At 43.7% G+C, this 576,716-nt stretch overlaps 3 protein-coding genes across 7 annotated transcripts; all 3 read right to left on the bottom strand.

Moving 5' to 3' along the window:
• Positions 1-11,173: 11,173 nt before the first annotated feature.
• Positions 11,174-140,958, bottom strand: LOC143765453 (inactive phospholipase C-like protein 2). The gene is made up of 6 exons (XM_077252131.1): positions 139,576-140,958; positions 72,950-75,430; positions 70,042-70,245; positions 66,928-67,003; positions 47,640-47,749; positions 11,174-11,791 (listed from the first exon to the last, which is right to left on the bottom strand). Exons 1-6 carry the CDS (start codon positions 139,813-139,815, stop codon positions 11,603-11,605), a joined length of 3,300 nt encoding a protein of 1,099 aa, XP_077108246.1. The 5' UTR covers positions 139,816-140,958; the 3' UTR covers positions 11,174-11,602.
• An 80,309-nt stretch (positions 140,959-221,267) lies between these two features.
• GHDC (GH3 domain containing) lies at positions 221,268-264,145 on the bottom strand. 3 transcript variants are annotated; one of them, XM_077252128.1, is made up of 9 exons: positions 264,097-264,145; positions 257,580-257,845; positions 254,417-254,613; positions 251,124-251,727; positions 250,795-250,984; positions 249,506-249,577; positions 248,012-248,145; positions 246,283-246,371; positions 221,268-226,634 (listed from the first exon to the last, which is right to left on the bottom strand). In XM_077252128.1, exons 2-9 carry the CDS (start codon positions 257,839-257,841, stop codon positions 226,413-226,415), a joined length of 1,770 nt encoding a protein of 589 aa, XP_077108243.1. In that variant the 5' UTR covers positions 257,842-257,845; positions 264,097-264,145; the 3' UTR covers positions 221,268-226,412. The 3 variants fall into 3 exon arrangements, with proteins under 3 accessions (XP_077108243.1, XP_077108244.1, XP_077108245.1); XM_077252129.1 differs by lacking the exon at positions 264,097-264,145 and adding an exon at positions 258,453-258,588; XM_077252130.1 differs by lacking the exon at positions 221,268-226,634 and adding an exon at positions 238,856-238,900.
• Positions 264,146-275,556: 11,411 nt separating this feature from the next.
• On the bottom strand, positions 275,557-547,979 carry LOC143765454 (signal transducer and activator of transcription 5B). Of its 3 annotated transcripts, none has more exons than XM_077252132.1 (20): positions 547,691-547,979; positions 383,238-383,304; positions 341,197-341,333; positions 337,441-337,597; positions 333,538-333,627; positions 333,212-333,386; positions 296,686-296,816; positions 292,203-292,354; positions 291,134-291,289; positions 290,357-290,536; positions 289,270-289,357; positions 286,642-286,764; positions 284,289-284,381; positions 283,900-284,106; positions 283,450-283,544; positions 281,794-281,924; positions 279,730-279,894; positions 278,903-278,951; positions 278,560-278,658; positions 275,557-276,009 (listed from the first exon to the last, which is right to left on the bottom strand). In XM_077252132.1, exons 3-20 carry the CDS (start codon positions 341,322-341,324, stop codon positions 275,880-275,882), a joined length of 2,349 nt encoding a protein of 782 aa, XP_077108247.1. In that variant the 5' UTR covers positions 341,325-341,333; positions 383,238-383,304; positions 547,691-547,979; the 3' UTR covers positions 275,557-275,879. The 3 variants fall into 3 exon arrangements, with proteins under 3 accessions (XP_077108247.1, XP_077108248.1, XP_077108250.1); XM_077252133.1 differs by lacking the exon at positions 547,691-547,979 and adding an exon at positions 440,995-441,111 and having other exon boundaries at positions 275,732-276,009; XM_077252135.1 differs by lacking the exons at positions 383,238-383,304; positions 547,691-547,979 and adding an exon at positions 355,861-355,937 and having other exon boundaries at positions 275,732-276,009.
• Between the last annotated feature and the right edge of the window lie 28,737 nt (positions 547,980-576,716).

Here is a 576,716-nt window from a genome sequence, read left to right as displayed (position 1 = left end):
TGCCGGGGTGGTAGCCGTGGGCGAGCTACTAGTCTCTTATGCCCCAGCTCATTCCATGAAGGCGGGGGTCCTTGCTGGGTGTGTAAACTTGTGCTGTTGGGGATGCTACACACTTGCGGTCTGCATATAACCGTTGACTTTGGTTGGCAAGACCACATGTTTGATAGTTGAATGAGGGAGACCACCAGCTAAAAATAAACTTTTTACTCAACAATAACTTGGAAGAAATGATATACAGATGATAGCAGACACACAACTTGATGAACATTTCCTTTACAGAAGTCGGCAGTTCTCTGAGCCAGCTGTCAAGCTGACAGCTGGCACAGAGAAGCTGCAGCATGCCGGCTCCCAGTATTGAATTGTACTCGCATTTTACAGACACGTACAATTGAAGCTCTGACTGCAGGGTCAGCGCGACACCAGCAGTGTAATCATATCATGTGTTCACGATGCTGACGTCACTCGCCAGCGCCCAAAGGCGCAGATTGGTGGTAAGTGATTCACATCAGTGGAGCTGAAGTCACCGAAAATTGGGGAAAGCTATTTACTGTCTGTGGTGGGTATTTGCTGCGGGGGGTATTGCTGTGTGTGGGGGGGTATTGCTGTGTGGGGGTATTACTATGTGGGGGTTGTATTGCTGTGTGGGGGGGTATTGCTGTGTGTGCTTAATGACTGTGTGGGGGGAATTACTGTGTGTGTAATTACTGCGTGTCTATTTACGGTGTGTAGGGTTATTTACTGTGGGGTGGGGGTATTACTGTATGTATTTACTGTGTGTGTGGGGTATTACTGTGTGTATTTACAGTGTGGGGGTATTACTGTGTGTAGTTACTGTGTGTGGGGGGTATGACTGTGTATTTACTGTGTGTGGGGGGTATTACTGTATTTACTGTGGGGGGTATTTACTGCCTGGGGATATTTACTGTGTGTGGGGAGACTTACTGTAATGGGCCTGGGAAAGATTTACTTTGATGGGGGCATTTAGTAAGACAGGCCTGTGGGAGACTAATTGTGATGGGGTATTTATTGTAAGGTACCTGGGGACATTTACTGTGATGGGGGTATGTAGTATAACAGGGCTGGAGGACAGTATGGGGATGATTTGAGGGCACAAGTTTGGGGATCAAAGAAGGGACGTGCAGAAACAATATGGGGAGCTGGTGAAATTTGAAGACACAATATGAGGAAGGGGTGAGATGAGGGGCATGTAAGGGTGCGGACACAATATGAGGTATGGGGGTATGTATGCGGACACTGTGAGGAGTGAGGGGAAAATGTATGTGGACACAGTATGGGGAGCGAGGGTGATGGGATGGGTGCAGACACAGTATGGGGAGTCAGAGAGATGTGAGGAGGCAGTATGGAACTTGAAAGGGTAAATATAAGAGGGAGGGGGAAATGTGTGAGATTATTTAGAGAAATAGTGCAAGGAGACAGTATGGGGGAAAAAGTGTGAGTGGGCACAGAATAGACTGAGTAGTGTTTGGGGTGGCATGGGGGACAGTGTTAGGACACAGCATACCAAGCCTAGGGGGGAGTGTGGTGAGAGGGTATATTATAGAGACTGAGCTCTATAGGGGGACCCAGTGCCCAGTATGGAAAAGAGAGGGCAGTGTGGAGGGCATGCACCATAAGAGGGACAGTGTGGAGGGAATATACTGAGGAGAAATTATTTATTCAATGGCTCAGTGTAATGACACTGCTATCTTTAAGGGCATCATGTGAGGATGTGCTGCAGAAGACTGGAGAAGATGGAAGTCTGCAGAGACAGGCTGTGGATGAGAAAACTCATCATGGGTTCTGGACAAGATGAAGAAAATAAACCAAATGACTCCAGAGGCAACATGATCTATCAGGTGCCTGGATGTAATTTTTTTGTGTGATGCTAATTCTCATATTTTTATTTGTTAGGAGCATTAAAGGGGTTGTCCAAATTTCTGATGAGTCTGCAGTCATTCTATGTGACCGCAGACTTCTGAATTCTCACAGTTCGCACTGCACGCTGTCAGGATTCTCTCACGCTGGTGATTTGCATACATACAGTCAAGTGCCGACTAGACATGTGTGGTCTCACTCAATGAAAATGAATTGAGCGAGGCCGGACACGTCTAGTTGAAATGTTGCCAGAAGTATACAAGTCTCATACTTGTGTAAGGGGGAATCCTAAAAGTGTACAGTGCATGTGCTGTGAGAAATCAGAAGCAGCAGTCACTCATAATGACTGAAGACTTTCATCTCCAACCTGGACGCACCCTTTAATTATAAAATGAAGCCCTGTAGCAAATCCTAACAGCTTGTAATAAACTGTCAGGATTCAGCTGTGCAAGTTCCAACAGTCATCACATGGCCGCATCACTCATGCGATTTTCATACTTAATGTTCACGTGATAACTAACTTCTCTTCCTGCTTGTTTTTTACTGAACATTGAATTAGGAAGAGCAGCTCGTCAGCACGTGACTAAGTGTACACATTCCATATGTGCTTGGGGGGAGCGCCAAAATTAGGTCTTGCCCCGGGTGCTAGAAAAACCTAGATACACCTCTGGTCCTCTACCTTCAATGTTCCTTTCTACTTCACCAAAGCCCAGCGCAGTACTACAGTCCAGTTAGCAAGAGTCCTATTCTCAACCCGCAGTTCCACAGGTTCTTTCCCCTGTAGGAAAATATACACTGTGTTCCAAATTATTATGCACAAAGAGTTTAGGAGTGATAAGGTTAGAATTTTTTTGTTTGTCATTTAAACTCATTGATGGTGATATGTGTTGGGGCTCTTTATATCACTGAAAGCAATTGCAGATACCTGTGCAAATTAGTTTGGCAGGTGTGTCCAATTAAAGGCAAGACTACTTAAGAAGGCTGTTCCACATTATTAAGCAGCCTACATTTTTGGCCAAAATGGGAAAGGAAAAAAGGATGTCGGCTGCTGAGAAGCAACAAATTGTGGAGTATTTAGGTCAAGGCATGACTACAATCAACATTGCCAAGACACTTCATCGTGATCATCGCACAATCAAGAAGTATGTAGCTGATTCCCAGCACACACGTGTGCGTGCTGATAAGGAAAAATTGAGGACTCTTTCCAACAGGCAATTGCATAAGGTTAAAAGAGCAGCTGCAAAAATGCCTTGTCATAGCAGCAGACAAGTTTTTGAAGCTGCTGGTGCCTCCAACGTCCCCAGAACAACAAGATGCAGGGTCCTTCAGAGGTTTGCAGCTGTGCGTAAGCCATCCTGTCGACCATCTCTATCCACTGCACACAAGCAGAAACGGCTCCAGTGAGCCAAACGATACATGAAGACTGACTTCCAAACTGTTTTGTTCACCGATTAGTGCCGTGCAACGCTCGATGGTCCAGATGGATGGAGGGGAGGATGGCTGGTTGATGGACACCCCATGAAAACACAGCTAAGGCACCAACAAAGAGGAGGTAGAGTAATGTTTTGGGCTGGAATCATGGGGAGAGAGATTGTCGGCCCCTTTATGATTCCTGAAGGGGTAAAGATGAACTCCATAATCTATGTGGAGTTTCTAAAACAACACTTCCTTGCCATGGTTCAAGAGGAAGAACAGTGCTTTCCGCAGCAAGATCATTTTCATGCATGATAATGCACCATCTCATGCTGCAAAATAACACATCTGCATCTCTGGCTGCTATGGGCATAAAAGAGGACAAACTTATGGTGTGGCCACCATCTTGCCCTGACCTCAACCCCATTGAGAACCTCTGGAGCATCATCAAAAGGAGTGTCTATGATGGCGGGAGGCAGTTCACATCTAAGCAACAGCTCTGGGAGGGTATTCTGTCCACATGCAAAACAATTGAAGCAGAAACCATCCAAAAACTGACAAATTCAATGGACGAGAGAGTTCAGAAGCTTCTTTTGAACAAGGGGTCCTATGTGCAAATGTAACATCACCTAGAATAAAGTTTTCACTGGAAAACTGTTTGATTTCATTTTGTAATAAGCTGATAATGCTTATAACTTCACAATTGACCATTTTTTTGTTCAAAATAAAAAAAAAAGGTTGAAAACACTGCTGTGCATAATAATTTGGAACATGCATTTTGAGTGTTTATTTTTTTTAAAAAGATACTGTTTTCATAGGCAGTTTGTTCCAAACCATTGCAATTATACTAGAATAGTAGATGACTGGAAAATAACAATGACTGCAATTCAGATAGGTAATTTAGAGAAAATATGAGGAAATATTATTTGCATAATAATTTGGAACACAGTGTACTGCCAATATGTCCGGTACTTATAGTCTCTGTTCCTGACGTGAACTCCGGCCTGGGGCAATCTCTTGCATACTCTGTCCCCTCTAGGCCCATTACCTCTAGGAGTTACAAACTCTGGGCCATACTGCTAGGTGTCTTGTCCCAAGACCCGTTTCCGATCTATCACTATTTCTTCAGTCACTTCTCTTCCCTTTTCTTATAGGGTCTTACTATCTTTCTCTTGGTTTTCTCTTGCATTAGGGACACCCACGTCATGCGGCACTGCTTACTGATCAGATGTTAAGTCTCCTTTCTACGCACCCTGGGCCCTTTCTGACCCACTACCAGGAAGTCAAGGATCTTGCCTCATAGCCCCTACCTCTCTGGGCTAGACCCAACTCTTAATTCTATCTATGCCTACTTACTACCTGTTGCTGGGCAGATTACAACACCAATGATAATAACACTTATCACAATACACATTTTACATAACAGTACTCGTATCTTCAAGGGGGAACATGGGCGTATGGCCATCTCCTTATAGAAGGACAGGTCGGAGTCAAGGGTTGCTCCGATGCAAGAGACTTATATTATAGACAATGTAGATTATCGTGATAGATAAATCATCTAGGGGGCATAAGTGAGTAGAGGAAAGATGATCAGTTCGGTCACAACAGAAAAATGACAAGTGGACCTGGGAGGTAGATTTGGTATTCATCATCATATAGGTGGTACTTTAAGCCATGGGACTTTTTGAGTTGTCACAGACCAAAAATAAAGATGGAAAAAAGTAGAGGTCCTAGGAAAGAGCCTTGAGGAACACTAACAGACAGAGGGTGGGATGAGGCAGTAGTATGGGAATGGGAGATGCTAAATATTAGTGAGGTAAGAGAAGATCCAATGAAAGGACAAGGTCTTTGATATCAAAGGAAAAGAGGATCTGTAGCAGAATGAAGTGATCAATTGTGTCAAAGGCAGAGGAAAGGACTAGAGTGAGAAGAACAGAATTTTAAGTATTAGTCTTGGTAGTAAGTTGATAGTAACTTTGCCTATGGCAGCTTCGGTGGTGTGGTGAGGCTGGAAGCTTAATTGTTAGTTGTCGAAGAGTGAGTTGGATGAGAGGGGGGAGGAGATTTAATATGGATTTTCTGTTTGAAGAATTTCGAGGCGAACAGGAATAGTGGTATAGGGTGGTAGCTAAGGCAATAGGATGCAGAGGTTGAGTCAAGGGATGGATTCTTCAGAACAGCTGTAATAGTTGTGTGTCAGGTACTGGAACGAGATTTCTGGTGTAGGAAACGCCTCAGCTCATCATGAATTAGATGAGCTGTGGTGTCCCATCCCGACGCCGCCCCAGTTACAGCTCTACACATTTCAGCATATTGGGGAGAATCTGGAGTGAAGACACCAAAAGTGACAAAACTTACATTCAACTCTCTATGTTGCGCCCAAATTTATCGACTTTTCAGAGCTTTACCTCCATAGCCTTCAATGGTGGTTTGTGAACAACTGGCCTATAACTCCGAATTTCCTCCTGAGACTTCTTGGCATCTTAAACTTAGAGTTACAGTACTTTTTCTGTCTTGCCATGTCTTTGTTTTCTTGTTCTCTTCCTGTTCTCGACAATGAGCACTTCAGTAATTGAGTCTTTCATTCATTAATCTGGTTGGATAGCGTTCACACAGTGGCCGAATGGGACCCATTTTGGACATATTTTCATCGCCAGCTATCCTGCTAACATTGGTACATCTATAAATTGGTTAATGATGAGTTAAGCGTTGCCAGATTTGGAAGCGCTGCAATACAAGGTGTTGTACTATTTAAAATACGTTGTAATGAGGGTCTCTTTGCAAGTGAGAGATCTGCGTAATGGACATAGAAAAGGTGTAAAAACAAGGAAGAGGTGAACCAATAAAGTGAGATGATGCATAATCAAGCTTGGCATTAGTATTGCAACTAGAAAAACATGAATGTTCAAAGGCGTAAAAGTTGAGACCAACCACCCTAATTGGAGAAACCATTTATTTTACAGACTTTGGTAATTTTCCAGGCAAATAGCAAATTGCGTTACCTCCCAATGGATCCACTGATTTCATGGAGGCAAAAGTAGTCCAAAATGTGAAAAACTTTGGACTCCGTGTGACCTCCTTTCTGGAGGTATGTTTTTTTTTAGATAGATATACAATACCATTGCCTACTACTGTATTATTGTCAGTAAATCTGGAAATACAGCTATGTATTCTCCCATGTAAAATGGCCAGCGTAACCCAGTAGCAGGCAAAGTGGATAACATTTTTACATGTCGAATCTAATCAACATGTTGCAAACTTTTTCCACTCAGAAACTGAACTATAGTGCTGACTTTAAAAATTGTAAAAGTAATTATACAGATTTTAGTCACACATTTTATCCCTTTTTATACGGAACCTGTCACCATGATTTCTCTATATAAACCATTGCCACCACCTTTAGCACCATCCCACAACCCCTTTTTAAGAGTCCAGTTGCCCATTATACCTCCCCAAAAAGTTGTAGAACTGTCCTACCCTTCATACAAATCACTGCTAAGTCATCAATGTTCATTCATGGACCATGCTTGGTGTCTCCCATTTCTTACCTCCATCTTTGGCTAACATTCATGATGCCCACACAAATCTTGAACCTGTGCAGTTGTAAATGAGTCAAGTGCAGACGTGATTCGTTCCAACCTCTTTGGCGCATGCTGACCACAAGTTGCTTGCTGTAGGAGACATCATTCACTGCAATCAAAGGCGTTGGTGGGCTGAGCACAGTGCAGGAATGCTCACCGAATCACTCATCGTTGATTACCATATAGTGTGGGACAATTATTTTCAGAGGAATGCAGGGCAACGGGGCTCATAATAAGGAGTTGTAGGGTCATTGCTAAAGAGGACTATAGGTGGTGGCAGTGATTTATTTAGGCAAAACCTTGTGATAGATTTCCTTTTATTGTAGTTGGGTGAAATTCGTGGAAAATAATCGCAATATCTGCATGTCACAGATGCAGATTTTGCTGCAAATGCAGGGTTAAAAAATCTATCATGTGTAAATTTACCGTTATATATATATATTCTTGGCTTTAAACATAGTAACTTGAGGCTTTTGAGTGGCTTCTGACCCAAGAAAAGACAACCCTTGGATTTTCCCGCAAACAGCTTGTGCTTTTTGACTCTAGGGTCAGTTTGGAACTTGGTAGACATTTTGCCGCGGACGACCTCTAGTTTTCAAATGGCAGACCATGCACCAAAGAGGCAAAACTGTGTGCACACAATGCACAAACTACAAGCATTTACATGTGCATCTCCCTGCCATACCACTGCTACATATGGTGACTGACCGTTCACCAAGGCAATTGTTGGCAGCTCACATATCTGCCATATAAATCTTTCAGAGGGGTCGGTTTATCCTGGTAAAAATGGGAATTGTTGACTGATCTCAGTTTTTATTTGGGCATGAGAACATTTAGTACAAGTACTACTTGGAATGAAGCCAAACCGTGCCCCTCCATAGAGAATGTACCAAACACCATATACTTATCCACCAGGAACAAACCTTTATAGTCGGGTCTCATGAGTCACTCTTTATTGTGATCACACACAAAAGAGACTCCCCTCCCCCTGATAACTCCTTTCTGTATTTCTGAGAATAATCCTGGATGTGTGGAGGTGGTGTTCTTCCTGTATATGTATATACCTCTGGAAAGGATTATTTCATCGAAAGTAAGGATGTTACCACTGATTCAACTCCACTGCATTAACTACTCAGGTTATCGCTACAATATCCACTAATGGGCATATAAATTCATAGGAAAAATGACCTTTTTCTTCCTTTACAAACATTTTTGGCAGTGAAAAGGTTAATCGTAATGTATCAATATGTATATTGTAGCTGCAATAAAGTTTTGGCATCAATAAAAGCCCAGAAATTAAACTTTCAAATGATACCAGGCTCGCTCTTTAAGGTGCATAATTTATTTGTAATTGGGTAATGCATGAAAAAGTTGTACTCCCAGCTTCCGGGTTGCAGTTGAAACGCTGCATGTGGGACCTGTAAGAAAAATCACACCTGTAACCAGGGCTGTGGAGCCAGAGTCAAAGTCGGTGTCCATTTTGGTAGAGTCGTAGTTGAAGTTGGTATAAAATGGTCTCTGACTCCTAAAATATGTAATACATTGGGTACAGTAGTTCAGTGCAGGATGTGTTGTAAATGTTTTCATAAGAATTTGGGAAAGTTATGAAATGCACTATAAATGTCTGCTGTGTTCCTGATCTAGGGATCTCGGATTTTAGTTTAGATGAATCTGTGCTGCACTTTATGTACATGCTCAGTAGTGAGGCAGTGTCGGAGTCAGATTCAGATTCAGAGGTTCAGCATACTGAGCCCACAACCCTACCAGTAACCATCTTCTTTTCCCTCTGTTCAGCTTTCATCAATCCCAACGATGGATACAGGATTTTTCTTCATGTTATCACCCTCTAATTACCAATGGAAAAGGATATATCTTCTTAAAACATTTAGTATGTTGGGTTTTTCCTACTACAACAGGTGGGATGAGGTCCTTGTGCAACTGACCCTTTAGTTCAACCCTATAGTGCACACATGCAGTGCTCACTACTGAACGGTGTGGCACACACACACTGGATTAGGCCTGGATGCTGGCCAGCACCAGTGTCAAGATGTCCTTTGTGGGCACTAGCCAGTACGTGTCATGACGTTCTTTTTGTGTCCCCTCCTATGTGATGTATGGACATCAGCCTTAGTGTCTCCTTTATGATGCATGGATACGAGCCTCAGTGTCTCCTATGTAATGTATGAACACCAGCCTCGGCATCTCCTATGTAATGTACATATAGATGTCTCAGTGGCTCCTATGTGAGGCATATACGGGCATCTCAGTGTTTTTTAGGTCATAGATGTACACAGCACTCTGTGTATCCCATGTGATACATATGCAGCAGTTTTGGTGTATCCTTTGCGATGTATAAACAGCAGTCTTGGTGTTTCCTACGTGATATATTTACACCAGTCTCAGAATATCGATGTATTTACACCAGTCTCAGTGTCTCCTCCGTGATGCATATACAGCAGCCTCAATGTATCCTATATGTATAACTCACTGCTCGAGTTCTATAGGGGTTAGGAGTAAGTAATGAATTTCCCACTTTGAGGATACATGTAGTATGATATACATTGGTGTTTGGAAAAACTTAGTGCTGCGAGTTCTTTTCAAAACTTACCATCTCAAAGAGGTGACTGCGCTCCAGACCACCTCAAAGAAGAAAAAAAAAAAGTTAAGAGAAGAGTTGAGCGAATTTTTCAAAATTCAGTTCCGATTACGATTGATGCCACATGTAGTAGAACGGAGTCTAGAAAATGCTGAAAATATAAGCTTACACTGGCCGACCTGAGGCAATACATGACCGCCGATTGTTTGCTGATCAGCGATCAATTAGTAGTTTAACTCAGCCAGAACCAGCTTCAGATGTGCACCGAACGATTTTTTCTAGGTTGTTCTGTGCACATAGGCTGTCATTATTCTTTGCAGCACAGGTTCTGTTTATACAGGGTGATGAGCTGCCGAGAATGATGATCTTTTGTGCAGCACAAAAGATCATTTCACCTGATCAATGAGCATTCTGCATGTTCGTCAGGTGACTGGCAGCCTGTACGATTATTGTGAAACTAGTATTCCTAGGAATGCTCCTTCACCACAACTTTGAAGTGTAAATGGACCTTAAGTTTGTGCCTGGTCGGATGTAGCAAAGTTGAGTCTATTTGACAGAGGAGAGATGAAGGTGTGCCAACGTCATCAGACACAGCAGAGCTGAGTATATCAGGGCAGTCTCTACTGAATATTTGTATATATAGTATACGTCAATAGGTCAGATGTAGCAGTGCAGAGTCAGCTCCATCACTACTACATCTGGGCGATGGCAGAGTGTTGGATGCATACAACTAAAGACTTGCGCTGATTTAAATGGACAATGTCAATCGTAATGGACCTTAGTAGTGATGAGCGAGTATACTCGCTGCTCGGGTTATCCCGAGCGTGCTCGGGTGGTCTCCGAGTATTTGTTAGTGCTTGGAGTTTTTGTCATCGTAGCTGCATGATTTATGGCTTATAGATAGTTTGAATACATGTGGGGATTCCCAAGCAACCAGGCAACCCCCACATGTACTCAGGCTGGCTAGCAGCCGTAAATCATACAGCTGCGTCAACAAAACTAAATCTCTGAGCACTAACAAATACTCAGAGACCACCCGAGCGTGCTAGGGAAAACCCGAGCAACGAGTATACTCACTCATCACTAGACCTTAGTCGTGTGAAAAACTGAATCTTTTATTCTACCGATGGCACACAACCACGATATAGAAAGATGCCAGTCATTTCTTCATTTAATCGAGGGATAAAAGATTGTTTGCTGCTAAAACTATCTGACAAAATGTTCCCAGAACCATCTACCTTCCTTTGGTGTGAATGGCCAGTCTGAAAGACGTTAATGCCCAATACGCCCGAAAATGTGTATGTCTCAGTTTGCGTAGTGGTCGTAATATCACCTTACAGTGCACAGTTTATAGATGTAACAGAGCTGTATTTGTCATGCAACTGTTTTGTGCACCATAATAACAGATGAAGGGAAATTCAACTGAAAGTCAGAACTTCCCATACAATTTGAGGAACATGTCAGATTTGAAAGACACATGATTTGGGGTGGGGGAGGGAACACTCCTTCAAGGAATTTAATGGCTTTTTTTCTGGCTTTGTAGAAAATTACTATGTATTTAAGTCAATAGATGCTCTAGCATGCCAGCACAATTGACTTTTCTATAAAAATTGGTATATGCCAAAAGGTTTTTGCGTTTTGTGCAATTATAAAGTAATCCCTCTGGCTATTTAACCTGCACCCCCTTCATGACCACAGACATTAGAAATGGCTCTGAACAAGTGTATTTAAACCACAAGTGATCTCATACAATACATGAACAGAGGGGGGTATGAAGAAAGTGAACAGAGGTAGCAATACACTTCTCCCCTCCCAACCCCAAGTCTTTACTGTTTTGGGAAGGGGGTAAATAGAGGTGACATGAGGCTGGTCTGTAAGTGCACAAAAATATAAATGTACGCCTTTGATTAGACGTCTCTCCTGAACTCCAGTATTTTGGATCATTCTAAAGTCTAAAGTTCCACAGTTGTGTCCCAGGGGATGGCGGTAAAGGAAGAGAGAGGGGGCACTAACTGGGGAGAGCCCAACATTTACCCTGTAGCTGCTGGGACACGTCTGCAACGAATGGCAAAATGTTGCAGAAGAGTCTGCCATGCCAGGGGTTAAGTCCTTGTTCTCCTGGCTGCTGAATGCATCTTCATAAGCTAGTGTTGCCTCCGCTGTCTGTCTCGGGGATGGGTTCCAGGGCCCCTCGCGGTCTGAAGATATCAAAGGAAGGGGAGTGGTAGCTGGCACGGCTTATGCCACAGGACTGCCCCGCATGGTGGATCTGCCTCACGTGGTCCACAGCTTCGTTCTTGGCATGTTTGAGGAGGTCAGCTTGGCCCTGTGGGATTATGGAAATAATCATTAAGAATACTGTGCGAAGTTTATGAACACGTTATTGAATTACTGGAAGAAGATGAAAGGAAACATTGACCTGGAAAGTATGGGAGGCTGATATTGAGCGGAAGGGATGTGCTATGATGCTGTGATACAGCCCAGAAGATGATACTGTACAGTAGAGAAGTCAATGTGAATACAGCGGGGAAAATAAGTATTTGATACACCGACGATTTTGCAAGTTTTCCAACCTACAAAGAAGTCTGTCTTTTTTATCGTCATTACACTTCAACTGTGATGTACAGAATCTTTAAAAAAAAATCATAATTAATTTGTATTTTATTGCATGAAATAAGTATTTGATACAACAGAAACAGAACAAAATATTTGGTACAGAATCCATTGTTTGCAATTACATTGGACAGATGTTTCCTGTGGTTCTTGATCAAGTTTGCACACACTGCAGCAGGGATTTTGGCCCACTCATCCATACAGATCGTTCAGGTTTTGGTGTTGTCGCTAGACAACATTTAGTTTCAGCACCTTCTAAAGATTTTCTATTGGGTTCAGGTCTGGAGACTGGCGAGGCCACTCCAGGACCTTGAAATGCTTCTTATGAAGCTAATACTTAGTTGACCTGGCTGTGTGTTTCGGGTCATTGTCATGCTGGAAGACCCAGCCACGACCCATCTTCAATACTCTTACTGAGGGAAGGAGGTTGTCAGAAAAAAATCTCGCGATACATGATCCCATCCATCCTTCCTTCAACACGATGTAGTCATCCTGTCCCCTTTGCAGAAAAGCACCCCAAAAATATGATGTTCTCTCACTATGCTTCACGGTTTGGTTGGTGTTCTTGGGGTTGTACTCATTATTCTTCTTCCTCCAAACACGTCGAGTGGAGTTGATACCAAGTTCTATTTTGGTCTCATCTGACTACTTGACCTTTTCCCATGCCTCCTCTGGATCATCAGATGGTCACTGATGAACTTCAAACATATCTGGACATGTGCTGGTGTGAGCAGGGGGACCTTGTGTGTCCTGCAGGATTTTAATCCATGATGGCGTAGTGTGTAACTAACGGTAATGTTTGAGACTGTGGTCCCATCTTCCTTCAGGTCATTGACCAGGTCCTTTCATGTAGTTCTGGGCCGATTCCTGACCTTTCTCAGAATCATCCTTACCCCACGTGGCGAGATCTCGCATGGAGCCCCAGACCAAGGAAGATTGATAGTCATCTTGTGTTTCTTCCATTTTCTAATAATTGCACCAACAGTTGTTGCCTTCTCACCAAGCTGCTTGCCTATTGCCCTGTATCCCATCCCAGCGTTGTTTCCCTAGATAGCTCTTTGGTCTTGGCCATGGTGGAGAGATTGGAACGTGACTGAATGTGTGGACAACTGTCTATTATACAGAAGCCGCAAGAAGAGATCCAATTATTAAATATTAAAATCCACAATTTTTTTTATTAATAATATAAAGACAAATAATTGTCACATATAACAGAACAAACAAGAGCGCCCTAACCAGGAGGGACACCTGGTCCAAACCAGTGCTTCACAGTAATAAAAAATACGGGACTATTATTATAGCAAGTGTTCATCCGAACAAATTCTTTTGGCCTTAGAAACTGCCCGATGGGAATACCTCTAATAGTAGATGGGGGAAGAGATGAATCAGCCCTAAGCAGGGAGTTCGTTGCTGTCAGTTTCCTAAAGATATCCGTATGTAGGGATCCATCAGTAGCAGCCGTGATCTGTAAATCCAAAAATTCCAATGACCTGCCAGAACGAAAGGTAAGTTTAACGTTGATCTGATTATCATTCAGGGTGTTGATAAAGTTCTCTAATCCATCCAATGGGCCCTCCCAAAGGAAGAAAATATCGTCAATGTACCTCGTCCAGTTGTGAACGGGGTGAGGAGGGACGCCGATCTTTCTACCGGGTTTGCACTGTACTTCACAAATTGGGTAATATATGTGGTTTTCTCTTTATTATTTATATGCACTCATTGGGGATAAAAATTCCTATTTTTTTTTTTACATACATACATTTGCAATGCTATTATCCATGTATTGTCACTAGACGGGACATAGCGTGCTCTACACTTGCCTGATGTATAAACTTATGCCCATTTACTATTCTGCTGCATTATATTTATTTGTCAATTTTGGATATTGAGATACACTTGCTATAAGAATAGCCCCGTATTTTTATTACTGTGAAGCACTGGTTTGGACCAGGTGTCCCTCCTGGTTAGGGCACTTTTGTTTGTTCTGTTATATGTGACAATTATTTGTCTTTATATTATTAATAAAAAAAAATTGTGGATTTTAATATTTAACCCCATAAGCCCCAAGGGTGGTTTGCACGTTAATGACCGGGCCACTTTTTACAATTCTGACCACTGTCCCTTTATGAGGTTATAACTCTGGAACGCTTCAACGGATTCTGATGTTTCCGACACTGTTTTCTTGTGACATATTGTACTTCATAATAGTGGTAACATTTATTTGATATTACCTGCGTTTAGTTGTGAAAAAAAACAGAAATTAGAGAAAATTTTGAAAATTTCACAATTTTCCAAATTTGAATTTTTATGCCCTTAAATCACTGAGATATAACACAATATACTTCATAAGTAACATTTCCCACATGTCTACTTTACATCAGCACAATTTTGGAACCACAATTTTTTTTGTTAGGGAGTTATAAGGGTTAAAAGTTTACCAGCAATTTCTCATTTTTACAACACCATTTTTTTTTTAGGGACCACATCACATTTGAAGTCATTTTGAGGGGTCTATATGATAGAAAATTACCAAGTGTGACACCATTCTAAAAACTGCACCCCTCAAGATGCTCAAAACCGCATTCAAGAAGTTTATTAACCCTTCAGGTGTTTCACAGGAATTTTTGGAATGTTTAAAAAAAATGAACATTTAACTTTTTTTCACAAAAAATTTACTTCAGCTCCAATTTGTTTTATTTTACCAAGGGTAACAGGAGAAAATGGACCCCAAATAATGTTGTACAATTTTTCCTGAGTATGCCGATACCCCATATGTGGGGGTAAACCACTGTTTGGGCGCATGGCAGAGCTCGGAAGGGAAGGAGCGCCATTTGACTTTTCAATGCAAAATTGACTGGAATTAAGATGGGACGCCATGTTGCGTTTGGAGAGCCCCTGATGTGCCTAAACATTGAAACCCCCCACAAGTGACACCATTTTGGAATGTAGACCCCCTAAGGAACTTATCTAGATGTGTGGTGAGCACTTTGAACCCCCAAGTGTTTCATTACAGTTTATAACGCAGAGCCGTGAAAATATATATTTTTTTTCCCACAAAAATTATTTTTTAGCCCCCAGTTTTGTATTTTCCCAAGGGTAACAGGAGAAATTGGACCCCAAAAGTTGTTGTCCAATTTGTCCTGAGTACGCTGATACCCCAAATGTGGAGGGGAATCACCGTTTGGGCGCATGGCAGAGCTCGGAAGGGAAGGAGCACTGTTTGGAATGCAGACTTAGATGGAATGGTCTGCAGGCGTCACATTGCGTTTGCAGAGCCCCTAATATACACCTAAACAGTAGAAACCCCCCACAAGTGACCCCATATTGGAAACTAGACCCCCAAGGAACTTATTCAGATGTGTTGTGAGAACTTTGAACCCCCAAGTGTTTCACTACAGTTTACAACGCAGAGCCGTTCATTTTTTTTCCCAGAAAAATGTTTTTTAGCCACCCAAATTTTTATTTTCCCAAGGGTAACAAGAGAAATTGGACCCCAAAAGTTGTTGTCCAATTCGTCCTGAGTACGCTGATACCCAATATGTTGGGGTAAACCCCTGTTTGGGCACATGGGAGAGCTTGGAAGGGAAGGAGCACTGTTTTACTTTTTCAACGCAGAATTGCCTGGAATTGATATCGGACACCATGTCGCGTTTGGAGAGCCCTGATGTGCCTAAACAGTGGAAACCCCCAATTCTAACTGAAACCCTAACCCAAACACACCCCTAACCCCAACACACCCCTAACTCTAATCCCAACCCTAACCACACCCCTAACTACAACATACCCCTAACCCTAATCCCAACCATAACCCTAACCACACCCCTAACCCTGACACACCCCTAACCCTAATCCCAACTGTAAATGCAATCCAAACCCTAACTTAAGCCTCAACCATAACAGTAGCTCTAACCCCAACTTTAGCCCCAACCGTAACCCTAACTTTAGCCCCAACCCTTACTATAGCCCTAACCCTAACTTTAGCCCCAACCCTAACCCTAACTTTAGCCCCAACCCTAACTGCAGCCCTAACCCTAACTTTAGCCCCAACCCTAACCCTTACTTTAGCCCCAGCCCCAAACCTAACTAGCCCTAACCCTAGCCCCAACCCTAGCCCTAACCCTAACAGGAAAATGGAAATATATACATTTTTTTAATTGTATTTTTTCCCTAACTAAGGGGGTGATGAAGGGGGATTTGATTTACTATTTATGGCGGGTATTCTAGTGGATTTTTATGATTGACAGCTGTCACACACTAAAAGACACAGTTTATTGCAAAAAATAGTTTTTGCGTCTCCACATTTTGAGAGCAATAATTTTTCCATATTTTGGTCCACAGAGCCATGAGAGGTCTTGTTTTTTGCAGGACGAGTTGACGTTTTTATTGGTATCATTTTCGGGCATGTGACATTTTTTGATCGCTTTTTATTCCTATTTTTGTGAGGCAGAATGACCAAAAACCAGCTATTCATGAATTTCTTTTGGGGGGGCGTTTATACCGTTCCACGTTTGGTAAAATAGATAAAGCAATTTTATTCTTCGGGTCAGAACGATTACAGCGATACCTCATTTATATAATTTTTTTAGGTTTTGGCGCTTTTATATGATAAAATCTATTTTATAGAAAAAATACTGTATATACTCGAGTATAAGCCGAGATTTTCAGCCCACTTTTTTGGGCTGAAAGTCCCCCTCTCTGCTTATACTCGAGTCATACGCAGGGGTCAGCAGGAGAGGGGGAGCAGGGGCTGTCTAATAATACTCACCTACTCCTGGCGCGGTCCCTGCATGTCCCTGGCGCCCCAGCTTCTTCCTGTACTGAGCGGTCACATGATACCGCTCATTACAGTAATGAATATGTGGCTCCACCTCCCATAGGGGTGGAGCCACATATTCATTACTGTAGTGAGCGGTAATGGTGACCGCTCAATACAGGAAGAAGCTGCGGCGTCGGGGAAGCGGGGATAGCACCGCGCCAGGAGTAGGTGAGTATAATGGGGAGGGGGAGCGCAGCACTGCGCGATATTCACCTGCTCCCCGTTCCGGCACCGCTCCGTCTTCAGCATCTTCTGCAGTGACGCTCAGGTCAGAACACAACACTAACACGTCACGGCGCCCTCTGCCTGAACGTCAGTGCAGAAGACGCTGAAGATGGAGCGGCGCCGGAACGGGGAGCAGGTGAATATTGAAAGTGCCCGGGGCCTGAGCGACGGAGAGGTGAGTATGTGATTTTTTTTATCGCAGCAACACCAAATGGGGCAAGTGTCTGTATGGAGCATCTTATGGGGCCATAACGTTTGTGCAGCATTATACGGGGCAAGTGTCTGTATGGGGCCATAACGTTTGTGCAGCACTATATGAGGCAAGTGTCTGTAATGGAGCATCTATGGGGCCATAACGTCTGTGCAGCACTATATGGGGCAAGTGTCTGTATGGGGCCATAACGTTTGTGCAGCACTATATGGGGCAAGTGTCTGTATGGAGCATCTTATGGGGCCATAATCAACGTTTGTGCAGCACTATATGGGGCAAATATCTTTATAGAGCATCTTATGGGGCCATAATCAACATTTGTGCAGCATTATATAGGGCAAATGTGTCTATGGAGCATCTTATGGGGCCATTATTAACCTTTATGCAGGATTATATGGGGCATATTTTAATATGGAGCATCTTATGGGGCCATCATAAACTTTATGGAGCATTATATGGGGCTCCTGATTCAATATGGATATTCAAAAACACTTAACCTACTGATGTCTCAATTAATTTTACTTTTATTGGTATCTATTTTTACTTTTGACATTTACCGGTAGCTGCTGCATTTTCCACCCTAGGCTTATACTCGAGTCATTAAGTTTTCCCAGTTTTTTGTGGCAAAATTAGGGGGGGTCGGCTTATACTCGGGTCGGCTTATACTCGAGTATATACGGTAATTATTTTTGCATCGCTTTATTCAGAGGACTGTAACTTTTTTATTTTTTCGCTGATGATGTTGTATGGTGGCTGTTTTTTTGAGGGAGAAGATGACGTTTTTAGCGGTACCATGGTTATTTATATGCGTCTTTTTGATCGCGTGTTATTCCACTTTTTGTTCGGCGGTATGATAAAGCATTGTTTTTTTGCCTCTTTTTTTTTTTTTACGGCGTTCACTGAAGGGGTTAACTAGTGGGACAGTTTTATAGTTGGGGTCGTTACGGATGTGGCGATACTAAATGTGTACTTTTATTTTTTTTATTATTTAGATAAAGAAATGTATTTATGGGAACAATATATATATTTTTTTTATTTAGGAATTTTTTTTTTTTTACACATCTAAATATATATATATTTTTTTTACTTTATAACGTTGTCCCAGAGAGGGGACATCCCACTATAGGGTAAGATTGCTGATCTGACACTTTGCACAGCACTGTGTCAGATCACGATCTGACAAGCAGGGCTGCAGGCTTACCAGCGCCTGCTCTGAGCAGGCGCTAGTAAGCCACCTCCCTGCAGGACCCAGATGCAGCCCCGTGGCCATTTTGGATCCGGGGCCTGCAAGGAGAAGACGCTCGGTACAAGGTGAGCACATCGCCTTGTACCGAGGGTCTCAGGGATGCTTCCCTATGCCCCCGGAACGCTATCATGTTTGATCGCAGTGTTCCGGGGGTTAATGTGCCAGGGGCGGTCCGTGATCGCTCCTGGCACATAGTGCCGGATGTCAGCTGAGATAGTCAGCTGACACCCGGCCGCGATCGGCCACGCTCCCCCCGTGAGCCGATTGCATATGACGTACTATCCCGTCACTGGGAATTAAGTCCCAGGTCACCTCGACGGGATAGTACGTCATATGGGATTAAGGGGTTAATAATTGGATCTCTTCTTGCGGCTTCTGGTTATGTGTTAGTCCGTATTTGGGTAATTATTTGATTAGGAAGTGCCAGTGTATTACTATTGGACTAAATTAGGGTTATTTGTCTATTAAACAGGTAACAAGTTCGAACAGGAGCACTTAATACAGGTAAGGAGTGCAGAGTAGGAGGGCTTCTTAAAGAAAAACTAAAAGGTCTGTGAGAGCCAGAATTCTTCCTGGTTGGTAGATGATCAAATACTTATTTCATGCAATTTAAAGGGAACCTGTCACCACGTTTTTGGAAGATGGGATAAAAATAGCGTTAAATAGGGGCAGAGGTGGGCGTTACATTAGTGTGTTTGTTATGCGTTTATTACCCACCTAAGTTGCCGAAATACCTTTGCAAAGTCTCCGTTTTCGCCTGTCAATCAGGCTGGTCTGGTCAAAAGGGCGTCTTGTCTTCCCCCAGATTTTGCGTAGTTTTCCGTTGGTGGCGTAGTGGTGTGCGCATGCCCAAAGTCCTGAATCCTCTGCCAGGGGATTTAAAAGAGCGCGCTGTTCGTTTTCATTGGTGATCGGTGGGCGCGGCCATCTTCCTTTGGCCGCGCGTGCGCAGAAGCGGCGCTCTGCTGGCCGCGGCTTCAGGAAAATGGCCGCGGGATGCCGCGCGTGCGCAGATTTATATCGCGGCGGCCATTTTCCTGAAGCCGCGGCCAGCAGAGCGCCGCTTCTGCGCACGCGCGGCCAAAGGAAGATGGCCGCCCCCACCGATCACCAATGAAATAACGAACAGCGCGCTCTTTTAAATCCCCTGGCAGAGGATTCGGGACCTTGGGCATGCGCACACCACTACGCCACCAACGGAAAACTACGCAAAATCTGGGGGAAGACAACGCCCTTTTGACCAGACCAGCCTGATTGACAGGCGAAAACGGAGACTTTGCAAAGGTATTTCGGCAACTTAGGTGGGTAATAAACGCATAACAAACACACTAATGTAATGCCCACCTCTGCCCCTATTTAACGCTATTTTTATCCCATCTTCCAAAAACGTGGTGACAGGTTCCCTTTAATTATTTAAAAACCATACAATGTGATTTTTTTGCTTTTTTATTTTTAGATTCTGTCTCTCACAGTTGAAGTGTACCTACGATAAAAATTACAGACCTCTCCATTCTTTATAGGCAGGAAAACTTGCAAAATTGGCAGTGTATCAAATACTTATTTTCCCCACGGTATATATACGGTGCCCTGTTCAGCCTGACTGGTGATGTGCCAACAATGATAATGGTGGCCGTGTGATCACTAATGAGTACGATGACCACACACAGTCTATGTATTGCAATACCACACACCACCAGAGGACACATGTGGCATTGTTTGTTAAAAAGCAGACAAGTTATTTTAATCCCGTGTACAGCATTTAACCCCCTGATTTGCACTCCGGCAGTTATATGTTTAATTTTCCTTACGTTTTTAGAGCAAAAATGTAGAAACTGCAGTTCCATCATAGTTTTTATTATTTTATTTTACAGAATACATCAATCAAATGATATATTCAATAAATATAAGTATACAGCATCACCATATCAGGTTGCTACGATTATAGTAAAAAAAAAAAAATACTAATTCTGTACTTTGTTATTTTCATAATGTACAGGTATTAGTCTATTTGCCAATACAGCAGGACAAGTATGCTCATGATGATACGACAACTCCTCGCCGGTCGTGATGTTTGTTATTAGTGGGCAATGGTAAATTAAAAAAAATAAAAAAATTAGAGTGGTATTCCAAGGGTAGACATTTCATTTTGAAAGTGTTGCATGGTGTAGACAAAAGAAAAACACAAACCCCAGGTTTTTTCTCCCACAAGCAGCGCCGCACATGTCTGCAGGCTGTGCTTGGTATTGCAGTTCAGCAATAGAACTAAAAGTATATTCACACAAGGCAGATTTCCTGCAGAAATTTCTGTGGATGAAAATCTTTTCCATTTGTCTTATTGGTGTTGTTTCTGCAACCAGTAAAGCCCCATTCAGAGGTATGGAATGGAATTTACAGCCAGTCCGGGGTAGGGCTGCAGCCTCACTTTCTAATTACAAAGTGAAACCCTTTAATCCAGATTGGGCAAAGTACAGCTCGAGACAGTCAAAAGGCTGAAACAGTGGCCTACGGGCCGCACCTTGCCCTCTTCTGCCTGCGGTCCATCCGCCACAGTCACTCATTGTCACCTCATCCTGTGAATACATCGGTGGAGGACGGCGCTGACGGCTCCATCTTCCACCAATCAGCTTATGAGACAGTAGATGCAATGACATCACTTCATGGCGCTGCTGGTGTTCAGACTCTTACGTACGCAGGTTTCACAAACCCCCTGTGCAACAGGGATGGGCTTGGCTAGGAGGGTAATAGCAAAGCGGCTACCAGGTGCTCAGTGGAGCTCCTGATGGTGGAGTCAGACTTGGCTGCAAAAAGCCGCCAGATACCACTCCTTCAGGATGCTGGCCACACCTGGACCAGGGGTTTGGGTTCAGGACACTGGCCACACCGGGACTAGGGGACCGCACAACTGCACTGGTAGAACACCACACTACCTAATGACTAAATGAGATACCACTCCTTCAGGATGCTGGCCACACCTGGACCAGGGGTTTGGGTTTAGGACACTGGCCACACCGGGACTAGGGGACCTCACAACTGCACTGGTAGAACACCACACTACCTAATGACTAAATGTGATGCTTGGCCTCTCACTATTTGGGGAGGGTGCCTTTTAAACAAGATGCCTCCCAGCTATTGGCTGCAAGCCATCTAGCAGGAGTACGGATACTAAATGCCTCTCACCTACAGGCTTAGGGAATTTTACTATCTGAGCATGTTCCCCTTTTAAGAGCAGGGAAGTGCGTGCACCCTAGGCGCGATGTCGGGACTCAATACAGGAAGAATGCAGGGAGCATGTTGAGAGACCACATTGCTCAGTGGGGAAAGTGAGTATGACGGTGTCCCTGCATGGAGGGGGATGGAGAACAATGCAGAGGCTCTGGCCATAGCGTTACAGAAACTCAGTGTCTTGGAGAGCAGAGCGCCAGAGGAAGAAGAGTGAGGTATGTGGTTTTTTTTTTTCATGTGTATGGGATTTTTTTAATGTATATTTGGGGCTCATTCTGTATATAATAGGCTATGTGGGTCCGTCATTGTTTTGGATCTATTTCTTCAGGGTTTGGTCAGCGGTTCATCAATGTTAGGTCCATGAATCATCAGAGTTTGGTCCACGTGTCATCAGAGTTTGTTTGATCCATGTGTCATCAGAGTTTGTTTGATCCATGTGTCATCAGAGTTTGTTTGGTCCATGTGTCATCAATGTTTGGTCCATCAGTCATCAGAGTTTGGTCCTTGTGTCATCAGAGTTTGTTTGGTCCATGTGTCATCAGTTTGTTTGGTCCATATGTCATCAGAGTTTGTTTGGTCAATGTGTCATCAATGTTTGGTCCATCAGTCATCAGAGTTTGGTCCACGTGTCATCGGAGTTTGTTTGGTCAACACGTCATCGGAGTTTGGTCCACGTGTCATCGGAGTTTGTTTGGTCCACACGTCATCGGAGTTTGTTTGGTCCACACGTCATCGGAGTTTGTTTGGTCCACACGTCATCGGAGTTTGTTTGGTCCACACGTCATTGGAGTTTGTTTGGTCCACACGTCATTGGAGTTTGTTTGGTCCACACGTCATTGGAGTTTGTTTGGTCCACACGTCATTGGAGTTTGTTTGGTCCACGTGTCATTGGAGTTTGTTTGGTCCACGTGTCATTAGCGTTTGTTTGGTCCACGTGTCATTAGCGTTTGTTTGGTCCACGTGTCATCAGTTTCATCATTATTTTTCACAGCTGGATAAATAAATTACAAAGCTTTTGTTATAGTTTGCAATGTAAAACATTGCCACGTCATATGTGCACTATGTTGTTTTTCACGGACCCACAGACTTGTATTGGCACTTTTCATCAGTGCTGCTGTAAAAGAATGTACGTGTCGCTGTGAGATTTGCACCGATATATGGTCTGTGAAAAAAACAAGGACATGTCAACAGCTCCATAGACCATAATGGGTATATGTTGCATCTGTGAAAAACACGGTCAGAACGCGAACGTGAAACACTGATGACTGAATGAGGCCTAACAGAAAGCCTGGCCTTGTTGTCCATAGCAACTAAGTAGAGCTTAGCTATTAATTTTTACACTTGAAAAGTGAAAGCTGAGCTCTGATTGATAGCTAACAAACAAGACCAAAATGAATAACAGAGCCATGTTTCTCCCCATTATGACTAGTATATACAGTATAACTATAAATGCACATTTCAGTCAGTCTATACTATAAACTGATTTCACGTGAAGTAGCTTATCACGTAGTCTGAAGACTCAGGTTTCCATTAACACTATTTAGACCACTACAAGCAGAATTCCCAAATAATGACAGTAATTTGTCTGCGGGGACTCTGACAGGCATTTTATTCGGATGACAGAACAAACAAAGGAAGAGATGGCAGTTTTCAAAGTGCCTTAAATGCCATTCAATCTGTTCACTCCACAAGGGTTTTTCATTTTCACATTTCCCTGTGACTTTCAGTGTGTGCGCCTCTGTGAGTAGGATACAGGGGCGATTGCACAGCGCCGGCCATTAAAGGGAACCTGTCACCCCCCTCAGGCGTTTGTAACTAAAAGAGCCACCTTGTGCTGCACTAATGCTGCATTCTGACAAGGTGGCTCTTTTAGTTCGGGTCCCTGGCACTGCTGCAACAATCGCTTTTGAAATTTGTCCCTCATACCGTGAAATCTCCAGGGGGCAGGTCTTTCCCCCCTAATCCAGACGCCTCCCAGCTGTCACTCATGGCCTCTGCGCGCCGGGCACTGCCTCCTCTTCCTTCATTAGCGTCCCCGGCGCCTGCGCTGTAAGTTTAAAGGGCAGCGCAACTGTGCATGCCCGAAAAAAAAAATAACAGACCTGCCCCCCTGGCGATTTCACGGTATGAGGGACAAATTTCAAAAGCGATTACTGCACCAGTGCCAGGGATCCGAACTAAAAGAGCCACCTTGTCAGAATGCCGCATTAGTGCAGCACAAGGTGGCTGTTTTAGTTACAAACGCCTGGGGGGGTGACAGGTTCCCTTTAAATGTGCATTGTATGCATTTTAAGGCTATATCATTGGTATCAGTTTACATTATTTGGAGTCTATTGTATGTACAAGTTAAGGAGAAAGTATCACCCACATTCTTTTATTCAAATCTTTTTTTTGCTTTTTGATTTGTATTTTATATTTTATTTTCTGTACATTGATGGTCCTTTTCTTACACAGATCCATAAGCTCCATGAATCACACGAAACAGACTGGAAATGTTCACTGACTTTCATAAGACACCAAGCATCACTGTAGTAGGGTCCTGTATATACTGTACATAAAAGGCATCACCGAGAATAGACTCCTGCATATAAAGACATCACCTGTTTCAGGCGCCTGCATATAAAGGAATCGCCTGTGACCTACTGTCTCCATCCCCACCATCCTGTAGAATGTAAGCCCGCAAGGGCAGGGTCCTGTTCCCTCTGTACCAGTCTGTGATTGTTAGTTTGTTTACTGTAAGTGATATCTGTAATTTGTATGTAACCTCTTCTCATGTACAGCACCATGGAATCAATGGTGCTATATAAATAATAATAATAATAATAATAAAAAAGGTGCCTGCATGTAAAGGCATCGCCTGTAACTTGTGCCTGCATATAAAGGCATCGCCTGTAACTGGCACCTGCATATAAAGGCATCACCTGTAACTGGCGCCTGCATATAAAGGCATCACCTGTAACTGGCGCCTGCATATAAAGGCATCGCCTGTAACTTGTGCCTGCATATAAAGGCATCGCCTGTAACTGGCACCTGCATATAAAGGCATCGCTTGTAACTGGCCACCTGCATATAAAAGCATCGCCTGTAACTGGCACCTGCATATAAAGGCATCACCTGTAACTGGTGCCTGCATATAAAGGCATCACCTGTAACTGGCGCCTGCATATAAAGGCATCGCCTGTAACTGGCGCCTGCATATAAAGGCATCGCCTGTAACTGGCGCCTGCATATAAAGGCATCGCCTGTAACAGGCCACCTGCATATAAAGGCATCGCCTGTAACTGGCGCCTGCATATAAAGGCATCACCTGTAACTGGCGCCTGCATATAAAGGCATCGCCTGTAACTAGCGCCTGCATATAAAGGCATCGCCTGTAACTGGCACTACATATAAAGAAATCGCCTGTAACTGGCGCCTGCATATAAAGGCATCACCTGTAACTGGCGCCTGCATATAAAGGCATCGCCTGTAACTGGCACTACATATAAAGGCATCGCCTGTAACTGGCACTACATATAAAGAAATCGCCTGTAACTGGCACTACATATAAAGGCATCGCCTGTAACTGGCACTACATATAAAGGCATCGCCTGTAACTGGCACTACATATAAAGGCATCGCCTGTAACTGGCACTACATATAAAGGCATCGCCTGTAACTGGCCCTTTCATATAAAGGCATCGCCTGTAACTGGCACTACATATAAAGGCATCGCCTGTAACTGGCACCTACATATAAAGGCATCGCCTGTAACTGGCACTACATATAAAGGCATCGCCTGTAACTGGCACTACATATAAAGAAATCGCCTGTAACTGGCACTACATATAAAGGCATCGCCTGTAACTGGCACTACATATAAAGGCATCGCCTGTAACTGGCACTACATATAAAAGGCATCGCCTGTAACTGGCACTACATATAAAGAAATCGCCTGCAACTGGCACTACATATAAAGGCATCGCCTGTAACTGGCACTACATATAAAGGCATCGCCTGTAACTGGTGCCTGCATATAAAGGCATCGCCTGTAACTGGCACCTACATATAAAGGCATCGCCTGTAACTGGCACTACATATAAAGAAATCGCCTGTAACTGGCATTACATATAAAGGCATCGCCTGTAACTGGCACTACATATAAAAGGCATCGCCTGTAACTGGCACTACATATAAAGAAATCGCCTGCAACTGGCACCTGCATATAAAGAAATCGCCTGTAACTGGCACTGCATATAAAGGCATCGCCTGTAACTGGCACTACATATAAAGAAATCGCCTGCAACTGGCACCTGCATATAAAGAAATCGCCTGCAACTGGCACCTACATATAAAGGCATCGCCTGTAACTGGTGCCTGCATATAAAGGCATCGCCTGTAACTGGCACTACATATAAAGGCATCGCCTGTAACTGGCGCCTGCATATAAAGGCATCGCCTGTAACTGGCACTACATATAAAGGCATCGCCTGTAACTGGCACTACATATAAAAGGCATCGCCTGTAACTGGCACTACATATAAAGAAATCGCCTGCAACTGGCACTACATATAAAGAAATCGCCTGTAACTGGCACCTACATATAAAGGCATCGCCTGTAACTGGCACTACATATAAAGAAATCGCCTGTAACTGGCACCTACATATAAAGGCATCGCCTGTAACTGGCACTACATAAAAAGAAATCGCCTGTAACTGGCACCTGCATATAAAGGCATCGCCTGTAACTGGCACTACATATAAAGAAATCGCCTGTAACTGGTGCCTGCATATAAAGGCATCGCCTGTAACTGGCACTACATATAAAGAAATCGCCTGTAACTGGCGCCTGCATACAAAGGCATCGCCTGTAACTGGCACTACATATAAAGGCATCGCCTGTAACTGGCACCTGCATGTAAAGGCATCGCCTGTAACTGGCACCTACATATAAAGAAATCGCCTGTAACTGGCGCCTGCATATAAAGGCATCGCCTGTAACTGGCACTACATATAAAGAAATCGCCTGTAACTGGCACCTACATATAAAGGCATCGCCTGTAACTGGCACTACATATAAAGAAATCGCCTGTAACTGGCACTGCATATAAAGGCATCGCCTGTAACTGGCGCCTGCATATAAAGGCATCGCCTGTAACTGGCACTACATATAAAGAAATCGCCTGTAACTGGCGCCTGCATATAAAGGCATCGCCTGTAACTGGCACTACATATAAAGAAATCGCCTGTAACTGGTGCCTGCATATAAAGGCATCGCCTGTAACTGGCACTACATATAAAGGCATCGCCTGTAACTGGCACTACATATAAAGGCATCGCCTGTAACTGGCATTACATATAAAGAAATCGCCTGTAACTGGCACTACATATAAAGGCATCGCCTGTAACTGGCACTACATATAAAGGCATCGCCTGTAACTGGCACCTACATATAAAGAAATCGCCTGTAACTGGCGCCTGCATATAAAGGCATCGCCTGTAACTGGCACTACATATAAAGAAATCGCCTGTAACTGGCACCTACATATAAAGGCATCGCCTGTAACTGGCAAAACATATAAAAAATCGCCTGTAACTGGCGCCTGCATATCTAGGCATCGCCTGTAACTGGCGCCTGCATATAAAGGCACCGCCTGTAACAGGGCACCTGCATATAAAGGCATCGCCTGTAACTGGCACTACATATAAAGAAATCGCCTGTAACTGGCGCCTGCATATAAAGGCATCACCTGTAACTGGCACCTGCATATAAAGGCATCGCCTGTAACTGGCACTACATATAAAGGCATCGCCTGTAACTGGTGCCTGCATATAAAGGCATCGCCTGTAACTGGCACTACATATAAAGAAATCGCCTGTAACTGGCACTACATATAAAGGCATCGCCTGTAACTGGCACTACATATAAAAGGCATCGCCTGTAACTGGCACTGCATATAAAGGCATCGCCTGTAACTGGCGCCTGCATATAAAGAAATCGCCTGTAACTGGCACTACATATAAAGGCATCGCCTGTAACTGGCACTACATATAAAGAAATCGCCTGTAACTGGCACTGCATATAAAGGCATCACCTGTAACTGGCGCCTGCATATAAAGGCATCGCCTGTAACTGGCACCTGCATATAAAGGCATCGCCTGTAACTGGCACTACATATAAAGAAATCGCCTGTAACTGGCACCTACATATAAAGGCATCGCCTGTAACTGGCACTACATATAAAGGCATCGCCTGTAACTGGCACTACATATAAAGGCATCGCCTGTAACTGGCACTACATATAAAAGGCATCGCCTGTAACTGGCACCTACATATAAAGAAATCGCCTGTAACTGGCACTACATATAAAGAAATCGCCTGTAACTGGCACCTGCATATAAAGGCATCGCCTGTAACTGGCACCTACATATAAAGGCATCGCCTGTAACTGGCATTACATATAAAGGCATCGCCTGTAACTGGCACCTGCATATAAAGGCATCGCCTGTAACTGGCACCTACATATAAAGGCATCGCCTGTAACTGGCACCTACATATAAAGGCATCGCCTGTAACTGGCACTACATATAAAGAAATCGCCTGTAACTGGCACCTACATATAAAGGCATCGCCTGTAACTGGCACTACATATAAAGAAATCGCCTGTAACTGGCACCTACATATAAAGGCATCGCCTGTAACTGGCACTACATATAAAGGCATCGCCTGTAACTGGCACTACATATAAAGAAATCGCCTGTAACTGGCACTACATATAAAGGCATCGCCTGTAACTGGCACTACATATAAAGGCATCGCCTGTAACTGGTGCCTGCATATAAAGGCATCGCCTGTAACTGGCACTACATATAAAGAAATCGCCTGTAACTGGCGCCTGCATATAAAGGCATCGCCTGTAACTGGTGCCTGCATATAAAGGCATCGCCTGTAACTGGCACCTACATATAAAGGCATTGCCTGTAACTGGCACCTACATATAAAGAAATCGCCTGTAACTGGCACCTACATATAAAGGCATCGCCTGTAACTGGCACTACATATAAAGAAATCGCCTGCAACTGGCACCTGCATATAAAGAAATCGCCTGTAACTGGCACTGCATATAAAGGCATCGCCTGTAACTGGCACTACATATAAAGGCATCGCCTGTAACTGGCACTACATATAAAAGGCATCGCCTGTAACTGGCACTACATATAAAGAAATCGCCTGTAACTGGCACTACATATAAAGGCATCGCCTGTAACTTGTGCCTGCATATAAAGGCATCGCCTGTAACTGGCACTACATATAAAGAAATCGCCTGTAACTGGCGCCTGCATACAAAGGCATCGCCTGTAACTGGCACTACATATAAAGGCATCGCCTGTAACTGGCACCTGCATGTAAAGGCATCGCCTGTAACTGGCACCTACATATAAAGAAATCGCCTGTAACTGGTGCCTGCATATAAAGGCATCGCCTGTAACTGGCACTACATATAAAGGCATCGCCTGTAACTGGCACCTACATATAAAGAAATCGCCTGTAACTGGCGCCTGCATATAAAGGCATCGCCTGTAACTGGCACTACATATAAAGAAATCGCCTGTAACTGGCACCTACATATAAAGGCATCGCCTGTAACTGGCACTACATATAAAGAAATCGCCTGTAACTGGCACTGCATATAAAGGCATCGCCTGTAACTGGCACTACATATAAAAGGCATCGCCTGTAACTGGCACCTACATATAAAGAAATCGCCTGTAACTGGCACCTACATATAAAGGCATCGCTACATATAAAGGCACTACATATAAAGGCACTACATATAAAGGCATCGCCTGTAACTGGCACCTACATATAAAGAAATCGCCTGTAACTGGCGCCTGCATATAAAGGCATCGCCTGTAACTGGCACTACATATAAAGGCATCGCCTGTAACTGGCACTACATATAAAAGGCATCGCCTGTAACTGGCACTGCATATAAAGGCATCGCCTGTAACTGGCGCCTGCATATAAAGGCATCGCCTGTAACTGGCACCTACATATAAAGAAATCGCCTGTAACTGGCACTACATATAAAGAAATCGCCTGTAACTGGTACTGCATATAAAGGCATCGCCTGTAACTGGCGCCTGCATATAAAGAAATCGCCTGTAACTGGCACTACATATAAAGAAATCGCCTGTAACTGGTACTGCATATAAAGGCATCGCCTGTAACTGGCGCCTGCATATAAAGGCATCGCCTGTAACTGGCACTACATATAAAGGCATCGCCTGTAACTGGCACTACATATAAAGAAATCGCCTGTAACTGGCGCCTGCATATAAAGGCATCGCCTGTAACTGGCACTACATATAAAGGCATCGCCTGTAACTGGCACTGCATATAAAGGCATCGCCTGTAACTGGCACTACATATAAAGAAATCGCCTGTAACTGGCACCTACATATAAAGGCATCGCCTGTAACTGGCACTACATATAAAGAAATCGCCTGTAACTGGCACCTACATATAAAAGGCATCGCCTGTAACTGGCACTACATATAAAGAAATCGCCTGTAACTGGCACTGCATATAAAGGCATCGCCTGTAACTGGCGCCTGCATATAAAGAAATCGCCTGTAACTGGCACTACATATAAAGAAATCGCCTGTAACTGGTACTGCATATAAAGGCATCGCCTGTAACTGGCGCCTGCATATAAAGGCATCGCCTGTAACTGGCACCTGCATATAAAGGCATCGCCTGTAACTGGCACTACATATAAAGAAATCGCCTGTAACTGGCACCTACATATAAAGAAATCGCCTGTAACTGGCACCTACATATAAAGAAATCGCCTGTAACTGGCACTACATATAAAGGCATCGCCTGTAACTGGCACTACATATAAAGAAATCGCCTGTAACTGGCACCTACATATAAAGGCATCGCCTGTAACTGGCACTACATATAAAGGCATCGCCTGTAACTGGTGCCTGCATATAAAGGCATCGCCTGTAACTGGCGCCTGCATATAAAGGCATCGCCTGTAACTGGCACTACATATAAAGGCATCGCCTGTAACTGGCACTACATATAAAGGCATCGCCTGTAACTGGCACTACATATAAAGGCATCGCCTGTAACTGGCACTACATATAAAAGGCATCGCCTGTAACTGGCACCTACATATAAAGAAATCGCCTGTAACTGGCACCTACATATAAAGGCATCGCCTGTAACTGGCATTACATATAAAGAAATCGCCTGTAACTGGCGCTGCATATAAAGGCATCGCCTGTAACTGGCACTACATATAAAGGCATCGCCTGTAACTGGCGCCTGCATATAAAGAAATCGCCTGTAACTGGCACCTACATATAAAGGCATCGCCTGTAACTGGCACCTACATATAAAGGCATCGCCTGTAACTGGCACCTACATATAAAGGCATCGCCTGTAACTGGCACTACATATAAAGAAATCGCCTGTAACTGGCACCTACATATAAAGGCATTGCCTGTAACTGGCACTACATATAAAGGCATCGCCTGTAACTGGCACCTGCATATAAAGGCATCGCCTGTAACTGGCACTACATATAAAGGCATCGCCTGTAACTGGCACTACATATAAAGAAATCGCCTGTAACTGGCACCTACATATAAAGGCATCGCCTGTAACTGGCACTACATATAAAGAAATCGCCTGTAACTGGCACCTACATATAAAGGCATCGCCTGTAACTGGCACTACATATAAAGGCATCGCCTGTAACTGGCACTACATATAAAGAAATCGCCTGTAACTGGCATTACATATAAAGGCATCGCCTGTAACTGGCACTACATATAAAGGCATCGCCTGTAACTGGCACTACATATAAAGGCATCGCCTGTAACTGGCACTACATATAAAGAAATCGCCTGTAACTGGCGCCTGCATATAAAGGCATCGCCTGTAACTGGTGCCTGCATATAAAGGCATCGCCTGTAACTGGCACCTACATATAAAGGCATTGCCTGTAACTGGCACCTACATATAAAGAAATCGCCTGTAACTGGCACCTACATATAAAGGCATCGCCTGTAACTGGCACTACATATAAAGAAATCGCCTGCAACTGGCACCTGCATATAAAGAAATCGCCTGTAACTGGCACTGCATATAAAGGCATCGCCTGTAACTGGCACTACATATAAAGGCATCGCCTGTAACTGGCACTACATATAAAAGGCATCGCCTGTAACTGGCACTACATATAAAGAAATCGCCTGCAACTGGCACTACATATAAAGAAATCGCCTGTAACTGGCACTACATATAAAGGCATCGCCTGTAACTGGCACTACATATAAAAGGCATCGCCTGTAACTGGCACTACATATAAAGAAATCGCCTGTAACTGGTGCCTGCATATAAAGGCATCGCCTGTAACTGGCACTACATATAAAGAAATCGCCTGTAACTGGCGCCTGCATACAAAGGCATCGCCTGTAACTGGCACTACATATAAAGGCATCGCCTGTAACTGGCACCTGCATGTAAAGGCATCGCCTGTAACTGGCACCTACATATAAAGAAATCGCCTGTAACTGGTGCCTGCATATAAAGGCATCGCCTGTAACTGGCACTACATATAAAGGCATCGCCTGTAACTGGCACCTACATATAAAGAAATCGCCTGTAACTGGCGCCTGCATATAAAGGCATCGCCTGTAACTGGCACTACATATAAAGAAATCGCCTGTAACTGGCACCTACATATAAAGGCATCGCCTGTAACTGGCACTACATATAAAGAAATCGCCTGTAACTGGCACTGCATATAAAGGCATCGCCTGTAACTGGCGCCTGCATATAAAGGCATCGCCTGTAACTGGCACTACATATAAAGAAATCGCCTGTAACTGGTGCCTGCATATAAAGGCATCGCCTGTAACTGGCACTACATATAAAGGCATCGCCTGTAACTGGCACTACATATAAAAGGCATCGCCTGTAACTGGCACCTACATATAAAGAAATCGCCTGTAACTGGCACCTACATATAAAGGCATCGCTACATATAAAGGCACTACATATAAAGGCACTACATATAAAGGCATCGCCTGTAACTGGCACCTACATATAAAGAAATCGCCTGTAACTGGCGCCTGCATATAAAGGCATCGCCTGTAACTGGCACTACATATAAAGAAATCGCCTGTAACTGGCACCTACATATAAAGGCATCGCCTGTAACTGGCAAAACATATAAAGAAATCGCCTGTAACTGGCGCCTGCATATAAAGGCATCGCCTGTAACTGGCGCCTGCATATAAAGGCACCGCCTGTAACTGGCACTACATATAAAGAAATCGCCTGTAACTGGCGCCTGCATATAAAGGCATCACCTGTAACTGGCACCTGCATATAAAGGCATCGCCTGTAACTGGCACTACATATAAAGGCATCGCCTGTAACTGGTGCCTGCATATAAAGGCATCGCCTGTAACTGGCACCTACATATAAAGGCATCGCCTGTAACTGGTGCCTGCATATAAAGGCATCGCCTGTAACTGGCGCCTACATATAAAGGCATCGCCTGTAACTGGCACTACATATAAAAGGCATCGCCTGTAACTGGCACTGCATATAAAGGCATCGCCTGTAACTGGCGCCTGCATATAAAGGCATCGCCTGTAACTGGCACTACATATAAAGAAATCGCCTGTAACTGGCACTGCATATAAAGGCATCGCCTGTAACTGGCACTACATATAAAGAAATCGCCTGTAACTGGCACCTACATATAAAGGCATCGCCTGTAACTGGCACTACATATAAAGGCATCGCCTGTAACTGGTGCCTGCATATAAAGGCATCGCCTGTAACTGGCGCCTGCATATAAAGGCATCGCCTGTAACTGGCACTACATATAAAGGCATCGCCTGTAACTGGCACTACATATAAAGGCATCGCCTGTAACTGGCACTACATATAAAGGCATCGCCTGTAACTGGCACTACATATAAAAGGCATCGCCTGTAACTGGCACCTACATATAAAGAAATCGCCTGTAACTGGCACCTACATATAAAGGCATCGCCTGTAACTGGCATTACATATAAAGAAATCGCCTGTAACTGGCGCTGCATATAAAGGCATCGCCTGTAACTGGCACTACATATAAAGGCATCGCCTGTAACTGGCGCCTGCATATAAAGAAATCGCCTGTAACTGGCACCTACATATAAAGGCATCGCCTGTAACTGGCACCTACATATAAAGGCATCGCCTGTAACTGGCACTACATATAAAGGCATCGCCTGTAACTGGCACTACATATAAAGGCATTGCCTGTAACTGGCACTACATATAAAGAAATCGCCTGTAACTGGTGCCTGCATATAAAGGCATCGCCTGTAACTGGCACTACATATAAAGGCATCGCCTGTAACTGGTGCCTGCATATAAAGGCATCGCCTGTAACTGGCACCTACATATAAAGGCATCGCCTGTAACTGGTGCCTGCATATAAAGGCATCGCCTGTAACTGGCGCCTACATATAAAGGCATCGCCTGTAACTGGCACTACATATAAAAGGCATCGCCTGTAACTGGCACTGCATATAAAGGCATCGCCTGTAACTGGCGCCTGCATATAAAGGCATCGCCTGTAACTGGCACTACATATAAAGAAATCGCCTGTAACTGGCACTGCATATAAAGGCATCGCCTGTAACTGGCACTACATATAAAGAAATCGCCTGTAACTGGCACCTACATATAAAGGCATCGCCTGTAACTGGCACTACATATAAAGGCATCGCCTGTAACTGGTGCCTGCATATAAAGGCATCGCCTGTAACTGGCGCCTGCATATAAAGGCATCGCCTGTAACTGGCACTACATATAAAGGCATCGCCTGTAACTGGCACTACATATAAAGGCATCGCCTGTAACTGGCACTACATATAAAGGCATCGCCTGTAACTGGCACTACATATAAAAGGCATCGCCTGTAACTGGCACCTACATATAAAGAAATCGCCTGTAACTGGCACCTACATATAAAGGCATCGCCTGTAACTGGCATTACATATAAAGAAATCGCCTGTAACTGGCGCTGCATATAAAGGCATCGCCTGTAACTGGCACTACATATAAAGGCATCGCCTGTAACTGGCGCCTGCATATAAAGAAATCGCCTGTAACTGGCACCTACATATAAAGGCATCGCCTGTAACTGGCACCTACATATAAAGGCATCGCCTGTAACTGGCACTACATATAAAGGCATCGCCTGTAACTGGCACTACATATAAAGGCATTGCCTGTAACTGGCACTACATATAAAGAAATCGCCTGTAACTGGTGCCTGCATATAAAGGCATCGCCTGTAACTGGCACTACATATAAAGGCATCGCCTGTAACTGGTGCCTGCATATAAAGGCATCGCCTGTAACTGGCACCTACATATAAAGGCATCGCCTGTAACTGGTGCCTGCATATAAAGGCATCGCCTGTAACTGGCGCCTACATATAAAGGCATCGCCTGTAACTGGCACTACATATAAAAGGCATCGCCTGTAACTGGCACTGCATATAAAGGCATCGCCTGTAACTGGCGCCTGCATATAAAGGCATCGCCTGTAACTGGCACTACATATAAAGAAATCGCCTGTAACTGGCACTACATATAAAGGCATCGCCTGTAACTGGCACTACATATAAAGAAATCGCCTGTAACTGGCACCTACATATAAAGGCATCGCCTGTAACTGGCACTACATATAAAGGCATCGCCTGTAACTGGTGCCTGCATATAAAGGCATCGCCTGTAACTGGCGCCTGCATATAAAGGCATCGCCTGTAACTGGCACTACATATAAAGGCATCGCCTGTAACTGGCACTACATATAAAGGCATCGCCTGTAACTGGCACTACATATAAAGGCATCGCCTGTAACTGGCACTACATATAAAAGGCATCGCCTGTAACTGGCACCTACATATAAAGAAATCGCCTGTAACTGGCACCTACATATAAAGGCATCGCCTGTAACTGGCATTACATATAAAGAAATCGCCTGTAACTGGCGCTGCATATAAAGGCATCGCCTGTAACTGGCACTACATATAAAGGCATCGCCTGTAACTGGCGCCTGCATATAAAGAAATCGCCTGTAACTGGCACCTACATATAAAGGCATCGCCTGTAACTGGCACCTACATATAAAGGCATCGCCTGTAACTGGCACTACATATAAAGGCATCGCCTGTAACTGGCACTACATATAAAGGCATTGCCTGTAACTGGCACTACATATAAAGAAATCGCCTGTAACTGGCGCCTGCATATAAAGGCATCGCCTGTAACTGGCACCTACATATAAAGGCATCGCCTGTAACTGGCGCCTGCATATAAAGGCATCGCCTGTAACTGGCACTACATATAAAGAAATCGCCTGTAACTGGCACCTACATATAAAGGCATCGCCTGTAACTGGCACTACATATACACTCACCGGCCACTTTATTAGGTACACCATGCTAGTAACGGGTTGGACCCCCTTTTGCCTTCAGAACTGCCTCAATTCTTCGTGGCATAGATTCAACAAGGTGCTGGAAGCATTCCTCAGAGATTTTGGTCCATATTGACATGATGGCATCACACAGTTGCCGCAGATTTGTCGGCTGCACATCCCAAAGATGCTCCATACAAGGCAGGATGGATCCATGCTTTCATGTTGTTTACGCCAAATTCTGACCCTACCATCCGAATGTCGCAGCAGAAATCGAGACTCATCAGACCAAGCAACGTTTTTCCAATCTTCTACTGTCCAATTTCGATGAGCTTGTACAAATTGTAGCCTCAGTTTCCTGTTCTTAGCTGAAAGGAGTGGTACCCGGTGTGGTCTTCTGCTGCTGTAGCCCATCTGCCTCAAAGTTCGACGCACTGTGCGTTCAGAGATGCTCTTAGGCCTACCTTGGTTGTAACGGGTGGCGATTTGAGTCACTGTTGCCTTTCTATCAGCTCGAACCAGTCTGCCCATTCTCCTCTGACCTCTGGCATCAACAAGGCATTTCCGCCCACAGAACTGCCGCTCACTGGATTTTTTTTCTTTTTCGGACCATTCTCTGTAAACCCTAGAGATGGTTGTGTGTGAAAATCCCAGTAGATCAGCAGTTTCTGAAATACTCAGACCAGCCCTTCTGGCACCAACAACCATGCCACGTTCAAAGGCACTCAAATCACCTTTCTTCCCCATACTGATGCTCGGTTTGAACTGCAGGAGATTGTCTTGACCATGTCTACATGCCTAAATCTGCGCAGAAACGCTGCAGATTTCAAAGAAGTGCACGTCGCTTCTTTTGTGCAGTTCTGCAGCGTTTCTGCTGCAGATTTTTCTGCACCATGTGCACAGCTTTTTTTTTTCCCCATTGATTTACATTGTACTGCACAGAAACTGCACAGAAACTGCACAGAATCTGCATAGAAACTGCACAGAAACTGCACAGAAACTGCACAGAATCTGCATAGAAACTGCACAGAAACTGCATAGAAACTGCACAGAAACTGCATCAAATCTGCAGATGCAGATTTAGTGCAGAAAATTCTGCACCACATTTCCTACGTGTGCACATAGCCTATATGCACTGAGTTGCCGCCATGTGATTGGCTGATTAGAAATTAAGTGTTAACAAGAAGTTGGACAGGTGTACCTAATAAAGTGGCCAGTGAGTGTAAAGGCATCGCCTGTAACTGGCACTACATATAAAGAAATCGCCTGTAACTGGCGCCTGCATATAAAGGCATCGCCTGTAACTGGCACTACATATAAAGAAATCGCCTGTAACTGGCACCTACATATAAAGAAATCGCCTGTAACTGGCACTACATATAAAGAAATCGCCTGTAACTGGCACTACATATAAAGAAATCGCCTGTAACTGGCACTGCATATAAAGGCATCGCCTGTAACTGGCGCCTGCATATAAAGAAATCGCCTGTAACTGGCACTACATATAAAGAAATCGCCTGTAACTGGTACTGCATATAAAGGCATCGCCTGTAACTGGCGCCTGCATATAAAGGCATCGCCTGTAACTGGCACTACATATAAAGGCATCGCCTGTAACTGGCACTACATATAAAGAAATCGCCTGTAACTGGCGCCTGCATATAAAGGCATCGCCTGTAACTGGCACTACATATAAAGGCATCGCCTGTAACTGGCACTGCATATAAAGGCATCGCCTGTAACTGGCACTACATATAAAGAAATCGCCTGTAACTGGCACCTACATATAAAGGCATCGCCTGTAACTGGCACTACATATAAAGAAATCGCCTGTAACTGGCACCTACATATAAAAGGCATCGCCTGTAACTGGCACTACATATAAAGAAATCGCCTGTAACTGGCACTGCATATAAAGGCATCGCCTGTAACTGGCGCCTGCATATAAAGAAATCGCCTGTAACTGGCACTACATATAAAGAAATCGCCTGTAACTGGTACTGCATATAAAGGCATCGCCTGTAACTGGCGCCTGCATATAAAGGCATCGCCTGTAACTGGCACCTGCATATAAAGGCATCGCCTGTAACTGGCACTACATATAAAGAAATCGCCTGTAACTGGCACCTACATATAAAGGCATCGCCTGTAACTGGCACTACATATAAAGGCATCGCCTGTAACTGGTGCCTGCATATAAAGGCATCGCCTGTAACTGGCGCCTGCATATAAAGGCATCGCCTGTAACTGGCACTACATATAAAGGCATCGCCTGTAACTGGCACTACATATAAAGGCATCGCCTGTAACTGGCACTACATATAAAGGCATCGCCTGTAACTGGCACTACATATAAAAGGCATCGCCTGTAACTGGCACCTACATATAAAGAAATCGCCTGTAACTGGCACCTACATATAAAGGCATCGCCTGTAACTGGCATTACATATAAAGAAATCGCCTGTAACTGGCGCTGCATATAAAGGCATCGCCTGTAACTGGCACTACATATAAAGGCATCGCCTGTAACTGGCGCCTGCATATAAAGAAATCGCCTGTAACTGGCGCCTGCATATAAAGGCATCGCCTGTAACTGGCACCTACATATAAAGGCATCGCCTGTAACTGGCGCCTGCATATAAAGGCATCGCCTGTAACTGGCACTACATATAAAGGCATCGCCTGTAACTGGCGCCTGCATATAAAGAAATCGCCTGTAACTGGCACCTACATATAAAGGCATCGCCTGTAACTGGCACCTACATATAAAGGCATCGCCTGTAACTGGCACTACATATAAAGGCATCGCCTGTAACTGGCACTACATATAAAGGCATTGCCTGTAACTGGCACTACATATAAAGAAATCGCCTGTAACTGGCGCCTGCATATAAAGGCATCGCCTGTAACTGGCACCTACATATAAAGAAATCGCCTGTAACTGGCACTACATATAAAGGCATCGCCTGTAACTGGCACTACATATAAAGGCATTGCCTGTAACTGGCACTACATATAAAGAAATCGCCTGTAACTGGCGCCTGCATATAAAGGCATCGCCTGTAACTGGCACCTACATATAAAGGCATCGCCTGTAACTGGCGCCTGCATATAAAGGCATCGCCTGTAACTGGCACTACATATACACTCACCGGCCACTTTATTAGGTACACCATGCTAGTAACGGGTTGGACCCCCTTTTGCCTTCAGAACTGCCTCAATTCTTCGTGGCATAGATTCAACAAGGTGCTGGAAGCATTCCTCAGAGATTTTGGTCCATATTGACATGATGGCATCACACAGTTGCCGCAGATTTGTCGGCTGCACATCCCAAAGATGCTCCATACAAGGCAGGATGGATCCATGCTTTCATGTTGTTTACGCCAAATTCTGACCCTACCATCCGAATGTCGCAGCAGAAATCGAGACTCATCAGACCAAGCAACGTTTTTCCAATCTTCTACTGTCCAATTTCGATGAGCTTGTGCAAATTGTAGCCTCAGTTTCCTGTTCTTAGCTGAAAGGAGTGGTACCCGGTGTGGTCTTCTGCTGCTGTAGCCCATCTGCCTCAAAGTTCGACGCACTGTGCGTTCAGAGATGCTCTTAGGCCTACCTTGGTTGTAACGGGTGGCGATTTGAGTCACTGTTGCCTTTCTATCAGCTCGAACCAGTCTGCCCATTCTCATCTGACCTCTGGCATCAACAAGGCATTTCCGCCCACAGAACTGCCGCTCACTGGATTTTTTTTCTTTTTTGGACCATTCTCTGTAAACCCTAGAGATGGTTGTGTGTGAAAATCCCAGTAGATCAGCAGTTTCTGAAATACTCAGACCAGCCCTTCTGGCACCAACAACCATGCCACGTTCAAAGGCACTCAAATCACCTTTCTTCCCCATACTGATGCTCGGTTTGAACTGCAGGAGATTGTCTTGACCATGTCTACATGCCTAAATCTGCGCAGAAACGCTGCAGATTTCAAAGAAGTGCACGTCGCTTCTTTTGTGCAGTTCTGCAGCGTTTCTGCTGCAGATTTTTCTGCACCATGTGCACAGCTTTTTTTTTTCCCCATTGATTTACATTGTACTGCACAGAAACTGCACAGAAACTGCACAGAAACTGCACAGAATCTGCATAGAAACTGCACAGAAACTGCACAGAAACTGCACAGAATCTGCATAGAAACTGCACAGAAACTGCATAGAAACTGCACAGAAACTGCATCAAATCTGCAGATGCAGATTTAGTGCAGAAAATTCTGCACCACATTTCCTACGTGTGCACATAGCCTATATGCACTGAGTTGCCGCCATGTGATTGGCTGATTAGAAATTAAGTGTTAACAAGAAGTTGGACAGGTGTACCTAATAAAGTGGCCAGTGAGTGTAAAGGCATCGCCTGTAACTGGCACTACATATAAAGAAATCGCCTGTAACTGGCGCCTGCATATAAAGGCATCGCCTGTAACTGGCACTACATATAAAGAAATCGCCTGTAACTGGCACCTACATATAAAGAAATCGCCTGTAACTGGCACCTACATATAAAGAAATCGCCTGTAACTGGCACTACATATAAAGAAATCGCCTGTAACTGGCACTACATATAAAGAAATCGCCTGTAACTGGCGCCTGCATATAAAGGCATCGCCTGTAACTGGGACTTGTATATAAAGAAATCGCCTGTAACTGGCACTACATATAAAGAAATCGCCTGTAACTGGTACTGCATATAAAGGCATCGCCTGTAACTGGCGCCTGCATATAAAGGCATCGCCTGTAACTGGGACTACATATAAAGGCATCGCCTGTAACTGGGACTACATATAAAGAAATCGCCTGTAACTGGCGCCTGCATATAAAGGCATCGCCTGTAACTGGGACTTGTATATAAAGGCACCGCCTGTAGGAGGCTGCTGTATTACCACTGTCTGCTTTCCTCTGTACTAAACAGTCCCAACCACACAGGCCGGGTTCAGACAGGCATATTTCATGGTTCACATACAGACCTGTGGGTTTTCCGACCTTAACTTAGTCTCCTCGACACAAAAGGGGCTGTTAGTTTTGGTTAGGAGACAAAGGGTCAGACTGGGCATTGTGGTTCATACATGTCTGTACACAGCCTTATTACAGTATCAGCCCTGCTTGTCGGACTGTGGCCCACTCTAATCTATGAATGTCCCCTTTAATAAGAAGGCTAGCGCCTGTAGCGGCCAGCTGCGACCGCTCTAAGCTCAGATAATTGTCTGCCTGAGCGATCAGATGGGTCTCTGTTCAGCAGGGCACGGCCACAAGGAAAGGCAGCGCAGGTCACGGGTTGTGTACTACGCTTGGTTTGAAGGGCTCTGTCAGCCTAAAAATGACTGCTCAAAACAAGCACAGGCATAAAGCCTTGGTGTGGCATAAACCGTTTAGTGAACCTTCCCAACCTCTCGTTTGCCTTTATTGCTGCCCTCATTTTCCTTGGTTGACAGCTCTGCTTTACTGGAGCCTGAAGAGGGTGGACATAGATGGAAAACAAGTATGTGGAAGGTGCGCCGAGCTGTTCAGCCATAGTATGAATGCATCAAGTCCCTGTGCTTGGTTTGAACAGTCATTTTGTGATATCAAACTCCATTTAAGGTTTTTATGACAGAAAAGAGGCAAATATATGTAGATAAATGATACCTATTGTGTCCACTAACAAACTACAGGCTGCCAGAAACAACAGGCTGCAGTCTGGGCCGGCTCCATGGGACAGACAAGTAATTTCACATTTGCTTTATATGTTTTTATGCAATAATCCAATATATTGTGTATAAACGATCCACGGTGCAATATAGGGATCGGCATTATAAACAGCCTTTATTAGTACAGGAGTAATACACAGTGTGGTGGGTATACAAGATTATTGGATTGTGCATAAAGGACATGTGATAGGTGCTAGAAGTCACCTGTCAGCATACGAAGGGTTAACCTGTAGGCAATTAAAATGGCTGCTTTATTACAGCAGGAGACGCCAGCAGGGAAAGCTCTCCATATTTATACACTGTTCACGGGGCTTAATGACTCATTAAGTGACCGGGCCCCGATCTCCATAATCTGCTTTACATACAGAGGCTTCCCAGCAAGGTACATTAGGGTAACACTATCTATGTGCTTACCGAGACAATGGCATCGCTCCGCAGAACGTGTGCCAGACGTATGTATACTGCCAGATAGTGTAAGAAATAGTGGACCCTGCTCTGTATAGTCACAATCATCACCCTGTGTCCGCATGGAGAGCAATGCTGATGGCGAAGGGCCCATGTTCCTTACACGAGTACTACTAAACCTTGCTAAAGGTGCATTTACACTGAAAGCATATAGTCTAAGAGAGCTCGTTTCACAATAACATTTCAGGCCAACGATCAACTGATGAACGAACAAATGACTTGTTCGTCGGGTGAAATGATGTTTCAGGACACGTAAAAGTCATCGTTCACAGCAGATTATCATCTTGTGTAGACACAACTTGTGCGGCCGGGATCGATGGTCGCCTGCGTGCAATTAACAACCTATTATAGATCACTCAGTGTGCATCCTAACAAGCCGTCTGCCAGTGTGCACAGGTTATTAAACGACCGCCGATAAATAAATATTTAGCGATCAGCAGTCATTTAATGCTGGTCAGTCCGTGCAATCCAAGCTTTAATCTTCTCCAGTTCAGCAGACCTAATGAAATGCTTTGACTCAAAACAGAAATAGTGGAGAACCCCTTATAATTTACATTGGTTGCTGTTGCTCAGAGATTGGAAATTGTGGGCCATATAAAGGATACAGTGGGATAAACATGGAATAAAAAAAAACAAATGAACAACCCCACAATTCTACCTTTGAGGAACCTCCATGATGTACAACATGAACTTGAAGGATGGAATATGTCATGTTATAAAGTCTTGAATGCGGACGTGTCCTACCCAGGTTGGATATCGATCTTATATACATGCAGGTAGAGGGAGAGAGGAAACCCCCTTGATGCAGTGAATGTTTCGCTTGGATTCTCCTTTGCACATGACTTTTCATAGACAAATCTTTACTGTTGGATTCTATATTCTCTCACATAAAATTCATTCATTGCCAATATAAAGCATTATTTCCAGGGAAAAGACTCTATATTGCATACACAAATTGTCTACAGCTCCATAGACCTGCAATCACAAGGCCCCAACTAGGTTGCCTCCTTAAAGAGGTGACATTTATCACTGAACAGCAGGATGGATAATAAATGTCTTATTTCTGGCGGTTTCACCACTGGAACACCCACCAATCACATGACGGGGACTCCCCGACTCCCATTCTTCCTAGCTATGGTCACAACTGAATGAAGTGTATGTCATGGGTTTACCGTGAAAGAGAGAAGCCAGAAGACCGCAGCATATGATTTCTCCTTCTCCTGCAATGATTAGGAGCACTTCACCTTCATATTATATGGTGCAGGTTTCTTTTAGTAGTGCAGGGGTTAATCTGCTCAGTTGAGAGCTCCTGGAGTGTTAAGGCTCTCAGCTGTGCACTGTTAGCCACTCTCATCTCCTATATAAACTGAGTCCTGGCTCGATCTCATTGTCAGAGTTAGCTTTGTGAGTATATTTCTATGTTTGGTATTTTACATCATCCCTGTTTCTATTACCTTGTTAGTCTGGTTGGCGAATTACGGTACACTACTACTCCCGTCTTCCCTGGGTGGGGTAAGGGTAAAGACTGAGGGCGAATTCAGGAGCTAAGGCAAAGTAAGTGGCCCCGGCATCTTCACCATCAGAAGTAACCTGGGGAAAAGGCCGAGCTAGCAGGGTGGATAAAAATCAATGTTTTTTTAAAAAAATCAAAAAAATCGGATTTTTTTGATTTAAATCGGATTTTTTTGATTTAAATCGGATTTTTTTCAATAAACTGCTTTTTGAGGAAAATATTTTACCATCCAAAGGTTCTTCCATCATGAGATAAAGCTGAGTTGTTTAACTCAGTAGAATAAAGGCTGTATATGTGTAACATTCACAATGCCATGCTCTTCCAGAGGTTTCTGTAGGATGCTGACTATCCAACAAGTTTGGGCATGTCAACTGAATGGAAAAAGAAACTAAACCAAAAGTGAAACCAAGCTAGAAGTGTGGAATTAAAGGGGCAGTATGAACAAAATGTGGAGGCTATTAATAGTTTATACAATTAAGACATGCTGCTTTTAAACACCTACCTATTGCCATATAGTAAAACAAAAAAGATTTTTACTTACTTTGGGGTCCCCCCCTCACCCTGGCGTTAGATCGTTGCCCCTAGTTTCGTCCGTGTAACTATGGGCGCACATGCGCACTGCTCTCACTTCTCATTTTAATCGTGATTTATATTAAAAAAAAACTTTTGATTTAAATCAGTGATTTAAATCATTATTAAAATCATGATTTAAATCGATCTGATTTAAATAGAAAAAAATCTTTTGATTTAAATCGTGATTTAAATCATGATTTAAATCGGCGTGATTTAAATCAATCCACCCTGCGAGCTAGGGCGCCCCTAGCATTAGATAGGGAAGGAACCCCTGGTCCTGAGACAGCCAACAACAGAGTTGTGACAGTGGCAATGTCGTACATGCGTAATGTCACTCCATTCACTGCCTATGGGGCAGACAAAGTAGACTGAAAGCAGTACACGGCTAACAGTACAATCATCTGAACACTTGTGTTTCATAGGATAAGTTGGGCTTTTTTGGGTTATTTTTTTAACGGGAATATGTCACCAGGTTTTTGCCACTTAATTTGAGAGAAGTAAAATGTAGAGACAGATACCCTGATTCCAGCAGTGTCACTTATTGGGCTGCTTGTGTAGTTTTAACAAAATCACTATTTTATCAGCAGGAGATTATCATTAGAGGCCTTGTAAACCTGCTGCCATTTGGTCCCCCATATTAATGAGATCTGTATAATCTCGCCCCCACCACTGATTAGCAGCTTTCTATGTACATAATGCATAGACAGAAAGCTGCTAATCAGTGGTGTGATAGACACTGTACAGAGTTCAGCATTCACAGAACTGCAAGATTTGCAGCAGATAAAATGTATCAAAACTACAGCAAACAGTTTAGTAAGTGAAACATCACCGGAATCAGGGTGTCTGTCTCTACATTATCCTGCCCTCGGATGGGGCAGCAAAAACTTGCTGACAGATTCCCTTTAAAGAGATTATTTTAAGGATTTGTATTGGTTTATTTCACGTGAAATGTGGAAAAATCTGATTGTTTGATGGACTATTGGCCCCAGCAAATGTCAGGGCCTGTTTCCTTGTATACCACTGCGGAGTTTGAAAAGTGCACAGTGTAGATATAAAAAGGATTAATAAATCTATAGCAGGGATGTCAAATACACACGGGGCCAAAAATTAAAAGCTTGGACAGTCAAGGGTCAACCTTGCTATTTATTAAAAAAAAAAGTATATGATGAACTTTTTCATATGGAAACAAACTTAAAGAGGTTGTACCACAAACAAAGTACATTTTAATTAATAGATCATAACACATTATATTCTTCAAATATTTTATTCTATGTAAGAGCAGTAAAAAGCATACGTCCCAAACGCCTAATTTAAATATGTAATATCAAAGGTTAAAAAACCTGGAATAATACAGATAAACTATGACGCAAATAAAAGTGCACCCAAACTCAGTATGATACCCCCACAGTGAATTCCTTCACAGTACCCACCACATGCTCTGTGAGACCCTAATGTACTCCCTCCCTCAATCCCCCGGACAAAGAATGGCGAAACAGCCCTCCACACAGTATAATGGGTCCCACGTAGTCCTCCATACAGTATAACAGAGCCTTGCATTGCTTTCCATATAGTATAATGGCCCCAGAAAGTGTTCCATACAGTATAATAACCCCACATAGTGCTCCATACAGTATAATGGGCCCGACATAGTCCTCCATACAGTATAACAGGGCTCTGCATGGCCTTCCATATAGTATAATGGCCCCAGAAAGTGCTCCATACAGTATACTGGCCTCACATACTGCTCTATACAGTATAATGTGTCCTGTATAGTGATCCATACAGTATAAAGGGTCCACATAGTGCTCCATACAGTATAATAGTTGACACATTAAAAAAATAAATACTCACCTCTGCCCGTTTCCATGCTGCTCCAGTGTCTTCAGATGCTCTGCACATCTCGGCACAGCTGACATGTTGTAATGAAGTTATTGCTTCCTCTGCGCTGAGACATCAGGCACAGAGGGGGATTGATGGAGGAGGGAGGGTCAGCTGTCACTCCCTCCTCCGTCATTGCTTTCAACTGTATTGGCATCTAGGATGCCAATATAGTTGAAAATCCAATGCCGGGAGGAGGAGCAAATATACTTGGGGACCTGCCAGGCGTCACAGGCCAAACATACTCACCCTGTAGGTCAGATTTGGCCTGTGGGCCAGTGTTTGACATATGTGATCTATAGTGTAAGCGTGATGAAATAATAGTCAAAATGTATCATGTTAGTTTAGATATGGGTGATGTCTTATATAAATGACAAGACAGGTATAAATATACATGTAAATATACAGTAAATACGGCTCTGGTAAAAATTAAGAGACCACCACATCAAAACCCTGTCATGGGCAGCCCAATCTCCAGACCTGAACCCCATTGAAAACCTCTGGAATGTAATCAAGAGGATGATGGATAGTCACCAGCCATCAAACAAAGAACTACTACTTACATTTTTGCGCCAGAAGCTGTGTGAAAGACTGGTGGAAAGCATGCCAAGACGCATGAAAGCTGTGATTAAAAATCATGGTTATTGCACAAAATATTGATTTCTGAACTCTTCCTGAGTTAAAACATTAGTATTGTTGTTTCTAAATGATTATGAACTTGTTTTCTTGGGATTATTTGAGGTCTGAAAGCACTGTTTGTTTGTTTTTAATTTTGACCATTTCTCCTTTTCAGAAAAAAAATACAAAATTTATTGCTTGGAACTTCGGAGACATGCTGTCAGAAGTTTATAGAATAAAAGAACAATTTACGTTTTGCTCAAAAATATACCTATAAAGAGAAAAAAATCAGACAAACTGAACATTTTGCAGTGGTCTCTTAATTTTTGCCACAGTTGTATATACATACACACACCTGTACATACATACAAATACACAACCACAGGTTTATAGACATACCCATATACACACAGACATATCCATAAAGACAGACAAGTATACACATACACATACATGGACACAAAGCTTTATGAGGGATGTCATGACAATGTGAACCAAACCTCACGCTGACGTTATCAACATACAGTGATGGAGATGTACTTATCTAATAGAACACTAGGCGGCAGCAGTGAACCACATACCTTTAGCACTGTGATATTCCAGGCAAAGCTTTCCATGGCTTTCTGTAGTTTCCTTCCCTTTAGTCCTTCTTTGGCACCGATCCGATGGAGGTCTTCATGAAAACCCATCCCTAGAAATCAGGAAACCAATAGACAAGGTCAGGAACAGAAGGCTAAAAATAAAAATCTGCTTTCGACTATGTAATGATATCACATAAAGAATCTCGGCTTTATAATCCTGTTCCGAGACATATATCCATGCAACAGGCGGGATCCGCGGGCAGGTAGATGGTGGAGATTATGGTCCGGTATGAGGCGTTCTACCATTTGATTCTCTATTATAATGGAATAATAAGCTGGTGATGATGAAGCAATGGACACCCCGGCTTTATTCCCCTTGTCAAAGCGACTGGGCTAATTCACATGACAGTAACCTTTTCATACGTATTATGATGGATCAGTGGAGTGCTCCTATAGAACTCACTATGACCCAAAGTGACTAAAAATGGCTCCTCTGCTTTATTAGATGAACCGGACCGGAATAGATGAGTCCTCCCATTAATCTGGAATTGCCAAAGAGCCAGCATGATGAGTGGCTACATATATTAGATAAAAGGCGGCTGAACCTCCCAATATCGACAGATTTGGAAGACGGTCTGATGTGTATGGGGGTCCTCCTGACTGATGGTGGGGAGAGGTGTCCAATTACGGACTGCCGATCGCATTGTTCTCCCTGAGATTAGCCACCAGCCTACGTGCCATAGAGAATGCAGGAGCGCTTGGCCGAGCGAGAGCTCCTGTGTATGGGAGTGTCAGCCATGGACGGCTGTCGGCGGAAGCAACGTTTGTCCGAATGCGTTAGGCCAGCCTTATTCTGGAGAACCTGACACATCCATCACAATTACATGTGTAATACTCCTCCTCTCCTGCGGAGGAGCTGCTGCTCTGAAGAGTAGAGATGATCGCTGGGCGTCCCAGTTATGGTACGGAGATCCTTATATAATTCTTCTAAATGGTCATTTGGTGGAAAGGGCACTTATCAGAGGCATTTCGAATGCTCCTGGGGAGGTCCTAAGGCCTACAGGAATGATAGTGAGAGATGCAGGATGGGAGGAGAGCACGGTCATGCCACACACTCCCAGAAACAATACAGTCAGTGGATTCTTCTTCTTCAAAGATTTTATAAATGTTATAATAGCACTGCACTCATGAAGTAAGGAATCCCAATGAAGGTCCATACCATCACTAAAAGGAGCAGCAAACCTAGAGATGAAAGATAAAGAAAACTGGAGAAAATCGTGTCCACATTTCTGGTCAGTCTTCCGGATCTTCTGCATGATCCCAATTCTAGAAGTTAATCTCCTGACGATCTTCTCCATGTTTCATGCATGCTCAAGCAATGCTACATGTCCAATGGGGCAGGGCTTAGCGATCTTTTACCCTACTGAAGACAGAGCAGAGGGGGGAGGCTCCTGCTGCAGGCAGTTGTATTAGGTGAATTCACATATCATGAGTTTGCACAGGAAAGAAGTACAGCTAATTACAGTAAAGGGCTGGGGGGGGGTTTTAATCTAGAGCATGTTTATTCTTTGACAGATTTATAGTTGGTTTTTACTGTTTTCATTGTTGCAGGGATGGAAATTGTGACAGAAAATATCTTTGGTGGGCTTCACCTAACAGTCGGACACCGAGAAGGAGGAGGAAGCGACATGGCTGAACTTCAGGACTAAGAGAAGATTTTTTATTTTTTTTTATAAATCTCTGAACTATATTTGGAATATCAGACAAAATCGCATAAAAAACAAACAAAAAATGATTCATGGAGGAAATGGCGGCATGCTATATGTGCATCTTCTATGTCTAGTACTGCTTTATAGAGTCCATCAGGGACCAGATTGTGGCCGGATGAAGACAGCGCTTCCAGCATAGTGCTTTGGCTGTCAGAACAATGAGACTTGGCAGAGATCGAGTCTTCCATGCAAGGAGTCTATGGGAATCACGTGGAGCGGCACTATAAATAGATGGAGGTATGTGATTAACTAGTAAAGACATCGCTGGGGGGCCGGGATGTCAGATGCTTAACTCATCGCCAAAGGAGAAGGTAGCGACTGTCCGTGTACTACTCCAGGCTAGTGAAGGGATTATCACAGGGTGCTCTGGGTAGCCTGATGCTTAGTACATGGGTGATGTAAAAGCGTCTACAGGTTATTGCAAAAGAAAGTGGAAATTACAGTCAGAGGTTGCGCTCTGTTCACTTTTGTTATTAAACAGGAATTTATTTTGAAAGGGTTTTTGGCACTTATTCTGAAAGCAGCATGATGTAGAGAGAGAGACCCTGATTCCATCATTGTGTCACTTACTGGGCTGCTTGCTGCAGTTTTGATAAAATCACTGCTTTATTTGTTGCATATCCAGTCCACACCACTGATTAGCAGCTTTCTGCCTATGCACAGCATACACAGAAAGTTGCCAATCAGTGATGAGGATGGGGTTATACAGAGCTCAGCATTTAGAGAACTGATAGACCTGCAGCAAAAAAGAAAAAAATGTGATTTAAGAAAAACTACAGCAAGCAGCCCAGAAAGTGACACATAGCTGGAACCAGGGTCTCTTTTTGGCCTCTTGTCAGGTGTACATAGGGAGATTTTCATAACATACACACCAAGCATAGATCCATAATGTGATGTGAACAGGGCCTCATGAAGTTATTAATGGATGAACTTAGCGCATTCTGCGCTCCTGTCCCGCTGATGAAGACAGCAGACAGTGTCTGCTTTCCTGTGATGTATACGTTCCATCCCCAGTGTATGCTATGTCATGTATATGCTTGAGCCCCAGTGTAACCTATGTGATGTACATGCTCCAGCCCCAGTCTCCTATGTGATGTACATGCTCCAGCTCCACTGTCTCCTATGTTAAGTATATGCTCCGGTCTAACTGTCTCCTATGATGTACATGCTCCAACCTCAGTGTATCCTATGTGCTGTACATGCTCCAGCCCCACTATCTCCTATGTGAAGTATATGCTCCGGCCCCACCGTGTCCTATGTGATGTACATGCTCCAGCCCCATTGACTCCTATGTGATGTACATGCTCCAGCTCCACTGTCTCCTATGTTAAGTATATGCTCCGGTCTAAATGTCTCCTATGATGTACATGCTCCAACCTCAGTGTATCCTGTGTGATGTATGTGCTCCAGTGATGTATATTCTCCTATGTGATGTACACAGCAATCTCAACATATCCTATGTGATGTATACTGCAGATCTCCCACAGCTAGAGTTCTATAAACGTTATATGAGCAGTGATGAATTTCCACTAGGAGGAGACATACAGTATAATATACATCTGTGTTCGGCATCTGTTCATTACAAAACTTATCACAAAAAGTTGAAGACAAATATGCGAAATATTAGCATTTGCCCAAAGCAAACAGAATGGAATGTGCTGTATCTCGTGTCTGTTCTTCACAAGGTTATATATCAGAAGACAAACTAAGTAATGACCTTAATAAAGGTTTCCCACCTAATAAAGTGAAGGCTATGCCATCACTTTATGAGGAGGACACCATGCTGGTTTAATGCTGCACCCCTTAGTTTTCCATGTACAGACACTGCTGGCCAAACAGCTGGGCACAGAACAGCAGCGGCCACATATACTTCCATAAAAGCTGCACTGCAGTTTCCTATAGAAGGGGTGGCCCAGACGTCAGAACCTCATCAATCATAAAGTGACGGCATTTCCAAGTATTATGCCGTCATCTCAGTAGAAATATCATTCCGACCAGGAAAAGCTTTAAACTCCTCCAACTCCCATAGCCAATTTTCCCATTTATATTTGTACTCTAACACTACTCATTGATGTTTGCTTTCCAATGTCTATAAGGCCTGACATGTGACTATGGGATATGAACAAAAATATTTATTTTCCTTGTCCAATGATTTTATTTCCCCATATTAAAAAGCTTTTTGCCATAAAAAACATGCATGTGCAGCTAGAGGTGGCGAGGTATGGCTGAAAACGTTTGGCTATTAATTATGTCTCTATATTTTCATAGTTAAACGAATGGGATCATGTATTTCTCTAAATAAAGCCTAAATATTATAATGATGATGCAATTTTCTCATGTACTAACCTTTGCACCAACTTTGCTGAAAAATTAACTCTGTAGACCTATACATGTCATGACAAATACGGCAGCTCCTGATATGTACTTAAAAACGCATGCCAGTATAAATAAAGGGGCGGTCCAAAATGTAAAAAAAATCTGAATTATAACCCCTAAATGTGTCTCCAAGAGCAATCAGATCCCATTCCTAGCAAATGGCTGATTTTGGGAGCCGCTCTCCCCACCTCCTACTACCACATTACCATTCTTGGATGTCCATAAGCCCTAAGATTGCATGAGTAAGGGCTCATCCAGACATCTGTTCAAATAGGTCCGAGGACGGACTGGCCGTGGTTCTCCCAACTAGAGCTTGACAGCCTCTCACAAATACATGGAGGTGTCATGTTCTGGTCGGACAGCCGCAAGCAGTCCTTGCATTAGTGATCCGCACTCAGACCAATTTGCACACACGTCTGGATGAGGTCGCCCCTTTGCCATACATACCCTCATCAGTGTGCCTCCTCCCTAACACTAGGACTTTAACTAGATTTCTCCAGTACCACAAATTCAAGTATCTGACAGATTATGCCAGCATGGTGGCTCAGTGGGTAGCAGTGTATATTTTCAGCACTGGGGTTCTGGGTTCAAATCTTACCAAGGACTGATTAACAGAATAACCACTCCACCCGCAGCTATTAAAAGGCACATGATGACCGATTCAAGTTACTCACATAGACTATGACAGCACGGTGGCTCAGTGGGTAGCACTGTTTCTCTGGAGTCCTGGGATCAAATCCCACCAAGGACACATCTGTAAGAAGTTTGTATGTTCTCCCCATGGTCTCCGGTTTCCTCCCACACTGCAAGTATCCCACTTGGGCTCGGACTGGCCCACTGGGAAATCGGTGGTATGTGGGGGAGGAGGGCATGCATGATCAGACTGGCCAACCGAAAGCACACTGACTACTCTCAACGGTTGTCTAACAGGGATGAGTGGTGACATAAAACCAAATCAGGGGGCAACAGCGCTGTTATTTACAAATAATGTGCTACAATCTGGCGCGCTTACTGCTCTCCTCTCCAGTTCAGGAATGAGCTGTGCTGTCATCCATAGCACATGCTCCTCTCCCCCCACAATGAAAGAAGCAGAGGGAGATACAAGGCTCCCTGCTACAGCTGGAGTGCCCCCTTCCGCCTAATAATGAGTAAGTGCAAATGGGGGGCCTTTAGTCTGGGGTGTTAGAGGGTGAGGGTGCTAAGTCACTTAGGAGTGAATGAGGGCCCCCATTCCCTCATCTCTCCTTTCACCCCTGTCTTGACTGCACCTTCTCATCACCTCTGCCTGAGTTCTTTCCCCTATATCATCCTTGACTGCACCCCCCTTCCCCGTATCACCCTTGACTGAGCCCCTTCACACTATATCACCCTTGACTGCACCCCTTCCCTTCCAATAACCACCAACAACCTCCAGCCATGTAGAGTAAGGTAGCTCTGACAACGAGTGCTAGCCAGGGCCCAGTTTATATAGGAGAGAGGAGTGGCTAACAGTGCACAGCCGAGAGCCTTAATGTAGGAAAATCCCATCCACTGCGCGGGTGCTAAAAAACATTGGTTTAGTAATTAATAAACACCAGGGGACATTTAGCATTGATTTTACACCAAATATTATACCCTGACATTAGCGTGTTTTACCACACAATTGGTGGTCTTGTATTTATTTCTATGTAGCTACATAGTGGTCCAAAAGAATGATTTTCTCTTGTGGGCCCAAGGTACTCCAGTCTGACGCTGCCCATACTGATAGGGAACCCAGATTGTGAGCCCCAATGGGGACAGCAATAATAATGATATTAACAATGAGATCTTTAGGCTATGTGCACAGGTTGCGGATTGGAGTGCAGAATTTTCTGCACAAAATCCGCATCTACTGGCAGAAAACGCAGGTGCAGATTTGACGCGTTTCATGCATTTTTACCCCTGCGGATTTCTATAATGGAAGGGCGCAGAAACGCTGCAGATCCGCACAAAAGAAGTGACATGCTACTTCTTTTGATCTGCAGCGTTTTTCATGCGGAATTTTCTGCACCATTAGCACAGCATTTTTTATTTACTATTGATTTACATTGTACTGTAAGGCTATGTGCACATGATGCGGATTTACTGCGGACCCGCAGCGTTTTTTTCAGCGCAGAAACGCTGCAGATCCACAAAGTTATTTACAGTACAATGTAAATCAATAGGAAAAAAAATGCTGTGCTAATGGTGCGGAAAATTCCGCATGAAAAACGCTGCAGATCAAAAGAAGTAGCATGTCACTTCTTTTGTGCGGATCTGCAGCGTTTCTGCACCCATTCCATTATAGAAATACGCAGTGGTAAAAAAACGCATGTAATCCGCACAAAATCCGCATCAAATCTGCACCTGCGTTTTCTGCCAAGAGATGCGGATTTTGTGCAGAAAATTCTGTACCCCAATCCGCAACGTGTGCACATAGCCTAAATCACTTGCGGATCTGCAGCGTTTCTGGTGGAAAAAAACGCTGTGGATCCGCACTAAATCCGCATCATGTGCACATAGCCTTAAAGTGGATAAGTGAGTAAAGTAAATAAATGAGGCCAAGCTTCCACGTAGCACCCACAACGCAGGCACAAACTGTGACAACATGCCATTTTATGCAAATTATTGCAGGTTTCTAATTGTTCGTTTTGCAGGTAAAACTGCTATCAACTATCTACTGTATTTAAGAACTGCAGGCAGTTTTTCGCCACGCTGCGTGCTTTATAGAGGGGTCTCGCCTCTTAAAGGGCACCATTGTAAATAACAGTGATGGCACAGAGCCTAAAGCATCAAAAGACATTTGCACCACATTGGGCTACGAGCCAGAGGTCCAACTATGGGTGTTTCATTGACCTCGTGCCACTGGCGCTGCACCAGGATAGCCTTTAAGAGCAGACGGCAATGGAGCCTGAAATTCAGTGATGAGATCTTCTTCTGTCTTTGACACAACAATGGCGGGAGATTGGTATAGAGAACCCATAAGTAATGTCATAAACATGCCTTCAGGAGGGAATGTCACATCAAGATTGTGGTTTAGGGTGGCAAAATGTACGGTAACCGGACCCCTCTAGTCTTCATTACAGGTACATAAACATCTCAACATTAGAATGATCTGGTGGTGGCCCAGTGGTAGAGCCATTTCTCCAAAGTGTCTCATGACACCACCAGGCCACGGGTTACTCCTGCTACGGTGAGCAGCCAGCATAGCCTAAATGTGATAAACAGTGATGGCACAGAGGTTGCTGGATGCTTTTGTGGCAATTAAACCTGCTGGCTGCAGATTATCCTAAGTATATAATGTAACGTATAGCTCGTTGTGACGCTGAACTCCAGCAGAACTCCGACTATTGTTGGCTGAGAGATAAAACCCGTAAATGATTTCGTAAACCGTTCTGACAAGCGAGAGGCTGGAGGCAGCGCAGTCACGTTTCATGCTGCTGCTTCCCTTTCTGTATTCATCGCGCAGAACATTCATTTGCCGGCTGTTATAAGCAAGGTATCAAATATTCATAACAGGAAAGTATTGCTGTACTCTCCCATGATGCACTGCTCGCAATTACATATGGAGGAAATTCCCGGCCTGCTGATTCACCGCCAGAGGGGTCAGCGAATACTGACTCTTGGATTATGCCTCACATTGACATCCTAATGTCATTATTCAGTATTGGATGACACACAGCTCCAACATAAGGCTCTGCTCACATCCGCGTACGTCAGAGCGATAGGTCAGCTATATGCCAACCACCGGCCAGAATAAAAATGGACTGCCTAAATAGTCAAATAAAGACAGGCCAACATATAGGCCCCTGGCTGAGGTCAAAAGGACACTACTGTGTGAACGATGTCCAATGTATGTTTCGAGAAGTCTCCTGATAAATCAGCCAAGTATAGATACATAGCAAAATGTGAACGGACGCAAATATTTTCTCTTTAAAAGGGACACTAAGAGCAAAACTGATAGACTGTGTAATGTCTACTGCTGAGGTGAATGACACAAGGTTAAAAATAAAAAACAGATATTCCCTTTACGTTACAAAGCCTAAATGTATCATTGAAACCAATTGTAAATGTAATTTTTTCAGAGTGTAGTTCCTTCTGTCTACAAGATCAGACTACACGGAGATAAGTGTAGTTTGTTACCACTGAGAAACTTTAGGGTCACTTCTGTCCAAAATATTTATGGCGAATGCCCCATAAAAGTCTAATATACTCCTGAACATTGCAATACCACGAAGGAAAAGTTATGGAATTATCAAAATAACAGGATCAATGGACTTGTTAATTTACTCAGTATCAAGTATGAGGAACATGCACAGAAATACAGGCACTAACACACCGTGGCTAAAATCAAGGAGGTTATTAATGGTTGTCTGAGGAAGGTTCTGCCACACTGAATGCACTTAGGCAAATCAAGATCCACTGCTGGCAGCTCCCTTTGCAATTCCCATCTAATGACATCCCAGATGTGCTTGATGGGAGGCAAGTTTGGAGACACTACAGGCCATAGTAGCATGTTTAGCCCATGCAGGCTGCTCATACTAGCATGAGAGACTTTGTCATGTTGAAAAACAGTTCTTGGGACACCATGGAGAAATGGCTGCACTGCTGGTTCCACGATTGATTCATTCATGACATACCAAGCCTAAAGCATATCAAAAGACATTTGCTCCACATTGGACTATGAGTGAGAGGTCCAACTATGGGTGTTTCATTGACCTCATGCCACTGGCGCTGCACCAGGATAGCCTTTAAGAGCAGACGGCAATGGAGCCTGAAATTCAGTGATGAGATCTTCTTCTGTCTTTGACGCAACAATGGTGGGCGATTGGTATGGACAGCACATAAGTAATGTCATAAACATGCCTTCAGGAGGGAATGTCACATCAAGATTGTGGTTTAGGGTGGCAAAATGTACGGTAACCGGACCCCTCTAGTCTTCATTACAGGTACATAAACATCTCAACATTACAATGATTTGGTGGTGAACCCAGTGGTAGAGCCATTTCTCCAAAGAGTCTCATGACAACACCAGGCCACGTGTTACTCCTGCTACAGTGAGCAGCCAGCATAGCCTAAATGTGCTACCGTGGCCTGCAGAGTCTCCACATTTGTCTTCCATTGAGCACATCTGAGACATCATTGGTCGCGATTTGCTAAGGAAGCTACCAGCAGCGGATCTTGATAATTCATGTGCCCAAGTTTATTCAGAGCAGCAGAATATTCCTCAGACAAACTTAAAACCCTCACTAATAGCAGCCAAGGTGTGTAAGTGCGGAGGTTTCAAAAATGTTGTTCTCATTTTCTCATAATTTGGCTATCATTAACAAGTCTATTCATCATGCAATTTCCATAATTCCATGACTTTTACTTCTTGGTGGTGCGATTAGATGCAGGTCACACCTCCTGAACCTTTGCTTTTTAAATAGATGTGAGTCCCATAGGTGAGATAAAGGTCTGAGATTCAGACACCACTTTAGGCCACCTGAGTGTAACAGTGCATGGTGGACAATAAGAACAAAAAAAAAAAATCAGCTTTTTATTGGTGGCTCATAGCCCTCCCATAAATGAATGGTTGGATTCCAGGATTGTTATCATGGTCCCATGGATGAACTAGTTATTGGTTGGAGCAGTTACGTTATCAGCCCATCTGCAGCCCCCTCCTGTAGTAAGAACGTCCTATAATGTGCGGAATCTATTTCTGGCAACTTAGCAATAAGAAGCCAAGCTTCCTACAAGGAGATGGGGTTAATATCCTGCTACTTAAGTCTGAAGGAACATACTGAATTCTTGTGTACACTTGATATATCCATTCTCTGCGCACACACAGTAATTAGGATAATCAGTGTAATTACTGGCTGGCGTGAGAAGAGCGCTGGCTGCAGTGGAGGCAGAAGAGAAGGAAAAAGACATAAAGGAAGACGAAGGGAAAGTAATTGTGTAATGACAGGCAATCTATTAATGGATAAATGGATATTGATAGGTTTCTATAAACATCTGCATCTTCTCTGCGTGTATATAAGGATGTGAAATAGTGAAACGAGCGACAAATGGAAAGAAAACAGGATTTAAAGTACGGTAATAGAGCAGAATAGGTGCTACAGTGAGCACCAACCTAAAGATCTCTGCTAAGGCTGGTTTCACATGCCTGACATTTATGGTCCAAGTACAGACTGATGTCCGGTCCGGTCATGAGGCTCCTGATTCGAATTCTGCAGCCTCAAGAGCATACGGTATATGAGGCTGTTGGGTTTGGGTCAGGAGAACCAGGGTGCAGTTACCAAAAATCCACAATTCTTGCTTTTCAGGGTTCATGTTATTACATTTTCTATTTTATAAATTGGACTTTTACGGATGCAGTGATGAAATAAATATATTCTTTTTTTATTATTATTATTATTATTATTGAAGAGGGTGAGGTAAAAAAAAATGTTTTATCATTTTTACTTTATCTTTTAGTCGGTTTTCATATAAAGCCTAGCCATTGGCTTCATATGAGGTTCTAAGATGGCAGCTATGGGGTCCTTCAGTAAGCTCCTGCATGCCATGACAACCCATCGGCATCTTGCTGGGAGTCAGGGAGAGCTGCTGCACAGGTGCGCCAGTGATAGTCAACAACATCTTCATTTAAGTATCGCTAACAGAGGTATTTAAACGGTTGTACAACAATGATCAGAGCCAGATCTGGTCACTGCTTTTAAGGGGAAGATGCCTGCTGTGTACCACAGCCGGCAACTCCCAGGTATGATGTGGGCTCAGCTCCTGAGACTGCTCCATGCACTGGCACCCAACATAAGTCATTCAATTACGCCATACAGGGAGAAGTGGTTAAAGGTCATTTTCCACTAAATACATTTGATATGTGATAAATGTATGATTACTGAGGTTTCCCTGCTGGAAGCTTTTACAATTTGGAAGAAGAGGGATCTCAAAGACCCCTGGATAAATGAAGTGGAGGTGGCCACAATGATGATCCAAGGAGAGGTGGCTACACTTGTTCGCTGCGTGGATTAAGGAAACCATACCTACATACCTAAAATGTAATTACCTCCAGATTTTACAGTTTCCAAATCTTGACAAGCTGAGAAATCTGTATGAGTCTTGAGTTGCAGTTCGCACCCACCTTATGACTCTAAAATAGGATTTGACTCCTATTGCGCCTACGTTCTTGTAAATAGCGGGGCCATGCCATGTGCAGAGGGTCATTAGACAGACTTTGGAATACAGTATACGCCGCAGGGACCCCCTGTCAGCGACCGTAAGGTGTTTTGGTGAGGCAGCACATCCTCTCTTACAGCATTGCTTTCAAGGGAGAATACTTCCATAATTTGCTGTGCAATCGAGCAGATTGTTTTTCTTGTAAAATCAGAGCACACAGACGTACTGTATGAGCTAACAGTATGTTATGGCCACTGAGTAGGGTCTGTGAACAGATCTGTGGATACGCTATTTCCGGAGCTGATCCATGTCAGCCATTTACGTAAAAAACAAAACAAACAAAAGTATCTAAACTTCTATAGACTGACTGTAATAATGACAACTTATGACAGATGATAAAATGAGAATTAACATTAAACCCTGACCAGTAAGAAGTGTGGCAAATAGTGATAAGAGAGTGTGCCTGTTACTCGAGTTTTCTGAGCATGCTCGGGTGTTCTCCGAGTATCTTGGGCGTGCTCGTAGATTATGTTTGAGTCCCCACAGCTGCATGATTTGAGGCTGCTAGACAGCCTGAACACATGTGGGGATTCCCTAACAAACAAGCAATCCCTGTATGTGTTCAGGTTGTCTAACAGCTGCAAATCATGCAGCTGCGGGGACACAAACAATCTCCGAGCATGCGCAAGATACTCGGAGAACACAGACCATGCTCGGAAAACGCGAGTAACGGGCACACTCGCTCATCACTAGTAGCAAACAGTCACAACTCTCCAGAGATGGTAATTTAGCCATATGGGCAGTAAGCCTCTTGTGAATAAAAGAGTCACCCACACATTAAAAGAGAAGGTTTCAATACTTTCACAATTAAACAGTAACCCAGTGTGATGGCTGAGCGCAGATGACAGATCCAAATACACACACAAGAAGGAGAGTGACTGGTATATCGCTGGAATCAGTCAGACAAAACCCTTTAGGGATGAGAAGTTTAACGAAATTACACAAAGGGTACATAGACTCATCTATGTGGTAGTCAGTAATGGTTACTTTTTGTATCCAAGCATAGGGTAAAAATTATGGCGTTACTCAATTATGAGGAAAAAAAATTATAGAATCATCCTGTAAATTTTCATTCCCAAAACTAACACCTACATCAACTTAGATCTGCTTGTTAGTCTGCATCTAAAAGGGAGTGATCACACCTTGTAGAGCTGTTGCACCAAGTGGACTGACATGAATCATGGCTCCAACACTAGAGATGTCAATTGAAACAAAGGAGAGGATTATCAAACTCTTAAAAGAGGGTAAATCATCATGCACTCTTGCAAAAGATGTTGGCTGTTCACAGTCAGCTGTGTCTAAAATCTGGACCAAATACAAACATGGGGAGGTTGTTAAAGGCAAACATACTGGTAGACCAAAGAAGACATCAAAGCGTCAAGACCGGAAACTTAAAACAATACGTCTCCAAAACAGGAAATGCACAACAAAACAAATGAGGAACGAATGGGTGGAAACTGGAGTCAACGTCTGTGACCAAACTCTAAGAAACCACCTAAAGGAAATGGGATTTACATACAAAAAAGCTAAAGGAAAGCCATCATTAACACCTAAAAAGAAAAAAACAAGGTTACAATGGGCTAAGGAAAAGCAAACGTGGACTGTGGATGACTGGATGAAAGTCATATTCAGTGATGAATCGCGAATCTACATTGGGCAAGGTGATGATGCTGGAGCTTTTGTTTGGTGCCGTTCCAATGAGATTTATAAAAATGACTGCCTGAAGAGAACATGCAAATTTCCACAGTCATTGATGATATGGGGCTGCATGTCAGGTAAAGACACTGGGGAGATGGCTGTCATTACATCTTCAAGGTCAATGTCATGGCCTGCAAATAGTCCGGATCTCAATCCAATTGAAAATCTTTGGTGGAAGTTGAAGAAAATGACCCATGACAAGGCTCCAACCTGCAAAGCTGATCTGGCAACAGCAATCAGAGAAAGCTGGAGCCAGATTCATGAAGAGTACTGTTTGACACTCATTAAGTCCATGCCTCAGAGACTGCAAGCTGTCATAAAAGCCAGATGTGGTTCAAAAAAATACTAGTGATGTTTTGGAGTATTTTTTTGTTTATTTATTTTTCATGATTCCATAATTTTTTCCTCAGAATTGAGTGATTCCATAATTTTTACCCTATGCTTGGTTAAAAAAGTAACCATTACTGACTACCACATTTTTTGTTCTTGATTTCTTTTAGTGTTTCTTAAAGACAGAAAGCTGCCATTTGAAATGACTTTAGTTTTGTGCCATGTCTGTGATCTGCTTTTTTCTACAAAATTAAACAACTGAATTAACATCCTCCAAGGCCGGTGATTCCATAATTTTTACCAGGGGTTGTATAAATCAGCCTTAGAAAAAGCTATCCTAGCTAGTGGACTGCAGCCACTAATCTAGGTAGGAGAATTATTAGCTGTAGTAGAGTGATATACCATACAGGAATCCCAAAGAAATCTTACATACCAATACCACTTGAGTCATTTTAATTTTTGTTTGTTAGACCATACTAAATAAATTATTTCAACAAAAGTCAAGTTTTAATTACATTATCCCTTAAGTTGGGTCTATTTACCCTTTGGGTATTTTGTTAGTATGGTAAATCGCTGGGGCACACCAACCAGTCTAGGGCTCACGTTTGTGCCTACATATTAGGTATACATCTGGAGGACTCCCAATATATTCCTCCCATTGTAGGCTGCAATGTAGCCCACTGTACAGATACATCATCTGTACTGCACCTCTCTGGCCTCAACACTAGAATGGATTGTAACACTAAACTACGTTTGTGCCCTGGGCCCCTCACCCCTGACCAGGGTGGATAAAAATCAATGTTTTTTTAAAAAAATCAAAAAAATCGGATTTTTTTGATTTAAATCGGATTTTTTTTTATTTAAATCGGATTTTTTTCAATAAACTGCTTTTTGAGGAAAATATTTTACCATCCAAAGGTTCTTCCATCATGAGATAAAGCTGAGTTGTTTAACTCAGTAGAATAAAGGCTGTATATGTGTAACATTCACAATGCCATGCTCTTCCAGAGGTTTCTGTAGGATGCTGACTATCCAACAAGTTTGGGCATGTCAACTGAATGGAAAAAGAAACTAAACCAAAAGTGAAACCAAGCTAGAAGTGTGGAATTAAAGGGGCAGTATGAACAAAATGTGGAGGCTATTAATAGTTTATACAATTAAGACATGCTGCTTTTAAACACCTACCTATTGCCATATAGTAAAACAAAAAAGATTTTTACTTACTTTGGGGTCCCCCCCTCACCCTGGTGTTAGATCGTTGCCCCTAGTTTCGTCCGTGTAACTATGGGCGCACATGCGCACTGCTCTCACTTCTCATTTTAATCGTGATTTATATTAAAAAAAAACCTTTTGATTTAAATCAGTGATTTAAATCATGATTAAAATCATGATTTAAATCGATCCGATTTAAATAGAAAAAAATCTTTTGATTTAAATCGTGATTTAAATCATGATTTAAATCGGTGTGATTTAAATCAATCCACCCTGCCCCTGACTGCCTCATTTACAGCACCACTTGTCATCCAAAACGTTTCTTCTCCTCCCCAGCACCACAACACCAATTTCCAAGCCTGACAACAATGATCCCTACAGGAAGTTCATGCACAAACTAAATCGCACTCAAAGAGCCAGACAATGCAGCAAAGGGATAGAGATAGATCCCCGAGTCGAGCCAACTAATCAACTTTAGTAGTACATTTTACTAACAAAGGGTCAAGGTCATAGATCATTTGATCACCGCTGTGGGATTTTGACCAGACGGGATGTAAAAATTACATTGAATAACTGATATATACAGTCTTCTGGTCATCTAATATTTGAGTATAGGAAAAACAGGGTCTGACTATGGTATTAAAAGGAAAAAACATCCAGCTCCCACGATCCAAATAAAATAATTAATGGCTTTATTGAATAATCTACAAAAAAAATATGAACAAGACACAGAATGCAAACATTCTAAGCGTTTCAGATTAATTACGATCCTTCTTCATGGAATGTCTTGATCATATTTTTGGTGGATGATTCAATAAAGCCATTAATTATTTTATTTGGATTGTGGGAGCTGGATGTTTCTTCTCATTACACACAGACTGTGTGATCCGTGCACCCGGTGGTGAGGGAGCAGGACTTTTCTTTGCTATGTCTCTATGGTATTAAGAATATTTTATCACTGTGCAGTTGAATACAGTCTATTGTTTTCCGACATCAGGCACTGGACAGTGGCTGACTTACATATACAAGAGTAATAATAGCAGCTCTTTCCATAGGACTCACATTTATAAACTAAGCAAAAATCATCCGAAAAACATACTGCCCTGTCAGATCCCAACAGCAAACACCAAAGATTGTCTGTTGTGTCAAGTTTAGTCAAATCTACGGAGAAGAAACAAGCAATGTAAAGAGAAGGGGCTAAAAGAGAAAAGAAAATGTATTGTGTGTTTTAGAAACTTTTTACCTACATTTTCTAGGTAGAGGGGCACAGCCAAGACGCGTCCTGGTACAAGCATCATGAATATGAAGAACAGGAGGGTTTCTATCTTATCTAGTGAATTCTAGCCAGTTTGGCATCTTCTTTTTATCCTGCCATATATCCTGTATATTCACCTTCTGACTATTCCTCACTAAAGAGTATTATTTCGGCAAAAAATGGCCAAAATACCAAGTGGATCCTCTATTGTAAAATAATAGCAGCCAAGCCGGGAGAGACGGCAGCGCTGCCTGCAGTTCAGCCTGGAAGACAATCCAAGTAATTATCATACAGAGCGGATCTGTGATCCAGGATGTGCACAGCGCTGTCACCTTCTCAGTCACCGCTGCCTCCTCTCCCATCTTCGCTCTCCCTCCTCAGCGGCACATAACCAATGTTAATTATATTGACACTTGCGCTTGTACCAATTAATCCCCGAGCGCCCAACCTCACACAGTGGGCAACTATGGTAACTACTTTATAGAAGTGCTCTTCAGTTGCCACTTACAATCCCTAACACATTATTATCTATGCACAGGAACCACGGAAGCTTAAATAATCAGCCATTACTTTCTTATAAGCCAATTTTCTTGAGAAAATCTCCTTCACTTACTATTTGGCTGGATGTAACCTGAGGGTGTAACTTATTTCATGCGGAAAAAAAAACAAAAAACAGAAACCAGCCATCTGTCTATAGACCCCTGGGTCACTAGTCAGCTTGGTGACCTCCTGCTAGAGCTGCAGGGGACAGCAGACATCATAGTCAGAGCCTTGTGGGAAACTTCTGTCCTTACCAAAATATAATCTCTCCTAATAAATGAACATAGCAGAGAGAAGGTAAAGATAAGCTGGGGTTAGACTGATACGGATCAGACGGGTGTTGGATACACCATGATCAATTGGTATAGGGTACAGAGATTGGCTACTTCCCTTTGGCCAAAAAGGGAATAAGTGATTAACTTGCAAAGGGAGGAAATAATTTATTTCAGCCATCAATATGTAAAGATAAGCGCAAGGACTAATGATATGTTACAGAGAAAGAAAAAACTAGGAGAGTCACTTGTAGTGAAGGACCTGGGTGTACTTGTAGATCACAGCCTACATAAGAGCAACAATGTCAATCAGCAGCCTGTAAAGCCGGCAGAATATAGTCAAGTATTGAACGAGGCATGGACTCGCAGGACAGGGACATTACAACGCATTAGTGTGACCCCATCTGAAATTTACATAGAAAGGATACCTTGGAGTTAGAAAAAGAACAAAGAGGAGCCAAAAACGTTATAATGGGCAAAACAGATCTTCGTTAAAAGAAAAGATTAAACAATTAATTGCATTTAGTTTTAACAAAAGACATCTAAGGAGGGACACGAATAACTTGTACAAGTAGATAAAATGACCCATATAAAAATTATGGTCAAAGGCTATTTCATGTAAAACCCCATCAAAAGACAATGGGGCCCTCCCTCCTCCTGAAGAAAGTGCGGTTCAATCTCCAGAGGAGACATGGCTTCTTCACCATAAGGGTACCGTCTCACAGTGGCACTTTGGTCGCTACGATGGCACGATCTGTGACGTTCCAGCGATATAGTTACGATCTCGCTGTGTCTGACACGCTACTGCGATCAGGGACCCTGCTGAGAATCGTACGTTGTAGCAGATCGTTTGAAACTTTATTTCGTCGCTGGATCTCCCGCTGACATCGCTGCATCGGCGTGTGTGACGCCGATGCAGCGATGTCTTCACTGGTAACCAGGGTAAATATCGGGTTACTAAGCACGGCCCTGCGCTTAGTAACCCGATGTTTACCCTGGGTACCCGGGGACTTCGGCATCGTTGGTCGCTGGAGAGCTGTCTGTGTGACAGCTCTCCAGCGACCACACAAGGACTTTCCAACGATCACGGCCAGGTCGTATCGCTGGTCGTGATAATTGGAAAGTTGCTGAGTGTGACGGTACCCTAAGACCTATTAATCTGGGGAATAGTCTACCTCAGGAGCTGGTCACAGCGGGAATCGTTGTGGTTTCAAAAAAGGTTTGATGCTTTTCTTTTTAGAAGAAAATAACCTAAATACTTCTGTACATGTGTACAGTTCTTTTCTGAAGGTTTGGTAGAGTGCATCAATATTTGGGAACAGGAGGGAAAGATGAGCTCTTTTGTGGCAGACTGGTCATGCATTGTGGTTGTGCATGTTCCACTTCTCTTTGTCCTATCCTACCCCTCAGATGGACATTTCTCTTTTTTCAGCCACATTAACTATCTTACTATGTAATTTATTTGTACAAATGTGTCCTTTACTAAAGGGTAAATCACCATTTATTTCCTATATTACAACTTATCTTCAGTAGTCTTGATTGGAGGCTAGCCCAGGTTCCAAGACCCCCGGTTTGTTCAAAGCAAGGGGCAGAGTGAATTAAAACATGTCCCCAAAGATGGAAACGCCTTTTTTCTTAAATGCATGTATTTGGGGCTAAAAAGTATTTTTGCAATGGGGTTTCATGAAAAAAAAAGTGTGTTCTGTTTGGAACCAATGATCCCGTAAATGCCAAACACATTTAACTTTGAAGTGGTCTGTGGTCATGAGCAAACAGGAGCTCAAAATAAGATGTTACAAACTCTCCTGTCAGACTACGCTCACTGATGGTTCTCGGTGAACTCATTCTGCAACGACCAATAGACAATGCAACGGAGAGTTTATAGAATGCAACCGGTGCAAGAGTTTTAATATAAAACATTTGAAAAAAATCATTTTTAGCCCCAATTACATGTATTAAATTTAAAAAAGACCCTAAAATGTGGACAACACCTTTAACTTATCTTCAAAAGTGGCATCTGGGCTTAGTACAAAGTAGATGCGTCCCTACAGCGTTCTGCTCACGCTCGGAGATTCAGCAGAGCGGTGAATGGAGGACTCATTGACTTTCTACGGGAGGACCCATAATCCAGCCTCGTGTCCTTATAATGGACTAGGGCTGGTAGGGAGTAAAGGAACAAGAGACACAGGGTGACAAGTTTCCATGTAGTCGCCATCTTCCTAGAGGAAGCCATAGATCCTTTTCTGTACAAAATGATGCAGGCACCGATAGAAATGTCTCCTTCATGAGAAGCCAGTAATGAGGACAATGATAACCATCATGGGCTCAAAAATGGAAAGCGAATCATCTCAGACATTGCCATTGATTATACGTAAGTACATGAGATTTCATATCAACATACTGTTCCTTGTCTAAATTATGGGGAAGGAGACGAGAGTAATCTTTGCAAAAAAAAAAAAAAAGTGAAAACAACAAAAAAACATAATGGCGCTAGATTCCAGAGATTGTGGATGTGCAGCGTACATAATGGAGCTCCACTGTCCCAAATCATACAAGATGATACAGAATCTTCTCGGCACAGAAAATTGGTCTTTGGAGCCGTCGCCCTCCACACATCTTACCTGTTTTTTGCACTTGAATTATTTTGCTGTAGACCGCGTCTGAAGTCTCTATTAGTGTCCGGCTGGCCTGTATGAACTGAAGGGAACAGACAGTACAGTCAGGAAGAGCAGTCCTACCCAGAGACTAGCATTTTAATACTATACAAGGAAATGGTTACAAAAAAAAAAAAACATTTTTCAATTTTTTACCAATTTTTGTTCCTTTTATTTGTTTTGTTTTGAGTATTTTTTCCAACACAAATGCAGAAAAGATAGTCATTTGCTACTTTTTTTTTTTCTTCATACTGGCTGAGTCTGACAACTAGTGACCCAACCTGCTCTTGCAGTATTACCAAATATTACCTAAATAATGGATGTGGCACCATGGTGTACTTATATTATGTGGGCTTGGCCGTTCGCTCTTTTATAGAGATGATGTGGCACCGCAGTGAACCTATATTATTATTATAGAGACTTAAACGTGTACCTCGGTACGGTATTACTCACAGGCGGCATTTACTGACTGTCCCATTCATCAGAACAGGACTTGAAGGAATCCACGCACATGCTGCAGAAATAGCCCCATTGAGATGCACGGAAGTGATTCTCAATCAGTCGGTAGAACGTCATAAGTGCTCTGATCCACACAAATATAGAAGAATCCAGCACACTAGGCATTATGGGAAACGACTTGCCTTTGATAATAAAACATTTAACGCAAAGAAGCACAACCACAACCTGTGCCGTACCCAGCCCGATTGCTCTGTTGAGCCAACATCGAAAGTGGCATCGGGTCAGCCATTGTGAAGTCATGAGTCATGACTACTTGATCATCGCTGAATGAATGGTAAAAGTGACAGGAATAGATGTAAATCCCACGCAGCCAGACTTCTATTTTTACACTAGCGTCTACATATTGTATAGACGCCAACCACAGTGCAGGCAATACGTGACCCTCAGCTCCTTCTAATGGGAGTACTGTGGGTGTAGAGTGTCCTCGCTGCTTCCTGCTGACTCAGAGTCCTCGCACACGTAGGTACTGGATGACCTTCGCTATAATCTGTCTGAAATAAATGGCGTGACAGATGAGGGAAGGCAGTGTAGAGCTAATGAGTGGTGATCAGAAAACATCAGGGCCTAGATTATAGGTGCTGTGTCACGGAGATGGACCTCCGATCCTTCCATGATCCCTATGGTGGCAACAGAGGTTAGAGGTAAGGCATGTTCTGAATCAGACTAAAGGAACCCATACAAGTCACATTATTGCTTCCTAAACCTTTGAATTCAGGGCCTTCCTGCGTCTACATTGTTGTGAATGGGATAAGATTCTTTCCAGAACCCGTGACTAAGTGAGTAATTAGTAAAGCCAATGGGAATAGAGCTAGCCTTAGGGAAATCACGACCGAGTCTACTCCAGTTTGCCAAGAAGACGACTTGGATATGAGAATGGAGGTCATACCTGCAAAACAAAGTGTTGAGGAGTGGGATATAGAGGGTTAGGAATGATATTATTACCCTTACCAATTCATGAATTTAAAATAATGCTGACTACTATACTGTCTTGTGTATTAATCATTTTATTATTACAAAATAAATCTAAAGTTGTCCGAACCGGACAACTATCTAATGTACAGTGACATGAAAAGTATTCATACCCCATGAACTTTTCCACTTTTTTCATGTTACACCAAAAAACTGATGTATTTTATTGGGATTTTAGGTGATATTCCAACATTAAGTAGCAAGTAATTGTGAATTATCTTACAAATATATAAATTTGTAAATTGGGACATGAATTTGTATTCATTCCCGAGTCAGTACTTTGTAGGACCACCTTTCTCTGCAATTACTGGTGCAAGTCATTTGGGGTATGCCTCTACCAGCTTTGTATATTTATAGTGGCTGACATTTTTGCCTGTTCTTCTCTGCAATCTTGTTCTAGCTCAGTGAGATTGGATGGAGGAATCTGTGACCACCAATTTTCAAGTCTTGCCACAGATTCTCAATGGGATTTAGGTCTGGACTTTGGGCCATTCACACACATGAGTATGCTTTGATCTAAACTATCCATTGTGTCCCTGGCAGTAAATTTAGGGTTGTTGCCCTGCTGGAAGGTGAACCTACACCTCAGTCTCAAATCTTTTGCAGCCTCTAAGGTTTTGCACCAGAATTACCCTGTATTTAGCACCATCCATCTTCCCATCAACTGTGACTAGCTTCCCTGTCCCTGCTGAAGAAAAGCTTCCCCACAGCAGGACGCTGCCAGTGAAGTTGAATGAGAATGTGTATTGGGAGTCAGGAAAGATAGCTGTCAACTGAAAAAAGCATTTGAGCGGCCGCTATCTCCAGTGTCTGGGCACGTGAATGCTTCATTCACATGAGAACCTCCTAGTTTTAACAATGTGTACAGGGCCCTACTGTACTTTTTTCATAGGTAATAGCAGCATACTCTTTGAATGCCGTATGATCAAGGGATTCTTCCTCTTAATCTCTTATAGGACCATGTGGCGGCACAGGAAGTGCCCATGGCTCTGTAGTTCACAGTCACAGGGACTATGTGTACCTCTGTACAGTCCTGATCGCATGGTAGACTCGTAGATATCTACCAATTATAAAACATCTATAACTCAGTAATTCCAACCATGGAACTTAAAAGGGGTTGTCCATCTTTGGGAAAAAAAATTCTTACTTATATTCATGTATTTTTGGTTTAAAAAAAAATGTTGTATTTGGGTTTCAATACAAATTCTTCTTGGTTTGCCTTCTATAGAGCGTGTTACACTGCTAATATCTGACTGCAGAATAAGTTAACTGGGAATCTGTAAGTGAGCTCAGTCTGATATTCCAATAGTGGAGTTTGTAGCTCATTTATCTGTCTTTTTCTGAGCTCCTCCTCTCAGCCAATTTATGACCACATATCACATCAAAGTTGAATATGCAAGAAACAAAGAGCCTATAAAAGCCAACTGGTGCAACATTTTTAATGAAACTGAATAGCAAAAATGATTTTTAGCCCAACTACATGAATTTAGGCAAATGGACAACCGGATAATGCACTTTAACATGCTAAACAGCAGTGAATGGTGTATCAGAGAATCTAGCCATCAGCTTATTCTTTTACTTTTGTACACTTACCGCCTCATATGAGGTGAAAACTTTTTTTAAGAGGTCAGGCACTGGTCCTTGTGCCTCCAGGAGTGGATACTGGGAGCGTAGGTTGAGGGTCACAGTGAGAGGACTATCGCTGTTGAGAAGCCATGCCGACAGAGTGAGTATGCACTGCTTCATGTTCGCCGCTGGTGTCAGGCCACAAAGCTCTTTGAAAGATACTAACGCGTTCTGCAACAAAGACAGCGGAGATGATGTTATCTACTTACTCTAACAATGCACCAACAACAAGAACCAATTTTATCCTTAATTTCCACATAAATATATCTCGGTCACATAAGTAAATGGAGATATTTTAGTAATGAAGTTACCAAATTAAAGGGGTTTTCCTGCACCGCTCATTTCCATATTAGAGGTGAGTGGTGATGATGATGTTTCAACCCCACAGAACCGCCAAGACGTGTCCACAATCGGTAGATACGGTGTCTGCGTCTGATAGGCTTAGAAGGTCAATTTTTTTCTGAGATAGATGAGACTCAATGCTTTAATGACCTCCATGCACATTACATAATTGCAGGCTGGCGGCAATCCCTCCCGACTCTCCCGTACACAAGAATGCTAGTGCTCCTGTGCTCTCTGAGAGATCTGCTGCCAAACTATTCTGGTAGTGGTTTATGTCACGAAGAACAAAAGATCGACTACTGAAATTCAGCAGATCGGATGCCGGAAAAATAAATTCTGGGGCTACATACTGAGCTGTGGGTGCTACGGGTGTTGGAAGTCTGAATATGTGTATATTTTATTGTTAAAAAGTTACTGAAAAGGTAAAAAACAACAAAAAGGCATGAAATGGGAGATAAAGAGTCCATGCAATGAGTTTCAATGCCTTTTTGTTGTTTTCTTACATTTGGGTACATTTGTAACAAAAAATACACACTTATTCTACAACCTGTTGGTTCCACTTTGTATTCCATCTGGACTTCCTCAACCAGTAGCCTCCAAGATTCAGTATTATCCTCTAGACTTTATTTTAATTTGCATTTTTGGTTAAAAAAAAAACATTACTAACCCATGGGCTTGATGTCACTAGACAATGCGAAGGCGGCATCAACTCCACACATATGAACCCCGCTTGCCGCCACCACCACAGGGCAAGTGGGAAAAGCCGGGCATCTAATAGATGTGCCTTTTTTTGGGCGGCTGCTATTGTAGGCTGGGCAGAGGCAATATCCATGATCCCCTACAAGCCTGAGAATACCAGCCCACAGCTGTCTGCTTTAGCTTGGCAGGTTGTCAAAAAATAGGGGGGACCTCATGCATTTTTTTTTTATAATTATTATTTATATAATTAATTTAAAAAGAAAACGGTATGGGGAGCCCTCTATTCCTGATAACCAGGCTTGCTGAAGTGGACAGCTGAGGGTTGCAGCACGCAGCTGTCAGTTTTGCCTTGCTGGTTAGCAAAAATATAGAGGAACCCACACCTTTTTTTTTAAATTTATAGAGCAGACGGCGGCTTATGAATACTCTCATCAGCCACTGCCTGCTCTCGCTGTTATCAGTTGAATACAACTCTCAACATTTTCTCCTGCTAGCGCTGATTGCAGTGCGAGCAGGGGAAAATGATGAGATCGGTTTTCAGCACCTGGCACCGGGAACAGCGCAAATTGTACCGCTGATTCCCAGGAGCCGATGCATATGGTACTGATGCGGCACACATTTGCCACACATATGCCACAAGTATTACACCCTCGGACACCGATATCTCCGGTACTGGTTTTTCCGATACCGAAAATATCAGGACGTGTGAAAGAGCCCAGCAGAGCTAACTGCATCTGACCCCCTCCCAATTACAGTATTTGTTAGAAAGCAAAGAGGAGGGAGAGCAGCACTTTGACTATCCACCGATCAAAATTTCAAAATCTCGACCATGAACACCACTATCTATTCATTTCAGGATCAGTGGAGGTTTGACCTCTGGGAACCCCAATAAATCCTGAGAATACAGGGGATGCAGTGCTGGTGTAAGTCTTCATTGCACAGTTGCCACCAGACACCCAGCTGGGCAGGAACTGCCTCATTTAAAGGGCACCTGTCAGTAGGATGAACCCTCCTAAGCCCTCTATATTGACAAGCAGTACATAGAGTTTAATAAAATTATACCATAATATCTGATGTCTTATTCCAGAAAAATCCATGTTTTTCTTAATATGTAAATGAGATGTTAATATGTATGGGCCGGACACTGATCTCCCTGAGAATCTGGGAGATGCCACCTTCCATTTAAAATAAGCTCTCGAGGCAGATTCTAAAGAAAATCTAGGCCCACAGATCATAACATTTCACTTACATATTAAGAAAAACATGGATTTCTCTTGAATAAAACATCGGATCGCAGATATCAAGGTATCATTTTATTCAACTTTCTATGACCTACATGCCCATATAGATGCTTTATGGGGGTTAGATGCTACTGACAGACTCCCTTTAAGTGAGCAGTGCCATCTGCAAAGCCTGCCAATGTATGGAAAACATTAGAAGACACAATAGAGGGACAATCCGATTTATCTGTGTCCCTTAGAATAACCTGGTTGCTGCAGGAAAGGTTACCTTAGGACAGCCTTGGGTTTCACTAGCCGAATAATCCAGTGTTAGTGTGTTTTAATTACAGCACAGTATTTCAGAAACTGTGCTTTAGACTGATAGAGAGCACAGCAAGATGTTAATACCCATTCGACTTATGTTTAATTAAAAGGTTGGAGAGGAGAAAAGAAAGAAAAGTAGCACAAGGAGAATACGAGAATATAGTGCTGAAAACATGTTTTGAAATTAAAATTCTATTGTGATGTACAAAGAGCCATGGAAGTCCTAATTCTTCCCATAAAATAGGTGATAATAGCTTTGTAAACTAAATAAAAGGATGCGAACAGGTTACCTGAACGTTTTCACGAAGATCAGTAGCCTCTCGTACAGCCTGAGTGGCCGTCCTGAATACTTCATCTATGGCTTTGATGCCAGTAGTCTTTGTTGAAGTATATTCACGGACCTTTTTTCCCTTGCGTACGGAAAGCCCCCTCTTATGGGCCTTTCCACCACCTCGCCGGTTGGTAATTGCGATGTGTACAAATAACGTGGTGTTCTGAAGAAATTCTCCCGTCAGGGACTGTAACGGGACATGCCTAAAGCCAGTCTGCAAACACTCAAAAGGGATAGTATATTGGGCTATGAACTCATCTCCAATATAGTCATCGTCGAGAACCACAAACCTCAGGATCGCCAACTCTGGAAGATTTATGTGAAATTCAAAGCTCTCGTCAAATATGGGATTGTCTCCATTTTGGGTTACCGTCTTTGTTCGATGTTCTGCACAATCAGCAGGTATTCCATGTATCTCAACGTACACATATGGCTCCACTACATCTCCTTTGGCTCCTGACCCTTTGGGTTTCGGAAGGTTCTGGCCACTAATGATTTTGAGATGAAGGAGTTGTGCTGAGACACCAGGTAAGGAATCCTTTGCATTTGCACTAAAATACGATACTTCTTCTCTCATTATTGAGGGGCGGAGGACATAGCCACAGTTTCCATTCTGGCGGAACCATCCAGTATTGAGGTCCATCATAAGTCCTGGGGTTTGGTAGTTCATGGCCACAATCTGACAACCACATTTCCAGAAATCTTGGGGATTCATATTGCTAGAATCAATTCTCATCGAGCTTGGGTAGACCCGTGAAAGAAATTTTTTGTTATATTTCACAAATTCTTCAGGATATTCATTGGCAAAACGACTAGCAGTGACTTCATTAAAAGAGCACACTTGCCAGTATTTTTGGCTCCTTTTGGAAGTTTCAAAGTCCTTAAACCTAACAGATTGGCACAAGTTAACTTGGTCTGAAAGTTCCTTGCAAAGACGCAATCTTCTGGAGCCAGTTCCATTGACGTGTTCTCTGCCATCATGTCCCAATCTCCTGGCTATCTCCATTCCTTCTTCTTCATCAGTTACATCTCCCTCAGAGTCAGAGTTATCTGAAGGTAGCTTTTTACCTTTTATTAAGATCTTTCCTTTCAGATGTTCTGGAGAAGGTATGTAGTTTTCATCAATACAAGGCAGCTCACTGTAAAGTTTGTCCCCGAGGATCTTCTTCAAGCACTGTGCCATGATGCGCTGTTGTCGAACGGAGCAATGAACTACCAAGCAAAGAATTAAGGGGTATTCTGATGCCTCAAATGCATACTTGTCTATGACACTTACAACACTACGAAAAGCTACCTGTGATACCACAGAGAGTCCAAGGTATATAAGAGGCTCGTTGTCAGGGCCATCCCAGACAACAAGTTCAATGCTGCGGCATCCCAATTTAAGGGCATGTATATACCCACTTATATCTGAAGTGCCCCAGCAGTGGTCTTCCATTTGGCATGCACTATGAGCAGAATTGATGTAATAGTGAGATAAAGGTCTCATCATGTCTTGACAAACCACTTTGTGGTGAGGATCAAAAATATTACAGTCTGAAGAAAGGAGATAGCGAGTGAAACCATCAATTGTAAGGTAACCCCTTTCACGTCCTTCTTTGGAGGGTTCATATTTATGGATGATTTCGAGAGACGTATTCTCGTTGACTTCTTCCATGCCTTGTTCCACCTCCATAAAGATCATAAGATCTTTTAAGTCCAAATATTCTTTATTGCTAGAAAATTGCACTAATAAAAAGAAGACCTCTGGCCGGGTACACAGTTCGCAATATACTTCTACAAACACATCACAAGTAATGTTGCCACCAAATTTTTCACTGACTTTCTGCAGTTCCTTAAACTTTAACTCCACTGTCGAGGTCTTCATACCTGGGTTAAGCCCCTTGATAAGTTGAATGGCTCTTGACAAAGGAATCTGTCCTCCTTTCTCCATATCTGCTATCTCAAAAAGAGAGGAGATCCACAGAGTCCTTGAACTGGTTTGATTGGCTCCTAGGACATCTGGAGTGTGCTTTCCGTAAGATACCAAATACCTGAGTCCCATTACCCAAGTATTTACAATATCAGCACTGCTGGCAACAAAATCTAAAGATTCATAGTTTTCCCCATAAATTATAGAAAAGGCACATTCCTCTGGAAACTGGTCACTCAAGCCATTACTTCGCAGAACTGGAGTTTTCTTTCCAACCCGAACTTCACGAATCGATTTGATCTCCAGCTTGGCTTTCTCTGAATCTTTTTTTGAAGGCTCCCATCGCAAGAAACGCATATCTGGATCTAACAGAAAAAATCGATTGTACATCCTGGAGTTGGAACGTACTTTCTTCATTTCACACCCTTCTAACATGAAGGAGATGCAAGCTGCAGTGCTGTTGATTTTGCGGTTGTTAGGCATTGTGCTGAATGATACAGTCTTCTTTTGCTTTTGACGAGATCCATCCTAGAAAGAAAAGAATATATGTATTAAAGAAAATATGTCATAAAAATACCGTATTGTGTCAAACAAGCTTTTAAGTTAAACATATTGTTTGGTGATTCTCTTTTTTTTTTATCTAAGTTTCCAGGTCACTTTCACTCTGGGCACTGAACCTCATAATAGACATCCATTTCCATGTTCTCTAGAGGTCACATTTCGGTATCATCACAGGCAAGAATATGATTAAAAGTAACACACACATATATCATAGAATCCTCTATTTACATTATGGTAGATGAATGTTACAGCTCCCCTTCCTCCTTCCCTGCACAATTACCTCTGCACAGGTCATAGAGCATGCCTGGAATACTCTCCCACTGAAGTCGATGAACATCTCAGAAAACTGGTTCATACATGATATGAGTGGCTGCTCCCAATCATGTACAGAAAATAGAAAATGTGTGTGTGTGTGTGTGTGTGTGTGTGTGTGTGTGTGTGTGTGTGTGTGTGTGTGTGTGTGTGTGTGTGTGTGTGTGTGTGTGTGTGTGTGTGTGTGTGTAGATAAATACACACATACAGGAGATAAAAACTTATAGGAAAAAAATTAAATTAATAAAAAAAAATCTAGATGAGACCTTTTCTTTGAAGACCTAGTGTTCACAACATAACCCAAGCCATATAAATGTATAGTCAGACTATGGACAATATTCAATCTGTTGTAATATGGATCTGAGATAAAGCCAAATTTACTGCCAAGAACAGGATTGGACTCTGAAGTATAAACAGGAAAGCCTTTCCCAAAGCAGCCTTTGGGCATTTTGCTGCAGTTTTACTTATGTTGTTAATTACCATAGCTACCAGATTTTTCCAATTCAGTTAATCAGATATTTGGGGGCATTTTTTTACGCCTCTTCAATCTCCATAAAAAATATGCATATATTTGCACGTAGTTTTTAAAGCGATCATATCCTATCCCATAGAAATATAATGAAGCACCATATTTGGGTAACATGAACTGTATAGTTATCAAATGGATAAATACAGCCTTTGTAGCATTTTTAAAAAAAATCTTTTCTGGCTTCCCCAAAAGAGAAAACTCATGTGTCACGGGTTTACCACGACATAAAGGGTCCAGAAGACCTCGGTGTCTGATTCCACATACTGCTGCACTGATTAGAACCACTTCACCATCATATTAAAGGGAACCTGTCACCTCAAATTGGCGGGATATGTAAATGCCTTTTTTCCGGTCCGATGGGCGGCGTTTCATCTTCATTTCTCCACCCCATCCGTCCCTGTTGTCCGCAATATGTTCGAGAATTAGAATACTTGTCCTCCATAGTTCTCGCGTGCACAATGCAATCTTCGCTCGCGCACGCTTAGTATGCTTTGTCCAACTACAGGCAAAGCCGAAAAGCATTACTGCGCATGCGCCCACGCACTATGTCCCAGAACACCGCGAAATACTCCGGGACAAAACATTCACTCCTAATCTAGGAACTTTCCAATATTTATGGACACAACTGTTTATCCCTCTCCCTTAATGACAGCTCTGTGCTGTGTTGTGTATAAATATGTGATTCTTCAGAATTTGCTTTAGTCTATGCCTGATGAAGATGCCTGAGTAGTCTCGAAAGCTTGCAATTTGTTACCATCTTTTCAATTAGCCATTAAAAGGTATCAACCACTGAGGACTCTCAATTCTAAATATTTTTCTATTTGTATGATTGGTATTTTTTAGTTATCCGTGTACATATTCCCTTTTTAGTCTGGTTTGTGTATTCTTACATACATTTACTCACTTCCCTAGGTGGGGGATGGGACAGATAAGGACTGATTCAAGAGCTCAGCAATGTATGTGGCCCCGGCATCTTCACCATTAGAAGTAATCCGGGGAGCAGGGATAGGTAGGTTGCCCCTAGATTTAGGGATGGGGAAGGAGCCCCTAGCCCTGGTATTTCAAACTACAGTCACGTGACACTTCTGGTGACTGATCTGTTTCTTCTTACCTGTCTTTAGTGTTCTAAGTGTATAATAAAAGTACTATTTCAAAAGGGTGTTACAGCCAAACAAAAGCTTTTGGGTTTGTATGGCTCATTAAGATACTTAATACTGCAGTCCATATAATTACACCCAGTACATATATTAAGTATGCATATATGCATATGATAAGGCTATTTGGATATTAAGGAGTTAATGAGCATTCATTATTCATGACTAAGTCTGTCTGCCCTGGTTATTCCCATAATCCATAGAATGAATATAAATGAAGGAATGAAAATTTCCATCAGCAAGTTATATAATTATAAACACATATGCATCATAGACATCTACAAGTTATATAATTACAAGTGCTTCTCACAAAATTAGAATATCATCAAAAAGTTAATTTAATTCGGTTCTTCAATACAAAAAGTGAAATTCATAAGATATATAAGAAGTCTTGGACACAGCTCAACTCCTCCTCTTCCCTGCATAATGACCTCTGCATAGATCACAGAGCATGCCTTGAATCCTAGAACAAATGCCTGATAGTCAGGGGTCTAACTATTGTGACTCCAACCGGTATATTATTCCCATTATATTTATATGCACACTAGATGGTGGCCCGATTCTAATGCATCGGGTATTCTAGAATATGTATGTAGTATATTTATGAAGATTTCAGAATAATGCAATGAATACACAGGATTTGGCCGGCCGGGCGTGACCAATTAGCGAAGCGTGGTTCAAATCCCGCACCAATTCGTGGCCGGACAGCGTCTGTCGCTGATTGTTCGAGGCCGGCCTGGCGTGACCAATCAGTGAAGCCAGGGCCAGCTCCAGGTTTTTGAGGGCCCCAAGCGCAAGAGTCTCACAGCCCACGTAGTATGTAGCACAGCCACGCAGTATATAGCACAGCCATGTAGTATGTAGCACAGTTACGTAGTATACTGCACAGCCACGTAGTATATTGCACAGCCCACGCAGTATACAACACAGTCCACGTAGTATATAGCACAGCCCACGCAGTATATAACACAGCCTATGCAGTATATATCACAGCCCACGTAGTATATAACACAGCCACAGTATATAGCACAGCCCACACAGTATATAGCACAGCCCACGTAGTATATAGCACAGCCCACGTAGTATATAGCACAGCCCACGTACTATATAGCACAGCCCACGTACTATATAGCACAGCCCACGTAGTATATAACACTGCCCACGTAGTATATAACACTGCCCACGTAGTATATAACTGCCCACGTAGTATATAACACAGCCACGCAGTATATAACAGCCCACGCAGTATATCACACAGCCCACGCAGTATATCACACAGCCCACGCAGTATATAGCACAGCCCAAGCAGTATATAGCACAGCCCACGTAGTATATAGCACAGCCCACGTAGTATATAGCACAGCCCACGCAGTATATAGCACAGCCCACGTAGTATATAACACAGCCACGTAGTATATAGTACAGCCACGTAGTATATAGCACAGCCCATGTAGTATATAGCACAGCCCATGTAGTATATAACACAGCCCACGTAGTATATAACACAGCCCACGTAGTATATAGCAATGTAAAAAAAAGAATAAAAATAAAAAATAGTTATATACTCACCTTCCGGCGGCCCCCGGATCCAGCCCAGGCCTTTAGCGATGCTCCTCGCGACGCTCCGTTCCCAGTAATGCCTTGCGGCAATAACCAGTGATGATGTAGCGGTCTCGCATCATCTGGGGTCATTGCCGCAATGCATTCTTGGGACCGGAGCGTCGCGAGGAGCGGGAAAGGCTGCCGTGGACGCCGGAAGGTGAGAATATAATGATTTTTTTTATTATTATTCTTTTTAACATTATATGTTTTTACTATTGATTCTGCATAGGCAGCATCAATAGTAAAAAGTTGGTCACACTTACAGGGTTAATGGCATTAACGGACTGCGTTACACCGCGTTATGCCGCAGTGTAACGCAGTCCGTTTAACGGACTGCTAAAACGCTATGTGGGCACTGACTGGAGGAAAGTATGGAGGGGAGTAGGGAGGGGCCAATTCGTGGCCGGATTGTGCCTGTCGCTGATTGGTCACGCTCAGCCGGCCGTGACCAATCAATGACGTGGGATTTCCGTGACAGACAAACAGACAGAATTATATATATAGATACACTCTCAGTTTAAAATTGGCAGACAGTTTTTTGCTTTTTTTTTTTTCCTATGCAGTTGTGTCATGTCTTAATACTTTAGGCTAAACCGCCACCTCAAGGCTAGCTACTCTATACGTTAAGGAATCAGTAAGAAATCTGGGGAGATACAATGAGGCATCGCTGTGATACACTGAATTAAGTGACTGTCCCCCCCATCCCAAGAAGCCAGAAAGAACTGATGGAATTGTGGAGGACAAGGATTTGGATAACTAATCTCCGGAAGCAATAAAGCAGCATTTACATTTAAATCTTGGTTCTTAACGCTTAACCCTTAATCAGAAGGCAACGTCCAAAAATTAATTAATTTTTCATGAAAAAAAAAAGTAACAAGGAAATTAGTAAATGCAAGTATTTACCACAGCGTTGAAGGCCATAACCCTTCTAAAAAGAGAGACCCACAAAACCGTGGGTTCCTTCCACTTAATCTCGCTGTAGCCGTGACGTGCCTCTCTAGCCCGTGGGCCTCATTAAATCCCACAGATTAAGCAGAACTAATGAGCCCGTTTACAGAGAGATAAGCAGAGATTGCTAGCTAATGATCCAGCACTGGAACAAACAGGCAGTCTGCTCCTAGATTTTATACCCATTAACCCACTGATGGCACAGTGAGGGGGTCCATAACCAGGGCCAAACATGGCAATACATACGGTAGTGCCTGACAATTCTTGGCAGGATTTCATAACATAATTATTTGTTAACATTAGGAGGATGCAGTTGTGCCATTAACACAAGACCATAACTTATAGCTCAAAACGAAAAGAATTTCAAGACTCTGCTTTCCCAAACGAATATGATTGTTACCTCCCTCCCATAATAAATGCCAGACCCTCTCAAAGCTCATTGCTAAATACAAGGGGCCACAAATGATCATTATCTAAACACAGAGATCATTCCTATGCGGTACGTGTAGTATAATCTGTATAGCAGTCAGACATGCGAGTGGCCTCCCGTCAGAACTATTCCTCCTTGACCCACTTCCAGAAATAAGCTATAAATTCACTCCTTTCATGGCCGCTGGAACGATGTAATAGAGCCACCCATCCTGCTTGCCTAAGAGTGTCTTGTAAAAAAAAAAAATATCCAGGTCTAAGAATTGGATGGCATTTAGCATTACAGGCTTTAGTTGGATCAATATATCCTTTATGCAAAATATAGATTTGATTTAGGGCCGACTGGTAAAAGACTGGTGTGAAAATATGCACACGGAACTATGAACAGTAATAGGGTCCATGGGGCCTTGTTGTTACAACCGTGTGCCCCCACTGTAACAAGACTAAATTTTTTGATCAGCACTAGCAGGGGAGAATGTTGAGTTATATTGAACTGATAACAGTGAGAGCAGGCGGCAGCTGATGGGACTACTACTCCCATCAGCCAACACCTGCTGCCACTAAAAACAATGAGAGCAGACGGCGGCTGATGGGAGTATCATCTGATACAGACTATTATCGCTATTTTTGTGCATTAATGTCAAACGGCCAACACTGGATTGAAAGTGGTTGTTTCATCTGTATTTCTTGCACCTGTGTTCTTGCCATCATTAAACGGGTCCGATGCACCCTGCTAGTGCATTTGTTTGGAGGCTTCAGCATGTAATCACCTCTGCTTTTTTCTCTGTGATTTTTTATTATCAGCTGCCACCTGCGCTATAAATACATTTAAAAAAAGTGTTGCGAGTTCCCCTGTATGCATGCCATATTTTTAATTATTTAAATAAATAATTTTAAAAAACTGCGTGGAGTCCCCCCATTTTTTAGAACCAGCCTTGCTAAAGTAGACAGCTGGGGGTTAGTATTCTCAACCTGGTAAGGGTCCATTGATATTGCCCCCCCCCCCCAGAGTAAAAATAGCTGCCTGCAGCAGCCCAGAAAAGGCAAATTTATTATATGCGCCAATTCTGGTGCTTTGGCCGGCTCTTCCCACATGCCCTGTGGCGGAGGCAAGTGGAGTTCCTATTTGTGGAGTTGATGTCACCTTTGCATTGTCTGGTGATATCAAACCCATGGTTTAGTAATGGAGAGGCGTCTATAAGATGCTTCTCCATTATTGATCCTTTAGTTGTATTGTAAATAAACACACAGCAAGAATAAAGTGTTTTATTTGAAATAAAAAGAAAATCTCTTATCTCTCTTTTTTCTTTAAAAATAACAAACACAGTTATACTCACCAAACGCCCATTCCATTGAAGCCCTCGTCTCCTGCACTAAAGCAAAAATTTAAAACAACAATGTTCCTCAACTGTCCCACGCTGTCTGGGGATAAATACCGTAGTTTTCAACCTGGATGGTGCCGAGATGCGACCATCCAGGCTGAGAACCACTGATGAATGAGTCGCTGTTAGCGCAGCATCAGTGACCAGCAGTGATGTAATCAAGGTTACCGTGGGTCACAGAGGCTGCGCCCCAGCCGGGCTGAACTGCGGTATCCTCAGCACCATGAGAAAAAAGTCAGTGAGTTCTCACAGTTCAGCTCAGTGAGTTCACCACAGATCACCAGCTCATTCATCAGTGGTTCTCAGCCTGAACGGTCGCATCTTGGCACCGTCCAGGTTGAAAACGATTTTGTTGAGTTTTTATTTTATTACAGGAAACCATGGCTTCAATCGAATGGGTGTTAGGTGAGTATAATAGTGTTTTGTTTTTATTTAAAATAAAATACTTGATTCTTGCTGTGTGTTTAGTCACAATAAAACTATAGGATTAGCAATGGAAAAGCATCTATAAAATGAGATTGATGTCACCAGACAATACAACGGTGACTTCAACCCTACAAATATGAAACCCACTTGACAACGCCACAAGGCAAGTGGGAGGAGCCAGGTAAAGCACTGTGGGCTGCTATTTTTAGGCTGGTGAAGGGGTGGGGGGGCAATATCAATGGCCCCTTACCAGCCTGAAAATACCATCCCCCAGCTGTCTTCTTTAGTAAGGCTGGTTGTTAAAAATGGGGGACCCCACAAAGTTTTTTTAAATTATTTATTTCAATAATTAAAAATATGGCATGCAGACCCCTCTATTCTCGATAACTAGCCATGCTAAAGCTGACAGCTGAGGGTTGCAGCCGCAGCTGTCAGTTTTGCCTGGCTGGTTATCAAAAATACAGGGGAACCCATGCTGTTTTTTTAATTTATTTATAGCGCATGCAGCGGCTGATGAATACTCCCATCAGCTTCCACCTGCTCTCACTGTTATTAGTAGCAGCAGGTGTCGGCTGATGGGAGTAGTAGTCCCATCAGTCGCCGCCTGCTTTCGCTGTTATCAGTAGAATATAACTCAATATTCTCTCCTGCTGATCGCATCGCCAGCAGGGGAGAAAGATGAGAACTGTCTTCAGCACCCGGCACTGGGGATTAGCGCGAACAGTACTGCTGCTTCCTAGGCGCTGGTATGTCTGGTACTAATGTGGCACATGGTTGCCACAAGTATTACACACACGTACACGGATATCTCTGGTACTGTTTTTTCCTGGTACTGGAAATATCAGGACGCGCAAAAGAGCCCTAAGACGTATTGAAGTTTTCTGCTTTAGCTGTATCATTGCTTAATCTCCTAAAAGTAAAGGTTTCATGTGGTCTTGAGGAGGAAAAAAAAAAAAAAAGGACAATGTCACCCTATAAACCTTTCTTTTCACCTAAGGAATGCAAAAATCTAAAGTCACCCCATAAACTCTGCTGTTCTTTAAAGATTATGCAACAGTTAATGCACAGATTACAGAAAATGCAAACTCATGGTAATGTAGCCTACAACAGGTGATCAAAAAGCAAGACGTCACTCCCCAAATAAACCCCACTATTCTTATTCTAAGGTTAGAATAGTTAGTATAAGGCAATAATAATAGGCAACCCTGGCACAACAATCTCACCAAAAAACTTTGACAATTATCCAGGGTCGCAGAGTGGCATTGGAAGAAAACATACCTGCCAGACGACTTCACAGCTTTCAAACAAGCTATACTTGCCTTCAAATTAGCCCTCTCCTATGCTAAACAGACCTATTTCACAAACCTTGTATCTTCATTATCCTACAACCCAAAACAACTGTTCAGCACATTACACTCTCTCCACCGCCCACCACTGCCACCTCCAACTCCCCTCATCTCTGCCGAGGACTTTGCCACCTACTTCAAAAAGAAGATTGACCATATAAGGCAAATGTGATGGTGTGATATGCTATATGGGTATTATTTTTGTGTATATTTATATTTTACTTATTTTCATGGTGTTCTCTTGTAGGATGAGTTGCTATTTGCCATCTGATATTCTCCCCACAGTTCTGTATTGTTATCTCTCCACAGGGTCAGTGAATAATGTTGTTTGCTAATATGTTAATGACATGTTGACCTAGCTTGTTGAAACAATGAGCCCCTGCAAACCACCCCCTAACCTGTGAATGAGGAGAGGGACTTGTAAATACAGTATCATGGAGGTGAGACAGATCAGATCCTGTGTGGAACCATGATGTGAAGAGTATATGGACTATGCTATCCTCTGCTGGATTGTTGGACTTTTATCCTGTTACTGAACTGCATTCGTGTTCTGGACTAGTGTATCCTCAGTGTGGTGGATCGTATATATGGACCTTTTGTATTTTTGCGTAAATAAAGGTTCTTGGATCTTTTCACTCATCTCTCGCTCTGTTGCTTGTGTGATACTGGAGAAGGAACCCGTGACAGCAAACCTTTACTGTTCCATCACCCCAACCACTCCTTATACCAGACCTCTGCCCTTCCCTAATAACCTCCCTCTCCAACATCACTGAAGGAGAGCTTACTCTTTTCTTTTCCAAATCACACTTCACCACCTGTGCACTTGACCCAATCCCTTCCCACCTGCTCCCCAACCTCACTAACATGCTTATTCCAGCCATAACCCATCTCTTCAACCTATCGCTATCTTCTGGTACTTTCCCTTCTGCTTTCAAACATGCCACCATCACACCCATCCTCAAAAAAACAAACCTTGAACCAACTGCTATGCCCAGCTATTGCCCCATATTACTGCTCCCGTTAGCTTCCAAACTCCTTGAGCAGCATTTCCATGCTCAACTTTCCTCCCACCTCTCATCTAACTCTCTCCTTGACAACCTCCAATCTTGCTTCCGCCCTCACCACTCCACCAAAACTACCCTGACCAAAATTACTAATGACTTACAGCCAAAGCTAACACACAGTTCTCCATCCTCCTTCTCGACCTGTCCTCTGCCTTTGACACAGTTGACCACTGCCTACTGCTACAGATTCTTTCTTCCCTTTGCATCAAAGACCTTGCCCTGTCCTGGATCGCCTCTTACCTTTCCACCTGCACATTTAGCGTTTCCCACTCCCACACTACCCCCTCATCCCGCCCTCTCTCTGTTGGAGTCCCTCAAGGCTCTGTCCTGGGGCCCCTACTTTTTTCCATCTATACCCTTGGCCTAGGACAACTCAAAGTCCCATGGCTTCCAGTACCACCTGTATGCGGACGATGCTCAGATCTACTTCTCTGACACAGATGTCACCTCTCTGCTGTCCAGAATCCTGGAGAAATTAATGTTTAGCGTGCACTCAGCCCAAAAATCATGAGGTGCTGGTGTAATGGTTCAAAGGTCCTAAGCATAGATTATGAAAATTCACCGCACACTCTTTGTGGATTATCTTTCCAAATAGCTTGCAATTTTATTCATACAATAAATCAGGGAGCGTATCAGAATTATGCAGTAGAAGCGATTATATTAACAAAACAACGTTTTGGCTCCTCTGGAGCCTTTATCACAGAATCGCTTAATCCAATACCAAGAGGAAGAATGCAGTGTAGAGGGATAGAAGTCCCTGTAATGCCCAGTAGAGGCTATATAGAAATTATAGTCCTTTGGGGTTTATCCAGTCCTCACACAATGGAAGTGAGGCTCTTAGGCTGTCAGTGTATGCAGCGGCGCTCCCGCGCCAAGCTCCAGCCGCATCAGAGCTTGGCACGGGAGCGCCGCTACATACATTGACAGCCTAAGAGCCTCACTTCCATTGTGTGGGGACTGGATAAACCCAAAATGACTATCATTTCTATATAGCCTCTACTGGGCATTACAGGGACTTCTATCTCTTTACACTGCATTCTTCCTCTTGGTATTGGATTAAGCGATTCTGTGATAAAGGCTCCAGAGGAGCCAAAACGTTGTTTTGTTAATATAATCGCTTCTACTGCATAATTCTGTTATACTCCCTGATTTATTGTATGAATAAAATTGCAAGCTATTTGGAAAGCTAATCCACAAAGAGTGTACAGTGAATTTTCATGATCAACCCAGAATCCTGGAGTGTCTATCAGCGATATCCTCCTTCACCTCTTGCTTCCTAAAACTCAATGTAGACAAAACCGAACTCATCATCTTTCCTCCATCTCATGTATCTTCCCTACCCGATCTATCTATTATGGTAAATGGCATCACACTCTCTCCCGCACCTGAAATCCGCTGCCTTGGAGTAACTCTCGACTCTACCCTGTCCTTCAAACCACACGTCCAAACTCTTGCCACCTCCTGTCGCCTCCAACTACAAAATATTTCCAGAATCGGTCCCTTCCTCAGCACTCAATCTACTAAAACTTTTGTGCATGCCCTCATCATCTCCCACCTCGATTACTGCAACACATTCCTCTATGGCCTCCCTGCCAACTCTCTTGCACCACTCCAGTCTGTCCTCAACTCTGCTGCCCGTCTAATCCACCTCTCTCCTCGCTACTCCCGTTTCTCTCCTCTGCAAATCCCTCCACTGACTTCCAATTCCCCAACGAATCCAGGTAAAACTACTAACACTTACCTACAAAGCCATACATAACCTGTCCCCTCCCTATATCTCTAAACTAATCTCCCAATATCTTCCCTCATGCAATCTTCGATCCTCCCAAGACCTCCTACTCTGCTCCACACGTATTCCAAGATTTCTCCTGAATATCCCCCATCCTCTGGAATTCCATGCCTCAACACGTCCAATTATCCACCACCCTCAGATCCTTCAGATGGAACCTGAAAACCCATCTCTTCAGGAAAGCTTACAGCCTGCAATAACCATTCTGCTGCCTCTCCAGCACCAGAGCTGCTGCACACCCCCGACCTTCTGTCTCTTTGCCATTATCCCGTAGAATGTAAGTCCGCAAGGACAGGGTTCTCTCCCCTCTGTACCAGTCTGTCATTGTAAATTTGTTTACTGTAAATGATATCTATAACTTTGTATGTAACCTCCTTCTCATGTACAGCACCATGGAATTAATGGTGCTATATAAATAAATAATAATAATAATAATAATGATAATCTACTATATAATTGTCTAAGGGTCACTTCCGTCTGTCCTTCTGTCTATCACGGATATTCATTGGTCGCGGCCTCTGTCTGTCATGGAAATCCAAGTCGCTGATTGGTCACGGCAAAACGGCCACGACCAATCAGCGACGGGCACAGTCCGGCGGCAAAATGGCCGCTCCTTCCTCCCCGCAGTCAGTGCCCTCTCCATACTCCCCCCCTCCCCCAGTCAGCGCTCACACAGGGTTAATGGCAGGGTTAACGGACCGCGTTATGCCGCGGTCCAACGCAGTCCGTTACTGCTGCTATTAACCTTGTGTGACCAACTTTTTACTATTGATGCTGCCTATGCGGCATCAATAGTAAAAAGATCTACTGTTAAAAATAATTTAAAAAAATAAAAAATCATTATATACTCACCGTCCGTCGGACCCTCACATCCAGAACCGGCCTTTCCCGCTCCTCGCGACGCTCCGGTGACCGCTCCATGCATTGCGGTCTCGCGAGATGATGACGTAGCGGTCTCACGAGACCGCTACGTCATCATCTCGCGAGACCGCAATGCACTCTTGGGACCGGAGCGCGCGAGGAGCATCGGTGTATAACTATTTTTTATTTAAATTTTTTTTTTAACAGGGATATGATGCCCACTTTGCTATATACTACGTGGGCTGTGCAATATACTACGTGGGCTGTGCAATATACTACGTGGGCTGTGCAATATACTGCGTGGGCTGTGCTATATACTGCGTGGGCTGTGCTATATACTGCGTGGGCTGTGCTATATACTGCGTGGGCTGTGCTATATACTGCGTGGGCTGTGCAATATACTGCGTGGGCTGTGCAATATACTGCGTGGGCTGTGAAATATACTATGTGGCCTGTGTTATACACTATGTGGGCTGTGTAATACACTACGTGGGCTGTGCAATATACTGCATGGGCTGTGCAATATACTACGTGGCGTTGCAATATACTATGTGGCTGTGCTATTTTCTACGTTGGGTGTTATATACTACGTGGCCGGCCGCGAACAATCAGTGACACGCGCAGTCCGGCAGCGAATTGGCGCGGGATTTAAACCATGCTTTGCTAACTGGTCACGGCCAGCCGAATCCTGTGTATTCAATGTATTATTCTAAAATCTTCATAAATAATCTACATACATATTCTAGAATACCTGATGCGTTAGAATATGGCTACCATCTAGTAATAATAATAATGATCTGATTGTTTCACGGACGTTAATTTCACCCATGTAAGTTACCTCAAAATGAAATGTACCAAGATTTCTGATGAAATTGCAATAAAATAAAATTTTGTTCCAAACACATGGAGCTAAGATTTGCTGCTTCCCACTTATTTGGCACAAAAATGTGTCCTCCCTCTTTAAGCCAACAGATGTCCCTTGCTGCACCTTTATGGTAGGTACAGTTGAATACTTTAAAATGGTAACAGTCTCTGTCTTGGAAACTTTGGATCTATAAATGTGTATGATTCAAGTTAATACAGAAAATTATCTAATTAAGGCTTTATTGCCAATGTTATCATGTCTACGTATGAGAAGCACATTGAGTGTCAGTAATGGAATTGCATCCAAGCAGTGGAATAAAAGGGAAACTTTTTCAAAAACTTTTCTGCTGGACAATGTTTCCCGGCATACCATTCATGTGATCGGATTAAACTTTTCATTCCAAAGCCATAACATAGCCTAAAACTTTAAAATATCAAAATAAATACAACTGGAAATAACCCAACTATTTGAATCTATTGTGTCAGATTCCAATTCTGCAACTTTGCCCCTGGTCACAGAATTCTTTTTTTTTTTTTAATATCTTTTTGTGTATCTTAGTCATTAATTGACTAGAAAGTTATCAGAGCTCTTTGAATCCAATTACGTCAATTGCAATAAGTAATGTAGAAACCACACCACGATTGAAGATGGTAGAAATTATGGGATAGAGAACACCAAAAAACCCATGTCACGATCCATTTTTGGATTTGTGGCAGCTCTGGTTCCACTCTGTTTTAAATGTAGCTTTTTTCCATTCAGGACCAGCGGGGTTAATGTCAGTTTTTCCCTTGCTGGCAATCTACTGCAGTTGCAGAGTTGCTGGGTCAGCTGATGTGCGTAGTGACCACTCTCGCCTTCCTTTAAATGGTCCCCTGATGCATCAGCTGACTGTTGGTGATAGAGTTTCTCTATGGAGACCAACCTTGCAGTGGCAGCTCTTTGGAGTCTGCTGTTTTTGGAGTTTGGAGTCCGGCTTCGGTGTCATCTGCGGTCTGGAAGCTAAGTGTGGTGTTTTCTCTCCTCGTCCCTTCTGTTTGTGTCACTGTCCTCTGTGTGATACTATCTGCAGTGGTGAGGCTAGCGCCCCTTGTCGGCCAGTGCACTAGCCAGGGCAGTGCTAGGTGACAGAGAGGGAGGAGGTTCCTGATGGCGGTGGGGGGGGGGGGGGAGGACCCACTTAGGGCGTTAGGGGAGTGCAGGGACAGGCTCAGGTTTGAGCTCAGGTGGTGACCATGACCCATTTCCGGACGAGTAGGGACTGCCTCTCCCCATTTCCATCCCGTTGTGTGTGTGTGTTGCGCCGTCCGCTGACCAACATGATGGGTCGAATCACATTGTGACAACCCATCTGACATGTCGAATACTGATTATCATCTGATACCACAGTACACATGTTTACCACTCCTTTGATGAAAGTAGAAGGGGCTTCCTGTCCCCCACCCAACACAGGAAAGAAGCTGTAGACATTGATCTGACAAGTAAACAAAAACGTAAATGTAGACGTAAATGTAAAAAAGAAAACAACATTATCTATATATATAATTTTCTAAGGGTTTTTCTGTCTGTCTGTCTGTCTGTCCTGGAAATCCCGTGTCTCTGATTGGTCGAGGCAGCCAGGCCTCGACCAATCAGCGACGGGCACAGCATGGCGATGATGATGTCATAAAGGTTGCCTCGACCAATCAGCGACGGGCACAGTCTGCCGCGAATTCGCCTCGACCAATCAGCGACGGGCACAGTATCGACGTAGATGTCATAATGGTTGCCATGGCGACGATGATGTCATAAAGGTTGCCTCGACCAATCAGCGATGGGCACAGTCTGCCGCGAATTCTGGAATCATCATTGTCCATATACTACAGGGACATGCATATTCTAGAATACCTGATGCGTTAGAATCGGGCCACAGTCTAGTCTATATATATAATTGTCTAAGGGTTTTTCTGTCTGTCTGTCTGTCCTGGAAATCCCGCGTCTCTGATTGGTCGAGGCCGCCAGGCATGACATGCATATTCTAGAATACCCGATGCGTTAGAATCGGGCCACAATCTAGTATCTAATATATAATTGCCTAGAATACTACTTCCTGCATTTTGTGCCAACTTCCGTGGCTTTGTCCGGAGCTAATGTCCGGAGCTAATGTCCGGAGCTAATGTCCGGAGATAAGTGACGTCACCAGTGTCCTACACCCAGGCAGAGCACAGGGGCCCCAGGCAGCATATGGGGCCCCAGGCAGAGCACAGTGGCCCCAGGCAGAGCACAGGGGCCCCAGGCAGCATATGGGGCCCCAGGCAGAGCACAGTGGTCCCAGGCAGAGCACAGGGGCCCCAGGCAGCCTATGGGGCCCCAGGCAGAGCACAGTGGCCCCAGGCAGAGCACAGGGGCCCCAGGCAGAACATGGGGCCCCAGGCAGAGCACAGGGGCCCCAGGCAGAGCACAGGGGCCCCAGGCAGCATATGGGGCCCCAGGCAGAGCACAGGGGCCCCAGGCAGAGCACAGGGGCCCCAGGCAGCATATGGGGCCCCAGGCAGAGCACAGGGGCCCCAGGCAGCATATGGGGCCCCAGGCAGAGCACAGTGGCCCCAGGCAGAGCACAGGGGCCCCAGGCAGAACATGGGGCCCCAGGCAGAGCACAGGGGCCCCAGGCAGAGCACAGGGGCCCCAGGCAGCATATGGGGCCCCAGGCAGCATATGGGGCCCCAGGCAGAGCACAGTGGCCCCAGGCAGCATATGGGGCCCCAGGCAGAGCACAGTGGCCCCAGGCAGAGCACAGGGGCCCCAGGCAGCATATGGGGCCCCAGGCAGAGCACAGTGGTCCCAGGCAGAGCACAGGGGCCCCAGGCAGCTTATGGGGCCCCAGGCAGAGCACAGTGGCCCCAGGCAGAACATGGGGCCCCAGGCAGAGCACAGTGGCCCCAGGCAGAGCACAGGGGCCCCAGGCAGAACATGGGGCCCCAGGCAGAGCACAGGGGCCCCAGGCAGAGCACAGGGGCCCCAGGCAGAGCACAGGGGCCCCAGGCAGCATATGGGGCCCCAGGCAGAGCACAGGGGCCCCAGGCAGCATATGGGGCCCCAGGCAGAGCACAGTGGCCCCAGGCAGAGCACAGGGGCCCCAGGCAGAGCACAGTGGTCCCAGGCAGAGCACAGGGGCCCCAGGCAGAGCACAGGGGCCCCAGGCAGAACTTGGGGCCCCAGGCAGAGCACAGGGGCCCCAGGCAGCATATGGGGCCCCAGGCAGAGCACAGGGGCCCCAGGCAGCATATGGGGCCCCAGGCAGAGCACAGGGGCCCCAGGCAGCATATGGGGCCCCAGGCAGAGCACAGTGGCCCCAGGCAGAGCACAGGGGCCCCAGGCAGAACATGGGGCCCCAGGCAGAGCACAGGGGCCCCAGGCAGAGCACAGGGGCCCCAGGCAGCATATGGGGCCCCAGGCAGAGCACAGGGGCCCCAGGCAGCATATGGGGCCCCAGGCAGAGCACAGCGATATTTTGGACCACTGTGCGGTGTTTCAGACCCCCTGTGTGATGTCTGGGGCCCTGTTCTTAAGTATATTAAAGATTAAAGTAACGTATATTAAAGTATATTATAGATCAAATTTGACACGTTTATGAGCACCATTGAGTGATATACTCAAGAATGACATAATTTTTCAACATTTTATGGTTTCAAACTGTAAACACTCAGAGTTTTTTTTACTTCAACCAGAAAACCTTAACGGTTCATAAAAAACTTGACTGTTCAGGATATGATAAAAGTCATAGTATTCTGAATCTTTAACTTATAAAGATACCTTTACATGGGGTGATGATTGGTTCCAGAGAGGCTTTCGGCCGATAATCGTACACATGGCTGGTGACAGGACAATACAATATAAACGTTCAAAGGTAAACACTGATAACATTAAAATCTAATATATAATTGCCTAGAATACTACTTCCGGCAATTTGTGCCAACTTCCGTGGCTTTGTCCGGAGATAATGTCCGGAAATAAGTGACGTCACCAGCGTCCTACACCCGCTCAGGGTGGACAAAGATATATGCCTTCGTGGTGCGCGGCACTTTTCTGATTGGTTGCCGCCTGCCGCGAGCGACCAATCAGAAATGTGCCGTACTGTCAAGAATTGTCAAGAGCTGGTGAGTGCAGCCATTTTTTGTTCTTTCTTACTATTATTTATTAATTGTATTATTCTTACATTTGAATAAATAAAGTATATATGGATTCTAGACTCCCGATTCTTTAGAATCGGGCTGCCATCTAGTATATTATATAAACATACATACATAGACATCACAGGATCACGTGGCCAAAAACTCTAATATGATCAGAGCACCAGACTTGACTACATTATATTAATCTATAAGGTTTTGATCTAAATATTTTATATGTTGTGCTGTGTCTGATTAAAGAAAAACTATTATAGATAAAGAAAAAGAGCACAAAGTGATAATCACTCAGATGTGCAGAGAATATGATCATGTGTCATTAGTCAGTCTGGAATAAGGAAAGGAAGAAATAGATTTTAACCGTAATTATAAAACATCTACATGGATGGAGGAGTCTCCCTAGAATGCAGCTCTCCTGGATAAGGTGAACCCCAGCTTTGTCATACAGACTGCACTCTTTGAAGAACGGATGTGTGAAACCTACGGGCAACTCCTGCACATAGTGTTTAAAATGGTGAAGATGTGATGTGCAGCTGTCAGGCACGCGCTGTGATCAGGCAATGACTGACAGTGAGTAGGTGATCGAGCCTGTCTTTCCTTGTCAAAGATGAGGATTTAGGATTACTAGAATGTTAGCCCCCCCGCGTAAACCTGAAAGAAATATAGCGGGGGTCTCATGGCCTCATGGACCCTGTCATTTAATATGACTTTCTGTCAGAAGAAAGGTCAAATAAAGGTCAGGTCAGTCATCTCTGAAAGTGTGACACTGGTTTTATCCAGTTTTTTCTGGTATGTTTGGCAGCTATTGTAACGGTTTTCTATTGGCTGTTAGCAGCTTTGCCGCTCTTTTTTTGAATATATAAACACCTGTTTTGTGGTATCTGGTCATTCTGTCAGCGGAAGAAGATAAAGAAGACACATACCCCAGGATGGAGAATCTCCTGCAACAGCTCCTGACTAGAGCCGACGGCGAGGATGGAGTGGACTGGCTGAGGCAGTGCCTGGCTATGAAACCTATCTTAGCGCCTGCCGATGCTGTCCCTCATCCTCCAGAAGATACCCTTCGGTCGCCGTGTCAAGCCTCTCCGGTCCTGCCGACACCCACCGCTTCAGGGAGGCGCAGGAGGCAAAGGACCCCATACTCTCCGAAGTCGCTGTCGCCGCCTGCTTCCAGCCGCAGTGTCCAAGAAGGAAGAAGGAAGTCACGGCGCCGCCCTCCTCAGAAGTCTCGCAGCCCAGCGCGAGACTTCCACCGCCAGCGTCATGACAGAGCGCCGACCGCCTCATCTGAAGTGGCCGGGATGTCTTCAACACACCGCAGCCGTAAAAGCGCTGCGGTGTCATTGGATTCTACAACAGTGGTGGCTTCTGCAGCTGCGGTCCAGACCACCGGTTCGGGAGGACCCCCTGTCGTCACACTCAGAAGAGGATGAAGAAACGCTGCTTACAGCAGCTTCCCATATGAGCTTGCCCAACATGGAGGGCTCGAGCTCCAGCTGCTGTATGGAGCAGAGAAACGACCAGCATTCATCGAGGGGTGAGACTTTCAATGTTCCTTTGTCTGTTCCACACTCACATTTAAAAGACATCATAAAGAAAAGTGTTAGCTGAAACTTTAAGAGAAGCTATTCCCCCCCCCCCTTGCTGTCACATCAGCTGTCACATCAGCTGTCACATCAGCTGTCACATCAGCTGTCACATCAGCTGTACACAGTGCTGCAATTTCTGACATTTCATCAGCTAACACCGCCCCTGTTAACTCTTTTAAAGAAGCTCTGACATGCGAGCTGTCTCCCTTAGGATTCCATTTAAGCCCTTCTGTTAAAGAGCTTAGTTGGAATAATCATTTAGTTTATATTTTTTCTTTACTGCCTAGAAAGGACCAGCTTTCAAAATCCGAAAAGAATGATGAGAAAGCTGATTCAGATGAATTTAACCGCACCAACTTTAAATCTTTCAACAACTGGGTGCAAGCTTTTTCTATTTTTGCTGCAGTTTTGGGTGAAAAATCTCCCCATCTCTGCAACAAGTTATTTCAGCCCCCTTCTAGTTCAAGTAAACGCGGTGTTTGTTTCGCTTTCAACGATTCCTTTTGTAAGTGGAACAACAACTGTAGATTCCGCATGAATGCTCGTTCTGTGGTAACTCACACCCTATGTCTAAATGTTTTAAGTAACAAGCAGGTCAAGAGTCCTCAGGTAAGGAGCCTAATTCAAAAAGCACAGACGCCAGTGATTCTGGCAAACATGTCAGTATGCCTAAGCAAATATCCCGACCAGGGGACCAGTGAGCTGCTTTTTAATGGTTTTTCAGAATGATTTTTTATCCCACAATTTAAAGGGGCGGGCTGTTCTGTTGTTCCTAATTTACCCTCTTTAAAGGCTCACCCTGAGGCAGCTAGGGATAAAATTATTAATGAAATTCAGCTAGGCAGAGTTTCAGGCCCTTTTTTAACCCCGCAGTTTGTTAATTTCCATATATCACCATTGGGTATTGTACCAAAAAAAAAAAAAAAAAAAAAGATGAGGGCTCTTTCCGGCTAATTCACCACTTATCATATCCGCTGGGTTCATCCATGAACGATGAAGTGGACAAGGCTTTATGCTCCGTGTCCTATTCATCTTTTGATTCTGCATTAGAAATCCTCAAGAAATTTGGTTTTAATGCTTTAATGTCCAAGTCAGATATTAAGTCTGCTTTTAGACTCCTTCCTGTTCACCCGTGCGGTTTTAATTCTTTAGGTTTTTATTTTGATGACTGTTTTTTTATCAAAATGTGTGAGCACTTCGGTGTTCCTATTGCTCACAGAAAAACAGTTGGTCCATCTAGATCTATCGAATTTCTGGGAATCACTCTTGATTATCAAAAAATGGAATCTGACTTCCTGATGAGAAAATTTTTAAACTGCGCATTGCGTTATCAAATTTTTTAGCCAATAACAAGGTCACTCTTAAGGAAATTCATTCATTGTTAGGTCTATTGCATTTTGCGGTTTGCGTCATTCCTATAGGTCGGGCTTTTTGCAGAAGTTTATAGGATGCCACTTAAGGTGTATCTTCACCTCATTCGCATGTTAGTATCCGTTCTGACCTAAAGGAAGACGCTAGAATTTGGCTCTCCTTTTTGTCAGAGCATAACGGCAGATCTTTGTGGCAGTCATTTTTTGTCTCTGGCGATTCTTTTCCCTTTCTTTTCACAGCGGATAGCAAGCGTGGCTTCAGTATTTTATTTGACTTCCATTGGATGTCCATCCTGTGGCCAATAAGTTGGGTGTCTAAGAAAGTAACTTCAAACGTAATGGTGTTGGAACTTTTTTCTATTTTTGCAGGAATATTAATTTGGAGATCACTAATGCAGAATTCCAGGATTTTACTCATTTCCACTAACCAGGCAGTAGTTGTTTTTATTTATTTTTATTTATTTTTTTTTATTTTTTTTCTATCAACACGTTATCTTCTAAAAATACTTTTGCTGCCAGGATTTTGAGACAATTGGTTTTACAATGCCTGAAAGCAAAGTTGGGAAAAAGCAAATTTCTTTTCATAACTGACTCTTTACAAAATCGTCAGTGGTCGAATTTTTTCCTGCAGGTTCCCAACGTGGATTCGGAAGGACCCTCTTACCCCTTTCAATTTGGGACATGATTGCACTCTGATACAGTATTTTATAAAAAAAAAAAATAAATAAAATCGTTATCTAACAGATCATGGGCTGACTATTCGGCTGCATGGCTGAATTGGAACAATTTTTGCAACCTACATTATTTGGACCCAACAGTTTCTAATCCGGTAGCAGCACTAAAGTTTGCTGAATCTATAGTACAAAACGGTTTGTCTTACTATGCAATAGCGAAATGCCTAGCAGGAGTTTCATTTTTCCTTAAACTTTCTGGCAGTATTGCTTTAACTAATCTTTTTCCAGTAAAGCAGTTTTTAAAAGGCTTTAGGAAAACCAATTTTATACCTGACTCGAGACGACCTATTTCCCTGTCTTTATTGAAAGAATTGTGCTCCTGTCTCATCCACGTTTGTGTAAATTTTAAGGAAGCCTTATTATTTAGCTCTATTTTTTTTTCTCTGTCCTTTTTTGGAGCACTTCGCGTTGGTGAGGTGGTTTCTGTTAAGAAATCGGAGCCTTCGGGACTCATGATTTCGGATGTCCAGATTCATGAGTAGTTTTTTTTTTTTGTTTTGTTTTTTTTAATTTTATTTATAAGAAAATTAAAGACAGATTAATTAGGCAGGGGATCTAGGTTGAAAATTAACGCGATCCATGTCTCTATCATTTGCCCTGTTGATAACACGGCAAATTGGATTAAGGTCAGACCTATGGGACAGGGCCCATTATTCATTCATAGAGATTTTTCTCCTGTTACTGTCTTTCAATTTAATTTTGTCCTAAAGAAATGTTTACGCTTTTTGGGTAAAAAACACCTTAAAATCACATCTCATTTGTTTAGAATCGGAGCAGCTACGGAGGCCTCTAGGGCCGGGCTTTCCGATTCAGGGATAAAGGAATTGGGAAGATGGAACTCCAAAAGGTTCAAATTATATGTACGACATGATCTGTATGACTATTAATTATTGGTTTTCTTTCAGGTCCGCTAGTCATTTGGATAGTCGGACATTCTTTTATCTTCTGGGCCAGGAAGAGGGCCAGCCAACGATCTTATGCTGAAAATTTATCCTTTAATCCTTCTGATATTCAGGTTTGGTGGCATGGAGTTCGCGGCTTGAAATGGCATTGCCTGGTTGCTGAAGTGAAGAAATGGCTAATTAAATTTCCTTCCCCTGATTTAATTATATTTCATGTAGCTGGGAATGATCTCGGAAAAATCAGGACTCTTGACTTATTATCGGCCATTCGATCCGATATTATTTATCTTAAGCAAATTCTGCCTGATTCAAACTTTGTTTTTTCAAGATTATTCCCAGACTTTTGTGGCACGACAATCAATTTTCTTTTTTAGATAAAATCCGGAGAAGGGTCAATAAATCCATGGAAAAATTTTTCTTTTAATTTCAGGGTTTTCATTCCGGCATTTGGATTTGGAGGGTTTTTTACCGGGCCTTTATAGGCCTGATTTGGTTCATTTATCTGATATTGGCCTTGATATTGTTAATTTGGATCTACAAACTATCATTGAAAAATGGCTGTGTGGTTTGGGGGGGCCATGTCTCGCTGAGTCATGGCCTTGTGGGAAAATCACCCATGTCTGGGTGGATTGGTTTATTGGAAAAGTTTGGTACTTTGGTTTTATAATTTATGGAGTTTATTTATTGGTGATTAATTAATTTATGTAACCCTAAATAAACTACACGGCCATTTTTATCCACAATTAAAGCGTTTTGTGTTTTTATTGTATGAATGGGTTCTATAAGGCCATGTTAGCCCCCCCGCGTAAACCTGAAAGAAATATAGCGGGGGTCTCATGGCCTCATGGACCCTGTCATTTAATATGACTTTCTGTCAGAAGAAAGGTCAAATAAAGGTCAGGTCAGTCATCTCTGAAAGTGTGACACTGGTTTTATCCAGTTTTTTCTGGTATGTTTGGCAGCTATTGTAACGGTTTTCTATTGGCTGTTAGCAGCTTTGCCGCTCTTTTTTTGAATATATAAACACCTGTTTTGTGGTATCTGGTCATTCTGTCAGCGGAAGAAGATAAAGAAGACCCCACCCTCCCTCCCCTGAATTCTTGTAATTTTACTGTCGTGTAGTTTAATTGTGGGAAAATCACCCATGTCTGGGTGGATTGGTTTATTGGAAAAGTTTGGTACTTTGGTTTTATAATTTATGGAGTTTATTTATTGGTGATTAATTAATTTATGTAACCCTAAATAAACTACACGGCCATTTTTATCCACAATTAAAGCGTTTTGTGTTTTTATTGTATGAATGGGTTCTATAAGGCCATGAGAAAAATAACAAAAGGACCGAAATCAGAGGAACAGAAAAGATCTTGATAAATCCCAGGATCTGAAAATAGGTTCTTCTAAGAGGTGCATTCTCACCTGTGTCCTCAACAACCTCTGTCATAACAAAGGATAGCACATAATACTTAAAAATTTTGCTCAGGAAATTCAAGTAAAGCTACAGAGTGGTGCCTAAAGGCCATACTACCAGATTACTCATCATAATCATACTAGTCAACATCGATAGTTTAGGAGATATTGGTGGTCAACAGCACGTCTTGTGTTAAGTGGAAATGTGCCGACAACAATGAAAGAAAGAGGGAATAAACAATTGCACAACAGAATGAACTCCCTCCCAATCATCGTCCCATGAAAATGATAGTAAAGGAGCACTGAGGCTTCCTACGTCGGCCATCAGAGCCTGAAACTACTCTGTGGAGACTTCCACCATTCCTTAATAGGTCACCGGTACAATGGTTTAATATACTTTCGTAAGGGGCCAGTAAAACACCCGGCAAGGAAAACCTTGCCATAGGAGTAGTATAAAGGGACAACATAGAAACATTTTTTTTATATACTATTTTATTTTGGTGCATGATTTTCGCTTCCCAATTAAAGTTAACGGCGGTAAAGCCACAACAAATCCTTATGTTTCTACTGCAGAAGTTGACATGTTGCAGATTAAAAATCCATGTCATCCCATTTACCCAACACATTTTTAGAATGTCGGTACACTTCCCTCAACAACTGAACATGTATTCCAATCTCTATTTTTCGTTATTATTTTCGACAAAATCATCAGTGATCCAGTGGCCTCCAGAGAGCATATGTCATTACGTCAGGACCTCTTCCTGAATAATGGAGGATGGGGAGCCCTAGTGTAAAATTGGAAACCGGAACAATGGAAGGGTCACATCTGCTGCTCATACAATCCCTACAGGTCAACAAGAAGACATCTGTATGTATAAGAAGGAATGTCAGCATCCTGCGATTCAGGCTACGGGAAGGGGGAAGTCTGTGTGGCTGCTTGTCTGCTTGACAATCATTATTAAATATTATATAGATGTGTGTGTGTAATATATATGTATTTGTTCCCCATGGGTACTTACACTAAAAGATGCTCCAACTGTGACCTCATAGTATGGGCTTCCTGCACATCAAACTATTACAGAGCTTATACGAAAAATTAGAAGCCACCAAATCCGACTCTCTTGAAATCTTCAGACATATTTGGGACCCATGGATCCAGACTCAGACTGATGGCGACTTTTCCAGAATAATGTCACTATCTGTATACATTAAAACATGGAGAGTATGTCAACATAACCCCCAAAGTTATTACCCAAGGTTTTACATTCGTTCCCTTTTTTTTTTCTTTTTGTTTCTCTGTTTTAATTTCTTTTCCTGTACTTTTATTATTAATACAATGCAGCTAATGTTATACGAATGTATATTTGCTCTTTCCAGCTAAAATTAATAAATCAAGGATATTGTATTAATATTAGTTACATTGATATACTTCCCCCTGCGAGGGGATCCTTGTACTTCATATTCCATGTCATTCATGTTATTCTGATAATATCTGCAATAAAATTGTTGAAACTAAACTATTATAGAGCTAAGCTCCTAAGGCAAACAACCTAAATGATACAGTGTCTTAAGAAGTACAATCCTATATGGAGCCAGAAGCATCGAGAGGTACAGTATTCATATATTTTTATGGAAGCCTTAGATACGGCAATATGCATCTATAAGGGCACTGGCGGACACAGACAGGAGAGGGTCTCTGTGCAAGAACAATATATAATAATAATAATAATCTCTATATAGTGCCAACATATTTCGCAGTGCTTTACAGACATATTATATGGGCCCTTTGTAGCCCAAGAGCTCCTAAAAATACAAAATTGCACCTGCTTTGGAGGTAGACACGGCCTCCCTTACTTCTTGGGACCCTGTGCGGCCGCCCCTGCATAGGGGATATAATGAGGATTGCTATGGGTGCCGCATTTATGAATCATGTAGCGATATAAAACTACCACTCGTTGCCATTTCACAAATGGTCTATTGCCCTCATAAACGTGAACGTGGTGCTCACTGGTAACACAGGAATTGATACATGAGGCTCATTATATTGTGCTGAAGGAAACGTAAGCTTGGAATCGCACAATGATAATGTGTAGAGTTGTCCTTGACAAAAGACAAAGCCTTGAGAGGCTCCTAATTCAAAAGAAACCATTCATAAAAATCAGAGATGTCCTTCTCCAAACTGTGAAACTAAGCACAAAATGACGCATCACAAATAGCAGAATCGAAGGCTGAACTAATAGGCCATTAAACTGTGATCAGAATGCAAACGTCATTTTGAGGGATGGCAGAGATTTATTTTTGGCATGAGAGGTACCGTAAATTGTTCTTATCCAAGCAACAACAAAAAAAAGCCCTCAAGTGTCAATGACACAAACCAGGCAGCCAATGCCTAAAATCACTAAAAAATAATCTGAAACCACTTGATTGACATCTAGCACCTGGTTAAATGCTCGTTCTGTCGAATAACTCATACACATACACTCTTGGTCAATCTTTTATGCATTTTCCATAGGGAGAGATGAGAAAGCCGTGGCCAGATACCTGTGATGGTGCCTTATCTCCTGTGGAAACAAATGGACCACAGACAACTTCTGTCTAGGTGGAGGGTCATGATTAAAGAGTAACCATCATTTTAATTTTTATTGCATTAATCAATAATACACATGAAAATAAGCAATTTGCCTCTACTTGAACTCTAGTGCCAGCTATTGGAAGTAGCAATCCTACAACCCTTTAACGAGCCTTGTCACATGACTCAGGATAAAAGCCAAAACCTCAATCTCAATTTGCAGACACTGTTTCGGGGTACTTACCCTCATCAGTGCAAAGTGTGAGATCTGGTTTGGCTGTGTGAGAGGCGTCTGACCGGGATCCAAGAAGTATCGTTTCTCCTTGCAGAGCGTGACATGTTAAGCATGCCGACATGAGGAGACTAAGCCAAAATGCTCCTTTGGGAAATATGCAAATTGTCTCTTCATGGAGGAAGAGGACCTATTGTCTGCAAATCGAGATTCTGGTTTTGGCTTTTATCCTGAGTCATGTGACAAGGCTCGTTAAAGGATCGATAATAACTTCTAGGATTATTACTTCCTATAGGTGACACTAGAGTTCTAGTCCTCTATTGATCAGTCATTCTCAAAATTCTCAATTCTGAGGTAAAATCTGTATTCAGTAAAGACAGACTGTCCCACTACGGAGATAGAATTGTATCCATAGCAGCTGCAATCTAACTCAGAAATGGGACAGTCTATCTTTACTGAATACAAATTTTACCTCAGAATTGAGAATTTTAAGAATTATGGATCAATTCTGACAGAGAAAGTCAGCTTATTGTCATGTGTGCTATTTATTAAATTGATTTATGAAAAATACATTAAAAAGACGTTTATTAAGATTTCTTAACTAGCATCAGAAGTGAACTTCAATGATTGTGGGTGCCATTATTGTTGAAAAAAAAAACCAAACCAGCTGTTCTGTAACTGTGAAAGAGATAAGCCTGACTATACGCATAAGAGGATACGATATACATTCAATTTAGTCAAGCACCCAAGTTTATTCAGTTGGCACAAATCACAATGTGGTACAATCACAGGCTTCAGGAAGCAGAGGAGCAAAGGATTCATCAAGGTTTAAAGTCAACATGCCCAATCCTTAAAAAGTTTGGCCACTACTTTAGCATTGATGACCTATCCGACACCTGTCCCCACCGTCGATGAACTGTTATCGGTGTTGGCAGTGGAGCTGGACGTCTTCTGATAATGGCTACCTCAGGGTACTGCACATCCATCCATCTCCTACTGAATTGAATAGTTGGCGGATGTGTAGTACTCTGAAGCGGCCACTATCAAAAGACGTCCAGCGCCACCGTTAACATCTGATGGGCGGAGGTGCCAGGTGTCGGGCCCAGAGTGATCAGATATTGATGATCAATCCTAAGGTTGTTCATCAATAAAGTAGTGGATAACCTCTTTAAGGCTGAACAACCACTAAAAGATTGTTTTTTCTGGGACGGAGCCATCCGCACTTTTGTCCATCTTGACCACTACAACCTTGCTGTTTTTTGTCAAGGGACAAAAGAACTTTCTAAGAACACTCTTTCAGATTGTCCGAGGATGAAAAATGATAACTTTTGCAGATGATGAGCATGAAATTGGTCAGATAAAAACGATCATTTGTTGTTCCAGGAGTTGTCCGGTGAAACCAAGTTATCACTTATCCACAAGATAGGTGAAAACTAGTTGATCAGTTTAGGTCCGATCACGGGGGCCCACCCCGATCAGGAGAATGGGGAACTTTTGTCCCCACTAGAATGGAGCAGCAGTGTGCGGATTTTTAGGACTGCCCCATAGAGATTGAATATAGAAGGGATCGGGTGTCCAGCCTGCCGCTCAATTTTGTAATGGGGACAAGAGTGACCTGTTAGGTATTACAAATTCCTCACTTGCCCATTGGTGTGGGTCTTAGCGGTCACACATCCACATCAAGTTCTTACCTATTCTTTGGATAGGCAATAGCTTGTTTTTACTGGATAACCCCATTTATATTTAATTCAACAATTATATGGCTGAAATACTTCCCTTTCATCAATTGTAGTCTACTGTGTATGGGCATCTTCCCAGGTGTCTGTCATGGGGCAAGGTTAGGCCATCTCCATACATGGTTCTAGCCATCTTTAATGTAATAGTGAGGTCAGCTAAAAGGGAAGGAGCCAGATTATCAGAATTTTACTGGAACACAATGTATTCTCCCAAATGGTTGAATGAATCTTATTTTCTCAATGTAACAGCATGTAAAACACCTTTATAAAGAGCCTGCATACGTCAATAGTCATGGCATTAATATAAAATTATAGCAGTTCATACAGGGACGCCATCTCCTAGGACCCGATGTAAAATGTAGCTATTACCCTTACTGTTTGCTAGAAATCAATATCTCCTACAAATAGGAAGCCTTTCACATACTCAAACCCCCAACTAAATTTCTGTGTTACCATGGTTAATGCCCCTTTCCCCTCTGCCCACTAATAGCAAGGCTCATTATAAAAACCCATTAGACCTAACTAAACTTTGCGGCAGCCAGTGAGGGCTGTAATGGACTAGACACAAGAGTCCTATCGCGATCAGAAAAAGCAGAAATTGCAAAACGGATCTTTTTTTTCTGCGATTCTTTGTACAGAAGCCGTAAATTATTTCTTTCATGTTTAGAAAAAAAAAAGGAGAAATTAAATCCCTATCACGTGCCACAATTAGAGGCTGCGAGTGTAGAACACTGTGGCAATTAGTGGTAGGGTGGGTAGGAGGTAAAATGTGGCGGGGGGCTCGTGTGATAATAATGGCACTGCTTACTGTAGTGTATGAAGATTGGTTGTGTGCCTGCCCAATATTACTCATGTGTCTGTATGCGTGTCTGCCCTCTGTAAGTAATTCTCTGATGTCCATGCAAAGATGCACAAATCAAACTGCATTATACACTCGGAGGTCTGAACCGACAGAAATAGCCTTGCTGACGTGAGCCGATGTTCCCACAAGCCACAGAGGGGAACAGGATCCCCACCTCAGCCCACGTACAGCGGGGGGACGTCAGGTGAACGTGCCTGAGAGAAACACTACATGCTTGGCTTCGAGAAGAGGAAATCTTTTAGGTTTAGGTACAATCGATAATAGATGATACATGGGATAAGGAACCTCATACTGTAAGTTACAGCTATATTCGAGACCCTGTACTAAGTGCCTGTACAGATGACCACGTCTGCAAATGTAAAAGATGTACTAACGTTTCTCAGCAAAGCATATGTAAAAATAATACACTTTTATTTAATTTTATAAGCAGTTTTATCATTAATGTCAGGTGTTCATTTCTCAAAAAAGATAGACGCCAAACGATGTGAACAGAGCCTAAAAAAGCTCATAGATCTTTGACGTGTTTCTTGACACAAGTCCTCCTCCACCTAAAGTCCTAAAGTCACACATCTACAAACCTCATGAATATGTAGACAAACATAAGTGGTGAAATGCAGACAATAGCCTACTTCTTGGGTGAGGATAATGGCTGAGTGCATATACCAATTAGACATGGTGCAGTGGACTGGGCCGGTGGGGCGATACAGGTGATAGTTGAGTGAATGGAAGGCTTACCGATGTGGCCGTAAACCTGACATAGCTTGAAATATATGACAAAAGTTGTTAAACGAATATTAGAAAAAAAATGTAGCCATCCTATGGAGCTGTTAATGAGCTGTTATGCACCCATAGACTACATGTAAAAAATAGTATGCAGTAGAAGTGCACATACATGTCCACCACTCCGCTTATTTATATGGGTCTGCAGAAGCAGTAGTGAGCATGTGCGACCACCAGTCTTGTATATAGTGAATGGCGTAGTGGTCAGACAGGCGCACTATTCACACATGGGATTAGTAGGGGGCACAATAGTAGCACTCACTGATAATACACTTCCAGGGAACACAAAGTGGCCACAATCTTTCTGTCTATCGTAATCATCCAATTGCTTTAGACCAACAGAAATATGTTCTTCAGGTCTGAAAATGTAATAACTAAGAGCTAATCAGATCAGCATGCAATATTTACATCTCTTCCTACCTTTGACGTCCCTAAGAGACTGTGCAGTAGACGCTAGCACCTGCTCCCTCAACAATTGCGTGCTTTTTCCTGACGATTGCCAACTACTGAAGCAACGTAATATGTCACTCGACGCTTTACTAATGCAAAGCTGAGAGGGAATGTTGCTCAGTAACGGACTTGAGACTCGTCTGGTTAGCGGAGAGTTTGGATTGGGAACGTTCCTACAACAACGCACCAAACAAATTATATTGTTTACTGAGACAATATAGAATTTCCCATAAAGTCACGGTATTTATAGCGAGAATTCGCCATATCATCTTGTAAAGGCTTTTCACAATTCATTGAAATATGTTGCATCCACATACATATGCTACATATTTGGTCCTTATAAAAAAGGACCGCACACGACCCAATGCTATTCAATGTGGTTGTTCACATGGAAAAAGGACATTGTGGGAAGAAAATTGGCACACACTAGTCTCCTTTGTTTGATTTTTAATTCAATGAATGCATTGAAAATGGATATTATATGGACCCAATCCATGTTTAAAGGATACATTGAAAAAAATGACATAAAAAAATTTAATTGGGTCTATAATTTTTTTTTTAAATAGTGAATGTAAAATACTGATGAAAAAAATATTCATAGGGATCCTGATACGTAACAAAAATTGTACATTTTTCTAACTTCATACATTCATCTGAGTTTAGCCTAACTGGGACCATGGGCTACCAGATAGGTGTTTACTCTGGACTAACTCATCAGGTTTATCTCTATGATCCACCTGAGGACATCAAATGTATTTCATGACACAAGAAATGTGAAATGACTGGTTATTTCCTACAGTTTTGCTGCAAGCACTGAGGACAGCATGGAAAGCTGATGGAAGCAGCAAGCGTGAAGAAGAACCCTGCCGATTTACACAATGGGGGATCTCTAATAAATGAAAAGGTGGATGTAGGAACACGTTTCTAAAAGCTTTAGCCAAAAAATAAAGGTTTCAGAATAAATCAGTAGCTACAAAAATGTTATTTATGGCAGATTTGTTTTGGGTTTTCCGAAGGTTAGGGTTCCCAAGTATCCAGTTGCCCTAAAACCTGACATTCCCTTAGGAATTTATAACCAGCACAATGTTATCTCACTGACCAGTTAGCAAATCCAGACCCAGATAGAAGAATCCAGAAGACAACATCAAAGTGAAGGATGTAAAACAACAAAAGGGAATGCTGTTTACTTCCTGTTCAATATCCCGCTTCCTGTAAAACAGGAATATCCGATAGGCATCACCCAAAGGAGACAAGAGGAAGACACAGCGTCTACACTAGCTAGCTTGATGCTCATTCATGAAAAGGATGTCTGAATACTGACTATGTCACAAAGTATGACAGCCCAAATACTCACAACAACGTACATGACAAAATCGTAGTCCAATACCACAGTCATATTTGGTTAGTTTCTCAGTTTCGAGAATCTCTGTTTTTGTTTTCCTTAGGCTGTGCTCACATCTGCGTATAAAATCGGCGAGTGCAATGTGAGAAAAAATATTAATCACCTGGAACTGGGGTGAGGAGAAAAATCACAGCATGCTGCGTATGGCTGTGTATAACGGCCAAGACTCACCAATGCAAGTACATGGGAGCGACAAAAAAAATAAAATAATTTGAACTGTCAGAATACAATAAAGTAAATAACTAAATACACAGACAGAATAGAGAGACAGAAAGATGTCATTGAAATATATAAATTAGTGCAGTGCATGTGTGGTTTACTGTGCATGTGTTTAGCTAATAAATCTAAAATTCAATTTAAAAATGGGGAGTAGCAACCTTATTTTTAACACTCAGCCTACGGAAAGCAGACACCTGTGAACTGGTGTTATTATTCTTTGAAGGGGCCAATATCAATGGATCTTCTCAGCCTATTAATAACCGCAGTTGTCTGCTTAGCCTTTGCTGGTTATTAAAAATAGGGGGACCCCGTGAGATTTTTTTGGTGTGTCCTCCCTTTTTAAGAACCAGTAAAAGCTACGCAGACAGCTATGAACTGATATTAATAGCTTGGGAAGCCTCATGGATATTGGCCTCTTCCCAAAATAATAACAGCCCCCAGCTGTCTGCTTTCCCTCCGCTGGGTACTAAAAATAAGGGGGACTCCAAGCCATTTTTTTCTTTTACTTCTTTATTAGTTAAATACATGTACAGTAAACTACACACGCACTACACTAGTAATATATCTCACTGACATATTTCTTACTATCTATGTCTGTATCTAAGATCTTTCAAATAGTTCAAAAACTAGATTGAAATAACAGAGAATTACTGTATGTAAAAGCGGATGTTAAAAACGCATTGCATACGCATGCCATACGGATGCTAGGTGAGCAAAAAAAGAGCATGACACTCGCCTGACACTTTCCAACTTTTCTGGCTGCGAACCTCAGCTTTCTTATATACGCAGATGTGAGCAAACCCTAAAGGTCAGAAAAAAGGTATCAGTATCCAAGAAATAGAAGAAGTGTCAATTCAGCTCACCACTCCTGTGTTAGAGATAAGTACCCCAGAAAACTTCCAGGGTAGACAGTCTGTAGTCTGGGTGTGGTGAATCGAGTATGTACAGGTCTGGCTTCCATGTTAAATAGATCTAAATGGTCCAAAAGGGAATGTTCTCCAGCACCAAAGGAAAGTACCGTAGTTAAAACGTAGCCTTTAATCATATAAGATTAAAAAAATGGAAGAATATCCCAATGTTAAAAAAAACAAAACAATGCTTACGCGTTTCGGATAGCTATCATTAAGGCTATGTGCGCATGTTGTGGATTTTGATGAGTTTTCGCAGCGTTTTTGGATGCAAGGAATTGCATCAAATCCGCAGTGTAGTGCACAAGCAATGGTCAATGGGAAATGGGAGAATTGTTGTGTGCATGCTGCGGAAAAATACGAGTGGATTTGCAGTGTATTATTTTCCGCAGCACGTCAATTCTTTTTGCGGATCTGCAGCGTTTCTGCACCCATTGACTACCATTGAGTCAGGTAAATCCGCAGCAAAACCCGCAAGTTTAAAAAGATCTGAGGTTTTGCTGGGGAGTTGCCTGCGAGAAATGCTGCAGATCGGGAGCAGGAAGAGTGTGTGTGCGGAGAAGATGTGCGCGTGTGTGTGGGTGTATGTAGGCAGGCATCGTCCGATGGGACTACTAATAGTAATCCCATCATCTGGCTACGGTGAAAAAAAAAAAACACATACACACACATATACAGTACATACTCACCAAACACCTAGTTCCTGACGCCCTTGATCACCTGTAAAAAAATAAATAAATCAACAGTATACTCACTGTTCCGATGTAATCCATGTAATAACGAGTGTCCCACGACGATCTCCCATGGAGACCTGTCACATTGGCAGATGTGACCGCTCTCCAGGGGCTCCGTTGATACAATGACGGAAAGCATCCTTCTGCAGTGTTTCACTCCGCCATCAGGGGTCACTGTCACTTGCAGCACCACTGCGTGGGAAAATTCTCACGCAGCAGTGCTGTAAAGTGATAGCATGAACCCTCAGTGATAACACTGCAGGAGCCATTGTCTCCTGTCAGTGTGTCACTGGAGGCCCTGTAGAGCAGTCACATCTCCTGATGCGACTGTTCTATAGGGGAGATGGCCGTGGGACAGTCGCTAATGGACTATGTCGGACCAGGGAGTATTTGTGTGGATTTATTTTTTTTAGTTTTTTGCAGGAGATCGAGGGCGTCACATGGATTAGCTGCACAATAAATATAGGAAAAATGTATGTAATGTTTTATTTCATTAAAATACTTTATTCTGGCTGTGTGTTTATTTAACCCTTTACCAACTATAGGAATAGTAATGGGTAGTTATCTTACTGATGCCTCTCCATTACTAAGCCGGTTTGATGTCACTTTACAATACAAAGGTAACATCAACCCCACAAATATTACCCTGTATGCTACCACTACAGGGCAGTGGGTCAAAGAGAGAGGTTAAGTGCCGGAATTGGCGCATCTTAGAGATGCGCCATTTCTGTGGTGGCTGGGAGCTGGTGTTTGTAGCCAAGGGGGGCAATAACCATGGCCCCTTTCTAGGCTATATCAGCCCGCAGCTGTCTGCATAGCCTTTTCTGGCTATTAGTCATAGGGGGACCCCATGTCATTTTTTTGTGGGGGTCCCTCTATTTTAATAGCCAGTAAAGTCTAATTATGCAGCTGCGGGCTGATATTCATAGCCTGGGAAAGTCCATGGCTATTATCCCCTTCCTAGGCTAAAAACATTGGCCCCCAGTCGCTGGCTTTCCCTCTCTGGCGCAGAAAATTGCTCGGGAGCCCACGCCATTTTTCTTTTAAAGGGATTGTCCAGGTTTGTAATGAGCCTGCAGTCATTCTATGTGACTGCAGACTTCTGAGTTCTCACTGTGCGCTCTGCACGCTGTCAGGATTCTCTCGTGCTGGCGAATTACATTCATGCGGTCACGTGCTGACTAGACATGTGTTGCCTCACTCAATGAAAATGAACTGAGCGAGGCCGGGCACGTCTAGTCGGAATGTGGTCAGAAGTATATAAATCGCATGCTTGTGCTGACATGACTGTCCACCGGCAAGGGAGAATCCTAAAAGTGTGCAGTGCATGCGTTGTGAGAATGCAGAAGCTGCGATGTCAGGATTCAGCTCTGCAGGGTCCAGTAGTCGTCACATGGACACTTCACTCATATGTGATTTTCATACTTATGGTACTGTGACAACGAGCTTCTCTTCTGCTTCTCTCAATTTTTCACTAAACATTGAGAGCATTAGGGAGAGGAGCTTGTGGGTACATGACTAAGTGCAAATCGCATATGTCCTGGGGGGGAACCAAACTGATTTCTTGCCCTGGGTGCCAGAAACCCTAGATACACCTCTGCCGGTATGCTACTGTGAGCGGTGATTACGGGGTCCGGTGGAGGGATGTCTGTGCACAGTGCAGCACAGGCAGTGAGGCAGGGACTGAGGGTGTGCACAGAGTGAGAATGGAGACCCAGAGACTGCCCGTCCCAGTCTACACCGTAGCCTGGAGCCCTCATGATCATAGGAATATGTCAGTTACTAAATTGTTTTTCTAAAGCTTTATAGTGTAGTTTTAGGTCAGGGAGGGATGAGCTAGCAAGGTGCAGGGACAGGTAGTGATGGCTACTTGTGGACATGTGCAGCACTTGCGGTTTTGCTAGCAGCGTTTTTTTTCCATTGCTGCAAGTACTGCATTTACCGGATTGCTGCAAAACCGCAAGTGCCGCACATGTCCGCAAGTCTCATAAGGAATGAATGAGGCCGAACGCACTGTTGTCGTAAGTGATCCGTTACGCGGCATTTGCGGAAAAACTGCCGGATCTGCTGCAAAAAGGCTACTTTCACATCAGCGATTTTTGCCAAAGTCACTGCCGATAGTGTCATACTCACCAATGGGGGAGGCAGCACTAAAAGTGCCTAGGGCAGGAGAAACTCTAAATACTGCCCTGGTCACATTTGCGAGAAACTCGCACGAGTCTCGCACCTCAATACCCGGCACTGCGGCTGGCACTGGGGACCGGAGTGTGCGGCTGCATGTATTTCTATGCAGCTGAACACTCCGGTCCGAGTGCTGGCGGCAGTGCCGGGTATTGAGGTGTGAGACTCTTGCAAATTGCTCGCAAGTGTGACCCCGGCCTAACGCAAATTTTTTGTGTGTGTGTCTTTATTTAACTCTTTATGTTCCATTTTATTATGTTTATTACTGAACATCAGGCTTGGTATTTATCTATCTATAGATATATCTATCTATCTATCATTTATCCATTATCTATCAATCAATCTATCTATCTATCTATCATCTATTTATCTATAGATCTATCTGTGTGTGTAAACATTATTCTTTAGTGGAGTAGGTAAATGAAGAGGTTGGACAAGAAATGACACCACAATCCTTTTTTTTTTTTTGTTAAATAATAGATCTTTATTTAGCCTACAAAAACGCATACAAATCCATATGGAAAAAAGCATGAAAATCCGCATCAAATCCACACAAATTTTTACCTGTGTTTTTCAAGAGATGCAGAATCTGCACAGAAAATTCCACAGGCAAATCTGCAATGTGTGCACATACCCTGACGTCTTTTCTGCACAAAACGCATAGATATGTTTTTTTAATATGTGCACATTCTTAAATATTTAACTACCATACTTTCCTTTGGTGCTGGAAATCATCTTTTTTGGACAATTAAGAGCTATTAGGATCGAACAACTGGTGCTATTACAGATCCTTTTAAAAGTTGCTATTTTTGCATCAAGTATTTATCTGCAAAGTACCGATAGAATAAAGAAGTCACAAATCATTTTTGTGGGGTTTTGTTTACTTTCACAAACCCTCAATTCCAAGACAACCTTTTTTTTTCAGTTTTCCTGATGTATTCCAGCAGTGAGCGCCAAGCTACTTGTCCTATAAAGACAAACAATCCATTTGAGAACGTTCTTTCCCAGTACCTACCATCAATCGAAAACTTTTAACATGTCTGAAGTCATCCCAGACGACGATAGTGCGTAGATAATTTGGAATTAGATTTCAACCAACGAAGAATCAGTTTGGTTACAATGGCGGTTTTTGATTGACTTTAGGCTAATATGCATGTGTCTTATGGAAAGTACTTCCCATGAGGTCAAGCTAAGTATGGAATATAGTTATGATACATTAATAGGAAAATAGCAAAAAAAATCTCTGGCAGTGACTTATACTGTTCCCCAAACTGAAATATACATGCATGGTTGGCCAATCCAAGCACACATTTATGGGGCTGTGGGGAGAGATAGCGGTCATTGGGGCTCGCTCAGCATTAAATACATGTAAGATTTATTGGTTTTATGAACAGGTATATTGTCTATTTTTTTATTTATTAGGTTAATATTTTCCTTTAAATAAGATTGCCATACAGTAAAAAGTCAAAATTCGCTCTGAAGCAGCCTGTCCGGTCTTTGACAGATTCATCTTCATTACAGCAGGCAATTCCCATGGGTTGTATCAGTTAGGATGTTGAAGGGAAACAATGACATAACTGGTTGGAAGTTATCATCTGGCTGAAGGAAAACTGATAGATTTCCTAGAATGTGATGGAATGTTTTTATACCATTCTAGAAGCCAGACTGATTTTTTCATAAGCAGACAAAAAGGAATTGCAAATTTTCAGTATTGGCTAGCAAGCTCCTGGGCTCTGTCCAGCCCTGACTTGGCTAACCGTGATCAGAATGTGACCACTCACTATTCACTAATGAAGGCTATAGAACATGAGGCTAAAATCCAACTTCAAGAACATATTCCAAACCTTATCGCAGGACAATTTATCAATTTGTCTCAATCTGACCATTTGTGACAAGAACTAGGTGTCATATCTAAGGACTACACAAACTGCCACATTGGAACTTCTGGCATTTTACAAAGAAATGACAGTGATCAGAAGTACGAGTAGTTACGGGTCCTGCCCACAGAGGACACAAGTAAATGAGCCGCCCAGTCGCAGAGATTTCTCAGCCATTTACATTAATTCTGAGCTCACAAACAAGATCTCATATATCCAAGTCATCACCGCTGCAAAAGTAAGAAATTATTGAAGGCATCAGAGCATAGCAAATGAGGTAGCGTTTAACATAGATGTGCGAACAATCCCAACGTATCGAGGAGGAAAGCGATAAATGAGGTCTCTCTCGGCAGGGACAATTACTAGTCTGGTGCCTGCAATGAAACATTGATACTCCTAGAATAAAAGCTGAGCTACAACATTCAGAGCTATGTAAACAGATGGTTAACAATGGTTAGTAATAATATCCATAGACATCAAAACTATATGCTGTTGGACAGATGTATGGATGAGTAGTCATATGCACAACTGGAAGGAGCTCATCCATCTCTTTTTTGGACATCACTTTGTTGAGAAAAATACACAAAAGTACAAAACATAAATTGGAAGGCTCATGCGATCACTGAACCCATACCGCTGCAATAGATATTGCTTGCCATTCACCTTATTACCCAGTGGAAAAAAAAGAGCCAGTTGCCCATGCCATCGTTACATACAACTGTACTTACTATACTGCCTAGAGGAGAGGAAGAACCTTACAATTACTATCACTGCTCATAGGAGACAAGGAAAGAAACCCTATATGGATTTTTTCCAAACTTTAATATTGCTGACTGAACCTTAGGGTAAGTAAGCAATAAAAAAAATGGTAGGGGTCCTACTCCCACCTGCCACAGTTTTGATTAAATTGGACATAGCTGACTGGAAATGGCACAGCACTGTGATGACATTATGTACTGAGCTGTGGCAGTTCCACTGCCCCAAAGGTCCTTCAATCATTTGACCACTGTAAATGCCAGGACTTGGACCCCCACCAATCAGGTACAGTTTGAAAAAATCCTTTATCAGAGTTTTCCCTTTCAGAAAACCCTTTCCCCCAGTTCCAGGTTTGTTTGTTTTTTTAAAGAAACAACTGCGTTTTACTCACCTTCCCCAGGGTTAAATACTGAATCGTCGGAACTCTGCTCCCGGTGTCTATAATTTTCGTATCTGCGTCAACAGTACTAAAGCCAATAACTGAGCTCAGCGGCTCTGCCAAAGTTGACAAAATGAGTCGCTGAGCTCACTAACTGACTAGCTACAGCGCTGTCAAGGTGACCTTAACACTGCAGACAGTAACAGACCAGGGTCCATCTTAATATATACTTACCTTGTAATGTTTTCAAATCCTATTCCGTCCAGATGTGTCCGGATCCCAGAATTCCAAGCGGCGGAAGTTCACCGCCCGCCATATTGGGACATCCAAGTGATGGGTGTCTCAATATGGAAACTGCTGGTGGTACCAGCCTCTTACGTGGTACCACCAGCGGAACACCGTCGCACCACACACACACACACACACACACACACACACACACACACACACACACACACTGTATACGCCATACGCAGCCTCTTGCGCGGTACCACCAGTGGAACACCATCACGAACACGCCACCATCGGCATCAGCCAAATGATTCACTGACCGCCGCCATCTTTGTACATGAGGAGCGCATGCGCAGTTTTAATGTGACCGCCGCTATCTGTCTGCACAAAGATGGCAGCGGACTGATTTATTGCTCTGCGCGAATTCCGTGCAGGCGCAGTGAATCATTCAGCTGATCCCGGTGGCAGATGCGCGACGAGTCTACACGCAGAGGAAGCCGGTCACATTAAAGGGGTTTTCCCACGAAAGAAAGTTCATTTTAAAAACTGCCTGTGTCTGACCGTGTACAGAGCATACCACATCTCCTGGGCAGGGGAGGAAGCTAAATACAAACCTGACATTACAGCAGGCTTCATTTTGTCAGGTAAAATATTTCACTGACTGTTTTTAAACAATATTTTACCTCACAAAATTTATCCTCTGCGATCTCCTGCTGTAATATCAGTATTGTCTTTTGCTTCCTCCCCTGCCCAGGAGCGGTGGTATGTTCGGTACATGGTCAGACACAGACAATTTTTAAAATGAACTTTTGTTCGTGGGAAAACCCCTTTAAAAAGCAAATATCAACGCCAACATGGCTCCTCCTAAAAAGTACGCCAATGACAATGAAAGGAAAGCTGCAAAGGCACAACGTCAAAGACAACAAAGGGCAAATGAGACTCTTGAAGAGCAACAGCATCGCTGGGACAAAAACCAATGCATATAAGGGGAGAATACAGCACAGGAAGGAGAAAGACAGCAGACAAAGGAGATAGCACATGGGGTACACAGGTCAAAGAAGAGAGCACAGATGGGAGAAGTCAGCACATGCGGAAAGAGAGAGTGGATAGGTGGGGGAGCACATGGGGGGGAGATATTCTCAACGCTGCAAAGCCTGTCCCCATCATCACATTACCACCCTCCCAATGCGATTGCATACTCACCGTGGGATCCAGGGAGGTCGAGTACAGCGTTTTGTTTTTTTTCTCTAGTACAAACTGCAGCCGGGGTCCAGTGGTTTAGCGAAACTTACAAGGTGACGGGAGTACTGTGGTGTTATGTTGCGACATCACATCTAATGATCAATGGTGTCGCCCTGTGACCCGCAACCACTTCACAGTAAATGCAAAACATTCACCTATGTTTGATTTTCAGTTGCAAGTCGTAGAAATGGTTTTTGATTGCACAAATTTTCTGAGCGGTCACGAAACTATACCATATACACAAACTTACCGTATATACTTGAGTATAAGCCGAGATTTTCAGCCCAAATTTTGGGGCTGAAAGTGCCCCTCTCGGCTTATACTCGAGTCACGGTCTGTGGCAAGGTCGGCGGGTGAGGGGGAGAGAGCGCTGAGGCATACTTACCTAGTCCCGGCGATCCTGACGCTCCCCCTGCCCGTCACACTGTCTTCGGGTGCCGCAGCTCTTCCCCTGTACAGCGGTCACGTGGAACCGCTCATTAGAGAAATTAATATTCATTTCTCTAATCAGCGGTGCCGGTGACCGCTGATAGAGGAAGAGGCTGCGGCACCTGGAGACCAGCTGTCCGGGGGAAGGAGCGGGACGCCGGGAGCAGGTAAGTATCGCATATTTACCTGTCTGCGTTCCACACGCCGGGCGCCGCTCTGTCTTCCCGGCGTCTCTCCGCACTGACTGTTCAGGTCAGAGGGCGCGATGACGCATATAGTGTGCGCGCCGCCCTCTGCCTGATCAGTCAGTGCAGAGAGACGCCGGGACCGGACGCTGGGGAGCTGCAAGCAAGAGAGGTGAGTACCGTATGTGTTTGTTTTTTTTTATTGCAGCAGCAGCGTTATATATGGCACAGATTTATGTGGAGCATCTATGGGGCCAAACTGAATGGTGCAGAGCATATATGGCACAGCTTTATATGGAGCATCTACAGGTCCTTCTCAAAAAATTAGCATATAGTGTTAAATTTCATTATTTACCATAATGTAATGATTACAATTAAACTTTCATATATTATAGATTCATTATCCACCAACTGAAATTTGTCAGGTCTTTTATTGTTTTAATACTGATGATTTTGGCATACAACTCCTGATAACCCAAAAAACCGGTCTCAATAAATTAGCATATTTCACCCGTCCAATCAAATAAAAGTGTTTTTGAATAACAAACAAAAAAACCATCAAATAATAATGTTCAGTTATGCACTCAATACTTGGTCGGGAATCCTTTGGCAGAAATGACTGCTTCAATGCGGCGTGGCATGGAGGCAATCAGCCTGTGACACTGCTGAGATGTTATGGAGGCCCAGGATGCTTCAATAGCGGCCTTAAGCTCATCCAGAGTGTTGGGTCTTGCGTCTCTCAACTTTCTCTTCACAATATCCCACAGATTCTCTATGGGGTTCAGGTCAGGAGAGTTGGCAGGCCAATTGAGGACAGTAATACCATGGTCAGTAAACCATTTACCAGTGGTTTTGGCACTGTGAGCAGGTGCCAGGTCGTGCTGAAAAATGAAATCTTCATCTCCATAAAGCATTTCAGCCGATGGAAGCATGAAGTGCTCCAAAATCTCCTGATAGCTAGCTGCATTGACCCTGCCCTTGATGAAACACAGTGGACCAACACCAGCAGCTGACATGGCACCCCACACCATCACTGACTGTGGGTACTTGACACTGGACTTCAGGCATTTTGGCATTTCCTTCTCCCCAGTCTTCCTCCAGACTCTGGCACCTTGATTTCCGAATGACATGCAAAATTTGCTTTCATCAGAAAAAAGTACTTGGGACCACTTAGCAACAGTCCAGTGCTGCTTCTCTGTAGCCCAGGTCAGGCGCTTCTGCCGCTGTTTATGGTTCAAAAGTGGCTTTACCTGGGGAATGCGGCACCTGTAGCCCATTTCCTGCACACGCCTGTGCACGGTGGCTCTGGATGTTTCCACACCAGACTCAGTCCACTGCTTCCTCAGGTTCCCCAAGGTCTGGAATCGGTCCTTCTCCACAATCTTCCTCAGGGTCCGGTCACCTCTTCTCGTTGTACAGCGTTTTCTGCCACATTGTTTCCTTCCAACAGACTTACCATTGAGGTGCCTTGATACAGCACTCTGGGAACAGCCTATTTGTTGAGAAATTTCTTTCTGGGTCTTACCCTCTTGCTTGAGGGTGTCAATGATGGCCTTCTTGACATCTGTCAGGTCGCTAGTCTTACCCATGATGGGGGTTTTGAGTAATGAACCAGGCAGGGAGTTTTTAAAAGCCTCAGGTATCTTTTGCATGTGTTTAGAGTTAATTAGTTGATTCAGAAGATTAGGCTAATAGGTCATTTAGAGAACCTTTTCTTGATATGCTAATTTATTGAGACAGGTTTTTTGGGTTATCAGGAGTTGTATGCCAAAATCATCAGTATTAAAACAATAAAAGACCTGACAAATTTCAGTTGGTGGATAATGAATCTATAATATATGAAAGTTTAATTGTAATCATTACATTATGGTAAATAATGAAATTTAACACTATATGCTAATTTTTTGAGAAGGACCTGTATAGAGCCATAATGAACGGTGCAGGGCATTGTATATGGGGCACAGCTTTATATGGAGCATCTATAGGGCCATAATGAACGGTGCAGAGCATTGTATATGGGGCACAGCTTTATAAGGAGCATCTATGGGGCCATAGTGAACGGTGCAGAGCATTATATATGGAACAGCTTTATATGGAGCATCTATGGGGCCATAATGAACGGTGCAGAGCATTCCATATGGGGCAGCTTTATAATGAGCATCTATGGGGCCAAACTGAACGGTGCAGAGCATATAGGGAACAGCTTTATAATGAGCATCTATGGGGCCAAACTGAACGGTGCAGAGCATATATGGCACAGCTTTATAATGAGCATCTATAGGGCCATAATGAATGGTGCAGAGCATTCTATATGGCACAGCTATATATGGATAATATATGGGGCAATAATCAATGGTATGGAGCATTATATATGGCACAGCTTTATATGGAGCATCTATGGGGCAATAATGAATGTATGGAGCATCTATTTTTATTTTTGAAATTCACCGGTAGCTGCTGCATTTTCCACCCTAGGCTTATACTCGAGTCAATAAGTTTTCCCAGTTTTTTGTGGCAAAATTAGGGGGGGTCGGCTTATACTCGGGTCGGCTTATACTCGAGTATATACGGTAATTTCAGTTTTGAAAAAAAAGGGCTCGATCACAGGTAAAGCCCATAACCATTAAGTAACCTAAAACAAAATTCCAGATCCAGCAATGGACATCATCATTTTACTTAAATACAACCAATAATTAGTCGGAATAAATCATTTCATGTAGTGTATAATCAGACAAAAAAAACAAAGATTTCTTGAAAAAAAAAAAAAGATAATTTTCCTATCGGCTGTTTATTAAAGAGTGAGCATCATGGAAGTGTGACAGCGACATGAGGAAACGTTCCTTTCTTCTCTATGGAGAGTGGCCAATCTAGATTTTTGACGGCTTCTGTCTACAATCCTCCCTCTGCCTAAAAATTAATGAGTCATTACTGACTCAGCCAGCTCCACTTATCTGAACCATCAAGTAGCTGCTCTTTTTATATGGAGCAGAAACAGAAAAGGCACATGTGCAATGAGACAATATACATTTATTCTAACAGAAGGAATATTTAAGAAAACCAGGAAAATGGCAACTGCAAATGCAGTTCCTTGATTATTTTCTGCAGTCATTTATTTCTAAAGGTGCTATGGACTTGAAATTCTCACCAGATCTTGGTAGCAACCCATCCAACCCACGCAGGGAAAGAAATAAAACCATAGATGTCCATAAATTATGTGTAATAATGAGCAAATTGTCTCTTCAGATAGGAAGAGGACTAGAACTCTAGTGCCACCTATTGGAAGTAGCAATCCTAACAGTCAATGTCGACCCTTTAAAGATCCTTGTCACATGACTTAGGATAATAGCCAAACCAGAATCTCAAATTTTCAGACACTGTGTTTCGGGGTACTGCCCCTCGTCAGTGCAAAGTGGAGATCTGATTATCCTAAGTCATGTGACAAGGCTCGTTAAAGGGTCGACATTGACTGTTAGGATTGCTGCTTCCAATAGGTGGCACTAGAGTTCTAGTCTTCTTCCTCTCTGAAGAGACAATTTGCATATTTCCCAGAGGAGCATTGCAGCTTTAAGTCTCCTCACCTCGACATGCTTATCATGTCACTCTCCACAAGGAGAAACGATACTTCTTGGATCCCGGTCAGACGCCTCTCAATCAGCCAAACCAGATCTCCACTTTGCACTGACTAGGGGCAGTACCCCGAAACACAGTGTCTGCAAATTGAGATTCTGGTTTGGCTATTATCCTAAGTCATGTGACAAGGCTCCTTAAAGGGTTGACATTGACTGTTAGGATTGCTACTTCCAATAGGTGGCACTAGAGTTCTAGTCCTCTTCCTCTCTGAAGAGACAATTTGCATATTTCCCAGAGGAGCATTGCGGCTTTGTCTCCTCACCTCGACATGCTTATCATGTCACTCTCCACAAGGAGAAACGATACTTCTTGGATCCCGTGTAATAATGAGAAATGACAAAGGGAAAAAGTACTGAATGAGAAAAAGAGGTGCAAAAAGCCATGGAAAGTCATGACACCAGATGAAATCTATCAGTAACTAGAAAGCAATCCGACCACTTACTGAAAAATAATATCACTGGTTCAACTGATGGCCTATAAGAAGTTATCTGAATACCAAGGTACCACACAATAAACATCTCATGATGGGTAAAACCAGTGAGCCGTCTCAAAACCTTTGCATCCTTATTTTTGCAAAACATACTGATTAGAAATTATTCTGTAAGCAATTCAAACTACTGAAGGTTCCAGTGAGCACTGTTGGGGCCATAATCCAGCATTTTATCATAAACCGGCCACAACCAGGTGCTCTTTGCAAGATTTCAGACAGATGAGTGAAAAGAATTATCAGAAGAATTTTCCAAGAACCAAGGACCACCTGTGGAGAGCTACAGAAAGATCTGCAATTAGCAGGTACAATTGTTTCAAACAAACAATAAGAAATGCACTTAACCTTCATAGCCTTTATATACACTTAAAATGCAAGACTCCATGGCTGAACATAAAGCATGTTCATGCGCATTTAAAGCTTGCTCAACAACATTTAGACAAGCCTGTGAAATACTGGGTGAATAAAGTCTGGTCAGATGACACCAAAATTGAACTCTTGAGTGTCATAATATATACCATGCTTTTAGGCCAAAACACACTGCATATCACCTCCAAAATACCATACTAAACAGTGAAGTGGGGAGGTTGGCACATCATGGAATGGGACTGGTTTTCACCATATAGCACTGGCAAACTTAATTGAAGGAACAATTAATAGACAAATGTATCGACATATTCTTAATAAAACTATGCTGCCATCTACCAGGATGATAAAGATGAAACAAGGGTGGACATTTCAGCCAGACAATGATCCCAAACACACGGCCAAGGAAACTCTCAATTGGTTTCAGAGAAAGAAAATAAAGCTGCTAGAACGGCCCAGCCAATCACCTGACCTGAATCCAATAGAAAATGTATGGAAGGAACTAAAGCTCAGAGTTCATAGAAGGAGCCCACAGAACCTTCAGGATTTGAAGAGTGTTTGTGTGGAAGAATGGGCCAAAATCACACCTGAGCAATGCATACAACTAGTTTCTCCATACAGGAGGTGACTTGAAGCTGTCATCACCAACAATGGCTTACATTTCAGTAAGCGTGGTCATTACTTTTTCCTTTTACTGTGTCATTTCTTATTAATAAACATAATTTATGAACATCTATGGCTTGATTTCTTTATATGTTGGATTGACTGGGTTGTTACTGACATCTGGTGAGAATTTCATATCAATAGCAACTTTGGAAATATATTTACTAAGAAAACTGGTGACGTGTTCAAAACTTATTTCACTCGCTATATTTAGCCAGTGCAGAGCCAGTGTCAGTCAGGGCCGGGGGCGCGGATACAGGCACAGTTATCTGTATACTAAGATGATGACCGAGGATCATATAAAGAAAATGTGCAGTAAAGACCTGCCAGGTCTTTGTTTCGGCACTTGCCTTCTTCTACTACGCCCCCCGGAAGCAGGCAAGCGCCTTGGAAGTGTGTTCTGCCCTGCTGCTAATGTCTTCGCCTATCAACAGACAATGTTGACAAGCTTACTCTGATAAAGAAAACCTGGATTAGCCCAACTTATCCCGGCTGCGATCCGGAGGATACCGTTGTTTTGTTGTAAGTTTTTGGACATTAAAAACTATGTTTACTTTGAACTTCCTTGGGTCACTGCCTCATCACTGCACACTGTGGACACCGCTGCACCACAACACATTTACGATAATTTTCCTAAAAAGCCCAATGCTATGTGCCTACTATAGGAAGGGGAAAAATGTGGTTCCAACAGAATTGTAGTTGTGACAAACTATAAGTATGTCACTGTGTTACTCATCTGTTCCGTCTCAGGCACTAGTCCATTCCAGGTTACTGTGGTAAAACACCTCTGACATCATCACCTAAGGCCTTTTATGGCAGGCTCATGAAGCCATGTGCGGTCTAAATATTGAGTTAGCAATGGTCTCAGCAACCATGTGAATGTCAGCAGTTGATTTATCTATCAATTAGCTCAACTCCAGCCAAGTGTAAAAATTATCCCCTGCTACTCCTGACTTCCATTTAACTAGCAGCGTTTATTTTCAAGCTCAGTCCGATTTATCCAAGTGTAGTTCACTGCCATCTCTGCAAATCAAGTTTCCAGATTACAATTGTTCACAACTGTCATTGCAATGAAGACAGCACATCACAGCAAGATAGATTCCAGTTTACCGTTATATTTCTGCAATTTAAGTGTGAACCTCACACCTCTGTATATAAGCACCGGTTGCCATTGCTTCACAGTTATCCTGTGATTAACCATTTCCTTGCTACAATTTTCTGTTTGCAAACATTTGGGCTGCAAACTATAACTCTGCCAGTCAGTTATTATATTGCTAATTTGTTTATTACTGCTGTGTGTAACCAAACTTCTGCAAGCACAAATAAATTGCAATTATATTACGGCTATCCTGCTATTAACCATTTACATGCTGCTCACCCCAGGTTGTCTATACATCTACTGTTCCCGTGTGTATCCTCACATCTGATTCTGCTCCACTAGTCTGTCTGTTGACCTACATAACCACTTTGATCCACATGCTACCTGGCAAGACCTACTCCGCTGCACCATTGCTCCTTGTCTGTCCTGCTCACTCTACCCTAAAACTTAAGAGTTCTACCTCATCAGATGAGCCCCTTAGAACCCTGAAGGTGACTTTCCCTACCTATTTCTGAAGTGACAGTCTTTGGGAAATATAAAAATTACGTTCTAATAAAGAATTAGTATTAGAAATTCCATTGTAGATATTCCCTCCAAAAAGATTAGCTAAAAATTGGTTGACTACTCAATGTGTATAGAGGTGATGATGTTGAGGAAGAGAAGGATCCAGTTCTGTTGAATTTCAATGGCCGATTCTTTTGTTTGCTGTATAAGCAGCTCAAGGAGAAGTCTGGTAGCACTGCACTCATACAACACAGAAAATAAAAGAATGCTTAGGGGTATGTGCACACGTTGCAGATTTGCCTCTGGAATTTTCTGTGCGGATTCTGCATCTCTTGGCAGAAAACGCAGGTGCAGATTTGATGCGTTTTTCTTGCGGATTTTGTGCGGATTTCTTGCGTTTTTACCCCTGCGGATTTCTATAATGGAAGGGTGCAGAAACGCTGCAGATCTGCACAAAAGAAGTGACATGGTCCATTTTTTAATCTGCTGCGTTTTCCGTGCAGATTTTTCCGCACCATTAGCACAGCAATTTTTTTTTGCCATTGATTGACATTGTACTGTAAATCACTTGCAGATCTGCAGCGTTTCTGCGCGGAAAAAAACGCTGCAGTTCTGCAGGAAATCTGCAACGTGTGCACATAGCCTTAGTCCAGCAGAGCATTCCTGTGTTGAGTTACGATAGTTTTTAGACCAAAGGATAGATTGCCAGATAGTTATCTAATCTGTAAGACAGCTTAATCAGTCAATAAAAGTACCAAAAGCATCACATTCTGTTTTATTCAAATGTACTAGACATGGTTTATTGTTCTCGGTGATGTTACTTAATTTATGAAGTAGTGTAGTGTCCTTTTTAGGGTACCGTCACACAGTGGCATTTTCATCGCTACAACGGCATGATTCGTGACGTTCTAGCGATATCGTTACGATATCGCTGTGTCTGACACGCTACTGCGATCCGGATCCCCGCTGAGAATCGTACGTCGTAGCAGATCGTTTGAAACTTTCTTTCGTCGTCTAGTGTCCCGCTGTGGCGGCATGATTGCATCGTGTGACACAGGTTGAATACGATGTGCGCACGGTAACCAACGGCTTCTACATCGCAAATATGTCATGAAATTATCGCTCCAGCGCCGTGTATTGTAACGTGTGACCGCAGTCTACGACGCTGGAGCGATAATCATACGACGCTGCAACGTCACGAATCGTGCCGTCGTAGCAATGAAAATGGCACTGTGTGACGGTACCCTAAGTTCAGAGGGAGCGTAAAATATAAGAAAGCATGACTACCCTTAAGGTACCGTCACATTAAGCGACGCTGCAGCGATATAGACAACGATGCCGATCGCTGCAGCGTCGCTGTTTCATCGTTGTGTGGTCGCTGGTGAGCTGTCACACAGACAGCTCTCCAGCGACCAACGATGCCAAAGTCCCCGGGTAACCAGGGTAAACATCGGGTTGCTAAGCGCAGGGCCGCGCTTAGTAACCCGATGTTTACCCTGGTTACCAGTGTAAATGTAAAAAAAAACAAAAAAACACTACATACTTACATGTATGCCTGTCGCGTCCGTCGGCGTCCGCTTCCCTGCACTGTGTAAGCGCCGGCCCTAAAGCACAGCGGTGACGTCACCGCTGTGCTTTGCTTTACGGCCGGCACTGACACATTCAGTGCAGGAAGCTCTGAGCAGCAGCGCGGACGCCGGGGGACGTGACAGACATCAGAGGGTGAGTATGTAGTGTTTTTTTTTTACTTTTACAATGGTAACCAGGGTAAATATTGGGTTACTAAGCGCGGCCCTGCGCTTAGTAACCCGATATTTACCCTGGTTACCATTGTAAAACATTGCTGGCATCGTTGCTTTTGCTGTCAAACACGACGATACACGCCGGTCTGACGGCCAAATAAAGTTCTGGACTTTCAACAACGACCAGCGATAGCTGCTGCGTGTCAAACACAACGATATCGCTATCCAGGACGCTGCAACGTCACGGATCGCTATCGTTATCGTTGGAAAGTTGGTCAGTGTGAAGGTACCTTTAGGCTATGTTCATACGCTGCGTTTTTTCAGAGTTTTTTTTTATGCTTTTTTTAAGGAAAAATTTTCACCTGCGTTTTTCAATACCAGCAAAGTCTATGAAATTGCAGAACTCTCATGCACACATCTTGTTTTTTTTGTCCTCATAATTTTGTGCAAAAGCTTGGGTTTTGCAGAATGGATCATGTCACTTCTTTCAGCATTTTTGACCCATTGAAAGCAATGACTGGTGAAAAGAAAACGTTTTTGCTGTGTTTTTGTGCCAACAATTGATGTAGTAGAATAAGACTTTTTTTTTGGAAGAAATTATCAGCATGCACAAGAAAAATGTACCATGAGAAGGAAAAAAGGCTCTAAAAATACAACAAAAAAAGACAAAAAAACTAAGTAAAACCTGCTTTTTTTGCAGCAAGCTTCTTACCGCCAAGAGAGCAGGTTTTACCTGCGGAAAAAAACGCATCAAAAACGCAACATGTGAACATAGCCTTAGGGTTTACATGTCAGGAAAGCTATGGACGGTAAGGATATATTCACATCTGAGTCAAATTTATTGTGCAGAAAGGATCTACATACCTTATGGGTCATGCACTGGGAATAGGGAAAATGGATGGCCATCAAAGGGTTTATACTGTAGAATTGAGGAGAAAGTCAGAGTGTATATTATGCCTCCCGCTTAATTTATGGCTTCATTATATTGCATTGTGGCAACCAGACACTTGACATCTGGTGATTCACATACATAGACTAGAAGCCCATATGAGCAGAGAAATACATTCATATTCACGCAGAAAGGTGGGGACTATTTCTGAGCAGACCCTGCCCTAGCTGGGTTTAGGTACAGGCACTGATAACACATACAATCAGACTTATTAGAATTTAGATGGCAGAGCGCCCTCCCCCATCCCTTGTGTACTGAACTCATTAGCATTGCATGCGGTCTGCTGATGGCAATAGCTGGCATGTCAAGGGTAGACACAGCCGGGGTCTCCCCAATGTAGAAAGGACAATTGACAGTTTCCCTTCCCTAAACACATTTCCACTTTTGCATGTTTCAGATGAAATGTTTTGTGATACATTGTTCTTATTAATATTTATGACCAAAGGGAACTATGGTTGATTTCACTCTTATTTCCTTTTAAGGTGTACCTCATCCACATGTGGTTTCAGGACGGACATCCTATGAACATGACAACAGACATTGTGAAAACATAACTATCTTTTGCTATACTGTGCCATTGGTTGGTAAGCTCTGATCTGCACCGAGTGATGGAAAAGTTTAACTGTCAAATCATTTGTTACGCCCAATGGTGAAGCAATGGATTTACGGACTCACTGTGGCGCCGGGTCTGCTTTGGGAGGGGCGTAGCTAAGCTGCTACCTGGTGTTCACTGGAGCTCCTGATTGTGGAGATAGACTGGGATGCAGGTAGCCGCCAGGTACCACTCCAAGGCAGAACCCGATACTGCAGCTGCTGACCCCAGTGGTCAGGTTCACTGACCCTGTTCAAGGACTAGAGCTCCGTTCAGACTAATAAGTACTGGTTCCTCTATAGAACGGTTACTGGAACATGGACTGGCCACACACGAACTGGGGGACAATGTTCAGGAATTGGCCACACTAAGACCAGTAGACCTCGGATTCAGACCTGGCCACACTAAGACCAGGAGACAACGTTCAGTACACTGGCTGCACTGGGACAAGGGACTCGAGTTCAGGACTCTGGCCCCACCAGGACCAGAAATACGGGTTCAGGACACTGGCCACATCGGGACCAGGGGACCTCACAACTACACTCGCAGAACACCAACTACTTAATGATTAAACTCTTTGCTTGGCGACTCCTTAAGGGAGTCTTTTATGCAAGATGCCTCCAAGCTATTGGCTGGGAGCCATCTTGAAGGTGTACACATTATACTACATGCCTCCCATTAACAGGTTGAGGGCGTTTAGCAAAATGTGCGCACTGCCCCTTCAAGAGCAGGGGACCACACCGAGAGGTTGGGGCGGTGATTAAGCCAGCGTCCCTGCATGGAGAGGCAGTCGCGACAGCTTTCAGGCTACAAACAACCAATGCACCAGAATTTTGGAAATCTGAATTCCCAACCTCAATTAAGGTTACATTTAATGTACATCTTCATGTGAAATTCTCCTTGAAGATGTACTGACCTTACTCACCAAATTTAGAGAGCATGCGCAAGTGAACTACTTGAACAGTAGTCCTTGAAGCAGAACTTGAAGCTCTTAGGCACTAAAATCATCTACAATGTCCCGATCTAACATGTAAAATTTATGATACTGTTGTATTTTTATGAGACAAAAGGTGTTTTTGGGACAAGGTGCAACTGCTACCTCTTCACTCTCTGTAGCTACACCCCAAGTGATCCAAATGCACCTTCCCACTACTGCAGAACTAATCAGACCAAGAAGAATTGTCATGTTAGATACATAGTCTCCACATAAGGTCATAAATTACAACCCCAATTGCAAAAAATAGGACGCTGTGTAAAATGTAAAAAAAACAAGAATGTAATGATTTGTATCTCTCTTTTAGACAGGATTCATTCACAACAAAACACAGATCTGAAGCTGAAAGTTATACATTTTCCATTTTATTTGAGAATATTAACATAATTAGAAATTGATAGCAACAACACATCTCAAGAAAGTTGGGACAGGGTTAACAAAAGGATGGAAAAGTAAGGGGAACTAATGGAAAATAGCTGGAGGGTCGATTTTCAAATAAATAACATGACTGTATAAAAAGAGCATGTAAGAGAGGCAGAGTCTCTCAGAGGCAAAGATGGTCAGAGGTTCACCAATCTGCGAACAACTATCTAAAAATTATGAAAAAATGTTCCACAATGTAAAATTGCAAAGACTTTGAATATTCCATTAATTAACCGCACATAATATAATCAAAAGATTCAGAGAATCTACAGAAATCTGTGCGCACAAGGGACAAGTCAGTATTGGATGCTCGTGATCTACAGGCAATCAGGCTGCAACGCACTAAAAACAGGCATGATTTGATCATGTAAATCACTGCATGGGCTCATGAATACTTCCAGAAATCTTAGTCTGTGAACATCGTTCACTGTGCAATCCACAAATGCAAGTGAAAGCTCTTATTATGCAAAGAAGCGGCCGTTTATCAACACAATCCAGAAATGCTGCCATGGTCTCTGAACCAAAGTCAATTTAACTTGGACTGAAGTAAAATGTAAAACTGGTCAGATGAATCAAAATTTTACATTCTTTATGGAAACCACAGAAGCCGTGTCCTGCAGACTCAAGAGGAAGATGACCATCCAGCTTGTTATCAGCACACAGTTCAAAAGCCAGCATCTCTGATGAAATAGGGCTGCATTAGTGCATATGGTATTGGCAGCTTACACAACTGGAAAGGCACTATCTGCTGAGCATTATATACAGGTTTTAGAACAACATATGGTCCCATCCAGACAATGTCTATATCAGATATTGCATACAGTGCCTTGCGAAAGTATTCGGCCCCCTGGAAATTTTCAACCTTTTCCCACATATCGTGCTTCAAACATAAAGATACCAAATGTACATTTTTGGTGAAGAATCAACAACAAGTGGAACACAAATGTGAAGTTGAACGAAATTTATTGGTTATTTTAAATTTTTGTGGAAAATCAAAAACTGAAAAGTAGGGCACATTGCACATATTATTTGGCCCCTTTAACTTAATACTTTGTTGCGTCACCTTTTGCTGCGATTACAGCTGCAAGTCGCTTGGGGTATGTCTCTATCAGTTTTGTACATCGAGAGACTGAAATTCTTGCTCATTCTTCCTTGGCAAACAGCTCGAGCTCAGTGAGGTTTGATGGAGATCGTTTGTGAACAGCAGTTTTCAGCTCTTTCCACAGATTCGCGATTGGATTAAGGTCTGGACTTTGACTTGGCCATTCTAACACCTGGATACGTTTATTTGTGAACCATTCCATTGTAGATTTTGCTTTATGTTTGGGATCATTGTTTTGTTGGAAGACAAATCTCCATCACAGTCTCAGGTCTTTTGCAGACTCCAACAGGTTTTCTTCAAGAATGGTCCTGTATTTAGCTCCATCCATCTTCCCATCAATTTTAACCATCCTCCCTGTCCCTACTGAAGAAAAGCAGGCCCAAACCATGATGCTGCCACCACCATGTTTGACAGTGGGGATGGTGTGTTCAGGGTGATGAGCTGTGTTGCCTTTACGCCAAACATATCGTTTGACATTGTTGCCAAAAAGTTCGATTTTGGTTTCATCTGACCAGAGCACCTTCTTCCACATGTTTGGTGTGTCTCCCAGGTGGCTTTTTGCAAACTTTAAACAACACTTTTTATGGATATCTTTGAGAAAAGGTTTTCTTCGCCACTCTTCCATAAAGGCCAGATTTGTGCAGTGTACGACTGATTGTTGTCCTATGGACAGACAGTCCCACCTCAGCTGTAGATCTCTGCAGTTAATCCAGAGTGATCATGGGCCTCTTGGCTGCATCTCTGATCAGTCTTCTCCTTGTTTGAGATGAAAGTTTAGAGGGACGGCCGGGTCTTGGCAGATTTGCAGTGGTATGATACTCCTTCCATTTCAATATGATCGCTTGCACAGTGCTCCTCGGGATGTTTAAAGTTTTGGAAATCATTTTGTATCCAAATCCGGCTTTAAGCTTCTCCACAACAGTATCACGGACCTGCCTGTTGTGTTCCTTGGTCTTCATGATGCTCTCTGTGCTTCAAACAGAACCCTGAGGCTATGTGCAAACGATGCGGATTTGCTGCGGATCTGTAGCAGATTTTTCCGCGCTGAAATGCTGCAGATCCGCACTGTGATTTACAGTACAATGTAAATCAATGGGTAAAAAAAAGTTGTGCAGATGATGCGGGAAAATCAGTGCGGAATTGCTGCGGATTTAAAAGAAGTGCATGTCGCTTCTTTTGTGCGGATGTGCACCCCTCCATGATAGAAATCCGCAGTGGCAAAAACTGCAGAAAATCCGCACAAAATCCGCATCAATTCCATGGCAAATCCGCACAAAATCCGCGGCAAATCTGCAGCTGCGGATTCTGCCAGGAGATGCGGATTTTGTGCAGAAAATTCTGCACCACATTTCCTACGTGTGCACATAGCCTTAGACTATCACAGAGCAGGTGCATTTATACAGAGACTTGATTACACACAGGTAGATTATATTTATCATCATTAGGCATTTAGGACAACATTGGATCATTCAGGGATCCACAATGAACTTCTGGAGTGAGTTTGCTGCACTGAAAGTAAAGGGGCCGAATAATATTGCACACCCCACTTTTCAGTTTTTGATTTCCCACAAAAATTTTAAATAACCAATAAATTTCGTTCAACAACAAGTGGAACACAATTGTGAAGTTGATTCTTTACCAAAAATTTACATTTTGTATCTTTATGTTTGAAGCATGATATGTGGGAAAAGGTTGAAAAGTTCCAGGGAGCTGAATACTTTCGCAAGGCACCGTATTTCAGCAAAACTATATATTGCATCCATCACATCAGCATGGCTTCACAGAACAGTTTAGGTGATGATCCGCCGGCCTCCTGCAGTCCAGAACTTTCTCCAATAGAAAATATTTGGTGCATTATAACACGAAAAAATCCAGCAGATATCCAGCACTGTGGACCAGCGAGAATCCTACATCAGACAAGAATGAGACCAAATTTCTCTCCCACACCTCCAGCAATTCGTCTCCTTACATCCCAGAAGTTTACTGACTGTTATGAGAAGAAGACTAGATACTACACAATGTCCCAACGTTTTGCAGATGTGGTGCTGTCATCAAAAATGCAAATGAAATGGAGAAATTGATAACTTTCAACTTCTTATATGTATTCTATGTTCTGTATATAACAGATTTCCAGTCATTGAGTTCTTGTTTTCTTTACATTTTACAGTGTCCCAACTCTATTGGAATTAGGGATGTACAAAATGGTTTAATTGTGCCCATTTTGGTAGCTATAAAGGTCATATGTGAATACAAAATATACTGCAATCAGGTCTGCTCAGTAGCACACCACACCAATGCAGGCCAGATTATTGTTGTGGTCAAGTGCCTTCTATTCCACCCCTATAGAACTAGAGATCTACACTTGAAGGTGGGCTGATGTTACTCTACCAGTCTCTCATTTTCTAGACTTCAATATCTAAGTCATTAATGGAACGTTAGAGCTCAAACATGCTGCCTGGACAAAGCCAGCAAGTATCCACTGGCGTTTTCATTTCTGCCAGGTATATTTTACTCAGAAACGCTGTAGCATATCAGAGAAATGTATCATGGACCATACCACTTCGGTAACCCAGGAGGCCGTCCCCGGCAGCATCTCCTTGAACCACTCATCCTAGCGCCATGGTCCCAGGATGGCTTGTACATGTATAATTTTTTTGAAATGCCGCAGCACTTCAGAGTAAAACATATCTGCCTGATGGCAGAGCCAGTGTCTGATACATGTTGCCCAAACCACAGGCAGCATGTACCAGTTGTTAGGCTCCCTTTAAGATCAGGAATTCACATTTTATTTTGCCATGAAACCCCTTAATGGGGCCAGCATATACCATCTCTATTCAAATGAGAAAAAAACAACGAGATTCTGAAAAGCATTATATTCTGAAAAACAGTAGTGGAAATGATGCAACAAACAAAAACAATCCCAGGAACAGATAATCCTTATCTGAAACAAAAACATGCAACCTGGCCGAATGCGGCCAACGCTGTAGTCATTCATACTGCCTATTGTGGCTACTGTTTCATTCAGTGCAGTATTAAGCACAGCATCATGGAGGTCCCCTGCGATAGGGGACAATGACGCTTCACACAAATATCAACCAGGCCCAATTCTAATGTAGGAATTTTACCTGAATTAGGTCAAATCATTTTCTCAGTAGTCCCTTTACAGGGAGCAAAAACTACGACGGGATCCAAATCATTCCATTATACTTTTTCTCTGTAGGCCCCACACCAGGTTTAGGCTTACAACTGAAAGTGGTCGAAAGGGATTTATTTTCCCATTTGTTGTAGCCTATTGGTTTCCTGGAAGCAATGGTTTCAGACAGCGGAAGAATGATCTTCAGTTGGATTATGAAGAGGAAGTCCCGAACCATCTCTGTCCCATGATCACTACTAAAGGTGCATTTATACTGCAAGGTAATTGTGAATAAGCGGTATTAAAACACTCGCTTCGTGATCATCTTCCTGTGTAAACAGGTTGATTCGCCTGAGGAATGAGCAAAGCACTTGTTCATCGGGGGAAATATTATTTTGCTCAATTTAAGAGATCATGATTCTCGGTAATACATAGTCCTGTTTGCTGCAGAGAGCCATGGCAGCCTATGTGCACTAAGCGATCTAGTGCCCACTGTTTGCTTTGGTCTGCCTGTGTAAAGTTTACCGATCAGCAGTCGTATCGTACAATTGTGAGAACCTACATTGACGAACTTCTGTGTGAATATTAGTATCTCAGCACATGAGCTGCATCTGTGCTACAGTAGCTGCAGGCTGAGACAAGATAAGCCGGCCTCTCAATGCTGTTCTATCAAAGATGAGAAAATTAAACAGCGGTAAGGGTATGTGCACACGATGCAGATTTAGTGCAGTTCTGCAGCGTTTTTTTCTGCAGCAGAAACGCTGCAGAACTGCACTGTGATTTACATAACAATGTAAATCAATGTGAAAAAAAAACCTGTGTTCTTTTGTGCAGAACTGCAGCGTTTCTGCACCCATTGACTCCCATTTTGTGGGTCAAATCCGCATAAAAACTGCAGATATAAAAACCATCTGCAGTTTTTATGCGGATTTGGGTGTCAAAACCGCAGCAGACGGAAGTGACGTCAGTGATGTGGAGGAAGTGTGTGGGCGGAGTCGTACTGTCGGATCGGGATCGATGTGAGGCGTATGGTATGTATAGTGTCTGTGTGTGTGTGTGTGTCTGTGTGTGTCAGTAGTGACTCATTGTAGTCATTCGTTGGGTGGGACTACTTCTCCCATCGAAATGTGATGATGGGAGAGTTGTCCCATCGTCAGGCGACTGACTACAATGGGTTAAAAACACAAACACACATAAAACATACATTACATACAACATATAACATGTAGTACATACTCACCACATACGTCCCCGAAGGCCACCATCCACGATCATCCTTGTACCAAAATAAAAAAATAATAAAAATCTTTTCCGTCGTAATCCATAGTATAGGTTGTCCCACGACGTCCTCCGGTGATACACTGCAGGAGTTAATCGCTCCTGCAGTGTATCGGAGCTGCCCGTTCGTTTCCTGGAGCTAAATGAACTCCGGGAGCTCACTTTACGGCAATTGAACTGCCGTGAAATCTCTCACGCAGCAGTGCCGTAAAGCGAGAGTCCTGGAGTTCATTGAACTCCGGTAAACTCGCGCGCATGCGCAGGCACACTGCGGGAGCTTTAGCTCCTGTCATTGTGTTTGGGAAGCTGTAGAGAGCAGTCACATCTCCTGGTGTGGCTGTTCTCCATGGCAGATCGTCGTGGGACACTCGATATTAATGGACTACGTCGGAAAAGACTACAGATCATCAAGGGATTTGTAAGTATGGTAAAATTTAGAATATTAAAATACTTTTTCCTGTGTCTTTTTTTTTTGTGTTCAGTAATTTGGGGTTAATAATGGATAGGCGTCTTATAGACGCCTCTCCATTATTAACTGGGGTTAACGTCACCTTACAATGTCAAGGTGACGTTAACCCCTTATTACCCCATATCCCACCGCTACACGGGAGTGGGAAGAGAGGAGGCTAAGCGCCAGATTTGGCGCATCTTAGAGATGCGCCATTTCTGGGGCGGCTGCAGGCTGGTAGTTGTAGCCGGGGAGGGGCCAATATCCATGGCCACTCTCTAGGCTATGAATATCAGCCCGCAGCTGTCTGCGTAGCCTTTTCTGGCTATAAAATATAGGGGGACCCTATGTCATTTTTTTTCTGGGGTCCTCCTATTTTAATAGCCAGTAAGGCCACGCAGACAGCTGTGGGCTGATATTCATAGCCTGGGAAGATTAACCCCTTCCCTGGCTACAAATTAGCAGCCTGCAGTCGCTGGCTTTCCCTTTCTGGACATGAAAATTGGGCGGGAGCATACGCCAATTTCTTTTGAGGGGTTAATAATGGATAGGCGTCTTTATAGACGCCTCTCCGTTATTAACTGGGGTTAACGTCACCTTAGGCTACGTTCACATTTGCGTTGTTGGGCGCAGCGTCGGCGACGCATACCGACGCATGTGTCATGCGCCCCTATCTTTAACATGGGGGCGCATGGACATGCGCCGGTATGCGTTGTACTGCGTTTTACGACGCATGCGTCATATAGACGCACAAGACAGGGCGCAGGGGACGCTACTTGTAGTGTTTTCCCTGCGCCGAAATTCCCGATCTGTAGGATCTTATGACAACGCATACGTCGCAAAACGCTGCATTGTGTACATGCGTTGTTGGTAGCGTCGCGTCGCTGCGCCCAACAACGCAAATGTGAACGTAGCCTAAGGCTACGTTCACATTTGCGTTGTTGGGCGTTGCGTCAGCGACGCAACGCACAACGCATGCAAAACGCATGCAAAAACGCATTGTTTTGTGACGCATGCGTCCATTTTTGGCTTGATTTTGGATGCAAAAAAATGCAACATGTAGCGTCCTCTGCGCCCTGACGCTCGCGCCAAAAATGATGCATGCATCAAAAAACGCAAGACAACGCATGTCCATGCGCCCCCATGTTAAATATAGGGTGGCATGACGCATGCGTCGCCGAACCTGCGCCCGACGCAACCCAAATGTGAACATAGCCATACAATGTCAAGGTGACGTTAACCCCTTATCACGTAATTTATTTTTTTTTAAACTTTATCTCTTTATTTAGCTTTAAAAAAAGCTGACAAATCAGCATAAAAAAAGCATAAAAAACCCACAAAAAACGCACAAAAAACGAACACAAAACGCACTAAAAAACTGCACTGCAAAAAACGCACAAAAAACGCATGAAAAACGCACTAAAAACGCATAAAAAACGCAGGAATTGTCAGCTGCGTTTTCTGCCAGAAGATGCAGATTTTGTGCAGAAAATTCTGCACTAAATCTGCATCATGTGCACATACCCTAAGAGTGGCAAATTAAGTTATCAGACCCAATTCACACTGAGGTAAGGAAAGCGATGAGCAAGCAACCGAACACGACTACATCAGCATGTTATACAACCACATTACAATTTATGGATGAATACGTGGGGGACGGAGAACAGAATAGGTCTATATAGGGATAGTCTAGTGATATATACACCAAGACGCCATGTTACCACCATATATTAGCGCCAGACATGGCTTTTTAAAAGCACCTGACTTATAACTCCACAATCCTCATCACTGTCACCGTCCATCTCCCTGCAGTCTGCAATGATGTACAATTATCACAAAATAGCATTGGTGTCTATATTCCCTTCATCCCATGGAAATGACAATTTTGGACAGGAAAGCGCTGTATTGTGAGAGATTGTCGTCTCTGGAGGTCGATGGTTTGGGCTTTGTATCCTGCTCTCAGATCCTGCTCTGCAATGAATAATTAACCACCCTGACTCCTAATGCAGGTCTTGCATTGATGATGAGTATGAAGTACGGCTTGTCCTCTTCCATCTTGTCTGGCGGCAGCACATCCGTCATTACCTGGAAAGCTTAACTTGCTACTATTCAGGAAAAATTATCTAGTTAACAACCTCTTATCCTGACCGTTATTAATCCAGCATCTAGCACTGAGCGATGACGCGGTACCTGCAGCCGGACGGCGTAGATTGTGCGCACGATATGTGCTTATTGCAGGTTTTAATGCGTGTTTTCAATGGAATTTATGTAAAAGGTGACTTGTACTTATCACAAGGACGGAAAGCTGTTGCATCTGGAGTCATATCTAATCTAAAGAAATACATAAGGGGGGTTTATTAATGTAATTACACCATAATCATAAAGTCACACCCTTACAACTCCCACATTTTTATAGCTTTTTATATAATTAAAGAAACACTCCACCAAAAGTTTCATTTTCAGCGCATCCCATGTGATGTACGCAGCAGAATTTCAGCCAAGCTCATGCAGGCTTGCCAACTGACGAGAAATTCCAGGGAAGTCCAAAAAATAGGGCACTTTCTTGCCCTAGCCACAAAAAAAATAAAAGGTGTGTGTGATTTTATTTTTTTTTTAACCTGATGAAACGCATACAGATTATTTTGACTGTAATTATCACCAATTTATGGTTTTCAGAGAATGTAGCTGATGTCTTCATATCAGAACTATGGGTTGTAGACATGGATCACTGATAGTCATAATGATTTATTATGGTTTTCCAATGTGTCTGTAAAAAATATTGTCTGTCAGTGATTTTTTATTAAGTAAGCGGTCCAGAAAAAAATAAAAATTCAAGTTGGCAAACATATTCCTAATTGAAGTATTTACAGCAGAATCTTAGCGCACCCTATGTGATGCAGATACAGCAGTCTGTATATCCCATGTGATGTACATACAGCAGTCTGTATATCCCACGTGATGTACATACAGCAGTCTGTATATCCCACGTGATGTACATACAGCAGTCTGTATATCCCACGTGATGTACATACAGCAGTCTGTATATCCCACGTGATGTACATACAGCAGTCTGTATATCCCACGTGATGTACATACAGCAGTCTGTATATCCCACGTGATGTACATACAGGTCTGTGTTTCCCATGTGATGTATATATAACAGTCTCTGTGTATCCCAACAGCCTGTGCATCCTAGGTGATGTATATACAACAGTCTCTGTGTATCCTATGTCACGTATATACAGCAGTCTCAGTGTATCCCAAATGAATTATATACAACAGTATCAGTGTATAATATGTGATGTATTTAACAGATTCAATGTATCCAATATGATGGATATACAGCATTCTCAGTACATCCTATATGATGCAGGTCCTCAGTCAGTTTCCCCTGCCGTATCACTGCTCTCTTATGTAAAGCAGACATAAGCAGAGAGATTTAATAAACGGTCTAATAGGAAAAGCAACAAATTCCTGATAAGCGTTCATTCTCCCAAAGCAGAATGAAAGCTGCTCTATGATTGGTGTCTATAAGCAACAAAGACAGGAAATGTCTGAAAGAAAAACAAAGTAGACAATTCATTAGGAGTGGTGTTATACATGCCAGCCTTAATGAAGGGGCGTGGTGGTGTAAGAAGATCTGAATTATAGTGATGTAAGACATTCTTCTGTCGATTTTGTTCCATTTTTATTAATTAATTCATGTTCTTGTTTATCTTGTGCTGCGGTGATTCACTTCATTGATCCCAAGAGAAATTGTAGCATCATATCATATCAGTGGCATGTGCCTTGCCAGAAATGCTGCTCCAGTCAGGGACTGGAGTAACATTTGTGGCATAGGTTATACCACTAAAGTGGTGTCTCGTCTGATGAATTGGGGCCCAGTTTCGTCAGTGTAAGATTGACACGAAAACGGCAAAAATCACAAAATTATTTTGCAACTTCGAAATTGATGAATCGGCCCCACGTCTCCACCCACATGTTTAGGTGAAAGAGAGGACGCACAGAGGGACAGAGAGCGCACAGCCGAAAGAAGGGTCCGAGAGCTGCCAGGAGGGATTTGATGGGTGATGTGATCCTGTCCACACATGAAATGAACTGGATGTCAGACTGGAGATCATGTGACCAACCTTCTAATCATGAAGGGAGGACACATATTGATATAAATAAGGTGTGATGAAACATGACACACTCGAATATTGATAGTTAGTCAGCATTCTAAACTCATCTTCATTCTGGAGTCCAGTGGGCGGTTCTACTCGGTGATCGACAACTACCTTGTACCGATGCATGATGCTCGGAAGGCTGGCAATCATTCATGAAGACCACCACCTCCTATTTACAAGCCTGAAGTGACCAGGCCTTTTCCTGTGGCCGATAGTCACCCCCAATGAGTGCTTATGAGAACGTTTTCTACAAATCATTGTTCAGCAGACGGATAAGCAAAATGCCAATCATATCTTTTATCGGAGTCTAAAAACCAATATTGTTGGTAGTGGGCAGGGGGTGCGCTCCTGAGAAAGTACAAACTGTATGGGAATAGAATTGTTAAGCGTTAGTCCCATTTTAAGGCTATGTGCCCACATTCAGGAAAGTGTGCAGAATTTTCCTGAGCAAATCCAGACTACTTTCGCAGGAAATTCGCACGCGTATTTTTCGCGTTTTTCTTGCGTTTTTGAGCTTTTTTTTGCGGATTTTTCACGTTTTGTTCCGGAGCTTCCCAATGCAGTAATATAGCAGCAAATCTGCAAAAAATCCACAAAATGAATGAACATGCTACGTTTTTTTCCGCGATGCGCTTTTATCGCGGAAAAAAAACGCAACGTGTGCACAAAAATTGCGGAATGCATTAAAAATGATAGAATGCTTAATGTAAGTGTTTTTGCAGCGGAAAACCGCCGAAAAAACGCGGAAAAACCCAGAACGTGTGCACATAGCCTTAAAGGGATCAGCAAGCTATCAGCATAGGATAAGTGAAAGTTTGGTAATTGGTTTGGGTTTGACTGCTAGGACCTCCACCAATTCCAAGAACAGGTCTCTGAAATCTGTAGATGGAGCGGTGGCCACACATGGGCACCACTGCTCCTTTCATGCTCTACCACAATGCTGGGCTTTTTTCGGCAGTCCCATCAAAAATAAACGGAGCAGTGGTGTGCATGCCAGGCCACCGGTTCATCCAGATGATGCAGAGCTCCATTCTTAGGATTGTGGGAGGAGGGCGATTAGTCAGAGCCCCTCTTGATCAGCATGTTAACCCTTAAGTCTACCATCAGTCTTGCCCCCATGTACAATCACTTGTAACACAAGAATTAATGCGCCCAATAAAATAAAAAATAAAAAAAAGATACCTCCCCAGACGGTACCACTCTTCCACATGAAGTGCTCCGGCTGTGGACTGGCTGCAGCGCTCACCTGTTGTCCCCAGGGAATCCGCCAGGGGACACAACCCTGAGTACAGAGGAGTTACACTAGTCAGGGGCGTGAGGTGGCTTTTTTTTACTCCCGCCTACTGCAAGTAATAAGGGGGGGGGGGGGGTGCAGTAGTGGACAACCCCTTTAAAATACATTTTATGCCTAAAAGACAGACTCCGCTGATACAGCCAAGCTTACTTTTGGCCCCCGCAGAATACAGTTCCCGAGCAGAGACGCATTACGGACGTCTGAACGCCTCCGAAGAGCAGAATCGTTAATGACATATTAATTAGATTGCTGAGGTAATCGCTGCCATGAAGTAGTTGGGGATTTGTGCCATTTGAAAGTGAAAGCAGCCGACAATCTGAGTGGATTTGGAGGTCTCGGCATCCATCCTAACACAAAGGGTGGGTATGCACAGATCAGGGAAAGAGTGGGCAGCACGACACCCGCCTCATGTCCTAGAGAGAAGGGGCGCCTCTGCACATGGGGAAGAGCCAACATGGTCATTGCCCAAAACCCTGTGAGTTCTAACTACGCAACACCGAATAATTCCATGACAAATCCAGCTCTGCTACATCTGGATATAAGAGGGCAATGTGGTATTTACAACATGGCGATTTAATCATGCGGCATGAGTGGATTAAACTTTACTTGAAAACCAGTCAAAAAAGAAAAAATAAGTTTTAACTTCTTAATGGTTGAGGAACACTGGGGAATGCCAGCATGCCCACCTGGATTTCAGTAGCGTTGTCCTTTACGCTGCTCTTCTCTCACCTGTTATTGATCCTCTACTGTTTTAAGTCATTTCCCCAGGGAGACAAAGTGACCTCCACCACAATTCCGGGCTGTCAGCAGTTGTGTGTCCTCTGCTGTGATCTTTACTAGATGGTGGCCACAACCTGAAATCTCACGCAATAGGGAGATGTGGGGTGTATAACAGATATATAGGGACCGTGTCACACGCAGAATTCACATATGTATTATTCTATAGGAATACAAAGCATTTCACAACGTTATGGGGCAGATGATTAAGGATTGACCCAAGAGCCATATTTCAGCCTTTGGTGTCCTTTTCTCAAGGACTATTGTACCCAGGACTTTGGAAGGAACATTGAGGTCATTTGATGCTAGGATTGGGATCAGATCATTAGAAATGAGGCAGGACAAATCACCTAAAACTATGGTGAATTGGAAGCAAGGTAATTAGATGAATGCGGCATTACAGATGTCATGGTGGTCCTACCTTCATTATTCCAGTAGTCCGCATAGTCCCTGGTCCTCGCTCTCCTGAGTGGTCCCTGCTGCTCCTCCCAGACTGTGGACTGTCCTCAGAGCATCCTCCATTTAGCACCAGCTCCTCTCTTCCACGATCAGGTACATGTAGCCCGCCTGAGGTAAAGGTGCCTCCATCCTGCACCCCTAGAAGTCCCACCACAGCAGCAGCTGCAGCAGCACAGGCTGCAGGGTCCCGTCCATCTGCCATAGTGAGAAGACTCAATGCCTCAGCCTGGCATGCTGGTCCTGAGGAAATGAATAGCTAGATGTGTAAACACACCGACACTGCCCACATGAGGAAAGGGATGGGGATCTTCACCCTCTCTGCATCCTAATCCTGAGAGCGGCGCAGGTACCTGAGAGGTTCACTGGCAGCTGGAGCCATGCCATGCATTACTGTCACTAGGGAAGATCCGAGTGACAATGAAAGGGAACTAGTGCTGAGACAACACAGAACAGAGGATCTCCTGTGGTTTAGTGGGGGTCTACACAGCAAGAATAGGGAAGTGGTGGGTTTCTATCCTGTGGAATCACTGTAAACATGGGGATCTGTGCTGCAGGTGCTACAGGGCAAGTGGGTTAGTGGGGATCTGTGCTGCAGTCAGATTATTAGCGATCTGCAGGGTCAGTCAGCTTGGCAGTTGACAGGATCTGTGCTGCAGGGTCAGTGGGGTAGTGGGGATCTGTGCTGCAGGGTCAGTGGGGTAGTGGGGATCTGTGCTGCAGGGTCATTGAATTAATAGGGATCTGTGCTGCAGGGTCATTGAATTAATAGGGATCTGTGCTGCAGGGTCATTGAATTAATAGGGATCTTTGCTACAGTCAGGATTGTTAGAGGGGCAACAAGAGTAAGTCTGGAAAGTCAGATGTCAGCATTGTAAGGTCAGTCAGGCTGGGAGTCTCTGCTGCAGGGTTAGGAAGGTTGGTGGAGATCTGAGCTGCAGGGTCAGGCAGGCAGGTGTGGAGTGTCTACTGCAGGGTTAGTCACACTCATGGGGGTTTGCTGTGCATGATCAGTCAGGCTAGTGGGGAGTATGGGATGCAGGGTCAGTCATGTTTGTGTGGGTCTGTGCTGCAGGTCAGTCAGGATGGAGGGGGATCTGTGCTGTAGTGTCCGTCAGGTTAGTGGGGAGATCTGTGCTGCAGGGTCAGTCTGGCTGGTGGGAAGGGGATGTGCTGCAGGGTCAGTCGGACTGGTGAGGGGTCTGTGCTCTAGAGTCAGTCAGGCTTTTGGGGGGGATGAGGTGGAGGGTCAGTCAGGCTGGTGGGGGTCTGTGCTAGAGGGTCATTCAGGCTGGTGGCAGCATGTGGTGCTGGGTCAGTCTGACTGGTGGGGGGTCTGTGCTGCAGGGTCAGTCAGGCTGGTGGGGGGATGTGGTGCTGGGTCAGGCTGGTGGGGGGATGAGGTGAAGGGTCAGTCAGGCTGGTGGGGGGATGTGGTGCTGGGTCAGTCAGGCTGGTGGGGGGATGTGGTGCTGGGTCAGTCAGGCTGGTGGGGGTCTGTGCTGTAGGGTCAGTCAGGTTGGTGGGGGTCTGTGCAGTAGGGTCAGTCAGGCTGGTGGGGGTCTGTGCAGTAGGGTCAGTCAGGCTGGTGGGGGGTGCTGTAGGGTCAGTCAGGCTGGTGGGGGGTCTGTGCAGTAGAGTCAGTCAGGCTGGTGGAGGGTGCTGCAGGGTCAGTCGGGCTGGTGAGGATCTGTGCTATAGAGTCACTCAGGCTGGTAGGGTTCTGTGCTGTAGGGTCACAGGTTGGTGGGGGGTGCTGTAGGGTCAGTCAGGCTGGTGGGGGGTCTGTGCAGTAGGGTCAGTCAGGCTGGTGGAGGTCTGTGCTGTAGGGTCACTCAGGCTGGTAGGGGGGTGCAGGGTAACTCAGGTTGGTGGGGGTCTATGATGTAGGGTCAGTCAGACTGGTGGGGGGGTCTGTGCTGCAGGGTCAGTCAAGCTGGTGGGAGTATGTGCTGTAGGGTCAGTCAGGCTGGGGGGTGGGTCTGTGCTGTAGGGTCAGTCAGTCAGGTTGGGGGGTGGGTCTGTGCTGTAGGGTCAGTCAGGTTGGGGGGTGGGTCTGTGCTGTAGGGTCAGTCAGGCTGGGGGGGGGGTCTGTGCTGTAGGGTCAGTCAGGCTGGGGGGGTGGGTCTGTGCTGTAGGGTCAGTCAGGCTGGGAGGTGGGTCTGTGCTGTAGGGTCAGTCAGTCAGGCTGGGAGGTGGGTCTGTGCTGTAGGGTCAGTCAGGCTGGGGGGTGGGTCTGTGCTGTAGGGTCAGTCAGGTTGGGGGGGTGGGTCTGTGCTGTAGGGTCAGTCAGGCTGGGAGGTGGGTCTGTGCTGTAGGGTCAGTCAGGCTGGGGGGGTCGGTCTGTGCTGTAGAGTCAGTCAGGCTGGGAGGTGGGTCTGTGCTGTAGGGTCAGTCAGGCTGGGGGGTGGGTCTGTGCTGTAGGGTCAGTCAGGTTGGGGGGGTGGGTCTGTGCTGTAGGGTCAGTCAGGCTGGGAGGTGGGTCTGTGCTGTAGGGTCAGTCAGGCTGGGGGGGTCGGTCTGTGCTGTAGAGTCAGTCAGGCTGGGAGGTGGGTCTGTGCTGTAGGGTCAGTCAGGCTGGGGGGTGGGTCTGTGCTGTAGGGTCAGTCAGGCTGGGGGGGTGGGTCTGTGCTGTAGGGTCAGTCAGGCTGGGAGGTGGGTCTGTGCTGTAGGGTCAGTCAGGCTGGGGGGGTGGGTCTGTGCTGTAGAGTCAGTCAGGCTGGGAGGTGGGTCTGTGCTGTAGGGTCAGTCAGGCTGGGGGGTGGGTCTGTGCTGTAGGGTCAGTCAGGCTGGGGGTCGGGTCTGTGCTGTAGGGTCAGTCAGGCTGGGTCTGTGCTGTAGGGTCAGTCAGGCTGGGGGGGGTGTGTACTGTAGGGTCAGTCAGGCTGGTGGGGTCTGTGCTGTAGGGTCACTCAGGCTGGTGGGGGTCTGTGCTGTAGGGTCACTCAGGCTGGTGGAGGTCTGCTGCAGGGTCACTCAGGCTGGTGGGGGTCTGTGCTGTAGGGTCAGTCAGGCTGGTGGGGGGTCTGTGCTGTAGGGTCAGTCAGGCTGGTGGGGGGTCTGTGCTGTAGGGTCAGTCAGGCTGGTGGGGGGTCTGTGCTGTAGTGATGAATTAGCGGGATCTCTTAGATCCGGAGATCTGCCTTGTGGGAGCTCCTGGGGCAGAGGAGATCTGTGCTGCAGTCGGGATCTGGCTATAGTGGCGATGAGTTAGCGGGATCTGTGGTGCAGAATAACTGATGATGATCTCTGCGGGGAGGTCCCTGGATCAGTGGAGATCATCGCTGCAATGTCTCTGGATTCCCAGGGATCCGCTGTGCGGGAGATCCGGGCTGTCATCTGCGGGACACACGGGCACTTCTACACGGCGAGGGTCTGTGCTGTCATCGCTCCACCCGGCGTGTCCTCGGCAGGATGGCCCGGGGCGCTCGCTATGCAGCCGGCTCAGCGTCTCCCCATCCTCCGTGTGTGTGTGTGGAGCCGCCCCCTCCCCCGTCCTCAGCGCTGGGACTTCCTCACTCACATGTGCTGCACCAGGGGTCCGCACCAGTAACCCCTGCACTGCCGCAGCCTTCCAGAGGCACCGCCGCCAGTAACCCTTCCACCTCCACAGCCCTGTCACGGTATGCCTGGTATCTGGGCAATTACCTGAGTAAGCACCGCCATATACCGCACACTGAGAGCAGGACAGACATGGAGCTGTGCAGACCTGACATACATGATGAAAATGTCACCTTTTTCCCAAAGTTGTTGTCCCTTTATTGGCCACATTCTTTAGTGCTCAGTCGGATGATGGGCTTGAGCGTCTTCCTAGTGTCTCTCCACATTCAGTGGTGTAACTTGAAGCTAATGGGCCCCAATTATTGCAAGTCTTTAATAGTAATGGTCCCTTCATATGGACTAAAGGGACCTTTCGGCCCCCCTAGGCTCCAGGGCCCCGGAGCTATTGCGGCCCCTGCACCTCCTGTAGTTACGCCTCTGAGTGGCAGTCCTTGGCTTCCATGTTCGTTAATAATTCTAGTGTGTCATCCATATCCAGCACCAGAGGACATGTGACGGCGCCTCTTTCCGTTAGACCGGGCCTCTTTCCGTTAGACCGGGCCTCTTTCCGTTAGACCGGGCCTCTTTCCGTTAGACCGGGCCTCTTTCCGTTAGACCGGGCCTCTTTCCGTTAGACCGGGCCTCTTTCCGTTAGACCGGGCATTGCCGGGAGTTTTATCCACAGTTGCATTGACATCTAATCTATTTACAGTCATTTCCCCATTTGTCCGCTGCTGCGACTATCATCACGCCTGCGCAATAGTCGCGATCCTACCGTTACATGTGTATCTACCCTACAGCCAGAAGGAAAATCCGCACCGTGTTACGGTTGTGGCATCAGGGATGCAGTTTTCTACTGCAGATTTCACTCTTTCTAATGCAAAAAGGGGAATATCTGTGGTAAATCGGCAGCAATTCCACAGCAGTAACCGCACGGACTGCAGAAAATCCACAATATCCTGTGCGACCAAACCCTGTAGGTCCACGCACATGAAATATCAGCAAGCACGGTCCCTCCACAAAGGACGGAAAACTGCTTCATAGGGATTATGCCTCTGTAAAATGGTATACATTGTAACATGGCACCAATTTTTGGAGCCTCCATACATATAATTAGAGGCTTTGAATGGGCCAAAAGATTTTTATGGGTGCAAAATAACCATTGAATAGCTATTAAGTGGCCATGTCTGGTGCCGGACATCTAGATGAGATACTTACTATGAGATTTTGAACATAGGCTTACCATATATTTGTAAATGCCTCTATAACAAGATAAGTTACCCCCTACCCAGACCACCACCACTTTGACAAAGTGGCTTTCCCAGGCAACTTTCCCAGCACCAATGGGTTAGCTCTTGGGGAGAGCATCATCCCACTTCTAGAGACTATACCTTCTTTCTATTACAACATACACTCTTTACAGGAATAACCCACATGCTTGTTAATGGAACCTTTATACCCAACATATCTCTGTATCCATTCTGTCCACCCCGTGGTCGGACCACTCTCTCATCATATCTGTTCCTCATCACATCTTAACCCTTAGGGTATGTGTCCACGTTCAGGATTGCATCAGGATTTGGTCAGGATTTTCCATCAGTATTTGTAAGCCAAAACCAGGAGTGGAACAATTAGAGGAAAAGTATAATAGAAAGACAAGAAAAGAAAGAGACAGAAGTTCAGAAGGGATCAGCTGGATTTTGGTAATGAGCGGGCCTTCAGGTGGACCCACAGGGGAAATAAAAGACCCAGTCCCTCTGTGGGCGGAGGGGGTGCTAATAACGCTACGACCTATGAAGCACTCTCTAGTGACGATTTTTTATCAACGGAACCGAGCGACACCGAAGGCGCCATAGGAGGGGTCGGAGGAGGAGACAACGTCCCAAAGAAGCGTATGCTGAATTACAAAGCGTGGTCTCCACGTTACAAACGGGAGACACGGCAGAACAGGAGACGGTAATATCGGAGACGATACCGTCCCGTGCTCCTCATGTGGGTAAGTTGCAAATAATAAACCTGTCTAAGTATGCCCTCTCTGACCGTGAGGTTTCAGTGTTAGAGAAAGGATTATCCTTTTGCCCGACCAGTGGGCTGGATAAATTTACACTGATTAAAGACGTTTATTTATTTTGCAGGCAACTCACTTTTAAAATTCTGTATCATCGACCTTCTGCCATTGATGACCTCCCCCCCTCGGACAGGGCGACACTGAGAGATCTGTTGGATCTGCTCGATGAAGGTGAGGATGGTCGTCCAAGACGTAAATTCACTGGGAGACTTCCGTCACAGGCTACTCCTCCTTTTTCACTCTGCCCTGCGGTACAAAATTTTTTTGACGCTGTCTGCAGGGAGGTTTATCAACTTAAATTAGACCCTAATAGAGGTAAAAACTTGGGGAAGGAGGAACAGTCCATTATAACTAGGCTTGGGTCTAACAGGGATTTTGTAATTCGAGAGGCGGATAAAGGGGGTAACCTGGTTATTTGGCCTGTGGACCTCTATACACAGGAGGCGAATCGTCAACTACATAATACTGACTGTTACCAGGTTCTCCCTTCTGACCCCACAGACGTTTTCCAGAGAAAACTGAAACTTCTGCTGGACACTGCATTCGCACATAATATCATCACCAAACGTGAGAGGGAATTTCTGTTTAATCTACATCCAAAGACCCCTACTTTTTATATGCTCCCGAAAGTGCATAAGTCACTGGATATCCCGCCAGGTAGGCCAATTGTGTCAGGGATAGGGGGGCTATTGGAGCGGCCATGTATATATGTGGATTTTTTCCTTCAGCCGCTCGTGTTAACCCTAAAATCCTATGTGAGAGATTCTACCTTTCTTATCTCACAGCTCCAAGATTTTGAAGTTCCCCCGGACACTTGGCTTGTGACTCTGGATGTAGAGTCACTCTACACATGCATAAGTCACGAATTGGGTACTCAGGCTGTAGCCTATTTCTTGGACCAGAACACCACCGGAGACAGAGGACACGATTCTTTTTTGTTGGACCTACTACTGTTCATACTGGATAAGAACTTCTTTATCTTCGATCGTGTCTTTTACAGGCAGGTGAGGGGCACGGCTATGGGGGCTAGGTGTGCCCCTGCGTATGCCAACCTGTTTTTGGGGTGGTGGGAGGTCACCAGGGTGTACTGTCTAGAGGGCTACTTGAAACATGTAATCAAATGGCAACGCTACATTGATGATGTTGTATTTCTCTGGACAGGCACCCTGGAGGAATGTCAAGGGTTTGTTAAGGCACTAAATGACAATCCATGGAACATCAGATTGACCTCGCAATTCTCACAATCAAAGATTGAATTTTTGGATCTGGAACTGTGTATAAGCGGCAACCGGATTACAACTACGCTCTACAGGAAACCCACGGCGTCTAACAGCCTGCTACATTTCACCAGCTTCCATCCTTACCATCTAAAGAGAGGAATCCCCAAAGGCCAATTTTATAGAGTGAGAAGGAACTGCTCCCGACAGGGGGACTTTCTGGAGCATTCTCGGGATCTTACCTCGCGATTTCGTGAGAGAGGATACCCACACAAGGTAATATCACGTGCCTTTGGGGCAGCTAGAGATAGCAGTAGGATGGGCCTGTTACAGTCTAGGTTCAAAGCCACTGAAAAGCCTCTCGGCATCATCACTACTTACAACAACCAGTGGCAAGATGTGAGACAGATCTTATCTAAATATTGGGGCATTTTATTAAGCGAATCCAGGCTTAATCCCCACATTGCCACCCAGCCGAGTTTGATAGCTAGAAGGGCTAGGAATCTCAGAGACCGCTTGAGTCATAGTCACTTCCAGCGCCCTACTAGAAAACTCAACAGGGGATCTAGACTCATTGGCACATTCCCATGTGGGACCTGTAATATTTGTCCATTTGTTCTTGGTGATGCATCTATTCTGTCCTCTTTATCTTTACAGATTCCTACCAAGTCTTATTTCAATTGCAAATCACGCAATTTGATATATGCCTTAATTTGCCCTTGTTTGAAAATCTACGTGGGCCAAACAACCCAGGAATTAAGAAAACGCATCCAGCAACACTTTTCAAATATTACAACTGCTAACAAAGACAAGACGAAGGGAAAGAATATTTCCTCGGTGGCCTCACATTACCTGGCCGAACACAACTCCAAGTGGAGGGGCACCAGGATATTGGGACTTGAGGAAGTCCAGTCCAATATTAGGGGTGGGGACATATCTTCGGAGCTTCTGAGAAGAGAGTCCAGATGGATTTATAATCTGAACTGTCTTACCCCGTCTGGCCTGAACGAGGATCTTCTTTTTACTGGCTTTTATAAATAGACTACTCCATCCTCTAGTTGTTATCTACTGGCCATTGTGATTTTTGTCCGGCAGCACTGTCTCTTTCGGAACATATCTTTACCCAGTTTATGTAACATTTGGACCTTTGGTTATATTTGATATAATAATGTACTTTATGTAATATTCTAATTCTGGGTATATAAAATAATGTTTTCACCTACATGGACAACATATCCTTTTAATGGTAGCAGGGTCATACTATCATCGTCCCATATAGGGGTTTCTGTACCTAGGTATAGCTTGTATCTTCTAGAGGCCAACATTGGCCCTTTCGCTTGTATTGTAGCGACACTCTGGGTAACGTGGGTTTAATAATTCATTGTACCGTTCACGCTGTCTAGGCTCATTCGCCTAGTTGGGCACCGTCTTGTTGTGTGCCTTTCTAGGTGAGGGGCCAATAACTCAAAAAACCATGTTTTGCTACTGATGACTTTCTGGGGCACTGTACACGTGCCCATGGTTTATACCTTATTCAGTTGCCAGAACAACTCTGTACAGATCGCTTGCATACTTAGAAATTTGGGGCCAAGCCCCTCAAATTACAACAGAAGGGAGACAGGATTGCCTACCCTGTCTGTACGCATGCGCCGTATAAGTAGCATCATATATCCTTGGTAACTCTGTCCGAGAAGGACGGTGCCCATTACATGCCTCAGCGTGCGCTCTTGTGTGTAGCGTTATGTATCCTGGGCAACCCTGCTTTATTATATTGACGCCCACAAACATGTCGGAGCAGGCGCTGTGATTTGCAGTGTTCTGTAACAATTTGAAGTATCATGCTCTACTACCAATGGTGGATTGGGGCACCTTATACGTGCTTCTGATGTTTACCTCTTTTAGTTGCCAAGGTATCGATATCTCTATATATTTCGCTTACATACTTGGGGTTTCGGGGAAGTTCCTTAAATCATAGTAGCAGGGAGACAGGATTGTCTACCTTGTTTGTACGCGTGCGCCGGATAAGTAGCGTCATGTATCCTTGACAACTTTGCTCGAGAATGCTGACGCCCACAATGTACCGTAGCGTGCGCTTTTGTTTGCAGCGCTGTGTATCCTTGGCAACCCTGCCTAATTGTATTGACGCCTACAAGCACTTCAGAGCAGGCGCTCTGATTTGTAGCGTCCTGTATCCTTGGCAACTCTGCCTGACTATGCCGACGCCCATGACACGCCGGAGCATGCGCTCCTGCATAATGGCTGCCGCCTGAAGCTCCATGCGGCGGAATGTTTCAGCGACACAGCTGATTCAGGTAAAAATGCTTATGCTCCTTATATTTAAACAGCAAATTGTGTACATACACATTACCCCTGACGAAGCCACCAGCAGGTGGCGACACGCGTTGGGTAGCTGTGTAGCCCACACTTAGAGCCAGTCCAGCTGCAGGATGTTACTGCGTATTAGGGGTTGCTGGGCTATTTGGTAATTATACATCATTGTACCATTGTTTGGTCATGCTATCTGCTGACCGCGGGGCTCTATATCATTTTGTATAGTCATGTTTAAACTGCTCAATTTACCATTGACCTGAGTAGCCCTGTGTGGCCTCTGTATTATATATATTGTTATTCTTTGTCCGAGCCAGGTTATTATCTGCCTGTATTGGTGGCTAGGTTATATTGATGTGTGAGGTGGGGTGTCTATATTAGGCACTTTATTTGCACTATATTTGGCTATTTTTTGGCATAAGGATATGTTGTCTATGCAGTTAATGCTAAATTAAAATGATCACTATATTGTTCTATTGATTAAAAGTGGGCTACTAACCATATTGTGGGTTTGTGTTGCATGGCATTGCCTTTTTAACTGTTTTTAAAACTGTATGTGGTTTGCTGTATACATTGTTATCTGAATAAAATTGTGTCTTTATTATTATAGCCATAGTCTAGTGTGGTGATCCTTCATTGTATAGACCTAGTCTGTTTCTCTTTGTTTGCTATAATAGAAAGACGTCACCACTTCTGCATTTATCACCCACTCCTGGATTTGGCTTACAAATACTGACGTAAAATCCTGACCAAATCCTGATGCAATCCTGAACGTGGACACATACCCTAAAACTTTCTACCGAATCTTCAACAACTCTGTGCTTTCCTATCCGGAATTGTTCTAGCTCCTAGATGCCCGATTAAAAAAATATTTTTCCTCTAACCAGCCAATTGCTGTTTCCATCTTGGAAGCACATAAAGCAGTTCTGATATGCTGCTGCATTCGGGAAGCTGCACAAAAAAAAGAATGGTTGGTCCAACAGAAAAAAAATAAGAAAAAGTAAGCTAATTTGAGGCCAGTTGAAATGTTCCACCTCTTCTTCAGCATCCTGCCATCTACCACATGCATGGATAACCCTAGCCTTATATTAGTTTGAAAAAGCAGCATGCTCTACTGATCACCACAGCACTTCTATACACTTAATAGAGAAAATTATCTAGCTCATCACCAGAAATGTTTCCCTCTACCTCGTCCACCTGTTCAATTGCACAGCTGTAGTGGGGTCAGCTAATCTGCAAATATTGTCCTGGAATTCAGAGACCATTTAGCCACGCTATACTCAAAATCAACCCCTCCGAACCAGGCTACAATAGAAGCCCACTGACACATTTTTGTCCCCTTGCCTTCCTTAGACTAATCTTTGTTCAATTATTTAGGCAAATCCAAATTGTCAAAAGTGGTGGACACAGTCACACTACAACTTAAGGTGAACATGTAACATGGTGTGGGACGGTAGCCATGGGCTAGGTACTCATGTTCCACGCCCTGGCATGCTACATGAAGATGGGGGTCCTGGCTGGGTGTGAGGACTTCATCTATGGGGGCTCTTGCGGGGTGCATGCTACCAATGACTTTGGTTGGCCAGGACCAGATATTGTAGAGTTCAATGAGGGAGATCACCCGTGAACAATAAACAGTCTTTTCCTGAACAGCAATTTGCTGGGAACAATAGATAGCTGGTGCATAACTTAACAAATGTGCATTTAAAACGTGGAGAATCTACACACGTCCTATCTGTCACGATTCTGTTGTCGGTTGTCTCAGGATCAGGGGTTCCTTCCCTGTCCCTATCACTGGGGCGCTCTAGCTCACCCTCTTCCCTGGATGGCATCTAATGGTGAAGATGCCGGGGCCTGTAAGTTGCCATAGCTCCTGAATCCGCCCTCAGTATGTACCCTTCCCCCACTCAGGGGAGAGGGGAGTAGTAGTGTACCATAATATACCAACCAGACTAACAAGGTACTATAAACAGGGATAAAGTAAAATACCAATCATACAAATATACACACACAAACAACAGAGGCAAACCCCGGGGAGTGAAGGATGGGGTAAAACCAAAGTAGGAGAAGAAGGATGATTAGCACACAACCAAAACCTAGCAACAGTTTCAGATAAATACATCGCCTTCTCAAACAAAAATAAACCACCATCTCCTAACCATGCAGCATGAAGCAACTCTGACAATGGGTGCTTGCCAGGGCCCAGACTATATAAGAGATGGGAGTGGCCAACAGTGCACAGCTGAGAGCCTTAATCCAGGAAAGCTTACAAGAGCTCGCAACTGAGCAGATTAACCCTTTCACCACTAAAAGAAACCTGCACTGTTTAATATGAAGGTGAAGTGCTTCTAAACAGTGCAACAGTAGGAAAAATCAGGTGCTGCGGTCTTCTGGCTCCTCTCTGTTGCAATAAACCTGTGATAGTATCTCTACCTATCCAAGCTTGCATGTTTCTGCCCCCCCCCCCCCCAAATTCCTCTACTTTCATCACAACCCAGAACAGTACTACAGTCCAGTATGTGACAGTCCTGTTCTCCACCTGGGGTTCCGTGTCCTCTTTTCCCTTTAGAGGAGATAGTTTGCCATTATGGCCGTTATTTAACTGCTTGCTGACGCCTTGGAACTACCCCCAGGGCACTCTCTTCATCTCATGTTGTTCCATCCTGGCTCTTTACCTCACTGTCTGGCAAACTCGGGACTGTACTACTAGGCGTCCTGTCTGAGAACCCATCTCTGGTGCACCACTCTTTCTTTCTGTCACTTTTCATTTCTCTACTCCGGAATTCTCTATCCACTGCTTCAGTCTCCACTCAGGTCAGGGACTCCCCACGTCACGTGGCTTCACTAATAACGCATGCCACAATACACATTACAGCAATACGCGCATCTTCAAGGGGGAACGTGGGCAGTATGTCAATCTTACAAACAAGTGACCAGGTCCATATGGGTTCTCAGTCATTTACTACAAAAAATATACTTCTATACTTAGTTCCTATCTTGTGAACTACTTAAATGCCCTGCATGATTGCAGCCAATCTGACCCCACAGCCTTGTCAGAACACCATTTCCATGATCCCTAAACCGATCATGGACCACCTAAGTGTGTGTAATTATAACTCTATTTACATAATTAAAATTTATTTCAAGATATTGGTAAAATCGTAGCACTTCGCCTCAGTCCTGAGTTGGGAGCCTTGATGCATAAGGACTAGGTTGGATTTGTCCCACTTAGGCTGGTTTCACATTTGCAGTTGTGTCCGCAGCGTTTCTGACGCATACAGTCATGGCCAAAAGTATTCACACCCCTGCAATTCTGTCAGATAATACTCAGTTTCTTCCTAAAAATGATTGCAAACACAAATTCTTTGTTACTATTATCTTCATTTAATTTGTCTTAAATGAAAAAACACAAAAAGAATTGTCCTAAAGCCAAATTGGATATAATTCCACACCAAACATAAAAAAGGGAGTGGACAAAAGTATCAATCATGTGATGCTTCTCTAATTTGTGTAATTAACAGCACCTGTAACTTACTTGTGGCACCTAACAGGTGTTGACAATAACTAAATCACACTTGCAGCCAGTTGACATGGATTAAAGTTGACTCAATCTCTGTCCTGTGTCCTTGTGTGTACCACATTGAGCATGGAGAAAATAAAGAAGACCAAAGATCTGTCTGAGGACTTGAGAAACCAAATTGTGAGGAGGCATGAGCAATCTCAAGGCTACAAGTCCATCTCCAAAGACCTGAATGTTCCTGTGTCTACCGTGCGCAGTGTCATCAAGAAGTTTAAAGCCCATGGCACTGTGGCTAACCTCCCTAGATGTGGACGGAAAAGAAAAATTGATTAGAGATTTCAACGCAAGATTGTGCGGATGTTGGATGAAGAACCTCGACTAACATCCAAACAAGTTCAAGCTGCCCTGCAGTCCAAGGGTACAACAGTGGCAACCCGTACTATCCGTCGGTGTCTGAATGAAAAGGGACTGTATGGTAGGAGACCCAGGAAGACCCCACTTCTTACCCCGAGACATAAAAAAGCCAGGCTGGAGTTTGCCAAAACTTACCTGAAAAAGCCTAAAACGTTTTGGAACAATGTTCTCTGGTCAGATGAGACAAAAGTAGAGCTTTTTGGGCAAAGGCATCAACATAGAGTTTACAGGAGAAAAAAAGAGGCATTCAAAGAAAAGAACACGGTCCCTACAATCAAACATGGCGGAGGTTCCCTGATGTTTTGGGGTTACTTTGCTACCTCTGGCACTGGACTGCTTGACCGTGTGCATGGCATTATTTAGTCTGAAGACTACCAACAAATTTTGCAGCATAATGTAGGGCCCAGTGTGAGAAAGCTGCGTCTCCTTCAGAAGTAATGGGTCTTCCAGCAGGACAATGACCCAAAACAAACTTCAAAAAGCACTAGAAAATGGTTTGAGAGAAAGCACTGGAGACTTCTAAGGTGGCCAGCAATGAGTCCAGACCTGAATCCCATAGAACACCTGTGGAGAGATCTAAAAATGGCAGTTTGAAGAAGGAACTCTTCAAATATCAGGGACCTGGAGCAGTTTGCCAAAGAAGAATGGTCTAAAATTCCAGCAGAGCATTGTAAGAAACTCATTAATGGTTACCGGAAGCGGTTGGTCACAGTTATTTTGGCTAAAGGTTGTGCAACCAAGTATTAGGCTGAGGGTGCCAATACTTTTGTCTGGCCCATTTTTATAGTTTTGTGTGAAATGATCAATGTTTTGCTTTTTGCTTCTGTAGCGCCCCCACTGCCGCAGGGCCGAGGGGTACCCGGTACCGGGCCTCCGAGTCTCTGCTCTGGGGTTGTCACGGTGGCTAGACCCGGTCCGTGACCCTGCTGAGGGGCGTACAGTAATAGATGTGGATAGATGATGGTGGTGGTGATGCTGTAGTGGTGCGGTGCAGTAAATAATGAGGACACCAGGTTGCAGTCTCTTTACCTCTTTACTGAAGATCTCTGGGTCCTCAGTCCGGAATCCGGATAACCAGGCTGCGCAAGTCCGGCCGGTCCAATGGCACCTCCAGAGTTCTCTTAACAGGTGGAAATCTGTGCCTTCCTGCTAGCGCTATGTGTTGTGGTCCTCCCCTGCTGTGCTTACGGAAAGTCCCCACAACTGTTGTGTCTGTTTCTTAAGTTCCCTCACAACTCGATTAGATGATGTTCTGCTAATCCTCCGTCCCTCCCTGATGTTACGGTTAGGACGGCACCCGTATGACGGGTAGCAGGGCCGGACTGGGACTAAAATTCAGCCCTGGCATTTGAAGTTACACAGGCCCACTTGTCACATGGTGAATATGTAATATCTTTCTGCACCTGTAGGTCACAAGAAGTGAGGGGAGTGTAATACGACTATATAACATATAGTCACAGCTGTATCCAGCATTACAGCTCAGTCCTATTTATTGCTCTTAGGTGCAGGAGTGGGCAAAACTGCTATTTTACACACAGAGTGGGGTCTCATAGATAATGAAGATGATGCTGTGCTCTACATGGTGCTGCGGCCTCTTCATACACAGTAGCTGATGGACAGTGATGCAAAGGGTCAGATACCAATTAGCTAATATTTATGTATTTATTTTACTCACTGATATAGCACCACAGGTCTTTACAGACGTTATCATCACTGTCCCCATTGGGGCTCACAATCTACATTCCCTATGAGTCTTTGGAATGTGGGAGGAAACCAGAGAACTGGAGAAAACCCACACAAACACGGGGAGAACATACAAACTCCTTGCAGATGTTGTCATTGGTGGGATTTGAACTCACGACCCCAGCGCTGCAAAGCAACAGTTCTAACCACTGAGCCACCAAAAATTTCTACAAAGGCCAAGATCTGTATTAACGCCATATCGTTACCATATAGCAGTAGATATCAGCTCTGCATAACATATAAGAGATCACAGCACAGTTACAGATAATGACTTACTGATTACTTTCTTTCTGATTGACTCGTTCACTTTTCCCATCTTTTTCATCTGGCCCAGACCGACACAACTTCTCCAGCCACAACTTGTCTGCAGAGAATACAACACAGACAAATTTCACTTCTCATATTCCAGCCCCATCACCATCTATTCCCAACCTGCACAAACTCCTCATCCTGCTGATACCCCAATACTGAGCCGCTGCTGCCATATGTGTCCCTATTACTGCACCTGATACCCCAATACTGACCACTGCTGCCATATGTGTCCCTATTACTGCAGCTGATACCCCAATACTGAGCCGCTGCTGCCGTATGTGTCCCTATTACTACACCTGATACCCCAATACTGAGCCTCTGCTGCCATATGTGTCCCTATCACTACACCTGATACCCCAATACTGAGCCCCTGCTGCCATATGTGTCCCTATTACTGCCCCTGATACCCCAATACTGAGCCGCTGCTGCCGTATGTGTCCCTATTACTGCACCTGATACCCCAATACTGAGCCGCTGGGGCCGTATGTGTCCCTATTACTGCACCTGCTGTGTGGTACAAAAACAGCACTCCTTTTACTGCCCTACATAATAATGCCACCACTGTGCCCTTTAAATAGTAATAATGCCTTTGTGCCCTCTATACTGTAAAATTGCCCCCACTAGAAAATATTAATGCACCGTGCAAATGCACTTGAAAACAGTATCCAGATTTTTCCCCTAGAAAGTAATAATGCCCCTTGTGCACATGACTGCCATAATACTCTGAGTGCCCCTATAACAATGATGCTTCTTAAGTGCCCAGTTAGCATCTAAAGTCCCCTGAGTCCCCAGTGTACAACTCCTTTATATACATTATGATGGGCAAACAGCTCCCCTATATACAGTATAATACACCCACAGTTACTCTATACACAATATGATGTTCCCACAACTGCCCTCTACACAACATTATGGGCCTTAAACTCCACTATACATAGTGTGGTGGGCCCACAGCTCCCCAATACACAGTATGGTGGGCCCACAGCTTCTCAATGCACAGTATGGTGGGCCCACAGCTCCCCTTTACACAGTATATTGGGCCCACAGCTCCGCTATACAGAGTATGATGTCCCCACTGCTCCCCCAAAACACTGACTACCACAGTAGCCCTCAGACTGTATTATGGCCTCCAAATTAGTCACCAAACTGCATAATGGCCCCTGCACATCAGCTCCCAAACTGTACACTATAATGCTCCTCCACAATAGCTCCCAAACTGTATAATGGTCCCTGTATTAGTCCCCAAGCTGTATAATGGCCCCCGCATTAGTCCCCAAACTGCATAATGGCCCCCGCACATTAGCTCACAAACTGTACACTATAATGGTCCTCCACATTAGCTCCCAAACTGTATAATGGTCCCTGTATTAGTCCCCAAGCTGTAAAATGTCCCCTGCATTAGTCCCCAAGCTGTATAATGGCCCCCGCATTAGTCCCCAAGCTGCATAATGGCCCCTGCATTAGTCCTCAAGCTGTATAGTGACCCTTGCATTAGTCCACAAGCTGTATAACAGATGCTGAATTAGTCCCTGAATTGTATGAGGGCCCCCTCACAAAGTTTCAGAGTCCCACACACTACGTAGAAGGGTCTCCCATTGTTTATGATGCCCCCACATCACATCACAAGTTTTAATTTAAAAAAAATCATATACTCATCTAACCCAGGATCCTGACAAGTCCAGTGGCAAGGCAACGCAGTGTAGCATGCGCCAGGACTCTGACGTCCCCAGCGTGCGTCGGCGCCTCGGTGGTTCTGTAGACCTGAGGCATAAAGTGATCTGCGGTCTACAGAACAGAGAGCGGTAGTGCAGGGAGATCTACTGCAGGGCTCAACTGTATATGCACATTATACATGCTGATTAATTAAGGGTAGTGCAGCTTTGGGTGCGCCCCCTGAGGCCCAGAGTAACCGTCCATTCTGCACCCTGGTAGCTGTGCTGCTGTAAACTGTGGCTACAGACATAAGACGTTACACCAGTCACATAGTTCCCTGTATATAACTTCTGATATCTGTGCACCACTTATATCATATCCCTGATATATCCTATGCTATGTGTCCAGACATCAGATGCTATATACAGGATTATATGTCATGTTGTATATTACACTATGAGTACAGACATCAGATCTTATATCATCACATATAAGATCAGATGTCTGTGCACATAGTATAGGATATGAGTGACATATTCTCCTGTACACTATGTGTACTATGTGCACTGTGTATTGTATATTATGATATACGCATTGACCGATTGCTCCTGGACCGGGCCACAGGACATATATGATATAATATACAGTGGCTAAATATATATATATATATATATATATATATATATATATATATATATATATATATATATATATATATATACACATATACATATATACACACACACACAGTGTATGATGTCCTGCAGCCAGGCTCAGGAGTGATCGGCCTATGATCCTGTATACAGCTGTCTGCTGGGAGTTATTGCTGCAGCTTGTTCCTGCACACAGATCAGGCCACACTGGAGCTGATGACCCCACTGACAGCGCGACCCCATCTGTGTGAAGCTTCAAGCTGGACAATAGATCATCTCTCCGGCCTCAGCTCGACTGCAGACACCACGGCCAGACAAGATCCGACTCTGTCAGAGACCTCCTGCCCCGGCCCCCTGCTCTGCTGACCTCATCACTGAAGCTCCTCTCAGCCCAGCCGGCTCTCAGGTGACGTCCACCCTCACATCATGCGGTGTGACTCTGCAATGCTGGGATGGCCGGGCCGGCACTTGTACAACTTGATGGTACAGTACAGTGCTGGGAGGCCTAAAAGTTCTGCACGGGGCAGACCTGCACAGCGCCCCCTGCTTGTGTGAATGATCGCGCTGCAGAATTGAAATCAGCAGAGCCAAGGGGCGGCACAGAACAGCACAGTGCCGCCTCTTTCCTGGTCCTGCTGGTTTCATCAGTGCAGCGCCGTGATTGCGTGTGCAGGCAAGCTAATGCTGCGCCTGCCAGACATGCTGCTGAAGAGGGAGTGGAGGTGATCGAGCGGCCCATTAGAGGGACCGGCCGTTCTGGCATTTGCCAGAAGTGCCCTATGGCCAGTCCGGCCCTGACGGGTAGGCTCGGAGCTCTTCCGGGACCCTAGAGTCGCCCCTCTCCACAAGTTGCCCCCCAAGACTGCATAGGTGATTTAGGTGAGACAGCCCGCCTTAGACTGACTGTCCTGCCGTTGGTTTAGAGTATTGCTTGAAGCTGAATATTGTAATACTCCCTCGGCGTTCCGGCCTCCGGTTGTGCGCCTCAGTAGAATGTTGCCTCGGTCTTACAGCACGACTCCTACTGGTATTCTCCTTCTTGCTTTGATCTCGTTTCTCACTCAGCACAATCTATCTCGCTTCCAATCCCTCCTTGGGTACCGCCGCTATACTGAGCAGGCACGGTCCCGTTACGTTCGCTCAAGTTGCCAAGCCTCTGTCAGGATCCCACCCCTGACAGGGACCCTACCGAATCTTCTCCCACAACACCCTCTGCTACAAGGTGTTGCCTGGTTCCAACCCAGTCAGCTTTCTGATCTAACTTCCTGCCTGACCCCCAGTTTACCCACAATGGTGGGGAGTGGCCTAATGAATAGAACCCTTAGCTCCCCCTGGTGGCCCGGCTGTGAAATGTATTGGTGTCTGTGATACCTGTCCAGATGAACTCCTTCAGTGCCATCAGACGTACTATAGCTCCCCTTAGTGGCGGAGCCACAGTACTGCAACGACCAGGACCCTGGGGCGCTGCACTCCCCCCCGGTTAAATCCAGTACTCCGGGACTGGGAAGAAAACAACAATACAGGTTAGCAAAAAGACATACAATTTGTTGAGTGCAATAACAATAAGCATATTTAAACAGAGCTTCCCTTTATGGGAGGTGAGGACACTTGAACGTTACAAACATGGTTAGATATCATAGCAACATGCTATAAGTAACTTTTCTTACCCAACCAGGTATTCTACTTAGTACAAATGCTCGAACAATAATTTAACATTGCCTTTAAGGACGTACACTCTGAATCCACTAAAGACCTTCTTATAATAACATCATAAGGCAATTTAACTTTTTCACTCTCCTTCTTTAAATCTGCAGGACCGCCTGTCCTAACGGCACCAGACCTTCTGCCTCTCCTTTCTGTTACAGGACCGCCCCGTTCAGCCCGGGCCTACTGCCTTTTCAACTACTATACACAGTATAGAACATAACATTACTTTCAGTTTTGGATCAATGAGCCATCTCTATACGGCTCCTAAGAGGACTCACTAACTAACCCCGTACGGGTTCACTGCCTGTCCCCATGTTTCTATCAACATTATTAAACATTTTTCACAATTAACTCGTTAAATACACATAACTTCTTCATATAAACATCATCATCATTTCCTTCTGTCAAGACATTATTACTAATATTGTATTGCGAGCCGCCCGGTACTGCATAAGGGGGTCTGTCGTCCCATCTGGGGGTCTGTGTACCCACAGTCTTCAGCTCTGCAGCAGCACGAGCACCACCCACCGGGAGAGGTGCCTCCTTGGCCACGAGGGTGGTGGAGGTGACAATGCTGCATGTCGTGGTCTTGACCATAGTGCACGTGGGGGTGTCTTCGGTGGTCCTGGCGACGACCACGGGCTGACCGCAAGGGGACACCTTTGCTACAGGGGTTAGCTTCACTGGCACCCTAATCGGAGGTATCGCAGGGTTTGGCCCCTTGCGGACATTCAGGGCAAACCACCCTTTTTCCCCAAAGTGCCTGGTGTATGAGACTTCATCCCCCGGATAGAGATCCCGGCCTGGGTGGCCCTCCCTGAGGTGCGACTCAACATCCCTCCGGTTCACAAACACCTCCGCATACAGACCCGGCTCCTTGATGAAGCCCCAGCCTCCACGGAGCCTGAAGGTGGTGATGATGCCCTGCCTGCGCAGGGCCTGGTGAGCGGTGGGGTCTTTGCGGGCCCGGTCTTTGACCGCCAAGTCTTTCCGATGGTAGGCCTCCAGCCCGGCCTGGTACTCCATTTCCTTCTCCTTCCACTGCTGCTCTAGTTGGACCTGATATTCTTCCCAGCTTAGGGCCTGCACCATCTCTCCCTCCTGGGTCTTCACCCCGGGGAACCCCATAAGATTGGATCCGGGGTTCACCCAGCGGCACACTGTGCGCTCCGCGTGGACCTCACACAGCAGAGGAGTGGGGGCGATTGGGGCTCGCATACGGTGCTCCATGCCCGTGGCTTCCTCCCATGGTAGTAGGCGTTGGAGTTTATGGGTTCCCGGGAGAGGGGGTGCTGCTACTGGACCCACTAGCAAACCCTCGGCCGGCGGGACGGGGTCGGCGGACTCACCAGCCGATGCAGGTTCCTCCTCCGCGGCGGGTCCCTCCGGCGGTGTCGGCGAGGATCTCAGCGGTTGCTCCGGTAACGGTGCAGGATCCGACGCCTGAGGACCTTCTTCCGGCGCTGCCTGGTGCGGAGCCTGGGCCTTCATGTTCAGCTGAAGGAGCTGGTCGAGCAAGCCCTCCATCTCGACCCGCAGGAGTTCGGTGCTGTCCAGGGAGAACGGGCTGCTGTGATCATCCGGGTAGTTGGGGGAGACTTCCACTTCAACCCCACTGTCGGGTTCGGAGCTGCTGGTCATGGCGTCCTCCACGTGGGTCACTTCCTGGTCTTTTTCCCGCTCTCTCCTTCGTGGGCGGTGTCGTTTTCTCGATCTCCGCCCTCCATTGAGGATCAGGAGGCGGATCTCCGCTGCTGACGGACACGTCCTCACAGTGCAGAAATACTTAGACTGGGCGGCCATTGTCTTTCGCGCTCTCCAGCTTGTCTACGCCCACTCCACGCCCCTCTTCTTCTCCTGCACTCTCCTCAGCGCTTTAATGGCGGCGGATTTTGGCGGCAAGTGGCACAGCACAGTCTTTGCAATAAATCACAGTCCAAGCACAATAAATCACAGTTCTAAGGCACACATGACCTGATTTTTCAGGCTTAAGTAGATCCTGTTCGTGACGCCAAGTTGTAGCGCCCCCACTGCCGCAGGGCCGAGGGGTACCCGATACCGGGCCTCCGAGTCTCTGCTCTGGGGTTGTCACGGTGGCTAGACCCGGTCCATGACCCTGCTGAGGGGCGTACAGTAATAGATGTGGATAGATGATGGTGGTGGTGATGCTGTAGTGGTGCGGTGCAGTAAATAACGAGGACACCAGGTTGCAGTCTCTTTACCTCTTTACTGAAGATCTCTGGGTCCTCAGTCCGGAATCCGGATAACCAGGCTGCGCAAGTCCGGCCGGTCCAATGGCACCTCCAGAGTTCTCTTAACAGGTGGAAATCTGTGCCTTCCTGCTAGCGCTATGTGTTGTGGTCCTTCCCTGCTGTGCTTACGGAAAGTCCCCACAACTGTTGTGTCTGTTTCTTAAGTTCCCTCACAACTCGATTAGATGATGTTCTGCTAATCCTCCGTCCCTCCCTGATGTTACGGTTGGGACGCACCCGTATGACGGGTAGGCTCGGAGCACTTCCGGGACCCTAGAGTCGCCCCTCTCCACAAGTTGCCCCCCAAGACTGCATAGGTGATTTAGGTGAGACAGCCCGCCTTAGACTGACTGTCCTGCCGTTGGTTTAGAGTATTGCTTGAAGCTGAATATTGTAATACTCCCTCGGCGTTCCGGCCGCCGGTTGTGCGCCTCAGTAGAATGTTGCCTCGGTCTTACAGCACGACTCCTACTGGTATTCTCCTTCTTGCTTTGATCTCGTTTCTCACTCAGCACAATCTATCTCGCTTCCAATCCCTCCTTGGGTACCGCCGCTATACTGAGCAGGCACGGTCCCGTTACGTTCGCTCAAGTTGCCAAGCCTCTGTCGGGATCCCACCCCTGGCAGGGACCCTACCGAATCTTCTCCCACAACACCCTCTGCCACAAGGTGTTGCCTGGTTCCAACCCAGTCAGCTTTCTGATCTAACTTCCTGCCTGACCCCCAGTTTACCCACAATGGTGGGGAGTGGCCTAATGAATAGAACCCTTAGCTCCCCCTGGTGGCCCGGCTGTGAAATGTATTGGTGTCTGTGATACCTGTCCAGATGAACTCCTTCAGTGCCATCAGACGTACTATAGCTCCCCTTAGTGGCGGAGCCACAGTACTGCAACGACCAGGACCCTGGGGCACTGCACTTCATTCTCTTTTGTGTTTTTTCATTTAAGACAAATTAAATGAAGATAATAATACCAAAGAATTTGTGTTTGCAATCATTTTCAGGAAGAAGCTGAGTATTATCTGACAGAATTGCAGGGGTGTCAATACTTTTGGCCATGACTGTACATCCGCAAGCGTCTTGATTTCCTATCTTTTACACTGTATGCGCAGGTGCATGCGTTCGCCCGCGTTTGCTTACGCATGCGTTTTTTCGCGGTGTGTGGCGGGGCGCGGCTAACGCATCATGTTGGAATTTTTAAGGTGGCAAATTTCCGTCAAATATGCGCAGGCATGCGCATGCGGATGAGTGCGTTAAAAAAACAGATTACTGTCTATGGGAACGCATGCGTTCAATGCGCTTGCGTACTTCTGACTGCACATGTCTAGGAACTGATTTAGACACGCCCATTGAGACACGCCCTCCTGGAAATATCGAACACATGCGCATAAAAAGTGCAAGCGCATGTAAAAACGCATACAAATGCGGCGGGGTTTTTGCTGTCATGTGTAAGCTGATGCGAATAAAAAACGCTGGTTTGCCTGCCTTTTTGCATGTGTTTGTGGTTGCGGACGTTACGCTACGGACAGAACTGCAAATGTGAAACCAGCCTTAGACAGCCTTCTGATTATCTGCGCCGGGTGTCTCACCTCTTGCACCACTGTAAGCAACGTTAACTGGAAGCCATGTTTCTTATGCTCAACATTAAAAAAAAATTTCAGTTCAGTTTCTTGAACCTGCTTGTTCTGAGTACTGCAGATGTGCGGCTTTCCGACTCACTTTTTTTTACATGGATTGGTTCCCTCTACACTGTGTTCCAAATTATTCTGCACATAATATTTCCTCATATTTTCTCTAAATTACCTATCTGAATTGCAGTCATTGTTATTTTCCAGTCATCTACTATTCTAGTATAATTGCAATGTTTTGGAAAAAACTGCCTATGAAAACAGTATCTTTTTTAAAAAAAATAAACACTCAAAATGCATGTTCCAAATTATTATGCACAGCAGAGTTTTCAACCTTTTTTAATTTTGAACAAAAAAATGGTCAATTGTGAAGTTATAAGCATTATCAGCTTATTCCAAAATGAAATCAAACAGTTTTCAAGTGAAAACTTTATTCTAGGTGATGTTACATTTGCACATAGGACCCCTTGTTCGAAAGAAGCCTCTGAACTCTCTCGTCCATTGAATTTGTCAGTTTTTGGATGGTTTCTGCTTCAATTGTTTTGCATGTGGACAGAATACCCTCCCAGAGCTGTTGCTTAGATGTGAACTGCCTCCCGCCATCATAAACCCTCCTTTTGATGATGCTCCAGAGGTTCTCAATGGGGTTGAGGTCAGGGGAAGATGGTGACCACACCATAAGTTTGTCCTCTTTTATGCCCATAGCAGCCAGAGATGCAGATGTGTTTTTTGCAGCATGAGACGGTGCATTATCATGCATGAAAATGATCTTGCTGCGGAAAGCACGGTTCTTCCTCTTGAACCATGGCAGGAAGTGTTGTTTTAGAAACTCCACATAGATTATGGAGTTCATCTTTACCCCTTCAGGGATCATAAAGGGGCCGACAATCTCTCTCCCCATGATTCCAGCCCAAAACATTACTCCAACTCCTCCTTGTTGGCGCCTTAGCTGTGTTTTCATGGGGTGTCCATCCTCCACTCCATCCATCTGGACCATCGAGCGTTGCACGGCACTCATCGGTGAACAAAACAGTTTGGAAGTCAGTCTTCATGTATCGTTTGGCCCACTGGAGCCGTTTCTGCTTGTTGCAGTGGATAGAGGTGGTCGACAGGATGGCTTACGCACAGCTGCAAACCTCTGAAGGACCCTGCATCTTGTTGTTCTGGGGACATTGGAGGCACCAGCAGCTTCAAAAACTTGTCTGCTGCTATGACAAGGCATTTTTGCAGCTGCTCTTTTAAACTTACGCAATTGCCTGTTGGAAAGAGTCCTCAATTTTTCCTTATCAGCACGCACACGTGTGTACTGGGAATCAGCTACATACTTCTTGATTGTGCGATGATCACGATGAAGTGTCTTGGCAATGTTGATTGTAGTCATGCCTTGACCTAAATACTCCACAATTTGCTGCTTCTCAGCAGCTGACACATCCTTTTTCTTTCCCATTTTGGCAAAAAATGTAGGCTGCTTAATAATGTGGAACAGCCTTCTTAAGTAGTCTTGCCTTTATTTGGACACACCTGCCAAACTAATTTGCACAGGTATCTGCAATTGCTTTCAGTGATATCAAGAGCCCTGACACACATCACCATCAATGAGTTTAAATGACAAACAAAAAAAGTCTAACCTTATCACTCCTAAACTCTATGTGCATAATAATTTGGAACACAGTGTATAGTTCCCCTACAGACTAAAGGTACCTTCACACTGAGCGACTTAACAACGAGAACGACAACGATCTGTGACGTTGCAGTGTCCTGGATAGCGATCTCGTTGTGTTTGACACGCAGCAGCGATCCGGATCCCGCTGCGATATCGTTGGTCGTAGCTGAAAGTTCAGAACTTTATTTGGTCGTTAGATCGGCGTGTATCGTCGTGTTTGACAGCAAAAGCAACGATGCCAGCAATGATTTAGGGTACCGTCTCACATTGGCACTTTGATCGCTACGACAGCATGATCCGTGACGTTCCAGCGATATCCATACGATATCGCTGTGTCTGACACGCAGCGGCGATCAGGGACCCCGCTGAGAATCGTACGTCGTAGCAGATCGTTTTAAACTTTATTTCGTCGCTGGATCTCCCGCTGTCATCGCTGCATCGGTGTGTGTGACACCGATCCAGCGATGCGTTCGCTTGTAACCAGGGTAAACATCGGGTTACTAAGCGCAGGGCCGCGCTTAGCAACTCGATGTTTACCCTGGTTACCATCGTAAATGTAAAAAAAAAAAAACATTACATACTTACATTCCGGTGTCCGTCAGGTCCCTGGCCGTCTGCTTCCCTGCAATGACTGTGAGCGCCGGCCGTAAAGTGAAAGCAGAGCACATCGGTGACGTCACCGCTCTGCTTTGACCGGCGCTTACACAGGATGCAGGAGGAGTGCAGGGAAGCGGACGCAGGCACCGGAATGTGAGTATGTGTTTTTTTAATTTTACGTTTACGCTGGAGGAGTGCAGGGAAGCGGACGCAGGCACCGGAATGTGAGTATGTGTTTTTTTAATTTTACGTTTACGCTGGTAACCAGGGTAAACATCGGGTTACTAAGCGCGGCCCTGCGCTTAGTAACCCGATGTTTACCCTGGTTACCCGGGGACTTCGGCATCGTTGGTCGCTGGAGAGCTGTCTGTGTGACAGCTCTCCAGCGACCACACAACGACTTACCAACGATCACGGCCAGGTCATATCGCTGGTCGTGATCGTTGGTAAATCGTTTTGTGTAACGGTACCCTTACATGGAGCTAACGACCTGTGACGACCTGTGAGAATGATAAGTGAGTAGCCCTTACGTCACAGGATGGCTCCTGCATCGTTCTGGAGCTGCTGTGTTTGACATCTCTACAGCGACCTAAACAGCGACGCTCCAGCGATCGGCTCATTGCCTATATCGCTGCAGCGTCGCTGAGTGTGACGGTACCTTAAGTTTTCTGTAATGGATTCTTTTTGGACTCAATTCTTATTAAAAGGAACACCTCTTTTTCTTCATAGCCACTGAGGTCCATCGGATTAGGATTGCATTAGTCTCATACAAGATTTTCATGTTCGTCAATTATTTACTTCTTTTCCTAAACTCCCCTCATTGCCCAACATTTCTCAGTCACTAACTTTGGCTCCATGTCTAGTCTAGAGGTAAACCAAGCTAAATCTCACTCCTTGAATACAGTAGTGTTCAAAATAGTAGCAGTTTGTTAAAAAAACATGGGTTAATCACAAAATCTTTATACTAGTTTTTATTTCCAGCATTGGGAATATTTTGCACACTGTTTTCTATTTCAAAACATAAAGAGAAATGTGTATAATTGTTAACTACTTTACAGAAAATAACAAAAATGAACATTGAGCTGTTCAAAAAAAATTAGCAGTGTCTGCATTTGTCTTCACAAACTCACAATATGTACTATTTTTATGAGGATTTAGCATTCCTGTGAATCACTAACCTAATATTAAGTTGTATACCCACAGTTTTTTTTAGAAGTGCTTAACATCTATGTTGCATAGTGTCAACCAACTTCTGGTACATGTCACCTGCTATTCCAGCCCAGGATGCTTTGACTACATCCAACAATTTTTTGGCATTTGTTGGCTTTGTCTCTGAAATGGCATTATTAATGTCACCCCACAAGTATTCTATCGGATTAAGGTCCGGGGATTGGGCTGACCACTCCATAACCTCAATTTTGTTGGACTAAAACCATGATTTTGCTCATTTACTGGTGTGTTTAGGGTCGTTGTCTTGTTGAAACATCCATTTCATATCCTCTTCAGAGTAAGGCAACATGACCTTTTCAAGTATTTTAATACTGTGAGGGTGTGACGGTGATGGGATGTGTGCAGTCACAGTATGGGGAGTCAGGTGAGCAGGCAGTATAGAAAGTGAGGGGGTAAATATATTGGGAGACAGTATGGTGAACTGGGGGGATGTGAGAGGAGACAGTATGAGGAGGGAGGGGAATAGTGTAAGGAGACAGTATGGGGTGAGAAAAATGAGTGGGCACAGAATAGAAACTGAGCAGTGGGGCGTAGCATGGAGGGACAGTGTAAGGGCACAGCCAGGAGGGCACAGTATACCAAGGAGGGGGAGTGTGATGAAAGAGTACAGTATAAATACTGGGCCTTATATGGGGGACAGAGAGTGAGAGGACAGTGTGAAGAAGGGGCCGGTATGGAAAGGAGAGGTCAGTGTGAAGAGCATGTACCATAAGAGGGACAGTGTGGGGGTCATATTTTGTGCAGACAATATAGTGAGGAGCAATTTTTTATTCAGGAGCATTATAATGACACTTATATCTTTATGGGCATCATGTGGAGATTTTCTGCAAAAGAGCGGAGAAGATGGAAGTCTGCAGAGACGGCTGTAGATGAGAAAACTCATCATGGGGTTTGGACAAGATAAAGAAAAGAAGGAGAACGGCTCTAGATCCGACGTCATCTATAAGGTACCTGGATGTAAATGTTATTTGTGATACTGACTAATTCTCATGTTTATATTTATGTTAGGCGCATTGCAGACTTCTGAATTCTCACAGTCCGCACTGCACGCTGTCAGGATTCTGTTGTGCTGGGGATTTACATTCATGCGGTCACGTGATGACTAGACATGTGTGGCCTCACTCAATGAAAATGAACAGAGCGAGGCCGGGCACGTCTAGTCGGAATGTGGTCAGAAGTATACAAATCACATGCTTGTGCTGACATGACTGTCCATCGGCAAGGGAGAATCCTAAAAGTGTGCAGTGCATTAGTTGTGAGAATTCATAAGCTGCGATGTCAGGATTCAGCTCTGCAGGTTCCGTTCCAGTAGACGTCACATGGACATTTCACTCATATGTGATTTTCATACTTCTGGTCCTGTGACAACGAGCTTCTTTTCTGCTTCTCTGTTTTTCACAGAACATTGAGAGCATTAGGGAGAGCAGCTCGTGGGTACATGACTAAGTGTGCAAATTGCATGTGTGTGGGAGCGCAAAAATTAATTCTTTCCCCGGGTGCCAGAAACCCTAGATACACCTCTGCCGGTATGCTACTGCGAGCGGTGATTACCGGGTCCGGTGGAGGGATGTCTGTTCACAGTGCAGCACAGGCAGTGAGGCAGGGACTGAGGGTGTGCACAGAGTGAGAACGGAGCCCCGGAGACTGCCCGTCCCAGTCTACGACGTAGTCTGGAGCCCTCATTATCATAGGAATATGTCAGTTAATAAATTGTTTTTATAAAGCTTTATAGTGTACTTTTAGGTCAGAGAGGGATGGTTAGGGATGAGCTAGCAAGGTGCAGGGACAGGTAGTGATGGCTACTTGCGGACATGTGCGGCACTTGAGGTTTTGCACTTGCGGTGAGACAAAAAAAACTGCTAGCAGCGTTTTTTTCAATTGCTGCAAGTACTGCATTTACCGGATCGCTGCAAAACAGCAAGTGCTGCACATGTCCGTAAGTCCCATAGGGAATGAATGAAGCGAACGCACTGTTGCCATAAGTGATCCATTACGTGGCAGATGCGGAAAAACTGCCGGATCTGCTGCAAAAGGCTCCTTTCACATCAGCGATTTTTTGCCAAAGTCACTGCCGATAGTGTCATACTCACCAATGGGGGAGGCTGCACTAAAAGTGCCTAGGGCACAATAAAATCGAGACATCCCTGTATCAGAAGCCAATCGACTGTCCAACATACCTTAAATGGGACAGTTTCCATCCAAAACACATAAAAAACTCCATTGTCTACAGCCAGGCCATCAGATACAATCGTATATGTTCCAACCCAATGGACAGGGATGAACACCTTGGTCGCCTCAGAAAGACCTTTTTGAATCAGGGCTACCATCCAAGAACAATGGAAAACCAGATTACAACAGCCACCAGAATATCAAGGAATCACCTGCTACATTACAAAACTAAAGAAGAAAATAACCGGGTACCTCTAGTCAGGCCCGGACTGGGACTAAAATTCAGCCCTGGCATTTGAAGTCACACAGGCCCACTTGTCACATGGTGACTGTATAATATCTTTGTACACTTGTAGGCTACAAGAAGTGAGGGGAGTGTAACACGACTATATAACATATAATTACAGCTGTATCCAGCATTACAGCTCAGCCCCCATAGAATGTAATGCTGCACAGCCCCCATAGAATGTAATGCAGCACAGCCCCCTTGGAAGGTAATGCAGCACAGCCCCATAGAATGTAATACAGCCAGCCCCCATAGAATGTAATACAGCCAGCCCCCATAGAATGTAATGCAGCACAGCCCCCATAGAATGTAATGCAGCACAGCCCCCATAGAATGTAATGCAGCACAGCCCCCTTGGAAGGTAATGCAGCACAGCCCCATAGAATGTAATACAGCCAGCCCCCATAGAATGTAATACAGCCAGCCCCCATAGAATGTAATGCAGCACAGCCCCCATAGAATGTAATGAAGCCAGCCCCCATAGAATGTAATACAGCCAGCCCCCATAGACTATAATACAGCACAGCCCCATAGAATGTAATGCTGCACAGCCCCCATAGAATGTAATACAGCACAGCCCCCATAGAATGTAATACAGCCAGCCCCCATAGACTATAATACAGCACAGCCCCATAGAATGTAATGCTGCACAGCCCCCATAGAATGTAATGCAGCACAGCCCCCATAGAATGTAATGCAGCACAGCCCCATAGAATGTAATACAGCCAGCCCCCATAGAATGTAATACAGCCAGCCCCCATAGAATGTAATGCAGTACAGCCCCATAGAATATAATGCAGCACAGCCCCATAGAATATAATGCAGCACAGCCCCATAGAATATAATGCAGCACAGGCCCATAGAATATAATGCAGCACAGGCCCATAGAATGGAATGCAGCACAGCCCCATAGAATATAATGCAGCACAGCCCCATAGAATATAATGCAGCACAGGCCCATAGAATATAATGCAGCACAGGCCCATAGAATGGAATGCAGCACAGCCCCATAGAATATAATGCAGCACAGGCCCATAGAATATAATGCAGCACAGGCCCATAGAATGGAATGCAGCACAGGCCCATAGAATGGAATGCAGCACAGGCCCATAGAATGGAATGCAGCACAGGCCCATAGAATACAATGCAGCACAGGCCCATAGAATATAATGCAGCACAGGCCCATAGAATGGAATGCAGCACAGCCCCATAGAATATAATGCAGCACAGCCCCATAGAATATAATGCAGCACAGGCCCATAGAATATAATGCAGCACAGCCCCATAGAATATAATGCAGCACAGCCCCATAGAATATAATGCAGCAGAGGCCCATAGAATGGAATACAGCACAGCCCCATAGAATATAATGCAGCACAGCCCCATAGAATACAATGCAGCACAGGCCCATAGAATACAATGCAGCACAGGCCCATAGAATATAATGCAGCACAGGCCCATAGAATATAATGCAGCACAGGCCCATAGAATGGAATGCAGCACAGGCCCATAGAATGGAATGCAGCACAGGCCCATAGAATACAATGCAGCACAGGCCCATAGAATACAATGCAGCAGAGGCCCATAGAATGGAATGCAGCACAGGCCCATAGAATGGAATGCAGCACAGGCCCATAGAATGGAATGCAGCACAGGCCCATAGAATACAATGCAGCACAGGCCCATAGAATATAATGCAGCACAGGCCCATAGAATGGAATGCAGCACAGCCCCATAGAATATAATGCAGCACAGCCCCATAGAATATAATGCAGCACAGGCCCATAGAATATAATGCAGCACAGCCCCATAGAATATAATGCAGCACAGCCCCATAGAATATAATGCAGCAGAGGCCCATAGAATGGAATACAGCACAGCCCCATAGAATATAATGCAGCACAGCCCCATAGAATACAATGCAGCACAGGCCCATAGAATACAATGCAGCACAGGCCCATAGAATATAATGCAGCACAGGCCCATAGAATATAATGCAGCACAGCCCCATAGAATATAATGCAGCACAGCCCCATAGAATATAATGCAGCACAGGCCCATAGAATATAATGCAGCACAGGCCCATAGAATGGAATGCAGCACAGCCCCATAGAATATAATGCAGCACAGCCCCATAGAATATAATGCAGCACAGGCCCATAGAATATAATGCAGCACAGGCCCATAGAATGGAATGCAGCACAGCCCCATAGAATATAATGCAGCACAGGCCCATAGAATATAATGCAGCACAGGCCCATAGAATGGAATGCAGCACAGGCCCATAGAATGGAATGCAGCACAGGCCCATAGAATGGAATGCAGCACAGGCCCATAGAATACAATGCAGCACAGGCCCATAGAATATAATGCAGCACAGGCCCATAGAATGGAATGCAGCACAGCCCCATAGAATATAATGCAGCACAGCCCCATAGAATATAATTAGTGTGAACAGCACCAGTATTTTAGCACAGAAGAATTTATAATGTTTACAGCAGATGATTCGTTAACATACATTTGAGGGGGGATGTGAATGCAGACAAAAGATGAACAAGCATGAGTTCAGTGAAGATATAATTAGCCAACTGAGATAAATGAATAGTGACAGAAACTCCTGTAGTAAATGTGGCAACCGAATGGAATGCTACTGAACACTAACACAGTACATAGATGTTTGAGTCAGTCTTAAAAGGCCTTGAATAAGAATGTCAAAATAGCTTGTCATGGTACTTGAAAAACCTGTCATGGGCTACAGCAAATAGAGGGGGCAAAAGGAGATGGGAGCTGCATCTGGAATTGGAGCCAGGACAGGTAACAATTTCCACCTCAGACTCACCACAAGCCTTATGAGCTTGGATTGCTCCATGTTTATTGAGAATTCACCATCTATTCCATCCTAACAGACTTAGGCTAGTTTCACATTTGCGTTTAAAAACGCAGCATTTTTAACGCAAACGCATGTGGTGCAAAAACGCATGTAAACGCGTTTAAACGCTGCGTTTTTTAGACGCGTGCGTTTTTGCATGTGGCAAAAAAACACGGCGTTTTGACGCGTTTACATGCGTTTTTTCCTGCGTTTGCGTTTTTGAAACGCACGATGAGAAGTGTGTGACAGCTGCCAATCATCAAAATCAACTAGAAAACCCACTATAAACAGAAATAGCTAGGGTTAGGGATCCTAACCCTAACCCTAGGGATCCTAACCCTAGGGATCCTAACCCTAACCCTAACCCTAGGGATCCTAACCCTAACCCTAGGGATCCTAACCCTAACCCTAGGGATCCTAACCCTAACCCTAGGGAACCTAACCCTAACCCTAACCCTAACCCTAAGGGTTAGGATCCTAACCCTAACCCTAAGGGTTAGGGTTAGGATCCCCAGGGTTAGGGTTAGGATCCCTAGGGTTACTAGGGATCCTAACCCTAACCCTAGGGATCCTAACCCTAACCCTAACCCTAAGGGTTAGGGTTAGGATCCCTAGGGTTAGGGTTAGGATCCCTAGGGTTACTAGGGATCCTAACCTTAGGGTTAGGGTTGGGGGGTGGCTTATCAGTGTGTTTTCTTGTGTTTTTCTATTGAAACGCATGCGTTTAAAAATGCATGCAAACGCATGTGCTTAAAAACGCATGCGTTTACATAGACAGCAATACGTCTATGTAACGCCGCTAGAAATTACTACAGGTTGCATTTCTGCAACAAAACGCAAGCTTAAAAAACGCATGCGTTGTCAAAACGCGGCAAAACGCATGCAAAAAAACGCATGCGTTTTTAATGTTAAGTATAGAAATAAAACGCATGTGTTTTTTAGCGCTAAAACGCAGCGGCAAAAAACGCAAGTGTGAAACCAGCCTAAAACCCTTCCTCCCTCTGCAAGAATAGCACAACCTGTCTCAAACACTTTTTTTTATTTACATTTTTACTCTGGTCAGTTTCTACTCCTATTTCCCTTAGGCTAGGTTCACATTGCGTTAATGGCAATGCGCTGACGGCATCCGTTACATAGCGGCACTAACGCTATGTAACGGATGCGTTAGCGCACCCATTAACTGCCATTATGTAGCGCATTGCTAACGCATGTCATAATCGGCATGCGTTAGCGATGTGCTGTCATTCTGTGACGGACCCTCGGACGCGGTCTACAGCGTTTTCAGGTCCATCACCGCTAGCACAGATGGAGCATCTGCGCTAGCGCGATCGCATAACGCGATCTTTAAAAGGCACTTGCGTTGCGCATGCGTTGAATGGACTGCACTAAACGCAATGTGAACCTAGCCTTACTCTAATTGAACACTGCTACCATGCACCCACATGATCTCTTTTTCTTATGTTCATTTAACCCCTACTTTTCATATACAATACCTTACCTACACCCCAACATTGGTAGTCTGACCAAGGCACGCTTTATCAAAAAATGGTCACAGATATGGTCCTCAAAAAATAAATTAGAATAAAAATTTACCATAATATTCCAATCCACATACTGTTAAAGAATGCAGTAATGCCAGAACTGAATTATTCAAATCCGCTACGATATAGAAATAGTAAACAGAGATGGTCGACAGCATCCAAAGTATATTAAGATTCCTTTTTTGGTTATTACAAGTATAAGGAGATTGCAATGTTTCGACCCCCATTAAAGAGATTGGTATTTGTCAAGCCATTATATTGTCCTCAACATCAAGAGGCCTGCTAAACACACAGATGCTAATAACCAACTACAACATTTTGATGAGATGTTATCTGACCCCAACTAGAATAGCCAATGCCATCTCAAATTACCTCAATATTTTGGGAGATGTGCATCATATCTGGCTATGCCCTGATGTACGTAGGCTTTTGATTAGAGTCTACTCCCTTATTCTGATACTTGCTGTCAAAAATCACAGCCAGGGGGATCACGCTGAACTCACTATGCTGTTATTTTTTTTTTATCACAAATAGCCCTCTGCTGCCCCCTATCGTCAGGACAATTAAACAATTGACCGACGATTACCAGAGGAGGCTGCATCGGTTACCATTAATAGGCCGGTTATTGGAGAACTAACAGTGAGCCTATGGTATGTACACCTCCGATTCCAACGCATGGAATATATATATACCCAGATACAGTCACTGATAACTTCACGATAACCCAAGAATTACTTGCTGCCACCACCAATCGTTTATGCAGGAGATTGGAGTCCTTGTTTCTGGTAGCGTATGGCTTTGAGGAGTGAGGTTTACAGAACAAAAGGAACAGAACATGGCATGGCTATTGTAAGTGATCTGGCCACTACTGATTTGGGGCTTATATGCATGTGTTACAGTTATGAAAAAATATGCATATTCTTCCCCTATTAGTCATGAAAATGTATGTCCCATTAATATTGGATCTGTACAACCACAATATTCATAACTTCCCATCGTCACCAAACCAACTAGTTAAAGACATCCAGTTTCTTCTGAGGAGAAAAAGAGTTACTTCTTAAGGTGTTAGATTTCCTGCTTCTCTGCCTCCTAAATACTATACTTTATGTCAATTCCCACAATGGATGTCCTGCCTTAATTATTTGGTCATCTTGGGCAGTCCCAGCCTCAAAGTGGATTTTAAATAGTTTTGTCACTCCCCAGCAATATGCAATTTCCTCACTTCCCATATGTTAACTGTGCAATTCTACTTCAAGGAGGCTTTTAGTTTGCCAGTTCTTTCTCCTTGAGAGATTCTGTGTGAGAGGAGGGGGGTGAATGCCCCCTCCCTGGAGATATGTTATTGATTTTAATACTTTTTATGACACTAACCATAACTTGATTAAAAATCCTTGAGACGCCCTACTGAACAAGAGCATCAGTGGGGTCCATAGACATTCTTTAACTATTATCTCTCTATTATATTTCTAGCATATAAGCAAATAATTACTAAATCCTTAATACAACCAGAGCTAGACTTCTCTAAGGCGAAGCGACAGCTCTCTTTGTATATGGTTAATGACAAATTTACAGCCCTCTTGACTGACAGGGTGGAAAGGCTTGATCAAGTCTTGTCTCCCTAGTCAGAATATAATAGCCACATCCAATTTGCATTACCTCCCCTACACTTATCAGATCCTAGAGGACTCAACTTGCCCCAATTGTCTATTTCAGGCACAAACTCCTCTGTGACTCTCTCTCTAACCCCACCTCCTCATTTTCCTTTTCCCTGTTTTTCCACACAACCTCCCTCCTCCGCAACTTTTTTTTCACTGTTGCTCGATGGAATCATATAGTGTTCTTTTCTTATTCATGCCACTTAACCTTAGGCGAGCATAAATTATTACTTATCATCACATCTGTTTTACTCACTGTATTTGTGTCACTTATTGGCCCACTTGCCCCGTGAGCCAAACCCCTCAGCTCACATCCGCTATTAGACATCATACTATATTTACTTTACTTTCTAATGACTGCCTGACAATTGCTGTCGAACATTGTATGTTTGCTTGCTTATTACCTTGTACCATTTAAAAATTTAATAAAAATTGCAGTTTAAAAAAAAAATAGCAGTTTTCCCAGTAACCTTGATGGGGTATGGGGTCCAGGTCTGTTCATTGCAGATAATGTACATGTAAATTTCCTGAAACAACAGGAAGTATGAGTCTAAAAAAGCTCTAGTGGCCAGTTTGAAAATTGTAAGACTTATAATTTGTAATAAAACATTCTGATATTGGAGAAAAAAATATATATGTACAAGCCTGGCAAAAATTAAGAGACCACTGAAAAATGTTCAGTTTGTCTGATTTTTCTCTTCATAGGTATATTTTTGAGTAAAATGTAAATTGTTCTTTTCTTCTATAAACTTCGGACAACATGTCTCCGAATTTCCAAGCAATAAATTGCTTTTTTGTTTTTTTTTCCGAAAAGGAAAAATGGTCAAAATGAAAAAACAAACAAACAGTGCTTTCACACCTCAAATAATGCAAAGAAAACAAGTTCATAATCATTTAGAAACAACAATACTAATGTTTTAACTCAGGAAGAGGTCAGAAATCAATATTTTGTGCAATAACCATGATTTTTAATCACAGCTTTCATGCGTCTTGGCATGCTTTCCACCAGTCTTTCACACTTCAATAGCGCAAAAATTAAAGCAGTTCTTCTTTGTTTGATGGCTTGTGACTATCCATCATCCTCTTAATTACATTCCAGAGGTTTTCAATGGGGTTCAGGTCTGGAGATTGGGCTGCCCATGACAGGGTTTTGATGTGGTAGTCTCTTAATTTTTGTCAGAGCTGTATATTTAACACGAAATCCTGATTAAACAACAAGTCACTTTCTGATCAAACATTCCCTTTAATTCATGCATTGGGTAAACGAAGAGTTAGCCTATAAACAGCACAAAGCTATAAAAGTGCTAATCAATAAGCAATAAGATAATGTACAGGCAGGAAGACAACATTCAGATGCAGATGGCAGTATGGACCGTACAATAGTTACTTGTCGGATGTCTGATATCTGGATCTAGGTGTTTCAAATGTATAATATAAAAAGCCCTTTGACGGCAGATATATTGTGTCGATATACAAGGACTCATATCCACAACTGTATTACAAACCCGAGCAGTACAGATTCACAGAATAGTGCCAAAAACATCTAATGCTGTGCAGTCTCTAGAAGGGACCATGCATATGTAGATACTGCCGGTACTAGAAGCAATGTTAAATTAGTAGGGGCAGTAAAACCAGAGGCATACAGAGATACTGCAAGGACCCATACATTCAGGCTCTTTTTTACAGCTGCATACAACTAATGTTGAGTGAGTGTGCATGTGTTCTGAATAGAGAGAATGCCATAAAGGTGTCCATACACAATGTCAGGGACAGAAGTATCGGGGATATTTAATATGAAAGACCAATACTTTTGTTCTTCTCGGAATAGACCGCTGCCAAGGGTGTTTAGCCTCACCTTTTTACACTTCCTATTAAAAGACATGCATTTGTATGGGTGGGCTGGTCGGGAAAAAAAGCTTGTTTGGCTGACAGCTGTTAAAGGTTTTGGGGCATTATCATTAATGGCTTATCCTTTGTATAGGTCATCAATGTCTGATCGGTGGAGGTGCGATACCCGGTACCCTGACAATCAGATGTTCTCAATGTCAATGGCGGCCATAACAGCTCAGTTACAGAGCTGCACAGCATAGCTTTGTCAACAGAATAGTGGCAGCAGCAGGGTACTGCACATCCCATGGAATAGGGGACGGAAGCGCAGTACCCAGCCGCAGCCACTATACAGTTGACGGAGCTGTGCTGGTCAGCTCTGTAACTGAGCAGTTGCAAGTGCCACTGACATTGGGTACAGTTGATCGCTGGGTGTCAAACCCCCACCAATCAGACATTGATGACCTAGCCTAAGGATAGAGCATCCATACTGAAGTCCCGGACAACCCCTTTAACTCTGGTCAGGCTCCTCAGATGACTACTTATCTTCCCTAAGAGCAAAAGTATTGGGCATGATGAAATCTGCCATGTCTGATCCTTCTTTAGCCCAACATCTGTATTGAAACAAGCTCATACATACTAGATTAGCTTCGGGTTCAGCTGCCCTTCATATGCCCCATTGGGCAATTTGATGTCATCAGTCGTGGGTTCTCTGTTCAGGATCTTCATCGCTTGCTAAAGACTTGTTCTTTCAGATACCCCTTGACTTGCACCTGTGGCAGCATTCAGAGAGCTGAACTTTCCCCACAGATTTCAGTTGATCGCTGGGGATCCCAGCAAAGGGATACTTTTTAATCAAAAGGGATCCTTCTAACAAGAAATTATCCAACGCAGAGAACCCTTTTTAAACAACAGACAACACCTAGTGATCCAAGATCTGAATGATTCAAGTTGTATGAACCAGGGATTCAAGCTTGAGGAGGATAATTTGCATATTCCAGGTGCCTTCTGGGAAAAGCGAAGAGTCTCCCTCAGCAAGAAGATCGTTGGGTACAGCCGGGACCAGCTGCTTGGAAAGCATCACCAAACCAGGGATTCAAGCTTGAGGAGGATAATTTGCATATTCCAGGTGCCTTCTGGGAAAAGCGAAGAGTCTCCCTCAGCAAGAAGATCGTTGGGTACAGCCGGGACCAGCTGCTTGGAAAGCATCACCAAACCAGGGATTCAAGCTTGAGGAGGATAATTTGCATATTCCAGGTGCCTTCTGGGAAAAGCGAAGAGTCTCCCTCAGCAAGAAGATCGTTGGGTACAGCCGGGACCAGCTGCTTGGAAAGCATCACCAAACCAGGGATTCAAGCTTGAGGAGGATAATTTGCATATTCCAGGTGCCTTCTGGGAAAAGCGAAGAGTCTCCCTCAGCAAGAAGATCATTGGGTACAGCCGGGACCAGCTGCTTGGAAAGCATCACCAAACCAGGGAATTTTTGCCTGTAGGACATTATTGCAAGAAAGCTTGGCTGAGTAGATTACACAAGAAGGAAAACACACAGCAAGTCAGCAGGATCTAGTAGCAACGTGGCAGATGTGACAACCTACATGGTGAGCTGCAGCATGTGCTACATGTTCACAGATCGACCAGAAGAAGAATCCAATTTCACCTGTCAGAAGTGTAGACTAGTGGCCCTTTTAGAAGAAATGGTGCGGGGTCTGGAAGAAAGAATAGCAACTTTGAAACTCATCAAAGAGAATGAAGACTTCCTAGACAGAACAGAAGCATCTCTACTGGTCACAGAAGGTGAAAAAAAGTGTCAAAGAGCCTCCAAAAGCAGATGAGTGGAAGCATGTGACCAAAAGAAGCAAGAAGATCATGGAGAAATCACCAACCACACAACTGAAGAACCGATATCAAATCTTTGTAGAGGATGAAGATGGCACACCTAAGGATGAAGCACTACCAGCAAGCAAAAAAGAAAAGGGTACACAGCAACAAGTGACAGCAAAAAGTACAGCCAAGAAGCAACGAAGAGTGGTGGTGGTGGGAGACTCACTACTGAGAGGCACAGAAGCAGCCATCTGCAGACCGGACATAACCGCAAGAGAAGTATGCTGCCTTCCAGGTGCGATGATCAAGGATGTGACCGATAGGATACCAAAGCTCTTCAGCTCCAAGGACGTCCACCCATTTCTTCTGATACATGTTGGCACCAGTGACACGGCAAGGAAGGACCTACCGACAATCTACAAGGACTTTGAAGAGTTGGGGAAGAAAGCAAAGGAACTGGATGCACAGGTAGTTTTTTCTTCTATCCTTCCAGTAGACGGGCATGGCACCAGGAGATGGAACAGGATCCTTGATGCGAACAACTGGCTAAAACGATGGTGCAGACAACAAGGATTCGGATTCCTGGACCATGGTGTGAATTACTTGTACGATGGACTCCTCGCCAGAGACGGACTACACCTCAACAAACCTGGGAAACACACATTCGCCAGAAGACTCGCTACACTCATCAGGAGGGAGTTAAACTAGAAGAAGAGGGGACGGGAAGAAAAACATTAGACTCGAACAAAGAAGACCCAGGAAAGCATACTCAGAAGGGAGGTAAGAACATTTCTAAAACAATCCACAGCGAGGAGATTGGAACAAAACAAAATCCTCTAAACTGCATGCTCGCAAACGCCAGAAGCCTGACAAACAAGATGGAAGAACTAGAAGCAGAAATATCTACAGGTAACTTTGACATAGTGGGAATAACCGAGACATGGTTAGATGAAAGCTATGACTGGGCAGTTAACTTACAGGGTTACAGTCTGTTTAGAAAGGATCGTAAAAATCGGAGAGGAGGAGGGGTTTGTCTCTATGTAAAGTCTTGTCTAAAGTCCACTTTAAGGGAGGATATTAGCGAAGGGAATGAGGATGTCGAGTCCATATGGGTCGAAATTCATGGAGGGAAAAATGGTAACAAAATTCTCATTGGGGTCAGTTACAAAACCCCAAAAATAACAGAAATCATGGAAAGTCTACTTCTAAAGCAGATAGATGAAGCTGCAACCCATAATGAGGTCCTGGTTATAGGGGACTTTAACTACCTGGATATTAACTGGGAAACAGAAACCTGTGAAACCCATAAAGGCAACAGGTTTCTGCTAATAACCAAGAAAAATTATCTTTCACAATTGGTGCAGAATCCAACCAGAGGAGCAGCACTTTTAGACCTAATACTATCTAATAGACCTGACAGAATAACAAATCTGCAGGTGGTCGGGCATCTAGGAAATAGCGACCACAATATTGTACAGTTTCACCTGTCTTTCACTAGGGGGACTTGTCAGGGAGTCACAAAAACACTGAACTTTAGGAAGGCAAAGTTTGACCAGCTTAGAGATGCCCTTAATCTGGTAGACTGGGACAATATCCTCAGAAATAAGAATACAGATAATAAATGGAAAATGTTTAAGAAAATCCTAAATAGGCACTGTAAGTGGTTTATACCTTGTGGGAATAAAAGGACTAGAAATAGGAAAAACCCAATGTGGCTAAACAAAGAAGTAAGACAGGCAATTAACAGTAAAAAGAAAGCATTTGCACTACTAAAGCAGGATGGCACCATTGAAGCTCTAAAAAACTATAGGGAGAAAAATACTTTATCTAAAAAACTAATTAAAGCTGCCAAAAAGGAAACAGAGAAGCACATTGCTAAGGAGAGTACAACTAATCCCAAACTGTTCTTCAACTATATCAATAGTAAAAGAATAAAAACTGAAAATGTAGGCCCCTTAAAAAATAGTGAGGAAAGAATGGTTGTAGATGACGAGGAAAAGGCTAACATATTAAACACCTTCTTCTCCATGGTATTCACGGTGGAAAATGAAATGCTAGGTGAAATCCCAAGAAACAATGAAAACCCTATATTAAGGGTCACCAATCTAACCCAAGAAGAGGTGCGAAACCGGCTAAATAAGATTAAAATAGATAAATCTCCGGGTCCGGATGGCATACACCCACGAGTACTAAGAGAACTAAGTAATGTAATAGATAAACCATTATTTCTTATTTTTAGGGACTCTATAGCGACGGGGTCTGTTCCGCAGGACTGGCGCATAGCAAATGTGGTGCCAATATTCAAAAAGGGCTCTAAAAGTGAACCTGGAAATTATAGGAAAGTAAGTCTAACCTCTACTGTTGGTAAAATACTTGAAGGGTTTCTGAAGGATGTTATTCTGGATTATCTCAATGAGAATAACTGTTTAACACCATTTCAGCATGGGTTTATGAGAAATCGCTCCTGTCAAACCAATCTAATCAGTTTTTATGAAGAGGTAAGCTATAGGCTGGACCACGGTGAGTCATTGGACGTGGTATATCTCGATTTTTCCAAAGCGTTTGATACCGTGCCGCACAAGAGGTTGGTACACAAAATGAGAATGCTTGGTCTGGGGGAAAATGTGTGTAAATGGGTTAGTAACTGGCTTAGTGATAGAAAGCAGAGGGTGGTTATAAATGGTATAGTCTCTAACTGGGTCGCTGTGACCAGTGGGGTACTGCAGGGGTTGGTATTGGGACCTGTTCTCTTCAACATATTCATTAATGATCTGGTAGAAGGTTTACACAGTAAAATATTGATATTTGCAGATGATACAAAACTATGTAAAGCAGTTAATACAAGAGAAGATAGTATTCTGCTACAGATGGATCTGGATAAGTTGGAAACTTGGGCTGAAAGGTGGCAGATGAGGTTTAACAATGATAAATGTAAGGTTATACACATGGGAAGAAGGAATCAATATCACCATTACACACAACGGGAAACCACTGGGTAAATCTGACATGGAGGAGGACTTGGGGATCCTAATTAATGATAAACTTACCTGGAGCAGCCAGTGCCAGGCAGCAGCTGCCAAGGCAAACAGGATCATGGGGTGCATTAAAAGAGGTCTGGATACACATGATGAGAGCATTATACTGCCTCTGTACAAATCCCTAGTTAGACCGCACATGGAGTACTGTGTCCAGTTTTGGGTACCGGTGCTCAGGAAGGATATAATGGAACTAGAGAGAGTACAAAGGAGGGCAACAAAATTAATAAAGGGGATGAGAGAACTACAATACCCAGATAGATTAGCGAAATTAGGATTATTTAGTCTAGAAAAAAGACGACTGAGGGGCGATCTAATAACCATGTATAAGTATATAAGGGGACAATACAAATATCTCGCTGAGGATCTGTTTATACCAAGGAAGGTGACGGGCACCAGGGGGCATTCTTTGCGTCTGGAGGAGAGAAGGTTTTTCCACCAACATAGAAGAGGATTCTTTACTGTTAGGGCAGTGAGAATCTGGAATTCCTTGCCTGAGGAGGTGGTGATGGCGAACTCAGTCGAGGGGTTCAAGAGAGGCCTGGATGTCTTCCTGGAGCAGAACAATATTGTATCATACAATTATTAGGTTCTGTAGAAGGACGTAGATCTGGGGATTTATTATGATGGAATATAGGCTGAACTGGATGGACAAATGTCTTTTTTCGGCCTTACTAACTATGTTACTATAAACAGATCGTACTGCATTGCCTGCTTACACAGAGTTACTAAAACAAACCCATGTACCTTACTGGCCAATATCTAATTTTAATCTCGAAAACCTCCATCTTGTGGCCAGTATCTCATGTAACCATGGCCATCTGACTTTTGTCATGTTTCGATGACTTCCTATTACACACAGCAAAGATGCCTTAAAAACGTTTTCCCACCAATGGTGTCTTTTTGGTGGGATGCCAATTAATTTTCAGTTAGCCTGATTCCTTCATGATTTATCATCAGAGAAGTGGCCTTGTAATTTCCTGAAAACACGCAAGGATGGAATTATCCTTATTCTACCTATTCTTTAGGTATAGGGGGTCACTATTTTGTGCAGTTCTAGAGGTCTTCTCTTAATGGATACAACAGCATAGTGAACATATGAAAATTGAGTAACAATTAAATATATTTTGTACGCTAATCACTAACCTTCCATCCTTGTAATATTTTAAGGAATAGCTTTCTCCATGGGACAGCCATAAGTACTGATCTTCAAGAATCCCTGCAATGGATAGGGCAAATATTTATTATTTATTCTAATCTTTGAAGAAAAACATCTTTGTGAATTTTTTCTTGTAAGATCAATCCCATGGAAAATATAGGCTCATTGAATGGGAATACGAATTGTCGGTTGCATACTTTATCCAAACATGGCGGACATCAGGGAATACTAATTTGCACTATGCAATTAATATAAGATCACATACCTATCATTCCATATTCACCATATTTTTGAGCAATTTGATTATGCATGCAGCAAGTTATAGAATGAAGGGATACGCTTAGACGTAAAAATGTAAGCAAACAGATTACATAAGGGTCAGACACAGACAGAGGAGGGTCCCTGAGCAAGAACAGCATATGCCATACATCTGCGACATGGTCTCCCGGTACTTACCTGCACGCAACCTCCGATTCTCACAAGATCTCCTCCTCTGCTCCCCTCTTATCTCCTCTTCCCACAATCGCATACAAGATTTCTCTCGCGCATCACCCCATCTCTGGAACTCTCTACCACAACATATCAGACTCTCGCCTACCATCGAAACCTTCAAAAAGAACCTGAAGACCTACCTCTTCCGACAAGCCTACAACCTGCAGTAACCACCGATCGACCAAACCGCTGCATGACCAGCTCTATCCTCGCCTATTGTATCCTCACCCATCCCTTGTAGATTGTGAGCCTTCGCGTGCAGGGTCCTCTCTCCTACTGTACCAGTCATGACTTGTATTGTTTAAGATTATTGTACCTGTTTTTATTATGTAGACCCCTCCTCATATGTAAAGCGCCATGGAATAAATGGTGCTATAATAATAATAATAATAATAATAATATGGGCAATTTGCAGTCCAATAACCCATCATAATGCAAAATTCCCCCTTGTTCACGTGTCAGTTTTTCACATGTCAGTTTTTCACGTGTGAGTGCTATCCGTATTTTTCACAGATAGCACTGGTACCAGTGACAGTTTATGGGGCTGTTCACATGATTTTTTTGCAGTGGTCAATGTAAAATCGTTGAGACATATCGGATAATGATCCGAGTATCGGATCATAATCAGCAATACAAGTTTATGAATCAGTAAAAAAAAAAAAAACCTTACAGCATTCAGATGCCATCTGTGTGCTGCCCATTTTTTACTGACTGATAGAAAAGAGAAGGTGGAGAAACTTTTTTTTCTTATCAAGGAAAAAACTAATTAAACTGTGACCAAATGCTGATGGAAATCATTGATGAAACAGGCAGACATCTGAAAGAGGCCTTAGAGGTGTATGTTGGCCCATTTCCTCTTGCAGCTGCCCAGGTTGCCCCAATGGTACGTCTTCATCTGGGTTACCTATCCTGTGATCTGAAGCTAGCCGTAATTGTTGTATCTGGTCTAAATGCTGCTGTTCTCCTATGTCTGGCATTGTTTTTCTTTTCTTCATGTATCTCTCAGTTCCTGAGATATGGTGCCTTCTTCCTTGCATATTAATCCAACTTTGGTAGCCAAGGGGGCGTTTAATCCTCATGAAAAGGCCCACAGAAGAGTTAAGGATCACGCCCCCTTGGAAACAAGACAAGATTTGCATACAGTGAAAAAGAGATGGAAAGTTACAGGAATAGAAGAAAACAAAACAAAGCCAGATTAAGGAGAACAAAAGCATTTACAACAGGGAAAAAATGCAATTTTTGGTCTTTCTTTAAATAGGAAAATCCCCTTAATGGCTTATTTCTTAAATATAAATGTAGTCACATAATATGACAGGGCCTCTTACCTTCACTGGCCTTTAAAATATACAGCACATTCCTCCTAAGCTGTAAACCTATGAAAGAACATACCAACGGTAGATAATTAATTAACTGTACTCATGGAAACACAGATGGTGGAAGCTATTGTCCACAAATCCGGCCACAGTAGGTAGATCTGTGGCCCTGACACATAAACTCCTACTCCCTCCACACAAGAGTTACCGTATCTAGCCATGTAATCAAGAAGAAAGCGGCTGGAGTTGTGCTACAATCTCTATTAATGGGGATTTATTTCAACTGGGTTTTTCAATATACAAAATAGCTTTGATTTGACTCCCTCCATTTTTAATACATTTATTCTCCATACTTAATCCATCCTCCATTTAGTTTATGAAATCCATCAGCCAGGACAATATCTGAAGGTGATGGCGGTTTTGTAACAACATTGTAAGTAGGGTGACGTCAGGTAGATACGTGGGAGCTTACAGTCACTACTCTCTTCTATTAATAGGAAATGATTACTGTTTTTCTGCCACTTTTCACGATTGCCTTTGTATTTTTTCTATTGTAATTTTAATGAGTGAAGAATGAAGCACGTAATCCTGAAAAAAAGGCTAATCCCCTGAATAGAAGCCATATTCAGGCACGTTCACAAGCAATGATTGGCCACTACACACCTAATCAATATTTATTAGGCTTCAGGGGGGATGGCATATACTAGGAGATGGATATCCTTTAGCAAAGGTGTCCATACCTGCAGCCTAAATACACAAATCAGACTTCCATTTTTTAATTAGTTTAAGACATCTCATTTTTTCTGCCACAAACACATTAAAATAATTGCTACAGTGTATAGGTTTTATATTAAGACCCCATGTCACTATGGAGGATCGAGTATGTCCATGTATTACATGGATAATCCATTAATCTCAATGAGAACTGTATGTTACGGTAATTCATTTTCTCTGTGGTGGTGCAGCATGAAGGTATATTCACGAGAAACCGATATGAAGAAAGCCACAGGGAAATGCATAAAAGAAATCTGTCCCTATAATGAATTGTGAGATTTTATTTTTACAAAGTTTCCTGTGGAAAGCAGACTGGTTCCTATGATTTAGCATACCTTCCCTGGTGCTTACCCTGGTCCCCCGCCAGATTCTGTGCACCCAACCTTATGCATATCTACACAATGTTACAGCAGTGAGGTGTCAACACCACGGGCCACCACTGGAAGCTTGGTCTACAGAGGCACTCGTATAGGTGTGTCCAATAACTTATTTATTGAGTGAAGAAATTCCAGAAATAAATGAGACGTTTCGGTCAATACCTGACCTTCATCAGTCATCTGGATAGAGGAGATCTGTGTGAGAGTCTGCAGTGTCCACTGCTAAGACAGGAAACACTTATTTCTGCAATTTCTTCAATCAATAAATAAGTTCTTGAACACACCTATACGAGTGCCAAATATTTCTACATCACAGCTGACGGATTTGGTTATCCTACTTGTTCACCACCAGAATTCCAGAAGTGCAGTGTTTTCTGAATTACGGAGGCCAGTGGGCCACCACTAGAAGCTGGGTCTATGGAGGTCAGTGGGCCACCACTGGTAGCTGGGTCTACGGAGGCCAGTGGGGGACCACAAAAGCATTGCCACGTAACCATGAGGAAAGGTCGTGAATTGGCTAGATCCATTCACGGGTTGACAGGGTAGTCCTACACGCCTTGATATAAAATGCTTTTCTTATTCTTTTATTTTGGCCTTAACCAATTATTACATTTCTGATCTAATTAACACATGTATCACATGGTAACGTTTAGTGTTGTGAAACTTGAATCAAACTTTTATTTTTTATTTAGTTAATTTTCCTTATCTGTTGCTGTCATAATGAGTAATATATTGTCATTTATTACATTATTCAGTATATGCTAAGAAAAGCATCAGGAGGAGTGAGGATAGTGTTTTTTTTTTTTTTTTTTTTTTCATTTTAAACATTCCTGGACTTATGGGAATCCACAGCAAACTGCAACAAATGGACTTTCCTATTGAAAGTAAGTAAAGAAAATGTGCAATCACTAGTCAAATAATGCATGAAAAATTTCACTGACATAATACAATTTGTGTAAATAAATCAACGACTTTTCTGCTGTATGATCCCGACGTGTTTTTTTTTTTTAATTGGCAGCAATAACCAAATGTGTGAACGTCCTCTAAAGGCTTATTCACACGGCCACATAGCCGTAGTTTCTCATCCTTATTTAGGCCTCAAGTCCCAAGCATCATTGAGCCAAAACTAATAGTCTGATATACAGGTCCTTCTCAAAAAATTAGCATATAGTGTTAAATTTCATTATTTACCATAATGTAATGATTACAATTAAACTTTCATATATTATAGATTCATTATCCACCAACTGAAATTTGTCAGGTCTTTTATTGTTTTAATACTGATGATTTTGGCATACAACTCCTGATAACCCAAAAAACCTGTCTCAATAAATTAGCATATCAAGAAAAGGTTCTCTAAGGGTACTGTCACACAGTACCATTTTGATCGCTACGACGGTACGATTCGTGACGTTCTAGCGATATCGTTACGATATCGCAGTGTCTGACACGCAGCAGCGATCAGGGATCCTGCTGAGAATCGTACGTCGTAGCAGATCGTATGGAACTTTCTTTCGTCGCTTGATCACCCGCTGACATCGCTGGATTGTTGTGTGTGACAGCGATCCAGCGATGTGTTCGCTTGTAACCAGGGTAAACATCGGGTAACTAAGCGCAGGGCCGCGCTTAGTAACCCGATGTTTACCGTGGTTACCAGCGTAAAAGTAAAAAAAACAAACAGTACATACTTACATTCCGGTGTCTGTCCCCGGCGTCTCAGCTTCTCTCCACTGTGTGCGCGTCTGCCAGCCGGAAAGCGAGCACAGCGGTGACGTCTGACGTCACCGCTCTGCTTTCTGGCTATGGCGCTTACACAGTGGAGAGAAGCAGAACGCCGGGGACAGACACCGGAATGTAAGTATGTACTGTTTGTTTTTTTTACGTTAACGCTGGTAACCAGGGTAAACATCGGGTTACTAAGCGCGGCCCTGCGCTTAGTTACCCGATGTTTACCCTGGTTACCGGGGACTTCGGCATCGCTCCAGCGCCGTGATTGCAACGTGTGACCGCAGTCTACGACGCTGGAGCGATAATCATACGATCGCTGCGACGTCACGGATCGTGCCGTCGTAGCGATTAAAATGGTACTGTGTGACGGTACCCTAAATTACCTATTACCCTAATCTTCTGAATCAACTAATTAACTCTAAACACATGCAAAAGATACCTGAGCCTTTTAAAAACTCCCTGCCTGGTTCATTACTCAAAACCCCCATCATGGGTAAGACTAGCGACCTGACAGATGTCAAGAAGGCCATCATTGACACCCTCAAGCAAGAGGGTAAGACCCAGAAAGAAATTTCTCAACAAATAGGCTGTTCCCAGAGTGCTGTATCAAGGCACCTCAATGGTAAGTCTGTTGGAAGGAAACAATGTGGCAGAAAACGCTGTACAACGAGAAGAGGTGACCGGACCCTGAGGAAGATTGTGGAGAAGGACCGATTCCAGACCTTGGGGAACCTGAGGAAGCAGTGGACTGAGTCTGGTGTGGAAACATCCAGAGCCACCGTGCACAGGCGTGTGCAGGAAATGGGCTACAGGTGCCGTATTCCCCAGGTAAAGCCACTTTTGAACCATAAACAGCGGCAGAAGCGCCTGACCTGGGCTACAGAGAAGCAGCACTGGACTGTTGCTAAGTGGTCCCAAGTACTTTTTTCTGATGAAAGCAAATTTTGCATGTCATTCGGAAATCAAGGTGCCAGAGTCTGGAGGAAGACTGGGGAGAAGGAAATGCCAAAATGCCTGAAGTCCAGTGTCAAGTACCCACAGTCAGTGATGGTGTGGGGTGCCATGTCAGCTGCTGGTGTTGGTCCACTGTGTTTCATCAAGGGCAGGGTCAATGCAGCTAGCTATCAGGGGATTTTGGAGCACTTCATGCTTCCATCGGCTGAAATGCTTTATGGAGATGAAGATTTCATTTTTCAGCACGACCTGGCACCTGCTCACAGTGCCAAAACCACTGGTAAATGGTTTACTGACCATGGTATTACTGTGCTCAATTGGCCTGCCAACTCTCCTGACCTGAACCCCATAGAGAATCTGTGGGATATTGTGAAGAGAAAGTTGAGAGACGCAAGACCCAACACTCTGGATGAGCTTAAGGCCGCTATTGAAGCATCCTGGGCCTCCATAACATCTCAGCAGTGTCACAGGCTGATTGCCTCCATGCCACGCCGCATTGAAGCAGTCATTTCTGCCAAAGGATTCCCGACCAAGTATTGAGTGCATAACTGAACATTATTATTTGATGGTTTTTTTGTTTGTTATTAAAAAACACTTTTATTTGATTGGACGGGTGAAATATGCTAATTTATTGAGACAGGTTTTTTGGGTTATCAGGAGTTGTATGCCAAAATCATCAGTATTAAAACAATAAAAGACCTGACAAATTTCAGTTGGTGGATAATGAATCTATAATATATGAAAGTTTAATTGTAATCATTACATTATGGTAAATAATGAAATTTAACACTATATGCTAATTTTTTGAGAAGGACCTGTATGTAACAGTCATTTTGGGCTGAGATATCACGCAGATGTTAGTGCGAAACTCTCTACAGTCTTCAGGAGCATATGAGAGAAATAAAATAATTGCTCACCTCTTCTATTGCTCCCTAGTAGTGTTTCCATGCTGATCTTGGTGCATCGCAGTATCATGATCCTGCTGAGCATCATGCTTTTTTGTTGTTGTTTTTTACCTCAGCTTGCAGATTTTGCAATATGGCTGCAGGTAACCCACAGAAAAACAGGCTTTATTGTAAATCATAGCTGTAATGTTAAAATGGGACCAATATCAAAACTGTTTCGAAGGGGAATGTGTCACACCGATATCCATGTCTTCCTCACAAGCTGAAGGGAAAAAGAGCTAGCGCTCTAAACATCTCAGCTATGGCTTCCTGCTGTGAACAGGTAATTAAAGTAGTTTATCTGCTGGAAAGCAGATAAAGTCTGGACTCAGAATATAGCAGAGGCTGGGAGGCAACAAATTTATCACCTCTGGAGATTGTCTCTTCAGAGAGGAAGAGGACTAGAACTCTAGTGCCACCTATTGGAAGTAGCAATCCTAACAGTCAATGTCGACTCTTTAACGAGCCTTGTCACATGACTTAGGATAATAGCCAAACCAGAATCTTAATTTGCAGACACTGTGTTTCGGGGTACTGCCCCTCGTCAGTGCAAAGTGGAGATCTGGTTTGGCTGATTGAGGGCTTGTGCACACGCTGCGGATTCCTTTGTGGAATTTTCCGCAGTGGATTTGATAAATCCGCAGTGCAAAACCGCTGCGGTTTTTACTGCGGATTTATCGCGGTTTCTATTGCGGTTTCCTCTGCGGGTTTTCACCTGCAGATTTCTATTGGAGCAGGTGTAAACTCGCAGCGGAATCCCCACAAAGAATTGACATGCTGTGGAATATAAACCGCTGCGTTTCCGCACGTTTTTTTCAGCAGCATGTGCACTGCGGATTTCATTTCCCATAGGTTTACATTGTACTGTAAACTCATGGGAAACCGCTGCGGACCCGCAGCTGCGGAAACTCTGCGGTTCCACAGCAATATCCGCAGCGTGTGCACATACCCTGAGAGGCGTCTGACCGGGATCCAAGAAGTATCGTTTCTCCTTGTGGAGAGTGACATGATAAGCCGCAATGCTCCTCCACTTTGCACAGATGAGGGGCAGAACCCCGAAACACAGTGTCTGCAAATTGAGATTCTGGTTTTGGCTAGTATCCTAAGTCATGTGGCAAGGCTCGTTAAAGGGTCGACATTGACTGTTAGGATTGCTTCTTCCAATAGGTGGCACTAGAGTTCTAGTCCTCTTCCTCTCTGAAGAGACAATTTGCATATTTCCCAGAGGAGCATTGCAGCTTTAAGTCTCCTCACCTCGACATGCTTATCATGTCACTCTCCACAAGGAGAAACGGTACTTCTTGCATCACCTCTGGAGAGAACTCTTCTGGTCGTCAAAGGAGTTATGTTCGACATATTGTGTCAAATTGGTGAATGTAATGAATTTACTGACATTACTGTGCAGCCTGCCAATCAGCCCAGAATATCTGCCCAATGAGTAACATTATATATGCCATGTTTACTTCCTATAGAGAGCTAAAATCATGATAGGAAATATGGCATTAATATTTCCTGCCTGGGACCTCCAGAGAGACAAATATTTTGAAGGATGGGGATCCCATAATTTTTTGGACCAGTGCCGCATCCAATGGACCAGCACAATCTGACGTCACCAAGGGGAGATGTGTGGGTGTGACTTTTATTGTTCCATATTTCAACCAGATCGCTCGCCTCTGCTAATATCTGCGCCATTTCATTGACATCAGGTCTAGTAGTTTTCTTTTGTTATCCTTTTTATTTTATATACCGTATACACTCAAGTATAAGCCGACCCGAGTATAAGCCGACCCCCCTAATTTTGCCACAAAAAACTGGGAAAACTTATTGACTCGAGTATAAGCCTAGGGTGGAAAATGCAGCAGCTACTGGTAAATGTCAAAAATAAAAATAGATACCAATAAAAGTAAAATTAATTGAGACATCAGTAGGTTAAGTGTTTTTGAATATCCATATGGAATCAGGAGCCCCATATAATGCTCCATACAGTTCATGATGGGTCCTATAAGATGCTCCATACAAAATACGCCCCATATAATGCTCCATATTAAAATATGCCCCATATAATGCTGCATAAAGGTTGATGGTCCCATAAGATGCTCCACACATTATGCCCCATAAGATGCTCCACACATTGTGGCCCCATAAGATTCTCCATACATTGTGGCCCATAAGATTCTCCATACATTGTGGCCCCATAAGATTCTCCATACATTGTGGCCCCATAAGATGATCCATACATTATGGGCCCATACGATGCTCCATATATTGTGGCCCCATATGATGCTCCATACATTGTGGCCCCATACAATACTCCATATATTGTGGCCCCATACAATGCTCCATATATTGTGGCCCCATACAATGCTCCATATATTGTGGCCTCATACAATGCTCCATATATTGTGGCCCCATACAATGCTCCATATATTGTGGCACCATACAATGCTCCATATATTGTGGCCCCATACAATGCTCCATATATTGTGGCCCCATACAATGCTCCATATATTGTGGCCCCATACAATGCTCCATATATTGTGGCCTCATACAATGCTCCATATATTGTGGCCCCATACAATGCTCCATATATTGTGGCACCATACAATGCTCCATATATTGTGGCCCCATACAATGCTCCATATATTGTGGCCCCATACAATGCTCCATATATTGTGGCCTCATACAATGCTCCATATATTGTGTCCCCATACAATGCTCCACACATTTGCCCCATATGCTGTTGCCGCGATTAAAATAAAAAAATCACATACTCACCTCTTTTCGCTCAGGCCCCCGGCACTTGCGATAGTCACCTTCCACGTTCCATCGCTGCGCGCAGCTCTGTCTTCCATCCTCCGCACTGACTTTTCAGGCAGAGGGCGGCGCACACACTAATCGCGTCATCGCGCCCTCTGACCTGAACAGTCACTGCAGAGGACGGAAGACAGAGCAGCGCGCAGCGATGAAATGAGGAAGGTGACTATCGCGCAATGCTCACCTCCCCCGTTATACTCACCTGCTCCCGGCACGGTCCCTGGCAGCGTCTCACTGTCAGATGGTCTCCAGGATCCGGCGGCATCTTCCTGTGTTCAGCGGTCACGTGGTACCGCTCATTAAAGTAAGGAATATGGACGCATATTCATTACTTTAATGAGCGCTATGTGACCGCTGAACACAGGAAGATGCCGCCGGCTCCTGGAGACCATCTGACAGTGAGACGCTGCCAGGGACCATGCTGGGAGCAGGTGAGTATGTCACCGTGCTGCTCCCCCGCCAACTCTCTCCTCCCTCCCATCGCTGACAATGACTCGAGTATAAGCCGAGAGGGTCACTTTCAGCCCAAAAAAGTGGTCTGAAAATCTCGGCTGATACTCGAGTATATACGGTAATTGTATAGACTGTATTGTTTTGTCCACTTTTGCAAAGTTTTTTGTATATTTCTATAAACACTGCATACTTTTCGGCTCAAATATCTAAAATCTAATAGCTTCATTCCTCTTGTTCTGTAAACTGCATCCCTGAAGCCTTGAGGTCATACTTTACCAGAAACCGGTGTCCAATCTGCCTGTATAAACAATTGGTGGTGGCAGCTAGTTTTTCTTGGTTCATTGTGGTGCTTAACGGTGACCATACCAAAGTATACATATATTCCATGAACTGGAAGTGGATGAGTATATACTATACGTTCACGGAGAAGCGCACAATAACCTGCCTAGTAGTGGAAGTAGCTGGCATCGTCCATCAATAGTAAGTCAATTGCGTAGTTTGGACAATTGGAGGCAGTATGAGTATGATGAGATATCTCTGTGATTCTCCAGTTTGTTCCCTGACATTGTGGATGGGCTGTTTATATTCTTGCTCACAATCCAGATAGATAATCTGCAAAAATTATGGATAACTCCTTATTGCCAGATTACCTTGCGAATTCCAGTTGGTGGGAGACTCAAAGCAGAGAACACTTCTAAAAGGAAAGTACCATTAGAAAGTGACCTACTGTTTAAAAATTAATCAAACATAAAAAATTATGTAAAGTTGGGGTAATTTTTTTAAATTTTCAAATCACAATCTGTATTAAAAAAAAACTAACTGTGGAAATCTTGCATTTTCACACTGGCCACTTGAGCTATTCTAGGCTTACACTTTCTGGTTTTTTTTTTTCAGGAAATTCACATGAACATTTGTGTTGAAGCATGTGCCTTTTCCTCTCGTCCCGGTGCCGTATGTTTTCAGTGTATGTGTATAGGTTAACACATGATGGTATTGCTACACGGTTTAGTGTATTACCACCCCTTATATAATGGTACTGCTACATGAACAGGTGTTTTACCATGTCTTGTTCTGCTAAATGTATATATTGCTATTTGGTGTGCCTGTTATATAGGGACAATGTAGTACTGAAGTTTCGAAAAGGAAATATGAATCTGCAAATGCTCAAATGGCCACTATGAAAATTTGCTAAATTTTCAAATATTTTCTATACAGATTGTGAAATGAAAAAAAAAATGCAAATAAAAAAGGAACACAAAAACACAATTTAAGCAAAATGTCATTTTAAAAAAAAATTATACAGTGTGTTCTGTGACCAAAGTGTTACTTGAATATTGGCGCGTTTATAACGAAGCGCCACCACATAGGAATAACATTACTCAGTGGGATAAGCAGTTGAAGGAAACCGGCAGTTTGGTGGAGAAACCCCGTTCTGGTAGGCCATCAGTCAGTGACGAGTCTGTAGAGGTTATATGGGAAAGCTACCTAAGGAGCCCTAAAAAATCTGTGCATGCGTGTGCTCGACAATTACACCTAAGCAAGACTACAGTTCATAAGGTGTTAAAGATAGATGTTTTACGGGGTCCAAATTGCGGCTGTTGCACACTATCAAATCGGCAGATAAATCCAAACGATGCGCGTTTGCTACAGATATGCTTCATGAGACTGACAATGATGCAAGATTTTTGCAGAAGATTGTGTTTAGCGATGAGGCGACCTTCCATAAAACAGAGAATCACAGACGTTATTCACTCTGTTACACCAGATGTCCTTACCCCTGTGTGGCAAGAAATTCACTATCGTTTGGATGTGTGTAGGGCAACAAATGGAGTCCACATCGAACTGCACTGAATGGGTATGAAACTGGGAGAGTATTTCTTTTATTTGGAACAGATTTCACATTTCTATTATTTTTTTTTGCTTTCCAGCGACTGGCCAAAAGTGCACCATGACTTTACGGACACACTGTATATTCAGTTAAAGGAAAGCATTGTTGGACATGAACTGACACAATAAGGGGTCATGGTAAAGTGCAGTACCTTATGAAAAGTTATTAAAAACTATAAACATAAAACTAATCTTTTCACCCACAGAGGTATAAGAAATGTGGCAGTATGTGGCTTTAATCTGTGGATGTATGTGTGACATATGTAAGATACATTGACAGACAATTTTGTGAGTACATTATAATTTCAGATCGTAGATTTTGCAGATGCCACCCACTGTCTCCTTACCGCATAAAATTATATAATCAGGTAGAAGGAGCATATGCATATTCCATAGAAACAGCACAGGCGGCGTTAAAAAGAGAGAGGAATGCAGAGCACTGTAGGAAAAATAAATTCCAACTCTGACATGTTCATACACATAGACATCCATGAAATGGGTTGAAAATGTATACATAGTCTTTATTTCACATATACAGTACTTCAGATTAGTACAATAAACTGAGGACAATTCTCTATAGATACTTGAGTGATCTTTACATGCAAGAGCGAGTCCATTAGAATCATTCTGCAAGAGTCAATCTTCATAAAAGATGAGAGATTTACCAGAAGGAAATCATTCCATTCCTATGCCAGTGTATGCAGAGTACACATGGGGGCCGATTCATTAAGACTGGCATTTCACATACCAGTCTCAATGTAGGGCTCGCTGGAGTACGATGTGCCAAATTCATTAAGAGGCACACGTCACTTAAATGAATTTGGCACATCTCAGTGGCGTGAGCCTCAGCAGAAAGGGTACTCCAGTCGGAGAGTAGAGTAATATTTCTGGCAGTAGAAATGCTGGGACTTTGGTTGAATTTGATGCACCATTCTGCCGTAGCCACACCATCCCCATCCATTTTGGCGGAGCTGCTTCAAACTGGCATGAAAATGCAAAAATCTCTACATTTTTGTATAACTCCACAATGCTCAAAAAATTTGCGCATTTTTAACATGTTTTACGCTAGTTCTCTGGTGGAAACACTTTGATGAATCTCCCCCACAGTGCTCACATCGTTCCTTCATACATGCCAAATAGATACCGCAGAGACAAATTGAAGCTGTCCTGGGGCTGTTTGAAGAAAGGGATTTGCAAAATGTATCTTGGTCTCATCAGTCCAGAGTATGGAATCCCAGTAGTCTTTATATTCAACGAAGGCACTAGCAAACTGTAGATGGGCTTTTTTTCTGCATGAGCTTTAGCAAAGGCTTACTTCGTGAAGAACACCAATGCATACCATTTCTCTGCAGCGTGCACCATATTGCGTCACAGGAAACACCGTGGTTTGGCTTTCTACTTCTTTAGCTAACTGCAGGGAACTTACGTGTAGATTTTCTTCAACCCTTCTCATCATAAAATGCTGTTGCTTAGGTGTTAACTTCCGTGGTAGGCTTGGTTGCAGTTCCATCTTTGTTAAATTTTGTCATCACTTTCTCTGCAGTATTCTGACTGATAAGTTCAGCTTCTAGGCTTCCCATTTCATGCTATCAGTGGCACTACATAGAAGAGAAATGTCACAAATAAATAAGAAAGGTGAAGGTTTTTTTTGTTAAGTAACACTTTTTATAGTCAATTGCCTGCTGGACATCTGCTTAATGAATAATTAGACTTAACTGGTTGAATACTAGTTACCATATATACTCGTGTATAAGCTGAGTTTTTCAGCATATTTTTTGTACTGAAAATGCCCCCCCCTAGGCTTATACACGAATCATTGTCCTAGTTTACGGCAGGGGAGAGAGAGCAGCGGGTCACAGGAGGCAGGAGCTGGCAGCTGCCAATAAAGCCTGTGCCCGCTGCTAAAGAGAAATGAATATTCACTGCACTGGCAATGAATATTAATTTCTCCTACAGCGTGCACATCCGCAGCCGCCAAATTCCAGTATGAAAAACCCCCCATCCTTCTTACCTTCCCTGCGCGCCCTCGCAGCATCTTTTTCCAGCTTCCAGCAGCTCTTGCGGCAGGGCAATCACGTGTCACCGCTCATTAATGGAATGAATATTCATTCCATTCCATGCCTATGAGAGTGGAGAGGTGAATATTCATTATCTTAATGAGCGGTGACACATGATCGCCCGGCCGCAGGAGCTTCTGGGAGGGCGTGCAGGGAAGGTAGGTAGGAATTTTTAATTTTTTTAATGCTTTTCTCATGGGGGAGATGCAGACAAGGATGGGAATAAGGAGCCATGCAGACAAGGATCAGAATAAGGAGCCATGCAGACAAGGATCGGAATAAGGAGCCGTGAAGACAAGGATGGGAATCAGGAGCCATGCAGACAAGGATTGGAATGAGGAGCCATGCAGACAAAAATGGGAATGAGGAGCCATGCAGACAAGGATTAGAATAAGGAGCCATGCAGACAAGGATGGGAATCAGGAGCCATGCAGACAAGGATGGGAATGAGGAGCCATGCAGACAAAAATGGGAATGAGGAGCCATGCAGACAAGGATTGGAATAAGGAGCCATGCAGACAAGGATGGGAATAAGGAGCCATGCAGACAAGGATTGGAATAAGGAGCCGTGCAGACAAGGATGGGAATAAAGAGCCATGCAGACAAGGATGGGAATAAGGAGCCATGCAGACAAGGATCGGAATAAGGAGCCGTGCAGACAAGGATGGGAATAAAGAGCTATGCAGACAAGGATGGGAATCAGGAGCCATGCAGACAAGGGTGGGAATAAGGAGTCATGCAGAGAAGGATAGGAATGAGGAGCCATGCAGACAAGGATGGGAATAAGGAGCCATGCAGACAAGGATGGGAATGAGGAGCCATGCAGACAAGAATGGGGATGAGGAACCATGCATACAATCATGGGAATAAGTAGCCATGCAGACAAGGATGGGAATAAGGAGCCATGCAGACAAGGATGGGAATAAGGAGCCATGCAGACAAGGATGGGAATAAGGAGCCATGCAGACAAGGATGGGAATAAGGAGCCATGCAGACAAGGATGGGAATAAGGAGCCATGCAGACAAGGATGGGAATAAGGAGCCATGCATACAAAGATGGGATAAGAAGCCATGCAGACAAGGATGGGAATAAGTAGCCATGCAGACAAGGATGGAAATAAAGAGCCAAGCAGACAAGGATGGGAATAAGGAGCCATGCATGCAAAGATGGGAATAAAGAGCCATGCAGACAAAAATGGGAATGAGGAGCCATGCAGACCAGGATGGGAATAAGGAGCCATGCAGACAAGGATGGGAATAAGGAGCCATGCAGACAAGGATGGGAATAAGGAGCCATGCAGACAAGGATGGGAATAAGGAGCCATGCAGACAAGGATTGGAATAAGGAGCCATGCAGACAAGGATCGGAATAAGGAGCCGTGCAGACAAGGATGGGAATAAAGAGCCATGCAGACAAGGATGGGAATCAGGAGCCATGCAGACAAGGATGGGAATAAGGATAGGAATGAGGAGCCATGCAGACAAGGATGGGAATAAGGAGCCATGCAGACAAGGATGGGAATGAGGAGCCATGCAGACAAGAATGGGGATGAGGAACCATGCATACAATCATGGGAATAAGTAGCCATGCAGACAAGGATGGGAATAAGGAGCCATGCAGACAAGGATGGGAATAAGGAACCATGCAGACAAGGATGGGAATAAGGAGCCATGCATACAAAGATGGGATAAGAAGCCATGCAGACAAGGATGGGAATAAATAGCCATGCAGACAAGGATGGGAATAAGTAGCCATGCAGACAAGGATGGAAATAAAGAGCCAAGCAGACAAGGATGGGAATAAGGAGCCATGCATGCAAAGATGGGAATAAAGAGCCATGCAGACAAGGATGGGAACAAGGAGCCATGCAGACAACGATGGGAATAATGAGCCATGCATATAAAGATGGGAATAAGGAGCCATGCAGACAAGGATGGGAATAAGGAGCCATGCAGATAAGGATGGGAATAAGGAGCCATGCATACAAAGATGGGAATAAGGAGCCATGCACACTATGATGGGAATAAGGAGCCATGTATACAAAGATGGGAATAAGGAGCCATGCAGACAAGGATGGGAATAAGGAGCCATGCAGACAAGGATGGGAATAAGGAGCCATGCAGACAAGAATGGGGATGAGGAACCATGCATACAAAGATGGGAATAAAGAGCCATGCATACAAAGATGGGAATAAAGAGCCATGCATACTAGGATGGGAATAAGGAGCCATGCATACAAAGATGGGAATAAGGAGCCATGCATACTAGGATGGGAATAAGGAGCCATGTATACAAAGATGGGAATAAGGAGCCATGCATACAAGGATGGGAATAAGGAGCCATGCATACTAGGATGGGAATAAAGGGACAGTGCATACCCGACTTATACTCTAGTCAATACGTTTTCCCAGTTTTTCGGCTTATACTAGGGTCGACTTATACACGAGTATATACGGTAATTAGAATTTTGTTGTCTAAACTTCAGCTTTGCTCTTAAGACTTTCATTGAGGTGTAATTATATTTACAACACAGTCTTTAATAATTTTGTTAGGAAGATTTTTTTTTTTTTGTTGCAAACAAGATTTGTTATTTTGCATATCAATAACCCACATTTGTGGGAGTATTTTGTAGTATTGTATCCCAAAGAAAACGTTGATTCTGAAAGGAAACTGAAGGTTTTCTGACAAATCTGTTGGGGTGTACTCATTTATGCTGAGCACTGTACATCCTCAACCAATGCTTTTCACAGATATAACTCATAACCATTATAATTTATGGTCATGTTTTTGTTTTGTGAACCGATTTATCTGCAAAAAAAAAAGAACCATATACACTTTGATCCGACTGATGGATCAAACTCACACATTCAAGTGAATAGGTCCATGAAAAAAAAAAAACATCTGCGCACATGCACAAATATACCGAAGGTGTTTTGTTTTGCATAGAGGAAAAATTAGATACCACAGTGAAGATAAAACTGGGCACAAGGACCAACAATTGGTTGAAAATCTAATCCAGCGTACTGACGAAAAATAGTTTGTTTCTCTTGAATGCAATAAAAAATGGATGTCTGAATGAGGGCCAGACAACATAGCCAATATATGCAATCATAATGTATACAATGTGGGACTACGGTTCTAAGATGCCCATATATGTTGTAATCAATGTTGTAATGTTTGAAACGCTGTTTGTAACGCTGCTGTAATACCATAATTTCCATAGGGATCAATAAAGTGTATCGTATCGTATGTATCTCAGATGGCCGTCGGACAAAACTCCCAAATAGAAATCATCATTCTGCAGAAATCTCACTTGTTATTTATGGGGAGAGCGAAGTAAGCCAATGTCAGACAACTCTGTCTATATGTATACTGTATATGTATATGTACATATGTATATGTATATGAATACTGGAAGAACAAAAGGATTAGTTATATGATCATTTTCTTCCCCAAATCATTTTCAGGTAGCCTCCATATAGATTTAATGGTCAATCGGTTGCCCCTAAATCAGGTTCACTTGACTCTAATCTAATGTGTATGGGGCCTGGTCTAGCTCACCAGCCCCAAAAGCAGAAGTAGAGACTGGCTGTAATGGTGTGGTACACCCCTTCTTAAAGGGAATCTGTCACCCCCAAAAATGTGCCTATAAGCTAAGGCCACTGGCAGCAGGGGCTTATCTACAGCATTCTGTAATGCTGTAGATAAGCCCCTGATGTCACCTGAAAGATAAGAAAAACAAGTTAGATTATACTCACCCAGGGGGCGGTCCCGCTGCAGTCCGGTCCGATGGGCGTCGCGGTCCGGGTCCAGCGCCTTCCATCTTCGTACGATGACGTCCTCTTCTTTGCTTCCTTCCGCAGCTCCTGCGCAGGCGTACTTTATCTGCCCTGTTGAGGGCAGAGCAAAGTACTGCAGTGCCCAGGTGCTGGGCCTCTCTGACCTTTCCCGGCGCCTGCGCACTGCAGTACTTTGCTCTGCCCTCAACAGGGCAGATAAAAAACGCCTGCGCGGGAGCAGTGGCAGGAAGCAAAAGAAGAGGACGTCATCATATGAAGATGGGAGGACCCGGACCGGACCGCAACGCCCATCGGACTGGACCACCCCTGAGTGAGTATAATATAACCTGTTTTTCTTATATTTCAGGTTACATCGGGGGCTTGTCTACAGCATTACAGAATGCTGCAGATAAGCCCCTGATGCCGGTGGCCTTAGCTTATAGGCAAATTTTGGGGTGACAGATTCCCTTTAAATGTGGCCTCTGGGACACTAATTTATAGCCGACAATGATCCCCTTTCAGCATTTTAGGTGCCAAATACATACTTTAAACATAATAAAATGCAGCAAATCAACTGAGAAGTAATGCCATAACATGTCTCATGCCCCAGTTATGTCACCATTTCCTAGAGACTGGATAAGCTGCTTTCTCAAGCTGAAACTGCTAAAAGGCCGGAGTGTATAACACAATCACTTCACGTACGATTATTTCAGAGGAACAAAACCAGTGTTACATGCACTGTTATAGTGTAGTCACCTTTGGTAAATGTATATACCAGACATGATCATCTTCTGCATAAATTTGAAACTCCCAGTATACTTATTATCAGACTCTCTCCCTCTGGCAGTGAGATTACACACAGGGTGGCAAGACAGAGCAATCTTAGTAATAACCATATATTCCAGAATAGCTATTTATGTTACACATTACATGTTACTGGAGCGCCCCGTCAGGGCCGTGGGGTACTCGGTACAGGGTCCGGTCGGCTCAAAGGGGGGATGTCACGGTGGCTGACCCGGTCCGTGGCCCTGGGACGTCCGTATAAAAGGTAAAGGTCTTTAAAGGGATGAAGTTTAGGTTCGTGACGCCACCTGTGGTATTCGGTCAGGATGACCGAGGCTGCTTTAAGGGGTCCGCTGGGGTGATGTTATGGCAGCTAGATGGTATACCTTCCCACAGGTGAAGTATGTCCCCAGGGCTTCCTGGTGTATAGATGGTGAATGCTGAGTGGCGCAGAGAAGAACGAGGACACAGGGTTGCAGTCTCTTTACCTTTACTGAAGACTTCAGCATCCACAGTCCAGAGCACCAGACCTCAGGGCAGGCAGAGTCCGGCCAGTTTGGAGTCAAGTCCAGAGTCCCCTTGTCCAGGTTTAGAATAAAAGCCTTTCCTCTAGTGCCGTGGTGGTGTAGTCCCTTACTGCTAAGCTTCTCTGTTATGACCCCAGTGGACAGGGTCTCAGAGGAACGTGTAAGTCTGTAAGATACAAAAATCCAGCTCATAGGGCTGTGGTAACTGGGTTGACCAAATAGCTACTCCTAACGCCAACACTAGAAGTAGCCGGGGATCATGCCTACGGTGATCGCTAGATGACTCGCGCCAGCCGGAGAATCAAACTACCCCTAGGAGAAGAAAACAAAGACCTCTCTTGCCTCCAGAGAAAGGGACCCCAAAGCAAGATACAAGCCCCCCACAAATAATAACGGTGAGGTAAGAGGAAATGACAAACAGAAATGAACCAGGTTCAGCAAAGAGAGGCCAGCTTACTAATAGCAGAATATAGCAAGATAACTTATCTGGTCAACAAAAACCCTATAAAAATCCACGCTGGAGATTCAAGAACCCCCGAACCGTCTAACGGTCCGGGGGGAGAACACCAGCCCCCTAGAGCTTCCAGCAAAGGTCAGGATACAGATAGGAACAAGCTGGACAAAAATACCAAACAAAACAAAAGCAAAAAGCAAGGAAGCAGACTTAGCTTGAAAAACAGGAACCAGGATCAGAGGACAAGAGCACAACAGATTAGCTCTGATTTCAACGATGCCAGGCATTGAACTGAAGGTCCAGGGAGCTTATAGCAACGCCCCTGAACTAACGGCCCAGGTGAGGATATAGGAAAAGACAGACGCTCCAGAGTCAAATCACTAATGACCACTAGAGGGAGCAAAAAGCAAAATCACAACAGTACCCCCCCCTTAGTGAGGGGTCACCGAACCCTCACCACGACCACCAGGGCGATCAGGATGAGCGGCGTGAAAGGCACGAACTAAATCGGCCGCATGAACATCAGAGGCGACCACCCAGGAATTATCTTCCTGACCATAGCCCTTCCACTTGACCAGGTACTGAAGCCTCCGCCTGGAGAGACGAGAATCCAAGATCTTCTCCACCACGTACTCCAACTCGCCCTCAACCAACACCGGAGCAGGAGGCTCAGCAGAAGGAACCACAGGCACAACGTACCGCCGCAACAAGGACCTATGAAACACGTTGTGGATAGCAAACGACACAGGAAGATCCAGGCGAAAGGATACAGGATTAAGAATTTCCAATATCTTGTAAGGACCAATAAAACGAGGTTTAAATTTGGGAGAGGAAACCTTCATAGGAACAAAGCGGGAAGAAAGCCACACCAAATCCCCAACACGTAGTCGGGGACCCACACCGCGGCGGCGGTTGGCAAAGCGCTGAGCCCTCTCCTGTGACAACTTCAAGTTGTCCACCACAAGATTCCAGATCCGCTGCAACCTATCCACCACAGAATCCACCCCAGGGCAGTCAGAAGGTTCCACATGACCCGAAGAAAAACGAGGGTGGAAACCAGAGTTGCAGAAAAACGGCGAAACCAAGGTGGCGGAACTAGCCCGATTATTAAGGGCAAACTCAGCTAACGGCAAGAAGGTCACCCAATCGTCCTGATCAGCAGAGACAAAACACCTCAAATAAGCCTCCAAAGTCTGATTAGTTCGCTCCGTCTGTCCATTAGTCTGAGGATGGAAAGCAGACGAAAACGACAAGTCAATGCCCATCCTACTACAAAAGGATCGCCAGAATCTGGAAACGAACTGGGATCCTCTGTCTGACACAATATTCTCAGGGATGCCGTGCAAACGAACCACGTTCTGGAAAAACACAGGAACCAGATCGGAAGAGGAAGGCAGTTTAGGCAAAGGAACCAAATGGACCATCTTGGAGAAGCGATGACATATCACCCAGATAACAGACATGCCCTGAGACACCGGAAGATCAGAAATGAAATCCATGGAGATATGTGTCCAAGGTCTCTTAGGGACAGGCAAGGGCAAGAGCAACCCGCTGGCACGAGAACAGCAAGGCTTAGCTCGAGCACAAGTCCCACAGGACTGTACAAATGACCGCACATCCCTAGACAAGGAAGGCCACCAAAAGGATCTGGCCACCAGATCTCTGGTGCCAAAAATTCCTGGGTGACCTGCCAACACCGAGGAATGAACCTCGGAAATGACTCTGCTGGTCCACTTATCAGGCACAAACAGTCTGTCAGGTGGACAAGAATCAGGCCTATCAGCCTGAAATCTCTGCAACACACGTCGCAGATCTGGAGAAATAGCCGACAAGATAATACCATCCTTAAGAATACCAACAGGTTCAGCGACTCCAGGAGCATCAGGCACAAAGCTCCTGGAAAGAGCATCGGCCTTCACATTCTTTGAACCTGGTAAATACGAGACAACAAAGTCAAAACGGGAGAAAAACAATGACCAGCGGGCCTGTCTAGGATTCAGGCGTTTAGCAGACTCGAGATACATCAGATTTTTGTGATCAGTCAAGACCACCACACGATGCTTAGCACCCTCGAGCCAATGACGCCACTCCTCAAATGCCCATTTCATGGCCAACAACTCCCGATTGCCCACATCATAATTTCGCTCCGCAGGCGAAAACTTCCTAGAGAAAAAGGCGCAAGGTCTCATAACAGAGCAACCAGGGCCTCTCTGCGACAAAACGGCCCCTGCTCCAATCTCTGAAGCATCCACCTCAACTTGAAAGGGAAGCGAGACATCAGGCTGGCACAAAACAGGCGCCGAAGTAAACCGACGTTTCAACTCCTGGAAAGCCTCCACGGCAGCAGGAGCCCAATTAACCACATCGGAGCCCATCTTGGTCATATCCGTCAAAGGTTTCACAATGCTAGAAAAGTTAGCGATAAAACGACGGTAGAAGTTAGCGAAACCCAAGAACTTCTGAAGACTCTTAACTGACGAGGGCTGAGTCCAATCAAGAATAGCTCGGACCTTAACTGGGTCCATCTCCACAGCAGAAGGGGAAAAAATGAACCCCAAAAAGGGAACCTTCTGTACACCAAAAAGACACTTTGAGCCCTTGACAAACAAAGAATTTTCACGCAAAATTTTAAAGACCATCCTGACCTGCTCCACATGCGAGTCCCAATTATCAGAAAAAACCAGAATATCATCCAGATAAACGATCAGAAATTTATCCAGATAGTTCCGGAAAATGTCATGCATAAAGGACTGAAAAACTGAAGGGGCATTAGAGAGCCCAAAAGGCATCACCAAGTACTCAAAATGACCTTCGGGCGTATTGAATGCGGTTTTCCATTCATCCCCTTGCTTAATGCGCACAAGGTTGTACGCACCACGAAGGTCTATCTTGGTAAACCACTTGGCACCTTTAATCCGGGCAAACAAGTCAGACAACAGCGGCAAAGGATACTGAAATTTGACAGTGATCTTATTTAAAAGCCGATAGTCAATACAAGGCCTCAAAGATCCGTCCTTTTTAGCCACAAAAAAGAATCCCGCACCAAGAGGGGAAGAAGACGGACGGATGTGTCCTTTCTCCAGAGACTCCTTGATATATGAACGCATAGCGGTATGTTCAGGTATCGACAGATTAAACAGTCTTCCCTTAGGAAATTTACTGCCTGGAATCAAATCTATTGCACAGTCACATTCCCTATGAGGAGGCAATGCACTGGACCTGGACTCGCTAAAGACATCCTGATAATCAGACAAGTACTCCGGAACTTCCGAAGGCGTAGAAGAAGCAATAGACACAGGCAGGGAATCCTCATGAATACCACGACAGCCCCAACTAGACACTGACATAGCCTTCCAGTCAAGGACTGGATTATGGGTCTGTAACCATGGCAGCCCCAAAACAACCAAATCATGCATTTTATGTAGAACGAGAAAACGTATCACCTCGCGGTGTTCAGGAGTCATGCACATGGTAACCTGTGTCCAATACTGCGGCTTATTTTCTGCCAATGGCGTAGCATCAATAGCCCTAAGAGGGATAGGATTTTCTAATGGTTCAAGAATAAAACCACAGCGCTTAGCAAATGAGAGATCCATAAGACTCAGGGCAGCACCTGAATCTACAAATGCCATGACAGGATAAGATGACAGTGAGCAAATCAAAGTTACAGACAGAATAAACTTAGGATGCAAATTACCAACGGTGACAGGACTAACAACCTTAGATATACGTTTAGAGCATGCTGAGATAACATGTGTAGAATCACCACAGTAGTAGCACAAGCCATTCCGGCGTCTATGAATTTTCCTCTCATTTCTAGTCAGGATTCTATCACATTGCATCAAATCAGGTGTCCGTTCAGACAACACCATGAGGGAATTTGCGGTTTTTCTATCACATTGCATCACATCAGGTGTCTGTTCAGACAACAACATGAGGGAATTTGCGGTTTTGCGCTCCCGCAACCGCCGGTCAATTTGAATAGCCAGGGACATGGTATCATTCAGACCTGTGGGAATGGGAAAACCCACCATAACATTCTTAATGGCCTCAGAAAGGCCATTTCTAAAATTAGCGGCCAGTGCACACTCGTTCCAATGTGTCAGCACGGACCATTTCCGAAATTTTTGGCAATACACCTCAGCCTCGTCCTGGCCCTGAGACATAGCCAGCAAGGCTTTCTCTGCCTGAATCTCAAGATTGGGTTCCTCATAAAGTAAACCGAGCGCCAGAAAAAACGCATCAATATCAGCCAATGCCGGATCTCCTGGCGCCAACGAAAAAGCCCAATCCTGGGGGTCACCCCGTAAGAATGAAATAACAATTTTTACTTGTTGAGCAGAGTCTCCAGACGAACAAGGTTTCAGGGACAAAAATAATTTACAATTATTCCTGAAATTCCTAAACTTAAATCGGTCTCCTGAAAACAGTTCAGGAATCGGAATCTTGGGTTCAGACCTAGGATTTCTGGTAACATAATCTTGTATACCCTGCACACGAGCGGCAAGCTGGTCCACACTTGTAATCAAGGTCTGGACATTCATGTCTGCAGCAAGCTTAAGCCACTCTGAGGTAAAGGGGAAAAGAAAAAAAAAAAATGAGAGAGGGAAAAAAGAAACTCAAAATTTTCTTTCTTATAATCCCACTTCTGCAATGCATTAAACATTTAATATTGGCCTGGCATACTGTTATGACCCCAGTGGACAGGGTCTCAGAGGAACGTGTAAGTCTGCAAGATACAAAAATCCAGCTCATAGGGCTGTGGTAACTGGGTTGACCAAATAGCTACTCCTAACGCCAACACTAGAAGTAGCCGGGGATCATGCCTACGGTGATCGCTAGATGACTCGCGCCAGCCGGAGAATCAAACTACCCCTAGGAGAAGAAAACAAAGACCTCTCTTGCCTCCAGAGAAAGGGACCCCAAAGCAAGATACAAGCCCCCCACAAATAATAACGGTGAGGTAAGAGGAAATGACAAACACAGAAATGAACCAGGTTCAGCAAAGAGAGGCCAGCTTACTAATAGCAGAATATAGCAAGATAACTTATCTGGTCAACAAAAACCCTATAAAAATCCACGCTGGAGATTCAAGAACCCCCGAACCGTCTAACGGTCCGGGGGGAGAACACCAGCCCCCTAGAGCTTCCAGCAAAGGTCAGGATACAGATAGGAACAAGCTGGACAAAAATACCAAACAAAACAAAAGCAAAAAGCAAGGAAGCAGACTTAGCTTGAAAAACAGGAACCAGGATCAGAGGACAAGAGCACAACAGATTAGCTCTGATTTCAACGATGCCAGGCATTGAACTGAAGGTCCAGGGAGCTTATAGCAACGCCCCTGAACTAACGGCCCAGGTGAGGATATAGGAAAAGACAGACGCTCCAGAGTCAAATCACTAATGACCACTAGAGGGAGCAAAAAGCAAAATCACAACACTTCTCATAAGGTCCTCACAGATGTTATCTCTGTCCCCCAGATTGGATAGGACATACCCGTATGACTGGTGACTTGAAGCGGTTTATAGGGACACTAGCACACCCCAGCCTCTAAGGTTGTCACCGTGCCTCCTGGGTGTTAGGTCAGACAGGTAACGTAGAGTTCAGCTGTCCTGCCGGTCTTTGATGTAAGTCATAGAGGTCCTTACAACCTCGGTGTCCCGGCTACCGGTCTCTGCGCCTCAGAAGGAGGCAGCCTGCTTGGGGCTGGTCCCCTTCTGATATCCTCTCCTGTGCTTCTTCCCCTGCACACTCGCTGTAAACAATTCGGCCTTCAAAATGTCTTTCTGGGAGCTGCAGCTCTTAGGGCTTGCACAGCTCCGTGAACCCTCTCCTCTGTCATCTGACAGGAATTCGCTCCTGCCAGGAACAGCTTCCCTGAAGGACTGACTAACTTTCCTACAGAATACCAGTTATATATATATGAGGAGTGACCTAGTAAATAGGATCAGAAGCTCCCCCTGGTGGCCTGGACTGTGAAGTGTTGCATGTTTGTGGTACCTGGATGCAGTTATCCTTCCTTGCCTCTGAACGTAGCATCACTCTCCCCGGGAGGAAAGCAATACCACTGTGACGACCAGGACCCTGGGAAGCCACACTCACCCCCGTTAAATCCAATACTCCCGGACTGGGAAAAGAAAAACAACAGTTACAGGTTAGCAAAAAGACATACAATTTTTGGAATGCAATAAACTTACAAAACAAATTAATATTATAGCTAAAACTTCCCTTTATGGGAGGTGAGGACACTTGAACGTTGCAATAACTATTTGCATTGTATGCTTACTTTAATAAAACAATATAACTATGAAATACGATTACCCACTACGGGCATACTAGCTTAGAACTTTCAAAGTGCAGATAATCATTCAATCTTTATTCAGGTGCAGAACTATCTATTAACCCCCACGGGTCACTATAATTTCTTCAGTTTCATAATATCGGCTACACACTATCGGCTATATAAAACACAATCCTATCTAAATTCAAGTCTCAAGTTTATCTACTATATTAGCTCTGTAATATATTAACTTTCTCAACATATAAGTCCATATGGCAAAGTGCAACAATTCAACTTTCCCTTTAAGGGTTCAAACAGTATTCAAGTCTTTTTCTTTTAATACTGAGGTAGTGCTATCAATACTCAAGTCAATCATTAATGTTGTAACAACAGAAACGATGTGAGGGAAAGTTTTTGACCATGCATAGTTCATGATTCACAGTTCTTTAAGGCAACTTATGCAAAACATAGGATCCCTTAAAACAGGGGACCCCTTTAAGAAACCCTGGTAGGGTTTATTTAACTTTTGAATGGTAGCAGCAAAGAGTTAATGAACTTGTGGACAGCAACAGTCATTTTAAATTTGCAGTGAAGAGTTAAATTAACTATGTACAGTCATGTTCACATTTGTTTTACTAAAGGGGTGGCACTGGCCAAGGCAGTCACTTTGGATATGGGCGACTACCGGGCACCACATAAAGTGCGTCTGCACTCCGGATGGGAGTCTGAGTGCTTACTGTCTTTTGCTCCACGACAGTCTGTGTGCACTTTGAGCACAGAGTGATAGGTGCCCTTGTTGTGCAATTAGAGGTGTTCATAACCTGGCCAGGTGGGGGGTGATGCTGGGTAACATGGTGCCGCTGGTGGTAGTGGCTCCAGGCTGCGAGGTGGCGATTTCGGCTCATTTAGCTCACATTTGTGAACATGGAGGGCGTACCACCCCTTATCTCCCCAATGTCTAGTGTAGGTGACGCGGTCTCCAGGATAGAGGTCCCTGTCCGGGTGTCCCTCCATTAGGTGCGCCTCTATGTCTCGCCTGGTCACAAAGACTTCGGGGTAAAGATCTGTCTCCTTGATGAAACCCCAGCCGGAATTGAGGCAGAATGTGACTACTGTCCCACACCTCCGCGGGCCCCGGTCCTCACAACCCACCTTCCAGGCCCGGGCTTTGGCCAGTAAGTCCGTTTTGTGGGCAACATGGCGTCGGCGCTCCTCCTCCCGCTCTTTCTGTTCTCGTTGGAGCGCCCGATGCCAGTGGTACTCCTGTTGGCTGATGACCTCGATTTGCTCCCCTTCTGGCTTGGCCTCCCCCGGGAACCCGATCAGGTCGGTACTGGAATGGGTCCATTTGAAGGTCACCCACTCTCCCTGGATGTCCACAGACCTTTTGATGGGCTGCAGCGGGGCATTGGAAGTCTCTAAGGTCTCCCTGGGCCGGTCCCACACTAGACGGCTACACACCATTTCGGGTGGTGGTGGAGGGGAATCAACGGCCACTAACAGGGTGGTGTCCTCGGCTACAGGGGCAGGGTCAGTGTTATTACCTGCTGCCGCGGTGTCTCCAGTGCCGGTCTCTTACGCTGCAGGCTGGGGCTCCGATGGCTGGCTGCGCTGCCGCTCCTGGCTGCGCGGTACCACGACTTCCAGAGCTGGCAACACAGCTCCTCGACCTCCGCGCCAAGAACCTCCGGGTTCATGAGTGACCACGGGGCCTTCTCTTCCTCCGATTGGTGTGAGGCACTGCGGGCTTTCTCCCCCTCCTCCGGGTGACCTCCGCTCGCCATCTTGCCAACCAGTTCTGTGTCAGCATCTTCCTGTGGTTCCGGCTCCTCCTCTCCTGGAAGGCGGTTCCTTCTTCTCCCTCCACCATCCCAGACTAGGAGGCGGATCCCTTTTGTTGATGGGCATATCTTTCTGACATAGTATTTGTGAGGGACATCTTCCACTTTCGCACCGTTTTTCCAGGCTACGCCCACAACGACATGCTCCACTCCTCCTGCACGCCACATGGTGCTGTAATGGCGGCGGTTGTGGTGGCAATTTTGGCAGTCTTTTGCGATACACAGTCGCACAATAAAGTACGGTTCAGGCACAATTCTGGCACAGTCTTTTAGGCGCCGATTCTCAAGGTCATTCCATCCTGTTCGTCATGCCAAGTTTGGAGCGCCCCGTCAGGGCAGTGGGGTATTCGGTATCCGGTCTGTTCGGCTCAAAGGTGGGATGTCACGGTGGCTGACCCCGTCCGTGGCCCTGGGACGTCCGTATAAAAGGGAAAGGTCTTTAAAGGGATGAAGTTTATGTTCGTGATACCACCTGTGGTTTTCGGTCAGGGTGGCCGACGCTGCTTTAAGGGGTCCGCTGGGGTGATGTTATTGCAGCTAGATGGTATACCTGCTCACAGGTGAAGTGTATCCCCAGGGCTTCCCGGTGTACAGATGGTGAATGGCGCAGAGAAGAACGAGGACACAGGGCTGCAGTCTCTCTACCTTTACTGAAGACTTCAGCATCCACAATCCAGAGCACCAGACCACAGGGCAGACATCCGGCCAGTTTGGAGGCAAGTCCAGAGTTCCCTTGTCCAGGTGGAGAATAAAAGCCTTTCCTCTAGCGCCGTGGTGGTGTAGTCCCTTACTGCTAAGCTTCTCATAAGGTCCTCACAGATGTTATCTCTCTGTCCCCCGGATTGGATAGGACATATCTGTATGACTGGTGACTTGAGGCGGTTTATAGGGACTCTAGCATGCCCCAGCCTCAAAGGTTGTCACCGTGCCTCCTGGGTGTTAGGTCGGACAGGTAACTTAGAGTTCAGCTGTCCTGCTGGTCTCTGATGTAAGTCATAGAGGTCCTTACAACCTCGGTGTCCCGGCTACCGGTCTCTGAGCCTCAGAAAGAGGCAGCCTGCTCGGGGCTGGTCCCTTTCTGATATCCTCTCCTGTGCTTCTTCTCCTGCACACTCGCTGCAAACAATTCGGCCTTCAAAATGTCTCTTTCTGGGAGCTACAGCTCTTAGGGCATGCACAGCTCCGTGAACCCTCTCCTCTGTCCTCTGACAGGAATTCGCTCCTGCCAGGAACAGCTTCCCTGAAGGACTGATTAACTTTCCTACAGAATACCAGTTATATATATATATATACATATATATATATATATATATATATATATATATATATATATATATATATATATATATATATATAGAGTGACCTAGTAAATAGGATCAGAAGCTCCCCCTGGTGGCCTGGAGTGTGAAGTGTTGCATGTTTGTGGTACCTGGATGCAGTTATCCTTGCTTGCCTCCAAGCTTAGTATCACTCTCCCCGAGACGAAAGCAATACCATTGTGACGACCAGGACCCTGGGGCACCACATTACATCTGGGAATTTCACAGGTCACAACAGGAGATGTTATAGTCCTGTCGAGGTGAGAATACAAGGAGACCCACACTGATGAGTGTTTTATATCCTATCAGCCAGTCATAAGACATGGTGGGGAAATCCATTTTATGCTGAAATCTATTTATGACAGTTTATGAGCCACACACATAGTGGATAAAAAAAGAGATGTATCCATATTTCCTTAAGGCCGGGGTCACATGGCCTTCGACACTCTCATGCGAGAAAATTGGGCCAATTATGCTAACACTAGGTTCAAACTCTGTCACAGATTAATCAGTGTCATCTTACTGTGATCTGACTGAATCGCAGCACAGGTGTGAAAAAGATGGAGAACTTCATTTCTCCATCTTTTCCATTGTCTTTGCATCCGCGGATGTCGGACTGCACTCAGATGACATCCTATAGACTTGTATGAGTGAGTTCGATCCGATAAAACATCAGATAGCACTTGTCCATGTTTTACGCTTGTGTGAGCAAGCCCTAAGGCCTCATTCAGTTGCCAACGTTTCACAACCATCTCCTATATGAGTTTGTTGTGGCTTGAACACACATCCATTATAGTCTACAGGCAAGGTCACATATCCACTTTTTTAATTCACAAAAAAATGACCACCACAGAAAAATGCCAGTTTTTGATCCAATTTTTGTTTGTGGATCATACTCACTCAATTCAAATCAACATGTCCACTAAAAAAATATAAACCACAGTTGCCAACTGTGTGCCATCCACGTGTTTTTACTAATCTTGGGTAGAAGATTTTTTACTTTGCATGTGAGAAAAATGGACACAGCCCAAAAACTTTTTTAACCCCTTTCTGACCTCGGATGGGATGGTACGTCTGAGGTCAGATCCCCTGCTTTGATGCGGGATCCGGCAGTGAGCCCGCATCAAAGCTGGGACATGTCAGTTGTTTTGAACAACTGACATGTGTCCTCAATAGCGGCGGGTGGACTCGCGAATCACCCACCGCTATTAACTAGTTAAATGCCGCTGTCAAACGCTGACAGCGGCATTTAAATACCGCTTCTGGCCATCGGGCCGGAAATGAGTGCATCACTGACCCTGTCACATGATCAGGGGTCAGCGATGCGTCGGCATAACAACCAGAAATCTCCTTGAGACCTCTATGGTTGTTGATGCCGGATTGCTATGAACGCCACCTTGTGGTCGGCGCTCATAGCAATCCAGGAATTCAGCTACATAGGAGCGATCTGAGCTTTGCTCCTATGTAGCAGAGCCGATCGAGTTGTGCCAGCGTCTAGAGGCTATTGAAGCATGGAAAAAGTAAAAAAAACAAGTTTTTAAAAATATGAAAAAAGAAAAAAAAGAAAAAGTTTAAATCACCCCCTTTCAAAATAAAACAATAAAAAAATTAAATATACATAAATTTAGTATCACTGCGTTCAGAATCGCCCGATGAAGAAAACAAAAAGGATTAACCTGATCGCTAAACAGCATAGCGAGAAAAAAATTTGAAACGCCAGAATTAATTTTTTTTTGGTAGCCGCGACATTGCATTAAAATGCAATAACGGGTGATCAAAAGAACGTATTTGAACCAAAATGGTATCATTAAAAATTTCAGATTGGCACACAAAAAATAAGCCCTCACCTGACCCCAAGATCATGAAAAATGGAGACGCTATGGATATCGGAAAAAGGCGCAATTTTTTTTTTTTTTTTTACAAAGTTTGAAAATTATTTTCACCATTTAGATAAAAAATAACCTAGACATGTTTGATGTCTATGAACTTGTAATGACCTGGAGAATCATAATGGCAGGTCAGTTTTAGAATTTAGTGAACCTAGCAAAAAAAAAACAACAATTATGGGATTGCACTTTTTTGCAATTTCACCGCACCTGGAATTTTTTTTCCCGTTTTCTAGTACATGACATGCTAAAATCAAAGATGTCGTTCAAAAGTACAACTCATCCCGCAAAAATTAAGCCCTCACATGGCCATATTGACGGAAAAATAAAAAGTTATGGCTCTGGGAAGGAGGGGAGCGAAAAACAAAAATGAAAATACCCCGGGTCATGAAGGGGGTTAAAAGTTGAATCCAGGACAACAAATGCTATAAAAAAAATTGCATGTGATTCCAGTGTTGGGACACTTTTACACGGCAGCATTCTGGTCAGAATATTGAAACAGCATTTGGAAGCCATAACTATTAGCAAGCACAAAATACAGATAAGATGCAAATCTTTCTGCCATACTTTCTCTCCATAGGTTCTACTTCTTGATTTGGTTTACAGATTGAGAGAGACTTTTGCAGCCTCCTAGCCCTTACTATGACGATTTTACAATACCAAAGATCGGGTCCCCGTCGACTTCTATGGGATTTGGATTCAAGTCCTGTTACCCGAACTTTGGACTAAAGTTTGGTGGAACCCAACGAATCTGAGCTTCCACGGGTCTGCGCATCCCTATTCAGGACCACATTTTCTTCGCTAACAAGACTGGAGTTACACTAAGATAGGCGAGGACATTTCAGGAATAGAAAGGCACAGGAATAAAAAAACATCAGGGGAACAGCGGATTTAATTTCAGGTAATAAAATTTTATATTTTTAAGCAAGGCTCAGATGGTGCTCTTTAAAGTCTAAGCTGAATTATAGAATACACTTCATGCAATGAGTTTTGCATAGAAAATGCAAGGAAAAAATGTACCGTATTTTCCGGCGTATAAGACGACTTTTTAACCCCTGAAAATCGTCCGAAAAGTAGGGGCGCGTCTTATAAGCCGGGTACGGCGTGTTCAGGGAATCCTGGATGGTTCCCAGGGTCTGGAGGAGAGGAAACTCTCCTTCAGGCCCTGGGATCCATATTCATGTAAAAAAAAAAGAATGAAAATAAAAAATATGGGATATACTTTCCCTCCGACGGCCCCCGGCTCTCAGCGGCAGCCTCCGTTCCTAAGGATGCATTAAGCGAAGGACCTGCGATGACATCACGGTCAAGCGACAGTGACGTCATCGCAGGTCCTTCGCTCAATGCATCCTTAAGAACGGAGGCCGCCGCTTGCACCGCTGAGAGCCGCGGGCCGTCGGAAGGTAAGTATATCCCATATTTTTTATTTTTATTCTTTTTTTTACATGAATATGGATCCCAGGGCCTGAAGGAGAGTCTCCTCTCCTCCAGACCCTGGGAACCATCTGCACCGCACACGATGTATGAGACGACTGGGCATATAAGATGACCCCCGTCTTATACGGCGAGTATATCCCAAACTCCATATTTTATATGGAAAAGTTGGGGGTCGTCTTATACGCCCAGTCGTCTTATACACCAGAAAATACGGTATATATAAAAAAAGTGCTTCCAAAAAAGCCACTAAAAACATAGGGAAAAATAAACTTTGTTTTAAGTTGCATTTTAAAGATGCCAGAAATGTTAGACTGTGTGAATGAGCCCTAAAATTGTTTCCTATCTGGTCAACCTTTCCATATGGCCTGATATGAAGTGGCTCTGACAAACTCTGCCACTATAGCACACAGGTGATTACTCTTTCCCAGTCCAGGAAAATGAGCGCTCCATGGCAACATCAACTGTCAAAATCAGCGATATGGCAAGAGTCTCGGGAGCTCATAGTCACAGGGTTGTATTTGATAAGCCAAACAGAAATAGCTCCGCTCCTAAATATTATTATTATTTATATAGCACCATTAATTCCATGGTGCTGTACGTGAGACAGGGGTGACGTACAGAGTCATAGATATCGTTTACAGTAAACAAATTTACATTGACAGATTGGTACAGAGGGGAGAGGACCCTGTCCTTGCGGACTTGCATTCTACGGGATAATGGGGAGGAGACAGAAGGTCAGGGGTGCGGCAGCTCTGGTGGTGATGCGGCGGCAGCTCGGGTGGTGGTGAGGCGGCAGCTCGGGTGGTGGTGAGGCAGCAGAATTGTTATTGCAGGCCGTAGGCTTTCCTGAAGAGATGGGTTTTCAGGTTCCGTCTGAAGGATCCGAGGGTGGTGGATAATCAAACGTGTTGAGGCGTGGAATTCCAGATGATGGGGGATATTCGGGAGAAATCTTGGAGGCGGTTGTGTGAGGAACGAATAAGTGTGAAGGAGAGTATGAATCTGGCATTGAAGTTTGTATACAAGGTTTAGCTGTAAAGCAGGAATGTACATTTATATTCAATCAATCCTTCGCTATTACCTGAAAATGACAAAAAAATCACCAAGAAAATAAAAGCTTTAAACAGATGTTACAGCGAAAAAGAGAATCTTCGAACAACGGTAAAAGCAGACACAATAAATGCAATTTTCCTGTCAGTGGTTAAAGCCACTGCTAGACTGTGGATACAATTTTAGGCCCAGAATTAATTTACGCAATTCTTAAAGGACCAAGAGAATATCAAAAATCTGGCACTCTAAACGATTATTGCAGAGAATTTATTAAAGATAGGTAATCCCAATATCTTGTGTAACGTTTCGGTCTTACAATCAGACCTTCCTCAGACAAAATATATTGAGAGATGGGCAACTTATATGTAATATAGTATATTGGGAGAGACCAAGGTAGAATAAGAAACCAAATGCATCTGTATCGCGAAATAGAAGTGGGAAAGTTCTCTTCCCTTCCTGGACATTTTTGTCCTTAAGGATATCCAGCCATTGGATCCCTCCAATTCTTTTTTGGAGTCCCTTAAAATCTGCCTTTCTGAAATCTAACCTTGATGTCCGAGTCTTCACATGTCTTCCTCCTCTAGTCATCCAAAATTCTAAAATAGCATGGTCACTATCTCCTAGGGTCCCAGCCACTCTTACCTCCTCAACCATTTCCTCCGTTTATAAGGATTAGATCCAAGGTAGCAGATCCCCTTGGATCCAGAAAGCGTCAGTAGTACTGTAAATGTAAGTCAAATGTTCAGACATGTTTTTTTTAGATTACTAGAAGTGCAACCAACATATGACTTATTGCAAATGGTACATTTAATGATATAGACAACATTGTCACTATTACAGTTCAAATAATTGTTTGACAACAGTGTTTTGAGCCATCCAAGTTAGCAGAGTTCTCTGGACTAGGGGGGCTGTAACAGAGAATCAAGCCACTCACCTACTAGTTCGGTTACCGAACAGTCATTTTAGGAGAACTTGCAGCAGAATGTCGGGGTCAGCCTCTATCTCCTCCCTCGGGTCTTGGTCCTGCTCGGCTCTTATTTCCATTTACGCCATTTGAATTGACACTTAAGATTTTAATACTAGAGGTTAGGACAGTCCCAAATCGGGTCACCTTGATGTGGTGGGAGGGCATTTACTTTTTTTGATCAAAATTGTGTTAACTACCGTAAGTACCCTATATCATTTTATTGCACTATTGCTATTTATTTACGTACTTCAGGGTATTTGCTCATTTTTTTTTAAATCTTAGGTTTCATCTCAGTAATGGAAAAAAATTGTCTTCACTGAATACAGATTGTACCTATGAATTAACAGTCCAGGAGTAGAAAGAAGCAAATTTCTATGATAATATCTTTGGCAAAGTTGCTTATTTTCATGTGTTATTCTCACCACTGATTTATGTAATAAAAATTTAAACAACAGTTACACTTTAAGACAAGAGCTCCATTGAGAAACTGGTCAAGCAACATTAAAATTGTTGGTTTGCATTATGAATGTCATGCTGCAACCCACGACCGACCATGACCAGGGAGCAGCCATTACAAGTATAACATGGTCACAGTTTTTGTGATTAGTCACATGGAACTTTGCTCCCTCAAGCTTCAATGTAAGTTACCTACAATTTGCGACTTGGGTGTGACCTGTTTGTTAGTTGTTTTTCTACAGTCAAATTGCAATTCTAAAATAGTTATATAACAAAGTCGCATAAATGTTTTTTTGGTTATGTCTGAGACCTACTGTCACCAGGAAACACTAGCCATACAGACAGATGCCACTTCCCTACAAAATTGCTAATTCTAAGGGTAGCTTTACACGGACAATACTTGGACCAAAAAATAGAGTTGTGTGCACAAGCCCTAAGGCTGACTCGACATGTCATAAGTATAATGGGAATCAACGAGAAATCCAATCATTTTTCCAGTAGACCCCACAAGGAGTCTGGACGAAGCAGTGAAAATGTTAAAATGAATGAAAAAAGTGCTGAATGGAATAACATGTGGAAGATCCCTGGAAGCATCTCTGACTCCCAGATCGCTGCTGAGAACACACTTTTACTCCACTTAAAATATTCAAAATCAATGAGAAATTGGAGCTTGCAGGAATTTTTTTTTAAGAAACATTCTTTCCTATACATAGACTTGTATTTAAGGGAAAATTTAAAAAGGATTTAAAAAAAATAATAATTTAAAGTAAACCAAAATGAAAATCTAAACACAAAAAAGAAAAAAATAGCCAGCTCACCGTTGGAAGCACAGGTGCACCGAAGTCCGTCCTGGTAGACGTTGATATAGACAAGTAAGAAAGAGTTCTTCCAGCTCCTGGTATAAAAAATGAACGCTCCTTTATTTGAAAAAGTATATTAAAACGGTCGTTAAGTAGACAATCCCAGTAATTGTGTTGGTAAAGTCACGGGTGATGTTCATAGACACATGCTGGTACAAGGCGGGAACGGCACACTGGGAAAAAATAATGGCAGCTGGGGACTGAATGCTAAGGGACCAAATTTGTACACCTGTAGCAGGTCAATCTTTCTTTATTTCAAACCAATTATTTTCACACAAAGCAGGCTCTATAGTATATAGGCAATAGTAAATTTTTGAACAACCACATTTTTACACCTTTACAAGGCCATTTTTTTTCTTATTTCAAACCAAAAAAATGTCACACAAAGCAGGTGAAACTGTATGAATGATAATACGGTAGTAAATATATTTTTAGAACAAAAATATTTTGTGAACCATACCAGGCCAAGCGATTTTTAAAAATTTGAAACCATCGTAATTTACCCCAAAGCACGTGAAAATGTATGGATGACTACGGTAATTGAATCTAGAAAAAATGTTTGCTTTTTTTTGTTTTATTTACCACCATAATGTAACACTAAGCAGTGCATTAAAGTTTTTTTCTCTATTGAATTAGTCATCCATAGACTTTAATGCTTTTTTAAAACTTATATACCAACTGAATATAACACTAAGCACGTTAAACTGTATGAATGCCAATATAGTCAATGTTTTCACTTTCCCTCCCCCCCAAAAAAAAAGTGTAGTCACATGCAGCCCTATATATTTAGCAATAGACTGCGAAGCCCAAAGCCCTGCCTTGAGGCTGTATACCGCCACTCTCCCTGCTCCTGCAACTGTCCCTAAATGAAGAATGTATCTGATACAAACAGCAAAGCACAGGATTTTCCCCTATAAGGAATGTGCATGATGGTTCAGAATCTGCACCAGTATGAACGCTAGAGGACTATGAGTTAAACTGTGCATACACAGGTGAGTATCACCTAGCACGTTCGCTCATCCCTACTTATAATCACACAGAGCTCTGAATGAGATCAGGAGAGCAGAGAGTGGCAACAACACACTGGTAACTCATCCTTTCATTTAGGATAAGCTTTGGAGGCAGAGTCTCATGCAGATCAGTGACCAGCCCATTGTCATGATCTAGCCTCCGTTCTGGTCAGGTCAAGGTTAATGTGAGCGGCCTCTTTGTGGTTCTGGGGCGGCTATTTAATTCTGGTGGTTCCTGTGTCAGTGATACTTCCATGTTCTCGGTTAGTGGTTGCGGACCCAGGTTACTCATCTGTAATCGTTGTGCCTTTGTGCGTGTGAGCTTTGTTGTGTATGACCCGGTTTTGCCCCGACTTCTGCCTCTGTTTTCTGCTCGGTACTGGTCTGTCCTTCCTGTTTCTTTGATCCCCTGTCTCGTCTCGGTTTTCTCTTCTGTCTTGTCCCTGGGATCTCATGCTCATCTGGCTTTGAACCCTGGCTCCCCCTCTGACTACGTTATTGTTCAGTACCTAGTGCTCCGCGATCTCGGCTGATTCCCTGTCCTCACGAGCGGTGGCTCCACCCCTCTGCAGTCACGTGACTGTCTAGTTTCAGGTCCTGTGCTTACTGCATGCCTTAGCCTCAGGTCTTGTGTGCACAGCGTGCCCTGCTCCTTTCACTCCCAGCTCTCGGTCTCCTGCCCACTGTTTGTGTCATCTGGGCTTTCCACAGTGATACTATCGGTGCATTACACCCATAATCCTGAACATCTCATTTACGTATAAGAAAATCGTGGATTTCTCTGGAATTGGATCACAGATATCAATGTATCATTTTACTCAGCTTCCTATGACCTACATGCCCTTATAGATGGATGTCCTTTAAATATCAACACCACAGTTCAATTTCCATGCAGAAAAACAATATAGCATGAGGAAGAGATTTGCAAAATTTAAGGTACAAAATACTGGAAGATGCTGCCAAGCTACAAGTAATATCTGCAATACTTTTATCAGCAAGGACAGTACTCCAAGTAACCTGTATGTTATCAAATCTTAGCAGCTGATTAAAGAATTTAATGATAAAACTTAGCTTTTAATCCTAAGGCCATGTTCACACTTTGCGGCGTCCCTCTGCGGGTTCTCCCGCAGCGGAATTGATAAATCTGCAGGGCAAAACCGCTGCGGTTATCCCTGCAGATTTATCGCGGTTTGTTCCGCGGTTTCCGCTGCGGGTTTCCGCCTATACTATTGATGCTGCATATGCAGCAATATGCAGCATCAATAGTAATGTTAAAAATAATAAAACAAGGTTATACTCACCCTCTGATGTCCGGATCTCCTCGGCGCTGCACCCGGCGGTCCGGTTCCAAAGATGATGTGCGAGAAGGACCCTTCGTGACGTCACGGTCATTTGACCGTGACGTCACCGCAGGTCCTGTTCGCACAGCAACTCTGACCGGCCAGCCGCATGCAGCGCTGAGAGGTGAGTATAACATGATTTTTTATTTTTATTCTTTTTTTTACCCCAAATATGGTTCCCAGGGCCTGGAGGAGAGTCTCCTCTCCTCCACCCCTGGTACCACCCGCACATTAGCTGCTTACTTCCCGCAACGTGGGCACAGCCCCATGCGGGAAGTAAGCGGTTCAATGCATTCCTATGGGTGCAGAATCGCAGCGATTCTGCACAAAGAAGTGACATGCTGCGGGTTTTAAACCGCTGCGTTTCTGCGCGGTTTTTCCCGCAGCATGTGCACAGCGGTTTGCGGTTTCCATAGGGTTTACATGTAAATGGAAACGCTATGGAAACTGCTGCGGACCCGCAGCATCAAAATCGCGGCGGTTCCGCGGTAAAAACCGCAAAGTGTGAACATGGCCTAATAGTTAAAATCTCAATAGTGATCACAAGTGCATAAGGTGCCAGTGCTTAAAAAGAAAAAACACAACCAAACAACACGCAGATAAGAACCAATAGTAAAATGTTTGTAAACCACACATATGCCTCAGCCTGAAGGTAGTCAATACTATCGCCTCCAGGGGAGCAGGTGTACAAGTATGGTAGTTTGCAGAGACCACTCCGTTTTAGGGCTTGGTTCTCCTAACCACCGCCTATCATCTTAGTGGGGTATTATTAAATGTCTTTTTATGAGCAAAACAATATTTTTCATAATATAAACCCCATACGTACTTCTCACCCGCAGGAAGAAATCCGCCTGGTTAGACCAACAAGAATCTGTCTCATGCATTCAGTTGGTACACTTATAACCAGTGGGCATAACTGTTATCCTCTTAACCGCATACATACCGGAATGTTGAAAACAGTGGAAGAAGGGTTCATGAGGACTGGGCTCCAGCACCAATGAGAAAATGATAAAACATAAAATCTTTTACTATGCAATTAAAAACATGGTGAGAGAAAGCAAAAATGATAAAAAAATATTCAAGATCAATAAGCTTACGCTTTTCGGGTTAGCAACCCTTTTTCATGCTTGGTGTGTTCCTACACTCTGCATCACTCTGGCCAAACTACCAGGGTTCCTATGTGAAAACAAGTGGTGGCTTTGCCACCGAATTATCCTTCCTGGAAGGTGAGCTGATTATCTTTTTTTTTTTCCTTCTGTTGATAACAGTGGATAATACCGCATTAAAAACAAATAGCGTTTCTCAGAGTCACCGCTGAACGTCGGTTCTGATCTGTCCATAGGGTTAAATCTGTCCATATGAATCCAATGTAAATCTGCAATGACCCATAAACTTCTTGAAAGATACAGCCATACATTAGAAAAACAGAGAAAAAAGGATTTTTACATTGAGGTTCTTACATCTCGGGTCTAGGCTACGCTACTGATCCTCTGGTTAGAGACATGTAGGTATTCAGTAAATGGGGTTAATTGAGAAAGTCGGTGACCATCTTCTAAAGAAATGCCTGAAACTCTTAATGACCAGGGAGGGATGAGCCTAAACATTAACCCCTCACTGAAACAGAAAAAAAAGAGCCATACGGGTATGAAACCATAAAATGGAAGTGTTTTATGTAAAGGGTTTCATGGATTTCATACACACCAGTATCCATACTTTATACATTTTACATGACCAATCTGTTGTAGTGTATATACTATGGCAGGCATTACATTGCGAGTCAATTTAGATTTAACATCTAAGCATTCATTCCTTTGGGACACAGCAATGAAATCTCACTATCCGCAGCAATTGGTGCATATGTGACAGCAGACGGAGGCGATGCGGTATTTGCTTTGACATTGCAGCAACATCAGTGGAAATCAAGAGAAATTCTAGAGAGGCACAAACAATCATCATGCTCTAGTCAATATTGAAAATGAGGCCAAAAATAAACAATTATTCTCATAAGCATGCCATTTAAGACTTTTTTTTAACAAGTTACCATCAAGAAGTCTAAAAATGTATATTTAAAAGTTATAAAGTGTAAAGATGAAATAACTCAGAATAATAGGTCACACTCCAATTTAGATTACTATTAGTCTAATTGCAGAAAATTGGACAAAAATCAGTAGGGACCCATGATGCAGCTGCCGCATGTGCCGACAGCCACACTCACCAGCAGAGATGACTGTGCACACACATTGATTGTAACACTGCGTTACCTGCAATCTTGTGATCTCACTCGCCACCATTGTGAGCTTGGTCTTCAGCCACATACAGCAGCAACACAGGAATGTGTAGAAAAAACATACATGTGTAGGAAAGAAATATACATACTTTTTATTTTTTTTAAACAAAATAGTGCATATTTACCGCAATTACAAAAATAGAGCTAAAAAGCAGCATACAAGATAACTTACATGAATATACCCTAAATTACAGAAGAGGAGTATGATGCCATTGTGAGGGTGCAATTATGTGTCGTGTAGTCCGCAATAAACTACATTTAGACTGGGGCTTCATATGTCACGCAACCGATTCTCTGTGCAACTTGCTGCTACACGACCATTTTGGAGCTGTGATTTTGCTGTAAAAAATAACAAAAATCCCCAAAACAGCCAAGCTGCAGAAAAGTCATAACTTCCAGAATTTCCAACGTGTTTGGAAACACTTGCGACTGTCGCAGGTTCAACATGGCATTATCATTACATCCAATGTTGTAACGTGCCGCTGCAATTTTAGTGTAGCCTTAGCTTTAAAGTAAATTGCCAAGGTTTTGTGATACATTTTCTTTTTCCAAAGAACCTTATTCTTGCGATACATTTTCAACTGTGAGGATTTTACAGCTGAAACTTGTTATTTTAGACATTCTTTCTGTAAAAATAACAGCAATGCAATTTGTATTAGAACCTTTTGTGCTGTTTACAATCATGATTTGAGAGCATAATATACTGTATATTATATATTTATGTATATATACACTGCTCAAAAAAATAAAGGGAACACTAAAATCCCACATCACTGAATGAAATATTCCAGTTGTAAATCTTTATTCATTACATAGTGGAATGTGTTGAGAACAATGAAACCTAAAAATGATCAATGTAAATCACAACTAATATCCCATGGAGGTCTGGAGTTGGAATGATGCTCATAATCAAAGTGCAAAATGAAGTTACAGGCTGATCCAACTTCAGTGAAAATGCCTCAAGACAAGGAAATGATGCTCAGTAATATGTGTGTCCACCACGAGACTGTATGATCTCCCTACAACGCCTGGGCATGCTCCTGATGAGGCGGCGGATGGTCTCCTGAGGGATCTCCTCCCAGACCTGGACTAAAGCATCCGCCAACTCCAGAACAGTCTGTGGTACGTGACGTTGGTGGATGGTGCAAGACATGATGTCCCAGATGTGTTCAATCGGATTTAGGTCTGGGGAACGGGCGGGCCAGTCCATAGCTTCAATGCCTTCATCTTTCAGGAACTGCTGACACACTCCATCCACATGAGGTCTGGCACTGTCCTGCATTAGGATGAGCCCAGGGCCAACCGCACCAGCATATGGTCTCACATAGGGGTCTGAGGATTTCATCTTGGTACCTAATGGCAGTCAGGCTGCCTCTGGTGAGCACATGGAGGGCTGTGCAGCCCTTCAAAGAAATGCCACCCCACACCATTACTGACCCACTGCCACACCGGTCATGCTGAAGGATGTTGCAGGCAGTAGATTGCTCTCCACATCATCTCCAGACTCTGTCACATGTGCTCAGTGTGAACCTGCTTTCATCTGTGTAGAGCACAGGGCGCCAGTGGCGAATTTGCCAATCCTGGTGTTCTGTGGCAAATGCCAAGCGTCCTGCACGGTGTTGGGCTGTGAGCACAACCCCCATCTGTGGACATCGGGCACTCAGACCATCCTCATAGAGTCGGTTTCTAACCATTTGTGCAGACACATGCACATGTGTGGCCTGCTGGAGGTCATTTTGCAGGGCTCTGGCAGTGCTCCTCCTTGCACAAAGGCTCACGTAGCGGTCCTGATGCTGGATTGTTGCCCTCCTACGGCCCCCTCCACGTCTCCTGGTGTACTGGCCTGTCTCCTGGTAGCGCCTCTAGCCTCTGGACACTACGCTGACAGACACAGCAAACCTTCTTGCCACAGCTTGAATTGATGAGCCATCCTGGATGAGCTGCACTACCTGAGCCACTTGTGTGGGTTGTAGAGTCCGTCTCATGGTACCACGAGTGTGAAAGCACAACCAACATTCAAAAGTGACCAAAACATCAGCCAGAAAGCATAGGTACTGAGATGTGATCTGTGGTCCCCACCTGCAGAACCACTCCTTTGAGTGTGTCTTGATAATTGCCAATAATTTCCATCTGTTGTCTATTCCATTTGCACAACAGCATGTGAAATTGACTGTCAAATAGTGTTGCATCCCAAGTGGACAGTTTGATTTCACAGAACTTTGATTTACTTGGAGTTATATTCTGTTGTTTAAGTGTTCCCTTTATTTTTTGAGCAGTGTATTATATATATATATATATATATATATATATATATATATATATATATATATACACATACATACATACAAAGGTACAGAAAGATGCTTCTCACAAAATTAGAATATCGTCAAAAAGTTAATTTATACCAGTTTTTCAATACAAAAAGTGAAACTCATTATACAGAGTCACTACAGAGGGTGATCTATTTCACGTGTTTAGTTCTGTTAATGTTGACGATTATGGCTTACAGTCATTGAAAACCCAAAAGTCATTAACTCAGTAAATTAGAATAATTAACAAAAAACACCTGCAAAGGCTTCCTAAGCATTTAAAAAGGTCCCTTAGTCTGTTTCAGCAGGCTCCAAAATCATGGGGAAGACTGCTGACTTGACAGATGTCCAGAAGGCAGTCACTGACATGCTCCACAAGGAGGGTAAGCCACAAAAGATCATTGCTAAAGAAGCTGGCTGTTCACAGAGTGCTGTAGCCAAGCATAGTAATGGAAAGTGGAGTGGAAGGAAAAAGTGTGGTAGAAAAAGGTGCGCAAGGGCCGAGCTAGCACGGGTGCCCGCTCATTAAGGTAATGAATATTCACCTCTCTCCACTCGCATAGGCTTGGCAAGAGGTGAATATTCATTCCCTTAAGGAGCGAGGACACGTGATCGCCCAACCGCAGGAACTGCTGGCACCAGAACGAGAGGGAGCGCAGGGAAGGTAAGTAGGATTTTTTATGCTTTTCTCATGGGGGCCATGCATGCAAGGATGGTAATAAGGAGCCATTCAGGCAAGGATGGGAATAAGGAGCCATGCAGACAAGGATGGGACTAAGGAGCCATGCAGACAAGGATGGGACTAAGGAGCCATGCAGGCAAGGATGGGAATAAGGAGTCTTGCAGACAAGGATGGGAATAAGGAGTCTTGCAGACAAGGATGGGAATGAGGAGCCATGCATACAAGGATGTGAACAGGGAGCAATGCATACAAGGATGGGGATAAGGAGCCATGCAGACAAAAATGGGAATAAGGAGCCATGCAGACAATGATGGGAATAAGGAGCCATGCAGACAAGGATTGGAATAAGGAGCCATGCATACAAGGATTGGAATAAAGAGCCATGCATACAAGGTTGGGAATAAATAATGAGACATGCATACAAAAATGGGAATAAGGAGCCATGCATACAAAAATGGGGATGAGGAGCCATGCATATCAGGATGGGGATTAGGGGACAATGCATACCCGGCTTATACTCAAGTCAATAAGTTTTCCCAGTTTTTCGTGGTAAAATTAGGTGCCTCTGCTTATACTCGAATCGGTTTATACACGAGTATATGTAGTATATATGTATTAGCAATACGCTTATATACTACTACTTTATATTGTCCCCTGGTATTCGTTGTAAAAAAAATCCGTATACACAAGATAATCGTTCAACAGTATCATTTTGAACGGCGGGTAGATTACCTCCAATGACCTGGATGAAAAGTACAAAACATTTCAAATGTTCATACAGTGCACAAGTATATTTTCCTGTATTGTGGCCAATGTTTTAATAGCTCTCTTGTATTTATTTTCTAATAGCAGTAAATCATGATATAACTTGTTTCCATAACAGTTCAGCCATTTCTTTGGATTTCACTGTACGTGGAGGTTGAACACAATCTAAGGAGAAACCAGAAAGTTTGGCAGCCAGCTCCAAAACCCTGAGGAATGATTTGGGAGTCGTCAGATGCACACGAACTGGTCCAATGCTGCCTTTAAAGCGGAAGGATTTGTATACTGGGAAATGTTCCTGAAGGGTTTGATCCAACTGTGGGGAGAATAAATACAAGTAAAATACAAAAAATAAAACTAAAGAAACGTAAAAGAACATACTTATAATGGCTTCTTTTGTTTTTACAGTTAGAAGAGAAAGAAGTCAGAGGATTTTGTCTAATTCTTAGTTTATAGATATTGGAAGAATCTTCTTTTACCCCCAAAATCTGGTTCCTAGTATGATTTACACTGAAGAATACAGTTTATTATTTGGGTAAAGTCCTGTATATCCTTAATACATTCTCAGATTTACTACTCTACCCCTGAATTTTCCTAGGAGTCTTGTTACCTTGCTGCTGAACTCATAACCATTCTCATTGTATCCCTCTTTTCTTAAAGTATTTTCTGTCCACTTGGCTTATGGCAACACAACTGGGCTAGCTGTTGCATGGTTGTTGTTTTTTTAAAGAACAACTTGATGTACTTTTCTTTGTAAATGGCATTTTAAAATTACGGTACGTCAACATTTAACATGCACTGCTAATCTTTTCTCTTCTGTTCAGAACTTCTTCATGTCTTGACTTAAAATTTCAGTGAAGAATAAGGAAAAATAAGTCAGAGGAAATGGAGAAAAGCTCAAAAAAGGAGTGAGGAAAAAAAAGAAATTAGTCAAGGTAGTAAGGAGAAGAAAATGAAAGGAGTATGGAAAAAGAAGAGAAAAGTCAGGAGCAGAAAGTGAAAGCAAGCAGAAGAAAGAGAAAAGAAAAAAAAAGAGCAGATAGAGAAAGCAGACAAAACAAGGAAGAGAAAGTAGTCTGGATAAGAAAGTGAAATGAAACAGAAGAACAAAAGGGAAAGGAGATGAGAAAAGTGAAAGACAACAAGAAAGGAAAGCGAATGGAGACAAGAGAAAAGTGAAAGGAGAAAAGTGAAAAGGAACAAAAAATAAAAAGAGAAAGCAGACAAGATAAGAGGTGATAAGAGAAAGAAACAGAAAGAGGAAGGCATACATAAGGAGATGAAAGAAAGAGGAGCAAGCAGTACAGAGAAAAAGGAGTAAAAAAATTAAAGAAAGGAAAGGCAGAAAAGAGAAGAAAAAGAAAGGGGAAGAAAAAAAGAGTCCAGAGAAGAGAGGGGAAAAAATCCGGTGAACAAAGGAGAGGGAAAATATAAAAGATAAACGAATCTGAAGAAGATAGAAACTATCATAGCAGAAAGTCAGGACAAAAAAAAGAGAAAACAGGGATAAAAGAGAAATAAGAAGGGGGTCAGTTAAACTAAGACAGATGGAGTAGTGTTTCTGCCATTGGGCAAAAAGAATCAGTTTAATAAATGTGGCTGCTTCTCACCAGTACTGAACACATTATGTGGAAATTCTGAGACAATTAAACACCATAGGGGGTGTTTTTCTTAGGACTCGGCTCACCACTTGTTAGATATCCACAAGGAAAACTGGTATGTTCCAGTACAAGTATATGGATTCTCTTAATACTACATACTTTAGCACAGGGCTCTCAAACTCATCCGGGTAAATGGGCTGCACGTTGAAGAAATCTGAATATGAAGGGCTGCGTTCTTTGCCAGAGAAGATGACTTTTTTAGTGATAGCATTATTGTTCTATATGACTTTTTGATCATAATTATTTTTTCCATTTTTGTCATGCTTTTTATTATTTTTTAATGGTGTTTATTATGTGGGTTATGGTACAGGTCTTTTTTAATTCAGTTTTTACAGTTTAACTTTTTTTGTCCTCCAATCAGCCCCATACGGTATTATTTTTTTTACAATCGGCCCCATCTTGTAGTAATGTCCTCATCTTATAGTAATGTCTCCATCCTGCTGTAATGTCCGAATCCCGGTCCCACCTTGTAGTAATGTCCCCATCCTGGTCCCACCTTGTAGTAATGTCCCCATCCTGGTCCAATCTTGTAGTAATGTCCTCATATAATAGTAAGGTCTCCATCTTGCTGTAATGTCACAATCCTGGTCCCACCTTGTAGTAATGTCTTCATCATGTAGTAATGTCCCCATCATGGTCCCATCTTGTAGTAATTTCCCCATCATGGTCCCATCTTGTAGTAATGTCCCCATCCTAGTCCCATCTTATAGTAATGTCCCCATCCTGGTCCCATGTTGTAGTAATGTCCCCATCTTGTAGTGATGTCAACTTGCAGTCAAGTCCCCATCACTGACATAATGCACAGCTGCGAAGGGGATGCAAACTTCACCTGCCGGCCTCTGATTGGCTGGTGGATGGTATTGCAGTGCAGAGAGCTGGTCTCTGTGTTGCAATACGGTTCAACTGAATGTGCATCCGAGGATGCACATTCAGTTGAAAAGAAGTGCTGACATTGACGGCCCCTGAACTGGGCTGCGATCGTCTCAGGGGCCCAGGGGCAGCAAAATGGAGCCTTTGGGGTCGCATGTTTGAAACCCCTTTAGGAGGTCTTGCTGGCTTTATAAAACTAGATGAATAAACACAATGTACTTGTCAAACTTTTACGGATATGGAGATCAAAAGGCACAGCAGAAATGCATGTGTGGTATAAAGAAGCAAAAATGAGTGCAAGTCAAAGGACAAATTAAAAGAGGGATGAGAACTTTTTAGGACTAGAGTTCAGGAAAAATATATATACTGTCCTCCTACACGCAGCTGGACCTGGGTTTTCTTCACATCCTGGGCACCTCTTGTGCTTGTAGATCCTACAACATCATGCGGTCTTGTAAGATCAAGAGGCACCCTGGGTACAGAAGTGGAAAGTAGGTTAAATCTTTTTGCTCAACTGCTCTATAGACACAAACACTAGGCGCGATCAGTATTTTAACCAACATCAAGCTATTTTACTATAATTAGAGAGAAAGTGCAAATAGGGTCTTATCCAAGTAGGTGGGATTGGTAACATATAAGATGTGCTCACTAGCGACAAGCGAATGTACTAAAATAAGGGGTTATGCAAACGTGCTTGAATGCTACCCGAGTGACTTCGGCATGCTCAAATAATATGTTTGAGTCCCCGATCTTGCATGTCTGTTAGGTATTCCCTGCATGTGTTGCGGTTGTTGAATAACTGCGAGACATGCAGGCGCGGGGACAAGAACATATTATTCAAGCACACCAAAGTCACTCGGTTAGCACCCGAGCATGCTCGGATAACAGCTTATCCGAGCACCTTTGCTCATCACTTATGCTCACCTGAAGTGGTTGTATGTGACAACCACTATACGGCATCTCATATCATCTGCTGCAGCAGCCATGATGAATCAATGTGTCAGGATACCAAGAAAGAGGATTTTACGCTCAGGGATTAAAATTAGTTAATGGTTTATTGTCAACGTGTTTCAAAGTCAACTCACTCCTTCTTCAGGACTACAAAATGCACACAGAACAATGAACTTACATATCGTACACTTGAATACCTTACCAGTGGAATAGAAGACTTTTGTACAAATCCCTCAGCCAATTAACCAGCCAATAAAACCCTGGTTTTACATCTTCTGACATACAGAGAAATATGGCATAGTAGATTTCTTGAAATGGTAGAAAGGCCAACAGTGATACTCAAGTGAAACTGAGAAATGACGTCCCGGTGTCACACGAGAAGACCTTCACTTTATTTGACAAGTCAGTACCGCCAAGCATTTTTTTTTTTAATACAGGACCTTAATGAGGCTGGGATATTATTTCTTTAATCATACCCCTCCCGGATCTCACATTTTTACCAGCGGACACAGACACCTCAATTTGCACCCACATGTCTTCTATGAGCACACAGTACTAATAGAAAGGTTTTCCTACTAGAGTCAGCGAGGTGACCTCTGGGATGAAACATGGTATCATTATCCAGTGTGTATTTGGCTGTGCCCATGATTCTATTTATTCAGGCAGCGGACCAACTAAATGGTCTACTTGGAGAACCGGTTAATTAGTTGCGAATGGCTGATACATTGGCAGATGGGTTTTATGCTTTGTATTAATGAGAGAGATTTTGAACCTTTGGATACAATGCTAATAAACAGACAGAAAAAAATAAAGTAAAATTTAACTTTTTTCCTTGGTGATTCTAAATATACAAATATAAATTAAAGAAAACCCCTTTAATTGGAGATTTTTAGATAGAATCTCGTCAGCAGTGTTTCATTTATTAGCACGAATACCATGTATAATGACTAGGGGACTTCATATGGCTCATTGTTGTCCTGCCTGAAATGTGAAAGACATTACAGCCATTATAAAAATAGTCACCCAGCTTTCCCCGACTCCAGAAATGAAAACCAAATCACATGTAACAAAGCCTTTAGAAAAGCTGAGCACGTGAAGCATTGCAAATAACCCAGTGGGAGCTGTTATGATACGAATTTTGGCTGTCACCCAGCTTTCCCAGGAATGGATAGAACAAAGACTAACGTAAGCATCATAGTGTAATATAGTAGAATCTGAAACCATTCACTGAACGCTCAGATGGATACAGCCCCTGCTTGTAATGATTACATCCAGAGAGCCAAAGGATGATGCAGGATGATTTCTGTAGAAATGAGGTCGTGGAAAAAGGACAAAAAACAACAGAAGAATATTTCTTGTAAGCCAGAAAATCCATCCTACGCTGAACAGCACTAACCGAAGCCAAGAAACATGACATTATGGGAGAATATTTTATGTCCAAGCATCAGTCTAAACCTAGTATAACAGTGCAAGTCTCAATGGGGTCCTCTATACTGTTGCAAGAGCCTGAACCAAAATCAGGCAGTGAAACCCTTGCTATAATACCGATGTGATGATAAAATATATCCAACGAGCAGAGGCGTTACACATTTTTACTTCATTTGTTCTCTTCCAATAGAAAAAAAAATCAGTTCAGACTAAAGATAGTCATACACAATAGATAAATGTCAGCAGAATCCATTGATTTTGGTTAAAATGCTCAACTAGCAAATATATATGAGGGTGCCTAAACGAACCTTCGATCGCAGAAAAAAAAATTCACGTGTTAGTACAGTAATTATTAATTTTAGTTAACAAGAATTTCATTACATTTCAGTTTTCCATCAATCCTTCATTAATTATCAGACCCCTGGATATATATTTTAAATTCTACTTCAAGTTTCAGATTTTTGTCTTGTGAGTGTCCCTACTAGTAATAGAGGCTGGATGCGAGGTCTGTGTCTATACAGGATGCTGCTATATCCATTAGCTATCTATAAGCACAGCTTCTATCCTGCACGCAGTTCTTCTTTGTGCAGTTTATTCATTTTCTATAGTATGTTTTATCTGCCGCTCCTCAGACTGTAGAAACTTCTCTCCACAGTGTGGATATCTGTGTACAAGCCAGTCCCCCTTACATGTTATCTCCAACACAGAAGAGAGAGCTGAGATATTATCAGGAGTTCGGATGAATCTAACATTTCTGCAGCAACGGGGAGAGATGCCCTATTAATAATAATCAGTATATTTTTATATATTATATTTTACTTAAAGTATTTTATTTATAGCATCCCAAGTCACTCATTAATGTGTTTGTGCTACAAACACGTCAATTCAGGTTTTTTAAAGGGAAAAGGCAAGAGCCATCCAAAGTAAGACACATGTAACAGTATACATACTTCTACTGCCAGACTGTAGATTGTAGGAACATTTACCAGAGAAAAAGAAACCTGGAAATACAAAGCAGCAAGAGCCCATTGTTCTTACAATGTGTGTAATAAGTCAGAATTCAAACACGGTGGAAACGTTTATTTTTGTCAGACATAGAGGTGAAAATTTTGATGTCCAGCCATTAAGTCATTATAGCTTGCAAGGTATATTTATTCCTAGTGTTTGCAAATAAACGATTGCAGAGATAATTTTGAATACTGTACAATCTAGCATGGTTTGGACCATTAAATTGGTAAAAAAAAATGGGAAATCCAGCGAAGGTTGCTTAAAAGTAACTTTTATTCCAAATAGATAAAAATCATTTTGCCTAACACATTCAGTCCAGCACTGCATCACACTTCTGGGACAAGATCAACGCGCTTCGACTTGCGTCTTATTCATAATAAGTAGTGATGAGCAAATATACTCGTTACTCGAGATTTCCCAAGCACGCTCGGGGGTCGTCCGAGTATTTTTTAGTGCTCGGAGATTTAGTTTTTCTTGCCGCAGCTGAATGATTTACATCTGTTAGCCAGCATAAGTACATGTGGGGGTTACCTGGTTGCTAGCAAATCCCCACATGTACTTATGCTGGCTAACAGATGTAAATCATTCAGCTGCGGCAAGAAAAACTAAATCTCCGAGCACTAAAAAATACTCGGACGACCCCCGAGCGTGCTTGGGAAATCTCGAGTAACGAGTATATTCATTCATCACTAATAATAAGGTCCCTAACTACAAAGTCTGCACTCACTCTATGTTACTGCAGGCTTGTGAATCCTCACATCGTGCGAGGACTCTCCGATGTCATAAGCAGCAGTCGTGTGACCGCAAGTAAGCGATATGCATAATGCCAGCCACATTCAGAGTAGACATGCGCAGCCTCAATCAACGCAATTGTATTGAGCAAGGCCCGAAACAGTCTAGTCGGAATGTGGCCACATGACCACAGGCTCCAGGAGAATCCTAACAGTGCGCAGTGACTTATAGTTTAAGACCGGACAACCCCATTAATGACCTCACTTAGCCAGTGTAAATCCTGTATATCAGACACAGCAGCAGCAAAATAGTATTTTTTTTTTTTTTAATAAAGCCTATTTAGTGCAAAGGTGAACATAGTCTTGATGCAAAGGAGGCCCTGGACTATTTAGGCACATGGACATCATAGAAAAATATGCCGTGCGATGTAGTAGTGAGCCCGTTCTGGCAGATTCCATGTGGTATTGTATTACATGGATATATTGTTCTGAATCGCCAACACATATTACATTTTTCCTGCAGGAGCTAAAAATAAGGAAATACACTGCTCAAAAAAATAAAGGAACACTAAAATCCCACAACCTAGATATCACTGACTGAAATATTCCAGTTGTAAATCTTTATTCATTACATAGTGGAATGTGTTGAGAACATTAAAACCTAAAAATGATCAACGTAAATCATAACTTATATCCCTATAATATGGTCTGGAGTTGGAATTCCGATGCTCAAAATCAAAGTGGAAAATGAAGTTACAGGCAGATCCAACTTCAGTGGAAATGCCTCAAGACAAGGAAATGATGCTCAGTAGTGTGTGGCCTCCACATGCCTGTATGATCTCCCTACAATGCCTGGGCATGCTCCTGATGAGGCGGCGAATGGTCTCCTGAGGGATCTCCTCCCAGACCTGGACTAAAGCATCCGCCAACTCCTGGACAGTCTGTGGTGCAACATGACGTTGGTGGATGGTGCGAGATTCAAGCGGATTCAGGTCTGGGGAACGGGCGAGCCAGTCCATAGCTTCAATGCCTTCATCTTGCAGGAACTGCTGACACACTCCAGCCACATGAGGTCTGGCATTGTCTCACAAGGGGTCTGAGGATCTCATCTCGGTACCTAATGGCAGTCAGGCTACCTCTGGCGAGCACATGGAGGGCTGTGCAGCCCTCCAAAGAAATGCCACCCCACACCATTACTGACCCACTGCCAAACCGGTCATGCTGAAGGATGTTGCAGGCAGCAGATCGCTCTCCACGGCATCTCCAGACTCTGTCATGTCTGTCACATGTGCTCAATGTGAACCTGCTTTCATCTGTGAAGAGCACAGGGCGCCAGTGGTAAATTTGCCAATCCTGGTGTTCTGTGGTAAATTCCAAGCGTCCTGCATGGTGTTGGGCTGTGAGCACAACCCCCATCTGTGGACGTCGGGCGCTCAGACCATCCTCCTGGAGTCGGTTTCTAACCGTTTGTGCAGACATGCACATTTGTGGCCTGCTGGAGGTCATTTTGCAGGGCTCTGGCAGTGCTCCTCCTGTTCCTCCTTGCACAAAGGCTGAGATAGCGGTCCTGCTGCTGGGTCTTTGCCCTCCTATGGACCCCTCCATGTCTCCTGGTGTACTGGCCTGTCTCCTGGTAGCGCCTCCAGCCTCTGGACACTACGCTGACAGACACAGCAAACCTTCTTGCCACAGCTCGCATTGATGTGCCATCCTGGATGAGCTGCACTACCTGAGCCACCTGTGTGGGTTGTAGAGTCCATCTCATGCTACCACGAGTGTGAAAGCACAACCAACATTCAAAAGTGACCAAAACATCAGCCAGAAAGCATTGGTACTGAGATGTGGTCTGTGGTCCCCACCTGCAGAACCACTCCTTTATTGAGTGTGTATTGATAATTGCCAATAATTTCCATCAGTTGTCTATTCCATTTGCACAACAGCATGTGAAATTGATTGTCAAACAGAGTTGCTTCCTAAGTGGACAGTTTGATTTCACAGAAGTTTGATTTACTTGGAGTTATATTCTGTTGTTTAAGTGTTTCCTTTATTTTTTTGAGCGGTGTATTTATAGTGCGCTTATCAATTGATATACGATGCTTTATGATTCACTACTCTCCAGAAATAATTTATAGATTTAGCCAAGACTAAATACAATGACAGCAAATATCTTTCAATTTATGATACTGACATAATTGGATACGATCTGCAGAATCATGAAGAATTTTTTTTTTTAAACTTTATGCATCATTGATCCTCTATTCTCGGTTACTTTGTGACCTGTTCTACATATATTCTTCTATCTTTTCAATGTTACTGGCAAGTCATAAATAAGAGGTAACAGCAGAATTACAGAACGGCAGGTTTCTACACGAGCAAGTAAAGTCCTGGATGGTCACTTGGTGATTATAGCAAAGGTGGAGTTTCTACTAAAGTCATGACAACCTCTGATTTATTATTTTCTATGTCAAGAACTTTGTTTGTTTTTTTGCTGTCTCATACTCACCTGCCGTCGCGTTCATCCGTTTCCAGAGTCGCTCCAATTGGTCTCCAGGGAAAAGTGACCTGCTGGCAGTTCCAGTAATGGAGCGCATCAGAGGACACTTTTCAATACATCTCTATGAGAACCTCGTCCTGGCTCTCATATCCTTGCATTGAGCTCTTGAGACGTAATTTCTGACTTCCGGCCAGTCAAAAGTTATGGGCAAAAAATGGCGCTGCGGGATTGGAGCTGCGTCGGTAAAAGGTGAAGCCACTGGAACATATACAGTCATCACAATCTTTCATTCATAAGAACGTCTGCCCTTATACTCATCATATGCAGCATTGGCGTTGATGACAAGAAAAGGTTAAATTAGTGTAAGTTCTTATGAAGGAAAAAGACAAAAAATACAAAAGATCTAATTATATCTCACTGACGTTCCAATATAAACACCATAACAGGAAAAAATAAAGTACCATAAACTCATAAGAAAAACATACAGAGCCTAGCCGGGGGCTGACACACAAGATAATAGGCAAGAAGAGTTCTACGCATGCTTTTATGGTTGCTCAAAGACTCAATCGGTCAGGTCAGAGGGTAGAGAGACCTTCATCCTAAGCTGGAGAAACATCTGTCTTCTTCCACTGTAAGCCTGGGGCAAATACCAGAAGAGATATGTATGCGAAAAACACCAATAGAGGGCTGTATCTCCTCATTAAATAGAATTTCTACCCTGATAAGACTCGTAAATTGTTCTTATAACACAAATTAGTATAACCCTAGACGTCTCACGAGGAGGGGGCAGGGTGTGGAGTACACACGGGTGTTGGGTATCACACATATAGTGATGCTCTCAGTTCTGGTAGATCATTAGCATCCACAGAAATCTCATGGACAGATCTGCACCTATTATAATGACTATCTATGCACTGACCTAGGGTTAAAGTGTCTTTTCACTGCATAATAACAAGAATCTAGAAAAGGTGGATGTAAACCCTTGCCCCTGTAATGGGCTGAAATGGTGACTATATTTTGCCTCTTCAGAAACACATTTCATGAAAACAAGGTTGAATCAGATTCCAGGTATAATTTAGGAATAAATGCAGTTGTGAAGAACTCCTGTAAGATTCCTAAGCTCACCATATTTTCCTCATCCACTAGGCCTTGTACTCAGTATGAGTCCTCTCCCGCGGCATACACATCTACGTCTCACTCCACAACATCCTGCAGACCTTTCTTTGTCGTCTTTGATCACACCATGGAGACAGCCCGGGGAATGAAGGAAGTGAGGGGCATGTGATAGTGCCCTTGGAAGATGAAAGGACTTCTTCTGTGGGCAGGAAGGATGATCCTAACACAAATCTCTTTAGTTAAGATTTAGGGCCGACGTGAAAACAAAATAAAAGGATTATGAATTTAAATGTGAGTAGAGTATCAGACCAAGTTACCAACGTGGTGGTCCTCTAGAAACAATATGCAGAAAATTTTACAATAGAAAGATGAAAACAAGCAAAACTCTTGGTGACAATGTATTAAAGGAAAACTAAAGTATATGTGTTTTAATTTAATAAGAAATAAAGAAAAAAACATCACAGAAACTAACTACATTAAATTAAATTTGTCAGCAGGACCAACCTTCCTAAGCAGGCTATATGGGGTGAATGAAAGGATACCTTGATATCTGCAATCCCATGTCTTAATCCAGAAAAATCCACATCTTAATATGTAAAAGTGCAGTTAAGATCTATTTCCCGGAGAATCCGCCTAAAAGGCTCATTTTAGATGTAAGGCTGCGTTACCAGCATGAGACATGTAAATCAAGAAAGCAGGCTGTCAGTCATTAACTGTCTCACACACAGACAAGATTCTCATGCAGATCAGTGTCTGGCCAGAGAACTAAGCTGCTCATTTACATATAAAAAAGATGATGTCTCGGGAACTAGACATCGGATTGCAGATATCAAGGTATCATTTTATTCAATGTCCTATGACCTACATGTCCTTATAGACGGCTTAGGAGGGTTGTCCTACTAACAGATTCCCTTTAAACTATTCAGTATATTCAGCACGGTGGCTCAGTGCTTACCACTGTTTCTTTGCAACGCTGGGGTCCTGGGTTCAAATCCCACCAAGGACAACATCTGCAAGGGGTTTGTATGTTCTCCCTGTGTTTGCGTGGGTTTCCTCACTCCAAAGACATACTGATGGGGAAATTAGATTGTGAGCCCCACACTTCCTCCACACTCCTGTGCTAAAGTCTACTAAACAATAGTTTGGGAAAAGAAGAAGGTCTTAAAGACCTGTATTAAGGTGAATACAAGAAATATTGTAATGCATCTTATCAGACAAATCCACTTCCTTCCCCCTGTCTCCTGAACTTGTCATGCACTGAAAACACAGCTTAAATCCATCTAGCTTAGAAAAGGCGTCTGCCAGCACAGCCCATCCTGATTAGCCTGTGGAGAGGAGATGGTGGATGAGGAAGGGTTACAAGGAGCAGAGTGAAGAGACAAATAGAGGGAGATACAGAAAGAGGGCGCTGAGTTTCTAACAAGCCTTTTATCTTACCCCAGAACGTGAATAATAGCCATACAGCTCAGCACTGCTTTAGAATATCCCTGCCACTTCTGTTTGTATAATGAAAGACAGAAGACCAGGAATCCCTCTCTGTGCGCTGTGCTGTTTATGGGAGAGATACTAGCAGCTAGGCTCAGAGATCAGAGTGGATTGCAAATTAAAGGAAATCTGTCACCAAGTGTTTGCCACCTAAAATGAGAGCTGCATAATGTAAAGACAGAGACCTGGGTGCCAGCTATGTGTCACTTACTGGGCTGCTTGCTGTAATTGTGATAAAATCACTGTTTTATCAGCTGGACATTATTACTAGAGGACTAGTAAACTTAATGCCAAGGAGTCAAGCTCATGAAAGCTGTGTAACCCGGCACATGCCACCGATAGGCAGCTTTCTGTGGACACTGTGTATGGGTAGAAAGCTGCCAATGAGAGCTCAGCTTTCAGAGAACTGGTAGGTCTGCGGCAGAAAACGGTGATTTTATCACAACTGCAGCAAGCAGCTCAGTAAGTAATATATCGCTGGTATCAGGGTCTTTCCCTCCTACATCATGCTGCTCTCAGATGGGATAACAAAAACCTGGGGACAGATTCTCTTTAATGAAGGGGAATAACCTGGTGAAAACAAAAATTAAAGGTCTTAATTACCAGCTATAGTGCTATTCCTCATGTGCACATACAGTACAGCTTATTCTGAAAAGTAGCTGGAAAATATGGTTACACTTTGCCAACCCTGAACCAAACATGACGAGAAACAGGAGATGATCGACTGCTGCTAGCTTTCTACAAGACTGAAGATTTCTACCTATACCCAGTGCCAATCACTTACATATAAAAGGTCATTGGCGCCTGTTTAGCGCCTGTTCACGCGAGACGATTCAAACTGTACAGAGACAAAACAATCGTTACTGTGATCATTTTCTCACCATGCAGAATCTATTTTGTTGGAAATAATTCTCATTTACACAACAATATATACATTGGCCAACTTTCGGAAACGACTGTTCCTACAAATGTTCTTTTGTCAATTTTTACCACATGTAAATAGATGTTGCAAAAATTCTTGTAGACATAAATGTTTTTCTGGGTTATTTACTTCTAGACTTACTTTGTCTTTAAAAGAAAATTAACCTTCTATTAAAAATGTACCGCGAGCATAAAAGCATCAGCTAACAGAGATGTAATTTAATAGGAGAGTGACTCAGGCATGACAACAGTATATATATAAACTGCCTGTCTGGGAGCTGAACATTGGGTCGGAGAGCTTGGGATGTTCATCCTTGAAGGAAAATTGAATCTGTGCGATTAAGCTGCTCAGTTACAAGTATGTCTCCGACGATGACCAGGATAATGCTAGATGTCACCGACGAGGACCCTGCTAAGGGTGGAAAGACTATTTATTGTCTGAGAAAGAGCCGGCAGGCCGGGGTGTCTAAAGGCTTACACCAATATATGCCCTGGAATCCGCCCTCCACCCATAGAATGGGCATACACAGGATTACACATACTTATCTCCTCTCACTCGATAACCTCCTAATCACACACACATCATCCCCAGCACACTCATACGGCCAGTGCCATCCACAGACATAAGCAGCCACCTCTCCCCGCACATCTGCAAGCATTTACATAGGGTAGAGCCCATGACCTGCAACTGGAAGCACTTATAAAGCTGTGGGGGGCTCCCCTATATTTAACCTATTCACTTCCACAACAGCTGCCTTTTGGAGAGGGTTAAAGATGTAGACAATACAGTGTTTTCTTCAGCACTTTCAAATTGCACGTAACCAAAACAGCACTTTTTAGACGCATCATGGTTTCCTGTCGTCTATCAAGCCCTATATTGAAAAAAACAGCCATGGAGCATTTTAAAAAAAACAAAACAAAAAAAAAACTCACTGACCAAAAAATGTGAAATCTGGCTTCAGTGTTTTTGGCCAAGAAAGAACACCAAGGAAAAAGTGTTTTTTTTTTTTCCAGCCAGACGAAGTGTGAAACCAGCTTCAGTCATCTAGAAAAGCTTTGATCACTACTAAGGGGCTTCGCAGAAAATACATAGACTTAGGCCATGTTCTCATACACTTTTGGGTCTCAATCCCTCACCATTTACAGTTACCTCTGCTTCTGATCCTGTCCAGAGCAATGCATCTGACCCAGCCGCATGGTTCGTCATAGGCTACGTTCACACTTTTTGTCCCTATCAAAAATGGTCAGCACCCGGACAATGTTCACCAATATGGCATTTACATGAATGGTTTTCTAATAGAGGGGAGGAAAGAATTGTTGTGTGTCCTAGTCTCATCTGTTTTTCAAATGAGACTCTCCTATAGATTTCAATGGAGCGGGCAAAAAGAAAAAAAAAAGGATTTCATGCAGACACCATCTGTATGGAGTCAGCTTTTAGCCAAACTATTGCAATTGTTAACATCGGAAACGGTATTTGGCCTTTCATAATTGTTCTAATAATTAATGTATAAACAGATATAAAAATGGACATAAGAATGACATACTTATGACAGTATAGAAAAAAATATATATTTTTTTCTCAAAATAAAATGAACCCTTTTCATTAGCTGGTGTGCACTTAGCCTTAGGCTCTGATAGATTGTAACACGTCGTGCCCCGTGTGATCTGCACATGTTTCATCATGTGGAGCTGCAAACTGTGTCAGAAAGTTCCAGGACTCCATATTATAAGCTGCCAATAGAAATACCTTCACAGAGGACTTGTCACCAGGTCAAAACTAGTGTAACATTATTTTATTAATTCTCTTTTAAATCTCATATGCACCAATAAAAAATTAAAGCTATAGGATTCTGACTACCCAACTGCAAGAGGAAGCCGCATGCACATTAGGAGGTGGGGGCTGTCAGATACACAACATGTCCTGATCCAACTGTACATTGGGATTTGCTTCTAGTGTGACTATTATTTCAACAGACCATGTAATAAGAGAAGAACACTACAGTCCCCCTGGAGGGGACGATAGTGGAAAAAGTGGACCATAAATGGCAAGATCACGGTGTTCTCCAATTCATTCATATCCTGTTCTGCAGTATCTTCTAGGATACAGAAGAGCCAGATGATTTTAGGAGAGCACAAGGTTAACCTCAATGCTGTAGGAGTCCCTTAAAGCATAATTTACTAAGTGCACTTGCGCTTTAACGCACGTCTTGGCATTTCCGCACACTGAGCCTATAGAGCCATCTAGTGGTATGGATCATGTACAACCTCCTTGTTGTACATGATCCTAGGCCATCTAGTAGTATTGTTAACCCACAATACACTGCTTTTGATACAGAGCATTCTTTGCCCAGTTCTCTGGGATAACTAAATGGGAGTCTCAGTTTTGTCTAGTTAGTAGGCCAGCGGTAAAAACCACTGCTTTACAGTGACGGATGCACAGTAAGCCATTATAATATAGCTTATCATAATCATTTAGTCACATAGATCTATGTTGACTTTTTTTTGTTAAAAGTAGTAAAGGAATTAGAAAAAAAGTGAGTACAATTTGAATTAATATTTTTTTCCTTGTAGGATGCACTGCTTCCTTTACCTATAAAATGGCATAAAGAAATGTAAGCAAAATGCAAAGAAGTGAACACAGATGTAAAGTAAAAAAAAACCCTTGGTATTTGCAGAGAAGAAAACGCCAATAAAACGCATGGTGGCACAGAGAAAACAGATTCTTACCGTCATGGCCTCCCACTGACTTTTGCTACAAAAATGAAAATAGGTTGTAAAGTGCAAACTACACTGCCCTATGCCAAGTATGACGTGATACAAACCTAATAGAAGTGGTAGTCGATAAAAATATTTAACTTCACCCTTATGTTAAAATTCACACTTGATTGACAATATACCATCTTAGACCACCAAAGGCAGCTATCCGGGCAGATTTCCTACTATCACGAGCAGCAATCGACAATGTAACTCATAGATTGGTTCTCATTTGTAGGCTGATGCAAACCATATGTGGATGAACAAAGAGCTAACCCCTTGACACTCCATGATGGATACATCAGTCATGGTGATAGTTATCCATCATCATGGTGATAGGGCGGGTAATAACTTTGTAGACAAGCAACCAGCAGAAGGAGCATGGCTGATAGACATAGACGGGCTCTTGCTGACACTGCAGGGAACAATTAAGAAAAAGGATCCGCACAGTAACATTTTCGGGTGCTTTCACACTGCATTTTGGCACCCATTCATTGGTCCTGTTGGGGCTTACGGCCAAATGTCCCACAAAACAGGATTTGGACGTATGCGCCGACGGCACCATACACTATAATGGTGCCGACAGGACGAAGGTGTGCTCTGACCTGTTATAATGGTGCCGACAGAGCGAAGATGTGCTCGGACATGTTATAATGGTGCCGACAGAGCGAAGGTGTGCTCTGACCTGTTATAATGGTGCCGACAGAGCGAAGGTGTGCTCTGACATGTTATAATGGTGCCGACAGAGCGAAGGTATGCTCTGACGTGTTATAATGGTGCCGACAGAGCAAAGATGTGCTCTGATGTGTTATAATGGTGCCGACAGAGCGAAGATGTGCTCGGACATGTTATAATGGTGCCGACAGAGCGAAGGTGTGCTCTGACATGTTATAATGGTGCCGACAGAGCGAAGGTGTGCTCTGACATGTTATAATGGTGCCGACAGAGCGAAGGTATGCTCTGACGTGTTATAATGGTGCCGACAGAGCAAAGATGTGCTCGGACATGTTATAATGGTGCCGACAGAGCGAAGGTGTGCTCTGACGTGTTATAATGGTGCCGACAGAGCGAAGGTGTGCTCTGACATGTTATAATGGTGCCGACAGAGCGAAGGTATGCTCTGACGTGTTATAATGGTGCCGACAGAGCGAAGATGTGCTCGGACATGTTATAATGGTGCCGACAGAGCGAAGGTGTGCTCTGACATGTTATAATGGTGCCGAAAGAGCGAAGGTGTGCCCTGACTTGTGTCATTTTTGAGAGTATACGCCTACTGGAGGAGGACACTCAGATGCAGAATGAAATCCCTAGGCGAAAAGTTATCATGTAATTTATAATGCATGGTGGACACTTTAACTAAAATAACAATAATGCAAACTTTATAAAAGTCCCCAGCCTTCACACCCCACAAAATACAAGTTTTTAAACTCATTATTTGTACCCAAAATGGGACCATTAAAAATGCAACTAGTCCTACAAAAGCCAATCCCTTATACTACTCATAGCTACGTCGATAAAGATGTGCTGCTGACAATAATGAAAATACTAATTTTATAATAATTCATTTAAAATTACATTTTATAATAATAAATGGACTTAACGAGAAAAAAAAGTCAAAAAGAAAAATAAGTGTTTTGCTCGTTTAACAAGTGATTGTTGCCTTATTTACATGTGCCAACATTACAGTCCTATGTAAAATAAAGACGACTTTATGTGAGTGGAAATATACCGTAGTTTTAGTCTTCTGTAAACGTAGAGACCAGAGTACACAAATGTGTAAAACTCTATCTTCATACTCTATATACACCACGTTCCAAATTATTATGCAAATGCTGTTTTTACTAAACGGTAGATGCAAATGAATCAGTATGATGTTCAAATCATCACCCATTAGAGCATAAATCACATTTTATTGGACAAAACACTCAATGATAAGATTTGTTTTCAAAACGAAGAAAACTCAAAATGCCCTGTTCCAAATTATATATGTACAATGGAGTTTCTAAATATTTTGTAAGTTGTAAAGAACTACAAATGTAAAAATGGTAATTTGCTCAATTTGCAGCATTAAGATGTCACATTTACTGAAATAAAAAAAACTTCTTAACAGGCCAAGTTACATGTTAACATGGCACCCCTTCTTTGATATCGCCTTCACAATTTTGGCATCTGAACTTGTGAGTTTTTGGAGAGTTTCTCCTTGAATTTCTTGGCAGGATGTCAGAATAGCCTCCCAGAGCTGCTGTTTTGATGTGATCTGCCTCCCACTATTATGGAACTTTTACTTGATGATACTCCAAAGGGTCTCTATAGGGTTGAGGTCAGGGAAGGATGGTGACCACCCATGTCTCTCCTGTACGCCCATAGCAGCATGAGTGGTGTATTCTCAAGCATGAAGATGATTTTACCACTGATTGCACGGTTAGCTGTTTTGTACCATGGAAGAAAGTAGTCAGTCAGAAACTCTATATACTGTGCTGCGGTCATTTTCACGCCTTCAGGGACCCTAAAAGGGCCCTACCAGCTCTCTCCTTATGATTCCAGTTACAATATGACTCTGCCACCTCCTTGCTGATGTCGCAGCCTATTTGGGTCATGGTGGTCATCCACCATTTACCCATCTGGACCGGACCGTCCAGGGTTGCATAAGACTTATCACTGAACAAGACGGTTTTAGAATCAGTCTTCATGTATGTCTGGGCCCACTGCAACAGTTTTTGCTTGTGAACAGTGTTTAGGGGTGGCCGAATAGTAGGTTTATGCACAACTGCAAGACTATGGAGGGTCCTACACCTTGAGGACTGCGGGGCTCCAGAGACAACAGCAGCTTCAAATACCAATCTTGGAGAACAACGAGTCAAAAAATGGCCAAAAAAAAAATATCTTTAAAAATATCTTTATTCGTAGTTTAGTTTTACATGTATGCGTATAGATAATACATATAGAAAAACTTCATATGAAAAAGTAGTAAATTGTGACTGTGTCCTTAGGTGCAACCAAAAAACACCCGGTTCACAGATCAGGGCACGGATGTAGTGATGGTATAAATTATATGGTGCAACAATATATGGAGATAAACTCCATATCAACTCCATGTAGGTAAGGAGAATTATATCCGACGCATGGCAACTAAAGACAAATATTGGCAGCTAATAGTAATGCCAATCATGTGCCCATGCATATAAATGTGTCTTGCAACATATAAAGCATGAAGAAATAAGAGCTAATTACCCATGAGAGTTCAAATGTGCCCGACTGGATCCGGGATGTAGACCCCAACGCGCGTTTCGCGTCTATGTGTAGCCGCTTCCTCAGGGGGCGCCCCCTGAGGAAGCGGCTACACATAGACGCGAAACGCGCGTTGGGGTCTACATCCCGGATCCAGTCGGGCACATTTGAACTCTCATGGGTAATTAGCTCTTATTTCTTCATGCTTTATATGTTGCAAGACACATTTATATGCATGGGCACATGATTGGCATTACTATTAGCTGCCAATATTTGTCTTTAGTTGCCATGCGTCGGATATAATTCTCCTTACCTACATGGAGTTGATATGGAGTTTATCTCCATATATTGTTGCACCATATAATTTATACCATCACTACATCCGTGCCCTGATCTGTGAACCGGGTGTTTTTTGGTTGCACCTAAGGACACAGTCACAATTTACTACTTTTTCATATGAAGTTTTTCTATATGTATTATCTATACGCATACATGTAAAACTAAACTACGAATAAAGATATTTTTAAAGATATTTTTTTTTTGGCCATTTTTTGACTCGTTGTTCTCCAAGATTAGTATCATGATTGTGAGTCGGCTTATTCTTATATACTTACTGACGACCGTGTTAATATAGCTTCAAATACCAGTTTGCAGCTTTGTAATGGTATTTTATCAGCTGCTCTATTAATCCGATGAATTTGTCTGGCAGAAATCTTTCACATTATGCCTTTATCTGTACGAACCCATCCGTGATCTGTATCAGCCACAAATCTTTTCACAGTTCGATGATAATGCTTAAGGTTTTGTGAAATATCCAATGTTTTCATACCTTGTCTAAAGCATTGCACTACTTGGCAGCAGATAGATTGTTTTACTTTCCCATATTGCTTGAAACCTGTGGCCTGCTTAATATGAAAGGTGATCTTTCTTTAGTAGTTTTCCTTTAATTGGACTCACCTGGTAAACTAATTATCAGAGGTGTTGGAGATCGATTTCAGTGATCCAAAGAATTTATTTGAAAAACAAAAAATTGACATCTTTATGACACAAATACGATTTGCATAATAATTTGGAACTCAGTGTGTGATGGACAGAAACAAACTGTGGCGAGTTACAAGGAAGATGCACTCAGAGGCCCAGAGAGGAGTTTCTGGATTTCGGGACAGGGTGACTTGGACGTCTACCACTTTATTTGTATTTTTCCTGTGACCAATACAACCTTCATGAAAGCCGCGTGTGTTTATATATTTTACATTGCACAGGTATGTCCAGCATAAAAGTTAAAAATAAGTACAAGAACAAGTCATTATGGCATACCTTATATCTCTGATCTTCCGTCAGATTTCTCACTCCCTTCAGGGCAACAAACACTTCATAGTGTGGGTCAGAGCCACCAGATAATGGTCCTGCAACGACAGGAAACAGATATTGTATCATATATGGAAGAATCCAATTACATGTGGCACATTCGGAAACTAAAGGTACCTTCACACGAAGCGACGCTGCAGCGATAGCGACAACGATGCCGATCGCTGCAGCGTCGCTGTTTGATCGCTGGAGAGCTGTCACACAGACCGCTCTCCAGCGACCACCGATGCCGAGGCCCCCGGGTTATCCAGGGTAAACATCGGGTTGCTAAGCGCAGGGCCGCGCTTAGTAACCCGATGTTTACCCTGGTTACCAGCGTAAAAGTAAAAATAACAAACAGTACATGCTCACCTGCGCGTCCCCCGGCGTCCGCTTCCTGTACTGTGTGAGTGCCGGCCCTAACAGCAGGGCGGTGACGTCACCGCTGTGCTTTTACTTTCACTTTAGGGCCGGCGCTCAGTCAGAGCAGGAAGCGGACGGCAGGGGACGCTCAGGTGAGTATGTACTGTTTGTTTTTTTTACTTTTACGCTGGTAACCAGGGTAAACATCGGGTTACTAAGCGCGGCCCTGCGCTTAGTAACCCGATATTTACCCTGGTTACCAGCGTAAAACATCGCTGGTATCGTTGCTTTTGGTGTCAAACCTGACGATATACGCCGGTCTGACGACCAAATAAAGTTCTGAACTTTATTCAACGACCAGCGATATCACAGCAGGATCCAGATCGCTGCTGCGTGTCAAACACAACGATATCGCTAGCCAGGACGCTGCAACGTCACGGATCGTTGTCGTTCTCGTTGTAAAGTCGTTTCGTGTGAAGGTACCTTAAGATTTGTACTTGTTGGCAGATCCAACTAATTTTCACAAAAAACTGAACTGCCCTATGATAAATCAATGGGTCCTTCAGAATTAGTTGGGATCCATTTAAAACTAATATATCACCTGAGAGGTGGCACCCACCTCACCGGGGAAAGAAGGTCATGGCTCCCATTCTGGAGATAATAGCCGAGACATGAGGCGGTACCTGCTCCTTCCAGACATTTAGGCATTTCCTCTGGCTATGTGTAAGGTGGGAATACCCCATCTTGTGTGGCTGTCAGAGACCCTGGCACTAAGCGGTTATTCCTGGGAAAAGTTGCTGGAGACGCGTAGTATTATACAGAGTCCATTGGATTCAATGGAAAACGATGTAATACACGGTTGTCCTCTACAGAAAGAGCCTAAGATTTCCATAAGTTTTAATAGGGCATATGGACAGAGGTGTTCTTCATGGATAACCCCTTTAAGGGTGCTTTGTGTACTTGTTCAGAAAGCATTTTTTCTATAAATTTGGGATCTAAGTGGTAACGTTTCTCCTTGTGGAGAGTGACAAGCCAAGCCTGGCATGTCACGATGAGGAGATTTATATACATCATGTACGCTCCTCTGGGAAATTAAATATGCAAATTGCCTCTTCAGAGAGGAAGAAGACAAGAAATCCAATATCAACTATATATAAAGGTGAAGACAGTTTTATGCAGGTGGCATTTCTCTGGATAGTACAAATTAATAGAATTTTTCAATGGCTAAAAAGTCTCCATTCAAATTTCTAGATTTTGGGGATTTTACTCATTTACATCTGATTAATTCGCTTTGAACATGTATAAGACATACGTATATGATGGTAGGACCACCTACCCAGAACGGTGCTCTCCAAGCAGCAGTAGTTGAGAAGAGAGGCCCCGGACCACATATTCACTGTGCTGCGGAGAGTCTTATAGAAGTCACGTTCTGAAATCCGCTCTCCGCGCACATTTAGCGTTTGGCTTTTCCTACATAAAAAAAAAATGTTAATGTATTTTATGGTCGCAATAACAGACAGTAAATAAGATAATTTTACACTGAAGTTAGACAGGGCTGGGCGACTGACAGGGGGCAAAGGCACAGGAATGATAGAGTCACCCGGTAAGGAGTGCCAGGAGGGCTCAGATGTCCTTCGTGCAATATCAGGGGCCTAATTAGTCAGTGCATGTGAGGAGGACATCTTAGGCAAAGACATAAATGGCAGATTTTTTTTTTATTGTATCAAATGATTCCATTATGGTCCCTGTGTATACAGCAAGATGTTAGACTAACGTCATATTGAGCATCTTCCCATGTTCTGATGAAAATGTAAATCTGACAGAGCAGTAGCCAAAACTTTAGTAATTCTGTTTCTTTTACTAAAATATTGGCATTTTTCATTTTCTTGTAACAGTCATTTTTGTGAAAGTGACAACATGGAGACCGGCCGTATTGGCTGAAACTTTAAATAGGTAGCTGCCATTTTAGATGAGTTTTCCAAATAAGCTGTCCTTTGTGTGTAAATGAGGAATAACAAAATTTCTGGCTATTGTATGGCTTGTACCCTGCAATCTTTACCAGGTTTCCCCTCTGCGGGCTCTATCTCCAATTTACTGTCGTTAAAGGCCCAGTATGTGAATGCAGGTCCCAGGTGAGATAAACACTTACTAGAAAGGTCTGCTTTCTGGCTCTCTCATGCTGCTGAACCTTCTATCTTTTCCCTACCCTCTCCATGGATTTCAATAGGCAGCTGTGCTCGGTTACCTCAGTGAGCTGGCAGTCAGACTTATCTATAGCACAACTGATGTATGAGTGAGCATGGGGTTCAGGAGGCTAAGAAGGAGGAGTGGTGGCTCATAAGAGGAGAAAGAAGCAGATTTCCCTGATGAAACTAGAGACTTTTTTGTATTTTCACTTGTACTACTGAGTTATCGCGGAGCAGCAGTGACATTAGCCTCCAAGAAACTGATAACCTGTTGTTCTGTAATAATATGGCCGCATTGCCTGACGTCAATGTCGCTGCCACAACAAAGCAAACTAGCTTAATAGGATGAGAAGTTTAAATGAAAGCATTCTCAATGTTGAAATTTATAGGATAAGCCCGACAGGCCACACAATCTGTCAGTATGAGTATTCGGGCAATGATTTGGTGTGTCACATGGTGGGAAATACCTAAAATGGTCATCATTTCATAGGTCAAATCAACAGGAAATTACCTACCTTACCTAACTTTTCTTTTAATGTGAACAGTCATCCAAAATCTCAACTTTTTATATCAATTTTAACTGATACATGTGCGAAACTCATTTGCTAGAAGCAAATACTAAAATCCAATCCTTTAAAACGTACCTGTAGAGAAATGTCACTATAGGGCTCTGATTATGGAACCCAGTAACCTGTACAACATCTCCAAGCCGGTACCTAAAATACAGATAACCACGATCATCGTAGTCACAGGAAGAAGAAAAAAGGAAACAAGTAGAAATAACAGATATTTTCTACACACGGACACAGTATGAATAAAATGAACGAGATGTAAAAACACGCCGCTTCGCTAACCCTCCTCACAGCTGGGATACAGGACTAACAGTACCATTGTTACCAGGCACATTATGGACACGTTTTAGATTTCCAGAGAGCATTTCCAAGAAATGTAATTATAAGAGGCAGACGGCCATATTGTGCTATGTTCACACTTGTACTTTACAAGAGGATCTGCTGCAGAAATCTATAGCTAGCACACAGATTTGAATCAAAGTAATTGTACCACAATAATAAGATATCCATCAGACAGGGATACCAATAGGACAGGAAAATGAAATGATCGCTGGTGGTCCAACTACGAACCCCATCGATGCCAAGAATGGATTGGAGATTGAGCATGCAAACATCTGCTCTGTTCATCGCCTATGGGACATTGGGACAAAGCCAAGTGCTTGACTCGTCTATCTCTGTCAGTGCAGTTGAGAAAGAATGGCACAGAGATACCAATGCTCAGCCTCCGCTCCCATTCACTGTCTGTGAGACTACCGGAAATAATGGAGCGTCGTGCTCAGCTTTTTCCTTAAGTCCAAAGTCCAGTTAAGAACAAATGGATCTAAGGCCAAGCATGTGCCAATCCAGTCCAGTCAAGACTGGACAGTCCCATTCTCAGGATTCCCAGAGACCCAGCAGTCGGGCCACAGTTATAAGCAAATTATCCCCTATCTGATGGATAGGGGATAACTCGTTATTTTGGGAATAAGTCTTTGAGTTTATTTTCATACACATTATACGCCATATATTAACATACAGTTATCAGCAGATCAGTGACACTTACGAGTCAGTAGCCAGTCCGCCAACTACTCCATGTTCTTGTCATAAACACGACCACTGATTGAGGAGGCAAGTGATCTGGCATGTCCCTCAGCAGCCTTCAATGGCAAAGATTATGGACGACACGTCGAATGCTCCTTTCTTAATGTAAGCCTCGTTCGGAGTCTCAGACTTGCATTAAGAAAGTGACCTACTATCAACACAGAAGACTTTGCAGATGTCCACAGAAAATTGTGTAGAGGTACAATTCTTAAGACGTGCAATTTGCTAAACAAGCTTGAAGGTCTTAATTCAACAAAGGATGTTGAAAGCCGCGTACTCACCTGTACAGTCCATTTCTGTTTGTTATAACCAACTCATAGGCGTTGTCTGCACTCACATCTTGTATACACAATGTTATAGGCTGCTCCTGATCACTAATGTCCACAGGTATGAACTCAAAGAATACAGATCGGGGGCACAGGACGTACCGTGGGACATCTTCTATAGGCCAAATGTTTACTCCACTTAGACCTTACAAAGAAGAGATATTAGTACAGTGACACAATACTAGAAAAAAAATAATAAATGAACAGAGAATCAGACAATAAAACATTAAAAATACTGTACATTAGGATAGATGAGAAGTAGCAGGTGAACGTGAATCCAATACCTTCTGCGGTACAATACATCGGTGAATAAACTGGAATCCCCTGACATACTCTGTCCTGAAGAATCTGATGATCCAAGTCACTGCCTCCACTTTCCATGGCTAGGATCACCTGTAACTTGGGCCATAATCTCTTCACAATCCCATGAAATCCTTTTTGGAATTGAGAGCGCAGCTCTGAAGCTCGGAGTGCATCAGGGACAAGCATGTCTTCTATTTGCTTTCTGATCTCTAGAGGAACTTTGAGTTCTGTACTCAGGCGTCCTTTCTGAATATCAGTAACCAGAGACTCCCAAGAATCCTCCAAAATGGAGAACATATAACGAAGGAGCCAGAAAAAGTTGGCTTCAAGCATATTTATATCTGGGTCCCTGAGCGAGAAGAGCAGCTTAGTATAAAGTATCTCATGGTAAGACATGGTGGGATGGACCGGTACTGGAGGACAGGAAAAGTCCTTCAGAAAACTTGAGGAGAAGGTAGAAGGACATGGAATAATGGGAATCCCAGCATCAGAGTGGCCGGCAGTGGGTGGAAATGTGAACTTAAACCCTTTTTCCAAAGCTCCGGGGAAGGTGTTATTAATGATTTCCAGATATACAGCTGTACCCTAGGATATGAGACACCAGATTAGAAAGGACACACTGAAAGTAGTGACTATGTAACAAAGTATGGCAGATTTTCAACAAGTACTTTAACATCTGAGTTTTAGGATTAACTTTGAGGGCTCCATAATATTATTTACAGAATCTACTAAGTTAAAAAAGTGGCCTGTACTAAAGAGACCTGACAATGAAACAGGAGGCAAGCACGCCGGGAACAGGTACACAATATACAGGTGCTTCTCACTAAATTAGAATATCACCAAAAAGTTAATTTGTTTCAGTTCTTCAATACAAAAAGGGAAACTCATATTATATAGAGTCATTACAAACAGAGTGATCTATTTCAAGTGTTTATTTCTGTTAATGTTGATGATTATGGCTTACAGCCAATGAAAACTCAAGTCATTATCTCAGTAAATTTTAATACTTTATAACACCAGCTTGAAAAATGATTTTAAAATCCAAAATGTTGGCCTACTGAAATGTATCGGTCGGGGCTCCTTTTGCATCTATTACAGCATCAATGCGGCGTGGCACGGAGGCGATCAGCCTGTGGCACTGCTGAGGTGTTATGGAAGCCCAGGTTGCTTTGATAGCAGCTTTCAGCTCGTCTGCATTGTTGGGTCTGGTGTCTGTCATCTTCCTCTTGACAATACCCCATAGACTCTCTATGTGGTTAAGGTCAGGAGAGTTTGCTGACCAATCAAACACAGTGATACTGTTGTTTTTAAACCAGGTATTGGTATTTTTGGCAGCATGGACAGGTGCCAAGTCCTGCTGGAGAATGAAATTTCCATCTCCAAAAAGTTTGTCGGCAGAGGGAAGCATGAAGTGCTTTAAAGGGAATCTGTCACCCCGAAAATGGCCTATAAACTAAGGCCACCGGCATCAGGGGCTTATCTACAGCATTCTGTAATGCTGTAGATAAGCCCCCCGATGTATCCTGAAAGATAAGAAAAACAGGTTATATTTATACTCACCCAGGGGCGGTCCCAGTTCTGTTCGGGTCCGATGGGAGTCGCGGTCCCCCTATTCATACGCCGACGTCCTTTTCTTGTCTTCTTGCTGCGGCTCCAGTGCAGGCGTACTTTGTCTGACCTGTTGAGGGCAGAGCATAGTACTGCAGTGCGCAGGTGATGGGCCTCTCTGACCTTTCCCACCTGTCCCATGTCCTGGATACGTCTGTGTGTGGTGGCTCTTGAAGCAATGACTCCAGCAGCAGTCAACGCCTTGTGAATCTCCCCCAAATGTTTGAATAGCATTTTCTTAATCTTTTAAAGGGAACTTGTCACCAGGTTTGGCTGATAAGAGATACGGCCATCGCCTTTCAGGGCTCATATACAGCATTCTATAATGCTGTATATCTGCCCCCAACCCGACCTGCAACAGAAGAAAAATAACTTTTATTATACTCACCTGCAGGGCGGTCTGGTCCGATGGGTGTCACTCTTCTTGGTCCGGCGCCTCCCTTCTTCTAGCGATGCTGCCCTCCTGCTTGCTTCGTGGGGATGACATGTCTCCTCGGCACTGTGCTCCTGCGCACTTCTCTGCCCTATTGAGGGCAGAGCAAAGTACTGCAGTGCGCAGGTGCTGGGAAAGATCAAAGAGCCCTGGCGGATGCCCACTGCAGTACTTTGCTATGCCCTCGACAGAGCAGAGAAGTACGCATGTGAAGGAGCGCTAAGCCGAGAAGACTGTGTGGATGATGAAGGGAAGTGTCATCCACACGAAGCAAGCAGGACGACGGGGATCATAAGAAGATGGGAGGCGCTGGACCAAGACGAGAGACGCCCATCAGACCGGACCACCCCGCAGGTGAGTATAATAAAAAAAAGCCTACTGAAACAGACTAAGGTACCTTTTTTAAACACTTAGGAAGCCTAGGTAGCTGTTTTTGTTAATTATTCTAATTTACTGAGATAATAACTTTTGGGTTTTCATTGTTTTTAAGCCATAATCATCAACATTACAGAAATAAACACTTGAAATAGATCACTCTGTTTGTAGTGACTCTATATAATACATTAGTTTCACTTTTTGTATTGAAGAACTGAAATAAATTAACTTTTTGATGATATTCTAATTTAGCACTTGTAGATGGAGACCTCCTTGAAAAAAAGTCATCTGAATGCATACTTTTAAAGGGGTTGTCCACTCGTATACTGTATATCCTATTCCAGACATGCAGATGCTGCAGACAATGACTACCTGCAGTAGTCATGAGCTATATAGCAATGATTAGCTGCATCTGACCCTTCTGGAGCATGACACTAGAGGGGACCCCCTGACAGTGCCAGAAGAAGAGTGGCAGATGATTGGTAGTCAAGTCTGCAATGTCTTTTTTTTCTTCTTTTTTTAATAAATAGGAGTTGACAACACCTTTAAGAACCTGTATGCCCTGACTGCATAAAGCATGCATCCATTATGACCTATCAGCACCTAACCGGATTGTAGAGCAAACCAACAGTATTTCATATCTGTTTTTGGGACAGACTATCTACTGCTATTTTGTCCAACGACTACCAAATTACTATAAATAGACTTTTGATCAAAATATATTAAATAAAAACATTCTGTAACCGCATCTTTCCATCACTACAGAAGAACATCACATATGAGACTATCAAAGCTTCCCAATATAGTCGCAGAGCCAGACGACAAGAAAACATGGCTAGAAATATGCACGGAGGATACCTGATGGAAACGTTCGGCTGCACTCTTATGACTGATAGGGACCATGGAACGGTTTCCAGAAGTCCCTGCAGTTGCCACCAAGGCTGAGGGTCTTCCCTGAACCAGTAGGTTTTCTTCTCCCTGTGATGTGCGCTGTAGATAGTCTTTATAATCTGTGTATTGAGTCAGAGGGTGCTGCTTCTGAAATGAGGACACATCTACAAAGATGAAATTACAGCCATGTTTTACCAAATGTGATTAATAAAAGAATAATAAAAAACCTCAAACCCCACAAAATCTATGTCACCTCCTCAGTTGGTGCCTCAGACGTACAGTACAGACCAAAAGTTTGGACACAGCTTCTCATTTAAAGATTTTGTCTGTATTTTCATGACTATGAAAATTGTACATTCACACTGAAGGCATCAAAACTATGAATTAACACATGTGGAATTACTGTATATACTTAACAAAAAAGTGTGAAACAACTGAAATGATGTCTTATATTCTAGGTTCTTCACAGTAGCCACCTTTTGCTTTGATGACTGTTTTGCACACTCTTGGCATTCTCTTGATGACCTTCAAGAGGTAGTCACTGGGAATGGTCTTCCAACAATCTTGAAGGAGTTCCCAGAGATGCTTAGCACTTGTTGGCCCTTTTGCCTTCACTCTGCGGTCCAGCTCACCCCAAACCCAAACCATCTCGATTGGGTTCAGGTCTGGTGACTGTGGAGGCCAGGTCATCAGGCGTAGCACCCCATCACTCTCCTTCTCGGTCAAATAGTCCTTACACAGCCTGGAGGTGTGTTTGGGGTCATTGTCCTGTTGAAAAATAAATGATGGTCCAACTAAACACAAACCGGATGGAATAGCATGCCGCTGCAAGATGCTGTGGTAGCCATGCTGGTTTAGTATGCCTTCAATTTTGAATAAATCCCCAACAGTGTCACCAGCAAAGCACCCCCACACCATCACACCTCCTCCTCCATGCTTCACGGTGGGAACCATGCAAGTAGAGTGGATCCGTTCACCTTTTCTGCGGCGCACAAAGACATGGTAGTTGGAACCAAAGATCTCAAATTTGGACTCATCAGACCAAAGCACAGATTTCCACTGGTCTAATGTCCATTCATTGTGTTATTTAGCCCAAACAAGTCTCTTCTGCTTGTTGCCTGTCCTTAGCAGTGGTTTCCTAGCAGCTATTTTACCATGAAGGCCTGCTGCACAAAGTCTCCTCTTAACAGTTGTTGTAGAGATGTGTCTGCTGCTAGAACTATGTGTGGCATTGACCTGGTCTCTAATCTGAGCTGCTGTTAACCTGCGATTTCTGAGGCTGGTGACTCGGATAAACTTTTCCTCAGAAGCAGAGGTGACTCTTGGTCTTCCTTTCCTGGGGCAGTCCTCATGTGAGCCAGTTTCTTTGTAGCGCTTGATGGTTTTTGCAACTGCACTTGGGGACACTTTCAAAGTTTTCCCAATTTTTCAGACTGACTGACCTTAATTTCTTAAAGTAATGATGGCCACTCATTTTTTTTCACTTAGCTGCTTTTTTCTTGCCATAATACAAATTCTAACAGTCTATTCAGTAGGACTATCAGCTGTGTATCCACCAGACTTCTGCACAACACAACTGGTGGTCCCAACCCCATTTATAAGGCAAGAAATCCCACTTATTAAACCTGACAGGGCACACCTGTGAAGTGAAAACCATTCCCGGTGACTACCTCTTGAAGCTCATCAAAAGAATGCCAAGAGTGTTGTGTAAAGCAGTCATCAAAGCAAAAGGTTGCCACTTTGTAAAACCTAGAATATAAGACATAATTTCAGTTGTTTCACACTTTTTTGCTAAGTACACAATTCCACATGTGTTAATTCATAATTTTGATTTTCATAGTCATGAAAATACAGAAAAATCTTTAAATGAGAAGGTGTGTCCAAACTTTTGGTCTGTACTGTAGGCCTTGGTAGTATTAGTGTAGTGCTTTTGGTCATGCTTCACCCACTTTCCCCCAAAAAAGTTCTGGACATGACATTCTTTAGGTTTCCTCCATCAACCTGATGTAACATTATTTATTGATATTCTTATGCTTACTTATACAGCACCATTACTGTATACTCCACAGCACCTTACAGATATCGTCATTGCTGTCCCCATAGGGGCTCACACTCTAAATTCCCTATCAGTGTGTCTTTGGAGTGTGGGAGGAAACCCATGCAAACATAGGGAGAACATACAAACTCCTTGGAGATGTTGTCCTTGGTGGGATTTGAACCCAGGACTGCAAAAGAACAGAGGTAACCACTGAGGTGCCCAAACTTGAGATACCTTGGGACAGGGAGAGGTAGGACAGTAGTGTTTAGGGCCCATCTATAATTAGGTACATCTTGATGTGGTTGGATGGCTTTGGAGCTCTTTGATTAAAAAACACCAAGTATCTTGTGTTTTCAATACTTACAGCAATATTGCAGCTCATAAATTGATTAGTTGCAGGATTCCGGGGCCATATCTGACACTGATGGGAGGGGGTAGTATTACAATGAGGACAGGGGGCAGGGATTTCTCCCGGGCACCTCACGCCCCGGAGCCAGGAAGAAATCATTAACATAAAGACAGAATATAACATTTCTCCGCAACAAGACCTAATTAACATGTGGCGTACAGGTAGGACTAGGGTAACATTTCTATCACCTGTATGCCCATATTAGTAGGTCACATACGTCCCGGGGGTGACAGATTCCCTTTAAAGGTATGTTCCTAACTCGTTGTTATGGATGTCCACAGCACAAGTCATAAATGTATAGTAAATGGAAATCATTGTATCTATGTTGGAAATAGGACCATGGAACGTGCTGCTGTCACTGGAGAGGTGAAATTCCTATTGATTTGTATGAGAACTGTGACCACCTCTTTACTGAAAGCAGGTGAGTGATGCAGCCTATTCTCAGGATAGATGCAGATCCCATCGAAGTGATGCCTGTCTACTGTACATTATGCCATAAATGTGCAAGGTGGAATATCCCTTTAATTCCAACAGCTGTATACAGTATATTATCTATATAACTGAGCATAGTACATATTTGACTACTTTAATCAGTGTGATTGGAGTTGCTCAAATGAAAAGATGGCAGATACCCATCAACTTAGTAGTTAGCTGGAATATCTTGGGGCTTTGACTGTACTTACCTCGTAAGTTTTGGAAATTGTACTTGACACCATACTCCGTGTTTTGATGCTTTTCTAAGGTTTCCAAAAGCAGTTTCTCCTGTATATCCCGAGCATTACAAGTGTCCCGCTCCAGGTTCTCTCTGTGTTTCTCCCTGGACAGAGACGTTAGTCCCCACCGGGACGTCAGGTCAGACATCCATCGATTTACTCTCTTACCGTGATATAGGAGAAATAGAAGGAGACTCACACAGGTCATCGCGGTAATTAGCAAGAGATACATTGTCCTAAAAAGTAAAACTGTCTTAGTCATGGAAATGTACATGGGAGACTTCACATCCTGAAACTGATATCCTGTGAAGAGGCGAGCCTCGGATTTGTTGGAAAAAAAATTTAAAAAGTGAAAGCCCACATTAGGCCCTGTGCACATGTTCAGTATTTGGTCAATATTTTACCTCAGTATTTGTAAGACAAAACCAGGAATGGGTGATAAATGCAGAAGTGGTGACGTGGATTCCTTGGATTGTTCCACTTCTGGTTTTGGATTACAGATACTGAGGTAAAATACTGACCAAACATTGATAGTGTGACTGTGGATTTATGCCGTTGGTAGGAATTCCACACCTACTACAGCCAGGGTCCTGAGCTCTCGTAGGTGGCATGTCAATGCAGCAATGGTGACACCAGCACAGTATTAGGTGTCTACAAGGCTGTGTTAACACGATTGTAGAAAAAAAATAATCTGATTTTGATATTTTGAAAAAAATAAAAAAATAAAAATGGACAAGTTTTCATTTGCATTGTCATCTATATGATGTTTATTTTTAAGCATCAGAAGCATGCTAAGTTGTAATAAACAATGAAAAATATAAAAAATAATATCTATAATATAACCAGAAATGTGTCCTTCTGTCCGAAGCTCCGATGCATGTGCAGGAGTCAGCGCGTGCCAGGACATCGGTTGGAGCAGCAGCAACTTCACCGGGAGAGAGACAGAGACACACACACACACAGACACAGAGAAAGAGAGAGGAGAGAGAGAGAGAAGAGACACACAGAGAGAGAGAAAGAGAAGAGACACAAAGAGAGACACAAAGAGAGAGAGAAGAGACAGGGAAGAGAGACAGAGGGAAGAGAGACAGAGAGCAAGAGAGAGAGAAGAGAGACAGACAGAGAGAAGAGACACAGAGAGAGAAGAAACAAAAAGAGGAGACACAGAGAGAAAAGAGACACACAAGAGAGAGAAGACACACAGGGAAGAGACACAGAGAGAGAGAGAAGACACAGAGAGAGAGAAGAGACAGAGATGAGACACAGAGAGAAAAGAAACACACAGAGAGAGTGAGAAGACACACAGGGAAGAGACACAGAGAGAGAGAGAGAGAGAAGACACAGAGAGAGAGAAGACACAGAGAGAGAAGACTGAGAGATACACCAATCACACTGTCAGAAATAACAGAAAGAATCACACAGATAAAAGGTAAAAAAAGCCAGCGGTCCAGGTGGGATCCTCCCAGAAATGCTGAAATACAGCCCTCCAGACATCCAGGTTGTGATAACAAAACTATTTATTTATTGTACTGCAGGCTGGCTGCGTCCCCGAAAACTGGAACCAAGGCCTCATAACCCCTATACACAAAAACGGGGACAAGTACAACCCAGCAAACTACCGGGATATATGTGTCAGCAGCAACCTGGGTAAACTCTTCAACTGCATCCTGAACAAGAGGATCCTCACCTTCCTCATCGAGCACAATGTCCTCAGCAAGAGCCAAGCAGGGTTCATGCCAAACCACTGCACCACTGATCACATCTACACTCTGCACAGCCTCATCAAGAGCCACGTCCACAATACAGAGAATGGGAAGATATATGCTTGTTTTGTGGACTTCAAGAAGGCCTTCAACTCAGTGTGGCACCCAGGACTATTCCTAAAACTGCTGGGGAGTGGAATATGAGGCAAAACATATGATGTCATCCGAAGCTCCTACACTGAGAACAGTTGCAGCGTAAGGGTCAACGGAAGGAGGACAGCCTATTTCCAACAGAGTCGAGGAGTGAGACAGGGCTGCAGCCTCAGTCCAACACTCTTTAACATCTACATCAATGAGCTGGCGGTGGCCCTAGAGTCCTCCTCAGCACCAGGACTCACCCTCCATGACACCCAGGTGAAATTTCTGCTGTATGCGGATGACCTCGTGCTGTTATCACCAACTGAGAAAGGCCTCCAAGATCATCTGAAAATCCTAGAGACCTTCAGCAGCACATGGGCACTGCCAAACAACCAGAATAAAACTAATATCATGGTGTTAAAGAAAAGAAAGCAGAAATCTACTGGCCATCCTACCTGTGATGAGGGAACAGCCGCTATCTTGGACGGGCATACTAACAGAGATTGGCGTGACTCCATTCTGTCTCCTGCTCACAGGTCTGCAGAGAGGAGTGCTCCTGGCCCCCACCTTTTCTAATGAATAAAGTTCCTTTTAGTATGGTAATGGGCAGAGAACCATGCAGGCAGTTGGCATTTCAAAGCATGAGTGAGGAAGCCACACCAGCAGGGGACATAGAGGTGCCTGAGGGGCTTAATTAAAGCACGCATGTCAAGTGGCCACAGGATACACATCTATTATGGCCATCCAGTTGAACCGTCTCCAACATGGAATCGTGAATTATGGAAGCATCGTTCGAGGTACCGGCTCATAAAAAATATCCCCCTCGCCCTAAAGAAATTGTGCCTCTGACAGTGCGACTCCCGGGCCCGTGGGAGCTCTGAAACCCGAGATATAGAGATCAGCCTCCCACAGCGACCGAATGGGTCCAGGTTTGATCCCTGTACGACCGGCAGAACAAACCACATGCGCTGGTACTGCCCGTTTACTGATCCGATCATACTGAGAGAAGTTATCCCATTTATTAGATATTGGAATAAATCTTGCAGGGAGGCAGAGGGGTGGAGATTGCTAAGCCCACCCACCTACAGGGGGAGGGACACAGCAGGGTTAAGAGCTGGGACACTTGGAGAGTGGGTCAGAACAGAGGAAGATGACTAAGGAACTAAGGAACAGGGTATAAGCCAGCCAGAGGGGAGCAAGCACACGCTTTCTGGGGGCTGCCCGGCAACTAAGTCTTGGACCTGCGGAATGCTGAGCCCCCCGGCTTCCACAAGCGACCTTCAACCAGGTAAATTGACCTCCAGCTTTATACCTCTAAGCCTTGTCTTATGATTGTTATATTTTACTCTGACTGTAACTCTTGATATATTTTGACTGTATATTTCTTGTAATTACCTAGTGCGGCCTTAAGGCAATTAAATCATAAATTAATTTTGGGCTGATCCTTTTACTCTGATTGCGAATCTTAGAATACCCAGCGTGGGTAACAGGGCAGTCTCCCCGGCGGCCATTTGCTCTAGGTGCAGTTCCCTTACTGACCTGAGAGACAAAGGGGGCGCTGGAGAGCTGTGCCTGTGTAGTGACTTCACGGATTGGTGACGTGGGAGGAACAGGGCTTCCTTCACACTACACGGATTGGTGACGTGGGAGGAACAGGGCTTCCTTCACACTACCTTTATGATAGACAACGTCCACTTACAGAAACCAACAGGTACACCTACCTGGGCCTAGAACTCAGCCAGTCAGGGAGCTTCAAGCAAGCCATAAAGTTACTAAAAGACAAGGCATCCAAAGCCTTCTATGCCATTAGAAGGCGTCTGTACCATCTCAAGGAACCAGTAACCGTCTGGCTAAAAATCTTTGACTCCATCATTGCCCCAATCCTTCTGTATGGCAGTGAGATCTGGGGCCCAGTTTCAAACCCAAACTGGGATGCTAGGCCGACTGAAATATTCCACCTAGAGTTCTGCAAGCATCTTCTCCAGTCCATCAGAGCACATCAAACAGCGCCTGCCGAGCAGAGCTGGGCAGATTCCCACTACACCTCCCAATCCAGAAGAAGGTGCTGTCATTCAAGGCTCATCTACAAAGTAGCAGTCCCAGCTCCTATCATCACAAAGCCTTCCTACACCAGGAAGGCTCCCAACAAAAAGTACCCAAAGCCAGTCTGACCAAGCCATCAACCTACATGGCCTGAAAAAAGGTGAAATCCGCAAGATGGTACATGAAGTCAAAAAGGAATATCTCAGCATCTGGATGAACGATATAAAGAAATCCCAGAAACTTACGATATACCAGAACCTACAGAGGGAGAACAAACTGGCCCCGTATCTAGAGAAACTAGAAAAACCCAAAGAGAGACAGATCCTGAGCCGGTACAAACTGACAGCCCACAGGCTACTCATCGGATCTGGGCGGCACCGACAGAAGTACAAGCCCCGAGAGAGCAGATTCTGCCAGTAGTGCCCTCAGGAGGTCAAGGAAGACTAGGCCCACTTCCTGCTGAGGTGCCCCAAATACTCCGCAGTGAGGGACACTAACTTCAAGAGGCTGTCTGATCTCTGTCTGATCTCCTCCCATACTTCACCTCCATGGCGGAGGAAGAGAAACTGCAGATAATACTGGGGGAAGAGGAAAGTGCAGTGGCCATAGCACCGGAATATGTCAGTGCCTGCCACAGACTAAGAGGAGACTGATATGTCATGGACTCCTATACCCCACCCTGGACATGCCCCTATCCTCTAAAAGGAGCCTGATATATCCTGGACCTCTATATGCCTCTCTACCCCGTCCCCCTATTTTTACCATTTGCTTTGGCCACGCCAACATGTACTTAGTCCTGCCAATAAAGCTCATTTAAATTGAGAGAGAGGAGACACAGAGAGAGAAGTGACAGAGAGAGAGAGGAGACAGAGAGACAAGACACAGAGAGACACAGAGAGGAGACAGAGAGAAAGAGACACACACACACACAGAATGACAGAGACACAGAAAGAGAAGAGACACACAAAGAGACACAGCGAGACACAGAAAGAGAAAAGACAGAGAGAAGAGACACAGAGAGAAAGAAGAGACACAGAAAGAGGAGACAGAGAGAGAGACAGAGGAGACAGAGAAAGAAGAGACACACAGAGAGACAGAGACACAGAAATAGAAGAGACACACAGAGAAAGAGACAGAGAGCGAGACACAGAAAGAGAAAAGACTGAGGAGACACAGAGAGAAAGAGAAGAGACAGAGAGGAGAGACACAGAGTGAGAAGAGTGAGGACACAGACACAGAAAGAGAAGAGACACAGAGACACACACAGAAAGAGAAAAGACAGAGAGAGAAGAGACAGAGAGAAAGAAGAGACACAGAAAGAGGAGACAGAAAGAGAGGAGACACAGAGCGAGAGGAGACATAGAGGAGACAGAGAGAAAGAAGAGACACACACACAGAATGACAGAGACAGAAAGAGAAGAGACACACAGAGAGCGAGACACAGAGAGCGAGACACAAAAAGAGAAAAGACAGAGAGAAGAGACACAGAGAAAGAAGAGACAGAAAGAGAAGAGACAGGGAGAAAGAGACACAGAGGAGACAGGGAGAAAGAAGAGACACACAGAATGACAGACAGAAAGAGAAAAGACACACAGAGAAAGAGACAGAGGGAGACACAGAAAGAGAAAAGACTGAGGAGACACAGAGAGAAAGAGACAGAGAGGAGAGACACAGTGAGAAGAGTGAGGAGACGGAGACACAGAAAGAGGACACAGAGACACACACAGAAAGAGAAAAGACAGAGAGAGAAGAGACAGAGAGAAAGAAGAGACACAGAAAGAGGAGACAGAAAGAGAGAGGAGACACAGAGAGGAGAGACAGAGAGAAAAAGAGACAGAGCGGAGACAGAAAGAGAAGAGACAGAGAGGAAGAAGAGACACAGAAAGAGAGAGAAGAGACAGAGAGGAGACAGAAAGAGAAGAAACAGAGAGAAAGAAGAGACACAGAAAGAGGAGACAGAAAGAGAGAGGAGACACAGAGAGAAGAGACAGAGAGAAAAAGAGACAGAGAGCGGAGACAGAAAGAGAAGAGACAGAGAGGAAGAAGAGACACAAAGAGGAGACAGAAAGAGAGTGAAGAGACACAGAGGAGACAGAGAAGAGCTACAGAGAGGAGACAGAAAGAGAAGAGACAGAGAGGAAGAGACACAGGGAGGGACACAGACCCACCTCCCGAGTTAATAGCTAGTATATATAACTTTTTTTTAAACGTTATTGAAATGTAAACCAGGCCCCATATGTGCCACCGCTGTGTGTAACCCTCCAATGTAATATTTATTCCATCCAGTACATGGAACGTGACGAAGACCCGAGCCGCCCGCACCTACACACATGGCACTATGTCCACGCCTGGCGCATTATGCCAACAACCAAATGTGACCCCCAGAATGTGGGGACCTCCAACAGGGCGGGCTGTGAGGGGCGCACTCCCTACATTCGCAATGTTTCTGTAAAATGTAGTTTTCATCACAATTCACTGCAGAGCGACACCGTGGTACGTTCCCCAATGGCTGCGACCTAACACTGCTGATGCCAGCAGTCAGGCGTCCCACCCTCCAGCATCCCACACACCCCGGCACATTGGGCACACTAAGAATCACTTACTTCCGGGTTCAAATATTGAGAAGACGGGGAAAAACCCGCCCCTTCTAATCACGTGCTTCAGCCTGCAGCCAATGACTGTTAGGATGACATGTTACACAAGAAGCCATGATTGTTGATGGCAAGGTGCCCTCCTGTAGGCTAGGCTTCGTAAACAGAAATGAGGCGCCATGTTGGTTGCTGGCAGATCAGGAAGCAGCTGTTTACTTCGCTGAAACTAAGTGCTATTTTAAATGAAGCTTCCAGAGCTGCGGGTATCTATATTCTTAGCAGCGCTCAGTAACTGTAGGCTTTTTTAACAGTAGTATATATGTGAAAACTGTAGCAGAGCTGGTTTTATTGTATTTCCCATTATGGCCACTAGGTGTCCTCGCCTGTCAGCTACTAACAAGTAAACAGCGATGACGTCGGGAGAAAAGAAAATGGCAGAGAAATAATAAAGGGGAATAATTCAGGCGGAAAAGAGCAAAGTTTACAGCCATGTTTCCAGGTGTAAACCGCTAAGGACCAAGGGGAAGTTGTTCCATCAGTCAGGAGCGTTAGGCTACTTTCACACTAGCGTCGTGTGACGTACGTCGCAATCCGTCGTTTTGGGAAAAAAACGGATCCTGCAAATGTGCTTGCAGGATGCGTTTTTTCCCATAGCCTTGTATTAGCGACGGATTGCCACCATTGTTTTGGCGGACCGTCAGCACAAAAAACATTCCATGTAACGCTTTTTTGTGCGTCAAGTCCGCCATTTTCGACCGCTCATGTGCGGCCAAAACTCCGCCCCCTCCTCCCCGGACTGCAGAATGGGCAGCGGATGTGTTGTAAAACTGCATCCGCTGCCCACGTCTTGCCGTTATTTCACAACGTCCGTTGGGCCGACGGAAGTGTGAAAGTAGCCATAGTCTCAGTATTTTCTAGGTCTTCTACAATGACAGTGATAAGCCACTTACATTATGTGCAAATGACAATCTTTTCCAGCAAAACTCATAGTGATCATTTGTTGCCTTGTCTGTTTTTCCATAAACAGCGCCACTCCTGCCAATAGGCTGAATCTGGGATTGCAGCTCAGTCACTTTAAGGGCTTGTTCACACCATCCTTTTTTTTCTGCAGATTTTTCAGGTCCTGATTTGGAAATCCCGCAGTGCTAATTTCCCTGCGGTTTTTTGTGCGGATTCTCCTGCAGATTCCACTGCGGTTTTCCAACTGCACTTTCCTATTGGTGCAGGTGGAAACCAGTTGCGGAATCCGCAGAAAGAAGTGACATGCTACTTCTTTTTTTCCGCAGAAAATCAGCGCGGATTTTCCAGCGGAAAAAAGGAACGTGGGAACAGCGGATTTGATTTTCCATAGGGTAGCATTGTACTGTACCCTGCATGGAAAACGTCTGCGGATCCGCAGCAAAAACCGCAGCGTGTGAACATAGCCTAAAGCTATGTGCACACGTTGCAGATTAGCCTTAGGAATTTCTGGTGCGGTTTCTGCCTCTCCTGGCAGAAAACGCAGCTGCGGATTTGTCGCATTTTTTGTGCGGATCCGCAGCGTTTTTTGTGCAGTTTTGCTGCATTTTTTACCCCTGCGGATTTCTATAATGGAATGGGTGCAAAAATGCTGCAGATCCGCAAAAAAGAAGTGACATGCTACTTCTTTTAATCCGCAGCGTTTCCGCACCGGATTTTCCGCAACGTGTGCACAGCTTTTTTTTTTTCTCATTGATTTACATTGTACTGTAAATCGTGGATCTGCAGCGTTTTTGCACCGCAAAAATTGCTTCGGATCCGCAACGTGTGCACATACCCTTAAGGCTTATTCCCAAAATATTAACTCATGCCCTTCCCCCCATTAGATTGGGGCTAAATTACTGATGAGGCTCCGACTGTTGGAACCTCAACGATCAAAAGAAAGCTCTGGGATCTACAGAGCCCCATTGTAAAAGGTGCAGCGGTGCACCGTCCAGGAGTGCGCTCCTGTCGTAGTCTATAGTACTGCTGGTGAGAGCTGGCCAGGGATCACAGGGGTGGTGGTCAGAACTGGCTGATCAGTGGGGGGGATCGCATATCCTATAGATAATGGGGAACTTCTAAATATGGGAAAACGTGTAAATAATGAGTTCCCATACTAGAGCCAGACAGGAGTACAGCCCATGGCATCTGCCAGACCTTCATATGGCACAAAGACATGATTTTGGCCTAAGCCAGTTGTATGGAGCCCTATAGACATACACAGCATATGAGCTGCTGTGGTGCATATGGCAAGTCAGAGACCGGGGCGGTGGGGAAGATCGTGTTGGACCTGGCGAGGGCAAGTAATCCACAAGTTGGTTTTTTTTTATAAAATCATCAACATATTGTCGAAAAGAGGACCAGCACTTTCAACTATACTGTGTATGGGGGCCTAGGAGAGGAGATTTTCTGGTAACTTAGTAGGAGGATTTCTGTGTTTAATGTACCTCAGTGGTCAGAAAATGAACATTCAGGCCACAATTCATCAGTCATTGTGCCTTTTGTCTAGAGCAGATATTGTTGTGCCTTTAAATGACCTTAACTTGGTTTTTGTCTGACAATGTTGGTGTGGATTTCCTTTCCCTCAGCTGCAGGGCGGCCTGTGGGGGTCTTCATGTGGTTCTCTGATTAGGTATTTATGTGTATGGATTCTGACTGGTCACTGATCCTTCACTGACCTGCCTCCTAGTTTACATACTGAATATAATTTAAAAAAAAAAAAAAAAAAACTAAGAAAATTCACAATCATCAGGCAGGCTACTGCGCAGGCGCCATCTTGATGGAGCTTAATTTTTTATCCTTCTCTAGCAAAATGGTGCCAGTGGCAGCACCTGCACAGTAGCATCTATCAAGTTACGATTACTGATGAGCGAATATACTTGTTACTCAAGATTTCTCGAGCACGCTCAGGTGTCCTCCGAGTATTTTTTAGTGCTCGGAGATTTACTTTTCTTCGCTGCAGCTGGATGATTTACAGCTATTAGCCAGCTTGATTACATGTGGGGGCTCCCTAGCAACCAGGCAACCCCCGCATGTACTTAGCCAGGGTAATAGCTGTAAATGATTCAGCTGCGGCGATGAAAACTAAGGGTATGTGCACACGGAGTTTTGAGCTCTGCGGATTTTTCCGCAGCGGATTTGAGAAATCCGCAGGTAAAAGGCACTGCATTTTACTTGCGGATTTACCGCGGATTTTGTGGGGATTCCACCTGCGGTTTTACACTTGCGGATTCCTATTGTGGAGCAGGTATAAACCGCTGCGGAATCCACACAAAGAATGGACATGCTGCGGAATGTAACCTGCAGCGTTTCCGCGCGATTTTTTCCGCAGCATGGGCACTGCGGATTGCGTTTTCCATAGGTTTACATTGTACTGTAAACGCATGGAAAGCTGCTGCGGACCCACAGCTGCAGATCCGCAGCAAAATCCGCAACATGTGCACATAGCCTAAATCTCTGGACACTAAAAAAATACTCGGAGGACACCCAAGCGTGCTCGGGAAATCTCGAGTAACGAGTATATACGCTCATCACTAATTACGATAGATGCTACTGCACAGGTGCCGCCATCTTAATGAAGAGTAATTTTTTTTCTCTCTGACAAAATAGGGCGTTGATCCAGGGAACTAGTCTGATTGCTGTATGCGGAGTCGGGAAGGAATTTTTTTTCCGTGTGGAGCATAGGAATACATGCAGCCGCACGCTCCGCTCCTGAGTGACGCTGGAAATGCTGGGTATTAACAGGTGAGACTCGGCCATATATCTCGCATGTGTGATCCCGGCCTTAGTCTGCAAAATTAACAGGGCCAAATGAACAGCGCCATAGATTAATGGGTACTAGGTCTATCTGTGAAACACAAGGATAGCGTACACACGTGTAAAATGGAAATTGGACATAGTGCCGAAAAGTTCATTTTTCTCAACAATTCTCGGTCTAGAAGTCTTCTACCTTGTGTGGTCATTAGTCTGATGAGGAGACTCCCATATACATGAATGCTGAAATTCTAGAAAATTGCATGAGATATAAGCTTGTGAACGGAAATAAAAATACACAGCACTCCATTTGAGGACAACAAAAAATGTAACCAATTTTTAATTTTATAATGGAAAATACATTTTTATTTCCAAAATAAGTCACAGATGCACATAACACAATGTAATTTGCTGAATAAAAGAGTAACTATAGAACAGGGAAAGACACTTAACAGCAAGGAGCAGGCAAACATAACAGATTTTAGGAAGCAGATACCTTTCAAACATTCAAGAGAAAAAAAGTAAAGAAAACCCAAGAAATACTCCCTACGTAATAATTAGGGTGTAAGTCGGAGGTTGAATTGACACGATCGACCTCCTATTAAATGACGAAAAAAAAAAAAAATCAACATACTGTACTAAGTTTTGACCAACCTATGGCTAATAAGTAGCTAATTGATAGTAATGTGGATGGAGCAGCGGTATTTCCCAATAAACCCATTGTGTACTAATACAGAAATACCTCTCCTTTCCATGAGAATTTAAAAATGAAATAAATAGAAAAGATATGGCCAGAAATGTATCTACCATATTAAGGGAGTCACTTTCTGCTTCTTTAAGGCACACCCAACCACGTTAAGGAATCGGTGGCAGGTCGTAAAACTAAATAGGTTCGCTGAGATTGGCTTTGTCATCTAGTTTGTGTGTAAATACCGTAGTTATTTCTCTCCTCGGTAACATTACATAAAAATCCAACATTCAGAAAAACATTTGTGTCGTATCTGGAGAGTTGTATCTAAAAAGGTTTGTATGTACACACTATACATCTGTCCTGAGTGCGGTTCATTATATATTATTAGTTTGTCTGAGATCTATTCAATATTATGAGGTTTTTATACAACAGTAGAACCGTGAGAATACAATTCTTACATAGCTAAAGAGTTTATTGGGGTCATCCAGTTTGGACAACCCCTACCAATTCCAAAGGATCCCTTTGCAATTAACTGATCCCACAAACTGCTGTTACCGCCAGGGAGTGTTCCTTTCTCCTACAGCGACACCGCAGGAGAAATGACGTACTACACAGCGGCAACTGAAATCAATGGGCTGTGCGTATAATGCTCCAGAAGGAATAGGCGCTCTTTGAGGCAACTTTGTACTATGGGCGAAAGAAGTGTGGCCCAAATGGAGGACCACCTCTACATCTGTATACCTTAAGGCTATGTGCAGAACGTTTTTGTTGTCCTTGATGCTTTATAAAACAATCTTTTTCAGAGAATTTTTCTTTTCCTGAAGAAGTTTAAGCTTTAATTATTTTTTTTTGCAGCTGTCTGACTGGATGTGTCAAATTAACAGCGGATGCAGAGGAAATTCAAAATGCTGTATAAGTGAACAGAAAACCAAATCAATATTGAAATGAATGGGAAGAGTTTTTTCCTAGTGTTTTTTTTTTAGACTTTGTGGCTTTTTTTGGAGTATCCACTCCAAGAAACATCCCCAAGAAAACTCTGTGTGAACATAGCCTAACAGAGGTCAGCATTTTTTGAATACAAGAGAAATGCTATCCAAATATAAGAAGCCCTTGACTAGGCCTTGTTTAGACTTCATGAAAATTTCCAGAATATATGGACAATTACACTATAGTCAAACTATGGCATGGACTACTAAGATTTTTGGTGTATTTCTATCAATCTTTTTGAAGGCCAGTATTTTTTTTTTTCTTTTGAGCACTGAATTCTAGGAAAGAACACAAAAAACCCTTAGTCACAAAGGAAACATTTAACAGATTGAACTAGTAATGATTAAAAAAACCTTTCTTGCCATTTGCTGATCCTATAACTAAAATATATACATATACACAGTAGCTTAAAAAACAAAAAACATGGTATATGAGAGAAGTGAGAGGCTATTTCTGCTATGCTCGAATTGTGAACTTACAGGGCAAATTATCTGCCTCCTGGCAGCAATATGAAAACAGATGCCAACTTTGAAGAAAGTGGTGTCGCCATAAAAAAAAATTCTGAGAAGGTAAAAAAACAAGAAGAGATGTGGAGAGCTTAAATTGAGGTCCAGAAATGCACGATTCCTAACAATCTTACAAAAGAAAGGCACGGACAGAAGTGGGTGGCATTTCCTGACCAAACTTGCTCTCAGACCTTCGCAATATAGAACAGCAATCCAGGGACGTTAAAAATTCGATACAGTAATCAAACATTTTGGTAAAAAGTGACAGCTTGGGGAATATCTATCAATTCTATTATCTACCATCCTTACAAAACTCAGTTACTTGAAGGACTCAGGTCCTTAACGGACTTGAATGATCTGAGAATGCCTTTACCCACTGGAACATGACTTATAAAAGTAAGGCCATGCTCACACACATCCATCATTATAGTCTAAAGTCTGGAAACGGACGTCAAAATATTCCATTTACTACAATAGAATTTTTTTTGTTTTGACCAAGACACAATGTACTGCTCCAGTCTCTGCCTTCAAATCAGAGGCAAATTGGTCTTAAAGGGAACCTGACAGGTGATACATGCTGCCCGATCCACGAGCACCATGTATCAGGCACTGGCTGCATGATCTTAGTCAAGTATGTTTGACTCTGAAACGCTGCGCTTTTTTTTTTTCCAGAGAAAAATGCCAGGGGCTGGGCTGCTTGGGAAACTAGTTGGGCAGATGGGTCCCTGGCTTGTCCTTACCCACTCCCCGTAAGTGACCAGTCACTCCCTATACACAGACGGGGGCAGACCTGTCAATCCAGAGCAGCTGGTGGGGAGAAGCTGCCAGGAACCTGCCTGTCCTGTCTGAAGCGCTGCAGTGCGCAGAGTCGTTGAACATACCTGGCTGAGATCACACAGTCAGTGCCTGATGCATGCTGCTAGTGGACCGGACAGCATGTATCAGCCATCTGTCAGGTTCTATCTTCGTAGGTTACTATGAATGTGCTCCATGTCAACCACACTCCAAAATGTTTGTCGTATGGCACTCTATATCTAGCGACTAGCGCTGCGTGTCTCAGAGCTGAGGAGATAAGGGGACAAGCATCTTGGCAGCAGTCAAGACATATCGTCCTCAACTGACCTGGTTGCATCAGATTGTTCATGCAAAGTGAAGGGGAAAGAAGTCGGTGCTACTGATAGGCTTAGGAGCACCATTGGCCCCACCACAAGTGTCAGGTCAATGGATGACCTCAGCTGTCAATCTGCTTAATCCACCCCTAAGTGACCACATTTATGTCTATGTATGCGTCTGAAGCATTCTTTAGAATGAGAAGTATGTGATTGTATTCCAGGATACTGATCCATCAGATCTGATTTACCATGATGATACTAGCATATATTATTTTACTTTATGCTATCAGTAGAAAGAGTAATATGTGATTTTCTAGATATTAAAAATATATATATATTTATTTTTCTGCATGGCTTTTCTTATATAACATAGATAACAAGTATTGGGATCTATGATAATGTGCAAAATGGCTTTTTCAGAGTCACAGTTGTGTTTTGGTATATAAAAGAATTTAAGTTGGGTGCTATACCTCTCGCCTATTGTTTAAATCCATAGCTATCTAAGACAGGGAAACTAAAGCTGGCCACACCTGAGATAGCTGGCAACTGGACAGTTCTGTCACCAGACTCCCTCATACATACACATAAGTTTTCCACAAAGAGCAGAGAAAGCCTCTGGCAGACACTTCTGGCAGCAGCTTATCACCCCTAAAAACTAAGGCATCATCTGCCTGAGAGAGTCAGGAGGCCCTCATACACCTCAGATGGTCAGCCAGTCTCGCTGAAATCAGCAGGTTTGACCGACTTTCACAAAATAAGTATGGGAGCCTTAAATGTGATATTTTTTATAAAACAATCCAAATGTAGCTAAAATCAAGATCGTAACTGTATTTTGTATATAAAAAATACATTATCTGACCACCAGTGTCCTGCTTCTACTCCCATATCTACAAAGGGGCAGAAAGGTATACGAGTATCCCCAGGAACAGCTCCACTTTTGTTTATGCACAGTGTTTTACAAGTGGGCTTCAAACAATCACATAGAGCGCACCTGCAATAGCAGTCATGGCCCATAGACAAGAGTGGCGCTGTTTTACAAAAATAGCTGATCTTTTTTCCCAATCTCATACTCATGTTACTAGAGGTCTGGGGAGTGACTTATCTTACTAACTGGACCTCTATCAAAGGCTTCACTGTACAAGCAAGGCCATTGATATGATGTTTCCTTGTTTATATAATATGCCCTCCATCACGTAACACAAGACAGAGGATGATGAGAGTACATACTGCACCCAGTCCTGAGGAAATAGAATTTTTTTGTATAAAAAGTGACCGCTAGTGAGAAAATAGTAAATCATATACCACTACCATATCTCATGGAGCACGATTGTGCAAAATCTCCAATCTCTACAGTGTCAGTGTAAACAATATGAGGAATTAGAAAACTTTGTGCAAATGAGAATTCAATGAGTTGTACATGGAGACCACGTCACTTTTCACATTCTTGCACACCTATAGAAACATGTCAGCTTGGCTCTGGTTTATTGCCAACCTCACAAAAGTCAGGTTTTCAAAGTTTAGGTCATAGCTTGGTATAAGCATCTATTAAGGGTGAGGTCCAGTACAAATATATTGGACAGGTGCTAAATGATTTATCAATGGCTGGCACCCCACCAATCACTAGAACAGGAGACCTAAAGTCCTTTTTTCGTGGGACACCCCTTTAATTCATACAAAATGCACTTTAAATCAATAAATCTTGCAGGATTAGTGGGTGCCTTAAGGTACCGTCACACTAAGCGACGCTGCAGCGATACAGACAACGATGCCGATCGCTGCAGCGTCGCTGTTTGGTCGCTGGAGAGCTGTCACACAGACCGCTCTCCAGCGACCAACAATGCCGAGGTCCCTGGGTAACCAGGGTAAACATCGGGTTGCTAAGCGCAGGGCCGCGCTTAGTAACCCGATGTTTACCCTGGTTACCAGTGTAAAATGTAAAATAACAAACACTACATACTCACCTTCGCGTCCCCCGGCGTCCGCTTCCTGCACTGACTGAGCGCCGGCCCTAACAGCAGAGCGGTGACGTCACCGCTGTGCTGTACTTTCACTTTCTGGCCGGTGCTCAGTCAGTGTAGGAAGCGGACGGCGAGGGACGTGTGACAAACATCAGAGGGTGAGTATGTAGTGTTTGTTTTTTTACATTTTACACTGGTAACCAGGGTAAACATCGGGTTACTAAGCGCGGCCCTGCGCTTAGTAACCTGATATTTACCCTGGTTACCATTGTAAAACATCGCTGGTATCGTTGCTTTTGTTGTCAAACACAATGATACACGGCGATCTGACGACCAAATAAAGTTCTGAACTTTAATCAACGACCAGCGATATCCCAGCAGGATCCTGATCTCTGCTGCGTGTCAAACACAACGATATCGCTATCCAGGACGCTGCAACGTCACGGATTGCTAGCAATATCGTTTAGTGTGACGGTACCTTTAGTATCCGAACACCAAGCAATCATGCACTTATCATCTACCCTGTGGTTAGGTGTAATGTCGTTTATGGGACAACCCCTTTAAATTAAGGGCAATATACACCTTTGTAACATTTCTTTTGTCCCAATAAATCTACAATATTCTCAACTAAAACGGCAATTAAAAATCTTGTAGAACCACTGTGGATTGTGTCTGCATAGTACCAGATGACAAACAGCCTTGTCTGATCCTGTATGAATAAAAGAGGTGGACAGGCTCATCCAATAATAAAAAATCCTCAAGCTTTATTCCAAATACATATCTTTAAAAATCCATACAAGGATGATGTGGTACCGGAACCACTGACTCGTTATTGGCATCTACTGTGCCACTAAAGGCCCAGTAGGTGCCAGAAACACATCAAAGTGTTACAGTGCCGCATCATTTTTGTATGGGTTTTTAAAGATATAAAGCTTGAGGATTTTTTATTATTGGATGTGCCTGTCCACCTATTTTTTGTATTGGAATGGCAATCTGGAAAATAAAGACAGGTGTTTCCTAAAAATGTAAGTACGATGGAAATTGTCTCTTTCGTTTTTATGTTTGATCCTGTAGTCAAACTGATAGTCATCAGTCCAATTTTTCTTGGTAATACACATTTGGCAACAACAACAAAAAATAAAAATTGATGGCTGGCAATAATAATTAGGCCGTATATTATTCGTGTGTAATTTGTCTGCAGTGTTGCTTAATATTACATTTTAGATGTATTGAAACAATAAAAAAATTGGCATCAAAGATAAACCTTCCCTTTAAGGTTAGTGCTACATGATAGTACACAAGTAGTGGCAAAATAGCGGCATTACCACAGGGAAAACTAAATGTTTCCCTAAAAACAAAGTCGAGGGCAAAATTTCTAGACCTTGCAAAAGACTAATCTGGTCTATAGAAAAAAAAAAATGAGGTTGCATTGAGAGAATGCCATGATGTCACTGTATTGTGCAGGCCATGTAGCCTGAGCCTAAGGGGGCAATATTCTGGGGTCATCTATGTAGAGATGTTTGACAAACCGAGGAGTATGAGATCTGAAAATAGTATTGCACTGCTAAAATAGAAACAGCTCTTCTTTCACAAATCACCTTGCATCTATTCATCACGAGAGACATTTTGAGCCTCTCAGTAGAACTGAAAGGGGTGCTATGACATACACCACCCGATTGATACTGCAGGATCCATTTCTTGTGCATTGATGGGAAAGTTTAAAGATTAAAAGGCATCTCTTATAGGAATGAAGAATGTGGTTGTCGTGTACAAGACAAGATGGCTGCAGGTCTCTTTTCCATTGTCACATATCTCATAGGACGCTGCCCAGACTTTGTGAAGTCATGGGAAGAGTCCTCTTGTGTTTGTCACACGCCATGCTGCCCTTGTGTTCTGGTTGTAATAAGGTACTAGAATACATTTCTGGAGGTCTTTTGATAATGTCTCCAATATTAATGAAGCCATTTCAGAAAAGTGGAAAAAAAAGAAAAGTAATAAAATAGAAACATTTCATATAATTAGTTATATTTTGAAGTATATATATATTTTTATATATATATTTAATGTTAAATAAACTTAAAACCCTGATTAATCCTAAGTAGGGTTCATTTATATTAGCTCTCTCATCTTCTAACCCCGTACTGGGGCTCAGATATGGAGGAGAACGCTCGACATATCGTGAAGTAAACATGATTGACATCTAGCATGATCCGAATCTCCGCTGACTACGGCCTTTACACTGCTTGTGGCTAATTGTGTTGCAATGTTTCACAATCCACTCAAGCAGTGTAAGGGATATATACTGACACAAAGATAAAAATCCCAAACTAAATAATAAGTAACGAGGTTGTTCACCCTCTGTATGACCTACTTATACCCCCATAACATAGAGGAATCCTCGCTCGTCATAACACCAGCTGGCAGCCATAAAGGCATTTCAGTTTTCAGGATGGGAGGCTCAATGTGCTCAGTTCCTGTCCATTGCAACACTTACACGTAACTCCATAGACAACGTGTGGATGGAACTGAAGACCGAGTCTCCTCCTGTGCTGCAGGTTAAAGCACTTTATGACTTATCTTCTGAGAAAAGGTGGCCAGGGCATCACCACCCCCAGAATGGGTAATAGAATACAATGGGAGATACAGTTTTCTTGTCAAAAAGTACCATAAAATAAACAAAAGAAAATAAAACCTACTGATCACCATGCACAAAATACCAAAATTAAACTTTGTGAAAACAATTCACATTTTGATTTTTGGAGGCAGTGAGGCGCAGGTTAGGACTACATCAGGATTGGGCATGAGGAATCCACTGGCTGTTATCCATGGGTCTCCGGAGCAGCTCTTCCACATGCCTTGCCACATCCATACTATCATCTAGGTCAAAGTCGCCATCAGGATCCAAAACAGAGTCAGGACTGCAGGGAAGAAAAAAAAAGTGTTTTCAGTGTGGTTAAAAAGGAACCACATCCCCTCTGATAAGAAACTGCAGCTGCATCCCCCTCCTCCCAATTTTCTATTTGCTCTTAAAACACTAAAAGGAGTTTTGAGGAAACAATGAGGTCTGTACACATTTATAGAAAGCCTATAGAAAGTGAAGGGAAAAGCTGCTCTAAGGTAAAGTTATTTACCAAATGACAAGACGTCATACTGATTACTACCTGTTCTCCAGATTGTGGTGAAACAGAGAAGTCGGCGACTCAGTCAGAAAATGAATGTACGAGCAGATCAGCATCTCCTCATTGGAGGCAAGATTCTGGTGACAAATACCCCCAACCCTGATGTTGAGATCATCAAATTGAATGGGAACACCAGCCGCGAGAGCAGTGGCAGTCCAGTTGTCTTTTTTTCACTTATTTCCCTATCCCAGGCTTATTTAGAACATATTATTACTGGTAAAACATATATATTAGTCAAGTCTCCTCCAAATGAAATACACTGTACATGGAATTACCATTTTTCAGGTGAATTTCACTATTGCTTATTCACAAAAGTCTGTATCTCCAGAAGTTAGAAGACTGCTCTTGAGGAGACATGGAGAACTTTATCTGGAAGCCATATTAACTACAGTACTGTGCGAGAGTTTTAGGCAGGTGTGGAAAAAATTATGCAAAGTAAGAATATTTTTAAAAATAGAAGTACCAGTACTTTATTTTAATCAATTAACAAAAAGCAAAGTGATTGAACAAAAAAGAAATCCAAATCAATATTTGGTGTAACCGCCTTTGGCTTCAAAACAGTATCAAAGCATAATTTGATGGATAAACAGCTGCCTTTACTTCTCAGCAATGAGGACACCATCCTGACTTGCTTTCTTGTTGCAGCCAAATATTTGATATTTTGACTCATCAGTGCAGAGCACCTGCTGCCATTTTTCTGTTCCCCAGTTCCTATATTTTTATGCATAGTTGAGGCGCTTGGCCTTGTTTCTATGTAGAAGGTATGGTTTTCATTAAAATTCCTCAATAAAGACCACTTCTGGCCAGACTTCTCCGAACAGTAGGTGGGACCTACTAGTTGCTGCTAATTCTCAGCTGATGCCACTGCTGGACATCATCTAATTTTTATAGGAAGTAAGCATGAGTCTTTCATTTACGATACGATACACTTTATTGATTCCGGGGGAAATTGCTGTACCAAGTTTCCTTGGTCGACCACCTCCTCTACGGTCCTCAACGTTACCCATTTATTGGTGCTTCTTCAAAAGAGCTTGAACAGAACATCTTGAAACCTCAGTCTTCTGTGAAATCTTTGCATAGGACAGATATTTGCTGATGCAGTATAACCAATGTGTCTAAATCTTGCCACGGTGTGTGACCTGTCACATGAAATGGTTGGTCTTAAAGGGAACCTGTCAGCAGGATTGTGCACAGTAACCTACAAACAGTGTCAGGTCGGCGCCGTTATACTGACTACAATGATACCTTAGTTGATGAAATCCATCTTGTGGTTGTTGTTTAATCTTTATTTTCAGTTTTCAGTTAAGGATATGTTCGTGCCCCGAGGCAGGCCTGTGGAGGGGTCTTCATGTGGTGCTCTCCTCCAAGATGGCGCTGCCTGCACCGTAGCAGCTCTCGTCCCTTTGAACAACCTCACCTTCATAGTAAAGTTTGGCTGTTCCTTATCCAGTTTAAAGCCTCCCAAACAGCTGTTTCTGTTTCAGGTAATAGCTGTGTTACAGCATACATATGAAATCATCACCTGGATTATTGATTACTCATACACCTGACTATAATCCTTCCAAATGCCCGATTTTGGTGCATTTAGACAGGATGAAGTCTTTAAGGCAGAAGGCGATCCTACCAAATATTGATTTGATTTAGATTTTGCTTCTGTTTATTCATTTTGAATTGTGTTAACTAATGAAATGAAACTATTAAAACTTCTATTTTGGCTCCATTCTTACCTTGTAACAGTTTTTCACACCTGCCTAAAACTTTTGAAAAGGACTGCGACACAAAGGCGATAATTCATTAGGCGGGGGGCTCAGTCACTTTCCTTCTTTGTATTGTGGTATTAGTTGCCGTTTTTGTTAAATAATTCTTCAAACTGACACAGGCACATACGATTAATGAATTTGGTGTAAAATAAATAAAAAAAAGTAATACAAAATACACCATGGGTAGGGGGTACTCGAGTGGAGGTGCACCAAACGTTGCAATTTTTCAAAAAGTGGCAACTGATGACTCAAACCATCCATCCACCAAGTAAAAAAAACCAAAACAAAACAGGCGAGCACTAATAAAATATACTTCAAAAAACGTGCAGATACAATAATTAATTGGGTGCAAACAAAATATGGTACAAAACAGAAAAAAAAAAAAAAAAACATGCAAAAGCAATGATGAATCCGGGCCAATCTGCTAAATGTAATTTGTTCTGGTGTGTGTACACCTCCTTTTTACCACCTACGGAATGATGAGCAAAGGAAATCTGATTTATCATATCTACATCAGTGTATAACTCACTTCTGCTGGTACAAGTTATAGTGTGATGGAGTACAAACTGCAGGGGATGGTGCCTGGTCCATGTAGCTGTTTGGTGGGATTACTTCAGTGGTCACAAACCTTACAAAACAAAAAAAAAATACATAAATATATTACTGAGCCATTTGTTCTAAACACAAAAAATTATGATTTTTTCTCCAAGTAGGATATTAAGTAGGTTATCGCTATACTATAAGATGCATGTACGTTTACATTCCGTAAACAGAAATATCATGGTCCGTAATGGACCAGAAGATGAAGACTAAGGGGATCGGCCTTGAGTTCTTGTATTCTGGGATGATACAGACAGAGAAAGGATGCTTACTCTGGGACCACTTGCTTTATGGCTGGCTTCACATATCCATCTGCTTTTGCTACAGAGAATGAAAATAAAGAAGAATTAAATCACCTACCAAGTACCACCAAACTTCTCATTCATTGCTGCTTATTATTACCAACAGCCATTCTCATGTACAGCACTATGGATTCAATGGTGCTATATAGATAAATAATAATAATAATAATAATAATAATAATAAAAAGGCAAACACATACACCTGAAAATACTGAAGGATACATTATGCCTGACTGAGCACTTAGCTCATTTTATTATCAGGCCTTACATCGGAGTGACTAATATTTTTGGCCTGAGTGATATACAACTAACTATATATGCATCTTAAAGACAATTTACCCAACATAGATAGCAAATGGAGAAGGTAACCAGAATGTACCCAAGTAACTATTGGCATCACCCAGACCAGTGGGTAAAAGCAAGCTACAATCAGGATGCCACCGATTATTGATCCTTCCATGCCAATTCCCTTTAGCCCTTTGTATTTCTTTAGGGGTACGATGGTACATGCACAATGCTGTCATGGGGCAGTAAAGTGCAATATTCCAGCATTATGCATTGCAGCATTTTTACAATAAGGGTTTCAATAGTGCAACTTGTATAGATTAAGCACATTGTTTTAATGAACTTTACCTGTACAGGGTGTGAATGGGAAGGAAATTATGTCTATCGCAAAATCAGCAAAGATAAGGATAGAAAGCTACGTACAAAATGCGACAATCTAGGATCAAACAAGCAGCTAGCTCACACATGCACTTCTACCATTACAGGGTGATCGGCAGGTGGGTCAATCTTACAAGGATTGCAGAGCACTGGCGTGTAATACTTTGAGAACACTTCGTCTTTTGGCCTGTCAGGATACACATAGATGAGATAGTTCAGGTCTCCAAGTCGGTCCGCCAGCGAACGTACTGAAAAATCTCGGCTGGTAAATGGCATCAGGTTCCACAAGGCCCTCTCCGCTAAACAGACATTACAGGCGTGTTAGCTCATGAAGGGAAGCAAAATATCTGAATTTGACAAATTATCTGAGAAATGCATAAAAAAGTTAAACTTTTACTATCAGATGGACTAGGAAACATGATTAATACAAACACTCATTTCTTGAGCGTCGTCTACTGGAATCAGCGATCCTAACAGTTAATATTGACTCTTTAATAAGCCTTGCAATATGAAGAAAGATAAAATCCAAACCAGAATCTCAATTTGCAGACACGGTCCTGGTTTGGCTTTTATCCTAAGTAATATTGCAAGGCTCGTTAAAGAGTCTATATTGACTTTTAGGCTGGCTGCTTCCAATAGGTGGCGCTGGAGTTCTAGTTCTCTTCTGCTCTGAACAGAAAATTTGCATATTTACCGTATATACTCGACTATAAGCCGAGATTTTCAGCCCATTTTTTTGGGCTGAAAGTCCCCCTCTCGGCTTATACTCTAGTCATACCCAGGGGTCGGCAGGGGAGGGGGAGCTGTCTAATTATACTCACCTACTCCTGGTGCCGTCCCAGAAGGTCCCTGGCTTCTTCCTGTACCGAGTGGTCACATGGTACCGCTCATTACAGTAATGAATATGCGGCTCCACCTCCCATAGGGGTGGAGCCGCATATTCATTACTGTAATGAGTGGTAACGGTGACCGCTCAGTACAGGAAGAAGCTGCAGGGAGTGCACCGCACCAGGAGCAGGTGAGTATAACGGGGAGGGGAGCGCTGCGCGATATTCACCTGCTCCTCGTTCCGGCACCACTCCATCTTCAGCGTCTTCTGCAGTAACGCTCAGGTCAGAGGGCGCGGTGACGTGGTTAGTGCGCGCCCTCTGCCTGAACGTCATTGTAGAAGACGCTGAAGATGGAGCGGCGCCGGAACAAAGTCAGGTGAATATTGAAAGTGCCGGGGGCCTGAGCGACGGAGAGGTGAGTATGTGATTTTTTTTTTTTTTTATCGCAACAGCAAATGAGGCAAGTGTCTGTATGGAGCATCTTATGGGGCCATAACGTTTGTGCAGCACTATATGGGGCAAATGTCTGTATGGGGCCATAATCAACTTTTTTTGCAGCACTACATGGGGCAAGTGTCTGTATGAAGCCATAATCAACGTTTGTGCAGCACTATAACGGGGCAACTGTCTGTATAGAGCATCTTATGGGGCCATAACGTTTGTGCAGCACTATAATGGGGCAAGTGTCTATATAGAGCATCTTATGGGGCCATAACATTTGTGCAGCTCTATATTGGGGCAAGTGTCTGTATAGAGCATCTTATGGGGCCATAACGTTTGTGCAGTACTGTATGGGACAAAAGTCCGTATGGAGCATCTTATGGGGCCATAACGTTTGTGCAGCATTATATGGGGCAAATGTCTTTATGGAGCATCTTATGGGGCCATAATTAACGTTTGTGGAGCATTATATGGGGCAAGTGTCTGTATGAAACATCTTATGGGGCCATTATTAACCTTTATGCAGGATTATATGGGGCATATTTAAATATGGAGCATCTTATGGGGCCATCATAAACTGTATGGAGCATTATATGGGGCTCCTGATTCAATATGGATATTCAAAAACACTTAACCTACTGATGTCTCAATTAATTTTACTTTTATTGGTATCTATTTTTGACTTTTGACATTTACCGGTAGCTGCTGCATTTTCCACCCTAGGCTTATACTCGAGTCATTAAGCTTTCCCAGTTTTTTTTGTGGCAAAATTAGGGGGGTCGGCTTATACTCGAGTATATACAGTAATTTCCCAAAAGAGCAAGAATGGCTTATAAGTCTCCTCACTCTGACATGCCAGGCTTGGCTTGGCGCTCTCCACAAGGAGAAGCGTTAGCCCTTAGACCTTTGTTACAGGCTGAAACTTACGCAGCTCAAACTTCCACGCTATTGTGATGCCTCCTATCTCTGAATCACTGAAACGCAGGAGAAAAGTCCCATCTCTCTTGTTCACCAGCATATCATGAGCTTGCTGCTTGTTGACAAAACCCAAAATAGCCCTAAAATAAAAAATAAAATAAAAATATACCTATGACCTTAGAAGATATCTAAATTACACAAGGGATGGTAGCACTGAACCAGTGATTACTAGAATCGAAAGATGAAAAATAAGGAAAATGCTTATAACAGATACAGGTGCCTACAACACATTTGTATCTTCTTTCATAACCGCAACTAAGATCAATTGTGACGAGTATGTTCTAATTCACTGCTGATGACAACAGGATGGCACAACTTAGAGGGAAGGTGCACTTTTCATGATTATATTACTTTTAGATTTCATATTCTGTTCATAATACATCATTACAGAAATGCAAGTTTCATGTTTCTGATACAGAGCTCCAAATCCACTGTATAGACCCAAACTTAAAAATGCCCTCCCCTGACATTTTTAGCCCTAAACCTGTGTATATGTGTGTATGTACTGTAATATGTAATTGTGTTAATGTACTCACCTACCGCCGTCTTCTCCAGGACCCAGTGCCGTCAACACTCTTCAGACTCTCCGTGTCACACCCGGATGTGGCTTTTACAATATACGCCTATGGAGCGTCAGAATGAGGCCTCATAGATTTCCATTGTAATAGCCTTCCGAGCATAGAGTTATCTGGCTGATCGGAAGCACCATCAGGTGACTCAGAAGTGGAGTGGGAACAAAAAAGCGCTGGATACTGGAGAAGACTCTGTTAGGTGAGTATATTAACACCCTGACATTACACTAGATACATATATGCACGAGGTTTAGGGGGGAAAAAAAAAAAAAAAAGTTTATGAAAGTCCTTTAAAAGTGAACAAGCCGGCTGCCTACAGTTGTCACTAGAGGGAGTAAGGTCCGGATTTGGTAATCTCTGGTGCTCTCTCTAGTGGTCGTTCCAGCATGTTATGTTTTTAACCCATGTCTATACAGGATAGTTTAAGCCCTACATCAGAAAAATGGACCTGTGACTAGCATAGATAGAGGGGGGAGGGGACAAAGGATTGTGAGCCTACCACGCCATGCCGTCAGATACTGAAAGCTGAAATCTGTGTGTCAGGTGTCAATCATGCTAGTAATGTTCAGCCAAAGATTCGAAGAAAGGAAAGTAAACGGTACATACATCCAGCGATATATAAAAAGTGATGTCTTGCTTTATTGAGGATTCAATAAACTCCATGTTTTTAATGAATCTTCAACAAAGCATGAAATAATTTTTCATATATCGTTGGACGGATGCACGGCTTACTTTCCTTTGTCCGAACCTTTAGTATGCATATATTCTAGAATTACTCAACATTGAATGAAGACCTTATTTTGGTAACATGAATCAAAAAGAATAATGTAAATGTTGTTTAGTGGTGGAGATTCACTTAAAGGACTTTCGGTTATAAATTAACATTATAGACAAGGGCAAAGAATTGCCACAGAGATAATTTGCAGTAGAAAACTTAGCATGTTTATGTGGGTAAGTGGTGGGGTGGATCAGTGATAACGACATGCTGCAATGGCCTCTTGGCATTTCTGAACTTTCCACAGTTCACACTTACCCATCATTCCAGTGAGGCTTTAAGTGTTTTTTCAAAACTTCCATTACTCCATCAAACCACTGCCAGAAGGTGTAATTCCATCCTGGCAAATTCTCCTGTGTAAAAGAAAAGGCACACGATTCAAAACTACAGCTAATTGCTTATGTCCCAATCTGCCATGATGGAGGAAAGGGCAGAAAAGCAGCCGTTTTTATAAAATGTATCTGCTACATCGATCTATTTGTTGTGCAAGTCTTACATAACCTTTCCTAAAATGACATGAGTGAAAATTAGATAGTGCCCTTTGCATTACCATTACACAGTAGCTCAGCAATGTGCTGGACTAGGATGTGATATTCCAAAGCAGCTACTTTGGATTGTGACCAGCTCGGAGTGTGTGACCCCCTAACCGGGCACAGAATGTAATCAGATACTCGAAATGTAATAGCCTCCGGCCAGTTAGCCTCTCACCCTATTAAACTGTGCCCAGGACACGGTCATGTTGTTGTAGTCATCCTTGTGGTTACTGGTGTTGTTGAAAAGTTTCTGTGCCAAGAACACTAGATTTTCATCGCTGAGCCCTCGGTTACTCTGGACCTCTGCCTTAAACTTCATGTTCAGAGCCTCACAAAGCTGCGGCCAAAGAACTTTGTCTGGGACCACAAATGGCACCCGGCCCTGTGGAGAAGAACAAATCCAGACATAACTAGATGGAAAATTTTCCACAGGGAAAAAAAAATGAAATACTGGGAATAATAGCTTCTATGTAGGTGAAACCAGCAACGCATTGTGAGCACACTAGAACAGGAGGGCCCAAGACCAGCACCGTTTAAGGCACATCAAAGAAACGTTTGACTTACAGGCTCGGCAAACGCATTGTCCCACAAGACCGTCGCTGTAGCATTGTTGTCCTGACTCCCATGGACGATTACCACAACAGGGAGGGAAAGAGTCTGCAGGAAAAATAGATTTATATGGAAAAAATATACCGTAAACACATTTTTTTTAATTCTAAATCTAATGACAGATTATTCTATTTTTCCAAATAACATAGTAAAAAAACGTTTGGTCAAGCGGAAACAGAACCTGACAAGTGTCAAATTATCAAAAATTCTGGATGATGGAGCAGTCACATAAAATTAGATAAACTTGTAAGGAAAGACAGCACTAATTAAAACATTAACTTAAAAATATAAGCCATTTCCAGCTATCTGAGGAATGGTTAAGCATAAAATACAAGCAGACTCTCTTATTAGAAAAAGCTATTCTATAAAACATAGCTTAAAGGGGTATTAAATTGCTTATATTAAACAGCATGAAAATAAGCAAGTTAGCAATTGACTTACCGTACTTTTTTTTCTATCTGCTGTCATTCTCCTGCAATGGCAGCTTTTATCTTTCATAGCAGACAGCTGGATTCCATGGAGCTCGCCACTAGTGCCTGCCCAGACCCTGGCCTAATGTGCACAGTAGTTATTACATTCTAGCTCTCTAGTCTTTCAATGTGCACTTGGCATCCTGTGTATGGGCAGATGAAGCCAATGAGAGATTACACGGCTTTATTGTGTATTCCTGGGCATGATACAGGCTGTTCCAAGATAGTATAAAGAATGGTATTGAAGATATTGATCACGCTCCCCTGGGGCCCGATTACAGGTTTGAGGCAGGGCTAATATGCAGAAAACTGTCTCGTCAGAGTCGTCCTAAATCATTTGCCATGACTAAGGGTACCGTCACACAGTACCATTTTGATCGCTACGACGGTACGATTCGTGACGTTCTAGCGATATCCATACGATATCGCAGTGTCTGACACGCAGCAGCGATCAGGGATCCTGCTGAGAATCGTACGTCGTAGCAGATCGTATGGAACTTTCTTTCGTCGCTTGATCACCCGCTGACATCGCTGGATCGTTGTGTGTGACAGCGATCCAGCGATGTGTTCGCTTGTAACCAGGGTAAACATCGGGTAACTAAGCGCAGGGCCGCGCTTAGTAACCCGATGTTTACCGTGGTTACCAGCGTAAACGTAAAAAAACAAACAGTACATACTCACATTCCGGTGTCTGTCCTCCGGCGTCTCAGCTTCTCTGCACTGTGAGCGCCGGCCAGCCAGAAAGCGAGCACAGCGGTGACGTCTGACGTCACCGCTCTGCTTTCCGGCTATGGCGCTTACACAGTGGAGAGAAGCAGAACGCCGGAGGACAGACACCGGAATGTAAGTATGTGCTGTTTGTTTTTTTTTACTTTTACGCTGGTAACCACGGTAAACATCGGGTTACTAAGCGCGGCCCTGCGCTTAGTAACCCGATGTTTACCCTGGTTACCCGGGGACTTCGGCATCGCTCCAGCGCCGTGATTGCAACGTGTGACCGCAGTCTACGACGCTGGAGCGATAATCATACGATCGCTGCGACGTCACGAATCGTGCCGTCGTAGCGATGTAAATGGTACTGTGTGACGGTACCCTAAGGCTGCTCCTAGCACCAGAAATGAATAGATGTCCGCATTTTAATCTGTCACCAGTTTGTATGCACATAATAAAAGGATTGTTTCTCCGTGAAGCTGGAGTACCTCCTTTCTTTCAAAGATGTAAGATACTGAAGAACAGTCACTGACACACCTATTATAAATGGTGGCTGCTTGGTACTACAATTGCACACATATGATGCATGCATACGGGACCAGTCACACGATCAGAAGAAGTGCACCATGTCAGCTCACAGTCTATGCGTCCTTTTACATTAGTCGATGTGCTGCACTTAACGACACCCCACCTATCAGAAACTTGTTTACTGATCAGCGGTCATTTAATATTTAATTGCATTTTTATATAGGCAGACCACGTTCCTAGTGTCTACTGAATGATCTGTAATAGATGGTTCAGTGAGCATAGGCTGCCTTTGTTCTCGGCAGCGCAAATTCTGTTTGCACAGGACGGTGCGCTGCCAAGAACAATGATTTTTTTTATGCCTACTAAAAAATCAATTTAACCTGATGAACGAGTATTTTGCTCGCTTATCGGGTGATCAGCAGACTGTTTACACTGCATGATTATTGTGAATGCGTGCTCCAAGGAACCCTCGTTCATGCTAATCAATAATTCAATGCTTTCATGGGTCCAGATAACTGGACTGTAAAACCAGTTCAATCATATTGCTATTTAGGAACACTTACAGTAGAAGGTTCACCATTTCGTATTTTGTTACTTACCTTCACCTGGAAAACCAATTCATTTCCTCCAACACTGAATTGAGACTCAAACAATATAGTGAACTTCTCCTCGGTGACCGACTCTGCCCCTCGCCGGTCTGAACGTTTGATCCTCTTTAAAGACTAAGTGAAAAAAATAAGACATATAGCAACATGTATAACTTCATCCTAGATTACATGTGGGGACCCTCTAATATTTATGAGGCACCATACTAATGGAGAAAATAAGCTTTAAAAAAAAAAAAAAAGTATCAGCTTGCCTTGCTGGTTTCCCTCACATTAGGCAAAATAAGGAAATTCACATCTGATCCCATTATTTTCAGATTATACACTACCATACAAAAGTTTTAGGTACATGTAATAAAGATACTGCAAAGTAAGAAAGCTTTCCAAAATAGAAAATAGAATGTTGTGACCCACCCTTAGCCTGCAGAGCAGCATCAATTCTTCTCGGCATACTTGTACATACAGGTCCTTCTCAAAAAATTAGCATATAGTGTTAAATTTCATTATTTACCATAATGTAATGATTACAATTAAACTTTCATATACTATAGATTCATTATCCACCAACTGAAATTTGTCAGGTCTTTTATTGTTTTAATACTGATGATTTTGGCATACAACTCCTGATAACCCAAAAAACCTGTCTCAATAAATTAGCATATCAAGAAAAGGTTCTCTAAATGACCTATTACCCTAATCTTCTGAATCAACTAATTAACTCTAAACACATGCAAAAGATACCTGAGGCTTTTAAAAACTCCCTGCCTGGTTCATTACTCAAAACCCCCATCATGGGTAAGACTAGCGACCTGACAGATGTCAAGAAGGCCATCATTGACACCCTCAAGCAAGAGGGTAAGACCCAGAAAGAAATTTCTCAACAAATAGGCTGTTCCCAGAGTGCTGTATCAAGGCACCTCAATGGTAAGTCTGTTGGAAGGAAACAATGTGGCAGAAAACGCTGTACAACGAGAAGAGGTGACCGGAACCTGAGGAAGCAGTGGACTGAGTCTGGTGTGGAAACATCCAGAGCCGGCGTGTGCAGGAAATGGGCTACAGGTGCCGCATTCCCCAGGTAAAGCCACTTTTGAACCATAAACAGCGGCAGAAGCGCCTGACCTGGGCTACAGAGAAGCAGCACTGGACTGTTGCTAAGTGGTCCCAAGTACTTTTTTCTGATGAAAGCAAATTTTGCATGTCATTCGGAAATCAAGGTGCCAGAGTCTGGAGGAAGACTGGGGAGAAGGAAATGCCAAAATGCCTGAAGTCCAGTGTCAAGTACCCACAGTCAGTGATGGTGTGGGGTGCCATGTCAGCTGCTGGTGTTGGTCCACTGTGTTTCATCAAGGGCAGGGTCAATGCAGCTAGCTATCAGGAGATTTTGGAGCACTTCATGCTTCCATCGGCTGAAATGCTTTATGGAGATGAAGATTTCATTTTTCAGCACGACCTGGCACCCGCTCACAGTGCCAAAACCACTGGTAAATGGTTTACTGACCATGGTATTACTGTGCTCAATTGGCCTGCCAACTCTCCTGACCTGAACCCCATAGAGAATCTGTGGGATATTGTGAAGAGAAAGTTGAGAGACGCAAGACCCAACACTCTGGATGAGCTTAAGGCCGCTATTGAAGCATCCTGGGCCTCCATAACATCTCAGCAGTGTCACAGGCTGATTGCCTCCATGCCACGCCGCATTGAAGCAGTCATTTCTGCCAAAGGATTCCCGACCAAGTATTGAGTGCATAACTGAACATTATTATTTGATGGTTTTTTTGTTTGGTATTAAAAAAAACTTTTATTTGATTGGTCGGGTGAAATATGCTAATTTATTGAGACAGGTTTTTTGGGTTATCAGGAGTTGTATGCCAAAATCATCAGTATTAAAACAATAAAAGACCTGACAAATTTCAGTTGGTGGATAATGAATCTATAGTATATGAAAGTTTAATTGTAATCATTACATTATGGTAAATAATGAAATTTAACACTATATGCTAATTTTTTGAGAAGGACCTGTAGTTTTTGAAGGAGGTTGTTCCAAACATTTTTGAGAACTAACCACATATCTTCTGTGGATGAAGGCTTGTGGAAATTCCAGACAAACTCTCTATTGGGATCAAGGATGTGGAGGCCAGATCATCACAACACCTCCAAACATACGGCAAACGTTATTAAGAACTATCTTCAGTGTAAAGGAGAACCAGGCCTCCTGGAATTGAGCATGTGTCCCCCTCAGAGCCCTGATCCCATAATTATCCACTATTTTTGGGATTACATAAAAATACAGAAGGGTTTGCAGAGGTCTACATCCACAGAAGATCCAAGATATTTGGATTGGAACAACCTCCCTGCTGAGATCCTTCTAAAATCATGCACTAGAACTGACGCAGCTTAGAAGGCAAAGGAATTCACATCAAATATTGTTTTGATTTTTCTTTTGTCTTTTAACTTTGCATTTTGTTGACTTCTAAAATTAAACTATTAACGCTGCAGCATTTTCTCCACACCTGCTTAAACTTTTCAGCCTCTTTTTCGAACGTTGCAGTATGACTGCTTCTACGGGTTCATTAAAGGAATACCATTGGAAACTACTACGGTACCAAATCCATGCACACCTACCATGTTTCTGAAGTGTGCACTTAGTGTGCCAGTGGCCTGGTGGTATTCCATTACACAGCAATTATTCAAGATCTCTCCGCTACTGTCACTGTGAAACAAAAGCAAAGGATGTCAGAGGATTACATTGGGTTATGCCACAGGAAAAATAATGACCAAAATAGGTTTCAGTACATTACAGACACAAATAAGGTGTGGTCTATTCTAATTAGGAGCAAGGATGCAGATAAGAAAGCATACCGTAGGTGATAGCAATGTAATAATAATTGAACACTCTAGGGATTTTTCCCCCTCTAATAGCAAATGGCAATATGTATGCAGAGAGCGTATTGCAATACTTACTGGTCATTGCCTTCTGCTGTTTCCAGCGTCGCTCCAGTCCGGCGTTACGTGATCGTTCCGAGCCTCAGATGTACATTGAGAAAATTCAAAAATTGACCTCAGCTCCGCACAGTATTCGGCACAAGTGTGGTCACGTGACACCGGAGTCGGTAAGTATTACAATACACTCTATGCATACACATTACTATATACTGTAAAAAAAAAAAAAAAATCACAGCAGTGATCCTTAGAGGGCTACTAAACCTGCTTCCAGGTAGTCCTCCATAATCATGAGCTCTGTATAACCTCACCCCTGATTGGAGGCTTTCTGCCTATGCACAGTTTACACAGAAAGCTGCCATTCAGTAGTATGAGTGGGGTTATATAGAACTCAGCATTACAGAACTAGCAAATCTGCAGCAGATAAAACCGGGATTTAGCAAAACTTCAGAAAGCAGCCCAGTAAGTGATACATCGCTGGAATCAGAGTTTCTGCCCTTACATACATCACACTGCTCTCAGATGGCAAAAAACAGGTGTCAAATTGCCTTTAAAAGGAATACATCAATTTATATGCAACTAGGTAAGGTTATCATGCTACTGTATACACACAGGGAGGGCAGATGATATTAATCATCAACACAATAATTAGTCAATCCAGTGTATCTGCTATCAAAATCCAATGCATATGGCCACTTCAGCACAGAAAAAAGGCTAGCTGTAAAGAGGAGAAATCTAGGCGGTATTGGGTGTCACTTAGGAGACTTACTTTCGAGTGTTTTCATTCTTCAGAAGAGACTTGGCTTGTAGTTCACTAATGATGGTGGCTTTCACTTGGGGTGGGTTCATATGGACATTCAGCTTGCCACCCACCAGCAGCCGAACTGTTGCTGCAAACTTGGTCTGTGTTTTCAGAACTTGTGGTGGTTGCTTTTCTATGATAAAGGTGCTGCAAAAAGAAACAACCATCCAACTTTTATGCAATTCTTCCAGAAAATGCAAGCAGTTCACCACAATGAATATGCTCACAGTGGAGGCAACTACATCTACCCTGCACATTATTTCCTGTCTAGTGCCACCCTGACATGCTTGACTCATGTCCAACCTGTAGAAGACATGGCACTGCAAAAGGGGCATTAATGAAGAATGTATGAGTGGGCTAGTCAGGGAATAATGTGGAGAATCGGCTTACCTACCAGGAATTGGCCAACCTTCAGGGGACTAAGCTCCCTCATGTACATAAAGATTGAAAGATTGATTTTCTCATCTTTGGAAAATCCATTTATGGCCATGAAGGTGTGGCTAAACATGTCTTTTACTAGTATACCCAGCCATGTCATTGGATTGATGACACTAAAACTCCCTTTTTGAGGTCCCTTTAAGTGACCTCAAACATTTTACTTATTCCTAATGCAGGAAACAATAGTATGAACATTAATGTCGGGTCAGAAGACCACACACTCACAAGTTTGCTGACAATGCCTCAGGCTTTACGTTATGTGAGAGACGAAGATCAATTTGAGGGGCACAATGGGCTACATGTTACCTGGTTACTAAAGCAGAGATAATATCGGTGATGGTAGCATTCAGCTCAGCGAGAAGTTCTTCCACAGGCCCAGGGATAGGCAGCTGCTGGCACAGGTGCTCTGCCCGCCGTATCTGCTGTCGATTCTGCCAGATTATTTCTGCAAGCTTTTCACACCTGATAAGGAGAGATGGGCAAGTACATGAATCAGGACAATGGAAATAGAAAGACAAATGTCTTCTATGTGCAAATTCTCCCACTCCTCGCAGGTATGGCTATTGGCATTATTCAACACAACCCCACAAGTAAGGGTACTGTCACACAGTGCCATTTTCATCGCTACGACGGTACGATCCGTGACGTTCTAGCGATATCCATACGATATCGCAGTGTCTGACACGCAGCAGCGATCAGGGACCCTGCTGAGAATCGTACGTCGTAGCAGATCGTTTGGAACTTTCTTTCGTCGCTTGATCTCCCGCTGACATCGCTGGATCGTTGTGTGTGACAACGATCCAGCGATGTGTTCGCTTGTAACCAGGGTAAACATCGGGTAACTAAGCGCAGGGCCGCGCTTAGTAACCCGATGTTTACCGTGGTTACCAGCGTAAACGTAAAAAAAACAAACAGTACATACTCACATTCCGGTGTCTGTCCTCCGGCGTCTCAGCTTCTCTGCACTGTGAGCGCCTGCCAGCCGGAAAGCGAGCACAGCGGTGACGTCACCGCTGTGCTTTCCGGCTATGGCGCTTACACAGTGGAGAGAAGCAGAACGCCGGGGGACAGACACCGGAATGTAAGTATGTACTGTTTGTTTTTTTTACGTTTACGCTGGTAACCAGGGTAAACATCGGGTTACTAAGCGCGGCCCTGCGCTTAGTAACCCGATGTTTACCCTGGTTACCCGGGGACTTCGGCATCGCTCCAGCGCCGTGATTGCACAGTGTGACCGCAGTCTACGACGCTGGAGCGATAATCATACGACGCTGCGACGTCACGAATCGTGCCGTCGTAGCGATCAAAATTGCACTGTGTGACAGTACCCTAAGAGCTCACAACAAATCTAAAAACAATGGCAGAAGACACATACCAGGTCTGTAAAAGGTCTAAGCTGCCTTCTGGAGGACCACCGTTCCCAGCAAGCTGCTGCCGTCTCTTCCACTGAATCAGCTCATCATCCAAGATGATTGTTTGTTGCTTGCGTAAAAGCTGCAGGGTCTTTTGGTGCTTCTCTGATAAGTCCTAAGGAAACAAAGTAAACTTAATTAAAAGGTTAAAAATGCAGGCGAAATGCTGGCCATATATAATTAACCATTGTTTCTCAAACCCACCAATTTCAGCTGGGGATCAGCTGATCAATTAACAATTATCAATCAATTAACACCCAATAACACCCAATGGCAGGAAAAACAAAGATCAGATTTGTTGGATTTCAACAATGGTATATTCCAATCTTTATAAAAATATCCACTGGATGAGCAATCCGTTAAGGAAGTGTCCTGCTGCCTCATGGAAAGTATATGGCACCACTGAAGAAGAAAGCAATGTGCCCCACATCTTAGGACAATGGATGCAGTGTCAGCAGATACTTCATTCAATCTTCTGGTTGCGATCATGCAGCCAGTGCAGAATGGGGACATAACATTACCACTCTTAACCGCCTCATAAACTTGCATTTTTTTTGTTTTACGCTTTCGCTTTTCCTCCCCTTCTTCCAAGAGTCATAACTTTTTTATTTTTCTGACCCCATATCCGTGTAAGGGCTTTTTTTTTTTTTTTTGCAGGACGAGTTGCACGGAAAAGCGAGGGACAAAAAAAATCCAAATGCATTGAAACAGCAAAAAAAAAGGTGCAATTTCACAATTGTTTTTTGTGTTTTTATTTACCATGTTCATTATATGGTAAAACTGACCTAGTAATATAACTTTCCAGGTTAGTATGAGTACGCAGGTGTCAAACATGTATGTATTGTGTTTTTTTTTTTTTTTTTTTTAAAGTGGTAAAAAAAAAATGCAAAAATTAAAAAAAATATTTATAAAACACAAATCTGGCTTGTGTTGTCATTTTCCGAGACCCATAGTGTTTCCAATATTTGGGATCTGGGGCTGTGTGACTGTTTTTTTTTTTGCGTCCTGAGTGGACGTTCTTATTGATACTATTTTGGGGTAGATAGGAAGTTGTGATTGCCTCTTATTGCAGCCAAAAAAAAAACAACAAAAAACAAAAACTTATGGTGTTTTGATTTTTTTTCTCATTACGCTATTTACCGCTTGGATTAATTTATTTTATATTTTGACAAATTGGACACTTTTGAAAGCAGCGATACGAAATGTGTGTTTTTTATTGTTTCACTTTTAATAAGGCAAATTAATGCCTTTGAACTTGTGCTTTTTGTTTTTTTTTCATATTTTAAAAAACTTCTTATTCTTAATTTTTACTGTTTTCAATAGTCACTAGGAGACAAAGCAGCGATTGTCCGACCGCCTGTGCTATACATAGCAGGGCTTCGTAATTTCTGCTATACATAGCAGTGCTGATCTATGAACACTGGCCACAAGTCGGCATTCACAGGAATAATGATAGGCACGGGGGTGTTCTGAAGACCCGTCTGTCATGACAACCCATCGGCGCACTGTGATGATGTGACAGTGATGATGGGCAGTGAAGAGCGAGCATGCTCGGATAATGTGTTATCAGAGCATGCTTGTGTGTTAATAGAGTATCTTCGGCATGCCCGAATACTATGCTTGAGTCCTGCCCCACAGGCAATTCCTGCATGTGTGTTGGCTAACAGACAGCCAATCCCTGCATGTGTTGTGGTTGTCAAACAGCAGCAGCATGCTTGGATAACACCTTATTCGAGCACTCTTGTTCATCACGGATGACGTGCTCCGTGCCGGAATGTGTTAAATCGCTTGATTGACAGTGGGATTCAACTAGTTAACAGCCGCAGCTGGAGCTGTTAAAGGCACATGATGACTGATTAAATAAGTCATCATGTGCGGAGAAAGATGTGGGATCGGTGTGCGAGCCCACATGAAAGGCAGGGACGGGACCTTTGACGTAAATATACGTCAAAGTTCGTGAATGGGTTAAGATTTGGGCAGCATGGTGGCTCAGTGGTTAGCACTGTTGCTTTGCACCGCTGGGGTCCTGGATTCAAATCCCACCAAGGACATCATCTGCAAAGAGTTTGCATGTTTTCCCTGTGTTTGTGTGGGTTTCTTCCGGGTTCTCCAGTTTCATACCACACTCCAAAGACCTACTGATAGGGAATTCAGATTGTGAATTCAGATTGTGAGCCCCAATGAGGACAGCAATAATAATGTACAGTTGTGCTCAATAGTTCACATACCCCATTTCTTAATACCGTGTAGTGCCCCCTCTAATATCAATGACTGCTTGAAGTCTTTTGTGGTAGTTGTGGATGAGGTTCTTTATTTTCTCAGATGGTAAAGCTGCCCACTCTTCTTGGCAAAAAGCCTCCAATTCCTGTAAATTCCTGGGCTGTTTAGCATAAACTGCGTACTTGAGATCTCCCCAGAGAGGCTCAAAGATATTGAGGTCAGGAGACTGAGATGGCCACTCCAGAACCTTAACTTTGTTCTACTGTAGCCAATGACAGGTCGACTTGGCCTTGTGTTTTGGATCGTTGTCATGTTGGAACGTCCAAGCACGTCCTATGCGCAGCTTCCGGGCTGAGGAGTGCAAATTTGCCACCAATATTTGCAGATAACGTGCTGCATTCATCTTTCCTTGAACTTTGACAAAGATTTATGTGCCTTTTTAGCTCACACATCCCTAAAACATCAGTGATCCACCTCCGTGCTTCACAGTAGGAATGGTCTTCCTTTCATCATAGGCCTTCCTTTCATCATAGGCCTTGTTGACCTCTCTCCAAATGTAACATTTATGGTTGTGGCCAAAAAGTTAAATTTTGGTCTCATCACTCCAAGTACCTTGTTACAGAAGTTTTGAGGCTTGTCTCTGCTGTTTTGTGTATTGTAGGCGAGATACTTTTTGGCATTTGCGCAGTAATGGCTTTCTTCTGGTGACTCGACCTTGCAGCCCATTTTTCTTTAAGTGCCTCGTTGAAGCATCTTGAAACAGCCACACTGCTAGTTTTCAGAGAGTCCTGTATTTCAGCTGATGTTATTTATGGGCTTTTATTTGCATCTCGTTCAAATTTCCGGGCAGTTATGAATGACATTTTTGATGGACTACCTGACTGTGGTTTTGTTTTTACAGAACCCCTGATTTTCCATTTGTTAATCACAGTTTGAACGCTGTTGACTGACATTATCAATTCATTGGATATCTTTTTGTATCCCTTTCCTGTTTTATACAGTTCAACTAACTTTTCCCGTAGATCTGTTGACAATTCTTTTGCTTTCCCCATAATTCATAATCCAGAAACGTCAGTGGCTGGATGAAAGATGCAAGAGTCTGTCTGGATCCCAGAAACTCACTCAGATTTTATGCACACACACTGATTACAAGCAAACCGGTCACAGGTGAAGAGGTTACCTTTAAGTAGCCATTCAAACCCATTTGTGTCAACCTCTGTGCATGTTATCAGGCCATAATCACCAGGGTATGTGACCTTTTGTTCAGGGTCATTTGGATGTTTTGGGTTGTCATTATGATTTAAAAAGAGAAAGCACAGTAGTTTGACAATAAATGGCTTCACCCAACCATGAGTGGAGAAAAAGCTTTGGTGTTATCATTCATATTCTCTAAAAAAAAAGGCCAAGAAAGCAAAAATTCTGCAGGGGTATGTAAACTTTTGAGCACAACTGTATGTAAAGCTCTGTGGAATATTATGGTGCTTTATAAGCAATGCATAATAAATAATTGTGAGGGTCCCAGCACTTATCTGACAAACATCTTTACACTGCATAAGAAGTCATTTTTTTAGGACTGAAATACCCTTTTAATAACTAGTGTTCAGTAAAAAAAAAAACAACATTCACATGTTGATTGCTTCTAGAGTAACCTATGCATGAATTTGGGGCTACAAAAGAATTAATTGTGATTGCATTAAAACTATAGCTACTGTTTGGTTGACTTTTCTGTTCTGCCGCACAGGGCAAGGTTGGGGCATGGTCACCCCCATAACTATATATACTAGCTGCTGTGTCACCATTGCATGATGTAGCTATAGAGATGTGGACTACATACTGTGGTAAATTGTGATACATACCTGATGATAGGTTGGTAGAAAGGCAGTGGCGTAACTCATGGGTCTCAATGCAAAATTTCCAAAAGGGGTTTAAACTATCGCAGGTCATTATTCGGCCCCCCCCCCCCCCCCTAAGCTCTGGGCCTTGGTATCATTGGAACCCTTGCACCTACTATAATTATAGCCCTGTAGAAAGCATTAGCTAATGTGACATTTCCTCTGTTTCACTGCTGATAACACTGAGTAAAAGCTATTCATGCAGTTCCCTGACATTTTACAACAAGAACTCCCTAAACTGCAAAACTCTGTATTTTGAAGCAAAGCCCGAGTGTCACTATTCACATGCCCATACCTCCTCTCCCTATTCCCTTCCCTCCTTTGTAAACATTACCAGTCTGTACTGTTGCAGAGTCTGGGCCTCTCTCTGCAGCCAGGTCTCTAAGGACGACTGCCGCTGCTGTAAGGTGGCCTCCCGGGGCAAGCGTTCCTGAGGGCTGAGCTGTGACAGCTGGGAGAATTGAGCTGTGATGAGAGACGGACAATTATTTACAAACGCGGACAGTATAACACACTTTACTACACGTGTCCACATTTTTTTTTACCACTCTCCTTTTTATAGATTATCAGCCATAGAGGAAGACCATGTTCACACGTTCAGTATTTTACATCAGTATTTGTTCCACCACTGATTTTGGAGGAAAAAAAATAGAAACACGTCACCACTTTTTTGGATTACAAATACAGAGCTCAAAAACTGATGAAATACTAAACCTGTGAACACGGCTGAACACTACTCGTAATTGACAAGTTCCTCTGAGGCCTCCAGCTCCCACTTCTGGGTATAATCTAGTATACAGAGATTCCAACCAACATTATAAGCCAATGAGCCAGCACATTGATTTTGTAAGGTGATGGACGTTTGCTTTACGCCTCCCATGCTGCATTACCATACAGGAGTGGGTAAAATCGTGACTTGCATCTCTCCAGGACCTTGGATTAAAGGTTACAGTAAGATCCATTACATCACTATGTATAAAGCAGGGACAGGGTTAATTTATTGTAAAGTCAATAAGCGGTTTCTCCAACTTGTACAATCCCTACTTGCTTATAGGGGTTCTTGACAATAAACAGATTACAAAGTGTTCCCCCATTGGTGGGATCCTCAGTTATCAGCAGGATTTGTGGCATAAGGAGTGTTCAATTTCCCACCATAGAAAAAATGAATCATTAAACTTTGGCTATTCAAATCAATGGGCTTTTTGCACAATGCAGGACTGTGCGGGTTCTCCAGAGCCTGCCGTCTCTCCTCTGTTCCGCCCTTCAATATTGATGTGCGCAGGCACTGGAGAGTCACCGCAACTTCCAGTCCCAGTGATCTCCGGCGCACAGTAGGTGAATTCTCCACAGCGTAGAGGGCGATGGCGGGTAGGATGCGCAGGATTTGAGGGGGCACACATGACATCAAAGGGACGTCTGAAGAGAAGGGGAGGAGAAAACCTGTATAATGAAGGCCAGAGGCAGTCTTATATCCTGGTAAGCCTACGCCCCATAGCCGGGGAGATCAAAGGTATAAAAGATGATTTTTACTTAAGGCCATACAGGTAGGACTAATTTCACCTCTATACAACCTGTATGCCCATATTATTAACTGCAAAACCTCAAAAAGGTGACAGACTTCCTTTAAATCGGCTTTTAAATGTATTTCTTATCACTATCTAGGAATTAAAATTTGGCAATTTTCACTCTGGTCATTAGCCTATTACTGTTCTGGAAAGTTCACTTTTCAGCAGGTATCTGATCATCACAGAAACAATTACAATGAAAGTTAACACCTATATATAAAACACCGAATCACACATCATTGACAAGAGGTGATAGACAGCTCACACCCTTACCCTCACTATACAGTACAATAACCTTTACGCACAGTCCGCAGAACATTAAGAACACAGAAGCAAATGTGGATCTAGTCAGCAGGTGACCACAAGTTTGCAAATCGTATACTTGTGGTCACATGACTGGCCACTTGTGCTGGTAATACAGCGGAAAAAATGACAGTAGAATGAGATGACAACCAATGAGACTAATCGGGAAGCGACCGCAAGTCTGCAAATCACATACATTGGGGTACGAAAACACCCCACCCACACAGGGCATACCGTGGAATAAAAGTGTGCATTGATTGGACAGTCTGCAGTCACAGACTTCAGACAACCCCTTTAACTAGTATACCAACGAAACAGTAATTTATTGGACAAGGCCTGTCTTTGCAAATACATTATAGTATCAATTAACAGATTTTCACCAAATGCAGCAAAATTTGGAATACGCTGCACACAAACAAAAGGAAAATTACAGGGGTTCATGTACATTTGTAGAACATAAATGTCTTGTGAAAGTATTTACCCACTTGGCATTTTTCGTGTTTTGCTACCTCGCAACCTGGAATGTCAGAGTTTTATGTTTTATTTTTGAGGGTTTGCATTTTTTTTTTCATTATGAAGCAAACAACAAATAGGACAAAATAACGGAAAACTACAGTGTGCATAACTATATACCCCCTAAAGTCAGTATTTGTAGAGCCTCCTTTGCCAAAATTACAGATGCAAATCGCTTTGGATAAGTCTCTGAGCTTTCCACTAGGATTTTTGCTGATTCCTCAAGGCAAAACTGCTGCAGCTCCTTCAAGTTTGATTGTTTTCGCTGATGATCAGCAATCTTCAAGTCTAACCACAGATTCTCAATTGTAATAAGGTCTAGGCTATTGACTTGGCCACTCCAAAACATTTACACTTTTCCCCTTAAACCACTCGGGAGTGTTGCTTTAGCAGTATGCTTTGGGTCATTGCCTTGTTGAAAGGTGAACCTCCTTCATAGTCTCAAATCACTGAGAGACTGAAACAGGTTTTGTTCAACAATATGTGTGTATTCGCACCATCCATCTTCCTCTCAACTCAAACCATTTTCCCTGTACCTGCAGCTGAAAAACGTACCTTCAGCATGATGTTGCCACCACCATGCTTCACTGTAGGGATGGTGTTCTTGGGGTAATGAGCTGTGTTGGATTGACGCCAGACACAGCATTTACTTTGGTGGCCAAAAAGTTCCATTTTGGTCTCATCTGACTACAGCACCTTCCTCCATACATTTGGTGAGTCTCTCACATGTATTTGGCAAACTCAAAACAAGCAAAACAATTAGTGTGTGTAAATAAAGGCTTTCTTCTGCCCACTTTTCCACAAAGGTCACCTCTATGGAGTGTACGGCTTACTGAGGTCGTATGCAGATACTCCAGTTTCTGCTTGGGAACTCTGCAGCTCCTTCAGGGTAATTTTTGGTCTCTGTGCTGCCTCTCTGATTAACGCCCTCCTTGCTCGGGCTGAGAGTTTTGGTGGGCGGCCCTCTCTTGGCAGGTTTGTTCTGGTACCATGTTCTTTCCATTTGAGGATAATGAATTTCATGATGCGACAGTGGATCATCAAAGATTGGGATATTATTTTATAACCCAATCCTGACTTGTACTACTTAACAACTTCGTCCCTGACTTGTTTGGAGATCTCCTTGGTCTTCATGGTATGGCTTGCTTAGTGGTGTTGCAGCTGCCGTGGCCTTTCAGAAAAGGTGTGTATATACTGATGGAGATTGCACACGATGGGCTTCCCTTCACTAAGCATGTGACTCATGAAGGTAATTGCTTGCACCAGAAATTTTTTAAGTCTTTATAGCAAAAGGGATGAATACATATTAACGTGCCTGCCAATTTTTTGGTTATTTGTTCCCATAAATTTTTAAATAAATACACAAAAATCACAGGTTGTAATGTAACAAAATACGGTAGGTAAAAAAACCAAGGGGGTGAATACTTTTGCAAGCCACTGTAGCCATATCTGATGTGTATGGAATGGTAAAAGCCAAGTGTTATAGAAAATGCCAATAGCTCGGGGAATACAGTCAGTAGGGGGGCTACAGTGCCAACATGCAGATCAAAGATCTGTAACCTATATTTCATACAAGACTATGAGAAATATTTCCAGATCTACAAAGACAGAAGAGTCATTTCAAAACCATCAGCCTATTTCTGAAATAAAGAGGAGAGACTGGTGTGCGACCTTCTACATTTACACGATGCACATTCCCTACCACAAATAGGATTCCTTGATACTGGATATTTTCTCTTTTGCATACTGGGCTGGGTTGCAATGAACAAAGATAAAATGTTTGGCAGAGATTGACCATTGAGGAAACAAAGAAAACAAAAATAATCAATCAGACATCTGAACGTAATTTGTATTTTTTATTTCTACATAGTCACCATTTCTAGGAGAGTCACCCCCGAGAAGACTATTTTATTGAAATATGTGGATGGTTATCACCAATGGCATGGCGTGGGTTACCAACATCAGGGAAAGGAAAGAATTATGCCACTAACCTAGTAAGAATGCTAAATGTGTGCTTTCTTTGGAAAGTATTACTGTCCCCTTAAAAAGTAATGATCCCTAGTCACTGTCCTTTTCAAAAGTAATAATGCGACCTTAGTGTCATACCCGGAAAAAAAATAATAAAGTTTAGGATGTTACAGTCACATCTGCACACAGAGTGGCACAGGTGACGCAATGCAGTGATGACAGGCCTACATCCACTTCGCTAATAATAGGTGAAAAAGAGGCATAGGCAATTATAAAATCATATGTACTTTATTAACACCTGATAAAAAACACAAGACAAGAATCTTCATATAAAACTGATTTGCAAGCAGGGCAGAACAATGTGATATTATACTCCTGAGTGACTTACGCCGTAACAAGAACGTACCAGCTGTATCAAACAAAATGCTTAGTGTAATTTAAATAAATTATCCTACTATATTTGATCAGCTGATTAGAAAAAAGATTGCACAGTTTATAATATATTGCACGCAAACGTTTCTCTAAGCTGCTCATAAGCAGTATGACAGAGCTAAAAAAGCATTAACTATCCCAAACAGCACATAAAAAAGTGTCTAGTGCATATAGGGTAAAGTATTATAGCATGACTCTACCTATAATAGAGAAATAAGGTGCCTAGTGCAATTCACATAGATACCATATGTAGTCAGCCGAATAAAAAAGGATTTTACTAATGGCAGCATTAACTGTCCCAAGCAGCACATAATACAAAAAAAGTGTCTAGTGCATTTAGGGTAAAGTGCTGTAGCATAAATCTACTTCCAATAACAAAACGCAAACATTGCTAGTCACTGAAACTTAAACGGCATATCACTTACATATATATATTTTCCGACCTGCGTGCTCCTCAGTCACCCCGACAGCGCCGTTTCGCCTTTGTGGCTTCCTCAAAATAGGGGCATGTGTGTACGCTATACAGGACAATGCCTTTATACCCCTGCCCACAGGTGAATCTGATGTCGGCATGCCCGGCACATAATTGCGCTGTCGGGGTGACTGAGGAGCACGCAGGTCGGAAAATATATATATGTAAGTGATATGCCGTTTAAGTTTCAGTGACTAGCAATGTTTGCGTTTTGTTATTGGAAGTAGATTTATGCTACAGCACTTTACCCTAAATGCACTAGACACTTTTTTTGTATTATGTGCTGCTTGGGACAGTTAATGCTGCCATTAGTAAAATCCTTTTTTATTCGGCTGACTAAATATGGTATCTATGTGAATTGCACTAGGCACCTTATTTCTCTATTATAGGTAGAGTCATGCTATAATACTTTACCCTATATGCACTAGACACTTTTTTATGTGCTGTTTGGGATAGTTAATGCTTTTTTAGCTCTGTCATACTGCTTATGAGCAGCTTAGAGAAACGTTTGCGTGCAATATATTATAAACTGTGCAATCTTTTTTCTAATCAGCTGATCAAATATAGTAGGATAATTTATTTAAATTACACTAAGCATTTTGTTTGATACAGCTGGTACGTTCTTGTTACGGCGTAAGTCACTCAGGAGTATAATATCACATTGTTCTGCCCTGCTTGCAAATCAGTTTTATATGAAGATTCTTGTCTTGTGTTTTTTATCAGGTGTTAATAAAGTACATATGATTTTATAATTGCCTATGCCTCTTTTTCACCTATTATTAGTATGGTGTTTGTTGGTTATTATTAGTTTTTGAGGTGGTGAGTCCACTATTGGATTGTGTTTTTGTCTACATCCACTTCGGCCTACAGAACGAAGATAGGTGGTCAAGTAGGCACTCTTTCAGCTCTACCACAGGATCCAACTGACGGGGTTACAGCTGGATACGATAGTCAGATCCTGTGGTACAGCAGTTCAAAAAAGAGCCCACTTGGGGCAGTTGGCTAGAAGTCTGGGGTATACGCACTGACCTGGATCTTCGATACAAGTTGTGACACTTCATATGGGTGCATAATTCCTAATTATAATTAAGTAATTAACATCTTTGGCTAACACCTCTTTTCCCCATTCAGCCACACTTTTCCATTGACCTATCACAAACATACCACTTCTTAAACTAAAAGTTTTATATCTTAAAAGTCAATTCCAATAGTTGGGTACTCTACAGATGAAGAACAACGAGAAAGTCCCAAGTCAAGGTGAATAGGTCCACTCTAAGAACATCAATGAGGTTTACAAAAAAGTGAGAACTCCGTTAACGTGCACGTCAATACAACAAGGAGCATATGTTACAACCTGGGACTGAGAATGATCTCTACTGGATTAGTTCATGGGCACAGCGGCATATGTGTAGGACTATTTGTTTGCCCTCTGCACAGACATGAGCATGCTGGCTGTTGATGCTCTTTAATGGCAGCAATGACAGCCTAACCATCCCACCACTGAGCTCTGTGCTCCCTCCAGCTCGGCGTCTGACTGTTTACACAGGTTATGACAGAGGCAATCGCTGAAGGAGTTTAATTATTCCTGGCAAGGTTTAACAATCGCGAATCCATCAAGTTTCTGAGAGCAGCGCGGGGGTATGTAATTAGGCTTCCATAATAAGCACCTTTATTTAAAACGGCTCGGTGGGTAATCGTTGTCAAGATGATAGTAATTATAAAAATGCAAATAACCAAGGTAAAGGTAACAAATTGGGCTGGATGGAGAAAGAAGTTAGAGTGCCTCTGAATTGTGACTCAGTATAGAGGATTTATTTTAGATTTTTCAGATATGAGCGAAAAAGAAAAATGTGCCATTATGCATGTGTTGCACATGTGGAAGCCATTTTCTGGTACCTGCAGGTTTCCTAATATGTACAAGAAATGTAAGAATACATATTACTGAGCGATGAGATACAGATTTCTATTTGGGAATGATGTTTGCCTTATATAGTATAAGTCTCTACACAACAGGCTGCCTTCCTAGAGAAGCATGCATGTGATATGAAGGAGCAGCACAGCCTGTTTCTGGCAATACAAGGCTAGCTTGGCGCATGACCCTACTCTGTCCAAAATCAGAAGGTCACGGACCTGGACCATGCAGAGCTTTCTTCACTGCTAAGAAAGGGCACTTCTGGCAATCAGGACTGATTGCTATCCCACGCTTATTTTCCAAGTAATCTAGAAAACCTGAACACAATAATGCCATTATTTGTACGAAATTCTAGGTACAATTTATCACATTCTTTCTTCAAGAGGGTTGTATACTTTCTGCTGAAATCTCTGAAATAGAGAACATTGATATAAAGCACGTTAAATCCACCAATTGCTTAGCTCAGCAAGCGCAAAGAACCCTCCGCTTCTCTCCCTAGTTACCCCACTCGCTGCTCTTCAGACCACCCCATCCATAGCGCCCAAGATTAAGGTGGTAGTTGGATAATTTATCCATGAGGCCACCACCAAAAACATTCAGATCAGATGAAATATTCCAAGATCTGATTAAAATTAACTTTTGTTTGAATTAAAACCCCTTTAAGTTATATTCTCCATGCAGCAGCTTGTTTCCAGTCCTCCGTGCGCGAGAGGGCAGTGATCAACCAGAACTCACTACATAGTGAGAGCGCATCATGCCCACTGATCCTGGCCTGACCTTCTACTCGGCTGCACCTGTGCTGAGCAAGAGGTTAGCCAAGGAGAGATGGGCATGATTGTGTAGCGACTGCTGCCTAGGCACAGCCCGGGCACCACACCACTGACTGGAGACGAGCGGCTGCACAGAGAATAGAACTTCATTTTCTCCCTGTAGCCACGCTTCTATCTTGACTGTCACATATGTCTACAACGGTATTTACCTACAAATTACCATTACTACTGCAGGTAAATACAGTTTTGTATTTTTTTGTGCTGACAAATTCCCTTTAAGGGTTAAGTGCATACCCACTGAGCTTTTCAAGCAGATGATGTTTCAAGAAAATGACGGTGATATTTCTGATGTTTTTTGTGGTGGCTTCCCTGGCGGCTTTATTTTTTTTTTTTTACACTTCATCTATAAACAGCATATTCCCAGCTGATGCTGCTGGAGAAAGGGATGCATCACTTCCTATACACAGTTTGGAAACTTGAAGTGGTTAAAAGAAGATTCAAAACTCTGAACACATGCACAGCAAGTCATTTTGACATGGCAGCCCATGTTTATTCTTGTGTTCAAATCTTTAGGGCTTTTTCAGGTGGGCTCCTGAGCAGATGCCCTTGAAAAAGACGTAGTGTGCATATAATCTGAAACTGGTGGCAGAGCAGGGAGATCGATTCGTGCATCATGGGATTTTGGCCAACAACCTCCTTCCCTCAGTAAAAGCATTGAAGATGGGTCATGGCTGGGTCTTCCAGCATGACTGACTTGAAACACACAGCCAGGGCAACTAAGGAGTGATTCCGTAAGAAGCATTTCAAGGTCCTGGAGTGGCCTAGCCAGTCTCCAGACCTGGACCCAATAGAAAATCTTTGGAGGGAGCTGAAAATCAATGTTGCCCAGCAACAGCCCTAAAACCATGGATGAGTGGGACAAAATCCCTACTGCAGTGTGTGCAAACTTGGGCAAGAACCACAGGAAACATCTGTCCAATGTAATTGCAAACAAAGGTTTATGTACCAAATATTAAGTTCTGTTTTTCTATTGCATCAAATACTTATTTCATGCAATAAATAGAAATTAATAAAATACAAATTACGTAAGAATCATACAATGTGTTTTGTTGGATTTTTTTTTTTTTTTAAGATTCTGTCTCTCACAGGTGAAGTTTACCTACAATAAAAATTACAGACCTCTCCATTCTTTGTAGGTGGGAAAACTTACAAAATTGGCAGTGTATCAAATACTTATTTTCCCCACTGTATACATACACAACAGACTACTCACAAAAAGTTAAGGATATTTGGCTTTTGGATAAAATTTATGGAAAACGTAAAAAGTTCACGCTACAGTGATATTTTATCATGAAAATAGGGCATTTAATTAGAAGCATGCAATGGCCATTTGCTCACCGTCAATGATAAATTTAAACAAACATCAATAACAGTGGTGGAAACACCCACAAAAAGGTCAATGTCTCAATAACTGGTCATGTGACCTTGGGCTTCAATTACAGCTTGATAATGACGTCTCATGTTGCTGACAAGTCGAGTTATTGTCTGCTGAGGCACTACATCCCTCTCTTATTGATGGGCGACCTTCACGTCATTGAGGTTCTGGGGTACATAGTTACGAATTTCTATGGTGACTCAGCTAATCCCATAGGATTTCTATGGGATTCAGGTCTGGAGACAGTGCATGCAACTGCACATGAAGTACCCCAATCTTCGGCAGCGGTTCCCTAATGATGCAACCTCGATAAACAGGATCATTCTCGGCCATGCAAATGAAATTAGGCCGGTGTTGTTTATGCAGAGGCACAATGGCTGGATTAATGAGGTTATTCAAGTAATAGGGGCTTGTAACTGTACCATTCACAAAGTGAAGGGATGTTCTGTGTTGACTAGACACACCTGCCCACAACTAACACCACCAAAGGCTGTCTACTTGACAACATCTACAACATCGTTGGCAGCCATCATTTCTGCTCAGCGCGAATCAACTTTCATCAGTGAACAGCACTGAGGCCCACTGGTCTTTTGTCCAGTGTAGATGCTACCTGGCCATGCAAGATGATGGTGGGTCAGGTACACTTGCAGGTGGTCTAGCACGAAGACCAAGCTGATGTAAACCTCTGGCACCTCCTGCATCCCCCAGTCCTGTCCCCCGGCATCTTCTTACAGGAAGAAAATGGCAGGGGGCATGCGCAGTGCACCCTCTCAGATCTGCCAGCCGGCACCTGGCAACAATAGTTGATTTTGCTTATTGGTTCATTTTGATCACTGTGATAGACAATATCAGAATGATCAAAATAAAAAAAATAGTACATCATCCCCCCCCCCCCTTTATCACCCCTTCAGTTACACAAAAATAAAATATTTTTTGAAATTATTTTTTTCCCATTTTTCCGTTAGGGTTAGAGTTTGGGTTGAGGTTAGGGTTGTGGTTAGGGTGGTGTTGGGGTTGTGGTTAGGGTTATGGGTGCTTTAGGGATAGGGGTGTGTTGGGGTTAGGGTTGGAGTTATAATTGGGGGGTTTCCACTGCTTAGGTACATCAAGGGGTCTCAAAACGCAACATGGCGCCTGCCATTGATTCCAGCAAATTTTGCGTTCAAAAAGTCAAACGGTGCTCCCTCCCTTCTGAGCCCTGCCATGCGCCCAAACAGTGGCTTTCCTCCAAAAACGGGGTGGTGTCGGCGTACTCAGAAGAAATTGCACAATTTTCTGGTCCATTTAATCCTGATACCCTTGTGAAAATAAAAAAGCTTGGTTCCAAAGTAATTTTTTTTGTGAAAAAAGTAAAATGTTCATTTTTCCTTCTACATTCCATTAGTTCTTGTGAAGCACCTGAAGGGTTAACAAACTTCTTGAATGTGGTTTTGAGCACCTTGAGGGGTGCAATTTTTGGAATGGTATCACTTTTGGGTATTTTTTGTTATATGGACCCCTAAACTCACTTCAAATGTGAGGTGGTCCCTAAAAAAATGGTTTTGTAAATTTTGTTGGAAAAATTAGAAATCGCTGGTCAACTTCCTAACAAAAAAAAATTATGTTTCCAAAGTTGTACTGATGTAAAGTAGACATGTGGGAAATGGTATTAACTATTTTGTGACTCCCTGATTTAAGGGCACAAAAATTAAAAGTTTGAAACTTGCAAAATATTCAAAAATGTTGCCAAATTTCCATTTTTTTTCATAAATAAATGCAAGTCATATCAAAGAAATTGTACCACTAACATGGTTCAGTACATTATGTCACGAAAAAAAACTATCTCAAAATCAGTGGGATACACGTTGAAGCGTTCCAGAGCTATAATGTCATAAAGTGACAGTGGTCAGAATTTTAGAAATTGGCTTGGTCTTTAAGCACAAAATTGGCTCTGTTGCTAAGGGGTTAATAGGTATCATAATTACAAGATTATTACTTTGTTTCGCCTACTGAGAGCAATCAGTCTTTTGTTTCGTTGACAAAAGGAACAGATGAGCAGAATTACCTTTGTGGTTTGAATCAGAAGCAGAGACACATTGATTTATACTGGGTGTTACTCTGTTTTCTGTTTGGTGACTTTTTTCTTTTTACATTTCTAAAAAAAAAAACCTAAGTTACACAAGTTACACATGCAGAACTTTTTCTTCTGTTCTAAGGCTGTGTGCCCACAATGAGTTTTTGACATTGTGTATTTTCTCTGTAAAAAAACTGCAGCGTCTTACAGTTCCAACAAAGTGGATAAGATTTATAAAAAATATCATGCCCGCTGTGCTTTCTTTTTTTTAACTTTGTGTAAACTGACCTGCAGTGCAAGTTTCAAATTTGCAACATGTCAATTTCTCAAGGAGGTACCCTTAACCCCTTAGTGACTGGGCCAAGGTTTTAAAATCTGTCCAGTGCCACTTTATGCTGTAATAACTCTGGAGTGCTTCAACATATCCCATTGATTTTGATATTTTTTCGTGACATATTGTACTTTATGATCATGGTAAATTTTTTAAATTTCCAAATATTTGCAATTTGATAGTCACATCACACAAAAACATTAATAAATGACATTTCTCTCATGTCTGCTTTACACCAGAACCATTTGTAAAATGTTTTATTTTATTAGAATTTTAAAAGATTTAAAAACATAACAGTAATTTTTAATTTTTTCAAGGAAATTCACAAAGCTTATTTTTATAGGGACTTATCCAGGTTTGAAGTGACTTTGGAGGTGCTATATTTTGGAAACCCCCAAAAGTGATACCATTTTAAAAACAGCACCCTCACTGTATTCAAAATTGATTTTAGGTAGTCTATTAACACTTCAGGTACTTTTCAGGAATTAATGCAAAGTGGCATGACAGGAATGAAGAAATTTATTTTTACCATCTATCTAAATGTTGATTACCGTATATACTCGAGTATAAGCCGACCCGAGTATAAGCTGAGACCCCTAATTTTGCAACAAAAAAACTGGGAAAACTTATTGACTTGAGTATAAGCCTAGGGTGGAAAATGCAGCAGCTACTGGTAATTTTTTTTTTTTTAAAAGATACCAATAAAAGTAAAATTAATTGAGACATCAGTAGGTTAAGTGTTTTTGAATATCCATATTGAATCAGGAGCCCCATATAATGCTCCATACAGTTCTTTATGGCCCCATAGATGCCCCATATAATGCTCCATGCAGTTCTTTATGGCCCAATAGATGCCCCATATAATGCTCCATGCAGTTATGGCCCCATAGATGCTCCATATAATGCTCCATGCAGTTATGGCCCCGTAGATGCTCCATATAATGCTCCATATAATGCTCCATGCAGTTATGGACCCATAGATGCTCCATGCAGTTATGGCCCCATAGATGCTCCATATAATGCTCCATGCAGTTATGGCCCCATAGATGCTCCATGCAGTTATGGCCCCATAGATGCCCCATGCAGTTATGGCCCCATAGATGCTCCATGCAGTTATGGCCCCATAGATGCCCCATATAATGATCCATGCAGTTATGGCCCCATAGATGCCCCATATAATGATCCATGCAGTTATGGCCCCATAGATTCCCCATATAATGCTCCATGCAGTTCTTTATGGCCCCATAGATGCCCCATATAATGCTCCATGCAGTTATGGCCCCATATAATGCTCCATGCAGTTATGGCCCCATAGAAGCCCCATATAATGCTCCATGCAGTTATGGCCCCTTAGAAGCCCCATATAATGCTCCATGCAGTTATGGCCCCATAGATGCCCCATATAATGCTCCATGCAGTTATGACCCCATATAATGCTCCATGCAGTTCTTCATGGCCCCATAGACGCTCCATATAGCATTGTGCCACATGTAATGCTGCTGCCGCTGCAATAAAAAAAAAAAAAAAAAAGACATACTCACCTCTCGTCGCTGCCCTCAGCGTCCCGTCTCTCCACACGGACTGTTCAGGTAGAGGGTGGCGAACACTCATACGTCATCGCGCCCTCTGACCTGCACAGTTACAGCAAGAGGACGGGAAGACGGAGCAGCACCCGGCGGATGGAACGCGGACAGGTGAATATGAAATACTCACCTGCTCCTGGCGCTCCTGACGCGGTTAAAAAAAAACAGTACATACTCCCATTCTGATGTCTGTCATGTCCCCCGCCGGCGTCCACAGGGTTAAAACTGCTTTCGGCAAGAGCGCTGCTAATGCACGCGCTGCTGCCGAGAGCTTCCCTGCACTGAATGTGTCAGCGCCGGCCGTAACAGCAGTGACGTCACCGCTGTGCTCTGCTTTACGGCCGGCGCTGACACAGTCAGTGCAGGGAAGCTCTCGGCAGCAGCACGTGCAGTTTTAACCCTGTGGACGCCGGGGGACGTGACAGACATCAGAATGTATGTACTGTTTTTTTTTTTACTTTTACAATGGTAACCAGGGTAAATATCGGGTTACTAAGCGCGGCCCTGCGCTTAGTAACCCGATATTTACCCTGGTTACAAGTGAACACATCGCTGGATCGGCGTCACACACGCCGATCCAGCGATGACAGCGGGTGATCAGTGACCAAAAAATGGTCCTGATCATTCCCCAACGACCTCCCAGCAGGGGCCTGATCGTTGGTCGCTGTCACACATAACGAGATCGTTAGCGGGATCGTTGCTACGTCACCAAAAGCGTGACGTTGCAACGATATCGTTATGTGTGACTCAGCCTTAAGACCCTATTTGAGCTATTTTCTCCACATTAATTTGTTGACATGACATACTCAAAAAAAAAACAACAAAAAAAACCTGAGTCAAGAACACATGTAAAAAAAAAAAAAGAAAAAAAAACAGTAATTAGACTTACTGGTAATTGTATTTCCAGGAATCCATCCTGACAGCACACTGGAGGACGTCCTTCTTATCCATGATGGGACAGGAAACACGAGAGGTTAAAAGGACCCTCCCCCTACCACCCTTCAGTGTTTTTCCAAAGTAACACATCTGGATGGATGCAAAAACAAGTTTTATTACAACAAAATAATCAATCATACAAATGTTACATCACATAAGTATAAAGATCAAACAATAGGGAGGGAACTAACAGTGCTGTCATGATGGATTCCTGGAAATACAATTACCAGTAAGTCTAATTACTGTTTTCCAGGTCACCACCTGACAGCACACTGGAGAAATACCAAAGGAGAATGGTATTTAGGGTGGGACCACTGCTTGAAGTACCTTTCTACCAAAGGCCAACTGAGGCGAAACTACATCTAACTTATAGTGTTTAGAAAAGGTACTAAGATTAGACCATGATGCAGCTCTACAGATCTGGTCTGCCGTAGCCCCCCCTTTCTCCGCCCATGATGTGGCCATGGCCCTAGATGAGTGGGCTTTAAGATTAACTGGGGAATTCAAACCTTTAGCTTTGTAGGCTAAATCAATTGTAGATTTTATCCACCGTGCGATAGTCGCTTTAGACGCTTTTTTCCCCTTATTTGAACCCCTGAACTGAACGAACAAGTTATTGTCCTGTCTCCAGGGTCTAGATAGATCAAGGTACCTGAGTACTGACTCTCTTACATCAAGGTTATGAAAAAATCTTTCTTTTTGGTTTTTAGGGAATTGGCAAAATGACGGTAAAACAATCTCCTGATTCATATTAGTATTGGAGACGACCTTAGGGAGAAAGGCCGGATCTAGCCTTAGTACTATTTTATCATCAAAGATCTGTAAATACGGGTTCTGTACCGAAAGAGCCTGTAGTTCCCCCAATCTTTTTGCCGATGTGATCGCAACTAAAAACGCGGTTTTAAGAGAGAGTTTGTTAATATCTATGTCTCCAGTTATATCCCAGGACTGATCACACAGAAAATTCAGGACCAGATTAAGATCCCACGGCGGGACCGATTTCCTAATGAATGGCCTTAGCCTCTGGACTGCTCTAGAGAATCTACTAATCCAGGGGTGGGTAGATAGAGAAAAATCAAAGAATGTACTTAGGGCCGCTATCTGGACTCTTAATGTACTTGGTCTAAGACCTTTTTGAAATCCTGACTGCAAGAAATCAAGAATTTTCGGGATATCTGGATGGTCAGTATCAACTGTCATCTCCCCACAGAATCCACAAAATGTTTTCCATATTTTTGTGTAGATTGCAGATGTCACCGGCTTTCTGCTGGCTTGAAGGGTAGAAATGACGTCATCTGAAAGACCTTTTGCTCTCAAGATCTTCCGTTCAGGATCCATGCTGCCAACTGAAGTGCTCCTGGGTTCTGGTGTCGAATTGGACCTTGTAGAAGAAGATCCTCTCTTACTGGTAACAGGAGAGGCTCTTCCACTGACAATTTTTTTAACAATGGAAACCAACTTCGTTTCGGCCAGTGAGGAGCTATGAGGATGACTTTGGCCTCGTCCTCGCAAATTTTCCTGAGTGTCCTTGGAATCAATGCTAGAGGCGGAAACGCATAGAGAAGACCGTTGCTCCAGGGTTGTGACAGGGCATCGATCGCAGCTGGACTTTCCCAGGGGTTTAGGGAGTAAAAGGTTTCGACTTTTGCGTTTTGCTTTGTAGCAAATAGATCCACAGTCGGCTTCCCCCAACGATGACAAAGATCCCTGAATACTTCGCTGTTCAGTTCCCACTCTGTAGGGGATACACTTTTCCTGCTCAGGAAATCTGCCAACTGGTTCTTGGATCCCTCCAGATGTACAGCCGAGATTGACCGCACCGACTTCTCTGCCCACTTGAAGATCTGTTCCGCCAGATCTTGTAATGCCAGATGTCTTGGGCCCCCCTGATGTCGAAGGAAGGCTACAGTCGTCGTATTGTCCGAGAAGATTTTTACATGCTTGTTCTTCAGCAAATGTTGTGCCGCCGTTAGGACCTTCCAAACCGCATGCAACTCTCTGTGGTTTGATGACTTCTTGCTGTCCTTTCTTCCCCAACGACCTTGGAAATATCTTCCTAGGACATGACCTCCCCAACCTTCCTGACTTGCGTCTGTCGTGACTGACACACTTGGGGTTTGAAGCCATGACACTCCTACCCGGAGATTTTTGGAGAGAGTCCACCACACCAGAGACCTCTTGATCTGAAAAGAAAGATTCAGTCTTTGATTTAGAGAATTTTGCCTCCTGTTCCAGCTCCTCAGAACTCCCTGCTGAAGCTGTCGGGAATGAAACTGGCTCCATCTCACGCAAGGGATGCAGGCCGTCATCAATCCCAGTATTCTCATCCCGTCTCTGATCGTATTTCGGCCTCGGGAGAAATGATGGACCTTTTTTATTATACCCTTTAGCCTGTCTTCCGGAAGCTAGGACATTCTTGTTTCTGAGTCGAGCATGACTCCTAGGAATTTTATTCTGGATTTCGGTATTAGATCCGATTTCTTCCAATTTATAATCCAACCGAGACTCTCTAGTGTGGAGATGAGGAACTGACAGTTGACCCTGAGCTGGTTTACTGACTCTGCCGCTATCAAAACGTCGTCTAGATAAGGGATTACCATCACATCCCGATTTCTCAGATATGCGACTACCTCTACCATAAGTTTTGTAAAAACCCTGGGAGCCGACGCCAGGCCGAAGGGGAGACAGCGAAATTGAAAGTGATAGATCTTCCCTTCCATGTTTACCGCAAACCGCAGGAATTTTTGGTGGTTTAGGCAAATGGGAACATGGTAATATGCACTCTTTAGATCTAGAGTGCACATCACCATACCCCTTCCCAACAGAGGAATGGTAGACCGAATTGACTCCATTTTGAATCTTTTGTATACCACCCAGTTGTTTAGGTGCTTCAGATTTATTATCGCTCTCGACTCTCCCGATGGTTTTGTTATTGAGAAGAGATTCGAGTAATGACCTCTGTACTCTTCTTGGGAGGGGACCGGAACAATTGCCGCCATTTTTAGGAGGTCCTGTATATCCGACCACATGGGGGATGATGATTTTAGATGTGTGCTGGACACCAGAAATCTTTCGGGCGGAAGGGAGGAAAATTCGATTTTGTACCCCTGTGGGACACCACCTGTAACACCCAAGGACTCGTTGTTATTCCCCTCCAACCTTCTAGGAATCCGGCTAGACGACCCCCTACTCTGATGGCGTCATTTCCTATGGTAGCTAGACCTCGGACCTGAGTAACTCGAGTCTTTGGTTTTGGGTCTACTGTCTCCCCCTTTCTGGTAGCTCCATCTACCTTGCTTCCCTTTACCCCTGTAATCCTGTTTTTGATTATAGCGGGGTCTCCGAAAGGGCTGGAATTTTTTAGGCTTTTCTTCGGGGAACCCCTTTTTTACGTCTGAGGCTTTCTCTAATATATCGTCGAGGACCGGTCCGAAGACCCTGCCCCCAGAGAAGGGTATGGAACACAATTTATTTTTGGAGTGCATATCACCCGACCAATTTTTGAGCCAGATAGCTCTTCGGGCTGCATTAGAGAGAGATTGACCTCTAGCCGCGAACCTAACCGTCTCCGCGGATGCGTCTGCCAAAAAGGCGGTTGCCAATTTTAACAGAGGCAGAGATTTCATGATAGTATCTCTAGGAGTTTTGGCTATTAATTGATCCTGAAGATCATTTAGCCACAGGTCCATGGAGCGAGCCACTGATGTTGCTGCGATATTAGCTCCGATAACCGCCGAAGAACTCTCCCAGGTCCTTTTTAAAAGTCCATCTGCCTTTCTGTCCATGGGCTCTTTTAGATTGGAAGAGTCCTCAAAAGGGATTGAGGTTCTTCTGGACACTTTAGCCAATGGAATGTCTATTTTAGGTATATCGACCCATTCTTTAACTTCATCCGGGTCAAACGGCAAGCGGAGTCGGAAATCTTTAGGGATAGTCAATCTCTTCTCCGCCTCCTCCCATTCATCCAAAATCATGGATCTGATATGGGAATTTACTGGAAACACTTTTGCAGTCTGTGAGCGCAAGCCACCAAACATTTCGTCCTGAACTGAACAAGATGGTTGTGGATCCTCAATCTGCATAGTATGCCGCACAGCCTCCAACAGTTCTCCTGTGTCTGCCGCAGAGAATAAGTATTTTCTCCCTCTCTGTGGGGGGTCTCTGCTCTCCTCTTCCTCCTCTATATCCGATACAGCAGATAACGAATCTCCTGAAGAGTAATCGACCCTCTGCCTTTTGCTCGGTCTCTCTGAAGGTGAGGCTTGAGGTAGTGCCAGACCTGATACAGAAGCCTGGACCTCCTCTCTTATCATGGCTCTCATATTTGACATAAGAGAAGCCTGCTCCTCTCCTATGATTCTGCAGGTGCACGCTTCACATAGGGGTTTCTGCCAGGTATCTTTCAATTTGGCTGCGCAAATAGGACATTTTTTGCTTTTGCCAGGCTTCTTTAACGGTTTTTCTGGTAATGAGGCCGCCTATAGAAAAATAACAAAACTCCAGGATAATGCCCCATTTTTTTTTTTTTTTTTTTTAAATGTCCATAATACCGGTCCCCTGGTCTACTCACTAGCGCTTCTCTAGCTGCGTCCTCCATGATGCACCGGAGATCGCTTACTGCACATACCTTATATTTCTGCTCGTCTGTTCATCTGTACAGCGCTCACTACCGCTTCCTGTTTCGGAGACGCCGCCCGCCCCCCTCAGCCGCAAACCGGAAGTGACGCGGCCGGAAAGAGAGGATGGTGCAGCGACGATTTGCTTCCTCATGCCGGCCGCATGGAGACGCCGACGTCCGCAGAGGCAACCGGCAAGATCGCATGCACCAGGGGGCGTGACGGAAGGATCGAGAGCCCCCGGCAGGGGGAAGCGATCCTCATCCAGGAGCAGCGCTACACTGGTAGGCAGAGGGACCCTCGGGCGGGTGTCGGCCAGCGGGTGCCTCATGGAGGGAAGGGTGAGGCAAAGCCCCCCGATCCACAATCCCCCCGCACAGAACGGTAGCTCCTCTCGCCGTTCCTATCCATAATGGGACAGGAAAAACACTGAAGGGTGGTAGGGGGAGGGTCCTTTTAACCTCTCGTGTTTCCTGTCCCATCATGGATAAGAAGGACGTCCTCCAGTGTGCTGTCAGGTGGTGACCTGGAAAAGACCTTTCAAAAACACAATTAAGAAAACGCACGTAACCCAATTTACTTAATAGGTGCAAAAATGCTACAGAAATTCGGCAGCATAAACTCACTGTGGGAATGTAGCATAAAAGTAAACAGACCCAATAAAAATTAATGGCGACCCTTCTGCTTCCAATTAAAACAAGAATGGACAGGAGGGAATTCTGTTTATTTGTTTCATTTGTTTGTTTGACACAGAACAGAAAGCAACAATAAAGTCAAAGGACAAAGTCATCAAATCAAGGAACATTTCACTGGCGACTAAGACATGGTTCCTACATAAGGGTATGTGAGCACGTTGAGTATTTGCTTGCGGAAATTTCTGCAAGGTTCCTGAATCTCTTGGCAGCAAAAACGCGCGTTTTGCCACTTTTTTCAGTGGTTTTGTATGCTGCAATGAAGGCTTTTTTGAGCTAAATAAAGATATTTTGAAAAAAGTTTTGTGATGTAATTTCTTGGTTCAACACCTTTTTTCATTCTGATGTAGTGGCATCAGGTTAATGGGATTAGGGTTTGCTGTCAGCAGATGTCATTGACACCAAATCCCGAGGTTTAGTAATGAAAAGGTGTCAGCCCGACACCCTCATTACAAAGACGGTAAGTAAACACACTCACACACAGTAATATAGCTATGTAGAAGTGTTAACAGAATGAACCTACAGTGGGGCAAAAAAGTATTTAGTCAGTCAGCAATAGTGCAAGTTCCACCACTTAAAAAGATGAGAGGCGTCTGTAATTTACATCATAGGTAGACCTCAACTATGGGAGACAAACTGAGAAAAAAAAATCCAGAAAATCACAGTCTGTTTTTTTATCATTTTATTTGCATATTATGGTGGAAAATAAGTATTTGGTCAGAAACAAAATTTAATCTCAATACTTTGTAATATATCCTTTGTTGGCAATAACAGAGGTCAAACGTTTTCTGTAAGTCTTCACAAGGTTGCCACACACTGTTGTTGGTATGTTGGCCCATTCCTCCATGCAGATCTCCTCTAGAGCAGTGATGTTTTTGGCTTTTCGCTTGGCAACACAGACTTTCAACTCCCTCCAAAGGTTTTCTATAGGGTTGAGATCTGGAGACTGGCTAGGCCACTCCAGGACCTTGAAATGCTTCTTACGAAGCCACTCCTTCGTTGCCCTGGCGGTGTGCTTTGGATCATTGTCATGTTGAAAGACCCAACCACGTTTCATCTTCAATGCCCTTGCTGATGGAAGGAGGTTTGCACTCAAAATCTCACGATACATGGCCCCATTCATTCTTTCATATACCCGGATCAGTCGTCCTGGCCCCTTTGCAGAGAAACAGCCCCAAAGCATGATGTTTCCACCACCATGCTTTACAGTAGGTATGGTGTTTGATGGATGCAACTCAGTATTCTTTTTCCTCCAAACACAACAAGTTGTGTTTCTACCAAACAGTTCCAGTTTGGTTTCATCAGACCATAGGACATTCTCCCAAAACTCCTCTGGATCATCCAAATGCTCTCTAGCAAACTTCAGACGGGCCCGGACATGTACTGGCTTAAGCAGTGGGACACGTCTGGCACTGCAGGATCTGCGTCCATGGTGGCGTAGTGTGTTACTTATGGTAGGCCTTGTTACATTGGTCCCAGCTCTCTGCAGTTCATTCACTAGGTCCCCCCGCGTGGTTCTGGGATTTTTGCTCACCGTTCTTGTGATCATTCTGACCCCATGGGGTGGGATTTTGCGTGGAGCCCCAGATCGAGGGAGATTATCAGTGGTCTTGAATGTCTTCCATTTTCTAATTATTGCTCCCACTGTTGATTTCTTCACTCCAAGCTGGTTGGCTATTGCAGATTCAGTCTTCCCAGCCTGGTGCAGGGCTACAATTTTGTTTCTGGTGTCCTTTGACAGCTCTTTGGTCTTCACCATAGTGGAGTTTGGAGTCAGACTGTTTGAGGGTGTGCACAGGTGTCTTTTTATACTGATAACAAGTTTAAACAGGTGCCATTACTACAGGTAATGAGTGGAGGAAAGAGGAGACTCTTAAAGAAGAAGTTACAGGTCTGTGAGAGCCAGAAATCTTGATTGATTGTTTCTGACCAAATACTTATTTTCCACCATAATATGCAAATAAAATGATAAAAAAAACAGACAATGTGATTTTCTGGATTTTTTTTTTTCTCAGTTTGTCTCCCATAGTTGAGGTCTACCTATGATGTAAATTACAGACGCCTCTCATCTTTTTAAGTGGTGGAACTTGCACTATTGCTGACTGACAATACTTTTTTGCCCCACTGTACATAAAGCTGTAACCAAATAAAAACTGATTTTACAAAGAAAATGTAAAAAAAAAAATTGTGTGGGCTGGTTTCATAACCAGTGGAGGGAAAGCCTATCGATGGCTGAGGGCTGATAATATTCTGGGAAGTAGCCAATAGCCATAAAGGTTCCCAAGCTATTAATATCAGCTCACAGCTGTTTACTTAGCCTTTATTACAGGGGGACCCCAGAAAAAATTGACATAGGGCCCCCCTATAAAATCTAACTAGCAATGACTAAGCAGACAGCTGCAGGCTGATATTAATAGCCTAGGAAGGGGTCATGGATATTGGCTTCCTCCCAGATTAAAAACATCACCTCTCAGCCGCCCCAGAAAAGGAGCATCTTATAGATCTGGCTCTTAGCCTCGCTTTTCCCACTTGCCCTCTAGTGGTCTCAAGAGAGTTAATGGATAGGGGGTTGATGTCACCCTTATATTGTCAGGTGACATTAAGCCCACAGGTAAGTAATGGAGAGAAGTTTGTAAAACACCCTCATTACTAACCCCATAGTGATATTATAAAAACACAAACACCCAGAATAAAGTCCTTTATTTGAAATATTGACACGGACTCCTTTATTGACTCTAAATTAAACTATACTCACCGAACGTCTAATCCACTGAAGCCAATGTTTCCTGTAACAAAAAAAAAATGATAAACCACAATATTCCTTATGGTCTGCTGAGAAGATAATAATCCATATTGTCCCATAACGGTCTTGATGACTTAGAGAGCAGTCACTGATGTGACTGCTCTCAAGAACACCCAGCTACACACTGACACAGAAAGTAATCACTCCTGCAGTGTGTAGCACTGAGCTGTGATGAGAAAGTTCAATGGAGTTCAACAGCTAATGAACTCATGTTACCTCTCTCACAGCAGCTCTGCGCTATACACTGCAGGAGAGATGACGCTCTTGTCAGTGTATCACTGGCAGCTGGCTAGAGTAGTCACATCTCTCAATGTGACTGTTCTACACATAAGATCGCCGTGGGACACTCTGGATTACGTGAACGCGGACATGAGAGTACATGACGGCTTATTATTTTAGATTTTTTTTTTTATAGGAGACAAGGGCATCAAGAATTTGTTGTTAGGTGAGTATCTATACTTTTTTTTTAGTTTGAGAACAGGCGCCGGCTGCAGAGAGACTACTTCTTCCATCAGCGGCTCCTGCTGTCACTGTTATCAGTGACAGCAGACATAGCCTGATGGAAGTAGTAGTCTCAGTTGACACCTGCTGACCTGCGGTAAAGCTTTTTACCATGGATCACAGTATCTCTGCAGGGTCACGTCGACATCTGACAGTGTGACCCCGCAAGCGCTCTGACAGTGGTAACGTTACCGCTGATCAGAACCACACGCTGTAAAAATGCAAATGAAAACGGAGCAAATCTGCAAACATTTTTATATCTGCGTTTTTGCTGTGGATTTGACTGACTCAATGTAAGGCAAAGGGCGAAAAACGCTAATAATCCGCACAAAGAATTGACATGCTGCTGAAAAAAACGTACTGTGAATACTGAAGGAAAATTATTGATCATGTGCACAATACTTCAGGATTCTCATTGAATTAGCTGGCATAAAAATTCTATAACGTCTTTGGCCAATTTCCGCACGGGGAAAAAGATGCGAAAACACACCAAAAAAACGGACCATGTGCACATAGCCTTATTTGGACTTTTCAGTTGTAACATATGGATGCGAAACCTAGATGATAAAGAAACAAGAAAGAAGAATTGATGCTTTTCAAATATGGTGCTGGAGAAAGATGTTATCAAAACCACGGATGGCAAGAAAAACAAACATCAAATTTGGAACAAATCAAGCCAGACATGTCACTCGAAGCAAGGATCACAAGCTACAACTTCCCTAGTTTGGACACATCATACGAAGCGAGCAACTGTTGGAGAAAGACATCATGATAGAACAATATAAGGCGAAGAAGAACAGCCACCTGATGGCTTGGTACGATCAAGATAAAAGCGGTGAAGACCCTAGTTAACCTATCTTGGCTTGCACAAGATCTGTCTACCTACAGATCATTCATCCATAAAGTCGCCATGGCTCGAGATAGAGCTGAAGGCGGTTAAATAAAATAAATACACGGAACTGACAAAAGGAAAGGATAAACAAACATGTAAGCAGCACTATAGAGTGCTTTACAATGTAGTGTGTTCCCGGCCCATATACAGATGGTAACAGTAATCTAATGGTAACCCACCAGTAGATAAAGCATCTTCTCAGCATGTCTCCAAGCTTCCCTGTGGTCAGGAACACTGCTCTCAATGAAAAACACTATATTCAGAGGACAGTGATCGGAAACCAATTCTTGCAGACTGTCGCAGTAAAGGTACCGTCACATTAAGCGACGCTGCAGCGATATAGACAACGATGCCGATAGCTGCAGCGTCGCTGTTTCGTCGTTGTGTGGTCGCTGGAGAGCTGTCACACAGACAGCTCTCCAGCGACCAACTATGCCGAAGTCCCCGGGTAACCAGGGTAAACATCGGGTTACTAAGCGCAGGGCCGCGTTTAGTAACCCGATGTTTACCCTGGTTACCAGTGTAAATGTAAAAAAAAAAAAACACTACATACTCACCTTCTGTGTCTGTCGCGTCCCCCGGCGTCCGCTTCCCTGCACTGTGTAAGTGCCGGCCCTAAAGCAGAGCGGTGACGTCACCGCTGTGCTCTGCTTTACGGCCGGCCGGCGCTGACACAGTGCAGGGAAGCGGACGCCGGGGGACGCCACAGACATCAGAAGGTGAGTATGTAGTGTTTGGTTTTTTCTACATTTAGAATGGTAACCAGGGTAAATATCGGGTTACTAAGCACGGCCCTGCGCTTAGTAACCCGATGTTTACCCTGGTTACCAGTGAAGACATCGCTGGATCGGTGTCACACACACCGATCCAGCGATGTCAGCGGGAGATCCAGCGACGAAATAAGGTGCTGGCCTTCTAGCTCCGACCAACGATATCACAGCAGGATCCTGATCGCTGCTGCGTGTCAAACACAACGATATCGCTATCCAGGACGCTGCAACGTCACGGATCGCTATCGTTATCGTTAAGTTGTTCAGTGTGAAGGTACCTTAACAGAGCAGTGATTTTTTTAACGTTTACTTTAGTCTGTGCAGCACAGAAAATATCAATTGCCACTGAGAAATCTACAAACCCCTGACCACGCTAATTAACTCCCAAATGAACCACTGTATGGCGTGTTCATATGTTAACGTTGTCAAGGTGAAAATATACTTTCTTATATACCTTTGTACTTTTATATATCATATACTGTGAAACAATAAGTTTTCCCCTGCTAAAGCAAATGTAATTGTATTTAAAGATGGCCGCCAGAGTTCAGTTTCGTTTCAGGTTAGTGTCTGGAGGGATGAAGATTCATTTCTTTAGAAACGAAACTGAAGGAATGTGAAGAAAAGGAGGATCCACCAGAAGATGTTAGAACAAATCAGAAAGACTGAATGCTAGCTTAAACCCCGCCTAATGCACGCCTTCCCCTAACACTCAATATAGTATTGTGTATTTTTAGAATAAAGCCAGTTGCTGTGACCGTTACACACGTGTGTGCGGATTCACGAGCATGCACTGAGATTGAACCAGCTACCTGTCTGACTCATTCTTACCCGGTACCACATGCTTATAGTTTAATTTGGAATGACTGGTGAATGAGGATTTATATTGTCGTTTACGACCCCGACAATTTGGCAGCCAAACGGGGGGCGTGGCCAGCGATCCGAGACCCCCTGGACCCATGCCTGGATGTCTGTGGATGATACCCGTAGTGGCTGACCTCGAGGACTGATCACCCTCCGTACACGGTAAGTGGCGATCATGTACATTGTATATGTCACACTTGCTAGTGTCTCAGCCGTTATTGGTTTGTCTGTGGTCTCTTTGGGTCCGGGAGGTGACCGATCGAGTGGTGAGATCGAATGCGATCCTGTGCCACGCTCTGAACCAGCAACTGAGAGACGTCGCATCCTGTGCGTCCTCTGTACACCACACCTCCTCCACCGGTCATTGTACTCCGTTCAACCACCCTACCCGTGACTATTGTCCAGTAGTGAAGTGGAGTGATAGATTGAGAAAGTTGTAGAGTGTGGGGCAGCTTAGAGAAAGGGATAGGAGACGCAGCCTCTGTGATATTGTACCAGCTAGGTAACTTAAGACGTCCCGGAGGGGGACCACCTGTATTTCTGTGGAGGGCTCTCACTAGGAGACCGCCTCCCGACGGTTTGGAATATCGTGGCAGGATAGCCTGTTAATCACTGTTGTTCTAGTTTAGGGACAGGAAATATTGAGCGCGAGGCTCTTTTCCTAGTACGTTGAACGCGAAGTTCCGTGGTATAGAACACCGTGTTGGTATCGCTGCCAGTGGCCTACTGCAGGAGGACATAGTATTCTGTAAGAGTCATGCTGCGTATCTTAAAGCAGAAGAAGTCTGTGCCCCACAAGTTAGATGAGGATGCTGTGGAAGTCAAGACAATGGTCACGGGAGGGCAAGAGGCAGTCAAGAAGCTTATCTGCGAGTTGCGCGAAGCTTAAAGAACAAAGGATGAAAATAGGTTGAGAGGAAGGATCAGAGAATACAGAACCTGTATTTGGTTATAAAATGCCTTTGAACTGTGATCTTACAGATTGTAAAATGGCCGCCGTGCCACTGATGATGAAAATGCAGTCTCAGCCAGCGCCCTGTAATGGCGGCGGAAAGAGATCTCCAGAAGCGTAGGTGTGTCCTGTTTGTGTTGTGCAGAATCCAACCTGGGTGGAGACCTGCCTTGTGTGTGCGTACGGACCGTCCTTGGGGCTCCGCCCAGACCACGGAGGATTATAGGAAAGTTTTGTAGAAATTAAGTCTGAAAACTGCTGTAATTTGTGACTTTGTAGAGGATACGGAGCTTTGTATCAGTGCTGTGTAGTGTAGGGGAGGGCCGAAGCAGACCGCTGCGAGACTTCTTTGTCAGTTCTTCTCTTTTCTCCTTATCTGCGCTACGTGCCGGAGAGAGAGGGGGGGGGGGCAGGGAGCTGGGCTTCGCTTCTCCCTCTTGCGCTGAGAAATGCAGTACTAGATGGGAGGGGCTGAGTGAGCCCCTGCGCGACCTGCTTGAAATCTCTCCCCTCGGTGCTGTGGGCTACGGGGGGTTGTGCGGGCCATGTATTGCATTCCAAAGTTTTCTCTGTCCTTGGTTTGGTACACGCTGACAGATTTGTGTTTAAAGCAATAAGTACTGTATGAAATTGGAAGTGAAATAGACCTGTGCCTAGTCTTAAAAAAAAAAAACAAAACTTGTAAGTAATTGAAAGATTGGTAAAAGGCACCAATATATCCTGGACTGCCGAGAAGTTCTATGGGCGTCTTATGGTAGTATTTAAAGATCTGGGATTCCCATTGTAATAAAAAGCCCATTCATACCTTTTTGTAGTAGACCCGATATTGAGATTTCCACTCCGGATGATGTATTGAAAATAGTAAAGAGTTTTCAAAAGAATTTAGCCCAGCAAGAAAGGCAGGGGTTAAATCACTGTAGTAATTCTTGCTCGCTCGCTGGCCCCCATCGCTGCAGCTGCGAGATCAGTGTTTCTTATCTCTATGTAACAGACTCCAGTTTCTGCCCCCTCCTATTGTACATGCAAGTCCAGCTTCACACTCCAATACGCCTTTAACCCTGTATAGGAATCTAACTCCCTCCCAGCTTCGTCATGTCGATTTTCAGATCAAGAGCTTGCTTTAATCGGTGTAAATGGCAGACCCCCCAGCCCGGAAAGGCCTCTACATCTCCTCTTCCCATGAAACCTTCACACTTACAAGGCCAGACTCTCCAAGAATCTGAAGTTTGGTTCCCTGTTATTCACGTTGCTACATCACACCTCAGGGCTCCCAGGTTCTTTTCTCAGTGGGGTATGGGGACATAGTTACCCACCAGGTAGGTGCCATAGTAAACCCAGCTAATTCTACCCTGTCATATAGAGGTGGTTTGGCCCAACAGATAGCAAAAAAAGGGGGGCCAGTTATAGCCCAAGAGTGTCAGGCCTACCTTGCAGCTCATGGCCCCTTGTATCCAGGAGACGCTATGTCCACCCAAAGAGGGAATTTGCCCTGTGATATAGTGTTACACATTGCAGGCCCCGTATATGATTACAAGACACCCGAGCACTGCCGTACAGTATTGCAGACAGAGCTCACCTGCAGGACATGCTACAGGTGTGCTGATTCAGCTTCATGGAAGACAAACAGAGACCTGTTGCTTATTATAGTGGCCGCCTGGATACGGTGGCAAGAGGGAAGTCCCTTATGTGTTTGGGCTGTGTTGTCTGTCCAGCTGTTGCTACACAAATCTTCAGAGATTGTTTTGGATTACCCACTGATGGTCCACACCCCACACGATGTATATAGTATCTTTAACCAGGTACAACCTAGCCACATGTCCATGGCTGGACAGCTGCGACTTTGGTGTGCTATTCTCATGCCTACTAATGTGACTTTGAAAAGGTGCACTGTCCTGAAACCCGCTACTTTTCTCCTAGTTCCCCTGGATCCAAAGGGGGGAGGAGTAGGTGACATGAGCAGGGACACTCTTTTTCTTTCTAGAATGGATCCAGAGGAACAAGATTAGGTTTCCAAACCATATGATTGTCTAGAATTGATGTTTCAGGAAACGGCTGGTCTCTAGTGTGCCTATTCTAATGCTGATTTTGAGCTTTTTGTAGATGGATCCCGTCACCAAGATGACCGAGGATGCTACTGTACCAGATATGCTGTGGTCTCAGAACATGAGGTAATCAAGGCAGAGTCAATGCCAGCTCATATGTCTGCACAAGAAGCAGAAGCTCAAGGCGCTTACAGAAGCGTGCAAACTAGCAGAAGGTAAGACTGTAAATATCTACACTGATTCCAGGTATGCCTTTGGCATTGCACACGGTTATGGGCCTATCTGGAGAGCCAGGGCTTTCCTGACAGCAAATGGCCACCCCATTAAACATGCTGAGGCAGTCCAGCAACTTATGAATGCACTACAGCTTCCCACCCAAGCAGGCATCATAAAGGTAAAGGCACATACCAAAGGCACTGATGGACGGACAAAAGGGTAACGCACTGGCAGACCAGGCTGCCAAGAAAGCAGCAAGCACTCCTGTAGCCTCTCAAGTACATCACCTAGACACCCCACCATCTCCACTTGTGTTGAAAGACATCTTAGCCCAGTTACAAGAACAGGCAAGTAAGGAGGAGAAAAATAGGTGGCAAAAGATAGGGGCTTGCTCTGATACCGTCACTGGACTATGGGGGAGGGGTGAAAAGGTCTGCCTACCACAGGTACTGTACCCAATGATGGCACAGGTTCTGCACGAGATTGTGCACCACTCGAAGACGGCCATGTGTGACACCCTACAGAAACAATGGATTGCCCCCGAGTTTTCCACCTGCGCAGAAAGGCAGGTACAGAGCTGCATGATATGTGCCACACATAATCAGAGTAGGACAGTGAAAACCCCATCCTAACACACTCCCCGGCCCCTTTAACCAATTCCAGAGACTGCAGATTGATTAAATTCAGTTACCCAGGGTAGGGACGTATGAGTATGTGTTGGTCTGCATTGATTTATTTTCAGGTTGGCCAGAAGCCTACCCAGTTGCCAAAGCTACGGCTAAGACAACGGTGAAGAAACTGATGGCTGAGATCATATGCAGGTATGGAGTTCCTGAAGTCATTGAAAGCGATCAGGGTTCCCATTTTACTGGAGAGATCATGTCAGAGGTAATGGCAGCACTGGGGGTAAGTCAAGCATTGCATACTCCATCCGCAGAGTAGTGGAAAAGTGGAGACTAAATGGAACTTTTAAGCTTAAAATCCAGAAGGCAATGACAGAGACTGGTAAACCATGGACAGAATGCCTTCCTCTAGCTTTGTTTTCAGTAAGATATACCCCAAACAGGAAGATAGGACTGTCACCGTATGAGATTCTGTTTGGCAGGAGCCCCAATCTTGAATGTTTCTTTCCACAACAGTTGTAGCCCAAGTACCAGGACTTGACTAGCTATGTGCAGGCCTTACATGGACACCTTGCCAAAGTGCATTTAACTGTCTTCAGTTCTCTTCCAGACCCAGACAAGGTTCCTGGACACCATCCCTTTGTGCCAGGAGACCTGGTGTATGTGAAAGTTTGTGCGCAGAGATTGTCTCCAGACAAGATTTGAAGGACCTCACACGGTGATCCTGGTCACCCCCCACTGCAGTAAAACTTGAAGGAAAGAGCACCTGGATCCACGCCTCATATTGTAAAAGAGACCGAACCAGTGTTTAGTCACAGTAGTGACTGAAGGGAAATGTTGCTGTTGTTTTTGATCCTGGAACTGAGGGCCATCCTCGCCCCTACCTCTTCGGCCCCTATTGTAAATAAGAATTCTGGTCCCACTATCCTCTGGGTAAACCTGACAGCCCCGGTGAATATCTGGTGATTTGATTTCTGTGATGTAGTTAAGTGCCTCGAGACTGAACGGGTGGTAGAGGGAATCATCCAGTTTTATATATGTGTTACCAGAAACGACAACAATAATTGTTATTATTGGACAGATGCTGCCTGGAGTACAGGGAATGATTGGGGATATAAACCTAGCGAAGCCATGTTCCCCAAGGATGGGACGGGTGGAAGTCTTTGTGAGGGAATGCATCTAACAGCTTTTCTGCAACCACTCAGGGGCTGTAAATGGGGTAAAAGCTGTCACCCCCTCCTCCTGAATCTTGAAAACCCCCAATCTGCTGATCTGCAGATGTTTGTACTGGGAAGGAATTATAATTATGTATTTAGTGCTGGACCCTATGCGTATTTAGGCCATATACAGCTCCAGGATATTAGCTTCAGACCAACCAAAGCCCCTGTTACCAGTACACCTAAAACAGGCCCAGGTGAGCGTTTGCAAAATGTAGTTAATGAAGTGATCCCCATTCCAGGTCTCAGTTGGCAAGAGGTTTTCTCCATAGAAACACAAACAGCCCCAAGGAAAAACCTATGGTTAGAATGGGTGAGGTACAATGTAAGAGTCCAGAATATCTCTGTAGGATGTATTGCTTGTGCTGCTGCGAATACACATCTGTACACACATGCATTGCTTTTTCCTGATGACAACACCACTGCCTGTGTCATGAATCTATTGAAAGGTTTGAAGCCCACTGATTACCCCGATTATGTCCCACTAATTCATAAGGAATCTAAACTAAAGGTTCCAGGAGGAGTAACCGTATTAGCTGACAATTACACCTGCTATAATTCCCACGACACCACAGGTACACCAGTAGGGATCTTCAAGACAAGTTTCTGCAAAGAGAGCAGTTCTCTAGATACTGATTTGCTAATTAAACATACACAATATATGTACGACATTTATTGGTTATGTGGAGATGGTAAGCTCCGTCCTAGGTTGCCTAATGACTGGATAGGCCAATGCACCCTTGTTAAATTAGTTATGCAGTTCAAGATTTTATTTTTGGGATCCAAAGATACCTGATGAACCTACCAGAAAGAGGAGAAGTTTTGATCAGCTCCACATGAGTTATGAAGAAGATCCACTAGTATATATTGATGCCATTGGAGTGCCAAGGGGGGTGCCTGACCAGTTTAAAGCCCAGAACCAGATTTATGCCGGCTTTGCTTCTATAGTACCACAGGTGCAGATTAATAAAATGTTGAATGGATCAAATATATATATTACAGTGAACAAAGATTTGTCAATTATAGCTGTGATGCCTTCCAGGGTATAGTTGAGGATTTGGGCCCTAACATTTGTATGACCCGTGCTGCAACCCGACCTAAGAGAATTACACTGAATCCTGTCCAGACAAGATCACATGTAGTGATATAAGAAGCTGACACAGGATTGTGGTTGGCGGATAGTGGGGACATTAACTTTTAGGAGTAGGCTGACAGTAATCCTTTTGGGAAGGAGCTGTAGACCAGCATGTCATGTCGCCCCCCACCACCAGAGAACCAACCACATCAGGTAGGGCAAGACAGATACAGGAGTATTATCCCTGGAGGCCCTCTGACTAGCTAGCTATGCAAAAACAATTGGCTGACCCTGAGAACCAACCTTTCTCATTTTACAAACAAATAATGACAATATGATAGATGTATAAGTACACCTGGGCAGGCCTAGGTAGTTAGTGAAAGCAATCTCGACTGGCACCTTCCTCAATCAAGAAGTAGACACACCAGAGTACAATGGTACTGATCCAGGGGAGATCCCGAAGTATATTCCTCTCAAGAGAATAGACAAAACCCCCCATTCTCAGATGATGCCAAGAGATTTAGTTTAGGGACAATGGGAGAACTCCATGTGAGGTTAGTGAAGGGTTCAGCTGCCTGGAGGCCTCTCGCTAGGGGAGAGTTTCTGAGGTGTCTGGATGAAGAAATCCACCTCCCCTTTTCCCATCACATGGACAGTCTCGAAGGATCTTTCTTTAAGGGAAAAACTTAGTGTTTAGGGGGGATTGTCAAGGTGAAAATATACTTTCTTATATACCTTTGTACTTTTATATATCATATACTGTGAAACAATAAGTTTTCCCCTGCTAAAGCAAATGTAATTGTATTTAAAGATGGCCGCCAGAGTTCAGTTTCGTTTCAGGTTAGTGTCTGGAGGGATGAAGATTCATTTCTTTAGAAACGAAACTGAAGGAATGTGAAGAAAAGGAGGATCCACCAGAAGATGTTAGAACAAATCAGAAAGACTGAATGCTAGCTTAAACCCCGCCTAATGCACGCCTTCCCCTAACACTCAATATAGTATTGTGTATTTTTAGAATAAAGCCAGTTGCTGTGACCGTTACACACGTGTGTGTGGATTCACGAGCATGCACTGAGATTGAACCAGCTACCTGTCTGACTCATTCTTACCCAGTACCACATGCTTATAGTTTAATTTGGAATGACTGGTGAATGAGGATTTATATTGTCGTTTACGACCCCGACAACGTGTTAATAAGCAAAGCTGTAGTGCACGGTTTATTGATGGCCAATCCTTCACTGATAGCCAACATGATATCAATGTATCGAAGCCCTCTTTGAAAATCCTGCTAAAGAGTTGTCTAATGTTCTTTCCTCAGGAGCATGCCCTTTCCTATGCTTCCTGTTCACAGGGTTTGGGGCGCATTTGAACCAAACCACTATATTTTTATGGCACAGCTATTTACGGATGCTGCAATAACAAAAATTGTTTCATTTTTTTTTTTAATTGGCCAAAGAGAGGCGCAGTTGTAATACTAATATATATATATATATATATATATATATATACCGTGTATATATATATATATATATATATATATATATATATATATATATATATATATATATATATATATATATATATATATATATATATATATATATATATATATATATATATACACACACACACACCGTGTGTGTGTGTGTGTGTGTGTGTGTGTGTGTGTGTGTGTGTGTGTGTGTGTGTGACAAAACTGCAAATAAAAAAATACACATATTATACAGAAACATTTTCTTTTTTAAATTTAGTAAATGTACATGTATTTTTCACATAGAAACATAGACGTTCTTCAATGAAGCCCAGCCACAGGCCAGAAGTTGGGCTTCATAGGAGCACAAAGATGAAGCTTGTGGGGTTAGTAGACCCCAAAATGCCATGAAGCTAGAAGGGGGTGGTAGAATGTGTGCACAGATAATTCAACTATTTAAAGGCAGTTATAACTGACAGCTGCATCGAAATGGTTAAAAGCCAGCAAATGTAGCCAGCTTCAGTCACTGCTGTTAGAGGCAGATGCTGGCTGTAAAGAACCTCCCCGGGGTATAAAGTGGGCTGAGCTCCTAGCCCACTCCATACATGAGCACCCCAACACTGATGTGTATGTATGTCAGGGTGTGTGAATGGGTTCAATAACAATCCACAACACCCTATACTACATAAGAGCGCTCATTCTAGATCACTGCCCTGTGTAAACACATCCCACCAAAACAGCAAAGACTCATTGGCAGTTTGATCGCATATTTTATGTGGACACAGAAATTCTTGAAGTTGGCAGCACATGCCTTTATGTAAACTGGAAAGGAGCTGCCAATAATAATCAAACTGTATGGGAATAAATGACAACAAATGATTGATCATCTGCTGACAATGATCGCAACAAACAAAATTAAGCTAAAGGATTACCAACTGACTTTCTAGTTACTCGATCAGTACTTTTTACGGGAAGATTACCAGATAAATCATGTGGACCTTCATCAGGCTCTATTAAAATGGCTGGAGTTATACTTCAGAAGTTTCATCCCTTGGAGAACAATGTAAATAAAAAAAATAAAAAATTACTTCGAGTGCATGGTGACTTAATGGTGCATCTGATGCATGCGCCGGGAAGTTTCCAAGTACATGCGCAGAACATAACGGAAAACTAAAATGAGACGCATACCATAGCTGTGGAGAAATTCCCATTACTAGCTGTCTCCAGCAGTTTGGATCTCAATTATAACCTGCTGTAAAATATGTGTTCTTGATGACACAATATCAGGCGAGCTGTAAACAAGTAGGAAAGTAATTTAAAGCACCACTCCAGCGGGTTCATTTTTTTTACTGTGTCACTTGAGGGTATTTTAAATGTAATACCCCTGCCCCGTCTCATACTCACCTGCTGCCGCCTTCATCCTTTTCCAGCGTCACTCCTGTCAGTCTCCGAAGAAAAGTGACCTGTCAGCAGCTCCATTGTTTCAAGGAGCGGTGCGGAGGTCACTTTTCAGCACAAGTCTATGAGAGCCTCGTTCTGGCCTCAGACTTAAGGTACCGTTACACTAAACGACTTACCAACGATCACGACCAGCGATACGACCTGGCCGTGATCGTTGGTAAGTCGTTGTGTGGTCGCTGGGGAGCTGTTACACAGACAGCTCTCTCCAGCGACCAACGATCAGGGGAACGACTTCGGCATCGTTGAAACTGTCTTCAACGATGCCGAAGTTCCCCTGCAGCACCCGGGTAACCAGGGTAAACATCGGGTTACGAAGTGCAGGGCCGCGCTTAGTAACCCGATATTTACCCTGGTTACCATTGTAAAAGTTAAAAAAAAAACACTACATTCTCACCTTCTGATGTCTGTCACGTCCCCCGGCGTCCACAGGGTTACGCGCTGCTGCCGAGAGCTTCCTGCACTGATTGAATGTGTCAGCGCCGGCAGCAGCGGTGACGTCACCGCTGTGCTCTGCTTTACGGCCGGCGCTGACACAGTCAGTGCAGGGAAGCTCTGAGCAGCAGCGCGTAACCCTGTGGACGCCGGGGGACGTGACAGACATCAGAAGGTGAGTATGTAGTGTTTTTTTTTTTACTTTTACAATGGTAACCAGGGTAAATATCAGGTTACTAAGCGCGGCCCTGCGCTTAGTAACCCGATATTTACCCTGGTTACAAGTGAACACATCGCTGGATCGGCGTCACACACGCCGATCCAGCGATGACAGCGGGTGATCAAGCAACGAAATAAAGTTCTGGACTTCTAGCTCCGACCAGCGATATCACAGCGGGATCCAGATCGCTGCTGTGTGTCAAACACAACGAGATCGCTATCCAGGACGCTGCAACGTCACGGATCGTCGTCGTTCTCGCTGCAAAGTCGCTTAGTGTGAAGGTACCTTAACATTGAGAGCCTGTGACGTAGCTTGTGGCTTCCAGCCAGTCAGAAGCTGTGCTCACACGATGGTGCCGCAGGACTGGAGAGGCCTTGAAAAATGGTGAAGACCCCGGAGGATCAGTACATTGACTGGGGGTAGGGGACCTCCATTTAACGCGACACTTCAGCGCTGAAAAAACCCACTGCTGGAGTGGTACTTGAAGGAAATGCATCAACTATGTTTGTTTTTTTTATTACTTAAACAAGATATATCTAGATTACATTTTCCCAAATCTATTTTCTTCAGGTGATTATAAGGGTCATCCACTCTTTCAGAGCTTCTGCTAACATCATACAGACATCTGCTTTACAGCCAGTACAAGGAATAACTGAAACCATAAACTGGAGATGCTCACTGACTTCTATGGGGGAGTATTCTCGGCATGCTCTGTGATCTGCACCAAGATCATTGAGCAGGGAGGGAAAAGAGGTGAGCGGTGACCATCACCTATGATGGAAATTATGTTATCTATAAATAGGTGTTATCTGTCAATGTAATGCTTTGTGATAAGAATTGTAAGGAGGTAAGTTCCTGGAAAGTAATCTCTAAAAAACTGATAGAGGCTTAGTGGTCAGGGTAAAAGCTGCAAGATTTTAGGATTTATTTTCAAAATATGCATACATAGTGATGGATGGATGGATGGATGGATGGATAGATAGATATAAATACAGACATATTAATATGGTAAAAAAGGTACATTATATAAGGTTACATAAAATTAAAAACACACCTTTGCATACCTTTTATTATAAAGTTTTGTCCTAAATGCACAGTTTCCCAATTTCCTAAATAGCCATCATTAAACATTTTCAAACATTTGCTACTGCAAAGTGTCTGTAAGTATTTCATCTAGCTGAGTGATCTGCAAAAATGTTACAAATCCATCAGAGCTCCATCTACTGATGGATCTCTCTCCCTTTACACGTTCTTCTCTCCCTGATAGAGATTACAGGAGATACACAGATTTCTACAATGTGGACAGGGAAGAAAGTACCTACTGTATCAAAGAGGGCAGAGAAAACAGTCTATAGATAAATAACCACATGAAGAAAAAAAATAAGTGCAGGATAGAAGCTATGCTGACATATCAGCTAAGAGAGCAGTACCCTGGATACACACAAACCTCACATGTAGGCTATATTACTGAGGAAGACATTAACATAAGAGCAAAATCTGAAAGTTGGATCAGGCAGCTAACTGCATATTTAAAGGGATGAAAATGAACGAATTAAAACTGTAAACTGTAATGCTATTTTAATAACTAATAGGTAACCACTAACATTTAAAAAAAAACATTTCTATGTCACAGGGCTCCGTAGCCTTTAAGCAACTCGCTGAAAAAAATATCTAAATTCGAAAATATAAAGAAACATAGCATATAATGAAGAGTTCCCTGAATCGGGTGTAAATGGCACTTACCCTGAATTCTCAGACTTTCCTGATACTGAATAATGAAATACTCTTGTGTCTGTTGTAACTTTTTGAGTCCATTCTCTGTGTCCTGAGTAATAAGTCTCAGTTCTTCAAATGTCTGGTTTATCTGGAGGTGCTTTTGAGACATGGTGTCGACAAGACCACCAACCGGTGAACTCGACTGCAGGAGAAATCAGAGTCCATAAAATAATATGTGAAAATGGTAAGTGAATGCATCCAACCATTTTGATCATATTCATATGGATGAGCAAATGGAGCACAAACAAAGCTAAACTATTCCTTTATGGACTTTGGTTTAGATGCAGACTTACGTTTGATGCTTCACGCACCAGTCTCTGCTCGTGGTATAAGATATGTCGAATGCATCGAACCAGTTCCATTGGACACCTTTCATATGTATTCTACAAGGAGGGGGAAGAAAACTTGTTACTTTACTTAAAAACTTCAAATAAAAAAAAAAAATCACCATCTTAACTTTAGTTTGGTTTGTGTAGGTCTACCCCTTTATACCCCACTGATCCGCAGAACTAACTTGCTGGACCATTGTGACATCTGTTACCTCCCACCAACTAATGTGCCGTACATTTTTTCCATATCTATTTTTCCATATCTATTTTATACAATGATGGTAGCGGTCCCATGTTTATTATGAACATCAAGTAGGGCACACTTTACCATAATACTTTAAATAAAGGGTACACAGTGAGCCCCATTTCACACTTCTAATTCCAGTTTTAGTATTTGGAGCTTAACCCCTTTTCCACCTTGGATTTTTCTGTTTTTGCTCACCTTCTTCCCAGAGCCTTTTTTTTTTTCCTTCAATATGACCATGTGGGGGCTTGTTTTTTGCAAGAATAGTTGTACATTTGAACATCATTGATGTTACCATACAGTGTACTGGAAAGCAGGAAAAGAAATTCCAAGTAAAGTGAAATTGCAAAAAAAAAGTGCAATTCCACAATTTTTTTGGGGTATTTCATTACCATGTTCACAAAATGCAAAAACTGACCTGCCATTATGATTCTCCAGGTCATTGTAGGTTTGTAGATACCAAACATGTGAAGGTTCATTTTTTATTTAAGTAGTAAAAAAAAATAAAAGTCCAAAGATTTAAAAAAAAGAAAACTAAATTATGTGTGTGTGTGTGTGTGTGTGTGTGTGTGCGTGTGTGTGCGTGTGCGTGTGCGTGTGCGTGTGCGTGTGCGTGTGCGTGTGCGTGTGCCCGGGTGAGGGTTTAGTTTTTGCATGCTGAGCTGACATTTTATTGATACCATTTTGGGGTAGATATGACGTTTTTATCACACTTTATTGCATATTATTGCAATGTTGCAGCAACAAAAAAAAAAACGTAATTCTGGAGGTTTGATTTTTTTTTTTTCATTGCGCCATTTACTGTTTGAACTAACCCCTTAATGACAGCCAATACGTCTTTTTACTGACCTAAGATATAAGAGACTAGCCTCCCCATACAGGTGACAATCCTGTAGCTGTCAGCTGTACACTATAGCTGACAACTTGCTGCATCAGCCACAATCAGTGTTGGCACCGTCCATATCTGTTTAACCACTTAGATACTGCTGTCAATAGTGACTACATCATATAAATGGTTAACAGAGTGTGTGGGCTTCCTCTTTATCTCAATTGGCACCCTGAGATCATGATTGCGTGGTCCTGATTAGGGTTGAGCGAAACAGATCAGTCAATTTCATAAGTCGCCGACTTTCGGCAAAGTCGGGTTTCGTGAAACCCGAGCCGATCCCAGCGTGGGATCGGCCATGCGGTTGGCGATTTTCGCGCCAAAGTCGCGTTTCGTATGACGCGGTTACCGCCATTTTTTCAGCCAATGAAGGAGTGTGGGCAGCGTGATGACATAGGTCTTGTCTTGCTTTCTGCGGTGTCACAGGGGGTGGGGGTATAAACGCCATCTTACCGTTTTGGATGTAGCGATTTACACAGTCCGAGGGGAGGGAGAGAGAGAGAGAGGGAGAGGGAGAGAGGGAGAGAGGGAGAGAGAGAGAGAGAGAGAGAGAGAGAGAGAGAGAGAGAGAGAGAGAGAGAGAGAGAGAGAGAGAGAGAGAGAGAGAGAGAGAGAGAGAGAGAGAGAAAAAAAATAATAATAATCCCCATTGACTTGCATTGGGTTTCGTGTTTCGGTCGGCCCCCCGACTTTTCACAATAATCGCCCGATTTCACACGATCCGACTTTCGAGACAGTCGGGTTTCACAAAACCCGACTCGATCCTAAAAAAGCAAAAGTCGCTCAACCCTAGTCCTGATGTTTGCGATGGCAGACTAAATAGCGGCCTAAAGGTAAATTCACACAGGGCTTTTTGCTGCTTTTTTATGCTAATTTTCAGCTGCTTTTTACAGTACCAGCAAAGCCTATGAGATTTCCGAGATCTCATGCACACACATTGGTTTTTTGTTTGATCAGTATTTTGTGCTATGCTGTGGGTTTTTTTATATGGAGCATGTCACTTCTTTCAGCGTTTTTGCTGCGTTTTTTCACCCATTGACTTGAATGGGTGTTGAAGAAAATGCAGCAAAAACGCAGGTATCATTATTTGCTGCTGAAAATCCAAGGACATTAGCCTGGACAAAGAGAAGAAAACACGCACCAAAAAAATGCACCAAATACGCACCTAAACCTGCATTTTTGACGCAGCTTCTTTCCTGCCAAGAAGATCAGGTTTTGCTGCAGAAAAAAAAAAAGCAGCAAAAACGCCCTGTGTGAACTTACCCTTAGAGTCTACCGGCTACAGCAGCCTGTTCAGAAGTTAGCAACATTTAGGTGGTAAAAATACATTAATTCCTGAAAAACACCTGAAGGGTTAATAAACTACCTGACAGCAGTTTTCAGTATGGCAGGGGGTGCTGTTTTTAAAATGGTATCACTTTTGGGGTTTTTCCAGTATATAGGACCCCTAAAGTCACTTCAAAGCTGGATATGTCCCTAAAAAATAAATTTTGTACATTTCAATGAAAAAATGACTGCTACATTTTTAAACCTCCTAAAAGGCTGACAAAATAAAGTAACATTTCACAAATGGTGCTGATGTAAAGCAGACATGAGGGAAATGTTATTTATTAATGTTTTTCTGTGGTATGACTATCTGGATTAAAAAGGTTAATTTTTTTTTACATTTTTGACAAATTTTTGCTATTTTTTTATATAAATATACACAACAAACATATTGACCTAAATTTACTATTATCATAAATTATAATGCGACACGAAAAAAATAATCTCTAAATTACTGGGATTTGTTGTAGAATTCCAGCGTTATTACCAGATACAGTGACACTGGCCTGGTCATTAAGGGGTTAATTCTTTTTAATACCAAATATGTATATTTTTAATTTGTTTTTTTAATTGTTTTATTTCGAATGGGGCAAAAGGGGAGTGAGTTGAACTTTTACGATCCCTTTTTTTTTTTTTACATTTTTTAAAATATTTTTAAAACTTTTTTTTTTTTTAAACTTTTTACCTGCGTTATTAGGGTATGTGCACACGATGCGGATTTTGCTGCGGATGCGCAGCATTTCCGCAGCTGTTGCTCCGCAGCAGTTTTCCATGAGTTTACAGTTCAATGTAAACCTATGGGAAACCAAAACCGCTGTGGTTTACATTCTGCAGCATGTCACTTCTTTCTGCGGATTCCGCAGCGGTTTTACAGCTGCCCCTATGGAAAACCGCAGTTGTAAAACCGCAGTAAAACGCAATAAATCCGCAATAATTCTGGAGCAAAAACGCAGCGTTTTTGCCCTGCAGATTTATCAAATCTGCTGCGGAAAAATCCGCAGTGGCCAAGAATATGTGTGCACATACCCATAGTCTACTTAGAAGACTTAGAAGCTGTGATCGTCTGACCGCTTGTGCTATACATAGCAAGGCTGCAGCCCTGCTATGTGTACCAAAAATGCTCATCTGCTAGCAGCTTGGCAATGACAACCACAGGGGCCTCCTGCAGACCCTGGGTCGTGATGCCAACCCATGATCATGTAAAAGGGGCGCCCATGGGCGGAGCTAATGACGCGCATCTGGTTTGCGTGCGTTAAATGCCGCTGTAATGGATAATCATTGCAGGATATAAAATTCAATGTTCTCACAAATTTTTATACAAATTTTATGTGAACATTAAAATGTTGTTATGTGGATACAAACTATAGAATTATTTATATAGTTTATATAATTTGGTCATTTCTCATCCTACCTTGAACTGTGTAGCATAATGGCCAAGTTTAATCTTCAGTAAGAAGCCGTCCTCGCCTACTTGATGCTCGGCTTTCTTCTGTAGCTCCTGCACCAGCCCTTCCAGCAGCTGTGTGGCTTTCATACTGTCCTGTGGGTTCTCTGGGTCCACAGAGTCCCTGGTAAATTACATATTTTTATTATATTAATCATTTTGTCGTCTTCACATGCTTAATGCTATGCTCTCAACAAACAATGTAAAGAGTAACCGTTGGTTTAATTTTTATTTCATAAATCAATAGTACATGTGAAAATAAGCAACTCTGTAATATATCTCATCAGAGAAATCTGCTTCTTTCTCTGTCAAGACTGATCAGTCGTCATGAAAATTCTCAATTTTGAGGTAAAACCTTTGTTCGACTGTCCTATTACGAGATAGGAGATGGCAACTGCTATGGATACAATTCTATGGAGATGGGAGGAGGCGGAGCTGTCTCTGTCTCCTCCCCTTCCTATCTGCATAGAATTGTAGCTAACTCTCCGCTTCCCCTCTCTGACCACAACATTCTCTCCTTCAGGCTCACTCCTACCTACCACACATTCAGAAATCTACAAGCCCTCATACACTTTGAGACTCCTTACACTCATCATTGTCCCCAATCTCTTCTTTTTCCTGTCCTGATCTGGCTGTACATCACTACAATGACACTCTTAGAAGCGCCCTTGACCAAGTAGCTCTCCTCACCCTCAGAACCTCCAAACACAGAGTGAAACAACCCTGGCTCACATCGCAAACCCGATTCCTCTAGGAGTGCTGAACGCTTATGGAGGAAAACTCGCACACCAGAAGACTTCATAGACTTCAAATTTATGTTAAGGACCTATAACTCTGCCCTTCACCTCGCCAAACAGACCTACTTCACCACCCTGATCTCCTCACTATCCAACAACCCCAAGAAACTTTTTGACACCTTTCACTTCCTCCTCAGGCCAAAAGCACAAGCCCCTCACAGACATTTGAGCTGATGACCTGGCCTCCCACTTTATAGAGAAAATAGATAACATCCGTCAGAAAATCTGCTCCCAATCAACAACTTCAGTGACTCCCATCCCTCCCTGCATCTCCCCTGGCTCACTCTCCACATTTGATCCCATCACAGACAAAGAAGTCTCTAGGCTCCTCTCTTCTTCCCGTCCAACTGCATGCACTAACGACCCCATTCCCTCTCATCTCCTCCAGTCTCTTTCTCCAGTGCTCACTACTCACTTAACTACAATCTTTAATCTCTCCCTCTCCTCTGGCATTTTCCCCTCCACCTTCAAACACTATCATTACTGCATTGTTAAAGAAACCCGCTCTCGACCCATCCTGCACAAATAACTACAGACCAGTCTCCAATCTCCCCTTCATCTCTAAACTCTTGGAGCGCCTAGCCTACTCCCGCTTTACCCATCACCTCTCCACTCATTCCCTCCTAGTCTCTTCACAGTCCAGCTTCCGCCCCCTACATTCGACAGAAACTGCACTCATCAAAGTGACCAATGACCTTCTGACAGCAAAATGGTGACCACTTTCTGCTCAATCTTTTTGACCTTTCTGCAGCTTTCGACACTGTTGACCACCTTCTCCTACTCTTTAGGCTCCAGTCACTAGGCATTAAGGACACTGCTATCTCCTGGTTCTCTTCCTATCTTTCTGAACGCTCCATCAGTGTTCTGTTGGCTGGCTCCACTTTATCTCCTCTTCCTCTCACTGTCGAGGTACCTCAGGGCTCAGTCTTTGACCCCTTTCTCCTCTCTCTCTCCACGGCCCCAATTTGACAGACCATCAGAAGATTTGGCTTTCAGTACCATCTTTATGCCGATGACACAACTATATGTGTCATGCCCTGACCTTACCCCCCCCCCCCCGCTGTACTACAGAACGCCAGTGACTGTCTGTCCGCAGTCTTCAACATTATGTCCGCTCTCTATCTGAAACTTAACCTCTCCAAAACTGAACTACTTCTGCTCCCGCCATCTACTAACCTCCCTAAATCTGACATTTCCTTCTCCGTGGGTGGCACCATAATAACACCCCGGCAGGAGGTGTGCTGTCTGGGTGTTATGTTTGACTCCGATCTCTCCTTCACCTCCCCTACACAATCTTTGCCCCTGCTCATGCCGCTTACACCTAAAGAACATCTCTAGAATCCGCCCTTTTCTCACCATGGAAACAACAAAAACCCTCACTGTCGCCCTGATCCACTCCCGCCTGGACTACTGTAACGCTCTATTAATTGGCCTCCCCCTCACTCGACTTTCCCCTCTCCAGTTTATCCTTAATGCAGCAGCCAGTAGTTGTCTATCTAGCTAATCGTTACTCGGACGCGTCGGCTCTTCGCCAGTCGTTACACTGGCTGCCCATTTATTATAGAATCCAATTCAAAGTTCTTGTTCTCACCCACAAAGCTCTCCACAGTGCAGCACCCCCTTACATCTCCTCGCTCATTTCTGTCTACCGGCCTAACCAACCGCTGCACTCCGCAAACGACTTTCGACTAACCTCTGCACTAATCCGTACCTCCCACTCCCGACTCCAAGACTTTTCCCGTGCTGCGCCAATCCTCTGGAATGCTCTACCCCAAGATATTAGGACCATCCACAACTTGCACAGTTTTAGGCGCTCCCTCAAAACACACTTGTTCAGAGCGGCCTATCACGTTCCCTAATCAGTCATTTTATGTTTGTGTGTGTGTGTAGCCCATTCACTATCTCCATCTATTCCCCACCCCCTGAAGATGGCTGGACCATCATTGTAAATACATCATTGTAACTACACATCTGTACTTTGTATCTCCCCCACCTCATTGTAGATTGTAAGCTCTGACGAGCAGGGTCGTCTTGTGTTGCTTTAATTATTGTATTGTTAACATTGTTACTTAGGACTGTTGTGTTTGAAACTGTTAAGCTGTAAAGCGCTGCAGAATATGTTGGCGCTATCTAAAGATTATTATTATTATAGATTATTATTATTATCTCAACTAGTCTGTGGCTCTATAAAGAAGAAGAGGAGAGGATGGGTAGAGACAATGAAAACAAGTAGGTAGCAAGGTGCACTTATATTTTTGGCCACGCCAAGTGTGCACTGGGCCTGTGCTTGGTTTGAACAGTCCTTCTGTGCTGTCAGAGTCCCTTTAAGTGTGTCTGGTTGGGCACAAACCAGTCTGTAGACGATACAGTTTAGCGGAGTTGTTGCTTCTCACCAGTTCATGTTGGCCAGTTCAGGACCTCATGTAAGACAAAAATCAATGTGCCCTCACCGCTGATTGACTGCAGCCTTTACCGTTCAGTCAGAGCAGATGTCCACTATGACATAATACTGATGAGCTGTAGCCAATCTGTGGCCAATTTCTATACTATTCCACTTATTAGTAGTGATAGGAAGAGCAACACCAATACCCCTAACTGGCGCTGCTGTGAAGAGGGTATACATTGTATTTTGTTTCCATGGGACCATCATTGATTAAGCAGGAGTTTATTTTCAGCCTCTTTTTCTTATTAGGGGCAGCTCTAAATAGGAAAACACCAGATTATAGCCAATGGTGGAATGACACCACCTTTGCACAAAAAAACCCTGTATGCTAAGAGATAATATGTCAATGAAACATTACAAAAATTGAAACGTGAACACATTATTTGAGCCAAACAAAGCACACAATTACAAAAGTGTTTTAGTTTGGTTTCCCTCATAGAATGAAGACGACAGCAGATTAATAGTGGGATATTCGGCACGTACCAGGACTGTGCTTCTATCCAATGCGATAGGTAATGTCGGACTTCTATAGGAAAGTGCTGTCCATACAGAGCCTGCATCTGACGTAGGGCATCGCCCTGGAGCTGCTGCGCCTGGATCCACACTGCCATGGTGACAACCTGCAGGACACGGACAGAACAGTCTTGTAAAACTATTTATCTGTGGCGGAATGGAGTAGGCCACTAAAGGAAGGTAAAGGGTACAAAACCATAAGCCAAAACAGTACACAAAAATGTGATGTGGTCTGTCATACAGACAATGCCTAATGAAATGTCCCACATATACAATAAATGGAGGCCTATGACTATGTAATCCCATCGTTAAATAAAAAAGTATGGGCATAGACCCAGATTCCAACAGTATATGAGTTCCTGGGCCTCTTAGGTTATGTTCACAAGTTGCGTTTTTTTATGTGTTTTTTTTTCCCCCACAGGCAAAACCTGCTCTCTTGGCAGTAAAGAAGCAACATCAAAAAAGCAGGATTTGCCGAGTTTTGCAGTGTTTTTGGTGCTTTTTTACTGCAGCGTTGTCAAGTTTAGTGCATAAAAACATAATTTCATTCAAACACTCTGACATGCTGCACTTTGCAAAAAATGCAGCTCTTTTGACAGTCAGGAAAAAAAACATGGTGTGTGAACAAGATTTCTGAAATCTCAGACTTTGCTGGTGCTGTTAAAACACAGCTGAAAATTTCCATTAAAAAAAAGCATTGAAAAAAAAAAAACCGCTGCAAAAACACAACAGGTGAACATAGCCTTACTGTAGGCTTGATAAAACATTGTTTTATCTGCTGTAGCTGTGCTAGTCCTGACCGTGATGGCCTCCTACTATGTATTCCTCAATATTCATGAGTAATCCTTCTCCCCACCACTGAGCAGCAACTTTCGGCCCAAGAAGAAAGCTGTAAATCAATGGAGTGAATGGGGTTAGGCAGCGTACATCAATAACGGTAACAATAAAGATGAGGCAGAAAAAGTACTGATATTAACCAAAATATCAGCCAGGCACCCAGTAAGCGATACTCCGCTGGAATCAGGGAACCGGTCCCTATTTTATGCTGCTCTTAGGTTGGGAAGTATAAACCAGTTGACCGTTTCCCTTTAGGCTATGTGCACATGTTCAGGAATTCTTGCAGAAAAATCCTGAGAAAAACCTGAAATTTTCTGCAAGAAATATGCATGTGTTTTATGTGCGTTTTTGGTGCGTTTTTGATGCGGTTTTTCCAGACATTTCCCAATGCATTTTATAGTGGGAAATCCGCAAAAAACCCGCAAAATTAATGAACATGCTGCGTTTTTTACCGCGATGCGTTTTTTTCGCGGAAAAAAACGCATCATGTGCACAAAACATGTGGAATTCATTCTAAATGATGGGATGCATATTGTATGCTGTTTTTTTGCGGGAAGCAGACTGCGAGGGACCCTGACGGACACCGGAATGTGAGTATGTACTGTTTGTTTTTTTTTTACATTTACGACGGTAACCAGGGTAAACATCGGGTTACTAAGCGCGGCCCTGCGCTTAGTAACCCGATGTTCACCCTGGTTACCCGGGGACCTCGGCATCGTTGGTCGCTGGAGAGAGGTCTGTGTGACAGCTCCCCAGCGACCACACAACGACTTACGAACGATCACGGCCAGGTCGTATCGCTGGTCGTGATCGTTGGTAAATTGTTTTGTGAGACGGTACCCTAAGACAAGCCCCAGAGACTCCAGAGAGCCTCGCCCCCAGAGACTCCGGAGAGCCTCGCCCCCAGAGACTCCAGAGAGCCTCGCCCCCAGAGACTCCAGAGAGCCTCGCCCCCAGAGACTCCAGAGAGCCTCACCCCCAGAGAGCCTTGCCCCCAGAGACTCCAGAGAGCCTCACCCCCAGAGACTCCAGAGAGCCTCGCCCCCAGAGAGCCTCGCCCCCAGAGAGCCTCGCCCCCAGAGAGCCTCGCCCCCAGAGAGCCTCGCCCCCAGAGAGCTTTGCCCCCAGAGAGCCTCGCCCCCAGAGAGCCTGGCCCCCAGAGAGCCTGGCCCCCAGAGAGCCTGGCCCCCAGAGAGCCTGGCCCCCAGAGAGCCTGGCCCCCAGAGAGCCTGGCCCCCAGAGAGCCTGGCCCCCAGAGACTCCAGAGAGCCTGGCCCCCAGAGACTCCAGAGAGCCTGGCCCCCAGAGACTCCAGAGAGCCTCGCCCCCAGAGACTCCAGAGAGCCTCGCCCCCAGAGAGCCTCGCCCCCAGAGACTCCAGAGAGCCTCACCCCCAGAGAGCCTCGCCCCCAGAGACTCCAGAGAGCCTCACCCCCAGATACTCCAGAGAGCCTCGCCCCCAGAGACTCCAGAGAGCCTCGCCCCCAGAGACTCCAGAGAGCCTCGCCCCCAGAGACTCCAGAAAGCCTCGCCCCCAGAGACTCCAGAGAGCCTCGCCCCCAGAGACTCCAGAGAGCCTCGCCCCCAGAGAGCCTCGCCCCCAGAGACTCCAGAGAGCCTCGCCCCTAGAGAGCCTCGCCCCCAGAGAGCCTCGCCCCCAGAGAGCCTCGCCCCCAGAGAGCCTGGCCCCCAGAGAGCCACGCCCCCAGAGAGCCACGCCCCCCAGAGAGCCACGCCCCCCAGAGAGCCACGCCCCCCAGAGAGCCACGCCCCAGAGAGCCATGCCCCCAGAGAGCCACGCCCCCAGAGAATCCTAAGAGCCATGCCCCCAGAGAATCCTAAGAGCCATGCCCCCAGAGAATCCTGAGAGCCACGCCCTGAGAGAATCCTGAGAGCCACGCCCTCAGAGAATCCTGAGAGCCACGCCCCCAGAGAATCCTGAGAGCCACGCCCCCAGAGAATCCTGAGAGCCACGCCCCCAGAGAATCCTGAGAGCCACGCCCCCAGAGAATCCTGAGAGCCACGCCCCCAGAGAATCCTGAGAGCCACGCCCCCAGAGAATCCTGAGAGCCACGCCCCCAGAGAATCCTGAGAGCCTCGCCCCCAGAGATTCCAGAGAGCCTCGCCCCCAGAGATTCCAGAGAGCCTCGCCCCAGAGACTTGAGAGCCTCACCCCCAGAGAGCCACGCCCCCAGAGAATACTTAGCCTCGCCCCCAGAGAGCCATGCCCTCAGAGGATTCTGTGGGGGCGTGGCTCTCAGATTCTGAGAGCCTCGCCCCCAGAGAATCCTGAGAGCCTCGCCCCCATAGAATCCTGAGAGCTACGCCCCCAGAGAATCCTGAGAGCCACGCCCCCAGAGAATCCTGAGAGCCATGCCCCCCAGAGAATCCTGAGAACCTCACCCCCAGAGAATCCTGAGCGCGTCGCCCTCGGAGAATCCTGAGCCTCACCCCAGAGAATCCTGAGAGCTTCGCCCCCAAAGAATCCCGAGAGCCTCACCCCCAGAGAATCCTGAGAGCCATGCCCTCAGAAAATCCTGTGACCCACGCCCCAGAGAATCCTGTGACTCACGCCTGCAAAGAATCCTGAGCGCCTCACCCCAGAGAATCCTGAGATCCTCACCCCCAGAGAATCCTGAGAGCCTCGCCCCCAAAGAATCCTGAGAGCCTCGCCCCCAGAGAATCCTGAGAGCCACGCCCCCAGAGAATCCTGAGAGCCACACCCCCAGAGAATCCTGAGAGCCACACCCCCAGAGAATCCTGAGAGCCACACCCCCAGAGAATCCTGAGAGCCACCCCCCAGAGAATCCTGAGAGCCACACCCCCCAGAGAATCCTGAGAGCCACACCCCCCAGAGAATCTTGAGAGCCACCCCCCAGAGAATCTTGAGAGCCACACCCCCCAGAGAATCTTGAGAGCCACACCCCCCAGAGAATCTGGAGAGCCTCGCCCCCAGAGAATCTGGAGAGCCTCGCCCCCAGAGAATCCGGAGAGCTTCACCCCCAGAGAATCCAGGGAGCCTCGCCCCCAGAGAATCCTGAGACCCACGCCCCCAGGGAATCCTGTGACCCACGCCCCCAGAGAATCCTGTGACCCACACCCCCAGAGAATCCTGTGACCCACGCCCCCAGAGAATCCTGCTAACCACACCCCCAGAGAATCCTGCTAACCACACCCCCAGAGAATCCTGTGAGCCACGCCAGAGAATCCTGTGACCCACGCCACCAGAGAATCCTGTTAACCACACCCCCAGAGAATCCTGTTAACCACACCCCCAGAGAATCCTGTGAGCCTCGCCACCAGAGAATCCTGTGACCCATGCTCCCAGAGAATCCTGTTAACCACACCCCCAGAGAATCCTGTGAGCCTCGCCCCCAGAGAATCCTGTTAACCACACCCCCAGAGAATCCTGTGACCCACGCCCCCAGAAAATCCTGTGAGCCACGCCCCCAGAGAATCCTGTGAGCCACGCCCCCAGAGAATCCTGTGAGCCATACCCCCAGATAATCCTGTGACCTACGCTCCCAGAGAATCCTGTGTGTCACGCCCCCAGATAATCCTGTGAGTCATACCCCCAGAGAATCCTGTGAGCCTCACACCTTGCATTGGCCATAAAAGTTTCCATTGAATATAAAGGCCCATATCTCTGCAGCAGTATGGCGGAATTAACAAAAAAAGAAAAAAAAGAAAGAAATCAAAACTGGTAAACTCAGGGAAAAAGCAGTAAAAACAATTGCAAAAACTGATCACATTTCCTGGTGGCAGGCCTAACAGTTGGGGACTGTATTGACCATCCGGGCTCACAATCTAATCTCACACAAACTTCACAGTAAGTCAGTGATGCTATCCCAATCTGTAGTAGGTGTAATAAGAATAATATTAGCAAATACCTCCAATTACAAATGTATAGTTCTTCTGATTTGCTATGTTGCTTACCCGATGTGCAGGGCACTGCAGTAGCTTAGGTATCCATGGTTATGAACAACCATAGTGAGTTACTTAAGTTAGATACCTAAGCCACTGCAATGCCTGAACATGGGGTGAGCGACATCGCTAATCATAAAAAACATACGGCTATGTTCACACATTGCATTTTTGCCATGTTTATAAAATGCAAATTAAAAGCTGCTTTTCACAGCACAATTTTCAGAAATCTCACGCACTTACACTTTTTTGTGACCAAATTGGAAATGTGATGCATTTTAAAAACTACAGCATGTCATTTCTTTCAGCGTTTTTGCATTTTTTTTTTTTAAAGAAAGCAATGTGAAAGTGCAAAAAAACAAACAAACAAAAAAAAAAACAGCAAAAACCTTGCCATCAGTTTTTGCGGCGTTTATAGTGGAAAAAAATACAGGTATAGCATTGTGTGAAACGTACTTATTTTTGTGCTTTTCTCAAGTTTAAATCAAATTGTCTTGGTATAATCACATGGGCATGGCTGTTGAGCCACGTTCACACTTTCTGTATTTAGTCAGTATTTTACCTCCGTAATTGTAAGCCAAAACCAGGAGAGTTCCAATCAGAGGAAAAGTATACTGTGCAAACAATCAGTAATCGCTGCGGGTTGGACGCTGTGTGCTTGTGCAGCGGCCAGATGTTACAGCATAGTGGATGAGATTTCAAGAAATTCCATCTCTACTATGCGGGCACTGACACCCGAGGATCACCAGACCGCAGCATGTCACTTTATCTTGTGGAGACGTGATCCTCCGCAAGATAAATGTCCCCCATACATGTATTGGACGGTGGTGATTCCGCACGGTTCAATGAACACATGCTGAATCACCTGCCTTCAAAAGCCGGCAACACGATGGACTCAGCGGACATGTACTGCGTCCAAAGTGCTGCCCAATACTGACCGGATGATGCACCTACCCTTTTTAATGTGGCTGTTCACTTGTCTGCAAAAAAAAGTGTCTACTTTTGATCTAATGCATGGATCAAAATCACCCATACAAGTTTATAGGACTCTGAAGATCACGGACAGCACACGTGTGCCATCATTTTTAACACTGGAATGGGTAGGGGAAGCTTTGTAATTTTTTTTTTTCTTTTTAGATGTGAGAAAGATGGTTTACTGACACTGACCAAACTGATAACAATACGATCCAAAACACTGATGTGTATAAGAAAGATCACAGGCATCTGAATGAGGCCTAAACATAGACAACCCCATTACAGACCTGAAGACCAAAGGACTAAGAGAGTACAAAATGTACAAATTATAATAGTCAACGCTGGAGACAAAAAGGTTAACGTATCGATTTCGACACATGGCTGCTACTGCCGGAAGAGCAATTTCAGGCAGAATTCTTGTTACGCAACTCTTGCAATACACAAGGGAGTAGAGGATAAAGAGAAGCAGGGCGAGGAACCAGAGATACAGAGAGGTCTTGGTATATGCAGGTCAGATTCCCTTAAAAGAAAAAAAAAAAGCTCAAGTCAACAATCATAAAGCATTTAGCTGCTAGAAATGAATTAATACAAAAAAAAAAATAAATCTAAAAAGGTGAAATATATAAATCAAGGGTTGGTGCCTGAGTTTTGCTTTTTAAATCATTAGTCCATCTTGACCATATGGTTAGTGGGAATCTGTCAGCAGTTTTGTGAGCAGCATAACATAGGGACAGAGACCCCGAGTCCAGGAATGTGTCACATATTGGGTTGTGTGCTGTAGCTTCAATACAATCAGTGTTTTATCAGCAGGACTAGGTCTCAGGTGCAGACGAGTCAGGCTAGTCTGTGTAACTCCACCCCTCACCACTGATTGGCAGCTTGCTGAGAACACACAGTGTACGCAGGAAGCTGCCAATCCAGGGTATAGATGGGGTTATACACCGCTCAGCAGTCTGACCACTGCTACACCTACAACCGAGAAAACAGGGATTCTATCCGTTAATATATAAAAAAATTCTTCAATAGTTCCAAAGTGTTTGAAATGTCTATAACATGCATGGGACCATTTCCATCTTGTGAGATTGCAGTCAATGGTCCTTCCACATCTCAGGAGTCCTAGACATCAGGCCTCAGCCTCCTGATGGTGCGCCGTCTACAATGCCACATTTCTGTGCTGAAAACTTAGGGTACTGTCACACATTGGCACTTTGATCGCTACGACGGTACGATCCGTGACGTTCCAGCGATATCCATACGATATCGCTGTGTCTGACACACAGCAGCGATCAGGGACCCCGCTGAGAATCGTACGTCGTAGCAGATCGTTTGGAACTTTCTTTCGTCGCTGGATCTCCCGCTGTCATCGCTGGATCGTTGTGTGTGACAGCGATCCAGCGATGCGTTCGCTTGTAACCAGGGTAAACAGCGGGTTACTAAGCGCAGGGCCGCGCTTAGTAACCCGATGTTTACCGTGGTTACCATTGTAAAAGTAAAAAAAAACAAACAGTACATACTCACATTCGGGTGTCTGTCCCCCGGCATTCTGCTTCTCTGCACTGTGAGCGCCGGCCGGCCGGAAAGCGAGCACAGCGGTGACGTCACCGCTGTGCTTTCCGGCTGGCAGACACAGTGCAGAGAAGCAGAACGCCGGGGGACAGACACCGGAATGTGAGTATGTACGGTTTTTTTTTTTTTACGTTTACGCTGGTAACCACGGTAAACATCGGGTTACTAAGCGCGGCCCTGCGCTTAGTAACCCGATGTTTACCCTGGTTACCCGGGGCCTTCGGCATCGTTGGTCGCTGGAGAGCGGTCTGTGTGACAGCTCCCCAGCGACCACACAACCACTTACCAACGATCACGGCCAGGTCGTATCGCTGGTTGTGATCGTTGGTAAATCGTTTAGTGTGACAGTACCCTAAGACAAGCTGCACACAAAAGGCCGAAAGCATAGCAAGTGATTGGTTTAACTACTGGTCTTTGCAAGGTTTTTGTAAGAATCAGATACTGAAAAAAAAACCTTTGCCAAGATCTAAGTCAGAGACGTGTGCCCACCTTCCTTACTATGGACTGCCTACACGTGTGCCTTCAAACCAGCCAAACGTCTTCAGGTAGAGGTACTTGTTGTAGGTAAGGAATAGTCACACGTTACATTGCATTCCTTCCTTTCATGCTACTATTATCCGTTCTGATCTTAAAGAAACCCTCCAGTTTCTTCTAACATGTGGAACGTATCGCTAAAGAGTAAAGGTACCGTCACACTAAACGATATTGCTAGCGATCCGTGACGTTGCAGCGTCCTGGATAGCGATATCGTTGTGTTTGACACGCAGCAGCGATCAGGATCCTGCTGTGATATCGCTGGTCGTTGATTAAAGTTCAGAACTTTATTTGGTCGTCAGATCGCCGTGTATCATTGTGTTTGACAGCAAAAGCAACGATACCAGCGATGTTTTACAATGGTAACCAGGGTAAATATCGGGTTACTAAGCGCAGGGCCGCGCTTAGTAACCCGATATTTACCCTGGTTACCAGTCTGTGTGACAGCTCTCCAGCGACCAAACAGCGACGCTGCAGCGATCGGCATCGTTGTCTGTATCGCTGCAGCGTCGCTTAGTGTGACGGTACCTTAACCGGACATACTGGAACTACAATTATTACTTTAACAAGCGCAATATTCCACCCACAGTATATCTGGGGGAAAACCTATACCCATAGCAGTGCTAAAGGCAGATCAAGACCCCAAAGTCACCAAGAGACCCCACTCTGCGGCATCCCAGGCAATGAAATGAGAAGGCGGGGTGATAATTGTGACAGTAGGCAATGGCATGGCTCCTCCATTGCCCATCCACTTATCACCGTCTAGCCTGCATGTGACTGTCTAAGGATAGCAGCAGCTGTCGGAGAGCGAGCGGACAGTCTGCCAGCTCTTAAGCCCCCTCTGCTCATCACTAGGATGCCATTTTTTAGTTGCTATGGAAACTCTTACTTACCCTGTCCTGGCTACTGGCACACTCAGAGGTCTAATGGGGTTATGCATTAATAAGCCTAGAAGCGAGGACATGCTGAAAATTACTTACAGGTACAGAAGTTGTCTTGAGAGCAGGTATAGGGGCTCAAGATGTGAGACAATGAAGGTTAAGTGGGCAACTGGAGAAATTAGAGAGCAGCAGTAAAATAAAAAAATTAAAAAAAATAGGCAAGAAGCCTTAAGGAAAAACATAAATCCAGGGATTTACACAAAACCGTTCCAAAATCAGGTGCTGTGCAGTAGCAATGCTAACCGCAGCAATTGAGGCCGTAAGATTTTTGGAACTACAAGGGCGGTGTTGGATGTGCACCAAGTACTCACAATCGTTAAACTGTATTCCTAGCCAGGACCTCAGGCGGTGAATGCAAATCAGGGCGCTAATTAGAAAAGCAATGCAGTCCCAGGCAAGGAACATGAACTGGTTAGCCCAGGCAGACTCAGGCTATTCACAGGGCCCCGATTATACACGCCAAGGAGAAGACTTAAATGTCAAGTGATCTGAAAGTGTCCTTGGATGAGATAGAACGCGCAAAGAGAAAATCATGATCCCATACTGAAATGAAAGCTACAGCCAAAGTGTGCCACAGGCGGTAATGATACGGGCCAGGGAACTTTGCTGGACTAAAGCGTGCTAAATCAGAAAGCCTGAGCTACCGGAACAAGCGTGTCAGTGTTTGATCATGGCGGACTCTGGCTGTAACCACAATCTCATGCTTGTAAATCAGTCTCATTAATTAGATGATTGGAGCTGCTGCCCGGCATAGATCAGCAGAGAGACTGCCAGTGATGAGCAACAGATAGGATCACAGACAGACGAGCAAGACGACAGCATGTCGGGGGCAGTCTGTATACAGCAAGTGTACGCTCAGCACCAGCAGGAACATCTCACAGACAGATACAACCGATATCATGCCCTCAGACTACAACCCCAATACATAGTTAAAGGGACGTGTCAGGAGGACCTGCTACAAATCCAGGGGCACCTGCCCAGATGTCAGTAATGTTCCCAGGTCTCGTTTTCTAATAGGAGATACATGATTGGATCCAAAGCGGATCTGTCTCCAGATTTCACAATACAGACTGCAAACATTATTAATAGTGATGAGCGAATATACTCGTTACTCGAGATTTCCCGAGCACGCTCGGGTGACCTCTGAGTATTTTTTAGTGCTCGGAGATTTCGTTTTTCTTGCCGCAGCTGGATGATTTACATCTGTTAGCCAGCATAAGTACATGTGGAGATTCCCTAGCAACCAGGCAACCCCCACATGTACTTATGCTGGCTAACAGGTGTAAATCATTCAGCTGCGGCGATGAAAATTAAATCTCCGAGCACTAGTAAATACTCGGAGGACACCCGAGCGTGCTCGAGAAATCTCGAGTAACGCGTATATTCGCTCATTACTAATTATTAAATAACCTTAAACCTGATGAGACTGGTGGACTTACATTGAAGATCCATGCCTGTTAAATAAAAAAAATGAGCATTTTAGGAGTGCAACTATAGCATGATTATACAGCCAATGTGATATGGATGTACATACATTAGGTCTACAATGTGGCTGTTGGACTTACTCTGAAAATCCTCGTCATAACGGCAGAGAAGAGTTAAAAAATTATTAGACATTTTCAAAGTAAGCAGACTAAAGTCATCAGCTCTAAAGGCCCCGTCACACTTAGCGACGCTAAAGCGATCTCGACAACGATACGACCTGTCAGGGATCGTTGCTGCGTCGCTATGTGGTCGCTGGTGAGATGTCAAACAGTGAGATCTTCCCAACGACGCAGCAGCGATGCGGCGACCTGTACAACGATGTCGTTGGTCGTTGTGACCCTGTCACATGGCAGCTATTATGACGATTCAGACCTCGATGAGGGACGTCCTGTGTGACGTTGTAGTCAACGAGGTCGTTGGTAAGGTGTCAAACACAGCGATGTGTGCTACCCAGCGGGACCTCAACGATCCAAAAAAGGTCCAGGCCATTCCGACACGACCAGCGATCTCACAGCAGGGGCCTGGTCGCTGCTACGTGTCACACATAGCGAGATCGCTACTGAGGTCGCTGTTGCGTCACAAAACTTGTGACTCAGCAGCGATCTCGCTAGCGACCTCGCTTAGTGTGACGGGGGCTTTAAAGACATTAAATGTATGCATTCTGTATTGTGACAGTGGGCAACAGATCCAAGTGGGAGCGTCTTGCATTAAAGGACAAAGAATCATTTATCCCAAGATACCCCAATTACATAGGAACAGCTATTAGGCACCGAGTAGAAAAAAGCAACAACCTCGTCAGCATCTGATGGTGGGGGCTGTGGCAATCATCTGTTAATGTTGGACGATCCTTTTAGCTGCCCTTATTCTCATGTATAGATATAAGTGGTTGTATAGAACAAGGCGTTGTCAATCATAGGCCCCCAAATTACCTTCGTATAACCCAATGTACTTTCTCATACGCACGAGCTCATACTCCAAATTAATACCTTGGTGATATAAGGACTCACAATACACTGGCATGTGCACGGTGATTGCAATTATTCATTTTACTAGTCAATAGACTGAGAACAGATGCCAAAAATAGTATAAATCTGTCATTAATCCTACTAATCTTCACAGATCAGTTCCAGTTCATTATCACTACTGCAATTATAATCATTTACGCAGAGTTTTGCCACTAGAGGGCACTAATGGAGTAAAGTTGAGTGGCACTGTCTTGAGAAATACAGTAATAAATGTAAGAATTACAAATTTATAGAGAGTTTTATAGGATTAATGCTCGAGATCAAGGTGTGTCCAACAAAAATCATTATCAGACATTACTCATGTCCGACTCTTATGGTCATCTCTGAAAAATACAATCAATTGATGTTGCAGGAGATTTATCCAAACGTGAAACCCCATGCCTAAAAGAAAAAAATATATATGTGCTTCCCAATAAAATGTTAAATGTGCAATTTACCAGGCAATGGTACAAATAGGTCTGGGGTGTTGCCTAGCAGACATCTAATTGTAGGTTTCCATTCCCCTGGGGGTCCGACATAGTCACCAACTAAATATGTGGGTAGCGCTGTTACGAATCCTGTCACTGAAGCATCCACTTCTGCATATCTTAGGACAGGTTCAGGGAATATTGATTTATTTTAAGTAAAATGTGGCGTGTATGTGCCCTCACTAAAATTCTGCAGACTTCTGCACATCACACCACCTTGCGTAGAACACCCAAATAACAAGGAGCTAATGTGTTAGATTCAAAGCCACTGTGCACAGATGAGGCCAGGACCGAACCAGCTGCCTGCAATGGAGGTTCACTTATGTCTGAAATCATGTGGCAAGGCTCCTTACAGAGGATCTGTCATAGGGTGAAAAAGAGGCCGGTTTTTGCAATTTACATTCCAGCTGCTCCTTTAAGTTTTTCATTTTTCACTTATTTTTTTATTTATTTTTTAAATCCACCATACAGTGCCAGAGATATGGGTCTTCTTACTTAGAGCACACAATATGTTAATTTTTATGGTCTTTATCAAGGAGGCATAGCTCACAGGATTGGTTGGAGGAGGTGTCTTTAGGCTGCTCTGAAAAATTCCAAGATAGCCAAATCAATTAAATCTATATTTTTACCAGATCCCAAATTATCATAGACAACCAGCAAAAAAATAGGGACTTAAAACGTAACATTTAATATACCTATTAAAATTCACGACACAATATTTAAAATCAAGTACCCAAGCAATTGAATTTTGCACAACCAGAATGGGGACACCGATTGTAGGAAAAGAGACTGCCAGTAACACTAGCAATGTAGCTTATTAGGATGAATCAGTACCACTGATCACCATGTAAATTGTGTCTAGAAAATTAGAGGGCTCATAGAAAAGAAGGGAAAAACAGAACAATCTCACCAATCTGGTTAGAGATGCCACCTTCAAAGTGATACCCTCCAGTGTCAAAAAAACACAGGAACCCTTGAAACCATCGCTTGGTATTCAATCAGCCCTTTCTGGTTGGGACCGCCTCCCAACGAGTTTCTTCCTCAATGGCAGTCAAAAATAAAGTGCCCCAAACATTTCTGGCACTCTCCGAGAGCTTAATGCATTATGATTCATCCTAATAAGTGGATGTGTCTTTATGAGAGTTACATTGCTTGTGTTACTGGCTAACACTGGTTGTTTGGGTACCTGATTTTAAATGTTGTGTCGTGAATTTTAATAGGTATATTAAATGTTAAGTTTTAAGTCCCTATTGTTTGCTGGTTGCTCTGAAATATTACTGTGAGCTTTTTTTTTTGCGGAAAAAAACGCATCATGTGCACAAAAATTGCAGAATGCATTCTAAATGATGGGATGCATAATGTATGCTTTTTTTGCATTTTTATAGCGAAAAAACGCTAAAAATCTGCAACGTGTGCACACAACCTAAAGGTTCTTACTCACGGCACGACACTAACATACTGAACATGTGCCTTTAAAAACAAACAAGCGCTGTTAAAAATCCCTGCTTTCAATTACTTTTAATTATTTATGGACTTGGATTATCAATCCCTTTGTCTATTCTGAAATAGTGCTTGATGGCCTGCTCAGAACACGTAAATTGTCAACATCATTAATTGCAACAAACCTCGAGCATGCAAGATACTTCCTAGATCTGTGCATGCGCCATTTCATCATAGGGACGCCTACTCTGCTGAGCGGCTAAGTACAAACTGTACAATTAGTGCCGTAGACAGATGAGTGGCAGAGGATAAAGGCGTGGATAATCACAATTCATTAGCATATGCAGGACTAGCCGGCGCGCAGTCATTGATTGCACTAAGTATGTTTAGAGAGTTAAGGTACCGTCACACTAAACGATATCGCTAGCGATCCGTGACGTTGCAGCGTCCTGGCTAGCGATATCGTTGAGTGTGACAGGCAGCAGCGATCAGGATCCTGCTGTGATATCGCTGGTCGTTTAAGAAAGTTCAGAACTTTATTTGGCCGTCAGACCGGCGTGTATCGTCGTGTTTGACACCAAAAGCAACGATGCCAGCAATGTTTTACACTGGTAACCAGGGTAAACATCGGGTTGCTAAGTGCAGGGCCGCGCTTAGTAACCCGATGTTTACCCTGGTTACCAGCGTAAAATGTAAAAAAACAAACAGTACATACTCACCTTCGCGTCCCCCTGCCGTCCGCTTCCTGCACTGACTGAGCACCGGCCATAAAGTGAAAGCACAGCGGTGACGTCACCGCTCTGCTGTTAGGGCCGGCGCTCAGTCAGTGCAGGAAGCGGACGGCAGGGGGATGCGAAGGTGAGTATGTAGTGTTTTTTTTTTTTTACATTTTACACTGGTAACCAGGGTAAACATCGGGTTACTAAGCGCGGCCCTGCGCTTAGCAACCCGATGTTTACCCTGGTTACCCGGGGACCTCGGCATCGTTGGTCGCTGGAGAGCTGTCTGTGTGACAGCTCTCCAGCGACCAAACAGCGATGCTGCAGCGATCGGCATCGTTGTCTGTATCGCTGCAGCGTTGCTTAGTGTGAAGGTACCTTTACAGCAAGAAAACCAAAGTAGGTAGAATAATACAATTTACATGTTTTGAAAGGGTTGCCCGAGCTCAAATTCAGGATGCCATTGGTATACTATCTAATAACCACCTGACAGATTCCCTTTAAACATATTGAAAAAACTACACCTCTGTCTTTTCAGATTTTTCTATTAGTGTAGGTTTTTTTCAGTATCAGTCCACATTGATATATTTCTAAGCGCTTGCTCTGCATTGTTTTATCAGAGTAATCTCTTTTCTTTAATTCCACTGCTTAGCATTTACAATCTTCACCTTTAATGCAAGCATGTTTTAATCTAAAATTATTCTTTTGAAGTCGCCCTTACCGTATGCTAATGGGAACTACGCGCCTCTTAATACAGTGTTCCCTGACTCGAGTTTCCAATACAGACTAGATATTTTTCTGTACATAGCATCCCCTATTAAAAAATACATCAAGAAAGGAAATTTGTTTAGGTTTCACCATAACCCAAATTTTATGTTACAGTTATGCTTAATGCATTAAAAAAATAATGGGACACGCCACATCACGAACCCACATTAACATAAGTCATCGATACAGCATCCATACCAGATGATGTTACTCAAGGGGTTGTTGGCTGAGAATATATACCGGTGTATGTATATATATATATATATATATATATATATATATATATATATATATATATATATATATATACATATATATATATATATATATATATATATATATATATATATATACACATACATATATATATATATATATATATAGATATAGTTTATCAAACAATCATGCTTCTTGGTCAGTCATACTACATTATGCATTGATCATATCAATCTGCTTCTTATTTGTTTTTACTTCTGCTTTCTCACAACTCGCCCGCCCTTTAACACATTCTGGGCCCTCTCTCTATATCCACCCCTCCCTTCTCCCCTCTCCCATATATAACTCTGAGGCTCTACAGACATTTCTTACCCACTCCAAACCATCCAATACCTCCATGCAGCACTCAAAACATTCATACAAATCATCCCACCACCTGCTCTGTTTTTTTCTCCTTTTACTAGTTGCAGGCGACATCTCCCCCAACCCTGGTCCTCCCTCCACCAGCATACATTACTCTCCTCCAGCTGCATATAGAAACCCTGCTAATCTTATTAACATTCAGTGCATGCCTTCTACTATCGCTTTCCACTGTGCTCTCTGGAATGCACGGTCTGTGTGTAACAAACTGACTTACATTCATGATCTTTTCATCTCTAATTCCCTTAACCTTCTGGCTATTACAGAAACCTGGATCCAGCACTCAGACACCACCGCCGCTGCCGCTCTCTCGTTTGGTGGGCTGAAATTTTCACATACCACCAGACCTGAAAACAGACAGGGTGGGGGTGTTGGTTTGCTCCTTTCATCACAATGTGCTTTCCAGGTCATTTCCCCGGTTCCCTCACTTACATTTCCTTCCTTTGAAGTTCACACCGTCAGACTCTTTAAGCCCTTCTCCTTATGGATGGCGGTTGTCTATCGCCCTCCAAGCTCCTCCCACCTGTTTCTAGACCACTTTGCCACCTGGCTTACTCACTTTCTATCCTGTGACATCCCCACCCTCATCATGGGAGACTTTAACATCCCCATCAATGATCCCCTCTCCCAATCTGCCTCTCATCTTCTTGCTCTAACTTCTTCATTCGGCCTCTCACCGTTTACCAATTCTCCAATGCATGAGGACGGGAATACTCTGGACCTGGTTTTCTCCCGTGCCGGATCGCTGCACGACTTTAGTAACTCCCCTCTCTCGCACTTGGACCACAACCTTCTTTCCTTCTCTGTCAAGAATTGTCTCCTCACTCGGGACACCCCCACTTACCACACTTATCGGAATACACGTACCATTAATACCCAGCAGCATATGGACAATCCCCACACATCTTTAGCCCCATCTCCTCCCTCTCCTGTCCAGACTTAGCATTGTCACACTTCAATAATACACTGAAGAATGCCCTAGATGAAGCAGCACCTTCTACAAGCAGAAAGACCCAACACAGACAACGGCAGCCCTGGCACACTATGCAAACACGCTTTCTTCAGCGTTGCTCAAGGTGTGCAGAGCGGCAGTGGAGAAAATCTCTCTTAGCAGAAGACTTCATCCACTATAAGTTCATGCTCAAAACCTATAACTCTGCCCTTTATCTGGCCAAACTATCCTACTTCACCACCCTCTTCACCTCACTATCCAACAACCCAAAACGACTTTTTGAAACCTTAAACTCCCTCCTGAAACCTAAAGTACAAGACCCCATCACCAATCTCAGTGGTGAGGATCTGGACACGTACTTCCTAGAAAAAAATCAACCACATCCATCAGGATATCTCAGCCCAATCTCCTCAGTGCCTGGATCCCCTTCCCTGCCGCACCCCTCAAGCTCACTAGAACATCTTTGAGCCTGTATCAGAAGAAGAAGTTTCCAAGCTCCTCACTTCTGCTCGGCCTACAACCTGCAACAGTGACCCCATTCTTTCACCTCTCCTGCAGTCTCTCTCACCAGTGGTCACCACTCACCTGACTAAAATATTTAACCTCTCTCTTTCTACAGGTATCTTTCCCTCCTCATTTAAACATGCCATCATAAACCTTTTACTTAAAAAGCCATCACTGGACCAGATCTGCACTGCTAACTACAGACCTGTCTCTAATCTTTCCTTCATCTCTAAACAACTGGAACGCTTGGTCCACTCTCGGATAACTCTCTTCTCGACCCCTTACAATCTGGTTTCCGCTCTTTACACTTCCCTGAAACTGCCCTCACTAAAGTCTCTAATGATCTAATAACAGCTAAATCCAAAGGTTATTGCTCTCTGCTGATTCTCCTGGATCTCTCTGCCGCATTTGACACTGTGGATCACCAGCGCCTTCTCACTATGCTCCGCTCCATAGGCCTCAAGGACACAGCCCTCTCCTGGATCTCCTCCTACCTCTCTGACCGCTCCTTCACTGTATCCTTTGCCGGCTCCTCTTCCTCTCCTCATCCCCTTACTATCGGGGTTCCGCAGGGCTCAGTCCTAGGCCCCCTCCTCTTCTCTCTATACACGGCCCCTATTGGACAAACAATCAGCAGATTTGGGTTCCAGTATCATCTCTATGCTGATGACACCCAATTATACACTTCTTCCCGTCATCACCCCTACCCTAATTCAAAACACCAAGGACTGTTTGTTCTGCTGTCTCTAACATCATGTCCTCCCTCTATCTGAAACGAAATCTGCTAAACGGAACTTCTTGTGTTTCTCCCTTCTACTAACCTCACTCTTCCTAACATCGAAATTACCCTGGAGGGTTCAACCATAACTCCCAAGCAGCATGCCCGCTGTCTTGGGGTCATACTCGACACCGAACTCTCCTTTACTCCCTATATCCGATCACTCACTCGCTCTTGTCACCTGCATCTTAAAAACATCTCCAGAATCCGACCTTTTCTCACCTCTTAAGCCCACGTCACACTAAGCGAGGTCGCTAGCGAGATCGCTGCTGAGTCACAAGTTTTGTGACGCAACAGCGACCTCAGTAGCGATCTCGCTATGTGTGACACGTAGCAGCGACCAGGCCCCTGCTGTGAGATCGCTGGTTGTGTCGGAATGGCCTGGACCTTTTTTTGATCGTTGAGGTCCCGCTGACATCGCTGAATCGGGTGTGTGTGACACGGATTCAGCGATGTCTTCACTGGTAACCAGGGTAAACATCGGGTTACTAAGCGCAGGGCCGCGCTTAGTAACCCGATGTTTACCCTGGTTACCATCGTAAATGTAAAAAAACAAAACAAACAGTACATACTCACATTCCGGTGTCCGTCAGGTCCCTTGCCGTCTGCTTCCCGCACTGACTGACTGCCGGCCGTAAAGTGAAAGCACAGTACAGCGGTGACGTCACCGCTCTGCTGTTAGGGCTGGCGCTCAGTCAGTGCGGGAAGCGGACACCGGGGGACGCGAAGGTGAGTATGTACTGTTTGTTTTTTTACATTTTACACTGGTAACCAGGGTAAACATCGGGTTACTAAGCGCGGCCCTGCGCTTAGCAACCCGATGTTTAGCCTGGTTACCCGGGGACCTCGGCATAGTTGGTCGCTGGAGAGCTGTCTGTGTGACAGCTCCCCAGCGACCACACAGCGACTAAACAGCGACGCTGCAGCGATCGGCATCGTTGTCTGTATCGCTGCAGCGTCGCTAAGTGTGACGGGGCCTTTACTGTCGCTCTTATTCATTCTCGTCTGGACTACTGCAACTCTCTTCTGATCGGTCTCCCTCTTACCAAACTTTCTCCTCTCCAATCCATCTTGAATGCGTCAGCCAGGGTCATATTTCTGTCCAACCGCTTCACCGATGCCTCCATCTTGTGCCAGTCATTACACTGGCTACCCATTCGCTACAGGGTCCAGTATAAACTCATCTCTCTCACCCACAAAGCTCTCCACAGTTCTGCACCACCTTATATCTCCTCTCTCATCTATGTCTATCGTCCTACACGTGCCCTCCGTTCTACAAACGACCTAAGGCTAACATCCCCCGTAATCCGAACCTCGCACCTCCGTCTCCAAGACTTCTATCGTGCTGCGCCAGGTCTCTGGAATGCACTTCCCCAGACGATCAGACTGATACCTAGCCCCGGCCTTTTCAAGCGCGCTTTAAAAACCCATCTCTTCAAACAAGCCTACCACATCAACTACTCAGTAAACTAACTTTGTCCTGTTTCCTCCTTCCAAATATTATTCTAAATCTGCACCCTACTATTCATCTGTCTCCACACCCTCCATGCACATAACTGCACTTGATACTTGACTATTGCACTTAAACACACGGGCTGATGACCGGATCATGCAGCTATAAGAAAATCCCTATTTATTATAATTGCCAGACCTGAAATAACAAGCACTTTTCACCTATTGTGTCCCCCCCATTTCCTTGTAGATTGTAAGCTTGTGAGCAGGGACCTCACTCCTAATGTCACTGTTTATATTGTCTTAACTTGTATTGAATTTATTGTCTGTACATGTCCCCGCTTAATTGTAAAGTGCTGCGGAATATGTAATAATATATACAGTGGGGCAAAAAAGTATTTAGTCAGTCAGCAATAGTGCAAGTTCCACCACTTAAAAAGATGAGAGGTGTCTATAATTTACATCATAGGTAGACCTCAACTATGGGAGACAAACTGAGAAAAAAAAATCCAGAAAATCACATTGTCTGTTTTTTTATCATTTTATTTGCATATTATGGTGGAAAATAAGTATTTGGTCAGAAACAAACAATCAAGATTTCTGGCTCTCACAGACCTGTAACTTCTTCTTTAAGAGTCTCCTCTTTCCTCCACTCATTACCTGTAGTAATGGCACCTGTTTAAACTTGTTATCAGTATAAAAATACACCTGTGCACACCCTCAAACAGTCTGACTCCAAACTCCACTATGGTGAAGACCAAAGAGCTGTCAAAGGACACCAGAAACAAAATTGTAGCCCTGCACCAGGCTGGGAAGACTGAATCTGCAATAGCCAACCAGCTTGGAGTGAAGAAATCAACAGTGGGAGCAATAATTAGAAAATGGAAGACATTCAAGTCCACTGATAATCTCCCTCGATCTGGGGCTCCACGCAAAATCCCACCCCGTGGGGTCAGAATGATCACAAGAACGGTGAGCAAAAATCCCAGAACCACGCGGGGGGACCTAGTGAATGAACTGCAGAGAGCTGGGACCAATGTAACAAGGCCTACCATAAGTAACACACTACGCCACCATGGACTCAGATCCTGCAGTGCCAGACGTGTCCCACTGCTTAAGCCAGTACATGTCCGGGCCCGTCTGAAGTTTGCTAGAGAGCATTTGGATGATCCAGAGGAGTTTTGGGAGAATGTCCTATGGTGTGATGAAACCAAACTGGAACTGTTTGGTAGAAACACAACTTGTCGTGTTTGGAGGAAAAAGAATACCGAGTTGCATCCATCAAACACCATACCTACTGTAAAGCATGGTGGTGGAAACATCATGCTTTGGGGCTGTTTCTCTGCAAAGGGGCCAGGACGACTGATCCAGGTACATGAAAGAATGAATGGGGCCATGTATTGTGAGATTTTGAGTGCAAACCTCCTTCCATCAGCAAGGGCATTGAAGATGAAACGTGGCTGGGTCTTTCAACATGACAATGATCCAAAGCACACCGCCAGGGCAACGAAGGAGTGGCTTCGTAAGAAGCATTTCAAGGTCCTGGAGTGGCCTAGCCAGTCTCCAGATCTCAACCCTATAGAAAACCTTTGGAGGGAGTTGAAAGTCCGTGTTGCCAAGCGAAAAGCCAAAAATATCACTGCTCTAGAGGAGATCTGCATGGAGGAATGGGCCAACATACCAACAACAGTGTGTGGCAACCTTGTGAAGACTTACAGAAAACGTTTGACCTCTGTCACTGCCAACAAAGGATATATTACAAAGTATTGAGATGAAATTTTGTTTCTGACCAAATACTTATTTTCCACCATAATATGCAAATAAAATGTTAAAAAAACAGACAATGTGATTTTCTGATTTTTTTTTTCTCAGTTTGTCTCCCATAGTTGAGGTCTACCTATGATGTAAATTACAGACGCCTCTCATCTTTTTAAGTGGTGGAACTTGCACTATTGCTGACTGACTAAATACTTTTTTGCCCCACTGTATATATGAGGCATCGTGATTATTCGCTAATCCTGCCCCCTGCACAGTAGCTCCGCCCCCACTACATCACCACACAATCCCGCCCCCCATCACCACACACAATCCCGCCCACATCATCACACACAATCCCGCCCGCCACATTACCACACACAATCCCGCCCCCCCACCACATTACCACACACAATCCCGCCCCCCAACCACATTACCACACTCAATCCCCCCCAACCACATTACCACAAACAATCCCGCCCACCATCACCACACACAATCCCGCCCGCCCACCACATCACCACACAATCCCACCCACCCACCACATTACCACACATAATCTCACCCGCCCAACACATCACCACAGATAATCCCGCCCCCACATTACCACACAATCCTGCCCCCCACCACATCACCATACACAATCCCGCCCCCCACCACATTACAACACAATCCCGCCCCCCACCACATTACCACACAATCCCGCCCCCCACCACATTACCACACAATCCGCACATCACCACACACAATCCTGCCCGCCCACCACATTACCACACACAATCCCGCCCCCCCACATTACCACACAATCTCGACCCCCCACCCCATCACCACACAATCCCGCCCCCCACCCCATCACCACACAATCCCGCCCCCCACATCACCACACAATCCCGCCCCCACCACATCACCACACATAATCCCACCCCCACATCACTACACATAATCCCGCCCCCCCACCACTTTACCACACACAATCCTGCTCCCCCACATTACCACACAATCCCCCACTACGACTTTACCACACATAATCCCGCCCCCACCACATTACCACACACAATCCCGCCTACCCACCACATTAGCACAGATAACCCCACCCCCCACCACATTACCACACAATCCTGCCCCCCACCACATCACCACAAATCCCGCTACCACATTACCACACATAATCCTGCCCCCCACCACATTACCACAAATCCCGCCACCACATTACCACACATAATCCCACCCCCCACCACATCACCACACATAATACCGCCCCCATATTACCACACATAATCCCGCCCCCACCACATTACCACATGAGGCTCCGTCCCCACACATTACCACATGAGGCTCCATCCCCACACATTACCACAAGTTAATTTACCACCTGCGTAAGCGCTATTGAATGTTGTCATTATTTACTTTAGTTTAATCACCAGCAGCATTAATTAGATAGCAATGAGCGTGCCGAGCGTTAGCTGGCTGGAAACACCTAGTATATATATATATACATATACACACACATATATAAATATATAGGGGGGTAAGGTCACGATGGGGACAGGCTTTGCAGCATTGACAATCCCTCCCCATGTGCTCACCCGCCTATCCACTTTCTCTTTCCCCATGTGCTGACTTCTCCCGTCTGTGCTCTCTTCTTTGACCTGTCTACCCCATGTGCAATCCACCTTTGACATTACAGCAGGAGATCGCAGAGGATACATTTTGTGAGGTAAAATATTGTTTAAAAACAGTCAGTGTCATATTTTACCTGAGAAAATGAATCCTCTGATTCCTTGCTGTAATGTCAGTATTGTCTTTTGCTTCCTCCCCTGCCCAGGAGATGTGGTATGCTCCATACACGGTCAGACACAGACAATTTTTTAAAATTAACTTTAGTTCATGGGGAAAACCCCTTTAATGTGACCCGCTTCCTCTGCCTGTAGACACGTGGCGCATCTGCCGCCGGAATCAGCCAAATGATTCCCTGCGCCTGTGCGGAGTTCTCGCAGTAAATCAGACCGCCGCCATCTTTGTGCAGACAGATAGCGGCAGTCACATTAAAACTGCGCATGCGCTCCTCCTGTACAAACATAGCAGCGGTCAGTGAATCATTCGGCTGATCCCGACGGCATGTTCGAGACGGTGTTCTGCTGGTGGCACCGTGCAAGAGGCTGGTACCACCAGCAGTTTCCATATTGAGACACCCATCACTTGGGTGTTCCAATATGGAGGTCGGTGAACTTCCGCCGCTTGGAACTCTGGGATCCGGACACATCTGGGTGGAGCAGGATGTGAAGACATTACAGGGTAATTATATATTAAGATATATATATATATATATATATATATATATATATATATATATATATATATATATATACATACATACATACATACATACATACATATATATATATATATATATATATATATATATATACACACACACACACATATATATATTTTTTTTATCATTACATAGTGGAATGTGTTGAGAACAATTAAACCTAGAAACTATCAACGTAAATCACAACTAATATCCCACGGAGGTCTGGAGTTGGAATGATGCTCAAAATCAAAGTGGAAAATGAAGTTACAGGCTGATCCAACTTCAGTGGAAATGCCTCAAGACAAGGAAATGATGCTCAGTAGTGTGTGTGCCCTCCACGTGCCTGTAAGACCTCCCCACAACGCCTGGGCATGCTCCAGATGAAGCGGCGGATGGTCTCCTGAGGGATCTCCTCCCAGACCTGGACTAAAGCATCTGCCAACTTCTGGACAGTCTGTGGTGTAACGTGACGGTGGATGGTGCGAGACATGATGTCCAAGATGTGTTCAATCGGATTCAGGTCTGGGTAACGGGCGGGCCAGTCCATAGCATCAATGCCTTCATCTTGCAGGAACTGATAACACACTCCAGCCACATGAGGTCTGGCATTGTCCTGCATTAGGAGGAATCCAGGGCCAACGGCACCAGCATATGATCTCACAAGGGGTCTGAGGATCTGTGTGGCCCTCCAAAGAAATGCCACCCCACACCGTTACTGATCCACTGCCAAACCGGTCATGCTGAAGGATGCTGCAGGCAGCAGGTCGCTCTCCACGGCGTCTCCAGACTCTGTCACGTCTGTCACATGTGCTCAGTGTGAACCTGCTTTCATCTGTGAAGAGCACAGGGCGCCAGTGGCGAATCTGCCAATCCTGGTGTCCTGTGGCAAATGCCAAGCTTCCTGCACGGTGTTGGGCTGTGAACACAACCCCCATCTGTGGACGTCAGGCACTCAGACCATCCTCATGGAGTCGGTTTCTAACCGTTTGTGCAGACACATGCACATTTGAGGCCTGCTGGAGGTCATTTTGCAGGGCTCTGGCAGTGCTCCTCCTGTTCCTCCTTGCACAAAGGCTGAGGTAGCCGTCCTGCTGGTGGGTTGTTGCCCTCCTACGGCCCTTTCCACGTCTCCTGGTGTACTGGCCTGTCTCCTGGTAGCGCCCCCAGCCACTGGACACTTTGCTGACAGACACAGAAAACCTTCTTGCCACAGCTCGCATTGATGCACCATCCTGGATGAGCTGCACTACCTGAGCCACTTGTGTGGGTTGTAGAGTCTGTCTCATGTTACCACAAGTGTGAAAGCACAACCAACATTCAAAAGTGACCAAAACATCAGCCAGAAAGCATTGGTACTGAGATGTGGTCTGTGGTCCCCACCTGCAGAACCACTCCTTTATTGAGTGTGTCTTGATAATTGCCAATAATTCCCATCTGTTGTCTATTCCATTTGCACAACAGCTTGTGAAATTGATTGTCAAACAGTTTTGCTTCCTAAGTGGACAGTTTGATTTCACAGAAGTTTGATTTACTTGGAGTTATATTCTGTTGTTTTAGTGTTCCCTCTTCCCACCACAATAGGACCAGACCTGCAAGTGAAAATTTAGACCCTCATCAGGGATCCCTTCACAGGTAGGTAATAACTGGTGTTGAATGTAAGACGGTGCAGAATGAATCACTGAGTGTCACTAGGATAAGAACTGTATTTTTTTTTACTGTAAAGCTGTAATTGCAATGCCATGGGTAATGCAAGAGTATAGATCCACAACATCAGATGTTGCCCACACAAAATGTTTGTCATTCAAAATAAGAAAAAAAAATTATAACATTTTTTGCCATCTTCCAAAATATTCTGGTCTCCTACCATGTATTAATGAAGAGCAATAATTCTGAAAATAACTGAAGTCATGTGGCAAGGCTCTTTAAAGGGAGAATATTGACATTTAGCATTTCAATTCCTAATAATTTGTATTGGAGATCCAACTTTTTTCCTCTGAAGGGCCTATTCGCATATTCAAACTTACAGTCACATGACTGCCGGGAAGCATTGCTTAGTGCACCACCCACTGGTTACTATTGGCACAGGCATCACATCTGCATCTGGCATAAATCAAGAGCATTCCTAAAAGCATTAATGCAAGCATGGCGTCAAGTCAACCCGTTAAGGCAAAAAATAGTATGCATTTAAAAGCAAGGACGGACGACAGCAAAGTTTGAAGGAGCCGAAAAGGAGGAAGTCACTTCAGAGAAAGGAAAGGCATGAATTACAGCACAATGGTGTCACTATACACCACAGTAGGATGGCACCTCATAACCACAACAGTCATCTGAGAGGAAACAATGTCCATGTGTAGGTGACTAGACTGAAATTTACAGTAAACCAAAGATTTTAATCAGCTCACTACCAGCCCCCCCACCTTCATCTCTACTGCATTGTGCAGAAGGTCACACACTTTCTACCTCACCAAGTTACCCATCCCAACTTGCCCGTCACCCCTCTGCCTTCACAGATATATTAAAGCCAATTACTAGGGGGGTGATTGATGAGCCGCAAGCAATAAGCTTTCCTTTATACTGCTGCATAGGTCTATATATAACATATGTATATGATATAGCATGAGTGCACCCACCGTGGGGCGGGGCAGCTGTCCCCCCCCCCTAGAAGCAGGGGCAGGCCGCGGGCGCACCTATCATGATGAGGCCCGTTTTTTCTCTGATGGCCCTTTAAAAAGGTGCTTGGCTGCGACGCACATAGGGGTAAGGGGTTAAGAACGTCCTGACGTTATACATCAGGACAATCTTTGTGGGCTTAGAGAGCGCGCTCTGCTCTCCTGCCCCTGGCTGCAGGCCTGCAGCAGTTAGTTATGAGTTGTGAGCGCTGCAGCCTCCCTACCTGCACGTGCCTGGTGCCTGCGGCCTGCCTGCTGCAATCACGTGGTGTTAGGTATGGTGAAGCCGGGTATAATCATCACATTCTGATTCAATCACATTAGTGACACTGACGCCGGTCTCTCTGACACTGGGTGAGTGAGTCACCTACACTGAGTGTATGTGTATAATAATAGTAAAATACATCAGCCCAGCCCCAGCGGCCAGCACCTGTAATACAGTGGGGCTGGTGATGTATATACAGGTGCTGGGCTGGTGATGTATATACAGGTGCTGGGCTGGTGATGTATATACAGGTGCTGGGCTGGTGATGTATATACAGGTGCTGGGCTGGTGATATATACACAGGTACTGGGCTGGGGCTAGTGATGTATATACAGGTGCTAGGCTGGGGCTGGTGATGTATATACAGGTGTTAGGCTGGGGCTGGTGATGTATATACAGGTGCTGGGCTGGTGATGTACAGTATATACAGGTGCTGGGCTGGTGATGTACAGTTAGGTCCATATATATTTGGACAGACACAACATTTTTCTTATTTTGGTTACAGACATTACCACAATGAATTTTAAACAAAACAATTCAGATGCAGTTGAAGTTCAGACTTTCAGCTTTCATTTGAGGGTATCCACATTAAAATTGGATGAAGGGTTTAGGAGTTTCAGCTCCTTAACATGTGCCACCCTGTTTTTAAAGGGACCAAAAGTAATTGGACAATTGACTCCAAGGCTATTTCATGGGCAGGTGTGGGCAATCCCTTCGTTATGTCATTCTCAATTAAGTAGATAAAGGGCCTGGAGTTGATTTGAGGTGTGGTGTTTGCATTTGGAAGGTTTTGCTGTGAAGTAAACATGCGGTCAAAGGAGCTCTCCATGCAGGTGAATCAAGCCATCCTTAAGCTGCGAAAACAGAAAAACCCATCCGAGAAATTGCTACAATATTAGGAGTGGCAAAATCTACAGTTTGGTACATCCTGAGAAAGAAAGAATGCACTGGTGAACTCATCAATGCAAACAGACCTGGGCGCCCACGGAAGACAACAGTGGTGGATGATCGCAGAATAATCTCCATGGTGAAGAGAAACTTCTTCACAACAGCCAACCAAGTGACCAACACTCTCCCGGAGGTCGGCGTATCAATATCCAAATCTACCATAAAGAGAAGACTGCATGAAAGTAAATACAGAGGGTTCACTGCATGGTGCAAGCCACTCATAAGAATCAAGAAGAAAAAGGCTAGACTGGACTTTGCTAAAAATCATCTAAAAAAGCCAGCACAGTTCAGGAAGAACATTCTTTGCACAGATGAAACCAAGATCAACCTCTACCAGAATGATGGAAAGAGAAAAGTATGGCGAAGGCGTGGTACAGCTCATGATCCAAAGCATACCACATCATCTGTAAAACACGGCGGAGGCAGTGTGATGGCTTGGGCATGCATGGCTGCCAGTGGCACTGGGTCACTAGTGTTTATTGATGATGTGACACAGGACAGAAGCAGCCGAATGAATTCTGAGGTATTCAGAGCCATACTGTGTGTTCAGATCCAGCCAAATGCAGCCAAACTGATTGGTCGTCGTTTCATACTACAGATAGACAATGACCCAAAACATGAAGCCAAAGCAACCCAGGAGTTAATTAAATCAAAGAAGTGGAATATTCTTGAATGGCCAAGTCAGTCACCTGATCTCAACCCAATTGAGCATGCATTTCACTTGTTAAAGACTAAACTTCAGACAGAAAGGCCCACAAACAAACAGCAACTGAAAACCACCGCAGTGAAGGCCTGGCAGAGCATCAAAAGGAGGAAACACAGCGTCTGGTGATGTCCATGAGTTCAAGACTTCAGGCAGTCATTGCCAACAAAGGGTTTTCAACCAAGTACTAAAAATGAACATTTTATTTAAAATTATTGAATCTGTCCAATTACTTTTGGTCCCTTTAAAAACAGGGTGGCCCATGTTAAGGAGTTGAAACTCCTAAACTCTTCATCCAATTTTAATGTGGATACCCTCAAATGAAAGCTGAAAGTCTGAACTTCAACTGCATCTGAATTGTTTTGTTTAAAATTCATTGTGGTAATGTTTATAACCAAAATTGGAAAAATGTTGTCTCTGTCCAAATATATATGGACCTAACTGTATATACAGGTAGTGGGCTGGTGATGTATATACAGGTGCTGGGCTGGTGATATATATACAGATGCTGGGCTGGTGATATATATACAGATGCTGGGCTGGTGATATATATACAGATGCTGGGCTGGTGACGTATATAGGGGCTGGCCTGGTGATGTATATACACAGTTAAGTCCATATATATTTGGACAGAGACAACATTTTTCTAATTTTGGTTACAGACATTACCACAATGAATTTTAAACAAAACAATTCAGATGCAGTTGAAGTTCAGACTTTCAGCTTTCATTTGAGGGTATCCACATTAAAATTGGATGAAGGGTTTAGGAGTTTCAGCTCCTTAACATGTGCCACCCTGTTTTTAAAGGGACCAAAAGTAATTGGACAACTGACTCCAAGGCTATTTCATGGACAGGTGTGGGCAATCCCTTCGTTATGTCATTCTCAATTAAGCAGATAAAAGGCCTGGAGTTGATTTGAGGTGTGGTGTTTGCATTTGGAAGGTTTTGCTGTTAAGTAAACATGCGGTCAAAGGAGCTCTCCATGCAGGTGAAACAAGCCATCCTTAATGGGAAGGTGCCATCAAAAAAATTTTTTTTTCCAGCGATTGAAAAAATGTAAAGAATTAATGTTTACATTTTCTTAAAAAATATTATCATTTGTATTTAATTTAGTAAAATATGAAAAATAATTTTAAAAGGTTTGGCATTTCCACTTTTAAACACTAGGTGGAGCAGCTAATGAAATTTGACAAAAACCTAGTGTACAACTAGCTCACATTACTGCACTGCAGTAATTATGGGCGGAGTCTGCTGACGTGTGTGTGATGTCTCCTCTCCTCCCCTTCTGGTGTTTGCTAGGGGATGAGAGGATTAAGGAACACAGTGTGCAGCCATTGTGTTGGTGACTGCAAAGTTATACTGACAAGTAGACAGTCATCGAGGATGGCAGGCAGCAAGGATTCTGAGAGATATATGGTGGAGGGAGCAGGGTGACAGCAGCACAGAGTATTTCAGGAGAGCAGTGTGCTGGTGTATGGGGGGCACCCTGTTCCGTGTGCGGAGCAGCCAGGGATTGTATGTACATAGAGCGCTGTCACTTATACACATGGATGGACCATCTCCTCAGAAATCCAGGAAACATTTCTGCTGATTGATGGCCTGTTCTGATCCAGACTTTGCATGCAATGACCCCATTCCCCTCCTCAGATCCTGTCCTGGCGATGTGTGAAAGCGAGGCGACAGGCGCAGTCCGGGGTGATGCTGGGAAGGAAATGTAGCCATATAGTAACGATAAACATGAGACCCCTCTCTTCAGCTGCCTTACCAGCCCTCCCCAGAAGGCACCTACCTGGAGGTCATGCGGCCCCCTCTATTACCGCAGACCCGCGTGCAGCTGCTCAACCGGAACCACCCTAGATTGGGCCCCCTTTCTGGAGATAATACTTCCATAGTGTTCTCACATAATACCGCCATATAGAGCACACATAATACTGCCATAGAGCACAAATAATACCGCCATATACAGCACACATAATACCGCCATATAGAGCATACCGCCATATAGAGCACACATAATACCGCCATATAGAGCACACATAATACCGCCATATAGAGCACACATAATACCGCCATATAGAGCACACAATACAGAGCACACAATACCGCAATATACTTCACACATAATACCGCCATATACATCACATACTACCGCCATATACTTCTCACATAACGACGCCATATAGATCTCACATAATACCGCCATATAGATCACACATAATACCGCCATATAGATCACACATAACGGGGGAGAGGAGTGCATAGGAGAGGATTAGATACACAGCTCAGCAGTCAGTATCACACAGGACAGTATTACATACACAGCTCAGTCAGTATCATACAGGATAGGATTAGATACAAGGCTCAGCACAGTATCACATAGGATAGGATTAGATACATGGCTCAGCAGACAGTATCACACAGGATAGGATTAGATATACAGCTCAGTCAGTATCACACAGGATAGGATTAGATACATGGCTCAGCACACAGTATCCCAGAGTAGAGGATTAGATACACGGCTCAGCACAGTATCACACAGGGTAGGATTAGATATACAGCTCAGCACACAGTATCACACAGGATAGGATTAGATACATGGCTCTGCAAACAGTATCACACAGGATAGGATTAGATACATGGCTCAGCACACAGTATCCCACAGTAGAGGATTAGATACACGGCTCAGCACAGTATCACACAGGGTAGGATTAGATATACAGCTCAGCACACAGTATCACACAGGATAGGATTAGATACATGGCTCTGCAAACAGTATCACACAGGATAGGATTAGATACATGGCTCAGCACACAGTATCCCACAGTAGAGGATTAGATACACGGCTCAGCACAGTATCACACAGGGTAGGATTAGATATACAGCTCAGCACACAGTATCACACAGGATAGGATTAGATACATGGCTCTGCAAACAGTATCACACAGGATAGGATTAGATACATGGCTCAGCACACAGTATCCCACAGTAGAGGATTAGATACACGGCTCAGCACATTATCACACAGGGTAGGATTAGATACAAGGCTCAGCACAGTATCACACAGGATAGGATTAGATGCATGGCTCAGCAGACAGTATCACACAGGAGAGGATTAGATACATGGCTCAGTCAGTATCACACAGGATAGGACTAGATACACGGCTCAGCACACAGTATCACACAGGATAGGATTAGATACATGGCTCTGCAAACAGTATCACACAGGAGAGGATTAGATACACAGCTCAGCACAGGAATCACACAGGATAGGATTAGATACATGGCTCAGCAGTCAGTATCACACAGGATAGGATTAGATACATGGCTCAGCAGTCAGTATCACACAAGATAGGATTAGATAAATGGCTCAGCAGACTATCACACAGGAGAGGATTAGATACACAGCTCAGCACAGTATCACACAGGATAGGATTAGATACACAGCTCAGCAGTCAGTATCACACAAGAGGATTAGGTATACAGCTCAGCAGACAGTATCACACAGGATAGGATTAGATGCATGGCTCAGCAGACAGTATCACACAGGAGAGGATTAGATACACAGCTCAGCAGACAGTATCACACAGGGTAGGATTAGATACACAGCTCAGTCAGTATCTCACAGGAGAGGATTAGATACACAGCTCAGCAGACAGCAACACACATGGGAGGAGATACACTGCTCAGAGTCAGCACCACAATGGATAGGATTAGATTACCTCTCCCCCTCCCCACTGATACTTACTTCACGGCTCCTCTGCTGTGCTGTGGACGGCTCAGGGGGCGTGGCCAGACCAGAGAGCAGCACAATGAAAACTATAGTGTCGGGGAGCCGACCGCAGATCTCTATGCCCAGGGCTGCCGTATTTGCAGAGTGTAAGTGTCGTGCAACTACACTTACACTCCTGCAAACCAAAATGGCGGCGCCCAGTGGCTGAAAAAAAAAATTAATAATAAAAAAAATGTTAAAGTTAAAAAAAGGAAATTTGTATGAAAAATTATTGTTTATATAAACAATTATTTTTAATACAAAAAATAAAATGCGGCACCTTTCCTTTAAGCTGCGAATACAGAAAAAACCCATCCAAGAAATTGCTACAATATTAGGAGTGGCAAAATCTACAGTTTGGTACATCCTGAAAAAGAAAGAAAGCACTGGGCAAAAAGACCTGGGTGCCCACGAAGACAACAGTGGTGGATGATCGCAGAATAATCTCCATGGTGAAGAGAAACCCCTTCACAACAGCCAACCAAGTGAACAACACTCTCCAGGAGGTAGGCGTAGCAATATCCAAATCTACCATAAAGAGAAGACTGCATGAAAGTAAATACAGAGGGTTCACTGCACGGTGCAAGCCACTCATAAGCATCAAGAAGAAAAAGGCTAGACTGGACTTTGCTAAAAAAAAAAAATCTAAAAAAGCCAGCACAGTTCTGGAAGAACATTCTTTGGACAGATGAAACCAAGATCAACCTCTACCAGAATGATGGAAAGAGAAAAGTCTGGCGAAGGCGTGGTACAGCTCATGATCCAAAGCATACCACATCATCTGTAAAACACGGCGGAGGCAGTGTGATGGCTTGGGCATGCATGGCTGCCAGTGGCACTGGGTCACTAGTGTTTATTGATGATGTGACACAGGACAGAAGCAGCCGAATGAATTCTGAGGTATTCAGAGACATACTGTGTACTCAGATCCAGCCAAATGCAGCCAAACTGATTGGTCGTCCTTTCATACTACAGATGGACAATGACCCAAAACATAAAGCCAAAGCAACCCAGGAGTTTATTAAAGCAAAGAAGTGGAATTTTCTTGAATGGCCAAGTCAGTCACCTGATCTCAACCCAATTGAGCATGCATTTCACTTGTTAAAGACTAAACTTCAGACAGAAAGGCCCACAAACAAACAGCAACTGAAAACCACCGCAGTGAAGGCCTGGCAGAGCATCAAAAAGGAGGAAACACAGCGTCTGGTGATTTCCATGAGTTCAAGACTTCAGGCAGTCATTGCCAACAAAGGGTTTTCAACCAAGTACTAGAAATGAACATTTTATTTAAAATTATTTAATCTGTCCAATTAGTTGTGGTCCCTTTAAAAACAGGGTGGCACATGTTAAGGAGCTGAAACTCCTAAACCCTTCATCCAATTTTATGTGGATACCCTCAAATGAAAGCTGAAAGTCTAAACTTCAACTGTATCTGAATTGTTTTGTTTAAAATTCATTGTGGTAATGTCTATAACCAAAATTAGAAAAATGTTGTCTCTGTCCAAATATATATGGACCTAAGTGTAGGCGCTGCGCTGGTGATGTATATACAGGTGCTGCGCGGGTGATGTATATACAGGTGCTGCGCGGGTGATGTATACACAGGTGCTGCGCGGGTGATGTATACACAGGTGCTGCGCTGGTGATATATATATATATATATATATATATATATATATATATAAAGTGAAAAAATTGGAACAGCATCAAATTACTACCTTACAAGGCATGCAGAGCTCTTCCGACCAGCAATCCAATGGTCAAAAAGTAATAAACTCAAAAAAAGGAAAAGCAGCACAAAATAATTAAAAAAAAGTGGACTTTAATGCCTGAACGGCGTGGCAACGTTTCGGATGTGTTATCCTTTGTCAAGCCTTGACAAAGAATAACACATCTGAAACGTTGCCACGCCGTTCAGGCATTAAAGTCCACTTTTTTTAAATTATTTTGTGCTGCTTTTCCTTTTTTTGAGTTTATAGATATATATACCGCAGCACGGTGGCACAGTGGATAGCACAGCAGCCTTGCAGCACTGGAGTCCTGGGTTCTAATCCCACCTTGGACAACATCTGCAAAGAGTTTGTATGTTCTCTCCGTGTTTGCGTGGGTTTCCTCCGGGCACTCCGGTTTCCTCCCACATTCCAAAGACATACTGATAGGGAATTTAGATTGTGAGCCCCACATTCCAAAGACATACTGATAGGGAATTTAGATTGTGAGCCCCAACGGGGACAGCGATGAGAATGTGTGCAAACTGTAAAGCGCTGCGTAATTTGTTAGCGCTATATAAAAATAAAGATTATTATTATTATTATTTATTATATATATATATACACACACAGGTGCTGGGCTGGTGATGTATATACAGATGCTGGGCTGGTGATGTATACACAGGTGCTGCGCTGGTGATATATATATATATATATATATATATAGATATATATATATATATATATATATATATATATATACACACACACACACACACACAGGTGCTGGGCTGGTGATGTATATACAGATACAGTTGAAAGTTTGACGCCAGGGGTTGGATGGGTTGCCGGTTACAGGGCTCCCCGACTCATGAGCACTATAGCAGTCACATGGTCTGACCCTATGACTGAAACAACATAAAATATTAAGGGATAAGGACCTCTTAGGAATCAGTAACCAGGTTCAACAGATGCAAAATCTGTATTTCCTACAGCTGTCTATTTGCCTTTCAGGTGTACTACCCGTCCTTTCCCAGCAGCAGGAGTCAGTGCCCCAGTCTGAACTTATACCATAAATGTATCACATGAGACAATACTGAAACCCCTTCTTGCACCTTGGTGTGTACATCATACACAGAAACGTGTATGAGGCGCGCTCAGGAGCTGAGCCCACTCCATACAGGGTACATGCCAGCTGTGTTAGATAGCAGCAAACATATGTCTCTTTATCCCCTGATGAGTCCACAAAGGACGAAACGCGTCAGGAGACGCCATATGTGATTGAGGCAGCAGTTGTTCATCTTACCCTGATGAGGAGAAGCATGGCTTTATATAGGACCCCTCCGAACTGGGTGAGATCTTAGCATCGATATTTTTTGCTCAGCATATTGGTGGTCTTTGGAGCATATTGATATTGAATTTGGTTATGTGACCACTGAGATTTCTTTGGTGTCATTGATCTTGACAGGGGATGCTCATCTTCGTGATGAGGCAGCGTGATCTGATTATGCACACCATAGGCTCTAGTTAAGGTTCATTTGTCTCACTCACTTGCTGCCTGAGTATCAGGGCTGTGGAGTCGGAGTTAGTTTTGGTTGGAGTTGGAGTCGGTAGAAATGTATTTCATAATTGAACTTTCACATGAATTTTATAAATGTTACTCAAATATATATGTTCTATCAAACTATGAACAACAGTGATAAGCAGTTCTGCTGGAGATAGAGACATTTCTTACTTCTTGTGTGTCACTGTTCTCCACTGCCCTTATCTAATCTTATACTTGGTTAACCTCATGCTGCCCCTACTCCCCTACTTACAATGTATGAAACTGAAAGTGAAAATGTGTTGCAAATTCTTAGTAGTAAAGCTCCTCCTCTAGACTAGATGTTTACTAGGTGTGCGTCTTCCAAGCATCTCACAGCTGCTACTCAGAAGAGGAAGACTGTAAGAAGTATTATCCTTTCAACAAACTTTGCATCAGTTAACTGTGAGTACATGAGGAATAACAGTATTACTGACCACTATATCAGTTGTACGACCTGGCAATAATTTTGTACAATTGTTTTTAGGAAAAACAATTGTCATTTGGATTGTGAATGCAGAATTAAAAACCTGAGAATGTCAAAGAAGCGTCACATTAAATCAGCTGTATTTGAACATTTCACCATCACTCAAGATAGAAAACATTATGTCTGTCAGTGTATGACAAATGATCCAGACGAAAACAAATGCTGTGAAGCCAAGATCAGTGCATATTCAGGCAAAGAGATAAAAATGCTACTACCAGAGCTTCTAATCTAAAGAGACATTTACAGCGCTTTCATCCAGAAGTACTGAAAGCAGTGGATGAGAAAGACTGCATCCAAACCAATGAACCAGTGCCCAGCTCTTCCAGCCAAACAAAGGAGCAGAGAACTTTGCAGCCATCAGTTGCAAGATATTTTGTCAGTGACAAAGTTACTGTGACAATGACAGTAGATACATTTGAAAAACAGATCATAGAGCTTGTTGTAAAGGATAGTGTGCCTATTTCATTATTGTCACAACCGGCTTTTATGTGTCTGAATGGGGAAATGGCCTGCAAGCTTGGCGTTTCTCTGGAGAGAGTATTAGAAAATTAGTAATCAAAGAAGCTTTTAAACAAAAGGAAGAACTTAAAAAAACTCTCAAGGGACGCTTTCTGTTTCTTAAAATGGATGCCTGCACACGTCATAGAGTGAACTATTTTGCCATCAATGTCCGATTTGTGACAAAAATGAAATAGTTACCAAGACATTGGCAGTAAAAGACATCAAAGCTCATCACACCAGTGAGTTTCTCCAGGTCTTGGTGGAAAAGGTTCTGCAAGACTATGAACTTAAAAAAGAGCAAGTTCTTTCTGTCGTAACTGACATGCTTCAAATATGATAAGTACTATTAAGCTAATGAATGAGAGTAATGATGGTGACCAGCAGCTAGAAGAACATTCTGGGTCCACAGACACAGAAATGTTTGAAATAGAGGAACACAGTATTGTAACTGAAGAGCAAACTGAAGTTGCTAGATGAACAGCAACATGATAGTTTAGATGATCTTGTTGAAACTGTGTCAATACGTTCTTTCATTCATCACATGCGCTGTGTTGTGCATACGCTACAGCTGGCTATAAGAGACAGTCTGCAAGAAGGACATGCTGCTGCACTGATTGGCAAGGTGAGAAAATTGGCAACTGTTGCCAGAACCCCTAAAGTTGACTCAATTTTGAAGAGACGTGCTGGAAAAGGGGCAATTATTGATCAAGCCACATGATGGGGCAGTACTTACTTAATGATTCAGCGCTTGGTTGAACTGAAAACCTTTCTTGTAGACATGGCTAACCCTCAACTGACGCTAAATGAAAGTCAGTGGAATCAGGTGACTGGGCTGGAAAAATTGCTAGAGCACCCATTTACAGTGACTTAAAAATTACAAGCAGAGGACTTAACTCCAGGTATTTTCTTAAAGGAGTGGAAGAACCTGATGTTTCGCCTGTCCCAAAGAGGAGGGTTAATTGCAAGTGGTATTGCTACATCAATGAAATGGAGATAGGAGCTACTATTACAAAATAACATTCTTTTGGCAGCTGTTTATGTAGACCCAATGCATCGGATTCTTCTAGATGATCAACAGCTAACTAAAGGAAAAGAAGCTCTGTTTGAAATAGCAGTAAGGATGAAAGGGTTGCAGAACAGTCAGGAGGAACAAGAAGAATTTGGTCGTCCTGCCACATCTTCACCCTCATCAACTGATGAAGAATTTAATTTCGAAAAATATTTGGATCACAAGGACCGTGCAAAGCGTTCCTGCATAGAAGAGTCATCCCCATCAAAGAACACAGCCAGTACATTTCAGCAGAATTTTTCATATGCACTAAAAGAAATTGAGAAATTTGACCGTTCATCAAAAATAACAGTGCAACAAGCGATTCCTCTGTATCCTGACATTGTCAGAGATGTTGCCCGAGTGGTTACTGCTTTGCCACCAACCCAAGTTAGTGTAGAGAGGTTGTTCTCTGCTCTCAAAATAATTAGATCAGATTTGAGGGCATCCATGAAGGAGGATCTGACAGAGGCAATACTTTTTCTGAGGACAAATTTATAGATTTCTTCTTATTAACTGCATAACAGTGTTTATTGCATATTTACTTACAAGAGTTTAGAAAAGTTTAGAAAAGCTATTTGCTATATTCTAATTGTATTCTAAGAAATATAGTTTTTGCTCTAAGTGGTCTGATTACTTATACGATGGTGAGAAACTGAATAAGCACGATGTTAATATTTTACAACAGTAAATTTATTGTTACGAATTGGCCATTTATGAAGGAGTCTGAGTCGGAGCTGTAGTCAGAACCTGATAAAATCCAGGAGTCGGAGTCGCAACTGTGGCTTACCGACTCCACAGCCCTGCTGAGTATACTGACTTTTTATTTGTTTAACGTGGCATGTTATGGTCACTTATTATTATAATGAGTCATATTGAAAATATCTCGGTGATATGAAGAGCTTCTTCATTAATAGATGTTCTTTGGGGACTTTTTTGGGGAATAACAAATTTGATCTCATGCATGTTAATTGATGTTTCTACACAGCTGGCAATATTGTTTTATGATAAATGCGTGATGGCAAGAGACATTTGCCCCTAACATACGGGCATATATACTCCTGGTTTAGGAGTTGCTGTTTGTGTGCACATTGAGTATATGCTATTCCCTCCCAACAAGCCACGGTCTAATCTATCCAACAGATAGATTCCAAAAAGGTCTTGGATTTAGTCAGTTTTTATTCACTTTTCCCCACTCTTTGTATGTTGGTATAGGGTTTCCCCAGCACTTTGGTTTTTTATGTAATTATACACCTCACCTTATTTTTTAACCTATCGTACCTAATAAAGGTTAAGTTTTAAATATCCATACGCTCCTTATATCATTTAAATATTTGGATATCTCCTTCCTGCTTTACTGTATTAGTTTAAGACATGTAATTAGAATAAAAATCTACATTTTTTTGCAAGCAAATAATTGTAATAACTAATAAAGCACTGCTATAATTACATATAATTTTCTTAAAATTTTCATTTTATTCACCTTTTTCGTTAAAAAAATTTACAACCTGAACCTCCCCCCCTAGTTTTGGTCCTGGGTACGCCCATGTGATATAGGGTGTGTGCGCAAATATAAAATGAGTGTGTGTTCGCGTGTGTGTATGTATGTATGTATGTATGTATGTATGTATGTATGTATGTATGTATGTATGTATATACAATATATATTATATATATATATATATATATATATATATACACACACACACACATATATATATATATACACACACATACATACACATCTGTCTATCTATAATAATAATAATATCTATCTATACACACACACATATACATACATCTATTTATATAAGTGCCTTGTAATGTTTTAATTTCCTGTTCTGTCCAGATGTCACCGTATCCCAGAATTTCAAGCAGAGGAAGTTCACCAACCGCCATATTGGGACACCCAAGTGATGGGTATCTCAATATGGAAACTGCTGCTGGTACCAACCTATTGCGTGGTACCACCAGCAGAACACCGTCACGAACACGCCGCCACTGGAATCAGCTGAATGATTCACTGACTGCCGCCATCTTTGTACAGGAGGCGCGCTTGCGCAGTTTTAATGTGACCGCCGCTATCTGTCTGCACAAAGATGGCGGAGGTCTGATTTACTGCACCTGCGCAAATTACGCGCAGGTGCAGTGAATCATTCGACTGATCCTGGCGGCAGATGCATAACGTGTCTACAGGCAGAGGAAGCCGGTCACATTAAAGGGGTTTTCCCATGAACAAAAGTTCATTTTAAAAATTGACTGTGTCTGACCGTGTACGGAGCATATCACATCTCCTGGGCAGGGGAGGAAGCAAAATACAATACTGACATTACAGCAGGGGATCACAGTGGATTCATTTTGTCAGGTAAAATAATTCACCAACTGTTTTTAAAAAATATTTTACCTGACAAAATGTATCCTCTGCGATCTCCTGTTGTAATGTAAGTATTGTCTTATGCTTCCTCCCCTGCCCAGGAGCTGTGGTATGTTCGGTACATGGTCAGACACAGACAATTTTTTAAAGTGAACTTTTGTTTGAGGGAAAACCTCTTTAAAAGCAAATATCAACGCCAACATGGCTCCTCCTAAAAAGTACGCCAATGACAATGAAAGGAAAGCAGCAAAGGCACAACGTCAAAAACAACAAAGGGCAAATGAGAGTCTTGAAGAGAAACAGCATCGCCGGGACAAAAACAATGCATATAAGTGTAGGCGTCAAGCACGAGTCCCCTGATGCAAAAGTCATTAGATTACCGCAGGATGCCATTAGGCAACAACAGCGCCGCATGCCTGTCCCCATTGTAACATTACCGCCCCATATACACACAAACACACACACACACACACACACATACCCTTTTTAATTCTGTTAAGAAATGGTTAAAGATTCCACAAAGGCAAAAAAAAAACCAAGCCAGCTTTCAGTCTCCCCTTATTGGGATTTATTTAAGGAACTGGCCTCAAAGGGGATGTCTGGGCCGTTTTTGCCATTTTTTTCCTTTAGGGTGTTGGTATTCGTTATCTTTTGCTATATCACACTTCCATGGACGTGGTGATACAGGATATGATTTTATTTTTTGGACAAAAAGAAGGTGCTTCAAGTTCTTAAATTATTTTTTTTCTAGATTTAGATTTTTTATTTATTTTCAACTTTAGCTTTATTATTAAGGGACTTTTTAGAACAACAATCAAACAATCAGTGGTTATATTACAATACTGGCAAACGTTGGGTTGTGCGTCACAGAAAGACCGAGATGGCAGCAGTAGGGGCTTTCATGGCTAAGGCTGCCATGACAGCCCATCAGCGTCCTGCGATGAGAGCTGGTGTGCATGTGAATTGGCAAACGAGTCATCCAATTAACAGCAGAGTTTAAATTGTTAAATAGAAGTGATTGGAGCATGCTCTGGTCACTGCTGTGACACATCTGCGCAGCTAAGCACTGTGCAAGTTCAGCTCCTGGTGACCTGACGTACGATGATTATTACATTTTACATCGAGAAGAGGTAAAACCGTCATAGTGAAATGTTGTTCCATACAGCAATGACAAAACTAATGACACAAAGATAAGCACCATACTCTACACAAAGAGGAAAAATAATCAATTTGGTGCTATTTGCCTCCCAAATAAACCCGTCTTTTAGGACTTGTGCCATATTTATTGTTTTACACTTTCTGCTCTTTGTCCAACAAGGAGGTATGATCTAAGCTGCGACACTACGCAAGGAAAAGCACCATATTTTGAAACAAAATTTTGGTACAAACTAGGTTACCTAATAGTTGGTGAGAACAGACTAGACAGTCAATAGATTCACCAAATTTATCATATGACATGAATTTACTAGGAGGAATTTGGCCTCTTTTAAGACTGAAGCCCCATCATTGCATTTGCGTCATCCTTATTCTATTGATGCCTCTCTTTTGAATTTGCTTGACTGTTTTCATTTTTTTCCCCACTTTGTGGATGGAGATTAGCAATTCCAGATGTTTTCACCTGATTCATCAATTGTGACTTTTAAAAAGTCAGGAAATTTAGCGCAACTCCACTCCAGTCTCCCAGATGTACTTCGGCATCATTTTGCAAACATGTGACTTCTGACACGAAAAGGTTGCAAAAACAGTTCAAGACAGAAAAAAAAAACACAACAACAAATTCTTGACTATACGCCAAGATCATGAATCGCGCGTGCAAAAAAACGACAACTAATACAAGACAAAGAAAAAAATAGCTTTAAAAAAAAAACAAAAACAAAACACAAATAGTCCCTGAGTCCTAGTTAGCACTGTCTAAGAAAGAGACAGTATTGATAAATCCGCACCAAAGTCTGTAAATTCAAAAACATTAGATTTTATTTTGCTCTGATTTTTTTATTACCACACTTGGGGCCCAATTGATCAAAGCTTTTATGCTAATATTCTAATATAAAAAGCCTTGAAAATTTGCATAATTTTGGCACAACGCGAGGCTGCGCTAAAATTTGGTGACACTTGCACTTCTCACGCAATTTATGCCCAATTCCAATAAAGTGAGAGGAGCTGGAGTGAGACAGCGACATGGCGGCTGCAGTTTGCCAACTTCGTGATGCGCTGCAGAGTTCGTTATGCCACAAATCTTATTCTAGCTAGGACTAGAGTAGGATTTCTGTTGAGGCACACACATCGCCCCTCATCAATACCGGTTTGAACAATGCCGGTCTTGAGGAATTGGGCCCTTAATCTGAAGAGTGTAAAATGAATCCGCAGGATATTCCCCGCTTCCGATTCACAAATTTGTGTAAACTTATTTCATTAGTCCATGTAAGGTGCTCCGTAAAAAATTATGTCATACTATCAATTCACTAAGAAACCTACAAGGCAAGGATCAGAAACCTGCATTTCTGGACTACTGCAGATTGCAGAGTCTGGCTATAAGGCCACATTCACACGTTCAGTATTTGGTCAATAACTGTAAGCCAAAAACCACAAGTGGAACAGAAAGTAATAGTATAATAAAAACACGTCACCCCTTCTGTGTTTGGCTTACAAATACTGATGTAAAGTACCGACCAAATCCTGAACGTGTGGACGTGGCCTTAGGCATGCCCCTTTGTCATTCATGTATTCATATGAGAAATATTTTTCCCTACTAAATATTTGTTGGTAGTGGTTAAAGATAAAACCGATCAATGTACATAAATTCAATTCAGTTCCATGTAAATCAGCCCTGATGACCTAACGGGGTGAAACCTCACATAAGAGGCATGATTTTTACTCACGTCACAGAGGCAGGCCCAGCGTGAGGTTACAGAGTGGATAAAGTCCAGTCACAAGTCTCGGCAATTTCTGCAGAAGGAAAAGAAAAAAAAGTTAAAACAAGTCATGACCCTTTTATGAATGTTTGGCTGACAGTTTTACCTTCACACTGCCTGCATGGACTCACATGTTACATGCATACGTGTGGCATTTGGTCTGAGGGAGCTCAACACAAATACCCCCAAAAGAAGGGAAGGAAAGCATCATCTAACCAACCATACCATGCACACAACATAAGAGTAAAAACACATACAATGGACCGAAATTTTAGAACATGCCATCCTACATTTATAATGTGTTTTTACCAGAAAGACAAAATGAGAATACTTACTATGCTCTGTACAAACAACTATTGCCGATGTGTACAGAGTGTTAGAGCTGAATGAACGGCGCTCTACCGGTCTTATGATCCTACATATTTTCTAATGTCTTAGTATTAAATAGAAATCCTAGGCCGCGGTATAATATAGGTCTCTTTGCATTAACATTAACATGCATAAAAAGTGCAGCTGTCCGGACAGATGGGATGGGAACGTATTAGAAATATTGTGCAGCCAGTGATTTAAGACAATGAGAACATCACTTGTGTTTAACTCCATGTATTCAGCTGAATTAATCAAATCGGCCTTAAAGTAAGAAACAAAATCCCAGATTCAGATAAGCACCATCCCTTGAAAAAGTATTTGCTTCTGGTGGCTATAGGTTTCTGCAGCACATTAATGATCCAGTAAGGAGTATGTGAAAAAAAACCAAAACCCTCAAACAATCTTTTGACCCTAAAAATGTACACGCCATGGTTATCCTTGGTTTATAAGGCAAAAAAAGATACAAGAAAAACAGCTTTTTATAGGAATATTTATTGCTTGTATACAATAATTTTAAACGTGTAGTGGGAAACACCCTTCAAAATGATTTGATATGTTTTATCATTTCTTATTACAACAATTTCTGCATATGGCCTGCCCAATTGACATGGGTAACAGAACTTTAAATGACAAAACTCTGTTCCTTGTAAAGTGGTGGTCTCTAGAATTCCCCAGAAAAAGCTAATGATGCGAAACCCAGAGTTGGGCTAGAATTTGGAGTCCTGCAATTCCCTTATCTTCCTTTCATTGCCAATATAGAAATAACGGCTTCTAGATCCCACCAAGCTAAGGTAGGCGTCTCAAAAATAGTTTAGCTATGCTGTCCCACAGTAATGAATGGGATTTATGCAAAGCGCATTGTGCAGCAACACTCGGCTCTTTTATGTTATATGCATGGGGATAGAGAAGACATTTACTTTCTACGTTAAGACAACCAGTTTAATTGTATTCTAGCAGAGTAATAAAACACTACAAAATTTCACTTGCCATTGCCTTGTTCACATTCTAGTCCAATCCATAATGATTTCTCAAATACGAGTCACTAAACATTGATCCCGATTAATATTTAAGCTGGATTTTGATTCTATGTTCCCCTGCATCTTATTTGACCCACTTTGCATGTTACAGATTGGGGACAATCCAGATCTCATTAGGTCTGCCAGATTATGGTTATTGCTAAAATGAAGAAGCAGACGTAAGACGTGCTGTGCCACCAGCTATAAGGACATTACATCTGGCCCCACAGCATCTTGGTAAATCACTGCTGGGATAAACATTGATATTCGAGCTGGAGCCTGCATGCCAAACGCCACATTAATCTTGGGATTTGAGGCTTAGGCCTGTGAGTTGATACACTCCTTGGGGGTAAAGGTTAGAACTATAATAGATTGCGAAGAGAGGAAACCAGATTTGTGTCTTAATGATAATGGAGCATGAGGAAAGGACATTTCATTAGAGGAAAACAGGAAGGTGTGAGGCAGAAGAGAGATCTGTGACATTAGCTGGGTTCTGGCTATTAGGCATCCAGAGCGTCGTGTTATTTGCCTACAGACGTTGGCCTTTTCCTTGTTCTTACAGTACAGTTGCAGATTATTTGATTATACCATTTCATAAAAGCAATTTAGCCTTGTATTAAATACCTCAGGTCAATGAGAGGTGGACTTATCTACAAGGGTCTCATTCTGGAGAACCGCTTGCTTCTAAGTCATCTGTCTTAAACATGGGAGCGGTTAGTGATTTTTTATTTTTTTTTATATATATATATACCGTAATCTTGATAAAAAAAAAAATAAAAATGAATTTTGCAAAGTCGAAAGGTCACAGATTTTTTTTTTTGTTTTTACCCTACCTAGACAGGAAAGAAAATGGAAGGCGAGGACATGTATCCATATAAAACGCAGGCAGCGAAATAGCTACAACTTAACAGTACCAAAAAAAACCCCTTTATATCAGCTTTTAATAATTGGGGTTGTAGGTACACCACAAAGACTATTTGAGGGCATTCTAAAAGAGACTTTAAATTATTAACATTAAGTGTAGGAACACGCTTTATACTACAGCTCGATGGCTATGTGCCAGGTAATACCAAGAGGAAAAGTATAGTGCGACTTGACTTACACAATCGAGACATGGCTTCATTTTCTTGCTATGAAGGACATCACTAATCACCACTTAACTAATGTGAAACATCTTCTCAGAAATGTATCATATGAGCGATAAATTGAGCAAAAATCATGGCAAACTGCAACAAATAGTTCCCGCTGATCTTCCACCGGTTAGCCAAAGCCACAGTTTGGTTTTAGCCTTACAGCCACAGTAGATGGTATCAGGGAAGATGGCTCTGATGAGCAGAAATAGTAACTCAGTGGAAATAACATTAGGTTGAACTTGGAGTAGCATCTGCAGTTTCTCTATGCCCATTTCAGAAGGCACCCCAACACAAAATATCAACACAAATGGATTTTCTGGGAGGGGATACCTAGCTGAGGTCAAGTCTCTAGAGCACTGAAGGTAACCTGATGTGAAGAGACTCTGAACTAATAGGCTCTATTTCTGTGACTTCGATGAGACCAAAGTTATTTTCTCCCATAGCTTTCTACTCTTCATTCATCCAACAGGCTCGGCTCCAACCATCCATCAGGCCCTAAAAATGCGTACAGCAAAACCTCAACACTTAGCTCCCATTTTATTAAGTCTTGCAATAAACACTCAATATGCTGGAGAGGGTCACTTGGAAAATGAGCTTTATATTCCACTCTGAAGAATATTAAACACCCCTAAACAGTTCCCCATGTAGCATATGTTTCTGGAAGTCCTCAGAAGAGGGGTTGTGTTCGGAAAAAGTAATGAAGGGATTTTTTTTTCTTAACTACTGTCAGTAAACCCGCCGAAGAACTACAGATCTCATCAAACTTTGCAACAAATGGAGATTTCATGAGAGACAAACGTCTATAGACACTTGTGAGACAGGCAATAAAAAGTGCCATAAAAATCAATACAGACCGAGTAAAAAAAGTTGTCGAAAGCTGCAAAGTCTTGGGTGCATTGGGTACCTGGGATCTGTCCAGCCTAGCTTTATGCCAAGAGTGTGATCTGTTGAAATACTCAGACATTAATCTCTATCAATATCGCCCATAAAAAATATTTTATTTATAATTTACTGGTATGTACTTACCTACTGTGCTTTTTTATGTGTAAAAAAAATGTAATTCCATATTAAATTACTAAACATTAAAAGGGCCAACAGCCCAAAACACCGTGCCTGCGAATTGAGATACTGATTTGGATGATATCCTTAGTCATATTGCACGACTTGTTAAAGGGTTGATTGTGACTTGTAGAATCGCTGCTTCCAACAGGTGGCGCTATAGAGTTTAAGTCATCTTTTTCTCTGAGGAGGCGATTTGCATATTAAACATAAAAAGGATTTTCCAGGATTTCCTTCTATAAAATCCTATTCCTACGACTAAGGGCATAGTGTACACCAGGAACATGTAAGGTTTTATCCTCATGATGAATCCTCCTGTTTTTAAATTAATTTCTAATAAAAAGATTAATTTTATGGATGGACGTGCCGGAAAATTATTTTTTCTTCAGTTCTACAATAGCTGAGCTTCTTCAGCAGGAATTGGCACCCATACATCAACTTTCCTAAACGATATTGGTATGGGGAGCTTCTTTATTTCTTTTTTCATTAAAAAATATATACATACACACACCATATGCTATTCTTTGGCTATCCAATTAAGGGCAGATTCACACATCTATGTTTTGTGGGCTGGACTGCGATGCACGAACCAGCCATGGGTCTCCTGGTCCATACTCGATAGACTCAAAGGCATGTTTTAGACCAGTGTTCCCCAACTCTGGTCCTCGAGAGCCACCAACAGGTCATGGTTTCAGGATCCCCTTTGTATTGCACAGGTGATAATTACATCACCTGGCCAGGCAAGCATTTAATCACCTGTGCAATACTAAGGAAATCCTAAAAACATGACCTGTTGGTGGCTCTCGAGGACCGGAGTTGGGGAACACTGTATTAGACCATCAAGTTCATTTTAGGAGACCAGAGGATAGTCCATGATAGACTCAAAGGCATATATTAGACGATCAAGTTCATTTTAGGAGACCAGAGGATAGTCCATGAATCGTGGTCCATACACTGACTACAAAACATGGATGCTGGAATCTGGCCCAAAAGTTAAACAGATAGGTTTTGAGACTCCTCCAATTTTGGATGTCAGAGCAGAAACTATGCTGTCTGTAGTCAGTCGAGCAAACACTCCACAGCTATAGAGGATAACGATGCAAAACAAATTCTAAAACTATGTTGCATTGCCTTAACAGCATAATCACGATTAAAAGGGTTTTAGCCCATACACATACAAAATAACCAAAATCCATCATAAAAGCGCATGCTTGGATTAGCAAAGCAAGTCTTCTGCCATAAAGAGAAGGCTTAATACCACCGATGGATATCACTAATAATAATTATCCCGAAGAGGAAAAGATTACCGTAGTCATTAATGAGAATCTGTCGCCATGAAATATCTCTGAACTCACCTTTACAACTTCGAAGTAAGGGTCTGTGTGTAGACTGAACAAGGGCAGCACTAAATAACTGCATTTGCCAATCGGTGGTCGTTTTTCTCGCCTGTTTACATAGGCAGGCTGCAGTAAATGATGCACACTGAACAGCCTGTAATAGGCTGCCATTGGTCTTGAAGGGTTATTGTGAAACGAGCAATATTAAGAACCCTCGTTCACTATAATCTTTTAGTGTAAAAGCAGCTTAAAGCAACTACACAGGATTTAACAATTATTTACCTGCAGATTACCAGTATGTACAGCTTATAGGTAAATGTCCCGTGCCATGTAATGTAATGTAATGCATCACCGGACTCCTAGAAGGACAGCGGGAGTCCTAGATCATCAATTAGCATACAGAACCCAGGACATTATCTGTCTTACTGTGGGTAGACTGAAGGTGAGTTCAGAGACCAGGATTACATCCTCGCAATCTGTGTCCCTCCAGGTATTCACACAACTATAGGAGGGTAGTTATAGGCTGTTTTTCACAGTGACGGATTCTTTTTCAATAATGTGGGCAAATAATGGCCAATAACCTGTACACAGTGTGGCCGAGAGATAATAGTTCAATCACATGGAGGAAATGTATTGATTTCTGTAGTGAAATTTACAGTGAGGAGATAATTTATCAGCTATATCAAAGAATGTTCACAAACTGAGAGACTTCATTCTGGAACACATGCCAAGAAAATCTAATACTCAAAAGCCAATTCAAGGGGGATGAAACCCAGACGAAAACCAGAAACAGAATTTTAGGATTACAAAGAAACCAAAATTGCAAGGAAGGTCACCTAAAATCAGTTTATCTATTTGGCAAGCTCCTAATAATCATGGAGGCTTCCAGGTCCGAACTTGTTCTTTTACTTCCTGGCCACTCTTTTAGTGTACTCCCACTGGTGGTCGCCATTGTTCTACCAGAAGCATTGATGGGGACCTATAAGGTTTAACTAACCTACTCTATAGATTTTATACATTCTCATCAGCGTCAATCCCTCTTAAGACAATAGGTAGTGTTGGGCAATAGCACAGAATATATTTAGGTGCTCGGATAAGCCATTAGTTTCGCCTACAGTGCCGTTCTGGTTAAATCCTCACCTTCCACATTTACACTCTTTGCCTGATGTGGTCCTCTCTCTGGGCAAGGTGCAGTGTCAAATTCACTTTCCATGTTTTCTCAGATACTTGTGAAATGCTCACTTTTCAGGATTTCCAAACTAGATATGGGGTTCCTGATACCACTTACATACAACTTCGTCATGCAGTCCATGCACAGTTTGGAGTTGCTCCAGCGCCCCTAGGCTTTTCAAAACTTATGTGAAATGGGTGGCAGATATACTAGTCTTGATGGAGAAATGGTGGGATGCGGAAGATGCTCTTTATTCCTCAGTGGTGCGTGCTAGGGACTGTTTGATCTGGCCAATTTTTCCATACAGAGTTTATTATACCCCAGAGAGGTTTAGGAAGTTTGGGTGGCTATGAATAATATAGGTTTTCATTCATAAACGGAGGTGGGCTCTTTTCTGCTCTCAATTTGGTCTGGTCCAAAAATTCTTCCATTCTGGTCTGAGCTAATACTGTTCAAGAACATTCTGAATTCCCTACGGTGTTGTCCCCTAAAGTGAGAGTACTGGGTATTATAGATGAGTTATTGACGGGTCCTTCCATAGAATTTTGTTTCAGATTCCTTTTTTTCTGAGCTAGAAAAATAATTATAATGGCATGGAAATTCATGTAAGTCCCCTGTATGCTTCACTGTCTGCAATTTTACAGTCAACAAATATATTCCACTATATAAGAGTGCTCTAGATGAAGAGAAGTTCTTATAAATTAGATAAGGTATGGGGATGGTGGTCAGCAATAGCCGACACTACCCAATAGGATTCCCAGCAGGGCTCTCTGCATCTTTAAAGCCATCATATGTCGGTATCAGCAGAGGGAGGTGGGTGGCCCAGAGGAAAGGTATAACTGGGTGTAGTGAATGAGCTGGTATTGAGGAGTGTATGGGTACATGAGTCTTGCATCTTTTCTATGCTATTCACAATATTGATCTTGAGTTTGAAGTATGTTATTGACATTACTATACTCCGGTCTTGGAAGTGTTTAAATAACCTTCCACATTCTTATTGAAGTGCTTTCAATGAACATGGTCATTGATGATAGTTATTACATCATTTGTACATTTCTATTGGTTGCTGTTGTTTATTATGTTGTGTTAAATTGGAAAATAAAGCCTTAAATGAAACAAAACAAGGACAGCAAAGTGAAATACATTGCATGGAGCCAATTGCAGTGAATATGTTCGCACATGTTTAGTACACAAAAATAAAACCAAGTAACCTGTTTGGGTTTGCCACATGCATATCTCCATAGTCTCTTTAGGAGATCAGATAAGGTGTCGTCTTTGTTATATTCCTTGCTGCCTTCACATAACTAAAACCCACATTAAACTAGTCAAACCCAATAATGGCAGATACATCTAGCAAAGGCCAAATATGTACCCCACACAAACTCAGACATTTTAAAAGTGCTGGGGAAAGGATATTGACATGACTTCAATTATGCTATTTAAGGCTAGGAAGTGTAATATTCTGCAATGGCCGAGTCAATCACCAGATCTCAATCCCATCGAGCATGCATTTTAAAGCATTTTCCCACGAACAAAAGTTCATTTTAATCAATATATTTTGGAACAACAATAAGTTCCACTATTGGATATGTATAAATAAAACATCCCTGTGCGGAGATAATCTTATACATGTGCCCCTGCTGTGTGCTGTGTAATGGCTGTGTCTGACCGTGCAGGGACATGCTCATTCTTTCTGTGAGGTAAAGCATTTCCCTGCCTGTTTTAAACAAAGTTTTATTTCAAAGAAAGAATCATCTGTGATCTCATGCTGTAATATTTGTATACTCTTGCTTGCATTCTCCCCTGCCCAGGATATGTGATATGATCAGATTATGTCCTGGTCAGACACAGCAATTACACAGCGGGCACATTTATAAGATTATCTCAGCACAGGAACATTTTTTTTAGACACATCCAATTGTGGAAATTATTATTATTCCAAGATGTATTGATTCAGATGAAATCTTGTTCTTGGGAAAAAACCCTTTAAGACAAAACTTAAAGGGGTTGTTGGGGCTGTCTGTGTACCTAGGATGCAGAATGCTGATGGTGTGTAATATAAACTGTCAGCATGGTGTCCTAGGTATCACACCTATTCATGTGAGCAGCTCTTTCCGGATTCTGGAGGAGCTGCTCATTCCCTGACAACAGTTTTCCTGTATGGCAGAGACAGTTGTAGCCACCTCCAGTCTCTACCTGACTCTACCCTTCCTGCTCCAGCCTCCTGCAGCACACAGTGTGAGGCAGCAGGGGAATGACTCAGCTGAATGGACGAACCAGGAAGGAAAAGGCTTTTACATAAAAGAGAGTATAATGTGCTGTGTGCATCCATCCATCAACATCAACTGTAACAGCAATGACTGCAAAATCAGACTACATAGGGTTTGTTTGTAGTCTGTTACCATGGAAACATAAGCTCTTGACAAAAGTTGCTTGAATAAAACATGAAATATTTGTAAATTATACAAGATAAAAAATAAAAAAACAGAAAAATAAGTAAATCATCAATGTTTTATCCTGCTATTATAATAGCAAACACATACTATATAGCACATCCATATGAACGCAGTCGCCATTAAAAAAACAAACAGCACCTCTGTAGAACAACGTGACTGTAAATTATTCTGGCCCATTTAAAGACAAACTGCTCAGTGTACTATGGTATGCAGAGTAAATTGTGAAACTCCACAGGAAGACATGTTATAGGATGGTCGCATACCAATGTACACACTCGGGCAGCTAAAAATAAGCCACAATGTCACAAGACCAGATTTACACTGCTTACTGGCTGCATGCAGTCATTAACATGTATTTTAGAATAACTCACACATCTCCATGAAAAGTAAAAGCTTTTATCCCTATAGACAAAAAATGCCAAAATATAAAATGTATGTAAATTGGGACAACAATTAAGATTTTGTTGTTTCGGCTGATTACAAGGCCTTCCATCAGAACAGTGGGACCTTCTCAAAAATAGTGTCATGGCGCTGTGGTAAAGCACTGTCGTCCAGGGGATATGAGCGCCATAAACAGCTCTGTATCGCAGACATGTACAAGGCAAGGGAGAGAAGAATGGGCACTCTATAATCCCACCCTTCCCCCCCCAGGAAGATCACGTGCTGCTGGGTTTCACTAGATTATTTTTACCCTATGTTGGAAATCATATTTGGTCATCAACATCTGACTCCTCTGCCTACACTGTATTTAACACCTTGCACACTTGTATTAAAACAACAAACTTACTACCCACACCAACAAAGTAGAGCGCTGAAAAGCTAAGAAGCATGACAAATTACCAAATTACTTATTCTGTAGGAGTCTAGTGAGCACGTTCTTTAATAGAACTGCCATAGCCGATAACAAGGGCAACGTGCAAGGAAAGTGAAAGAGATAAGCTGAGGGGAAACAGAAGTGTAAACCACAAGGAATATGCAGGCCCCGATCACTCAGCAAGGGGAATCACTAACAGGGTCCGGCCATGAATAGAGAAGTTACAAGAGAAATGAAAATGCTGCTCCTTCTCTGCAATTTAGAGAACCAGCTGTATCCTCCGCTCAACCCACCTACAGCACAGTATCCTGCCCGGTACTGCCACCGACATAGATTCTGCTATCATATAAAGAAAAGGGCAAAAGGTGAAAAGGGCTTTCTGCTGACTTAGCTCAAAACACCCCGAATCACAGTATGGATCTTGAATAACCAGCAGTTCTGACGTATGGAAATGTAGACTATGGTTGCAAAATAATACCGCATATCTGATCTGCCATACCCTGGAGAGGCCACTAAACAGTGTACAAAGCTGTGCTGTTCTGCTCTGTACATAGACTATATCCAGCTGCTGTCAAAGCTGGTCACAGCTGATCAGAGGGGTGCCAGATCCCCCATATCTGAAGTTGATAACCTATCCCAATGAGAAGTAGGAGATAACATTTAAAGATATAAAAAGAGGGGGTTACAAATTCCTGAGCTTAAAGGGAACCTGTCAGCTGATACTTACTGCTCAAACCATGGGGAGCATGCATCAGTAACTCGGTGCACGATCAAAGCCATGCAGGCCCCGGCTGTCATACCAACCCAATTGTACACTATGATCACATTACACGGGGAGAGGGTGATGGGTGCCCACAATGACAATGGGATCGAAAGAGTGAACACCATGTATGAGACAAACTCAGCCGACTAGTACATCTCATGTCAGGAAGGGGTTAAAGTATATTTCACACAAAACATTTACATTGCCCTTATGCCCATGAGTTACAACTATATCTTCTGGCAATAGCAGTTTAATATGTCCAGAAATATATTCTGATGCTCTAAAACTTGTCAAATATATTTTTCTCTTAAGTGGCTGGTTCCGCTTAATCAGCATTCTAGCAGCACTATATGTGCTGGTTTTCCTTTTCCCATTCCAGCCTACATTGCAACAGTCAACATCCCATGGCTTGTCTTCCCTGAACAAAATGACAGTTTATTATACCTGCAGCTAAAAGGGTTTGTGAAGTGAAGGGTGGTGAGCAGTTTATCAGTCCCTGATGGAGACACAGTCTTGTAGGTGAAGTTGTATAATGTATGCTACTATTGGAGCAATAAAATGTCATCAGGTAAGGGGTATTTATCCATTAACAAGCTTTCACAATAGTTATAAAAGAAAAAAAAAAAAAAATGACAAACTTACAGAAGCACCTAACATTGCTAACAGACACAACGAAAGGTAACGTCTACATTTCCAGTACTACATACCGTAAGCTCCCTCATTTACAGCATCTGCAAAAGCAACACAGCAGTTGAGGCTTTAGTTCTCCATCTTAAACCCAGTATATGAGAAGACAGAAAGGGCCACGTAAAAACCCAACAGTGAGGAAATACTGTGAGGAATTTCAGAATTAGTCAAACTTTGCAAAATATGATTCATCATTAACAGATCTAATCATTATGAGGTTTCAGAAGACTTTGCTTAGGATCAGTAAAAAAAAATATATATACGGTATATATATACTTCTCCTCACACAATATGTAGTGGCGACCTACCAGAGAAAAAGCAATAGCCCAGCTTTAGGTCACTGCCCTCAGGGCCAAACGTAGATCCCCTCCCCTTGCCTCAGGCAGCTAAAAACTCAAAAACCTAAGATGAATGATAACTCTTTAATGGATGGTCCTAGGGAGGCGGTTTTGGGGCCATCAGACCCGGCCTGGTGCCTGCTACAAATTAAGATCAAACACAGCTTTGCTATCTGGTTTCTACTGGCTGTTCTATGCATCTCTATACTCCTGGGTGCTAGAAAGGGTCAAGACCCAGGCGGGCATTCGCCATGTTCTGGGGATATCGGAAATATACACGATGCACGGCTAGGACATATACAGGTGTTTCTCACAAAATTAGAATATCATCAAAACGATAATTTCAGTTCTTCAATACAAAAAGTGAAATTCATATTTTATATGAAGTCATTACAGAGTGATCAATTTCAAGTGTTTATTTCTGTTAATGTTGATGATTATGGCTTACAACCAATGAAAACCCAAAAGTCATTATCTCAGTAAATTAGAATACTTTATAACACCAGCTTGAAAAATGATTTTAAAATCCAAAATATTGGCCTACTGAAATGTATGTTCAGTAAATAACTCAATACTTGATCAGGGCTCCTTTTGCATCAATTACTGCATCAATGTATTGTGGCATGCAGGCGATCAGCGTGTGGCACTGCTGAGGTGTTATAGAAGCTCAGATTGCTTTGATAGCAGCCTTCAGTTTGCCTGCATTGTTGGGTCTGGTGTCTCATCTTCCTCCTGACAACACCCCATAGACAGGCGAGTTTGCTGGCCAATCAAGCACAGTGATACTGTTGCTTTTAAACCAGGTATTGGTACTTTTGGCAGTGTGGACAGGTGCCAAGTCCTGCTGGAGAATTAAATTTGCATCTTCAAAAAGCTTGCGAGCAGAGGGAAGCATGAAGTACTCTAAAATTTCCTGGTAGAATGCTGCGCTGACTTTGGTCTTGATAAAACACAGTGGACCTACACCAGCAGATGACATGGCTCCCCAAACCATCACTGATTGTGAAAACTTCACACTAGACCTCAAGCAGCTTGGATTGTGGCCTCTCCACTCTTCCTCCAGACTCTGGGACCTCGATTTCCAAATGAAATACAAAATTTACTTTCATCTGAAAACAACACATTGGACCACTAAGCAACAGTCCAGTTCTTTTTCTCCTTGGCCCAGGTAAGATGCTTCTGGCGTTGTCTATTGGTCATGAGTGGCTTGACACAAGGAATGTAACACTTGTAACCCATGTCCTGGATAAATCTGTGTGTTGTCGCTCTTGAAGAAATGACTCCAGCAGCAGTCCACTCCTTGTGAATCTCCCTCAATTGTTTGAATGGCCTTTTCTTAATCCTTTAAAGGGAACCTGTCACCAGGCTTGGCAGATAAGACATACGGCCATCGCCTTTCAGGGCTGACCATTCTATAATGCTGTGTATCTGTCCCCAACCCGACCTGTCTGTGGTTATCAAGGTTGCTTGTGCATGTTTTTCTACCACACTTTTTCCTTCCACTCAACTTTCCATTAATATGCTTGGATACAGAACTCTGAACCTCTTTAGCAATGATCTTTTGTGGCTTACCCTCCTTGTGGAGTGTGTCAATTACTGCCTTCTGGACATCTGTCAAGTCAGCAGTCTTCCCCATGATTGTGGAGCCTACTGAAACAGACTAAGGAACCTTCTTAAAGGCTTAGGAAGCCTTTGCTTTTTTGTTTTTTGCTATTCTAATTTACTGAGATAATGACTTGAGTTTTCATTGGCTGTAAGCCATAATCATCAACATTAACAGAAATAAACACTTGAAATAGATCACTCTGTTTGTAATGACTCTATATAATATATGAGTTTCAATTTTTGTATTGAAGAACTGAAATAAATTAACTTTTTGATGATATTTTAATTTTGTGAGAAGCACCTGCAGTAGCTCCATAACTCCTTATGGAATCATAGCTGACTCAACAAAGCAGTTTAGACAGCATGGTATCCACATGGCAAGCAAGCCTTTGGTTCTGAGCTTAGTTGGCTCAAGGTGCGAGATCTGTAGCTCACAGCCTTTTGACCCCCACCCCTTGACTCCCCTGCTGCAGGTAGCTGCACACTGAAAGGGGTCTAGTTGTTCTGTTACAGCTGAGCATTTTCAGGTGTAAGCTGTCAATAAATCGCCCCATCTTTCACAGGCCCACATCTCCAGAAACATGTGGCAGATTTAGAAAAAAAACAAAAGAAACAAAATGAATATTCATAGAGGCAGCAGGAATAAAATAAATGCAAAAAAACTGGCCAATTTTTACTTGGTGGTAGGTCCTCTTCCCATGTGCATATGGTATTGCAGTTTAGCCTCAGACAATACCACTCACAGACCATGAATCAATAGGGGGCATTTACTGCAGTGTGCCTTTATCTAAGCCCAAATAACCTCCATCACAAAATTTGTGAAGACTTACTGTTTGATGATGATTTTTTATAAATAAAAGTCAATTATGGGGAGAAAAAAAAAATCAGGCTCCAAATGAAGAAGTTGTGGAAGAGAGAATGCTTACATTGCAGATGACTAATAATAATTGAAAGTATTACTAAGAAACCTCTAAATAAAAAGTCCTAGGACCAAGAAGGGATAAAAAGACACCCTACTTACTGGCTCAGGAGGAATCAGAGACAGCCTCAGGAGGAATCAGAGACAGCCTCAGGAGGAATCAGAGACAGCCTCAGGAGGAATCAGAGACAGCCTCAGGACGAATCAGAGACAGCCTCAGGACGAATCAGAGACAGCCTCAGGACGAATCAGAGACAGCCTCAGGACGAATCAGAGACAGCCTCAGGACGAATCAGAGACAGCCTCAGGACGAATCAGAGACAGCCTCAGGACGAATCAGAGACAGCCTCAGGACGAATCAGAGACAGCCTCAGGACGAATCAGAGACAGCCTCAGGACGAATCAGAGACAGCCTCAGGACGAATCAGAGACAGCCTCAGGACGAATCAGAGACAGCCTCAGGACGAATCAGAGACAGGCTCCGGCTTTCTACGCATCCATGTTCTATTTTGAAATACTGCATCATTTCAGAAAGAAATATAGTTAAAAGCACAAGGGGTGATTAGTCCAAGAGGCAGGTCCAGACGGCTGGATCCCAGACCTGTCAGTCTAGCTGAGTGGTGGAACGTGCCAGTGGGGACCTTCCACTTGGACTAGTCATTGAGTCCACATTTTAAACTATGTTTTCCTTTGACACACCTCAGCATTTCAGAGTACGGGAGACAGTCTACGATTCGTGCTTCAGGGGTTTAGGCAGCATGAATGAGCACACCGATTCCCTTTAAAAGAAACACTACTACAAAAAATATATATTAACTGTCTTGCATCTGTAGGAGTGGTACAGGAACGCTTTGACGTCCTTACAATTAGTCATACAACTGCCTCCTTAGGCAACACAATGTGTTTTCCTAGAGTGTTCTTTTTGGAGACAACGTTCTTTATTGTGCACCAGAATTTTCTTTAAAAAGCATAGTGTTCTAGCCATTGATTTTAATACTTTTGAATCTAAGTCAAATAACCACGAGAAACAGATTACATAAATGTGAGTGGCAAGTGCAGAGAAAAGACCAAAAAGTGAGCTTGGAGTTTGTGTTTAAAGACTGTTGTGGTAAATATGGTAATCTAGATCTGTCACCTTATTTCACAAGACAAAACTGCACACATTAAGCAGATCTTAGACTTGATGAGGCTAATGAACTTTGAATATCCACATCAAGAATGATTGCATAATCCTTTTTGAAAGCCCATACTATTGAAAGGCAGGAAAATAAAACATATAGCCATTACAACTTGGATTGACAAAGCAAATACACCAGCTTCATCAGGTCTGTAATTTATTCAATATTTTATGCAGTGTTCATGGTGAAACTTGGATGATAAATCATATTTTAAGAGATGATTAAAATATTTACTGGTCATTGAACAAGTAAAGCACAATATGAAAGACAGCACACAGAGAACCTAACGAGTAGAATTTCAATTGGGGAGATGTACAAACGCTGTTCTACCTAATACTGGCGGTAGTCCTTGTGCTTGAGGTTTGATGCTTCCCCAACCAATCTACTAGAAACAAAGCACTGCCAATATTGCAATGATCAAAAATCAGAATAACATTTTGGGTAATGGTTAGGCTTTCAGCTTAGACAGTTTTCCAATATACAGATTACTGGTAATATAAAGAAAAATTAATGCCCACACAACGCTTGCATATGAGAGGTTTACAGATTCACTCCAGCATTTCTGAGCTGGTGACATTAATCTGTTTGTGTGTGCGAGCTGTATGGTAATTCTCTGCAGATTGAAGTCAACAGGTTCAGATGAATCAGATGCCAGGCATCCTCATCACACTACATCAATTTACAGGGGTTAGAGCAGCCTGGGAACGGTGTGTACTAGAGACATATAATTACTCCAAAGAGAAATATGGACACAGCCAATATGAAGTGGGGACATTATGAAGGGGTCTTAAATGGAAAATCATTTTACATCATAATCAGCTAGAAAAAACAGGACTTCGTGAGCGCACACTGTGATCATCCTTCAGCTACAGACTTCAAAGCATGAGGGACCTAAATGATCTGCACACATTATAAATAAGATTCTCCCGTCTTTCTTTATCGTCCAGGCTTGGCATCCATATGTTACTACAGAAAAGACCAAACTATGTGCGTGATATAAAATATATATTATATTTACGCACATATATATATACATATATACACACACACACACGACAAAGATACGGCTCGTCAGGACAATAGATGCCTTTGAAATGTGGAGCTGGAGAGGAACGTTATCAATACCATGGATGGCGAGAAGAACAGATTCGTTTTTAAACAAGTCAAGCCAGACATGTCACTCGAAGCAAGGATCACCAAGCTACGACTTTCCTACTTAGGACACATCATACGAAGAGAGCAATCACTGGAGAAGGACATTATGGAAGGAATAATAGAAGGAACAAGGCGATGTGGTAGAATGGCAACCTGATGGCTTGGTAGATACTATCAATATAACGGTGAAGACCCTGGTGGACCTGGTTCTCCTCTCTTCCCATTTAAAACAAATGAGATCTTGGTAGGGGTCAGGGGAGAGAGATGTTGGCCAAGGCTTCTTTCACACTTCCGTCGGTAAGGGGCCGTCACAAAACGTTGGCGCAACGTACCGACGGACAGTGGTGATTTTCTGCACAATGTGGGCAGTGGACGCAGTGTTTCAACGCGTCCGCTGCCCATAGTAAACTCACAGGGAGGAGGGGGTGGACTTACGGCAGGGTATGCGCAGTTTAAAATGCAGGACACGACGTACGAAAAAACATTCCCTTGAACGTTTTTTCTCTGCGACGGTCCGCCAAAAACCGACGCATCCAGTGCACGACGGACGCGACGTGTGGCCATACATCGCGATCCGTCGGCAATACAAGTCTATGGGAAAAAAACCGCATCCTGCGGGCACATTTGCAGGATGCGTTTTTTTCCCAAAACGACGCATTGTGATGGATCTAAAAAGACAGAAGTGTGAAAGTAGCCTGACAGCTAATCTCTTGTGCATGTGCATCTTACAGGGGTGCATTATCTGGTTCCGTTCACTGCACAAAAGCTCACCAATACACTAGCAGTCACCGCTGTTGACTATAACATGCAGAATGCAGACATTTTTTATTGTGTTCGGAAGATACTAAGCTTTTTTTAGGCTGCGGCAACAATGAGATTTTGGGAGCGACATGTTGCGCAGCCAAAGTTCGCTGGGTGTTGCTGCTACAACGTATCAATGGTACTATGGCCACACAAGTCACATCCGATTGTGTATCAGGGAAAGTCGCCGTGTAGTCCCAGTCTTCGTGCTAGCATTGTCTCAGGTGTCTTTAAATAGCTTAAATAATTGTGGTCTACCAGAAGAAACCTATTTCATGAACATAAGAGAAGTATGAAAAGTTAATGTTCGCAATGTATTCGGCTTCTTGCAACAGAGTCTGAGCCCCATGCGTAGTACTGTCAGCCAATGCAGAGAATAAATGGAGTGCGTTCTGCATTACTGTAGTTCATAACATATCCCTCAAACAAATGAATATTATTTTTATATAGATATTTCCATATAAACAAAGAACTAGTATTATTATTACAAATTAGTACTCAGTCTTTTAACAAAAGATGATTAGATAGAGAGAAAGAAAAAGATAAAGACAGAGAGCGATAGAGAAAAATATATTTCTAAAATAAATATATATTTTTTAAATCGTAAAGTAATGTTGGTGTTTTCTTCATGATACGTAGATTTTTCTGGTATTCTATATACCGGTATATTTTCTTACTTTACCAATATCAAGGGGAAAATGAAGGTAATGTGTGTTTTTCACATTTTGCTTTTATTTGTTGATGACCACAAAGGAAAGTAAGTAATTATCCCCCTCTACTCCTCCTTGGTCAGGCCTCATCTAGAATACTGTGTCCAGTTCTGGGCACCACATTTTAAAAAATACATTGAAAAACTCTGGGAATCTGGGAATGTTTAGCTTGCAAAAAAGAAGGCTAAGAGGATACTTACCGTATATACTCGAGTATAAGCCGACCCCCCTAATTTTGCCACAAAAAACTGGGAAAACTTAATGACGAGTATAAGCCTAGGGTGGAAAATGCAGCAGCTACTGGTAAATTTCAAAAATAAAAATACAGTTAGGTCCATATATATTTGGACAGAGACAACGTTTTTCTAATTTTGGTTATAGACATTACCACAATGAATTTTAAACAAAACAATTCAGATGCAGTTGAAGTTCAGACTTTCAGCTTTCATTTGAGGGTATCCACATTAAAATTGGATGAAGGGTTTAGGAGTTTCAGCTCCTTAACCACTTAGTGACAGAGCCAATTTGGTACTTAATGACAGAGCCAATTTTTACAATTCTGACCACTGTCACTTTATGAGGTTATAACTCTGGAATGCTTTAACAGATCCCGCTGATTCTGAGAGTGTTTTTTCGTGACATATTGTACTTCATGTTAGTGGTAACATTTCTTCGATATTACTTGCGATTATTTATGAAAAAAAACGGAAATATGGCGAAAATGTTTAAAATTTTGCAATTTTCAAAATTTGTATGTTTATGCCCTTAAATCACAGAGATATGTCACGAAAAATAGTTAATAAATAACATTTCCCACATGTCTACTTTACATCAGCACAATTTTGGAAACAAATTTTTTTTTTGTTAGGGAGTTATAAGGGTTAAAAGTTGACCAGCAATTTCTCATTTTTACAACACCATTTTGTTTTTTAGGGACCACATCACATTTGAAGTCATTTTGAGGGGTCTATATGATAGAAAATAAGCAAGTGTGACACCATTCTAAAAACTGCACCCCTCAAGGTGCTCAAAACCACATTCAAGAAGTTAATTAACCCTTTACGTGCTTCACAGGAACTGAAACAATATGTAAGGAAAAAATGAACATTTAGCTTTTTTTTTTTGCAAACATTTTACTTCAGAACCATTTTTTTTTATTTTCACAAGTGTAAAAACAGAAATTTAACCATAAATTTTGTGGTGCAATTTCTCCTGAATACGCCGATACCCCATATGTGGGGGTAAACCACTGTTTGGGCGCACCGCAGAGCTTGGAAGATAAGGAGTGCCGTTTTACTTTTTCAATGCAGAATTGGCTGGAATTGAAGTCGGACATCATGTCGCGTTTGGAGAGCCCCTGATGTGCCTAAACAGTGGAAACCCCCCACAAGTGACCCCATTTTGGAAACTAGAACCCCTAAGGAACTTATCTAGATATGTGGTGAGAACTTTGAATGCCCAAGTGCTTCACAGAAGTTTATAATGCAGAGTCGTGAAAATAAAAAATATCTTTTTTTCCCACAAAAAATATTTTTTAGCCCCCAAATTTTTATTTTCACAAGGGTAACAGGAGAAATTGGACCCCAAAAGTTGTTGTCCAATTTATCCCGAGTACGCTGATGCCCCATATGTGGGGGTAAACGCCCTAATGCCAACCCTAACCCTAATACCAACCCTAATCCAAACCCTAATCCCAACTCTAACCCTAACTTCAGCCCCAACCCTAGCCCTAACCCTAACTTTGGCCCCAACCCTAGCCCTAACCCTAACTTTAGCCCCAACCCTAACCCTAATTTTAGCCCCAACCCTAGCCCTAACTTTAGCCCTAACCCTAAGGCTACTTTCACACTTGCGTCATATGGCATCCATCGCAATCCGTCATTTTGGACAAAAAAGGATCCTGCAAATGTGCCCGCAGGATGCCTTTTTCGCCCATAGACTTGTATTGCCGACGGATGGCCACACATCGCGTCCGTCGTGCACTGGATCCGTTGTGTTTTGGCGGACCGTCGTCACAAAAAACCGTTCAATGCAACCTTTTTTTTGTACGTCGCGTCCGCCATTTCCGCTCATGCGTGGCCGTAACTCTGCCCCGTCCTCCCCAGGACATAGACTGGGCAGCGGATGCATTGAAAAACTTTGTGCACAATTTTCACAACGTGCGTCGGTACGTCGGGCCGACGCATTGCAACGGCCATGTACTGACGCAAGTGTGAAAGAAGCCTAACCCTAGCCCTAACAGTAACCCAAGCCCTAACCCTAAATTTAACCCTAACCCTAAATTAGCCCCAACCCTAACCCTAATTTTAGCCCCAACTCCTCTCCTGCCGGCCGGCAGATGGCAGCAGAGAGCGGGCGCACTGCGCATGCGCCCGCCATTTTCTTTCCATAGGAAGAAGCCGGCGGGCAGGAGGGGACGCAGGAGGACCCAGGGACACCGGTAAGTATAGCAGGGTCCCCGAATCCCCCTATTTCTCTGTCCTCTGATGTGCGATCACATCAGAGTACAGAGAATTACCGATCGCTTTTTTTTTTTTTTTTTGCGACCGCCGGTAAACAGTTGATTACGGGTGATCGCAAAACAGGGGTCGGTAAAAACCGACCCCGGTCATGTTCTTTGGGGTCTCGGCTACCCCCGGCAGCAGAGACCCCAAAGATCCTCCGGGTGCCGGCCGGCGGGCGCACTGCGCATGCGCCTGCCATTTTTTTGCCGGAAGATGGCGGCGCCCATCGGGAGCCACGAGGAGCATCGGGGAAGACAGGTGAGTATCGGGGGGCTATCGGGGACCCCATTTCTCTGTCCTTTGATGTGCGATCACATCGGAGGACAGAGAAATTAAAAGGGAGATCGCGTGTTTTTTTTGTTTTTTTTTGCGATCGCCGGTAAACGGTTAATTACCGGCGATCGCAACTCGGGGGTCGGTAAAAAAAACCCCGAATCATGTTCTCTGGGGTCTCGGCTACCCCCAGCAACCGAGACCCCAGAGAAAATCCGACTCTGGGGGGTGCTATTCACTTTTTCCACAGCGCCGTTAATTAACGGCGCTGTGGTTCAAGTACCCTTAGCGGCCGTTAAAAGGCGTATCGGCGGTCGTTAAGGGGTTAACATGTACCACCCTGTTTTTAAAGGGACCAAAAGTAGTTGGACAATTGACTCCAAGGCTATTTCATGGACAGGTGTGGGCAATCCCATCGTTATGTCATTCTCAATTAAGCAGATAAAAGGCCTGGAGTTGATTTGAGGTGTGGTGCTTGCATTTGGAAGGTTTTGCTGTGAAGTAAACATGCGGTCAAAGGAGCTCTCCATGCAGGTGAAACAAGCCATCTTTAAGCTGCGAAACCAGAAAAATCCCATCTGAGAAATTGCAACAATATTAGGAATGGCAAAATCTACAGTTTGGTACATCCTGAGAAAGAAAGAAAGCACTGGTGAACTCATCAATGCAAAAAGACCTGGGCGCCCACGGAAGACAACAGTGGTGGATGATCGCAGTATAATCTCCATGGTGAAGAGAAACCCCTTCACAACAGCCAACCAAGTGACCAACACGCTCCAGGAGGTCGGCGTATCAATATCCAAATCTACCATAAAGAGAAGACTGCATGAAAGTAAATACAGAGGGTTCACTGCATGGTGCAAGCCACTCATAAGAATCAAGAAGAAAAAGGCTAGACTGGACTTTGCTAAAAATCATCTAAAAAAGCCAGCACAGTTCAGGAAGAACATTCTTTGCACAGATGAAACCAAGATCAACCTCTACCAGAATGATGGAAAGAGAAAAGTATGGTGAAGGTGTGGTACAGTCAATGATCCAAACCATACCACATCATCTGTAAAACACGGTGGAGACAGTGTGATGGCTTGGGCATGCATGGCTGCCAGTGGCACTGGGTCACTAGTGTTTATTGATGATGTGACACAGGACAGAAGCAGCCGAATGAATTCTGAGGTATTCAGAGCCATACTGTGTGCTCAGATCCAGCCAAATGCAGCCAAACTGATTGGTCGTCGTTTCACAGATAGACAATGACCCAAAACATAAAGCCAAAGCAACCCAGGAGTTTATTAAAGCAAAGAAGTGGAATATTCTTGAATGGCCAAGTCAGTCACCTGATCTCAACCCAATTGAGCATGCATTTCACTTGTTAAAGACTAAACTTCAGACAGAAAGGCCCACAAACAAACAGCAACTGAAAACCACCGCAGTGAAGGCCTGGCAGAGCATCAAAAAGGAGGAAACACAGTGTCTGGTGATGTCCATGAGTTCAAGACTTCAGGCAGTCATTGCCAACAAAGGGTTTTCAACCAAGTACTAAAAATTAACATTTTATTTAAAATTCGTGAATCTGTCCAATTACTTTTGGTCCCTTTAAAAACAGGGTGGCACATGTTAAGGAGCTGAAACTCCTAAACCCTTCATCCAATTTTAATGTGGATACCCTCAAATGAAAGCTGAAAGTCTGAACTTCAACTGCATCTGAATTGTTTTGTTTAAAATTCATTGTGGTAATGTCTATAACCAAAATTAGAAAAATGTCATCTCTGTCCAAATATATATGGACCTAACTGTAGGTACCAATAAAAGTAAAATGAATTGAGACATCAGTAGGTTAAGGGTTTTTGAATATCCATATTGAATCAGGAGCCCCATATAATGCTCAATACAGTTCATGATGGGCCCCATAAGATGCTCCATATTAAAATATGCCCCATACAGTACTGCATAAAGGTTAATAAGGGCCCCATAAGATGCTCCATAGAGACATTTGCCCAATATAATGCTGCACAAATGTTGATTATGGCCCCCTAAGATGCTCCATAGACACATTTGCCCCATGCAATGCTGAACAATTGTTGATTATGACCCCATAAGATGCTCCATAGAGATATTTGCCCCATAAAATGCTGCACAAATGTTGATTATGGCCCCCTAAGATGCTCCATAGACACATTTGCCCCATGCAATGCTGAACAATTGTTGATTATGACCCCATAAGATGCTCCATAGAGATATTTGCCCCATAAAATGCTGAACAAACGTTGAATATGGCCCCATAAAATTAAACAACTGAATGAACGTCCTTCAAGGCCGGTATAGCTTCAATAGCCTCTTTAGGAAACTATAAGCCGCGATCATCCTATCTGCTGTGTGTAGCTAAAATGGTCACTTGCTATGACAACCACAGGAGTCTACTGCAGACCCCGAGTTGTCATGCCAACCCATCGGCAACCCGCAGTCATGTGACACGGGCGCTGATGGGCATGGTTTATGACACGCTTCCAATGCAAACATGTTATGCTGCTGTCCAAGACAGACAGCGGCATTTAACATGTTAACAGCCACGGGTGGATCGCGATTCCACCTGCAGCTGTTAGGGGCACATGTCAACTGATGAAATCAACTGACATGTGCCGGAAAAGATGTGTACTCAGCACCAGAGCACGCACCAAAGGGGAAGATCTAACATGCGCCATACATGTATGGTGCATGTCGTGAATGGGTTAAATTTTATTCCCCTTTTTTATATATATTTACATACATAATACATTATGGGGGATCTAGTAACAGCAATTTGGACTGGTAATAGACTTTAAATATAAATAAGGTAAAAAATATAAAATTTACTTCACTAAATGTGCCTCCCCCTCTTCCCTTCCCCCCAAAAAAAGGGCCATAAATGACCTTTAGGGTAAGTTCACACAGGGCGTTTTTGCTGCTTTTTTTTTCTGCAGCAAAACCTGATCATCTTGGCAGGAAAGAAGCTGCGTCAAAAACACAGGTTTAGGTGCGTTTTTGGTGCGTATTTGGTGTTTTTTGCTGCGTTTTTTTTTCTCTTTGTCCATGCTAATGTCCTTGAATTTTCAGCAGCAAAAATGCAGCAAATAATGATACCTGCGTTTTTGCTGCATTTTTTCAACACCCATTCAAGTTAATGGGTGAAAAACACTGAAAAAAAGCAGCAAAAAAGCTGAAAGAAGTGACATGCTCTATGTCCAAAAAACACAAACACAGCAAAGCACAAAATACTGATCACACAAAAAACCAATGTGTGTGCATGAGATTTCTGAAATCTCAGACTCTGCTGGTACGGTAAAAAGCAGCAGAAAATTAGCATAAAAAAGCAGCAAAAACGCCCTGTGTGAACTTACCCTTAGGGGGCAATTCAAAGCTCAAATTCATTTTTTTTACTCGTACTATAAATCAGCGATCACTAAAGCAGTCCTGGTAATAAACCATGTCCGCCTTCTTTATGGGGAGTTGAGCTGAGTCTGACAGCTGGTTCTGCACTCCTGCGCGATTTCATGCAGCTGCAATACTATTGCCATGTTTTAGTAGTTCACTGCAGAGTAATATACAGTCTTCTCGGACGTGTAAGGGCTCATGCAAAAGTCAGTTTTTCATGTACAAGTGCGGTCGATTTCTTTTCATGGATAGCACTTGCACCCATTACAATCTCTAGGGCTGTTTATGGCCAACGTTTCAATTGGACCGAATGGTCTGTGCAAAGATCAAAATTGGAAATGGATCAGTGATAACAAAAAAAAAAAAATCTTACAGCTTTCTGATGCCATTTGTGTGCTGTCCATTTTCCACTGACTGATAAATAGGAAAAGGTGGTGAACCTTTTTTTTTTTTCTCATCTGTGAAGAAAACTAATGGAAACTCTGACTAAACTCTAAAGAAAATCTGATGGAAATCAATGATGAGTCTGACGGATGAATGAGGCCTAATGTCTATGGCAGTAGGAAGCGATTAATACACATCATGAGAAAGCCATGTTGCATGCAGGTGCATCTACATGTTGCCCAAGGATTCATTTAAAGAGAAACTAAACTCTAACCTTCTACAACTTTCTCTAGCATGGAAAGTTTTGAAACCTTGCAAATCACTTTAGTTGGAGATATCTTTTCACTAGTTTAAAAAAATAAATAAATAATGCAAGTAGTTTTGAAGCCCCTGCTTCTCATTAATTTACCTGCATATGAGAACGTACTAATTTGGAGTACAGATGATGGCAGTGAAAGTGTCAGCACTCAGCACCTATCTCCTCCACCGAGTGTTGTGCAGATCAGAAAAATCTTCGGCAGGCCCTTATACTCAAGATGCCCATGAGTCATGTGCGTGTTCTGTGTTATTAATGGCTGGAACACATACCCATTATAGTCTATAGGGCTGATCACATGCCTGTGTTTTTTTTTGAAGACCAAGTGGTCTTCCAAGTCACAATTTAAAATTACCCATGCAAAAAAGTCTATGGGTCATTGTAAATCACAAATACAAATGCATCAATTTGCTATTCGTGTGCTCTCGGTAATTAGCCCTTTCACGACCTCTGACACAAATGTACGTCAAAAGTCGTGTCCGTACCCTTGATGCGGGCTCATTTCTTTCCCGACAGATGATGGCTTATTTAAATCAGCCGTCAAGTGCCTTTAACTGCCCTGGGTAGAATTGAGCTTTGCCTACAAACCTGTTAATTTCCACTGTCAATCTCTGACCGTGGCATTTAACGTGAATCACCAAAGAGAGCTTCTTCCCACGCTGCCATCGAAGTACCCTTCATCTGATCACGGGGAGCCAATAGGTTGCCATGACAGCAGGAGATCTTCTGTAGACCTTTATATGCTTGTCATTACGATCCTCCTGTGAAAACCAGCCTGTAGCTGATGTTCACAGGAGATCATGATTTTCGCTATACAGTACATGGCAATATTGATGAAAAGCCATGTATATTACAAGCAATCAGACGATCGTAGCTTCATGTCCACTAAGGGAACTATTAAGCGCAGTAAAAAATAAAAAAATAAACACAAAGTTCAAAACACTCCGTTTTGCCCTATTAAAAATAAAACAATTACATATTTGGCATCGTAAAAGTCCGAACTACCAAAATCTAATATATAAAGCTGAATGTGTGTATGTATGTATGTGTGTATGTCCGGGATTGGCATCTGAACCGTCGCAGCTACAGCCACAAAATTTTGCACAGTCACACGTCTGGACCCCGAGAGCATCAAAGCTATGTTGTGAGGTGAAATTTTAACCCCGCGCTTTCCAATTCACCAAACAATTTTGCCCCTATCTACATAATGGGGAAAAAATGAAAGGAAAAGTGTTGGAGGCAAATTAACAGCTGCCAGATGTAAACAAGGGGGACTTAAAGAATGAGAGCGATGGCGCCAAAGAGTATATACTGTACAGTTGCTAAGGTGGGGCCCCGACATGGGATAATCACCACACCACCACGGGGATATGAACACACACAGAAAATGCGCCACACACTACCACGTGCTCGAACACATATACCACCCTCAGCGCACATTTCACCACACATACACCAACCTCGCCACATAAAAGTCGAAACACAAAAGTCGCCGCTCAAAACTCGCCACGCGCAAAACTCTCCACATGCAAAATTCGCCACATGTGCAAAACTCACCTCATGGAAAACTCGCCACACGCAAAACTTGCACACGCGGAAAAATTGCCACATGCACAAAAGTTGCAACACATGCAAAAGTTGCCTCACACAAAACTTGCACATACTCAAAGGCACCACACATAAAACTCTCCACGCGCAAAACTCGCCATGCGCAAAACTTGCTGCACACAACTTGCTACCCTAATCTGTCACATGCAACTCGACACACAAAAAGTTGCTACACGCATGTCGCCACACAAAACTCATCTCACAAAAGTCGCTACATGCATGTCGCCACACGCAACTCAACACACACAACTTGACACACGAAACTTGCCCTAAAACACACACAAGTCTGGTATTATCCTTCAAAAATAAAAATCTGATTAATAAGCAGACAAACTACAAGAGCAACAAATGTACCATATAGGAATCCGGCAGCTGTCAGTCACATGACCAGTCTATTATGTGTATGTGTGAGCTAATATATACTGCCAGGGGGTGGGCTTACTGTTGGCTGGGGATTTATCAGGCTGCCAATTTAGCTTACAAATACTGAGGTAAAAATACTGACCAAATAACGTGTGAACGAGGTCTAATACAGGAGGAGATGACATACAGATATATACTATATACAGGAGGAGATGACACACAGGTATATACTATTTACAGGGGAGATGACACATAGGTATATACTATATACAGGAGGAGATGACACACAGATATATACTATATACAGGAGAGATGACACAGGTATATACTATATAGAGGAGGAGATGACATACAGGTACATACTACATACAGGAGGAGATGACATACAGGTATATACTATATACAGGAGATGACACACAGGTATATACTATACACAGGAGCAGATTACCTACAGGTATATAGTATATACAGGAGGAGATGACATACAGGTATATGCTATGTATAGGAGGAGATGACATACAGGTATATACTATATACAGGAGGAGATGACACACAGATATATACTATATATATAGGTGAGATGATACAGGTATATACTATATACAGGAGGAGATGACATACAGGTATATACTATATACAGGGGAGATGACATACAGGTATATACTATATACAGGAGATGACATACAGGTGTATACTATATATAAGGGAGATGACAAACATGTTTATACTGAGGTGAAAATGAGAGGTGTGAGGTGAAAATGAAAAGGTGTGAGTGCAAAATGAGAGGAGTGAGGGAAAATAGTGGAGTGATCGGAAAAAGACAGTTGTGAGGTCGAAATGACAAGTGTTAGGGGGGAATGAGAGGAGTGAGGGGGAAAATAAGAGGAGTGAGGGGGAAAATGAGAGGTGTGAGGGAGAAAATGAGAGATGTGAGGGGGAAAATGAAAGATGTGATGGGGAAAATGAGAGGCGTGATGGGAAAATAAGAGGCGTGATGGAAAAATAAGAGAAGTGAGGTGCTATAACTAACCACAGATATTTACTATGCCCAGGCAACGCCGGGCTCTTCAGCTAGTATAAAATAAATTAATCAGATTGGTAAAACAGCGTAAGTAAAAAAAAATCAATACCATAGAATTATTGTTTTTTTGGCAGCCAAAATATGCAATAAATGGACATCAAAACATCGTATTACACCAAAATGGTATCAGTAAGAGTCATATCAGAATGGAAAAAATAAGAACCCCACTTCACACAGCCCCATATCCCGAAAAATGAAAATATTATGGTACTCTGAAAATGGCAACACAAACAATATTTGCAATTAAAAAAAAAACAAAGACCACTAAAAATAAACAGACAAATATTTTAGTATGGGATGTATTAACAAAAGCATACAGTCTAGATCACGTGAAGTCATTATTGCCCTCTACTCCTCTTTGGTCAGACCTCATCTGGAATACTGTGTCCAGCACAAGGAAAGACTAGAAGCAATGGGATGAAACTGAATGGGAGGAGACACAGGTTAGATATTAGAAAAAACTTTTGACAGTGAGGGTGATCAATGAGTGGAACAGGCTGCAAGGAGAGGTGGTGAGTTCTCCTTCAATGGAAGTCTTCAGAGGATGGACAGACATCTGTCTGGGATGATTTAGTGAATCCTGCTTTGAGCAGGGAGTGGACCAGATGACCCAAGAGGTCCCTTACAACTCTACCATTCTATGATTCTAGTACACACATACACACACACACACGTTTGGTGTCTGTGTACTCATACGGCATGTAGAATCGTATTACATTACATTTTTTTACTTTTTACAACTCGTCCCACATATAACAAACTGTCATACGGCTACGTGGAAAAATAACAAAATAATGGTTCCTGGATGAAAGAGGAAACAAAACAAATGAATATAGAAGCAGTGACTGACCACTTCTGATGGAGAGAAAAAGCACAGTGATAATCACAAAGGCCACAGGGCATTCTTCAGTAAGCATGCAGCAGACTTCTTGTGTGTGGCTTACATAGGATGCATTGGGCAAGGGCGAAATCAACAGCAAGGTTTCACACCGTAACCAACTTCTATGTGCACATACCACTTTCAAAGACAAGTCCAGCAATACCTTTACTTGGCCAGTCCATTACTCTGTAACTGAGAAATCAGTGTTTGAATTGATATGTAAAGGAGTCTGTAGTTCTAAGGCCTCTGTCACTCCAGATCTATTACTCGCCCAGCGCAGTCTCCTCCTCCTTGACTGAAGGCTCCTTTGTCTGAAGTCACACAGCATAGCAAGCAGGAGGCGGCGGTGCTGAGTGGGGACTGGAGCTGGAGTGACAGAGGCTTCAGATCTACAGCCTCCATATTATTATTTATTTATATAGCACCATTAATTCCATGGTGCTGTACATGAGAAGAGGTTACATACAGAGTTATAGATATTGTTTACAGTAAACAAATTTACTATGACAGACTGGTACCATATTAATTCAAAGACTTATTTCTCAGCAATGGACTTGGCTAAAGGTAATGCTCGACTTTTCTTTGAAAGCTAAATGCATATATAAAAAGTATGGGGTGTGAAATCCCACCGACATATTCCCTTTAAGGAAGGGCCTTTCACAATGGACCCTACGCACATACTAATAGTTTGTGGGGTGAAATCCTGCTGACAGTCTCCCTGTAATCACAGGCAGAGGATAATGGAGCTGAATCTTGCCAAGACTACTGGGAGGTGTCTGATCTGAAGAGTAAGGAAACTGAGGGCGATCGTGAGGGACACACAAAAATTAAACATGTTTATTAACATAAATGCATCTACGGTTCTTTTTCATATTTCATTTCTGCATTGAGTAACCCACAATCTCAGAAGGGGGAAATGCACACATGGTGTTCTCCTTGGGTGTAGCATTCAATAATTTGATTTTACATTAGAATAGAAAGAAGAGAAGGAAACACTCAGTTCTGCAATGTTATTGCCATGTTCACATGACATTTTGTCTTGACATCGGACGAATACATACACTGTAGACGAGTAACTACTGAGGGTGCCAACTTAACAGTCAAAACAGAGCTTGGCTACTGAAGGGGTCCAAAAAGGACCCAATACCATATAACACAGCTACTATAATTAACAGAAAGTTATCATATAATGAAAAACTGGCCTATATACATGACACTTCCAGCAAGACAGAAAAATCCCAAAGACAGAACGGAAGCCAAAGTCATGAGTACAAATTTACAAATAACTTTATTAAATGATTTTTTTTAAAAACAAACACCTCTTTTTCTTATACTCACAATGGAGACAACACATGCAGATTACCGTAACTGCCAAGTACAGGCCAGGTATCACAAACCATTTGTATATTTACAAGTTCTAAAATGCATAGGGGTAAACAAACCTTTCATAGGAACAATGGTACATTTGCTTGTAAATGCCACTACTGTTTAGAGTTAAAAAATCCCAGATACAAAAAAACAAATCTATATAAGGATAATCCTGCGCCCCATATTAAATGCATGAATAGAAATGGATGTAATACATAACCTGCACGTGCAGTCCTGAGCCCCTCAGGGGCATGGTTTATTTGAGCTGGCAATGCACTAGTGTGATATAATGAATCTTTATTTGCTCTAATGGCCAGTAATAGGATTTGGTTATGTGACTTCCCACTTACCTTAGGAACTTTCTAGTGGTGGATGTAGAGTACTATGCACTTTGCAAATACATAAGCACACGGCACTTTATTGCATCCACCGCAGGATTAGCCTTATATAGATTTGTTTTTTTGTATCTGGGATTTTTAAACTCTAAACAGTAGTGGCATTTACAAGCAAATGTACCATTGTTCCTATGAAAGGTTTGTTTACCCCTATGCATTTTAGAACTTGTAAATATACAAATGGTTTGTGATACCTGGCCTGTACTTGGCAGTTACGGTAATCTGCATGTGTTGTCTCCATTGTGAGTATAAGAAAAAGAGGTGTTTATTTTTTTAAAAAAATAATTTAATAAAGTTATTTGTAAATTTGTACTCATGACTTTGGCTTCCGTTCTGTCTTTGGGATTTTTATAATTAACAGCACATGGTAGTGAGGGGACAAGAGATTTTGCATTAGGGTCTAGGAGAATGTTTGGAAGATTTACACATTTTCTCATCCAAAAAGGGGGCCGATGTCATCAACAAACAAGCACAAAGTAAAGTGCACATCTTTTGTAATGCATGAGCTGTCCATAACTGCTTTGATGAGCTGCAAAAGAAACCTGCCAAAAGACAGCTGGAGCTCCACGGATCCACGAAGGTGAGAAATTGCCGTCTCAACACCAGATAGTCACAGCATGTTCAGCGCCTTCCAAGACTCTATGTTGGTTCATCGAGAAAAAAACAAAAAAAGAGTCTTAACTGTCACACTTTACTGTCCAAAAAATAAGAAAATCTGTTTAATAAAATGAATGCTTTTAAGGACAATTGTAATGTTTTTAGCTGCCATGTCTTCACATGTAATGTGGATGAAAAAAGTGCCTTAGGCCCTATTTTTTGTGCCAAGATGTGACTGTCCCGGCTGAAAACCACTGGTGAATGAGCTGCAGAGAGGACAGTATCATTGACCAGCTGTCACATCATCAAGGCTGGCCTGAACTGAGTTGACCTCTGGACCGTGGGAAAGAGCCGATGATGAGGTCACCGCTGGTGAATGATGCTGCGCTCTCTATTGCAGAGTAGAAGACTTGTATAACTGCAGTCCGCTACTACCCCACTCCTTCAGCAGCAGACTGAGGTATAGCTATAAGGCACAACATATCAGACTCTCGCCTACCATGGAAACCTTGAAAAAGGAACCTGAAGACCTTCCTCTTCCGACAAGCCTACAACCTGCAGTAACCTCCAAACCGCTACACGACCAGCTCTACCCTCACCTACTGTATCCTCACCCATCCCTTGTAGATTGTGAGCCTTCGCGGGCAGGGTCCTCTCTCCTCATGTACCAGTCATGACTTGTATTAAGATTATTGTATTTGTTTTTTTATTATGTATACCCCTCCTCACATGTAAAGCGCCATGGAATAAATAAAAATAATAATACACTGACTACTGCTAGAAACAGGGAGTGACAAGTTGTCTGTGGAAAGTGACACAAAGTCAAGTAAGCCAGTAAATAAAATCCCAGAAGATTACACAACTTTCCAATGTCACCATTTTCCAAGAAAAATGAAAAAATACCACCAGTTGACTTGCAAAGTCTACAACAACTGAAGACTATTACCGTTACAGGAAAAGTGAATGGTGGTAACTGTAGCAACAGCTAGAGACGAGCAGTACAAACAAAACTGTGTATAACTCAGCAAAAAAAACAAAAAAACAAATCCTATAAAAACGACTTCCAGGGTATAAAAAGTCTGGGGTGTGCAATCAATGCAACTATCGAACTAGAGATGGGGCTCCTAACCCATCATTCCTAGGCAGCCATACACTCTCTGGACTTGCAGCTGGATAGGGCTGAACGCCCTTACTAATCTTATGTCACAATGGACTTTTAGGCTCCTAAGGTACAAAATATTTTGTTGACCTTTGTCACAGTGCTAATAAATCTATCATAGTTCTTCTAATATGGCAGCGGGAACCCCTGCGTAATCTGCACCTTTATACTAGGTTCAATGAAATCAAAGAGCAATCAGTAATTTTAAAGGGACTCCCCAGTGAAAACAAGATATCACCTATCCAAAGGATATCTGAATAAAAAAGGATATTGATAGGTGGGGGTCTGACCACTCGGACCCTCAGCGATCATCAAGACAGGGAACTTTTATTAGTTAGGCCGGGATCACACATACGCGTGATATGTCCGAATCTCGCAGGTGAAAACCCTCCTCTGCCGCCAGCACTCCAGAGAGGAGCGTGCAGCTCCATGTGTTGCTGTGCGGCTGCACGCTCCGCTCCGGAGTGCCGGCGCCAGAGCTGGGTTTTCACCTGCGAGAATCGGCCGTATCTCGCGTATGTGTGATCCCGGCCTTAGAATAACATGCCAGTGCTGTTGTCCACCCGCAGCTTAAATTATTCTCCAAGGGGCTGCTGGAAATAGCCTAGTGTGACACTCAACAGCCCCAAAGGAAGTGAATGGAAAGGTGGTCAAACATGTGGATGCTGCTGCTCCATTCTAAGGATAAAAGCTCCCTCATTCTGCATATAGGTGTAGGTCCAACATCAGAAAGCTCTCTTCTATCCTATGGATAGCTGATAATTTGTTATAATGTCTTTAACGATTAGAAGTGGTTCGCCAAAGACAAAAAAACATGTATGAGAAATACCATAAAACCCAAAGATGGTAGCATGGTGGCTTTGTGGTTAGCACTGTTCCTTGCAGTGCTGGTGTCCTGGGTTCAAATCCCACCAAGGACAACATCTGCAAGGATGTGTTTGTGTGGGTTTGCTCCAGGTTCTCCGGTACACTCCCACATTCCAAAGACATAGTGATAGGGAAATTAGATTGTGAGCCCCATTAAGGTACCTTCACACGAAACGACTTTACAACGAGAACGACAACGATCCGTGACGTTGCAGCGTCCTGGATAGCGATATCGTTGTGTTTGCACGCAGCAGCGATCTGGATCCTGCTGTGATATCGCTGGTCGTTGATTAAAGTTCAGAACTTTCTTTGGTCGTCAGATCGGCGTTTATCGTCAGGTTTGACACCAAAAGCAACGATACCAGCGATGTTTTACGCTGGTAACCAGGGTAAATATCGGGTTACTAAGCGCAGGGCCGCGCTTAGTAACCCGATGTTTACCCTGGTTACCAGCGTAAAAGTAAAAAAAAAAAAAAAACAGTACATACTCACCTGCGCGTCCCCTGCCGTCCGCTTCCTGCTCTGACTGAGCGCCGGCCCTAAAGTGAAAGTAAAAGCACAGCGGTGACGTCACCGCTCTGCTGTTAGGGCCGGCGCTCACACAGTGCAGGGAAGCGGACGCCGGGGGACGCGCAGGTGAGTATGTAGTGTTTGTTTTTTTTACTTTTAGGATGGTAACCAGGGTAAACATCGGGTTACTAAGCGCGGCCCTGCACTTAGTAACCCGATGTTTACCCTGGTTACCCGGGGACCTCGGCATCGTTGGTCGCTGGAGAGCGGTCTGTGTGACAGCTCTCCAGCGATCAAACAGCGACGCTGCAGCGATCGGCATCGTTGTCGCTATCGCTGCAGCGTCGCTTCGTGTGAAGGTACCTTTAGGGACAGTGATGATAATGTATGTAAAGCACTGCGGAATAAGATAGCGCTATATAAACAATGCATAATAAATAGGAGGCTTAGATAGCTAACTATTGCTTATGCACCAGCAACAATGAAGAGTACAGAAATCACGACTGTATTCTAGCAGAAAGAAAAAAAAAAACAACAACAACATTGCATTTAAGATAAAACAAAACAATGAAAACCTTATAAATATAAAATCACCAAGAGTTATTACACTTCAGACCACAAGTGCGGATCTTACAGAAGACATCACAAAAAAAGTGGATCATTTATTAAATAGACGCAATTAAACACTATGGGCCAGTATTCTGGAGTAGAAAGCTTGGATAAGTTGCATCATTTTGGCACAACTGGCAGCTGTGCTAACAATTATCTGACTTTAGAAGAGATGAGCAAACTCAAACAGTAACACATACTGTTTGGACACGAACCCCGAACACTGACTTCTCCAGTAGAAGTCAGTGTTAGGCTACTTTCACACATCAGGTTTTCACCGTCAGACTCAATCCGGCTAATTTAAAAAAAAAAACGGATCCGGCGAATGTTGCCACCGGATCCGTTTTTTTCCCATAGACTTGTATTAGAGCCAGATTGCGCCGGATCACCTTGCTTTTCGTCCGGTTTTCCCTTCCGGTTTCTGTAAAAAATGTCCATAGCAAAGTTTTTTGTCTCCGGCGAAAAATCCGGAAGCGCTGGATCCGGCGCTTCCGGCTGTTTGCTAGAATGGAAGCCTATGGGAGCCGGAAAGTGCCAGATCCGGAAAATGACTGATTCCGGCGCCGGGTTCGTTTTTTTTTTAAACTGAGCATGCTCCAATTTTTTTTTTATCCCATTATCTGGATATGCTAGTCGGATCCATCGGAAAAGCGGATCCATCGCATTAGTTTTTCACAATCTGCATCGGATCCGTTTTTTCCAACATTTGACAGATTGTGCCTGATGGCAAAAACCTGATGTGTGAAAGTAGTCTGTTTTCGTTCGGCACCCAGAAAAATGGGAGTTTCCCGTGCAGTTAACTACATGACAGAGCGAGAAACACCAGTGGCTCTGACAGGAGGTAAGATCATTACTGCCAGTCAGAGAGCTGTGGTTCCCACACTGTCAGATGACAGCGGGAGCCAGCAGCTGTGAGCGGCTGTAAAAAGGTTACCTCCGGTCACAGGCGTCAACTGATGAGTACTACTCCTATCAGCCTACGCCTGCTGTTTGCCGAACCCGAACAGTAACACTAGATGTTAGGTACGGACCCCGAACTGTACTGTTTGGGTTTACTCATTTCTTCTAAAGTGAAATAATTTTTAGAGCAGTTGGGCCAAAATAATGCATCTTATCCAGGTATTAGCTGCTGGCTCATGCTGTCTTGTGACAGTGTGGGAACCGCAGCTCTCTGACCAGTAGTAATGATCTTACAGCCGATCAGAGCCTGCATTTGCTGTGCTGTCATGCAGATGACAATGTCTATTCATGTGAATGGGGTTCGGTTTCAGGTACTGTTCTGGTACCTGAACCAAACTTTATTTTAGATGTTCAACTGAACCCGCCTGACTAACATCCACGGGTTCGCCCATAACTAGACTTTAGGTGTTATCACGCCCTTTTTCGCCCAGCTCCGACACAGTGGGCAGAGCTGGGGCGAGACAGGGGCCTCACAGGTGGCAATGTTCTCTGCGCCACAAAATCTTACTCTAACAGGCAGTACAGTAGGATTTATGGTGCGGTATACACCACTCATCAGAGCTACATCTCTTCATGAATCAGGAGCATCTGACTCTAGGACATCTCAAGACCAACAAGAACAACACCAGTCTTTATGTATCAGGCCCTTTGTTTGCTCCTCCATTATAGGATGCATTTTACTACTGGTTATCCAAAAAGTTAGGAACCTTACATAAGTCAACTTTGAATTCTTAATTCTAGTCACAAAATTCCAGGTGATGTGAGGTTTTCATACTACTGTACAAGTCACTATTGGGATCTTAAAGTGAACAAAGAGAGATAAAACAAATTTGCCAGAAAAGATTCAGAATTTTTGGGTCAAACCATTGGTCAGTCAAATATTGTTACATGTGAAATACGATACGGGAATCTTAAAAAAAAAAAAAAGAGAAAAAATTCTTATAATTGTAATACATATTTTGCGACAGATTTTTCAAGACCGAAACTTTTAGATAATTTTCACACCTCATATGTTCTTCAGTCTTCTACAATGGCTTATGCGTTAAACTATTGCTAAAATAGCCAGTTGAATATGGGGCCCTCCAGATGAGAGACACTGCAGCTGATAAGGGTCAGTTGTGTTAAATTTTCCCAATCCTTTTGCTCTCAAAGAGATACCGGGAGGTCGGAGGAATCTTGCATTAGCTTAAGACTCTTAAGTTAAGAGTCTTTCAGCCAAATGAACATTGATGGGAACAATTGTTCCTCGTTGTTGCCCCATGCAAGCATGCCCAGAGTCAGCCAACAAAAGTCCAACAGTATCTTTGATGTATGATTGCATTTTTTTGGCAGTACATGGCTACAAGAACTGCAGTTCCACATTAGTAGGATCGATTAATGCAGTGGCCAAATGGGACATTTGCTTTAAAGGGAATCTGTGCTAAAAGTCAGGCTGTCAGAACCACAGGCAGCATGAATAAGAGTGATTGCAGCCAGGTATGTTTTATTAAATTGAAACTGACATTTCAGAGAAAACAGTGAAATGCAGGCCAGAGATTATAAGGAGAGACCCAACTGGTCCGATGCAATCCCCAGTCGGCTTCTCCTCTTACACTACAATTGATTGACAAGTTTTTCCAATGTGTGTACAGCACGGTGGCGCAGTGGATAGCACTGCAGCCTTGCAGTGCTGGGGTCCTGGGTTCTAATCCCACCCAGGACAACATCTGCAAAGAGTTTGTATGTTCTCTCCATGTTTGCGTGGGTTTCCTCCGGCTTCTCCGGTTTCCTCCCACATTCCAAAGACATACTGATAGGGAATCTAGATTGTGAGCCCCATCGGGGACAGCGATGATGATCTGTGCAAACTGTAAGGCTAGGTTCACATTGCGTTAGGGCAATCCGTTTAGCGCTAGCGCTAGCGGTTTGCGCTAACGCAATGTATTTTTATGGATCGCGTTTGGGGGTCGCGTTAACGTCCCTGCTCTCGCAGATCCCCGATCTGCGAGAGCGGGGAACGGACCTCGGGCACGCCGCGGACGCTGCAAGCAGCGTCCGAGGCGCGTCACAGAAGAATGGCACATCACTAGCGCGAGCCGAAAAAGGCACGCGCTAGTGATGCTCTGCTGGCGAAATTAACATTGCTGTCAATGGGTGCGCTAACGGACCCGTTGCACGGCGTTAATTGCGACATTTTCGCCGTGCAACGCTGTCCGTTAGCGATCACCCATTAACGCAATGTGAACCCAGCCTAAAAGCGCTGCGGAATATGTTAGCGCTATATAAAAATAAAGATTATTATAAAGATTATTATAGGGAGAGACCTGTCAATCAGCACATCAAACTAGTCACATTTCTCCCAATCGTTCCCAACTAGCTTTTCATACTAAATTTTCTATGAAATGCTGGAGGAATTCAGAGTAAAATTTAGGCTCTAATTCATGCTGCCCATGATTCTGGCAGCATGAAACTAATGAAAGGTTCCCTTTAAGAGAACTTTAGTTCTGCATCTTTTGATGTGTGCAATGACAGAAGTAGACCTTAAATGACTGACAGTGAAGTGGTAGTGAGTAGTGATGAGCGAGTGTACTCGTTGCTCGGGTGACCTCCGAGTATTTGTTATTGCTCGGAGATATAGTTTTCATCTCCTCAGGTGCATGATTTACGGCTTCCAGATACGCTGAAGACACGTGGGAATTCCCTAACAAACAGGCATTCCTCACATTTATTCAGCGTATCTGGAAGCCGTAAATCATGCAACTGAGGCGATGAAAACTATATCTCCGAGCAATAACAAATACTCGGAGGTCACCCGAGCAACGAGTACACTCGCTCATCACTAGCAGTGAGTGATTAAAATGTGTCCGTCACATCAGCTAACATAGGGTATGGAAAAGGTGAAAACTACAACAGCGGTTTTGTAACAGGGAAAGAGATGAGGCAGAAGGGGTGAAACAAGGTACCGGTAACTGAATTCGAAGACATAATGAAACACCACAGACTGAACAAATAGGCACCATGTGAACTTCTCAATAATGATATGCTATACCACAATAAATGGACACTACTGGGTTATATTGCAGGGAACATTGACTGAGCACATCCCGAAAAGAAGTTTAAATTTAGGCATGTCGCTGAAGAGTCACAGAGGAGGCTCCTCACTACCGAACAGTCAAACTGGCCGTCCCCTTCCCAACTTCAATGATTGGGTACAAGCAGGAGCAGATTAAGCCGTTGCCAGTACACCACATTTCACAGCATATGTGCCAGAAGCCATTGGATTGGCCAAATAACACCAATCTAGACAGGATGGGGCTGAAAAGCATGAACGTTTGGGAAAAGGTGAGAACGTTAATGACTCCTCAGCAGGTGATGCACACCACATTAGAATGCATACACAGGAACTTGCTTAGGCTACGTTCACATTTGCGTTGTGCGCCGCAGCGTCGTCGCCGCAAGAAAACGCATGCATCGTGCGTCCCTATCTTTAACATTGGGGCCGCATGGAGCCGCATGTACATGCGTTGTCATGCGTTTTGGTGCGTTGTACGCCGCATGCGGCGTTAGGGCGCACCTGTCAGGGCGCGGCAAACGCAACATGTTGCATTTTTTGGGCGGCGCAGACTTTTTAAAAAACGCATGCGTCGTGTTTGCGTCGTCGATGCGCCTTTTTTCCCATTGACTTGCATTGACAACGCAGACGACGCAAGTACTTGCGTCGTGGTGCGTTGTACGACGCATGCGTTTTCCAATAAAAAATGCAAAACATTGTCTAGACTTTGTCTAGACACTTAAAAAAAGCACTATATATATAAAAAAAAGGGGGTTGGCATTGTCTTTCACAAGGCTATTCAGTGCTGACCAGACTGTGAGGAGAAAAGACACAGAGAGGAGAATCTGCTTGCCAAACCTGTAAGTATATATTTCTCTTTGCATATTTTTTATTCTGTTTTTTCTTTCTTGATTTTGATTTAATTTGTGCAATGTTTGGTGTGTGGTATTTTACGGTTATGGCACTGCGTGCTGTTATTGAAAAATTGTGTTTTTAATCTGGTTTTGATGTACTTCTGGCGTTATATGCTGGCGTTTCTTGTTTTCGGCCTTGCTTGGTTTTTTAATGGATTTTTGGTTGTTCTGGTGTCATGCATTTGTTCAATGTCTTTTTTTTGCAAGATTTTTTATTGTTTAATTTCTGTTGCATGTCTTTTTTTGGTTTCTATTGTTGGGGGTATCCGTATGGCGTTTTCTTGGCTCATGTCTTGCTGTGTTTTTTATGCTGTTGGCATTTATTATAAGAGACAAATCACCCCCCACCTTCCTGTTATATAGATCAAACTAGTATTGGAATTTGCTGATCACTAATTCTGAAGGACCTGATATGACCAAGATAAAGGTCCTTTATACTGCATTATAGGCACTCGTTCAGTGGCTTACGTCAGAACTCCCCGCAAAACGGGATTTGGACATATGCTCCGGCAGAGAGAACGTGCGCTCTGCCATGCATCATTTTTGGCGTATATGCCGACTCCCAAACGCAGTCTTCTACATCTGAGTGACTCCAGTAGGTGTATACGTCCGAAAATGACAAGCCGTGTTCCCAGATAGCTTAAGCACCACGTTTGTCTTCTGCAGGTGTCCACATCACAACATACCATAGCAAATTGCTCCGATTATGGCATTTTTGCTGCAGATTTGAAGCAGTGCTTTTGTATGTGTTTTAAGTGGAGAGAAGCTGGGAAACTACACTAAAAATAGAATTGCGTGTTTGTTTTGTTTTTTTTTACAGTGAACATGAGTTTCCCGAAACTCTGGGGATTTTCTTCTCTATAACAAACGCAGTGTTTATGCTATCCGGAAACAAGGCCATAGAATAGCCCACTGATTTCAATAAGTGCTGTGCCATGCCTAATGTCCCCTGTGTTGGTACTGCACTTTAACGGCTAGGTCCCTATGCAGATTACAGCTGATCGCTGGTGGTCCAAGAAGCAGGATATCCTTTGATCAGCCTTTTCTCAATGTGCCCTTCTAATAAAAAAAGCACAGCAAACAAAACATATTGAGGTATGTACTTTCTTCCCATAGCACACACACGCTGGTTGCAGCTTTGTCACTCAATTCCTGTCTCCCCTGTGCCATCTTCGCTTTGCATTGTCACAGTCGGTTAGTCAACAGGAACCTATCTACACTAATTGGCAGAACCTCATGTGCAGGAAAGCTGTGGCAAGGTGCAAAGCCTCAAGCAGAACACCACACGGCCAACATACTAGGACAAACTGCAAGACCTGATATCCTAGGATCTGTATGAGTGGGGGAGGGGGCTTGGCATACAGGTCCTTCTCAAAAAATTAGCATATAGTGTTAAATTTCATTATTTACCATAATGTAATGGATACAATTAAACTTTCATATACTATAGATTCATTATCCACCAACTGAAATTTGTCAGGTCTTTTATTGTTTTAATACTGATGATTTTGGCATACAACTCCTGATAACCCAAAAAACCTGTCTCAATAAATTAGCATATTTCACCCGACCAATCAAATAAAAAAGTGTTTTTTAATACCAAACAAAAAAACCATCAAATAATAATGTTCAGTTATGCACTCAATACTTGGTCGGGAATCCTTTGGCAGAAATGACTGCTTCAATGCGGCGTGGCATGGAGGCAATCAGCCTGTGACACTGCTGAGATGTTATGGAGGCCCAGGATGCTTCAATAGCGGCCTTAAGCTCATCCAGAGTGTTGGGTCTTGCGTCTCTCAACTTTCTCTTCACAATATCCCACAGATTCTCTATGGGGTTCAGGTCAGGAGAGTTGGCAGGCCAATTGAGCACAGTAATACCATGGTCAGTAAACCATTTACCAGTGGTTTTGGCACTGTGAGCAGGTGCCAGGTCGTGCTGAAAAATGAAATCTTCATCTCCATAAAGCATTTCAGCCGATGGAAGCATGAAGTGCTCCAAAATCTCCTGATAGCTAGCTGCATTGACCCTGCCCTTGATGAAACACAGTGGACCAACACCAGCAGCTGACATGGCACCCCACACCATCACTGACTGTGGGTACTTGACACTGGACTTCAGGCATTTTGGCATTTCCTTCTCCCCAGTCTTCCTCCAGACTCTGGCACCTTGATTTCCGAATGACATGCAAAATTTGCTTTCATCAGAAAAAAGTACTTGGGACCACTTAGCAACAGTCCAGTGCTGCTTCTCTGTAGCCCAGGTCAGGCGCTTCTGCCGCTGTTTATGGTTCAAAAGTGGCTTTACCTGGGGAATGCGGCACCTGTAGCCCATTTCCTGCACACGCCTGTGCACGGTGGCTCTGGATGTTTCCACACCAGACTCAGTCCACTGCTTCCTCAGGTTCCCCAAGGTCTGGAATCGGTCCATCTCCACAATCTTCCTCAGGGTCCGGTCACCTCTTCTCGTTGCACAGCGTTTTCTGCCACATTGTTTCCTTCCAACAGACTTACCATTGAGGTGCCTTGATACAGCACTCTGGGAACAGCCTATTTGTTGAGAAATTTCTTTCTTGGTCTTACCCTCTTGCTTGAGGGTGTCAATGATGGCCTTCTTGACATCTGTCAGGTCGCTAGTCTTACCCATGATGGGGGTTTTGAGTAATGAACCAGGCAGGGAGTTTTTAAAAGCCTCAGGTATCTTTTGCATGTGTTTAGAGTTAATTAGTTGATTCAGAAGATTAGGGTAATAGGTCATTTAGAGAACATTTTCTTGATATGCTAATTTATTTAGACAGGTTTTTTGGGTTATCAGGAGTTGTATGCCAAAATCATCAGTATTAAAACAATAAAAGACCTGACAAATTTCAGTTGGTGGATAATGAATCTATAGTATATGAAAGTTTAATTGTAATCATTACATTATGGTAAATAATGAAATTTTACACTATATGCTAATTTTTTGAGAAGGACCTGTATAGTGGAAAGAAAACCTTACAAATAGGTAGCCCATTCCGGAACAAACCTTCATAAAAAAGGGGACTAGTAAGAGGGCAAAGGGCACTATGTGCTTAAAGTGACACATTATCCTGGATGGCTAGAACCTCTGCCAGCAGTTCACTGAACCCTGGTGGAGTCCGTTTACTTACTTGGCATTGTTCTGTAAAGCTCTTTCCATGGTCAGGCATATTACATATCCCAAGGCTCATGATCCAAATCAGTATAAGGCTACTTTCACACTAGCGTCGTGCACTGCACATCGCTATGCGACGTTGCAGTGCACCGACGCTAGCTGTGAATGCGCCGCACAACGGGGCACCAAAAAACGTTACAAGCAACGTTTTTTGGTGGCGACGGTCTGACGCAGCACGACGGTTGCGACGTGTGGCAATGCGTCGCTAATAAAAGTCTATGGAGAAAAAACGCATCCTGCATGCACTTTTTCAGGATGCGTTTTTTTCTGCAAAACGACGCATAGCGACGTGCAGTGCACGACGCTAGTGTGAAAGTAGCCCAAGACTATTTGTGGTTATTTGCTCAAAATCTTCTCTGCCTCAGCATTTATTAACACCGTCACCGCACCTCTTACCAGAACTTTCAGCTATCCCCCTACCGGTTTCTGCCTGGAAGAACCACCGTGACAGTGTTTTCCACGCTGTTAGGCCGGCGTCACACTGGCGAGTATTACGGACGTAAGAGCGCAGAAACTACGTCCGTAAAACTCGCATTACATACGGCACAATTATTCTCAATGGGGCTGCTCCTATTAGCCGTATATTACTGTTCTTTATTATACGGCTTTCTACGGCCGTACAAAATCGCAGCATGCTGCATTTGTCAGCGTATTGCGCAAATAATACGCCAATGAAAGTCTATGGGGGCGAGAAAAATACGGATTCCACACGGACCTGCAGTGTGACTTGCGAGAAATACGCAGCGGTGTTAGTGAAAAGTCGGTAATTCAATTGCCGGCTTTTTCCTTCTCCTTCACAAACCCGACATGATATGACACATGGTTTACATACAGTAAACCATCTCATATCCCCATTTTTTTTGCATATTCCACACTACTAATGTTAGTAGTGTGTATGTGCAAAATTTGTGCACTGTAGCTGCTAAAATAAAGGGTTAAATGGCGGAAAAAATTGGCGTGGGCTCCCGCGCAATTTTCTCCGCCAGAGTGGTAAAGCCAGTGACTGAGGGCAGATATTAATAGCCAGGAGAGGGTCCATGGTTATTGGCCCCCCCGTGGCTAAAAACATCTGCCCCCAGCCACCCCAGAAAAGGCACATCTGGAAGATGCGCCTATTCTGGCACTTGGCCACTCTCTTCCCACTCCCTGTAGCGGTGGGATATGGGGTAATGAAGGGTTAATGCCACCTTGCTATTGGAAGGTGACATTAAGCCAGATTAATAATGGAGAGGCGTCAATTATGACACCTATCCATTATTAATCCAATTGTAGGAAAGGGTTAAAAAACACACATGATTAAAAAGGATTTTAATGAAATAAACACAGCGGTTGTTGTAATAATTTATTGTTCTCGCAATACATTTGCAAACCCTCGCTTGGCAAAATAATAAACGCACAATATACATACCTTCTGATGTCAGATCATGTCCCACGATGTAATCCATCTGAAGGGGTTAACTAATATTACAGGCAGGAGCCCTGCTAAATGCAGCGGTGCTCGTGTCTGTAATCCCCCGGCGAATGAATGAAATGTAGGTCATTGACCTACATTTCCTTCAGTCGCGGTGATGCGCCCCCTGGTGGATGTCCTCATGACCTGGAGCGTGGGAAAAAGTTCCCAGGCTGCAGTTCATGAGAACATCCACCAGAGGGCGCCTCACCGCGACTCAATGTAAGTACAGATCCAGCTTTCCTTTCAGCACCCGGGGATTACAGGCACGAGCGAGTGGTTTATCGCAGCTCGTGCCTGTAATATTAGTTAACCCCTTCAGATGGATTACTTCGTGGGACGTGATCTGACATCAGAAGGTATGTATCTTGTGCGTTAATTATTTTGCCAAGCGAGGGCCTGGAAATGGATTGCGAGAACAATAAATTATTACAACAACCGCTGTGTTTATTTCATTAAAATCCTTTTTAATAATGTGTGTGTGTGTTTTTTAACCCTTTCCTACAATTGGATTAATAATGGATAGGTGTCATAATTGACGCCTCTCCATTATTAATCTGGCTTAATGTCACCTTCCAATAGCAAGGTGGCATTAACCCTTCATTACCCCATATCCCACCGCTACAGGGAGTGGGAAGAGAGTGGCCAAGTGCCAGAATAGGCGCATCTTCCAGATGTGCCTTTTCTGGGGTGGCTGGGGGCAGATGTTTTTAGCCACGGGGGGGCCAATAACCATGGACCCTCTCCTGGCTATTAATATCTGCCCTCAGTCACTGGCTTTACCATTCTGGCGGAGAAAATTGCGCGGGAGCCCACGCCAGTTTTTTCCGCCATTTAACCCTTTATTTCAGCAGCTACAGCGCTGAAATTTTGCACATACACACTACTAACATTAGTAGTGTGGAATATGCAAAAAAAAAGGGATATGAGATGGTTTACTGTGTGTAAACCATGTCTCATATCATGTCGGGTTTGTGCAGGAGAAATGAAAAGCCGGCAATTGAATCACCGGCTGTTCACAGATATCGTGCTGAATGAAATCTAAATACAGAAATATATATATATATATATATATATATATATATATATATATATATATATATATATATATATATATATATATACTGTATATATGTTTTCCCGAACATTTGAGCACATAAATCCATTAGATGTCGGTTTTGCAAGCCTGCGCGAAAATCTCGCAGTACGGATGCCATACGGATTACATACGGAGGATGCCATGCGCAAAATACGCTGACACACCCTGACTACGGATCACTATTTTGGGAACATTTCTCCGTATTACGGCCGTAGTACGGACGTATAATACGTGGCGTATTGTCTTACGCCAAGTGTGACGCCGGCCTTACACAGATGACAACGTGGGAAACACCATAGGAAACCGGTAAAACACAAAACAAAAACTCTGCAAATCTGCAAACATTTTTTATACCTGCGGTTTTGCTGCGGACTTGACTGACTCAATTGAAGTCAATGGGTGAAAAACACAAAAAGAATTGTCATGCTCCACAAAAAAAAAAATAAAATAAAAATGACTGATCATGTGCACAACACTTCAGGATTGTCATTGCATTAGATTGCATAAGGATTCTATAGCAATTTTGGCCCATTTCCGCACGGAGAAACCGCACTGTGTGCACACAGCCTTAGAGTCTCTTATTAAACCTACACTACTGCTAAAGAGCCAAGGGCACCAGCATGCCATGGAGAAAGAATCACAAGGCACAATGCCAGTTGTGGCAGTTTGTAAAGTACACATACTATGGTGACAACATGCCAACCATTATTATGGTAAATAACCTGGCTTTATTGCGATTAGGAGGTGGCATCATGCCAGTCGCTGTAACATATAGCAGCACTTTCCAACTGGCAGACCTCCAATGTTTTTCCGTAGCTGTCAGCTTCCCTAGGAAATTCTATAGTATTTATTGACCTACATAGATGTCTTGGCAAGGGTTAACATACCCATGTGTAATCACTCAGTAGTTGACTTACTTAATATAAAACAGCTCATCGAGTATTCGCACGTGGACGTTTCCTATAAGATTTCCCCCTAGCAGAGCAGCAGCAATACTTATTCCTTGGTGATACATAGGCTGGCTTATACAGATCCAATTGTCTGAACTGTAACTAAACTTTCTTAAAAGTTTCACATAATTATAGAGGAACGACTTAATAATAAAAATAATAATTTTATTTCTGTAACGGCAACATATTCTGCAGCGCTTTACATTTTAGAGGGGACTTGTACAGACTTAGGCATTAGAAGAGCGCAGGCATAAAGCAATCAGACTCCCAACAAATTATCTCTTGGCATCACCTGCAAAAAATATAAGTAGCATGGAGACAGCAGAGGCTGTTGTAGTGTGCCCAGAGCTGCCATCAGGGCATTATTGCCCTTACTGCTGCATGGGGCCCGATGAGCAGCAGTACAGAGGGGGGCCCACCTCTTCTGCTTCTACTCACCAGGCCCCATCATGCGCTAAAGTGCTGTGGCGCCACGTCGGCGCTGGGGCCAGGGAGCTTTCTCAGAGCTGTGCACAGCCAACTAAACCTTGACGGCTCCACAGCACCAGCTTTCTCCGTCTTCTCTGGACTTATGGTCAGGTGACGGTGCCTACGCGATGACGTAATCGCGTACGCGTCAACGTGCATGAGGAAGCCAGAAGCAGAGCTGCGCCTGCAGGGTAACATCTGTGAGGCAAGCATGAAAAACGTTTTTATTTTTGTTTGTAAAATGAATTAAATGGCTGAGGGTAGGGGGTGAGTGACTGCACATGATGGAGTGGAGAGGGGGCTGCACATGATGAAGTGTGTCGGGGGGACTGCACATGAAGTGAGGGCGGAGAGGGACTGCATATGATGAAGTGGGGGCGGGGGACTGTAAACAATGGGGTACTCGGTACCGGGTCTCTCTCTCTCGATTCTGGGGATGTCACGGTGGCCTGACCCGGTCCGTGGCCCTTCTGAGGGGCGTCCAATTAAAGGTGATAAAGTTTGTCTGGTGTTCGTGACGCCACCTGTGGTATTCGGTCAGGGTGACCGACGCTGCTAGGGGTCCGCTGGGGTGATGGAGTGGCAGCTAGATGGTGTACCTTCCCACAGGTGAAGTATGTCCCCAGGGCTTCCCAGATCTGTAGGTGGTGATGGTGGACGATGTAAGGCGCAATGAATAACAAGGACACAAAGGTTGCAGTCTCTTTACCTTTTACTGAAGACTTCAGCGTCCACAGTCCAGAGTACCGTTCACAGGGCAGGCAGAGTCCGGCTGGTCCAAAGGCATATCCAGACTTTTCTTAACCAGGTGGAAATCAGTAGCCTTCCTACTAGCGCCTGTGTGTTGTAGTACTTCCCTGCTGAGCACCACGGGATAGTCCTCACAACTTTCGTGGATGTTTTTGATGTTCTCTCTCTCTCTCTCTCTCTGTCCCCCAGATGGTATGGATAGGACAACCCGTATGACTGGGATAGCCTGGGGCTTGTTTGTAGGGAACCTAGAGACGCCCCGACCCCTACAATTTGCCACCGTGTCTTCTTAGGTAAATAGGTCGGGCAGCCAACTTGGAATTGACTGTCCTGCCGGTCTCTGAAGTAATGCGTAGAGTCAATTACTCCCTCGGTGTTCCAGCCACCGGCTACGCGCCTCAGAAGGAGGCTGCCGATCTTGGGGCAGAACGCCTCCCGGTATTATCTCCTTGTGCTGTGACTTCGTTTCTCACTCTCCACAATACAATTCCTTTCTTGTCCTTTCTTAGGATGCTGCCGCACGTGGGGCAGGCGCAGCTCCGTAGCTTTCTATCTCGTGCTAGACCTCTGTCAGGATCCCACCCCTGACAGGGACCCTCTGTCTGCAGCTCAGATGTTCCTCCTTCTCCCCCTGTCTGCCTGACAGGAACCCTCTGGGTCAAAACCCAGGCAGCGTCTGACTAACTTTCTATCCAACCCTCCAGTTTTACCGTATGTGAGGAGTGCCCTAATAGATAGAAGCAAGGCTCCCCCTGGTGGACTGGAGTGTGAAGTGTAGTGTGTGACTTGTGATACCTGGCAAGGTGAACTCCTTTAGTACCATCAGACGTAATATCACTCCCCCTGGTGGAAGAGTAACATTACTGCAATGACCAGGACTTTGGGGCGCTGCATAAATATAATGAATCGGGGGAGCGGGAGGTACATAGTGGGGGTGTTAAGGATGCAGTGACTGGTAATGAATTGGGGGAAAGAATACAGTTGCTAATTACTTTATATATTAGGTGAGGAAAGTGCCTATGTATTAGTGGGGGCATTAGTGAGGGCACAGTGGTGGGTTATAATTTATATTTGGAATGGTGGGTTGCATAATAATTAATTATATATTAATGGTGGGTGCACGACTGTATTCAGCTGCGTAGTGTAGAAGGGAAAAAGTGGGGAATGTGCTCTTGAAACGGGGCTGCAGGTATCTGTTATTTTATGCAGAGACGAGTTCTGGCTGGAAGAAGTGATGGTGGTCTGCGCTGAATGAACAAGAAAAACAAAGATGAAGGACTTCAGCTAGAGGCATCACTGGTGAGTCAGTGTGTTACCTGTACACTGACACTATACACTGTATATTATTGTACAGAGCTCCTCTGTATAATGCCACTGATGACCACTGTATTACCTGTACACTGACACTATATACAGAGCTGTTTTAATATAATGATTCATTTATAATGCTGCCACATTTTAGCATTACTGTACACAGATGGATATCTCTGCAATCATATCTGTATGTTTATTGCATCAGATATTTTTGGAGTGCTTTAAGGCTACTTTCACACTAGCGTCGTGCACTGCACGTCGCTATGCGTCGTTTTGTAGAAAAAAAGCATCCTGCAAAAGTGCTTGCAGGATGCGTTTTTTCTCCATTGACTTGCATTAGCGACGCATTGCCACACGTCGCAACCGTCGTGCGATGGGTGCGTCGTGTTGCGTCGGACCGTCGCCACCAAAAAACTTTGCTTGCAACATTTTTTGGTGCGTCACGCCTCCCCGCACCTCACAATGGGGCAGCGGATGCGTTGAAAAACAGCATCCGCTGACCCCGTTGTGCGGCGCTTCCACAGTATGTGTCGGTGCGCAGCAACGTCGCATTGCGACGTGCAGTGCACGACGCTAGTGTGAAAGTAGCCTTACTTGCATTATTTATTGTGTAGCTCACCCCTGGGTGAGCGATGTTCCTTTGCTCCACAATCACAGGTTTCTCTTTTTACTTAATTAGTTTTTTATATACACTAATAAAGATTATAGTGATTTGGGTCTTCTGCTGCCATTGTTTATCGGATTATAAACACTGTATATGCAGACAGCTGCGGGCTGATATTAACAGCCTTGGAAGGGGCCATGGATATTGGCTGCTTCCCATAATAAAAACATCAGCTCTCAGCCGCCCCAGAAAAGGCGCATCTATAAAATGCGCCAAATCTGGCTCTTAGCCTCACTCTTCCCACTTGCCCTGTAGCGGTGGCTAGTGGGGTAACGGAAAGGGGAGGTGGTTTGATGTCACCTTTGTATTGTCAGGTGACATCAAGCCCACAGGTTAGTAATGAAGAGGTGTCTATAAGATGCCAAAATTACTAACCCCATAGTGATATTTAAAAAAAAACACACACACTTAGAATAAAGTCCTTTATTTGAAATGATGACACAGACTCCATTATTGAATCTAAATTAAACCATACTCACAAAATGCCTAATCCACTGATGCCAACGTCTCTCCACAGAGAAAATAATCCATAATGTCCCACATTGATAGTGATGACTTTGAGAGTAGTCACTGATGTGCAGGTGATACACTGATACATGAGGTAATCGCTCCTGCAGTGCGAAAGTGAGAAGGTTCTCACGCAGCAGTGGGGCCTTAAGTGAGAGCACCAGAGCTGATCAGCTGATGAACTCCAACGAACTCTCTCACAGCAGCTCAGTGATATACTGCGAGAGCAATCACATCTCCCAACGTGACTGTTCTACAAGTGAGATTGCCGTGGGACACTCGGGATTATGTGGACTACGGCAGAGAGGTGAGTATATGGTCGTTTATTTTTTTATAGGAGACATGGACATCGGGGATTTGGTGTTAGGTGAGTATAATTTTTTTTTAATTTTTATTTGAATATGTATGTAATTATTTTACGTTTTTTTTTTTCTTTTTAAATGTGAGCACAGGCACCAGCTGACAAAAGACTACTTCTTCCATCAGCGGCTCCTGCCATCACTGATTTCAGTGACAGCAGACATAGACTAATGGGAGGAGTATGTCTGAGGATCAGCCCATGCCTCGTGACCTGCGGTAAGCGTTTTACAGCGGGTCACAGGTAAGACTCACAGTATCTCTACGAGGTCCTGCTGATATCTGACAGCATGACCCCGCAGCGCTCTGATTGGCAGTCTTACCAATTGGCAGTCTGAAAATCCGCAAACATTTTTACACCTGCGTTTTTGCTGCGGATTTGACGTCTCAATTGAAGCCAATGTTTGCAAAACACTAAGGTAAGTAAGGTCAATAAATACAGCACGCTGCACAAAGAACTGCACTGACAGCGGTCATCCTCCACTCTGTATGGGAAGGCCATAGTTTCTAAGTTCACAGGCCCATCAATACTGCATGACATATTAAATGATGCACCACCAATGCTTTGTTTAAGCATCCAAATGGCTAGCTAGACTGTTCTGCAGATTATACATACTGTATTTATCGGACTATAAGATGCACTTTTTTCCTCCAAAAACGTGGCGTAAAATGGGGGTTGCGTCTTATAGCCTGGATGTACCTGCTCTGGCGGTAGCGGCTAACTCCTGTGCCCGCTGAAGAGAAATGAATATTCCACGCCCATGGGCGTAGAGGGTAGTGAATATTAATTTGTGTCTAATAGCGGACACGCTGTTAGTCTCAGCAGATGGCTACCTGCAGCTGCCGGGCATTCGCATGTGCCCACTACTTAAGGAAATGAATATTCATTGCTCTCACTCCCATAGGCGTGGAATGCAGCAAATATTCATTCCCATTTGAAGCACACGTGAACGCCCGGCAGCTGCAGGAAGCCGGAGGCTGCGGCTAACACTGTATATTCACTGCTCTGAACACACACATTGTCCCAGCATGGGGAGCAGTGAGTATTTAAGCAGCTGCCCTTGGCTTGTAAGCAGCGCATGATGTCCCTGCCGCTTAAAAGCATAAAGCAGCTGCTGGCATCGAGACAAGACGCTGCGAGGGCGCGCAAGAAGGTAAATATAATGTGGGGTGTTTTTTGTGTGTTTTTCTGATGGGGGCCATGAATACCAGGATGGGGGTCCAATCATACCAGGATAAGAATGGGGCCATGCATACCAGGACAGAAATGGGGGCCCTGCATACCAGGATGGTGATGAAGTGGCCTGTGCATACCAGGATGGGGATGAGGGAGCCGTGCATACCAGGATGGGAATGAGTAGACCGTGCACACCAGGATAGGGATGAGGGGGCCATGCATACCAGGATAGGGATGAGGGAGCCATGCATACCAGGATAGGGATGAGGGGGCCATGCATACCAGGATAGGGACGAGGGGGCCATGCATACCAGGATAGGGACGAGGGAGTCATGCATACCAGGATAGGGATGAGGGAGTCATGCATACCAGGATAGGGATGAGGGAGTCATGCATACCAGGATAGGGAGCCATGCATACCAGGATAGGGATGAGGGAGCCATGCATACCAGGATAGGGATGAGGGAGCCATGCATACCAGGATAGGGATGAGGGAGCCATGCATACCAGGATAGGGATGAGGGGACCATGCATACCAGGATAGGGATGAGGGAGCCATGCATACCAGGATAGGGACGAGGGGGCCATGCATACCAGGATAGGGACGAGGGGGCCATGCATACCAGGATAGGGATGAGGGAGCCATGCATACCAGGATAGGGATGAGGGAGCCATGCATACCAGGATAGGGATGAGGGAGCCATATATACCAGGATATTAAGCAGAGAATTGACCAAATTTTTTGCTTCAATTTTTTTCTAATTTCCTCCTCAAAAACCTAGGTGCGTCTTATGGTCTGCTGCGTCTTATAGTCCGAAAAATATGGTACTTTTTTTCCCTTCGTACACGCCATTGATTTTGGAATATCAGTAAAAATGGGGCAGTGACTTTATGCTTATTCTTGACATGACTGTGGCACAGGATGACAATGTATAAATAATGGGAAAATAATACAGATCCTTTCTAATACGTTGACTGCAATTAAACTATGTACGCAGTCCAAAGACAATCATAAAAATCACAGCCTGGAAAATAAAGCTTCCTTGTAAGCACAATTAACTCGATTTTATCTCCGCTTGGTACGTGTTGTGTGTAATAAGCCTCCTCCGTGCACATAACCTTTTTTGCACCTTTTCCTTTGTTTGTTTAGTATGGTTTCATGATGAAGCTTTATGACTTCACGTGTTGTCCAAGAGAAATAAACAAGTCTGTGCAGCACAGAGGCAGTTCGTGTACAGTACATAGGTATTTGTGGGAGACTTGAATATATGATGTTTCAAGCACAGATATGGTGGTCAACTAGGAAATTTGTAAATTGGATTAGAACTATGGGGAATACACTATGGAAAAAATATATGTAATTCTAATAGTGTACAATGAAGTTAGGCTTTAACACGGCTATGAACACAAGATATAACGCAGCTATTAGCCAATGTCTGACACCCCAGTCAATATAGTCATTCATCATTGTACTAATAGAATCAAATGAATGTAGACTACTCCACCTCACAATCTAAAGCCTCATTCGGATGTCCGTGAAAATGGGCTGCAATGCACCGACCGGCAGTGAGTGTCCAGACCCAAACTTGACAGCCTCGTACGCATATCTGAGGCTGTAGAGTCCAAGTCGGGATATCAGCTGCCAGTCTGTAGATAATGGCCCATAACGTACCATGCTTCATGACCATCTGAATGAAGCTTAAGGCTATGTGCACACGTTGCGGTTTTTACTACGGATCCGCACCGTTTTTGACGCGGTGGATCCGCAGCAGTTTTCCATTCGGTGTACAGTACCATGTTAACCTATGGAAAATAAAAACTGCCGTGCACATGCTGCGGGAAAAAACGCCCGGAAACGCAGCGGTTTATTTTCCGCAGCATGTCAATTCTTTGTGCGGATTCCGCAGCGGTTTTACACCTGCTCCATATTAAAAAAACGCAGGTGTAAAACCGCAGTAGAATCCGCACAAAAACCGCTGTAAATCCGCAGTAAATCCGCGGGAAAAAATGCAGTGTTTTGCCCTGCGGATTTATCAAAATCAGTGCGGAAAAATCCGCACACCAGTCCGCAGCGTGTGCACATAGCCTCAGGAGGAATCTGTATAACTTGCACATGCAGCATGTTTTTGTGTACTGCACTGAGCTCAGAGTTACTATCTCTATTGTGCAATGCAGCCTTGATGTTGAGGAAAAGAAAACAATGAGTCATTCAGAATTGCATGTTGAAATTATTCATTTCACAGAAAGAAAAAGTACCACCAGATTTTACGTGATTATTTTCAATTCCCATAAATCTTGTGAAATTTGGCCTCCAGATTTGAACGTTTTTCCTTGTGGAGAGTGATCAGCCAGGCCTGACATGACATAAGCCATGCATACTCTTCTGGGAAATTAAATATGCAAATTGTCTCTTCAGAGAGGAAGAGGACTAGAAATCTAGTACCAACTATTGAACGTAGTGATTCTAAAAGTCAGTATCGACTCTTTAATAAGTCTTGCAATATAACTTAGAATAAAAACCAAACCAGAATCTCAATTTGCAAATCCTTGGAATTTTTTTTTTATCCAGGCTTATACTTAAATTGGGTTTTCTTAATTCAACCTGATAAGTTAAGGGGAAAAAGGTGCATTGTATTGACCAAGTTCATCAAGACAGGAATATTGTATACTAGGGCAGCCATGGCAGAAAATATATTAGTTTACATATAGTATATAAAAAGACACATGTGCATGTTTTTCTCAAAATCTGAGATGAAATCAGAATAAACCTTTCCCGTTTTATGTCAATTAGGATAACCATAATTATTAATATTTGCCAAATGCCAGAATAATGACAGAGAGAGAGAGAATGTTAAGACATTTTTATTACTTACTACAAAAGTTTACAAACATGATTACTATGTCTTTAACCCCTTAGTGACAGAGCCAATTTGGTACTTAATGACCGAGCCAATTTTTACAATTCTGACCACTGTCACTTTATGAGGTTATAACTCTGGAATGCTTCAACGGATCCCGCTGATTCTGAGAGTGTTTTTTCGTGACATATTGTACTTCATATTAGTGGTAACATTTCTTCGATATTTCTTGCGATTATTTATGAAAAAAAATGGTAATATGGCGAAAATTTTAAAAATTTTGCAATTTTCAAACTTTGTATTTTTATGCCCTTAAATCAGAGAGATATGTCACACAAAATAGTTAACAAATAACATTTCCCACATATCTACTTTACATCAGCACAATTTTGGAAACAAAATTTTTTTTTTGTTAGGGAGTTGTAAGGGTTAAAAGTTGACCAGCAATTTCTCATTTTTACAACACCATTTTTTTTTAGGGACCACATCACATTTGAAGTCATTTTGAGGGGTCTATATGATAGAAAATAACCAAGTGTGACACCATTCTAAACTGCACCCCTCAAGGTGCTCAAAACCACATTCAAGAAGTTTATTAACCCTTTACGTGCTTCACAGGAACTGAAACAATGTGGAAGGAAAAAATGAACATTTAACTTTTTTTGCAAACATTTTAATTCAGAATCATATTTTTTTATTTTCACAAGTGTAAAAACAGAAATGTAACCATACATTTTGTTGTGCAATTTCTCCTGAATACGCCGATACCCCATATGTGGGGATAAAACACTGTTTGGGCGCACCGCAGAGCTTGGAAGAGAAGGAGCGCCGTTTGACTTTTTCAATGCAGAATTGGCTGGAATTGAGATCGGATGCCATGTCATGTTTAGAGAGCCCCTGATGTGCCTAAACAGTGGAAACGCTCCACAAGTGACAACATTTTGGAAACTAGACCCCTTAAGGAACTTAACTAGATGTGTGGTGAGCACTTTAAACCCCCAAGTGCTTCACAGAAGTTTATAAAGTAGAGCCATGAAAATAAAAAAAATCGCATTCGTTTACACAAAAATGATCTCTTTCGCCCACAAATACTTATTTTCACAAGGGTAACAGGAGAAATTAGACCACAGAAGTTGTTGTGCAATTTCTTTTGAGTACGTCGATACCCCACATGTGGGGGTAAACCACTGTTTGGGCGCACCGCAGAGCTTGGAAGAGAAGGAGTGCCGTTTTACTTTTTCAATGTAGAATTGGCTGGAATTGAGATCGGACACCATGTCGTGTTTGGAGAGCCCCTGATGTGCCTAAACAGTAGAAACTCTCCACAAGTGACCCCATTTTGGAAACTAGACTCCTTAAGGAACTTATCTAGATGTGTGGTGAGCACTTTAAACCCCCAAGTGCTTCACAGAAATTTATAACGTAGAGCCGTGAAAATAAAAAATCCTTTTTTTTCCCCTCAAAAATGATTTTTTAGCCTGCAATTTTTTATTTTCTCAAGGGTAACAGGAGAAATTGGACCCCAAAATCTGTTGACCAGTTTGTCCTGAGTACACTGATACCCCATATGTGGGGGGGGGGGGGGGGGGGGCACTGTTTGGGTACCCATCAGGGCTCGGAAGGGAAGGAGCGCCGCTTGGAATGCAGACTTTGATGGGATGGTCTGCGGGTGTCATGTTGCATTTGCAGAGCTCCTGATGTACCTAAACAGTAGAAACCCCACAAGTGACCCCATTTTGGAAACTAGACCCCCCAAAGAGCTTATCTAGATATGTGGTGAGCACTATGAACCCCCAACTGCTTCACAAAAGTTTATAATGTAGAGCCATGAAAATAAAAAAAATCATATTTTTTCCACAAAAATTATCTTTTCACCACCAAATTTTTACTTTCACAAGGGTAACAGGAGAAATTGGACACATTTATTGTGCAATTTATGCTGAGTAGGCTGATACCCCATATGTGGGGGATAAACCACTGTTTGGGCGCATGGCAGAGCTCGGAAGGGAAGGAGCGCCGTTTTGGAATGCAGACTTTGATAGAATGGTCTGCGGGCGTTATGTTGCATTTGCAGAGCCCCTGATGTACCTAAACAGTAGAAACCCCCCACAAGTGACCCCATTTTGGAAACTAGACCCCCCAAGGAACTTATCTAGATGTGTGGTGAGAACTTTGAATGCCCAAGTGCTTAACAGAAGTTTATAATGCAGTCGTGAAAATAAAAAATATTTTTTTTTCCACAAAAAAGATTTTTAGCCCCCAAGTTATTTTCACAAGGGTAACAGGAGAAATTGGACCCCAAAACCTAACCCTAATCCCAATACACCCCTATCCCTAATCCCAACCCTAGCCTTAACCCTAATCCCAAACCTAACCCTAATCCCAAATGTAAGCCAAACCCTAATCCCAACCCTAGCCCTAACCCTAACTTTATCCCAAACCCTAACTTTAGCCCTAAACCTAGCCCCAACCCTAACCCTAACTTTAGCCCCAGCCCTAACCCTAACTTTAGCCCCAACCCTAACCCTAGCCCTAACCCTAGCTCTAACCCTAATCCTAGCTCTAACCCTAACCCTAACCCTAACCCAAGCCCTATCCCTAGCCCTAACCCTAAGGCTATGTGCACACGTTGCGGATTTTGCTGCGGATCCGCAGCGTTTCCGCAGCTGCGGGTCCGCAGCAGTTTCCCATGAGTTTACAGTACAATGTAAACCTATGGGAAACATAAAACGCTGTGCCCATGCAGCGGAAAAAACCACGCGGAAACGCAGCGGTTTACATTCCACAGCATGTCAATTCTTTCTGCGGATTCCGCAGCGGTTTTACACCTGCTCCATAATAGAAAACCGCAGGTGTAAAACCGCGGTACATCCGTGATAAATCCGCAGGAAAAACGCAGCGTTTTGGCCCTGCGGAAAAATCCGCAGAGAACCATTCTACGTGTGCACATATCCTAACCCTACCCCTAACCCTACCCCTAACCCTAATTGGAAAATAGAAATTCATACATTTTTTTTTTTATTTTATTATTTTTTCCTTACTAAGGGGGTGATAAAGGGGGGGGGGTTATTTACTATTTTTTTTATTTTGATCACTGTGATAGGATCTCACAGTGACCAAAATAAAACAAGTGGACGAATCTTTCTCTGCCGGCCGGCAGATCAAGGCGGGCGCACTGCGCATGCGCCCGCCATTTTCTTACCGGAGCAAGAAGCCGGCGGCTAGCAGAAGAAGCAGGAGGACCCAGGGACACCGGTAAGTATAACAGGGTCCCCGAATCCCCCTATTTCTCTGTCCTCTGATGTGCGATCACATCAGAGGACAGAGAATGACATTGCTTTTTTTTTTTTTTTGCGGTCGCCGGTAAACAGTTAATTACCGGCGATCGCAAAACAGAGGTCGGTAAAAACCGACCCCAATCATGTTCTTTGGGGTCTCGGCTACCCCAGGCAGCAGAGACCCCAAAGATCTTCCGGGTGCCGGGCGCACTGCGCATGCGCCCGCCATTTTTTCCCCGGAAAAAGATGGCGGCGCCCATGGGGAGCCACGAGGAGCACCGGGGGAGATAGGTGAGTATTGGGGGGCTATCGGGGGCGATCGGGGACCCCATTTCTCTGTCCTCCGATGTGCGATCACATCGTTAATTAACGGCGCTGTGGTTTAAGTACCCTTAACTGCCGCCGTTAAAAGGTGTATCGGCGGTCGTTAAGGGGTTAAACAATTCTGGACTGCCCATATGATGAGGTCATGTGTTTGGAAACTTCTGATTTTTGGCAACAACTGAGTTAATTAGAAACACACGTAGATGGATTTTAATGCACACCTGAAACACACTGTTTATTTGTGTAGTCTCAAGAGATTAACCAAGATATTAGGAAGAGAATTGTGGACTTGCACAAGTCTGGCTCATCCTTGGGTACAATTTCAAGATACCTGAAGGTGCCTCATTCAGCTGTACAAAGTATTATATGCAAGTACAAACACAAGTAATGTGTCAATGTCCACAGTGAAACGAGCACAGTATCAACATCAGCTGAAAGGCCACTCTGCCAGGAAGAAGCCATTACCCCAAAAGAAACATAAAAAGCCAGATTAATGTATGCAAGTGCACACAAGAACACAGATATTAATTTTTGGAGACATGTCCTGTGGTCTGATGAAACAAAAATTTAACTTTTTGACAATGATGACCATCGTTACCTTTGTAGGAAAAAGGGGAGAAGCTTGGAAGCCTAAGAACATCATCCCAACTGTGAAACATGGGGGTGGCAGCATCATATTTTGGGGTTGTTTTGCTGCAGGAGGGACTTGTGCACTACACAAAAAAAAAGATGGCATCATGATAGAAGGAGATTATTTGACAATACTGAAGCAACATCTTAAGACATCAGCCAGGAAGTTAAAGATTGGCACGGAAATGGGCATTCCAAATGGACAATGACCCAAAGCATACTGTCAAAAGTGGCATAAGGATAACAACGACAATGTTTTGGTGTGGCCATCACAAAGCCCTGATCTCAATCCAATTGAAAATTTATGGGCAAAGCTGAAAAGGCAGGTGCGAGAAAGCCGACCTACAAACCTGGATCAGTTACATCAGTTTTGTCAGAAGTAATGGGCCCAAATTCTGACTATTGTGAAAAGCTTATGTTAAAATAAACCAAACGATTGACCCAAGTCATTCAGTTTAAGGGCAATGGTACCAAATACTAATGTATTGTATGTAAACTTTTGACTTTGCAGTAAGCAATAAAAAAGCCTTAAAATATTCTCTCTCTTTATTCTGGCATTTGGCAAACAACAATTATGGTAATCCTAACTTACTTAAAGCTGGAAAGGTTTATTCTGATTTCATGTCAGATATGGAGAAAAACATGCATATATGCATATCTATAATATAACCCTGGGAGCGTCACTCTGTCCGAAGCCTTTATAGACTGCGCAAGCGCCGGCGCAGTCTGGACCCCACAGAGTGACACAGCCCAGGAGATCACGGTATGCGTAAGCACTGAATGCACACCGCGATCTCCAACGGAGAAGCAGGGACATGCCAGGAGGGTGAGTATGCTATATTCACCTTTCCCGTTCCAGTGATGCGCGCTGCTCAGTCCTCCACATCCTCTGCCTGTGACGTTCAGTTCAGAGGGCGCGATGCCGCGCTTAATGCGGGCCGCCCTCTGACTGAACAGTCACAGCCAGAGGACCCGGAAGACGGAGTGGCACGCAGCACTGGATCAGAGCCAGGTGACTATAGCAAGTGTCGGGGGCCTGAGCTAGCGGCGACTCCGGCACCTGACCCCCACAGCGCGCCGGTGTCCCCGCCTGCTCAGGCCCCCCAGCACTCGGCACCCAGCGACGATAGGCGAGTATGTTTTTTTTTTGTTTTTTTTTAATTGCAGCAGCATACAGGGCATATAATACTATGGAGCATCTTATGGGGGCCATCAACCTTTATGGATCAGCATACAGGGCATATACTATGGAGCATCTTATGGGGGCCATCAACCTTTATGGATCAGCATACAGGGCATATACTATGGAGCATCTTATGGGGGCCATCAACCTTTATGGATCAGCATACAGGGCATATACTATGGAGCATCTTATGGGGGCCATCAACCATAATGGAGCAGCATATGAGGCATATACTATGGAGCATCTTATAGGGGCCATCAACCATAATGGAGCAGCATATGAGGCATATACTATGGAGCATCTTATGGGGGCCATCAACCATATTTGAGCAGCATATGAGGCATATACTATGGAGCATCTTATAGGGGCCATCAACCATAATGGAGCAGCATATGAGGCATATACTATGGAGCATCTTATGGGGGCCATCAACCTTTATGGAGCAGCGTATGGGGCATATGGATGGGAGCAGCAAATTACAGAACTGTGGCGCAGGATGGGAGCAGCACATGACAGAATAGGGCAGCACATGACAGAACGGGGGTGCAGGATGGCAGCAGCACATGACAGAACGGGGGTGCAGGATGGCAGCAGCACATGACAGGATGGGGGCGCAGGATGGGAGCAGCAAATGACAGAATGGGGGCGCAGGATGGGAGCAGCACATGACAGAATGGGGCCGCAGGATGGGAGCAGCACATGACAGAACTGGGGAGTAGGATGGGAGCAGTACATGACAGGATGGGGGCGCAGGATGGGAGCAGCACATGACAGCATGGGGGCACAGGATAGGAGCAACACATGACAGAACGGGGGGTAGGATGGGAGCAGCACGTGACAGAATGGGGGCGCAGGATGGCAGCAGCACATGACAGAACGGGGGCGCTGGATGGGAGCAGCACATGACAGAATGGGGGAGCAGGATGGCAGCAGCACATGACAGGATGGGGGCACAAGATAGGAGCAGCACATGGCAGGATAAGAGCGCAGGATGGGAGCAGCACGTGACAGGATGGGGGCGCAGGATGAGAGCAGCACATGAAAGGATGGGGCGCAGGATGGGAGCAGCACATAACCAAAATGGAGGCGCAGGATGGGAGCAGCACATGACAGCATGTGGGTGCAGGATGCAAGCACTACATGATAGGATGAGGGCGCAGGATGGGAGCAGCACATGACAGCATGGGGGTGCAGGATGGTAGCAGCACATGACAGGATTGGGGTGGAGTATGGGAGCACCACATGACAGGATTGGGGTACAGGATGGGACCACCACATGACAGGATTGGGGTACAGGATGGGAGCACGTGACAGGATGAGTGCTCAGGAAGACAGTAGCGCACAAAACAGGATGGGGGCTGCACATGACAGGACGGGGGCGCAAGATGGTAGCAGCACATGACAAGATTAGGGCGCAGGATGGAAGCAACACATACCAGGATGGAGACCATATACCAATATAAATGCTCGCCACCCAGGCGTAGAACGGGTTCAATAGCTAGTTATACATAGACACACACGCATACATCCATACACTGAAGACATACAAGCCTCCAACCGGCACTAACCACCGATTCACCAAACCACTGCACGACCAGCTCTACCCTCACCTACTGTATCCTCACTAGTGATGAGCGACTGTGCTCGTTACTTGAATTTACTGAGCATGCTTGGGTATTCTCTGAGTATTTTGGGCGTGCTCGTAGATTACGTTTGTGTCCCCAAAGCTGCATGATTTGCGGCAGCTAGACAGCCTGAATACATGTGGGGATTCCCTTACAAACAGGCAGCTGTAGGGACACAAACAATCTCCGAGCACGCCCAAGATACTTGGAGAACACCCGAGCATGCTCGGGAAACTCGAGTAACGAGCACACTCACTCATCACTAGTCCTCACCCATCCCTTGTAGATTGTAAGCCCTCGCAGGCAGAGTCTTCTCTCCTTCTGTAACAGACATGACTTTCATTGTTTAAGATTACTGTACTCGTTTTTATGTATACCCCTTTTCACATATAAAGCTCCATGGAGTAAATGGCACTATAATAATAAATGATAATACATTGCCTTGAAATAGTATTCATATTCTGAACTTTTCAGCATTTTTTCACGTTACACCTACACACAAATTTATTTTATTGGGATTTTCAGTGATAGTCTGAAAAATTGTGAAGTGCATTTATATATTATGAAGGAAGGACTTTTAGATCAGTGATTAGAAAGAGGATGAGCATAGGTTTATCTACTAGTGTGTATTGTGTACACGGTTTACCATCACATTTTACACCATTACACACCTAGATAGATGCCTGGTGTTTACCGTCAACAATGCCAAATTATCTATTAAAGCAACTATAGGTGATCCCATATTCTAGAGCATCTTTTCTTACATGCATGGTGCCATTCCTCTGTTAATGCTTATGCATATTTTATGAATAAACCGACAACTGGGCATTCCCATTCTCCATGTAGAAGAGGGTGTTCTCCTACACCGTGAGCACTGACTGGACAGTGTTAGGCTGGTTTCACATTTGCGTTTAAAAACGCAGCGTTTTAAAAAAAAAAACACGTGGTGAAAAAACCCATGTAAACGCGTGCAAACGCTGCGTTTTTTAGACGCATGCGTTTTTGCATACAGAAAAAAAACCGCGGCATTTTGCCGCGTTTACACGCGTTTTTTCCTGCGTTTGCGTTTTTGAAACGCATGCTGAGAAGTGTGTGACAGCTGCCAATCATCAAAATCAACAAGAAAACCCACTATAAATAGAAATAACTAGGGTTAGGGGTAGGGTTAGGATACCTAGGGTTAGGGTTAGGATACCTAGGGTTAGGGGTAGGGTTAGGATACCTAGGGTTAGGGGTAGGGGTAAGGTTAGGATACCTAGGGTTAGGGTTTGGATCCCTTTATCATCTTGATGGTGGGGGGTGGCTTATAAGTGTGTATTCTTATTTTTTTCTATAAAAACGCATGCGTTTTTAACGCAAACAAACGCATGTGCTTAAAAACGCATGCGTTTACATAGACAGCAATACGTTTTTTTGCCGCGAAAAAACGCATGCGTTTTTTTGCGGCAAAAAAACGTCGCTAAAAATTACTACAGGTTGCATTTCTGCAACAAAACGCAAGCATAAAAAAACGCATGCGTTGTCAAAACGCGGCAAAACGCATGCAAAAAAACGCATGCGTTTTTAATGTTAAGTATAGAAAAAAACGCATGCGTTTTTTAGCGCTAAAACGCAGCTGCAAAAAACGCAAGTGTGAAACCAGCCTTAGGCCACGATAGCACAATGTAGAATTGATTTACACATTTTCAGCAATGTTTCTACACAATTCAGTTAGGCTACGTTCACATTCGCGGCGGGCGCCGCAGCGGCGCCGCATGCGTCATGCGCCCCTATATTTAACATGGGGGCGCATGGACATGCGTCGCACTTGCGTTTTGCGCCGCATGCGTCGCTGCGGCGCCCGCGTCCGGCCGCAGAGGACGCAGCAAGTTGCATTTTTGCTGCGTCCAACTTTCGGCCAAAAAGGACGCATGCGGGGCAAAACGCAGCGTTTTAGCGTGCGTTATGCCGCGTTTTTGTTTGCGTTGTGCGCTGCGGCGCCGACGCTGCGGCGCACAACGCAAATGTGAACGTAGCCTAAATTAAGTTTTTTTCCACTGCATTTACTTTTATTGCTTTTACATGTGTTTTTTTCACTGCAGTTTTTCACTCTTTGGAAACTCTGAAATAAAACTACTTTATTTTGGACACTGCTTGTTTTTCGTAAAACTACTAATAAAGTCTTGTGCAGATTATAAGTATTTTACTGCATTTACTGCAGAAATATGCGTTTATTTCATATCTTATTAAAGTGTATAGAGAATACCTGCAAACAAAATGCATACTAAGGCCGGGATCACATTAGCGTTTGAGTGTTTGAGTCCACAGCGTGGTGCTGTGAACTTCTTTCCTTAGCTCCGCCTACTTCCGTATGCGTCCTGCATACCTACCTTTAACATTGGGTACGCAGGGACATGCGTTGTATGCGGATGTGTCTGCGTGCGTCGTTTTCACGTGCCCGCCGAACGCAACAGGTTGCATTTTCTTGCGTTCGGCAGGCACGTCAAAAGGACGGATGGGGACACATCCGCATACAACGCATGTTGCTGTGTACCCAATGTTAAAGATAGGTATGCAGGACGCAAACGGAAGTAGGCGGAGCTAAGGAAAGAAGTCCACAGCACCACGCTGTGGACTCAAATTATAATGTGAAATTAGCCCTATTGCAATAGAAATTGAAATGTTGCAGATTTCAAAAGCGCACTGCAGCTCAGCTTATGAGGTGCATAAGAAAAAAAAAATCATGAAGAGCGGATATAAGATTTCTATAAATCTCATCCACTTTGCTTGAACGCTAATATGCTGAGTTTTTCTCACACGCAATTAAGCAGTGGAGAAACCGCAGTATAGACGCATTGTGGGAACTCTGCCTGAGGGCACAGTCAGACAGCTGTATAAATGGGACCAAGATCGGAACGCAATGCTCAGACTGGCCGGCTGCTCTCTCGACCCGTGTGTTCCAGCTTCATGCATTTGTATGCAGTTTTCACACTTGGGTGGGGAGAGCCACCGGCCAGTCCGTGCACAGCATTCCAATCTCTTCTGATTTATACAGCTGTCTGATTGTGCCCTTAGAGTGTGTAAAGACACACAATAATGTGAATCATGTGTCAAGGAGTGGATGAAAGAAACTGTATAAGGAAAGATCCCTAATAAAAATGACTGGTGTAAGACATAGAAAAGTTACACCAGAAAGATAATAAATACGTATTGTCCTCTCGAACCCGGCAAAAGCAATAATCCTATGATTTTACGCTGTCTGTAATAAGACAAAATCCCTAGTCCTAATTTGTCATTCAATTATATTTTACACTTTAAAGATTACTGCTGTGCTCATATATGAAATAGAAGCCTCCATCGAAGGTTTCTTCAGCCCTGTTGGGCAATATTAGGGCAGCCCGCTGGCAAGTTACCTTTACTAGCCCCATCATCAATAGTGAGCCTTCTAAAAGCAAACATGGTCCCCCTGCAGGGCTCCCTTAATGGTAGCAGTATTTTAAAGGGCCATTCTAAAGTCCCCCCCACACACTAGATAGCTGTCGGCTGAACAGAATTTCGGCTGGCTTTCCCTTATACAAGTGTAGTCACTCTGCCAAGCACTCATGTATTCTATAGGAGACAGCTCCTGCTAGACATCTCTGGCGGCGACTATCTCTTAAAGAACAAAATGATCGGCGGTCCAAATTCAGATGTTGGAGGAGCACATACAGATAAGAAATCGACAAGTTTGGCAGACGTAGATTAATGTATGGGGATCTCTCAATTATGTGAACCTGCATGACCATAACTCTACATAAACACTAAACAAAAAAATGCATCTACATTTTTTATATTTTCCAGGTACTTTACTTTCTTCTAGATCAATTGGGGTCCGAGATCCATAATGTTCTGAAAAGATGACAGAAAAGTGTGCAGGTAAGGCTTCTTTCACACTAGCGTCGGGCTCGGCCCGTCGCGGTGCGTCGGGCCGAGGTTCCCGACGCTAGCGTTGTCTCCGCCGCACAACGGGGGCAGCGCATGCATTTTTCCAGCGCATCCGCTGCCCCATTGTGAGGTGCGGGGAGGTGGGGGGGGAGTTCCGGCCGCGCATGTGCGGTCGGAAAAAGCGGACCGTCGTGAGCAAAAAACGTTACATGTAGCGTTTTTTGGTCCCGACGGTCCGCCACAACACGGCGCAACCGTCGCATGACGGGTGCGACGTGTGTCAATCCGTCGCAATACGTCGCTTAATGTAAGCCTATGGGGAAAAAACGCATCCTGCAAGCACTTTTGCAGGATGCGTTTTTTTCGGCAAAACGACGCATTGTGGCGGATTGCAGTTAACGCCAGTGTGAAAGTAGCCTAAAAAGGCAGGACAACATGTCCTGCCTGGGCGTGCACATAGAGAAGAGTATGGATACAATAGAAAGTTATAAGTTGTGCTGTGCGCACTTGCTTCGCTAAACAGGACACAGTGCCCCACCAATCTGCAGACATGTAAAGTGTGCCTTCAGAATATTTTAAAAAAAAAAAATGTAAAAGCTTAGCTATTCTTTAATGGGGGATGTCCATTCCAAAGTACATTTTTGGTAAGAAAAAGTGTACATTAAAATATACAATAACAAAACTATTAACAGTCACCTTAGGGATCTAAAGCTTCTGGAAGACAATTTTAAGAGACTAAACTACCACTTGTTCTGCCCCCTATTGTCAAGTACTAAAGAGGTTTATCTGCAAAAACTCTTAGGGTACCGTCTCACAGTGGCACTTTGGTCGCTACGACGGTACGATCTGTGACGTTCCAGCGATATGCATACGATCTCGCTGTGTCTGACACGCTACTGCGATCAGGGACCCCGCCGAGAATCGTACGTCGTAGCAGATCGTTTGAAACTTTCTTTCGTCGCTGGATCAGTGTGTGTGACACCGATCCAGCGATGTGTTCGCTTGTAACCAGGGTAAATATCGGGTTACTAAGTGCAGGGCCGCGCTTAGTAACCCGATGTTTACCCTGGTTACCATTGTAAATGTAAAACAAAAAAAAAACACTACAAACTTACATTCCGGTGTCTGCCACGTCCCTCGCTGTCAGCTTCCCGCACTGACTGCCGGCCGTAAAGTAAAAGCAGAGCACAGCGGTGACATCACCGCTGTGCTGTGCTTTACGGCCGGCACTGACACAGTCAGTGTGGGAAGCTGACGGCGTGGGACGTGGCAGACACCGGAATGTAAGTATGTAGTGTTTTTTTTTTTTTTACATTTACAATGGTAACCAGGGTAAACATCGGGTTAATCGGCCTCCCTCTTACCAAACTCTCCCCGCTCCAATCTGTCCTGAATGCTGCGGCCTGGTTTATATTCCTCACCAACAGTTACACCGATGCCTCTACCTTGTGCCAGTCATTACACTGGTTACCCATCCACTCCAGAATACAGTACAAAACTATTACTCTCATCCACAAAGCACTCCATCGCTCAGCACCACCCTACATCTCCTCCCTGGTCTCAATCTACCACCCTACCTGTGCTCTACGTTCTGCTAATGACCTGAGGTTAGCATCGTCAATAATCATAACCTCCCACTCCCGTCTCCAAGACTTTTCACGTGCTTCGAAAATTCTTTGGAATGCACTACCCAGGTTAATATGATTAATCTCCAATCCCCACAGTTTTAAGCGTGCCCTAAAAAAGCATTTGGTCAGACTGGCCCACCGCCTCAACGCATTAACCTAACTATCCCTGTGTGGCCCATTCAAAAATAAAAACAAACAGGTTCCCCACAACATGCTCTCATACACTTCATGCAGTTAATAGCCCTCTGTGTCTGTACTGTTACATACTTAGGCTGTTAAGCAGCTTCACATGAACACCCGATCCTTACACTATGGCTGGTCCGAACAACGAAAGCAATTGTTACCATCCACCTCTCGTGTCTCCCTTTTTCCTATAGATTGTAAGCTTGTGAGCAGGGCCCTCACTCCTCTTGGTATCTACTTTGAACTGTGTTTTTGTTACGCTGTAATGTCTATTGTCTGTACAAATCCCCTCTATAATTTGTAAAGCGCTGCGGAATATGTTGGCGCTATATAAATAAAATTATTATTATTATCTGGTGAGTTTATCTGACACTACACATATGGGCATCAGGAACAACTGATTTTGGTAAGTTTTTACTTTAAAATAACTTTTCAGAATAAGCCACCATGTGCATTTACATGAAACATAAGTTATCTATGGTCATTATTTGACTTGTACACTGCATTTTCACCAGTTTTCCCATCTTCAGACTATTTATTAATTTACAATTTACTAAGCTGGTGGGGGGAGACTAGCTGACATGATGTCTCTTATGCACAGAACACAAATTCCGGCTCTTAATTTCTTAGCTCATATAGGCAGCAGAATGGAGACACTGATACAGCAACAATAAGCAGTGTATATGAAGATCCAGATTTGTGGGGAGGTGAAAGACTTGTTAGAAAGCTCCACCCGATTTTTCTATGTTTCCCTCTGGTCATCCTTCCTCCAACCCACTCCTCTTTTCATAGTCTATAGTTGGAGGTGAAACTTGACAATAGATTATTCTGGCAGTCCATCTTGTCTTGAATAAAACAATCGAGGTGTTTTTCAGAGTGGATGGTGAGTTCAGGAGGCAGAAGGGAAGGAAATAAGTGGCTCCTTAGTGGAGACGTTGGTATAATTTGCTTGTGCTATCGATTATTATAACGCAACGTTTTATGGAAGTACAGTTCCCATTTAAGTTGCATGTTAAAATTAACATGCATTATCCACCATTGGCTACCAGATTTAGGAAAATGCTTTCAAAACTGGGCAACAAACACTGTGAGGAATGCAATGGCAGTCAGAGTAGTTATCCTCATTTTTCCATTTATAAGAATCCCACAAATAAGAAAGAACATCTTGAAGAAAAGTGATAAGTGCAGGACTTTTTATCTATTGTTTATAGTTCTTTCCCCATACAATTATAACCCGTGTTGTGCCATAAACATGTAGCCACAGACCAAGCAGGACAAGGCGAAGTGTACATGTGTCCTTGTTCTCAGACTTTCAACCCTGCAGCAATGAGCAGGTTTCACTATCACTAAGCAGACTGTGGAAATCACATCAGCAAAGGCTTCCTGACATCTGATGATCCACCCTAACCTCCAACAACTGCAGAGAGGGCTCATCTCCCAAACAGCAATCTGCTGAAAGGTGCAGCCCTCCGGCACACATATGTAACATACCAGGGACTGCAAATGATGCAATAAAAGGATGGGTGTCCGTGACCCTGCAGCCTTCCAAGGGTTAAGGAATACAAAGTGTATCCACCCTACTGTTCCCCCTGAAGATATGTGGATGTCACAACAACCAGGAGAAGGGGCAGGACCAGTCTTTCCTGATCCACTTTTACTAAGCAGTAAAACAGGCAAATTAATTTAGCGGGGCCTGATTCTTTTCAAAAAGCAAAAAAAAATGAAGGTTTTTTAAAAAAAAATAATAATTTTGGTTCAGACTGGAAAAAAAAGTTAAAAAAAAAAAAAAAAAGCAGCTAAGAGAAGTGAAAATTGAGCTAAAGAGTTTGCAGCCTGGATCAGTTACCTCCAGCCAAATACTCCACAGCTGTTAATCTTTAACTCCACGGGCTGTCCGGGCATGCTGGGAATTGTAGTTTATAACAGCTGCGAGACACAATCATCTCAGCTGTGAATAAAAAGCAGCTGCCAAAAGAGTATTGTGCAGTGTAATATCCAGCCTGTCATATTGTTGCGGTAGACATCTGATTGTTGGCAGATCCTGTAATAATCGGGAGGAGGCGCGGGGGGGGGGGGGGGGGGGGGGACCAAGACCAATACAATTTTTGTTTTTCCCTCTATTGACCTGTATGAGAGCTTTTTTGTGTGCTTAGCTGTAGCTTGTATTGGTACTGGGCACATACAATGTTTAGATATTGCACTGTATAGCATTTTTTGTGAGTGATTTTTGGCTAGCAAAAAACAGCAATTCTGGCATTTTAATTTTTGTTTTTCCTTACGGATTTATATTCTGGGTTTACTTAATGTTAGATCTTGACAGGACAGACTTGTACAGGCACAGCATTATTAAATATGCTTTTTTTTAATCTCCTTACTTTTGCATGGGGAATTTTTATTGTTAAAAACTTTACCTTTTTACTTTTTCTGGGAGACTTGGCCCTTGAATCGCTTGCATTATATGCTGCAATACTTCAGTAGGTTATGTTAAAAAAATCAAGCAATCTTGTGAAGCAAAACATGTGGTTTGGCTTCACATGAGCAACAATATAGGAGGCAATGGGGGCCTTCAGCAGTTCCCAGACTAATAACCCATAAAATGGAAGCCCCACCAGGATTGTGCAACTGAAATGCTGCCGTCAGATTGACAGCAGCTTTAAATGGTTACACATCAGAGTGGAGGGTGGAGGAGACTCAGCACTAAAATATACCGAAATGAAACACAAAAATCCCAGCACTTCCTTTCTTAATGGAAACCTGACAGTAGATACATGCTTCCTAATCCATGGACAGCATGAATCAGACAACGGTTGTGTTATTGTAGCCATGCACATTTTACTTTGAAATGTTGGGCATTTCAGAGAATGTATACTTTGTAAAGACAGTGGGGTACATTGCATCTAGGATGGCTAGTTTGCGTGAGGTCCCCAGCAGCTTCTCCCCACTTACTAGAATGTGGTCTTTGGGAGTGTAGGTGAACTACACGCCCAAAGACCACAATATGAACTGGGCAGGAGCAGTATTACTGAAGGTTCAGAGACCTGTCATTTAAGGATAAATATGAGAACTGAGCACTAAAAAAGCCCAGCCCACAGTCCGCCCTGTAGCACGAGAATCTCATTAACTGAAAACTGCAAACAAAGATTAAGGATTCACAAGACTGATTTCATCGACCCAGGTATCATTTTAATCAGTTTAACAGTGCCACCCTGACAGTGCCTGTAGTTAACTAAAGGTACCTTCACACTGACCAACTTTCCAACGATAACGATAGCGATCCGTGACGTTGCAGAATCCTGGATAGCGATATCGTTGTGTTTGACATGCAGCAGCGATCAGGATCCTGCTGTGATATCGTTGGTCTGAGCTAGAAGTCCAGAACTTTATTTGGTCGTCAGATCGGTGTGTGTCGTCGTGTTTGACAGCAAAAGCAACGATGCCAGCAATGTTTTACAATGGTAACCAGGGTAAATATCGGGTTACTAAGCACAGGGCCGCGCTTAGTAACCCGATATTTACCCTGGTTACCATTGTAAAAGTAAAAAAAAAACACTACATACTCACCCTCTGATGTCTGTCACGTCCCCCGGCGTCCGCGCTGCTGCTCAGAGCTTCCTGCACTGAATGTGTAAGTGCCGGCCGTAAAGCAAAGCACAGCGGTGACGTCACCGCTGTGCTTTAGGGCCGGCGCTTACACAGTGCAGAGAAACGGACGCCGGGGGACGCGACAGGCACCGGAATGTAAGTATGTAGTGTTTGGTTTTTTTTACATTTACACTGGTAACCAGGGTAAACATCGGGTTACTAAGCGCGGCCCTGCGCTTAGTAACCCGATGTTTACCCTGGTTACCCGGGGACTTCGGCATCAGTGGTCGCTGGAGAGCTGTCTGTGTGACAGCTCTCCAGTGACCACACAACGACGAAACAGCGACGCTGCAGCGATCGGCATCGTTGTCTATATCGCCGCAGCGTCGCTTAATCTGACAGTACCTTTAGCAAAATCATGATGACAGGTTCCCTTTTAGTTTTGCCTTAAGCATGTGAAATGCATGCTCCATGGGGTTGAGATCTGGTGTTTGACTTGGCCATTGTAGAATGTTCCAGTTCTTTGCCTTAAAATAAAACTCTTAGCTTGCTTTCGCTGTATATTTTGGGTCAGTGGCCACCTGTCCTGTAAAGTGCCATCCAATGAACTTTGCTGCATTTGGTTGAATCTGAGCAGAAAATATCGCCCTGTACACTTCAGAATTCATCCGGCTGCTTCTGCCTTCAGTCACATCATCTGACCCAGCCAGTGCCATTGGAAGCCATGCATGCCCATGCCATCACACTGCCTCCACCATGTTTTACAGAGGATGTGGAATGCTTTGAGTCACGAGCCATTCCAAGCCTTCTCTATACTTTTTTCTTCTGGTATAGGTTGATCTTAGTCTCAGTTGTCCAAAGAATGATTTTCCAGAAATAGGCTGATTTCTTTAGATGTTTCTTTTTGGCAAAGTCTAATCTGGCCTTTCTATTTTTAAGGCTGATTAATGGTTTGCACCTTGTGTTGAGCCCTCTGTATTTGAACTCATGAAGTATTTGCTTTATGGTAGACTTGGATACTCAAACACCTACTTCCTGGGGAGTGTTCTTAAAATTGGGTGAAAGTTGTGAAGGGGAATTCTGCGATCATCCACCACTGTTGTCTTCAGTAGACGTTTAGGCCTTTTTGAGTTCCAAAGCTCACACCAGTGCGCTTTTTATTTTCCATAATGTATCAAACTGTTGATTTGGCCACTTCTAACAATTCTGCTATCTGTGATTGATTTCTTCTTTTTTTCAGCCTAATTGTGGTCTGTTTCTCTTCCATTGAGAGGTCCCATTGGCTATATGTTGCAGGTTCACAGCAACAGCTTCCAAATGCAAATGCCACACCTGGAATCAGCTCCAACATTTTACCTGCTCAATTGATTGAATAACAAGGGAAAAGCCCATGCAGACCAATTAATAGCTTTTGAGATAATTGTCCAATTAATTTCAGTACCTTGAAAAAGAGGCAGCTACTAGAGATGAGCGAGTATGCTCTAACAAACAGGCAATCCCCACATGTATTCAGGCTGTCTAGCACCCGAAAATCATGCAGCTGCGGCGACCCAAACAATCTCCAAGCACGCCCAAAATACTCGGAGATCACCCGAGCATGCTCGGAAATCTCGAGTAACGAGAACACACACTCCTCCTAGCAGCTACATATTACAGAGCTGTAATTTCTAAACTATTACTCCAACTAGGATGTGAATACCCTCAAATTAAAACTGAGAGTCTGCACTTCAAGCCCACGTTGATTATATAACTGTGTATTGAATATGTTATGGTAAACCGCTACAATGCTAAAACTTGCCACTGTCCAAATACGCCTGGACCTAACTGTATATGTAAATATCCATTTATAACAATCACAGTAATAGCATAATTAGTACTCACCATAGTCTATATATTATTTTGAATTATACATTAACTCCTTTCCGACGTTGGGCATAATAGTACCCCTACGTCGGACTCCCTCCCTTTGATGTGGGCTCCGGTCAGTGAGCCCACATCTTTCCCAGCACAGGTCAGCAGTTTTGAACAGCTGACATGTGCACGGAACAGCCGCGGTGGAATCGCGATTCACCCGCTGCTATTGACCCGTTAAATACCGCTGTCAAACTCTGACAGCGGGATTTAACAAGCACTTCCGGCAATCACACTGGAAATCGGCCCACCGGTGACCCCCGTCACGTGATCGTGGGTCAACAGTGGGTGACCCATACCTATTAACTAGTTAAATGCCGCAATTCAACAAGCGTTTCCAGCCATCCGGCCGGAAAGCGGGCAGCGGTGACCTCCGTCACATGATCAGGGGTCATCGGTGAGTTGGGATAACAACCAGAGGTCTCCTGCAGACCTCTATGGTTGTTGATGCCAGATTGCTGTGAGCGCCACCCTGTAGGCAGCGCTCATAGCAATGCTGTAGTTTAGGTACTGTACATAAGGGCCATTTGAGCATCGCTCCTATGTAGCAGAGCCGATCAGGCTATGCCAGCTTCTAGCCTCCCATAGAGGCTATTGAAGCATGGCAAAAGTTAAAAAAAAAGTTTTTAAAAATATGAAAAAAAAAAAATGAAAAAAATAAAGAAGTTCAAATCACCCCCTTTTCGCCCCATTCAAAATAAAACAATAAAAAAAAAAATCAAACATACACATATTTGGTATCGTCGAGTTCAGAATCGCCCGATCTATCAATAAAAAAAGGATTAACCTAATCGCTAAATGACGTAGTGAGAAAAAAATCCAAAACGCCTGAATTACGTTTTTTGGTCGCCGCGACACTGGATTAAAATGCAATAACGGGCGATCAAAAGAACGTATCTACACTGAAATGGTATAATTAAAAACGTCAGCTCGGCACGCAAAAAATAAGCCCTTACCCAACCCCAGATAATGAAAAATGGAGACGCTACGGGTAACGGAAAAGTGCACAATATTTTTTTTTTTTTTAAAGCAAATTTTGGGATTTTTTTTCACCACTTACATGAAAAAATAACCTAAAAGTATTTGGTGTCTATGAACTTGTAATGACCTGGAGAATCATAGTGGCAGGTCAGTTTTAGTGAACCTAGCAAAAAAGCCAAACAAAAAATAAGTGTGGGATTACACTTTTTTAGCAATTTCACGGCACTTGGATTTTTTTCCCGTTTTCTAGTACATGACATGGTAAAACCAATGGTGTCTTTCAAAAGTACAACTCGTCCTGCAAAAAATAAGCACTCACATGGAGATATTGACAGAAAAATAAAAAAGTTATGGCTCTCGGAGGGAGGGGAGCGAAAATCGAAAACCGAAAAAAGCTCCAGTCATTAAGGGGTTAATCACCCCCCTTTCGCCCCATTAAAAATAAAATTATTTAAAAAAAAAAATACAAATTCTAACAGTCTATTCAGTAGGACTATCAGCTGTGTATCCACCAGACTTCTGCACAACACAACTGATGGTCCCAACCCCATTTATAAGGCAAGAAATCCCACTTATTAAACCTGACAGGGCACACCTGTGAAGTGAAAACCATTTCCGGTGACTACCTCTTGAAGCTCATCAAGAGAATGCCAAGAGTGTACAAAGCAGTCATCAAAGCAAAAGGTGGCTACTTTGAAAAACCTAGAATATAAGACATATTTTCAGTTGTTTCACACTTTTTTGTTAAGTATATAATTCCACGTGTTAATTCATAGTTTTGATGCCTTCAGTGTGAATGTACAATTTTCATAGTCATGAAAATACAGAAAATCTTTAAATGAGAAGGTGTGTCCAAACTTTTGGTCTGTACTGTATATCATCAGATTACATTAGTTGGGGTTCGACTTATCACCAACCTTAAAGTGAAGCTGTCATCAGGATTGTGCACAGTAACCTGCAGAAACTGTCAGGTTGGCGCCATTATACTGATTAACATAACACCTGGGGTGAAGAAACCCATCTTCTGTTTGATGTTTAATCTTTGTTTTCAGTTATCAGTCAATGATATGCTCGTGCTCCGGGGAAGTCCTTTGTGGTGCTCGCTCGCCACATATTCATTATTGTGGCTTAACTGACTGTTTCTTCAGTGACCTGCCTCCTGTTTTAAATATTGCAGTTCATAGTTTGGGATTTGAAAAAAAAAAATTACCTTCAGCAAAATAACGCCGATGCCATTTTCCTGGAGCCATGGTTTTTTTTATTCCTCCAGCAAAACTGGTAAGCGATAGATGCTACTGCGCAGGAGCCATTTAGCTGGTGATAATTGTTGTTTTTTTTCAAAGCTCACACCATAAACTGCAATATCTCGGAGCACGAGAATCTCATTAACTGACAACTGAAAACAAAAATAAAACAACCACAAGACTGATTTCTTTAACCCAGGTCTCATTTTAATCAGTGTAACAGGGCCAACCTGAAAGTGCCCATAGTTTACTTAGCAAAATCCTGATGAAAGGTTTGCTTTAAAATTAAGAGGCTGCAAACCCTTTGGCAATTTGTTTTGCTTTGCATGAACAGGAGTTTTACCTTGTATTATTATTATTAATTATTTATATAGCACCATTGATTCCATGGTGCTGTACATGAAAAGGGGTTACATACAAATTACAGATATCACTTACAGTAAGCAAACAATAACAGACCGATACAAAGGGGTGAGGACCCTGCCCTTGGGGGCTTACATTCTACAGGATGGTGGGGAAGGAGACAGTAGGTCAAGGGTTGCAGGAGCTCCGGTGTTGGTGAGGAGGCAGCGGGGTCAGTGCAGGCTGTAAGAGCCTGAAGAGATGGGTTTTCAGGTTCCGTCTGAAGGATCCGAATGTGGTTGATAGTCAGACGTGTTAGGGCAAAAAATTCCAGAGGATGGGGGATATTCGCGAGAAGTCTTGGAGGCAGTTGGGTGAGGAGCGAATAAGTGTGGAGGAGAGAAGGAGGTCTTGGGAGGGCCGGAGATTACGTGAGGGAAAATATCGGGAGATTAGTTCAGAGATATATGGAGGAGACAGGTTATGGATGGCTTTGTAGGTCAGAATTAATGTTAGCACTGAGGCCACAGAAAAGGATGTTGCAGTAGTCGAGGTGGGAGATGATGAGGGCATGCACAAGCATTTTAGTAGATTGGTGGTTAACCACTTCCCGACCTGTGACGCTACTTAGGTGTCATGAAAGTCGGTGCCAATCTGACCTGTGACGCCTATGTGGCGTCATGGAGGGATTGCGTCCCTGCAGATTGGGTGAAAGAGTTAACTTTAAGTTCACCCGATCTGCAGGGACAGGGGGAGTGGTACTTCAGCCCAGGGGGGAGTGGCTTCCCCCCCCCCCCCCGTGGCTACGATCGCTCTGATTGGCTGTTTCACTTTCAACAGCCAATCAAAGCAATTTGTAATATTTCACCTATGAAAACTGGTGAAATATTACAATCCAGCCATGGCTGATGCTGCAATATCATCGGCCATGGCTGGAAACCCTGATCTGCCCCCCCCCCCCACGATCTCCTCCCCAATCCTCCTTTCTGCCCCATACTGTGGTCCACTCCCCTCCGTCCTCCTGTCCGCTCCCCCATCCTCCTGTCCGCTCCCCCGTCCTCCTGTCCACTCCCCCTGTGTTCCGATTTCACCCCCGTGCTCCGATCTCCCCCCCCCTCACACTTACCGAGCCTCCCGGTGTCTGTCCATCTTCTTCATGGGCGCCGCCATCTTCCAAAATGGCGGGCGCATGCGCAGTGCGCCCGCCGAATCTACCGGCCAGCAGATTCGTTCCGGGTACATTTTGATCACTGTGATAAAACCTATCACAGTGATCAAAATAAAGAAAAATAGTAAATGACCCCCCCTTTATCACCCCCATAGGTAGGGACAATAATAAAAAAGAAAATATTTTTTTTTCTTCCCCCACTAGGGCTAGGGTTAGGGCTAGGGTTAGGGCTAGGGTTAGGGCTAGGGTTAGGGCTAGGGTTAGGGCTAGGGTTAGGGCTAGGGTTAGGGCTAGGGTTAGGGCTAGGGTTAGGGCTAGGGTTAGAACTAGAGTTAGGGTTAGAATTAGGCTATGTGCACACGGTGCGGATTTGGCTGCTGCGGATTCGTAGCAGTTTTCCATCTGGTTTACAGTACCATGTAAACCTATGGAAAACCAAATCCGCTGTGCCCATGGTGCGGAAAATACCACGCGGAAACGCAATGTTGTATTTTCCGCAGCATGTCAATTCTTTGTGCGGTTTCAGTTTCACACCTGTTCCTCAATAGGAATCCGCAGGTGAAATTCGCACAAAAAACACAGGAAATCTGCGGTAAATCCACAGGTAAAACGCAGTGCCTTTTACCTGCGGATTTTTCAAAAATGGTGCGGAAAAATCTCACACGAATCCGCAATGTGGGCACATAGCCTTAGGGTAAAGGTTGGAATTAGAGTTAGGGTTGGAATTAGGGCTAGGGTTGGAAATAGCGTTAAGATTAGGCTTGTGGTTAGGGTTAGGGGTGTGTTGGGGTTAGGGTTGGGATTAGTGTTAGGGTTGAGATTATGGTTAGGGGTGTGTCGGGGTTAGGGTTGTGGTTAGGGGTGTGTTGGGGTTAGGGTTGTGATTAGGGTTAGCGGTGTGTTGGGGTTAGTGTTTGAGTTAGAATTGAGTGTTTCCACTGTTTAGGCACATCAGGGGTCTCCAAACGCAACATGGCGCCACCATTGATTCCAGCCAATCTTGCGTTCAAAGTCAAATGGTGCTCCCTCCCTTCCGAGCCCTGACGTGCGCCCAAACAGTGGTTTACCCCCACATATGGGGTACCAAAATACTCAGGACAAACTGGGCAACAATTATTGGGGTCCAATTTCTCCTGTTACCCTTGCGAAAATAAAAAATTGCTTGCTAAAACATAAATTTTGAGGAATTAAGAATTATTTTTTATTTTCACGGCTCTGCGTTATAAACTTCTGTGAAGCACTTGGGGGTTCAAAGTGCTCACCACACATCTAGATAAGTTCCTTGGGGGGGTCTAGTTTCCAAAATAGGGTCACTTGTGGGGGGTTTCTACTGTTTGGGGACATCAGGGGCTCTGCAAACATAACATGATGCCCGCAGACCATTCCATCAAAGTCTGCATTTTAAAACGTCACTACTTCCCTTCCGAGCCCCGACGTGTGCCCAAACAGTGGTTCCCCCCCACATATGGGGTATCCGCGTACTCAGGACAAACTTGACAACTTTTTGTGTCCAATTTCTCCTGTTACTCTTGTGAAAATAAAAAAAAAGCGGGCTAAAAAATAATTTTTGAGGAAAGAAAAATGATTTTTTATTTTCACGGCTCTGCGTTATAAACTTCTGTGAAGCACCTTGGGGTTCAAAGTGCTCACTATGCATCTAAGTTCCTTGGGGGGTCCAGTTTCCAAAATGGGGTCACATGTGGGGGAGCCCCAATGTTTAGGCACACAGGGGCTCTCCAAACGCAACATGGTGTCCGCTAACGATTGGAGCCAATTTTTCATTCAAAAGTCACATGGCGCTCTTTCCCTTCCGAGCCTTGCCGTGTGCACAAACAGTGGTTTGTGACCACATATGAGGTATCGGTGTACTCAGGAGAAATTGCCCAACACATTTTAGGATCCATTTTATCCTGTTGCCCATGTGAAAATGAAAAAATTGAGGCTAAAATAATTTTTTTGTGAAAAAAAGAACTTTTTAATTTTTACGGATCAATTTGTGAAGCACCTGGGGGTTCAAAGTGCTCACTATGCATCTAGATAAGTTCCTTGGGAGGTCTAGTTTCCAAAATGGGGTCACTTGTGGGGGAGCTCCAATGTTTAGGCACACAGGGGCTCTCCAAACGCGACATGGTGTCCGCTAAAGATTGGAACCAATTTTTCATTGAAATAGTCAAATGGCGCTCCTTCCCTTCCGAGCCATGTTGTGCGCCCAAACAGTGGTTCCCCCCCACATATGGGGTATCGGCGTACTCAGGACAAATTGTACAATAACTGTTGGGGTCCAGTTTCTCTTTTTACCCTTGGGAAAATAAAAAAATTGTTGCTAAAAGATCATTTTTGTGACTAAAAAGTTAAATGTTCATTTTCTCCTTCCATGTTGCTTCTGCTGCTGTGAAGCACCTGAAGGGTTAATAAACTTCTTGAATGTGGTTTTGAGTACCTTGAGGGGTGCAGTTTTTAGAATGGTGTCACTTTTGGGTATTTTCAGCCATATAGACCCCTCAAACTGACTTCAAATGTGAGGTGGTCCCTAAAAAAAATGGTTTTGTAAATTTTGTTGTAAAAATGATTAATCGCTGGTCAAATTTTAACCCTTATAACTTCTTGGCAAAAAAAAAAATTGTTTCCAAAATTGTGCTGATGTAAAGTAGACATGTGGTTAATGTTATTTATTAACTATTTTGTGTCACATATCTCTCTCGTTTACCAGAATAAAAATTCAAAAATTGCGAAATTTTCAAAATTTTAGCCAAATTTCCATTATTTTCACGCATAAACGCAAAAATTATCGACCTAAATTTACCACTAACATGAAGCCCAATATGTCACGAAAAAACAATCTCAGAACCGCTAGGATCCGTTGAAGCGTTCCTGAGTTATTACCTCATAAAGGGACACTGGTCAGAATTGCAAAAAACGGCCAGGTCATTAAGGTCAAAATAGGCTGGGTCATGAAGGGGTTAAGGAAGGGACAGATTCTGGAGATATTTCTGAGCTTGAGGCAACAGGAGGTGGAAAGAGCTTGGATGTGTGGTTTGACGGACAGGGCAGAGTTAAGGGTTACTCCGAGGCAACTGACTTCCGGTACAGGATGTCGTTAATTGCGATAGATAGGTCATGGATCTGCAGCAGCCAGAGTGGCAAACTCTAAAGGGGTTGTCAGGTTAAAACGGAGAGGTCTGCAGTCACTCTGTGTGACTGCAGACTTTTGAATTATCCAAGCGCACACACTGTGATCTGTGGGGATTTGCTTCAGCGGGAACGGAGGATAAGTATGAGTTATACATAGCTCTGACCAGTGAGCGCAGCCTCGCTCCACACTCTTGCATTGAGCGGAGGCTGTGCCCCGACCAGTGATGTGGATGGCCAGTGGGAGTGTACAACTAGAGAGCATGGCCTCACTCCATACAAATGTATGGAGAGTTAGAGTGCACTTCACTGGCCAGGGGAATGTATAACTCACATATATCTCATTTCCCATGTCTGAACTAGTCAAATCCTTGGAGCGCACAGTGCGTGCGCTGGTGGGATTCATTGGTCTACAGTCACACAGTGACTGCAGACATTCATTTGGACCCTACAACTCCTTTAACCCCTTTCTGACATTAGACATAATAATCCATCCATGTGACCTGGGTCTATCTGACCAGGGACAGATTAATAAGTCTGAACGAACGCGTCACGCACACGGGTGGTGTGAGGGAGATCGCCGCAGGGTGTGAGCTGATCGTGCTGCGTGTCAGCTGTCACAAAGTGCTAGAAGCGGTTACGCACAGCTTCCAGCACTTTAACCCCCCCAAAATGCTGTGATCGAACACAATTGCAGCATTCCGGGAACTGGTAGAGGGCTAAAATTCTGTGAGGCACACGTGGTGTCAATATGATCACTGCACCACTAGATGAAGTCATTTGGGAGTGTAGTTTGTGAAATAAGTTCATATATAGGGGGTTTCTGTTGTTCTGGCACCTCAGGGGCTCTGCCAATGTGACATGCCACCATCAAACCATTCCAGACAAATCTGAATCCCAATATGGAACCTTTTCCCTTCTGAGCTTTGCACTGTGCCTCAAAAGTAGTATTCCCCCACATATGGGGTATTGGCATACTCAGGAGAAATTAAACTGATGCATTTTCTCCTGTTGCCCTTAGGAAAATGTAAAATTTGCGGCCAAAATAACATCTTTTGCGGGGAAAATTTTTTTTTATTTTCACAGCTCAATGTTATAAACTTCTGTTAAGCACCTGGGGATTCAAGGTGCTCGCCAAGTAGATTTAATAGATTCCTTGAGGGGTCTAGTTTACAAAATGGGGTCACTTGTGGGGGGGTTTCCACTGTTTAGGCACATCAGAGGCTCTCCAAATGGGACATGATGTTCGCTAATGATTTGAGGAAATTTTACATTCAAAAAGTCAAAAGACAAGCCTTCCCTTCTGAGCCCTGCTGTGCGCCTAAACAGTAGTTTTCTCCCTCATATGGGGTATCGGCGTACTCAGGAGAAATTGCACAACAAATTATATGGTGCAATTTCTCCAGCTACCCTTATGAAAATGCACTATTTTGTGCTAAAAACATTTGTGGGGAAAATGTGATTTTTTTTTTTTGTTTTTTTTTTTATGTCTCAACGTTATAAACTTCTGTGAAGCACCTGATTGTTCTATATGCTAACCACATATCTAGGTCAGTTCCCTCAGGGGTCTAGTTTCCAAAATGGTGTCACTTGTGTGGGATTTTCACAGTTTAGGCACATCAGATGCTCTCCAAACGCGACATGGCATCCGCCAACTGTTCCAGCAAATTTTGCATTCAAGAAAAGTCAAATGACGCTCCTTCCCTTCCGAGCTCTGCCGTGCGCCCAAATAGTGGTTTTCTCCCTCATCTGGGGTATCGGCATGCTCAGGAGAAATTACACAACAAATTTTGGGATGCATTTTTTCCTGTTACTTTTGTCAAAATAAAAAAAATTTGGATCTGAAGTCAATTTTTTTGCGAAAAAATGGTAATTTAAAAAAAAAAAAAAAAAAAAAATTTCTGTGAAGCACCTAAAGGGTTAATAAACTTCTTGAATGTGGTTTTGCCCACCATGAGGGGTGCAGTTTTTAGAATGGTGCCACTTTTGGGTCTTTTCTGTTATATTGACCCCTAAACTCACTTCAAGTGTGAGGTGGTCCCTAAAAAAAAAAAAAAAAAATCTAAGTCATATCGAATAAGTTTTACCACTAACATGTAGTACCATATGTCATGAAAAAAACAATCCCAGAATCAGTGGGATCTGTTGAAGTGTTAAGGTACCTTCACATGAAACGACATCGCTAGCGATCCGTGACGTTGCAGTGTCCTGGCTAGCGATATCGTTTCGTTTGACACGCAGCAGCGATCAGGATCCTGCTGTGATATCGCTGGTCGCTGAATAAAGTCCAGAACTTTATTTGGTCGTCCGATCGCTGTGTATCGTTGTGTTTGAAAGCAAAAGCAACGATACCAGCGATGTTTTACACTGGTAACCAGGGTAAACATCGGGTTACCAAGCGCAGGGCCGCGCTTAGTAACCCGATGTTTACCCTGGTTACCAGCGTAAAAGTAAAAAAAACAAACAGTACATGCTCACCTGCGCGTCCCCCAGCATCTGCTTCCTGACACTTACTGAGCGCCGGCCCTAAAGTGAAAGTGAAAGCACAGCGGTGACGTCACCGCTCTGCTGTTAGGGCCGGAGCTCAGTCAGTGTCAGGAAGCAGACGCTGGGGGACGCGCAGGTGAGCATGTACTGTTTGGTTTTTTTACTTTTACGCTGGTAACCAGGGTAAACATCGGGTTACTAAGCGCGGCCCTGCGCTTAGCAACCCGATGTTTACCCTGGTTACCCGGGGACCTCGGCATCGTTGGTCGCTGGAGAGCGGTCTGTGTGACAGCTCTCCAGCGATCAAACAGCGACGCTGCAGCGATCGGCATCGTTGTCGCTATCGCTGCAGCGTCGCTTCGTGTGAAGGTACCTTAACAGAGCTACAACCTCAAAGTGACAGTGGTCAGAATTGCAAAAATTGGGTTAGTCATCAAGTACAAAATTGGCTCTGTCACTAAGGGGTTAAAGTTATACCTGCTGTGAAGAAATCTGTCTTGTAGTTCTTGCTTAAATCAGTGTTAGAAGTTTTCAGATAATGATATGCCCAAGCTCTGGGGCAGGACTGTAGGCAGAGTCTTATGTTCTTGCTCTAGGCCAGAGAAACCAAAGAGAGACCTGCCCACAGGCTGTCCCGAAGCACAAACATGTTCCTCAACATAGAAGCAGACATTTTGCGCTTCGGGGCGGCCAGTGGGCAGGTCTCGCCTTGGTTTCTCTGGCTTAAATCAGGAAGATAAGACTCTGCATACAGTCCAGCCCAAGAGAATGGGCATATCATTAACTGAAAACTCCTAACACGGATTACACACTGAGGAGAACATGGAGAACAAAATTTCTCCATCTTCTCCACTCTGCGAGTCCGTGGAAATTGGACTACATTTCGACATCATCAGTGTGCATTCTGATGTTTTCCACACACGCGTAGACTTACTTGAATGGCATCCGATGTCCAACTGAAATCACAGCATGCTGCAAATTTTTTTTTTTTCACTTTATTTTTTTCTTAAGAGTCTGCCAGTGAAAAAAAATGTGCATCAGCATTGCCTCACTGCACAACATTGGTCCGAGTGCAGGTGCTGTTCCAGAGGTGTCAGCACTCGCTCTCCTAAGGCTCGTCGTCACATTGTTATGTCATGCCAGAGCGGCGTCCAATCCGCAAACCCAACTTTGTGTAGAAAATACCAATCCCCAGCCATTAATCTATATTAGCGAGGCAAGGTACCCTCATCAGTCTCCTTGCTTCAGTTTCCAGGGGGACAAATATGTGACTGCTGTAGTGGTGCCCAATGCATCACATGTCCGAATGACATGAACAGGACGTTACAAAGAATGGCCAGGACCACCTGCCCCCGCTATGCAATAATTCATAAGAAAGCGAGCATGCTGGTTCTTTTCACACCATGCTGGGCCTCTTTTTATAAAAAGGTGTGGAAATCCACTCTTACATATAGAAGCAGAAATCTGCACACACAGCTAGAACACTACTGATGACGATACATATACGAGTAAATGCTACGCTAATTATTTGTGTATCCAAGTGATGCTTTAGAACACCATGTATAGCTGAATGAACAAACATACATTTCCAGCAGCGCAGAAGCTTCTCAATACTCTAAGGGTATGTTTCCACGGTCAGGAAACGCTGCGTGTTTGACGCTGCGTAGAGCCGAAGCATCAAACACGCAGCGTCCAGATGTTACAGCATAGTGGAGGGGATTTCATGAAATCCCGTCTCCACTGTGCGGTAAAACACGCATGCGGCAGACCCGCGTAAACGGACATGCGGCGCGTCTTTTCAGAACGCAGCATGTCTGTTTACAATGCGGTGACGCTCCGTCGCTGCACCGTAAATTTCCCATATATAATTATAATTACATACGGTAAAACAGCATGTCTCCTAATTTAAAATAAGCTCTTACCTGTCCCGCCGCCGGAAGTCCCGCGTCCACTGCAGTTCTCGCGGTAAGCTAAGTTCTCGCGATAACTTGGCTTACCTCGAGAACTTCCGTGCACGTGACCGGGGGTTATCTCCGGTCACACTAGGCTGGTTCTCACGGTCAGCTGACCGTCAGTGCTAGAATGTAGGTGATCGCTGGAGAGTTATCTCCGGCTATCATCTACAAGCTCTGCTATGTCTGGATGTCAGGCATCCAGATGTAGCAGGGCTGGACTCGTCGTAGGACACTCGTTATTAACCCCTTCACCCCGAAGCCTGTTTTCACCTAAGTGACAGGGCCAATTTTTACAATTCTGACCACTGTCACTTTATGAGGTCATAACTCTGAAACGCTTCAAAGGATCCTGGTGATTCTGACAAAGTTTTCTCGTGACATATTGTACTTTATGATAGTGGTAAAACTTCTTCGATATGACTTGCATTTTTTTGTGAAAAAAACAGAAATTTGTCAAAAATTATGAAAATTTAGCAATTTTCTAATTTTTCGTTTTTATGCCCTTAAATTAGAGAGTTATATCACATAATATAGTTAATAAACAACATTTCCCACATGTCTGCTTTACATCAGCACAGTTTTGGAAACAATTTTTTTTTGTTAGGGAGTTATAAGGGTTAAAAGTTGACCAGCGATTTCTCATTTTTGCAACAAAATTTGCAAAACCATTTTTTTTACGGACCACCTCACACTTGAAGTGACTTTGAGGGGTCTATATGACAGAAAATACCCAAAAGTGACTCCATTCCAAAAACTGCACCCCTCAAGGTACTCAAAACCACATTCAAAAATTTTATTAACCCTTCAGGTGCTTCACAGGAATTTTTGGAATGTTTAAAAAAAATTGAACATTTAACTTTTTTTTTTACAAATTTTTTACTTCAGATCCAATTTGTTTTATCTTACCAAGGGTAACAGGAGAAATTGGACCACAAAAGTTGTTGTACAATTTGTTCTGAGTACGCCGATACCCCACATGTTTGGGCACATGGCAGAGCTCGGAAGGGAAGGAGCGCCATTTTACTTTTCAATGCAAGATTTGCTGGAATTGAGATCGGAACCCATGTCGCGATTGGAGAGCCCCTGACGTGCCTAAACAGTGGAAACCCCCCACAATGACACCATTTTGGAAAGTAGACCCCCTAAGGAACTAATCTAGATGTGTGGTGAGCACTTTGAACCTCCAAGTGCTTCACAGAAGTTTACAATGTAGAGCCGTAAAAAAAATTTCATATTAATTTTCACAAAAAATGATCTTTTCGCCCCAAATTTTTTATTTTCCCAAGGGTAACAGGATAAATTGGACCGCAAAAGTTGTTGTGCAATTTGACCTGAGTACGCTGATACTTCATATATGGGGATAAACCACTGTTTGAGCGCATGGCAGAGCTCGGAAGGGAAGGAGCGCCGTTTGACTTTTCAATGCAAAATTGGCTGGAATTGAGATCGGAACCCATGTCGCGTTTGGAGAGCCCCTGACGTGCCTAAACAGTAGAAACCCCCCACAAGTGACCCCATTTTGGAAAGAAGACCCCCTAAGGAACTTATCTAGATGTGTTGTGTGAACTTTGATCTTTCGTATGCAATCTATGGCGCCGGGAGGATTGAATGAATCCCTTACCTACACGTGCTTTCTTTAATATAGCATACTCATTTGTTTGTTATATATCTATTTACTGTGTTTTTGCTCCTGTCCTACTGTGCATTGATCAGTAAGGTATCTGAATTTTGGACCGCCATACCATTACTCTACAGAATACATGTAGAGGTTGATTGTGACCGATATTCATTTTATCTATTTACTCCCTATCATTTTTACTGTACAGACATTTTTGTCATCGGTTCAAGCTGCATTTTTACCAACTGGGTGACAGTGGGGTTTTGTTTCGGATCCCAATACGTGAGCGCTGATCCTCTGATTGGTGGATGACGCGCCTACGCTGGTTTTTTTGCATCCCACATGTCTAGTACGCCGCCGCCGGTCTGACCATCTTATTGGGACCAGGCGCATGCGCGGTGGAGTCCAACACACCAAACATGGCGGCGCCGAGCATGAATTGTTGTGCTCTGGTGTTTGAGCTCCTTTGACATGGAGCGCACTGGCACCGCCTCTTAGGCATTGGGACCGTGCGCATGCGCTGCTTGGCGTCCCTGCATCTATTATGGCGGCGCCCAATGTATATCATGTGGCGTAGAATTTACTGGTGGCTTAGTGCCTTGTGCGGTATGTAAATTATTCTTCTGATGTGTTATTTGTTTATTTATGCTAAGGGGTGGGAGCCCTCGGCTGATATGGACATAGAGATCTGTGATTTCTTTTGCACATATCGATTGTCCACATTTGTGGGCTGTGCTATACCCAGAAATTTGTGGAGAGGAGGGGCTTTGGGTGCCCTGCTGATTAGCTAGCAGGGGTTGCATTTCACTATATAAGTCCCATCTCCGGGGATCTAAACAGGTCTGTCCCGGTATCAGGGCACCTGCATCATTGACTTTCGGTTCATCATATCCGTGTCTGCCCCCTGAGGAACCGTATGACGGGGAAACGCGTCGGGGCGTTATATTGACAGCTAAGTGTTTCTTTTAGGGAGAATATCCCCTTCACTGGCTGCCTGTGTTAGCACTTAATATTTTTTGGTCTAACATACCATGCATGAGCATAAACACTGATTACTGGCTATTATTGATTATTGGCACCTGCATGTGATTTTGTATGCAGTGGTGTTACTACATTGTCTAGTTAAAAACATCTTTTGGATACTGCCGGCTAGTTATATGTATCCTATCTTATGCGTAGTGGTGGTAATTATAAACATCTCTTGCCAGGCAGTGTAGCTATGCACAGTCTTGTATCCGGACTGAACCAGGTCATTTGTATCTATGTTCCCCTTCCTACCGAGGTCTCACCATTTATGCACATCAGTAAATTTTTTGTGAGTGCATACAAGGACAACTGTACTAAAAATCTATGAGTTATCTTGGCTATATGCCTTTAGCATATTGTCCCTATTGGGACCATAAGTAGGGAGCTGGTCAACATATATATAGTGTGCACCTTAGTTTTTGCTTGCTTGCCCTTCCTTCATCTCTTTATATTGCTCATTGTTTTCTCCCCTTTAGTTGGCAAGGTATTTAATAGGGCCAGCAGGAGATAGCCGTCGCGGAGTGGGGGCGCCAAATAAACTATCAGGGTGCCAACCTCCACTGTCAGGCAGGGGCAGTAGGCCAGCGTAGGGTTATCCATTAGGACAGGTGCACCTATATTTGCATCCCTTAATATATTAATACATTTTTCTGTTTTCACTGGGAAGTGGTATTTTTAAATATATCTAATTAATAAAATTATATTTTTAAAGGGATTTATATGTTACACGTCTGATTTCCCTTTTGGTACTTAATATTTTTCTTTGATGATTATACAGAACTTTGAACCACCAATTGTTTCTCTAAAGTTTAGAATGTAGCGCCGTGCAAATTAAAAAATCATTTTTTCTTTCCACAAAATGATGTTTTAGCCCGCAATTTTTTTTTCCCAAGGGTAACAGGAGAAATTGGACCACAAAAGTTATTTTCCAATTTGTCCTGAGTACGCTGATACCCCATACATGGGGGGAAACCACTGTTTGGGCGCACGGCAGAGCTTGGAAGGGAAGGAGCGCCGTTTGAAATGCAGACTTAGATAGACTGGTCTGCAGGCGTCATGTTGCATTTGCAGAGTCCCTGATGTACCTAAACAGTAGAAACCCCCCACAAGTGACCCCATATTGGAAACTAGACCCCCCAAGGAACTTATCTAGATGTGTTGTGAGAACTTTGAACCAACAAGTGTTTCACTACAGTTTATAACGCAGAGCCTTGAAAATAAAAATTATTTTTATTCCACGAAAATGATATTTTAGCCCCCACATTTTTTTCCCCAAGGGTAACAAGAGAAATTGGACCACAAAAGTTGTTGTCCAATTTGTGCTGAGTACGCTGATACCCCGTATATGGGGGGAACCACTGTTTGGCGCACGGCAGAGCTCAGAAGGGAAGGAGCACTGTTTTACTTGTTCAAAGCAGAATTGGCTGGAATTGAGATTGGATGCCATGTCACGTTTGGAGAGCCCCTGATGTGCCTAAACAGTGGAAACCCCCCAATTCTAACTGAAACCCTAACCCCAACCCCAGCCCCAACCCCAACCCCAGCCCTAGCCCTAACCCTAACGGGAAAATGGAAATAAATACATTTTTTTAAATTTTATTATTTTTCCCTAACTAAGGGGGTGATGAAGGGGGGTTTGATTTACTTTTATAGCGTTTTTTTTAGCGGATTTTTATGATTGGCAGCTGTCACACACACTAAAAGATGCTTTTTATTGGAAAAAATAGTTTTTGCATCACCACATTTTGAGAGCTATAATTTATCCATATTTTTGCCCACAGAGTCATGTGAGATCTTGTTTTTTGCGGGACGAGTTGACGTTTTTATTGGTAACATTTTCGGGCACATGACATTTTTTGATCGCTTTTTATTCCGATTTTTGGGAGGCGGAATGAACAAAAACCAGCAATTCCTGAAATTCTTTTAGGGGGAGCGTTTATTGCATTCCACGTGTGGTAAAATTGATAAAGCAGCTTTATTCTTCAGGTCAGTACGATTACAGCGATACCTCATTTATATAATTTTTTTATGTTTTGGCGCTTTTACACAATAAAAACTATTTTATATAAAAAAATAATTGTTTTTGCATCGCTTTATTCTGAGAGCTATAACTTTTTTATTTTTCTGCTGATTATGCTGTATGGCGGCTTTTTTTTTGCGGGACAAGATGACGTTTTCAGCGGTACCATGGTTATTTATATGCGTCTTTTTGATCGCGTGTTATTCCACTTTTTGTTCGCCTGTATGATAATAAAGCGTTGTTTTTTGCCTTGTTTTTTTGGGGGGGTTTTTTTGCGGTGTTCACTGAAGGGGTTAACTAGTGGTATAGTTTTATAGAGCGGGTCGTTACGGACGCGGCGATACCAAATATGTGTACTTTTATTGTTTTTTTTTAATTTACATAAATAAATGGATTTACTGGGAAATGTTTTTTTTTTTTCCTTTATTTGGGGATTTTTATTTTTTTTTATACATTCTATTTTTTTTTTTTTTTACTTTCTACTATTGTCCCAGGGTGGGACATCACTGTATTACATCAGATCGTTGATCTGACAGTGTGCATAGCACTCTGTCAGATCAACGATCTGACAGGCTAGTTCATGTGGCTTTCCGGCGCCTGCTCTCAGCAACTCTCAGCAGGCGCCGGCTAGCCAGGTCATTTTATGACCCGGAAGGAGTCCCGCGGCCATCTTGGATCCGGGGACTCCTTCCGGATCACCGAAGCAACGCGATCTCATCGCGTTGCTCCGGTGGGAGAGCGCAGGGAGCCCCCGTCCCTGTGCAATCCCCCTCTATGCCGCTGTCACTGCTGACAGCGGCATCAGAGGGGTTAAATGCCCTTTCACTACTATAAGATTAGTAATGGTAGGTATCTTATTGACCCCTCCATTACTAAGAAAGCTTAATGTCCCCTTACAAAGGTGACATTGTAAGGGGACATATCCCATAGCTACTCGGGAGTGGGAAGAGAGAGGCTAAGCGCCAGAATTGGCGCATCTTACAGGCTGGTATTTGTAGCAGGGGGGGGGGGCAATATCCATGGCCCCTCTCTAGGCTATGAATATCAGCCCGCAGCTGTCTGCGTAGCCTTTCTGGCTATAAATTATAGGGGGACCCCACGTCATTCTTTTGGGGGGGTCCCCCTATTTTTATAGCCAGTAAAGGCTAAATATACAGCTGCGGGCTGATATTCATAGCCTGGGAAGATCCATGGGTATTAACCCCTTTCCCAGGCTACAAACATCAGTCCCCCAGTCGTTGGCTTCTCTCATCAGCGGCTCCTGCCATCACTATGATCAGTGACAGCAGACATAGCCTAATGGGAGGAGTAGTCTCATCAGCCCACACCTGCTGACCTGCAGTAAGCTTTTTACCGCGGGTCACAGTCACACCTGTGGGGTCATGCTGACATCTGACCACGCAGCGCACTGACTGACGATCTTACCGGCGGTAGCGTTAACTCCGATAAGAACCACCAGGTCCTTGTTTCCCACACTGTTAGGCCGGAGTCACACTACAGCGAGATACGGCCGAGTCTCGCAGGTTAAAAACAAGCTCTGGCACCGGCACTCCGGAGCGGAGTGTGCGGCTCCATGTATTGCTATGCGGCCGCACGCTCCGCTCTGGAGTGCCGATGCCAGAGCTTGGTTTTAACCTGCGAGACTCGGCCGTATCTCGCTGTGTGTGATCCCGGCCTTAGACAGATGACAGCGTGGGAAACACCATAGGAAGTCAGTAAAAACAAAAACTCAGCAAATCTGCAAACATTTTTATATCTGCATTTTTGCTGCAGATTTGACTGACTCAATTGAAGTAAATGTGTGGAAAACACTAAAAAACCACACAAACAGTTGTCATGCTGCAGAAAAAAAACGCACTGCAAATACTCAAGGAAAATTGCTGATTCTAAGCACACCACAGTCATCTAAATGCATCCCATGTGAAAAAACACCCCAGTTTTCAAAAGACCAAAAATAATGGGCCTGGCTGCACCCTGAAAAATAAAGTGCAAAAAATACATGTAAAAATATGTGAGGTATTAGTCGATATTTTGGCCAAGATATGCCAATGCAATCATATACTAAGCAGTCACCCCCTCTATGGATTGGTAGGTTGTGAGTTGTTGTCTCATCAGTATTTTGCACCTGTGTTGCCATCTTAACTACCGTATATATTCAAGTATAAGCCGAGGCACCCAATTTTGTCACAGAAAACTGGGTAAGCTAATTGACTCAAATATAAGCCGGGTATGCATTGTCCCCTCATCCCTGTCCTGGTATGCGTTGCTCCTCCCGTAGCAGTCCTGGTATGCTTTGCTCCTCCCGTAGCTGTCCTGGTATGCGTGGCTCCCCTCGTAGCTGTCCTGGTATGCGTGGCTCCCCCAGGAGCTGTCCTGGTATGCGTGGCTCCCCCAGGAGCTGTCCTGGTATGCGTGGCTCCCCCAGGAGCTGTCCTGGTATGCGTGGCTCCCCCAGGAGCTGTCCTGGTATGCGTGGCTCCCCCAGGAGCTGTCCTGGTATGCGTGGCTCCCCCAGGAGCTGTCCTGGTATGCGTGGCTCCCCCAGGAGCTGTCCTGGTATGCGTGGCTCCCCCAGGAGCTGTCCTGGTTTGCGTTGCTCCCCTCGTAGCTGTCCTGGTATGCGTGGCTCCCCCAGGAGCTGTCCTGGTATGCGTGGCTCCCCCAGGAGCTGTCCTGGTATGCGTGGCTCCCCCAGGAGCTGTCCTGGTATGCGTGGCTCCCCCAGGAGCTGTCCTGGTATGCGTGGCTCCCCCAGGAGCTGTCCTGGTATGCGTGGCTCCCCCAGGAGCTGTCCTGGTATGCGTGGCTCCCCCAGGAGCTGTCCTGGTATGCGTGGCTCCCCCAGGAGCTGTCCTGGTATGCGTGGCTCCCCCAGGAGCTGTCCTGGTATGCGTGGACCCCGTAGCTGTCCTGGTATGCGTGGCTCCCCCCCCCGTAGCTGTCCTGGTATGCGTGGCTGCCCCCCGTAGCTGTCCTGGTATGCGTGGCTCCCCCCAACAGCTGTCCTGGTACACGTGGCTCCCCCACTGCTGTCCCGGTATGCGTGGCTCCGCCCCGCAGCTGACCTGGTATGCGTGGCTACCCCCCTCCAGTCCTTGTATACATGCATCCTATTACAAAAAAAGTATCCTACTCACCCTCCAGCGTGCCTTTGCAGCACCTCATTCTAGCGCCAGCAGCTCTTCCTGTGCTGAGCGATCACGTGGCACCTCTCATTAAGGTAATGAATATTCCCTCCACGCCTATGGGAGTGGAGATGCGTGCATATTCATTACCTTAATGAGCGATGCCATGTGATCGCTCAGCACAGGAAGAGCTTCTGGAAGCCGGAACCAAGGAGATGCTGCGAGGGCACGCTGGAGGATGAGTAGGATGTCTTCTGGAAGCCGGCGGCTGCGGTGTCACTGTGCGCACTATAAGAGAAATTAATATTCATTTCTCTTTAGCATCGGCACAGGCTTTAGCCACAGCCGCCGGCTCCTGTATCTGTGACCCGCTGCTCCCCCTCCCCCGCCGGCTTTCTGGGACAATTGACTCGTGTAAAAGCCGAGGGGGATGTGCTGAAAAACTCGGCTTATACACGAATATACACGGTCCATGGGCCTTTATCTTTCAGGGTGCAGCCAGGCCCATTATTTTTGGTCTTGTAAACTGGGGTGTCTGTTCACATGGGATGCATCTAGATAGTGCTCCACCTGATCGAATAGTATGGGCGTCACTAATAGGTTGTAAACTAGATTCCAGGATTCTCATTGAGTTAGCTGGCATAAGTATTCCATAGCTTTATTGGCCCATTTCCGCGCGCATGAAAACGCACCAGGTGCACATAACCTTAGTCTGCTGCCCCAGGCTCCAAACTATCCACAGAATCAGCAGATAAAGAAACTGATGTTTTGGCAAACAAAACAAATGATAATCAGAGTCCGCTATCCACCTAAGCAATTAGGGAACGAAACTAACACTGTCAAACGGAATGCCAAGTTATGTTATGACGCCAGAGACTCTCTGCAGCCATCAACGTCCCTGTACATGCAAAGACCAAGTCTTACAGAAAACCGAGCGGTTTACAAGAAAAAAAAGTCAATCTGAGAAAAACCCATTGTTAAAGAATTTCCCAACAAGCAGAAGAGTCATACGCAGCCATGGGATGACATGCATTACATACACTTGCCATAAACACCTCTAACAACCACAGTTCTAGAATTGTCTATGACAAAAGAACAGAGCTTTATGTAGAAGAAATCAGAAAAGAGTGTGTACAATATGGAATAAAAATGCTTAAAAGGAAGGTTCATTAGTAAACACCATGGATATGTGCCCAGTCACCCATGACTAGAGAAATTGGGAGTTAAAGGTCTTGAGCTCAGATAGATTTCTGGCAAAAACTAATGCAATGTCAAAACAGTTTGAAATGTCGTAAATTGTTGAACATTGTAATGCCTTTTGTTGACAACCTCGCCTGCTTTTCCGAAAAATCAGCAGAGACTAGTCCAGTAGGAGTCTTAAGTATATTTTGGTCATATTTTTCACCACTTATGCGGAGTAAATTATGATTAATTTGTGGTACATGACCAACAAATTCATCATAATTTAGTCTGCATAAGTGGTGAAAAATATGATTAAAATACACTTCAGATCCCTACTGGAGTACATTTCTTAAAGAGGCGCACTGGAGCTGACACATGTACTAAATTAATTGTTATATGCCAGAATACCAGTCTTAATGAATCTTGGCCACAGATCTTGATGTGTCAAAGGATGCTTTAAAGTAAAAACTTCCCTTTAAGAAACCGAAAACTTATGTAGCACAACTGTGTGACACAAACCACCCTGGGTCAGTCAAAAGAGCCTACTAAGACTAGTCTGGGGTAAAATGCACTTGTAAATACGGTACTTGTATGGCTCAAAAACCAAAAGAACTGATGAAAGTGGTGCAAACTGCTATAAAATAATTTTGCAAAAGGTCAAAATCTATACCAACAACAAATGGTAGGTAAAAAAGATTGATCTCCAACTTACTAAGTTGAGGAACATATGATTTGTGTTGCTTAAGACTTTGGCTGTCCAACTTCAATCATTATTATAAAGTCCTGTATGTGGGAACCCAATCACCAAGTCTACGAGGGAGGAGGGCACAAGTAAGGTCTGCCAGTGTTATACATTTTTGTGCCAAAGACAGAAAATACTGTAATCAGGTCCCCCATCAGTTTTGGAAAAGTGGCAATAAGAAAGCCAGTGTCGCAAAAATACTCCAAAGAGTTCCTACTTGGCAAAATGTAAACTATTTGATCTGATCAGACCAAAAATTTTGGGCATATATAAAAATCATAAAATCTAAACACATTATTCCCATCCATGCAATGGAGGAAGAATCATGCTGTAGGCCCTGGAAGGCGAGTAGACACAAAGGATAAAATTAATAAACAAAAATGCACAAATCACCAGTAGTTTGAAAAATAACGGTCTTAAAATGACAATGTTAATGCCCTGAAGGCCAAGTCAAAGTCGAGACGTCAATCCTGCTGAGAATGTATAGCCATTGATGAACATATTAGGTCCCTTGTACAACAGAACACAACCTGAATAGTTTTGCAAAGAATGGTGAGAAATGGTGAGACATATGGGTCTGCAGTCAAAGGGGGTGATTAGTGATGAGGGAATATACTCGTTACTCGGGATTTCTCGAGCACGCTCGGGGGTCCTCCGAGTATTTTTTAGTGCTCGGAGATTTAGTTTTTCTTGCCGCAGCTGAATGATTTACATCTGTTAGCCAGCATAAGTACATGTGGAAGTTCCCTAGCAACCCCCACATGTACTTATGCTGGCTAACAGATGTAAATCATTCAGCTTCGGCAAGAAAAACTAAATCTCCGAGCACTAAAAAATACTCGGAGGACCCCCGAGCGTGCTCGGGAAATCTCGAGTAACGAGTATATTCGCTCATCACTAGGGGTGATAAGTTGCTTAATTATTTTATTGTAATTTTTTCTTTTACATTACCCCTTATTTCTGCTGACTTGTGTAATAAAAGACAAAAAAAATAAAACACTACCAGCATTATGGGCAGCTCTTATTACTCAGTAACTCTACGATACTTCTAAGACTATGTTCCCACAATAAGCCTTTAGAGCGTTTTTGATGTTGCAGAATTTCTGCACTATTTCCGCAACCTATTTAAATTAGATCACGTGTTTTTCCATTGCGTTTTTCTCACTTTTTTTGTCTGTTTGGTGTGCCATGCTTACAAAAATAAAGCTGCTTTGTTTTTGATTCTTATTGTTTCTTTGCTTTGACAAAACTTCATTGGCATACTTAAGTTTGGATTACATGTGTTTATGAATTTCCGAAGTGGAAGCACATTTAAAAAAACGGATGTGCATTTCTTGCTGCGCATTTTCCTCATTTAATGGGGAAAATCCGTACAGAAATCTCAGTTTACCTGGAATAGAAAAAATGACATACTGCGGATTTGAAAAAATGCACCACAAGTCAGTTTACGCAGGGTTAAAAAGAAGCACAAGGGGAATGAGATTTCTATAAATCCTTTCCACTTTGCTAGAACTGCAAGACGTTGCATTTTTAAAGCAGCGAAAATACACAGTGTCCAACACGCACCAAAAGCTCATCCTGGGAACGTAGCCTTGGTTTCTTTACCATAACAATACCATCATTAGAATTTCCAAATAGAAAACACAATTATTACTGAACTTCACATATCTGTGGATTCTCACTCTAACATTCAAGTTAAATGTCCAGTCAATTCCTAATTCTGCATTCACAATGCCATAGCGCTCCTTTCATCGACAAACAGAACAAGATGATAGAAAAGATTAAGGCTACTTTCAGACATAGCGCATTTTTGAGCGCTATTTTGCGGGCGCTTTTCAAAAATGCGCAATGTCATTTTCGTCTGCCGGCAAAGTGAATGAGAAATTCACTTTGCCGTTCAGACACACCGCAAAAAAACGCGGCGCTTTTGTCTGCAAACACGCCGGCGTAAAAAGAATTGACATGTCAATTCTTTACGCAGCGGCGTGTCTGCGTATCCCCATAGGGCCCCATATTAACGTGCACACACAGCGCCTTTGTCCTGGGTGTCGGCGTCTTTGTACGGAGGGGTTGACACCCAGGACCGGACGTGACGTCGGACAGGAAGAGGGAAGCCCCCGCCCCCCAGTGAAGCAGCATGGATAAATGAATGAGCATAAACGTGGGGCTGCTGATCGAGACGGTAAGTATCCCCCGTGTGTGCCCCCACTGTGTGTGTGCCGTGTGCGCCCTGTGTGTGTATGTATGGGTATGTGCTGGGTCTGCTGCGGGGGGTGGGGTGGTCTTTGGTGTGTGTGTGTGTGTGTGTGTGTCTCTGTGTGCAGGCATTGTCCGATGGGACTACAAGTCCCATCGGGCTCTGCCTGCTACAGTGACAGTCAGTGACACAGTAGCCAATGATGGGACAGTAGTAGTCCCATCATCCGGCTAATGTGTTGAATGTAAAAAAAAAAAAAAAAAAAACCCACACATATACAGTACATACACACATACAGAACATGCGCCGACATGCGCCACGCAACGGCATGCGCCATGCGACGACATGCGCCACGCAACGGCATGCGCCATGCGACTGCGTACGACGCCATGCGACGACATGCGCCATGCGACGACATGCGCCATGCGACAACATGCGACGGCATGCGACGACATGCGCCACGCGACGGCATGCGCCATGCGACTGCATGCGCCATGCGACGGCGTACGACGACATGCGCCACGCGACGGCATGCGCCATGCGACGACATGCGCCACGCGCCGGCATGCGCCACCATGCGCCACGCGACGGCATGCGCTATGCGACTGCATGCGCCATGCGACGGCGTACGACGACATGCGCCATGCGACGCCATGCGATGGCATGCGACGACATGCGCATACATACATACAGACATACAGTACATACATACAGACATACAGTACATATAACATAGATTACATACTCACCATCACTTGTCACTTTGATCCCCGAAGCCAGTGTCATAAAAAATATTAAAATAATAAACAACCAATATACTCCCTGATCTGCAGAAATCCAATTAAAACGAGTGTCCCACGACGATCTCCCGTGGAGAACAGGAGCATCTGCTGATGCGACCACTCTCCAGGGGCTCCAGGAAGACAATGAGGGGAGGAAGGTATCCTTCCACAATGTATTCCCCACAATGTATTCCTACGCCCCTGTGAGAAAATAGTCCCTAGTTTCACTTTATGGCATGCTGTATGAGAAAGTTCCCACGCAGCTTTTTGCCATAAAGTGAGACCAGTGAACTATAGTAACCTCAGTGATGCACTGCAGGAGCCATTGTCCTTAAATACGTGGCACGTGGCACTTACATACGTGGCACTTACATACGTGGCACTTATATACATGGCACGTGGCACTTACATACGTGGCACTTACATACGTGGCACTTACATACGTGGCACGTGGCACTTACATACGTGGCACGTGGCACTTACATACGTGGCACGTGGCACTTACATACGTGGCACTTACATACGTGGCACTTACATACGTGGCACTTACATACGTGGCACGTGGCACTTAAATACGTGGCACGTGGCACTTAACCCCTTCCCGACATTTGACGTACTATCCCGTCGAGGTGGGGTGGGCCCGTATGACCGCCGACGGGATAGTACGTCATAGCCGATCGGCCGCGCTCATGGGGGGAGCGCGGCCGATCGCGGCCGGGTGTCGGCTGCATATCGCAGCTGACATCCGGCACTATGTGCCAGGAGCGGTCACGGACCGCCCCCGGCACATTAACCCCCGGCACACCGCGATCAAACATGATCGCGATGTGCCGGCGATGCAGGGAAGCATCGCGCAGGGAGAGGGCTCCCTGCGGGCTTCCCTGAGCCCCCCGCAGCAACGCGATGTGATCGCGTTGCTGCGAGGGTCTTACCTCCCTCCCTGCCTGCTCCAGACCCGGATCCAAGATGGCCGCGGATCCGGGTCCTGCAGGGAGGGAGGTGGCTTCACAGACGCCTGCTCAGAGCAGGCACTGTGAAGCAGCCTGCACTTCAATCAGATCGGTGATCTGTCAGAGTGCTATGCAAACTGACAGATCACCGATCTGTATTGTCCCCCCCTGGGGCAAAGTAAAAAAGTAAAAAAAAAATTTTCCAAATGTGTAAAAAAAAATAAAAAAAAATATTCCAAAATAATGAAAAAAAAAAAAAAATATTATTCCCATAAATACATTTCTTTATCTAAATTAAAAAAAAAAAACAATAAAAGTACACATATTTAGTATCGCCACGTCCGTAACGACCCAACCTATAAAACTGCCACACTAGTTAACCCCTTCAGTAAACACCGTAAGAAAAAAAAAAAAAAACGAGGCAAAAAACAACGCTTTATTACCATACCGCCGAACAAAAAGTGGAATAACACGCGATCAAAAAGACTGATATAAATATCCATGGTACCGCTGAAAACGTCATCTTGTCCCGCAAAAAACAAGCCGCCATACAGCATCATCAGCAAAAAAATAAAAAAGTTATAGTCCTGAGAATAAAGCGATACCAAAATAATTATTTTTTCTATAAAATAGTTTTTATCGTATAAAAGCGCCAAAACATAAAAAAAATGATATAAATGAGATATCGCTGTAATCGTACTGACCCGACGAATAAAACTGCTTTATCAATTTTACCAAACCCGGAACGGTATAAACGCCTCTCCCAAAAGAAATTCATGAATAGCAGGTTTTTGGTCATTCTGCCTCACAAAAATCGGAATAAAAAGCGATCAAAAACGGTCACGTGTCCGAAAATGTTACCAATAAAAACGTCAACTCGTCCCGCAAAAAACAAGACCTCACATGACTCTGTGGAGCAAATGTGGAAAAATTATAGGTCTCAAAATGTGGAGACGCAAAAACTTTTTTGCTATAAAAAGCGTCGCTGGTTTCACACTTCCGTTTTTGTCTGCAGCGTTTTTTGCACAAAAAAACGCATGCGTTTTTTCCCTATATTTAACATTGAAAACGCATGCGGTTTTTTTGTACGCGTTTGGTCGCGTTTTCAAACGCATGCGGTTTTTTTCTGCATGCGTTCATTTTCAGAAATACAACCTGCAGTATTTTCTTGCGTTTTTAAGCACATGCGTTTGTTTGCGTTAAAAACGCATGCATTTTTATCGAAAAAAACAGAAAACACACTGAAAAGCCACCCACCACCATCAAGGTGATAAAGGGATCCAAACCCTAACCCTAACTCTACCCCTAACCTCACCCCTAACCGTTTAATGAACATTTTCTGACAGTCATAGTGCCACGTATTTCAGTGCCACGTATTTCAGTGCCATGTATTTCAGTGCCACGTATCACGTATTTCAGTGGCACGTGTTTCAGTGCCACGTATTTCAGTGCCACGTATCACGTATTTCAGTGCCACATATTTTAGTACCACGTATTTCAGTTGCACGTATTTCAGTGCCACGTATTTCAGTGCCACGTATTTCAGTGCCACGTATCACGTATTTCAGTGCCACGTGTTTCAGTGCCACGTATTTAAGTGCCACGTATCACATATTTCAGTGCCACGTATTTCAGTGCCACGTATTTCAGTGCCACGTATTTCAGTGCCACGTATTTAAGTGCCACATATCACATATTTCAGTGCCACTTATTTAAGTGCCACGTATTTCAGTGCCACGTATTTCAGTGCCACGTATTTCAGTGCCACGTATTTCAGTGCCACGTATTTCAGTGCCACGTATTTCAGTGCCACGTATTTCAGTGCCACGTGTTTCAGTGCCACGTATTTAAGTGCCACGTATCACGTATTTCAGTGCCACGTATTTCAGTGCCACGTATTTCAGTGCCACGTATTTCAGTGCCACGTATTTCAGTCACGTTTAGGGTTAGGGTTAGGGGTAGGGTTAGGGCTGGAGGTAAAGTTAGGGTTGGGGCTAAAGTTAGGGTTGGGGCTAAAGTTAGGGTTAGGGTTTGGATTACATTTACGTTTGGATTAGGGTTGGGATTAGAATTATGGGTGTGTCAGGGCTAGGGGTGTGGTTAGGGTTACCGTTGGGATTAGGGTTAGGGGTGTGTTTGGGTTAGGGTTTCAGGTAGAATTGGGGGGTTTCCACTGTCCAGGCACATCAGGGGCTCTCCAAGCGCGACATGGCGTCCAATCTCAATTCCAGCCAATTCTGCGTTGAAAAAGTAAAACAGTGCTCCTTCCCTTCCGAGCTCTCCCGTGCGCCCAAAAAGGGGTTTACCCCAACATATGTGTTATCAGCGTACTCGGGACAAATTGAACAACAACTTCTGGGGTCCAAGTTCTCTTGTTATCCTTAGGAAAATAAAAATTTGGGGGGCTAAAAATCATTTTTGTGGGAAAAAAAAGATGTTTTATTTTCACGGCTCTGCATTATAAACTGTAGTGAAACACTTGGGGGTTCAAAGTTCTCACAACACATCTAGATAAGTTCCATGGGAGGTCTAGTTTCCAATATGGGGTCAATTGTGGGGGGTTTGTACTGTTTGGGTACATCAGGGGCTCTGCAAATGCAACGTGACGCCTGCAGACCAATCCATTTAAGGCTGCATTCCAAATGGCGCTCCTTCCCTTCCGAGCTCTGTCATGCGCCCAAACAGTGGTTCCCCCCGACATATGGGGTATCAGCGTACTCAGGACAAATTGGACAACAACTTTTGGGGTCTAATTTATCCTGTTACCCTTGTGAAAATACAAAACTGGGGGCTAAAAAATCATTTTTGTGAAAAAAAAAAAAAGAATTTTTATTTTCACGGCTTTGCGCTATAAACTTTAGTGAAACACTTGGGGGTTCAAAGTTCTCAAAACACATCTAGATAAGTTCCTTGGGAGGTCTAGTTTCCAATATGGGGTCACTTGTGGGGGGTTTGTACTGTTTGGGTACATCAGGGGCTCTGCAAATGCAACGTGACGGCTGCTGACCAATCCATTTAAGTCTGCATTCCAAATGGCGCTCCTTCCCTTCCGAGCTCTGTCATGCGCCCAAACAGTGGTTCCCCCCCACATATGGGGTATCAGCGTACTCAGGACAAATTGGAAAACAAATTTTGGGGTCCAATTTATTCTGTTACCCTTGTAAAAATACAAAGCTGGGGGCTAAAAAATCATTTTTGAGAAAAAAAAAAAAAATTATTTTCACGGCTCTGCGTTATAATCTGTAGTGAAACACTTGGGGGTTCAAAGCTCTCAAAACACATCTAGATAAGTTCCTTAGGGGGTCTACTTTCCAAAATGGTGTCACTTGTAGGGAGTTTCAATGTTTAGGCACATCAGGGGCTCTCCAAACGCAACATGGCGTCCCATCTCAATTCCAGTCAATTTTGCATTGAAAAGTCAAATGGCGCTCCTTCCCTTCCAAGCTCTGCCATGCGCCCAAACAATGGTTTACACCCACATATGGGGTATCAGCGTACTCAGGACAAATTGCACAACATTTTTTGGGGTCCAATTTCTTCTCTTACCCTTGGGAAAATAAAAAATTGGGGGCAAAAAGATCATTTTTGTGAAAAAAATATGATTTTTTATTTTTACGGCTCTGCATTATAAACTTCTGTGAAGCACTTGGTGGGTCAAAGTGCTCACCACACATCTAGATAAGTTCCTTAGGGGGTCTACTTTCCAAAATGGTGTCACTTGTAGGGAGTTTCAATGTTTAGGCACATCAGGGGCTCTCCAAACGCAACATGGCGTCCCATCTCAATTCCAGTCAATTTTGCATTGAAAAGTCAAATGGCGCTCCTTCCCTTCCAAGCTCTGCCATGCGCCCAAACAATGGTTTACACCCACATATGGGGTATCAGCGTACTCAGGACAAATTGCACAACATTTTTTGGGGTCCAATTTCTTCTCTTACCCTTGGGAAAATAAAAAATTGGGGGCGAAAAGATCATTTTTGTGAAAAAATATGATTTTTTATTTTTACGGCTCTGCATTATAAACTTCTGTGAAGCACTTGGTGGGTCAAAGTGCTCACCACACATCTAGATAAGTTCCTTAGGGGGTCTACTTTCCAAAATGGTGTCACTTGTAGGGAGTTTCAATGTTTAGGCACATCAGGGGCTCTCCAAACGCAACATGGCGTCCCATCTCAATTCCAGTCAATTTTGCATTGAAAAGTCAAATGGCGCTCCTTCCCTTCCAAGCTCTGCCATGCGCCCAAACAATGGTTTACACCCACATATGGGGTATCAGCGTACTCAGGACAAATTGCACAACATTTTTTGGGGTCCAATTTCTTCTCTTACCCTTGGGAAAATAAAAAATTGGGGGCGAAAAGATCATTTTTGTGAAAAAATATGATTTTTTATTTTTACGGCTCTGCATTATAAACTTCTGTGAAGCACTTGGTGGGTCAAAGTGCTCACCACACATCTAGATAAGTTCCTTAGGGGGTCTACTTTCCAAAATGGTGTCACTTGTAGGGAGTTTCAATGTTTAGGCACATCAGGGGCTCTCCAAACGCAACATGGCGTCCCATCTCAATTCCAGTCAATTTTGCATTGAAAAGTCAAATGGCGCTCCTTCCCTTCCAAGCTCTGCCATGCGCCTAAACAATGGTTTACACCCACATATGGGGTATCATCGTACTCAGGACAAATTGTACAACAACTTTGGGGGTCCATTTTCTCCTGTTACCCTTGGTAAAATAAAACAAATTGGAGCTGAAATAAATTTTGTGTGAAAAAAAGTTAAATGTTCATTTTTATTTAAACATTCCAAAAATTCCTGTGAAACACCTGAAGGGTTAATAAACTTCTTGAATGTGGTTTTGAGCACCTTGAGGGGTGCAGTTTTTAGAATGGTGTCACACTTGAGTATTTTCTATCATATAGACCCCTCAAAATGACTTCAAATGAGATGTGGTCCCTAAAAAAAAATGGTGTTGTAAAAATGAGAAATTGCTGGTCAACTTTTAACCCTTATAACTCCGTCACAAAAAAAAATTTTGGTTCCAAAATTGTACTGATGTAAAGTAGACATGTGGGAAATGTTACTTATTAAGTATTTTGCGTGACATATGTCTGTGATTTAAGGGCACAAAAATTCAAAGTTGGAAAATTGCAAAATTTTCAAAATTTTCGCCAAATTTCCATTTTTTTCACAAATAAACGCAAGTTATATCGAATAAATTTTACCTTTAACATGAAGTACAATATGTCACGAGAAAACAATGTCAGAATCGCCAAGATCCGTCAAAGCGTTCCAGAGTTATAGCCTCATAAAGGGACAGTGGTCAGAATTGTAAAAATTGGCCCAGTCATTAACGTGCAAACCACCCTTGGGGGTGAAGGGGTTAAATACGTGGCACGTGGCACTTACATACGTGGCACTTACATACGTGGCACTTACATACGTGGCACGTGGCACTTAAATACGTGGCACGTGGCACTTAAATACGTGGCACTTACATACGTGGCACTTACATACGTGGCACTTACATACGTGGCACTTACATACGTGGCACTTACATACGTGGCACGTGGCACTTAAATACGTGGCACGTGGCACTTAAATACGTGGCACTTACATACGTGGCACTTACATACGTGGCACGTGGCACTGAAATACGTGGCACGTGGCACTTAAATACGTAAAATATATTAAAATAATTTTATAAAATTGTGAAAGCGGGGAATACCCCATCCTGCATGGAAACCCCCGTTCTTTAAAAAAAAAAAAAAAAATTCAGTGAATTGTGAAAGAAGGGAATCCACCTCCTGCATGGATACCCCCTTTTCTGAATATTTTTTTTTTTCGTATTCATTACACAGTGAAAGCGGGGAATCCACAGTCTTGCAGGGAAGGCCCATTTGTTTTTTTTGGTGTTTTTTTTGTAATAAAAAGGTGTAAGCGTAGAATCCCTATTTATTTCCAATTTGGTTTTTAAACCTAGCAAAATATTTATTAAAAAAAACGCTCTTCACTGGATTTTCTGTCCCGTGTGTGTCCCCTGTGCGTGTGTGTCCCGTATGCGTGTGAAGGTAATAACAAGCAGTTGGGGTTGTCATTCCTCAGCAGCCTGTGTTACTTTTTCTGCCTTTATCAAGTTTGTCAAATTTTGTGTGTATAACTAATAGTAGTTAATGTTTTACCTTTTTTAGGTTCAAAACTTCCCATGTCTTTGGGATAAGGGGTGCCGGGAGTTTTCCAACAAATATACAAAAACTGCTTCCTGGCACAAGGTCTGTGTCACCCTCTATCCCCTGTACGAGTCATACACAAAGGAGCGGCAAAAAGAAACTTGTAAATATTTTCCATTTTGGAGGAGTATTTTTGAATTTCTTGTCTGTATGTAGTTGAATAGTATATTAATAGGTTCAATTTTTCACTTTTTAGTTTCAGCCTTGAAAACCCGCTGGAGGTCGGTGAGGGACAGATTTACACGGTCACGGTCAGAAGCACCAAGTGGCTCTGCGGCACCTGCTTCTCAAGGGCGTTTTGAACAGGAACTCCAATTTTTAAACGGCAGTCTACATTACCGACCGTAAGTATCAGTAACGTCTTTAATTTTGAATAGAAAATAAAATGTATTAAAACTATTGTTTTGATGTTTCTCTTTACAGAACCATAGGCAATGTCCAGCCGATGACCGAAATCCCGGCCACAGCAACAACTCCAGTGTATGAACATGCTTCACAGCCTGCTACCAGCTCTCTTCCAAATGAGCCAAGGCCTGACCCTTCTACCCAAAATGATGATCTGCCCCTCTCCGAGACTACCGTATTTTCCGGCGTATAAGACGACTGAGCGTATAAGACGACCCCCCAACTTTACCAGTTAAAAAATAAAATCTTCTTAAAAGTTGGGGGTCTTCTTATACACCGTATGTCGTCTTATAGGGCCGGTGAATATGTGCCTTTGGGGGGGGGGGGGGGAGTGATCCTGATGAGGACGAGGGGGCGTCTCACAGGAAAGTGAGTATCCCCCATTACCTTATCATAGCGCTGCAGCGTGGGGTCTCTGTGCTGGGAGCGGCGGCTGCTGTGCTGTGGCGGCTCCTCTTCTGCAGTGTGGGGCCTCTGGTGCTGTGGGGCAGTGGCGGCGGCGTATCTTCATGCAGTCGGGGCTCCTCCGGCATCTCAGCCTGGAAGCCCCGCCGGGAACTCCATCGGTACAATGCGGTCAGGTGGCCTCCGGGAAAATGGCCGCTGCTCAGATTCAGATCTCGTCCCGAGATCTCGGGAGACGAGATCTGAATCTGAGCAGCGGCCATTTTCCCGGAGGCAGCTCAATAGGTGCGATGCGGTGGCCCGGCCGCTGGGGGCTGTGCATGCTCAGATTCAGATCTCGTCCCGAAATCTCGGGACACGAGATCTGAATCTAAGCAGCGGCCATTTTCCCGGAGGCCAGCGCATTACACCGATGGAGTTGCCGGCGGGGCTTCTAGGCTTTGAGATGCCGGAGGAGCCCCGACTGCATGAAGATACGCCACCGCCGCCACCGCCCCACAGCACCAGAGGCCCCACACTGCAGAAGAGGAGCCGCCACAGCACAGCACAGCAGCCGCCGCTCCCAGCACAGAGACCCCACGCTGCAGCGCTATGATAAGGTAATGGGGGATACTCACTTTCCTGTGAGACGCCCCCTCGTCGTCATCAGGATCACTCCCCCCCCCACCCACCATATACACCCGGCGTACAAGGCGATTCCCGGCGTACAAGACGACCCCCGACTTTTAAGAAGATTTTCAGGGGTTAAAAAGTCGTCTTGTACGCCGGAAAATACGGTAGTTCATTGGCATCGCCACCACCGCCACCAACACCACCTCCACCTCCAGCCTCAACACAGAGGAAGAGGAAAAGAGGCTCTTCAAAGGAGGATGAGGAGACGGCTGCCTTGGCAAGGGCAATTTCTCTAATTGATCGCCAACCTGAAGAGGATCAATTCTCAGCATATGGAACCACTCTAGCTTCCAGAATGCGTACTATGTCCCCCGAGGTCCAGGACTCCTGCATGACGTATCTTTCAATGGCGGTGACATGTTTTAAGAAGTATCCGCATATACATCCAACCTTTGAAGAAATGGTTTGTTCACTAAACCACATCTGGCATCCACCGACGCCGACTCCTCTTGCACCTGCAGCAGCATTCAATAAACCTCTGCCATCTGCTCCAAGTGCTGCTGCAGGTGCACCAACATCCAGAGTAGTAGCCCAGTCTGAAGAACACCATCCAGACTGGAGCTACTACTCATATTCACAAAGCCTATATGAGGACCAGTAGGCATAATGTTGCTTTTCATGTTTAAAACGCCATGATGTCCAAGTCCACTCCTCAGTTTCCGCCAAGAGGGCATGTTTCCAGCTCTGATTAGTGTTGCGCAAGTGCCGAATGACTCACCGTCAGTGGTGACGGGGAAAGGGCCTTGCGCAATACTAATGAAAGCTGGAAGCATGCCCTCCTGGCGGCAATTAATGAGTGGACTTGGACATCCACAGGTTTATAATCCCATTTTGGGGATGTTTACAGTGTTTATGTGTGGAATTTTGTTAATAACAAAAAAAAACAACAAATCATTCTATTCTCAATTTTATTAGAAAAGTTTTTCAATTTTGACAGTTACTACAAATAAATATTTGAACTTTTAACTATGATGTAGTCTGCTTCTTTGATTTGTCGACCATGGCCAAAAATACACATTACATAACACCCACTTGCCATGAATAGAGGACACCCCCTAGAAATCAGATATACTACGAGGGGAACTGCTGAATAGAAGGCACTCTATATCTATGGTAGAAGAACTCACAGGAGTGTCAGGAATAACGTACAGCAAACAATGTGGAGTACCGGAAAACTCCAGTGTTAACTCCAGTGTGTATTGTATTCTGAGTCATAAAGACAGGAAATGACCTCAATGACTCTTTTTTTTTTCACCTTTTTTTTTTTTTCAAACAAACTTTAATTTCAGTACACAATGCTGAAAAAAACGCAGCTGCAAAAAACGCAGCAAAAAACGCAGTGTGTGAAAGCAGCTGCGTTTTTTGCCTGCGTAAAAAAACGCAGGTAAAGCAGCAGCAAAATACGCGCGCGTAAAAATACGCAGCAAATATGCTGTGTGTGAAAGTAGCCTTAGAGAGAAGGCAGATTATGAATGGTAACTGTAAGGAGAAAGAAGCGGGTGAATGCCTACAAGGTAATGTCACAAAAGGAAACAAAGCATGCTGTCTGCAAAGAAAATTGCAGGGCACCGAGGAGGGGATGAGGATTATGTGGTAGAGAGAAGGCTGGTAATCAGATCACAGACAGCTTGAGTTTGATATCCTAGTGAGATATCACATCCTACTACAGAGATGATCCTGAAGAAGGAACCAAACTATAGGTCGCTTCCACTCAAAGTAACAGAGGATCTAGAGTTATAAGCCGACTGAATCTTTTATTGTTAAAATACGTTAACATGGAATTGCTAGAGAATGTGGAAAAGGTTCAAAACATTATAAAAACACAACATGTTTCAGCTATCCAGCCTTCATCATGTGTACGCTCAGATAGCGCTCCTGTATTTCCACTTTACTTCCAAGGATACACCCTATTGTAGAGATGATGTTATTGTAGCATCAAAGCTCCTCACAAGCTTAAAGCTAGAAGAGTTCCCATTAAGATTTCTTTAACCTGTGTATATATGCATGTATAGTAATAATAATACTATAATATGCATTACTGTATTGTAAAAGCCCCTTCTGGGTTACACAGTGTAGCGTGACCCGGAGAGTCTAGATCAGTGATGGCGAACCTATGACACGCGTGTCAGTGCTGACACGCGTAGTCATTTTCAGTGACACGCCGGCCGCCGGCCGCGGCCCCATAGAAATTGCTTCTTTCCCAGGGTCTGAAGGAGAGGAAACTCTCCTTCAGGCCCTGGGAACCATATTAATATGTAAAATAAAGAATTAAAATAAAAAATATTGCTATACTCACCTGTCCGACACAGCCTGGACGTCCGCGAGGGAACCGGCAGCGTTGTTTGCTTAAAAATCGCGGTTTTCCTTCCTTACTTGAAGTCCCGGCTTGTGATTGGTTGCGTGCCGCCCATGTGACCGAGACGCGACCAATCACAGCAAGCCGTGACGTAATTTTAGGTCCTTCAGGATTTTAAAATTACGTTCCGGCGTTGTGATTGGTTGCGTCGCCCATGTGACCGCACGCAACCAATCACAACGCCGGAACGTAATTTTAAAATCCTGAAGGACCTAAAATTACGTCACGGCTTGCTGTGATTGGTCGCGTCTCGGTCACATGGGCGGCACGCAACCAATCACAAGCCGGGACTTCAAGTAAGGAAGGAAAACCGCAATTTTTAAGCAAACAACGCTGCCGGTTCCCTCGCGGACGTCCAGGCTGCGTCGGAGAGGTGAGTATAGCAATATTTTTTATTTTAATTCTTTATTTTACACACATTAATGTTGTTTCGATACCGATACCCGATACCACAAAAGTATCGGATCTCGGTATCGGAATTCCGATACAGCAAATATCGGCCGATACCCGATACTTGCGGTATCGGAATGCTAAACAATGGCATCCGATCCGATTTTTTATCGGATCGGATGCCATGCAGGAGGTCTGTGGGTCCAAACAACAGAGCTCCGGTGCAGAGCGTCTAGGCCTGGGACTTCCGGTAGGCCAGGCGCAGCTCCCGGAAGTCACAGGCCTCTGCGTCGGATCTGTGTTGTTTGGGCGACATTGCGCTGCTCCCTGCTGCGCCAACCAGAAGGCCCTTCTGAGACTTCTGAGGCCTGAGGAGATAGCTGTCCGGAGGCCCTGTGAGTGCTGTCTGCAGGCAGCAACCATCATCTAGTCATCTAGTGAACTGTGGGGTGTCATTGGCCAATTAACCAAGATAAGTGAGGGGGAGGCTGGAAGAGGCCTGTGCTATGGGTGCCGTTTCCCGCCATTAGGAACGCCATCTTGCAGTACAGACTCCATTTCACCACCATTACTGTTTGTGGTGCATCCTTATTAACCCCTATTTCTGCTAATTGCAGGGCTAACTATAAATATTCTCTCATGGAGAAGCCACAAAATAAGAAACAAAAGTTGAGTAAAGGGAGTGGTAGTAGTAGCAGTAGCCGACCCTTTCAAGAGTCATGGACTGAGATGTATGGCATTATAGAAAAAAATGGCAGATCATTTTGCGTTCTATGTAGTGAAACGGTAGTAAGCAGAACGTGGAATGTAAATAGACATTTTGAAACTAATCATTCCCAGCTCTTGAAAAAAAGTGAGGATGAAAGGAAGGAATACATTTCCAGGCAGCTACACCTTCATAAGAGCCAATCTAATTCCATCCTTAAATTTGTAAAAAGCTCTACAAATTTAACATCTGCAAGTCTGAGCATTGCTCACTCCATAGCTCAGCATGGAAAAGCACTCAGTGAGGGAGAATTTATTAAAGATACTCTCTTAAGATGTGCACCAGTTCTGTTTCATGATATGCAGAATAAAGATGCAATTATTAAGAGAATATCTGAGTTACCACTGAGTAGAAATATCATAAAAGACCGAATAATGAGACTGAACGCAAACGTACAACATCAATTAAAGAGAGACATAAGTAATTGTAAATATTTTTCGATCTCTCTTGATGAAACTACTGATGTCACATCACATGCTCAGTTGGCCATTATTGGTCGATATTCTGATGGTCTCACAATGAGAGAAGAATTGATACAGTTAGTATCAGTGCCAACAAGTACATCAGGAACTGAAATATGTAAGGTTGTTATGCAAACATTCTGTGACCTAAGCATTGATATTTCTAAAGTTGTGTCAGTGACGACAGATGGGGCACCAAACATGGTGGGGAAAAAAGTCGGATTTGTTAAATTGTTTACGGAAGGTATTGGACATCCGATTGTGCCTTTTCATTGCATTATCCATCAGGAGGCTTTATGTGCCAAAGCAGGATTCACTGACTTAAACGACTTAATGTCAGTTGTTACAAAAATCGTTAATTTAATAGCTGCTCGCCCCCTTCGCAAGCGAGAATTTTCTGCACTTTTACTGGAGGTTGATTCCACCTACAGTGGACTGCTGATGTACAATAATGTAAGATGGCTGAGCCGAGGCAAAGTTCTTGAGCGCTTTGTGGAGTGTTTTGAAGAAATTAAGCTATTTCTTGAGGATAAGGATCTGGGAAACTTTCCTCAGCTCTATGATTCTACGTGGGTCAACAACCTGATGTTTTTTACAGATCTCTCTGTTCATATTAATGAACTGAACTTAAAGCTACAAGGTTTTGGCAAAAGTATTGACGTTATGTTTGGATACATAAAAGCTTTTGAAAGTAAACTTAAAATTTTCAAGCGAGATGTAGAAACTAAAACTTATAAGTATTTTCCTCGAGTAACAAAGTATTTTGAGAAGGCCAGTGCAGCTGTACAAAATGAAATGGAACCCTTGCATATACAGTACCAGCATGTTTTAGACTCGTTACTTGACCAGTTCAGTGATAGATTTCATCAATTTAGAAGCCTAGAACAGACCATGAAAATAATTAAGTATCCTGATGTAGTAGTCTACAGTAGTTTGGAATTAAATGGTTTCCAGTGGATACAAATTGATGATTTGGAGATGCAACTTGCAGAATTTCAGGACAGCATCTGGGCTCAGGTGTTTGTTGACTTGAGGTCAAAGCTTGAGAATCTAGAAAGGTGCCGCTTGGAGAATCAAGAGGAGTGCCACTATGAACAGGAAATTTGGAGTGCCTGGAATAGGTTACCAGACACTTTTAGCACCCTGAAAAATATAGCAATGGCTTTACTCACTATTTTTCCCTCTACCTACTTTTGTGAGACCTTATTCTCAGCATTAAATAATATCAAAACCAACAAAAGAAACAGATTGACAGATGAACTTAGTAGCGCTTGCTTGGGCTTGAAGTGTACAAAATACCAACCTTCAATTGAACATTTAGCAAGTGAAATTCAGCAACAAAAAAGTCACTAAATTTAGTGATGGCGAACCTGTGGCAGTCCAGCTGTTGCAAAACTACAATTCCCATCATGCCTGGCCATTCCAAGCAAAAGCTTTGGCTGTGAAGACATGATGGGAATTGTAGTTTTGCAACAGCTGGAATGCCACAGGTTCGCCATCACAAGAATTCCCCCTCCCCCTCACTTATCTTAGTTCACGGCACCCCACACAAGTTAAATAATAGCAAGAACAAGACCAACAAAAGAAAACAACTGACAGATGAACAAAGAAGTCACTAAGCAGGTAAGTTAAATATTTATAATTATAATTATTTGTTATTTAAACTATACATGTCGCAAAATTATGTTTTTTTATCAAGGTGACACACCACCCAAGTTATGCTCGGTTTTTTGGCGAGAAAACAAAAGAAAACAACTGACAGATGAACAAAGAAGTCACTAAGCAGGTAAGTTAAATAATTATAATTATACAGATTTGTTATTTAAACTATACATGTCGCAAAATTATGGTTTTTTATCAAGGTGACACACCACCCAAGTTATGCTCGGTTTTTTGGCGAATTTTGACACACCAAGCTCAAAAGGTTGCCCATCACTGGTCTAGATAGTGGTAACGTCTCTCAGAAGAGAAGCACAACAACGCTTGATCCCAAAGAAGGCGGCAGTAGGCGAGTTTACATACACATATAGAAAGGTTTAGTAAAAAAAATTAATAATAACGGGAGGACTTCGTTAAAGCTCTATTTACACTGCACAATTTTCATAAATGAGTGTTCTTAGGGTAAGTTCACACAGGGTGTTTTTTTGCTGCATTTTTTAATGCTAATTTTCAGCTGCTTTTTACAATACCAGCAAAGCCTATGAGATTTCAGAAATCTCATGCACACACATTGCTTTTTTGTGTTATCAGTATTTTGTGCTTTGCTGCGTTTTTTGGACATAGAGCATGTCACTTCTTTCAGTGTTTTTCACCCATTGACTTGAGTGGGTGTTGAGAAAACGCAGCAAAAAAGCAGGTATCATTATTTGCTGCGTTTTTGCTGCTGAAAATTCAAGGACATAAGCATGGACAAAGAGGAAAAAAAAGCACCAAAAACCTGAACCTGGGTTTTTGACGCAGATTCTTTCCTGTCAAGATCTGGTTTTGCTGCAGAAAAAAAAAAAGCAAAAATGCCCAGTGTGAACTTACTCTAAGGAACATTTGTTTCATGATCATTGTGCAGTCTAAATATGCTGCCGATCACCTGATGAACAAACATAAAACTGCACAAAAAGATCGAGCTCTTAAGGTACCTTCACACTAAACGATATCGCTAGCGATCCGTGACGTTGCAGCGTCCTGGCTAGCGATATCGTTGTGTTTGACAGGCAGCAGTGATCAGGATCCTGCTGTGACATCGTTGGTTGGAGAAGAAAGTCCAGAACTTTATTTCGTCACTGGATCTCCCGTAGACATCGCTGGATCGGTGTGTGTGACACCGATCCAGCGATATCTTCACTGGTAACCAGGGTAAACATCGGGTTACTAAGCGCAGGGCCGCGCTTAGTAACCCGATGTTTACCCTGGTTACCATTGTAAAAGTAAAAAAAAAAAAACACATACTCACATTCCGGTGCCCGGCGTCCGCTTCCCTGCACTCCTCCTGCATCCTGTGTAAGTGCCGGCCGTAAAGCAGAGCGGTGATGTCACCGCTCTGCTCTGTGGGAGATGCCGGAGATGTTCGGCGCTGACACAGGATGCAGGAGGAGTGCAGGGAAGCGGAGGCCGGGCACCGGAATGTGAGTATGTGTTTTTTTGTTTTTTTTTTTTTACGTTTACGCTGGTAACCAGGGTAAACATCGGGTTACTAAGCGCGGCCCTACGCTTAGTAACCCGATGTTTACCCTGGTTACCCGGGGACTTCGGCATCGTTGGTCGCTGGAGAGCCGTCTGTGTGACAGCTCTCCAGCGACCACACAACGACTAAACAGCGACGCTGCAGCGATCGGCATCGTTGTCTGTATCGCTGCAGCGTCGTTTAGTGTGAAGGTACCTTTAGGCTATGTGCACACATTGCAGATTTCCTGGGGATCTGCAGTCTTTTTTTCAGTGCAGAAACGCGGCAGATCCTCAAGTGATTTACAGTACAATATAAATCAATGGAAAAAAATGCTGGGCTAATGGTGCAGAAAATTCCGCACAGAAAAGCTGCGGATTAAAAGAAGGAGCATGTCACTTTGTGCGGATCTGCAGCGTTTTTGTACCCATTCCGTTATAGAAATCTGCAGGGGTAAAAAACGCATGAAATCCGCACACAATCCGCATAAAAAAAACGCATTAAATCCGCACCTGTGTTTTTTGCCAAGAGATGCAGAATCCGCACAAAAAATTCCAGAGGCAAATCTGCAACGTGTGCACATAGCCTAAAGCCTAAGTCACACTAAACGACTTACCAACGATCACGACCAGCGATACGACCTAGCCGTGATCGTTGGTAAGTCGTTGTGTGGTCGCTGGGGAGCTGTCACACAGACAGCTCTCTCCAGCGACCAACGATCAGGGGAACGACTTCGGCATTGTTGAAACTGTCTTCAACGATGCCGAAGTCCCCCTGCAGCACCCGGGTAACCAGGGTAAACATCGGGTTACTAAGTGCAGGGCCGCGCTTAGTAACCCGATATTTACCCTGGTTACCATTGTAAAAGTAAAAAAAAAAAAAACCACTACATACTCACATTCTGATGTCTGTCACGTCCCCCGCCGGCATCCACAGGGTTAAAACTGCTTTCGGCAGGAGCACTGCTAATGCACGCTCTGCTGCCGAGAGCTTCCCTGCACTGAATGTGTCAGCGCCGGCAGTAACAGCGGTGAGGTCACCGCTGTGCTCTGCTTTACGGCCGGCGCTGACACAGTCAGTGCAGGCAAGCTCTCGGCAGCAGCGCATGCATATTAGCAGCGCTCCTGCCGAAAGCAGTTTTAACCCTGTGGACGCCGGGGGACGTGACAGACATCAGAATATGAGTATGTACTGTTTTTTTTTTTTTAACTTTTACAATGGTAACCAGGGTAAATATCGGGTTACTAAGCGTGGCCCTGCGCTTAGTAACCCGATATTTACCCTGGTAACAAGTGAACACATCGCTGGATCGGCGTCACACACGCCGATCCAGCGATGACGGTGGGTGATCAGCGACTAAAAAATGGTCCTGATCTTTCCCCAACGACCAACGATCTCCCAGCAGGGGCCTGATTGTTGGTCGCTGTCACACATAACGAGATCGTTAGCGGGATCGTTGCTACGTCACCAAAAGCGTGACGTTGCAACGATATCGTTATGTGTGACTCCGCCTTAGGCCGGGGACACACTTAACGTATAAAAAAACGGTCCGTTTTTCACGGCCGAGAATCGCACAAATGTTTCAAAAACAGTGATCCGTGTGCAGTGCGAGGATGCGATTTCCTCGCATCAAATGATCCGTGTGACATCCGTATGGCATCCGTATGCCGAGATTTTCTCGCAAGCTTGCAAAACCAACATCTAATGGATTTATGTGCTCAAATGTTCGGGAAAACATATATACAGTATATATATATATATATATATATATATATATATATATATATATATATATATATGTCATTGAGACACATATATATATATATTCTGTATTTATATTTCATTCAGCGCGATATCTGTGAAAAGCCGGTAATTCAATTGCCGGCTTTGCATTTCTCCTTCACAAACCCGACAGGATATGAGACATGGTTTTCATACAGTAAACCATCTCATATTCCCATTTTTTTTGCATATTCCACACTACTAATGTTAGTAGTGTGTATGTGCAAAATTTGGCCGCTGTAGCTGCTCAAATAAAGGGTTAAATGGCGGAAAAAATTGGCGTGGGCTCCCGCGCAATTTTCTCCGCCAGAGTGGTAAAGCCAGTGACTGAGGGCAGATATTAATAGCCAGGAGAGGGTCCATGGTTATTGGCCCCCCCGTGGCTAAAAACATCTGCCCCCAGCCACCCCAGAAAAGGCACATCTGGAAGATGCGCCTATTCTGGCACTTGGCCACTCTCTTCCCACTCCCTGTAGCGGTGGGATATGGGGTAATGAAGGGTTAATGCCACCTTGCTATTGTAAGGTGACATTAAGCCAGATTAATAATGGAGAGGCGTCAATTATGTCACCTATCCATTATTAATCCAATTGTTTGAAAGGGTTAAAAAACACACACACACATGATTAAAAAGTATTTTAATGAAATAAACACAGCGGTTGTTTTAATATTTTATTGCTCTCTCATTCCATTTTCAGACCCTCGCTTGGCAAAACAATAAACACACAATATACATACCCTCTCTGATGAACTGTCACGTCCCACGAAGTAATCCATCTGAAGGGGTTAACTAATATTACAGGCAGAGCTGCGATAATCCACTCGCTCGTGCCTGTAATCCCCGGGTGCTGAAAGGAAAGCAGTGATGTGTACTTACATTCAGTCGCGGTGATGCGCCCCTGCTGGATGTTCTCATGAACTGCAGCCTGGGAACTTTTTCCCACGCTCCAGGTCATATGAGGACATCCACCAGGGGGCGCATCACCGCGACTGAAGGTAACTATAGGTCATTGACCTACATTTCCTTCAGTCGCGGTGATGCGCCCCCTGGTGGATGTCCTCATATGACCTGGAGCCTGGGGAAAAGTTCCCAGGCTGCAGTTCATGAGAACATCCAGCAGGGGCGCATCACCGCGACTGAATGTAAGTACACATCACTGCTTTCCTTTCAGCACCCGGGGATTACAGGCACGAGCGAGTGGATTATCGCAGCTCTGCCTGTAATATTAGTTAACCCCTTCAGATGGATTACTTCGTGGGACGTGACAGTTCATCAGAGAGGGTATGTATATTGTGTGTTTATTGTTTTGCCAAGCGAGGGTCTGAAAATGGAATGAGAGAGCAATAAAATATTAAAACAACCGCTGTGTTTATTTCATTAAAATACTTTTAAATCATGTGTGTGTGTTTTTTAACCCTTTCAAACAATTGGATTAATAATGGATAGGTGTCATAATTGACGCCTCTCCATTATTAATCTGGCTTAATGTCACCTTACAATAGCAAGGTGGCATTAACCCTTCATTACCCCATATCCCACCGCTACAGGGAGTGGGAAGAGAGTGGCCAAGTGCCAGAATAGGCGCATCTTCCAGATGTGCCTTTTCTGGGGTGGCTGGGGGCAGATGTTTTTAGCCACGGGGGGGCCAAGAACCATGGACCCTCTCCTGGCTATTAATATCTGCCCTCAGTCACTGGCTTTACCGCTCTGGCGGAGAAAATTGCGCGGGAGCCCACGCCAATTTTTTACGCCATTTAACCCTTTATTTGAGCAGCTACAGCGGCCAAATTTTGCACATACACACTACTAACATTAGTAGTGTGGAATATGCAAAAAAAAGGGGATATGAGATGGTTTACTGTATGTAAACCATGTCTCATATCCTGTCGGGTTTGTGAAGGAGAAATGCAAAGCCGGCAATTGAATTACCGGCTTTTCTATAGAACACCGCTGCGTATTTCTCGCAATGCACACGCATGGTCCGTGTGTAATCCGATTTTTTCTCGCACCCATAGACTTGCATTGGCGAGTCTCGGCCGAGATACGCTGACAATCGCAGCCTGCTGCGAGTTCCCTCGGATCCGAAATACGGTGGAGAAAATATCGGATGATGGGAGCTGCACCATAGATTAACATTGGGCCGAGTGCTATGCGATTTTTTATCGCATAGCACTCGTCCGTATTACGGTCTAGTGTGACCCCGGCCTTAAGCAACGCATCGCCCTGTGTAAACAGGACCTGTGCTGCCGAGAACCATGGCAGTCTATGTACACTAAACGAGCTACGTCTGATCGTTCAGTTTGAACTGGAATTGCAGTCTGCCTGAATAAAATGGCAGCTGATCGGTTGTAGTTAGGGCTGCACATTTCTAATGGATTTTTGGGGAAATTCTAATAAACAGCTATTGAATCTACTAAAGTAAATTTACAGTGTTCAGTATTAAAATTTATAGCGTAGCCTGATGAGTGCAGATTGGTGGAGCAATGGGACCTGAGCAACTCTTTACTGCAACCAAAGTCAACAAAGGCTTTCAATTGAGCGGCTACTTTACATGCAATTCTGATTTTGCAACCTACTTGCTAATAACACAATCTCCACTACTAATAATGGGTGACAACTCACGTCCTACCCATCCCTGTGTAATGACAAGCACAGATCGCACAGTATAACACAATGCAGCTACTGTAAAACATAATTCTATAAGCTGTTTAAGACTCAGGAGAGCCAGATCCCATAATAATTTTATTATTTGTTTTTTTGTGGCAAATGTAGTAGACAGCCAATTACACAATGGAGGACTACAAGGACGCGAGACTTTTGACAGACCATTCATTAATAAAACAAAATTGAAATCTATGAACACATTTGCATTAATTTTTTTTTTGTTCTATTGCTTTCTAAATGTTTTAATGTAATTAGTCAATTTTCTTAATAGCCTTCCATTACCGATTTGTAAATATATTGCTGCTGTAACGTCTGACTGTTTCACTAAGCTGATGGTTCTGCTCACATACAGTGGCTTGCTAAAGTATTCACCCCCGGGGAACACGGACTCCATTGTTGGCAATGGCAGCTCATTCAGCGACAGGTATTCATGTTTAAACAAATTGTTTTTGCAAGTTCTGACATTTGTCCATATGCTGTTGTACTAGAAAAGGCAGGGCATGCACTTTGAATAATCGAGCACTTTTACAAACATTTTGGGCTACTTAGCTTTTGATGTTGACCTGTTGCTAGTAAAAGATTTGTATCCAGGTTAGGGGGAGCAGTTATAACGTAATGCATGCATACCATTTGCAGTAAAAAAATATGTTAACGTTACTCCCTGCATCCTGTACATCTTAGGTTACAACTATTTACTATCATGAGCAGCCTACAGATTTGGTTTTTGTTCCCTCATTCAAACAGCACCTTTCTTTGTGTATATTTTTCATGTCTTTTTAAAAAAAATTAATATTGATTAAATAAATAATATTTTAAAATAAATAATCTATATGCTTCTTGTTAATACCTGGATAGTATGTCTCATTGGTAACAAAAAAAAAAAAGGTTAAACATGGTGGTGACAGCATCGTGCTGTCAGGATATTTTTCGGCAGCAGGTACATGGAAAATGGTTCGAGTCGAGGGGAAAATGGATGATGCGAAATACAGGGATCTTCTTGAGCATAACCTGTTTCAGTCTGTCAGTGATTTGAGACTGGGAAGGAGGTTCACCTTCCAACAAGGCCATGACCCAAAGCATACTGCTAAAGCAGCACTCTAGTGGTTTAAGGGGAAACGTGTAAATGTTAGTGGCCTAGTCAAAGCCCAGACCTTAAAGGGAACCTATCACCCCGTTTTTTAAAGATTAGATAAAAATAGTGTGAAATAGGGGCAGAGCTGGGCTTTACATTAGGGCCTTTTTGGTGCCTTTACACCCCCGTTAGGCTGCCGAAATACCTTTGTGAAGTGGCCGTTTTGTCCTGTCACTCAAGTTGGTCAGGTCGGATGGGCGTGGTCACAGCGCTGTTTCTCCCCCATACCAGGCTCATCATTACGTTGGTGGCGTAGTGGTGTGCGCATGTCCAAGGTCCCGAATCCTGCACAGGGGAGTGAAAATAGCAGCGATGTCCGTTATTTCATTGGTGGTCGGTGGGCGCGGCCATCTTGCTTTGGCCGCGTGTGCGCAGAAGCGGCGCTCTGCTGGCCGCGGCTTCAGGAAAATGGCCGCGGGCATCCGCGCGTGCGCAGATGGCTATCGCGGCGGCCATTTTCGTGAAGCCGAGATGCGAACTCTGCTTCACGAAAATGGCCGCCGCGATAGCCATCTGCGCACGCGCGGATGCCCGCGGCCATTTTCCTGAAGCCGCGGCCAGCAGAGCGCCGCTTCTGCGCACGCGCGGCCAAAGCAAGATGGCCGCGCCCACCGACCACCAATGAAATAACGGACATCGCTGCTATTTCCACTCCCCTGTGCAGGATTCGGGACCTTGGACATGCGCACACCACTACGCCACCAACGTAATGATGAGCCTGATCTGGGGGAGAAACAGCGCTGTGACCACGCCCATCCGACCTGACCAACTTGAGTGACAGGACAAAACGGCCACTTCACAAAGGTATTTCGGCAGCCTAACGGGGGTGTAAAGGCACCAAAAAGGCAGTAATGTAAAGCCCAGCTCTGCCCCTATTTCACACTATTTTTATCTAATCTTTAAAAAACGGGGTGATAGGTTCCCTTTAATCCAATTGAGGATCTGTGGTCAGGCTGGAAAATTGGTGTTCACCAATGGAATCCATACTTACTTGAAGGAGCAGGAGCAGTTTTGCCTTGAGGAATGGGCAAAAATCTCCCAGTGACAAGATATGGGAAGCTCAGAGGAATTATCCAAAACAACTTGCAGCTGCAATTGCTGCAAAAGGAGGTTGTACAAAGAACTGACCCTGACGTTTCCAGTGATGTTGTCCTATTTGGTGTATGCTTCACAACAAAAAAAGAAAAACAAATGCAAACCCTCAAAAAAACAAAACAGTGAAAATCCAGTTTGTGAGGTAGCAAAGCATGAAAAATGGCGGGGGGGGGGTCTGAGGAAGGGGGTGTGAATACATTTGCAAGCCACTGTACATCCCACAGCATATGGCTCCAAGGTGTGTGGGTTGTCTCTGCTCCAATGCCTACTTCTGTTAGGCTACGTTCACATTTGCGTTGTGCCCTGCAGCGTCGGCGCCGCAACGCACAACGCAAACAAAAACGCAGCAAAACGCATGCACAACGCTGCGTTTTGCGCCGCATGCGTCCTTTTTTTCATTGATTTTGGACGCAGCAAAAATGCAACTTGCTGCGTCCTCTGCGCCCGGACGCGGGCGCCGCAGTGACGCATGCGGCGCAAAACGCAAGTGCACCGCATGTCCATGCGCCCCCATGTTAAATATAGGGGCGCATGACGCATGCGGCGCCGCTGCGGCGCCCGACGCTGCGGCGCTGACCGCAAATGTGAACGTAGCCTAAGAGATAAAGATTGCAAAAGCTAGGAAGAGGAGGTTGAACATGGCAGAACACACAGGCGGCAGTAGGTTATCAGAGAGTTGATAGACTTCATAGTTACAGCAGGCTGTGCATCTGTAGAGACAGAGGGAAACAACAAATTCCACATGGTTGGAACAGTAGGGGAATCACGCATAGAAAAAATATAGGTAGACATTTTTTTGCTAGACACACTTGGCAAAAAAAAAAAAAAAAAAGATGACTTTCTACTTCTGTTACATCACCCCTAAGACCTAGTGATGGTACACTATACCCCCTTACGGTCATATTTTTCAGGCAGTGTAGCTGAGTACAGTATGTAAAACAGCTTTACAGATTTTAGAAGAATAAAATATTGGGAATGGAAGTAATTCTGCGCTCCCTGGAGTCACGACAATCCAGTAGCAAGGTAAAATGTAGGTTTATTGTCAACGCGTTTCAGAGTCCACCGACTCCTTCAGGACAACCATACATAAAGAACAGATTTTAGATTAGCAGACATGGTTAACAAAGTCTGGTATAAACAGGGGCAGAGAATAGGAGATGTGACTTGTGGGGAAACCTACTGTGCTGCACAGAAAAGCCAAACACATCACAACATCTGTTCTGTGCAGCACAAAAGGACGGTAAGTAAGTAGCCAGTCACATCGGAAGTGGACTTGGATAACAAATTGAGGCGATTTGGACTATTGGAAAATATTCTATGTTTTGAGGAGTTAGGCTTTAAGAAGAGAATTACTGTACTCAATTATGTAACAAAGTAAATCTTGCATTACTTTAGGTAACTAAAACCGGTATTAGGTGCTATATTTGGCCATTACAAAAAGGTAGCACTTAAAATGTGTTTCCGTTTTCAAAGTGCAAAGGATTTAAGAGCAAATCTCTATTATGAGGCAAATCGCCAATTAGCTGTCACTGAAGGCAAGAATGATCCAAACATAGACTGCAGTAAATACCTGGTGCTAAGGGCGGTCGGGGGAGTAGGACTTCTCTTATTACCCTGTGCTCGGACCAGCAGTGGGAATGATACGGCTGCTTATTATGTTAGGTTTACGCTCATTCACAACAAAAGAAAGCCTTCACCCTTTTTCAGACACTTTTTTGCAGTAAAAAATGCAGCCAGATGTTCTATAAAAAAAGATATTAAACAATACATTATGAGGGGTTTTTTTTTTTTTTCAATTTGCCTTAATGCTTAGTGGGGGCCAATAACATGAGAAACCACATATGTATAGAGGGCGCATGTCTACATTTATAGGGAGAGGGAAAAGCCCCAAAGCATCTTTTCTCCAGACTTTTTTTCACAATGAAAACTGTCTGTTGGTCCCATACACATTAGATTTATGGCTGATCCCATCAAAATTAGCAGACTTGACTGATTTTGACCTATTTAACGCTGCCCCGACATGGGGGAAGGGTTGTCCAGTGGCCAAAAGGTGGCTTCACACACGTCGTAATTAGTGATGAGCGAATATACTTGTTACTCGAGATTTCCTGAGCATGCTCGGGTGTCCTTCGAGTATTTTTTAGTGCTCGGAGATTTAGTTTTCTTCGCCGCAGCTGAATGATTTACATCTGTTAGGCCTCTTTCACACTTCAGTCTTCTGGTGTCAGTCAAAATCAGTCATCGCGACAGACTGACGGATCCGTCAAAAATAGTGAAAAACGGAAACAACGGATCCGTTTTTTTGACGGATCCTTATAGCGGATCTGTCGAAAAACCAGATCCGTTGCATCCATTTTTTCATCAGTTTCTTCCATTTTTTCCGACGGATCCGTTTTTTCATATCTCCAAATGGGAGGCTCCCAAACGTAATTGGCTACTAGAAAATAATGGAAACCTATATATTGAGTGTTTTAACACCCCATCTTTGAGAGGTTGTAGAGCAAGTGGCAGAAATGGAAGGAATTCTAGCAAATATTGTGACCATCTATGCATCTATCCATCAGGCAGGTTGCTGGCAGGCTTATTGCTGGCACATTGAGGAATGAAGCCACATGGCAGGTTTATATAGATTTGGGGCTGTCTGGCCAATTGGCTACTAAATACTGATTTGGAGCATGCTCAGTGTAAAAAAAAAATGGAATCCGTCGCTGGATTCCGTCATTTGACGGACTGCAATGGATCCTGCGCCCATAGGCTTCCATTCTAGCCAACAACAGACTCCACTGGATCCGTCGCTGTCCGACTTTTCGACGCAGACAAAAAAACGTTACTTTGTCTGTCCTCTCCAGACAACGGATAAACAAATTCCGAAGGATCTAGCACACGACGGACGAAACGTGAGGCCATCCGTCGTAATCTGTCGCTAATACAAGTCTATGAGAAAAAGACTGATCCAGCGGGCAAATTCGCTGGATACAATTTTTTCACAAAACGACTGATTTTGACTGAAACAAAAAGACTGAAGTGTGAAAGAGGCTTTAGCCAGCATAAGTACATGTGGGGGTTGCCTGGTTGCTAGGGAACCCCCACATGTACTTATGCTGGCTAATAGATGTAAATCATTCAGCTGCAGCAAGAAAAACGAAATCTCCGAGCACTAAAAAATACTCGGTGGACCCCCCAGCGTGCTCGGGAAATCTCGAGTAACGAGTATGTTCGCTCATCACTAGTCGTAATTAACAAATTCGGCATGAACATGGCACGAATATGGCTAATTCGGATTTGGTGATAGTTTTCCCAAAATATTTGCTCATCTCTAGTAATGTCAAAGCCACTGAATCTAGAAATCTAAAATTCACAGTATGTTCAAGGCAAATCTATATTACAATGTTCATACAAGACAAATACCGTAGATTATGACATGGGCTAATTTTCTGCACAAACGTACGTGCGGAGTGCGAAAAAGAAAGCAAGTGAAGCACAGAAATGGAGAATGCAGGCTTCAGCTGGCATGGCAAATACCGACTTGATATTGGCAGGGAGAGAGTAAATGACCAACATCTGGCATCTGCTGACCCCTGTCTCCATTCACAGCAGTCTCAGGCTGTCTCACTGGTGGCCAGAGAGGGCCCCTGCAAGGTACAGAAGTGTAACAAACGCTGGTAAGAGATAGGAGACAGTTATTTGGAAAGAGGAGAGGGGAGAGGAAGCATGACAAAGTAAAAATTAAGAGGACACAGAGATAAAGTCAAAGACGCCTGCTTTAATCGTTTTTCCTCTGAAGGAGGGGGAGGAATTGACTTACTGGTTTCCTCAGATATTTCAGAGTCCTTCCAGTTAATGGAAACATAGCTATAATATTAGACAGTGGCATTGTAAGTTCCCGGCCCGCCAAAACTGGTCACCCTACACTGTGACAATTACAGCAGGTCCGGGCCTGCTCACAGAGGTCAAAAGTCTCCAATTTTCAAATGAGTCAGCTTCTAACAATGTCCAGGGCAACAATTCATGTCCAGTCCTATCTAATCTACTGTGAAAAAGCACCTGACACAGGTTTCCAAGGACCTCACTGCAGATACCCCATTAAGCACAATCCTTTCAGTGGTCCATTCTTTAACCTGTGACTGGCCAGCCATAAAAATATGATCTCTAACATTTTCCCTGAAGCTAAAATCTGAGTATGAATGCAACTTCCAGAATTTTGTACCCTACAAATAACCCAAGTGCGTGCCCAGGAATTCATGCTGCCCGAATCATGGGCCCAGGGAAAAGAATTCAGCCAAGATGCTACCTCGGACTCCTCCAAGCCTACATTGCCTTGACTGGTGAGTCTCTACCCAATTGCATGTAAGGATAGACCTGTCAATCAAGCCAAGCCAGGCAGGTTGAAGCCGGAATAAGGCTATGTGCATACGTTGTGGATTGGTGTGCGGATTTTTCCACACTGTTTTTGCAAAATCCGCAGGTAAACCGCACTGCACTTATCTGTGCGGATTCCACCTGCGGTTTTACACCTGCGGATTCCTATTGAGGAGCAGGTGTAAAACGCTGCGGTTTCCGCTCAAAGAATTGACATGCTGCGGAAAAAAACAAAGCAGCGTTTCCGCAGTTTTTTCCGCAGCATGTGCACTGCGGATTTGGTTTTCCATACAATTACATGGTACTGTACAACGCATGAAAAACAGCTGCAGATCCGCAGCGTCAAATCCGCAGCAAAATCCGCAACATGTGCACATAGCCTAAACCGGTGCCCCCCTCTCCTGATTCCAGCTTGTTTTCAAGTTTTCTCGGAAGAGCCACAGCGTAAAACAGAGCCCCGTGTAATGAGGGGAGCCTTTCTGTATCACATGCTACCCATGGCTTTATCATCAGATTTAGATTCCACACATCAAGGCTCAGTTAGTTACTAGTGATGCGCGAACGTGCAGGGATAAGGTGTTATCTGAGCATGCTCAGGTGCTAACCGAGTGTCTTCGGGGTGCTCGAATAATATGTTCGAGTTCTGGGTCTGCATTTCTTGTGGCTTTTTGACAGCCGCAACACTGTACGTAACAAACAAGGCAGTCGATATTATTCGAGCACCCCGAAGACACTCGGTTAGCATCCGAGCATGCTCAGATAACACCCTATCCGAGCACGTTCACTCATCACTATTAGTTACACATCTGCTTATTTTTTTCTCACTGGTGGTTCAGTTCTTTGTAGCTTATGATTATTCGATAACTCTCCATTGATCCTGAACAATCAGGCCTGCACTATAACATAATAGGAATAACAAAGCAGCAGCCAGAGCTTCTTATAGCACAGGGGGTAGATGTCATACTATTAGACAACATATCAAATATGCAGTCATTGACCATAGCTGTACACTGGTAGACAAGGGACAAAATACAAGCCGAAAAAAACTACAGTAATATAAATGGGTACTAGAATAAACACTGCACTTTTTGGAAAAAAAAAAAAGTGCTGAAAACTATGCAGTAGTGTGGGGGTTAAGACCCTGAGCCAAGACAAAAATCGTATATTTATAGCATTGCTGCAGTCATGACATGTCAGTGATTCCAGTAATTCTCTGCCCATGTGGCTTCAAAGTGTAGCTTTGTGCAGTGCAGAACTCGGGAGTCTGAGTGCCAGAGGACAAATGGCTTATTTACAGACGGAGGCCGACAGTACTAATGTTATTATGAGGCTCTTGTGACTGTAAAGTATTAGATGAGCTAATGTATTACATAACAGCCTAATGTGGACAATAAGGGTGAGTGATATGGAGCGGAGGATGGTAATCAGCGACACATGAGCACTAAGATGTGATCATCACAGAGAAACTCCAGCAACACTGGCCCATTTGACACCAGATAGATACATCACAAAGGTTCCCGCATAGTCCTCATTGCCCATCCTGCGCTCACCACTGAGAAATTACACTGTCACTACATGGAAAACACCCACAAAACGTGCAGTCACTGTATAACATGGGATCCAACCCACTGGGACCCTGAGAATGGAGCTTTGGGTAGTCCTGTCTGAATGGAGCAGAGGTCGAGCATGCGCCTCTCCACTCTTATCACTGTCTATGGGACTGATGGAGATTACAGAACTCTGCTTTCTCCAAAGGTCCTATGGACAACGAACAAAGGGGAGGTAAGCATGAAGGACCTTCGCACTATTCAGATTAGAGACCGGAGATCACTTACTATTTTCAGAAAATAAACACTAACAGCTGTGTGGTTTCTGCATAATGCATGATGATTGCTACATGGTACCACCAGCCGTATGTACTGCATCAAAGCCAAGAATAAACAAAGATGATCAACAGGTGGGTTTGTATTTCAATGGTAATGGGTTTCAAGCCCAGAGGAAGACAAGAAATTATCATTCATTTACAAAAGTTATATCCAAAAAGAAGCATATTGTCATTCAGATCCTGCACTAAAGAGACACTGGGGGCAGACGTGGACTATGAACAGACTGGACGCACTGGAGCTCAAGTTTCACATAAAACACTGTCTGCTCTTATGGGATTACATTTAAAGGGGATCTGTCACCAGCTTAAAAGTGGAAATTTTTCGATCTTGTTTATTTCTGTTGAACCCCTCAGCAGGTGGATTTTTTTTTTTTTTTTAAACATGGATCACAGTTTAAAGCAGAGAATCCTGTGATTAACGCCCTTGTGGTTAAGGCCGTTAAAATTAGTACTGCATAAAAGCTCATATCTCTAAAATCATACGGGGGGGTTCAAAGAAAAAATACACTGCCCAAAAATATAAAGGGAACACTTAAAGGGCCACTGTCACCCCCTCCAGCCGTTATAAACTAAAAGAGCCACCTTGTGCAGCAGTAATGCTGCAGTCTAACAAGGTGGCCGTTTTAGTTTTTGCTTCTGTTATTCCCTCAATAAAGCGTTTTATAATTTTCCCTAAATACCTGTCTTTGTACCTGGAGGCAGGTCTGAAGCCTCCTCTGTGAAACGCCCAACTGCCGTCACTCATCTCTTCTGGGGCGATGGTCGCCGCCCCCTGCGCGCTGTTTTTCTTAAATCCAGCGCCTGCGCTGTGCGTGCCTGCCTGGGGCAGGCGCAGTGTTCATTGGCCGTCCTAGCGCTGATGCCGTGTTCCGTTCTGTGCCTGTGCGGGCAGTGCGGCCACCCTGTTGCTGAATCCTCGCCCCGCACTGTGTTATGCATTATGCACAGTGCGGGGCGGGTATTCCTGGGCAGATTCCTGCACAGACCGACGCTGGAAGGCGGGGAACCTGGGGGAGCGTCTGACAAGCGCAGTGCGCATGCCCAGGAATCCCAGCCCCGCACTATGCATAATGCATAACACAGTGCGGGGCGGGGATTCAGCAACAGGGTGGCCGCACTGCCCGCACAGGCGCAGAACGGAACACGGCATCAGCGCTAGGACGGCCAATGAACACTGCGCCTGCCCCAGGCAGGCACGCACAGCGCGGGCGCCGGATTTAAGAAGAACAGCGCGCAGGGGGCGGCGACCATCGCCCCAGAAGAGATGAGTGACGGCAGTTGGGCGCTTCACAGAGGAGGCTTCAGACCTGCCTCCAGGTACAAAGACAGGTATTTAGGGAAAATTATAAAACGCTTTATTGAGGGAATAACAGAAGCAAAAACTAAAAGAGCCACCTTGTTAGAATGCAGCATTACTGCTGCACAAGGTGGCTCTTTTAGTTTATAACGGCTGGAGGGGTTGACAGTGGCCCTTTAAACAGTATGCAACTCCAAGTAAGGCCGGGATCACAAATACGCAAGATACGGCCGAATCTCGCAGGTGAAATCCCTCCTATGGCGCCGGCAATCCGGAGCGGAGCGTGCAGCCGCACAGCAACACATGGAGCTGCACGCTCCGCTCCCAAGTGCCGGCGCCAGAGGAGGGATTTCACCTGCGAGACTCAGCCGTATCACGCGTATGTGTGATCCCAGCCTAAATCAAACTTCTGTGAAATCAGACTGTCCACTTAGGAAGCAACACTGTTTGACAATCAATTTCACATGCTGTTATGCAAATGGAATAGACAACAGATGGAAATTATTGGCAATTATCAAGACACACTCAGTAAAGGAGTGGTTCTGCAGGTGGGGACCACAGACCACATCTCAGTACCAATGCTTTCTGGCTGATGTTTTGGTCACTTTTGAATGTTGGTTGTGCTTTCACACTCGTGGTAGCATGAGACGGAGTCTACAACCCACACAAGTGGCTCAGGTAGTGCAGCTCATCCAGGATGGCACATCAATGCAAGCTGTGGCAAGAAGGTTTGCTGTGTCTGTCAGCGTAGTTTACAGAGGCTGGAGGCGCTACCAGGAGACAGGCCAAAACACCAGGAGACATGGAGGGGGCCGTAGGAGGGCACCAACCCAGCAGCAGGACTGCTACCTCAGCCTTTGAGCAAGGAGGAACAGGAGGAGCACTGCCAGAGCCCTTCAAAATGACCTCCAGCAGGCCACAAATGGGCATGTGTCTGCACAAACGGTTAGAAACCGACTCCATGAGGATGGTCTGTGTGCCCGACGTCCACAGATGTGGGTTGTGCTCACAGCCCAACACTGTGCAGGACGCTTGGCATTTGCCACAGAACACCAGGACTGGCAAATTCGCCACTGGTGCCCTGTGCTCTTCACAGATGAAAGCAGGTTCACACTGAGCACATATGACAGACGTGACAGAGTCTGAAGACGCCATGGAGAGCGATCTGCTGCCTGCAACATCCATCAACATGACCGGTTTTGGCAGTGGGTCAGTAATGGTGTGGGGTGGCATTTCTTTGGAGGACCGCACAGCCCTCCATGTGCTCGCCAGTGGTAGCCTGACTGCCATTAGGTACCGAGATGAGATCCTCAGACCCCTTGTGAGACTATATGCTAGTGCGGTTAGCCCTGGGTTCCTCCTAATGCAGGACAATGCCAGAGCACATGTGGCTGGAGTGTGTCAGCAGTTCCTGCAAGATGAAGGCATTGAAGCTATGGACTGGCTTGCCCATTCCCTAGACCTGAATCCGATTGAGCACATCTGGGACATCATGTCTCGCACCATCCACCAACGTCACATTGCACCACAGACTGTCCAGGAGTTGGCGGATGCTTTAGTCCAGGTCTGGGAGGATATCCCTCAGGAGACCATCTGCCGCCTCATCAGGAGCATGCCCAGGCGCTGTAGGGTGGCCATACAGGCACGTGGAGGCCACATACACTACTGAGCATCATTTCCTTGTCTTGAGTCATTTCCACTGAAGTTGGATCAGCCTGTAATTTGATTTTCCACTTTGATTTTGAGCATCATTCCAACTCCAGACCTCCATGGGATATTAGTTGTGATTTACGCTGATAATTTTTAGGTTTCATTGTGCTCAACACATGCCACTATGTAATGAATAAAGATTTACAACTGGAATATTTCATTCAGTAATATCTAGGATGTGGGATTTTAGTGTTCCCTTTATTTTTTTGAGCAGTGTGTAAGATAAAAATTAAAGACCAAAAACTGTCGGCTTTTGACCTGGTGACCTGTCCTTTATTATTACAGATGGATTTGGGAGTATGGTAGATGTCTGGACTTGTATGGTATCACATATAATAACATTACCATTACATGTGACCATCAGATTCTTGTGGTTCAACACCAATTTCCCATATGAGGTCATTTTTGGAGGGATCAGGTTGGGAGAGTGCTATGCCCTCATAAAGGCTGCCTGACACAATGACACAATGACCCCAGTCCAGAGCCTCTCACTTAGCCAAATCAGTTCTCATGCTTCGCACTTACGAGGGCCAACAGCCCGAAACACCGTGTCTGCGAATTGAGATACTGATTTGGCTTTTATCCTAAGTCATATTGCACGACTCGTTAGAGGGTTGATTGTGACTTGTAGGATCGCTACTTCCAACAGGTGGCGCTATAGATTTAAGTCCTCTTTTCAGAAGAGGCAATTTGCATATTTAATTTCCCAGAGGAGCATTAAACGGCAAATAAGCCTCCTTACCTTGACAAGCCAGATGGTATGTCACTCTCCATAAGGAGAAACGTTACCCCTTAGACCTCAGTCCAGAGCCTCTCACCTAGCCAAATCAGTTGTCATGCTTCGCACTGACGAGGGCCAACAGCCCGAAACACCGTGTCTGCGAATTGAGATACTGATTTGGCTTTTATCCTAAGTCATATTGCATGACTCGTTAGAGGGTTGATTGTGACTTGTAGGATCGCTACTTCCAACAGGTGGCGCTATAGAGTTAAGTCCTCTTTTCAGAAGAGGCAATTTGCACATGACACAATGACAGGCATTCCTGAGAAAAACATTCTCCCTGAGTACATTCTTCTGGAGTAATAAAGATGATAATCAGCACAAGACCATATACCCTCTTTTCAATTCTACCTACTGTGCTGGTCTCTGACAGATGTTTAGGTGACCATGTTGTCTCCTTGCACAGGCATGAGCTTGTGTAACACGTGTCTGCTGAAAGAGCTCAGCTGTCCGCTATGTGAGCTTATTGTTCACCTTTATGCTGTATTCACACGTGTGTTTCACGGTCCAAGCTCGATCTGTGACACATGTGTGAATGCTGCCTTTAGTTACGTTCAGAAGGTTGTACTAAAATTCAGGCCAAGTGATGTCTGCACATGGCAAATGTGACTGGTCTATCAGACCATGTTAAAAGTGGTGTCATTAAGTGCACAGGTTATTACTGGATCACTGTGTTGTCTGCTGAGCACACTGACCGAAAAATTTGGCTGTATAAATGCAGGCTTAGTCTGTAGTAAAATTTGCAAGTTCCTTAAAAGGGTTTTCCCCACAAACAAAAGTTAAATTTTATTCAGTAGGTCTTGGAATAAAAATATCTTCCACAATTATATGTGAGTAAAACAAATGTTCCTGTGCCGAGATAATCTTATAAATGTGCCCCTACTGTGTACTGTGTAATGGCTGTGTCTGACTGTACAGTAACTTGGTCTGGGCAGGGAAGGAGGGAAAAGAGACTACACAGAAAGCAGGACAGCACAGGATCACAGCTGATTGTGTGAGGTAAAACATTGCTTAAAAACAGGTAGTGAAATGTTTCACCTCACAAAAAAAATCAGCTGTTATCCCATGCGGTCCTGTCTATATACTCCTTTGCTTCCACCCATGGAGCTGTGGTTTGATCAGACACAGCCATTACACAGTACACAGAAAATGCACACTTAGATTTATATGAAAAAGTTTGGGCACCCCTATTAATCTTAAGCTTAACGTTTTATAAAAATTGTTTTTTTTGCAACAGCTATTTCAGTTTCATATATCTAATAACTGTTGGACACAGTAATGTTTCTGCCTTGAAATTAGGTTTATTGTACTAACATAAAATGTGCAATCTGCATTCAAACAAAATTTGACAGTTGCATAAGTATGGGCACCCTTATCATTTTCTTGTTTTAAATACTCCTACCTACTGTTTACTGACTTACTAAAGCACTTTTTTTGGTTTTGTAACCTCATTGAGCTTTGAACTTCATAGCCAGGTGTATGCAATCATGAGAAAAGCTACTTAAAGTGGCCACTAGCAAGTTGTTCTCCTGTTTGAATCTCCTCTGACGAGTGGCATCATGGGCTCCTCAAAACAACTGTCAAATGATCTGAAAACAAAGATTATTCAACATAGTTGTTCATGGGAAGGATACAAAAAGCTGTCTCAGAGATTTAACCTGTCAATTTCCACTGTGAGGAACATAGTAAGGAAATAGAAGAACACAGGCACAGTTCTTGTTAAGGCCAGAAGTGGCAGGCCAAGAAAAACATCAGAAAGGCAGAGAAGAAGAATGGTGAGATCAGCCAAGGACAATCCTCAGACCACCTCCAGAGAGCTGCAGCATCAACTTGCTGCAGATGGTGTCACTGTGCATCGGTCAACTATACAACGCACTTTGCACAAGGAGAAGCTGTATGGGAGAGTGATGCGAAAGCAGTTTCTGCAAGCACGCCACAAAGAGTCGGCTGAGGTATGCAAAAGCACATTTGGAGAAGCCAATTTCTTTTTGGAAGAAGGTCCTGTGGACTGATGAAACCAAGATTGAGTTGTTTGGTCATAGAAAAAGGCGTTATGCATGGCGGCAAAAAACAGCATTCCAAGAACACTTGCTACCCACAGTAAAATTTGGTGGAGGTTCCATCATGCTTTGGGGCTGTGTGGCCAATGCCGGCACCGGGAATCTTGTTAAAGTTGAGGGACGCATGTATTCCTCTCAGTATCAGCAGATTCTTGACAATAATGTTCATGAATCAGTGACAAAGTTGAAGTTACGCAGGGGATGGATCTTTCAGCAAGACAATGATCCAAAACACCGCTCCAAATCTACTCAGGCATTCATGCATAGGAACAATTACACTGTTCTGGAATGGCCATCCCAGTCCCCAGACCTGAATATCATTGAACATCTGTGGGATCATTTGAAGAGGGCTGTCCATGCTCAGCGACCATCAAACTTAACTGAACTGGAATTGTTTTGTAAAGAGGAATGGTCAAAAATACCTTCATTCAGGATCCAGGAACTCATTAAAAGCTACAGGAAGCGACTAGAGGCTGTTATTTTTGCAAAAGGAGGATCTACTAAATATTAATGTCACTTTTCTGGTGAGGTGCCCATACTTATGCACCCGTCAAATTTTGTTTGACTGCAAATTGCACATTTTCTGTTAGTACAATAAACCTCATTTCAAGGCAGAAACATTACTGTGTCCAACAGTTATTAGATATATGAAACTGAAATAGCTGTTGCAAAAAAAAACAATTTTTATAAAACATTAAGCTTAAGATTAATAGGGGTGCCCAAACTTTTTCATATAACTGTATAAGATTATCTCAGCACAGGTACATTTGTTTAATCACTTCCTATTGTGGAAGCTATTTTCATTCCAAGATCAAGTAAATAAAATGAACGTTTGTTCTTGGGAAAACCCTTTTCAAGAGTCTTGTAAAAATCCCACAAACATACAGAAGATCATGTCATGCTGAGCTTTTTTCTTGCAGGCTAGCAAACTGCTGAGAGAGTAGTGGTATCAAGTGTACTACTGAAGACTAGTGTTGAGCGATACCGTCCGATACTTGAAAGTATCGGTATCGGAAAGTATCGGCCGATACCGGCAAAGTATCGGATCTAATCCGATACCCGATACCAATACAAGTCAATGGGACTCAAGTATCGGACGGTATTCCTGATGGTTCCCAGGGTCTGAAGGAGAGGAAACTCTCCTTCAGGCCCTGGGATCCATATTAATGTGTAAAATAAAGAATTAAAATAAAAAATATTGCTATACTCACCTCTCCGACGCAGCCTGGACCTCACCGAGGGAACCGGCAGCGTTGTTTGCTTAAAATGCGCGCTTTTACTTCCTTCCGTGACGTCACGGCTTGTGATTGGTCGCGTGCCGCCCATGTGGCCGCGACGCGACCAATCACAGCAAGCCGTGACGTAATTTTCAGGTCCTCAATGCCTAATTCTAGGCATTCAGGAATTTAAAATTACGTTCCGGCTTGTGATTGGTCGCGTCGCGGTCACATGGGCGACGCGACCAATCACAAGCCGTGACGTCACGGGAGGCAGGAGGCGCGCGCATTTTTAAAATTACGTCACGGCTTGTGATTGGTTGCGTGCCGCCCATGTGACCGCGACGCGACCAATCACAGCAAGCCGTGACGTAATTTCACGTCCTGATGCCTATTTCTGCATTGAGGACCTGAAATTACGTCACGGCTTGCTGTGATTGGTCGCGTCGCGGTCACATGGGCGGCACGCAACCAATCACAAGCCGTGACGTAATTTTAAAAATGCGCGCGTCTCCTGCCTCCCATGACGTCACGGCTTGTGATTGGTCTCGTCGCCCATGTGACCGCGACGCGACCAATCACAACCCGGAACGTAATTTTAAATTCCTGAATGCCTAGAATTAGGCATTGAGGACCTGAAAATTACGTCACGGCTTGCTGTGATTGGTCGCGTCGCAGCCACATGGGCGGCACGCGACCAATCACAAGCCGTGACGTCACGGAAGGAAGTAAAAGCGCGCATTTTAAGCAAACAACGCTGCCGGTTCCCTCGCTGAGGTCCAGGCTGCGTCGGAGAGGTGAGTATAGCAATATTTTTTATTTTAATTCTTAATTTTACACATTAATGTTGTTTCAATACCGATACCCGATACCACAAAAGTATCGGATCTCGGTATCGGAATTCCGATACCCGCAAGTATCGGCCGATACCCGATACTTGCGGTATCGGAATGCTCAACACTACTGAAGACAAGGCAGAAGGCGGCTCCTGGTGCAGTCAGCCACCTTGAGGCTATGTGCAGAGTGACCTTTTTTTGTTTCATGTTTTTATTGCACATGTAGTATACGTATCTCTTATGGGAGAGGGTGGGATTGTATCTGTATGTACTAATACTAACACCTTAAATGCTGCGGTCAGATTAACAGTGGCAGTTACGGGGTTAACAGCTGCAATTGGATCTCTCTTTATTCTCGGAAAGCCCCATTAAAATAGGTTTGTAATTGTAATGTGATTTGAGCAGATGGGATTTAAATACGGTATGTGCTTTTTTTTCTATAAAGTTTAGCGTTAGGACTCGCAAGTGTGAGGACCCTTGGCACGGGTTGCGAGCTTACATATCTTGGCCAAAATATCAACTAATACCTCATATTATTTATATATATGTTTTTTCGTGCTTCATTTTTCAGGGTGCGGTCAGGCTCAGTGTTTTTGGTCTTGTACACTATGGTGTCTGCCTCGTGGCATGCATCTACATAGTGCTGGGCAGCCCGCCTGATCTAATAGTATGGGTGTCTGTAAGCCAGACACTGTGCATTACCTGCGTGTGACCAAGCCTCTATTGTGCAATCATATACTAGGCAATCACCCCCTCCATGAGTTGGTAGGCTGTTAGTGGCTGCCACATCAGTATTTTGCACCTGTATTGCCGCCATCTATATCACCCGGGCTTGCTGCACCCTGGGAGTGCACTAGTTCAGACACCTGAACAGGTTAAGTGTTGCAGTCCCTTTGTGCTGTATTAATTCTTGAATTTAAATATAACCTAAAAGTATAAATATAACACGTAGTACTAATTAAAGGCAATCAGTAATCGGACAAGAGTGGTCATCTGTCGGAGATCCAGCATATTCTGACTGGCACGTTCGTCTCACTATCATGACTGGTAAAAGAAGGACCATTTCCTATGCACACAACCAAACAAAATGATTCATCCTGCCAATCAATACCATGTAACAATTGACTGGTACTACAGTTTTTTCTACCATCTGACAAAGCGGCAGGAGAACTAGAAAAGTGAAAACATATTTAGATACAATTCACTTCTCTTATCTATGTGTTCTATGGGTGCTAACTAGTGATGAGCGAGTGCACTCATTGCTCGGGTGGTCTCCGAGTATTTGGAAGTGCTCGGAGATTTAGTTTTTGTTGACTCAGCTGCATGATTTACGGCTGCTAGCCAGCCTGACTACATGTGGGGGTTGCCAGGTAATCCCCACATGTATTCAAGCTGTCTATCAGCTGTAAATCATGCAGCTGAGGTGACGAAAACTAAATCTCCGAGCAGTTACAAATACTCGGAGACCACCTGAGCAACGAGTACACTCGCTCATCACTAGTGCTAACATTTCTCTCGGATTTCCAGGGACACTTGCGGCCAGTACATACGCAGTACAATAAGTTCCCCTCCATTACTGCTGGGAAGGCCAGTGCTCAGAAAGTCTCATGACAACGGAGTTGATAAGCCAAACCCTTCACCACGAATGAAGGGTACTTCAGTACTCCAATATTCAGGACATCGTACAGTGTGTGGGCAGGATCAGGACATACTTACACCTATTCTTATACAATTAGCAGGAAGACAAAATAACCTGTTTTAAAAGGAACATGCATCCCTTATTAACGAACAATTCTGCAGTATCTTTTAATCTTTTATTAGAACTCATTCATTATACTGTTCCTCTATTAGTCCACCAAGAAAATTATAAGGAAATTGTTAACCAGGTATTACCAATTGGGCTAGGATCACACATATCCAAGTGACATCCACAAAGGACTGCATTAGGGTTTTCATTGGAATCCACAAAAAAACAGGACTCATGAAAATCCAAGAAGAGCCATTCATTATTTTGAGACTCATGGAATAAATATTGGATTCTCTCTTACCTCTGTCCCAGCAGTATTTGTATTTTTCACAATCACATAAACGTGGCAGACCATGTTTTCTGTATGTCTAAAAAAAAGACAAACTGCCAAGACTGGAGGCCAGAAAGTGTCTAAAAATGATTACGTCTGTGTAATAATAGTGAAAGGCTCCATTGGGGTTGAATCCCAAAACAACAGGATTCCGACAAGAACCCCAATGCAGCAGACGGCGTGCCCGTAGCCGAATCATGTCAATACAGTGCGTTTCCACACAGTCCAACACTGTCAGCTCTGACTGGATACTGCCAATTGGCTAATGTTTGATGATTATTGTGTACCCCTCCTTTTGTTAATTAATCATTAAGAAATTGGCATTGATCCAATCCCATGCAGCCCCAATGGTCAGCCATTCGGAGCTTTGGCAGAGGCCGGATGTTAGCAGCATTCCACCTGAACACAACACTTGTACAGAGCGGTTTCAATCTGGTGCCTTGCACTTTGTACATTTGGGGGCCGAAAAAGCTGCTAATATCTGATTGCTGGGGATGCCAGATGTTAGACACCTACCTATCTGATATTGATGACCCATCCCCATGATAGGTCATCAATATTGTAAGCATGTGTCAGAGAAAAAAATAATCCATAAGATATTTCCAGAGAGGGGACATATCTCCCCTCCCTCACATGAACATCTGAGATTATAACAGGGGAAGTTAGAGAAAGAGAACTGACACCTCCAGCGTCCAGGTAATTAACCCCTTCATGACCTTGGGATTTTTCGTTTTTCCGTGTTCGTTTTTCACTCCCCTCCTTCCCAGAGCCATAACTTTTTTATTTTTCTGTCAATTTGGCCATGTGAGGGCTTATTGTTTGCGGGACGAGTTGTACTTTTGAACGACATCATTGGTTTTAGCATGTCGTGTACTAGAAAATGGGAAAAAAATTCCAAGTGCAGTGAAATTGCAAAAAAAAGTGCAGCCCACACTTGTTTTTTGTTTGGCTTTTTTGCTAGGTTCACTAAATGCTAAAACTGACCTGACATTATGATTCTTCAGGTCATTACGAGTTCATAGACACCTAACATGACTAGGTTATTTTTTACCTAAGTGGTGAAAAAAAATTCCAAACTTTGCTAAAAAAAAAAAAAAAAAACAATTTGCGCCATTTTCCGATACTCGTAGCGTCTCCACTTTTCATGATCTGGGGTCGGTTGAGGGCTTATTTTTTGCGTGCTGAGCTGGCGTTTTTAATGATAGCATTTTGGTGCAGATACGTTCTTTTGATCGCCCGTTATTGCATTTTAATGCAATGTCGCGGCGACCAAAAAACGTAATTCTGGCGTTTCTAATTTTTTTCTCGCTACGCTGTTTAGCGATCAGGTTAATGCTTTTTTTTTTATTGATAGATCGGGTGATTCTGAGCGCGGCGATACCAAATATGTGTAGGTTTGATATTTTTTTTATTGATTTATTTTGATTGGGGCGAAAGTCATAGTTACTCACCGATAACGGTGTTTCTCGGAGCCCATGACAGCACTACGGAGAGAGGGGATCCGCCCTTCAGGGACAGGAAACCTACAGATAAAAGGGCGGTACCTCTCCCTCGCATCAGTTGGTTTACAGAGCATCGGAGGACCTCCAGGTTAGTTTACAACAGAGAAAATACCATATTATAACATTTCTTAAAAAAAGGAACCCCGTGCCTAAATTATAATATATAACTATATAAATCATATGTAATTAAAGGTGCTGACCGCACTCGTGATGGGAGGGAATAAGCGAGTGCTGTCATGGGCTCCGAGAAACAGCGTTATCGGTGAGTAACTATGACTTTCTCGGTCCCCCATGACAGCACTACGGAGAGAATTGCAGAGACTAAGCTTAGGGAGGGACCACCTCCTCAAGAACCCTACGACCGACCGAAGGTCAGGTCAGACACAGAGGCTAGATTTAATCTATAGTGCCTAAAAAAGGTTGACGGTGATGACCAGGTGGCCGCCTTACAGATCTGTTCTATTGATACCTCTGACCTCTCAGCCCATGAGGTAGCTACTGCTCTTGTGGAATGCGCTCTTATACCATCCGGGATCGTATTCCCCGTGGATGAATATGCCAACGCTATTGCCTCTTTTATCCACCTTGCCAAGGTACCTTTAGATGCCCGGAATCCTTTTCTGGGACCCTGAAAACAGACAAACAGAGAGCCTTCCTTCCTATACTCCCTGGTGGAATCTAGGTATTGGACTAGGCATCTTCTGACGTCTAGATTATGGAAGTTCTGCTCTTTCTCATTTCTAGGGTTCGGGCAGAAGGACGGCAGGGATATTTCCTGTGACCTATGGAATTTTGTCGCCACTTTTGGAAAATAGGCCGGGTCAGGTCTTAGAGTGACTATCATCCATGATTTTTGTAAAGGGGGGGTTAGAGGACAGGGCTTGAATGTCGCTTATCCTGCGCGCAGATGTTAAGGCTACTAGAAGAATGGTCTTAAGAGATAGTATTTTAATGGGAATCATGTCTATTGGTTCAAACGGAGGACCAGATAATGCCGAGAGTACTAGATTTAAGTCCCATGGGGCCATTTTTGGGGTAACTACAGGTTTTGCTCTTGTTACCGCTTTAATGAATCTTATTATCCATGGGTTGGCTGCAATATTCTGGTTATAGAGTGCACCCAGGGCTGCTATCTGTACTTTAAGAGTACTAACTGCTAACCCCTGTTCCAGACCTTTTTGTAGGAACTCAAGTATTTTATTAATTGAGGGTCCCTCCTGGATTTTAACTTTGGATACAGACAAGAATTTTTTGCATGTTTTCCCATATATCTTAGTAGTAATAGGTTTTCTACATTTTAATAATGTTGTGACCAAGTTGTCTGAGAAGCCTCTTTTTTTTAATAGTTCCCGTTCAAAAACCAGGCTGTCAAATGCAAGTTCGTCTCCTGTGGGTGGAAGATCGGTCCTTGCTGTAGTAGGTCTGGCAAGTTCGGTAGAACCCATGGGTCTGAGACCGATAGCATCCTTAGCCAGGAAAACCATGTCCTTTTGGGCCAGAATGGGGCAATAAGGATCATTTTTGTTTTGTCCTCTCTGACTTTCCGAATGACTGCCGGAATCAGAATGGTTGGTGGAAAAGCGTATGTCAGTTTGTGTGTCCATGGAATCAGAAAGGCATCCAGAGCCTGAGGATTCCCTTCCGGGCTTAGAGAACAAAATTTGCTTACTTTTTTGTTTTTGTAATTGGCGAACAAATCTATTGTTGGGGTTCCCCACATCCTCGTGATCTGGTTGTAGACAGACTGATTCAGGGACCATTCGCCTTGTTTCAACTGGGTTCGACTCAAATAATCTGCTTTCTCGTTTTTTGAACCTTGAATATGCAGTGCAGAAAGGGATAGTAGATTTGTTTCTGCAAGGCTGAAAATTTTGGCGGAGGAATTCATCAGTGACCGAGACCTTGTTCCTCCCTGGTGATTTATGTAGGCTACTGTCACTATATTGTCCGAGAGAATTCGGACATGATGTTCCCGAATGTAGGTAAGGAATGATAGAAGAGCCTGATGCACCGCCCAGAGTTCTTTTTGATTTGAGGATGCTGACAGTTCCTGAATTGACCAGTTGCCCTGAGCCACTTTGTCTGCCATGTGGGCCCCCCGCCCCTTGGGACTTGCATCGGTTGTTATCACCCGATATATTTTTGGTACCCAAGGAATCCCTTTTGAGATATTCTGATTCTTTCCCCACCAGAGAAGGGAATGAATAACGGAGGAATTTAGAATGACCCTGCTTTCTAAATTGTTTTTTAATATTACCTGCCATTCTAGTATGTGCCACTGAAGCTCCCTTGTGTGGAATTGTGCAAAGGGTATCGCTGGCAGGCATGAAGATAGAGACCCCAGCAGTGACATTGCCCTCCTTAGAGTCATGGAGGGGTTTTGCAGTGTTTGTGCTATCATGGTTAATATTTTGTCTTTTTTGGGGCCCGGGAGTCGGCATTCTTGAACCTGGGAGTCTAACGTCAGCCCTAGGAACTCCTGCACTTGAGAGGGTTCCAATTTTGATTTTTTTATATTTATGAGCCAACCCAAGTCCGTTAGAATAGTCATTACTCGGTCTCTCTGTTCTCTGCAACTTTGAGCCGAGTCGCTGGCAATAAGAAAATCGTCCAAGTAAGGGACTATGATAATGTTTTGTTCCCTTATGTGGGCCATCATCTCCGCTACTATTTTTGTGAATATCCGCGGAGCAATAGAAATCCCGAACGGGAGGGCCCTGTACTGGAAGTTTCTTATTTTTCCCTTTATGGACACCGCCATCCTGAGAAATTTTTGAGAATGTTCGTGGATGGGCACATGGTAATATGCGTCGGTTAGGTCTATCACAACCATGTAGCAATTTGGGAAGATAATTTTTATTGTAGATTTTATTGTTTCCATTTTGAACTTGTGATTTCTTACATAGTTGTTTAGATTTTTCAAGTTTATAATCGTCCGAAAAGACCCGTCGGGTCTCGGTACTAGAAAGAGAGGGGAAAAGAACCCTTCCTCTATTTCTTGAGGAGGGATCTCCTGAATTACAGCTTTCTGCAGTAGGGAAATAATTTCTTTCTCTAATGCCGCTTGTTCTGCTGCCGAAGACCTCGTCTTTGTCACTACATAATTTCAGGGGGGGGGGGGGGGGGGGGAGAAAAGAAATCTATTTTTAGACCACATCGTATTAGTCTTAAAATCCAGGTGTTGTTGGATATTTTTTCCCAGGCAGGAAGAAATGAGGTGAGCCTTCCCCCCACCGTAGGGTAAATGTCATTTGGAGGGTTTTTTATCACGGGAGGTGTTGGCAAAGAGGTAACCTCTATCTCGTCTTCTCCCCATTTATTCTGTTCTCTGGGAGGTCTCCGACGAAAAAATTTACGGTTCCGAAAGGACTCTTTAAATGGGGCTGGCCCCAGGTTTGGAAACCCCTTCTTTTTGTCTCCTGCTTTCTGGAGGATGTCATCCAGGGTTTCCCCAAACAAGAAATTTCCCTCACATGGAATAGAACACAATTTCAACTTTGTCTGGAGATCCCCTAGCCAGCTCTTAAGCCATAGGGTCCTTCTGGCTGCGTTGGAGAGGGCATCGGCCTTGGATGTTAAACGTACTGAGTCCGCTGAGGAGTCCGCTAGGAATGATTGCAGGGATTGAGTCCAGCAATTTATTTCTGGGTGACCCGTCCTTGATCTGGCTTTCCAGCTGGTCAACCCACACCATCAAAGATCTGGAGGTGCAGGTCGCTGCAAATGCAGGTCTCAAGCTACCTCCAGCCGATTCCCAAGCCCCTTTAAGAAAGGTATCCGCTTTCTTGTCTAAGGGGTCTTTGAGGGTACCCATATCCTCAAACGGGAGCGCGAATTTTTTCGAGGCTTTGGCCACTGCCACGTCCAATTTGGGTGCCTTGTCCCAAGAAGTGGACGCCTCATCATCGAAGGGATACTTTCTTTTAAGCGAGGGTACTGAAGAGTTCCTCCTGTCCGGTTTTTCCCATTCTTTTTTGATCAGTGTCTGGACATTGGGATTTAACGGAAAAGTTCTCCGCTTTTTTTGTCCCAGACCTCCGAACATAATATCTTGAGCCGTTTTATCGGGTCTGGGATCCTCAACCCCCATAGTGGCTCTGACGGCTTTAACTAAAGCGTCCACTTCCTCTAGTGGGAAGCAATGACGGCCCGAATCTTCATCAGAGGAAGATAGGGAGGATTTGGAATCGTCAGAGTCCGCGTCCTCAGACGAGGATCGGACAGAGTGAGAATATACCGTCTCCTTCACCTTTTCCTTCCCTTTTTTGGAAGATAACAGGGCATTCTGAACTTCAGATCTAATTATAGTTTTTAGTTCAGATGCGAAGTCAGGGGTCTCTTCACATAATAATCGCTGAATGCAAGATTTACAAAGCTTTTTTCTCCAGGTTACCGGCAAAGCTTTGTTACAGGTGGGACAGCCCCTATTTTTCTTTTTCTCCAGGCTCTTCTTACCCTAGTAAGGGAGAAGAGGGAGCCCTATTATAAAAAAAGTACACTTTCACGGAGATTACTCACCATCCGGATGTGGAGGCAGGTACCGATTCTGGAGGCGGGCCCGGGTCTGGCAGTGGAGCTTCTTGAGGAGGAGAGGTAGTCCCTGCAGCAGATCTGCTGCGCTGTGTGGACCGACTGCTTGATTCACTTCTTCTGGAGCTCTTTGGGTCCCCTTTCTTATGGTGCTGCTGTCTGGGCTGCAGCTGCTGTGGATCGCTGTCCTCCATGGTTACAGGGAGATAGTGCGACAACTGTGTGTGCACCATCTCCCTTTTTGAATTCGGCGCACCCCCCCCCCGGCGTTCTGCCTCACTTCCGGTCCTGCGCACATCCCAGGGAGAGGAGAGAGTACCGCGCATGCGCGCGGAGATGACCCGGAAGTTAACGCCGCATTTCCGGAGCGGCGGCCATCTTTCTTCACCCGGAGCGTGCAGCAGCCGGCACCGGAGCTCCGGGTGACCAGCGCCCCTTCCTCCCTCGGAGTCTGGCGGCGGCCTCTCCCCCGCACACCCTGAAGAACCCGTCGGTTCCAGCGGTGGCGGCTTCGGGTGCCGGACGAGCCGCGGCAGGAGCCTCCTCGCTGCCGGAACCCGACTGTCCGGTCCCGGTCCTTTGGAAACGGCGTCTTCGTGTCAGGTACTGCCGAAAAGAGGTTCCCCGTCAGGGACAGGAAACCAACTGATGCGAGGGAGAGGTACCGCCCTTTTATCTGTAGGTTTCCTGTCCCTGAAGGGCGGATCCCCTCTCTCCGTAGTGCTGTCATGGGGGACCGAGAAAGGGGGGTGATTTAAACTTTTATATTTTTTTTATTTTTTTCACATTTTTTTTAACTTTTTTTTTTTTTACTTTTGCCATGCTTCAATAGCCTCCATGGGAGGCTAGAAGCAGGCACAGCACGATCGGCTCTGCTACATAGCAGCGATCTGCTGTTCGCTGCTATGTAGCAGAAAATCAGGTGTGCTGTGAGCGCCGACCACAGGGTGGCGCTCACAGCTACCGTGCATCAGTAACCATAGAGGTCTCAAGGACCTCTATGGTTACAATACTGAAGCATCGCCGACCTCCGATCATGTGACGGGGGTCGGCGATGACGTCATTTCCAGCCGCCCGGCCGGATGCGGTAGTTAAATGCCGCTGTCTGCGTTTGACAGCGGCATTTAACTACTTAATAGGCGCGGGCAGATCGCGATTCTGCCCGCGCCTATTGCGGGCACATGTCAGCTGTTCAAAACAGCTGACATGTCCCGGCTTTGATGCGGGCTCACCGCCGGAGCCCGCATCAAAGAAGGGCTTCTGACCTCGGACGTACTATCCCGTCCGAGGTCAGAAAGGGGTTAAATAGGAGTTTCTGTGGAAAGCAGACAAGGAGGCTGAGATTTGTTTACGCATAGGAGGAGAAGTATGCCTCCCCAGCAGAGATCTTCCTTAGATGTAAGGATTTCTCACAGCCTGGCAGATGCCAGTGGTCAGATCTGAATGGTGGGGTTTACATTGATCCGATATTTATGGGAGATATATTTTTGGCGTTGTGGGGAAGGGATGAACATGATGCATCCACCCATCATTGTAGTGCTATTCTAACCCCTTCAACTTAATGGTCCAATAGCCAATGCTATACCTGTCATATTTCATTTCTATCAAAAGATAAAATCGCGATAAGAAACATGACGACGAAATCTACCACCTGGGACCTTCAGGGCTGGAGATATCCTGTAAGTTGGGGGTCTCGAAAAATTCTGAAGGGTTGAATACATCCTACAACCAGCCCTGTCAAGCTCATCAAGGGAAGTTATGTGAGCGTAATTTTGATCTAGTAAACAGCCATAATTAATAATAATCTTTATTTATAGAGCGCCAACATATTCCGCAGCACTTTACAGTAATTGGGTTTGGGTCATCGCTCATTCTGGAAGACACAAGTTTGCTGTGTGTCCCATTTTCTCCAGAGTGCTTCAATCTACTAAGCACTGAACCATTTCCGTGATATCAGGTTTAGTAATATTCTTGTATTATTCCTTTTTAATTCACGACTATATATATCGTATTGTTTTGCTCACATTATGTATTATCTTGTTTATTATTTATAAACACTGCCTACCTGGATTAAAAATAAACAATTTAATATCTCTGGTCCTCTTGCTCTGTAAACCGCACCCCTGAAGCCATAGGTTACCTGTAAAGGGTGTCCAACTGGTCTGTATAAACAATTGGTGGTGGCAGCTAGTAGTGGCTTATTTTTTTTGTTATTGTGGAGTTGGCAGTGAACATACTGGGGTACATATATATTCCATGTGTTGGAATCGGAGCTGTATATACCAAACGATCACTGAGTTCCCCAATAACTGGCCTAGTAGTGCAAGCAGCGGTGGCCTCATCAATTGCATAATTGTCCTGATGATTGGAGGCAGCGGAGTGGCATTTCCTGACATATCGAGGGCAGTGATGGGATCTGGGTAATCTCTCCGGTGTCATCTGTGACAAATTTGTAACAGTGGTGGGATCTATATGACCCTCCCCCATAGCTGTTATCCTTGACAGCATGGAAAACCCCTTAAATGGGGTTAAAAAACTGCATTTGTGCCACATATACATAAGAATGTCATAAATACTAAGTGAATTAAAACTAATTAAAACAAAACTAAGCGACCCCATGACCTGCTGTAACTTGCCTTTAAAGATTTGTCAGACCAGCACCAAACCATCACTAAGCATTTGCTACACCAAGTTATATGAGATGAGACACCAAGAGGACAAAGGTTGTATAACTAAAATAAAAGTATTACCCCCCTTCAGTGCTCATGCAATCCAGTAATATAATGCATGGCCAGTATGCCAAGTACTCATGCCAGTCTATGTTCAGCTTCTGCTTGGAGAGGTCATGTTTAATTATGGACAGATTATGCCTGATCTCATCATAGTAGTAACTATAGATCCTATTGTACATATATTAATCACTATATACCGGGATCCACAATCAACACTGAAGCATACAATACATATGTATAATTGTACACAAGGATCCACATAGGAGTAATGAATAACATATAACTGATTATCACAGTAGTTACTATAGATCTCACTTTACATCTATATCAGCAAAGAGCTGTAGGAGAGCTCAGCACAAAATAGGGTCTTTTCCCAGAGATATGGTAGGTGATATAATCAGATTAGACTCACCTATTCAAACTGATAAAGCATATCACGTAGAAAATCAGCTGCAGCAGATCCACGAGTCAGCAAGTGACCATGAGACATCAAGGATGAAAGGGATTAGAGGACAGTTTCCGTGCTTGCTGATAGTTATGGAGACATAGCTCCCAGTCCCTTCTTCAGGAAAGACCACAGATACTTTGATATCTTTACCAAAGAAGTCATTTGTACTTCGAAACGAGCTGAATAAACCACTGTTTTGTTTACCCTCACTGGGATATACAGGTGCTTGTCACAAAATTAGAATATCAAAAATTTAATTTATTTCTGTTCTTCAATACAAAAAGTGAAACTCATATTAGCATCATTACAAACAGAGTGATCTATTTCAGGTGTTTATTTCTGTTAATGTTGATGATTATAGCTTACTGCCAATGAAAACCCAAAAGTCATTATCTCAGTAAATTAGAATAATTAACAAAAAACACCTGCAAAGGCTTCCTAAGCGTTTAATTTTGTGAGAAGCACCTGTATGTCCCAATAACTATCAGCAAGCACAGAAACCATACACTAATCCCTTTCATCCATGAACATATAAATTGAGATCCACATTCCAGGACTGTAACATGTACAACACAGTTCTTCACAGTAGTAAGTACAGATCCCATTGTACCACATATACTTCACTATATACAACGATCCTCACTGCAGGACTGAACATATATAGTACAGCTCCTCTCAGTAGTTGCTATAGTTCGAACTGTATGCATTATAATGTGTATGATATATATACACTGCTCAAAATAAAGGGAGCACTAGAGTATCACATCCTAGATATCACTTAATGACATATTCCAGTTGCATATCTTTATTCATTACATAGTGGAATGCATTGAGAACAATAAAACATAACAATTATCAATGTGAATCAAAATGAATTTCCCATGGAGGTCTGGATTTGCAATAATACTCAAAATCAAAGTGGAAAATTCAATTACAGGTTAGTCCAACTTCAGTGGAAATGCTCCAAGACAAGAAAATGATGCTAAGTAGTGTGCGAGACCTCCAAGTGCCTGTATGACCTCCCTACAACGCCTGGGCATGCTCCTAATGAGGCAGAGGATGGTCTCCTGAGGGATCTCCTCCCAAACCTGGATTTAAGGGAATCTATCACCCCCTAGACGCATTCAAGCTATTACTATGGTCATACAGAATGGTTAAAATAGTCTCAACTGTATGCCTCATAGGTGCGGTCTAGTTGTGGAGAAATAGTTTAAGGCTATGTGCACACGTCAGGATTTCTTGCAGAAAATTCCTGAGAAAAACCTGAAATTTTCTGCAAGAAATCTGCATGCGTTTTTGCAGCGGTTTTGATGCGTTTTTGCCGCGGTTTTGACGCATTTTTTTCCGGACATTTCCCAATGCATTTTATAGTGGGAAACCCGCAAAAAAACCCGCAAAATTAATGAACATGCTGTGTTATTTACCGCAATGCGTTTTTTTTCACGGAAAAAAACGCATCATGTGCACAAAACATGCGGAATTCATTCTAAATGATGGGATGCATATTGTATGCTGTTTTTTTGCAGTTTTATAGCGTTTTTATCGCGAAAAACCAGCAATGTGTGCACACAGCCTTAATGTTTTATGTTAAAGGTAAAGTGCCTGCAGAATTGTGCCGAGTAACCTACAGAGAGTGTCAGGTTGGCGTCTATACTGATTAAAATGATACCTAGGTTGATGAAATCCGTCTTGGGTTGTTAATATTTACTTTCACTTTTGAGTTAATGACATGCTCGTGCTTCGTGTCGGGGCTCTCCATGTGGTGCTCTAGTTAGGTATTCATCAGTATGGCTTCTGACAGGTCACTAATCCATCTTGGAGGAAATTTTTTTTTTCTCTAGCAAGATGGTGCCACCAGGGCCTGCACAGTAGCAGCTATCACCGGCGCCATTTTCAAACTGATTTTTTTTTTTGGGGGGGGAGAATATCAGGAGAACAGCAAAGAAGTTCAATTATAAACACATTACATATGTGACTATCCCACCTGCAGGAGATAGTTTTTACCCAAGATATATACAATATTCATTATATAAACTAGGGGGCAGGTCACTGAGGGATCAGTGACCTGTCAGAAGCCATACAGATGAATACCTAATCAGGGCACCACATGAAGACCCCAACACAGGTCCACCCTGGGGCACGAGCATATCATTAACTCAAAACGGAAAATAAAGATTAAACAACAATCACAAGATGAATTAATCAACCAAGGTATCATGTTAATCAGTATAACAGCACCTACTTGACACTGTCTGTAGGTTACTCAGCACAGTCCTGCTGACAGGTTCCCTTTAATGAGAAGACACAAATGTTAGTGGCCTGCTGGAGGTCCTTTTTCAGGGCTCTGGCACTGCTCCCCTGTTCCTCCTTGCACAGAGGAGGTAGCAGTCCTGTTGCTGGGTTGTTGCCCTCCTATGGCCCCCTCCACATCTTCTGGTGTACTGGCCTGTCTCCTGGTGTCTGCTCCATGCTCTGGACACTGTGCTGACAGACATTGCTACCCTTCTTGCCACAGCTCGCATTGTTGTGCCATCTTGGATGAGCTGCACTACCTGAGCAACTTCTGTAGGTTGTAGACACCCTCATGCTACTGTACTTCTAGGGGTGAGAGCAATGACAAAATGCAAAAGTGACCAAAACAATAGCCAAAAAGGATGAGAACAGAGAAGTGGTCTGTGGTCCCCACCTGCAGAACCACTACTTTACAGGGTGTGTCTTGCTAATTGCCTATCATTTATACCTGTTGTCTGCTCCATTTGCACAACAGGAGAAATTGATACACAGAGTTGCTTAATAACTGGACAGGTCGATTTCACGGAAGTGTAGTTTACTTGGAGTTACATTGTGTTGTCTGTGTTCCCTTTATTTTTTTTAGCAGTGTGTATCATATACACACAAACAAGGATCATCAATCTAGGACCGAATTATACCATGCATAGTACAGCTAATTCCAGCAGTGACTACAGATCCATTGTAAGGGAGATGACTATAGTTTTCTTTCGTACTTTTTCTCAATTTACAGTCAGACAAGTTGAGCAGAAGTTTTTAGAAAGGAAATAAAGCACTAAACAAGTTACACAATACTGAGAAGTGGCTGAATCGCAGGGTAGCAATGTACATATTAGGCTGGGGTCACACTGCGTTATGGCAGTCCATTAGACGGCCTGTGTTACAACGAGGCATAACGCGATGTAGCGCAGTCCGTTAACGCTGCCAATAACCTCTATTATTGGGTGCATCGCCAACGCATGCCATAATCCGCATGAGCTAGCGATGTGCCGTCATTCAGTGATGGAGCCTCGGATGCGGGCTGCAGCGTCTGAGGCTCCGTCACCGTAGCACAGATTAATCATCTGAACTAGCGGTATAGCATAACGCGATGGCGTGTATGCTATAGCGTTAACGCAGTATGAACCTGGCCTTAATGTATTGTAAAGCTTACATACACTTTCTGAGACCGATCACCCATCTATCAGATGCCCTCACACAGCTAAATTATCGGGAGCAATAGCACACAATGAACAATCACAATACTGCCAAACAGAGCAACCTAAGGAAGCGGTTGCTGCCTGGAAAAACAGACTGCTCCTCTTGTCCAACTGAGGCTATGTGGCCACGTTGCAGATTTCTGTGCGGATTTACCAAGGATTTACCGAGGATTTGCAGCGTTTTTTTGTGCGGATTTCACCTGCGTTTTTACACCTGCAGATTCCTATTGAGGAGCAGGTGTAAAACGTTGTGGAATCCGCCCAAAGATTTGACATGCTGCGGAAAATAAACCGCAGCGTTTCCGTGCGGTATTTTCCGCACCATGGGAACTGAGGATTTGGTTTTCCATAGGTTTACATGGTACTGTAAACCTGATGGAAAACTGCTGCGAATCCACTGCGGATCCGCAGGCAAATCCGCAACGTGTGCACATAACCTTATATGGCTTTCGAGACTTTTCAGCTGTGATTATTGCTGCAAAAAGCTGATGCAGTCACACACACGACTGTACATGTTACCTCAAAACCTACAGATATAACTCATATATGAGGTTGGGGAATGGGTAGTACCTTTTGATAACATGGTTTAATTAGAACTTGTAATGGGGGGAGGGGTGAATCGGTGTTAACTTGAACGGTAACTATACTTTCAACAAACTTTGCAGAATTGGCTGTCATGTGACTACATGAGCATTAAAGGGGTTGTCCACTACTTTCAATTAACCCCCCAATGTATCCCCCCGGGGCCCCTGATGAATTGTGCAAATACCTTTTGTTGCCGTTTTTGCCTGTGAGCGGCGCTGTAGCGGCGGCTGAGTCCGGGTCACGTGACCCCCAGGCTGCAGCCGCCGCTTATTTCCGCCGACGTCACGTCAATTTCCAGGCTCTGGAAATTGACGTGACGTCAGCAGCAGGTGTGTCCCAGCCGCACAGTCAGAGCAGTCACTCATCAAGAGTGACTGGGCTGTGGGCGGGGCTGGTGGCTGCCTGCGGGGCTGTGCTGGGGGCGGGCGGGGCTAGGCAGGGATGATGAAGGTGCGGGCGCTGAGGTCTGTATGTACGTGCCGGCGCCGGTGCTCTGCGTGCCAGCGCCGGTATGTAGGTACGGCGCCGGGGCTCTGCGCCGGCATGTGGGGGTGGGGGTGGGGGCCAGCGCTCTGCGTGCCAGCGCCGGTATGTAGGTACGGCGCCGGGGCTCTGCGCCGGCATGTGGGGGTGGGGGCCGGCGCCGGGGCTCTGCTGCCGGTATGTGCTGGGTCTGCTGCGGGGGGTGGGGTGGTCTTTGGTGTGTGTGTGTGTGTGTGTCTCTGTGTGCAGGCATTGTCCGATGGGACTACAAGTCCCATCGTGCTCTGCCTGCTACAGTGACAGTCAGTGACACATTAGCCAATGATGGGACAGTAGTAGTCCCATCATCCGGCTAATGTGTTGAATGTAAAAAAAAACAAAAAAAACACACACATATACAGTACATACACACATACAGAACATGCACCATGCGACGACATGCAGCATGCGACGGCATGCTGCATGCGCCGACATGCGCCATGCAATGGCATGCGACGACATGCGCCATGCGACGACATGCAACACGCTACGACATGTGCCATGCGACGACATGCGCCATGCGACGCCATGCGACGACATGCGCCATGCGACAGCATGCGCCATGCGACGCCATGCGCCATGCGACTGCATGCGCCATGCGACGACATGCGCCATGCGACGACATGCGACGACATGCGCATACATACATACAGACATACAGTACATACATACAGACATACAGTACATATAACATAGATTACATACTCACCATCACTTGTCACTTTGATCCCCGAAGCCAGTGTCATAAAAAATATTAAAATAATAAACAACCAATATACTCCCTGATCCGCAGGAATCCAATTAAAACGAGTGTCCCACGACGATCTCCCGTGGAGAACAGGAGCATCTGCTGATGCAACCACTCTCCAGGGGCTCCAGGAAGACAATGAGGGGAGGAAGGTATCCTTCCACAATGTATTCCCCACAATGTATTCCTACGCCCCTGTGAGAAAATAGTCCCTAGTCTCACTTTATGGTATGCTGTATGAGAAAGTTCCCACGCAGCTTTTTGCCATAAAGTGAGACCAGTGAACTATAGTAACCTCAGTGATGCACTGCAGGAGCCATTGTCTCCTGTCAGTGTGTCACTGAGGGTCCTATAGAGCAGTGACATCACCCGATGTCACTGTTCTATAGGGGAGATCGTCGTGGGACACTCGTTATTATTTGGACTACGGCGGACAGGTAGTATACGGTTTATTATTTTACGTTTTTTGCAGGGGCTGAAGTATGGTAAGTATGGTGAAATGAAGAATATTAAAATACTTTTTCCTAATGTGTGTGTGTTTTATTAACCCTTTATTAATATTGGATTAGTAATGGATAGGTGTCTTATTGACGCCTCTCCGTTATTAACCCGGCTTAATGTCACCTTACAATAGCAAGGTGACATTAACCCCTTATTACCCCATATCCCACCGCTACACGGGAGTGGGAAGAGAGGGGCTTAGGCTGGTTTCACACTTGCGTTTTTATCTGCATGTGTTTTTTAAAAAACCGCATGTGTGAAAAAACGCATGTAAACGTGGTAAAACGCTGCGTTTTTTAGACGCATGCGTTTTTGCATGTAGAAAAAAAACGCGGCGTTTTGCCGCGTTTACATGCGTTTGCGTTTTTAAAACGCATGCTGAGAAGTGTGTGACAGCTGCCAATCATCAAAATCCACAAGAAAACCCACTATAAATAGAAATAGCTAGGGGTAGGGTTAGGGCCTAACCCTAAACGTGACAGAAATACGTGGCACTGAAATACGTGGCACGTGGCACTTACATACGTGGCACTTACATACGTGGCACTTACATACGTGGCACTGAAATACGTGGCACTGAAATACGTGGCACTGAAATACGTGGCACTGAAATACGTGGCACTGAAATACGTGGCACCTACATACGTGGCACCTACATACGTGGCACCTACATACGTGGCACTTACATACGTGGCACTTACATACGTGGCACTTACATACGTGGCACTTACATACGTGGCACTTACATACGTGGCACTTACATACGTGGCACTTACATACGTGGCACTTACATACGTGGCACTTACATACGTGGCACTTACATACGTGGCACTTACATACGTGGCACTTACATACGTGGCACTTACATACGTGGCACTTACATACGTGGCACTTACATACGTGGCACTTACATACGTGGCACTTACATACGTGGCACTTACATACGTGGCACTTACATACGTGGCACTTACATACGTGGCACTTACATACGTGGCACTTACATACGTGGCACTTACATACGTGGCACTTACATACGTGGCACTTACATACGTGGCACTTACATACGTGGCACTTACATACGTGGCACTTACATACGTGGCACTTACATACGTGGCACTGAAATATCTTGGCACTGTGTCATAAAATGTTCATTAAACGGTTAGGGGTGAGGTTAGGGGTAGGGTTAGGGTTTGGATCTCTATCACCCTGATGGTGGTGGGTGGTTTTTCAGTGTTTTTTCTGGTTTTTTTCTATAAAAACGCATGCGTTTTTAACGCAAACAAACGAGCGCGTTCAAAAACGCATGTGTTGCCGAAAACGCGTCAAAACGCATGCGTTTTTAATGTTAAGTATAGGAAAAAAACGCATGCGTTTTTTAGCGCTAAAACGCAGCGTCCAAAAACGCAAGTGTGAAACCAGCCTCAGTGCCGGAATTGGCGCATCTAAGGCTACGTTCACATTTGCGTTGTGTGCCGCAGCGTCGGAGACGCAACGCACAACGCAAACAAAAACGCAACAAAACGCACACTAAAACGCTGCGTTTTGCGACGCATGCGTCCTTTTTGGCCGAAAGTTGGACGCAAAAAAAATGCAACTTGCTGCGTCCTCTGCGCCCAACGCTTGCGGCCAAAAAAACCCATGCGTCGCAAAACGCAGCACAATGCATATCCATGCGCCCCCATGTTAAATATAGGGGCGCATGACGCATGCGGCGACGCTGCGGCGCCGAACGCTTATGTGAACGTAGACTTACAGATGCGCCATTTCTGGGGTGGCTGCGGACTGGTATTTGTAGCCGGGGGGGGGGGGGGGAACAATATCCATGGCCCCTCTCTAGGCTATTAATATCAGCCCGCAGCTGTCTGCGTAGCCTTTCTGGCTATAAAATATAGGGGGACCCCACGTCATTTTGCGGGCTGATATTCATAGCAGGCTACAAATATTGGCCTCGGCCGTCGGCTTTCCCCCTCTGGCGCAGAAAATTGCGCGGGAGCCCACGCCGTTTTTTTATTAAATTAAACGCTCATTAAGCCCTGTTTCACACTTGCGTCGGCACGGGTCCATCGCTATGCGTTGGGCCGACGTACCGACGCACGTTGTGAAATTTGTGCACGTCGTGGGCAGCGGATGCAGTTTTTCAACGCATCCGCTGCCCATTCTGAAGTCCGGGGAGGAGGGGGCGGAGTTTTGTGCCGCGCATGCGCGGTAGAAAATGGCAGACACGAGGGACGTGCCAACGGTCTGCCAAAACACGACGCATCCGTTGCACGATGGACGCGACGTGTGGCCATCCGTCGCGATCCTTCACTAATACACGTCTATGTGTAAAAAACGCATCCTGCGAGCACATTTGCAGGATCCGTTTTTTTCCCAAAAAGACGGATTGCGAAAAACGCAAGTGTGAAAGTAGCCTTATAGAAACATCGGCCTTTCTATTATATATCTATGGATATATCTATCTATAGATATATTTATCTATAGATATATCTATAGATACATAGATGTATCTATCCATATATTTGGCTGCTTTCACACATCAGGTTTTTGCCGTGAGGCACAATCCGGCGAGTTTTGAAAAAAACGGATCCATTTTTTTCCGACGGATCCGTCTTTTTCTCATAGAGTTTCATCCGTTTTTTGCCGGATCCGTCAAAAAAGCTGTTTCCGCCAGATGGAAAACACATACACGTTCTGTCCGGCGAAAAAACGCACAGCGACGGATCCGGCAAAAAAAGTATGAAACTGAGCTGTGAAATGATGAATCCGGCCTTGGAATCCGTTTTTTCATGCATGTTTCCATTCAAATCATGCACATTTTCCGTTTATTTACTTATTTCCAAAAACGGCATTAAAACCGCGCATAAACCGCACCCAAAAAAGCATAAAAACTGCACCAAAAACTGCATCAAAACTGCACCAAAAACTGCATCAAAACCTGGTGCAGTTTTGGTGCGGTTTTGATACAGTTTTTGGTGCGGTTTTGATGCAGTTCTTGGTGCGGTTTCGGTGCGGCTTTTTCCGCAGCATGTGCACAAGTCTGCGGCTCCCATAGACTTACATTGGTTGTGCACTACACTGCGGATTTGATGCAATTCAGTGCAGCAAAAAACGCTGCGGATCTGCAATCAGATCCGCAACGGGTGCACACAGCCTTAGCATTTAGTGAACCTAGCCAAAAAGCCAAGAAAAAAACAAGCGTGGGATTGCACTTTTTTTGCCATTTCATTGCACTTTGAATTTTTTTCACATTTTCTGCTACACGACATGCTAAAACCAATGATGGCGTTCAAAAGTAGAACTTGTTCTGCAAAAGATCACATGGCCATATTGACGGAAAAATTATGGCTCTGGAAAGAAGGGGAGCGATAAACGAAAACAAAAAAGCTCCAGGGGGTGAAGGGGTTTAGAAACATGGATATGGACATACCTATGGAAATAGACATAGATATATCTGTATCTATCTATCTATCTCATATCTATCTATCTATCTATCTCATATCTATCTATCTATTTATCCCATATCTATCTATCTATCTATCTATCCCATATCTATCTATCTCATATCTATCTATCTCATATCTATCTATCTATCTATCTATCTATCTATCTGTGTGTAATGGAGTGTGGGTTGGACAAATGTAAAAGAGGAGGTCGGACAGAAATGACATCACAAATCTTTTTGAAGCTAGAGGAGGGAGAGGAGGGAGGGGTTGGGGAGTGTTTTGGAGGGGGTGTGCTAGGTTCAGGCTTAGTAGCAGTGCAATGCATCATGGAACTTGTAGTATTAGAGCACAATGACTCAGGAGAAAGGAAGTTGTCGATTAACCCCATGAGAGCTGAATCCAGCACTAAAATGTGCTGCTACAGCATGATAAAAGGTAATATTGCTAAAATAAACACAGTAGATGTTTTCAGTGGCACATAATAGCAAGATTTATGAAAAAAAAAAAAAAAAAGGTTATTGTAGTGGACAACTTCTTTAAGACTACTTCTGGCCATTATAGGACTTGTATCCTGTATTTTCACCAGTTTTTAGCTGGTGGTAGAAGACTAGCTTCTGATATCTCCCATACACAGGACACACAGATTCCTGTTCTTCATTCCTTAGCTAGCACACAGACAGCAACAGCTATGAAGAATTTATACAGCAGTACTGAGCAGTGTAGATGTGTATCCAGCTCTAGGGCAAGAAATTACACTTATTAGGAAAGCAAGCAATGATATTTATGCCTCTCCCGCTGCTTGTTTTCCCATTCTGCTCAACACTCCAGCTACCACATTCGCTCTCTATAAAGTATTATAGGTGTGACCTGACCCATCACTGTGTTGGCAGTCAGATGGAGTTGTGGTGTTTTTCTCAAAGTGAATGAGAGTGTTCAGGAGGCAGAGCAGATGGAAAACAATAGCTCATAAAAAGGGAGAAAGAAGCAGAATTCTCTGATATTACGAAGTTTTGAATATTCACCTATACCATTTATTGATTTATGCAAAGTGTGTTGAATGTACAGGTCCCAAACTCAGCCAAAGAGGCAAAGTGCTCAGCGGAGCGCTCCTGCCCCTTCATTTGAGACATTGGTGGGGGTCTCCGCATCCACATCCTTACTTATCACTTTGACGTATCAGATGTTTGAGGAAATTGGAGGTACACTTAGCCTACATGAAACATGTGCAGCCATCTTACTTATGCGGTAATTTAAAATATGACTAAAGGCAGTAATGAAGTTGTAGGCCCAAAGTCTGAAGTAGCATTAATGAGATACTCTGCTCTTTCCATGTTCGGTTTCAAACAGATCACTACACAGTTTCCTACACTGGCACAATAGTTATGCATCTATATACACACATATAATACTGTGCAAAAGGTTTAGGCAGGTGTGGAAAAAATTGTAAGCTTTTATTTTTTATCAATTAACAAAAATGCAAAATGACTGAACAAAATCAAACATTTGGTGTGACAGCACTTTTTCTAGAAAACAGCATCAATTCTTCCATGTACACTTGCACACAGTTTTTGAAGGAGCTAATCAGGGAGGTTGCATCAAACATCTTTGAGAACTAACCACAGATCTTCCTACACCCCAATCCCTATGTTTTAGTGCATAGTGGAGTCGTTTTGGCCTTGTTTCCATGTTGAAGGTATGACTTTTAGGCAGCAATTCAAAGCAGCATGAACCTCTTGAAACCCCAGTCTGCCTTGAAATTTCTGCCTGGGAGAGGCGAGCTGATGCAGTATATGTAACTTGTGTATTATTGCTGTGCTTAGTCTTGTGATGGTGTATGACCAGAGAAAGGAAACAGTCTTCCATAGCCTCACCTTTGTAGTAGAGTTTGACGATTCCTCACCCAGTTTTAAGCCTACTACACAGCAGTTTGTGTCAGTTAATGACTCTTTCAACCGACAAATGAAAATGGTGATCATTATCACTTGTTTGGTACAATTGGTTACTCATACACCCGACTATTATCCTACAAAATCCCTGACTTTGTCTAAGTGTACCTAGAAGAAATTATGTTGTTTTGAAGGCAAAGGGCGATCCCACCAAATATTGATTAGATTTAGATTTCTCTTCAGATCATTCACTTTGAATGTTGTTAATTGATTACATTGGTATAGAGTAATTTTGGTGTCAACAATGCCTGATCAGTTTTATACTAAGTTTATGGTGCTGATTAAGAATATGACTTTGGTTTTGCCAGATTGGCTCTAGTTTCTCAGATATTTAATAATTAATTACAGTTGAATTCGGACTTCAAGGAGTCGCTTCTCTAGCACTGTAAGCCTACAAATTGAAATACAAAATAATTATATGGGATATTTCATTATCTAAGACACTGTAAAGAGTCAAAAGACAGACCAATAGACCAAAAGCTATTGCATTTGTAATCACACCCAAGTTGCATTGGGAGAATGATTCATTTTCATGGATGAATTATCTAAAAAAAACTAAAACTAATTCAGCAAAAGTAATGGTACTTTTCAATTTAGCACCCTCTAATACCATAAATCCATTCAAAAAACCCTGGCACCTGAAGAAAAAAACAAAAAGATTTTAGACCTGTGTTATTAACCCCTTTTTAAAGTAATCTTACTCAATAGCATTTTTTCCATACCTACATAAAACGTTTACAATATATAAATATATAACGAAAATCATGAGTATAAATGATATTACTGACAGGTAACATTTCCAGGGCAAACGCCGAGTAGCGCGAGATGAGATCAATAATACTGAGACTGATAGGAAACCCTCAGAATTATTAATACTGAGATATACTGTAATCAGAGACATGTCACCAGGGTGAGCAGTGTTGTCCAAGTACAGCAGATGTACTAAAAGCAGAGGCAATCACCCACCTTCCCGTCCAGTAATGCAGGCATTATACGCAGGTTATACAATCATCTGCACTGACCAAGGGGCCTCATAGCAAAAACTGAATTGAGGTCCAACATAACTATTAATACATTTACAAACAGAGGTTATCATTCCCCAGGGTTCTTTACACAATCTGACACTGTCAGCACAGATTGGGTACTGTCATAATGTGCGGAGACATAGCTTCGTCCCTCGGTGCTAAATACCCATATATATAGTTCAGTAACAATAAAAGAAGAGCAGCACAAAGAGTTGTAACACAATATTCTGAAAATTTGCTTTATTGTGGAAATTCAATAACTTACTAACACAGTCACGTCAGGAGATTTGTCAGGTCGCCTTTATGAAGCATGTAAAGCAGAATCGGTCCCTTCCCTCCATCTCTCTACATTCCACATCTCTACTGCTCACTTTCGGGTTCTGCTTCCCAGGTAGTTACCCTACTATGTAAATACACTTTGCTTGCTCAGCTTTGCTTTAGAAGCTGGCACATGGAGGTGAAAACTTGCAGATGTCTTTCCAATATGCCTACTATGATACCTAGTTTGCTCATATTATCGCTCAGCTAACAATAATGCTTTCTGCCTGTACCATGAATCTACAGCCTTCAGATTGTAAAAGGGAAAGTGATTGTATATACTACTCAGTGCTTGAGCAGGGGAAGATGAGTAACGCTGATTGTATTCATTGTAACTACAGCGAGGCTGTATAGATGGATCCTGTTTATAAATAAGATTGGCCCTGATGCATCAAAAATGTTTTTTTTTGTACTCTAGTCTTGGTGAAGAGTGTGCTGGATTAAGATGTGTGGGGTTTTTTTAAAAAAAAAAGTGGCCACTATTTTTTTTTTTCAGATTGATGGCCTATGTTTAGTATAGTCTATTCATCCCTGATCAGTAGGGGTGCAATCCCTGTGCCCCCCGCCGATCAGCTGTTAGCAAGGCCGGAAGTTCTACAGTGGCCTTTGCCGGGTACTGCAGTACCACCCCTATAATAGAACAACAATAATAATAATAATAATAATAATAATAATAATAATAATAATAACCCACCTCTTCAAAGAAGCTTCAGCCTGTAAAGACCACACGGCCACCTCAACACCATTGGAGCTACTACAACCCTCGACCTACTGTCTCCTTAATCCTGTAGAATGTAAGCCCGCAAGGGCAGGGTTCTGTTCCCTCTGTACCAGTCTGTCTATCATTGTTAGTTTTGTTTACTGTAAGTGATATAACCCCTTCTCATGTACAGCACCATGGAATCAATGGTACTATATAAATAAATAATGATAATAAAATAATAATAATAATAATTCTGCAGTAACTCGCCATGGCCACTATAGACATGAAGACGCTGCCGTGTTCCAGAAGCATCTGAGAACTTCTGGCTGCCGCTGGTAATGGCTGATCCAGAAGTTGTGGAGTTGCATTCCATTTTGGTAGAGTCGGAATTGGTATAAAATATAAATAAATAGTCTGAGTCAGTAATAAAATATATAATAAATTGGGTACTATAGTACAATGCAGGATGATCTGTAAATGTTTTCATAAGAATTTGGGAAGTTATGAAATGTCCTATAAGTGTCTGTTCTATTCCTGATCTCAGCTTTTTGTTGAGATGAATCTGTGCTGCTCTTTACTGACATGCTCAGTAGTGACCAGTGCGGTGGAGTTGAAGTCGGGAGGTTTGTCTTACTGACTCTACAGCCCTGGGATGAAAAGTGAGGATACTGGGTGTTCCACCTCCAATCAGGTTACTAATAGACTATCCTAAACACAGGTCACTAATGAAAAAAGTGGTCAACCCTTTTGATTAATTTGACAGCAATTCTGCACACCTGCATGAAATGTATTCTAGTACCTTACTAGAATATAGTGCAGCTGTAATTGATGCCACCTTTGTGGAGTAAATTACAGTATTTTTTTTTTTTCGGCTACAACCCCTCCCTGTTAAGCTTCGACAACACTTTTTGAAAAGTGAAAGGGAGCTGTCAGAGCAGTGTAAAAATACCAAAAATAGCAACATTTTTCCACAACTGCAAGGTATTAAAGGGAACCTGTCACCCCCCCCAGGCACTTGCAACTAAAAGAGCCACCTTGTGCTGCACTAATGCTGCATTCTGACAAGGTGGCTCTTTTAGTTCGGGTCCCTGGCACTGCTGCAATAATCGCTTTTGAAATTTGTCCCTCATACCGTGAAATCGCCAGGGGGGCAGGTCTTTCCCCCCTAATCCAGATTCCTCACATCCATCACTCATGGCCTCTGCGCACCGCTTCTTCCTTCATTAGCGTCCCCGATGCCTGAGTTGTTTTCTTTTTTTTTTTTTTTCGGGCATGCGCAGTTGCGCTGCCCTTTGAACTTACAGCGCAGGCGCCGGGGACACTAATGAAGGAAGAGGTGGCGGCACCCGGCCCTGAGTGACGACTGGGAGGCGAGGACAGGGATCAGTGACCGGTCAGCAGTCTGCATTATGAATACCTAAGCAGAGCAACACATGAAGACCCCCTCCACAGGCCGCCCTGGGGCTAGAGCATATCATTAACTCAAAACTAAAAATAAAGAATACACAACAACCACAAGACGGATTTCATCACCAAGTATCATTGTATTCAGTATAACAGCGCCGACCTGACACTGTCTGTAGGTTACTGTGCACAATCCTGCTAACAGGTTCCCTTTAAAACGTAAAAAGCGGAGTAAAGGTATGACCAGGAGATAGAAATCTTAACGTGTTTACTGCCAAGTATATAGGACTGACCCTTGTATCAAGGTGTCCTCCCAGGGACAATAATATCTACAGCTGCCAATAAATGGTGGGGGAGGAAGACACTAGAATAAATGAGTTTTCTCAGGGCCAATAGCTCCCACATACATCAATAACAGCACACACAGCCACTGACCTAGCAGACTAATGACAGAGTAGCCAATAAAAGATACCCCACAAGGAAAGAGAAAAGCAGCCGGCTGACAGCTACCTACAGTAGATGTCATGCCCCAAATGTTGAAGTGTGGTGCTGGTTTCACGACTGCAATGCTAACACAGCCATACACACTTTAGTATATCCTGGCCATACAGGTTCAGGGACACGAAGGATGGGTGAACGATCATTATGTGAAATATTCTTACAACGAAAGATTGTTTGGCCAGGAACTATCTTTTTCCTGTACAAAAGAACTTTTGCCCCATAAAAATTTATTCATGGCCAACTTCATTTAAATTTGGACACAGACTGACCGGTCCTCTAAATAGATCATTCTTAAGTTTGTTTTTTTAACTGATTATTTTCCATTTTAATCAACTTTAAAATGGAACCTTTCAACAAAGAATAAGCAGCATGAATCAGGGCCTGGCAGCACGACTGATCTGAAATGCTGTCGCATGTCAGAGAAAAATATAGCTTGAGAATTCGACCAAGGATAGTAGGAAAAGAACTGACTACTTCAGCACAGCCTATCGGCCAGCTTCTGTCCACATTAATATTTTTTGATTGACCGATCTCTCCTATGCGTCTTCATAGGCAGAGATCTGTCAATCAACTAGCGTGGAGGAGGAAGAAGCCAGCCAGGGCCGAACTGGACTAATCAGATCTCTCTGCTCAGTTTTCTCTGAAACAGCAACTTTTTAACGTAAAACATCCCTGGCTGTCATTGTGCAGTTTGGCATGGATTCATCCAGCCTGTGGATCAGGCAACATACATCTAATGACAGATTCACTTTAAACACAGTGTAAAATACTTGGACAACACCTTCTTAAATGTTGTAGCCCCTGAGTTAATGTGGAAAAAAAAATTATACTCGCCTCACCCACCGGGTGTTCAATCAATGGCGCTTGGTCTCATTGCACTCACGTGACACTGGCTACAGTATTCACATGGCATAACAATCAACAGTGGCCAATGGGCTGCAGCACTCGTAGAACTTGAATGTCCAATGGAAGTGAGAGAGGGCTGCACCGTTGAAGCGTCAAGAGGCAAAGTGTAGACACTGCTAGAATGCCATTGGTGCGTGAGGCAAGTTTTATTATTTTACATGGGGAACTATAGCATTTAACAAATATCCAGGTAACGGACAACTTTTATTGTTTATGGGAGTCTTTATCCCAAGATACTGTTGCGTTATAGGGTCACTATCCCACTACTTGTGGCTATGTTTTGTTGTTATCCCATTACGTTTTAGCAAGTAATAGCACAAAGTGCAAGGATGGTGACAGCAGGAGGGAATTCCTAAAAGAAACACCACAATATCAATAATTACATAAACACACAAGAGTGAATGACCACCTGGTGGTTCTGCTGCTGACCAGGGCTACGGAGTCAGTCGGAAAGCCAATCCTCTAACTCAGACTCCTCAATTTCTCCGACTCCCTCAAACATGGCTCATGTTTAAGTGATAAATTTATTGTAGTAAAATACAGTGTATCCGTAAAGTCATGGTGCACTTTTGACCAGTAAAGGTACCGTCACACTCAGCGACGCTGCGGCGATATAGACAACGAGCCGACCTAAACTAGATCGCTGGAGCGTCGCTGGTTAGGTCGCTGTAGAGACGTCAAACACAGCAACTCCAGAATGATGCAGGAGCGATCCAGTGACGTAACGGCGACTCACTTATCGTTCTCTCTGGTTGTTAGCTCCATGTCAAACAGCCGGAGTGTACCGACTGGCTAGAAAGAGACGCTGTGACGCCCCCTATGCTCGTTGCTGGCGTCGTTGCTTTTGATGTCAAACATGAAGATACACGCCGACCTGGCGACGAAATAAAGTTCTGGACTACTAGCTCCGACCAGCGATGGCACAGCGGGATCCAGATCGCTGCTGCATGTCAAACACAACGAGATAGCTATCCAGGACGCTGCAACGTCACGGATTGTTGTCGTGCTCGTTGCAAAGTTGCTGAGTGTGACGGTACCTTTACAGGATCTATTTACATTTTGGCGCCCTTTCTCTGGCCCAATCATATCAGACCTGTTCATGAGGAGAGATAACAAGAACCAATCAAACACCACAAACTCATTTAAGGCTACTTTCACAATAGCGTCGGGCACTGCACATCGCAATGCGTCGTTGTGGGGAAAAAACACATCCTGCAAAGCTGCCCGCAGGATGCGTTTTTTCTCCATAGACTTTTATTAGCGACACATTGCGACACAGTGCCACACGTTACAACCGTTGTGCGACTGTTGCGTCGTGTTTTGGCAGACCGCTGCCACAAAAAAAGGTTACATGTAACGTTTTTTGGTGCGTCGAGACTGCCATTTTCGACCGCGCATGCGCGGCCAAAACTCCGCCCCCTCCTCCCCGGACCTTGCAATGGGGCAGCGGAAGCGTCGTAAGACTGCTTCCGCTGCCCACGTCGGGCATTTTTTTCACAGTATGCGTCGGGCCGACGCAGCGCGTCGGCCCCATACCGACGCTAGTGTGAAAGCAGCCTATGCTGTTGCTGAGCCTCATGTCAGATTAACCCCTGATAAACTGAACTCTGATTAATACACTGCCAGGTCTGTGACATCATGCAACCACAAGCCTATGCCAGCTGTGTGGTTTTCCATGCCAGTCGAGATGTGGACGGTACAGAGGAAAGTTCAGTGTGTTCTGTGGTTCGCTAAATTTGAATCCGTGACCAAAGTGCTACCTGAATATCGGTGCATTTATAACAGAGCGCCACCACATAGGAATAGGGATAAGCAGTTGAAGGAAACCGGCAGTTTGTTTGAGAAACACTGTGATAGGCCCATTTTTTTTGCGGAGCGGTCTGTGACGGCAAACACGTATCTTGACATGTTGCAATTGTATGCAGTGCCACAATTTCCAGAAGGCGTCATCTTTCAACAGGACGCGCTCCTCCACACTACACCACCATTGTTCCTGAGTTTCTGGATAGAACATTCCCCCGGTGGTGGATAGGCAGGGGTTCTGTCAAGCCATGGCCACCACGATCCCCGGATCTGACGCCCTTAGACTTTTACTTTTGGGGTTATGTGAAGCAACATGTGTACATTGAACGTATCAACGACATTAATCACTTAAAACAGAGAATCACAGACGTTATTCACTCTGTTACACCAAATGTCCTTACCCGTGTGTGGCAAGAACTTCACTATCGTTTGGATGTGTGTAGGGCAACAAATGGAGCCCACATCGAACTACATTGAATGGGTATGAAACTGGGAGTTTTTCTTTTATTTGGAGCAGATTTCACATTTCTATTGTTTTTTGTTGCTTTCCAGCGACTGGCCAAAAGTGCACCATGACTCTACAAATACACTGTATTAACATTGGGCTTTTCATCACCATTATGACACAATAATCAAGCTATTTCCTGTTCACTCTAAAGGTACCGTTACACTAAGCGATGCTCCAGCGATATAGACAATGATCCGACCTAAACTAGATCGCTGGAGCGTCGCTGTTTAGGTCGCTGTAGAGACGTCAAACACAGCAACTCCAGAACGATGCAGGAGCGATCCAGTGACGTAACGGCGACTCACTTATCGTTCACGCTCCATGTAAAAACATTGCTGACATCGTTACTTTTGCTGTCAAACATGACGATACACGCCGATCTGACGACCAAATAAAGTTCTGGACTTCTAGCTCCGACCAGCGATATAACAGCGGGATCCAGATCGCTGCTGCGTGTCAAACTCAACGAGATCGCTATCCAGGATGCTGCAACGTCACGGATCGTTGTCGTTCTCGTTGGAAAGTTGTTTAGTGTGAAGGTACCAACAGTTCTGAGATGAGTGCAGGCATTCCATCTTCATCTGATCTGAAGAGGAGGGTCACTACTGAGCATGTACATAAAGTGCAGCACAGATTCATTCCAGCTAAAAGCCGAGATCCTTAGAACAGGAACGTTACAGACATTTCAAAACCTTCCCAAAACTCTGATGAAAAAATATTCAGCACACCCTGCACTGAATTACTGTACCCAAGTTAATATAAATTTTAGGAGTTGGATTTGGTCCATTTTATACTGACTCCATCAAAATGGACAATGACTCCACAGCACTGCTGATGACATAAGACACTCACATGTAACACACATTTTAGGGTGTCATTGATTAAAAGGTATGTCACCTATCCTGATATGTCGGTTTTAGATAATATTTGTACACCCTATAAAATTCCTGGAGCATGTTTTCCTATGCAGGGTTCACACATCAGTAATTCCATTTCTCTGTTCCATTAGGAAGAATGGGGCACTAACAATTATTATATCGGTCCATCTTGGCTCTGTTTTCTGGCAGATGTCAGAACAGGAATAAAAATCGTGCAAGCTGAGCTTGCTCCTGGATAGATGAGACAAGTGCAAGTTGCACTTGGAGGATATTTAGATACCATTCTTTATTCAAAGCAGATAAAATAATTACAGATATTGAAAATACAAGGATTAAAAATACAAAATATATTACTTGCACATTTTTTCATTACACAATGGTTGGATGGCATTGCAGTATGAACAAGGCTTCGGAATGAAGCCACCCTGAAGGTCATCAATCGCCCTGGGTCTGAATAGGTCAGCAATACCCTAACTGCAGACATCTTCCAGTTCACAGATAGAACGCTCAATAAAGTTATTTTTGGGGGAAAAAAATCCACACAGCGGAGCAATTTACATGTATATTTATTCATGGCAGAAAAATATATATTTTTCTGCCTAAGAAGAAAAAGAATGTCATCTAATCCTCCTCCAAATGATCCAGGGACAATTTGATGATGAGCAATACTTTTCCCCCATGATGAAGCATCATGTCACAGGACAAAAGTGATAATTAGGCGGCTCGGGAAACAAAACACTTGTGTAAATGGCCAAGAAACACCCCAGATCACAATCTCACTGAGGACCTGTGAAAAATATTTAAAAAAAAAGGGTGTACAAGCAAAAACACAGAAATTATGATAAACTCCAAGCAATAATCAGACAAGAATGGGTCATCAGTCAGGATTTGGCCCAGAGGTGGAGATCTAGCTGCCAGGACAAAGGGCAGTAGTCTTCAAAAATAGGGGTTAACACTGTAAATATTGGGTCTTGGAATAAACTTGATATTTTTGACACTACAAGTTGAAAAAAACTTATTAAATCTTTATAATTGTAGTTCAGTAACCATAGAAACATCTGTCTAAGACGCAAAAACACAGAAGGAGCAAACTTTGTGAAAACCAAAATGTGTCAGTCTTAAAACTTGTGGCCACAACTCGCATATAGATATTTTTTAATTCTCACACACAAATATAACTATGTACACACACATGCATATAAAATATATATATAGATATATAGATATCACTATGCACACATTCTATGTATATATACATATATATATATATATATATATATATATATATATATATATATATACACACACACACACACACACTGCTGCTAGTATGTGTACACACACACACACACACACACACACACACACACAGAGTAGCAGTCCCCCCTCCCTCCCTGCCTCCCGTGTCACAGCCTTGCAGCTCTCCCGCCTGCACACCACACTCCAGCTGACAGACCCCACTCTCCAGCTCCTTACCTCAGGGGGCTGCAGCCTCTCCCCCCAGGGAGGTGTTCGGTCCCTGCTTCCCCCAGGGGAGGAGGAGGAGGAGAACCAGAGCTTGTGTCTCCTTGCTTTCCTCCCTGCTGCACATTTAATCCGCGGGTGGCTGCTCCGTCCGTGTGAATGTGCCGAGAACCTGCCCTGCTCGTCCCAGCTTCTGCTGCAGACTCAGCCGCTCAGCAGCGCCACCTGCCTGGGGTAACGCGTTCTCCGCCGCTCAGCACCACGCCCCCATCCGTCAGCCGTAGCCCCCGGCTGCGCACGTATAGTATTCACGCTCTAGTTCCACCTACTGGGAGTTGTAGTCACTAGTCTGGAATCTCCTAGCGCTAACAGGTGTCCGCAGCCCAGTAGCTCGCTGTAAGCGCAGCCGCCATGTTTATGAAGCCACAGAGTAATGTTACACAGGGAATAAAACGCCAACAAAATGTCCGCCTATACAGACCCACAAAGTATGGGGAAATGGAACTCTACCGCTAGAAAAACCACTACGTCATAAATAAAAGCACTTCCCCTTTAAATCACGGATGCGCAATTCCACAACTTTATTGGTAGCGCGTTCATGACAGTACACAATGCGGCGCGTGTGCTCTGATACAGCGCAGTGTGAGCCGCACCGCTTCGGTTTGTGGATTGTAAATAAAGTGACGTCACGTGATGAGACCTAGCCAATCGGGAGTCATATAAGGCCGCTTCTTTCCTTTTAGTAACCGCTGACAATCTCTTCTGGACTGTTCCTATTGGACGAAGGTTGCGGGGGCAGCCAATCAGTGCAGAGGATGAAGGAGGTGGTCGAGGCTGAGTGGCCTTGAACTCTTCAGCCAGCAGCAGCTATTTGGCAGAATGTGCGCAGTTTGGTGTTTTCTACCAATAAAGTTTATTAGAACAAGTGATGCGGCTCTCTAACGCACTTTGTGCTGCAGGTCCTCCCTGTGTTCAGCAGCTCGCTTTGCTGTCAGTGAATGGACACATGCATGTGTTATTATAGGGGGGCACAATGAGAGGAAAATATATCTAGAATTATTTCAGAAATTAAAGGGGTTGTCCAGGACTTTCATATTGATGACCTGTTCTTAGGGCGCAGTCAGATAGGTACGCAGAGCACGGACTGGCCGGCAGCCCTCCCTACCCAAGCATGACAGTTTCATGTATTCCTATGCAGCTGTCACTCTCGGGTCAGGGGAGCCGCCGGCCAGTCCGTGCACTGTGACCCGATCCCACTCCGTCTGACTGCGCCCTAAGGACAGGTCATCAATGTCTGATTGGTGGAGGAAGAGGGAGACGCCCAGTATTCCTGCCAAGCAGCACGTCCGGCTGAGCACAGCTGATTGGCGGGCATGCTGCCCTCTTCCCCCATCGATTAGATATTGATGACCTATCCTAAAGAAAAGTCCCGGATAACCTCTTAGGTTATACATGTATGATCACCAATTGCTGAGACCCCCAACAATTATTTAATGAGAGAAGAGACAGAGAATAGCAAGATATTAGCGAAGAAAAAGAAGTGACCAAAAGATAGAGTGATCAATCGGGGACAGGTCCTGGGTCCGGACGCTTAGCAGTACAGCCCAGACTTTATGACTCACAGAAGTAACGGGCCTAGACGGGACAGAGTACATCAGACGAAGAGAGTGCACCAGGCAGGAGTTCACATCTGGAACAGAGAAGATAAGTATCATCCATACTGGTAATATAGTTCCCTAGAAGGGAAAGAAGACACGGAACCGTGAGTTGAGAATAGGACTCTTGCTAACTGGAATGTAGTATTGAGCTGGGCTGTGGTCAAGTAGAAAGGAACTTTGAAGGTAGAGAACAAACGAGTAAAGAGGAAGGAATTGAAACTGTGCGTGGAAAATACACCATATTGTAAAGGAAACGTTGGTAAAGATGTGTGCTATTCAATGTATGTAATCCCCTCCAAGTTATCGTTGACTAAAAAGTTTTTTGATTGGTGGTCTCCCTCATTGACCTGTCAAGTATCTGGTCCTGGCCAACCTAAGTCATGGGTAAGTCTACGTTCACATTAGCGGTCTGCGCCGCAGCGTCGGGCGCCGCAGCGTCGCCGCATGCGTCATGCGCCCCTATATTTAACATGGGGGTGCATGGACATGCGTCGCACTTGCGTTTTGCACCGCATGCGTCACTGCGGCGCACGCGTCCGGGCGCAGAGGACGCAGCAAGTTGCATTTTTGCTGCGTCCAAAGTCAAAAAAAGGACGCATGCGGCGCAAAACGCAGCGTTGTGCGTGCGTTTTGCTGCATTTTTGTTTGCGTTGTGCGTTGCGTCGCCGACGCGGCGCACAACGCAAATGTGAACGTAGCCTAACATGCAGCCTGCAAAGGTGTAGCGCCCCCACAGTACAAGTCCACACATCAACTCAGGGCCCCACCTTCATGTAACATGTCAGGGTGACAGAGACAAGCACCTCGCTCACAGCTACCACCCAGGGCCACGTTTCACATGGCCAGGCCTGTGTGGGGGGGGGGCTGCATTATACTGTCTATGTGTGGGGGCTGCACTATACTGTGTGTGTGTGTGTGTGTGTGTTTGTGGGGGGGGCTGAATTATGCTCTGAGAAGGCTGCATTATGCTGTATGATGGGAACTACATTATACTCTGAGGGTGGCTGCAGTATACTCTGAGGGGGATGCATTATACTCTATTAAGGGGCTGCAGTATACTCTATGAGAGAGGCTGCAGTATACTCTGAGGGGGCAGCATTTTACTCTATGAAGGGGGCTGCAATATACTCTGAGAGGGCTGCATTATACTCTGAGGGAGGCCGCATTATGCTCTATGTGGGGACTAAATTATACTCTATGAGGGGGCTGCAGTATATTCTGAGGGGGCTGCATTATACTCTATGATGGGGCTGCAGTATACTCTATGAGGGGGTTGCAGTATACTCTGAGGGGGCTGCATTATACTTTCTGATGGGGGCTGCATTATACTCTACCAAGGACCATGGGGAGTGCATTTTACTATATGTACTATATGGGACCTGCATTATACTGTATCGTGGACTATCTGTATCAATCATTCTTCCTCAGCCAGAGTAAGGGTAGGTGCACACGGCCAGTAAACAATGCGGGTTGGACGCTGCGTACTTGTGCAGCGGCCAGATGTTACAACACAGTGGATGGGATTTCAAGGAATCCCATGCCCGGTATGCGTGCAAATACGCCCGCAGCTCATCCACGGAAACGGACATGCGGCACTTCTCGCCATATAAATTTTACTTGTACAATGTACTGGATGCAAAATTATTTCGATGAACATCATTAGTGGTGGAAGGCGCACATACCCTCAACAAAGTAAGCAGGCAACCAGATATAAAATAGTGCAGACCGACCACCACCAGTGTATGGAAAAATATGGATAACTGCAAGTCAAATAGCACAAGAACTAAGAACCACACTACAGTCACTGAATCCAATCATTAGAAATACTTTATTCAATACAGACAACCGTCAATAAATACTAACAGACAGACAGACACGGTAGGGCTAAAAGATGACACAGGATGCCATCAGCATACACACAAGCCCAAAAACGGGCAGAGCCCTGGGCAGAGGTAATGGCCAATCATACATGTCCCCCAATAGCAAAAAAGCATAATGCGACAATAGTTAATGGTTAGTACCAGCATCCAGGCTACGAAAATCAGGACTAATACAGCAGCAGCTCGTAATATCATCAGCAGTGCATCGCTGCACATTACCTCAAAAGATGACACTGGATGCAGTGAATCCGCATGGTTCAATGAACACAGAGGATTCACCTGCGTTCAATAGCCGGCAGCACTTTGGACATGTGCTGCATCCAAAGCGCTGCAAATTACTGAACATGTGCACATATCCTAAAGAGGCTGGGAAACAAGCGTTGAACGACTTCAATATTGTCGATTGCACTCGTTTAGCAGCTTGAACTTAGCTCTTGTAAATACAACAGAAATGTTTCTGTGTGATGGTGAAATATGTGAGCATTTGGGGCCCCACTTTAAACTTTTGCCCAGGGCCTCACTTTGTCTAAAACTGGCCCTGTACAGTTGTGCTCAAAAGTTTACATACCCCTGCAGAATTTTTGCTTTCTTGGCCTTTTATCAGAGAAATTAATAATAACACCAAAACTTTTTCTCCACTCATGTTTAGTGTTTGGGTGAAGCCATTTATTGTCAAACTACTGTGTTTTCTCTTTTTAAATCATAATGACTATCCAAAACATCCAAATGACCCTGATCAAAAGTTTACATAGCCTGGTGATTTTGGCCTGATAACATGCGCAGAAGTTGACACAAATGGGTTTGAATGGCTACTAAATGTAACATCCTCACCCGTAACCTGTTTGCTTGCAATCAGTGTGTGCGCATAAAAGCTGAGTGAGTTTCTGGGATCCAGACAGACTCTTGCATCCTTCATCCAGCCATTGATGTTTCTGGATTGTGAGTCATGGGGAAAGCAAAAGAATTGTAAAACGGATCTACGGGAAAAGGTAGTTGAACTGTATAAAACAGGAAAAGGATACAAAAATATATCCCAGGAATTGATAATGCCAGTCAGCAGCGTTCAAACTGTGATTAACAAATGGAAAATCAAAGGCTTGTGTGATGCAGGGACCCCTGTAACAGGTAGGGGGCGCTGCATGGTCTCCCCAGTATGCACACAGAGGTGTATTGAGGCCATGAGAGTGCATGGCAGTTGCATGCATGGCTGTGGTCATAAGACAAAGTCCGGCATTGTCATGAATGGCCGATATGTGTGTCGCAGAGGAGGAGACTCTGCGTTGCCAGCCTGAAGCGATGTGGTGTTCTGGGACCTGTAGTCCTACAGTTATAGTATGTGGCATATTTATAATGGGAGGCTAGGCGGGGCTAGTTATGTGAGATGGGCGGGACAAACTAGCCACACACACCCACACTCCCACCCGGGGGAGTGGTTAAAAGGGATATAATGTGACCAGGGTGTGGGTCACATGGGTCCTGTGTGGTCTGAGTGTGCAGACCTGTATAGTACAGGTGCAAGGTCCTGAGAGATACCTCGGTGTTGGGTGTGCTAAGCCCTGAAGAGCACGTGGTAGTAATTTGCTACTGGTGGCCTGAGTATTGGACGGTCCCAGCTGGGGATGGACATCCTGAATAGTACCCGGACTGGCCACCTGTGTGATCCTGTGTAACCTTGGTGTTGGGAGGTCCTGGGAGTAGGACCGGATACCTGAACAGCACGAAGTGAGGACCGGGATCTGCAGAGCCAGTGACAGCTACTGTGTGGGGAAGCTACAGTCCTCCGGTGGGTCTGGACTGACTAAGATATGCCGCCCAGGCAAGTTGGTGATCCCCGTGAGGCAGCTTACCCGGAAGAGACGACTGACAAGGAGTCAGCAGGTGGAGCAGGAGCTCCCGTAAGGTACCTCCATAAACTGTTGGTGCTTATTGTAACATGAACTGTGTGGTAACCCACGGCAACTGGTCAGTGAGGACCAGTGTGTTTAGTTGCCACAGACTAAGGATATGAAACTTGATGTGATGTCCTGGTTCAGTGTGTAAATGGACTGTTCATGATATGGTTTATGAGGCTTAATAAACCGTATGGACTGCTTTGTTTGGAAAAAAACCCGTGCCCGTGTGCTTGAATCCCGTGCCAAGCGAGTGTCCCCCAATACACTCAGTAAGAGCAATCTTACACTTGGAAAAACAAAACCACGGTCAGGTAGACCAACAAAAATGTCGTCCACAGCTGCCAGGAAAATTGTTTGGAATGCAAAACAAAACCCACAAATAACATCAGCTGAAATACAGGACTCTCTGAAAACTAGCGGTGTGGCTGTTTCAAGATACACAAAAAGTAGGCACTTGAAGAAAAATGGGCTGCATGGTCGAGTTGCCAGAAGAAAGCCATTACTGCGCAAATGCCACAAAGTATCTCACCTATAATACTCAAAACAGCACAGAGACAAGCCTCAAACCTTCTGGAACAAGGCAATTTGGAGTGATGAGACCAAAATAGAACTTTTTGGCCACAACCATTAACGTTACATTTGGAGAGAGGTCAACAAGGCCTCTGATAAAAGGAACACCATTCCTACTGTAAAGCACGGAGGTGGATCGCTGATGTTTTGGGGATGTGTGAGCTACAAAAGCACAGGAAACTTGGTCAAAGTTGAAGGAAAGATGAATGCAGCACGTTATCATAAAATACTGAAGGCAAATTTGCAATCATCAGCCCCGAAGCTGCGCATGGGACGTACTTGGACTTTCCAACATGAAAACAATCCAAAACACAAGGCCAAGTCGACCTGTCATTGGCTACAGCAGAACAAAGTGAATGTTCTATAGTGGCCATCTCAGTCTCCTTACCTCAATATCCTTGAGCCACTCTGAGGAGATCTCAAGCGCGCAGTTCATGCTAGACAGCCCAGGAATTTACAGGAACTGGAGGCTTTTTGCCAAGAAGAGTGGGCAGCTTTACCATCTGAGAAAATAAAGAACCTCATCCACAACTACCACAAAAGACTTCCAGCTGTCATTGATGTAAGAGGGGGCAATACACGGTATTAAGAAGTGGGATATGTAAACTTTTGATCAGGGTTATTTGGATGTTTTGGGTTGTCATTATGATTTAAAAAGAGAAAACATAGTAGTGTGACAATTAATGGCTTCAACCAACTACTAACCATGAGCGGAGAAAAGGTTTTGGTGTTATCATTCATATTCTCTGAAAAAAGGCAAAGAAAGCAAAAATTCTGCTGGTTATGTAAACTTTTGAGCACAACTGTATATCTATAAATATATGTGTGGTCAGTACAAAGGACTGGCACATAACTTTTACCTTCCAAAGACCTAACAAAGGACCAGGGGGCACTCATTACATGTGGAGGAAGTGATTCCAGCATCTAAATAGGAAATGGTTCTTTACAGTTAGATTAGTCATTCTGTGGAATGACTGTCTGCCTAGTCTAATCACAAGAGGTAGTAATGGAAGACACTATATCAGCATTTAAAAGAGAGCTGGATGCTTTCCGTACAACAAATGGCATTGTGGGTCATAAATAGAGTTAGAGAATGTATAACATAGGTCATAGGTTCATCAATTTCAACCTAAGTCTTTTTTCAATCTACATAGCTATAAACTGTTAATAAGAAATTAAACAGAACATATTGTTTGACCCACATAGATAACTTGAAAAAAAACAAAATGATGTTCAAGGACAGACAGTCAAATTAAACTGACTGTCCAGGACTGACATAATGATGACTTATCCCTAGGGCAAGTCATTACATCAGCTCGGTAGGGGTCCAACAATGATAACAGCTGAAAGGTGGTGCTGGCAGCCCACTACAGATCTCATATTGATGGATATGTCAGCAATATGTCAGTCTTTGGTAACTCGGAATGTATTATTCACGCAATCTTACGATACATATTTACAGTGGGTACGGAAAATATTCAGACCCCTTTACATTTTTCACTCTTTGTTTCATTGCAGCCATTTGGTAAATTCAAAAAAGGTCTTTTTTTTTCTCATTAATGTACACTCTGCACCCCATCTTGACTGAAAAAAAAAACAAATGTAGAAATGTTTGCAAATTTAATAAAAAAGAAAACAAGGCATCTGATTTGAGACATAAGGGTAGGACTCTCCTCAGCAGTCTATAACCTGTATGCCCATATAAATAGTTTAGATTGAACAAAATGTGATGACAGACTCCCTTTAAAAGGGTTGTCCAACTTGTATTTTTTTTCTTGTAAAAATTACTTAAAGGGTTATAAAATAACAAAAGTCTTCACATCTTACTGACCTCCTGCTGCCTGGGCTCCAAGGTTCCTGGTGTGCTATCTGGAAGTACAGAAAGCTTCAGAGGAGTGTGAAATAATGGAGCAGTGGAGGTTAGTACAGCTTTACTTACTTTGTTATTTTATAAACTAAGTGTTTTTTAAAACATTTTTATCGGCTGGACAACCCCTTTAAGTGTGTATGTCTACTAACAATCCTTTATTGCTGACGGCTGTCTTTGAAATGCTCTGTATTAGGGTACCGTCTCACAGTGGCACTTTGGTCGCTACGACGGCACGATCCGTGACGTTCCAGCGATATACTTACGATCTCGCTGTGTCTGACACGCTACTGCGATCAGGGACCCCGCTGAGAATCGTACGTCGTAGCAGATCGTTTGAAACTTTCTTTCGTCGTCAAGTGTCCCGCTGTGGCGGCATGATTGCATCGTGTAACAAAGGTGTGCACGATATGACATGCCCGTACGACTGTCCCGTACGACTTCTACATCGCAAATACATCATGAAATTATCGCTCCAGCGCCGTGCATTGCGAAGTGTGACCGCTGTCTACGACGCTGGAGCGATAATGGAGCGATGCTGGAGCGTCACGGATCGTGCCGTCGTAGCGACCAAAGTGCCACTGTGAGACGGTACCCTTAGACCTCTTCCATCCCTCTATTTTTTACTTTGTTATTGCACTGGATTATTCCTGAAGGTTTTGGCCTTCGCTGCTATCTAACATATTGATATAAATAAATAGAGGAGTCACATCTTATCTGAACAGTTTAGGAAAGGAATCCTCTCACACAGATCTACATGGCACTTTCTTACACTAGTGGTTTTAATCCTGCGAATGTTCCCATACAAACCCATCAACATCATATTAGGAGCAAATGGAGTAAATATCCCTAAAATAAAAATCAACAGAAAATATTTGTGGTCTGGTCAATTGCTTCTTTTTCTGGAAAAATGTCTGGCTATAATAGAAATGGTTGCATTCACATACAGCAAGTACTGTATACTGTAGATAATGAAAATATAAGGATTTTAAAGTACAAAGTACATTATATAGTTGCATAGTTTTTCATCATACAGTGGTTAAATGACATTACTGTATGAACAAAGCTTTAGAATGAAGGTCATCTAACCGCACTTGGTCTGGATAGGTCAACAATATCCTAGTTGCAGACAATCCCTTTAATTTGCTCACCAAATCTCCATTTTGATCCTTCTGTTTTACACTCAGCCCCAATCAGACTTGCTGAATTATTCAGTGTGCAATGGGCCTGATTTATCAAAGCATTTCAGAAAAAGCTTTGAAAAGTCGCATCATTTAGAAGCAATTGAGGCTGTGTTAAAATTATGTGACTTTAGCCATTCTCACACCTTTTTTGCCCAGCTCTGACAAAGTGGGTGGAACTGGGGCAGGACAGTGATGCGGCGACTGTTGCTTGTCAAGTTTATGATGAGTGGCGACATTCACTAAGCCACAAATCTTACTCCAGAAGGGACTGGAGTAGGATTTGTGTTTAAACAGATGCAGGGGTGTACACCACTCATCCGATGCTCCCAATTCTTGGAGTGGCTATGCCTCTTCAGGAATCAGGACTGCCTGACTCCAGCTCATCTCCTCATCAAGAATGGTGTGAACAATGCCAGTGTTGATGATTGGGCCAAATATTGCGTGGACCACAAGTCACTTTCTCTATACATTACTATGAGTCCATTGTTTTGTGTATCATTGCAATGACTACAGAAAGCATGTGCCAGTCCATACATAGAACCCTGAATAAAATAATTTTTTTGAATCCACATTGTAGCTGAATTTACATGCAGATGGATATTTTGACACAGCATATAGATGACACTGGATAGGATCTCATTTACTTTGAAGTACTGTGGATTTCCACTATACAATATGTGAACACAGCTTTTATGTCATATATTTGTTGTGTATTTTCCTCATTGATTTTAACTTGGAAAGCCCAAATCGCAATTGCATTCAGGCTCGGACTGGCCAACAGGAGAAAAGGTGAATCCCCGGGTGGGCCCCTTTGCAGGACTGAGCCCCTCATCACCCTATATGAGCGGCACTTGGCCCAATACACCCAATTCACTAAGTGGAACACAGTGTCGGACAGTGGTGCCAAGGGCCCACCATTAATCAACTCCAGGGCCCCAGTTTTCGGCTACATGCGAATTTGACATTATCCTCAATCACAGATTTATATAACAATGAACTGTGTAGATTGTAAATGAATAAGATGCTGCCTGTGTCTGTACATAGTGATTCAAGTATATTGTGGCCCACCCAAGGATTTTCCTGTACTCGTGTGGGCCAGTCCAAGCCTGAGTGAAAACAAAGGCAACATTACTTCATTCATTTTGCAAACTACTTTTTTTTTTAACCAAATATTTTTATTGTTATTATACATAAAGACAATAAAATCCATTCAAATAACAGGGTACATTTGTGTTTTTGATTTTAAAAGAAACAACCCCTCCCTCCCCCCCACCCCTCTGGAAGACCAACTCCCACCATACAATGCACCTAAAAAGAAGGGAATAAATATCACATACATATTCCACTATTAGCATCATTTTACCACAAATTCTCAGTCGTTCCCATCTAGCCATGGCTGCCATAACTTTTGAAAAAAAACCATCTTATTCCTCTTATTATATATGCTTTTTTCGAGATGGACAATATGATTCGCCTGCGCAATAAATTCTCGTCTAGTAGGAGGTTCCTCCCTTATCCAATACCTTGCAATCACCTTTCGTGCAATGAATAATAATCTAGCAATTGCCATTTTAGTAGTTTCATCGGTCATGATTTCCTCCACATACCCGAGTACACAAACCACCGGATCCCTGGGAATCGAGCACCCATATATAACCCCTATCTGGTTCAGCACCACAACCCAGTATGCAAATAGTCTGGGACAAAGCCACAGCATGTGCAGTATACCTGCCTGAGTCTGTGAGCACCGAGGGCACCCAGAATCACCTCTCAACCCGGCTTTAAACAACATATCAGGTGTCCTATAAGCCCTATTTACCACATACAGTTGCGACAATCTCCCAGGTTCACTCATCGACAACCTAGGTATGTATTCCAATATAGATTCCCACCTATCGTCGTCTATTTGCCCCAATTCGGCCTCCCACTTCTCTCTGGCCTTAATAGGGTAATCTATTAGAAAGGTGTGTAGTAAATCACCATATATTCCGGATATTGCCCCCTTTGTACCGTTGTTATTTAATATAAAGTCCAGCATTAAATCTATCTGAATCTTTATAGACCCTCTCCTTTTTTGCGCCTGAAAAGCATGTTGAACCCTTCTATACTGATATACCTGTAACCCTGAGAACTGAAATTCCTGCTGCAACATACCATAAGATTTAAGATTCCCTTCATGAATCAACTGACCTATCAACCAAATACCTTTCTCCCTCCACTCTCCCATTCCTTCCATTTGATTGAATTCTTGAAAAGAGGGGTTATCCCAAATAGGTGAAAACTCTGTGAATTTCGTAACTCCCCTTATTCGTTTAAGGATCTGCCAAACCTTATGAATTAAATTTATGGTGTGAAGACAAGTTCCAGATTTCCTAAATAGTCCTGCTTCTAGACCTTGGGATAAGGGCCAAACACCAATAATGTATTCCAGACTACTATGACTTTGACCCCTCTCAAGCCCTTTCCCCCATCCCCTAAGATGTTGGCTCTGCGCAGACAAAAAATATAACCAGGGATTAGGCAGGGCAAGGCATTTTGCAAACTACTTAGTGTATTAATATATAGAAGCATAATTAAATGTGTGAATTAGAGTCAGGTAATGTTTGCATGCAGCTGAAAAGAGAGCCCCTAGAGTCAACATTAGCGTTGGCTCTTGGCACCCCATCCGACACTGACTATTGTTGTTTTTGCTGCAAATTACCAGTAGTTGCACATTTTATACACATTTAAAGTTGAGCAAAAAAGTTCACAGGACTCTGGTCCAGCGCCTGTTGCCATAGACTGTGGCCGTCTGCATTGTTCTGCCCCGTTGCGCTTCTTCTGATTACTTGGTCCCTGTGACATCATGCATGAGTTGTAATGATGTTGCAAGGCTTACTCACCAGAAGAGGCGTTGGGGGATTCCGCAGTTAATAGTAGGTTCGCAGTGGTCATGAACCACATGCATGAGCGTCCCGAAAGTCTTTTTGCTCAATTGTATACCCATTAGGTTTTACTTTGTTCTTTTTATCATTTGCACAATTTGGGTTGGATTTGCCACTAGAGATTTTCTGCAGAAATTTGTGAAAAATACACTGCGTAACCTTTTCTTGTAGCAACAGTCTCTGAAGTCAGCACCAAAGCAGTATCATCGAGGGCATCAGAAATGTAGAATTTGCTTCTGAACCTATAGGGTGTTGAATGTTTATTCTGCTTTCCATTCCCGCTTATGCACCTATGTATTTTCGGTCATGAGCCTGTCCTTTGTATAACAGTGGTGAGTACAGGTAATAAAAAAAGAGGGGGGGGGGGCTGCTTACAAGTAAACATCGGAGAAATCACATGACTTCCAGATGGTGTGAACGGGAGGGGACAGGAAGCAGACGCAGGCTGAGGCGTACAGATTAACAAAGATACCCGAAAAGAGACACATACACAAAAGCTCCAACACATATGTAACCACACTCGCAAATACCTACATCACACACATATAACCACACAGTCGATTTCCGCACCAGCCATGAGTATAATTCATTTGCAGTGTTTGGTCAGTACAAATCCTACTTTAAGGACTCTAACCTCCATCAATCAGCACTTTGACTGCGTGCCCACAATGAGTTTTTCACATTGCATATATTTGCTGTGTCAAAAACGCAGCGTCTTACAGTTCCAGCAAAATGTTTGGGATTTATAGACAACTCCTGCCCACTGTGTTTTTTTGCATTGTAATCTGACCTTTGGTGCATGCTTGAAATCTGCAACATGTTACTTTCTCTTTCAAGTACGCTGAGTTTTATGATCAGATTTTCCCCATTGAACTGCACTAAAAGTGCGGAAAATCCACATATGACATCAATAAAGTGTTGTCAAAGCCTAATACCATGAAGTATCAAAAACAAAGCAGCTTTATTTGAAGTATGACACACTAAAAAGAGACAAAACACCACGCTGTCAAAAACGCCCTAAAAATGCAATGAAAAAAAGCAAGTAACCTAATTTACTTAATAGATGCAAAAATGCAACATCAAAAAAATCACCGAATGCTCACCTTGGGAATGTAACTTCATGTAGCTACAGAGCTTTTTGATTATGGTTTAGGAATAGAGTCTGCTCCTAAATTACATCAAAAACTGTATCAAATGCTGTTTGAATAAGTTTCTGACTGATGTCAATGTGAAAAGCTCCTTCACACACAGTGCTGTTTTTTTTTCATGTTATTCTGAACATTGGATAACTTTTAAGAAACTTTTTCAAAGAGTATTTGAAACATTTTTTTTATGTGGATTTGTAGTAATATCCGCTTCTAAATCCTTGTAAAAAAAATTGTGTGAATCGGCCCTAAAGAAGAAGAGCTCATGTGTGTACATGGATCCATACAACAGATCATGTTTTTTTTCCTTACTGCCTAATGTTTCAGAACTCCCCATAAATTACAGTGCAGCGAGCGACAGACATGGAAGACCACCTGTCTTAGGCTGGGTCAATTACCTGATACATGAGAATCGGGCCGATTATGCTAATGTCACTTGGAATTCACTAAAAAAGAGCATGGACAGCACCACCAAAAAATAATACAGTGATCTAAAGCCGCCAGGCAAAAACACATATTACTGAACATGAGATTCTTAGTTTAACGACATTCTGATCTGACTGCATGAAGCCCACTGCCACATCACAGCGAACCTCTCAGTTGGTCCTAACATTAATAGCCTTAAAGGAGCAGTGTTGTGTGCTAACCACTGCCGCAGCGACAATGCACCAGCATGCACCCATGCTGCAAGACTGAGTCTGCGATTTTAATTAGCAGGAGACCGCAAAGGGGGTACAACATATTTTTGCTCTCATGTAAGAGCTTGAGGAAGGTGAGTTTCAATGCTCTTTTCGATTGGTGCTGATGCTGTGTGGAGGCCATTATTGCTGTGGTTTTGTGCTTGTGGGGCAGTGCAGCTTAGAGTCATGGGGACTCAGTCTTGCAGCATGTGCGCTGTGAGACACCAGGCCACCTGTCCTGTTGGTTTATTGTCACTGCAACGGTGGCTGGCACACGACGCTGCTCCTTTAAGGCAATAAAAGTTAGGAGAGACTGAGAGGTTCGCCATGACATGGCAGTGGGCTTCATACAGTCTGATCAGAATGTTAAACTAAGAACCTCGTGTTCAGTTAAATATATTTTTGTCTAGCAGCATTAGATCAATGTATGATTTTTGGAGGTACTGTCTATTCTCTTTTTCTGAATATTCAGTGTCACTTGAATCAAACTGTGTCAGAGATGGAGCCGAGTGTCATCGTATTGTGATCCGATTCTATCGCATGAATCATATCACAGGCACAGAGAAGATGGAAAACTTAATTTTCCATCTTCTCTATTCTCTGGGATGACATCAAAGTGTAGTCCGATGTTTCACACGCACCAATAGACTTATTTGAGTGAGTGCAATCCGCATGCTGCGATTATTTTCTGATGCCGAATCGGTATGAGAAAACAATCACAGATACGAGCTGCCCCATATTATAACACTGGGCTGAGTGCTATCCGATAAAACATCAGAAAGCACTCGTCCATGTTTTACGCTCATGTGAGCGAGCCCCTATTTATATACTCCTTACTGTAGTGCCAAATGGGTTACGTGACCTCATTCTCCTGATGTATGAGATATCAAGAAATATGTTGTCCGGATGAAGAAGTCTGTAACACTTCAAAACGCATTGACTGAATAAAGAAAACAAATACTTTCTGTCTTGACTTGGATTTATTTTATGGGATAACAGCAGTGCAGATTATCCGCAAATTCTCCTTATCTGTTTTTTTCCGATCTGATGTTGTGTATACACAACTAATTTAGGTTAGCGTAACCTTATTTATCACCCCTATCTCCCTTGGATATAACCCTATTGCGCTGTCTTTTCCTCCTAGTTTTTTCCTGTGGCTGGAGTGACAGATGAGCTAATCAACAGCATCAACTGAAGTCCACCAAGTCCCAAAAGCATTTCTTGTCTTCGAAATCTGCATTCAGTAAGAATCTGTAACACTCCCACCAAGGAAAATGGGAAAATCGAAACATCTACCATGAGAACATAGTGCAAATAAAAATGCCATAGCAAAAAAATGACATGCAAAGGAGCAAATTGTTGATACAATGGAACACGATCATAGTGTCTGTCCAAAAACAAATGTGATGGTTGTTAAGATATTCTTACCAGACCTCGTCAGCTACAATTGGGTAGAAGATTTTGAACAAGGTGACATTTTTACATAAACCCAATTCGAGCCATACTGCTGGTGAGACGAAAACACGCTGAGATGCAAAAACTCCCCCGAATCTGCGAGGGCCAGAGGCCTCAGTGAATAATGAAAATTCAAAGTTAGTGCAATCTGCGGTCATATAGTAGATGTTTTCGTTGTACCTGGATAAAAATTCTTCCCATATTTCCAAATATACTTTCAATGACCTATTAAGTGAATTGCCGGGATCTGGGGCATTCACCCGTCAAGTAGGCAGGGGCTGGAAAAAACTCTAGCATTACTAAAAATGACTGAAAACCAGCAATCCTAACATCAATTGCATTCATTTCAGTGTGACTTTGGGGCCAGAGCAGAAATCTCAATAAGATTCAACAACATTTCCAATTTTTACCAGGAACACCATATGGATGATATTAATTTTTATCTCCAAGAAAGGAAGAATCCAGGGGTGTATCTAGAAAAGGGGCTACATAGCAAAATTTTGAATGTGCCCGCCAGGTAATGTCCTGTTCTGATGCTGACCAGTGCAGGTGGGACATATATCTTGTTTTTTAACCCCTTCATGACCCAGCCTATTTTGGCCTTAATGACCTTGCCGTTTTTTGAAATTCTGACCAGTGTCCCTTTATGAGGTAATAACTCAGGAACGCTTCAACGGATCCTAGCGATTCTGAGATTGTTTTTTCGTGACATATTGGGCTTCATGTTAGTGGTAAATTTAGGTCGATAATTTCTGAGTTTATTTGTGAAAAAAACGGAAATTTGGCAAAAAAATTGAAAATTTCGCAATTTTCACATTTTGAATTTTTATTCTGTTAAACCAGAGAGTTATGTGACACAAAATAGTTAATAAATAACGTTTCCCACATGTCTACTTTACATCAGCACAATTTTGGAAACAATTTTTTTTTTTGCTAGGAAGTTATAAGGGTTAAAATTTGACCAGTGATTTCTCATTTTTACAACAAAATTTACAAAACCATTTTTTTTAGGGACCACCTCACATTTGAAGTCATTTTGAGGGTTCTATATGGCTGAAAATACCCAAAAGTGACACCATTCTAAAAACTGCACCCCTCAAGGTGCTCAAAACCACATTCAAGAAGTTTATTAACCCTTCAGGTGTTTCACAGCAGCAGAAGCAACATGGAAGTAAAAAATGAACATTTAACTTTTTAGTCACAAAAATGATCTTTTAGCAACAATTTTTTTATTTTCCCAGCGGTAAAAGGAGAAACTGGACCACGAACGTTGTTGTCCAATTTGTCCTGAGTACGCTGATACCTCATATGTGGGGGTAAACCACTGTTTGGGCGCACGGCAGGGCTCGGAAGGGAAGGAGCGCCATTTGACTTTTTGAATGAAAAATTGGCTCCAATCTTTAGCGGACACCATGTCACGTTTGGAGAGCCCCCGTGTGCCTAAACATTGGAGCTCCCCCACAAGTGACCCCATTTTGGAAACTAGACCCCCCAAGGAACTTATCTAGAAGCATAGTGAGCACTTTAAACCCCCAGGTGCTTCACAAATTGATCCGTAAAAATGAAAAAGTACTTTTTTTTCACAAAAAAATTATTTTAGCCTCAATTTTTTCATTTTCACATGGGCAACAGGATAAAATGGATCCTAAATTTTGTTGGGCAATTTCTCCTGAGTACACCAATACCTCACATGTGGGGGTAAACCACTGTTTGGGCACATGGTAAGGCTCGGAAGGGAAGGAGCGCCATTTGACTTTTTGAATGAAAAATTATCTCCATCGTTAGCGGACACCATGTCGCGTTTGGAAAGCCCCTGTGTGCCTAAACATTGGAGCTCCTCCACAAGTGACCCCATTTTGGAAACTAGACCCCCCAAGGAACTCATCTAGAGGCATAGTGAGCACTTTAAACCCCCAGGTGCTTCACAAATTGATCCGCAAAAATGAAAAAGTACTTTTTTTTCACACAAAATTTCTTTTAGCCTCAATTCTTTCATTTTCACATGGGCAAGAGGATAAAATGGATCCTAAAATTTGTTGGGCAATTTCTCCTGAGTATGCCGATACCTCATATGTGGGGGTAAACCACTGTTTGGGTGCACGGCAGGGCTCGGAAGGGAAGGCACGCCATTTGGCTTTTTGAATGGAAAATTAGCTCCAATCATTAGCGGACACCATGTCGCGTTTGGAGAGCCCCTGTGTGCCTAAACATTGGAGCTCCCGCACAAGTGACCCCATTTTGGAAACTAGACCTCCCAAGGAACTAATCTAGATGTGTGGTGAGCACTTTGAACCCCCAAGTGCTTCACAGAAGTTTATAACGCAGAGCCGTGAAAATAAAAAATGTGTTTCCTTTCCTCAAAAATATTTTTTAGCCCAGAATTTTTTTATTTTCCCAAGGGTAATAGGAGAAATTGGACCCCAAATTTTGTTGTCCAGTTTGTCCTGAGTACGGTGATACCCCATATGTGGGGGTAAACCACTGTTTTGGCACACGTCGGGGTTCGGAAGGGAAGTAGTGACGTTTTGAAATGCAGACTTTGATGGAATGCTCTGCGGGCATCAGGTTGCGTTTGCAGAGCCCCTGATGTGCCTAAACAGTAGGAACTCCCCACAAGTGACTCCATTTTGGAAACTAGACCCCCAAGGGAACTTATCTAGATGTGTGGTGAGCACTTTGAACCCCCAAATGCTTCACAGAAGTTTATAACGCAGAGCCGTGAAAATAATAAATGTGTTTCCTTTCCTCAAAAATATTTTTTTAGCCCAGAATTTTTTATTTTTGCAAGAGTAACAGGAGAAATTGGACCCCAAAAGTTGTTGTCCAGTTTCTCCTGAGTACGCTGATACCCCATATGTGGGGGTAAACCACTGTTTGGGCACATGCCGGGGCTCGGAAGGGAAGTAGTGACGTTTTGGAATGCAGACTTTGATGGAATGGTCTGCGGGCATCATGTTACGTTTGCAGAGCCCCTGATATGCCTAAACAGTAGAAACCCCCCACAAGTGACCCCATTTTGGAAACTAGACCCCCCAAGGAACTTATCTAGATGTGTGGTGAGCACGTTCAACCCCCAAGTGCTTCACAGAAGTTTACAACGCAGAGCCGTGAAAATAAAAAATCATTTTTCTTTCCTCAAAAAAGATGTTTTAGCAAGCAATTTTTTATTTTCACAAGGGTAACAGGAGAATTTGGACCCCAATATTTGTTGCCCAGTTTGTTGTGAGTATGCTGATACCCCATATGTGGGGGTAAACCACTGTTTGGGCGCACGTCAGGGCTCGGAAGGGAAGTAGTGACATTTGAAATGCAGACTTTGATGGAATGGTCTGCGGGCGTCACATTGCATTTGCAGAGTCCCTGATGTGCCTAAACAGTAGAAACACCCCACAAGTGACCCCATTTTGGAAACTAGACCCCCGAAGGAACTTATCTAGATGTGTGGTGAGCACTTTCAACCCCCAAGTGCTTCACAGAAGTTTATAACGCAGAGCCGTGAAAATAAAAAATAATTGTTCTTTCCTCAAAAATTATGTTTTAGCAAGTAATTTTTTATTTTTGCAAGGGTAACAGGAGAAATTGGACCCCAACAGTTGTTGCCCAGTTTGTCCTGAGTACGCTGGTACCCCAAATGTGGGGGTAAACCACTGTTTGGGCGCACGTCGGGGCTTGGAAGGGAGGGAGCACCATTTGACTTTTTGAATGCAAGATTGGCTGGAATCAATGGTGGCGCCATGTTGCGTTTGGAGACCCCTGATGTGCCTAAACAGTGGAAACCCCTCAATTCTAACTTCAACACTAACCCCAACACACCCCTAATCCTAATCCCAACTGTAGCCATAACCCTAATCACAAACCTAACCCCAACACACCCCTAACCACAACCCTAACCGCAACACACCCGTAACCCTAATTCCAACCCTAATCCTAACCCTAATCCCAACCGTAGCCCTAATCCCAACCCTAACCACAACTGTAACCCCAACACACCCCTAACCCTATCCGTAACCCTAACCACAAGCCTAATCTTAACCCTATTTCAAACCCTAGCCCTAATTCCAACCCTAACTCTAATTCCAACCCTAACCCTAAGGCTATGTGCCCACGTTGCGAATTCGTGTGAGATTTTTCCGCACGATTTTTGAAAAATCTGCAGGTAAAAGGCACTGCGTTTTACCTGCGGATTTACAGCAGATTTCCAGTGTTTTTTTGTGCGGATTTCACCTGCGGATTCCTATTGAGGAACAGGTGTAAAACGCTGCGGAATCCGCACAAAGAATTGACATGCTGCGGAAAATACAACGCAGCGTTTCTGCACGGAATTTTCCGCACCATGGGCACAGCGGATTTGGTTTTCCTTAGGTGTACATGGTACTGTAAACCTGATGGAAAACTGCTTCGAATTCGCAGCGGCCAATCCGCTGCGGATCCGCGGCCAATCCGCTGCGGATCCGCGGCCAATCCGCTGCGGATCCGCGGCCAATCCGCTGCGGATCCGCGGCCAATCCGCTGCAGATCCGCGGCCAATCCCCTGCGGATCCGCGGTCAATCCGCTGCGGATCCGCGGCCGATCCGCTGCGGATCCGCTGCGGATCCGCGGCCGATCCGCTGCGGATCCGCGGCCGATCCGCTGCCAATCCGCTGCGGATCCGCTGCGGATTCACTGCCGATCCGCTGCGGATCCGCTGCCGATCCGCGGCCCATCCGCTGCGGATCCGCTGCCAATCCGCTGCGGATCCGCGGCCGATCCGCTGCCGATCCGCTGCGGATCCGCGGCCGATCCGCTGCCGATCCGCTGCGGATCCGCGGCCGATCCGCTGCCGATCCGCTGCGGATCCGCTGCCGATCCGCTGCGGATCCGCGGCCGATCCGCTCTGTGTGCACATGCCATAACCCTACCCCTAACCCTACCCGTAACCCTAACCCTATCCCTAACCCTACCCCTAGTTCTAACCCTAACCCTAGTGGAAAAAAAAAAAAAAAAAATTCTTTATTTTATTATTGTCCCTATGGGGGTGATAAAGGGGGGGGGGTGTTATTTATTATTTTTTTATTTTGATCGCTGTGATAGAACCTACCACAGCGATCAAAATGTACCTGTAAGGAATCTGCCGACTGGCAGATTCGGCGGGCGCACTGAGCATGCGCCCGCCATTTTCCAACATGGCGGCGCCCAGCGAGGAGACGGCCGGACACCGGGAGGATCGGTAAGTATGAAGGGGTGGTGGGGGGGTGGATCGGAGCACGGGGGGGGGGGAACGGAGCACAGGGGGGGTGGGTCTGGGCAAGGAGGGAGCGGACAGGAGATCGGGGGAGCCGGCAGGCGGACGGAGGGGACCGGACCCCATAACGGAGGACGGGGGGGGCGATCGGTGGGCGTGGGGGGGGGCACTTCAGTATTTCCAGCCATGGCCGATGATATTGCAGCATCGGCCATGGCTGGATTGTAATATTTCACCAGTTTTTTAGGTGAAATATTACAAATCGCTCTGATTGGCAGTTTCACTTTCAACAGCCAATCAGAGCGATCGTAGCCACGGGGGGGTGAAGCCACCCCCCCTGGGCTGAAGTACCACTCCCCCTCTCCCTGCAGATCGGGTAAAATAGGAGTTAACCCCTTCACCCGATCTGCAGGGACGCGATCATTCCATGACGCCACATAGGCGTCATGGGTCGGATTGGCACGGGTTTTCATGACGCCTACGTGGCGTCATGGGTCGGGAAGGGGTTAAACTACAGGTCCTTCTCAAAAAATTAGCATATAGTGTTAAATTTCATTATTTACCATAATGTAATGATTACAATTAAACTTTCATATATTATAGATTCATTATCCACCAACTGAAATTTGTCAGGTCTTTTATTGTTTTAATACTGATGATTTTGGCATACAACTCCTGATAACCCAAAAAACCTGTCTCAATAAATTAGCATATTTCACCCGTCCAATCAAATAAAAGTGTTTTTTAATAACAAACAAAAAAAACATCAAATAATAATGTTCAGTTATGCACTCAATACTTGGTCGGGAATCCTTTGGCAGAAATGACTGCTTCAATGCGGCGTGGCATGGAGGCAATCAGCCTGTGACACTGCTGAGATGTTATGGAGGCCCAGGATGCTTCAATAGCGGCCTTAAGCTCATCCAGAGTGTTGGGTCTTGCGTCTCTCAACTTTCTCTTCACAATATCCCACAGATTCTCTATGGGGTTCAGGTCAGGAGAGTTGGCAGGCCAATTGAGCACAGTAATACCATGGTCAGTAAACCATTTACCAGTGGTTTTGGCACTGTGAGCAGGTGCCAGGTCGTGCTGAAAAATGAAATCTTCATCTCCATAAAGCATTTCAGCCGATGGAAGCATGAAGTGCTCCAAAATCTCCTGATAGCTAGCTGCATTGACCCTGCCCTTGATGAAACACAGTGGACCAACACCAGCAGCTGACATGGCACCCCACACCATCACTGACTGTGGGTACTTGACACTGGACTTCAGGCATTTTGGCATTTCCTTCTCCCCAGTCTTCCTCCAGACTCTGGCACCTTGATTTCCGAATGACATGCAAAATTTGCTTTCATCAGAAAAAAGTACTTGGGACCACTTAGCAACAGTCCAGTGCTGCTTCTCTGTAGCCCAGGTCAGGCGCTTCTGCCGCTGTTTATGGTTCAAAAGTGGCTTTACCTGGGGAATGCGGCACCTGTAGCCCATTTCCTGCACACGCCTGTGCACGGTGGCTCTGGATGTTTCCACACCAGACTCAGTCCACTGCTTCCTCAGGTTCCCCAAGGTCTGGAATCGGTCCTTCTCCACAATCTTCCTCAGGGTCCGGTCACCTCTTCTCATTGTACAGCGTTTTCTGCCACATTTTTGCCTTCCAACAGACTTACCATTGAGGTGCCTTGATACAGCACTCTGGGAACAGCCTATTTGTTGAGAAATTTCTTTCTGGGTCTTACCCTCTTGCTTGAGGGTGTCAATGATGGCCTTCTTGACATCTGTCAGGTCGCTAGTCTTAGGGTACCGTCACACATTGAAATTTCCATCGCTACGACGTTACGATTCGTGACGTTCTAGCGATATCGTTACGATATCGCTGTGTCTGACACGCTACTGCGATCAGACACCCTGCTGAGAATCGTACGTCGTAGCAGATCGTTTGGAACTTTCTTTCGTCGCTTGATCACCCGCTGACATCGCTGGATCGTTGTGTGTGACAGCGATCCAGCGATGTGTTCGCTTGTAACCAGGGTAAACATCGGGTAACTAAGCGCAGGGCCGCGCTTAGTAACCCGATGTTTACCCTGGTTACAAGCGTAAACGTAAAAAAACAAACCGTACATACTCACCCGTCGGTGTCCTTCAGGTCCCTTGCCGTCTGCTTCCTGCTCTGAGTGCCGGCCGGAAAGTGAGAGCAGAGCGCAGCGGTGCTGCGATCTGCTCTCACTGTACGGCTGCACTCAGAGCAGGAAGCAGACGGCAAGGGACCTGAAGGACACCGACGGGTGAGTATGTACTGTTTGTTTTTTTACGTTTACGCTGGTAACCAGGGTAAACATCGGGTTACTAAGCGCGGCCCTGCGCTTAGTTACCCGATGTTTACCCTGGTTACCCGGGGACTTCGGCATCGCTCCAGCGCCGTGATTGCAACGTGTGACCGCAGTCTACGACGCTGGAGCGATGATTATACGACGCTGCGACGTCACGAATCGTGCCGTCGCAGCGATGAAAATTTCAATGTGTAACGGTACCCTTACCCATGATGGGGGTTTTGAGTAATGAACCAGGCAGGGAGTTTTTAAAAGCCTCAGGTATCTCTTGCATGTGTTTAGAGTTAATTAGTTGATTCAGAAGATTAGGGTAATAGGTCATTTAGAGAACCTTTTCTTGATATGCTAATTTATTGAGACAGGTTTTTTGGGTTATCAGGAGTTGTATGCCAAAATCATCAGTATTAAAACAATAAAAGACCTGACAAATTTCAGTTGGTGGATAATGAATCTATAATATATGAAAGTTTAATTGTAATAATTACATTATGGTAAATAATGAAATTTAACACTATATGCTATTTTTTTGAGAAGGACCTGTATTTAATTCACCCTCAGGTTTAGATATCAGAAAATAGGAAAAACATATATTTTTTGGCTAATTAAAGCTTTCCTGGTTGTGTAAATAAGTGGACGGGTCAGTAGCGCTATTTTTTTTACCCTAAGGGTAGAAAAAGTAAGCTCCTGTTAACTATTACCTCCCTATTATACACACCTATTCAGGCATTCAATGTCAATTGTATTAATGAGTAGTTCAGTATAGTTTTGCCCTTGTAAAAGGTTGTGATGGGCACCCCCATCTTAAACTCAGATTATGGAACATCAAATTACTTCATCAAGAAATTAAAGGTTTTCCAGTATGTACTGACAAACATGACTGCATCCAGGTACCACAAAAAGTAAGTAATTTAGGAAGTGCATGGATCTCTGGCCTGTTTCATATCGTACGGACTACCCACTCAAGAAACAAATATAACATATTAAAGGAATACCAATATATTGAACAGACTGTTGGTGTGTCATGATCAGAGGAAGGTTGACTTGATGTCAAACTTTGCCAGGAGAGACTCTTGCCCTGTCGCCCTTACCAGAGCAATAGCTCGGTCAAAAGAATCTCATGAAGCCATGGCTTCCTTTTTGAAGTGTTGGATTCCTGCTAAGACCAGTGTAGATTTGGGTGAGATGTCGAAGTGACTTCTGAAGATGAAGTGGAGCATTATTAAGAGGATCAGGAGAAGTTTCTCCTGGCAGAAGCCCTGGGATGGTGTTTTATATGGCACCCAGCATGCATAGGAGGATAATAGTAAATAATAATAATTTTGATTTATACAGCGCCAACATATTCCGCAGTGCTCTACAGTTTAACAGTTCATACACAATAGTCATAAGTAACAATGTTAACAATATTACTATAATTAAAGCAAAATAAGACGACCCAGGAGACACAAAGTACAGGTGCGTATTTACAATTATGATCCAGCCATTTTGAGGGAGTGGGGGATAGATAAAGGCTGCATTAGCCGGCTTCTAGCCTGTATCTGTGGTGCTGTTGGGTGCAGTGGAGTTTGATGGAGGGTTATTCTCAGATAGTGAATGGGCTACACACACACACTTACACATAAAATGACTTTGATTAGGGAACATGATAGGCTGCTCTGAACAGATGTGTTTTGAGGGAGCTCCTAAAACTGTGCAGGTTGTGTATAGTCCTAATTTCTTCAGATAGAGCATTCCAGAGGATTGTCGCAGCGTGGGAGAAGTCTTGGAGCCAGGAGTGTGAGGTACGGATTAGTGCAGAGGTTAGTCGAAAGTTGTTTGCACAACGTAACGAGCGAGTAGGCTGATAAACAGAGATGAGGGAGGAGATGTAGGGGAGTGCAGCACTGTGGAGAGCTTTGTAGGTGAGAACAAGCTGTTTGAATTGGATCCTATAATGAATGGGCAGCCAGTGCAATGACTGACAAAGAGCGGATGCATCCGAGTACCTATTAGGCAGATAAATTACCCTGGCTGCTGCATTAAGGATGGACTGGAGAGGGGACAGTCAAGTGAGGGGGATGCCAATTAATAGAGCATTAGAGTAGTCCAGGTGGGAGGGGATCAGGGTGTCAGTGAGGGTTTTTGTTGTTTCCATGGTGAGAAAGGGGTGGATTCTAGAGATATTCTTTAGATGTAAGCACCAAGAGCGGGCAAGAGATTGTATATGGGAGGTGAAGGAAAGATTGGTGTCAAACATAACACCCAGACAGTGCGCCTACTGCTGGGGCGTTATTATGGTGCCACCCGCGGAGAGGGAGATGTCAGATTTAGGGAGCAAAAGAAGAAGAAATAGAATCTGGCTGGAGAACAGTGTCAGTGTAACAAGGTGGCATAGGGTGATAGTCATGACCGAGTCCATTAAAGCAACAGTCCATAAGCACCCCGGCCTCTTGTACATGAAAAAGACAGGTGCGGTCCCAGTCCTACAGCACAGTCAGTTACCTTCATTTCACACTCACTGCAGCCGCTGGGGATGAGGATCCAAGAAAACACCACAGGCACAGTTCTGATCCAAAGGGAAAACTTTACTGTACATGAAATAATGCTTCCTGCTCTGTCCCTGCAACTTATTGAGCCTGAAAACCACAAAAAGAGGAAAAAATCCTCCAATATTCAAGAAAAAAAAAACAAAAACAGGCAGAGATGCTTACATGTCTAGATGGGCCTCAATACAATTGCACTACCAGGGTGCAGCGGACCCAAGTAAAATGGCAACTGCACAGGTGCAATACCAAATGAAACAGCCAGCCTTCAATCAGGGATTGGCCGTGTGGTACACCAATGCAAAAAAATATACTCTGTATGTGGCAATGTTCACACAAAGAATGCAGAGCATTTGGTTCTTATTGAGCCTGTCCAGCTGTCACAATCCATTTTTGGATTCGTCGCAGCTCTGGTTCCACTCTGTTTTAGTAGCTTTTTTCCTTTCAGGACCATCAGGGGTTAATGTCAGTTTTTCCCCCACTGGCAATCTGGTGTAACTGCCGTGCTGCTGGGTCAGCTGATGTGGTTGGTGACTTCTCCCACCATCCTTTAAATGGTCACCTGATGCATCAGCTGACTGTTGGTGATAGAGTTTCTCTGGAGACCAGCCGATGTGTGAGGAGCACTCTGGTGCCAGCGTGTATCAGCTGTTTGAGGTCCTGGTGTCGTATCCTACGCTGAGTGGAGTTTGGAGTCTGGCTTCAGTGTCATCTGCGGTGTGGAGCTGGGCAGCTGAGTCTGGAAGCTAAGTGTGGTGGTTTCTTCTCGTCCCTTTTGTATTTGTCACTGTCCCCTGTGTGTTACTATCTGCTGAGGTGAGGCTAGTGCTCCTTGTTGGCCAGTGCACTAGCCAGGGCAGTGTGAGGTGTCAGAGAGGGACGAGACTTCTGATAGCGGTGAGGGGAAGAAGCCGCTTAGGGTGTTCAGGTCCTGGAAGGGCTGATTCTTAGGAAGGAAGGCTGCCGGAACGAAGCCGAGGGTGAGTATATTCCTATTAGGTATATACTCACCCTCGGACACGCCCTGCTTCTTTCCGGCAGCCTTCCTTCCTAAGAATCAGCCCTTCCAGGACCTTCGGTGACGTCACGGTGACGTCGCGGCTTGTGATTGGTCGCGCGAGCGGTCACATGGGCGGCCGCGCGACCAATCACAAGCCGCGACGTCACCGCGACGTCACCGCAAGGTCCTGGAAGGCTGATTCTAAGGAAGGAAGGTTCCCGGTTAGTACCAGGGCCCGTCAGAGGGTAAGTATAGCGATATTTTTTATTTTAATTCTTTATTTTACACTTAAATATGGATCCCAGGGCCTGAAGGAGAGTTTCCTCTCCTTCAGACCCTGGGAACCATTGGAAACCCAATGCACTGCATTGGGTTTCGAGTTTCGGCCGACCCCGACCCCGACTTTTTTATAGGATTGGCCGATTTCACTCGACCCGACGTTTGAAAAAGTCGGGTTTCGTGAAACCCGACCCGATCCTATAAAAGTAAAGGTCGCTCAACCCTACTCGGGAGTCTTTGGCAGCTAGTGTCCCCCTGCTCTGGCAGTGAAGCACGTCCTGCCTTGGGCAAGCCTGCTCGGGCTCTGCACAGAAGCAGGAAATTCCTGCCTTGTAAGCTTGCTGGACCGGCCCCTTTTCTTAACCCCTTCTATCCCTAAACTAACTTAATACAATTGCAATGACACAGAACATACAATGGCATAGGGTGTGCAAAGCATTACTCATTACATATGAAACATGACACATTAATACATGACAAGACAATATGCAACATTAAGGCTACTTTCACACATCAGGTTTTCATTGTCATGCTGGATTCGTCGTCGACTTTTGAAAAAAACGGATCCGTTGTAAATTGTGAAAAACTGATGCAACAGATTGGGTTTTTTTTGCCGGATCCAACGAGCTGATTTCCAGGGAGAGAGACAGAGGGGAGAGAGAGAGTTTCATCCGTTTATGGCCGGAACCGTTGCTGTTCGTTTTTTTGCCGGAGAGAAAAAAAAAGTTCCTCTGGACGTTTTCTCCGGCAGCCAGAAAAGTTATTTTCGATGGATCCGGCAAAAACCGGATGAAACGTTAAGCCATCCATCTCAATCCGGCACTAATACAGCTCTATGAGAAAAAAACGGATCCGGCAGAAAAAAACGGATCCGTTTTTTTCTAAATTTGCCGGATTGTGCCTGACGGCAAAACCCTGATGTGTGAAAGTAGCCTAACACACAGCAGAACAGTGTAAACCTGAGGGAACCATTGGGTGCCGCATGGGCTCAGTGTATAGGAGAGAAGAGGCAAGTGAGGGTCCCCACCACCTCCTTACACCAGCATACACTGCTAGTGCATGTTGTTGTGTTCCAGGAGATGTGGTAGGGAGCAGTGGTATAATAAAGGGATGTGGGGCAGGTGCAGTTATAGGTATTAGATTAGGCCAATGATTTAGCAGCAGAGGTAGACAGGGTATCAATGATTTCCACTAATAAGTGCCTTCTGGGAAAAGCAAAGAGTCTCCCTCAGCAAGAAGATCGTTGGGTACAGCCGGGACCAGCTGCTTGTAAAGCATCTCCAAACCAGGGATTCAAGCTTGAGGAGGATAATTTGCATATTCCAGGTGCCTTCTGGGAAAAGCAAAGAGTCTCCCTCAGCAAGAAGATCGTTGGGTACAGCCGGGACCAGCTGCTTGGAAAGCATCACCAAACCAGGGATTCAAGCTTGAGGAGGATAATTTGCATATTCCAGCTGCCTTCTGGGAAAAGCAAAGAGTCTCCCTCAGCAAGAAGATCGTTGGGTACAGCCGGGACCAGCTGCTTGGAAAGCATCACCAAACCAGGGATTCAAGCTTGAGGAGGATAATTTGCATATTCCAGGTGCCTTCTGGGAAAAGCAAAGAGTCTCCCTCAGCAAGAAGATCGTTGGGTACAGCCGGGACCAGCTGCTTGGAAAGCATCACCAAACCAGGGATTCAAGCTTGAGGAGGATAATTTGCATATTCCAGGTGCCTTCTGGGAAAAGCAAAGAGTCTCCCTCAGCAAGAAGATCGTTGGGTACAGCCGGGACCAGCTGCTTGGAAAGCATCACCAAACCAGGGATTCAAGCTTGATTTTTGCCTGTAGGACATTATTGCAAGAAAGCTTGGCTGAGTAGATTACACAAGAAGGAAAACACACAGCAAGTCAGCAGGATCTAGGAGCAACATGTGTTGTGAATTCTGCTCTTGGGCTCCCTCCGGTGGTTATAAGTGGTAGCGCTGCTGTCTTTGGATCCCAGCATTTATCAGCTGTGTCCACTTATTGCAACTCTGACTGGGCTATTTAGTCTTGCTTGACCCTTTAGTCAGTGCCAGTTGTCCATTGTTCCTGGAGGATTCACATCCCTGCCTGGTCTCTCCTGCTTTGCTGTTCATTTCAACAAAGATAAGTTCTGGCCTTGTTTTTTGCAGTCCACATGCTGTGGGCCTTATTGTTCAGTTCTTTTCCATGTTTTGTCTTGTCCAGCTTGGTCTGCATAAGGATTTGTTCAGCCAAGCTGGTATCTCTGGAGATGCAGATATACCCTCCATATCTTTAGTTAGTTGTGGAGATTTTGTATTTTCTGTGGTGGATATTTTCTAGTGTTTTAATACTGACCGCATAGTACTCTGTCCTATCCTTTCTATTTAGCTAGAGTGGCCTCATTTGCTAAATCCTGATTTCAGTCTGCATATGTTATTTCCCTCTCCTCT

The sequence above is a fragment of the Ranitomeya variabilis genome, chromosome 4 (genome assembly GCF_051348905.1).
Source record: "Ranitomeya variabilis isolate aRanVar5 chromosome 4, aRanVar5.hap1, whole genome shotgun sequence".
Taxonomy (NCBI): Eukaryota; Metazoa; Chordata; class Amphibia; order Anura; family Dendrobatidae; genus Ranitomeya; species Ranitomeya variabilis.
Note: the sequence above shows the minus strand (reverse complement) of the source record. Positions and strands in the feature narration are given on the sequence as shown.

Bases quoted from the DNA above. Each gene is read 5' to 3' on its own strand.
- LOC143765454 (XM_077252132.1), bottom strand. From the start codon at position 341,324: ATGGCAGTGTGGATCCAGGCGCAGCAGCTCCAGGGCGATGCCCTACGT. The intron at 292,355-296,685 runs GTAATGTTTACA...TTGTTTCCTTAG, and splicing joins CTCTGCAACAGTACAGACTG to GACTTATCAGAGAAGCACCA. The intron at 283,545-283,899 runs GTGAGAGGCTAA...TCTTTTACACAG, and splicing joins CCTGGGCACAGTTTAATAGG to GAGAATTTGCCAGGATGGAA.
- GHDC (XM_077252128.1), bottom strand. From the start codon at position 257,841: ATGTATCTCTTGCTAATTACCGCGATGACCTGTGTGAGTCTCCTTCTA. The intron at 251,728-254,416 runs GTATCCTCCGTG...CTCATATCCTAG, and splicing joins CAGCCGAACGTTTCCATCAG to GGTACAGCTGTATATCTGGA. The intron at 226,635-246,282 runs GTATGCCATAAT...TTCTCCCCACAG, and splicing joins CGGAAGATCAGAGATATAAG to TTGGATCAAACCCTTCAGGA.
- LOC143765453 (XM_077252131.1), bottom strand. From the start codon at position 139,815: ATGGCAGATGGACGGGACCCTGCAGCCTGTGCTGCTGCAGCTGCTGCT. The intron at 67,004-70,041 runs GTAAGTGTACAA...TGTTCCCTTCAG, and splicing joins TTTTCACCTCATATGAGGCG to TTCATACAGGCCAGCCGGAC. The intron at 47,750-66,927 runs GTAAGATGTGTG...CCTGATTTCTAG, and splicing joins AATTCAAGTGCAAAAAACAG to GGATGGGTTTTCATGAAGAC.